This window comes from Podarcis bocagei (genome assembly GCF_964188305.1).
Source record: "Podarcis bocagei genome assembly, chromosome: 4".
NCBI classification, from domain to species: domain Eukaryota; kingdom Metazoa; phylum Chordata; class Lepidosauria; order Squamata; family Lacertidae; genus Podarcis; species Podarcis bocagei.
This window is the reverse complement of record NC_138128.1, coordinates 34,712,616-35,289,331: the sequence shown is the minus strand read 5'-3', so window position 1 is coordinate 35,289,331 and position 576,716 is coordinate 34,712,616. Positions and strand designations below refer to the sequence as shown.

Here is a 576,716-nt window from a genome sequence, read left to right as displayed (position 1 = left end):
GCTTTTTATGTTGTATAGATTATTTTATTTTGCATTTTTTAAAAATCTTAGTCGAGTTGGTTAAACTATTTAAGAGGAGACCATCTTTGGTTGGGGGAGATAGACAGTGGAAGGCGAGGAGGGAAAACTAAGGGAAACTGTTGGATGTTGAAATGTTAAAATCTTGAATAAACGGTTAAAAATACCCATCTATTTGGTTTCTCCGATTCCTGTGGGTTTTTTTTTACACAGTAGATATACTTGGGTTAAAAGAAGGGGCTTTAAAAACAATCCACAGTGAGAAAAACACATCGTAAAAGCTAAGGAACAATAAACTTCACTGTAGTTCAGCTCCTGTCTGTATGCATAACCTGTCGATTCGATAGGCTGCGGAAAGGATAGACTTGGTCAACAAATGATGTGCTGCATTATAGAATCCCCACAGTTTATGCTAATCGGAGCTAGTTTAACAGAAGTCAGTGGAATTACACATGCATTTAGCACAGATGTAGCCAGAAAAAAAGTTGTGCCTGTCTAATGCCCAGTTCAAAGCGGGAAATAACTAGATTCATTACAAGCACTTTGATCATTCCTCACTACCACGGATTCTGTTGACAAGGCACAAGCAGCTTTTCAACCAGCAGGAGGAGCCGCTGTTCAGCATTTCCAATCTTTGGCTACAAAGCCAATTGACCTTGGGAAAATGCAGCGGTTTTTATAGTTCCTTTTTACCAATCTTTCTTTCAAGTGATTTAGCATGGCTTCAGAAAGACAGAAGGCAAGGGACTTCTTAACCCAGTTTTCTCATAATCTATGATTTCCAGTAACCCATTTTCCCCCCACCCCCACCATCTTTGGGAAGCATATGACTGTAGTAAGGGGTGTGTGTTTGGCTCTTTTATTAATACTGTGTCTACTTCCCCAGACAGTTCAAATAAGGCAAGCACCATGCTAAATGCAACACGATCTCCATTCACTTCAGTAGGACTTGCACAGGGCTGTACAAACACTGGTAACATAGGACCAGCGCCTGACTGAATATTCCCCGTGTTCTTCCCCACTCCCTCCCAAACAAAAGACATTGGATTCAGAGCAGCCAGTCCCCAAATATATGGATAGAAATACTTACTCCGGTGATAACATAAATTATAAGCCTGCAGCCCATGAGTAAGTTCAAAAGAAAGTGGTGAGTGAGGATCTATACCAGGAACAAGGGGGGAATAAAGATGTAGTAGTAGCAACTATGAGACCAGCAGTGACTCCTATTGACCAAGAGGCCACTGCAGAAGCGGCATTGAGTGGGCACTGGGCAGATCTGGCTTCCAAGGGGTGTATTGCAGTTGTTGCTGCCACCACAGCAGCAGCAGAGGATAATTCTGTGGAGGCTAGATCTGCTGCCCTTGCAGATCTTGCTGCCTGAGGTGGTCACCTCCCATTGCCTGCCTATATTGGGTGGGCCGGCCCTGTAGGGTGAGGTGCTCCAAGTGAGAGAAGGGCTGCCCAGCCATTGGTTGGTGAACTTCCTTGGAATCAACTGTGTGGGGAGGTGATGGAAGAGGAGAACATGCCTTGGGATTGAAGCACCTGAACTTCCTGCTGATTCTATTTTAATGCTGCGGCTTTAATAGACTTTGACATTATTTCAATACCAATGTTTTGATTTTTAGATTTGCATTGAAACAATGTTTTAGATCTTTAGATTTGTATTATTGGTTAGGGTCTTTGGTTAGTTCCTGAAAAGGTTTTAATTAGCTAAATGTGGACATCTTTTTTCTTATTCTTCTGATTAATGGCGGAGATTGATCTCTGATAGGCTTTGTAGGAAATTTTAAATTAAGAGGCAGGCTGTCCTCATTGTGTTAGCCGGCTATAATGTGGATATAACACATAGTGGTACCTCTAGTTGGGGACACGATCTCTTCTGGGGTGCCGTTCGCACCCCAAAAAGTCCACAACTAGAACGGCATTTCTGCGCAAGCGCGGCAAAACCTGGAAATTTGCTGCATTCACAAGCTGAAAAGACACAACATGAACCTAACGCATCACAAGGTATGACTGTATTAGGATTTATAGAAGGTTTTAAATGGATTTGGCATACTTTTACCATCTGGCCTGAAGGAGTGGGTAGAACCAATGGTGACCTGCTGTGACTTATTTGCAAAATGTTTTGAGAATAAAATTGCTTGTTATTATACCAGGTGCCTAGCACTTTTCCTTTCCTTTGATTCCTTTGATTCATTCTTACAAATGTCTCCTCACCTCCACATTCACATTACCTCTATAAACATAGATCTGACAACCTGAATTTCTTGAGGCAACATGTACATCCATCCTAAGTCAGATGTGTATAATATTTTAACACCATCTAAATTTCCTGCGACCTCTTTCACCAACTGCAGGAAAGTGAGGAAACATGAGTGCCTTTGTTTCTTATCTTAACACTTCTACTGTAAAGAGCAACAGGAAAACACATATATTTAAGCTATTTCTATACTGGGAGTTCACGCTTCCCTCCCCAGTCCCATGGAGGAGACGTGCAATGTGCTCCTTTGTACATTACAGTAGATGCATGAAAAGCACAAGCCATTGACACTCCTTGCAATTCCAAAAGAGCCCTGGGAAGCATTGCAACATTGTAATGTTACTGAAGTTCACTAATGAATTCAGAAACATTTAAATCTCAGATTAAATATGTTTAGGGGAGGCACTCTTCCTTTCTTTTGCAATCCACATATCCTGGAGCTATGGTGTGTGTGAGAGAGTCCTACTGGAGTTTACGCATAGAAAACAAAATGTTTTGGTTACCCCATGCCCAGGAAACTTCATTATTCTTTGCTAACTAGAATGTTTTGCATGGTGGCTCCTAGCTGGAAGATGCGCATTTTCTTTAAAATGTAATTTAGTTTCATAGCTTCTAGTACTAATGCTGCTGGTTCCATTTCCAATTGCGCATGAAACATACTAAATCTTCCCTGTTGAAATTCACTCTCTTATAGTAATTTAAAGAAGCATGTTTATTTTAAGTGTTTCCCAGTGGCGCTCAGCATCAACAACATAAGGGACCAGAACGCTGCCTATGGGAAAAGAACAGGCAAGGAAAACTGTGCACAGCAGGCAGAGAGAATTCCCTAGAAGGCAACATGTGTTCACCCTGGAGATAACACCTGTCTTGAAAGCTGAACAACTCCCCATTTCTAAACTTTGAGTGGATGCACTTCTCATCCCTTAGAGTATACCACTTAGAAAACAAAACAGCTTGTTAACAAAAGACACCATGGGAGTGAAATATCAACTAGTACTTGGTGCTGCTGTCAGGATGCTAGATATAAATTCTCTGATGGAAGACAGATCTCACGACACCTTTAGCTACAGTTTCCTGATGGAATTATCTGCTGCATGGGCACTGCAGTTATCCCTGGCCAAGTGTGATTTCTTTGCCCGCTGTGGGTTTTACATTAAAACGTGTTGAAAACCAAACAGTTAAAGGGAAACTGAGGCAGTAGCAGCCATGGGAGGAACTCTGTATGTGAACACACACACACAGAGAGAGAGAGAGAGAGAGAGAGAGAGAGAGAGAGAGAGAGAGAGAGAACAACAACACAAAAGCAACAAGAACTGGCCCCAACAAATTGGTGGTATTTCAGCTCAGGTGTTCCTGGATGAAAAGGATTATTTTAGATCCATTTCCATTTGGATTCAGGCCTGTTTATGAAATTAAGAAGGCTGTTGTTGCCTTGGTTCATCTATGGTGAAAACTACATCTTGGAGGCTTTCAGAGCCATCAGTGTGGGTATCATTTTGGCCTGGCTAGTTGCCTGGCACTTGGAGACACCATTATACAGTGGTCTCAGTCATTCTTGGATGGGTGCCTCAAGAAGGTGGTGATGGGGGAAGTGCTGTTAGATTCCTTGGTCATTGTCCCTTGTGGCTCCATCTTGCTCCCCATGCTAGTTAACATCAATATGAAAATGCTTGGTGAGGTTGTCCAGGGTTCCAGGGCTCCTTGTCACTTCGTCTTACTTTGTCCACTGTAAATATGCTGCAGGTGGTTAATTGGTTGTCTTTTGAAATCATTTAAGTTGATGCATTTTATCCCTCTTGTTGTACTGTTTTTGACAGTTCTATTGTCTTTTCTCTTACTGCTGCTAGCCACCTTGAGCATCATTTGGTAGGATACAAAGCTAACAAACAAATTTGGAAGGAGACATTACCAGAGACCTATGGTGTGTTTTGTGTATGCGTATAACATTTAGGTTTATTTGCAAATGTAAAGCTGAGCATAGATTAAGACACACAGCATAGCGCTTCCACAAGCAGCAATTTCCCTGCCCCTGCATCAGTTCTCCACAGAGAGGCATTCCTTCCCTCACAGATGCTTGCAGCTAGAGGAATCTGTCAGTTTCCGTTTCACATTTGCTTTGACTACTGCAATGCCCTTTACATAGGGCTTCCCTTGAATTTTGCCTGAAAGCTGCAGCTAGTGCAAAACATTACTGAATGGTTGCTGTTTGGGGCAACCTCTCACCAACATCTCCATTGAAAGGAGTGAACTGCCTGCCAATTTGCTACCATGCTAGATTCAAGGTATTGCTACTGATATATCAAGCCCGATGCAGTTCTGCAGTAGGGTTCCTAGAAGCTGTTCCCCTTACATCCCATCACATTCACATGGTGGTGGTGCCACACAAACCAGTGGGAAAGCATGCTGTGACTTGAAGTGTGCATTTTAACTGTTTTATAGCCTGATTCTGTACACTTCTTGCATATTCTCTGAATGTAGAGTGGTTTATGAATTCTACAGAAATACACCCCCCATAACCTGTAGGAGAATTTCAGTCTAGCTTAGCCCAGTCTGCTTCCTTTCATACAGATCTTGCGTAACAAGAGAAATGTGCATATGGGTTTTCATGCAGACTTATTGAGATCCACCCCTCCACCCACTTGAAGAAAAATCAGCCACACATCTTGAGACATTAGCTAGAAATCCCCCTAACAAAAGAAAGTTATGACCAGGAACTGCCACATAATACTTAATGTTAGGGTACTGTGAAATAGTATGCCCTTTCCAAGTACTTAATCAGCTTAACTTAACTAATGTCACTAAACTAAGAATTTGATGGTGTAGGACAGTTTGTGCTTGATTGACTTCAGTTAAAGCTAACATTGGTTTTGACAGAGAGTCGTGCATGCTGTTACATATCTCGTCTTTCATTAGTAACTGGAAAAAGTAACTGGAAAAAGGACACAGACAGTTCTTTTTAAAGATCAGACTGGTCAGAAATAAGCATTTTTTGTGTTTTTATATTGAAAACCACCCTGTAATCCTCGGATGAAGGATATTTCAGGAAGTTTTTAATGTTTGATCCTGTATTTTGTTGGAAGCAGACCAGAGTGGCTGGGACAATCCAGTCAGATGGGTGGGGTAAAATGAATGGATGCATGAATGAATGAATGTGATCATTCTAAAGTTTGACATGTGCCTATGCATGCACACAAAAGTATCCATTTTATGCCAAGTTTCCTTACAACCATTTCCTCAAAATACACGCATGGAGAGGCAAGGCTGGAAATGCTAAGGACGGGCTGCGTATGCTGTGCGATCTGTTAGCACATTTCCTTGCTTTCCCCACTTCTTGAATTTCAACTAAATGCCAAATCATTGCAAGTTATGAGCAGGATAGGAATGGATTGTAGTGGATTGTCTGCAGCCCATATTGCTTTGGCACTCACTACAGGGAAGAAAAAGAAAGTCCACTTGTATCTCACTATTGTGGAGGAACAAATCAATTTTACAGCATGCCTGTTTGTCTCAACGGCTTGTGGGCTGCGTGTGACAAGGTCTATAATTCTATCATGAGGATGCTAAAAGATGCACCTGGGCTAGAAAGACTACATTAGCTAGTCCAGGCATGATCAAGGACCTAGATACAGACCGTGTACATGAAAAAAGGCTCACAATAATAATTTTCTGCCTCCTTTTTTGGCATATCAGCATTCTGAGACATTCCTCCCTTTTATATTGTTTGGGTTCATCAGTGAACTGTAGATTGGTGACTCTTTTAAAAGCCTTTGGAAACATGACAGTCTGAATGAAGAATAGGTTTGAAAAAACATGTAATTGGATAAAAAAGCAGAATGCTTCAAAACACTTTTCAGACACATTTTGCAGCCTGCTGCAGATATTGGGGGGGGGCCGCTCTTTATACATACATGATTTGATCTTTAAAGCCTTAAACAGTGTGTGATCTGGGGATCTTTGGTGGCACCTAAAATCACAGACTTCCCAGACATGTTCACTTGGTGCCTTCTTTGCCATTTTTTTAAAGGTGCCAGTTGAAATCTACTCTGTTCTTTTAAGCTGATTTCTTTTTTAGGCTGTAATTCAGGGGTGGGAGTCTGATTTGGCCAATGCATTGGATCCTTCTCTTCCCTACCCCTCCTGGGCCAAATTTGACAGGTGAGTTGGGCTACCTACTTGTGAATGATCTGGTGTCCGGTGATAACAGACAGGACTTCAAAGCCCTACACAGGGCTTGCAAAGAGGGAATTTGGTTCTGCAGCCAATCCAGCCGACCTGATGTCAGATGCATGCTGTCAGATATATAGTAGGGGGCATGGTTTGGGGGCAAATAGCCTCACAAACTCAATTTGACGGTGGAGATTCCACATCCTTGCTGTATTTCCATGCACCCTTACTTGAGCTATTAAATGCAATAGGGCTGACTTCACATTTATTTGTTGTTTTTTAAAACTGGGAATTTGCTCGCTGATCATACTGTTTTATCTGCCTATTCATTTATTGAGTTGCATTTTTATATACTGGAAATGACTGGAGGCCATCTTCTTGATGAAAGGAGGGGTGTACCATGCTATCAATCAATAAACAACCAAGACAAGGCTTATGAGAAGATACAAATTTGATGAACTACTGCATAAAGCATGCAGTTCCAATTTGCTGAGCAGATTGCTAGGCTGGTGCTGTGCTGTCTCTCTTGGGGTATTTCAAAAAGATCTTTGCTCCCTGTGAAAGAGATCTTTTTTCTGCATCTTTTATGGGGAGTAATAGAACTTTGCCCCCCCCCCTCAAAAAAAACCCACCACCCAAAACATGAGTGTTTGTGTGTGTTGCATTTATCTTGTAAACTTAACAAGGTGGCCAAAGGGGTCTTTCTTTAACTTTTCCAAGTTACCACTAGTACCTATAGGGCAGAGATGTAGAAACACGTAAAAATCTGTTTGCAATTTATATATAATATGACTGAAGTACAATGGATATATGTAACTCAGCTACTTGACCAGTGTGGTATCAATGAGAATTGTGACATATAATACTAATGATGAACTTCCCTCCAAACACAGAGTATAACTCATTCCCCCCCTTTTTATTTTAATGGTAGCAATTTGTTTTACTTGCTTTTCTGTCAGTCTAATAGGAATATAATTAGTGGAATCTGTGACTCCTTTATAGAACTCCTTTGTAGGCATAGATGCTTTTACTGCCCACTGCATGTCTGTCTCCTCCGGGCTCCTGACAGTAAGTAAATTGTCACCAGCTTATGTATGCTTGAAAGCACCAGCTCCATGCAAATTAGAATCCACAATAAATGCAAATTACAGCAGTTATGATATTGCTTTCAATGCAGGTTAACTTTTAATTTCAGCAATTAGTAAAAACAAAACAAAGCTGCTGTCTAGATCATGTGCATTCCCCTTAGTGCAATTTGAGTAGGCCAGTAAGCTAAAGCCATATTGACTTAAGGTCGGGAATATGGATGTCTGCAGCTTACCGAAGTATTCATCAAAATAATTGCTTTATCAGAAAACAATGTATTTTTGCCTTATGATCTACATGCAAGAGCTTTGGAAACATTTATTTATAGAGCATCAATGCTGTACTTGCAGGTTAAGTACCACACCTGATCTATTTGACTGCTTAAAATATTGCACTTCTGGCTGAAAGACAACAATATGGAACAAAACAGTATGTCTTCCTCAGTAACAAAAGGCTACTCCCCGTAGCAGGTTTCATTTTGTACCATCCAAGCTTCTATCAAAAACCTGTTATAGGTTTCCCTTCCCATAGGGAAATGCTGTATCTTTTTGAGCGTTTCTTCTTAGCAACATCCCCTAATAGCATCTTGATTTCATAATGAAGCCAATCTGTTTATCCGATTTCATGTACAATTGTCAATGTTTGTGTTCCATTTCTGGACTTTTTGATGCAAAATCCTGCACCTCGCTAAAACTACTTTCCTAGGTTTGCCCTCGTATTACAATATATAATGGGTCCAAGAGACAACAAAAGGTTTATCATGTTTCTATGATTGAGATGGTTCACTACAATGACATTATTCACTACCATCATCTCTAGCCAAGCTGGATATGCATAAGTGGGAACCTAAGAATGATTACTGTATGATTTACTTATTGGGGTGCATCTCCCCATATGAACCAACCCAGACCCTGCAATCATGATCTGAGGCCCTTCTTCACAATATCTCAGAAGACACCATTTCTCCACAAGAGTTCTGGAACTTCCTTTTTCTTTCTTTTCTTTTCTTTCTTTCTTTCTTTCTTTCTTTCTTTCTTTCTTTCTTTCTTTCTTTCTGCTTTCATTCTTTCAATGTGTGTTGCTTTTAATTAAAAACATTATTGGAAATACAAGATTTGTGGAGAAGTTTGGTTTTCTGAGAAGTTGCTGCATTAATCCTGAAGCAGCAGCTGGGAGTATTTAATGGCTCTCCCCCTTAATGAGGGAGCCCAGTCCTACTGGGCAGCTTGCCCGGCACCACCAGATCTCTGCCCCCTTTTTCATCCCATCCCATGAGGGAACTCTCATAGGAGGTACCAGACCAGAGTTGAACAGAGATGGTGGTGAAGCTCAGAAGCAGATGATTGGGTTTGCCCCATTGATCCTCCAAAGCTCTGCCACTCAGTGAGCAAGTGAGAGAGACACAAGGAGAGCTTTGGCATCTTGTGCATGCTGTACGTGTCTCGTTTGTCCCGTGGAGAAGCCATAGAGCAACACACAAATAGACAGTGTGGCTAGTCTTCTGCTTTGGGGTGGTGGTGGTAGCTAACTTGACATTAATGTAAACTCTTTGCAACACCAGAAGTAACTCAAGCCCCTCTTCAAAGAAGGAAACCCAAATCCAGCCCTGCACCTCCAATCCATAGCCTCTGGAATGGGAACAATTTCATTTCTTGTTTCTGATTATCTCTGGCTGATCCTCATCTGGGTAAACTGGCTCCTCCTGGAGCTTCCAGATCTCTGGGGGAAGGTCCCTCAGTTTCTCCAGCTGCAAGCAGTGGACAGAGGTGTCATTAAATATGTCCAAGTACTGAGGGTGAGAAGGAAGGGCTTCTTCATCTGTTGCTATTGAAAACTTTGCAATGTAACTGTAGTCCTTTTGGAATATCCTGCTCAGCACCTGTCTTTAATGCCCTTGAAGCTGTCCCCTGTGATGACCAGTTGCTCCAGAGCAAGTTGTTATAGAGAGCTTTCCCGCAGTGGACCATGTAGAAGATTGTGGGTGCAGCGTTTCCCCTCCTTGAGCTCCTCAAGCAGCAGCAGGAGGAAGGCCAGCTGGTATCGCGCTTGGACGCAAGAGGAGAAGTTCCCAATGCCATAACACATGCGCTGCAAGCCCTGGGCTCTGCTGTGGCTGGGCTCCTCCAGCAGCCGGGAGCTGGGCTCAAGAACTGACTCAGCTGGTGGTGTGAGCTCCAGCTTGTCGAAGGCAGAGAGGACTTTCTCCACAGAAGGCCTGGTTGCCCCCTTCCTTGCTGCTGGGTGTTTGGGGAGGGATTTTAAGATGGTTCTGAGGCTTGAATCCCAGAATTCTGAGCATGCCTCCCGCAGCCACAGACTCTGCCTTTCTCCTGCCTCATCGGGGCTCTCGGCCTTCCTCCTCTCTCTGCTGCTGGCGCCTCCGCCTCCTGCTCTCACCCCAGAATGGTCCTTTTCTGAAGTGGCTCCCCATTTGTGGAATGTTCTCCCCAGAGAGGCTTGCCTGGAACCTTCATTACATATTTTTAGGAGCCAAGTGAGAAAGTTTCTCTATAACCTGAACATCCTATGGCATTTTAAATATGCTTATGGGAGGGAGTTATTGGTTTATCCTATTACATATTCTCATTTTGTATTTTTATGTTGTGAGCCACCCTGTTATCTTCAGATGAAGGAAGATATACAAATTTCAACAAAAACAACAATTACTACTTTCCTCTTGCCTTCCTGTAGTCATTAAACTCTGTCTAAATGTCAATTGCCATGCTACCTTTTCACAGCTAGATAAGAGGATTCCGTTTTTGTTGACATACCTGTAATATCTCTTGGTGAAATTATAGCAAGGGAAGTCTCTCAAGCCGGTACAAAATCAGCTTGCTTAAAATCCTTGATCTCAGGGGCAAGTCACCTTATGGAACAGTAATTACTTTTTGTTTAGGTTCGTTTATATGCCATTCACGTATCACCTACTTTCCTTAAGCACACATCTTGATATCTGAGAAAGAGTTTAGGTTTAGTTAAAGATAAATTTTACAAAAAATTAAGTTTGTGATGGATTTCTTAGTTTTATATGCTGTGAGCAGGCCTACAAAAATTCTCCTCAAAAGTTTAGTTTTGCACAATTCACAATTGAATTTAAATGCTGTAACACCACCATTTTCATACTGTGCAACTGCACTGGCTTCTGATCCCAATCCTGGATGTCCCATTTTGGCTCCCACGCTCAAAGATGCACTTTTTTTTTTGGTCCCATGCCAGGGTGCGAATCAGTTGACTCATACCAGAGTGTGGGACCAAAAAATGGAAGTAAAGCTTACCTTGCCCTGCATGTTACCACTCTTCCTCCTTCTGCTGTGGCTTTCCACCGACATACCTCCAGAAGTGTTGTCGGCTTCCAGAAGTACATTGGCTTGCTGTGGCGGGTGAAGGTGTGAGGGAGGTAGCTAAGTAGGAGAGCATGAATGAGAGGGGATGCAACCTCTGTTGAGGCCCTGTCCCAATTTCCCTCACTTCAGTGTTGGAAGATACCCATTTGAAACAGTTAATTCTACTTTTTAACATATCCCCATTTGCTCTTAATAACCATCAACCACTTCCTAATGCAAAACAATGTTCAACTACAACACTAAACGGGTGATGGGGTGAATGACAGAAACTGCTAAACAATAAAAATGTTGACAAATAAGGAGAGAAAATTCTACAAGGCAACCTTCTGAGAAAAAAAGGTAAAATATTAGATGTCAGAAAAACAAAATATTCTGAGGAATTTCAGCTTATCTGTAGCCTCTTTTAGATCCTTAACCTATGAATTCCATAAAGAGATGCTGCTTTCAGCAACGAAGATTTGTCACGATGGAATGGCATAAATGGGCGCATTTTATCTTCCAGAAACAGTGTACTTGCTTTCAAACGTGCATGGAAACTGTAGCGGAAATTCAGTCTCCTATTCAACAAAAATCCAAACATAACCAAACGGTTATGTTCATAATTGCTCCAGTGCTGCTGCCCTCGTGAATTCTCCAAAATACAGCCATGGGATTGGATGACCTGAACTGTAATACGACTGAGTTGAGTTGGTAGGAAAAGCAATTTCTTCATATGTTCTATTTTCTAACATTATGGTCCATTTTTTCCCTACCTCCCTGAGCCTTATTTAGCATTTGTACCCTGAGGCAAATCTAAAGGCTCTGAAAAAGTGACGGCACAGGTCTTAAACAGTCAAAAAGTGTTTCCAGAGCAAATTGTACAATAATGCCAATGACTCATGCCCCCCCCCAAAAGCAGTTCTTGAGGTAACATCCTCACTGCTGTTTATGGCAAACAAAATAAATAAAAATGAAGTCAACAGTAAAGCTTGACATCAGAGATTGCATTCTTTCAACACAGCTATTGATTTGCCTTAATTTAATAACATCCTCTATCTTTGAAGGGTCAGAGAAAGTAACAGCGATAAAACAAAATACGAAAATGCAACGTCAGAATTAAAACACCCTCATGGCTGTTAAAAGTCAGGCAAATATGAATGTATTGCAGCACTTTTGGGTAATGTTCAGGCTCAGACTCTGGTGAATCTCCAAGGGAAAGGAGAACTGTTAGCATTGAAAGGAAACAACATTTTTTAATTTAAAAATCCCCATATGGCCAATTTTATAGTTTTCTGTTCCTTGTGCCCAGGCTATTTTGCACTGGTAGAATTCCTTGTGTTCACACCCTTTACTTAGCCATAAAGTAGCCAAGTTCGCAGGTTTAATCCCTATACAGGCCACCTGCATATTCCTGTATTGCAAGGGGTTGGACTAGATGACCCTTGGGACATCTATGGTTCTAAGTTAATTTTCCCTCTCTTTTTTTATCTTTTCACCATCATCACAGGCACGCTGCTCTATAACCCACTAATTATACCTGTAGTAGAAGTCTGGTGGGTATGTGTTGCCTGTTCACATTAGATGCTGTGGCATAAATTCTAGCACCCAGAAATACTTCTGTACTCCCTACGGATTGCCAAAACTTTCTGCACAACTTTAATAGGTCAATTAAATGCAGCCACTTGGAAAACACAAGTGTGGGGGATATGCCACATGGCACCCTATTTACACAAGTTGCTCTGTAAGCACTTCCTGCACGGGTTTGCAAACTGCATATAAGGAGGGGTCCAGATAGGGAAGGCACATAACACTTTATACGCAACTAATTCTGCCAGCTAGGATTGCCAGCAATATATCTGCTTGCTGGATTTTCCAGTAAGCTTGGGAAACAAGGCTAAATTGTTGCCACATCAAGTCACAGACTTGAGCTTGAAAATAACTTGTTCTTTAAATGAGGGAAGAAAGCGGTGGAGAAGCTAAACTTCAGCCACTGATAAAGGATCGATACCTAGGGGTGGGTGGGAAGGCAGAAATCCCATTGTATGGTGAAGCAGATAATTAATTATAAGACAAATGCATCATATAAAATTGTACGCTAGGCTGAGCAGTTCATGTGCGTCTCAAATTAGCCATTCTATTGAATGCCGTTTTCCTTTACTCTTTATCCTTTGCATAAATTGCTTTTCCTTATTGTAATGAAAGAATTGAGGCATTTTTTAAAACATGGATTGCTTACTGTGCAGCCTTGAGAGGAATAAAGAGCCAGATTATAGTGCTTAGCTGGTGTGAGCAAGGGCAGGGATCAATTTTTAAGCCCATTGTCATTTAATTTATTTGTAATGGTTCATGCTTTACCCAGCACATGTATTAGTGCCTATACAAAAATGGCATTATTATTTACACATATTTAAAATCCATCCACTTCTCATTAAAGGCAGGAAGGAAACAACAGCTTTGTGTACCAAATTTTCAAGCAATTTATTCTCTTCTCACAGTTTTCAGCAATTCAAGATTAAATTAATCCAGTCACTGTACAAGCCAAAACAGCTTTGGGTCTCATTTTTAGTTGACACACCACCATAGGCATTAAGCCCAGAGGCCTCATCAATTCAGGAGAAGAGCTGCTCTTCAACTCAATTTAATATTTCTACACCATCCTTCATTGTATAAACCAGGAGAGTATTTGTGGCTCAAATCAGTCATCTCATGTCCTCATTCTGGAATCTAGCATAGAACATTTCCCAGGATTATGTGTTCAGCTCCCCCAGAGCTCTTTTCAAGTACAAAACAGGATCGGGATATGCTCTTGTAACTCCAGGCCAGAGAATTCAGGCCTTGTGCCTGTGCTTGTAGACACAGAAAAGCACAACAGCCTTCCTGAGGTAAATTCTGACTTCAGGGATGCAGTAATGGAGGCAACCGCCCATGCTCATAGACCAAAACAACAGCCCCATCCTTGGAAACAGGTTTTTATTTCCCTGCCTGACACAGCCCCATCCTGAATAGCTAGCTTCTAATGATTAAAAATAAGAGGCAAAAGTAAGTTAAGAAGATACGGCGTCAAGACACTAAAGGAGTTTAAATGAGAAGCTCTGAACTAGAACTGTACCAAAGTTTTGTTCATTATCATTTTAGCAGACATCAGGAATTGCTGAGGGCATCAGAACTTTAAACAGCTATTGCTTCACCAAGAAGGGTAAGGAACAGGTTTCCTGACATCTGTAACATCATGATCACAATCTCATTGCCATACAGAAGGAGGCTGACTGGCTTAGAGGGGCAATGTGACAGGGTAGAGAGGAACAAGGAAAAGGAAAGTCATTCCTCAAATGCCTTGTCTCAGGCTTAGTGGATTTTGCCTTCAGCAATAAGGAGTATGGAACTTGTGCATTAAAAAAGTTCATACCCCATTTCCACTTACTTTTACAAGAAACCAATATTCACAACACTGATAGAAGAAAATATGAGCTTTATGCCTTTTTGGAAAGAAGTTTGCCCATACCAAGCTGGTAGACAAGTAAAACAAAAAAATCTGGTTTTGTGTAAATGGACATAAAGGTGTTTTTTTTAAAAAAAAACCCCAACCCCAACAACCCCAACCCTCAAAGCCACAGAATTAAGTTGCAGGAGACCCAGAGGAAAATGTGATTCACTCCCAAGTCTATTGGTAAGGCACCTGCCAGAGACATTTTGGCCTGCCTAATGATTTCTTTAAAAACTTCCAGAGGAGATTCCATCATTTATCTATGCAGCTTATTCCAGTGCTGATTAGATGAACTGCTGTAATAGGATATTGTTCTTAATGGATATAGGAAAAGCATTTTCAGCATGATAGTCATTTTCAGCTTCAATAAAGACTTCTGTTTTCCATCAACCAAACCCATTGCTTTGCCTAGTCTAACTCCAGGCTCTTTCATTCACCAGCTTCTGCTATACCATACTGTGCTAGTAAGCTACTGGGTGGGCATTTTCAAACTGTACATTTAAGTCCTATGTTTATTGTTGCAGTCACTTAGAAATAACCTTAACATAGTCAGGATACTAGGGACGCGGGTGGCGCTGTCGGTTAAACCACAGAGCCTTAGGACTTGCTGATCAGAAGGTTGGCGGTTCAAATCCCCGTGACGGGGTGAGCTCCCATTGCTCGGTCCCTGCTCCTGCCAACCTAGCAGTTCGAAAGCTCGTCAAAGTGCAAGCAGATAAATCTGGGGGGAAGGTAAACGGCGTTTCCGTGCGCTGCTCTGGTTCACCAGAAGCAGCTTAGTCATGTTGGCCACATGACCCAGAAGCTGTATGCCAGCTCCCTTGGCCAATAAAGCAAGATGAGCGCCGCAACCCAAGAGTCAGCCACGACAGGACCTAATGGTCAGGGGTCCCTTTACCTTTAGTCAGGATACTAAAACAGGTGGGGGAGGGGGACTCATGAAGACCTGTTAGATCAGGCCAATGGCCCATCTAGTCTAGCATCCTGTTCTCACATTGGCCAACCAGATGCCTTTGCGAAACCCACAAGTAGGATTTGAGCATAAGAGCACTCTTCTCTCCTGCAGTTTCCAGCAACTAGTATTCAGAATCATCACGGCCTTTGACCGTGGAGGCACAGCATGGCCACCACAATTAGTAGCCTTTACCTCCATGCTGTTATCTAATCCTCTTTCAAATCCATGAGGTTTCAGAGGCTGACAACCATGCTTACATCTTAATAAATTGACCAATAAAGGCTAACTCTAACACAACAGCTTCCGTTCTGAGTTTACTAAAGCCAGCTGATTATATATATTGTTCCAGTCACACAGAGGGCCCCCTCACCAGCCCTCCAAGATCCTCAAGGTTGCAGACTCTAGCTTGGAGCTCTCCAGGTGAAAGTGGCTTTTTGGTACATGGTGTCCACTGGGAAGCAGTTTTTGGTGACATCCACATGGGGTCTATAACCTATGAACTCCTTACTGAGGTGGTCCCCTCTGAAAGAAAATAAAGAAAACAAAAGCAGTACTCTTCTCCAGAATGGGACTTGCTTCTTCCAAGACAGAAAGAGCATTTAGTTATGCTTGCTGATGTAGAACAGATTAGCAATGACTAATTCCTCTTACTCAATGCTGTAACACCGTGCGCAAGGCTGTGGCTACATACTTGTAATAAGCTTCTTGCTTTATGCAACATCACAAAAGGCTGTGGTTTTGATCCCAGGCCCATGGAATTCGTAAAGAAGTCTACCAAGGATGCAGGTGAGGGCACAGAAAAAGAAAAACAGGTGGGCAGCTGAGCATGGAAGCTGTTGCAGTGATTGCATTGTTTACCTTGCATGATCTGCTGTTACCTCTCACTTTCCGTAAGCAGCTTGTCCAGCTTTCACGAGAAAAAAAAGCATGTCTTTTGACTGGCATTAGGGTTTGTGTAACAGCACTGCTGATCAAATGCCAAGAGACTGAGCCAGGGTTTTAGGTGCCTGTTCTGTACCATCGTGTTAACATATTTATATTGATCCTCAGTGACTACTCTTATATCTTAAGAGCCTGCAGACACCATTTTAATGGGTAAAGTTGATGTCAGGTGAATGGATACACACCAACCATCATCACCACAGTTGTAAACATTCTTTTTCATTCAACTTAAAAGCATTACTCCGTTAAGAGATGAATTTATTCTTAAAAGAAATTAGAATTTTAAACCATATTTTAACCCAAAGGCATTCCTCTTGAAGAAGGAGGGAAGCAGATGACACATATGAGGCATTTTACTGAACGATAAAAAACATGTTCACTTGAAGAGGTGATTGGGAATTTAAATTGTTTGGTTTAACTGGTTAATCAATCCTTCCTATCAGTTAGAAGCCAGGTTCATGGTTCATGCTTCCTCCACACCATTGGTGGCAATGTCTAACAGTGTGCGGATGGCTGAGACATGGTTGCTGATGGCTATGGGAAATTTCTCCACATTAGCACACAAGCTAACCCTGCATGCATCAGTATCCCCTTAAGCAACTGTATATAGCACAGGTGGGTTTCCTGCAGCCTCCAATCTCATTTTATGCACCCACCGACTACTTCTTCCACCCCATCCAGGTTCCTTCCCTCCTGTTAATTTATACTTTATTTCACACCACTGCTGTTAGAAGTACCTCCCCCCACCCTTTCTATGTGGTTTCAAAATAACTGGAATGGGCGGTATTGTATTTCACAAAATAAATGGCTTTTTGAAAACATTCTTGGCTTGGAAAAAGAAGGCCCTCCCACATAGTTGCCCGAAGACGAATTGGAAGGCTTCTGTGCGCTCTTGCTCTCTCTGTGTATAGTGCATTATGGTCAGAAATAAATTACTTTCACTTGTTTTCCAGAAAAGTATCTGTATCTGTTGTACTTCTTTTTTAAAAAACCACCTCTATATTTAATTGAGAATAACCCCATCAGTCCCAGTAGGGTTGAGTTCTGATTAGACCTGCATAAAAGGGGAAATTTAATCTGAAACAGCCATGGTAAAAATGGAGGCAGGGTGGCCTTCCAGATGTGTTAATCCAGATCATTTGTTTCTAACTCCACCCATTACTAGCTACTGGCTCTGCCCATCACTAACATGCATCCCTCATCAGATTATTCCTGAGGGAATGTGGCCCAACGAAGGAAAAAAGGTTGACCATAACGAATCTTTTCAAGTACAGTAGATCAACAGAATAATAGAATCATAGATTTGTATAGTTGGAAGGGACCCCAAGGGTCATCTAGATAAATCCTCTGCAATACAGGAATTGCAACTAAAGCATCCATGGCTGATGGCTATCCAACCTCTGCTTAAAAACATCCGCCACATTTCATGGGAGTCCATTCCACTGCCAAACAGCCTGTTACCATCAGAAAGTTATTCCTGATGTTTAGTCAGAATCTCCTTTCTTGTAACTTGAATCCATTGGTTCAGGTCCTACCCTCTGGAGCAGCGAAAAGCAATAAAATCTAAGAGGGCATGAGTATGAACTAAGGGTGTTTTCCAAATGAATCTCATCCCAAAATAGCAACAATCAGTCTCAAATTGTGTAATTAAAGATGATTTGGTGCTCTTATGTAACAAACCTGCCCCGCCCCCAGATCGGACTACTTGCAATAAGGAAAGTGATGGGGAAATGCACTGGAAAGTATGGAATGACAATTTGCTTGATACATCGTATAAGCTCCCCAGAAATAAATCAGAATGAATGTTCGATAAAGAGCCAAGATTGCACAAAGCTTGCAGGGGGGTTGTACAAACAAATCAGGATGGATGCTCCATAAACAGGTAATCTGGAAGCAACCAAACTTACTCAGCAAGCGCCGCAACCAAGGATTTCCATTTTAAAAGATATAAATGTAATGGCACGATGGCATGTTCTTCCTATGTGCAAACCCTTCAAGCTTCTGACCACCCTCCAAACAAAATAAAGATGATTTTTTTAATCCCATGATTCAGCTGGACAACCTTCATATCCAAATTCTCTGAAGTGTTAATGAGCCTCACTTCATGCTGTTTTACTCTAATGGTCTTACAAAGTCAGCCATGATATACTAAGGACTGTAACTGGAGTTTCATTTTCCCTATGCTCCCTCTATTAGTGATCAAGTTGTATTGTGGTATTCCTCTTTTTTTTGTCATGCATATTTTCAAAATGACATTTCATGTTCAAAAAGACCAGACAGTTAATTGACTTTTTAAAAAAATGTTGGGCTAGTTACTAACCCATATCTTCCCCTGCATGCTCTTGCTATCCTTGCTTCATGCTAGTTCTGCACAGTAGCTGCATTTTCTCTTCTAATTCATCTTTCCCAAAACTGATTTCTGATTCTGGAAGCAATTAGGAGTCATGTTATTGCTTTCCTGTCTAAGGAAATGGCTGGATAATATTGTCCTCATTAAGGGCCTAGCCACACTACCATTGGATCTCTGTTGGTCACGCCAAGTGACTGAAAAGGCTGCATGCAGTGCTTTCAACTCACAGCAAACTGGTTGTATCCACCATGGGCAATATCACAGCAAATGATTCAACACGCATGATGAATCAAAACCTAGGCACGGCATTATATCCATAGACTAAGAGGCATAATGTACAGGCTTTTTCTATGGTCACCCTGTGCCTTCATAGTCATGTGACTATATCCTAAATCCCAGTAGATTGTAGTCTTGCTAATAATTCTTGTTTTGAGCTAGTGGTATATTTTCACAGAATTACCTGAACCTGGTACAATCACCACTATTTCTTGTTTGCTACAGTCGTGTTTACTTACTATGGCCCCAACCAACTGTGTATTTCAGAAAGCATGGTGGTAAATGCTACCTGCATAGCACCCAAGCAGCAAAGTGACATGTAGTGATAATTATAATTTTGCTACACTATGATGCTACACTGCAGGAGAGAGAGAGAGAGTTGGGTGTGTATCATTGCGGCCACTACCCAAACTACTTGCTTCCATACTTTTAAATATTAGCAGGTATGAGCTGTTGCATTAGCAGAAAACAGCTCTGAGGATCCCTTGGCTTTCTGATACTGCATCTGGTATGATTTTGTGTGTCAGCACTAGACATGTTTGCCAACTGTGTAGTTCAAGGAGATACCCTGGGGCATTGGCATCCATCTATGCAGACTGCATATAGGAAATTCACCAAGTCTGGAACTAGGAGGGGTGATGGTATAAGCTCAGCGCCCTTTCAAAATGAAAATATATGTATGTGTTGTGGGTCTACATTAAGGAGGACTAAACTGAGCACAATGGTTATGCACCAAAGTCCAAGCAAGTGCTACTTCTGCTTTTGAGCCAGGACTCTTTATCTTATATGTGACTCTCAGTACATTTCCTCAAGTGATTCCTTAACTACCTCCCTTGTGGCAGAGCTGCAGGCCTAGGACCTCTGTTCATCAAGTCAAGGATGGAAACAGCTTGGGTTTCAACCGTTCAGAGAGAAAAAGAAAGTAATGAACAAAATTAAGTGACAACCTATTTTAGCAGCTGTATCAAAGGAAAGACCGGGTTAGTCAGTTCCAATTTGGCAGGAAGCTGTACTTTGGTGATGTGAAGCAACTGTATCCCCAGAAAACATGGGCATTAAATCTCACAGAAGACAACTTGATTTTGTTCCTGTGGCGTACATTACTTCTAATGCTTAACAAAATACCTTTAATCTTTGTTCTAAGGGAATGTGCAGTCCCCACGGAAGCAAGCCTAACCACTGCTTAGCCATCTTTTGCTTGCTGAAAAATAACGTTGCTTTTTCACAAGAGCTGCCACTGATTGGGGGAGGCGCAGAGGCTGCTCCCACTGCTTACCTATGGTTTGTGAGAGTCTTAAAATGCAGACACTGGTTATTGTACTACTAAGGGCTCCACCCCTGCTCACTTTGCTCGCCAACCCCACGTACCCCCCCGGCAATTCCCAGCCCCTCACAGCTCCTTCAGCCCTTAACCCCACACAGCCCCTTTAATCCCTACCCTTTTACAGCTCCTTACACTCCCAAAGTGGTGGGTGGTCCCTGTCACTTATCAAAAAGGGGAGGTGTGAAGCGTGTAGCAGACCTGTGAGTCTGCCTTCTTCCTCCTCAGTATGCAGCAGCACCCCATGGCAATGGGACGTGACTTCTCCCTTTTGAGTGGGGGTGGGTGTGGGTCGGGAACTGTGCCAGGGCTTCCAATCACCTTAATCCGACCCATTCCTGCTGAGTGTTTCTCAAATGAGGGCCATATGGCCCCCTGGCCCCCCCCCCAGGATATTTCAAGGGGTCCACAGGTGAAAGTCGCGTCAGTGGGTGGGTGGGAGGCACAGAGCAAGCCTAAGGGGCTGCAGAAGGAAGTGAGAAGGGGGGGGAAATCTTTTTTTATTATTATTCCTGATTGGCTGGCTATCTGCTTGGCCAATCACAAGTGGGTAAGGGGGCGGCCCACTAGGGCCTAACGCTTTTTGCCACATGCATTTTCTTCAAGCAGTCCTGGTTTATTTCCAGAAGGAGGGGGCGATTGGGACCGGGGCCTTTGAATGTTGCCAAGGTCTGTCAGCAGCGTCGGCCCAGCTGTGCAAGGCGTGGGGTGAAATCCACCCCAGAGCCTAGCCAAGTGGGGTAGTCTGGTGCTGCTGCTGACTTGCATCTAGTAAATTACTAATTGTCTACTTAGAAGAAAGCCGCATTAAGTTCAGTGGACCTTACTCCCAGGTAAGGACATGTGGGGCTATAGTGTTTTATCTAGGCAGCCAGGGCTCTCCCAGATCAGTGAGGACCACTTGCTTTTTAAAATTTCCCCATATATACAGAACTCCCTGTGCAGCTTTTGGACTGCTATCTGTAGCTTTCCCCCTCCGTGTCAAATAACTGGAGTTAAATAAGTGTTGTTTACTTTTTATAATACATGGAAGATGGACCTCTCTTGGGAGATTCTGGATTCTCCTACCTTGGAGGTTTCTAAGCAGAGGTTGGATGGCCATCTGTCATGGATGCATTTGCCAAGTTTCCTATGTTGCAGGGGGTTACACTAGAAAGATAACCCTTGGGATCCCTTCCACCTCCATGTTTCTACGTTTTTCTGCTCCAACAATATTTCATTATGTTCCTATCATTTTATGTAATTGTATCTTGTATAAATTATAAAAAATTATAAATAAAACGTGTTCTGTTTACAAACAAAATATTTCAATATCTGCCTTTCTACCAGTAGGCTGGGGGAGGGCATGGGCATAGCCAGGGTTTTTGTTAAGGGGGCAGGCTTTTTTAGGGTGGGACAGAACCTCAGATTTGTATTGATTTTTTCTTACTGGGGGGCAGCTGCCCCCCTGGCTACTTCTCTGGGCGGGGGGGGGGCACCATCAGAAAAAGGTTGGGAAACACAGCATTAGCTCTATCTTCAGTTTATTTGACAATATGTGCCTTATTTTACTGGGAAGCAGAAGATATAATAGGTTGTCTAATCTTTAAAACTCTGCAACTGTTGTCTTTTACAGAAAATAATTCCAATACTATAGAATTTATTCATCTTTCATTGTGAAATGCTTAATGGATGCAACGAAAGTAGCTAGTTTCAGATCCCATTCATGCCAAAAATAACTCAGCTCAACACTAATGGATCTAAGGCACTCTAGATTACCAATCAAAGGGACACAATGCAGCTAATATAAGCAATGGCAAATCATATTCAGACCTTGCTTCTATTAGCCACATTGTGTGTGGGTTCTGTATCTGGGTTTTCGAACTGTTTAAAGCAGTGGTTTCCAATTGGGAGTCTGCGTAACCTACCTTGGGGGTCCATGGCACCATCCACATAACAAAAACCATCCCAGAGATGTCAAAATGTTCATAAGTAGGGGGTCACTGGATTGGATTTTGAAAAACAGGGGGTCCACAGTACTTAGCGAATTGGGAGCCACTGGTTAAAAAAATAATAATTAAAAGCCATTTGATTTTAACTTCTGCGTGGACTAGCCCTCCTACACAAGCTTTTGTGGTCAATCATTCTTTGTATAAAATGTACAGATAAGCCACTTGAAGCATGACCATTGGAATCTGCACCTTCTGGTATAACAGATGAAGACTGAGCATATACCCAGTGAAGAATTGCACTAATTGGCCATTGCTTGATTGTTTTTAAGTGAATGCTGTTTCCTCAAATATGCTCATGCCAAGACCTTAAGAAATAACTAAGCTTTCTCACCTAAATCTATCCTGCATTTAACATTACTGGATTTTGAGCTCCCAGCTTTCAACTTTAACCAGCGGGATAGAGATGTGCAGAACCTATGGCATCTAAAAAATAGAGCTAAAAGGCCTGAAAAAACCAGATTCTCCAACAGACTGAACTGCAGCATCACATTAGCCCTCTTTAGATGATCAGTTACCAACATGTGAATGGGCTTTCAAGAACATTGGCTAGCCTTAAATCCTAGACACTGACACATGTCCCCATATCAATGCATGACTGGCATTTGAATTTGAATGCACCTACCCTCAGATGAAAAAATGTTCCTGTGCCTGTGGAAGGAGCAGCACACACACAACCCCTGTTTAAAACAACATAATTTACATATTGACCAGAGTGGAAGCTGGGAAAAGAGGGAAACTGAGAGAAACCAGAATTGATTCACCTGTTCCTATTTCCAAATGACAGATGAGGGCTATTGCTGAAACAAGCATTCTCTCTGTACTTTGCATTCTTGTTTGGTAGCCAAACCTACCTGTGACTCGGAAACTACAACTAATCCAGAATGCGGCAGCTAGACTGGTGACTGGGGGCGGCCGCCGAGACCATATAACACCGGTCTTGAAAGACCTACATTGGCTCCCAGTATGTTTCCGAGCACAATTCAAAGTGTTGGTGCTGACCTTTAAAGCCCTAAACGGCCTCGGTCCAGTATACCTGAAGGAGTGTCTCCACCCCCATCGTTCTGCCTGGATGCTGAGGTCCAGCGCCGAGGGCCTTCTGGCGGTTCCCTCATTGCAAGAAGCAAAGCTACAGGGAACCAGGCAGAGGGCCTTCTCGGTAGTGGCGCCCGCCCTGTGGAACGCCCTTCCAGCAGATGTCAAAGCGATAAACAACTACCTGACATTCAGAAGACATCTTAAGGCAGCCCTGTTTAGGGAAGTTTTTAACGTGTGATATTTTACTGTATTTTTGGTTTTTATGGAAGCCGCCCAGAGTGGCTGGGGAGGCCCAGCCAGATGGGCGGGGTATAAATAAATTATTATTATTATTATTATTATTATTATTATTATTATTATTATTATTATTATTATTATTATTACCTAGTTGGGCAGGCAACACATGCCCCCTTTCCTTGTATTTCAAAATTCTTCCATTTTTCCATTGTCATGGGACAAAGAGGAAATTTCTGCTGTTCCAAGGAAAGAGAATGTGAGAGTTTGATTTAATTTCTCTCTTTTTAAAAATGCCTCCCTCAATCAGATAACCTTGTGCATTTTCACTTTGGGAACCTTTACTCTTTTAGAAGCATCTTGCTCTCAGAGTAAATGAAAGGACAGCAGTCAGGCTCTGACTCAGCTAAGCAGCTTGGTATTAGCGAGACTGTGCTGCTAATTGGTATTCCTCCTTATGAGCCACACAGTATTGTTTCCTTGTCAAAAGCTAAGAGCTCACAGGGGAGAATTCTTGGTGCTGTCTACTTCTGTTAAGGATGATGCTTCTGTTTCTGGTATAAATAGCTGTTTAAAGCATGTGCTGTCTCTCTGGGCTTATTCAGAATTGTTAGCAAAAGGTGGGCAAGAGGCAGCAATTGCCTTCCTTCTGCTACTCGACACAAAATGAGTGGGATCATACTGTGCCAACAGCACCATTTCAACAAGCAAGTCTAACAGAAACGCAATAAAGCATACATGTTGACCAAATCAGGATTGGAAACTACTTACTTTATAAAACAAAACAGAGACACTCACCCCCCCAACCGAGTATCAAATGTATATAATTCAAGTTTTATAGTGCAACCCTATGCATGCAGCACACAATTGTTCAATAGGACTTGCTCCCAGGAAAGTGTGTATGGGAGGACTGCAGCCTGAATAAAAGACAGTGACTTAATGACTAGCAACACATTTATTAGATGTAAAGTCTGTACTGAGTCTGAGACTCTGCCTAAATACAGCTGTCAAACACAGTTTCCTGGGGGGTGGGGGGACCACAGCAAAATGTCTGTGACCATCATAATGCAGGGTTTGGAAGCTTTTTTTTTTTTTTGGTCATGAAACAGTTGCTGTTCTCATTCTTACCATGCATTTGCGATCATCCACCCCTGTTAAATCCTCCTCAAATTCCTTCCCTATATCAAAATCCATGATGTAGTTTTTAAAAGTGCTTAGTGTCTTAATGATCATGTGATCGCCATCTTGAATGATCTCTTTGTCCGGTTTGAGCATATTAGCTATTTTTCTCACAGCAATATTTACATCTGAAGGGAAGAAAGAGACCAGAAAAGAGTTCTGTAAAGATCAAACCTCTGGAGAAGCTCTGAAAATTTTCTTTAAAATAACAACTTGTAGTTCAATACAAAGTGAGGAAGTTTTAATACTTATCCCCACACATAACGAAATGATTATCTTGTCAACATATATAGATACTTGGCCTAAGATTTGGGCCAAGCAATTTGGATTTTGTTGAATTTACGTATCAACTCATCTGTGTATGTGCTTCACCTGATGGTATGATGACTATTATGCATAATCTTGTTTATATTTACTTTGACTATATGCCTTTCCAGAACCCTTTCTCCTTTGCCTTTCCTAAAGCTCACATCTACATTTTAAGGCACTGTCATGCCACTTCAGCAAATATGGCTTCCCACAAAGAATCCTGGGAACCATAGTTTGCTATGGGTGCTGGGCTTTGCAGCTCTGTGAGGGGTTCTCTTAACAACTGTCAACAACCTTAACAAACTACAGTTCCTGGGATTCTTTGGGATACGCCATGTCTAGTGTGGATGTGTGAAAGTTGCTATAAAACTTTAAAAATACATTCAACTGAAAATTATTACTTAAGAAGTGCTACTATAGGTATAATATACCTGTTCAATGAGTTTCCTAATCAAATTTGTAGTTCAGGCTCTGCTACTCCTGTTCTGTCTCTAAGACTGTACACTACCTGAGGTAAAAGGCTTGCTATAACACCAGCAATGTATGATAACTTCTGGATAATTAATTTTGATAATTCAGAAGTGTTTATTTATGCTTATATAGACGTAACTTCTGGATTTTATTTCTTGCTCTTCCTATTGTCGAGGCACATTTTTAAATAAAAAAATAGACATGGCAATACTAATAAAGAAACTCAGTAAAACCAAAATATTTTCATACAAAAGCCATATACAGTGAAGTGGGACAATGTTTATGTGATTGATGTTACAGAAGAATCAGATTCAGCCCAGAAGGTATGGAGCTACTGTTGTGTAATAAATTAAATCAAAATAAATAAATAAATAAAAGAATCTTACCTAATGCTTTCAAATACTCCTCAAAGTTGTCATTGCTGAGCATTTTCCAATAGCCATTGAAATCGGCAGGCATGGTTGGTGCTTGTGTCCTCGTCAATATCAAAGCCTTTCAACTTGTGTGTTAATTCTGCACCATACAGCTCAGAGCCTTTTGCTGAGGCCAAGTCTGAACTCTGGTTTCTTTTATCTGTTCTTCCGGCCATGTAGTTATGCTAGTCCCTTTAAGCCGATTAGCGTCGAAGTGTTACCTTTAAATCCCCCCAAATATCTGAACCTTTTAGCCTGCTAATGACAGCAGGATGGCTTGATTTAAATGGACGAGGTCATTGCCCTTCTATACTGATGGCTGTATGGCCACCGATTAGCTGAGTTTCGATTTTAACTTCTTTCCCTTCCATGCGGCTAAGAAGATGGCTTCTCCTGATACACCAACGGCATATCTTAGTGCTGTATGCAGTGGACACACTAGGTGATTCAAGAAGTGGCAAATTATAGTCTCTGGATCGTCTGAGATCGTTGCCCTGTCTTCCAAACCTGTACTCCAAAGAGGTATGAAAGTTCTACCGCAAAAAAAGGAATTGCATTCTGAATTGCTAAATTTATGAAGGAATCCCTGGGCAATAGGTGTTGGGAAGCAGAACTAGATGGCTATTAGATGGCGGAAAAAGAGCCAGTCATTACTCATTGAGCCTTTCAGTATTGGACTTGCACCCCGATTCCAGTTGTCACTCAGCATCTCCAGCAGGGCAGAATGTTTTATTAATCAGCTGAGATAATGCGACGTTTTTGCAGCATGAGAAATAAGCAGTCCTTCACAGAAACCTATTAACTTCAGTGCAAGTAAGCTAGGGGCGGGGTGCATACACACACACACACACACACACACACCGTGCAGCACTGCATTATTCAACAATACATTGCTGCTTGAAAAGAATCACTTGAGACCGTAAAGTCTTCTCATCACTTAGGAATACAGCAGGGAAATTTCGAACACGCTGCAGAACAAATAGTTTTCAGTGTAGCATGAGCTCAAGGTTAAATTAATTGAGTTAAGAATTCCAGGGCATTAGCTGCTGTGCCTCTGGATAAAGGCTAGCTCCTTTTCCCATGGGGCGCAAGGTGGCAGGTTGTAATAATCCAGATTCTCATATGTATTTGATGATGCTTAGTTCAGAGTCACACAGTACTTATTTCACATACCTAAAAAATCTGAAAATAACGACCCATCTTCAAACTCTCCCCATTAACATCTGATAGGCATTCTGCTGAAAACAACGATCCAATATCTAAGAAATTCTGAAAGCCGAGGGGTGGTGGGAGAGATCCCCAGAGAAGCCTTTAAAATCCTGAGTAACAAAGCCTAAGTAATTTGTGGCGCAAGGGGAAAATCTGGCAAGAGAAAATCTGCCAGTGGCGGGTGATTTTTAAATTTAAAACACACAAAGACAAAGAGAACGGAGGAGCTGCACCATCTCATGATAGGAGGGAAAACAACTTAATATGGGGTTGGATCTCTATGCCAGCGCCTCCCATTTATGGATTTGTGGGCCATATACCATTAGCTGCACGAGTTTGGCTTCTTTGCAATGGTGTTTGTGAATAACATAAACTTGCTTACTTGTGTTAATTTACTAGTGTGGGGCTGGAGCTTTTATGTACCAGAGTGGACAGTCCTGGAACAGATATGCAGGCCCCTAGAAGGATCACCCAGTGCAAGAGATGAATCCCTGGAGGAATGTGGCACAAAAAAGCAGGGCTGCCAGGAACCAGGCTGTGTCGATTTCATGCCCTCACCTCAGGCTACAGGAGCAAGTAGAGTGGTTGCATACCTCAGAACACAGCAAGGTGGCAGTGGAAGATACAGTGTACAGAACAATTCCTGATGCTCACCAGAGAAGCAAGAGATGTGTGGTGGCAGCAGCTGACTCCCTATGGAGGGGGACAGAGGCAGCAGTGTGCAAAGGCATGACTCATGGTTTCAGTTGTCTCTACACAAATGTACAGAGTATGGGAAACAAGCAAAAAGAACTTGAGTTCTTAATACAGGATGGCAAATATCACCTAATAGGCATTACTGAAACCTGGTGGGTTGAGACTCATGAGAGGAATGTAGAAATTGAGGGGTACAATCTGCTCAAGAGATATTGATCAAACAAAAAGGGAGGATGTGCCCAGTGAAGTATGTGTGAAGGATGTGCACAGTGAAGTAGGTTAGGCTGAAAGTGAGCAGCTGGCTAAAAATTAATAGCTCATTCCATGAACTTCACAGCTGAGCAGGAGTTTGAATTCAGGCACCCCTTGTCTAAAGTCCAACATCCTCTCCATTACTATATTGCAAGTTCTACCTGAAAAATGGTCAGAAATTGAATCGATGAAAAGTCTGCCATATGGCACCCCAGTTTTGATTTGTCCTTTCAATTTTCCTTGCTTTATTTTCAGCCCTACCCCCAAGCAGGGTAAGGACAAGGGAGTAATGGATGTTTGACAATCACATTGATTGTCAAGGTTTAAAAGACACAGAAGTAGGTGTGTTGAAACCAGTTTCCAGAAAAATGTACCACTTCATTTGCAAGTTATAAACATTCTTCCAAAAGTAACATGCAAAATAGGAATTTTATGAAGCTGTATGCAAAGCAATGTTTTATATATGGTATTCTGCAACCACCAGATTATTTCAGAACGATAGCAGACCCACAAAAGAAATTCAAAGAGGGAGTGGATGTGTCAGTACCTGCCCCCCCCCCCCAAAGCACCATCCCTTATCATCTCACATTGAGCAGGAAGGTTTGAGTGGGAGTTTTCTACATGCCAGATGTACTTAGAATCCTGCTTGTGCAGTGTTATTGGTCACAGGAATACTGTGTAAGCGTACTCAGCCAAACATGTGAAGAAACCCCCTTCAGACAATCCTGCATCTGGGGTAGAACCAATGGAGATAGAGACAATGGGGCTGTCTCTTTATTCTCACACACACTGTCTGAACTGCTGAGTAGGCAGAGGAAAGAAGCATCTTTCAAAATTTCTGACTTGTATTCTTCTCTCTTCGTAATGAGGTTGCTGAAGACATTTTTATAGATGATTCCCTGCGTTTGAGCAGGAAGGCAGGCTAGACTTATGTCACTGGCACAAACCACATACAGACAATGCTCCTTTGAAATATTGCCCTGAAGTAATGGAACGCACAACTTGTGTCTTCTGGGTTGGTTGGTGTTAAGATGAAATATGCTGGATCCTCTCTTTTGTTAAATGCTGAGCGGGTGTGCCCCATGGCAGAAAACTGCATTGCTGTAGTACCTGTGTCACTGCAAATCTGTTGTGCCTGACTGGCAGCAGTTGCCCTTCCATTGTGCTTAGATCCAGCTCCATGACCTGCTTAATTTCTGCCTGGTGAACTTTGTAACCAAGAACTAGTATCTGGGTTTGTCTTTTGCTTCCTCCCTCCCACACCTTTTTTCCTTTTGTGTCATGTATTTGAGATTGTAAATTCACACCTGGTCTTTGTTTATTGGATTGCAAGTTATTTCTGAACTTTGTAAGCCACTCTGGGAACCTTTTTCAGCACAACGGCAGAGTTAAAAGACCTTATTTAGCTCCCACCCCCTGAATTTATTAGAAGAGCTTGTGAAACACCCATACAGATGTAAAGATGTCAGCTACAGAAAAATATACGTTTTCTCTCTTTGCGTCTTTAGAAATACAAATGCTGCAGTGCTAAAATACAATTTACAAGAAATATTATAAGTCCATTTATGAAGTGAGGGTGGAGGAAGGCGTCCTTGCAAATCCAGTGCTGGTAAGTGGGACTGCAGGCAACGGCTTGACAATTTTGCAGTAAAGATACTGAAAGCATTGTGGCATTGCGATGTGGTGAAAGGCTTACAAAAATAGTTCACAACATCCAAAAAGAAAGGAAAGAATCGAAAAACCTCAAACAAAGTCCAGACATAGAATTATAGAATTGTAGAGTTAGAAAGGGTCACTGAGTCCAATGCCCTGCAACGCAGGAATCTTCTGCCCAACATGGGGTTCAAACCCACAACCCTGAGTTTAATTAAGAGTTTCATGATTTATTGGTTGAGCTACCAAGAAACAAAAGAAGATTGTAACATCACAATCCCACACCACACAACGTTGGGAGTAAATCTTATGGAAATCAATGGGGCTGACTTACAAGTGAATTGTTTAGGATCACGTGATATGGGAGCTTGTTTTGATTCACTGTCAATAGTGATACTTAAAATGATAAACTTCTTCACATAACAGATGGCAAGGCAGAAACCAAATGCAGCAGGCAGTCCTTGTTTTAGATTTCCAGTGCCTATAAATAGACTCCAGTGCTTGCAAGGAACATCAGGTGGAACGAGGACTCTGTTCTTCATTCATTTCAACAAGAGGAAAGTTTGCAAAACTGTCTCCAACGCTGAAGGTCAGTGGGGAAGTCCCTTTGTGAACAGAGATAGGCTCATTCATCAGTTCTTCACCACAGCTTTTGACTGGCGCAGACGGATTTTTCCATAAAATGGATTACTCTCATATTATCACAACCAAGCTTACTTTCCTTTATAGGCATATTGTTTAGGATTGTCACTCTGAGAAGCAGGTAACTTAGGGCTCAACCACACATCTACCTGCTCTGCTGCTTTCCCCCAGGAAAACCCACTGCTTACAGCTGAACTGGAGCAAAAGTCAGTCAGGTTTTCTCTGAATTGGCATTTGCCCTGATTTAGTGCTGACAGCGGCTTTTTTGAGGGAAAGAGGTGGGGCAAAGGTAATACTATTCGGACCCATGCCTAAAAATCATAGGAAAAGTGGAAACCCACTCAGACCCATGATTTCTAGGCACAGGATAAGTGGAAGTGAGGGCAAGCCCCATATTACCATCAGTCATTAAGAGGGCTGACGACAGAACAGTTTCGCTTAAGAGGCTGCAGCAAATCCCCTTCATTTCTTTGTTCAGTCTCATCCGTGTATATATTGTGTTGCTTAATATAGGAAATAACAGAATCTGGAACGAGGTATTTCACACTTTGCCCTTTGCGCAAGGCGTGCCTTATGTTTGTGGCACTGATTTCATTGTGAATCCACTCCCTAACCAAGTGGATATTGTGCTGGTACCTGCTTAAAAGTGCTGATTGAGAGATAAACCGAGAAGGATTGTTGCCAACGCGGCTAATACAAACCAACCCAAATTTCCCCACTATTTCTAAAATGTGTTCTTCCTTCCAGAGGTTAGGTGTTTGAAACGTCTTCAGAACATCAGCTCCACACAGAAGTTTTAACTCAGGGACAACTGCAAGAACATAATATCATTCGCATTATTTTCTTTTGCTGAAACATCCCCTTTAGATGTACATTTATATTTGTAGTTTATATGAACACACACACTTAAAATTCAACCAGCATCCTGCTAGAATCTACTGAAGTTAAGGCTGCTTACACAAAGCATATTCTTTCCTCCAAAGAATTCTGGGCACTGAGTTATAATTCCCAGCAACTCTTAAGAAACCACAGTGCCCAGGATTCTCTGAAAGAATGTGCTTTAAAGGTATAGTGTGCATTTGTAGAATCCTCCATAAAGTGTATTATTTCAAATTGCAAATGGGCATCATATGCCTTTACCCACACGGACCCACCTGTTCCTGCAGTCATTCTCAGAACCCCTCCTGCTTGTGCACACATTCATCCAGCAACAACCAAGAACAAAGCCTTCTCTGTTGTGCCACCAACACTTGGGAGCAGCCTCCCCACTGAAATAAGGCATACTCCAACACTGTTTCACTTCTGAGGCATGTTAGAAATACCTTTCTGTTCTAGCTTCTTCCCTGCCTTTGTCTACCATTATTTTTTCTGGTGTGTGATTCTAACACGTTCTGTCTCCTTTCATCTTCTTCATAAAGTAAATAAATGCAGTCTTTTCAGGATCTTTCTTCAGATTAGCTTCTACAAGAACTTAATAATAATTGCTGCCCTGGCTGACTCCTTCTCACTCCAGCAATATCCTTTAAAGGATATGAATGCAGGTTTCCAGAAAATGAGTGAACATTTAAGCCTACATATTATACACCTTAATTTGCTTTTCAAATAAGAATATGCACACTAAGGAAGATCTCCACAATAACAAAATACAGGTTGCTTATTATTACTATTAATAATTTTATTTTGAAATTTTGGAGCAATCAATCTGTTCAAGCTTTAAGGACTGATCCACATATTTCAACAGAGGCAGCTACAAATGTGGATAGGTCCAACTTGTAATGCAAGGAGTTACAGATTCTTTGGGTTTCGAACAAAAGTTTCCATGTAGCAATGCATGACCATCTCTGAGCTCATGCTGAAAGTGGTCAATAATTTATCAGTTTTGGAAATGAACACACATTAAGACCTGAAGGACACTGGCTCTACCACCTTCCCATGCCCAAAGAAGTACAGGTACCTTTGGGAAGGGCAGAGACATGTGGCTGCTTCAGGAGCTCCAGTAGGAAAAAATGATGCTATGCACACCACTCCCACTGGGTTGCACAATCCTTCCCATTTGTAACCACCCTTGATTAAATTCTTTGAAAGAATGGGAAACTCATAGAGTTTCCAGCAAATATTTAGAGGTACAGTCATGCAAATATGCATTCATTCATTCATTCATTCATTCATTCACTCACTATCTCACTCATTGCAACACATAGTTACACACAAGACTCTGCTTTACAGCTGCAAATAAAACGTTTTAAAAATGATGTAAAGTGCAATATACAAATGTGACACTAGATGGTGACAGTGAGGTATGCCAAATTCAATGTATTTTTCAAAACGTTTTTTAAAAAAGCATTTTCACAGTGTGTTTTTTATATGTGTGTAGAATCTACCAGTTTCCTTCTCTTGTGTTGATGCTTTAGTTGATACTTTAGTTATGACAAACCATTATTTCCTCAGTGATTGTACAGAGAAAAAGAGTGTGGTTCCCATGTACATATGGGGGCAGCCAACTTCCCCACCCACACATATAGTGTGCCTTGTAGCCTTACAAGGGCAATGTACAAAAAAGAGAGGCTGCCCCTGTTCCATGGGAATTGCAAGTGGGAAGGGAGCTGTTGAAATTAGGTCCTCCTTGTGAGATTCTTACAGGCATCTAGACTAGACTGATTCAGCAGGGGTTACACCCACACCAATTTAGATAGATAGATGATAGATGGATGGATGATAGGATGGTGTGTGTTTGGAAAAATCCAAACTATAAAGCATATTCTGAAGCTTGGGGTAGAGATTTATCTAGCAGGTTCCCTCTGAATAAAGATACAAGCAGCCCTCTTTGACAACCAACATCAAATGCCAACATGGTCAAGCAACATACAACACACTATCATCCATCATTCCCGACATTAAAATGTCTATTTTAAAAAATTGTGAGAACAGCGTAAGGCTCTCTCTTCAGAAAGGCATCAAATCTTGAAACCAGAATTGAACAACTAAATGGCTTTTTAAAGAAGGTTGCTGATAGAATCAAGTCTAGAGGGACAAGAAACAGGAATATAACTTCCTTGGACTTTTGAGGGCTACTGTTAAATAATGATCTTGCAGTTTCACAACTGATAATGGTTTTTCTAAACTGCAATTCCAGTAAGAGTGATTCAGTTTCTGTAGCATACTTGACCCTTTTTTATTTTTTGTAAGGTTCTGAATGGAATATCTGAATCAATACTGGTAGCAAAAAAGTTATTCTAATACTCCATAATACCCTGCCAGAAAGGAAAACCGAGTTAGCTAAAGGAGAAACTGCCATCAGCACAAAGCAGCTAGCTTTAACAGCCTGCAAGATCTTATTAAGAGACAAAACTCTCAAACCAAAACAGGTAGGAAACCAACCAGGTTATCTGCCCAAGTTCAATTTGAAATGAAATAAAGATCAAGGGTCTCTTATAAAAAGGAAAAGACTACTCTGTATGTGATGCTAAACTCAGTGACCCTTATCGGAGATGTGAAGACCTACTAAAATAAGTTACACAGAAGCAGAAAGCGTTTTAAACTGATAGCAGCCCTTGTAAATATCTCAGAGGACCTTTCAAAAGGAAATAGCAAATAACTGAGATGTTCTCAAAAATGGCAGGCTGCTGTTATACTAACAAGAAAGTAGAGATTTCAGAGAAGCCAGGCTCATTGAGAACTCATTAAAGTCCATCTCAAAGGAGATGCAAGCTTTACAAGGGTCTGAGTTCTTCTCCAGCTCAGATTGAGATCCAAGCTGGAGAAGAATTATAATATTTCCTGGTTGACAAATGTTTTGCAGTCACAAGAGTGTTCTCTCTTAGCTGAGCTGAAGAAAGCTTCTGTACACCACAGATCATTCAACCCACCCCCAGAAACTCCTTTAAGGAGTCTTGGAGGATGGGCTTTTTTTGGCAGTCAGACATTGCACAACCTGCTGGATGTTGTCCTTTCAATGTACGCTGCCGGAGTAAAAACTAAGGTGTGGAAGCTTATTTCCCATGAGTGCTCCATCTGCACCCCCACTATTTACCCTGCAGTCTCTTTCCTTCCCTCTGTTTAATGTAATGGCATGACATTGAATAGAGGGTGATTTAAGGAGCCAAAATGGGAATTGTTTTTCTTTGTTGCATACAGTAAGGGGGAAAAGTATTTGATCCCCTGCTAAATTTGCCCGTTTGCCCTCTGACGAAGAAATGACCAGTCCATAATTTTAATGGTACGTTTATTGTAGCTGTGAGAGACAGAATAACAGGAAAAACCCCAGAAACCCAGAAGACAAAAGTCCGAAATTGATGTGCATTATAATGAGTAAATTAAGTATTTGATCCCTTTGCAAAAGATGACTTAGTACTTGGTGGCAAAACCCTTGTTGGCAATTACAGAGGTCAGACATTTCTTGTAGGTGGCCACCAGGTTTGCACACATCTCAGGAGGTATTTTGTCCCACACCTCTTTGCAGATCCTCTTCAAGTCAGTAAAATTTCGAGTCTGATGTGTAGCTACTCACACCTTCAGCCCCCTCCACAGATTTTCAATGGGATTAAGGTCTGGAGACTGGCTAGGCCACTCCAGGACTTTAATGTGCTTCTTCTTGAGCCACTCCTTTGTAGCCTTGGCCATGTGTTTTGGGTCATTGTCATGCTGGAATACCCATCCTTGACCCATTTTCAATGCCCTGGCTCAGGGAAGGAGATGCTTACCCAAGATTTGACGAGACATTGTCCCGTCCATCGTCCCTTCAATGCAGTGAAGGTGTCCTGTCCCTTTAGCAGAAAAACACCCCCAAAACATATGTCCCCTCCTTGTTTGACGGTGGGGATGGTGTTTTTGGGGTCGTATGCAGTATTCCTCCTCCTCCAAACATGGCGAGTTGAGTTGATGCCAAAGAGCTCGATTTTGGTCTCATCTGACCACAACACTTTCACCCAGTTCTCCTCTGGGTCATTCAGATGTGCATTGACAAACTGTAGATGGGCCTGTACATGTGCTATCTTGAGCAAGGGAACCCTGTGGGCTCTGCAAGATCTCAGTCCTTCACAGCGTAGTGTGTTACCAACTGTTTTCATGGTGACTATGGTCCTAGCTGCCCTGAGATCATTGACAAGTTCCCACCGTGTAGTTTTGGGCTGCTTCATCACCGTTCTCCTGATCATTGCAACTCCACGAGATGAGATCTTGCATGGAGCCCCAGACCGAGGGAGGTTGACAGTTATTTTGTGTTTCTTCCATTTGTGTATTATTGCACCAACTGTTGTCACCTTCTCACCAAGCTGCTTGGCAATAGTCCTGTAGCCCAGTCCAGCATTGTGCAGATCTACAATCTTGTCCCTGACATCCTTGGACAGCTCTTTGGTCTTGGTGGCTACTTTGGAATCTGCTGGATTGATTGCTTCTTGATAGGTGTATTTTGTACAGGTACTGTAACGAGCTGGGATTACAGGTAAGACCTCTCCCTTATAGCAGGGAAATTGATGGAGGTTAACTTAGGTTATTGGTATTTTAATCTCAGCTCCTTACATACAGTGAAGATATCAGGTAGCCTGACATCTGGCTGGTTGATAGGGGATCAAATACTTATTTCACTCATTATAATGCACATCAATCTCTGACTTTTGTCTTCTAGGTTTCTGGGGGGTTTCCTGTTGTTATTCTGTCTCTCACAGCTACAATAAACCTACCATTAAAATTATAGACTGGTCATTTCTTCGTCGGAGGGCAAACGGGCAAATTTAGCAGTGGATCAAACACTGTCCCCCCTCACTGTAGTTAGTATTGTTATTGTTAGTATTGGTCAAAATAGACCCACTGAAATTGATGGAGGTTAACTTAGGTTATTGGTATGGGTCTACTCTGTGTAGGACCTTGCTGAACACAAGCCTAAGAATAAAAAATGATCTGAGATCTTTCAAAATTTGTTTCTTGAGCTAAATCTCTGCAGAGCTTGCCTTTCTCTACAGAAAGTTCTTCCTTAAGTTTTGTTGTTGTTTTTTAAAGCAAGCGTAGAAAATATAATTTAGAAATAAGTTAAGTAAAAGGGGTGTTGCAGATGCTGGGTTGGATCCAGGGCTCCCTCCATTTGTTGAAGGGACTTCCTCATGTTAGAGGAAAGTCAGCATAATTCATGGTTGTGGAATAACCTCCCCTCCAAGGTGAGTCTTGCACCATCGTTGTAGGCTTTTTGACAACTGATGGAATGGATGCTCTTCCATTATCCTGCATTGCTTTTCCATACTTCTGTTAACTTTGATGTTGGTTAGTTTTGTGTTTTTATTTTATTTTATTTATTTTATTTAATTTTATGATTTTTAATAATAATTTGTATTGGGACTATTTGGAGAAGGGCAGGCTGCAAATACAAATCATATATCTATATGTATATGACCCTATGATCCACGGGACAACTGGGATAACAGTAGTTACTAACACATTGTGCAAGGTACATATGGAAATTTTTAGCATCAGGCAAGCCTGTCAACAGCATGGGAGGGATTAAACCTAGCTTGGGAGAGATAAGCTAAAATCATTCACTGCTTGCAGGTGGTTGAAGAACATCTGTTGGGGTCTTGACTATGCATTACTAAATAGGAATTAAAAGCTCATTTAGGAGTACATGCAGGGAAGAGTGAGCAAAACTTGGGAGGAAGAGAAAAAGGCTAGAAAGAGAGCTAATCGGGAATTAAAACAAAAAAGCATAGTTGTGGTTTTAAATTGAAATTTCGGCATCACTGGAATCCGTAGCATTTTCCAGGTGTTCAGGGAGGTAGGTCATGACACAACCTACGCACATTCATTACTGTACTGCTTCACAGGCTCTCAAACTACAATTTGAGACATTTTCTTTCATTTGTTTGTGAGACATGAATGCACACAGTGATGCAATGGCATTGCTGTGGCAGGCTCTACCTCTGTACACTGACATGTACAACTAAACACACAGAAATAAATTTCCCTCTGATTGCAAATCCTGCAAAGTTGTCAGCTGCTTGGAGAGAGCTCCCCACATGCTGTATGTGCAATGGATGCGAGGGAAATCTTGAGGCATGCTAACGAACCACAGGTAGTTGGTAGGGCAGAACCAGCCACCATGATACCAGCAATTCCTTTGTCCACACCTGGGAAGCTGCATCAGATACATCTACCACAGCATTAGTTTCCCAACTTTTGACCCCTGGCTCCAGCCACAAGCATAAATAAATGCTCTATTTTCCTACTTAGGCATGGGTATTAATCTGATAAAGGTGCAAGGCATTATCATGTACACAAGGAACACTACCGAAAGCAGTAACAAACCTGTGAGTGATGAAGCAAACGATGCTCCGGCAGCCTTTTCTATGGGCCAATTGTTTTCTCCGGGCAGTTCCTTGATATGGTGTGATTTAAGCAGTTCTTTGTAATGGTGCCTGTGTTAAAATAAAAGGCTCTGTGTAAGGTAATCCTCTCAGAGATACACAAAGCGATTATCTTGCACTTTCAGTTTCTAAAACTCAATCGGCTTTTGTGTACTTCAGGGCTTAATTAGATGGCTGGAGAACTTGCCATATTAATTCTGTGCATTGCAAGATTTGTGTCAATGGCGGCTCACATTCTTGTCCTAACTTGAACATCTTCGATTGACCATTATTTCTTTTTAATGTTGCTTTTACTCCTCTAGGAGATATAACGCATGTAAAACAGTATCTTTTGTTGGACTTCAGCTTTATAACACACAATAAAATGTAATAAAGATTTCAGGCATTTACAGAATAAGCTGCAAAATGGTCACATAAAAAAAAATCGCTTCAATTTCAAAAAGAGGAGAACAACAAAAAAGGTCATTGACTAGGCTCGAAGTTCTTCTTTAAGAATGTCCTATAGAATGTTTTACTTTTTATTCTTTTGAATGGGAGACACCAACAACATAACGGGAACTGCTTAGTTAGCTCCTCAGTTGTTTGGATCCAGGCTGGCAAGGAAACCAGGAAGAGCTTTCTAAAAGGTGAGAACATAGAAATATGGAAGGGAACAAACGGAGTAACTCAGCACAGCAAAGCTTTGTCAGGAGATAGGTAAAGCAGATGCTCAGGGGTGTGAGGCAAAGGTGGCCTGAAGCCAACAGTGACATCAAAGCTTCTTAGTTGCCCAGACCAGTGACAAACCTGACCTATTTACAAGGATCAAAGAGTCTCCCATGTGGCCTATTTGCGTCGAGAGGCTTCCTTGCTGATGTGACTGGTCTCCTTTGGGGAAGGCTGGATTGGGACATGCTGAATCGTGTCCTCACATTTCCCAGTTGATAGCAGTTCATGACCCACCATGGAGCTGAATACTGAAAAATTCAAACACAAGCCTGCAGCTAGATTCCAGGAGCAGTTTTCTTCTACAATCAGAACCTATACCATTCAGTGTTGGTTGGTTTGTTCTAAATTGAACCCACTACTCTACAGGCATCCAAATGTAAGGAATGTAAAGTGAGCACAATGAATATGGTTGCCAAAACCGGTAGACAACTGTAGAGCTACACTCTAAGCAAGCTGCAAGCAATGTGCCAAACTTATTCCGAGGCCTACAAAGGTTAAGAACAAGCTCAATTCACCTCCATATGAACTTCCTCACACCTGAATAAGCAGCAGTGTTGTAGCTGTTTAAAATGTTAAAGACAGGAAGAAGGATTTCCCTCCTCTTGCATTCCTCTACTGGGAGATGTGCCAAAGCTTGACATCTTAAGGCTGCAATCCTATCTATATCTACACTCTCCTGGGAGTAAGTTCTACTAAGCTTGTGGATGGGGGGGAATTCTTTCTAAGTAAACATGTATAGGGCTGTACTGTAAGTTAGATACATCACAACTAGTGCTGATTTGTTTTAACTGATGTTAATGTTGTATTTTTTAAAATGTTGATATCCACTCTGGAACCTCATGGTGGAAGCAAATAAGAAATCCCAAGAAATAATAATAATACAGTGTTAATTAAGAATAAGAAAAAAGCACCAGCTTTGGAGATGCAGTTTGCCCGCTGTAATTCTCACAGTTTGATTCAGCTAGATATATGATCAGTGTCAGGAGTGCTGCATAGAAAGAGTCCAGCCAAGCCGAGACACAGTATGAGCTGAGGATTACAGAAAGTACCAAGCTATGTGACGAATATACATTCATTTTGTACAGAGATTTCAGTTTGATTATATTTTGCACTTTCAGCAGGCAGTATGTCAATCTACTCATATTGCCTAGCTTTTGAAGCATAAAGAACATACTTGCAAACTTGAATAGAAGGTGTTTTTTTCCCTTCTCTCCTGACAATTCTCAACACCTCTTCCCAAAGTCTGGTGTTGATGCTTTCCAGATGCAGCATCACTAGACATTTTACTTATTTATAGAAGTCCTCAAAGATTAAGCAAAGCAGCTTGTGACAACTGCCTAGCAGAATCTGTTAAGCATTAATTGAATATTGTAATTTTACAGGACAAGGAAGAAGGCATGCATGAACACTCAAATCGGGTAATGCAAAAGAAATGGGAAGAGAGCTGGATCAAAAGACAATTAAGTAACATTTCTTTTCCCATATATTTTGTAGACTCAACAGCAATTCCTTCTTGTCAAGACTGAGGAAGGAACATAACAATAACAATAAACAAAATATAATTTAGATTCCAGAACTGCAGGAGGCTGGATTAGATGACCCTTGTGGTGCTTTACAATTCTATGATAAAGCAAGATGCAATGCCATTATTGGAGAACTAGAATGTGATCTGTGACAGACATGAATAACTGTCAAGGCATCGAGACAGGAACAAGAGTATGTGCCTGTGTAAAGAAAAAGTAAGTGGGGATAATAGAATAATCCTTGCACTGTAAACTAGCATAAGGATCAGTACAATAGAATGGTAAGCAGGTTTTCAGTGCCTTCAGAAGCAAAAAGTACAAGTGCCTAAAAGAAGGACTATGCCTCCTAGCTCCACGGGAGAAAAAGGTAGAGAGACATCTGAGATGAACTCTGGGAAAGAGAATTTTGGCTTCTTTGGTGAATCAGTTCTGCAGGACTATGGCAAGAATATCCAAAAACTACAGAATGAGAAAATATCAAAGTGACATTTGTTGCAATGAAGCACAACGTACCCAAGCCTACCAAAATTAAGCCTACAGAAGCCAGACATTAGCAAACAACTAGGTTCACTATTTTAATCTGATGCATATCAAAAGATGTCAGATGACTGAAGCAAGCAAGCCAAAACTCAAGAAAGCACCCAGGTTTTTGGGGGGGTGAGGACAGGCGGAAGGAAATCCAGGATCCCTAGCTGAGTTAACCTGTAGAAAAAACCTTCCTTGTCTCACAAGTGAAAGACTGGCAGACATGTGATCTGCATAGGTGTTTTATTGAAATGTAAGACAAAAACACTGAAGTATACAAAGGATACAGGCCTTCCGGTGATCAAATGAGTTTTGACACAGCCCTCCAGTTTTGTGTCTGCCTTGCCACAGCAATGAAAAATGCATTCAGACACCCATTCTAAGCCATCTTCGTTAATGATGACAATGCCAGACAAAGTTTTCCTTATATGAGGCAAAAAAAACAACAACAACCCAAGGTGGGTCGTCTAAGGACTTCAGATTGTTCAACACACAGCCTTAGAAAGCACAAGAGACTTGGAATGAGGAGCAGAATATAAATTTAATCACAGGAAAGCGAACAGCATCTGTCTTGAAGAAGGAAAAAAAATACTACCAAAAGACATTTGGATGAAGCAGACATCAGGGAGTCATGGCTGTAAATGAACCTCAGACAACGAAACAGATAGCTGAGAGGTACCATTTCATCACCATGTATCTCACAGGTCCCTTCATATGTTAGTGAAGGGGTTCACACTGAGAAAGGGACAATGGCTTTGTGCCGCTGGCCCTGCTTCCAACATCACAGTTTACCCCAGACCCATCCCCAACATCCTAGGCATGGATGGGTATAGCTGGGCAAGCCTGAGTACATAGTTCTTCTCTACTCACAAAGGCTTTCCTAGGAACTGAAGTCTGCACCATCAGGACCTCAGGTATGCCCATATATGCTTAAAGGGCAAGGTCTCTGTGCATAGGCATCCCCAGTTCAGATGCTGATGAGTGTAGATTGGGAGGGGGAAACTCTCTTTAGAGGAAGTACATTAACAATGTATTCCTATGCACAGGGGGATGTTTACTCCCAGGTTAAGTGTGAGTAAGCTCCACAAAATACAATGGCAATTCTGGAATAAACATAGACAGAACTGAGCTGTAATACTCTAATAAAGTGACTGGTAGAAATATCTACACAGCCTTCCTGTCGGAGAGGAACACTGCATTACCAGGAGGGTAATTGGACTCACCTTTGACGTTCATCCATTTGGTTGAAAAGTGTTAGTTTTCAAACACCAAAGGATATTTTCACTTAATATTTATAGTGGCTTAGATCAGGCATGTCCAAAATCCGTTTTGGGGGCCTAATCCAGCCTGCTGGTCAGTTTAATCCAGCCCCTGTGGCAGTTTATTTCCTGGGGTTGGCCCTTTGGTCTGCCCTCACAGCCCTTTACTTCATCAAATCTGACCCTCTTTGAAAAACGTTTGGACACCACTGGCTTAGATAAAAGTTACCTAGTACATGTGATAAGCTGTTGCACACTAACATGTTTGATTCAAAGGGAGAGCTTCTACAAAAAATAATAATCTAAGTTTATTTCTACAGGTGTGACTCAAAGATTATGAGAAAATATTGCTCCCCTACCTACTCTGAGCTGCAGGCCCAATTTGTTGGCTTTGAAGAACATACATGTTTAGCTAGCAATAATCTAAAATAGCAAAATATTTATTTAGCTTTTCCTGTTATGCCATGATTGGAACTGTATACAGTAATTAGAGTATTCTTCACTCAGGAAGGTTATTGTTGTAATCAAATATATATAACAAGATAACACAGCTTCCAGACTTTCCATTTAACCCTCCGCACTGTGTATGTGTGAAACCATCCAGTGGCCTGGTGGGCTTCAGTACCCCTTTAAAAGCTCTTGGCTCCTTCCCTGGGAGATCAGCCACTTCTTCACTGTAAAGCAGCCTGCCAGCTTTACATTTCCCCTAGTCCTTCTCAAGACATTTTTGGTACACTGAAAGCCCAGATTTGTAAAAATGTAGCATAAGACCCCACTCACTTGAATTTCCTTAGCTCATTCTGCCCTTAGCATATAATTTTGTAGTGCTGGCAAGATTCCTAAAATACAGCTTATCTGAGACACCCCATGATTCTTTTGATCATCGAATGCAGAAGCAACACACACAGAGAGACATCATCATTACCTGAGAACCACTACAGTCTCACTCCATTGCCTTTGCTCACTCTCCCAAGGGTCTACTCTGATCCAGTCGGAGGTCTCCAGTGCAAGTTGAGCCATGGCTACACGATGCTTTGCTGCTGCCAAACCTTGCTTTCCATACTCATCATTAACTGGTGAAATGATACCTCCAATCACTCGGTACTTTCCTTGGTACAGGGAGAAAACAGAAAGGGGGGGAACAGTCCTTGTATATCTGTTTTGTAATGGTGATAAATGAGGAAATGAAAATTATGTAAACAATAAAAAGCATTGTTCCCTCTCCTTGGCGATTAAACTGTTCTAAGTTCTATTACTGAAGCGTCAACTCCATTAGATAGTACTAAAAGGAAAAGTGGATGTGTGTAAAACCTTCTGCAAATAGAAACATTTTTCATTTATAATGCATAGGATTAGACAGACTGAAGATAAGGCTAATGAATTTTTAGTTCTAGCAACTGTACCAGAACAGTTTCAAGATAGCGCAGTTGATGAATGTTTTAATTGACCAGTGTTTATTTCTTAGTATCTGATGCATACTAGCTAACAAGATTATCATGCCTTATCCACATGCTGAAGGAATAATGCCATGTTTCTGTAGATGTTTTCTGCCACTCTGCTTAATAGTGCACAGCAAAGCAAATCAGGAGAGTCAAGGGAGAAAACGGTTAATAAGAAAGGTTTTTCAGACCAAGACCAGAATGGTATGAAACAAAAAAAAGAGAAATCTTTAATTGGGCTTATCTGCGACAAAGATCTCCATCCATATGATTGACCACGTTAATTAAAATGGAAACAGAAGCCCTTATTCTTCAACAGTGCAATGAAATCTTTGATGTAATAAGATTTTCAGAGCAGGCCCTAAAGTCCTCAATTGAGGTTGGGGAAAGTCAATATGATGTTTTCCTAAAAGTTATCAAATTTATCCAAGTATAAATAGCAAGGGAAGCCTGCAGGAAGACAAGCTTTCATCCATCTGTTTCCCAACACTCTGGGGTGGATGAAAATGTCTAGCTAAATAAATGATCCCAAATATTTTCATGGATTAACTCTGGCAACAACGTCAACCTACAACTAATCAAATATACAGCATTACTTATTGTGAACATGTGAAGCTGTATGACCTATCCAAGTTCAACCACTGGTCCATCTAGTGCAGCGTTGTCTGCTGACTGATTAACAACTCTTCAGATCTTGAGGGGTCCTTCATGAGATGCTGGGGACTCAGTCTGGGACCAAATTAATGCAAGATGTGCATACCACCACTCAGCCAACAATACCTCCCCCATTGCCTTCTTTATGTGCTCCACAGTTTATCACTGCAGTTCTACGCTTTATTGGTTTTTCTAGTTTGCGCTTTCTTACAGCTATTGGGTGGTACTCAGCAAAATAACTGCACCAGTGGCAAGGATTAGTGTTAGCACAATGGGATTTGCCCCTCTCCTCCCCATGTGGTCCCCAAATCTGCTCTGGGTAGTTGGGAGAACCGCTGAAACAGATTTAGGGGGGAGGAGAGCAGGAGAACATTCTATTGTTCAAGAAGAAATATTTGCACTGTTGGAATCCACCTCAGGGCTACACTGAACACAACCCATTATCATCTGACTTCCTTTATAGCTGGAGCTGTTCGTTTTAGGCTAGAGCAGCCTGTGAATTTTAAAGCTCCTCTTGCTATAATTTAACCAGCTGTAAATTTTGCCAGTATCCAGGAAAAGATCTCCAAAAAATATTATTGCCTAATGTGAGCCCTCACCCTATAATAAAGTAGCAAAATCCTTATCTATCTTCTTGGCATGAGTCAAATGATTGCTCTGACATTTTCCAAAATCTCAGGGTTAGCAGATGCTTGGGAATGTTTTCTAGCATATTTTTGCAAGTAGAGGCTATACACGAACTAGCCATGATAGATGATTTTTCTAATCTTTTTTTTAGTAGGTTCCAGTAATGGGCACTCTAGACTTTGCCAGAGTAATTTATGGCCTCACTTCAGATCTACACTTTAATAGAAAGTGCAAACCTTTCTATTACAGTAAAAAACAACAACCAAAAAACTGAAATGAGGTCATAAAGTGGCATCATGTTTATTGCTGACCAATTACTCCAGGTCATGCTCGCTACAATTAAAGTTCAAAAGTAGTTCCCCTACTTGTTGCCTGAGGTAGAAAAGTAAAAGCATGCCTGACTTGTATGTTGATTCTGCAGCCATTCTAAATGTAAGGTTAGCTGTCTTGAATGTGAAAGAATGTGTAAAAAATTAAAAGCTGCCTCTTCAGGCCAAGGGCTTATTCAAACCTTCCTGCAGTAGCATCAACACCAGTTTTCAAAGTCCCTCCACACCTTCTAAGAGGACATCTATAGCCAGGTTAAATCTTAAATCACAATTTATTCCTACCTACAGCATGAAAAATCCAACTAGAGTCATTGTAGTGGTAGAGATGTGGTGAAATTGCCTAGATTCCAAAGAAGACTCACCTGACTCAATCTAGTCCACATCCGCATCAGAATCTGCAGTTATGCAGAACCCTCCGTAAGGCAATATGTGGACTGACGCAATGCCTGGTCTCTTTCTTTTACATTTTTTAAAAAAGCAATCTATTTGGCTAGCGCGTGGTGCTCCTTGCCACCATGTGCTCAGTACTGAAATACTGCAAGTCCACTTTACATGGGGATAGGCATGTCACATCCAACTCCAAGCAAGGGATCATCAAGAAGACTTGCAATATTTTAATAAGGGGGTGCAGAAGTGCAAAACACTACACATGTGCATTCTGGTGCATTCTGAAATAAATTGATTCATTCATACACATGAGCTGCTCTAATCCAGTGGACTCTCTTTTTTAAAGCTGTAAAAGAGCAGGGCTGCAGCACTCAGACCACATCGCAAGAACTTGTATTTTTCATCACAAATGTTGCCTTTGTGCTTCCCTGTGGATTTTTAAGGACTTCCTCTTAAAAGACCACACAGAAATGCAATGTGCTTAGTCCTTTTTTCATGTAAAACTCAGGACTGGACTTCAATGGGTCTTTCTAACCCTACTTTATATTTTAAAGTCAACTAATTTAACTCACCCATCCCAAACCTATCCAAATTCTGCAACACAATTTTGCTCAAAAAAGTAGAATTAAAAAAAAGAAATTTTATGCTGAGAAATGTACATTATAGAGGAAAATGCACTGAAAAGCATACAAAATATATACTAATGGAATGGAAGGCATACAAAATGTGTACAAAGTGTTTAAAATGTAAACACACATTTCTCATGCTTTTTTTAAATCCACAAAAAAGCAAAACCCAGACGAGATGTATACAAACCTGGCATGAAAATGCAAATAGGTTAAACCATCAATCCCTTGGCTGCATTTAAACAGAAGTTTGTTTATTTTTTACGGACATTTCCCTAACTGTTAATTTCCACATTAAATCTGAGCTTTCACAGAACATAAAAGCCACTTCTGAAACTATAGTGGAATATAGCGCATGTTTAGCACTCATTTCCATATTATTTGCAAATAGGGTGTCTCCCCCCCCCCAGAAGCAAATAACACAATAATGATCAATAAACTTGTACTATATTCCACTATAGTTTCAGAAGTGGCTTTTTCATGTATGAAAGTTCAGATATATACTGCAGAACTTAACAGGGAAAAGTCATGAAAATGGAATAAAGCGGCATTTGAATGCAGTCCTGCTGGTTTGTGGGTGGGGGTGGTCAGAGCATAGTTGAAGGCAGGGAAGGATTTCCAAGCCTTGCCTGGGCAATCTGATAACTGCCTGCATTCCCAGATGAGTCGCTGAGAGCAAGACAACAGCAAGTTATATCAGCTGTAAAGGATCCTTTTTGGTTATGCAGCCATGCACTTGCATTTGGCCAGGGCGGCCAGTCTGCACCTATGAACCTGACCCTGTCGCTGTCACTTTACTGCTTTGGGGATACAGCTTAATGATCACATCAGCTCCAGGAAAGCATTCGAGGAAGAGATGTCATTCCTGTGGATTGCAGCTGGTGCAGGGCCAGCAATGCAGTTATACTCTTTTTCTTCCTCTCCCTGCATATAAGAGCTGGATCATGTTTTATGCGCATAATGGATAGAAAGATTGGAAACACTGAAGGTTTTAGATATAATTCCTATGGGTGTTTGCAGGAGGAGAGGGGAATATTTCTCACTATTATATGGCTTTGTTTGGTTATCAAAGCTACACCAAGAATAGGAACATAAAGCAACAATAAATTTATATATTTATGTCTTTCAGCACCTTCTAAGCTCTGAAGGTTTGAAAAAGGCACTGTTGCCATCTTAAACAGAATTATCACAGATTACACTCTAACCTTTTCTCCAGATTACATGGAAATACCTTATCATGCAGTATTTAATTTCCCCAAGTTTCATTCTGTAATGGAAAATCAAAGTTAAACTCATGCCAGCAACTGCTGTGACATTAATTAAATCTGACACTAACCTGGCACCTGGGATCAAGCATTTTATTCTTTCAGTTGCATAGCTTTTGGTTTAAATATGTTGCAAATCCCTGGCAAAAAGGTGGAGGGAAGGAGGTGTGTTACTTATGAAGCAGTCCCCTTGCTTTTATCAATTGTCTGGGATCCTCATATGCATTCAGCACCTGTTAATGAGGATTAAAGGGCAATTTCTCATACTGTTGCTATTCTCATTATATCTTGCTGCTGGAAAGGACCTTACATTTGCTGGCAAGCAGTGGACAGATATCTGTTCCAAGTAGAGGTGACAGTCTTCAGGAAGAATACACAGCTGGACAGCTGGATATGCAATGGGATTTTGCAGTGTACATCACATCACCTTGTGACTACTCCTGAAGAAGACAACACACAAATGAAGAAAGCCATGATGCTTGGGCCACAAGGACCATGCCCAGATGGCTTGTTCTACACTAGGACAGAGATGGCCCCTTAGGATACATTCACACGGCCAGCCGCTGGTCATTTTCGCCAGATGGCTATGGACCATTCGTGCAGATACCCAGCCCATTGTGATTTACAGAAAATCAGGGCAATGAACCATTCTCTATGCATCTTTTCTGCATCCTGTGATCTTTGGTACTCCTATTGGTACTCCAATTGAGTTCCTACCCACCCCCTGCATGGCGCTTGTACCTCCTTCAAGGGAGACAACCTGCCTGCAGTTGGTCTATACAGAAGTCCTGTGCTACCCTTTCCTGGTTACTAACCTGTCCCATCTCCTTTGTAATAGAAGCTTCTTAAAATAAGATTTTAACACTGAAAATGCTGTTGCAACTAACTCAAACACTCAATTTCTTTTAGCAGATATTTAAAGTTGATTATTACCAATCCTAGTATCCCACATAATTTCCTTCCTTTTTTAAGCATGACTACTCGTATCCTTAAAGGTTCCAGAACCTTATTAGTTAATTAGTGTTCAGCATTCTAATCTATTCTCAGTTGGTATGTGACCAGGAATATGTCAAACCAGAACATCCTTGTATTCAAGAAATGTTAATGATAACACTTAAACCTTCAAATTAGATTAAATGCTCCTTAGAGAAACTCATAACTTGAGATCAGTGAAACTGGCACATGATGTTGTACAGTAATCTTTGGGTGAAATCCACCCAAGCGGGAGGTGGTCTTTTTGCCCCACAGTAAACGAAATGGATGAATACTTTATTTTCTATCTAATATATTGACTGTACATAATTAAGTTAATGTAACACAACTGTTACATGGTCTACTGTTCATTTGGAAAAGAAGAGCATAGTGGAACTTATTTGCTTATGCCATGGTGGTAATTAAGTAATACTGAACACCATCACAACACCTTCAGACTCTCCATAGCTTCCCAGACTCAATACATTTCCTAGAACACCTATGGAAACTTTGGTCACCCACTTGTCTTCAGGGGTATTTTCTTTCTGATCCCTACAAATCAATGGAGAAATCTGGCTTTTTTTCTTTTCTTTTCGTCCCAGCAATAGTATCCACATGAGATAGCTTAAGACCACTTCCTTGTATAGGAAGCATTAGTGTGAAACTGAACTTTTGGAGATGAGCAGCAACCCTACAATGGAAACAGCATATGGAATACAATACCCATGATCATCATACAGTACGGTACTTTGCAATAGACCATATTTCAAAACAAAGTTGACTGTGTAAACCTATCCACCTCCCGCCAAGAGTGTGAAATAAGAGCAAATCTGCCCAGACACTGGGAATGGGAGGGACTGACTATAAAGTAAAACTAATAGTATTCAAAATTTCTGAGCAGAAAGATCATATGTGCTTCAAAAACACACACACAAAAAACCCTGATCAAATTATGTCCCATTGTGAAACAAGCAGGCTGAAAGAGGAATTATGCTGGTATGTTTGCATAGGTGAGGTATGCATTCCTTCCAAAATAACGAGATTGTAGGGTTAAGGGACTTCAAAAAATAGCATGCTGTCAGATCTGAGTGTTACAGCCTGATCTAAGACTTGCTGAGCCAGCTAATAAAGCTTCAGACCCAACCACTGCTCAAGTACAAACTCTCCCTCAAGTCAAACACACGTTCAAGTGGTGTGATTCAGGTACGGCTGATGTGCAGGAAAAAAGATTTAAGAGTGAATATGTTTTGGTAAATAATGTTTGTTCCAGTTGGCAAGAAACTGACTACAACTGCCTTTTTGCCAGCTTATTTTTGAGGTTTCCTCTGGTCCGCACAAAGACAGATGAGGAAGAAATGAATTTATGAAGAGAGGCACACTCCAAATGTTTCATGATAGAAGAAAAGAAAATCATGAGAAAATGACAGAGCAAGCTTCATTATTATTATAATACAAGCCACCAACATTACATATTCTTGGTCTGAATGGGAATTTTAAACCATCAGCACATTGTTCTTAGATTTATTAAAGCATATCTGCCAAACAGGTGGCAAAACCATGGGATGTGTTGATTTGACTGCTACACATGTTCATTTGCAAGTTCATTAGATTTATCAGAACCGGCAAGATTGCATATCCGTTATTTTCAGTGAAGAAGTAGCAAGCAGCATGGGAGATCTAGCAGCTAATATTAGAGAAGAGATGTAAGCTCAGTGGTAGAGCCCTTGCTTTGATGCATAAGGTTCCAGGTTCAATCACTGGCATTTTCAGCTCAGGATGGAAAAGGGATCCATCTTAAACCATAGAGAACCTCTGCTAGTCATGTGTAGGCAATACTGTGTTAAATGGCACAATGCCTAACATGGTGTTTGCGAGTATCATATCTTCCTAATGTTAGAGACCAAGTCCGCTGCTGGTTTACATTTTTCTCATCTTCCCTTGACTCTTTTCTCAGATCCTTCTAGTTCAGAACAAAAGATCCATCTAGTCCAGCAGTTTGTTTCTAACAACTGCCTGCCAAATGTTAATATGGTATACATCTCCAATATTCATCTTAGCCAAGAAGAGCCTGCTTATGGGTAGATAAGGATTATACAAAAGGTTCACCTAAGCCCACAACCTGATGCTTTTTTTATACACTGGCCTCCTGCCCCACTGGTGGCCAAAAATGAACAAATTCAAGAAAGAAGAGAAATAAAACCACACATGTTGTTATTATCTAACCCAGAGCACTAGGTGAGTGGTCTTGTATTTTTCATCTTCCCTCAGGCCGACATCTTACATTCCTTTCATTATGTAGACTGAAGCACTCTATAAAAAAGATTTCATTAAAGGTAAAATACATAGAAAAGATAGATCATTTCTGACCTTCTTTAAACTGTAGGAAGCAATGGCAGATAATAAGAGCACAGAGGAACATGAGCATCTGAGAGCATTAGCACTAACAGATTGCAAAAAAGATATTTGGCACCATCAGCACGGTACTAAAAGGCACTTGTAGAACAAGGAATTGAATCGCATTATGAGACGAAATATCTAGCCATGCATGACAAGGCATGAAAAGTTAAATAAGGTTTCACATGAGTACTAATAAAATACAAAGGGGTGCATTACTCTCATAGCTATTCACTGGTGTATAGTCATATCCATTGTATTTAGGAAGTGACTTCATAAAATTTGCCCACTGGTGTGAATAGAGGAGAGAGAAATTCACTTAACATACGCAGCCAAAGTTGCTTGGCAGGGATGAATAGGATGCTGTGCTTGGAATGGCAAAAATGAAAAAGGAAAGAAAGAGTTTGTGCTGAGACACCAAGGAGTGTATGAAAAGTTACCAAAGGAAACTCCTAAAGGGATGGGCCCGATCCCCAACACTACAAGTTCATATCTGCACAATTAGGGATTCAGTAGGGTTCAATAGACTCACTTGTACTGATTGGAGGGGAAGGGATACGTGGGAGTACCAGAGACATACCCTCTAATGTCCCATCATTTTGCCTACTTGTATGCCTGTGCATGTGCAAGTGAAACAGGTGGCACTGAACTGGTGCTGGAACACTGCTCTATTGATCCCTATAAAAACTTGCAATGTACGGGCATTGCGCTCACAGAATCTGTTTACCACACTTATTGTGTCCCTTATATTCATAACTGTTTGTACTCTAAACCATGAAAAATGGATTTCAAGAATTAGTTGGAATACTGTGAAAACAGGTTCACTGGATTTGATGCAGACCAAGTTAGTTGCACAAAGCCCAATTGAAATAATTGGGGAAAGTAAGGCATGCCTCTTAAGCCTCAACAATGTTAATGAGACTCAAGTACAACTAATCTGCTCTGGATCCAACGCATGGATTCTGGCTTGATGACCAGAGCTCTTTTTGTTACAAGGAAGTGTCTTCATTTAGGGCAATTTAAGAACCTGTCTTGAGCAAAGAACAGTGTCTGTTTTTACTGCCAAGACACTGAAGAAAGTGATGTGGGCCTAAGAAGCTCCACGCAATGCATATCCCCATAAATGCCAGGGTGCCATTACCAGGACCAGTTCCTGTGTGCTTTCAAATATGCAGGGTCAGAGGGCCACAGCCAAAGCCTCCTGATCAACCAAGGGCCAAACTAGATGTAACATTAATTGAATACACGAGCAATTAATGTGCACTTATGCACAATTGTTCACTATATAAATAGCATCCTAGGGTATAAGCCTTGGGCCTCAGTACCAATGGTGTCACTGGAGGCTTCCCTAAAATGCAAATAGCTTCAGAAAGGGGATTTTTTTGTCTGCGAGAAGGAAAGTGTTAAAATGCTCCTCACCACCATACACAGGCTGGAGGTTGATCAGGCTTCCCTGTGATGCCATTTACCTAAACAAAGCACACATACTCATGTCTAGTTTGGTTCTAAATGTCCTTCATAAGGGCAGGGATGGCTTTCTGTTCCTCTTGTTTTGCTCGGCAACATTCATTTATTTTACAGCTGTCATTATTTCACCAGTTTTGCAGGCCAATTGTCTCCGTTTCCCTTAAAACAACTTACCAGAAAGCTAAACTCAGACCTATACAAAACCATACGCCATTAATAGCCTATACAATTCAAACATTATGTGTAATTGAAGACAACATAATTGTTAGAGACTACAGTTGTTAGAGATCCAATTACTATGGGTTGGCTAACAACCTGAAAAAATATAGAAAAATTATAGCAGGGGAAAGTTTCGATATTTGTCAGTTCTAAGATTATACCTTAAATTCACAAAAGAAAAAACAGAAGCCAGTTATTGTTAAAATTTGCTAACCTCTGTTTTCCTTCTCTCAGTTGGATGAAGTCTGTCAACCACTTCACTCACTTTAGCAAGCCATTCCTTCCCTGATGCTGAGGAAGTACCTCCCCAATTTTCTACTAAAAAATCTTTGGCTGCTACTAATAGATCCCTTCCCATTTTTCTCTTTTGCATTGTAGCATTGCAAGGGTAAATTGGGCCAAATATCAATATTCACAGCTTGCCTTGTCACCGGTCATTGAAACTGTATTTGAGTTCCGGTTCTGTAACTTGCTCATGCAAGTGTTATGATGTACTAATATTGCTCTGGTATTTTTGTTTCACCCGAGCATCGGAAATCTGCAATCTGCTAAATGCTCCTGAACTGTTTCTTGATGCTTTCCAAGCATCCATGTCCAACACTCCATCTGTCAATGATTCTGAGCCTTTAAATAAATAGCTACCTACTTATTCCTACCTTGAGGCTTTACTGGTGCCTGAATGAACATGAGTTAGATGATCCAGAGAGCTATCCTGGTCATTTGAATGAAACACCAAAGCTGCTGAAACTTAGCTCTTTTGCAAGTTCTGTTTTGAAGAAGCAGTTTTACACCTTGGTGAATATGACCCCTTTCCCCATTTTCCCCTAGTGTAAACTGTAAATCTTTAGACTAAATGCTAAGACTATCATACATATATAAAGTGTTTCTTTGCTCCTCAAGAAAAATGGGGCAGGGGGAGTAAGGCCCCTTTAAACAAGTTTAAATCTGCAACTATTCTACTAAACAGCTGACATAACTTCACCGTTGTGGTGTGAAAATCCCATTTTATATCTCCATATTTTGAGCCTTATTTTAAGAGGTGATAAAGGTGCAAAAATTCTGTTCAGCATGCTGTGAAATATCTAAGTCTTGAACTTTAATTAACAGGAATAAAAATGTGTTGCAATGACGTGAAATGTTGCCAATTTTCCGAGATTCCAATGGTTCCACATTCCAACTCTGCACACTGACCTGTTTGATGAAGGTGATCTCTTGCTAGTTCAAATAGACGCATATGCATGTTTGTTATGGGGTTAAAGGAGCCACAGGCAAGAAGGGTGAGGGGTGTCAGATACTTCATTGAGGCAAGCAATCTCTGCAGCAACACACCCTAAAGGGGTGAGGGGAGAAATAGCAATTATATTAGCTCATACAGCTAACAGCCTTCTGAAACTTTTTCTCAAAATGAACAATGAATCATCATTCTATTTTTAAAAAAGCAACTCGCTGAAACATTATAGTAGACTAACAATGAATGAATATCCTAAGTACTAATGCTGAAATCTACATCTTTATTGAAATAAATAAGAGCCCTGGGGAGGACTATACTATAGCTACATCAGATTTATTTAGTTTTGAAATCTATGTCTTCTCCCCCCACTATATTGTCCCATAGGATCTTCAGGGTGGATCAAATCACAAAGAAAATACAATGAAGTCAAAATCTTGAATGCAAATGTTTCAGAAAAATACTGCATACACACATGGCTATGTTGGGTATCACCACTTTTCCTATTCATTATCATTGCCCTCTGCATTGATAGGACCTTCATCAATATGGAATGCTCTCATTTTACCGGTGCTACATGTCTAGCTCATCATGTGATAAACAACAGCATCTATTTCCATTACAGCCTAACTACAATTATGCATTAAGGCTGCTGAGTTACTCCAAGAAAAAAACCTGCCATTTTTGCACAGTAGCTGTTCCCCTGGGAGAACAGGAGCTTCAACAATTTGGGAGAATTTTCATCAGGACCACTGGGCTTGTTACATCCACACAGACCCTTCCAATGCGCAATGGTTTCTCCATCCTATACCTGTTTTGTTTTGAAAACAGAAGCTAACTCATGAAATGTGGTCACCCTTGTCTCACATTATCAGCTCGGCCCTAAGGCCTCAAGACAGTGTTTTCAATTCTGTGACTTCTCTGTATAATCTGAAAAGAGATTAAAACCTGTGAGGGCAGACAAGCAGCTCTGGATGTTTTGTTCATAACTCAGATTGAGTCTGCTCCTCTCTCAGCCTTTGTCCTGCAAACATTCATCTGAACTCCAAATAGTTTGTCGCTTTGAAACAACAAATATTCGTGGCATTATATCAGACCTGTTATTCTGAAGGGACAACCACTGTCTATATGAGAATGAACTCCAAATGCTTCTGCTTCAGACTCTTTGAGCTATTTATGCCTTTCAAACCTAACTCTTCCTGTTGCTCAAGTAGCCACACAATCGTGGCAAATCGCGTTGAGAGTGGGTCTCACATATTAAAAAGGTCACCAAGCGGTAATGACAGTATACAGATTTCGAGCAGCTTCCATGTAGCAGTCACAACTTAAGATTTTGATGGTTCATCCCTCAGAAATGGGATACCAAGCCAGAGGCCAAAGTGAATTTAGGGGCTGTTGGCTCTCTGGCCTACCTATGACTAGAACCTGCTGATAGGTGCTTGGCTGTCTGGAACTTTTATCACTAGCAGAGTCGCAAGTGGGATCACTACAAAATGTTAGAGTGCTGCTCTTCAGTATTCCGACCACTCGACTCCGATCTGGTTTTCCATTCCACCAATCCCCAGGCAGTTTGCATTTTGTGGTCCTGAGTATGCTCAGTGCTCATTAGACTTTGGGGGGTTTCCCCTCTTAGGGTGTCTTTCTTAAGATTTTTTTTTGTACTTCTGCAAACTTTGGGGTTCACCAAGGCAGCCTTTACCTCCTTCTCCTGCATAGGTGGTGGGTGTTTTGGCTACATTACATCAGAAAAAAAGAGAACCGTGATACTAGAGAAGAAATACTTACTGCCTGGATGACTGGAGCATGCAAGTTACCGTAAGTCACACTGTATAAAAACAAGACATTCACATGCCCTGCACTCAACAGGCTCAATGAATCAAAGTACTTTGTTCTCAACGTAGTTAATCTGCTATGACTGCACTCATCCAAAAAACCCACCACCACAACACTCAATAAATAAGTGAATGTACACGCTTTTACTTTGTGACTGTAACAGCAAACAGTGTACATTAGGGGGCCATTAACAAAGGTCCTAAAAACAGACCCCTTTGCTTAAAGAAAAGAGAAGCACTCTCAAGCTGGCAAAACCTGCTTAGATGTCAACCTAAGAGCCAATTTGCACCTTTTCAAAGACACTTACAGCACCCAGAAATAATCTCTGCATACAAAGTTTAGTCACTGAAAAGACCTCGCTGAATTTGTTCCTCATTAACTGCCCCTTGTTAAGTAGACAAGTCAGTAACTGTGTCACGGAAAATGAAGGAGAGGAAAAGCAGGGCAAGAGACACATGTATGCTAGGGGGTGGGGTGTGAATAGAGAAAGAGAGAAAGAAAATTAGAGGGCAGCTGGTCAAGAAACTTGTGTATAAGTAGGAAAGGGAGAAAACGGAGAGCATATCTCCCTCCAAATACCCTCATGAAGTAGGCTTCACTGGGGATAGGGTTGTGCTTTTATCCTTAGCATACCCAAAGTTATGCAGCTCCTTTACCCCATTTCCTGACACCCACAGGTGAGCATGGATGTCTGAATTGAGGAAGCCTATGCAGAGACTCCTGGGAGTAGGCCAGAGAGTCAACAGCTGCTAATGTAGGGGCTTCCCCTGCGCTTGATCCAGAAGCTGCAGTTAGTGTAGAAAGCTGCAGCACGGCTGCTGACAGGAGTGGGACCCAGTCAGCATAGAACGCCTTTGCTTAGAGATCTCCACTGGTTGCCAATTTGCTACTGGGCCAAGTTCAAGGTGTTCCTATTTGTACATAAAGCCTTTAACAGTCTGGGACATGTTTACATATGAGATTGCCTTACCCCATATATTCCCAGTTGATTGTTTCCATCTGCAGAACTGGCCCTGTTGCAGGTGCCACATAATACTTGCTCCACAGTTGTAAGAAATCATTCTTTCAATGTGGAAGAACCTCTGTGATGTGGATGGAAGGCCTGGCAAGGGAACCAGTGAGATAACAGTGGGAGACAAAGCAGCCACAGCATCAATATTCAGATTTATGTGTCCAATATCTGACATTCAAGTAGGCAGTCCTGATTTAAGTGGAAATCATTAGCATCTATTTTTTTTTTTTTACCCTTACTCAAATAAAAGATATTGTGAAACCATCTTCCAGGTCTCTGTATATTCTGGAATCAGAGAACTGTAGAGTTGGAAGCGATCCTGAGCGTCATCTAGTCCAGCCCCCTGCAATGCAGGAATATTAATGAAATCCTAGGTACATGACTGGTGCCTTCCAACCTCTGCTAAAAAATTTCCAAGGAACAAAAGTCCACCACCTCTCATGGGAGTCTGTTGAACAGCTCTTACTGTTAGAAAGTTCTTCCTAATATTTAAAAGGAAGTTGCTTTCTTTAAAAAGAAAAAATGACCTGATGGGTTGCTGCTTCTATTCTAAAGCCTGTTTTTAGAACAATCTGCAGGAGGCTGTACACAGCTATATAGCTACCCCTCCAGCTCGACTACACTGTTCTACTCTAGCTCAGAGCCAGAGATTTTAAAAATGGCTCTCTGTTTGCACCCAATAAGCACACAGCTAAAAAGCAGGCTTCCGTCTACATTTGTGGCTGGGGAAGGGGCAAGAGTCATTCTTCCCATTCTGGTTTAAGGATTCATCTTGCTCACCAGAGCTTCGCTGACGTCTCACCATGGCAAGAGGGACAAGTAAGAATTTGCAGGCCCCGTCAGGAATCATTTGAAAGCTCATGACCTGAACTACTTAATTTTCAAATAGCTGTTGTACTTTCAAACGCTGAAAGCAGTTTCTTGCCACACTGCTTACAAACTGTTTTTGGTTTATTTGTAGTGCAGTTATCATACAAAGAGGATACAGAGATCTGCCCGTAAGCATTAACTTGAAACCCAGGGTTTGAACTTCTCTTACAAAGGCTTCTAGTAAAAATGGGGTATTTGGAATTCCAGATACAAACCAACCCTCAGGAAATCTATTTTAAGAACAGAGATTATTTTATTTCAAAATCAAGATGCACAAGTACAGCATCAGAAAGGAGGAAGGCACACAGCTGTAAGGTTTACTGCTTCAAAGCAATGATTTGGAAATACTTAATTCTCTTTGATCGTTGCAGCGCATCAATAATGTGTCTGCAATGACAATGAAAATGAAAGAAATGTCTCTAGCTAAAAATAGCCGACTCTGCTCACTAAGTACATAAACTTATGTACCCACATGGCTCTAGAAATCCTACGAAGGAATGCCACAAGCACAGCATGCCTTATACCGGGGGTGTTGGCCTGCACCCCTCGATGTAGCTGGACTAGAAGTCAACAACCCTTGATCACTACCCATGTCAGTCTGGGTTGATAAGAGCTGGAGTCAAAGAACATCCAGAGGACCACATGCCAGCCAGCTGTACCTTACATACATTTCCCATTTGCAAGTTCTTGCACGCTGAAGTCTTTTATCTGGACCAAAGCCCACACTCCACCCTGAAGCTGAAGGCCAAACAAGATGTGACAAGGCAGCCATGTATCTCAGTGTCTGCCCTGTTCATACATAAGCAGAGCTGGGTAAGGACCTATTCTTCACATGAAAAGGACCGTATGAGGGAGGAAAGCCAAACTCATCACCCTGCTCTCTTTAACTATTGCACTTTTAAGCTGCTTCTTCCCAGTTGAGATCACTTCTGGTGGAACACGGCAGGTAAGGTGGAGGAGTGAGTTTTGCTCCCCCACAGGCATTTTACTGCAAAGAAGATTCTTCAACTTTATATGCAAACGGAGCAGATGTGTGGATGGCTGCTCTGCCTTATCTAGTTTGACCCTGAACACAGCTGCATTTTCAAGGACCTTTATTAACACAACAAAGTGAACTGCTAAAACTGGAGACTGTGAAAAGTGCAACCATAGATTAAAACATGGTACACTGTATACAAAGTCCAGTTTCTTATATAGCACAGGAACAGCTGAAATTAAAAGGGAGAGCTTTACATGCTAGTACTATGCCTATGAAGTTTGTCAGATTTAAATATGATTGACTAGATTGTATAAAGTTTAAATATTCCTTATAATTCCAGATTATTTACCATTTAAGCAACGCAAATATGAGTAGACCAGCACACACCCAACACACCACCTTCAAAAAAGGTCTGTTTAAGTCAGAATTCCCAATATATCCAAACCAGAGAACATTGGTTTTACTCAGTCAGTTCTTAAGCCACAGTTTCCTCCTAGTTTACATCCTTGTTCATAAAGCAACATGGCCTGTACAGACAGAACAGGAAGCAGCCCTGGAGTGAAGCCAGCACTCAAGGTGAGGAGACTAGGTAAAGATATGTGCACACAAGTCTGACACCCATTCTCAGTTTGCTAAACTAGGGACAGGGAGATCATACAGACAACTAAAACAAAAAACAAAAAAACTGAGCCAGCCTAACTACACATGCAATCAAATTCCATAGCTGTGGAGACACCATAGAGAAGGTCCTGTTCCGTGAGCCCACTAACTTGTCTTTCAAGGTGAGATCCTAAAAAGCAGGGCTTCTGAAGTGAATCTTAAGGCATAGGTAAGTTGATATGGGTGCAGGGAATGCTAAAATACTCTGGTTTAAAAATATTCAGTGTTTCAAAGGTCATCACAAGCGTTTTAAATTTGGGGCCAGAAACACAGTGGTACAACATAGGCTGCTTCAACTGCCTGGCTCCAACAAACAACCTGAAGGCTGAATTTTGTACCAGATGAAGTTCCAAAACCATGGACAGTGTTGCAGTACTCCAGCTTGAACATTACATGGGTAACTGAAGGAAGGTCCATTCTCTTCACACAGGTGAACCAGCTGAAGATGGTTAAGAAGGACCCCTGGACCACCACCATCACTTCAACCTTGCCAACTCACATCAAGCCCAACAGCATTCCTGAACTGCAAACTTCCAAACACAAAATCACCATCAGCATAATTATTACCCTAAAAAATAATGGCATTGAACTAGTGATTGAGTCAAAGTTCAAATTAGGAGTCATTTGGAAATATGAATTGCCACAGTTCATAATGCCTCACTCAACTATAAGGCAAACCATCATCCTTCCACATTTGGTCACAGGCTTCTGCTTCTTAGCACTGGGGCTCACCCACCACCAAAATAGCAAGGAAGCAATCCTTAAAAGGTTTGGAAGAAAATGTCTGTTTATTTACAAACACACTCCAGCTTAATGCACGTAGAACACTTCTTCATCAGAGGCAGCTGGAGCACATTCAGAAACTACCATTCAAACACTGTAGAATTTTACACTTAAAAATAGATATAATGCATTAAGTGTATGCCATTTAAAAAGTTGTTGTTAAAGAATGCCCATAATATCTTGGTTTACATGTACACATTGAACAATATTCTTCAAGGACTCTTACAATTCCATCCTATACATATTTATTCAGAGGTCCCATTGAGATTAGTGGGGCTTCCACGCAAGTAATTGAGAAAGCATTGCAGTATAGCAATACACTATTCTATGAATGTTCACAATTATAGGATGAATGAAACAACTAATGTGCCATAACAGTTAATAACTATTATATAGTTAACTCATTTTTTCTGTTATAAATAAATTGCAGTGTTCACTTCTACTTGTTATGTATTTCAGTTATTTGCCTTTCATGACTTCCCAAAGTGGCTTACATTACAAAGAAACATTAAGGCATATAATTCAAATTACAATAAAAACAGTCAATTTAAATAAGCCTAACAGAATAACATTCAGTGAACATTACCAAAATCCTCAGCTGCAGCCTATACAAAAAAACATTTCGGTTAAAGAGAAGAAACCTTTTTAATTTCTTGCAAGATTAATATAAGAAAGCAAACCAGCAAAACACACCTAGCCTTAAAGGTCACTTCCTCATTCCATCTTGAATGAGGAGTTCCTTAGGATAGCAACCAATATAGCTGCCTACTTGTGGAAATCAAGGAGAGTTGTCCATTGTCAACATAAAACTAGGGGTTTAGGCTATCAACAGCCAACATGTTACATATTTTCACATTCTACTATTATGACCTGGATGGTCATAGTTCATGGTGTTTTCAACACTTCAGTGAGTCCAAATTTCACAGGTCAGCAAAGTGTCCCCTGGCCAAACACATGGCCAAACATCCCAGAAGCTACTTTCAACTAATTTGAGAAAAGGGGTGTTTGTGTGGGAATCAAATGCTGTAAGAAAATGTACATAAGTTCTTCCTGTATCATTTCTATTCCAACAAGGTATCAATAATAAATGATGTTACCTCAGAAGGTTCTGCTGAAAACAGTCAGTAATTGGAGACATTTATGATTAATTACGAGAATCTACAACATAGTGATGAGCTTGCATTTTAATTTTTGAGCTTCCTGAGTGGGCTGTAAAAATTAGTAAAATGAAGGGCAAGAAACACAGATACAGAGGGCTGAAAGGAAACAATGCGATGGGGAGGAGAGGGGCAGAAAGCCTTTATTCTCTACATAATAATAATAAACCACTGGGATTCTTATATCAATAGACCATTCAACACTGCAGACTTCTTCACAGATCCTTTGCTAGAGACTATCTTTTACAAGCACATTGTAGCACCTGTTGCGAGCCCTCAGAATTTTCCATTTGCAAGAACTGTCTAGCTTAAAGGGATAACAATATGTAGATGGTGAGGGAAACCTCTTCATACCCAGCAATACTGATTTCATAATATATTATGACTTGGTTGGAGAGCCTTTTTTTTATTTAATCAATTTATTTAATAAAATTTGTCAATTTCCCATAGAATCAGAAAAATCAGGGAGTAACCATTATGCTCAAATACTCAGCATGTAGAGCTGAACTGCAGACCCCATTACGTGGTATAATTAATCATGAGTTTCCTGATGTGCCCATTTTGTTCTCTGAAACAAGCTCCTTAACATTTCCAAAAGCAAAGAACATACCACCTGCAATTTTACTTCGTTTGAAGCAGATATGTATCAGATTACATTGAAAAAAGCAGAAAAAGTAAATGACCACATACAAAAGTTTCCCCAAAATAATTAGTTTTTGACACTGAGATTTCCAAAACTTTTCAGGGGGAGGGGGAATACAGAGCCTCAATTTTAGAAGTGTTTGCACACATTTTACATTGGCAACTTTTTGATTAGAATTCTATACCATAGCTGCAAATTGCTTGTTTCCTACTAGCAATTATTTGTAATTTGTTCCTCCTGAAGAGCATAAATTAGCTAGGTCTGAACTGTGAACTGCCAATATTAAATAAACATCTGCAGAGGAAGGAAATGACTGTATGTGACGTGTTAATAAATACAGTCTATTTTGTATATATGTAGTATATATTATTACCACACAATGTAATGAAAAAAATATTACTGCAACAGGGGAGACAAAATTTCATTTTTCCTTAATATGTATTTCATAATAATAAGACACTACTCAGGGGTGAACAATACATTATATGCATATGTTTTGTGTATGCTTTAAATGAAAAGGAACCAGGAGTTAATAGTACTTAACCTCTTCCTTACTCATTTTCTCCTCTAAATTATATCTCCCCACTACTGCCACCATGGCTCTTTTCCACCCTGCAGAATTCTAGGTGTGAGCTTAGCTTTATAAACACACACATGAAATCTGATGGAAGCAAAATCAGCTGGCTGTTTTTTTCACATGGGGGGAGCTGCGAAGGAAAGGATTAAGCAGCATTCAATTTTTCTTTATTTCTCTTTCTTTCTTTCTTTCTTTTTCTCTTTCTCTCTCTCACACACTATTTTCCAGCACAAGAGATGCTATACCTCCAGAAAGTATCCCATTTCCAATACTGCTCTGACCAAAGAAAAGTGATGACTGGGAAGGCCTATATTGAAAACTGCATATGTTCACAGAACCAGAATGACTTACTTCACTTAAATTAATTGGAATTATAATCCATTTCTATGGGCCATCATTCCCACTAAAATCTGCCCCATGTAACATACCACATTAACTATATTCACGAGCCTGTATAAAAAAGTGTTACAGACTAAAGGTCATTTTCAAGCATCTTGTGAAAAACACAATATATTTTAAAGACGTACGGAAAAATAAAAAAATACAACCAGCCAAGAGTTTCACCCATAGAGTACAGTATTAATCATGCCATACTGAATGAATTCAAACAGTTTACAAATGATATACAGCAGAATAATTGTAATACCTTTGGGGTTAAAAATGATAGTGATTTAACAGCATAAACCATACTACCATTGTAGCACAAGAATAATAATAGTCTCTCCAGATGTAATTTTCATTGCAAAGGCTATAAATACTCAAATTGTTGGTCTTTAGACCCAGGATTGTTCTTACCACCAACATTAACCTCAATAGTTTTAAGGGCATTCATCTACTGAACCAACATCACCTTCCCTCCTTAAAATGTACTAGTCCAAGTGACTTCAGAATGTAGAATTAAGCTATGAGCCTTTGAAGAACATATGGGTGTATGTTAAATTTCCCATTCAAACACTAACTTCACAAAATGCATAAAGAATTCAGGTCATTATTTGAGGCAAGGAATTTGCAATGTAATATCTGGATTAAAAGTAACACAGCAACAATTAATTATGATATCCCAGAATCAGATGCCAAAATACTTCGTTTTAATAGCTAAGAAGAAAATAATAAAAATACTTCACACACTGTATCAACCTTGCAGCACAATCCTGTGCTTGTTTACCATTGGGATTACATCCGAGTAAGCGTGGCCAAGAGTACACTGTAAAAGGTTTATCAATGACAAGTGTGCACTGACTGGGCCCCTGATTGTATGTTCAGTGATGTGTGGGCTTGTTTGCAATCCAATAAGCGAGCAGAAGCCCTTAAACCAGATGGGTTCAGACACCATAAGCATATATGCAGTGTTATACAGTATTTCGCTTCTCTGGGTATCACTTGACATTGAACTGCACTTCCCATTTTGAGCTCACCACTTGGGTGAGATGCTTTCCCAGCTCCTCACAGTCTGTTCTCACCACCCTAAACTGTCATCACAGAAAGTGACTGCTGCCTCAGGTGATTTATGGAGACTTTAAAAAAGACTGGCCCCAAAAGAGATCTTGGGGGATATCCTGCATAGCTGTCAACTTTTCCCTTTTCTTGCGAGGAATCCTATTCGGAATAAGGGAATTTCCCTTTAAAAAAGGGAAACGTTGACAGCTATGGTATCCTGCCTCTCTCTTGCGAGAAATGCGCATTCATCTCAACTGCTTGCTGCTCTTTAACCAGTTACTGACCCACGAAGCACACGCCTTTTATCCCATGCCTGCTGCTATATTCATTCAGGAGACTTTGATGTGGGTCGTTATATATACGTATATATAAAACTTTTTCTTTGAAAAAAGGTCTTAAGTAGCACACAAGCACGGAAGTGCACAAGGTGCTTCCAACACTTAAATGACTAATAATACTGAAACTGGGGTTCCTGCAGAATCGCCTATTTTTGCACCAGCCGAGCAGCTTGCTCCCCTGCCCACCCAATGACAAAGTTTCACCTTTGCAGTTCTGCATAAGAAACCTTTCTGTGTTCACGGGCCAACAGCAGCAGCAGCAAGCCAGTTACTGTACTTCTTGGCTGTTCCTGGCCAGCTAGCAAAGGGGGACGGGAATCCTACAATAAAATTAGTGGCTGTATTCTGCACATGCTCATGAGCACGTTTCCCCGCCCCCCTTAAGTTTCGTATACGGAGGACAGAATGAGACCTTCCTGCAGCTACAACCGCTGCCGCCAGCCTGGCACGAGACGGTCGAAACCAGAAAGGGCTGCGCGCGCCGCCTCAATAACGAGCCTGGGGGGGGGGGAACAAACGAGACCGCGCGTGCGCACAGCCCTTTTCGGGAGCTCGCCCCTCCCCCGCGACGAACTGACCCCCTCCTCTCTCTCCTTCCTCTTGTTCGCACTCCCTGGTTGACGCCCCTCCCCCCCCCCGTTCCCGTCAACTCCCCTTACCAGCGGAAATCGACCAGCTCGGCTTTCTTTCGGCTTCCTCTACTTGATTGACAGGCTCGGCCCCTCTCCAGGGGCGGGACTTTCACCCCGGGAGAGCCAACTCCGGCGAAGGGCGGGTGGGCGTTGCGGATTGGCTGAGGCGGGCGGGAGAGCGGGACTTGTAAGATGGCAGCCAGTCGCTTTTGCCTTATTTTTTTCCTCTCTGGCCATTTGGGAGGGCGCGTGGAAAGCCCGTCCTTGTACCGCATCCAGTCTTGCGTGTTGTTGTTGTGTCCTTTAGTCGTGTCTGACTCTTCGTGACCCCATGGACCAGAGCACGCCGGGCACTCCTGTCTTCCACTGCCTCCCGCATTTTGGTCAGACTCATGTCGAGAACACTGTCCAACCATCTCGTCCTCTGTCGTCCCCTTCTCCTTCTCAGTCTGTACAGTAGTACCTCGGGTTAAATACTTAATTCGTTCCGGAGGTCCGTTCTGAACCTGAAACTGTTCTTAACCTGAAGCACCACTTTAGCTAATGGGGCCTCCTGCTGTCTCTGCACCGCCGGAGCACGATTTCTGTTCTCATCCTGAAGCAAAGTTCTTAACCCGAGGTACTATTTCTGGTTTAGCGGAGTCTGTAACCTGAGGCGCATGTAACCTGAAGCGTATGTAACCCGAGGTACCACTGTACTTTAAAGTTTAGGACGGGTCAGCAAACTTTTTCATCCATTGGCCAGTCCACCGTCCCTCAGACCATGTGGTGGGCCGGACTATATTTTGAAGGGGGAAAAATGAACAAATTCTTATGCCCCCACAAATAATAATAATAATAATAATAATAATAATAATAATAATAATAATAATTTATTATTTGTACCCCGCCCATCTGGCTGGGTTTCCCCAGCCACTCTGGGCGGCTTCCAACAAAGATGAAAGATACACTAAAATGTCACATATTAAAAACTTCCCTGAACAGGGCTGCCTTCAGATGTCTTCTGAATGTCAGGTAGATGTTTATCGCTTTGACATCTGATGGGAGGGCGTTCCACAGGGCGGGTGCCACTACCGAGAAGGCCCTCTGCCTGGTTCCCTGTAACTTGGCCTCTCGCAGTGAGGGAACCGCCAGAAGGCCCTCTGTGCTGGACCTCAGCGTCCGGGCAGAATGATGGGGAAGGAGACACTCTTTCAGATATACTGGACCGAGGCTGTTTAGGGCTTTAAAGGTCAGCACCAACACTTTGAATTGTGCTCGGAAACGTACTGGGAGCCAATGTAGGTCTTTCAAGACCGGTGTTATATGGTCTCGGCGGCCGCTCCCAGTCACCAGTCTAGCTGCTGCATTCTGGATTAGTTGTAGTTTCCGGGTCACCTTCAAAGGTAGCCCCACGTAGAGCGCATTGCAGTAGTCCAAGCGGGAGATAACCAGAGCATGTACCACTCTGGCGAGACAGTCTGCAGGCAGATAGGGTCTCAGCCTACGTACCAGATGGAGCTGGTAAACAGCTGCCCTGGACACAGATTTGACCTGTGCCTCCATGGACAGCTGTGAGTCCAAAATGACTCCCAGGCTGCACACCTGGTCCTTCAGGGGCACAGTTACCTCATTCAGGACCAGGGAATCCTCCACACCTGCCCGCCTCCTCAGGGATGCATTTTAAATAAAAACACACATTCTGCTCATGTAAAAACACCAGGCAGACTCCACAAAACCCAGAGATGCATTTTAAATAAAAGAACAGCGTGTAAAAACACGCTGATTCCCAGACCATCCACAGGCTGGATTGAGAAGACAATTGGGCCGCATCTGGCCCCCGGGCCTTAGGTTGCCTACCCTTGGTTTAGGATAATGGTGGGACTAAGCCTTCGCCTGCTCAGGCTCTCAGCCCCACACCTATCCCCACCCCACAAGATTTGTCTTATATGCTTGTACTCTGCTCCACAGACAGGTGAAGGCATTCCTCTCTAACTAGGCCTTTGGCTGATTGACTTCTGATGCCCTTTTAAATGTGTTATTGGTTTGTTTTTATTATTTTTATTATGCATGAATTGCTGTCTATAATTATATGTCTGAGAACGCAGGGAAGGGTGATGTGAAGAAGTCCAAAGATTATGAAAATACGATTTATGAATAACTGTATTTTATTTGTATTCTTGTTTTATTCTTTGTTTATTTCTTAATTTTGCTTTGACTTTTTCTGTTTGTTGTATGGTGATGGTATTTTATATGTTTGGTGGTTTGTTTGTTGTTTAAAAATTGCAATAAATATCTTTAAAAAAATATTATTTTTATTATGCATGTGGCTTTTTTATTTTGCAATTTAATGTTGTAAATCAACCTGAGATCTATGGGTGTAGGGCAGAGGTAAGGTAAAGAACCCCTGGATGGTTAAATCCAGTCAAAGGCGATCATGGGGTTGTGGCGCTCATCTTGCTTTCAGGCTGAGGGAGCCATGTTTGTCTACAGACAGCCTTCTGAATACTGTGGCCAGCATGACTAAACCACTTCTGGCACAACGGAACACCATGACAGAAACCAGAGCACACAGAAACACTGTTTACCTTCCCACCACAGTGGTACCTATTTATCTACTTGCACTGGCGTGCTTTCGAACTGCTAGGTTGGCAGGAGCTGGGACAGAGCAACGGGAACTCACGCCGTTGCAGGGATTCAAACCGCCGACCTTCCGATCAGCAAGTCCAAGAGGCTCAGTGGTTTAGACCACAGCGCCACCCGTGTCCCTTTTTGTAGGGCAAAATACTGATTTAATACAAAAATGAATAAATAAATAAATAACAATGGGCAACACCTGCAAATTAGTACCTACATACGGCAAGTCCCACAACAAACACTAAGTGTCGCCCCTCAAGCAAATGTGTCAATCCAGAAAACATGATACGGTAGTTTTCTTGGCATGACATAGAAATGCTGCAACATAAAGTCAAAATTGCAATCCATTCCTCAGTGCACTGAGAGATGACGATAAGTGGCTAGTGAGGAAGATAGAAGAAGGTTGCTTGGCAGATGCTTTATCTCCCTTACTTTCCCTTCTATCAGTCGCAATCCTTATAACACTGAAATGAAGTTCCGCTTTTGCTTTCTGCTTTTGATGGGTATAGAAGGACAAGTGGGAGGCAATGCTTTTGTAATCCATGACTGTTCAAATCAATTGAAGTTGGTCTGGCTATTTAGTTCAGTGGGGTATGTGCCTTTGTTCATGATCATATGCTTTCTCAATACTGAACAGTAAGAGACAGAACATCAATTTTATTTTCATTAATCTACAATTATAGCGCTCAAGGGGGTGTTCTAATGTCATCTTGGGGAAAAATAATAGCTTCCCAGTTGGCACCTAAACAAAACTTCCCTATTTGTATATGGTCCATTTCCATTTAGATGACCTTTCATTGTAGGGCTGCTTTTGATTTTTGCAGTTGAACTGGTTGTTTTTTCAGAATACCTTATTATAGTTCCTACCACATTTCTGTCACAAATTAATCACTGGCAGTAATTCAGAGCTTGGGAGAACATACAAACAGAAAAAAATCAAAAGGAAAATGGAGATTTCTTAAACAATAACCCCACAAATCAGTAACAACACTAACAAATTCTGATCAGGTTTATGTTGTCTCTTTTGTAATGAGTTTTAAAGTTATTGTTTTAAAACTGACTAACTCCATCACTCAAAGCCCAATGAAAGCAGATATGAAATAGTACATTGTATATAGGAACGAGTGCTGCTTATGAAGCTTTTGGCTGGGAAACATTTGGTACGCAGAACTTATGAGAAAATTGCAATCAGATGAGGTTAGATTAATTTAACTGAGCTTCCAAATAAGTTATACTTTGTGTCAGAATATAGACTTTGTTTATCAATACTTACAATGATTAGGTTACATTACTTGGGGAGAGGAGAAAGAACTGTGTCAGTTGGGTGATCTGTCTGTCTGTCTTTGTTTTCCTGTAAACATTGGGGGCATTCACATCTGGGATCCTACTTGAGACGCCCACCCAGAGCGAGCCCTGATAATATTGTTGACACATCTACAATTACTCAGCATTCATAGTTCATATTAAAATATTCCTGTCATGCAAAACAAAAGAACATATCCCAAAGCAAGGTTTTCAGGCACAAAAAGATAAATAAGGGAAATAGGGTTAAAAGGAGAGGGTAGAGTAGCAGATACAGCATCTACAAGCACAAAGAAGTAGTCTCGCCATAATTCTCAGGCACAAGCTCGAAGAAAACAAACACATAACCAATAACAATTGGGAAACTATAGGTGATATTCAACTAAATCATGCTGTGCCCTAAATGTCTTAAGACCACAAATTTCAATGGGTCTACTCTAATGTTAGTTATTACCCCAAAAGTATACCCACACAATATATTACAATGGGGAAATCTTACTTAGGCCTCTGCAAGATCTGGAATGTTAAGGAATACTTTTCCTTAAGAAACTGAAATACAGTGCAATTGGGTACAGAGATTTTTGAGGCGTTGTCACTAATATTTTTCTAGGCGATGTTGGAAATTGCATGTAATTCCTCTGGATTTAAAAGAACAAAGAAAGCTGTTTTCTAATGTAGGCATACCTGAAAACTAGCCAGGTTGCAGGGTCTCTAAATGACACACTATGCTGTTCACCCTTTTAAAAGAAAAGAAAAGCAAAAGCTTGCATAACCTGTCTTCTTTTGAAGAAAAAAGCTACAGGGCTCTGTCTGGAATGTTTCTGATCTGAATTGGGCCCCACACCAGTTTTCTGCAGGCACCTTTGTCCTGATTTCCTTCTTTGAAGAGGGAGTAAAGTGGTCTCTCTCTTGTGAAATGGAATAGAGAAATGGATAATAGAAGCCGATTAGATAGACATTAAAGAGATTTTCAGCATCATTAAGTCCACAAAGGAAAATATAGTGGGGTTAGAGAATAAAATTATAATTATTATTTACAAGTTTATCACAGATATGTATAAGCTGCTTACATGCAATAAGGCTGAGTATCAAAGTAAACATTTGTGTTCTGGAGGCACCTCACAATTGGCCTCAGAAATGTAGACTGTAAGAGGAAATCCCCCTCATACCTGCAAAGAAAAGTGTTGGGATCTCTGTAACAACAGGATGTTTCTGCAGTGGCAACCTTGCTCTGCTGTACAATACATGGGCTTGCTGGTGCAAGGTATCAGACTTGCATGGGTGGGTAAGCATATCAACACTGCTGGAGACCCAAAGGAGAGTGAGTCACGTGAGATGGCATAGGGATTGGGTGGGGAGCAGGAGATACCAGCCCAGTGTTCATGATTCTCTCCCTTGGCCCACATTTTGGACAGAGGCACCATAAAGTACAACACTCAGGCTACATTGAAGATACCGTGGCAGAAAGCCATTCACTGTTGTAGGTGCAAGATCTCCAGAGCACTATTAATCCTCTGTAGGGCCCCTGCTTGGTTCAGTTACTGCAAAGGATGCTCAGTCATGACATACCTTCACTAGCCCATGTAGTCACTGTTGTGTTTCTTTCCGTAGGCTATGGCTCTAAGGACTAGGAGCTGCAAGATGTATGCTACCCTCTGCCATCCTCCGTGCAGCTCTGGCTGGGGTGTTGCAGGCACCAGTGATGGTAAGTTCTTTAGCTTACTACTTTAGGTCTTTTACTCTCTTCCCAATAGTGCCTAGTTTCACAAACCTTGTGAGATGCTGCCCTCATGCTATGTGTCTTCAAACTGCCTCAGATAACTGGTGAAGCAGGAAGTCACATAGCGTGATGACAAAAGATGTTATGAAAAAATTAGATGTTGTCAGTAAGAGGAGAAAAGAGATACAGAGTAGTGGCCGTTTCACACTTCGCATAATGAGCTTTTTGCACCCCATCCCAATCTCCAAGTGGTGTAAGATTCCAGGGGTTCCAGGCACTTGCTCAGGGTTCAGTTTCCTTAGAACTAAGGACAGCGGAGACTGTGGCATCTTTATGATGTATGATTTATTTACACATATATACAACCTGAGCCTACATTGGAGGGGCTCACAGCATTAACATCCCAAGAAGGTCTTGCTTCTCCTGTAGTCACAGCCTTGGATTCCAATAGAAATCAGGCATGGTTCTGTCTCCCCAGGTGCCCAGCCTACTTTGCTTCTACTTTCTAGCTCACATGCTCTCAACTCTCAACTCTGGCCTTTGCCTTTCTAACTACTAGTGACTTGAGGGAGCAGGGCCTACCCATCTGATGTCTAGCACAAAGCTACTTCCTTTACCAGGAAGCTGGCCTGGCTATTCTAGGAATTGAATCCATGCTGGATCCAGGAATGAGAAGGGGGCTCAGGCATACAGCCCAATCCCCTGCCCAACTCACAACAAGCTGTTATCTGAGGAAAGTATCTACTTCCACCACTGTTTCCAGGGAGCCCTTTACAATCTTTATGTCACCAGGCAAAGACCTTCCTTTTATCCTTGGCCTTTAAAAACTGTATAGCAGTTTTGTAAATTTTAACATATTCTGTCAGGTTTCCCTGGACTATTATTTAGCTGCTTGATATGATGGGGGTTTTGCGCTGGCAGATGAGTTTACGCCTGTAGAGGGGATTTTGTTGATGCTTGCTGTTATATTTTAATTATGGTGTTTTATTGGTGTGTTACTATATTTGTATACTGTGTCTTTGTTTTAAACTTGATAAGTCACCTGGATGCTTTTTTCAAAAATATAAGTATGAGGCTGATCAGTTGATTAAATATGCACATGAAACAGATAATCATTTTGAGGGGGGGGGGTCTTTTTTGATGATTCACACACATGAAGCAGAAAGCACACCCTTAGTGAAGGCACTTCCATTCGTGAAAGGCAAAAATGGGAAATGCCTCCCAAGAAGGCATCTGCCTCCCATAGTTTTTGTAAGTTTTCCATTTAATCGGCAACATTGGTTTTTTGTTTTTGTTTTTAAGCAAACAAGGATTTTGCAATAAATTACTCTGACCAGTTCATTGATTGAATGCTGCATTGAGCCTTACAACATTAGACCCTAGAATAAAAATAGGTTGCAAAAGTTCACCAATAATCTTAAAGTAGTTTAAGGCCGTAGCAAAATTAATAATGTAACTTGAACTGTTATTCTTTATAATTCTTTATTTTTATTTACAACATCTGTACCATGTCTCTCCAAAACTCAAGGCAGCTTACAAAATAAATTAAAACAACAAAACCACAGTCAAGGAAAATGCAAATCATTCCCACATTCAGAACATCAGGAACCATATACTTCATACCAACAATAGAAGACCTTGGGTTGTGGACTGCAGTTTGCACAACCAACCTATTCACCCCTACAGTCACCTGTACCCTCCCCCCACAAAAAAAAAACACTCTGGAGACTGAGGGGAGAGATTGCTTAATATTGGGTAAAGAAATTTTATGTGCAAGGTTCCTCTGTCCTATTTTGGGCAGTCTCCCCGACACCACACCAAAGTTCAGTGTGACACAGCCCACAAACTGTCCAGGAGGAAACCCTTCAACCTTCTGGAGAGGCTTTTCAGGATGCAGGAGGGAAAAGAATGGCTTTCAAAGTCATTGAAATCCATCTCCTTATTACAAGTCAGTGTGCCAAAGCATTTTGGAATTGGTGTGTTTTACAACTTCCCCAGACAGTTATGGCCCTCATTGCAGAGTTGATTCCATAGCTGTGGACAGGAGATATAACAATAAAGGCCCTGCCCTTCAGTGCAAATACTGTCGCATCGTACCGCATTGGTATATAGCATGGGACCCAACCTTCAGAACACAGACAGTGGTGAAACACATGGTGAAAAGTGATTTTAAGGTAACAGATTAACTCACTGATCTATTGATGGATAACAAATATCACATATACACAAAAGACTGTAAGAAGTTGATGCTGAAGAAGACTGTTAAAAAAATTCACAACTAAATCATCTGCATATGATTGTGGTGATTTCTTCCATATGCAATCACAGCATAATTAAAATTAATTAACTGTCCTGTTGTGTATTTCTGTTGTGTTTATTGGACAAGTATTAGAGGATATCTAAAGAAAAGTGTATCTGAAAAGTGTTTGCAAAAATGCCCTTTACATATTACATGGTTTGTGGCTCAGTGTACACAAATACCTGTGCTTCAGCAGAGAATAAGAGTACAAATGGGAAGCAAAAGCTTGCCAATTACACAGTATCTCTGGAGGATGCCTGAGATCAGCAGGCTTGCCAGAAGCTTGGCATTTACTGTGATCCTTCTAATTCAAAGTTCCCTTGAACTTCAGTTAGAGTTATGAATACAGAAATGCTGCAGAATTTAGCTATCAATTTCTAAGATCTGCCAACAAATCAGCAGAGCTAGTCAACACAGCCTTTTGTTCTTCTGGCACTGGTCCTTACCAATGCATACCTCTGGTATGAAGAAATGTATTGGGAAGACAGGAAAAATATATGGTACAATTCCTTTGGCAGAAAGATATCTGGGGATATCATAATTGGTTTCTTTACAAATATGCAGGATGAATGGGAGACAAAGAGGCAATCACACAGGCAGCTGGCAATTGCCCCATCTGAACATAATTTCTATATACCTCCAAATCAAAATTGGCTATCTCCCATGGAGATTCAAACAGATGGTTTAGGATGTATTTGCACACACTTTTCCAGGTAAAACTTGTTTGAGCCCTCAGCTGGCAAGCACAAGTGACACACTTTTCAGCTGATTTGAAAGGCAGTGGACATTCAATGTTGTGTTGTCACACAGCAACCATTAGACCAGGGCTTGGCAGACAGCAGATTGATATATACAGTGGTACCTCGGGTTACATACACTTCAGGTTACATACGCTTCAGGTTACAGGCTCTGCTAACCCAGAAATAGTACCTCGGGTTAAGAACTTTGCTTCAGGATGAGAACAGAAATCGTGCTCCGGCGGTGCAGCAGCAGTGGGAGGCCCCATTAACTAAAGTGCTGCTTCAGGTTAAGAACAGCTTCAAGTTAAGAACAGACCTCTGGAACAAATTAAGTTCTTAACCCGAGGTACCACTGTATCTAGAAATTTGAGGTGGATCAGCAAGAGTTTTGACTCCCAATTGTTTAACAATAGTAACAGCAAAATGACTCCATTTCTCTCTCTCCCCCCTCCCCAACACACACTCTCTCTCACACATACACGATTCCTGAAATCTTACATTGGCTCTTACACTGGCTATTGAAAGCTTACTATGAAGGTCAAATAGGAATAGGTTACATTTACGTTCTCAAACCATTAATCCCCCTTTCTCTGAACACTTTGGGTGAGTAAACACCACTTAAGAATATTTCAGAGGAAAACATGAAGGGAGCATTAACAAGAAATGTGTCACTGAAAGAAAACACTTCATATTCTCCAGGCTTTTAAATCTTTGTTAAAATTAACAGGTCTTGTGCATTCCTGCCCCCACCCGGAAGATATTCAGGTTTAGTATTTGTTGGATCCCAGGTGAAAGTCATTTTAGGTTCCAGAGTGGTAAGTAGCTGTTGAAACAACTTGCTTGTTCTTGTCATTTTACACTTTACACATAATAAGGGTCCACAGAAAGGAATCTGTTTTGAAAATGCCTGAGGCTTGCATTTCCTTGTGGCCAACCTTCCAAGGGCCATATGCCAATGGTGGGTGGAGCAATAGATGTGACTCTTACCTTTGTTCAGTGGGCTGCAGCCCAGCCTCACAAAAGCCAGAGGTTTCTGCATGTACATAGGCCTGAGGTTTCCCACCCCTTTATAGATTGTAATGGGTTTATCATTTTGAAGAAGAGATGAGGGCAGATTGAACTCTGCATGAAAAAAAATAGAGGAATCAAATTTGTAAAGCAAATTTAAGATGGCACTATCCCATCCAAATTGATGTAGATCATACTTGAGCTAAGCAGTACTGCCATCTGTAGGTGCAGGAGGAGACTGTTAATACCTGCAGATGTGACGCAGAGAGAAGAGTTTTTCCACAACTGCTTACAGAGTTTTGTGAGAGCACAATATGCCATGGTCCATATATTACTATGGACTCTCTAGGTAGAGGAAAGTCTCTTAGTGCTGACTGAATGGTGTTTAGTGTTTGCATCTGGAGTGGACTGTCTGGTAAAGCTGCCAGAATTTTACTAGCTAGCTCATTGCTCTTGTCCTTCCCCTTTGCTGTGGTGGTGGTGGAGGACTGTTCCCAGAGACTAATGGAATCCAATGGATTCCTGAATTCCTGTGGATAGAGCAAGAGACCCCGTTGAAGCTATGATATAATGAGACATGAGACTCTTGACATGGTTGGTGAGCACCCTCTCCAGCACTACGAAGTCTGTTCTGCATCTTGGTATAACAGAGACCTACAGCTGATAAAATACTCTAGACAACAGCTTGAGAGCACAAGAGGTGAAAGGCATATTGCAAAGTTGACTGAACATGAGTTAAAGCACATAATCATGCCTACTGCATGGTGGTGAGGGTGGTGAAGAAGGCCAACTTCTGTCATATTGAAAGCAGGGAGGAATTGACTTCCATGTTCACACTGTACAGATTTCTAGGTTTCTGTGCAAAGGCTTGTGCCAAAATTGATAAAAGTTCTGGCTTACTGCTGCTGCCAGATATCAGCAGATGGGTTGCACTTGGATCCCATGTGTCTTCCAAGTAGCTCAAGAGAACATTTTATCATGGCAGCATTGAAAGTTATTCTGGAAATTGGTAACTGGCCCAGGTCCATCATCAGTGATGGGGCCGGATAGTACCCCTCTCCCTAAATGCCACAGGCAGGATTATGCTCACTGTGATCTGTCCATTACATTAGCCTAATTTCTTACTTTGTGTTCAGCTGTAAAATACCATAAAACAGTTCTAAAATACAAATTCCAGTGGATGTATAAATCTGGTCTCTCTGTTTAAGAAATAAAACCTATCAGGTAAACCAAAGTTATTTGTGTGATTAAGCTGGGTTTTCCCCATTTGGCTATAAAATGTTTTACCCTCTAAGACAGTTTGATGGATGAGGTGATAAAGCATACCCAGAGTAACCTTGAAATATAGTTTTACATCATTTAATACACAGAATTCTACACAAAGTGGCAATTGGCTGAACAAATCATCAAATCTCCCATCCATCTTTATTGTTTTGTATTTAGGCCTAGATCCCTGCTCACATGCCAGATGGCAGCTGCAGCAGAGTTTCAAGTGTTAGCTGCAGTTGATGAGGTGATAACTGTCTCTTGAGGACAACTGGCCAGATTGCATATTCCTTTCAGTTAGAGACTATTGCTTTTCACTAAGGCTACAATCCTAGTACACACTTCCTTTGGGAGTAAGCACCACTGGAACCTTACTTCTGAGTAGGTACATAAAGGATTGCACTGTACATACCTAGTCTGTATGTAGTTAATTCAAAAACTGACAGTAGCAGCTAACTTGTGTTCAGCCTAATCATTTCTGTAGAGCTCACCAGCAAAATGAGCCCACAAAAGGAGGCATCCTGTAAACAAAGAGCTGCATAAAAGCCAGGTGAAAGTTACCTTCCTTTTCATTACTGCCAAAGATGCAGTCCAAGTGCATCCTAGATACCTTTTGCAGTGGTGCTATGGCATAGTTTGAAAACACATGATATAGCAGTATTGAACCTAAGCAGTTTGACTCTGATCAGGGCCTGGATGGGAGATACCTTGGGAACTCTCTAAATGGTTTTTTTAAGTGTGTGTGTGTGTGTGTGTGTGTGTGTGTGAGAGAGAGAGAGAGAGAGAGAGAGAGAGATTATAAATGAAATAAAGAAACAACCATCACACAGGATGCTGTGGAGCAACTGCCAGATTGCACACAAGTGCACATGGTCCAAGAGCTGTGCCTCAGGATCCTCTGTAACACAGCAGTGGATTGTGGGATGTAGCTTTCATGTCTGCTATGCAATATCTTTGGTAGGTGAAATGTCCTGATTGGACTTTCTTTGCTCCAATACATATTATCCCTGCAGATCAGATAGCATCTGTGATCATCTTAAATCAATTTTCTTTCCACCTTTGTCCAGAAGTACTGTCAGTGCTGGGGATACCTGTGAAATAACCTCCTGGCACTGACTGGGTGGCTTCTGCCAGAAGTTAAAAAGTATATATGTTTACTTCTTGGGGGGGGGGGAGTTATGCTGCCCATTCCCTTTAATATGTGGATCCCTTCTCCAGTCTTCAGTGAATGGTTAGAAGTGGGGAGCAGGATAAAGGTCCTTCTTTTCCTTCAGCTCTGCAAGCAACCTCTGGATTCTTCCTGCTCCAGCAGCCAGGCAGCTGCAGATTTGCTTTGGGTTTTGTTTGCTTTTCAGATTTTCCCATGAATGGTGTAATCCAAATTAACACAACAAAATATGTGGGATGGGTTCTGATTGAGGGCAGCATCATGTGGACACTGCTCGGAAATCTTAGATTCAAACTCATGGTAAAGCCTAGTTTGGACAAGCTCGCAATCCATGAGATATACTGTACCTACGGTGAAGGAGTGTTTGTTTCATGTTAACAGGCAGATACAGGTGAGCTAGTGTAGCATAGTTTATAGCAGCAGCAGCAACAACAACAAAATAACTTCCAATTTATATGTGTTGTTCATAGAATAACATTTCAGTACTTTTACCTCTCACAGGATATACATAGCCATCTCCCAAAGATGTCTTATTTAAAGTAAATTCTCTTGTTTTTCTCCTGTTTCTCCTAGATTTCTAGGTGCAAAAGAGAATTATTTGCAAACAGATGAAAAACACCTGGCTCTGTTAAAAATAAATACCATTTACATAACACAAGCTATATAATTAAGGTCTTAACATGCATTCTCTATGTCATGCGGGCATAACAGGATCAGAGTCAAACTGATAATACAACCTGCCCTGGTGTGAAAGTACAGCAGATCCGAAGCTGTGATGCTAGGGGGGAAAATGAAGTTCCTTGTTAAATAAATATTAGGTGCTGTTAATCAATAGGCATGAATAGTGTTTGTAAAAGAGTGAGAATAGCATGTGGAAAGAAACCTGATAATGAGAATGTGCAAGGGCACAAGAGCAATGAAAGCTTTTTTAATGCCTAATTGCTGCCAAACCGACATTTTTGGATGTTCATATAGCTGGGGAACAAAGGTTTTCAGGGCTGTCTTTAGCATATGCGCCACCAGGGTGCAAAGACCCACCCCCTGGGGGGGGGAGGTCAAAAGTTGTTGAACTTTTAAGGAAAGGAGCAGCAAAAACCACTAACATTGGGGGGGGGGAGTGGCAGTGAAAACTCTGTCTTCTGTTTTTGCAATCATGCAAGATGCTTTAAAGTTTTGATCCTAGTAGGGACAGTGGGTTCTATGGGTTCTGTGTCAGAAAAAACAATGATATGGAATAGTGCTAGGAGGAATTGGGACCACACACAAACACACACACTTGTTCTAGTCATCCAAAGGCCCTGTGCATAAACAGTGCACTAAAGCCCTTAAACATGTGCAGGTTGGGGCAGAGCCAGCAGGTAGGACCTCAGTTCTTCCATTCATGGGTTCATTGGTACAAAGATGAATGAAGGTGCAGGACTAAAGAACGAAGAAGTATTAGGCAATCTAGTTCAACTCTATGCTTGATGCAAGATATCTAGAGTTAGATGATGTACCAACAGTTGATAGTTCAGTCTCTGCTTGAGGATGTCCAGTGTAGAACTTCCCACCATTGTTCTAGGTAACTAGAAAACAGAGAATAATATGCATGTAGAAAGAGACACACTATGTAGGGTGCAAAGGGATGAGAAAAATCCTGAAGCAGGGCTGCTTTGGACAGAGTTGGGCTCTCTGGGTTGAAGCAGGAACTGTTCAAAGCAGGGGCCTCCAAAACTATTATTCCTTTGGAGAGCAGGGTGTTTAAAAACACTGTGGATAGTGTGTCTGCAAAAATGGAAATCTTTGTTCTAAGCTTGCCATATAAGAGAAACAACAGGCTGTGGAGAGGGAGGTGGAGAGCTTTTTGAATGACTGATAGGTTTAACTTCTAGCCAATGAGAATCACTTTACCAGGAGGGCTCTCCTATCACAGTGCTTTGGGGAAGGGATTTCAATGCAGTATTACATTGTTGTCTGTTCTGTGCACTTAGCTAGTAATGCTTGCTTAGAAAATGCTGGAAATTCAAGTCCTTCTGCCTCTGTCTCGTGCCCACACACCCATTCCTATCAAATCAGCTTTGCACTTAGTTTCTGCTACTTCTATTGAGCAGAACATAAGCCTGAAGCTTCTTCACACACCCCAATTCATCATAACTGTAGCCTTTGCCTCCATCCTTCTGATATTTTGCATGTTACTTTCCCAGGGACATCTCTACCACATCTCTAGGAATTTTTTTAGAATAACATTGTTGCCTTGAGTTCAACCTTTTAGTTCTCCCCCAAATCAACTGCCTACCAGGTGCCTACCATAAGACCCTCTGAGCTGATCTGTAGCTTCTCCTGTCCTTTTTTCAAAAGAGGGAGAAGTCAGAAAAAAGAATTTCCCATCCCTTTTCTGAACAGAGAGAGTAAAAAGAAGAAGCAAGAAATGGATTCTCTTCCTCTGTCATTGCAGAATTCACAGTGGTAATAAATACGAAGATTTTAGGATTCTCCTATAACTATGAAAAGCAGGATTAGTAATAGAAGAAATTGTCAGTTGCATATTCTTAATCTGTGGAGTTCACAACCACAAAAGATAATTAAGCAAGCAAAAATACTGTGCATGAACTGTTGAAAAAGGGCTGAATGCGTTTATGTTCTTTTATTGCAACATTTATGGCCTTGCAAGTGATGATAAAGGTAATCAAATCTCATGCTTCAGAGCATATATTCAAGAGTCATTTTCTTCCCCCAAATGCAAAATTTGGCATTCAACAATGAGCTGGAGTCTATGTTGAGTAATTGCTTCCCTCAGAATAATCAGTTACTGGCCACAGGTGAATGCAATATGATGCAGTGCCCGATCTCTTTTAATAACCTTGAAATCAGGATTCGAGTTCTTACAAAAGGTGGATTAACAATGAAATATTTTGCTCAAACACCACAATCTTTGAGATGCACACTGCAGATACAACTCCTCCACTATCTTAACTAAAGCATCTTAGCTTCATTTGGAGGAAACAATAAAAGTGAAGGAGTTTTGTCCGACACTTCACATCTGCTGCTGCTTAAGGTGGTAGTTTGTCTTATATGTGACATGTCTCTAGTGAGACATGAATTTACATAAGTAGGTTCAGTATACAAAGGTTACCCATATATAAGGTACCAAGTAAATTATTTTGATAAAGGTCTAGGTGGCATAGAATATTGGTTTAAAGTTTGGGAAGATTAATGTGCATGAGCTGCTCACTAGAGCTATGCTTTATCTTATTCTATCACCTACATGTATGACAGGATGCAATTTACTTTCTTTGGTAGCAATCAATAGGAATCATTCACTCCAATGAGAAAGGGTAAAGGGGCTGAAGTTGGAGATACCTGGGAGCACTAGCTGCCCCAGCTCACAAAACTGAACGTTTCTCATTGAATTTCAGGGTAGAAAATAATCAGGTGAGTCTGGCCCTGGTGATCCCACCATTGGTAGAAGGAATAAGACCGCTGTTCTCAGCCTTCATAGCTTTCTTGACTGATGCTCTGTAAATGGTCCCCCAAAAGTTGAGAACAATTTAGCAGCATGTGAGTAGGAGTTGTAGCACAGGAAGCTGGGTAGTTTGGCATCCCGTAAGCCAACAGAAGTGGTTATACTAGAGTAGTGATGGTGGTGAAAGACAAGTGTGCTTTATTGCTGCAGACCCATTGCAGGCATCTTCTCATATATTATTGTGCAGGAGGTCAGAGGACACTGTACATGTGCCAGAGTAAAGCCTGATTATAATTCAGGGGATACCTCACCGATGGAAGAGGATTGGAGAGCCCCAGCGCCACTAGGAACCAATGAGATATGAAAGCTAGGAGCTAAATGGCACCTTATATCTAAGTTATGGGCACAACAACGGAATGCCTAGGTGCACTTTTTTAATAACAAGAATACAAAGCTGAAAATGAATGAAATGCAGCTAAAATCTTATGTTCATTTTTCATGTGGTCTAGTCCTCATCTGAAGACTGCAAAAAACAAAGCCACGCTTCCCCTGCTCACCTCCCTAATATTCTTAAGAGGATATCTTCTCCAGTCTTCAGAGAGTGGCTGGAAGTGGGGAGGCAGAAAAAGGTCCTCCTTTCCTTCCACTGTGCAGTTTTAATCTGAAATCTTAGGCACAGTACTGTGCCCAGAGCTCAGAAACAGCTTGCGCTAATGAAATTCCCTGTCGCAAAATGTGCCTAGAACAATGGGAGTTTCAAACGCTGTTAGGAACCCAAAGAGGAACCCTGTCACAGTCATGCAACCCAAATTGCCCAGCCCCTCCAGCACACCACACCTAGAGCCCTGCTTCAGCCTCAGACCCTTTCCCCTTTACCCCCAGATGTAGAAACAATGTTGGGCCTGACAAGAAGTCCAGAGCCACCAGAGGGGGGCTTGCTTGGCAGCCAGGAGGCTGCACTATCAGTGGTCTAGGGAAAAGCTAGAGAAGAACCTTTCCCCTGAATGTGCTAAAGTACTTACAATCCCACTTCAGAACTTCCCACTCAGTGTGGGAAGGTTGGGAGTATGGGTGACACCATTCCTGCTCCACACATACAATTTAAGGATGCACAAATAGGGTTCAAGTGCCTTTTAGACCTGACATTGATTGGGCAGGGGGTCCTGCCCACTCCTCCTTCTGGATATTAAAGAAATTGGCCATCCCTGATACAATGGTGGTTCCATTTGGGGTCACCCTGAACTCAGTTTTGCTCAATCATATGGTGCTTTGGGGGCCTCCACCAGTACCTAATGGTACATAAAGAGTATTTCAAAGAATTCCTGTTAATACATAGACTGCTTTGGTTTGGGAGATGGGAGAACAGAGGCAATTAACATACTGCATCACTTTAAGCAAAACGGTATATACTTGTAAATGGCCACCTTATGTGCTGATTCGGCAGCATCTCAAAATTGTGATCTATAAGCTTGGGACATCTGATCTATAGATGTCAATAGGGAAACTGCAGGGAGATTTGTAAACATGCCTAGCATTCTATTGGAGAATTTGCTTCTGCTTCCAGCTGACAATAGTACGGCATGTACATAGCTTTGCGACAGCACATCAGTAGGCATTCAGTTGCTGCTCGGGGGCTCATAATGCACTGACTTACTATCTGAAGGGCTAAAGCCTAGACTGATTAAAAATGTGCATTAATATATCATTGTTTTACATGTACTAGTTTTAAGATCTTGTTTTCCAATCCACACAATGGGGCTCACTGCATTTTTTACAAAGTTGGATTAAATACAGCACACAGCCTTGAGGCGCTTTAGAAGATCATGTCTGTAATTCATTGTGTGAACATGCTGATGCACAGACAAAGGTGAATTAGCTCCAGATAAAAATGCTTCAATGCTCTATTGAATAGTCAATTATTAAGCACATAATAGGACCTGTGGTTAGCAGGGCATAGTGAAGATGTGCACAGTCTGCAAAATTTATTTCTGAAAAGGAATAGTATTGGGCAATATTTAAAAGGCAGACAATGAAAATCATATTTGCACAGACATTTTTGAAATTGTTCATTGAAGCTACTTTTTACTATTACCTTGGATATCACTTTGTGTTTCTTGCACGGTTGCTATAAAATGTATTTTATTGCAGCCTAAGAAGAAATAATGGAATGCACTTTTATCTGAGACACAAATATTCTTACATTAATAAATTTTACTTGAAAAACAACTTACATTGCTTCTTAGAACTTGTTGGGTAAAACTGAATAAGTAGTAATTATATGTCAAGTGGTGGGGAAAGGTTACAGAATTCTACTGAGTGATGAATTATTATGTACTAACTAATGGGTGAAGGTTTGTGGATAATTTCTTTTGTAATGTAAAATAGTTTCATCTTTTACTTTGTACGAAAAAGTTCCTTGTTTCATAAAAAAGGAAAACAAGAAGGCAGCATTAGACATCATCACTTCTGTTTGGGGAGCTACGGGCAGGATGCAAGTAAGCAGTTCTGCTTGTGAAAGAAGCTTTGGCTGCACAATGGAACTTCCCTGTCCTCTCCTCTCCTGATGTGCTCCATACATGTCCAGTAAGTCTGCTCCAGAGGGTTGGAGGAACTCCCAGAGTAGATTTCGGGGTTGCAAGGGGGTCACATGAAGAGAGGAGAGGATGAGGAATTTCCATTGTGCACCTAAAACTCATTGCCACTAGCAGAACTGTTTACTTGCATACCACAACATTCCATAGCCCCCAGTTCATGCACACATTAATTCATTTTTCAAAAGACTGCATAGTTTTTGAGGCAAAGGGAGGAACTGGAAGTTTTCAGGGGCTGAAGGTTCCTAAGACATTATTCCTTTTTGCCTTTGTTTCAGATTTTGGTCCCAGATAGCTGGTATTAAAATAACTGATTACTGGTAGAAGACTACTACGTTTCTTTAATTTGGCCTTTATATTAAAGTGGGATGCCATTTCATTTTTCATTTCTTTGCTGAATTAACAAACCAAACTACCATTTTACCAGGGTGAATGCTGGTTACCTAGACAGCAAATGGGGAAAACACATTTAAGAATATATATATATATATATGTTGTTGTTTAGTCGTTTAGTCGTGTCCGACTCTTCGTGACCCCATGGACCAGAGCACGCCAGGCACTTCTGTCCTCCACTGCCTCCCGCAGTTTGATCAAACTCATGCTGGTAGCTTCAAGAACACCATCCAACCATCTCATTCTCTGTCGTCCCCTTCTCCTTGTGCCCTCCATCTTTCCCAACATCAGGGTCTTTTCCAGGGAGTCTTCTCTTCTCATGAGGTGGCCAAAGTATTGGAGCCTCAGCTTCACGATCTGTCCTTCCAGTGAGCGCTCAGGGCTGATTTCCTTCAGAATGGAGAGGGTTGATCTTCTTGCAGTCCATGGGACTCTCAAGAGTCTCCTCCAGCACCATAATTCAAAAGCATCAATTCTTCGGCGATCAGCCTTCTTTATGGTCCAGCTCTCACTTCCATACATCACTACTGGGAAAACCATGGCTTTTACTATACGGACCTTTGTTGGCAAGGTGATGTCTCTGCTTTTTAAGATGTTGTCTAGGTTTGCCATCGCCTTTCTCCCAAGGAGCAGGCGTCTTTTAATTTCGTGACTGCTGTCACCATCTGCACTGATCATGGAGCCCAAGAAAGTAAAATCTCTCACTGCCTCCATTTCTTCCCCTTCTATTTGCCAGGAGGTGATGGGCCCAGTGGCCATGATCTTCGTTTTTTTGATGTTGAGCTTCAGACCATATTTTGCGCTCTCCTCTTTCACCCTCATTAAAAGGTTCTTTAATTCCTCTTCACTTTCTGCCATCAAGGTTGTGTCATCTGCATATCTGAGGTTGTTGATATTTCTTCCGGCAATCTTAATTATATAATCTTAATTATATATATATAATTATATATATATGAATTGCATTTGATTCCATCCATAGTTCAATGGTAGAGTATATATGCTTTCCAGGCAGAAATTTCCAGGTTCAATCCCTGACATCTCCAGTTAAAAGGATCCAAGGTAGCAGATATGAAAAAGATCTCCAATTGAGACCTTGAACAGCCACTGCCAGACAGGGTTAATCATGCAGCTCCAGATAAACCAGTGAACTGAATTACTACAAGACAGCTTTGGATGTACATGATGTGTGAAAGACTATCCATGATACAACCAACTCTCTGTTGAGTATAGTTCACATTTTGTGACCTTACATACTAAGACCAAATACCTTGCCAAATAAACATTGAAAGTATACCTGGCAATGGCAACAATGACACCCTAGCTACGCAACACCCTGGTCACTGAAGTCTGCTGTTGTCTCTTTTCTGATATCAGCTGAAGATAGGTCTCTTCCCCCCAAGCCTTAGAGTTTTTAAATATTTGATCATAAAGAAAATGATGGCAAGCGAAAATGAACTAATTGCTTTGCTTTCACTACTAAGCTATCAGCATTGTTTCAAATAACTGCAATAATGTTTTATCAAGCATGCGTTAACATAAACAGCAATGCTAACATATTGTTGGACCTATACTCTGTTAAAAAGTTGTGTGAGCTAATTCAAAGCCAAGTGTTAGATGAAATGCATGGATCCAGTTGCAACACATTCTTTGCTCAAGTCTTCTCCCTAGTGCCATTATAACAACATCCAATGTTGTAAGTTTATATTCAATAAGTCAAGAAACTTTACAATATTTTGGCTCCTTTAATATTTTTATTGCTCCCAGACAATAAACTTAATCCAACCTTTTCCGCCACAACACTTCTTATCCAAAATTAATAAGGTGTTTGGACTTTGACATTTCTGCAACATCCTTGACTTTATTTAGCCATATATATTCAGTTCCTGCATTATCTCTGTTCCCCAGTATTATTCCATGAGAAATTTATAATGGCCAGTAATTCTGCTATTCAGACTTTTAGACTTTCTTCTTCTAGAATTCTCAAATGCTGTAAGAGCTGAGTAGCTGGATCTGTACCTAGAGATTGGAGCAGAATAATGAGAAATTTCAAATCTATATTTTCTCTTTTTTTGGTAGATGAAACTGATCTTCTTATTGCTTGCTGATTTGTTAGTGTAAAACACTCTTTTGGAAGCTTTGACCTGTGCTGACATAATAGTTCACTCCATCTGGCTTAATCTTTTCCAAGTTTCCTACAAAATGTTGCCATTTCAGAACTGTGAAAATTGGTCCTGTGAGAAATCTCAATTTAGGTCAGAGCAGTAGAAGACATTGATGTCTGTGGCAGAAAATACAAAAGGTACCTTTCCTCCATTGTAGTGAAACTATAATAGTAAGCTAACAGACATTTTCTTTCTCTTTTAATAGTACCTCTAATGTTGCTCCTAATGGTAAGGCCAGCTCTGGGTCAAATTTTCGTTTTCTATTTTTTGCTATTTGGATCTATCAATATACCATAGACTGAAACTGGGGCGGTTTTTAAGTTCGTAAGATCAGCACTTCCCATTTCGTCAGGTTATTCAACTTCCATGGTGGTGAGATAATATTTAAGTGGAATCATTGTTTTGGTGGGGTTGTGTGCTAATTTCTTCTTAAATCTTTCTTCCAGTACAGTGGAATCTCGAGTTGCAGACGTAATCCATCCTGGAGGCACGTCCGCAACTCGAAGTGTTCGCATCCAGAAGTGCTTCATTTGCGCATGAGTGCAGTGCGATTTAGTGTACATGTGCGAGCGGCAAAACCCAGAAGTAACCGCTCCGGTACAGTGGTACCTCAGGTTAAGTATTTAATTCGTTCCAGAGGTCCGTTCTTAACCTGAAACTGTTCTTAACCTGAAGCACCACTTTAGCTAATGGGGCCTCCTGCTGCTGCTGCTGCCGTGCCGCCGGAGCACGATTTCTGTTCTCAACCTGAAGCAAAGTTCTTAACCGAGGTACTATTTCTGGGTTAGCGGAGTATGTAACCTGAAGCGTATGTAACCTGAGGTACCACTGTACTAAACAAATATGCAACAGCTTTCTGTTCTTTTCATCATCTTAAGTCCCTTCATCCTGCTCTTTTAGAGACACCAACTGGCTCATGATTTTATTACACAGGAAGATAGGAAGCTGACTTATGCTGAGTCAGACCATTGGTCCATTTAGCTCAATATTGACTATACTGACTGGCAGAAGAGGCACTCCAGATTTCAGGCAGAAGTCCATCCCAGTCCTACCTGAAGATGCTGGGGATTGAACCTGAGACCTTCTTGCAAGGCAGATACTCCACCACTGAACTATAGCCCTTATCAATAAAGTTCTAACTCCCAAATTCAAATACCCAAGTGTCTTACATTCTGCAGTAGGAAAAACAGTTACATTGCACAGACTTAGTTAATTGCACAATTGTGACTAAATGTGAAGAGTTTTAGTATGCTGTCCAAATCTCCCAATGCCTCTTCTGTTTTTCAGCTTTAGTTCCCCACTTAGAAGAAGCAAATTTCTAAGTCAAGCTGTGTTTTAATTGGCAGAAACTCTGGCCAAAAGAACTAAAAGATTTTTGCCGTTGCTGATAAGAAAAGATCCTCTGAATGGGCCAACTAATTTAGGAAGGGAAAGTGGAGCAAGACAGCTGTATTTGAGAAAGCAATGCACCATTTGTTCGGTTGCAACAATATTGGGATGCAATGAATGAAGCTGGATACTGCTGTATTTAGAACATTCCCAAATTGTTACGATTTGCTCTCCGTCCTTCCCTTCCTGCTGCCTGGGGTCTCAAGGCCCTGGAGCCCAGCCTGCCTTGCTACTGTGTCCCCGGCCCTCTCACTGAATATCCAACGCCCTTGCTGAATGGCTACCTGGCCAACACTCACATACTCCTTGCTCAGTGTGCAAGTGGGTGCGGATGGAGGAAAGCGGGCAGGCATTGACCCCAGTATGGCCTGGCCCAAAACTGCTCTCTGTGGGTGTCAGGGGGATTCGCCTGCCAAGGGCTGCATCAGCTGGCTGGGCTCCCCCTGTACAGATGGGCAGGCGATGCAGCGTGGCCCCGCTTGGCTCCGGGGGGGGGGGTGTGTGCTTTGGTGGCAAGGGCTGGGCTGGCATGGTGGGCTCCATTCACTCTCTGCATCCTGCCCCTTGGTACACACCTGCCTGTCATGGGCACCAGAAAACCATGCTACGCCACTGTGGTGCAAATGCTTTGTATTGTTACACAAGCCTGGTGCCTGCCCCTCTTTCCGCCAAGCAGTGGCAAATGCGTATGGGATCTTAGGCGCCCACACAGGGTCTGTGTCCCTTTGGGGAATGGGAGACAGGATGAAGACTGTCGTGCTTTAAGAAATACGGTTTGATTCACATATTTACACCTTCAGTCCGCATGGGGGGGGGGGTCGGGTCCAGATCTTACAGCATGGCCCAAAGCATTGCAGGCAGTCCTTCCTTCTCCCTTCCCAAGTTGGATCTCACTCCTTCTTCCTCTTTCTTCTTCCCAGAAGTCCCTTGCCCTCCTCCAGAGCAGTTACCTTGGCAACCTTCCAAATCTCCAGTCTCTAGTCACACCTGGAAAAAGAAGTTCCATTGTCTTCTTAATGACCCACAGTGGTTCTCCCAACAGCCCTAGTTTGGCCAGGCTACCCAGCTTATATTCTCTCTTCATTTCACAAATAACCCCAAATCCTAACATTTATTAATTTTAGTGTTTAGGAGGACACCCCCCCCCAAGTTCTGTAACAGTATTTAGGAGTAGCGTTGCTCCAAATGTTTCATACCCTTGATTTTTTCCACATTCAGGGGGTTTATTTGGAGGGAAGGTGCTGACCAGATGGGCAAGGTATTATTATTAGGTGGGGAATGGAAACTTTGGTACATGAGGTAGTGGCACTTTAAAAGATGAGGTGGTCCAAGGGCTTCCCAATTCCCTCTTTGTTTTTGTTTTTTATCCAAAGCTCTGGACTGCACTCACACAGCAGTTTATTCCATTTTTACGATGTTTCTCTAACGGTTAATTTCTACATTATATTTGAGCTTTCAAATGACGTAAAAGCTGCTTCCAGAAATCTAGCAGAATATAGTGTAAGTTTAGTGCTCATTTCCATGTTAATGGCTTCCAGAAAATATCCATTTGCAACCCCATTAAACCAGAAAATCACAGAAGTAAAGTGATGAAATTAGGGGTGATATGCCAGCGTACAGATGTTTCCTGCCATTTTCATAGGGGAACAGAAGTATGCATGTGTGAAATGGGTGGGAGAGTAACAATGTTGTCCAATGGCATCTTGCTGTGTCACTCCACACCCGCTGGTGTGAATGGAATTTTTCATGACATGCTGGTATATTAGTCAAAAAGCCACAACTGCATAACAGCTACTGCAGTGTGAAAGGAACATTAGAAAATGGAACAGAAGCCCTAGCATTATAATCAGGAAAACCAACCCAACATTCCCCATGTCTGAAAGCATCCATAGCAGTCTTTTCCATGTTATTGCAAATGGCTTTTTTTCTGGAAGCAAATAATATGGAAATGTGCTATACAGTGGTACCTTGGGTTAGATACGCTTCAGGTTACAGACTCCGCTAACCCAGAAATAGTGCTTCAGGTTAAGAACTTTGCTTCAGGATGAGAAAAGAAATCGTGCTCCAGCGGCATGGTGGCAGCAGGAGGCCCCATTAGCTAAAGTGGTGCTTCAGGTTAAGAACAGTTTCAGGTTAAGTACGGACCTCTGGAACGAATTAAGTACTTAACCCAAGGTACCACTGTACTCCACTATATTTCCAGAAGCAGCTTTTCAATCATGTGAAAACTCAAATTCAATGCAGAAATTAACTGCTAGGGAAATGTTGGGTAAATGGAATAAACTGTTGTGGGGCTGCAACCCAGGTGAGTGCCTGTTAACTTCACAGCTTCCTTGCACTTTGAAAGGAGGTAGCAAAAGCCCCTGTGATGATGCTTTGAGTGATGCTGCAGCATTCCCAGGCATGGTATGGAAAAAGATGGTTTCCTGTATGGGTCCTGACTAATATTCTGCAAGGAAAAATGTACTGTGAGTTACCACTGTATTGTTACCATAGTGCCATTTAAGATGGCAGATTGGGGCTTATATGATTCAATACTTCTTCATACCCACCCCCCTCAAAAAAGAGATTTCTGTGTGTACAAAATTGGATGTCAGTGAAAAGGGTACTTATGTGGTCTTTTATCTGACATACTAGTTTTCTATGTGGAGGGAGGTTATTTTGATTCTGTTTTGTATGGGGGGAAGAGTACAATCATGTGCGCTCTAACCTGTAATCTGAAGTGTTATAGTCCAGAGATAGGTTCACCACCTTGCCTTTTGTTTATGGGGACTAAGCTTCAGTAAGAGGCCTCATTGCAAACACAATTTTATTTGAGCTTTTATATCAAGAGTGGCCGGGGTGGGGGGAGGACTCAGTAATACTAAGTGGTGCCATAAATCTTGCTGATGTTGCCAAGTTAATAGCAAGACTGTACTCTCCAACCTGTATCGAGATGGGTTCAGATACTGATTTGCCACCAGATCTTTCAAGTCTGACTCACGCAGGAAGTTCTATTATAGTGAATGTCAAAACCTGAGCTACTGAGAATTTCTCACGGCATAATAGCAATGCAGGAACTTGATCTGGATGACAAATGAAAATTATAGTTTGTGATCTCATACAAGTTCTATGCTGTTATCTGTAAACTTTTCCTGGAAACTTCACTCATATGCCAGAGGAGGTATCATAGAAGCAGAATGCAGGTTGCTAGAAGTCTCTGCACAAAAACAACATGGTCTCCCCCATTGTTTCTTCCATTCCCATGATGTTGATATAGGATGAGTTAGGACTGTTCTCAGCATGGCTGCTGATCAGTCATCTAGGCATTGCACATGCCACCGGAGATGGTTCTCCCTTTATGTGGAGTGGCTGCCTCAGGTGGCAGATCCTGGGGTGATAGGCTGACAACTTGTGCACTGCCAAAAAAAGGGGGGGGAATTCATCACAGAAACAGAGGACACAGTTTTGCATAAAATATACATATGTTTGTGTCTGTGTGTGTAAATTCAAATTTACAAATAATTACTGCAATTTCAGTAAGATTAAAAATTAAGATCTCCGGGCTGTTCAGCTTCTGTGGAATGGAGACAAAATCAAATATCTTTAATACGGTCAATGACCAACATTGAATGGGAATGGAGACACCATCTTCTATTTTGCCTCAGGCAGCAAAATATCTCGCAACTCACAGGGATGAGTATCCCTCATGTTGAATTGCCCATTTAGAGAACTTACCATGTAACTTAAGGCCATCATGCCACACTTCCCTACCCTTTGTCAGATGGTGAATGCCATGGAATTGGACTGCAGGTGAAGAAATCCACATGATGGGCCTGCCTTATGCAGTGAGATATGTCTGGGGTTGGTGGAGAATCAGCCAGTCTCTGTGGTGGATGTAACAGCTAGGTTTGTTCTCAACCATGGTAGTGGAATGTATCATAGCAAAAAATATCACCCAGCAGCCTGCTGCAGCATTGTGACCATAGTGTTATTGTTGTTAAAATAGAAAATAATTAAAAAATACACAATAATTAAAAAACACACAAAGCAATACAATTAAAATAAAAATACTCATGATGAAATATGCAATAAAACAATCCTGTTAAAACAGCACAGCAAGTAAAGCAGGAGTCTTGGAACAAGAGAGCAAAACATATGGAAAATTACAATAAAAACAGCACGGTACCAGATCCTTCATTAAAACTTCCCCAAAGGCTATTGGAATAATAGGTCTTCACCTGCCCCCAGATGAATAACAAGGACAGAGCCAGTCAACTTCTCTACGGAGGGAGTTCCAAAGTCTGGGAGCAGCCACCAAGAATGCAGCTGTGGTCTTGCAGTTGGCTGTTTACTATTATATTTGAAATATGCCAGTTATAATTGTGGTAGTGCAGAGGCATTTTCACTGGTGACACTGGTAATGTGGAATACACTCCCTGCTGTAAAAAAGGCGCCTATCTATATTGGCATTCCACTGGCTTTTGAAGACACACCTGTTTACATAGGCATTGATTTAAAAAATATATAATGTTTAATTGTTTTTTAACAATTGTGGTTAGCTGTTCTTATTTTATTTGTAAGCTGCTTTGAGTATCTGTCAGGGGGGAAAGTGGGGTATTATTATTATTATTATTATTATTATTATTATTATTAATCCTCATTCAGCAACCATCACATCTCAAATGAATAAACATATTTCAAAATAGAAGGAAGATCTATTGTTACTACACACAGAAAGCACATGTGTCAAAAATTCACAAACTCAAGGGACAGATAATGTATGTCAGACAAAGCTTATTTACTTCTTTCAAGATTCCCATTTTACCTTTTATATAAAGGAAATATTGTTATATATGCTTAACTGCCAGAGTATTATTCACACATATGTTTATACTTGGTGTGGTGTGGAGGTTCTTCCTCATTGTAGGAGAAACCTACCCACATAATGCTGAAACATAAAACACCAATCTTTGTGTGATAATAGTCACTATAGCTATACTTGAAATTCTGCATTGTTCCAAATCTCTCCCAAAAAGCTACAAAAACCCCTCAATATCTCAAACACAACTATGTTCTGGGAATAAATCCCTATTTTTTCTGAAGAAGAATTTTTGCCTTAACGTGAAGAGAATCCCTAAGGCCCATTATAAAAACAAACACTTTTGAAACTTTGAAGTTGGACTTTCTGCATTTTAGTGAAGATTGCTTCCTTTCCCCCTTCTTCGCGTGTGGGGCGGCCCTGCTCTCTGCCTGCCCCTCAGAGTGGGCAGTGCATAGCGGCTGCTTGTGGAGGAGAAGAGGCAGCAACTGCCTCATGCCCCATGTAACAGGCTGCAGCCTCTCCTCCTCCTTGCCCTCCATATCTCTGGCAGCTGCTACAAGCTGCCTGGGGGAGAAGGCTGGCAGTGGCAGCCATGGAGAGGCAATGGGATGCTTCCTTGCAGCAGTTGCCACTGCCACTTGGGATAAGCGCTGGCTCACCCTCCTCCCTGAGCTTGAGCACTGGCAGTGGAAAGAGGGACATTCTAGGATTAAATCAGAAGCTGGGATGGCTTTCATAATTCGGGGACAGTCCCTGGAAAATCGGGACACCTGGGGGTATGTATCCCTCTTTTGTCATCTTCCCTACTGAGAGGGGCAATCCTGAAAGACAGCCTATAAATACTACCACCACCAATAGCATTTGGATCACAAGCTCCTCGGGCCGGAATCTCTCTCTTTTGCTTATGTCACTCATAAAGCTCTATGTACACCAACGACACTAAGTAAATGTAATAAATAATGTAGAGCCCTGTGAATGCTTGAATGAATCAATCCCATTGAAATGTAGCAAGATGTTTTTGGCAGCAGATGGGCCCTGTGCGCTGGACTGTAGTGTATGTGCAAATCGACTAGGATAAGCCTAATTTCTAGCCCTTCCTTCTTGGGCTTGTTGTCATGGTGGCCTGCTGGGATATCCGGCCGAACCAGGAATTTTCAGTTCCGTTCCTTCCCTTTCAGGACCTTAACTACCCTTCATTTTGCTTCTGTCTCTGTGTGTTTTGCTTATAGCTTCCTTGCTCCAGGTATGTGTTATAACCATTGCTTTGCCACTCTAACCAAACCCGAAGCTTAAGACAATGGCAATTGAAAGTTACTTCACTTGCATCCCTAGTCCAGGATGCTCCTCTGACCAGTGGGTTTACCATCATTATCTTTTCTATGGAGAACATATATCTATTGCTGCCTTTCTCATCTTCTGGCTCTAATCAGACCAGCTCTGATGGTGGGTCCTGGCAGAAACATTTCTGTCTATTAGAAATAGAAGATTTGTGTTTATGAACAGCATTTCCACATCTTCTCCCGAATGTGTGCATCTTTCTTACGATACTACGATGAGTGTGTGCTGTCTAATGGAGGAATCTGCCTTGGCTTATTTCTCTGGATGAGGATAAGAATTGTCTTGCCAAAACATGGAAATTCCATTTCTCATGCCTTGGTGATCCTGATCAAGAAAACTGGTTATCTGTTGATTCATCTTTTTTCTTTTTATGCTATTTAATACATACATGAATTTCTAGCATTCATGACTAACGTGCATTAATTGCACATGGTGTATTCAAAATTTCTACAATGTCTAGTGTTGCCATATTTCTTTTCCATAGATATAGAGCCTGGGGTTAATAAATCCAGATAATACCGGACACAGTTTCATCGTTTAGCAGTTTAGACATGAAATTTTGTGCCTGTCTACTCAGCTGCAAGCCCCACTGAATTTGATGGGGCTTACTTTGTGTAATAATAATAATAATGTTATTTTTAAAAATTTATATCCCACCCATCTTGCTGGGTTTCCCAGCCACTCTGGATGGCTTACAACATGTATAAAAACACAACAAGCATCAAACATTAAAAAATAAGATATCCTATACGAGAAACCAACCAACCAACCAACCAACCAACCAACCAGTAAATCAATAGAAACCAATAACAATAATAACAATTATAGCAGCAATAATAAACAGTTTACAGCTATACCCAAATTAAAATAACCGCCAACCCCAACTAAACAGTTAACCAACAGCAATCTGACAAAAACAAAACAGAGGAATCAACATTAGAGCCCTTTAAAACATTTTAAAACATTTTAGCCAATTGCCCCAACCCAAGAGTTGTTCCAGCAATGTCCCTCTGGCCTCCCAGAAGCCTCTTTTAGGATGGACACAAAGTGGCTTCAAATCAGTATGAAGGTAAGTACATATATGCATCCATGAATACAAGGAAATAATACAAAAATGAAATTAAAATAACAGCAACAATGTAAATAAAGAAGTACTGTGTATTTTGGGTCTATGGACCATAATAAAGTTGTGTGTTTAAATAAATAAAAATACAGTGCCATGCATTCCAAATTCTAGCATAATAGGATGGTGGGTTTTTACTGTGGCCCTTATTGCTGACATAAAAAATAAGCGAGTGCCAAGTCAAAACAAAATTATTTGATTTTTTTAATACCATGAAGAAATAAATTTTTGAGTCACTATTTCCATGAGGGCTAAATATCACACCTGTAGTCCAATGGTACACATCACAAGTCTCTCTAGTGTTTGGGCAATGTCAATCTGGCTGCAATGAACAAGTGGCCAATTAATTGTTTAACCTTTATTTTTGTTTTTTAAAATACGATTAAATCATTTGATAGACTTAAAATAAATGAAGTTCTGATTGGTAGGCTTGAACCTTGAGAGAGCCTTATTGTACCAGCAGAGGGAGCCTTGAAAGAGCCATAAACCCGAATTCATAGACAATGTACAGGTCTGTACCAGGAGCAGTTCTGAGTTCTGTCACTTTTTCGGTATCAATTGGCAAATTGCTCCTTTTTGAAGTTTTGCATGAATTTATGAGAGAATACTGATTGGCAAGGTTGATTCCCCATGTATATATCCTTAGATGTTTATTTTCCATGGATAATCAATTCAACAAGCACAAGACAGAAATCTATTTATCTGTATGGCCACAATGGAGCCTTAACAAGGAAAAGTCTCCATTGACATGGAATTCTAGGCATCCCTCTGACACAGGGATGCTGTCTTGATTTGATCACCAGCACTTTACATATAGGATCAGGATTTTTTTAAATATATCTGAAATGGAGCCAAGCAATGACTAAAGATCTGTGGCTGATTGAGTCATACCTGTCATACTTTTCTCATTAAAGAAGACACAGCAGTGTGCCAAACTTGTCATTCTTTCCCATGAAAGACAGCTTATTTCATTAGGTGGAGCAGCTGACTGTACATTTAAGTGAATACAGCAATAAAACTGCTAGCACATTTGCAAAGCTAAGCAGTGTCTGGTGTGGTTTCAAAATGGATGGGGGGACCCTGTGTTGAGATTCCTGCACTCTCGGGGTCCCTTCCCATTCTACAATCAGATCTCTTTCCCCCACCCCTCAGACCCTCAGGACACAACTGAGAAAAAAACAACAACTATGGCCACAGCGATCTAGAGATATACAAATGTGCAAAACGGATTGAAGAAAAGATATGTCTTACCCTAATTTCCAGGCTCCAAATGCAAGGTGAGTAATATAGGTCTGGTATTCTCCTTATCGTAGGAGTGGAAATGCTCTGACTCTGTCACACCTGTGATGAGCCCCTCCCCCCGCACCCCATTAGCCACTTTGAGTTCTGTGTAATGTATAAAAATGAGAATGTTAACTGAGCTTTGATCTAAATGGTGCATCCTTGACTGGATTAGGCTGCGTAGTTTTCTCCTACAATTAGGTTCATAGACCAACATCAGAATGATTGTCTAAGGAAAGGCATATAGGGAATCAAGAGCTCAAAAGTCAGTATGAACTCCAAATATTAGGGAAATGTTGACTGCAGCTTTACTGCTGCTATAGTCCCTCTCCATAGGTATAGTAATACTTAAAAATTCATGGGCTACTTAAAAGTGATAGAATTGTAGAGTTGCAATGCAATCATCACAGCCAAAGAATCCATGATAGATGGCCATCCAACCTCTGCTTAAAACCTTCCAAGGAATGAAAACCCATCACCTTCCAAAGGAGTCCATTCCACTGTTGAGCAGCTCTTCTGCCAGAAAGTTCTTGCTGATGTTTAGTCAAAATCTTCTTTCTTGTAACTTGAAGCCATTGGTTTGGGTCCTAGCCTCCAGAGCAGGAGTAAACAAGTCAGCTCATCTTGACTTCCTGTTGGTGGATTATGGCTGCAACTCTGTACCTACTTCCATGGAAGCAAAACACACCGTGGGCTTACTTCTAAAAAGACATGTACAGGATTGCACTGTGTGCCTATCTCCTCCAGATATTTATCTATCATATAGAATCATTCATAGCATTTTTGGGAAAATCACACTTAAGATCATCTCTGTTAAGTCGTCGTCAATTACAGCAACTATTCCCATTGCTTCCCTTTTATTGAAAATGTTTTAAAGATGAACTTTCCCTCAATCAACTACCCTGAGGCATTTTTAAATGCCACAACTGCTCTCAATAATGTCACCTAATTTAATAAAAAAGGGATACAAATTAGACAGTCACAGAAAGACTAAAGTCTCTAAGCAGCCTGCTCATATAATTAAGAACCAACCTAGTTGAGATGAACTTAGAAGCACTCAGAATTTTTATAGAGGACTCTGAGGTTTGAGAAACTTTAGATAATCTTTCCTTGCATGTGTTAGTGTGCTAAGATAATTTTAGACTGTGGACTTTGATGATCTTACCTCTCTTTCGATAGCAAGTATTGTGTCATAAGCCAACCCTGCTCCACTGAGGCACAGCAGCCCTTTCATTAGAACTTTGTATCAGGTGGCATGTGCCACACAGTGGTGGTAGCCTCCTGGCTGTTTTCCCTGAACCCCCAGGCATTGTGATCATATACCCCCTAAACTTGCCTGCTCCCCACAGGTGCAGTGGAAAGTGAAGTAAAAGTCAACTGCCAGTCAGGTTAGCTTCTGTACATAGGTGGAGGTGCCATCTTGCCCTGTACCTCTCTGCCTTTAAAACTCTATGAGTCATTTTCTCCCTGTAGTAAACTAACTTTATTAGACACAATAGTAATATCTATTCAGATTTTTCCTAAATACCTCCTTTGTACTCTATGGCCACAATCCTGTGTATATTTAGCTGGGAGTAAGCCACAGTGAACTCGGTGAGTTTTAATTCTGTATAAAACTCGTAATAAATACTGGTCTACAAGTACAATTGATCTGCAGGTGTCCAATGAATGTATTTCAGAAATGATATAGACTGAAATACATGGATGGTCAGGCTCACATTCATTGCTTTTCAGATCTTAATGCTGAGATTATTGACTGAACAGCTCAGAACTGGCAAGTGTTAATATTATCCCACCTGATTGGTTCATGAAAATATATCTTGGAAGCTCAGTATCAATAGTCTATTAAAAGTTTGCTGCTAATATTTACTACTCAGTGTTTTACTCTGAAGTTGGGGGTGCCTGTAGCTCAGAGAGAGAACACATGCTTTTCATGCAAAGGCCCTCGGTTCAATTGACAGCATCCCCTGGTAAGACTGGGAGGGAATGCTGCTTAAAACCCCAGAGAGCTACTGCCAGTCAGTGTCAACAGTACTGAAGTAGATGGACCAATGGTCCGATTTGGTATAAAGCAGCTTCCTATGTTCCTGAACTTTTAGTAACTTTCTTTTCATCAATATGACTAGTGGTGTATATTTATTCTGCAAATGTCCAATCTTATTCAGCTCTGTAAGACGCCAAGAGATGTGTTGTTGCCCACAGGCAGGAAAACTGTTAAACTCTTCCTAAGGGAGCAGATTGATGAAAGCAAGAAGGCTAAAGCCACAGGTGAAAAGACAGCGCAGTAGGAGGAAATGTCATTGTGAAGATATACCGCATTTGTCAGTATTTTAAATCATGTGGCCTGCAAGCACTTCAGTTGTATTTGGAGATATGTATGGGAATGCTTCACTCTGGAAAACAGGATCATTTTCAGGTCTTTCACAATTCGTACAGTTTATAAACTCAGATCATATTTGTACAATTACTTACTTCTGTTTAACGACCCTGTAACATTTAACGATCTATTCTGTTCTCCCATATAAGTGAAATTGTGATTTCTTAAATGAAAAGTACATATTGCCAAGTTGTATGTTTTTAATGTTTCATATACTGATAAGTCCTTCTTTTTCCAAGATGCAGAAAACGTTGATATTTCTACAACATTCCAATTAATGTGACCTTCATGTAGAAAATAAATGGGACATATATTCTTGAACATAACAAATGTATGAGCAGGATACACAGTACTGAGTGTCTTCTACCAGCACAGCAAATGCTACTCTGAAGGAGCAGGAAAGTACATCAAACCTCTTTACTCCTGATAATATTCTCTGTGAAAGGAGCTGGTGCTATTTCTTGTTCATTCAACTGCAACCTGAAGTTTCCTTCTCAGCTAAGGACTGTTGCAGTAGCATGCATCCTAACGTTCATAAAATATATAAAAACTCTCAACTGTTTTTATTATTTAATGATCAGCCCCAGACACCATGGCCTGGTCTGCACTGTAAGCTCTTCAGCACAGGAGTCTGCTTTTTTCTTTAAACTTTCTGTTCTTTATTCTGCAGACTCTTGTCTTGAAGAGTTTACAGTGCAGACCAGGCCCTGGTGTCTGGGGCTGACAGCAGTTGAAGGTGAACAACATCTGTAAGGCTACAGGTCCTTCATCCCTGCTGTAGCCTGTAATGAGTTTAATGTGGTTGTGGAAGCCAAAGGAAGGTGAGACAAACATAACAAACCAATGGAGACATGGGAAGAGCCAGGGTAACACAGAATGTGCGTTACAAACGGTAGTTACATGCTATAAGAAAGGAGCATGCACTCTTTTCCTTGTGAAGTAAGCAGGTTGTAGGGGGTGCCTTTCTTAAACACTTAACTAGTGCTATCAACTGTTTTGCTTCCAAGCCAGGCGGTCCTTAAGAGCTGCACAAATTACTAGCAAGCTCTTTGGTCTGGCCAGGCAAGAACCCAATCAGTACCTTCCTATTCCTTCTCCTGAAAAGTATGAATTAGGCAAGGGTGGACTTTGGTCTTTCAAATTTCAGCGACGCCCTGTATGAGGCCAAAATTCGGAAGGCCCTTGCCTCTTGCCTTCTGCTCTGCAACCATGTCAGAGTTGTGGCACCTTGTGGCACATACTGTCTCTGATCAATCAGCAAGAGCATAGTTTCTTTTAAAGTCACTCAAGTTGGTTTCCATCACTTCCTCCTGTGGGACAAATTATGTTATGTTTTGTTCTAAGCGGGTGATGACAGACAAGGGGGAAAGCAAGTGACCCATAAGATAGAGGCCTGAGCTTTTGAAATTGCATCTATATGCCCTGGATGCAATACCTAGTGCACTGTTTAACTCAGGGAGGTAACTTTTAAGAGGTGCCCTTGAGGAAATATCTGTGTTTTCTTCCTAGGTGGATTAACCCAGGGCAACCACTATCTTGTGGATTTATGCAAAGCTCAGACTACATGCATCAGTCACCTTGCCATTATGGAAGGCCAGAGTCCTTGGCAGTTAAAGTGTTTCTCAAGCAGAAAAGTCTGGAGCTTTGGATTCTGTTACCTATGTCTTTGGGTTTCATCTTTTCACTTGGGGATTAGGACTGAGGGGTTTAAAACAAGGCTTCAGGGAAGCAACCTTCAACCTTTGTCTTCCAGAGAGATTGATTAGCAATACTGCTTTGTAGGTTTTTGTTTGCTTTTTCACCACTACATAATGACACAACAGGCTTCTTCTTCTTCCTCTTCCTCTTCCTCTTCCTCTTTTCTTTGGTAGTTTAGTATTACCTTTCTCTTTTTGTGCATGGTAACTAGTGACTTGCAATAACTGTGTAAAGATTTAATTAGAGTACTTCCTGTAACTTCAAGAGAATTGGTACGTCTATATACAGCCATTCACACCTCTTCTCTGATTTCTGCAAGATATGTCTGGTCCTCCTTCCCTCATTTGTTGGCATATTCATCCTCCATTGTTTTACTCCTATGGTTTTCCAGCTGTCTGGTGGTAACAAGTTCATGCGTGTGATATGAGCCAATAGCTTCTGTTACTCCTACCAGTTTTACTGCTTCCAGTGTGAGACAATATGTTTCTAGTTTCTAACCTCAGTAGGGATTTTGAATTTCTTTGGAAAGCATAACATTCATTTCACAAGTCTTTTATTCGTAGTCTAGCATCTATCTGACTCCAGACCTCTCTCGTTTTATTTTCAACCTTTCACTGTAGCCTGGTGCAATGTTTCTGATGGATCCTGGAAGGGTTTTGGCAAAGCAAAGGCTTTCATTTTAACTCATCATTTCAGCAGTCCCCTTATTTGTTGTGTGCATTTGTTGCATGTGTTTGGCAACATAATAACTCCCTTGAACACTAAAATGTGGGAGTGAAACTGTGGGTGCACATGGTCAATTCTACACAATTCTACACTCAAATACCACCTGGATCCTTCCCTCTCCTTTTCAAAGACAAGAAGAAAAATGAAAAAAGATATTATAAAGTGATATCTGCCTTGAAGATTGGAACGTTATACTGCACATAGGACATGACACAGTTTCAAGTTTGAATCCCAGTTTGGCCTCACACCCATTACAAAGAACCAGGAAATATGTAAAACACTCTGACTGATACTTAATGAGTTCCTTGAATGAACATGAGGCATTTTTTTATTTCATTGATCACCCCACTTGTTGCAGCTCCTTTGTTACATACCTTTCCAATCTGGAAGCTCTCCCATCATTCAGGAGCAGCCTTTCAAGGGGGACAAGGGGCTGCAGTAGTAGTAGAAAGATAGGCAGACCAACTGTATGAGCATAGTTCTGCTCATGTTTGTCTGGCTCCAACTCAATGTAAAACTCCCTTGAGCACTTAGATATCATAATGAAATTTGGTATGCACGTTTATGTGACCCTATCTTTGGAAAGACTGCTCAGTGTAGGCAATTCAATGGTAGATAGAACAGTTGTATGACTTTGTTCATTATCATCATAGTAGTTTAGGAATCTTTTTACACTACCTTCAAGAGGCAGTTGCACCCTAAAAGGTGCGAGTAAGTAAGTAAATAAAAAGAACACCATCCTTTATTTGAAATTTGAATATGGATTTAGCCACCACACCCATTTATAAGAGGCCTTGGAATGGCATCAAATGCAGAAAATGCGATACAATGCTTATGGAGTGAAATATTGGAATAAGAGTTGGTGGGTGGGTGTGTATTTGAAATCTTCCGTTTGAAATTCAAAGGGACACTGCCTCCCCTCCCGCCAGTCCTCAGTGTCAAGAAGGGAGGGGAAATATGCAGCATATACTTCTTTTTATATTTATTATATAAAATTATTATATATTTATACATATTTATGATAATTTTTGTTATTGTATTTTTAATGGGTGCTATTCAACATTAGTCACAGTCAGAAAAGGCTCATTGACTTAAGTCAATTTGAAGTCTATTCATTTCAGTGGGTCTACTCTGAGGATGACTTACACTGAATATCACTCACCATTTATATTTTTTTATGCAAAATAGTCCAAAGAAACATGATGCATTCATTTTACAGTTCAAGTATGGACTCTACTTGAACCTCTGTGTGCATTTTAAAGGAGGCCAGGAAAGAAATTATCTTCTTAAAAATGTTTTTTGTTTTTGTTTTAAATGCGATATCTGAAGTGAGACCTCTTCAGCATTGACCTTTGCTAGTTTAAACCTCTTTTCTTCACTTGTAACAACATTGGCCATGTAATTATTTTCCTATTTCCTGGTCAAGTGAGCTGCTCCAGCTTTATTGCTCCTTCAGAATGTCAAACAAAAACCTCTTGTCGTTTTTCCCAGTTCAGATTGTCACAATCTAGGCTTTCATCTGAATTTACCATTGACGATGACACAAGTTTTGTGACACAAGTTAGCTGCTTTCCTCTTTTCTGTAGAAGCCAACGTACACAGGGCAACCCAAATCAATAGAGCATAGTCTGCAAAAGTTTATTGTGGCCTTGTTCTTCCGCCATGCAGCATGGATTGCAGTGTCATTTCTTATTTATTTCCATTCCCTGGCCTCAATACTTTTTCAAAAACAAGAACACCATAATAATGTAAGCAGTTTTATGGAGCATTTCAATGCACAGCCATTGTAACGTGGTTTTGTATTGCAATAGAGTATGTCAAGGCAGAATATGAAAAATGTTCCATTTTGGAAGTTTTTATTCATTTTTATCATTTTTCTTCAAAATTGCGTGAAGATTTATGGAGGTAGATACACTTGGCTATATGCACTTAAATTCACAATGGGTAAAAAATGTGCTATTCCACCAATCCAATAAATCCCTTGGTGCTAATAACTAGGTCATCAGCCTCATAGGTAAGCACAAGAGAAAATTATGTGCCTATGCACAAAACCACAAGCAGCTGTTAAACTCTATGGCTCTTTCAATGCTGCTAAGACAGTAGTTTTGAATTAATTGCCATATCTGTACTTGCAGATCATGGGGACTGTAACCAGATCTTGAAAATTGAATGGCAGACATTGTATGTCAGTGAAAGTATCTATTGCGTTGGTGTCTTCCATGCTCTTCCCATCTTGTGTCAGAATCACTGGTGTGAAAGCTATATATCCCCAACCAAGAAGGTTATTCTGAACTTTGCAGTCGTATACTGATGTAGCATTCAACTTGACATTTCCCAGGAAGAGTGGAAAACTGATCTCTAAAGGCAAATACATTGAAGAGAGAGTTTTGGCACCATAAAAGAGAAGCTTACCCTCCCTGCTCTTTTTGAAGTTCCCCACTACAAAAATGCTTTGAAAGGGTTCCAGCACCTGGGAGAACTCTCACAGGTGGTGACTGTGCCAAACTCTCCTAGATCACAATGGCCAAAACATTAATCTCATAATTCTTACCTGCTCCAAGGAAAAAGAAACTTAACAATGGAACTTGAAGAGCCAAGTTCAAGGTAGCAGAGGAAATATGAAGATCTATAAATATCCACCTCCCCAAATCTAATTACTCCAATCCTAATGGGAGCAGAGACTTAATTGAATGGCACAAGATAAATCTCATGTGGTAGGGTCTATGCACATTCTGCATTTGATAGCAATATCAGTAATATTTTCTTCTAAATGTATTCCAATGACATACTCAGCTGGCATTATGCTTATTCTCAACCACTGAATAAAAGAGACAAAGCAATGGTAGGTGAGATGTTACCCAGTATTTAGGTTGTCGGGTAGAATGCAATGGAAAACACTAGATCTGCAGTAGTTCATGAGTTAACTTCTTAAAGCGTTATGAACAAGACATCAGATTAACTTTATCAGGAAGAAACTTCATAGGAAATTTGCATAGAATTGTTCTGCCGCATGCACCCTATATTTATATCATAAATATTGCTTCAGCAACAAGCAAACTCAGACTGCACTTTAAATAGCTCAATCTGGGTAGTTAAAACAAAAGCAAAATTGTTTTGTTTTTTTAAAGCATAACAATCAAAACAGTTAAAAGCATCTAAAACAGCACATCTTCACTTCAGGAGAAAGCTTGCCTAAATGGCTTTGTCTCCAGGAGCTGTTGTCTGATACAAACCAAATATTGGGGTGCTGAACTCTATTTTGTCTCTGCCTGTACTCAGATATTTCATGTCATACTAGACTGAGGTTCAAGTAACCGTTTCAGATTTGTTTTATCTGAAAGCTGTAGCCATTTCTAAAATATCCATTTACACCCATGTTTATGAACCTATAAATAAAGCTGCTTGCAAAGTATCCAAATGATGCCACATTTTGGCAGTTTGGAATACCTCATAAATGCTTTTTATTAACCATGCTTAATTTTATATGGATCTCTAAATTGTGTAAGGTGTAAATGTCACTGTCCTTTGAATATTTATATACCTTCTGGGTTCTAAATATGGACACAAAAGTGCTATCAGGCAAGAAAAAGAGCAAATTTGTGACAAAGAAGAGGAGTTTAAAGTTTGCAGAAGAAAGTGAGAGGACACAATTTATTTCAGGCAGAGGAGGAATGTATGCTAGATGCTAGTTATTGCAACAGGTGAATGATTGCTTTTTATTCCAATCAACACTTCAAAAAACTTCTCTTAAGCTTTCTACACAAATAAAATCTGTATAGCAGAGAAGAGAGGCACGGAACCCTATCACTTGCAAATTGGAATGCACATCGGTTAAGTCATAACTCATTTCTCCGGCTTTCTACTTTGGATGATTTCTTGGAAATTACTAAATTGTTTGCTTTGATTTTAAAGAAATGCTTTCCATTTCAGCTCTTGGCGAGTTCTTTTTAGGGGGAGAGGGCAAGCAGTTAAATGAGAAAATAAGAGCTGAAACAAACATGTGGAATATGTATTTTCCAGTCCCTGTTTCTTTCAGCTTGTGCACAGAATAATGCTTCAGCTTTTATATTTATACCAATAATCCTTTTGTAGTGTTGGGGGGGGGGTGTTATGTGTTTGCTGTGTTTTTTTCCTGTTTTCATTGTGTATTTTGTGATTTTATCTTGTAATCTTATGCTGTGAACCATCCTGAGATCTACAGATGAAGGGCGGTATAAATAATATAGGCAGTGTCAATTTGCCACAACACACAAGGCATTCTTTAGATGATTGATAACCTGAAAGAAGAAGAAAAAACCAAAAACCAATAAAACAAACTTTTCTTTCATATTCCCTTTATAAATCCACAGGTATATCCTGATGAGATTCTGTTTCATTCAGTCCTTTCATATATAACTCTAAATCTTAGATTTATCCAACAGTAAAAAAGAGTAATTATTTTAAACCATGAGCACACTTATTGTACAAAGATATAAATATATTTATGTGGAACGTAGGGTCTTCCTATATGTAATAAGGATGGTTTTAAAAAGCGTAAGGAACTACTGGGTGAGACTGCATGGTCAGAAATACACAAAGAGAAGGGAGTCCAAGATGGATAGGAGTTTCTTTTTTTTTTTTATAAAAGGTGAAATATTGAGGGGACAGATGCAGACAATTCTAATAAGAAAGAAAAGTGGGAAGTATCTAAAGGACTGCTTCTCCCCATATGAACCCACACAGACCCTGCAATCTGAGGAGATTTCACCCCTCCCATACCCAAGAATCTCCTGATGATCTCCTGATGGTCTCTGCTGACTCTCCAGAGAGGAGGAGGCGTGTCCTGCCTATCTACTTATTCTGCCCAGCAACATATCTATCTCTGTGTGTGTGAGTGAGAGACAGTCAGTCAGTGTATCGGAGAAAGTGAGAGTGTTAGAGATTCTAGAGATAAGATTGCTGCTAAGTGCAGCTGCAGACTCTCAGTGTAGCATTGATTTATGCTTAGAATATTCAGCTCTGTATATAGTTTTGTATCATAGTTGTAGTTACAGAATAAAAGGAAGATATTCTACAGAGCTGCTCTCCGACTGGTTTATACTCTGCAAGACTCTGCAAAACTCTGCTGCGCAACGACTGTATTATTGAGACAGTGAATCCGGTGCTCTCAGCTCTGAGCTGTGAGTCCACAGCACTGTGACCTATTCCTGTGAGAAGGAGGTCTCTGGCGGTGCTTCCCAGCTCGCCTAGCCCAGTCGGGGTTGAGGTGCATGAGTCCAGTTGGTGCACTGGCTCTCCAGGGCGATGCTGACACAATCATCATCTGCGACCCTTCTTTGTGTGCCTCCTCTGCAAGACATCCTAAAGCAGCAACATGAGAACAGGCCATTTCTGCAATGCCTCCCAGTTTGTGGAATGCTCTCTCCTGAAGGCTTGCCTGACTCCTTCATTACACTTCTTTAAGGATTTGGTACTAAACGTATCAAAACTAATCACAATACCTGAGGATTTTCAATCCTGTATTAATATTGTCCAGGGAGAGCACCAGTTTCAGAAAAGCAAACATCTAGATGTTAGATTCCACCATCTCAAAGATTACGTACAACAGAAGTTTATCAAGTTACAAAACTCCAACAGACAACATGGTGGTGAATCTTTTGACTAAACCTCTCGCCGAGGGAAAACATAGCAAACTAGCAATGCAGCTCAGACTGAGTGTGTAACCTTGTGATACCCAAGGGGGAGTGTTGGCATTCATACAAAGTGTTGTGGTTACCAAGCAGTTAACACACTGCATTAGGTAGGTATGCTGACTCAGGAAGTATAAGAGCATCATGAGTGGTCAGGAGTTGGCCAGTTAGTCTGCAACTAGTTAGTATGAAGTATTATGATGCCTCTTGTGTGAGCCAGTGTGCTTGTGATTTCTGGATGCTTGTATTATAAGAAGACTGCATTATGTACCTTGATGAACCACCCAAGACTGCAACAGGAAGAAGGTTTGGCCCCTGAGCGTTTCCTGAGAGTACTTTCCATTGTTCACAATCTTTTACAAGACCTGAGTAGGCTTAGCCTGGAGAAAAGAAAGTTAAGGAAATATGTGATAGTACTCTTCAAACAGCTGTAGGGCTGTCATACAGAATGTGGAACAGATTTGTTCTCTCTTGCTCCAGATCACGGGACTGGAACCAATGCATAGGAATTGCAGAGAAACAGATTTCAGATAAACTTCAAAATGGTAAGAGGTGCTTGAGAGGGGACTTGATCAACCTATTTTGCTGGAGGCTGGATAGTCTTATGTCAGGTATGGTGTAGTTGCATCCCACATTGAACTAGGGGTTAGACTACATGGCTTCCAAGATGCCTTCCAGCTCATTGAATCTACTGTTCCCTAGACAAGCATTTGGCTTTAAGGCAAGGCAGTTTATTCCATGAAACCACAGCCTGTTATAAAATTCTTAACCCTGAGAATCTTAGATATCAGTGGCACAATCCTTTCAAAGTAATTGAAATTGGTTGTCGGGATTGTGCCCCGAGTTCTGATCCCTTAAGTACGTGAAGCTAGGCTTGAAAGCCTATAGACATTGCCCATTGAAAAATCAGAAGCTACGAGAAATAGAAGCAACATTCTCAGTGGGTCAGAGAGAGCTTACAGTAGCTTGCATTGTGCTCTGTGTGACTCATACAAGTGGAATAATGTTATAGCACTTATGTGGACTAATAGAATATAGCAGATGATATTTTGAAAAGCAAATACTGCAGTTTGTTATGTTAAAGCAAAAGGTTTGCCAACGTGACACTAGCAAACTGAGCTCCCGGAATTTCCTATTTTAATCTGGTAAAATAGTGCCAGCTAATTGAAAGGCTCTTTTGGCTCTAACAACATAATAAGAACAAATTGGACAAGAATCTTGCACATGAATACGAATAGGGAATCTGATATTGAGCAGACTGGGAAAGGTGACACTGTTTACTGAGATTTCTAACAAAGTGCCATTTTGGAAATGACAGCTGCAGACTCTGCAGGGGATTCTGCTGGTTTCTTTGTCTTATGCCAGCATTGTGGCTCCCAAAGAGGATTAGAATGAAACAGGAGCAGTCTCCAAAGATGCAAGGCCATGTCTTTCAAGTGTGTGCATCAGAAAAAGATCAAAGCTTTAATAGTCATTGAGTTGTTAATTAACTTACCATCTCGCCTCTCTCAAGCATGCCTAATAGGATATTTGTTTATTGGAAATCAAATAGTGAACATGTCTGTATATATTGATACAGAGAAATATGATTAGGGTCTTGTCTCTCCTGAAGGGCAGCTGGTGCCTCCACAAAATGAAAGTGCAATGCTTCCACCAAAGCCATTCCCAATACACCTTATCACAGCCTCACCACAAGTTCAATCCCTGGTGTCTCTTAGGAGGGCTGGGAAAGCCTCCATCTGAAACACTGGAGAGCTGCTGCCTGAGGTAAAATATCCCCAAAATATATAACTTTGACATTTCTATTGTGGGGTGTGTGTGTGTGTAGATAATCTTTATGAATTTCATTGTGCTTATAGACACTGGCTTGGAGTGAGCCGAACTCCACTCAAAAGGTGCTCCCATTTGTGGTGGCAGTGGTGAGGTGATTTTTGTCCTAGTTCCCCTTCTACTGTCCACTCTGAAAAATTGATCCGGAAGCGTGGAAAAACTACCTGGAACAATGCTGGAGGTGGTACAGGAGACTGTCAGGGCAAGGGGATAAAAATATGCATGCACGCATGCACGCGTGCGCACACACACACACACACACAAACATACATACATACATACATACATACATACATACACACCTTTTACCATGGGAGCATCAACTGAATCAAAGGTCCTGCAAAAAGAAATCCAATGTGCCTTTTTATTATTATTTACCTTTTGTGATCAAATAGCTCATTATATTTCTCCTCAAGTCTCCCTCTCTCCCTCTCCATCTCTCTAAATGAGAGTTCTCTTCTGCCTCCTCAAATGACATAATATGAAGCTGAGAGTGAAAGTGTAGCCGAAGTGTTTGAGAGAAAATTAGAGATCAGCTTCCTAGAAGCATTTTCCTTGGCAAATTAAATTTTCATTGGGGTTACTTGCTATGTTAGAAGAATGAAAAATGGAGAATTCTTTCCTCCCCTCCCCCCCACAAAACCCTCCAATAAACCTCAGGGATGACCTGGCTCATTTGTAAAAGCTCTCCACTTAAAATGATTAAATGCCTAGCAAAGCTCTATTGACTGCAACTTTATAGTTCCCAATTTGAACTTAGAAGACTCTATTTCTCTTCTACCTATCTACCTTAATAGTTAGGGGGTAACTCCATGAGACTGTATTTGTGCATGTGGGTGCATGTATGAGCATACACACATGTATATTCAGACAGAGAGAGAGAGAGAGAGAGAGAGAGAGAGAGAGAGAGAAAGAAAGAGGAAGTCCCACAGACTTAGCTATATATATGGATGACTGTGATGGGAACATGTTATTCAGTCTATGTTGCAAAATACAGTGGTACCTCAGGTTACTTATGCTTCAGGTTACAGACGCTTCAGGTTATAGACTCCGTTAACCCAGAAATAGTACCTCGGGTTAAGAACTTTGCTTCAGGATGAGACCAGAAATTGTGCTCCCGCAGCATGGCAGCAGCAGGAGGCCCCATTAGCTAAAGTGCTTCAGGTTAAGAACAGTTTCAGGTTAAGAACGGACCTCTGGAATGAATTAAGTACTTAACCCGAGGTACCACTGTATAGAATTGCTGCATACATATGCAGTGAATGCAGAAGTTTAAGCATTGTTATGTACTATGCACAAAAAATTATACCCAGAACAAACTTATTTGGTCTCTGAGGTGCTACTGGACAATTTTTAAAAAAAATTTAGACTGCATCAGACCAACACAGCTATCTACCTGAATGTGAGTTCAAAGTTTACTTTCAGGGCCAAAATGATACTTAAGCAATCAGATCAGACCCTCCAAGTATCCCTATTTTCCATGAAATGTCCTGGATTTACAGAAGCTGTCCTGGCTTCTGATTTGATCCAGGAATGTTCCACTTTTCCTTAGGTCATCCCTATTTTCATTGGAGAAATGTTGCAGTGTTTGTAAAATAGCTTTGCAGCTTGAATCACCAAACGTACTGTTTGCAATGGTAACATGGTTAGTGAAAATAAGATTGTACGCAAGCTTACCAAATCCACATTTCTTGGAGTAGCACCTTACACATATCTTGTCTCTTACCTCTGATAGAGACAGGCTCATGACCAGAGGTGTACACTTTACTGTTGCCACATAAAGAGTGAGGAGTGAGATTGAGAATCTGGTGGGTTGGAATGAAGGCCTAGAATGCAGCATGCATTCTCAAGTGCAAATGACATGGATTTGGGCCTTATGGGGGCAGAAACGTATTAATATTTAGAAAATGGTGAAGAAAGGGATAAGTGGAATGAACAGAATACTAATAATTACCTATTCTGGAGTGGTGGGAGGGAGAAGGAAGGAGGTGGATTTTCTGAATTTCACCATGAAGGCCTGGGGTTGCACCAGTATAATGGGGTTCTCAAAGCAGTTAGGCATAGGTTGCCTGGATATATGTCACTATCTACCTCTGTGTTTGCAGACTGAGGCAGGCCTATTATTCATCCATCCAGTACTTTTCCAGTACAGATATCCTGATGGGAAACAGCGGGTTAAAAATAAAGAAAGCTTATGGGAGAGCTAGCAGCTTGTGTTCCGTTAGAGTTCCTAACTAACTTGAAAAAAACAAACATGGAAAAGAGGAAAAAGAGTGGAGTAAGAGATTGTAGGGAAGGATCCAGCTGGGGTTGAAGTGATAGGTGGAGGCTTCACAAGGTTCAGCACACTTGAGAAGTTCTTGAGACAGCTTGGGTAGGGAAGACTGAACAACAAGGTCCCTTGGGGACATTCAGTTAAGGACTTGGCTTCCTAACAGGAAGCGTTGCCTGAGATAAGATTATGAGGCTAAGAGAGGGAAAGGATACCTCAAAAACAGTGTTATGTAATCAACAAAGTGTCCCTAGCCATCTGATTGGTTGGTCTAAGGGGACAATGGTGAGGGTCATGAGCCTATCAAGAAAGTGTTCCCATGTTCATGTTTGGACTTGAGTGACAGAAATGTCCTTTGTGCAGAATGACGCTAAAATAACTTAACCTTAAAGGATATAAATGAGCATTGACTAAGTTATTGGTAAAGCAGTGCCAGTTCAGAAGAAGGCTTTTGTTCTTGCCAGGGGTGATTAATGACTGAACAGAAGCTCGTGCCTGTATTAGCAACTGGCCAATGGCTCAGATACCTAATTAGACAGTTCTTGCAGCTCTCAATCCCATGATAAGTTTTTCTTTCTTTCTATGAGGTCATCTAGCATATGCCCATGTTTACTTTCTCTGCCAAGCTTGCAAAAAGCCCACATTCATTGTACAGTAACCTGCAGAGTGAAGCTATAGGAATCAATGAGTTCTAGGGCATGTGTAGAGTGCAAGCTGGACTGAATATCTCAGTATTCATTAATAATAATCATACCTTTCTAAGCTCAATCCTCTTCTGGGCTTCTCGGTTAGGCTTTCTCAACCGCTGCCATGTGTAATTTTGTATAATTCAATGAGAAGCTAAAATCTAATTGCTTATAACCAGAGCATAGGCTGTGAACTAGTAATTTAAGACATGTAAAATTGTATTTCCATGTCAGAATATGAGGAAGAGAATATGAGTAATGATCCTTTTGCTTAATTAACTGGAGTTACTTTAAGCTTTTTAAGTTTACAAACCGAATAAGCTTCTTTACTGTGCACAAGTAGGTACCCAGAGATAAAAAAATAAAGGCTTATTAACCTTTTTATGCTTCAGGGCTAGCTATCTGAGTGCTTTGAGACAAACAATAAATCTGATCAGAGACTGAACCTTATTTTTACAAAGAGCAGACAGTGAGTCTGAGCTGTTTCTCAAGTATGGGATGGTGGAGGAATCCATTTTAAATATATATGGAATTTAGTAGTTCTGATCTGATTTAAGGGCCATAGTTCAGTGGCAGAGCATCTGCCTTGCATGCAGAAGGTCACAAGTTCAATCCCTGGCACCTCAAGGTTGGGCTGGGAAAGACTCCCTATCTGAAAGCCTGGAGAGTCACTGTCAGTCAGTGTAGATAATACTATGAAAGATGGACCATTGGTCTGACTCAGAACAATCAGCTTCCTATGTTCCTGTATTCCAATAATTGAGCTTTGCCCACATTGGACCACCTCTTGCACTGAGTGCCCACATACGTCTGAGCCACTTGTGCATTGTTCCTGTTTTGTTTTTTAAAATTGAATGGGTAAGCTCAATATTGAGATTTTCAGAAAATTCTAACTCCCTTTCAACTGTTCTTACTTCAGGCTGCAGGTAGGGCTTGCATAATGAAATGTTCATTCAAATAGACACACCTGCAAATCTAAAACTATGTGTCAAGTAGAAAGCTAAAGCCCTTTCCCTTGACACACTGTTCTCCCAATGCAGGGATTATTATTATTTTTTAGAGAAGTATTCAATCAAATGAATCCTCATCTACTGTCTGGAATATACATAGGAAGCTGCCTTATATTGAGTAATGGGACTTGTGAGGTCTGGGAGGAGGCTTGTTGTCACTCAACTGGATTTTGCTCAGGGCAGGTGATAAGGGGAGAGACACAACTACTCAGCTGGAGCAAACAGGTGCATCAAATAAGATTAGGAGAAATAAAATAGAAGCAATGCAGAGACACTGTATTTGCTCAACTTTCTCTGTGTATGGACTATGGCTTGGCTTGTTCAGGAACTCCACTGGACTGCAAATTTGGGACTGACCCTCTGGATCTTCTTCAGAAGTGGGAACATGGCCTTAAGGTTTGACTTTGAACGGGTATTTGGTCATTGGACTTTCCCTTCCCTTCCTCTCTTGGGGCTTCTGTCAACAGCACTTTCAGCTTAGACCACACTGCTTGCTGTGTGCACTATCATAGAATCATAGAGTTGGAAGAGACCACAAGGGCCATCGAGTCCAACCCCCTGCCAAGCAGGAAACACCATCAGAGCACTCCTGACATGGTTGTCAAGCCTCTGCTTAAAGACCTCCAAAGTAGGAGACTCCACCACACTCCTTGGCAGCAAATTCCACTGTCGAACAGCTCTTACTGTCAGGAAGTTCTTCCTAATGTTTAGGTGGAATCTTCTTTCTTGTAGTTTGGATCCATTGCTCCGTGTCCGCTTCTCTGGAGCAGCAGAAAACAACCTTTCTCCCTCCTCTATGTGACATCCTTTTATATATTTGAACATGGCTATCATATCACCCCTTAACCTCCTCTTCTCCAGGCTAAACATGCCCAGCTCCCTTAGCCGTTCCTCATAAGGCATCGTTTCCAGGTCTTTGACCATTTTGGTTGCCCTCCTCTGGACACGTTCCAGTTTGTCAGTGTCCTTCTTGAATTGTGGTGCCCAGAACTGGACACAGTACTCCAGGTGAGGTCTGACCAGAGCAGAATACAGTGGCACTATTACTTCCCTTGATCTAGATGCTATACTCCTATTGATGCAGCCCAGAATTGCATTGGCTTTTTTAGCTGCCGCGTCACACTGTTGGCTCATGTCAAGTTTGTGGTCAACCAAGACCAACCAAGACTCCTAGATCCTTTTCACATGTGCTGCTCTCAAGCCAGGTGTCCCCCATCTTGTATTTGTGCCTCTCATTTTTTCCCCCCAAGTGCAATACTTTACATTTCTCCCTGTTAAAATTCATCTTGTTGGTTTTTGCCCAGTTCTCTAATTTGTCAAGGTCGTTTTGAAGTGTGATCCTGTCCTCTGGGGTGTTAGCCACCCCTCCCAGTTTGGTGTCATCTGCAAATTTGATGAGGATGCCCTTGAGTCCATCATCCAAGTCGTTGATAAAGATGTTGAATAAGACCGGGCCCAAGACAGAACCCTGTGGCACCCCACTAGTCACTCTTCTATCATGACTTTGAGCATGCTGGAGTTCAAGACATATGGCCTGTGGAGAATCCAAAGGCCCAGGTAGAGAAGTCTGGAGGACCACATTTGGTTCTTTGGCCTTAGGTTCCTCAATACCCACCCCTGTTTTATTGGATGTGCTTTTGAAAGGTCTCATGGAAACTAAGAGGTTTCTGCTCTAGCAGGAAGAGCTTGGAAAATGCTCGAAGTGTTGTGAATGTCTGGAGAAAATTTCTCCAAAAGTGGAGGGCAAACCACTGTTGCATGTCCTGCTGTGGAAAGAGGAGAAACATTTGTTTCTTTTGCTTTGGTGTGGCCTGCTTGATACAAGTGTTAATGGACAGTTGGCTGTTCCAAACACCTGAAATATGTCACAGTTTCTTCCAGGGTAGTGATTAAGGGTAGTGCCTTGCAGAGTGGATGAGGAAAGGCAGAAAATTACAGGTGTGCAGTTTTGTTTTGGAAGGCCAGGATCTGATGTGAATCAAGTATTGCCTGTGTGTTTATCTCTAATGCTGTAGGTTTGTAAATAAATAAGCAAAAGAGCAGCATAAATCACTGGTTCTTCCTGTTCCAGAAGAAATCTACCCAGTAAAGGTTGCTTGCCATTGTTTAAGGAATACAAAATACTACTTTCCTCTTCCATAGATAAAATAAATGTCAATTGCTTTCTTCTTTGTTAAGTTCTTTCTTGTAAGCTGTTGACTTTTTCTCAATACTCCATTTGGAAGACTGTCCAGGTTCACTTACTCAGTCCCAGAATACACTTGTCCTGGTTCCACTTTGGTCATTCCCCTTACCTAGCATGTAGCTGTGAGTCCCTGGACTACAAAAGCTGAGTCTGCAGAAGAGGTCCAAAGGTTGAGATTGCTGGGAGGACTGCACTCCACTTCGCCTGGTGCAGAATTCACCAGCCAGGTTGCTCACTGAGGCAAGATGGTTTGAGCATATTACATTGATCCTGGGCCCAACTGCACTGGCTGCCAATTAGTTTTGGGGTCCAATACAAAGTGCTCGTTTTCACCTATAAAGCCTTAAATGGTTCAGGACTGCAATACCTCAGTGACCTCCTCTTCCCATATAAAGCAACCCAAACTCTGTGATCATTATCTGAGGATCTTTGTATGTCTCTATGAGAGGTGTGGATGGTGGCAACACACAAACAGGCCTTTTCTGCAGTGGCTCCCCATTTGTGGAATGCTCTCCCTAGGGAGGTTTGTCTGGTGCCTTCATTACACATCTTTAGGTGCCAGGCAAAAGCAATTCTGTATAACCATGCCATTGGCTGATTAATATTGCTATGGCATTTTAATTGTGCTTGTGGGAGGGGGGGTTATTGTTTTGTGTTTAACTCTGTTTTGTGTTTTTATCCTGTATTTTTATGTTGTGGTCTGCCCTGAGATCTTGGGGTGGAGGGTGGTATAATAATAATAGTAATAATAGTAGTAATAATAGCAATCTGAAGGTTTTACTAGAGATTTGTGGATAAAGGCAGTTCTGTTGTGACCCCAAAGAACTATGTTTTACAGCCTTTCTGTTGATCACCTCTGTCAGACTTAAACTCCTTGCATTTTCACTCAGGTATAAACATCCTAATCATTCATTTTTCAAAATCCTGGAAAATGCATGGGTCTGCCTTCAAACTCTAAATGGAAATTAACAAAAGTATATTACTAGTGAGGTGCAAAACCAGAGAAAAACCTGCCCCTCCCCCCGCATTTCTTCTCTGTCCTGCCCTTCACAGAAGCCTGAAAATAGCAATGGATAATGCTGAGACTAAGAGGAAAAATTCCATCTGTAGACTGATGATTTACATACTCTGAATCACCTCATGATGTGACATAAGACAGCACATCATACACTGAGGAAAATTAAAGCTTCTTAAGTAGGCCACAGAGAGCATTGCTGATGATATTCATTTAGTCCTGAACTAGCAAATACTGCCATTCACTGCTGCCACGTCTTGTGTGCCTGGAAGGACAAATCTACCTTTTGGAACCATGTTCTTCTCTCAATTAATTTTTGAAACCAGGTACATACTAAAGAAGCAATGGAGCAGGGGATGACTTATGACTCTGAGCACAAAGAATGCCGTGCTCATCAGTAGAATCGGCAGGTATTAACCTTTATGTCCTGTAAGTTAACCTACAAGGAACAGATTGCTGCACACACACACACACACACCAAAAAAAAATGCAAGCAGAGAGGATTAATTTTTTAAAAAAACACAAATAAGTGCCATATCTTTTATTTAACTGGAAAACCTTTGCCTGGCTTCTTTTTAGAAACACATATACATCAGCCTAGATCTCAGATAATCTATTGACTTTCACATGAATATTTTATAACAAGAACAGATGGTGATGCTGCACCTCCGTACATGTGGGCAGGGGTGGGGGAGAAAAATCTGTTAATTTTCATTATGGCTCATTCTGTTGAAGGGATGCTGCACACTAATGATTCCTCCCCCTGGCTCTTTGCATACACGTCCCTTCTGCAGCTAAAGGGGACTTTCAGAGAACCCAGTCCACTGGGAAGTCTTCTGTGGACTTTATGCATACATTTTCACTGTAGGTTTCAAATAAGATAGGAAGCTGCCCTATACAGTGGTACCTTGGTTTAAGAACAGCTTAGTTTACGAGCAACTTGGATTAAGAACGCTGCAAACCCGGAAGTAGGTGTTTTGGTTTGTGAACTTTGTCTTGGAAGTAGAACATGTACCACTTCCTGTTGAGTGTGTTCAATTTGTAAATTGAGCCCCCCACTGCTGTGGGAAAGCACGCTTTGGTTTAAGAATGCTTTGGTTTAAGAATGGACTTCCGGAACGGATTAAGTTCGTAAACCAAGGTACCACTGTACTGAGTCAAACCACGGGTCCATCTAGCTCACTATTGTCTACACTGATGGGAAGCAGCTCTCCAGGGTTTCATGCAGGGGTCTCTCCCAGCCCTGCCTAAAGATGCTATGGATTGAACCTGATCCCTTCTTTATGTAAAGCAGACACTACCACTGAGTTATGGCCCCTCCATTTAAATAACAGAATGTTGTTGCTAAGATAGGGTCCATATTTATTTGGCACAGGTGCCTCATGGAAGAGAAAATAGCCCAGTTCACGCCTTCAAAAGTCACTAATGTGCAGAAGGAGCAACAGCATATCCACTAACCCCATAATGACCTCTGCATGAATATGGCTATATGCATGTATCAATTTGATTTATTGTGTTTAGCGAGCAACCATTACACACATAAAAACAATAACTAGAATACTGCTAAAGATAGTGGTTTAGATTTCTACTCCCCAGCCTTTACAGGATAAATTGTTTCCCATTACTTCTCTAAGTTTTATTACACAAATTTGTAAAGCCTTGGCAAGGAATTTGGATGTTCTGAGGATATATACCTCTCTACTTCAGACAACTGAAAAACAGGTCTTAGCAAGAGACATCCTTCCCTTCTGCAATCTTAACAATGGGTGGATGTAATTGTTTCTGAGGTCAGAGGGCATTCAAGGAGTACATGAGTTATGTCTTCTATTGACACACAGTTGCAGCTGCAAACATGTAGCATGTCGCCTCTTCCATGCACTCAAAAATCCTGAGCAACCCTGTTTATCAACCTGCTACCTTCCAGATGTTGTTAGACTACAATTTCCATCCGCCTTAGCCAGCATGGCTAAAGGTCAGGAATGATGGTTGTTGTAGTCCAAGTCATTGCTTTTAGTTCCCTTTTTCCTGTTGAGACTCATTTGTCAGGGTGAGGTTAAATGGCCTCTTCAGACATAGTCAACTTGAAAGGCAGTCTAGGATTTCTTGTTCAGTTCATGGCTTTCTATCATGGAGCCGTCACAACTGCCTGCCAGAAAAGGCAAGAGATGGCCCCCGTTGAAGGCAGATCAGCAGACAATGCCTTGCTGAGGAAACCAGTTCCTCAGTGGAGAGGCAAGCAATAGTGGCAGTAACTACCACCAAACCTCCTTATTCTCCCCTTTTAATGGCCCCACTTCCATCCTTATTTGCTGGTCTCTCATTCCCATCATCATTTTAAACCTCAGATTCAGCCATTTCCTCCTAGAGCAATGTACTGGCTGGAGAAAATAGCCTTGTTGCACGTAATTCTAAGCTAAATCATAGCTTAGCACAAATGCATGAAGATGCTGGCTTCAATGAGGTGATTGTCAGTGTTAGAAACTGAGATATGAAAGCTAGGAGCTAAATAGCACCTTAAACCTAGGTTATGGGCATAACAACAGAATGTCTAGGTGCACTTTTTATAGCAAGAAAACAAACTGAAAATGAACGAACAGCAGGTAAAGTCTTATGTTCATTTTTCACATGGTCTAGTCCTCATCTGAAGCCTGCAAAAAACAAAGCCATGCTTCCCCTTCCCAACTCCCTAATATTCTTAAGAGGATCTCTTCTCCAGTCTTCAGAGAGTGACTGGAAGTGGAGAGGCAGAAAAAGGTTCTTTCCTTACACTTTGCAGTTTTAATCAGAAATCTTATGTGCAGTACTGTGCCCAGAGCTCAAAAACTGCTTGTGCTAATGAAATCTCCTGTTGCACAACGCGCCTAGAACAATGGGAGTTTCGAACGCTGGTGATTGTAGATACTTTGCTCATCCCTAGTCCTTTTGGCTCAATGTGGCATGTTAATTAAGTCAAGGTCTAGCTGAGTGTGTCATCCACAGCAAAGCCTCATTAACCACAAGCTGCTATTATTATTATTATTATTATTATTATTATTATTATTATTATTATTAGTAGTAGTAGTAGTAGTAGTAGTATTAGTATTATTATTATTAATGTGATTGGATTTTTTTGTATTTTGGAAACTGGTTAGAAGTCTATTTTGGCAATAAATGATAAATAAATAGGACAACTTACTTCATTCAAAACAATTGCATTTTTTAAAAATGGACCCAATGGAGCCCAGTTGGCCTCTAATATCAGCAAATGCCCCTTGCAGAACTAGGAGCCACAAAATACTTTTTACAAGCTGTATCCAAGGTTTGCTATAAACCATGGTTAAGGAGGAGAGCTTAACCATGAACCTAGGTTTGGATGACATGCTAAGCAAAACCTTGGGTTAGGAGCGAAGTGAGTGTGAGCCAGGAAATTCACATAGGCCTGATAATCCAGAGTTTGTCTCCCTGTAACATGTCAACCAAAACAGTCGGCTTCTGCCTGTATGTGGCTCTTTTCCTTGAAGTTCACTGAGAGTCTTCTTCAGCTGTTGGGATCCCTTGACTTGGATTTCTCTTTGGGACTCAGAAAGGTGAGTTGAGCAGGCCATACAGGGTTTTGCAAACAGACGAGAAATAGTGTTTCTCACAGTAAGTTCTCAGACACTGCTTAGTCATGCATCTCATTAATGCCCACAAGCAGACCTGGAACAAACACTCTTCTTCATTCAAGGTTCCCAGCGTGTAAGACATGAATAGGCAGAGTCATATTTTTAAAGGTAACCTGCTTTTAGGGACGTAAGTGACTTCTCAGTACCACAAGTGTCACCTATTCCATTCCTGTTTCCATGGCATTTCACACTTGAAAGAATAAGCACTTCTAGCACAACATTATAATGTCTGCTTCGAAGAAAGCCCCACTAGATAAATATGTATAAGACTGTAGTCACTTCCTGTTAATTGTGGACCATCTGTGGACTTCTAACGTGTTTGTGAATATTCTGTTTGGTTTTGCAGAAGCACAACCACAAAATACTCCCCAAACGTAGGATGCTCAAAACAGTGACAGCACCAGAAAGAAAATGGGAGAGGGCATAGAAGGGGCAAAGTATATTTCCAGGTGGGTGAGCTATTCTCTGTAGGGGAGTATATGTTAATGACAGTGTTCAGCAATGAGGGGGGCTCTTGGGGGGCATTTGCTGTTCTGTCCCCCTCTGGTGCCATGCATGGCACCAAGAATTCATTGCAGAAACTGGTTTCTTCTACCATGTGAAGTGCTGTTTTATGGAAGGTGTATTTAACAGAGAAACAGTTTTGAGTCTATTCCACATAAGCACCATTTCTATCCCTTTTAAGTTTTAACCAAAGGGCTTTAATCTATTAAGTTATATAACGTTAGAGCCTAAGCTGTCTAAATATAGTTTAATTCATTAGTTTACATCTCTGAGAACCGGATCCTTACGGAGGTGTGCAGACACATCCAGAATATGCTGTCTATTACTTCTTTGGTTTAATAAGCCATTAACTAACAGTAGATGTGTCTTGTCTGGATTTAGTTATGGCTTATTAGCTTTAAAGCAGTCTATTTACTGCCTTGAAGCAGCTGTTCAGGATGGCCATGGTTGCATCTGGATTCAATAAAAAAAGAGGTAGAACTTAGTGCCATCTGCATATTGAATGCACTTAACTCCATCCACCCTCTCCCCATGATACAATATAGATTTTTAATAGCACAGAACCATGTCACTGCAGTACAGATGCTATGGCACCAATCCTGAAACAACAACGTCTGAAAACTGCCTGCCAGGTAGGAGTAGAACCACTGAATAATAGTGCCTCCATTCCCCATCCTGGATAGGCGATGCACAAGGATCCAGTGATTGATGATGCTGAACATCCCTGACAGGCATTGTTCAGATAAGGCTCTCATTTACATGACAAGTAGCATTGACCATTGACCAAAGCTTCTGGGCACTTCTTCCAAAGTACTGCACAGGTATTTGCACAAATGCAAGCAAGTCATCATCTCATTACACAACAACGTCGTATGATTTACTTGAGTTTTGGACCTTTGGCAATCACTGATCATGTCTGCAAATTAATTGTGGTCTCAGCATCGTACCAGAGCCACTTGGCTCTGGCTGACATTATGACTGTGCATAGTGTTGCCACCCCAAAGGTCAACCACATCCAGTGCATGGTGCTTACACCAGCAGAATGCTTTTCCACGGCATTAATCTCTGATTTAACTACATTGGATGTTTTTGAGCCTTGATTGGAAAAGATTAAACTAGCCTATAATAATTAGCATAACAGGGACTGAGCAAGTCCCAAGAATAGCAATAAAAATGATGTAAGATTAAGTAAATCTTACTTACATATAATGTGGTACTACAAAGACTGTCTTATTGTGATCTTCTCACTAACAAAGGCGCTATATATCATCGTTCCTAGTTGTGTGTGTTTTTTTAATCTAGCAGAAGAAACATAGTGAGGAAAACTGATAGGAATCGGCATTCAGCGATTAAGTGCATATATAATTAGAGCAGTCAAGCAGAACTGATCACACCTCTTTGAAGTAGACCAACAGTCTTCCCCTGCTAGGTCAAGCTCAGGGGAAACTGCATGGCACAGATGGTCTGATCTTTCTGACATCACAAAGCCACCTCATCTCCTCATTTCCACCAAATCAGTATTCTGGAGCTGCAGCTCTACTCATTGATTCCACTGCATTTACCAGAATATTTATTGGAGTTAAAGCAGATCTCGTGGTTCAGGGCATCACACTTACATGTGCCCATGGGTGGCATTTAGGAGATCACAGGCAGGTCACTGGCATAAGGAAGCATTCAATTTACATTGCCTGCTGTGAATGGATGCTTTCAAGGAAGAGTCCAAAGTCAATGTGTGCTAATGCTGGCACTCACCAACAACCTGCACGCAACTGCCCCCAAATGGACTTAAAGCAGCAGTAGTTGCCACATTGCATGTGGTATGAGAATAATCCCAATCCAAGTTTCAAGGACAGTGTCAAATTTGGTTGGGAGGATACAGCAGCATGTACAGTGGTACCTCTGGTTACAAACTTAATTTGTTCTGGAGGTCCGCTCTTAACCGTTCTTAACCTGACGTACCACTTTAGCTAATGGGGCCTCCCACTGCTGCCACACCGCTGGCATGCGATTTCTGTTCTCATCCTGAAGTAAAGTTCTTAACCCAAGGTACTACTTCTGGGTTAGCAGAGTCTGTAACCTGAGGTACCACTGTATTCATATGTTCCTGTTGTGCTTTGAGGGGTTGTTTTAGGTCCAAAGCTCTATAATTCAATTTACATTCTTTCTCCTACAACCATTCTGCATATCAGAACCATAGAGGCTACCTCAGGGAAGAGTTCTGTAATGTTTAGTGAACATGTTTTTCCCCTGAAGGAGTGAGAAAGTAGTTAAATTAATAATCACTCTACCATACTTTAATGTTGGGAAACGCTAAAATATTTGACCTTAAGAAAATCATTAAGACGTAAGCTATGCTTCATTTACAATTGGGGAAAAAATTCACAATTACACAATTTAATATTTGGATACATTCATGCATATACTTTGCTAAGCCATTCCTAATATTGAGGACAAAATATTGAGAAAGGTAATGCAATCTCCAGAGAATGTCCAGCTTTAAAAAAAATACTCTTTCATATATTAAATCATGAGGTGCAAACACAATTTTATGTTGTGTACTACACAGTCCCCCCCCCCGGGTAATTTAATTCCAAGCAGTGTTTCCACACATACCCTCCAATCTCAGGGACATGATATTAGGATTTTCCAGGAGGTCTTTGAAGAGTAGATGTTGGAGCCTATGTTTTTACTCCATTCTCCTCCCAAGACATTTTTAAATTTAGAATTATATTTGGAGCAGACCTGGATGGTTTCTGGAAGCAACATCTGAGCTTTACTATTCTGGAGTCTCTAACCTGGGCTCTGCAGGGAGCTGTCCAGAGTAGCACTGAAGCCTCCACCTCTGTTCTGCTGAGGCTAGCACTCAAAACAGAACAGCCCTTCTCATTGTTCCATCTGTGAGTTTAACCTGCTGTTCAGTGACATGTCACAGGGCCTCCTCAGTAGCAGCAACCTGACTATGGAACTCCTTCACCCTGGGAGCATGGATGATCCCTTAATTTGCCGCTTCTGGTATCAAGTAAAGGCATATCTGTTCACCCATGTTTGGGTGGAAATTGATTGCTCACTATCAGGGTAATTACTATCTATTACTAATTGATTACTATCTATTAATGTTTGCTTAATAATTGTGTCACGGGAGACCAGGGTTCAAATCTCCACTCAGCCATAAAGCTCACAGGGTAACCTTGGGCGAGTCACTGTCTCTCAGCCTAAGCTACCTATCAGGGTTGTTGTGGGGATTCAGTGAGGTGGGAAAGAACCATGTAGACCACCTTAAGCTCCTTAGAGAAAAAAGTGACATATAAATGCAATCAAATGCAATCAATCAATAATGACCCCATGTAATAAATAAATGGTTAATTCATGCCTTCGTAAATTATCCCTTAGTAAATCAACATGATCTTGGGGTATAGTGCCAACAATATATATATATCCACTAAAATGCTAGATAGAATTGGAAGGGAGCAGGGCTTTTTCAGCTGGAACTCATTGGAACTCAGTTCCAACACCTCTCAGGTGGGCAGTATTGCCGTTCTAAGAGAACAAGGGTGAGTCCTGGCTCCTCTTTTTCTACAAAAATAGCACTGGAAGGGAGGTATGTGCACAAAGACTGGTTTGGAGATAGTTGGCCTTATATAGACCAATGCAGACTTTGAATTTTTGTGAGCAGCACAATTATTTAAGACACTGGTCTTACATTTTCTTTTTTTCTTCTTCAAATTTTCACAGTGAAAGCTTGCCAAAGCTTTCCCAAAGGTCATCTGGCTATGAACCTAAGTTCAACTAATTAAACAAAGATAATTTTGAAGGTCAGAAGAAACCATACAGGCCATTATGAATAAATACCATCTACTAGGTCAGACAAGAAGTCAGCAAGGGTTGGTGCCAAATGTTGAATGATGACAGATTAAAGGGGGGGGGGGGACCATGTACCAATGTTGATGCTAAGCAATTTTTCTTCAGTATAAACAGCAAATGATACAGAGACAAGATGTGCCAATACTGTGTTTTTGCCTATGTTAGCCTTTCTGTTTTCTTCTTTGCATTTCTCCCTTGTTGTTCTTCTGACTTAATATTATGCTAACTTTAGCAAACAGAAAATATATACCACCTTAAAATGTGGAAAATGCTAATCATCTGCATCTGCCTGGCAACATGTTAGTATGTGATCTAGCAGCATCAGTGTCATAAGCTGCTTTAATTGCTCAATTTCTCAGGGCAAGGCCTATGTTGTCTTCTGTACCTCCAAGCTCACCATCTGTACACTACAAATAAAAACTAAAATCAGAATTAATATACTATATTAAGCATCTGGGAGTGCAGATGCAGCTACTGGGAGAAGGGAACAGGGGATGAGAAAATAATACTGATAAGGGAAAAAAAGGCTTCCTAATTGTTTGCTAATAGATTTCCTCCCTGTAATCTACCCTGGGGAAACATAGGTTTGATCAATATACCATCCACCCACCCCCACTCTATCATACAGTCAGAGGCATATTTAATTTAGCTACTAGCTATTTCTGAAGTGAGGGGAATGATCCTTTAAAATGATATTTAGAAAAGCTGAGCTCAGTCCCTATCATCACTACTAATGATACCAATTCACAAGTTTAGTGACTCAAACTGTGATCCACTGAACTCAATTTTGAGTAATTGCTCTGCATGTCTGGGCAGTGTTGCTCTGCTTTCTGCCTTTGTCATTTAACCATAACTATATAATAGGAAGCATTTATTAAAAGCAATTGCATCTGTCCACCAAGCTTATGTTTGTTGGTCTTCAACAATTCCCCTTACACCAGAACAGAATTTTAGTTGGTATGTGATAATGGTATTGTGTAAATCAGTGACTTTGTAGTTGATGTTTGTAATTGCTGATGAGCTGCAGAACCCTTATGATTGATAATTATAATAAACAGTGCTTTTCTTCTAGGAAAAAAGGTGCCTGTACTGCATTCCCTTGAGTACACCCTGGGAAAAAATCACTGATAACAAGGAATGTTGGGAATAATGAGATCAATTTTCCACTTGCATTATTGATGGGTTGTCTGGTCCAAATAAGTAAGAACCTTAAGGGATAGCAGAAACCTTGAAATTGGCCATCTAGTTAGCACTTATAGCAAATATATCACTTAGTCACAGCTTCCTCACTATGGGAAGATGCACTGTATTTATATTTAAATTATAGTGACTATTTCCAAATTTGCACCTTTGCATATAAATTAGCATCCTTTTTTGGCAATGCATAAGTAGTCATACTAGTTCTCAAGCTTCTGTAGTAATTCACTCAACATTGAAATAATACATAACTCATTGATACATGAATTTGGACATAATGGTTAAACAGATATTTTAATGGAATATTGCACTGTTGGTATATTATGCACTATGAGATATAACCGCACACTACTTTCTTCTGTGTTCCTGCTGGTTTTGCAAATAGACTGCTCCATGTTTTAATGTAATTCATCTTCCCAGACAGGCTCTTGTATAGCCATAGGGTAAGTTTTTGTGATAACATTATTTGCATTCTTCTAATTGTACCAGGCAGTGTACTATTATCAGACACAGTCTTATGACAGTGCCTGAACAGAAAGTCTGGTCATCAAAACAAAGAACTGCAAGCAAGCAACAAAGATAAACTCACTGAATGCCTAAAATCTTACTTATTTAAAACATTTATAAAGCACTAAAAGATCATTACTGAAAGGGATGGGTGGTAGACCCAAAATCAGCTGGATCAGCTATGCTAGCTGATTCTCTGAGGTTCAATGGCAACACTATCCTGGTTCAGGAATGGCTGTAGCTGTCAAACCAATCAGCATGGGAAACTGTCACTATGCACCTCTGACACTGCCTGGGGTTACCCCAAACTATGTACCTGCTGCTTCAGAGAGATTTCCACTCAATCTGGAACAGGCTACAGCCCCAGTTTCTGGACATAAGAACCACCCTCCACAGCACTTCTAAATTGCTGGGATTCAATTTCAGCTTATTGGTCCTCATCTCCCATTACTGCCTCCAGATACCAGTTCAGCACCTGCACAGCTTTGCCTCATTCAGAGCACCAAATCCCCTGATAACCACCCCCCCCCAAAGAGGCTGGAATTGATTCCACACAAAATGCCTAGACAAAGTTTTTGATACCTTCAGTAGAACTGTGCCAACAGTGGCAGCAAGGTCTGAACAATTTCCACCCCAAATTGCTTTGCAAATTTGATACAGTAGGCTGCTGGGTATTCAGTTTTTATTTGGAAAGCTATTGCCAGTAACATTTCCCAACTGAGAATTTTACAACACATGAGCTGCAGAAATGTAGTGTAACGGTTATTTGTATTGAGCCAAAATTCCTGTAGGATCAAATGAAATTATGGTTTTCTTGTCTGACTTCATGTGTCTGTGACAGTGCTCTTCTCTCCTTAGCATCTTAGTAAAGAGATAGTGAGTTTTGCCAAGGAAACTTACATACCAAAGGGCAAGTCAGCCTTCAGATCTTATTTTGGGCATATTGGCCTTTTCAGAGACCTATTAATTGCTTGGTTGAGCCTCCAAAGCGTTGGCACTATACTCATAACATTAATTCTTGAAGTCTGCATCTTGCACTTTTGCTTCCAGAAAGCCTCCAGCTCTGTTCCATTTATAATTCTAAATTTTAAAATGAAGGTACCAATCAACCAAAGTGTTGATGGCCCTTTCTGAAACTATGAGCCCTAGTCAGTAAGTAGCTTTATTGGAGAGAGAATGGAGTAAAAAGCAGAAGCTCCAACCTCTACTCTTCTGGCAAATCCTACTGTCAAAGACACTGTTCCCTCCACATCATTATTTTGACTCTAGTTGCCACATTGGGGTTCAATGGCACTCCTGGGAGTGTATATATCAGGAATAACCAATGTGATACCTTCCCTATGCTGTTGGACCACAGTTCCCATTTGTTCTCTTCAACCATTTGCCATGTTGACCAGGGCTAATGAGAATTGCAGCCCAACAACCTCTAGCCTGATACGGTCCATGGAAAACTATTTGTTGGTCCCTGCACTGTGATGTGTCACAACCTAGGCATTACTAAAAGGTTATGATCAAAAGACTAAAATAAGTATACTCAAAATGTGAAGATTTTATTTAATGAAATCTTATTTAATGAATGTTTAAATATATAAGTCATTAGTGTTGAAGCAAAAATGTCAGGAAGGCATGATTCAAGGGTAGGTATATGAGTTTCAGGCCATGGGAAGACTTGAGTGTTTATTAATTTGCCACTGAAGCTTCAAAAAAAATATTCTGTAGTCTCAAGTGATCAAAAATATTTCCTCGCCTGTCTTGATTCTGTTTGGTTAGCGTATGTGTGAGCTTTTTCAGATCTTAATGATGTAAAATGGGCATAATCAAATGAGGCAGTTCATTACAAGCAAAAGTTCCAGTTGAGAGCATATTAAATACGCAAGGACACCCTGCTGAAATAAATGCAGCACAGTTTTGACTGACTCAACCAGAGGAAGAAGGTCTTCTTAGCTGATATGGAGATGAATCCTTTGTTGTCAAAGTAGAATGGTCTGCTTGTCCTGATTTTGTCAGTACATTCTCCAGTTAGAAGCCAGTCATATGTGTAAGTGCAATGCATAGTGGCCAAACATTTTTAGAAATGTACAGTAAAGATTCACCTCTCCTTGCATCGTGTGGTAAGTTAGTGCAGGCCATTTAGGTGCAATATTTTATTTATTTAAAACATTTTTATCCTGCTCTTCATCTTAAAAAGGTCCCAGAGTGACTTACAGATATCAATAATAATAACAGAGCATGGCCAATGGTCAGAGAAGATGGGAGTTGTAGTCCAGCAACATACAGAAGGCCACATGTTCCCCATCCCTGACACGGAAGATGGGAGAGCAGGAACTGCATTATCACCTTTCCTTAATCATTATTGGCAGACTGCATCTGACAAAATGCCCTTTTCTACAGAACTTTCAAGGCTACAGGTACCTTGCTCTGTATTGCTTCTAATCATTTTACAGGAGATCCATAGTCTTTGAATAGGTTCAAATTAATGATTATCACATGCCCAGCCTCCTCAGTGTGCTGGTCTTCCCAGTATTTGATGATAGAACATTCAAACACACATTGAATCCATTCATTGGACTGGAGTGCTCATGAATTTCCAGAGTGACACTATTACATCTGTAATAGGATAGAAAGTTAATGTGACTCTAGAATGTGCTTCTGCAGAAATAGTAACCCTGATCCAGAACAAGTGTTGACAAGAAATAGCAGAAATGCATCCTGGTATTTTTGTATCAGTTAGTGGGTCACCTGTTCTCATTGTACCCAGCTGAAAATGGTTAGATCAGTCTAGGGAACTCGGATGTTAATGGACCATGGGTCTTCCCATCTAAAATGATCTCCCTCAAATAAGTATTAGAGTGGAAACCTGATTTTATAGGTAGTGAACTTATTCATGATTCAGGAGGGTCTTGCTTAATTGCCTTCACTGCCAAAGGCCTTTTGCTTATTCTTGGATTAAGTTATTTGGTTTTGCACAAGCCCTGGGTGGTTTGCAGGATAAGCAGATTAGAGATTAGGCCTCAGGTGGGATATTGGGAAATGTACATTATAGGCTGTGAGGTCTACTGATCTCACAGTAATGTTGAGCAGTACTGTGATATTACAGTAATGCTGCAAGCAGTAAAAACCTTTGAGATAGGTAAATAGACTTTCAAAATTGCCTACAAAGCACCAACTTTACAAGCTTCATTTCCAGTCCTATGAATCTAAAACTCACATATTCTTGAGTGGTTCCATAAATTCCAATGGAATGTCACTAATACTAGTCCAGAAAAAAAGAGTGTGAAGACTGTCCAGTAACAATTCTCATCAGCTCAGTATAGGCTGGATAAATGATTGCAAATGTAGTAATGTATTCTGTATGCAACAAATGTTTTCTGAATTGCAACAATTTCCAAAGGGGTAGCCATATTAGTGTTGCAGCATAAACAACGGACAGTCTTGTAGCACCTTTTAAAACCAACGAAGTTCATTATGGCGCAGGTTTTGTACACTAAGATCCACACAGTAAGATACACGAAGTACAGTCACAGTTGGCAGGCTTTATAAGAATGTAAATAAGGGGGGGACACAGGTGGCACTGTGGGTTAAACCACAGAGCCTAGGACTTGCCGATCAGAAGGTCAACGGTTCGAATCCCCGCAATGGGGTGAGCTCCCGTTGCTCGGTCCCTGCTCCTGCCAACCTAGCAGTTCGAAAGCACATCAAAGTGCAAGTAGATAAATAGGTACTGCTCCAGTGGGAAGGTAAACGGCGTTTCCATGCGCTGCTCTGGTTTGAAATTAATGAACCAAAGTTAGTGATGCTCTGAGTATGACTGTTGGAGGTACCCCAATAAAATTAAAAAGTAATAGCTCAAGTAGAGCATAAATATATGCAGAATGGGCACACTATCCCTTTAAACACTGTTAATATACTCAGCAATGCTAGTTGCATTATTGTGGAATAGGAAGACGTTGTTTCTATACAGACCCAAGTAAATAGTATTGAGTCATAATTCTGCAGATTCTGTAGTCTCCCTTTGAAGTTTCTTTGTTCAAGGATGACCACCTGAAGGTCAGTAGCAGTGACTTGGTAAAGTGACGTGTTCTCCCACTGGTTTCTTGCATTCCTGATGTCAGATTTGTGTGGGCTTTTCATTTTATGTATGGCGCGTCCTGCTTGTTAGTCCTGTGAAGAATGCCAGGAGGGCATGGTTGACAGATATCACACTGGAAGAAAAGATGTGTGAACCATTGATGCCATGACTGACATTATTCAGACTCATAATAGTGCAGCCTCAGTAGATAGGGGGACAGAATTGGCATCTAAGTTTCTTGCAAAGAACAGTAGCTGTGTTTGCACCTCTGTTATGTGGATTGCTGCCCTGACAAGTAGTTGTTGTAGGTTTGGGGATTGTAAGAATGGACTGGCCTACCATACTACCATACTAGATCTTTGAGAGGGAAACATGATTGTGCAGGATGGACTGTAGATCCTTGATGATAAGTTTTAACAGTTTTAGCTGGGAGCTAAAGGTTACAAATAATGTCCTATTATTTCCTCATCCGAGTCCATCCTTTGGTCGATTATTCCTGGGTACCAGTCTGACCTCCCCACCCCATCTGTGGTTGTGTTTGCTTCATTGGGTCTGAGAAATGCCTCATAAAAATCCTTAAATTGTGAGTTGTTGCCTAACAGGCGAGATTTGGAGACAAGAAAGAAAGAGGCAAGAAACAAGGTATGGGGTTTAACTTGGGCCACTTTATTATCTGCAACTCAAGAACTTACAAACTATACAGGGGAAATAAGAACACCTGTGGGAAATACGCAAATACCATCTCAAGCTCCTAAGCCTGTCATGACTGGGTGTGCCTACCTTGCAGGGAATCACACTGGTATTAATTCTAGGTCTTTCACCTTGCCATTCTCCTTCAGGTGAGGAGGGAGATCTTCCTGATTCACAACACCTCAGAATCCCTCAGTTCCACAACTCCATGCGTGTGACACAATTTAACACCAAAAGTGAGCCATACCCTGCCCCACAGGTCATTCTGGAATCACTCTTCACCTGAAAAAATGCCTCAGGGTACTCACCATTTGTGTTCACCTCCCCCCCCACCTGCCAACTGACCAAAACTAATCAACCTAATTATTCAGTTCCCACAGCTAACTACGCCTTCTCAGCTCCTACTGCAGTATAGAGGAGGTGAAACCCCATCCCACTTTCAGGACAGTTACAGAAGAGGACAAAAACTCCTGAACGTGAGACGAGCCTACTAGATCAGGCCAATGGACCATTTAGTCCAGTATCCTGTTCTCAAAGTGGCCAAACAGATGCCTGTGGGAAGCCCACAAGCAGGCCTCTGTTCACCTGTGATTCCCAGCAAATAGTATTCAGAAGCATACTGCCTCTGACCGTGACATAGCTTAAAAATGTGGGTTGCTTATTGTATTCTTTTTTCATAATTATTTGATAATTCAGTTTTGTTTGAAATATGGAGTAGAATAATAATAATAATAATAATAATAATAATAATAATAATAATAATAGAATGGTCTCCCCATGGTATCTGGATTATTCAGATGGCATATCCTTGGTTTTGGCCTGAAGATATCCCCTGTCTATGAGACAACATCCTCCCACCAATGTCCTCTGAGGCAAGCGAATGGGGCTGAGCTGCTGGAACTTTTTCAACCCATGTCTGAGGCCAGTCTTCCCTTGGTGATAGTTGACAGTTTATTTACTTCCTTTCAAAAAATTTATATAGAGGGCAAAATAACCAACCAGAGGCTTGCTATTTTATGTCTTTTCTTTGACGGGATCCCTCCTTAACCAAGCAGTTTAAACAGGAGCGCTTCGTTGTAAGATGGTTTGCACTTCTAAATAAAATCTAGAGGAGGAATTCCAGGTGGCTGGAGATTTTGTGTTTTGAAAGTTGAACCTATATAGTCAGAAATAAACTCCACTGAGTTGAATAGAGCTTTCAAACAAGAATCTTTGCATAGGATAATAACCTTATCAATTGGATATTACACAATGCATTGCTGTAGCTTCTCTCTCTCTCTCTCTCTCTCTCTCTCTCTCTCTCTCTCTCTCTCTCTCTTTGTGTGTGTGTGTGTGTGTGTTTGTAATGGATCAGCACAGCTTCCTGATGTGGACTCTCATTGGTGTGGCTGCAAAGTCTCTCCTAGGGTCATGGAAATCAGGACTGTCATGATGAGCTCCTGCACTTCAAAATTTACCACTGCCCCACTGTGTACAAGGGATGGAGAAAGAGCACCACCTCTGGGTAGCATCCTCAGTTTGACAAACAGCTGCTTGAAAATGGTTCACCTAATCTAGCTTCTGGCACATTGTCAAAGAAAATAACAGCAAAGCTTTTATAGGAGGTGGTCAGGGTTGCGATTAATTTCACTACAATGAATGGCAAATTAATAATTTTAAGTTCAGATAGTTTATATTCATCTCGGTGATGCAACCAGGAGAGAGAGAGAGGAAATATTCAGACTGAAGCTTTAAATATAAAAATTAGAGCTTTGTAATTACATGCTTGAATGGTGCATAAACAGATGTTGATATACAAGGGGATTTTGAAATGGGCTTTTTCCTCCCTTTTTAAAGGGCCTTGTTTTCCCCCAATGATTTTACCTTGGATGGCTGTATTGTAGTTCATCTTATTACAGGCAGAGCTGGCACAGATAACTATAATTGAGGGTGCCTATTATAAAACTGTTTTCAGGGACAAAATTTAATCATTTGGGCTGAGATTTTCTATGCCTAGTTTATGTCTCAGGGTGAACTTTTTTTAAAGTCTCAGCAAAAAATGGCTGAGCTGTTTTTTGAAAAGAAGCTACTCTGTTTTCCCTGTAAATACTGAAGGGCACCTGTCACTCCTCCTTGGGGCAAAGACTCTCCCAAGGCAAGCATGAGTTAGTTCCAAATGCAGTCAGCTCATTTGGCTTCAGTAGGGCCAAGCAGGAATTTTAGGTTCCCATTTCTTGACTTGCCTGAAAATACAGACCTTTTTTCTTTTCTTTTCTTTTTTTAAAAAAACCCCTTTGGTTCACTACTGCTTCATTGTTTGGATTGAATAACTGGATTTAGGATGAAGCCTTCACCATATAAATAGGTCATTATAGGCAGGTTAAAAATAGATCGTTGTTGGTGAGAAGGAGAAGTGTGAGTGAGCTTTGCTGGACCAATCTGCAGCTTATCATCTTGAGGAGACCAGGGGAATATAATAAACCATTTTCTAGTCCCTTGGGCCTCATACCCCAAGGCTTACCAGTTTGTGGTCCGACAATGCTGACTTTATATCCTAGGCATACATTTCAGTTATATCACTGACTGAGTGCTTGATGCCACCCACAATTGGTTAGCAGTAGGACGTGCCTTTCCCCAACTCTAACCTTAGTAGCAAATACCAATGTCAGTCAGGCTGGCTTTGACCAGTAAAGAATCTTGTGGATCAGACATGTCGATGAATGACGCTGTGGTTCACAACAACTTAAAAGGTTACAATATTTGGGACTTTCTATTTTAGAAAAATGGAGATTGAGGGGGTAGTCCAATAGTGGTGGATAGAATTATGTAGGAAAAGTGGCTACAGTTTCACCCTTTTTTCATAATACTGGGACCTGAGGTCCAGCCCATGAAACTGAATGTTGGAAAACTGAGGATAGAGAACAGGAAGTACTTCTTCACACTGCACCTAGTTAAGCTGTGGAATTCGCTCTCACAAGATGTAGTGATAACCACCAACTTGGATGTCTTTAAAATAAGATTAGACAAACTATTGGGAGATAAGGCTATCAATGGCTACTAGCTAGATTCCTACTGAGAGGAGCTGGAGATGAACTCAGAGTGTACCAGATATCAGTTTGTTCCTTCACATGTCACATAGAACATTGCTGTTCCACCCAGAGAGTGAATACCGTATTTTTTGCTATAAGACTCACTTTTTCCCTTCTAAAAAGTAAGGGGAAATGTGTGTGCGTCTTATGGAGCGAATGCAGGCTGCGTAGCTATCCCAGAAGCCAAAACAGCAAGAGGGATCGCTGCTTTCACTGCGCAGCGATCCCTCTTGCTGTTCTGGCTTCTGGGATTCAGAATATTTTTTTTCTTGTTTTCCTCCTCCAAAATCTAGGTGCGTCTTGTGGTCTGGTGCGTCTTATAGAGCGAAAAAAATGGTAATTGACTGGGAATAATAGTGAAATACCTGTGCTCACCATTTGGTGGCTTATGGTTTTCCCCTCTCAATTTCTACAGTGCTATAGGAATAGGTATCATTATGCGGAGATTGAGTCTTCCAGCCAATATATTCCTATACTTTGTCATTCTATGACATTTTATTCACAGAGCCAAGGCAGTATATTTTTAGTTACTTGCGAATTCATCTTGCACTATGACTTAAGTAGTTCTGGTTCCAGATTAAGCCAATTATGACTCAGTAGCCTCAAAACTGGGTATAAAACAGCACATTATGACATTATTGTTGTAGTTAGCACAACTAAAAGGATCTGAATTTGTCACAATGAAACATGCCTTCAATTACATAATCAATAGACACTCAATTGTAAATTTGTAGTGCTTATTATTTATTCGGATAGAGGCAGTTTGAAATCATAAATCACCACTGCAGAGGGTTCCATTCAATGCTCTCTGAAAGGACACCAATGGCTAATTGCCAATGGAACAGGTAGAGGAATTCCTCCTTCCTGTTTTAGACAAAGGGAAGTAAGGCAAAGACCATTAGCACAACCACTGTGACCTCTTTGTGTGCATCAGAGGAAGACTTACAGCAACTCTAACAAATGCCTACAGAATGTCAACTCTGCTCTTTACCTTTTTATTGAAATACCAACACCCCTTCCTCTCTAGCCATGAGCTATAACCAAGGTTTGTTGTAAAGAAGACACTCAGTTTCATATATATAGAAACATATTGCTTAATGATTGATCTAAACCAGGGGTCAGCAAACTTTTTCAGCAGGGGGCCAGTCCACTTTCCCTCAGACCTTGTGGGGAGCCAAACGATATATATTTTTTTTGGGGGGGGTGAATGAATTCCTATGCCACACAAATAACCCAGAGATGCATTTTAAATAAAAGGACACATTCTACTCATGTAAAAACATGCTGATTCTCGGACCATCTGCAGGCCGGAGTTCGAAGGCGATTGGGCTGGATCCGGCCTCCGGGCCTTAGTTTGCCTACCCATGTTATAAACAGCTAAACCCAAAGTGGTTTCCTTTATTTTATGAATAATTTGTATTTTCAGCTTTACTAACTAGATATCTATCCTGCATACCAATCCTAAACACATTTACTTGAAAGTAAATCCCATTGATATCACTAAGTAACATACTTAGACTATCTACCCAAAGGCTAAAGATAATTAATTCATTAATTACCAACAATAATGTAGTACTAACATAGCTATCTTTGCCCTTTTAATTAAGGAATGAAGTATAAGAATGCTTTTTGTGCTAGGAAGCTTTAATTGTTTTTTTCCAGCATTATCCCAGAAACTTAAAGACTAAAAAAAGTGCTTAATTATTTGAGCATTTATGTTAGCTTAGCACCCAACAGCAACACATCTGCCTGCACCCACATGATTGTTTATGTTCACAAGAAAATAGAATCCAGCCATTTTCAGGGTATTAATTTGGTGCCAAAATGAAAAAAGAGAACTGCTATTTCTTTCAAATTAGGAAGTGATACTAGCCCTATCCATTCATAAGTCATGTATAAAGTGCACGTACATAGTGTGTAGAGCCCTGATATTGCACCTGCTTTTTTGTTGTGCATAAGGAAATCCAATGTGTTAGCTCCTGCTGACAAATAAGGATCCATTCAATTCGAACACCTAATCAGGAGCATACTAGGCTTTCTTTACAAACAGCTATACACCACACATGGTTGTTGAAAGAATACGGTGTGATGTCAGGGGTGAGGCTAAACATGCAGCCTTGCTCCATGCTATACACCTTAGGAATGGGGAACCAGGTGTCCTCCAGATGTTGCTGAACTACAACCACCATAATCCCTGACTATTGGCCATGCTAGCAGGGGCTGATGGGAATTGGAGTTCAACAGCATCTGGAAGTCTACAGGTTCCTCATCCCCGTTCCATATCCTATGCCTTACATGTGAGTAGCTCATGATCAGAGCTATTGGCTAGTATAAATGTGCTAATTAAATTCAAAATAACTCTTTTTTTGGAACACAGAAAGCTGCTTATATTTTGTCACACTGTCATCCAGCTTAGTAGACTCTTGTCCACAAAATTTACTCTGTAGTAAACTGGTTAGCAGCAATTATAATTCTTTTTTGTTCTAGCTCAGTGTAGTTTAGTGAGTGACAGTGGCTTCCCAAGGGTTCTATCAGGAGTTTTCATGACCCTACGAAGAAAGGCCAAGGACTGGATTTGGCTAAGCATGTGCTCTGCCACTGAGGAATGGCCCTTCCTCATTCAGAAGAGCTGCCTTACTTACATTAACTGAAAACCACAGCAAGTGCAAATAGCCACAAGCTCATTCAACATGCTTCCATGAGCTCAGGGGAACTGCTGACATTTCTTCTGCTCTTGAAAATCTGTTTCAAAAGCAAATTTCTATGTAGCATAGGACAGAGGTGGGAGGTTTGGCAGTGGTGGGAGAAGCAGTTGTTCAAGAAACACAAAGCTAACGTTCACTTAACTTACAAACCCTGTTTCAGAAGGGTTTTTTTGGGATCCTGGCCCAGGCTTTTAAACTACCATTAATTGTACATTTTAGTTTCCTTCCAGACCAAATGCACTTCAAAAAATGGTGCAAGCTATGTTTAAGGGAATTCCAATTGAACCAAAAAGACTGAGGTTGGAATCCAATGAGATCTCCTATGTGTTTTTCAAGGCTTCCAAGCTTTCCTTTCCAACCCCCTTGTGCCCCACAAGAAGGTGCTCCCAAACTCTTGGGAACTGTGGAAATGGTCTCTGATGTGGCACACAGGATTGTGAGCAGCAGCAGGAATTAGAAATGCCTCAGAAGCACTTGTGGGTGCTTACAGATCTCTTTAGAACCTGGCCTGAAATATTCACTGCCCATATTGATGACCTGCATGCAATCAAGAAAACTTTCCCCACTCTTCACTCAATACAGTAAAGTACAGTAAAACCCTTTACTCAAACAAGTCATGCATGGCAAAAAACATATAGAAAAATCATATTGATCACATCATATTGTGACAGAGCCTCTGCAGTGCTGGCCCCAGAGCTTTGGAAAATACACCCTGTGGCGATCCGGCCAACTCATTCACTGTTCTCCTTTAGAAATTTATTTTAAAAGCATATTTCAATAGGCTTTACATGTGAGAGTCCTCTGTTTTCAACTGGATTTCACATCCACAGGAACTCACTCAGGTATTGAAAGCATGGTTGGAGGGGTTGCAGTGTTATGTGTATGTACCAATGGGTATGTCTGCCAAGTTCTCTCATTGGCAGTGGGTTCAGTACCTGTGTGACATGACCCTATGCACATACAGGGATGTGCACAAGGGGATTCTCCCTGTGAGGATAAATCTACACATTGTTTTTCTTGGGCAGGGGGAGGAGGGTGTGCTAGCTGGCTTTACCCTGTAACCCCCCCCCCTGTATTTTTAACCAAAAGAACCAACACTGTATTGGTTTTTAAAGTAGAGTATTCAGGAGTGGTGTCCGATAAGAGAAAGGATCTGTAAGCACATGTCCCCTTTTTAAATCTGTGGACTCTTAAAGAAGTCCAGAAGCCCAGAAAACTAGGGCTTCCTTAGTTTTCTGTTTCTTGAGGTTAGACAAACAGTATTCTCAGCTCGGCTTTCTCCTCTTTTGTGCCAACTGGCTCTCTGTTTTGGCAGTTAGTTGAGTTGTCACTCTCAGTTTAGCACATTTATCTTACCTGCAGCAGCCCAAGCATTTCACACCTGATCAGCAGTTGTGCCCCTATAGTACATTTGGCAGCTTAAGCTTAATCCTGGGCTGGCCTGCTGCAAGAGTGAACTTGAGGAGCCCCTTCTCAGCACACCCACGGCTCCTGAGAACTGAAGATAAGGATGTAATGAAGCTGGAATAACACAATTTGTGGTTTTTAAATGCGCACCACTACAGAGCCTCTTGACAATGGAGAACTACTAAAAGCATTAAGGTAGTCGAGGTGGGGAGTGGGGATACTATAACATATATCACAGCACACATATATGTGTGTGTGTGTGTGTGTGTGTAATTTAACAAATTTATAGACTGCTTCATAGCATAAAGCCATCAAAGCAGTGTACAAGATAAAACATTTATAAGAACAGCACAAGGAAATAGCAACAATACAGCAAGTCACCATAATAACTTTTCATGAAATATCAATTCTTTTTATTTTTTAATGATAGAATTTAGAAATATACCAGGATGCTTTGTATAGCTTAACAAATCATATTGTATTTTACAGAAGGTGTGTCAAACTTAAATTAGCTGGAGAGTAAACTTAATAACTAGCAAATAACTCATCTAAATTCAACACCTAACTCTCTTTCCATTTTCCTTATTCTGTGTAGCAAAACTCTCCTGACTACCAAAAATTTATTTTCTAGTACTTGCAGTAAGGGCCAGGATCTCTTGTTTTCTATTCACCCTTAGCAGAGAGGTGATGTGTGGGATGTAATCCACTGGTACAGTCAAAAGCAACATTCCTTATTTCCCTAGAGGGGGCACAGGCAGGGGGACATCCAGTCAGTGTAACTTCCTGTTCCAGTGGTCTGGAGCATCCTCCCCCTGCATGTGATCTGGGAGATGGGCATGGCTCTGGCTGACTCCATAAAGCAGCTGAGTCATGCCGCCATTTTCTCAGTCTAGTTCGTTTTGCTTCACTCACTCTCTTGCTTGTTGCTCTTTTGCTGCCATGTTGCTTTCTTGCAGCCATTTTGTTATCTTAATGTAATTTTGCTGTCTTCTGGCTCTCAGCCAGCAGCAGAAGTTCACTCTCCCTATGAGATGAACTCATAGTTTCTTTATGTAACTACCAAGTAAAGTCTGCCTTTCAGGAATTGTATCGTGAACTGAAATGTGAGTAAACTTTTTGTTACGTTACTCAGAAACGAACTGTTACTTTACTCTTGTGTCTCTATTCTTTTAAGAAGGAATAAAGGGAACACCAGGAAATAATCTTAACTAAGAGATTCAAATGAATCTGCAAACTAGCTTCCAGCTATATTGAAGGGATTCTGTTCTGCTACATCACTTCATTAGGGTGAGTGAAGGAAGGATAATACTTATTCAATATATCCTTCCCTACTATCTTTAACATTCCCACGTAGTATCATTCCCTGAATACACAAAGTATCAGTTTCTGTCTGCCAGAGAGATGGAGAAATCATTAACACCATGATGGCCATTTCCCAGCTTCCAAAAGGTGTAAAAATCACCTGATGGTTGTGACTGACTTGTGATTGGTGGGACACAGCCAGCTTTCAGTCAAAACCCACCTGGATCAAAATGGTCCTTTGTCACTCCATGTCCCTCAAAGTCCATCATCTCACTTGACCACCAGCAGTGCTACTCTTGTTAATTTCTTGAAGCAACATTCTGTCTCTTCATCTGTCCTCTCCCTTTCTTCATATTTATTCTGAATAAACCTCCTATAATTTGGCTGTTGGTGCCTTGGGTGTATTCATGTCAAAGGTCTAAGGATTATTCTAACCCCTCCTGTGCCTAGTCATGCTATGAGTGGGGTTAGTTAGGGAAAAGAATTTCCAGTGGTCTCTGGAGAGAGACAGGTAAGGTGGGTGCTATTCTCTGTTCCCCTTGTAAATTGAGTAAGGCTGGATTGCGAAACGTAAGCTTCATTAGTCTCCAGGGAGAGAGAAGCGAGCTGAGTGCTGACTCTGGTTTCCCTTATAGTTACAGGCACAACTCAGAGATATTGAAATAAAGTGAGTCACACACATATATATATTGTTTCCCAGTGCATATAAAAGTTACGTTTACACTATACTGTAGTCTGTTAAGCCAGATTCCCCCCTGAAACCTGCCTCTAGCTAGCTCCACTTCTGTGACCAGAAGAGGGGCAGTGGCAAGGGGCAGGGTGCGGGGAGCTACCTTTCTCTGGAAGTGACTGGGCTGCTTGCAGCTGCTCCCTCTCGAGGAACGATATCTGCAAAGTGCAATATGTATGTCTGTATTTGCCTTGGATTCCTGGAAAGCACTCCAGGGCTAGAGGGAGTCTAAAGGGTAGAACTTAGCCTTTAGTATGCCTAGTCTGGAAGAAAGTACAGTGGTACCTCGAGTTACATACGCTTCAGGTTACAGACTCCACTAACCCAGAAATAGTGCTTCAGGTTAAGAACTTTGCTTCAGGATGAGAACAGAAATTGTGCTCCGGTGGCCTGGTGGCAGTGGGAGGCCCCATTAGCTAAAGTGGTGCTTCAGGTTAAGAACAGTTTCAGGTTAAGAACGGACCTCCGGAACGAATTAAGTACTTAACTTGAGGTACCACTGTAAAAATATTATTTACCCCCCCTTCGATTACAGAACCTTTCACTTGTCTCCTGCCCATGGAACCCCCGAAGTATCCGAAGGTTTCCAGTGTTCTGCTATCTGAATTACCGTATTTTTCGTCCCATAGGACGCTCCGTCCCATAGGACGCACCTGTTTTTTTGGGGGGGAAATAAAGGGATTTTTTTTCCTTTATTCCCCCCCCAAAAGCAGGTCGGGGAAACAGAACCAGGTCGAGGAACAGCGGGATGGCGGCGCTGCACCTCCCTGCTGTCCCCCGAGCTTGTGGGGCTGGCCGATGTCTGCCCGGCGCGAGGGGCGCTCTGCTTCAGGGTGCTCCGCCCACCGGGCGGCAGGCTGCTATCTGCAGAGTGGGGAGCCCTGCGGGGAACTCCTGCAGGGCTCCCCACGCTGCGGATGTCTGCCCGGCGCGAGGGGCGCTCTGCTTCAGGGCTCCCCTCGCGCTGGGCAGCAGGCTGCTATCTGCAGCGTGGGGAGCCCTGCGGGGAACTCCTGCAGGGCTCCAAGACGCTGCAGATGTCTGCCCGGCGTGGGGGGCGCTCTGCTTTCAGGGCGCCCGACGCTCCGGGAAGCAGGCTGCTATCCGCAGCCTAGACATCCCTGCGGGACCTCCCACAGGGCTGCCTAGGCTGCGGATGTCTTCCTGAAGCCTGGAGAGCAAGAGGGGTCGGTGCGCACCGACCCTTCTCGCTCTCCAAGCTTCAGCAAAAGCCTGCATTCGCCCCATAGGACGCACCCAGATTTCCCCTTCATTTTTGGAGGGGAAAAAGTGTGTCCTATAGGGCGAAAAATACAGTACCTGCCAGAATTGTTTTATTGCTTGCAAAAATGGTTGTACTCCCCCCAAAAAACTGTACGCGCTCATACTCCTCAAACACCATGGGCATCCAAATCTCTTTCCCCACTGGCTATGTGTGTGTTAGATGACCAAAACGTTCAATGTTTACAGCTTCTGGGATTTAACCACAAATATATGGAATCCTGAGCTATGTGTTCATGAAACAAGCAGGTGAAATGCAGGTATATGATGAAGCAAGTTCAGTGAATTCTGGGATTAAGGGCAAAAGCATGCACTGTATTTTAAAAGGTAATGCAAACATTGGGGCAAGAGAGCACCCGCAGAGCAGAATCTAATCAATCAAACCTACTGACTCCTCCCTGCAAATAGCAACTGAGGCTTTTGCCCCTCCAGCTGAGCTTACGTCTGGTTTCAGACACTTGAACATTTCCAGAAAAGTGAGCATTTGCTGTGGAGTATTGGCAAGTGAGGAAGAGTTAAGTACCCTATAAATTATCCACTGCAAATGTTCCCATCCCCACAGAAACATTACAATGAAACTATTTCTGCTGCCTTTTATTTTTTTGTAGGAGTGAGAGCACTTGAGTTCTGCACATAAATGCAAAGTCACAGCTATAGAACTATAGAGATATAGATTCCCTGGATCAAGAACTTATTCTTCCTTTGCCAGCCCCCACATCTGAATATCCCTTTCTGTTCCACTTTGAGCCTTCTACAGAGAAGAATTTTATTTCATTTGGATAAATAGAAGTGGCGACGGAGGGAGGGAACTGGTTGGCTGCAGTGCCTCACATACATTTAGTATCTTCTCAGTCTATATTGAGGCTGCGGCATGCTGGGTATTTTCCAAAGCATTTCATGAGAATCAAATTTGACAAGGCTAACTCGCAGGAGCAAAGCATTTATAAATAGGCAAGACCAAGAATACTTTTCCTTGTCCTTATTCATTCATTGGAAAGCCTTGGAATGATATTATTATAACCAAACAGGTGGCGTTATCACTTGGGAGGCAGCAGCAATCTAAGTATGTCAGTGCCCCACAAGGCAAATTACTAATTATAATTTGCTTTGTTAATAGCAAATGGACTCTGAGATGGAGTCTGCTCAAACACATTCACTACCATCAGGCTTAAGCAGTACCAGTATTAGCCTACATTTAATTCAGGAAGTATTGTGCATCAGCATTACTGGTTTGCTGAAGGAAGTCAGGCATTGTTAAACCATTTATAAGGACAGAGACTAGGGTCCAGGATCTATTGTATCTTAAAAAACACACCATTGTCTGTGAATAACAGAGGTAAGAAATAGGCCTAGTTCAGATAAATGGCCCTGCAGCCTCCATGTAAGGTCTTGTCTGTGTGCCAACTCCTTAGATGTTTGTTAGCTTGCTCACCTTTCTTGTGAACTTCCTGCCTCTCTGCTTCTGAGTTTTCCAACTTTCTGTTTTGTCCACCTGTCTGGTTACTGCTGCTCTGCAACCCTCTTGCAGCTTTCTTGAGTAGCCTCTTGACCTTGGACCCAGGAGTGCAGTTGCCTCTGCCTTCCTAAGCTCTGCCTAGATCCTCCTAAGTGATCTAACAGAGTGCTCCATTTTAATTTGATTCCGTATGCATTTGAAGCCAAATATCAGACTCCCAGTTTCCGAAACGCTATGCAAAGTGAAGCATAGCTAGCCTGTGAAATTTATGCTTGCATTATCTGAATTTTGCAGTGTAGTTCTCTGACCAAACACTGTTTACAAAAAGGCATATCTTGGGGGAAAGTTGCAACAAAATGAAGACATTAGTGAAGATAACATACAAAAGTACATTCTATTGGGGGGGGGGCGGGAATTGCTTGAAAAAATGTTTTGTTAATCAAAACGGCATATGAAAATTTGCTTATTAGATGGAGTTCACAGTAAAGTGTTGAGTTTTCAGTAAAAAAAGTTCACAAAATGCTGCAGAATTTAAGACTGGAAAAATTGAGTGAACGCAAACTGATTCTATCCCTAATTCTAACCAACTAATTCTCAACTCTGCTGGTGCTCATGTGCCCAGTACTCTATAATATGTTCTGTGCTGTTTAGTTCTGATAAAACACAGTCAGTTCTGGTTGCAGTATATTACAAAACAGCCATTTGGTGCAATAATCACATGTAAATTTAAAAATGAGAGGGGCGGGGCAAGGCTGTCTCTGCCCTCACTAATTACTACCCCTACTATTGTAGCACTTCTGCCTGGTAAATTCATCCTTTACCTTCTTCAGTTTTCTCAGTTTCATGACACTACTTTTCTATCTTCTGTAAATATATTTTGTGGCTGACGTTGGCCTCCCCCAGCCGTATCCATTGATAAAGGCAGATTGTTGCAGTGACCCACAAAACCCTAACAAAATAAAAATAAAAATTTGAATATAGGTTACTGGATGTTTGCTAGGCAAGGAGATCATGCATTCTTGTGTTTCCCCGCACATCAATTACTTTAGCAGGTTTTTTCTTTCTCAAAAAGCAAAGTGTGCTAGGTTTTTAGGAGGCACTTTGCACATATTTTCCCTCAAGCAGCCCCAGATCATAATTTCTTCCTGCAGCTGGGAGAACATGACAAGGCTTTTCCCAGAAGCTTGTCACTGTTGATCATTTTCTCAGCCCAGATGGGGCTCACTCTAGCAGAAGTGCAAAGCACTTGCTCCCCATGGAACCGCAAATGTTGTCTTTCCAACAAAACTCAGATGCATTCCTTTCATAGCTATGCACAAGCTGCAGTCACTCTTTGCCCCTGCTGCCACTCTTTTGTCTCTCAAATATTCAATTTCCTTTCTTCCACTTTTCTAGGAACAAAGTGAAATTCCCCATGTAAATCATAAGGTGGCCGACATTATAGAGTGATAAATAAGATGAACATATTCCAAAAAGGACAGGCTTTTCTTCCTATAAGAATTTTTAAAGAGACAGAACTACCACCCACCAGTGTGTCCCATTGAGAACTGAGCTGAAATTTCTAAGACTTTTTTTTGAGAGAGAGAGAAATTGAGATTTGTCTTTTTCTAAAAAGCAAAGAACACTTCACATAATTTTCTCCACCATTTTTTTTTATGTTGCGGGTTGCCATCATCTTCCCCAAAGCACCCTGGAATGGCACTAGGGGCATGTTCACACGACCACTTACTACTCATCCAGTTCACCCATTAGCCACAATTAATATCAGTCCTGTAGTTTATTGGCAACTGCTGCGTTCTTCTCAAATCATTTTCAATTTGACTTGAAAACATAAGCCGCATCCACTTCCTTCTTAAGAAAGGTGTGTGCATTTGAGACAGCAGTTGCACACGCACAGATGAGCACACATCAGTTGGAGCTGTGGGGGGAGAGAGTTGCAGAGGCAGGGAAACCCAAAAGGCCATGTGGGTCACATGAAGACATTCCCGCCCCCTCTCTGATGTGAACAACACTGCACAAGTGTGACTTGAAATGCAGTGGGAGGAAGTGAGGAGGAAGTGACCTCACTGCATTTTAAGCTGATGGTGTGAATCTGGCATTTCAGTGAATGCAGCAATAGTGGCCTGGCTGTTTCTGTTACTTGTGGCAGTAGCAATTGGTGTGGGGGGAATGGGAAGAGATAGGAAAAGGGAGAGAAGCTCTGCGGCAGCCACTGCTGATGGTAATGACTATTTGAGAAATGTAATGAAATGATGTGCCCCTACCCCGTGTAATTTATCTGGCTACAAATAGGGTGGAGAATATCAAGAGGCTATTTGCTCACTGCTTTAATTGACTCACATAGTACTTCGAGGGTGATTATTATGACTGCACCTGCTAAAGCTCTGTCCATTTTGGTGCATAGCACCCCAAAAAGTGAACTTTTACATCCTCAAGCTCCATATACCTATTAAGAGTAGTTTATTTGTTTATGTTTCTAAACAAATGCTCCTGCTGCCACATATTTGCTTCCCCACTCCCATGTTGTGGAAGTAACTTCCATTGTGTGTTTGTGTTACGTCATTTGCAAATTCCAAAATATAACTTTTGCGCCTCGCCCTGCAAAGACATGCACAAGCTGTCCAGCATTGCAAATCAGTGTGTCACACTATGGCGGGGGATGGCGGCAGGCGGGATGAAAGTTTCACTTTGGACATCGCAAAAGAGTATGGGGAAGAGGAAAGACATTTGCCCCTTAGTCAGATTATTTGACAGTCTGAAACTTGGTCACTTTTGAGAGTAAATGGAATATAAAAATCCTGGGAACTGTAGTATATGAAAAGTATTGGGAATTTTGGCTCTTTGGATGAAAACTACAGTTCCTGGGATTCTTTTTTTTTTGGTCGGGGGTGCTTTAAATATATGGCCTTTACCTTCAGTATCAAAAGATATGTAACCAAGGATAGCCAATGTGGTGCCCACTAAATGTTTCTTGACTATAACTTCCTCATCCATGGCTATTGCATAGCTGTCAAGCGTCCCTTATTTGGAGGGACAGTCCCTTATCCCAGTGCCATGCCCTGCTGCTGTCCTTTATTGATGGATGTCCCTTAAATTTCCCAGGTTTCAAAGGAAGCAGCTTTTCTCCCTCCCTCCCTGCCGGCCAGGGAGGAGGAAGGCTCCAACTGTATTGCTTGGCTGCCTGGCCCGCCCCCCTCCGGCCTCCTCTCACCAGCCTCGACCCCCGGGAACCCCTCCCTGCCAGGACTGGTGGGAGCCTCGGGCCGTTCCGCCACCATCCTCCTCGTGGCTGCCGAACTGAGCGTCTCTGCCTGGGGCCTCCCCTCTGCCCATCACCATCGCTCCCGCTAGGCCGTACTGCGGCTGTGCCGCCAAAGGACCCGAATGAGATGGGCAGCCTGGCATAGTCTAAGAATTGCTGAGGAGCCTTGAGAGGGCAGCGAGGGCAACCATAGAGAAAGCAGTTCAGAGAGAGGAGGAAGAGGAGGAGGCGGAGGTGCGGGCAGGTGTTCCAAGGGCTACAAGGGAAGGATCGCAAGCGATTCTCCCATAGGTTTGTAGTGGTAGACTAGCATAGATGGTCTGATCTGCGGGTTTACTTCGGGCGCTATTCCCCCCCTTCCTCCCGCCCCACCTGATGGAATTGAGAGCTGCAGATGGAGCACGAGAGAAAAGATACAGAACTGCAGCAGCATCTTCGTAGTTTGGACTTCGTTTTGTGCGAAAAGTGGTTGCTGCTTGTAGTTATTTAATTGCAGTGTTTCATCGGCTGGTGTCTTGAGCAGCAACCTCTGGAAACAAAGGGCTAAAAACTGGTGCTGCTCTCCAAAATTATCTGGTCCCTTTTAACTGGTTGACTAAAATCCCTTATTTTTGCTGCTGGTCCCTTATTTTCAAGGCTGCTGGTCCCTTATTTTCAAATCTGTAAGTTGACAGCTATGGGCTATTGGCCATGCTGGCTGGGGCTGATGGGAGTCGTAACAACATCTGGTGGGAACTTTATTAGCTGTCCTTGATAGGAAGTGAGTGATAGTGTATTTTTTCTGTACTAATGCTATATTTCAGCTCCATTAAGGAGTACCTTCTCCTGTAAGTGAGACAGTAGCTCAGAATCTGTTCCTAATCAAAATTAGCTGGTCTTATCCATCAGCACATTAATGAAATGAAACAGGTACTGGCTTCATTCATATGCTGAAGCCTGAACTGAAACTACTAAGTTTACCACTATCTCATCTTCATATACTGTTATCTCATGAAAAAGTTATTTTGTAGAATACCAACATTTTCATTACCTTTGTTTTTAATCTCCGTTCATCATCAGAGCTGATTTTAGGTATTAGGCGCTCCCATTGCAAAAATCATGCCAAAGGCAAGTCAGTCTTACATTTTCCATTTCAAACACCATCACTTTATCCATTAAAACAAAATTATATGTGCCTATTTAATTTGTTCCCCTAAATGCTGTTTTCTGACTATTATAAAGGATAGTGATACCAATTTTCAACTAAATCGGCTACATCTCCACAATTAGCAATTAGAGCTTCTGTTCATCAGTGCAGGTTGTGAGAAGATATGGTCTTTTGGAGCAATTTTGTCTCGTTCAGTTTGCTCTTAAAACAAATGGGTTCTTCTTTAGTGATCCATTTTTGCAGACACCTTAGTACAACCTGCTCTATTTAATATTTGGCTAATTTTCAGTAATGTGAGGCATGTTGGAGGATGTGCATGAGGATGGCAGAAGCATGCATCTTTCTAAGCAAAGCTCCGTTGTATTCAATGGAGCTTACTTGCAGGTTCGTGTGCATAGGATCTCAGGCTGTGAATGAGATGAAGAGCTGGACTCTGAAAGGGAGAGGGAGAGAGAGTGTTACCTGTCTGCACATATGCACTTGAACTGGAGAGATGTCACTGGAAGGAGTTCAGAGGGTGATTAGCTGAAGCAGAGAAAGCAAAGTGGGAGCTCATTGGGCAGGTCAGTGAAGTATATCTGCTGTTTTTGGGCTTTCATACAAAGAGAAACTGGCTGACTTGGGTGAGTGATATACTCAGTAAGCTTCAGGCAACAGGGCTAGGCTAGGGAGCCCTCTGAGTCAGATTCTATACACATCTCTGACCATTTCACTAGTACTCAATCTTTGCCAATATGGCCTGATTACTCGTCTTCAAACACCTATTCTTTTGATTGTAGATGTATCTCAAATGTAGGGTCAGCCAGTGAGTTTTCTGGGCAGGGAGGCAGATTGAGGACAGACAGAAAATACTTTCCCACATAACACATTATCTTTTCGCAATATGTTGTTGCCAGATGTGATGGCTACTGGCTTGGGCGGCTTGGAATTGGACAAATTAATGGAGGAGGACCAATCTAGGAGATATTAGCCATGACAGATAAATAGAACCTCCGTGTTTACAAACAGTATATCTGAATACCAAATGCTGAGTACTGGATGCCAGGGACCTGCCATGGAGGAGAATGCTGGACTACATGGATCAGCAGAGAAAGTGTTAGCTAGTTCATAGGCTATTCCTTCCCTCACAAACCATATCCACTTTTTAAGGTAATCTGTAGAGACAGTACCTGGAGCTGCGCTTCAAGAAGACACCAATTTGCATTTGTGAGAAGCTGCCTTTGTCTATGTGCAGAGTGCAGATCCTATGGCTATATACCCAGGTAGTGTTTTCTCATGTCAAAATGTGTCGTGTCAGTGTCTACAGCTTGAGCTTTTAGCGGGATGACATCTGAGCTCTACCTCAGGTGGCAAAATGTCTTGTGTTGGCTGTGCTGAAGCTTGGCATAAGACAATCACTTGAAAATCTCAGCAGTGTGTCAAAGGCTCCAGGGAACAGAATGAGGCATAGCACAACAGTGCAATCCTTTGCATGTCTGCTGAAAGAGAGAAAGAAAAAGAGGAAGGAAGGGGGAGAATTGATAGAATAAAGTTGGGGTGGCAATGGAATAATTCATTGAAATGATATAAATAGAACAGTTCATTTCTTAAGACAAGACAAATCCTAGAGCTGGCCCTATAATTAGTTCTTTAGCTGTTATGGGGCTTTTATTTATTCAGTAAATGCATGCATAGTTTGCATAGTATAAATAGGGATTTTATTTATAACTCCCAAGTCTCTACACTCAAATAATATTGGCTTCCTGTAACTACTTAGTTTAATTCTGTGCAAACCTATGTAATACAAAAGACATAAAAATTAGTATTTATACTATGGCTCCATAGCCTTTAATGATGTTCTAGTTCTAGAGATTTCCTCTACAGCAAGGTCAGTTATGCAGCTTTTGCTTAAATCACTTTAATTTGTTAGAATATATTAAATAGCTTCAGTACAATATTTGGACTGTAATATTAGACTTTGTCTCCATTTTCATTAAATTGATTAGTTATTTAATATGAAAGCAGAATAATATGATTGCACTGGAAATCCCAAGAGATGGATTTAATCTCTTACTATATTGGTGGGGGGGGGGAGGGGGGATATAGGCAACTCCAATTTTCCAGAATATTAACTGGTAAAAAAAATCAGCAAAATAAAGATTTGTTATACTAAGTGGGGCTGAATGAGATGAGATTGGGAGAGAGAGAGAAACTCTCTTCCTCTGTCACAACTGTTGAGTTTACAGGTTTTGCAAATCTTTGTATCACTTTACAGTGCAGTTTCATACATGCCTCTTCAGAATATCAGTAAGCCAAATTGAGTTCAGTGGGGCTTAATGACAGGTAGGTGGGCAACGGACTACAGCCTTAAAAACCTAAATGCATCCAGTGTTTTCTGCAAGCCAGCCACTGAGTTGGTCTTCAAGCCAACAGCGGTAATGAGAACTCATTCCAGGTTCTCCACCTATCTGTCTGTCTACTCAAACATTTATAAGCTGCCTTTCGAGTCCCCCAGGAGGTTAGTCAGACCACTGTTGACTACATGGTTAAGATATAAATTACTGGACAGGTAACCTAAGCAACCTTAAGTCTTGGGATGGGAGGACATTGATAGTGATTAGAGTTGGTTTAAACAGAGAAGAAAAAGAGAGAAAACCACCTTGAATACTGTGTTGACAGTCAGAATGAAAACTTGTGTGTGTGTGTGAAAAATACACCGAAATATTTAGAATGTAGTGAAATAGCTGCTAAGTAATTGAAATGTCAATAGTTCTACTTTAGTGAAGTTGCAAAATTGCCTTTACATATCATTGATTCAGATTTGAAAAGAACTGTGTTGATGGACAAAACGTTCAACCAAATGGAAGAAGTAATGGGAACAAAACATTTACACAGATATTCATGTGTTTTCCTTCCAGATGTCTGCAGTAAACTTCCAGTTTTTGAATTGCCTCTAAGACTAATCCAGCTATCTGCCAGGCAGCAATTAATTTTCTTGTGCTATGTTGCTCATGCAAAATATACTTCTCAAAATAAACAAGTCCTTGTCCAAGAATTGACTAGATGAAGCAAACAAAAGGAAGGCTTCAGCATTCTTGTGGACAGACTACTAGCAGACCCTGAAAAGGGTGCACAAATATTAAAAGTATTTCCCCCTTACTCCATGCATTTTCTTATCTTGCTTCTAAATTGGAAGCTCCTAGCACTACTGAATCATTGCTCTTTCACTATAAGCTACACCACACACAGAATTTCAGCTGAATTCCCGTACTTTAGAGAGATAGGTACCTTTTGTATGCATTTTGCTATGTTCTAACCATACTAAGGGACATGACATATCAATGTGAGGAAAGAAATGTGCAATTTTAATACCAATTTTTATCAATACTTTGCACTAAAACACTTTTTAATTGACTATTGCATGGTTACTTAAATAACTTTTTGAAGTGTCCACTAAAATACATTGGTGCTAATTGAAAGATCAGCAAAAAATTAACCCTGTGCTTTAAAAAGCAGTATTCTTTTTAGATCACTTATATAGAAACACTTTTTTATTTAAGGTGGGGAGGCTAACATGCCTCCATAAAAGGGGCTGATTACCCCCCCCTGCATATTCTTCACTCCCTCCAAGACCCTAAAAGGTAAAGGTACCCCTCACCGTTAGGTCCAGTCGCAGACGACTCTGGTGTTGTGCGCTCATCTCACTCTATAGGCCAAGGGAGCTGGCGTACAGCTTCCGGGTCATGTGGCCAGCATGACTAAGCCACTTCTGGCAAACCAGAGCAGCGCACGGAAACGCCATTTACCTTCCCGCCGGAGCGGTACCTATTTATCTACTTGCACTTGGCGTGCTTCCGAACTGCTAGGTGGGCAGGAGCAGGGACTGAGCAACGGGAGCTCACCCCATCGCGGGGATTCGAACCGCCGACTTTCTGATCAGCAAGCCCTAGGCTCTGTGGTTTAACCCACAGTGCCACCCACGTCCCCAACCCTCCAAGACCCTACCAATATATAATTCTCTCCTTAGGTGATCTTCAGAAACAGCTGAGGGTGGGGGCCAGAGGGAATGTCCTGTGTGTAGAGCATGTGGGGTAGTCACATCCACCACTGGTATGTGGTCCACTGGAGGTTGGCCAAAGAGGGCCAAAAAAATGAGCCAAAACAGATGAATGGTGATAGGCACACTCCATATGTTAAAACCATACCCTTAGAAAGGTGGAAGAATAAAGCTAAGGCGATCTACACCTTTTGATACTGCAGTTTTGTTCGGCTCTTTTCAAAAAAGTCAGTTTTCCTGCGATCTGAAAAGAGAAAACACAGGAGAACAATGCTTTGATGGCAATGTCATGTAGAGTTGTAAAAAGTGAGTGGGGGGGATGTGTTTATTCCTGTGTAAATGGATAGCATGGAAGCACTCCCACAGTAAGGGAATGGACTGTCCCATGTTATTTCAAGTCTTCAGCTCTGCTGGAGTTTTAATTAAGATTTTCATTAAAAACATATTGAGGTCAGAGCTTAGAGCTCAATTAAAGTCAATGGGATAAATGAAATGATGTACCTGAAAAGCTGGAGGTCTGAAGAAGACCAAATATGGGGCGAAATTCACATACAGCAAGCTGATGTGATTTTCTTTATGTCGATGCAGGATTTAAATAGGTGTTTACTGTTACTTTTTTGTTCACATATTCAAGCAGCTTGACCTTTAAAAATTATATTAGTGTTCTAGGTCATACTTTATTGCATTGCCATTACTGTAGACCCCAGAAAAGATATTTGTGTACATGGATCACTATGGTATAAGTAATAAGTAATAGCCTTAAATAAAGACCATACCATGATATTAAACTGACATCATAATCAAATGCATCTTAAATGTATAGCTTAATTGGCGTTTCTCTGACCTCAGGAATGGATTGATAAGATATTTCTTTCAAATGTAAGAGAAAGAAGGTAGATAGTGATGGCCAAACTTGGCCTTCCAGCTGTTTTGGGACTACAAATCCCATCATCCCTAGCTAACAGGACCAGTGGTCAGGGATGATGGGGACTGTAGTCCCAAAACAGCTTGTGGGCCAAGTTTGGCCATCATTGAGGGAGATGATCTGTATTGTTGATGAGGAAAATAAAATTCAGAAAGAAGGAGCAACTGACATGAAAGCAAAGAATCTTCCTTGAGCTGAAACTAAGAAGCTAATCGTATGCATGTTTATCCTGTGGGAATAAGCACCACTGAACATGATAGGATGTTCTTCCAAGTAAATATGCTTATGATTGTACTGCACAGGACTATAGAATGAAATTAAAAGTTTAAAATAAGATTTTAAGGCATTGAGCTATATATATATATGCAGAGCAGCTATATGCACCCCCATTTTTCCTATCTTTTTCTGCTATGCTGTCCAGGGTTGGGCATCTGATACAGCCAGCTTTCAGAACTGGGTGATTAATGGAGGCACATAGGAATGGATCCCTCTGAGATTTGTGGATGGGCTGTGATGTGATTGACCACATCGGAACCCATTTTAGCCAGTGTCACACTGAGGTTTGTGCTGCCCTGTGGTGAGAACAGCTGCAGGACAGTTGCATACTTAAAAGTTTAAAAAGAACAAAGGCTTTATTGTGCTCTACGTGTAATAAAGGACTGTGATCAAGTCCTTTGGAAGGGGCACTGGGCTTTCATCTCAGTTTAATTAATACTTTGCTGAAAATGAGTGACAGATAACAATTAATAGGGTGGTAATGAAAGACTAATAAGGACATTGGAACTAAATGCTTATATATGCGACAGAAAATTTGAACCACAAGAGGGATAATGGGGAGACGATGAAAGAGTGAGAACATCTTCTAATCCAGGGGTGAAGAAACTGTGGCCCTCCAGCTGTTGTTGGACTACAACTTCAGTCAGACCTAACTATAGGCCATGCTAACTGATGGGAGGTGGAGATACCTGGAGTGCCACAGGCTCCTCACCCCTTCTTTAACCAGAAGTAAGTCTGTTTATAGAGATGATTTTTAGAGATGATGATTGAGATTTGGTAGTGCATAGAATATTCATTCAGAATATATTGAAAGCAAAATGAGAGAATAAGGCCAAACTATAGTCCAAGTCTCTTGGGAGAAAAGCAATGACAAACCTAGACAGCATCTTAAAAAGTAGAGACATCACCTTGCCAACAAAGGTCCATATAGTAAAAGCCATGGTTTTCCCAGTAGTGATGTGTGGAAGTGGGAGCTGGACCATAAAGAAGGCTGATTGCCGAAGAATTGATGCTTTTGAATTATGGTGCTGGAGGAGACTCTTGAGAGTCCCATGGACTGCAAGAAGATCAAACCTATCCATTCTTAAGGAAATCAGTCCTGAGTGCTCACTGGAAGGACAGATCCTGAAGCTGAGGCTCCAATACTTTGGCCACCTCATGAGAAGAGAAGACTCCCTGGAAAAGACCCTGATGTTGGGAAAGATGGAGGGCACAAGGAGAAGGGGACGACAGAGGACGAGATGGTTGGACAGTGTTCTCGAAGCTACCAGCATGAGTTTGACCAAACTGGGGGAGGCAGTGGAAGACAGGAGTGCCTGGCGTGCTCTGCTCCACGGGGTCACGAAGAGTCGGACACGACTAAACAGCTAAACAACAATAGTCCAAGTCAAGGATGGAGTACCACTGACTCTGCAACTACAGTTCCTATAAACCCTGGCATGTGGAGGACTGCAGGTTCCCCATTCCAGGTCTAGAAGGAAATCAGGCACAAGGATATCCTGCTGCATCACGCCCATGACCCATCTAGTTTAGCATCCTAGTCTCACAGGGGCCACCTAGATGGGAAACCGTCAAGGAGGACCTGAGTGCAAGAGCACTCTCTTCACTTGTGGTTTACAGCAACTGGTATTTGGAAGCACAGAGGCATCAAACAGGGGGAAATTGAGGGATCAGTTATGGTACATGTTCACTCTATAAGCTGCATTTTTCCTGTGCCCACTGTACCAGCTGTTAGTATAAAAGGGTTCAATGGGCAGCTTGTCATTTCAAATAGCTCCTCACTTATACTTAATGCATTCTATTTATTCAGTTACAAATCTATTGAGATTTCCTTTTTCATCTAATCCAGGTGATAGCAGGCAACAGATGCTGTAAAAATAGTGTTTTTGAGCATTATGCTTTAGCTAAGTCATTTGTAAACTACTGTGGTGGTAATCACTTTCGGAAGTCATTTAAATGCACTTGTTTGAGTCCTTTATATATTCCATCCTTATCTCATTTGACCAAATGTTTTGGAAGGCTAAGCCTTCCAAATGTAGACTCTAGTGCAGGAAAAAGCAGAATGTTGAACCCATTTGATAACGTATCCAAAAACAATTTGATTTAAAAAAATCTGGCAGAATGTCACTACCTTGAAGCAGAAACTGTTAGGCTGGCATTCAAATTTGTGTATGCTCTGAGAGCAAGTAGGGATATTTGCCAACATATCCTAGCCAATGTATTGACTTTTCCACTTTGACCAGAAAAGCAATTTTGAATGACTTTCATGTTGGATCCAAGAGAAAAGAAAGAGATTAGAGAAGTCCATTCTGAGTACGTGTCAGGATAATGGATGGACCCAAACTGTACATGATTTGGGATTCAGTAAGGGTAGCCTCAGGTATAGTTAGAAGACCGCTAAAATCCTTGCAATAATTTTGCCAGCCACAGCTAATGAGATGCCTCAATAGTTTCCACAATTTGTTCTGTCACCTTTTTAAAAAAAGGTTGATAATTTTGGCATCCCTAAAATCTGCTGGGATCTCCTCTCTCTCCCAGATTTTTTCAAGGAGTTTGTGAAGTTGTTGTGTAAGTTCAATTCCACCCACTTTGAAGACTTTGGCAGGTATCCCATCAAGTCTTCTGGCTTTTTTGGGGGGGGGCGGAGTTAATAGCTGTACACAACTCTTCCAGATTTGAAGACACTGCAAGCTCATCTCTAATTTGTTTTTGCGGAATTTGTGAAACGACCTCAGCAGCTATGGGGGAATTGTGGTTAAGGAGATGCTTGTAATGTTCTTACCAGCACAATGCAATAGCTTCTTTATCTTTTAGAAGTGTGGCACTGTCTGTTGAGTGTTGGGGGCATATGCTATGATTTATTGGCCCATAAATGGTCTTTGAAGCTTTAAAGAAGCTCTGTGCATCTTGAGTATCGGCTAAGTGCTGGATCCCTGGAGCTTTTTTTTAACCCACCAGGTGTTCTTTAGTTCTCGGGGGGGGGGGTTGAATCTCAGCCTTAGCATTGGCATAGGGTTTTTCTCTTAGTGGTGCAGTTTCTATCCCTTTGGCCTTCCTTTTCTTGTTGATAATGCATTCAATCTCACTTTCATTCTCACCAAACCAATCCTAGTGTTTCTTGGTTTGGTATGTTTGTTCACAGACTGCAATAATGGATGTTTTTAGCTTGGTCCAGTGTTCCTCGATGTTGTAAGGGAACTTGGAAAGCAGATGGTCCTTAAGAGTCGTTTGCAGGCAATCCTGTTTAATAGGATCTTGAAGGGCTTGATTGTTCATTTTGCTCCTTGGTTTCCTTCCTTGAATCCTGAGTTGACGTATAATATTGATAGCCATCATGGAACATATTAATTGGTGATGTGTCCAGCAGTTGTCAGCACTCATCATAGCTCTGGTAAAGAGCATATCACAGTGATCTTCAGCTCAGACAATTACATAGTCTAAGAGGTGCCAGTGATTTGACCGAGGATGCATCCCTGATGTTTTTTTTAAAAAAAATTGTCGAAAGAGTGTGTTGGTAATAACAACATTGTGTGCTATACAAATAGTCAAAAGTAAGATTCCATTCTGGTTGCTGTTGCCAATTCCTTCTTTCCCAATAGTCCTTGGCCACAGATCAAAATCTCGCCCAACTCTTGCATTAAAATCACCCAGGAGAATAATTTTATACTCCTTAAGCATCTCTTATAGAATGGCATCCAGCTGAGAATAAAAATTTTCTTTAAAATCTTTATTGGCATCCAGTGTTGGTGCATAAGCGCCTAAAACAATAGCCTTTTGGTTTTTGGCGAGTTTTATTCAAAGGGTTGAAAGTTGCTCATTAATGCTGGTAGGGACTTCTGACAAGAGCTTTACAAGATCATAGGTGTCAGGTGCTGGTGTGGTTGCTCGAGAGCAAACAGGCAAGACTCTGACCTGTCTTTTCCAGGCTTTATTCTTAGTGCAAACTATTTACAGTGAAGAGCACTGTAAGTTCATGTCTGGCTCAATCGCTAGCAGAATCTGGGAGTGGTCGGTCTTTGTACCTCACCAAGCATAACAGTCGCGTGACCCCCAACCTTCTCCGCCCCTCCCTGCGCCGAAACCTACTGCGCAGAGAGGGCGCTGGCCAAGGGGCGCTTGCCTTCCCTTCCCTTTGCTCAGTGTTAAGGCTCTCCCTAGCATCTCCTGGTCCCTGCATCCCCTCCCCACTGGAGGTGGGGCTTTCCTCCTCACTGGAGGAGAAACTGCTTAGCAAGATTTTTGGAGGTTCCCTGTAACACAACTGCCCTCCACCTCTCGCCTCTGAGCTGATGGCAGTTCCTTGACAATAGGCATATATGTATATATACACACCCCTATTTAGAACAGAGAAAAATCTTACTTCAAAAATAAAGTGGTCAACGCCCCCCCCCTTCCATTTTCCAAGTGGGACTAACCCCCTCCCAAAAAAAGAACCACTGCATATTGCACTGATACATTCTTCTACCCCTGAAAGGCATGAAGGCCCTTGAAACAGTACAGGTAAAAAGCTTATTTTTCTCTTCTTTGATCACATCCTGCATGTTGAGGATCTAATTCTATTGGCTGAGGAATGTAAAATCTCCAGACTGAATGCTACTTGGTGCTAAAATTACATTATTATCCAAAAGTAGAATGATACTGACATGTGAGCTCTATACAGATTACTTCTTCACTAAATATAACTGTGAAAATATTGGCTAAAGTATCTATAGCAAATAGACTGTAGAGAAAGTGATTTGTCAATTGATCCACACACTGCCCAAACTAGCTTTTTCAATGGCAGAAATTTCTCTGGCGAGATAATATTCCTGCTTGATAGCATGAACTTCTGTATAAATCACCACCTTCCCTTGCCTTTGATTCCATGGAGGTAGATAACAAATTTCAGAAGCTTGGACTTGAAATTTACAAGGTGACTCAATCAATTCACAATCTGGGAGATGCTGCATAATACACACTAGAGAGCTCTTTGTTTTCCATTCTGATTACACACCACACTTTGTTCTCTTTAGCCAAAAATACCAAGAAATGTTTGTTTAGCCTCTTTCTTTTCACACTAGCTATATTTATCAGCAAAGCTGATGATGTTGAATCCAGTAATAGAACAAGAGAGAAAACATATATAGGCACACATTTGTTGCACGTACAGTGTTGGTTTCATATAAAAGTAGTTCGTGAAGTCATGGCAAGTATAAGTCTTGTCCATTAGAACTTCCTGATGTGTTTGGTATCCAGGTCCCGACCATATTGGGTGCCTTCCGAGAGGTGTCTATTGTGAGGTTATTTTTAGGACTTCTGGCCCTTAATTTGAAGGGCTTTAAGTACTTGTGGTCATTTTTAGTGTACGACCTGTATTTTATTTGTACGTATGTGGGTTTTTAAAAAATAGGTTTTTATTGGTTTGTTTGTTGCAACTGGTTTTAATGATTATACTGTGTTGTAAGCCACTTTGAGTCACTTTTTAAAGTAATAATAGTATTAATAAGCAAGTTTGTGTTCATCTTGCATGCAAGTCCTTTGCAGCATCCACACTATGTCTTAAAAATGCCAACCTGCATTTCTAGTGGAAATCCAATGTTAAAAGTGACTCATTTGCAGTATCACAATTACAGTGTTAAGCTCTACCATTTACTTGTAGGTAAGTCTCATTTAGGACGCGGGTGGTGCTGTGGGTTAAACCACAGAGCCTAGGACTTGCCAATCAGAAGGTCGGCAGTTCGAATCCCCGTGATGGGGTGAGCTCCCGTTCCTCTGTCCCTGCTCCTGCCAACCTACCAGTTCGAAAGCACGTCAAAGTGCAAGTAGATAAATAGGTACTGCTTTGGTGGGAAGGTAAACGGCGTTTCTGTGCGCTGCTCTGGCCACATGACCCGGAAGCTGTACGCCGGCTCCCTCGGCCAATAAAGCAAGATGAGCGCCACAACCCCAGAGTCGGCTACGACTGGACCTAATGGTCAGGGGTCCCTTTACCTATACCTTTAAGTCTCATTTATTTAAAGTAAATACCATTTATTTTTGGACACGGCTAATGTGGGAAACAATTCCTTGAGATGCTGCATTGCTAATTTTGTGTCTGCTTTAGTCTGCAATCTCAAGCATATATCCCTGGAACTGAAAGTAAGCCCTATTGAATTTGGAAGTTTTCTGATTAAACTCACTCAGGATTGCTCTGATTAGTACATTACTGTAGGTTAGTACACTACCTTTGACAAGCTGAACAGCAGCAACTCTAAGACTGTTAGGGCTTAAATTGCAGCAGGGTCAGTTGCTCCCACTGCATTTCAAGTTGCATTTGCTGCACTACACCAGGGAGTTGGCAAGGGTGTCTTCACCCAATAAACAATATCCGATCTGTTTCCCCAGCTCTACAGTCCTTCCATACTCATATTTGAGGAATATGGCACAGGACACATATGGATTGTGCCAACGTCACATGTACTTAGCTTCAAACACCAGTAGTGGGAGTGCACTGAAGCCAGAGTAAGTGTGTGCAAGAGATCAGTTGCAAATCCTGAAAAATCCCTTAACTCTGAAGGTCTTTCCTCAAATAAGTATACTTCCCCATGCATCGCTTTGTATCCATCCCAATCATTTTCCGCTTCTCTAGCAGAAGCTCCAAATTTCTTTGCTCTCATTTGTAGACTGGGTTGGAGGATGGATGAAAAACATTCTTCCTTGCCCTAAATAAGGAAACCTTCAGATGAGTAACTTTCCTGGATTTTTGAGGTTCATACTCTTGTTGCTGGACTGTAATATGAAACAATGGCGCATAGGTCAGCTTAACTTTGATAAGTTACATGCTCTGAACAGTAGCTGTAAATCTGAAAGTCTTCCTGCAACTTTCACTGCTGTGCTGGCAGTTCTGGAATGAATAGAAAGCCCTCTATAAACTCACCTTCAGAAGCTTGAAGGATTCATGAGGCTCTAAGGACCCATTGAAAGGTTTAGGATGTTTCAGGAAACCCTATAGTCCAGCTGGCACAGAGGTTCTGACAACCTTAACAGAATTAAAGATGTTAGGGTTGTTGTGTGTGAGGATAGCAGGACTCTGTTATGGCTGAATTAAGGCAATAAATTAGTTCACGACAATCTGCTTGCTTTCCTAATGGGCTGGTAAGTATATAAAGTGGTGTTTTATATATTTACACATTTAAAATTTGTGCAGGCTAAGGACATTTATAGACAGTCTTCACTCCAGTCTTGAGGTCATACATGCAAACCAGTTGGGGTATAATATGGTATGAACTCATTAAAGTAAATTGCATTAAATTGATTCAGAAAAACTAGACAGCCTTATAAGTTCCAGGATTGCTGATACAGAATATAGTTGAAATCTCTAACTGATGCCAATAAAAAACAGGGATGGGATTCTAAATGTGCTAGCAATACCTACAAAAGATTATGTTACACACACAATTTTGAGCTAAATTTGTGAGCTGCCTTGTTTGAGACCCGTAGCTACTAATATTTGAAGAGAAAAGATTTGCCCTAAAGTCTATCTAACCAGCTTTTCCCCTTTTTGACTTCATCTTCTTGGTCAGCATGATATCCGTTCTTTTCTTCCTATTGTCTTTCCTACCAATTGTACTTAACAATTGTACTCAAAATACATACCTTTGGCTGAGTATTGCCCTAGGTCTTCTAGTGCCTTCATTTAAAAGCACTTTTGCTAGGTGGTAAGTAATAAATGGCACTTTCTAACAGGAAAAAAACCAGGTGAGAGCAGCTTTGTCACTGCTACATAGTACTATCACTGCTGGTCTTCATGCCATCTTTTTACTTTGATTTTTGTTAAAGTTATCACACTGGGGGATGTTTATTGTGCCCATTTTAGTGTTTCCAATAAAGTGCTGAAGTTAAAAAGCCTCCTTGGGTGCAGGCACGTACAGCTGTGATAGCTCTTGACTGAACTGAGGAGCAACATTTTTCTCAGGACTCATCAGCTAGCAGGCAGTTTCTTCTCACTTAGAGAGAGATGGGAGAGGAAATGGCTGTGAAAGAATTTCCACAGCAGGGGAAGAACTGGAGAGAGGGAAGCAGCGGGTGAGAAAGTGGGAGAGAGAGAGAAAATATTATACAAAAAAATATATCTATGCAAAGTGTCCATAGAACCACAGCAGGAAAATATTAGGTTGTTCCTTGGATTGTTCGGGCTTCAACCTGGCTGCTATTAAGGCTGATGAGGTATATCTGTAAAATTGTAGTTTCCAAAATAAGTACTCTGTTCAAAAGGAATGGCTCTGAGCACTAGCCTTTGCGGCACTGATTCTATTGCTATACTTAGCACAAAATACACTGGAACCCATCTAACTGGGTAAGCTCAGAGTACTTAGACCTGGCATATAAAGCAGCCTGCAGATAAGTGCACATTTAGTGTTAATCGGATCCTTAGCCCTGCCTGTGTGCATATCAGTTAGTCAGAGAACCGAATCCCTGCAGAGTGGTGACTTCGAAGGTGACTAGCTGAAAGAAATCCTGAAACAAGATAGTTGTCATTTATAATTGTGTCAGGGTCAGCAGTAATGGGCAATAAAACAAACAGGTTAGGAATTAAGGCTATTTGATGCAATCAAGATCAATTGGCAAGTTGATCTAGAAGTAGCTATCACCGAAACCAAACTGGAAATCATTCTTCCCCTCCCCCATCCATTTTTCACCCTTATGTACACGTTGCAGAGCAATAAGAACACATTGAATTTCAAACCACATGGCAAACAACAATTCACATTTATGCCCTTCCATATATGTGTTCCATTCTGTCATTTCCTTTACCTTGATTCAGTCTGATTCAGGTGCTGTGGGAATGATTTGATAAGGTGTATTGAGTGGGTGGGGAATTAGAAGAAAATGTGTATTTGTTCCGCCAGTGTGGAGAAGCCTGTGAAAAGGCTGTGATAAAAGAAAATTTTCAGGTATCTATTTCTCTCTAATATCCAGGAATAGAGAACAAAGATCCTAATTTCAGAACTCCCACATTTAAAAATACTAATAGTAGTAGCCACAGAGAAGCCCATATCAGATTAGGACAGAGTGATGGGGGGCATAGCTTAATTACCCCTAACACACAAACACCCCCCACCCCCCACCCCGCAATTTAATGTTGCCTCAGGCCACTCTTTCTTTGCCCCTTTGGGGTAAATCTTTCAGATACCCAGTTGTTAATCATACATTATTGCTTGGAGGGCAAGTAGTAACTAGTAGGGTTGGTTCATATGGGGAGAGGCAGCCCTTGAGATATTGTGGGCTTCAGCCATTTAAAGCTTTATAGGTCAAAACCAGCACTTTGAATTGGGCCCAGAAACTAATTGGCAGCCAGTGCAGTCAGGCCAGAATTGGTGTAATAGGCTCAAACTTTCTTGCCTCAGTGAGAAACCTGGCCACCGAATTCTGCACCAGTTGAAGTTTCCTGCCTTCAGAGGCAGACCCACGTACAGTGGTGCCTTGGTTTAAGAACAGCTTAGTTTATGAACAACTTAGATTAATAACGCTGCAAACCCGGAAGTAGGTGTTTTGGTTTGTGAACTTTGCCTTGGAAGCAGAACATGTTCCGCTTCCTGTTGAGTGTGTTCCTTTTGTAAATTGAGTCCCCCGCTGCTATGGGAAAGTGCGCCTTGGGTTAAAAACGGACTTCCGGAATGGATTAAGTTTGTAAACCAAGATACCACTCTATAACATGTTGCAGTAATCTAACCTAGATGTTAACAGAGCACAGAACTTAGGTTATCCCTGTTCAGATAGGGGCACAGCTGGGCCACCAGCTGAAGCTCATAGAAGGCACTTCAAATCACCAAGGCCACTTGACTTTCAGCTGACAGCAAAGGATCCAGAAGTACCCCCAAAGTACATACCCGCTCCTTCAGAAGAAGTGTAACCCTGTCAAGAGCAGGCAGACACCCATTCATCTGGTCTAATGGTGCCTCAGTATTATCTGGATTGAACTTCAGCTTGTTGGCTCTCATCTGGTCCATTAGTGAGGCAAGACAACTGTCTAGCACATCCACTGCTACACCTGCAGACGTAAAGGAGAAGTAGAGCAGTGTGTCAGCATACTGCTGACAATGTACGCCAAAGCTCTGGATGACCCCTACTCTGCAGTTTCATGTAAACAGCATGGGGGATAAAATCAAACTGAGGAACCCCACATTGAAGCTAGTTTTTGTCAGTCAAGAATGGTTGAAAATACTTAACCACCTATATTGAAAGGCATGTTCTGATGAGTGTATGGCAGAGGCTGACCCAGCAGAGGGAGGCCAGTGATTTATGGCATTTGGTGCCACCTGTAAGGCAAGAACCAGGATGGAAGGAAGGGGAAGAGTCTGAGCAGTCAGAGACGGAGGAGGGGGTACAGGATGTGTTGGAAGCAGAGGAAGAGGCTGTTCAGGCAGGGCAGGGGGCAGGCTGGCTGAGTCCCCGCTGTCCACTGCTCCACTGTCTGCTAGAACCAAGAACAGCTTGAAGAGGGAAGCACCATAGTGACGTCCATGCAGAAGACTCAGGTTGTGTGCACACAATCCATCAGATGATGGTACATAAGAGAAGAATAACAGAGACCTCATTGTGGGAGTTTACTATAGATCCCCAAGCCAAACGGAGGACATAGATGATGCCTTCCTGGAACAGATGGCCAAGCATGCAAAAGAAGGGAGATAGTAGTAATGGGGGACTTCAATTACCCGGATATTTGTTGGATGTCAAACTCAGCCAAGAGCATAAGGTCAAACAGATTCCTCACTGGCCTTGCAGACAACTTCATTGTCCAGAAAGTGGGAGAAGCAACAAGAGGAACAGCCATTTTAGATCTGGTCCTAACCAATGTTGATGACCTGGTTAGTGGGGTAGAAGTGGAAAGATCATTAGGCGCGAGTGAGCATGCTCTTCTGAAGTTTACTATACAGCAGAAAGGAGCAGCCAAGCATACTAGGACTCAATTTCTTGACTTTAAGACAGTGTTTCCCAACCTTTTTGGGGCAAAGGCACACTTGTTTGATGAAAAAAATCTCGAGGCACACCACCATTACAGCCCCGTGACGTCAGCGTGCAACGTCACGCTGGGAGGGACGCACGAAAGTGTAAGTTTCAATTTTTTCCCCTCCCCCTTGCCGGGGAACCTCCAAGCTTTGGGGGTGGGGGGGAGGAGGCAGCAAAGCGAGGCAGGAAGGAGAGCGCGGCTTGGCTGGGTGAGCTTTGGCAGGGGCAGGGAATGAGAGCCGCGAGGCGGGCGCTGTGGACGGAGGCGCTGCCCGCCGAGCTCGCAGGCAGCCAGGCAGGCAGACGGCGAGAGCCCCGCGCTGGGTGGCCTCTCCTCGCCGCCGCCGCCCCGCCTCTCGCCGCCCGACTCGCCCACCTCCCTCCAGGCAACATCTCGCGGCACACCAGGCAACATCTCGCGGCACACTAGTGTGCCGCGGAACAGTGGTTGGGAAACACTGCTTTAAGAAAGCCGACTTCATAAAACTTAGGGAAGTGCTGGGTGAGATCCCATGGATAGTAATACTAAAAGGAAAGGGAGTTCATGATGGCTGGGAGTTTGTTAAGAGGGAGATAGTAAAAGCACAACTTCAGGCAATACCAATGAGACGGAAACATGGAAGGTACCTAAAGAAGCTAGGGTGGCTATCTAAAGAACTTTTAACTGAGTTAAGATTAAAAAAGGATGTGTACAAAAAATGGAAAAGGGGGGAAACCACCAAAGAGGAATTCAAACAAATAGCCAGCACATGTAGACACAAAGTCAGAAAAGCTAAAGCACAGAATGAACTCAGGCTTGCTAGAGAAGTTAAAAGCAACAAAAAAGGCTTTTATGGGTATGTCCGTAGCAAAAGGAAGAACAAAGAAACAGTGCGGTCACTCAGAGGAGAAGATGGTGAAATGCAAACAGGGGACACAGAAAGGGCTGAACTCCTCAATGCCTTCTTTGCCTCAGTCTTCTCCGATAAAGAAAACAATGCCCGACCTGAAGAATTTGGAGCAAATGATTCAGCAGAGGAAACACAGCCCAGAATAACTAAGGAGATAGTACAAGAATACTTGGCTAGTTTAGATGTATTCAAGTCTCCAGGGCCAGACGAACTGCATCCAAGAGTATTAAAAGAACTGGCAGATGTGATCTCAGAACCACTGGCAGTCATCTTTGAGAATTCCTGGAGAACAGGCGAAGTCCCGGCAGACTGGAGGAGGGCAAATGTTGTCCCTATTTTCAAAAAGGGGAAAAGAGAGGACCTAAATAATTACCGCCCAGTCAGTCTGACATCAATACTAGGGAAGATTCTGGAGCAGATCATTAAGCAAACAGTCTGTGAGCACCTAGAAAGGAATTCTGTGATCACCAATAGTCAGCATGGATTTCTGAAAAATAAGTCATGTCAAACTAACCTGATCTTGTTTTTTGACAGAATTACAAGCCTGGTAGATGAAGGGAAAGCAGTGGATGTAGCCTACCTAGATTTCAGCAAGGCATTCGACAAGGTGCCCCATGATATTCTTGTAAAGAAGCTGGTAAAATGCGGTCTTGACTATGCTACCACTCAGTGGATTTGTAACTGGCTGACTGACCGAACATAAAGGGTGCTCATCAATGGTTCCTCTTCATCCTGGAGAAGAGTGACTAGTGGGGTGCCATAGGGTTCTGTCTTGGGCCCGGTCTTATTCAATATCTTTATCAACGACTTGGATGATGGACTCAAGGGTATCCTGATCAAATTTGCAGATGACACCAAACTGGGAGGGGTGGCTAACACCCCAGAGGACAGGATCACACTTCAAAACAACCTTGACAGATTAGAGAACTGGGCCAAAACAAACAAGATGAACATTAACAGGGAGAAATGTAAAGTATTGCACTTGGGGGGGGGGGGGAAATGAGAGGTACAAATACAAGATGGGTGACACCTGGCTTGAGAGCAGTACATGTGAAAAGGATCTAGGAATCTTGGTTGACCACAAACTTGACATGAGCCAACAGTGTGACGCGGCAGCTAAAAAAGCCAATGCAATTCTGGGCTGCATCAATAGGAGTATAGCATCTAGATCAAGGGAAGTAATAGTGCCACTGTATTCTGCTCTGGTCAGACCTCACCTGGAGTACTGTGTCCAGTTCTGGGCACCACAGTTCAAGAAGGACACTGACAAACTGGAACGTGTCCAGAGGAGGGCAACCAAAATGGTCAAAGGCCTGGAAACGATGCCTTATGAGGAACAGCTAAGGGAGCTGGGCATGTTTAGCCTGGAGAAGAGGAGGTTAAGGGGTGATATGATAGCCATGTTCAAATATATAAAAGGAGTTCACATAGAGGAGGGAGAAAGGTTGTTTTCTGCTGCTCCAGAGAAGCGGACACGGAGCAATGGATCCAAACTACAAGAAAGAAGATTCCACCTAAACATTAGGAAGAACTTCCTGACAGTAAGAGCTGTTTGACAGTGGAATTTGCTGCCAAGGAGTGTGGTGGAGTCTCCTACTTTGGAGGTCTTTAAGCAGAGGCTTGACAACCATATGTCAGGAGTGCTCTGATGGTGTTTCCTGCTTGGCAGGGGGTTGGACTCGATGGCCCTTGTGGTCTATTCCAACTCTATGATTCTATGATAAGCCCAGTTGTGTGTGTGGTCCTACTGTTGCTTCAACTACTCTGCCAGACACAAACCCGGGAAAGTTCATGCCAGCTATATATTCTCTAGAAGTGTGTGTGTGTGTGTGTGTGTGTGTGTGCGCGCACACACACACACACACACACATAGTGCACTTTAGGAGCCAGTGTAAGTGCATCCTTTTGTCAATAAAGAATTAACTATCAGCTCCTTGACCTCTTTGGCTGGGTGGGTGCAGGACAATTTATTTGTATTTCTCCAGAGAAGAAGGGATCATTCTCATAAATCTCTGACATTTCAAATGTATATAGATTCAGTCAATGTAGTAAATTAGGTTAGAACTTCAATTCACTGATGAGGCATTAATATCTGTGGAACAACTGCAAACTTCTCAATTAACAAACCACAATGAAACTCTGTACATTAAGTTCAAAAATGCCTTGTCTAGATATTTAATTCATACAAGGCGAATGGGTATATTTTTAAAGCTCCCATTAATGCATTTGGGTTTGAAAAAAGAGGAAATGGCTTTTTTGTAACTTTTGGTGCAGAATTTCCATGGAGGAACCCTGTGGCAAAATGCTGCATGTACATGACATCAAGGGGGGGGGGGAAATAAAAGTCAGAAGCAATATTTCAGAAGCTCTCTGCCAAGATTTTTTGTAGAACCCTGTATAGTGCAGTATTCTGGGTATTTTAGGAAGATATCAAAGCGAGGCAGAAAGCATAATCTAACGGAAGGCGTTTGGGCCATGGGATAAAAGGAAGGAGCTTATGAAAGAAGATGACAAGAGTGTAGAAGATGCCCTCATCAGAACTGACACAGGGTCTTAAAAAACAAACAAAGCAAGAACACAGATTGTCACAATCAGCCTAGCTGTCCCATCCTGAACAGAGACAATCTGAATGGGTCTGAGGGCAAATGAATGTCTTGTGAAATTCACAAAAGAAGCATTAATGTGGAGCTCTGCAGAATCATAACAAGCAAAAGCTGCCATGAAGCTTAATGTGCATGCCATAAAAGCAAAGGAACAGACTTTCAAATCAAGTATTTTAATTGAAAAGGCACTGAAATGCAATCAGAAGCTGTTTATGTGCTACAAGAAGCTTTCAAGTTCTCTGTGTGTGTGCAGCATGCATGTGCTTAATAAAACATAGATGCCAATGTCTGATATAGATTTCCAGGTTTCTCTAATCAAATTAATCTGAGCTTCGGTTAGGTAGAATTCATTTCACATAGCATCTGGAATAAAAGGCCATTTCAGCAAGTTACGTTAGAAAGAGTTTATTAACTTGAAGCTGTTATCAAACAAATGGGAGCTATGTGATCTAGAAACATAGATTTGATGCTGCACGATGATAGAAGACTATCCTATTATTGCTTCATGTAACAGAGCCATATGTTGACTCTGGCAGCACTGAGTCTCAGTTGCTTTAAAAACAACTGGAATAGTTTGCCACATAGAGACACACAAGAAAATAAGACATGAGACACGAGTTGGAATTAATGGGCGACAACTTTAGAATTAATGGGCAACAACTTTAGAAAGTTAGTAAGATTGGCAGCAAGCATTTTATCAACAAGCTGACTCCTCCTTAGTGCGGTTTCAGGTGAGAGTTGGGAAAATGATTCTCCCACAGTGAAACTGCCATTCCATCCCTGGCTCTGAGTACCAGAGCAGTCTGCTTTCTGATCTGTCTTTCTGCTTGACGGCTTAACCTAAATGTATGTGGAGGCATTGTCTATGATTGTCAGTTGTAGGTGCCCTGAGTCAAAGAATGCCCAGGGATAGGAAAAGCACTTCCTGCCATTTAGCTGTAAGAGGTTGGTTGGATAAGTGCCCCTTCACCATAAAGAGGCCTCAGGGTGCTCTCATCCAGGGTAGCCTAATCTCCCTACTTTAGGCTGCAATGTCATCCGTATTTCTTTAGAGTATATCCCATTGAACCCAGCATAACTTGCTTCTGTATAGACATGCATAAGATTCCTGTACCTGCAGCTGTACCAAATTAATGTTGCCCCCTAATCAGCCAAATGTTCATATTCTCTCAACATTACCACAGCATGGAATGTGGGGGGGAGCTCTGAATTCCTACTAATCCCATACTGTAAATTTAGGCAAGTTTAGCCTTTTAAGACTACTTGTGTCTCTCCTCTCATTGGATGGCATGTGCTGCTTGCCATGATCACCACAGCAGCACAAGGGCTGCAAGGTTGTGTGTGCCAAATTTTGCCAAGGGCCTCCAAAAAGGCATGAAGGGACCACGCTACTTTATAAACTTCCTGAGAAGTAAGCCCTCCTAAATTCTGTTGGACTTGCTACTACATTGGCATATCTTCAAAGAGGTAACTACCACTGAACTACCACCCTGTAAAAAAAAAGAAAGAAATGAGATTTGTCTGGCAGGGCTTGTTTTTTGAGAAACCCATGCTTACTCTTAGTACAGTTATACTTCGTGTTACGTCCGCTTCATGTTACATTCTTTCAGGTTACATCCCGCGGCAACCCGGAAGTACTGGAAAGGGTGCGCAGAAGCGCAAAATGACATCACGCGCATGCACAGAAGCAGCGAATTGCAACCCACGTGTGGACAGAAGCGCTGCTGCGGGTTGCACTCTTTTCATGTTGCGAACGGGCCTCCGGAACAGATCCTGTTTGCAACCAGAGGTACCACTGTAATTACAGCATTCTTTTCTAAGTGCTCACAGACCGATTGTTTAATTATTGGTTCTAGTACCTTTCTTGGTATCAACATCAAGATGACTGGTTGGTAGTTAACTAGGTAATCCCCGCCCGCCGGGTTCTCCAAGAATTCTCAAAAATTATAGACAGATTTTTACCACATGGTGGTTATCAGTTATTCTCATATACTGACATGGACTGTTATCCTACTCCTTGTGTTAAATTTGTTCTGACAAATGCAGTTGCCTCCTGGATGTGGAATTGTTTTGCTGATTGACTGAAACACTCTCTCTTTGGCATAAATACAGACAGGACACTGCAGTCCTCATTGCTTTGTTCACTTAGAGGGGCAATGCATGTAGTTTCTGTTAAACAAAATCTTGTTGTTTATCAGAGTGTGGAAGTAAGATTCACAGCCATCCTGGGATGATGTTAAACTCTGCAGCTGAGATAATATAAAAAGCTGGAAAACAAACATTGCACTGCAGTTTTGAACCATTTGAACAGAAAGTCCATTTGATTGCTCTAAGATACTGATTATTTAGTAACATTCAGATATCATCCAAAGTCACGTCCAGGATTTTAGGAGCAGAGATACTGGTTGGTCTAAGTAAGGACCCAGAGCAGAAGGCAGCAATTGCTGTTTGTCAGTCAAAGTCTTCTCTTCCCTGAGCTGTACTTGGAAGTAGGAAGCAAGACAAGTTGTATGTGTCTCAAGACTATGCTTCAAGAAGGGGAAGGCCACTGAGGTAGTTATGAAGGGAGTAAGTTGAAGCATAGCTTCTGTTATCTAGCTCAGTTTCTTTCCTCTTGAGGAAACCATGTTATCCAACTTGTTGAACAGCTCCCTAAGCCTTGACAGAGGAGAATCTAATCGTACAATACTGTGCACCAGCCTTGCCTAGCCTGGTACTCTTCAGATGTTTTAGACTCCCACCATTCTGACCATTTAAAGCTAGCCAGACCTGATGGGAGTTGTGGTCCAGCAACATCTAGAAGGCACCCAGTTGGGGAAGGCTTGCCTCAGAGTAAGTCCCATTGAACTCAGTAGAGTTTAATTCTGTGCAGATGTATAGGATTGCACAGTAAGCCACCCATCAGTGGTGGCAGAAGTAGGGCACAGATTGCTTCTGAAAAGTCTACTAGCAAGCCATGAATGTAGGTGCCCTTCCCTACAGTTTGGCCTCAGAATTTTTTATTTGCAGATTTGTAAGCTATTTCACAGCCAGCAGTTACTGAAGCAGTGCACAATGAGATGAAACAAAATACAAAATATTGTTGTTATTATTTATTTCTTAAATTTGTTAGTTGCTTTGTCTTGCCCATGTCAAACCCAAAGCAACTTACAAAGTTTGCAAACTAAAAGTAATAAAGTCACTTCTACAATTGTACGATTATTATTCCATAATATAACCGAGCAACTGTTTCTTCTATTATACCACTATTTATTTACGCTTCTATCTGGCATTCAAATACATACAAACAATGAACCTGAAGGTCCAATTTAGCTATCTTGGCTAATTCAGTTTTAGATGACAACTCACTGTTTCGAAGCCAGCAAACCGAATGTGGTGCCTGAGTCAATCAAACACTGTAGCATTGCCATTTCAGTTGAACTTTCCAGCTTTCTTATTTGTTTTCCTCAGAATGCAAAATAGCCTGCAAATCCTTATTACAAATGCCATACATTTTGGTTTTGAAGAGTCAACCCCTTCACCTTGTCTAGTCTTGTTCGACTTTTCCCTTTTCTATTTCAGTCTTTGCCTGTTATCTCTTGATTTAATAGAGCTTTAATGGATCCTGCATAAAAACGAGTTTAAAATAGGCAAAGAAACAGTGTTTGTGTATGTGTTTAAAAGTATCTTCTGACTTACAAAAATAATAATCTGTTCTTTGTTGTTGTTTTTGAAGCCAAAACCAATTTGGAGTTGAGTAATGTTATTTATCTGTGTTTATTTTAAATGAAAAACATTGGCGTGTCCACTGTAATATGGGGATCTGATTTTTATGCAACACTATTTAACTACCCGACATGTTCAAGGAGAAACTTTAACAGATTGCTAGGGGCAGACTGTAAGCTGGAGCTGCTTTGAGAGCCTGCTATAAATATTCTCCTTCTTTTAGTGGCACTACTGAAAGCTGGCACAATGCCATGCAAAATGCTCAGGTATAAAATAAAATATGGCCAGGTATTAAAAGGGCATTTTCTCACCCTTTTTGGTATTTATTCATTATTTGTCTTTATAACCTACCCTTCAGCAAATGGCTCCAGCAAGCTTCAGAAAAGCAAAATTAAATGCAATAGACAAATAAAATCATTAGTAGAAACCACAAAACCAACCGATATCAGAATAACAAAAGAGCTGTACAGAACTGCAGTGGAAAAAAATGTATGATCATGTTAGTGTGATAAATGTCTTGAAGAACTGCTGAGTAATTTGGTGGTGTGTATTGTAAACAACAGATCTTATTTTTATTGCAGTCAATAAGTTGGATGCTTGTGAATCAACCAATGCCCAGTTTTCTAAGGGAATCTAAGGATTTATTGAGGAAAATCATTCTACAAGAGCATAGTGACTTGGATCCAAAAGTGGCTTGTACTAGTAGAAAGGCACTTCTGCCTGAGCAGGGCAGCTAAAGCATAAACAAGCCAGCATATAAATTAGAAAAGGTTTCTGGATAGATTCATTTATTTAAAGAATTTATATCTCACTGTTCAGCCAATAAAAGAAAGAAAAGGCTCCCAGTGGTTTACAAATGACTACAATTCTGAGAAGGCGTGTGGCATAGTGTTGGCCTAGGATCTGGGAGACTAGAGCTCAAATTCCCACTTGGCTATGAAGCTCACTGGGTGATTTTGGTCCAGTCACTGTCTCTCAGCCTAACCTACCTCACAGGGTGGTGGTTGTTATACTTTGAGTGAACCATACATTTCTTCCAAATAAAACTGTAGCAGCACAACAATAACACACAGAAAGTAAATTTATTGATTAGCTTGGTTTTTTGTTTTTGTTTTTAAATGATTATAAAATGAGAGCAGGACTGAGTTTCTTTGTTTTCTATGCTTTAGTGAACTGATATTCATGGATAATTTCTGTGAAATATTTGAGTCCTTAGACAAAGTAACGTGGAACCTGTGACCCTCCAGAAGTTGTTGAACTCCAACCTTAATCCAGCCATAGGGACCAAGGAAGATGGGAATTGTCATCCAACAACATCAGGAGGGCCATTGGTAGCCCACCCCTGATGTACCACATACTATGTTCCACTGAGTGTATTTCACGCACACAATAAAAAATAATTGACCACCCATAAAGAAATTACAGCAGAAGGTTTGGGAAAAGATACAGTGCATTTATTGAGAATTGTAAACAAGAGTGCGATGGATGGAACCCCATTCAGGCAGCATACAAACTGCTGCTGTTTTTATTATACTTGATGGTACAAGGTAAGGTAAAAAGAAGGATAATAATGATGATACAGCATTTACAGTTTCAGCCACTGAAAATGAAAAACCACAGTAGCCTAATTCATGATGAGATGGCCAGTTACATCACAATTTTACTCCTGAGCAGTGATATTATTAGTTGGTTTCCCTGGAAGCCAGCAGCTGTGAAATACTGTGCCCATTAAAGATACAGGCAAGTCGAACATGTTGCTTATAAAATATTTATCCACAGTTTAACACATTTTAAAGTGTGTTTCTTATCAATGACTTTAAGAGACTGAGTGCAAAGGCGTGAAGCCATGAACTTTAAGCAGCAAACAGATTCCTATGAGAAGATAGTATAGCATATACTATATAACCATTAAAAGCAATGGACACACTGTTAGGCAGGGTACTTTCATCAATCTCTTTACATTCTGTTTTGTATTTCATTACAACATCTTCTAAAACTCAGCATTAAGTCCACATAAAAATCTTTAATCTATGTAAAAATAATAACTCAACAGAGCAAACTGCAGAGAGTACGTCATCTCTAATACTTTGTGATTAGAAACTTTGAAATCAAAGCTCCTGTCTTTCAAAAATACCGTCATTTTCAATATACTTCAGTGCTTCATATGTTTGGGAGTCAGTGTTGAAATAATTTGATTACCATACATTGATGTATCATTTGTTAAAGTTTCTCAGATTGCAGAATCACTTCAATTTAGTCTGATAATCAACACCAGCAATTATGGATCTACAAGAATTGTTAAAACAGGGGTGGGGAACTTGTGACCTTTCAGATGTTACTGGATTCTCATCATCCTTAGTCAGCATATTACTAGTCAAGGATGATAGAAGTTGTAGTCCATGACATGAGCACCCACATGGATATTTCCAGGGGCAGGTGGATTAAAATATTGAACAGTGGGAACAGGCTAGTTTCTCACCCAAAAAAGTGAGAAGAATTGTGCCTGTTCATTTTTCCTCATATCTCTGGTTCTACAAATATACGGACCTTTGTCGGCAAGGTGATGTCTCTGCTTTTTAAGATGCTGTCCAGGTTTGCCATCGCCTTTCTCCCAAGGAGCAGGCGTCTTTTAATTTAGTGGCTGCTGTCACCATCTGCAGTGATCATGGAGCCCAAGAAAGTAAAATCTCTAACTGCCTCCATTTCTTCCCCTTCTATTTGCCAGGTGGTGATGGGACCAGTGGCCATGATCTTCGATTTTTTGATGTTGAGCTTCAAACCATATTTTGAGAGCCAGTGTGGTGTAGTGGTTAAGAGCGGTAGTCTCATAACCTGGGGAACCGGGTTCGCGTCTCTGCTCCTCCACTTGCAGCTGCTGGGTGACTTTGGGCTAGTCACACTTCTTTGAAGTCTCTCAGCCCCACTCACCTCACAGAGTGTTTGTTGTGGGGGAGGAAGGGAAAGGAGAATGTTAGCCGCTTTGAGACTCCTTAAAGGGAGTGAAAGGCGGGATATCAAATCCAAACTCTTCTTCTACAAATGCTGGAAGCTGATTCCTCTTTTTTTAAAAAATAAAAATAAAAATGAAAGCTAGTACCTGGTGAAGCAACTGTCTCCTCCCACCCCCACCCCCACATGTCCATGGTCCAACAACTTTGGTTCAGGTAGTTCTTAGTCTGTCAACAGAGTCAGGAAAGAAGTAATAGTATTGGGTAATAATTCTGGTGTGAGAGAAGCTGGAATGAATGGTTCCATGCTCCTCCTTTCCATGCTGTGGTTCCACTGCAGATCTTCAAGATTATTGTTACTTGAAAGGATGCAAAAGTGGGGGATGAAAGGAGAATCATAGTCATACAATTTAAATATACTTTAGCATGCATTTGGCCTTGCCACTGAATTTTGTTCTGCTTATTGTTTGTTGTTGCTGCTCTGACACTGTTGTATGTTAGTCATCAAATGATGTAGGGAAGATACAGCAACACACAAAGGCAGCAAGAGAAGATCAAAGGAAAGGGAAAGAACAGGGGAAGTGCAGCAAGGAAATGTTAATGGGTCGAGCAGGACCCAAAATTGTCCCTGGGGGTGCAATCTCTAAGCGGTTTAGAAATATTAAACGAAATGAAAAGCCCTGGCGATGAAAGATGCGGTTAGAAGTCAAGAAAGAAAGGAAGAATTTAAGAATTCTGGAAGTCAAGCCCAAGTCCCTGAAGTCTGACATGTTGAGCCTCCCAGAGTCAAAAAATAATATAATTTGCCTGTGGGGAACTAATATATGAGAAGCAAGACAGTATCCAGTTGTTCAGCGTTTGTATTGCATATTGCATCTCTGTTTAGTTCTTGGTATTATTTTCAAGTTTACTTTCAAAAATGTGCCTAGAGCTTCAAATCAACTCTTCTCTTGCATGTGAAGCAAAGTCCCTCCGACAAAGCAGCGTTACCAAGGTGGAACATAATGGAACTTGATATTTCCTTTGAGCTCTAGGGGTGGTTGCTGGGTCTTAGTAGCAGCATGTGAGTCTGGCATTATAAATCACATAGGAGTCAAGATATGAGAGTGCTTTTATGATGTGACAGGGAACATTGATGAAATCTATGTGTTTCAAATAATTATTCAGCATCTGTACAGGTAATCAATGGGATAATTAACTGGCCAGATTATAAACCGGTGGATGTGTCAGATCTGTGTTAACTTCAGCAATGCTCCACTGTTTTCCATCAAGTTAGATTCTTCAGTCAGAAGTTTTAAATTGAATCCAGTGGCATTTTACATGTGGAAACTGTCACTAGGATCCATAAGGTCAAACCAATCTTCTCTTGAACGCTTATTTTATGTATAAAACTGCAGGATACATTGGCTTCAGCAGCGGCACTCATGTTATAACAAACAGTCTCTAGTTCTCTTTTCTGTGATGGAGCACTGCATTTGTGGAAAAAAAATTCAGGACAACTGTGGCATTGTAAACAGAGAAGCAGTTTCCAATGCCCCCTATGCCCTTTTTACTTAGCTGACCCCCTGCCACAATATATCACAGTTTTTTATGTGCAAACTAAGTGGCTAGCAATTCTGGAAAGATAAATATAAATGTATAATGCATATATATTACTAGCTGCAGGACATACTGTTGCTACAATGTGGTAGAAAGAATGTAGTTTTCACAGTCAGATGGTTATTCACAAGAAATTTATGAGGGGGTTTTTAAACAGAAAGTGGAAATGTTACAGTAAGAACTTAGAGGCTGCTTCTTTATTTCAGCACAAAAAGAGTTCATGATAATAAGGATGGCATCTGCCATTTGTTATCCTCTATTTTTTGCTCCAAAAGAATTCTAAGCAGCCTGTTGGCTATACTGTACTTGTGGCACAAGTCAGTCTATGATTTGGTCAACTGCACTGTGCTAAAATGGAAGCAGCCTTTGTTTTAACAGTTGCTAGTCATTCTATACAAAAAGAAATATATAACGATAAGAATTTTAAAAGACAATGACTCTGTTTCACCCTCAGTGAATGTTGCTGCATCATTGTGAAGATCAGGGATGCACTGGTGAGAAATGTTGTGAGAACTTTTTTTTAAAAAAATGTGGAAGTACCATTTATTGATTGATCAGTTGGAATGTATCCAGAGGAGGGTGACCAAGATGATCAGGGATCTGGAACCAAGCTTTAGGATAATACCAAATTATCCTTGGGGAAAGTGACCACAAGATCAAGATAACACCCTTTCCTCCATGCTTAGATGGTTTCACTCAAGGATGCTTAGGACACATGCCTCTGCTTTTTACACACAGTGGAATGTAACGTCCCAAGAATGGGATCCCAACTCTCTCTTTCTAGATCAGTGGCAAACCAATTCCAAACAAAAAGAAAGCTATGGCAGTTGTTAGAATTCATGTAAATCCTTCCCACTGGCTAATGCAACTAGTGGCTGGTTAATGCAGTATTCTTGCTGGGCCAGCAGACTCATTTGAGTGTTGTTGAAGTTCATGGAATGCTTAACTGTTAATCAGAAAATGCTCTCTAGTCCTAGCACTTCCCCACTTTTAATTTAATATGCATCACCACTAGACAATACGGAGTTTTAGTAATTGGTTGTGTGTGAATAAAATATGATTGGAAGTGTTTAATTATAAATGTGGTCATGTGTGAGAGAGGGAGAGAACAAAAGTCATCTAAAAGAAACACGATACACACAGGAGAGATGAACTACAAAGACATTGCTTAGAGCTAAAACCATAAAGTGCTGGGCATTTCTGTGATTTGTCACCTCTGCATTAGCCACTGACTCAAAGCATTAATGATAAAAGCAGATAATAATAGTGGTGTCGACTAGCAAAGGGGCCATTACCATTGGGTAAATAATAGACACGATAAAATGATTCTAAGCTTGTGTTTATATAGTAAAGTTCTGTGCTCTTGTTCATGTTGGCCTGAGCTCATCCTAGTTTCTTTTTGTATATATTATTATACCACATCAAAGCAAGAGCCAAATTAAACTAACTTGTTTTAAAAAGCAGCTGTTTCACAGGCCTTGCATGGTTTTCCTAATAAACAAAGAAGCAACCACATTTTAGGGCACAGTAGAGGGGACCTACTTTTGAATTTCTGGTTCATAGGCATATGCTATCACAATGTAGCGCTTTGGGCACACATAATTAGTGTTTTTAAAAATTTGCAAACAACAAAGAACATATAACTGTACATATCACATATCCTCCAACATTGCTCTGATGAAAATGGAGATGTCCCATTCCTCCTCCCCCTCCCCCTCCCCCTCCCCTCCTCCTCCTCCTCCTCCTCCTCCTCCTCCTTCTTCTTCTTCTTCTTCTTCTTCCCCCACCCATCTGACTGGGTTGCCCCAGCCACTCTGGGTAGTATATAAAAACATAATACTGTAAAACAATAAACAATAAAAACTTCCTGTCAGGGAACTGCCATCGGAGCATCAGGTGGTGGAGGGGCTCAGGGAGGAAGAAAGAGACTCAACAGCTGAAGAAGGAACCAGCAGGGGGAGGAGTGGTTCTCTGAGGGAATGCGAGCAGGAGGGAGGGCTCAGAGACGCTTCCAGCGAGAACAGTGGGGAGGTATCTGAGTCTCCCATAGGGAGACCCACACCTCGCCGGAAACTGTCACGCCGTGAGTCCAGGAGACGCGTTTCCGTGAAGGAGCTTCTTTGCTGGAAGCGCTTCCGCAGACAGCCACTGTCAGACTCTACGAGTGACTAGAGCAGACATGTTTGAGGAGCTCTGTCACGCACAGAGGTTTGTGGAGCCGCACAAACTCTGAGGGAGCTCGATTTTACGCACAAGCAGCTAATCATCCCATTACAGCAGTCTGACAGTCTCTGTACGCTGCCTGTGCAGGAGAAAGCATCATGAGCGAACCAGCCGGAACCGGAGGAGCAGGGGTTGGAGCTGGTCCAAGCTTGGAAGAAAGATACCGAGCGTTGGAAGTCCAACTTGCGCTGCAGACGGCGAGGCTTGAGGAGAGAAGGGCTCAGGATGCAGACAAGAAGGGGAGAGCCACCCAATTCCCCAGAAAGGTACCAGGATTGGTGCAGAAGTTTGGGGGGGACCCCAAGGATTACCATGCCTTTAGGACAGAGATGCAATATGCCATTAATGTGCAGTTTGATGAGTTCCCTGATGAGGAATCGCGAGTTGCTTTCGTAATTGGGCATCTTGAGAAAGGGGCGCGAGACTGGGTTCGACCCCTAATGGCAACGCACAATGACGTCCTAAAGGACACGATGAAGTTCTTTCGTGCAATGGATATCATGTTTTCCAGCGATATTGAGGAAGGGGTGGTGCGCAGACAGCTAATGGCTTGCAAGCAGGGAAGCCGATCTGTCCGTGAGTACTGGACTGAGTTTACCATGCTGGTTCACAGATTGGGTTGGGATTTATCGGCGGCACCCATTCAGATGCTATTTGAAGAAGGTCTTTCTTCGGCTGTGAAAGACGAGCTGTCCCGGAGCCCCAGGGCGGTGTCTATGGATCAGCTGACCAAATCTGCGCTGACCATAGGAGCGCGTCAGGAGGCAAGAGCCTTGGAGAGGCGGGAAGGGAGAGGGGAACGTTGGAAGGAGTTCCGCATTCCAGACATTCCTGAGCCAGCTTTCCCGCCGGCAGAGCCGATGGAAATCGGAACAGCGCGCGCGCATTTTCAAAACCCAGTGAGGGGGCTAAGAAGGAGGGAAAGGGCGCCCGGAAATGCTATCTCTGCCAACAGCCAGGACACTTTGCCAGAGTCTGCCCCCAGAGGAAGGAATGGCAAGGGATGGTGGGAGCTGTTGAGGGAGGAGAGCAGGGAGAAACGGAGCAGGTAAAAGCCAACGCCTGGTTGCCACAGTCGGGGCACTGCAGCCAGGCCAAAGAGCAGTGAAAGTGCCCGTGCCAGAAGCTCCTCAACCTGCTCTAGTGATTGAAGTGTCGCTAGAGCTGCAAAATGGACACCCCCTAAAAATAAAGGCGCTGTTGGACTCAGGCAGCTCCTGCAATTTTATGAGCAAGGAGTTTGCTGCTGAACACCAGATACAGACGATCCCTTTAAGCAACCCCCTGCAGGTGACCACGATCGATGGCAGGGAGTTGTTGGGAGGAGGAGTCAGCTTGCAGACCGTCCCAATGATAATGAGGGTGGCAAGGCACACAGAACTGATAGCGTTTAATGTGGCCACCTTGGGAGGCGCTCCCATTATTTTGGGAATGAGCTGGCTAGCGCTACATGATCCGCTGGTGGGCTGGCATCAAAGAGTGGTTTCCTTTGGTTCAGCACATTGCTTAGAACACTGCAAAGGGGAAAAGGGTTCAGCAGGGGCCCAAGCCACCCTAGCAGGGACTGAAGTAATGGAGAAGGTGAAGGTACCACCACAGTATGCAGATCTCAGCGACGTGTTCAGCGAGAAGGAAGCTGACCAACTACCCCCGCATAGGCCCTTTGATTGCCAGATCAATTTACTCCCTGGAGCACAGCTTCCTGTGGGCAAGTTGTATGCCATGTCAGACAGAGAAATGCAGGAGTTGCGAGAGTTTATTGACAAGAACCTGAAGAGAGGCTTCATCAGAGAGTCCAAAGCAGCGGGGGGTAGCCCAGTGTTTTTTGTGGATAAAAAGCACACGGACAAGCCGAGACTTGTATGTGATTTCAGGCGGTTAAATGCAGTGACAGAACCAGTGGCTTTCCCTATGCCCAGGATTGATGATATTTTGACCAGGGTGAGGAAGGGAAAGATTTTTACAAAGCTGGATCTAAGGGGGGCGTACAACCTGATACGTATAAGGAAAGGGGATGGATGGAAAACCACCATGTTTACCCCTTTGGGGGCATTTGAATATCTCGTTATGCCTTTTGGATTACAAGCAGGCTCAGCGTGCTTTCAATCTTTTATGAACCACGTACTGGGTCCTTTGCTCTACAAGAATTGCGTTGCCTTCCTAGATGATGTGTTGGTGTATTCGGAGAATGAGGAGCAACATGTGAGAGACGTCAGAGAAGTGTTGAGCAGGCTGCAAGCCAACAGGCTGTGGGTGAAACTGGAGAAGTGTCAGTTTCATACCAAGGAGGTGGAATTCCTGGGGTACCGCCTGTCAGACAAGGGATTGGCCATGGATCCCGGCAAGGTGCAGGCAGTGCTGGACTGGAAAACACCCAAAACCAAGAAGGATGTGCAGAGGTTCCTAGGGTTTGGAAACTTTTATCGTAAGTTCATCCGAAACTTCGCCCACCTGACGGCGCCCATTACGGACTGTCTCAGCAGTAAAAAGAAGTTTGTATGGACGGCGGAGGCGGAGCGAGCGTTTGAGGAACTGAAAAGGGCCTTCGCCTCTGAAGAACAACTTCTGCATGTGGACTTACAAAAGAAGCTGAGGGTCGAAACAGACGCATCTGACAGAGCCATAGGGGCGGTGCTTCTTCTGCAGCCGGGGAAGGAGGAGTCAGAGTGGCGACCGTGTGCCTTCTTTTCGCGAAAGCTGAACAAATCCGAGAGGAACTACACGGTGTACGACCGGGAACTTCTTGCTATTCATGAGGCTTTCCGGAAATGGAGGCACCTGCTAATTGGTGCACAACATAAGGTGCAAGTGTGCACGGACCATAAGAATCTAGAGTATTGGAGAACTGCGCGAGTGCTCAACCAACGGCAGTTGAGATGGGCCCAGGAGTTCTCCAAATTTAACTTTGAGATTTGTTACGTGCCAGGCCCAGAGAACGTTAGGGCGGACGCTCTCTCACGCAAACCTGAATATTTGGAGGGGGAGGGAGCACCCGAAGAGACCCATGTCATTCCAGAGGACCGCTGGGTGTGTGGGGCGGCATTGGTGGGGCAAAGGGAATTGGTAGAGGGAACGGTGCATGATGAATACGCCCAGGACAAACTCAGGGGTCTCAGGAGGGAGGGAGACAAACCCGGGGGTTTTGAGGAGAGAAACGGGGCATTGTACTACAAGGGAGCGTTATATATACCCGAAGGGGAATTGAGGGAGAAGGTACTCAAGCAACTGCACGATAGCCCCACAGCAGGGCATTTTGGGCAACACAAAACCATGTGGCTGGTTACCAGGGAATTTTGGTGGCCCAAGGTCAGGGAAGATGTGCGGGAGTATGTGAGAGGGTGTGAACAATGCCAACGAGCCAAGGGGGAGAGGCGGGCACCGGCAGGTTTATTAGAACCACTACCCACACCTGAAAGACCGTGGGAAGCAGTGGCAATAGATTTCATGACTGATCTGCCAAGGTCTAGAGGGAAAACAGCCATCATGGTTGTGGTAGACCTGTTAACTAAAATGGCCCACTTTATAGCCTGCTCACATGCGGTCACAGCCGAAGAAACAGCTAAATTGTTTGTAGAAAATGTGTTTAGGTTGCATGGCGCCCCCTTGAGGGTGGTTTCAGACCGAGGGAAACAATTTACTTCCAGGTTCTGGAGGAAGCTCATGAGCTTACTGCATGTAGAGGTTAATTTCTCAACGGCCCGTCATCCAGAAACCAACGGGCAGGCGGAAAGAGCTAATGGTGTTCTCCAGCAATATTTGAGGTGTTATGTGAATGACAGAGAGAATGATTGGGTGGAGAAGCTGGCGTTGGCAGAATTTGCCTACAACAATGCAGAGAACGTGTCCACGGGGATGAGTCCCTTTTTGGCTAATTACGGGTGCCATCCCAGAGCCTTCCCAGGGGGGGAAGGGGTGAACTGGAGCGTTCCAGCTGCAGAACAGTTCGTTGAAGAAATGGAAGCGATCCATCGCCAGCTCCAACTCAACTTAAACAGGGCTAAGGAGGAATATAAGAGGCAGGCAGACAAAAGCAGAAGGGAAGGTGAAAGCATTAGGGTGGGGGACCAGGTGTGGCTGTCAACCCAAGGGTTGCCATTCAAAGGGGGTTGTAAGAAGTTAAGACCCAAAAGGCTGGGCCCATTTGAAGTCATGCAGCAGGTCAACCCAGTGGCTTTCAGACTCCGGTTACCGAACCACATGAAGCTGCACCCAGTTTTCCACAGGTCGTTGCTGTCACCGTATAAAGGGGACAGAGAAGGGAGGGTCACTAGGGGGCCAGCAATGGAGGAGAAGGAACACAGCTACCATGTAGCGGAGATCCTCGATTCCAGGTGGAAGGGAGATCAAGTAGAGTATTTGGTAATGTGGGAAGGGGAACCGGAGTCGGAAAACACCTGGGTTAGGGCAGAGGATGTCAATGACGAAGTTTTAATAGAAACTTTTCATCAGAGGTTCCCACGTAAACCTCAGCCTGTAGCGAGGTTCCGGAGGGAATACTTTGCCACCACCGACGAAGAAGAGGAGTTGGAGGGGTTCACAGATTCCGAAGAGGAGGAGGATTCAGCGAGCCAGGACGGCGATCGATGGAGGGAATGTTCGAGACGTCTGAAGATGAAGAAGATTCTTTTCGGGGTTTTAACCCTTCACCTCCCAGGGGAGAGGAAATGGGAGGGGGTGAGGGGGGCCCTGGAGGGGAGGTGGATGTCAGGGAACTGCCATCGGAGCATCAGGTGGTGGAGGGGCTCAGGGAGGAAGAAAGAGACTCAACAGCTGAAGAAGGAACCAGCAGGGGGAGGAGTGGTTCTCTGAGGGAATGCGAGCAGGAGGGAGGGCTCAGAGACGCTTCCAGCGAGAACAGTGGGGAGGTATCTGAGTCTCCCATAGGGAGACCCACACCTCGCCGGAAACTGTCACGCCGTGAGTCCAGGAGACGCGTTTCCGTGAAGGAGCTTCTTTGCTGGAAGCGCTTCCGCAGACAGCCACTGTCAGACTCTACGAGTGACTAGAGCAGACATGTTTGAGGAGCTCTGTCACGCACAGAGGTTTGTGGAGCCGCACAAACTCTGAGGGAGCTCGATTTTACGCACAAGCAGCTAATCATCCCATTACACTTCCATATACAGGGCTGCCTTTAGATGTCTTCTCAAGGTTGTATAGCTACTTTTCTCCAGAAACTGGGACAGCTTCTTTAAATCCGGGATTGTCGTTGGAAAACAGGGGCACTTGGAGGGTCTGAAATTACAATTCCCCACAAATATATTTCTTTCTCTTGGGGGGGGGGAGGGGAGAAGGTGGAAAGCCCTGTTGTATTAGCATAAGTCCTTGTGCACGCTTCCACTTGCAAGACTTGTTAGCAGAATCTGGCCCATTAAATGAAAAGGCTAGATGAATAGTTTCACACCTGAGTTGCACAGTAGCGCAGCACTCTGTCTGTAAAGATAAGATAGTAATAAGAAGGGGTGGGGAGATTTTGTGTGTATATATACACACACTTTTTAAAGGCATTCAGAATAGTGTGGAGACAGACAGAGTTGTGTAACTCATTAGTTACAAAACTCACCAGTGTCGATGTCATAGGTACCATCTAGCAGCAATTTTCTCAGGCATATTTTTATGGTAAACAGTTGAGTACTATGCAGCATTCTAACGTTCGCTTATGCGTATATGTTTACAGTTGTCTAACAAAGATTTTGTCAACATGTACTGGGTTTCCAATAATTCTTTTACAAGAATAAACTCTTATTTTCAGTAGCAACTTGCTCATGGTCTCCATGGCACTCAGGAAGTCACAGTCCCTAAAGCACTTATTTCTGAAAGCAGTGCTCTTTTATTAATCAATTACCTCCACCATTGCTGCCACTGCCACCAAGCAACAGATTTTGGATTGAGTGCTTGGAAAATGTGTGATTTCCTCACTAGAGAAGTGATACTTTGAGAAAAGATGTGTAGATTTTCTGGAATAACTGAATTACTGCTGCTGGTTCTTTTTGAGCTCGAAATCTAAAGCTCCATTACAAATTACTCTCTGAGGTGGGAGAACAATATTTTGCTCTCATCCCCACTAGGAAGGGAAAGGGACAGAGCTGACCTACATCTCAAGGATATAATGATGATCTTTGGAAATGAGTGCAACCCTACTTGAGTCAGAGCTGCACTGATACTTCTGCTGTAGTTAAATCATAGTGTGTGGTTGTCATTGCCTCAAGGTCTGCTCTCTGGATCCTCACAAGGGACAGGATGACTTTGCACATGACTTTGTACCAACCAGAAACCTTAACTCTGGTTCGTAGCCTTTTTGCATGTCTGGCAGTCACCTCTGAATCTTTTGTGTACATTGTTCTGTGTGACATGTCAATTTTTAAATAGGGCAGAATGTCATTTCTAAACAGATTTGAAAGGAGATGCACAGCAGGAACAAGATGAATATGGAGAGGGAGGGGAAAAGAAAGAGCATTACTTTGTCTCTAATTTTAATTAATACTTCAGATGGAAAAAAGAAACACTGAATATATTTTTTACAAAATCTCTGGAGGGGAAAATTGTCAGATCAGCAGAGACCGTTAGACAAAATAGTAGACAAACCTATGTGTAGGAAGATGTTTGAGAAATATAGCTCTATTGAGAAAAAAAGTAAAGTTTGTCTTTCCAATGTATTGATACTTTAGGTGTGATAAATTCAAGCCATTATCTCCCAAATGTAATTTGCAGTAAATATGAATTCTTTCTATGGGCATTGTCACACACAGTGATGTGTGCACACATGTGCACCATTTTGAAACAAATTGGAAATATCAGACTTTGGGGCTGGGGTGTTGTTTGGTTTTTTTGTTGGTGATGCTGTTGTTGCTGTTGGTTTTTGCATGTTTATTTTAGATCCTGTGATTTATGTGAAAATTGTTCAGTTTGGTTGTGTATATTTTGATGTTTTGTTTGTTGTTTGTGGCTACTTTTGTTATGTTGCAGTTATGTATTTTTTCATGTTGTAAGTTGCCTTGAGCCTGGTTTGAACTGCGGAAAGGCAGCATATAAATAAAATTATGCATGTATGAAAAAATGGCTAATTTTGCAAAACCCTGTCTCTAGGATTTCACCAAAGTTGGGTAATAAGGCCTACCAAGTCCTTTACAGAACTGGTCAACATAAGGTGGTCCCAATGCTCAGAGATGAGAAGAGCATAGTAATTTCCAACATGAAATTCTTTTTTCCTTTCTATTCTTTCTTTGACTGCAGTAGGAGCCTTGATACTTTTCTCTCTCTCCATCCCCATGTGGCTTTATATCTTTTTCAAAGCTTTGCTCATTTGGTTTCCCCTTCTCTCTACACACTCCCGGGCTTCCTTGCATTGAGTCACAACACAGGTGGGGCATTTTTTGTCATTTTTGTTGACATATGTGGGATGAGATACGGCGGCACATTATTTTTCTGCAAGATTTCCTCAAGGGATTATCCCTCATGGGCGAAATGATTATGTTTTCTCCGGTTTTTGGATTAGATACCTTAGGAAGGAAATATTTTGTACTTCATTACTACCATTAATCTCACAAGGTGCCCCTCTGAATAAAAATCCATTGTTATGTTTAAGTGGTAGAGACACTAAAACATGTACCTAATCTAATTGTGCTTCCAGCAGATGCATCGCTTTTGTTGCCTGATGTTAGTTCTGTAGCATAATGCCCTTGAATGTTTCATTATATTACGGGTAACCTTTTCGCCACAGTAGGTGGACATGCACCTCCGCTTTCTGTTAATCTTTGTGATGATGTAATTGTATATAATCAGCTGGCATACAAAAGAAGACCTCTTTACTCTTTTAAACTAAATTACACAGAAGGAGACAGACCAGCTAATGAACAACAACTGTAGGTCCTGAGTGATACGAGACACTAAATAAAAATAGAACTAAAAAGTGAAAGCTTGTTATGTGCATATGTTTAGGAGCAACAGTACAGTACACCCCCAGGGCTGCACCAGATGTTTGCAGGTGAACATTTTTGGTACCACAGTGGAGCTTAGAGGGAGGCAATGGCAGTGGGATAATGTTATCTGAAAGCCCTCCAAATGCCCATGTTTTTCATTCTGATTCCAAGCACCTTCATGGTTTTGACCGGACTCCCAGCACTGCCCAAATTCTGAATTGGCTGTGTGAAGTAAGAAAAAATACCTTTGCATCCTGTCGGTGAGATGAAAAGATGTCATGTGCCTTAGGAAGCCATGCACACCTGACCTTAACATCACTCTATGACATAACAGCAAGAGTGGGAGAAATACTTCTATGCACATTTACCTTTCTCTAGCCTCATCCATGGATTCAATGGAGGATGGGTTTTTGGATGTGCCCCTCCTTCAGAAGTGCCCCACCAAGCACAACACAGAAGCAGACTACAGTATGCTATACCCTTTTCTTTACTGGCATATTTCTTCTCTCTGCATGGCTATAGTGCCTCCCCCCCCCCCCCCGCTCTCTGGAATCTGATTCTTGCAATTCTGATCCAGGAAATGTTTTTGTTAGGCATGATCTTGCTGACTTTTCTCCTGTAAGCTCTGGCCATAGGCATGTATGCCCTGGTCCCTAACAAAATAGAACCCATAAATAACTCTCCCGCTGCCGCCCAAAGAAATTCCACTGAGGCCTGCACCACATGCTTCATGCCACTTATACATTGAGACTGAAAAAATGTTCCTGTTAATTTTAAATGGTCAGATGAAGAACTGGTCCAGTTTAATGTGTTGTATTCCAAGTTCTTTATGTAGTCACCTCGGACCACTTCATTGAGATAGATTCTTAAGAACACTACAGTGGTGCCCCGCAAGACGAATGCCTCGCAAGACGAAAAACTCGCTAGACGAAAGGGTTTTGCGGTTTTTGAGCGGCTTCACAAGACAAATTTCCCTAAGGGCTTGCTTCGCAAGACGAAAACGTCTTGCGTTTTTTGCAAGTTTGTTTCCTTTTTCTTAACACCGTTAATACAGTTGTGACTTGACTTCGAGGAACAACTCATAGAACGCGGTGCGGTAGCCTTTTTTGAGGTTTTTGGTGATTTTTGAAGCTTTTCCAAAACTTTTCCGACACCGTGCTTCGCAAGACGAAAAATTTGCTAGATGAAAAAACTCGCGGAACGAATTAATTTTGTCTTGCGAGGCACCACTGTATTCTTCCTTTGTGGGGTATGGCTAATCCTTGAGTTCTCTGTTAGAAGCCTCTCCTGGTATGCCCCACGGAGAACCTTAAGGTCCGCAAATGACAACATTTTGGAGGTCCCAGGTCGCAAGGTGGTTAGATTGGTCTCAACTAGGGCCAGGGCCTTTTCAGTACTGGCCCCGACTTGGTGGAACACTCTGTCACAAGAGACTAGGGCCCTACGGGACGTGACATCTTTCCGCAGGGCCTGTAAGACAGAGCTGTTCTGCCTGGCCTTTGGTTTGGACTAAGTCTGACCCTTATGTTGTCCTCCCCTTATGGTCTTGATGAGGCTGCATTTTAACCTGTATTTTAAATTGGTTCCCCCCCCCCTTGTGTTTTTACTGTGATTTTGTTGGTATTGGCCACCCTGGGCCCAGCTCTGCCCGGGGAGGGGAGGGTATAAATTATTATTATTATTATTATTATTATTATTATTATTATTATTATTATTATTATTATTTACCCTGTTCAACACCCATGTGAAATACACATTGCCCAGGCAGGTGCATTATGTGACCCATGAGAGCAGCAAAATACCCAAACCGTACAACAGTGATAGGAGAAAATCAGGCCAAATCTTAATTGACAGCAGCAGGAAAAGTAAGGATTGACATGGCATTGGGGCCAGGATCAATTCATCATTCCACAAACCACATGTTGATGGGATGGGTCTGCCTGGTTTGGACCTCTCCAAATCCGTTCCGTGGGAGTTGGCCAGTGTTGAACCTTGCCGTGGTGGAAGCCAAGCAAGCAAGGTCTCACTGGTTGACCAGGGTGCAGATTCCAGGCAGATGCCCCCAACCCGAGCTTGGGAGTGCCATGGCCAATCCTCCCCTCAGGTCCCTGTAGGTTATACTATGTTGATCCTTTCCAATGCCATTGACTCCCTCAACCAGCAGTGTTCTTCTGCCTAAAAATGGAAGGCCATAATTTCACTGAGGGAAAGGTGAAACACAAACCCAACCAGGTAGAGAGAAAGAATTGCTTTCCAGACCTGTCAAACACTGACCCCAAATTAAATCAGTGAAGGCTCTAACCTGAGGGCAGGCCGGAAGCTCATGGGGTGAAATGGCCCAGAGCTCCAGGGTAAACAGTCTTACTTAGGCTTTTCCCTCTTCTTTGCAAGGGCTCATGGGGTAGCTTTTTCCCATGAGCCCATTGCATGGGCAAGATACTGGGCAAAGCCTTACCCAGTATTTTGCTGCAATCTGGGGGCCACAGCACCATTGGGCAAAGGTGCCTTGTGCTTATTGCACATAGAATAAGGCTTCTGGTTCCTACTAACCTTTCAGAAAGCTCAATTCCAGGGGTGGGGACCTTTTTGGCTCCATGGGCCAGATCCTTATCAGGACTGACTTCATGGGTCGTATGTGGCAGCTGGGTGGGGTTCCCCATTTGTCACTCACGTGATGCCATTATGGCATCACATGATTGACACATGGGCAGCCCCTCCCCACATCTCAAAATCCCTTGTGCAGAGTTACCAAGTGGCTGACAGCTAGTTGGCTGCTGCGTCCTTGGGAACTCATAATGACTTCAAAGCCTTTTTGCTGTTTGTAAAGTGCTCCAGACAGGCCCCATTCCTCCTTCTGAGCTTCCAGAGCCTCTAACGGGGGCGGGGGGGGACTATATTTCTATTCATTTTTTAAAAAAAGAACTGCTTAATCATTAAACTGAAAGTCCCAATGGCTTTGTTTTCCCCATAAACAAAAGTTCCCATAGAAAAATAATGAAACAAATAGTCTTCCATTCTTCATTATGAGCATAGATTCCTCCAAAACAATCACAGCTGTCTATTCCATTCGATCACCACCCTCTAAATTGATAAATTCAGAAACTTGAAGAGATGTGTCTCTTTGCACAGAAGCAGCCTATGATTTCCTATAGCGATCATCATTGTTGCATAACATCTATACTGTATTACAAAGGAAATTGACTTGGGGATTATAATGTTAAGGAAAATTAAAGAGCAGTGAGTAAAATCGAACAAATTACTAAGCTAAAGCATAATCATAGCATCTTGGAGTCTGATGGTCTTATGCTATCACAAGTACAAGATAATGAAAAATTGGAATTGAAATACAGCATTTCCTCATAGCTTGCAGAGAATGATTCCTAATTATGATCACTTCAACACATTCCACGCAGCAGATTTGGAGGACCAGAAATAGAACAGATGTAAAACTAGTATGTGTTAAATAATCCCAGTGCTATTCTTACCTATTATGACTTTGATCTTTTAATAACTTAAACTACATTTTTAAAAGGCAGTGTTCTCCATCTCTTACATTTATTTCCTTCTGTGCATTAGTTTTCTAAGTTGCCAACTCGGTTGTAGTCTCGGGGCAGAATTCTCTCTCTCTCTCTCTCTCTCTCTCTCTCTCTCTCTCTCTCTCTCACACACACACACACACACACACACACACACACACAGAGAGAGAGAGAACTGACTCAGTTATATTTTTTTTTTTTGTCTGCCATATGCCAGTGCTAATTTGGGGCAGCTCCAGAGCACAGCTGATGTATGTTCATCTGCTCTGATATCATTTAAAACACGCTGCTTGGGTTCTTTTTTCCTGGCTCAAAATGGCATTAAAATGGCATCATTGTAAGGAATTTCCTAATTGCTATTAAGCAGATTTCCAGAGGTGCCATGCTCAGTGACAGTCAATTCTTTCTAATACAGAATATTTGAGGTTCAGTCCTTGTCCTCTGAGATATAGGAAAGACAATTGCCTATGTCTTTGGTGGTTCGTTACAACCAGGGAAGTCAGCACTGGACTAGGTTATTTAACATCTACATCAGATACAGGGAACCTATGGACTTTTAGATGATATAGGACAGCATGCCCAATGGTCAGGGATGATGGGACTTGGAGTTCAACATCAGCTGGAGGGCCACACATTCTCCATCCCCCATTCCTGATCTACATAGCAATCATCTGGATATTTGGGCTAGATTGTTATCAGGGCCATCTGTACCATTAGCCAATGTTAGGTGACTGTCTAGGGTGGCAGAAGCTTGGAGCTTGCAGTTGCAACCCCTAGCTGTTGCTCCTAAGGCCCATTGCCTACCATTGACTTCTGTTGAAGGGAAGAGCTCTTGGCCCCTAAACTATATTTCTGCCTCCGATGCAGTGCAAGGTGCTATCCTGTCACCACTGTGGAAAAAAGATTCAACTGTCAGTCTAGTCAGCTTCTATATGTGGAATGGGGACTAGGTTCCACCTCGTCCTACACTTCAAGCATGATTGTCATCAGTACGAGGATGACATGCAGTTCTGCATTTCCTTTTCATCTGATTCTGGAGGACATAATTGGCTGGATAAGGACTAAGAAACTGAAGCTTAATTCCAAGAAAACAGAGGCGTTTTGGGTGATAGGTGTGCTGCCTTGGCCCCGTGGCAGCAGGTGCCTAGGGCATACTGATGTCACAGCAGCATGTACAAGTGATGTCAGCACATCCTGTAGCATGCCTGAGTAGAATCTTGAAGGCCCCCTGACCCCTTCATTTACAATTTGTGGTTGCTCAGGCACCCAGGGCCCTACTTAGTTGGTGCCCCTGTTGGGTGGAATGGGAGATCTTCTAGTATGGAGTTTCAGCCAGTTCTTGATGGGGATGCACTCCCCTTGATGTATAAGGTTTGCCATTTGGTAACCTTTGATAGATTTTCTGCCCCTGCACTTACTGCTGGAGGCCGAGACAGCAGCTTTGGCCAGCAGGACGTTTGCCCAAGTTAGCAGACCTATTTTTCAAGAGATCAGACCTATCCATGTGAAACAGTTCTTCATGACACTCTACACGAGGCTCTTCCAACATTGAAGCATTAGATTGTAGGATGGAATCAATAAAACAGACTGGCAGTAGTGATTGATGCTGCTGCCACTCTGTTCTGTCGCCATGATACATGAAGCCCTGCAGTTAAGTTGTAGAGCTCATGTTTTGCATGCAGGAAGGTCCAGGTTCAGTCCTTGGCACCTTAGGTATTAAGGCTTGGAACACAACTCTGCTTTAGAGCTTACTGCCAGTCCTGGTTGGAATAGACCATTGGTCATGCTGGCTGGGATTGATGAGAACTGCAACCCCAAATATGTGGAGGACATCAGATTTTGGAAGGCAGACAGATAGGTAGGCCAGTTTTCTAGTAAAGTATATAGCTGCTTAATGTGACCATATTGTAAAGTGTGCCTCAGGTAGTGTTGAGAATGGTTTTTAATTGTTTTTAGTTTTCCCTTAAGATATATTCCTGTTGCGCAACCCCTACAGGAACAACAAGTAGCAAGAAGGCATGTTTTCCCAATACAAGTCCGTTAAAGTCAGTTGGCTTTAAAGGTGGATAGTCATTCTTACTCATGCATATTCTAACACATCCAGTCTGCCTCTTATGGAAAAGTAGTCAAGGTCTGATTTCTCTTAGCGCCTCCAAATCGAACCAGCCATTAACATGTAATTCCTTTGAGACATAGTATGCTCTCTTTAGTAAACTACTTTAAAATTAGATCAATAAATTATGGGGTCATGTTCTGTGCTTCTGCCATGACTTCAGATAGTTTTGTCTGCCTAGCTCTGTCCACCACTTGATGTATAATCTGTTCTTTATCCAGTTCCATTGTTCATGGGTTTGAAGCAATCCAATAGTATGCATATTATACCAAGAGAAGTCATTGTTTTTACCTACTTTCTATTACCTAATGTCAGAGACAAACACAACAATTACTCTCTACAGAGGTAGGGTGGCAAGTGTGGAGGACTAAATTGCTATATTAGTTTTGCGTTCTGAGATTAATGCATAGCCAGATACTCAAGTAATTGGATTTAAGTGGTACAGGTGGGAGAAAAAACAACCATGACCATTGTCTTTATCATATGTATTCCAAGTGCATACTTACTGCTATTATTCCTTTCATCTAGCAGCCTGCTGGCTGACACATCAGTTACTCACCCTTTTTAAAAGGAAGATTTGAATACTCCTTATAACTACTCTTTGCTATCTCAGCTTTCTGTTAGCTTGAAATAATTAACTTGTTACATATGTAGTAATTAGCCTTCAAAACATTTATTTCCATTGCACGAATGTTGGGAGACTTTATTCTTTTATTCTATTGAAATATACTGCTAGCTTGTAACTTATAAATCTTTCAAATGAAGAAGGTAAGGATGCCAAACAATTGCTAAAGTGAATCTGAAAAGTACTGGCCTTTTTTTCTTTTTTCTTGCGTTGGCAGAAAAATTAAAAAGCCACACACCACATTCGTCGAAATCTCAGGCAAGTTCATAGAGAGAAAGGTATATTATGTGTTCAGTCTGATATATGGAACCACAGCAAGGAACAGTGAATAATACTATCCCTCGTTATGAAAAAGCATCCAACCAAGAAAGGCAATGATGGGAGAAAAACGTAATTATCATTGAACTCCTTGCTGACTCCCTTGGTAATTTTAATCTTTGATAGTGGAGTGCATATGGCACATCATAATTTATAATACCAAGTTTTAGGAAGAACAGGTAAAGAGCATTTGTTGTGATAAACTAGGCAAGCTGTATTAATAGTCAGATATAATGCAATTCATGTGAAATATGTTTATATCTGCATAAATTATGCATACTTATTCCTCAGATGTGTATAAAAGTATTTCTGATAGATGTATGGATTCACATAATGCTATGCACTCAGAAACTTATGTATCTACTAGGAATAAATCACTGAAAACACATTAGAGACAAGAGGAATCTTGAATTATGCTCCTTTTTGTGGCACATATTTCTTCAAAAACAATTCCTTCAGACCTGTCTTGTAAATATTAGGCATACCAATCAATTGTTTTATTGCTTCTTAAACCACTCAGAGTTAGCTTCCCATCTGCCATTTCTCATCGCTTGCAAGATCTCCCAAATCCAAAGCAAGCAGGCAAGTATCACTCAGGTTTGCTTTAGGAACAAAAGCAAACTAGGGAGGGAAACGACAAACTTTGCAAAAAGGCAATTAGCACTTCAAGTTGTTGGTACATTGTATCACCCCCCCCCCCGAAAAAGGTTTCTACAGTGGTACCTCGGGGGTTATAGACGTTTCAGGTTACAGATGCTTCAGGTTACAGATTCCGCTAACCCAGAAATAGTACCTCGGGTTAAGAACTTGGCTTCAGGATGAGAACAGAAATCGTGCTCCGGCGGTGCAGCGGCAGCGAGAGGCCCCATTAGCTAAAGTCCTACCTCAGGTTAAGAACAGTTTCAGGTTAAGAACAGACCTCCAGAATGAATTAAGTTCTTAACTTGAGGTACCACTGTACTCATATTCATTCAAAGAGCTGCTCTGAATAGAAACACATTGAAACCTCTAGTATCCTCACAGTCTTAAGAGGGTGGATGGTTTGAAATATAGAATTTTCTTTATTTTTTTACAGTATGCCAAAGCATATTGATTTTCAAAAACATTCCATATTTATGATGTAGAACAATATAAAGTTATTAGTTTGTTGTTGTGTTCTAAGCAAACAACTGCCTGGCGTATTATTGCCAATTTCTTTTGCTTTTTAAAATGATAGCTGTTATAATGAGGACTTAGTCACTAGATCTGCAACCCCTAATTCACTATGCAGGGTAAGATATGCATGAGCTGGATGGGGAAAGAAGTTCACTAGCCTCTGCCCACAGAGTGTGAACAATAGCCCACACAAAGACCCCAAATTGGTCATTTCAGAGGAGAGGAATGCCATCACTTGACAGAACTGGACTAGCACTTGACGGAACTGGACATAGCACTGAGCAGGGGTTTGCCTGTATACAGCTAATGGGATTTGAACTGGTGGCTATTTATTTGGAACAAGACCTTGTGGTCATAGTGGCTAGCTCACTGAAGTAGTATTAGTTATTATTCAATAATATATTGTCTGATGTTAACCCTAAAGCCCCCAGGTGGGCTACAATAATTAAAATTTAATGGCTAACAAATTTCAACAATGCCCTTCCCGATGCTAAAATTCCCCCCACCTCTTACGCACCGTTCTACAGCAGTGTTGTGGTGCCCACTGCAGCACAGCACTGAGTGCAGCCAAACTGGTTGCACTGCCCTAAAACTGCCTCTGCCTCTGCTTTTGGTTGGCCATGGTGAGAAGAGGATGCTGGATAGATAGGCCTTTTGCCCTGATCCAGCAAGGCTCTTTTGTTTCCTTGCTGCATTCTACCAGGGTCCCTTTCAGCCTTCCACTCAACCAGTTCATTTGCTTCCCTCCTGCCCTTAGACTGTCTGACTCCTCTGACCTTCTTGAATTGCATTTGAACATGCCAATTTGCATTCTCCTGAACTTTCCCTCATCTTTCCAGTACCATCTCTGTTCTATGGTGCCAATGATTAAGTTTCTGGGTTTGGGCACTGACTTAATTCAGAGGATACTCAGAATGGGTAAATTTTTGTCTCTATCCCAACTCCAGAAATATTGATGCTATACCAGAGAGTGATATTGGTGCCACACTTCAGTGTCTCACAGAACTCAGTGTCAAAGCCCAGTTCAAGCATTCTCAAGGAGCTCCACATGACTGACCCTAGGGATACATGCAAGTAAAGAATAAGATAACTTCTGTAGTGGGTCATCCATTTTTAAGTGTCAGACTCCTATGATCCTATCTAGCCATTGTCCATCATGTCTACTTCAATTCCCCTGGAATCTACTCTTGTATGTTGCCATCATACTCAAGGAGCTACCATTCACCACATAGCAAAGGTATGTCAGAAAAAGAAGCCCAGCTACATGCCACAGGGAGCTACAGCTGACTGGGAATTCTGGTCACCTGTGCTAAGGCACATGTTTATAAGGTTTGCATATTACATTTGTGGTCTGAACAATAAAGGGTATCCCTTTAAAAATGTAAAGTATGAAGAGGACCAAAGTCATTTGCCTGAAAAGGGTTCCTTGTCCTTCCAAAGAAACTTAATGATAAGCTAACAGGGGCTGATGGACGACATGAGAAATCCAGACTCTATCAAATGCTTGTCCCGCAGTGATGAAAAGTTATGCTTCAAAAAACATTACATCATCTGCAATAATTAAATTAAGATGTGTCTAAGGAGAGAGAAGAGTGGAATGAATTGTAAGAATTAAGGGACTGGCAGGGTGACAGCAGAGGTGGATAGGTATGTATGTATAACAGGAATAGCCTTTGTTGCATAAACTATAGTGTGTGTAATTAAATATTGATTATTTAAGTCTTCTGAGAAGAAACTGTTTAGCATATTTTTTAAAAAGAAAAATGATGCCAGCATTTTATACTTCTTTCAGCCATCATCTTATAATAGTGGACCAGTAAAGTTAAATGATCATCTTCCGTATAATGTTTATTCCTAGTACAATTCCCTTTTTGTCATTCAAAAATCATGTAATGGAACACTGCTATGTGTGTTCTCAGATAATTAGTTAATTCGGAGGGTGTATAGACATGGCTCGCCATGCTTCTCCTTGTAAGTCTGTTTCATGTACCTCTTCAGAGAAAATGAGAGAGATGCATACCACCAGTCAGAGCAGATATTTTGTCCCTGGATTTGCCTTGCTGCCTATGCTCCAGGTGTCTTTTTAAAAACTCAATTGTTTGTTTGTTTTTAAAAAGGAAACTAGGCTAACTAACATTCAGCAAATGTGCCCAGACCTTCTTCATTATACTATGTTTCTGACAAGGCACTTACATAATTGCTTTAGGGTTATGTGCCGAATTCCTGGCTAGTCCTAATGCTGTTTCTCCTAAGAGAGACAAGAGGTACTGATCTCACAGTGTTCAAAGAAATACAGGGGCAGTTCTGCCATGGACTGGAGTGGGGAGCAACTTCCTTTAAGTAGCACCATGAGTGCAACAGGACTTTGTAAAATGCTGGCTTAAGTTCAGGGGGTGGGTCACTTGGGTTGTGCTTTGGGCAGTAAAACGCCTGATGCAAGCACTGATAAGTGGGATTTTTCAGTCCTGCTTCAATTGTAACAAGAGACACAGAACAAATAAGTTTGTATCTCCATTAGCTCTGCTGAATTCTGACTTTGAAATCAAAGTTGCAATTTGTGCCTTAGCCATCCTAAACTGGACCAGAAATAACTGAGCCTTTTCCCTCACTTATAACACTGGAAGCATCTCACCCATGTGATTTGACTGAAGTAGCTGGTAATGGTCTTCCTTGAAATTCTGGAGAAGAGGTAACGACTCTAGGAAATTAACAATGCTGAACAAAAAATAGACTAAAGGGAAGATGAGCCAGCAAGGAAACCTGATGTATTCCTCTGATGACTGGAAAAGAATCAATACACTCTGCTGCTGTTTTGTACCTAACCTTTACCCTAATAACTTGATGTACAAGGCATTGAAATGTGCAGAATATATGTATAATCAATCCCCATAGCCTTGAGTTTGGTATGTACTCTTTCAGCTTTAAGGGGACCAATCTGTTATTTATTTTGGAAAGTTATAATTATCATCGTTAATTGTCTTGCATTTAAAATAAAACTAAAACCATACAAAATAGGCATTCACAGTAAAGGCCCATCTGCCCAGCTGTGAAAGCCTGCTGGAACAAAAATGTCATCAATTGTTGCCAGAAAGTGTGGGTAGTGCACACTTCTCAGTGTCATATCTCAGTGGGAATGCTATTCCACAGAACAGTGGCCACCATGCAAAAAACACTGCTCCAAGTTACTGCAGAATAGACTTCTGAGATAATTGGAACTTGCAGGAGAAACATTGCTGCAGACAGCAGTGATATACTGAGTGTATAAGGGATAAGGCAGTGTCTTAAAGTCATTTGTCTGTTCATAGAATCATAGAATTGTAGAGTTGGAAGGGACTCATCTAGTGCAAATCCCTGCAATGCAAGAATATTTAGCTGTCCTATACAGGGATCGATCCTGCAAGCTTGGCATTATTAGCTCCACACTTTAACCAGCTGAGCTATCGAGGGTGACATTTACTATGCATTTGGACACCTCTTATGTTATCTTAAACAAAGTTTGCATGCTGCTTCCTGACATCAAGGAGCAGGTTTTTGGGCTATGTTTGGATATAGTTGGATGTCATTATGAATCAAGATGGTGAGCTGAGCCTTTGATAACTACATTGATTTGAATCACTGATTTCAAAGCTGTGCTTTCCCTCCCCCCTTAGAATTTGCAACCAACAAGCACATGAAACTGCTAGTAGCTCTAATACCCTGAAATGTAGGGTGCAACAATCCATTACTTGTAAATTCATGTAACAAAATCCCAATAGATATTTCTAGGAAAATCGGTTTTGGGGAGAATAAGACTGATCAAAGAGGCAACATAACACACACACACACACAATTACTTTCTGTGTCACATTTAGGACATAGCTCAACCAAGGCAGCTCACAATATTATTAAAGCATCAGCAAATCAACAATTAATAAAAGGCAGCAGCATTAAACAACTGTTAAAATCCTTTAGCTCAAAACATAGGCCAAATATAAAACAACCAAGATCACAGTGGCTGATTAATGAACAACAGAAATAAACATCAGGGTATCTGATAAGAAGCCTTTAAATTGGATATTTTATTCTCTATGATTATTTTTTAATTAGGTGCTATTATGTCAAAGCATGCATTGGAGAACACCTTATTCTTATTGTCAAGGCTTTCTAAAAGTGTCAAGTTTCTCAGCTGCTGACATGAACAGATGAAGTACTGTACAAGCAACAGTCATAGGTGGGAAGATGCATTGTTTACAAAGCTGCTGCTGCTGCCTATTGTTTACAGGGGATGACCCACCACATGGGGGCGAGCAACAGACCCCTGAAATAAAAAGAAATGTAGCCATGGAGGTAAAGGAAATGTATTTTACTGAGCAACTGCACAGCTGCCTTGATATTTCATTTTGCTGTTACATCGGCTCCACTGCTTTCGTAACCGATAGACTAATGTACTTGCTGTGCAGCCAGCACACACCAGGAGTTCAGCAAAAGTTTACATTCCTTACAACAAGAAATGTTCAGCAGCCCACAAAACCAACCAGTGCTCCATAAACTCTAACAAAACATAATTTTCCAAACCAAAGCACTCCCACTGCTTATACTCTTCAGGCAAAAGAAGTGCTTCAGGTTCAAACTCCGGCATGTACTGCAGAACGACAGGGGTGAGGGCTGTAGGGAGGAGGGCAGGACTTACATTCTCCAAGCAGCAGGGTAGTACCTTTTCCTAGTGCTTGAGGGTGAACTGGCAAATGAGGTCAACATGGTCATCCTCTTGGTACAGACTGACTGCATAGGAACGCACAGCAGGCTGATGCCATTCATTTTTATGTGAAGCTTCTATAAATGGAAGAAACTGGATGGTATCTTTGCCTTTAGAGTGCACTGAAACTTTGTAGAATATAGGAAATTTTATAAACCTCTGTTTATAATGCATGATACAGACATATATTAGGAACACGGGAAGCTTACACCATTCTCACTACAGACCAGCATAGTGGAGGAAAACTGGCATAACTATTAGTCAATTAAAAAATGCACACTGCTAAGCTATGGTGGAAGAGTTTTGTCATGAACTTTCCCCTCCCTCTTTTCTGCCTCATCTTCAACATCCCACCATCAGAAAAAGGACATTGTGACAGGGAAGGAATCTGCAAGCAACTATGATGGGGAAGGGGGAGTTTTATCTCCCAGGGAAACTGTGGATAATGTAAACTCAGAATGATGATAGACAGCTGGAACAGTCAGATGAAAGGAAGAACAGATTTAGGACCTTTAAGAGGGGAATTCTCCCTCTCAGTGTACCCTCCAAATTATCTTAGCCTGCAACTGCTGGATTGCCTAAGTAGTATATCATTCACCTACCATTATGGAGCATATAGAAGTAGAATAAAGGTAACTGTTTAGCCCAGCCATATATATATATATATATATATATATATATATATATATATATATATATATATATGCAGGTTTTGGTGTCTTCGGGTGTCTTCCCGTGTAAGAGTTGGGGTGTCTAGGCGACGTTTCGACGAGGTCTCACTCGTCATCTTCAGGCTGGTGCTTTCGGCTTCTTGTTACTGGAACAGAGCAGGATCTCAGTGTTTGAGTTCCTATAAATACTGTTGAGGGGGTGTGGTGTATAGCCTCCAACGTTCTGGGCAGAGAGGAAGTTCCCAGGTTAGTGTGTCTTTTCTTCTAACCTGGGAACTTCCTCTCTGCCCAGAACGTTGGAGGCTATACACCACACCCCCTCAACAGTATTTATAGGAACTCAAACACTGAGATCCTGCTCTGTTCCAGTAACAAGAAGCCGAAAGCACCAGCCTGAAGATGACGAGTGAGACCTCGTCGAAACGTCGCCTAGACACCCCAACTCTTACACGGGAAGACACCCAAAGACACCAAAACCTGCATTCCTGTACCCGTGAAAATCTACGAAAGCATATATATATATATATATATATATATATATATATATATATATATATGCAGGTTTTGGTGTCTTCGGGTATCTTCCCGTGTAAGAGTTGGGGTGTCTAGGCGACGTTTCGACGAGGTCTCACTCGTCATCTTCAGGCTGGTGCTTTCGGCTTCTTGTTACTAGAACAGAGCAGGATCTCAGTGTTTGAGTTCCTATAAATACTGTTGAGGGGGTGTGGTGTATAGCCTCCAACGTTCTGGGCAGAGAGGAAGTTCCCAGGTTATTGTGCCTTATCTTCTTTTGTTCATTAATTACTTGAGGGATATCTTGAGTGATTTCTTGAGTGATATTCTGAGTACCACTTAGGAGGGTCATTAGGTGTGGATTAGTTGCTAAAGCTTTCGTGTCTTGACCTCTTGAGCTTGTAAAGAGTTTTTCTGAGAAGATGGCTGTACTGCACTTAGTTGTGCTCTGGCTTGGCTTCGTGTATAAGGGCGAGCTGTCCCGCCTGCCAGACATCTGGAAATTAGCCCTCCCCACAAAAACCGACACCAGAACCAGAGGCACACAGAACGCCATCTCCAATCAACCACACCAGACCCAAACCCAGACCCTCTCCACAGATAAATTACAGACACCATCCAGTAGCCAAACCATAGTGGCACCTCCGGATGCTGCACCCCCCTGCAATCCCAACACAGATCTGGCTGGCACAGGGCACAAAACCACAGCTCGCCCTTATACACGAAGCCAAGCCAGAGCACAACTAAGTGCAGTACAGCCATCTTCTCAGAAAAACTCTTTACAAGCTCAAGAGGTCAAGACACGAAAGCTTTAGCAACTAATCCACACCTAATGACCCTCCTAAGTGGTACTCAGAATATCACTCAAGAAATCACTCAAGATATCCCTCAAGTAATTAATGAACAAAAGAAGATAAGGCACAATAACCTGGGAACTTCCTCTCTGCCCAGAACGTTGGAGGCTATACACCACACCCCCTCAACAGTATTTATAGGAACTCAAACACTGAGATCCTGCTCTGTTCTAGTAACAAGAAGCCGAAAGCACCAGCCTGAAGATGACGAGTGAGACCTCGTCGAAACGTCGCCTAGACACCCCAACTCTTACACGGGAAGATACCCGAAGACACCAAAACCTGCATTCCTGTACCCGTGAAAATCTACGAAAGCATATATATATATATATATATATATATATATATATATATATATATATATATATATATAAAATTAAGGTCTCAAATTTGATGAGTTTTTGATGAGTTTAACACCATTATGAATCATTAGCATTTTAAAAATGCATTATGCTAAGCAAAGGACTATTCTTAATATCACTAAAATCCATTGCTGCTTTATAGTTGAAATAATGCATTTTATTAGTATACTGGCTGAGTAAAAATGGGAGTTGGAGTCATATAGTCTCCACTCCACTCTTCTCTTTCCATTATCTCAACATAAATGATGGTGTTAGAGCCAGTGTGGTGTTTAGAACCAGTGTGGTGTAGTGGTTAAGAGCGGTAGTCTTCGTAATCTGGAGAACCGGGTTCGCATCTCCGCTCCTCCACATGCAGCTGCTGGGTGACCTTGGGCCAGTCACACTTCTCTGAAGTCTCTCAGCCCCACTCACCTCACAGAGTGTTTGTTGTGGGGGAGGAAGGGAAAGGAGAATGTTAGCCGCTTTGAGACTCCTGAAGGGGAGTGAAAGGTGGGATATCAAATCCAAACTCTTCTTCTTCTTCTTCTAACTTATATTTCCTCCCAAAATTATTGAGTTGAGGATTATTTGGACCAGCTTTCCACATTCAAGATGTTTTGAATTACAGCAAAGCACTGATGATGGGAGTTATAGTCTAACACAGGCATAGGCAAACTCGGCTCTCCAGATGTTTTGGGACTACAACTCCCATCATTCCTAGCTAACAGGACCAGTGGTCAGGGATGATGGGAATTGTAGTCCCAAAACATCTGGAAGGCCGAGTTTGCCTATACCTAGTCTAACAACATCTAAAAGCTGACCTGGTTTGTCATCAGGAAACCAATATGGCTGGGCAGCAGCAAAAAATATGGATGAAAATAGGGCAATTTGTAGTCATGGGAAGACTTGAAAAGGAACTCCAGTGATGTAGAACTGTATTATTTATGCTATAGAATGGTGCAGTACTGAGGCTGTGCATTCAATTCTCACTTTGAACAATGTCTTTCTTTAGGTAACCCAGTAAGGTGCACCGAGTTCTTCATGTGCTGGAGCTTTACAGGGCATTCGATGATGGGTCTCATGCCCTCGGTGAGTTAGAGACTTCCCCTGTATGTGAAGACAGCCTTTGGCAGATTAAGCAAATAAGACCAACAGTAGGTCCAATGGTCAAGAAGGCATTTACTTCATGTGTTGTAAAGGGAAGTGGGGAGCATGTGGAGGGTTTTCGGCCTGGGAAGGTAGTCCATCTACGAGAAGGAAAACTCTGGTCCTAAACCCCCATTGCCTTGCAGGATAACCTCAGTGGAATAAAAGGTTAAGGAGTAAACCCTACACAGATCTGGAATGGAGTCCCTAAGACAGTTGGATGACAGCTCCTTCTGGCAAATCCTGCAGCCAAGCAGGTACCAATTGTATTACTCTACTTTCCTTTGGACCATATCAGTGCAGGTAGAAATGCAACAATTCAGTCAAAAGCTATGTTATGAAGAGAGCAGACATAAACAGGACCTTGGACAGCTCCAAGCAAGTCCTGCTGGCTGAAGCTCTGCCTTATTACAGTAGCTATAAGAAGATGCTGTCTCATCAGGAAATTAAAACCATCGGAAGCCTTATGTGGGCTGACAAAACCTGCAATGTGTTGAGTCCTCCTACACCACCTGAAGTAGCTGGCAGGTTTGTTCAAGGACTCTTACCTTGTTTTGCAACATTTGAATTCTACATTGCTGCGGAGATGGAGGTACGGAAGGAGCCTCAGCCTCTGGGTTCAAGGATGGTGGTAAGGTTGTGACCTCCAGCTGGGAGCTCCCTGAAAAAAGTTACAAATTGTTCTGCCTTCAAGGAAGCTGCCAAGGCCTCATCCTCATCATAGTTATCCACCAAGCACTACAAGGTCCAGTGTTGTGGAAGGTATGGTTTGGAATGGCAAAAGAAAACATGTCCAGAAAAGGAAGAAGGAGGCTTTGGCACCTGCATTCAAAGCTTGCTGCTCCACATGCTGGTCTTCTGAAATGGTGCTAACAGGTTGAAAATTTGTATTTCTACATATTAAACCTATCAGTGCAAATAATTATGGCACACAGTGGATATAACTGAGCCTTTAGCAATGTACAGTGAGCGTGGCCCAAGCATTGATTATTGGTGTAAGTACTGGGGTGTTGCAAGTGCCTATTTTTGACAATGAAACTTACTGATAAAGTATCCTAAATGTACTTGCAAAGTTGTTGTTGTTTGAATGTGTTTATAAAAGGTTTTCCCACAGCACTGGTGTTGCACTCTACCATTTATCAACAACGAATTATAAAATAAACTAATAAAATAATAAAAATACAATATATCTATTCAAAACGCATAGGAAAAAATGATTATAGAGTACATGAGATAATACAAACTAACCAGCCAGCTGAATGGTAACCTTGGCCCTAAGTTGGTACCATGATCTAAATTATGTGCACAGTAGTATTTTACCCCAATTTTGTCTCCATTTCAAGCTTTCATTGTGCTGTCCTTTGTGTGTTTATTATAAGCACACCACAAAATCTCAGTTAAGATAGTGAACCAATACAGGCAGGCAGAACCATTTTTATTGGCCATATGGAATTTCTCCTCAAGGATTCCTTTACACTGTCCTGGTTGCAGAAAACAAGAAGTTATTTTTAAAAAATTCCACCCTTGGAATTTTATCTGCCTCCATTGCCTTGTTATTTGTGGTGCTTTGGTGGCATATGATCACCTGCCACGAGGAGATGAGCTGCAGTTGTCAGCCATTTATTTTAGGCATTTTACTGTGCTTGATTTGTAGGATCTCAAGTTTTACTAGAAACAGAAAGTCATTGCTGTATGAAGACACAATTCTTCTTCCCTGTTAGTCTTCACTCTTTTATACCCCCTCCTCCATTTTGGAAGGGTTGTGAATTATTTGTTGTGAATCACTACTCTTTTCCCCCACAACCAATTGTGTGTATGATTGTATCTGCAAAATATCAAAATTGTCCCCAACTATATTTAAATGTGGCTGGAGTCTCCAGCCATATTTTAGATACTTTCCTCACACAATTTGGGCATATAAAATGATCTACAGAATATAAGTAAAGACAGGTTCGATTTACATAAACCCAGCCTAAAACCAATTAAATAGAAAACAAAAAAGCAGCAACTTAAGTCTGGGGAATTTCAGCCTGCATTGGCAAGCAACCCTCTGCATAAACTAATAGGTTTTATAAGTTGACAATAAGAACAGAGGAAATTGCCTTCTGCTGGGTCAGACTATTAGTCTATTTAGCTCTGTGTTGTCTGCACTGACTGGCTGCTGTTCAGGATTTCAATAGGCATATTTTACAACCCTGCCCTGAGATACCAAGGATTGAATCTGGAGCAGTCTGAATGCAAAGCATGCACCATATGACTGAGCTATCACTCACAGTGGGAAGGGGACTAGACAAATTTCCCTTAATGGAAGTTCCATTGGGTGGATTCCACTGCTGGTAAACCTTGACACTGAAAATTAGTAGATCTTGCAATGGAAAATGGGAAGAACATCTTCAGCAACCAATTCCAGTATTTGGAAGTAGCCATTGCCTTATTGTGATTAGAACAACTTCACCGACACAACTTCATCTCCTTCTTGTAAACATAAACAAGACCAAAAATAGATGGCTCATCTTCTCAGTGAAGGAAATGTATTTTTTGAAAAGGAGGGTTTTTGATCAGTGTTCCTATTGTATCCCCCATGACTGCAAGGTCAGAACAGTTTACATTGTTCAGGGAATATAATGATTCAACTGGGCAGCTTTGGATCCTGAATGCAGGCATTTCAGATAAACATGTTTGAATAGATATGTCATCCCAACTGCGGTAGCAAAACCCCCAGCAGTACTATTGTTCTATATTCAATTGCTGCCTGAAATTAGAGATGGGTAGATCAGTCTATACACCCAGTTCATGTCAATTTTGTTTTAAGTTCATTCATCACGTCCATTCCATTTTGCTTTTAAAGTAATCTGTTATTGTGTATTTTATTGCAAACAAGTTATTTCAACCAACACATTAGTCTGGGAGGAACAGATCAGGTTAGTCCACACAGGAGTTCACAGACTGCCCATTGTACAGGTACTTGCTATTAGCTCTAATTTGTGTAGAGCTCAGATATCAGCTATCACCTAGTATGTTAATTGCTTGGGGCTAAATGACATCAATAAGCTTACCATAGAAGCTTACACATTTGTTACAAGAAAAAACAAAACAAAAAAGTGTAAATGGAAAATGAAACATCATTCTCTTACAATCTTTATGTTCTGCTGGAAAACTTTTCTGACATTTTCCCCAAAGAACCAAGTGTAGAGAAAGTTGGCAGGTTGTAGCAGAAGAAAAGCCAATGATTACACCAAGGAGTAAGGTAGAGTATTGTTCAACATCTGTTGCTTAGGAAAACTATTCTTATGCACCATGTTCTGGTCTCACAGCATCAAACATCTGAGAAATACTAGGACAAAATGCACATTGACACCTGAAAAATATTGTGATGATTTGGTAACTGAATGTCTGGAAGCAGAGATAACAGACAGCTGTTAAAAGATTAGGCAATTGTTTCTATCAGTTTATTTTCTTCTGTGTTATGCTGAATGTCAAAGAATGTTTATAGAAAAAGGTGATCTGTCTGCTTATTCCTTTTTGTATTAGACAGAACTTCAGTTATTGTCATTAGCAAATATAAAACCCCTGTCTCTGGGTTCTAAACAGCATGATCTGCATTTTTTAAAGACTATTAGAAGTCCATGGACAGATGGCAACTTGTTAAGGCCAAGTTAGTATTTTTTTCAGAAGCATATGTTAGGAAAGTAAACAGATAGGTAGATGTAAAGAAAAATTCAGAGAAGATATCAAGAAAGAGACAAGTTGTCCCTTTGCAGTGCCACAGAGACTCTCAAATAGAGCCTATGCAACACTGAGCTTCTGAAATGGCATCATTGTATAATGGAGCAGTTATTATTAATTTGAATAGTGCCTAATATAGTCTACAGCTTGATTAGTGCATTCCAGTAGACGGCATCAGTTTTCAGAGTTTACTGAGAAGATGAATTTTTCAGCAGTGCAAGTTGTACTAAAGTTTCAGTTTTGCTCTGATTCCTATATCCCTGAGAACACTCAAAATCTGTTCTTTGCCTGGCAGATCCACCCACATCTGGCCCCCTCCTCTAAGTATATGAGTGGTTTTGTCCACAATCCTTGGAATCTCTGCCTCCTCAGTAAAATGTACCACCTGTTCCTGGTTTGGTAGCCATTGCTCAATCTTTGCCTTCCAGTTGCTTTATTTCCAGGATTATTGAACTATGTGGATTCCTTCTCCCTAACTGTACTGGCCATATTGTAAGCACCAAAAGCTGCTTATATAAAGTCAGAGCATCGGTCAATATAGTTCAGTGTTGTGTACATTCACTGGCAGCAGCTCTTCAGGCTTAGAAAAAACAAGGACCTTTTATAGTCCTATCTGAAAATACTAGGGATTGTACCTAGGATGTTTTGTATGCAAAGTATGTGCGGTACTCTACCACTGAACAATAGTCCTGTTTTAGATTGTAGGGATGGATCAGCCCTACAGCCTCTATTATCCTTTGAATCTAAATACAGGATTGTATCCCTTTGGGTATGAATTTTACTGAGACTTGATCACATTTTTTACTGTAAATATATGTAAATAAACAAGGATTGCATGCAGAGGATTTACAAAGAGATCTTAAAAGCAGCATCCTTGCATTCTCAATCAACATGCTGTGTTTATTAGAAGATGTGTTGTTTGTAAATGTAAACCATGCATCCCCAGTGCATATTCAGAAAAGTTGTTGGATATGGAATTCCTATCTAGATTTAGGGATGAATCAATCTGAATAAAAGTTTCTAAATCAGCTTTCAGTTTGTGCCAGCAATAAAATGGCAAGCCTTCTTCCATTCTGCCTTGAAAATAATTAATAATAATTTGAGGCACTTTCTTGAACATACATCACGTATGTATGTAAGACCAGTACCCATGTAGTACTTGGGCATGTGTTCCAATTATTTAAAGGGAACTTACTTCCAAGCAAATATCATTAAGATTACACTACAATTCACTGATATGGAATCCGTATGCACTCTTAACTGGAAGAAAGTCCCATTGAACATAACAGTACTTATTTCTAAGCAAACATGCAATAGGATTGCACTGCACATGACAAAATTATCAGTGACAATTACTTTTTAAAGATGACACAAAAGCATAAAGTCATCAAAATGTCCTCTAGATACTATTCTTGTTTAAATTTACTTAGTTCAATCAAATTAAAGCTCTGGAAATGGATAAATGTTTTCAGTTGCACTTTGTGAATGATGATGAGAAGATTAATATATGGGGACATAGTGGGCATTGTCTTCGGAAATAACAATTGGCATGGGATTTTATGATGTAAACCAAGCAGTACCATTAGTCCACCTAGTCCAGAATTGTCTACTCCAACTCGGTGTCTTTGAACTACAGTGGGGTGAGGCTGATAGCCCAAAATATATGGAGGACACTAGGGTGGTGAAGAGTAGTCTAGACCTCAAGCAGAGGTTTTCTGCATCTGTACTACTAGAGAGGCCAGGGATTGAACCTGTGACTTTATGCATACAAAATGTGTGCTCTGTCACTTTGTGATTTCTCACTATGGGAAGTATGCAGTGCTAGTCTTACTCAGCTAGTCTGTTCTAAGTATGACTCATATTGGGTATCTATTGTCTTTACCAACAGTAAAGCTAAAACTAAATACAGTGGAACCTCGGGTTAAGTAGTTAATACATTCCGGAGCTCCGTACTTAACCTGAAACTGTTCTTAACCTGAAGCACCACTTTAGCTAATGGGGCCTCCCGCTGCCCCGCCGGAGCACGATTTCTGTTCTCATCCTGAAGCAAAGTTCTTAACCTGAAGCACTATTTCTGGGTTAGCGGAGTCTGTAACCTGAAGCGTATGTAACCTGAGGTACCACTGTATATCCCCATCCCTCTACACAATGCATGTGATTTAGAGAAAGTTTGATCACCTCATGCCCTTAGATTTCAAATATTCTGGACATCAGAAGCTGTAGAATTTGATACCGATTAATCTTCCTTTTTTATCAGATAGAAATTGTGATACTTTTTGATTTAAATGTATAAATTTATTCATATCAAATGTGATTGAATGCTTCTAATTCATTATTGTATAGAAATTCTTGCTTACACCAACACTGTACAATTCAACTTGACTATGTGATACCCAAATATGTTCAGTAGGCTGTCAATCTCTAAGGATACACCCATTCCTGCAACAGATATGCCGAATCTATAATTGGTGTGTGTGTGTGTGTGTATGCAACACATACATGCACCCCTCTAGCAAAAAAAAAGAAAATAAGAAAAAGGAGCTTTTTAGATTGACTGCCACTGATGTCAGACTTATGTCAATAACTCCAAGTAAAGGCAGGAATGTGACCTTTTCCCTCTTATAATTTCCATTTCAAAAAAGCAATGAGCCATGTCGGATCAAAGCGAAACTGCACACTTCTCCATGTGGAGGAATTTTTTTTTTGCTCTTTTTAGGTGGTAGAAGTCACGTAACCCAGTGACCCTTGAGTGGGAAATAAATCTTCCAGGAATAGCCTGCCTTGAACCACATTGTCCATTAACATAATACTATAGGGAGGTGGAGAATCCAAATAAGCTTTTGCTTCTTAGGACTGTAACCCAATTCAAGACATTATAGTTTATTAATCACATAGAATTATTTATTAAGTATTTTGCTATACTGTCCATAATGACAGTTGTGGATGCTGCACTAGGGGATAAAAGCATGAAACTTCTGATATCTCACAGCTGGTCTAATTGCACAAGCAATTACATCACTACTTTTAGGGACATCAGTGGAACAGCATGCATTCTGAGAGCTGCACATTAGCATATTTTGTGATGTTGCAAAAAGTGGTGGAGTGCTATTCTCTGATTGTGCAAATGAAGAGAACCCAATAATAGGGTCTCACCAGCCTCTAAACCAGGGGTAGTCAACCTTTTTATACTTACCGCCCACTAGTGCATCTTTCTTGATGGTAAAATTTCCTTACCGCCCACCAGTGCTCGATGGAAGGAGGATTCAGCTTGTGCCATGGAACCCCTACTGCCCACCTAGAATCCAGAAACACTCACTAGTGGGCAGTAGGGACCAGGTTGACAACCCCTGCTCCAAACCATCGCAGAGATGGAGCTCATATCTTGGACTCTTGGGGATGCACCACAGCTTAGTGGTAGAGCAACTGCTTTGTAAGCAGGTTCTATCTCCAACATCTCCAGGTAGGCCTGGGAGATGACACTGTCCGAAACCCTGGCGAGGCACCATAGACAATAGATGGCTCAGTTATCCGGCTCGGTATTAGGCAGCTTCCTTTATATTTCTAATAACTACAGTATGTGGTACACAGGCAGTACTGTGGACATAAAATGTCTTAGAGTAACCCCCCCCCAAAAAAAACCTGCCAACTGGAGGGCTTCAGCTGTTTCAGTAAGTCAAGAAGCTCATCAGCATGGTCAGAAAGTGGAGGTGTTGACTTAAGGACACAATGACAAGTAGGACAATCAGGAGGAACCCACACTGTAAGGCAGGCTTCCTCAACCTCGGGCCTCCAGATGTTTTGAGACTACAATCCCCATCATCCCTGACCACTGGTCCTGCTAGCTAGGGATCATGGGAGTTGTAGGCCAAAAACATCTGGAGGGCCGAGGTTGAGGAAGCCTGCCGTAAGGTCTCTCTCTGCCAAGCATAACCCATCATGTTAAATATCTATTGATACTAAGTGTAGTGGGCAGGTTGGTGAAAATAGCTGTAGATGCATTTCACTTCGGGTAGTTTCATGGGGAGGCATTTTATCCATGTGTCACAAATTATTCCAATAAAAGATAATGTCCTTTCTGTTGGGGAGGGGATGTGCTTTTGGGGAGACTGCTCTCAATTTTGTTTTAACAACTGACAGGACATAGGTAGGGCTAAATATACTTAAAGGAGTTATGCTCTGCAGAAGGGAGTGAGTAGGTTTTAAGGCAGAATTGATCCAATACCCTTGGTGGTGGGAGTTCAACAGACTTGCTTGCGAATCCCAAATCTCTCCAGTTCCCATCCATGACAGCTTTGAAATTGGTCCCACCTTGGTTTTAAACTAACTCCACCACAGCCTGTGTTGTTTTTGCTTCATCATCCAATCCAATGGATGTTTACTCAAAAGTAAATCACATGCTGTTCAAACGAGACTAACTTCAAAGTAAATGTGCATAGGATTGTGGCCTAGGGCTTATTTGCTAGTATTCTGCTAGCATTGAGTGATTCGTAATTTTGCTACATTTAGTTTAGCTTACCAATAAAGAAGGAATTAGCTCTGTCTTTGGGCACGGGGGGGGGGCACACACACAAACACAGGGCGAGGAAATCTTTCCTTTGATGGTCTTGTAAATCTGTGAGTATGTGTGAGAGAGTTACAGAGAGCTGAGAAACTGAGTAGTGTGTGTGTTTTTAGAACAGTCCCAATGCTCATTTTAAAATTGGCAACAGGTGCAGCAACATTTTCCAGGATAATAGAGTGGCTAAGGTCAGTGCTAGAATAGCATCTCATCCTGCTCTGCATAAATATCATGAGAAACGATACGGATAGACTGAATGGTAAATTCATGAATTCTTTTCTCCTTGTCAACAGTGGGATCTTCAATGGAGAGGTTACACTAGCACGGAGAACCTCAACACGTGTAAGCCATCTGTAAAAAGAAAAGGTGCATAAAACTGTGAAGAAGAGATATGTAGCCTTTTTATTCCTCCCTCTGTGTGTAAAATGGAACAAGCATGCTAATTTCGTGTGGAGGAGGAGTGATGCTACAAGGCCAGGATTGCAATAACTGCAGAATATTACATACCACACATCAACCCCTTACATCCAAACACAGTTTCTATACCTCTCTTTTTACAAGCAACCATTTTGGATGTGTCAAAAATGAGGCCAAAATTGTACTTCCTCATGCTTCTCTGTCTTATTCAGAATCCATCCTGCCAGTCTCCTGCTGGAACCCACAGAGACGGTATAGGCACCAGGGAATACTAGGAAGATCTGGGATGCTCTCCATTGGGAGCAAGGAAGCTCTGGAGCTGCCACGAATGCTTTCCTGCAGGTTGGGCAGAAATAATAGTTGTGTATATGCCATACATTTAAAGCACGCACACCCAAATCCTGGAAACTGTTGTTTACTTGTTGCAGAACTACTGCTCCAAACACCCTTAACAAATTACAGTTCCCAGGTTTCTGGGAAGGTGGACAGTAAAGGGAAAGGTACCCCTGACCATTAGGTCCAGTCGCAGATGGCTCTGGGGTTGCGGCGCTTATCTCACTCTATAGGCCAAGGGAGCCGGCGTTTGTCTGCAGACAACTTCTGGGCCATGTGGCCAGCATGACTAAGCCGCTTCTGGCGAACCAGAGCAGAGCACGGAAATGCCATTTACCTTCCCACCGGAGCGGTACCTATTTATCTACTTGCACTTTGATGTGCTTTTGAACTGCTAGATTGGCAGGAGCAGGGACCGAGCAACGGGAGCTCACCCTGTCATGGGGATTCCCAGGTTTCTGGGAAGGGGGACAGTAATGGGCTTTAAATGTATGGAGTTATATCCAAGGCTAGTCCTACTCATATTGCACCCATTAAAATGAATGGCTATGGCTAACTTAGACACATTAAAATCAATGAGTCTCCTCTGATTCGGACTTAGCTGGATACAATTCATGGTGCGTACAAAGAAAATAAGGAGGATCCCAGGTTCCTCTAAGAAAGTAAGGTGGGGCTTCACCTTTTCTTCTCCAAGAATGTGCAATAATGTTGCATTTGTCCCTGTCTTTTGGGACAAGCCATATGAGGAACCATTGAGAGAGTTGGGTATGTTTAGCCTGGATAAGAGAAGACTGAGAGGAGATACGATAACCATTTTCAACTATCTAAAGGGCTGTCACGTGGAAGATGAAGCAAACTTGCTTTATCCTGCTTCAGAGGCTAGGACCCAAACCAATGGCTTCAAGTTCCAAGAAAGTAGATTCCAACTTAACATCAAAAAGAACTATCTTACACTAAGAGCTATTTGACATTGGAACAATCTCCCTTGGGAGGTGATGGCCTCTCCTTCTTTGGAGGCTTTCGAGCAGAAGGTGGATGGGCATCTGTCATGGATGCTTCAGCTGAGATATCTGCATGATGACCCTCCGGGACCCTTCCAACTCTACAGTTCTATGACTATTATTCTATGGCATGCAAGTAGAATAACAACTTAACCCTAACCCTTATGACACCTTAAACACTTTTAAAAAAAATGGCATAAATGTTATGTTAACAAATTTATCAAATTGTTGCACAACCCTTGGGTTGCTTTTCTGCAGGAGAATAATTCGTCTATTCCTCTGAAAATTGTTGTGTATTTTTCTGTGCACTTTCCCACACTTTTGCAGGGGATTCCTTGGATCTGGAAACCCCACTGAAATGCTTTTCCGTATGTTAAAAAGTTGATTGCTGTCCCAAGTGCCTGTGTGTCAATTAGAATTTGGATATGCAGATCATCACTGCAGATTTGTGTTCTGGCCTTGGAGAAATAGCTAATCGCTTTGCTAATCGCTTTGGCTTTCCATTGAGCATTGGCTAGTTTTGAGTGGGACAGCAGGTGGGAATGCTGTGGAATCAGCTGTTAACAGCCATTACAGAAGAAAGCAAGCAGGGAGGCACCTCCTGTTTATAGGGATTCAGCCATTTAGGGGCAAATGATTTGTGACAAATCTGGGGAGTTGAATGAGTTAACGAGGTGCTCACGGCAGTCATCTGCCAGGCAAAATGATGCTTGGATGAAGAGTCTGGCAAGGGGCCAACGGGCAGCACTGGGTGGACAAAGCATGTGGTAAAACAAATGGGATAGTGGGCTGTGTGTTTAGTCGGCAAGCAGGAGCAGTAATTTATCATAAATGCATAGCACACATAGTTTGTTGGTACAGGCATGATGGTACATATTTATCTGAGCAGGGAGTTTCAAGACAGGGTTTCAAGAAATGCTTTATGCTTGAGGACAAATGGAATTGCATGAAGACACTGAAAGACTCCTTCCCAGGAGTGGTGTGAGAACTACAGGGTAGTCACTGAGGGTAGGCACAGTAGTGAAGAAAGGCACTCTGCACATGCTCAAAAAGTCTTTATCTCTTTTCCCAAGGCTGGGCTTTAGAACAGGGGTGGTGGACTGAAGGCATCTGCCAATGGTCCACCAATGAACCAGTGATTAATTTCTGATTGACCAGCTAGGGCTGGTTGCTGGAACTCATGCAAAGAGTGGATTGGCTTCATCTGGAAACATACTTCTTATGTTCCTAAGCAGGAGTGACACTCCCATCACTTAACATAATGAGTGATGTCATATCTTTAAGTGTGAAGCAATCCTGAACATGTATGAACTCTTGTTTTGCAAATTTGAAAACACAGTGGCTGGGCCCACTGGTATTGTGGCAAAAAAGAAGCAAAATGATGCCCAGGGCATGGCCTGAGGGCACATGATGCAATAACCCTGGTGAAGCTAAAGAGGCCAGATTCTGCCTGGATAGGAGACAGCCTGGGAGCACCATATAAGCTGCCTTGAATAACATAACAGATGATAGGCAAGGTATAAACATAACAATTAACAATTATATTAAAGGAAAGCACAGACCACACAAAAACCAAAATCATATCTCAGCTGGTCTCAAAAAGAAAACCTGTTTCTGTTCTGAGTAGGGCTAAACCAAAGGCTGGTAAACAAACCTAGGTATGTTCATGACTGTTGCATGCACAATATAAATGGGACATGATTTGCAAAGCTTTCCCCCAATCAAAAATGGTCATCACATGTTCATACAGTGGGAAAGGGGGATTATGCCTGCTGCTGCATAATTTCTTTCACACCAGCACTGATTATGGGGCAGGGGTTGTGGGTGTAATCCTGTTTCCTCTTGTGCAGGCATCCATTCCTTCATTATGCAGGCATTCATATGTGAAAAGTATATGCACAATTCACCCCAGTTCCTCAGTGCTTCAGAAGGGGGTGAAAGAAAACTAGTAATGAGGCAAATTTTACACACATGTGAATGTATCCTCATGTGCATATGAGATCATAAAGATCTCTACTATATCACACTGTACCAAGTGTTGAGTTATCAGGTTATATGTACAAACATATGTGAACCAGTTCCCATGGAAGTTCTACTTCTATTTCATATGTGTAAAGTATGAAGAACGCACAAAAGAAGCTTGAAATATCCCTGTTCCATTGTTCTGGAGCAATAGATTGTGAATGTTTGGCACATTGCTCTCCACACCATCTGGACAAACTACAGTTGCCAGTCTTTTTAAGTCCATGTACACATTTCGATTTTTGAGTGAGTGCTGTGAGTTCCACCCCTTTGGGTTACGTCTCTCCCGTCCCCCAATCCCCCCCCCCAAGACAGACAGAAAGTACACCTGCACTTAAAAACCCCCAAAGGATTTAGGTCATATCCAACAGAATTAACTGGAATCTTGAAAAGCACATAGAACTGAAAGGGGAAGTGTTCTTATTCTAAATCCCTCCTTCAACTCTATGTACTTTTCAAAAGAGAACAAGGAACACCACATGACCAAGGGTTCAGTGAATGGAAGGCTTAGAGGTTTCATGGGCACCAGGGGAAGATTTCAGGGGCATCACTGCACCCATAGGTATCACATTGGTGACTCCTACATTAAGTTAAGCACCTACATTAAATTAAGCATATTTTGGGTTTTTTTAAAGTGTGTTTAATAATGCCACTTCTATTTTGAAAGTCAAACAGCCACTTAGCACTGTTACTGGTTAGTGAAGGTGGTCAAATAGTAAATAGCAGCCATCCCTTCTTCTGCCCTGCAGCAGAGAGTAGATAAGGAGGGATGTCTCAAGCTAGGGAGCACCCTAGAACCATTGGCAACACCTCCTGCTCTTGGGGGTGGGTGGGAATGGAATGTGGGGGAAAAAACAACAACAACCAAAAAAACAACAACCAACCACCCACAAAAAACCACAGGGTAGCTATCTCCTCTCCCTCATGCTTTCTAGGTAACAGCAGAAAACCTTAAGAGTCAGCACAAGCAGCTGCCTCTGTCCACTTGTCCACCTTCCCTCTCTGGGCATTACATCACACAGGGTCACCTCCAGTCTGTCAGTATTTTGCAGGAGGGATTCAAGTGTATACTGGTAATTTAGGTTTGCACAATTTAAGTGATTAAACTGCTCTGTCACCCTATTGCAACAAACCCACTTTAAAAAAAAGACTTTTTGCAGCCAGGAAAGTGACACGGGAATGCAATGATAAGTGTGGGGTGAACAAATGGGTAACAGGAAATGCAAACACAGTGCAAGTAAGGATAAATGTTTATTGTCCTACAGCATTCCTGCAACCATGATCTAGCATCTTGTGTAAGCTTTGTGCAAACAAATCAGGATGGATACTCAGTAAAGAGGTTGCTTAGGGGCTGGTCATGGAAGAAGCAGTCACCTCAACTTCATCTGCCCACCTGTGCTCTCCTGCTGGGTGGCAGCACAGCAGTGGAGAGTGAGCCCAGGGAAAACCCAACCCCTCACCAACATGCTGTTCAGAGAGAGCGGGTGAGTGGGCAGGCAGTCCCTGCCCCCTATTTCCTCTGCATAACTGGGCTCCATCCTTTCTATTGCTCTTCCGCAAGAAAGGGGGCATATGAGCAGCTAGAGCCTAATTTCAGAGGGAGGGAAAGAGGAGGTAGGGAATCAAAGGCAGTGGCAACCATTAATGCCGAGAAGGGTACGAGATTGTGCAAGGAGCAGCCACTGGGATTTGACTAGCTGAGCTGCAGTCTTCTCCTCCAAGAGAGAGAGAGCGAACTCAGGTGAGCAAGTGAGAAGATGAAGTGGCTGCTTCGTAGCCACCCTTCCTCGCTATACCAACCCGAGACAGCAGGTGCGCAGCAGGAAGAGGTGGCTGCCCACACCTTCGCCCGGGGCAGCCAGCACCCGATCCTTCTGGCTGCAACATCCCGAGAAGGCAGAAGAGGTTAAAGCCCCCAACTCCGAGGCTATTCCTGCGGAATGAAAGTGGCAGCCTTCTGCATGCGTGCTTTCCTTCGCCGTAGTTTGCGCGCGCCGAACCTCCTTCCAGCCGCGTCTCTTCTTTTCCCCCCCCGCGCCCCGCCCCCTCCTCCTCATGAATATTCACGCTTCTCCTCCCCGTGACGTTGCAGCAGTCCCGCGCTGAAAGCCGGAGAGCTGCTTTGGTCCTGGCAGTAAAGCCTGCGAATGCCTGAGCAGTAGCCGTCATCCTCCTCTAGCAGACGCTCCAGCTTCTCCTCGCTTCCCTTTCCCTCCGCTGCCACAGCCCAGCGACGCGAGCGGTCTGAGGGAGCGCGCGGCGCAGCCCGGAGCCTCCTCCGCCTCGACGAAGGGAGACGGCTGTGGCAGCAGCTGTGATAAAAGCCGAGGAGGAGAAGAAAGCGCGTCCTGCTCGACCCGGTCGCCGAGAGGATGAGGCAGTGCTGGGAGTGGGCGCTGCTCCTGTGCGGGGTCGCCAGTCTCCTCGCCGCCAAAGGTAAGTGAAGTTTCCCTGCCTCCCGCCTCGCCTCGCCGCCTCCTTCCCAGCAAAGCCAGGCTGCGCGCAGGTGTGAGGGGCGCCGCCTGGTCGCCCGCGCTTCCTTCCCGGGGCGACTCCGAGGGCGCCGGCGGCAGCGTTTGTTGTGTCTGGCGGGCTTGTTGCGCTTGACGAGGCTGTGGTGGCGCGCCGGAGGAGTTTCCTTCGCTTGGGCTGCCGTTGGTGAGGGGAGCGGGGAAGCTTCGTTGGCTGCACCTGGAAACGGCAGGTGGAGACGGGGAAGCTCGCTGGCCTCGCAGAGCGAAGAGGGGGTGGGGTGGGAGGCGGCGAGGAAGAGGGACTCCCTCACCGTTAGGCATCCCTGAGGGAAAGAAGAGCCGGGGAAAGTTTGAGGGGAAGGGCGAGGGGAAGCTGCTGGAGTTGGGGGGCACTTGGGCAGGCGTGCTGGCGCTGCCGCGATTGGGCCAGGAGCGAAGTCTCTGGGAAGGTGAAGTGCCTCGAACGCATCGCTCTTCGCAGACGGGCGCTCTGACCCTGGCGGGGCTGAAACGGATTGCTTGGCTGAGCGAAAGGCAGCCAGTGGCTGCAAACGAGGAGGCGACACTGGGGCGGAATGTTTATTCGCCTGATGGAGCTCCAGTCTAGAAAGGAGTCTGTTTTGCGTGGACCTCTGGCCAAAGGGCTTATTTGAAGGGGGTATTCGAATCGGTAGGGAAGATCGGTTGTGTGTACAGTAGTACACACTGAAACTTGGTATTTCGGTTCTTACATCAGCAAAGTTGAATACACCAAAACATTGACGTAGCCTTCCCAGCACAGAAAATACTCGTTTTTCATTTTAGCTGGGGGAGTCCACTTGGCCCTGAAGTTTCCATTCATTCCACTTTGCAATACTCCTCCTTGGTTCAGTATGAAACACATTTAAGACTTTTCACCCTTACTATGGTGTTGCTCCAATGGAAAGCAATGTTGTCAGAGAGAAAGGAAAACTTGGCAGGGAAAATAATAATAGTCTCTGTAGCATTAAACTGCTTAGATAACCCCAGGTGGCTTTTGGTATTCCCTCTATGATGAAACATGTTATTCATAGATTTATTTTGATAGTATGCATTAGTAATTTCTGTTTTTAACCCAACTAGTTTTGCTGGTGACATCTGTGGTTCACCTTGGCTCTCAAAAAGTAAATGATTTCCCTTTCTCTGTTTTGCGTTTCTGCTGTGAATCTTTCTCTAGGATGCCAACTGTTCAGTGTTAAGCAGAAGTGGTGAGAACTTTACTAAGCACAGCTTTGAAAATGTCATGGTTTCTTAAAGACAGTAAATACCATAGTTATGAATTGAAAGTTTGTTCATTGCTGTTTGTGTATTCTTAGGACATAACATTAACATTAATTCACAGGAACTTGGAGGACTATACTCTGAGAACCAGCATAAATATAGATTATTTGAGCACAAGGCACTGAGGTCATCAGCCCAATTACTATAATCTTTGTGTTTTGCATGCAGTTTGATTTCAATATAGATTACAAGCAATGGACAGAAATAGAGCAGCTGGCAGTTGTCCCTCTATTTATCTCCTTTAAAATAACCCCCATATGATTTTCCTTCTGGCAAATGTGAGAGTTTTGTCTGTAGGTGTTTGAGGAGTGCTATTTCATAAAAACTGGTACATATGAATTCTGTCAAAGTTACGAATTCTACTTTACCACTGGGGGGCTGCAAAGTGCATTGTTAGACTTCTACAATTTTACATGATGTTTAGTGCTTGATATAAGAAGACTTTTTAATGACCATTATAGAGACATAAAAAGATGTCAACAGGGTATTATGCTTTCCCATTGTGATTTTGTTTTCATTTGTGTAAATACGTGTGAGAATTTCAAGTTTTGGTTTCTTTATAAAGAGCAGCTGTAGAACATCTAGATGAAAGGTACTATGATCGCAAAGAATGCTTGATATGTTTAATTGATTTCCCCCCTCAAATATGCTATGTTTGGGGTCGCGCATGTAAAGTGAGTTGCTTGGTAGCTTGAAGGAGGATGTTGCCTACCTTGAGGTCTTTGTACAGCTGACTTACTGTTTGGTTTACCTAGCAAGAGAGAACTGAAAGTCAGTCCACCTCTTGTTATTTCCTGCTGAAAAACACAGAGGCTTCAGTGTCAAAGAAGACATAAGTAACTGAGCAACTCACGTGCTCACTACCTGTACTGGCTACTGAAGAGAACTATCAGACTCTTTGACTTGTTCTGTGTATGAACAAACACATCTCTATCTGCTGTGGTTCTGGGATGGTACCAGTTGCTACAAAGGTGCTCTGCCCCACTGCCATTCTGAGAATATCCTCTTAGCACCTAGCCTGCTAAAGTTTTGCGCTTTGTGTGATTCTGTCGGGATGATGCAGGAAGCAAACAGTAGCATGAACTGGCTATTGTTCCCAATTGTAGTTTGACTTACCCTCTTTATCTGTAAAGTGTAAGGACTCTGGATGTATGAAAATACATACTCTATACCTGAATCCTTTTGCTTGGAGACATCACAAGCATGTCTGCTTGCATATTCTGTGCCCTTGGAAAGAGCAATAATACCTTTCCAAAAAACAACTTTGTGTCTACAAGTAAATTTTGGTATTCTGAATTTTATGACATGGGTTATATTAATTTAAGTTATTGTGAATCATGCTTTGAATCTTTGTTGTCTGGTGCCCTAGAACACTTTGGGTGAAGGGCAGATCACAAATATCTCAAACTGTCCATAACAGCTGCAACCAAAAGGGAGCCAGTATAACTTTGAGATATATTCACATTTCGGTCTGTATAATCAGATACATTTATTACAAATATTTTATTTGTCACCACCAATGTACTTGGCATTTCTCTGAGTAATACGGACAAAAATACACCTCTCTCCTTCAATGAAGTTGCAGTCTATATATCAATAAACTAGAATATGTCTACAGCCATCTTCCTTCTTCCTTATGCCTTGCAATAAATCTGTATGCAGGGCACTTCACTGACATTAGAGTAAATTGTTCACAGTAGAGAAATGTTTTGCTATCACACCAGTTGCTGTGATAGATGTTGCTAGTTGTCGCCATTAGATGAAGCTAATAAACTGGCGTTACCAAGACATTTTGCCCTACTTTAATGTGATAAGTCATATTGTTTGTAGATATTTAGCTTAACACAGGCTACTTGATCGCAGGATACTTCAAGAAGCCCCTATACTCCTATGATATAGGTTAGTGGGTGTTTTGGATATAATATCCTTAAAATAATAATGGAAATAAGAACAAAGCTTGAGGAGCTTAAAGCTTATTGCCTGGTTCATGAATGAATGTCTGTTTAATCCAGGGAATGTCTCCTGGTTTACCATGTCATAGGAACCAGACCACTGATTGTCTGTATTAGGATATAGTCTAGTATTGAGAACATAGAAGAAGAAGAGTTTGGATTTGATATCCCGCCTTTCACTCCCCTTCAGGAGTCTCAAAGCGGCTAACATTCTCCTTTCCCTTCCTCCCCCACAACAAACACTCTGTGAGGTGAGTGGGGCTGAGAGACTTCAAAGAAGTGTGACTGGCCCAAGGTCACCCAGCAGCTGCATGTGGAGGAGCGGAGACGCGAACCCGGTTCCCCAGATAACGAGACTACCACTCTTAACCACTACACCACACTGGCTCTCTAGGAAGCTGTCTCATATCTAGTCAGCCCACCTGATACATCTAGCTCAGTAATGTCTACAAACTGGCTGGCAGCCACCCTATAGAGTCACAGGTTCAAGGACCACCACCCCGTTCTAGCTGGAGGTGCCAATGGTTGATCCTGGGAACTTAGGCATTCAAAGCAGATCCACCACCACTGAGCCGTGGCTCTTCAGTATTACTGGAAATACTTAAACTTGCTACAGTGTTTGGATTTCTTGAAAGTTAAGTTGCTGTACATCATGGGCTTGCAGTCATTGGCTATTTTTATATAAGACATTCTTACAGCAGCTCTTTTTGTATGGTAGATGTGTGACCTTGCACTATGAATCTTTTCCCTTGCTTTGTAAGCTATGCAAAAAGAAAACTCCTGGCGGGAGTTACTCAGCACTAGAGAACATCTGATATGAAGTGTCAGTCCCTAAGGCAGCTTACAATATTTTGTATCAGATACTGAAGAAAATACTTAGATTTGCTAAATCCTCATTTCAGTCTCTTTAAATTGCAACTTTGCCCTTGCCCTCTTTCTCAAAGTGCATAATTCAAGGTCTCTTGAACAGTAACCTCAATTTTGCCTTACTTGCCTCAAAGAAGATCCCCTCTTACTTTTAAGAGGATTATATTAAGAAAATATATAATTTTAGCTAGCCCAGTGCAGGGGTGATAGGAAATAGCTACCCTTAATAGCAAATTGTCCTTAATGCTATTTAATAAGATATCTGTGAGAAAAATGGACAAAAAATCAGTAGCAAACTGATTGGAACTGCAACTTGTTTCTTCATCTGGTAAATTAATTGGCTAAACTGTGAAATATTAATACAGCCTAAGGTTATACAATTTTAAAGAAAGTAGTACCTTTTAAAATAATGAGGTTTGATGTAGATGAAAATCAACTATACGTATTTCTCCCCACCAACACCACACAGATAGATTATGATGTGTCTGTTTTAATGACATTTTAAAATATATACCTAATCTTTCATGCAAAATGTTCCTGAAGCTACTTGGTCAGGCTGACATAGAATGCACACTGATATCCTAAATACTGATCCTTTCTTGTGCTCCTTAATGTATTTCTTGCTGAGCTTTTTTTTAATCTCAAAGGTAAATCTGACTTTCCCCAATGTTTAGAGAGAAATTTGGATCTATTGCCCAAGAGTAGATTTAGATAATATGTTGTAGGTGCAGGTTCTAAACTGGAGTAGCAGGCATTCAGATCAGTGGAAAAACCTCTTCAGTTGAACTATGGAAGATGGGAATGCTAACAGATCATCACACTGGGAATGAATCTATTTCACCTAAACTACGATAGTGGTGGCTCTTTGTGCCTAACAGAACTTGCAGTGAAATTTTCATTTAGTGCACCATGCACACCTGTCCTATGGTAGCTTAGGTGTGATCCAACTTGTGCTTGTGGTGGGGCAGTGATGTTGCTCCAGCACAGTTCAGTTCAAACAAGCCATGTCAACTTGTGAATTGGTTCTTACTGGAATGATGGCTATGTGGAAATATGGGTATTATTAGAAATGTGAAAAGCAGGAATAACACAACAAATCATGGAGGATTCTATAAGTATACGAGGGATGTCTGAATCTGTAAGCACTAATAAATGTATACAGAATGTAGGATGAGAAATACCGCTCTTGGGGAGAGATAATGGAGACTTTCTGATATTCAAAGAGTCTAGCAAGAGCAGCCTTTCCCGACTTGGTTCTCTCCTGATGTTGACGTGCAACTGTTCAGACTAGCCAGAATGGTCAATAATCAGGGAAGACTATGAGTTTGGTCTGGAAGGCCGTGCTTGGGGAAGGCTGTGCTACAGGAATTAAACCAAATAATATTTGTGAACTGTTTTGTTCCTCTTGCTTTGTCTCCCTCTTTAAATAACAATAATGATTATATCTTGCTTCTCCTCATGAGTAGCTATGATATTGTGTCATGGATGTTTAAAAAATAATCCAAATAGAAATACTACAAAATTTGTCAAAATAAAAAAATTCCTTCCAGTAGCACCTTAAAGACCAACTAAGTTAGTTCTTGGTATGAGCTTTCGTGTGCATGCACACTTCTTCAGATACACTGAAACAGAAGTTGCCAGATCCCCCACCTTCTCACTATATAGAAGGATCTGGCAACTTCTGTTTCAGTGTATCTGAAGAAGTGTGCATGCACACGAAAGCTCATACCAAGAACTAACTTAGTTGGTCTTTAAGGTGCTACTGGAAGGAATTTTTTTATTTTGACTATGGCAGACCAACACGGCTACCTATCTGTAACTACAAAATTTGTGTTTGTTTTTAAGAATTTGCTGTAGGGTGCCACAGTATGCTGTTGAACCTACAGCAGAGTCTGCACATTGCAATGCTTTTCAGATAGTGGATGAAATATAAATCACTCCATCTCAGTTTTGTTATTATCACCTGTTACCTTGATACTTTTTAATCTTGGAGAAGCATTTGTATTAATATAAAACCAGAGCCATGAACCAGCAGCATTCTGAGTTGATGGTCTTCTTTCTTCCTCCTGGCAAGCCATACACTATGACTTGTGTCATCTTGTTTTCAGACACCATCTGTTGCAGTACTGGTATAATGTGAGTGTTCAGTCTGCATTGGTTGGAAACTATGATCCCATAGTGTTGGATCCAGACTTTCCTCTTGGCCAGTGGTAGCATTTCCTGAGAGGAGTTCAGCACCACCTCCCACAATACCCTAGAGGTTTGTTGGGTGCTATATTGAGAAATGGAATTGGCAAAATATCACTTCTGTCCTCCCAGGCAATGTGCTGCATGTGGGGCTTTCCTTGAAGACGACAACTCAGAATGTTGAAAGCAGTGGAGAAGGCAACTAGACTACTGACAGGTTTGGCTGGAAGAATTTGTATTACACTGCTTCTGAGAGAATTGCATTTTCTACCTATCCTAGTCCCAATTCAAGGTCTTGTCTTTGACATACAAAACCCTAAACAACTGGGATTGCAAATACTTGAAAGTGCCTTGTCCTCTTGACTGACGTAAGAGTTAAGCTTGGCAGAGGAGGTTATTGCCTTGTTGGCAATTCCATCACCCTCAGAAATCTGTGGGGTGGTGGTGTGTGAGAGGGCATTCTCTGCAGTAGCCCCCAGACTTTGTAACTTTTACTTTGTAGATGTGTGCCTAGTGCCAACTCTGCATGTATTTAGAAGGCCTGCAAGTCACCTTTCCTCTAAAGCTTGTGGGGATATTTGATTGTTCATTCTACTTTTGGTGATATTATATTGGTTGTGCTGTTGTTTACTATTTGATTATTTATTTACTGTGTCATAATGTGCTGCACCCTAACACTTAAGGGAGAAGGCAGGTTAATTAATGCAATAAAATAAATAAATAAATAAATGGAAGGAGCCTTTGTATAGATGGAGCCCATTATCCTCTGCATTCTCTCACAGTAACAACTGCAATTCAAAAAGCAGTATGTGTGTGTATGTGCATGCACAGGATTCAGTTAGATCTGCCATGGAGCTGTATTTGTTCATCCATACTGCTCACTACATAGGAGAAACCTGATTATTTGGCAAGATTGCAGGCTCCTTCACACAACTTTTTGGTTTTTGAGATAAGCTCTGGATTATTCTCCAAACATGCATTTAAACAGCAGTGTTATGGAAATAGCAATCTACTTTGCCTATTAAATTGCCGTTAAAATAATAATAATAAATAGCCACGCTACTTTCTTTCCAGTTCTCATGTTGAGGTTTTTCCAATCACAGCTTAAGTGCAGGCTGCTTACCTTTGCCTCAATGAATCCATTAGGTCTAACAAAATTTTAAGTGAAAGTACAGCAGTTTAATTATGATTTTAATTATGTTTATGTTGTAGTATGTCTATAGTAGCATGATGAACAGGCAATGTGGGCGTATGCAGTGCCCTCAGAAATCTCAAACAGACATGGTTTTAGCAATAGATATTTCAGGAATTGTAGCCAAGATAAAGACTATAAAGTATGTCGGTAGCAGGCTGCACTGAAGACCTAAACCTGACTGCTAATAACAACCTGACAGTTTTATGCACATTGGTCATGTATTGATAAATGCACATTTGACAAATGATTTTAGGTGTATAAATAATGAAAAATAATACGTGCAGTTGCTCTTAGCAGGCACACGAATGATGCTTGTTCTAATTATAAATGTACTGGAAACAAGCTCTGGAAACTTGTTGGAAGAGATACCACTGTATGTTGTGTCAGCAGGACTGTACAATGTACTCTAGTTAAATGAAATGGTGACTTCAACATATAGATAGGTAGAACAAGTTAAGATGGCTTGCAGAAAAGGTTGATTTACTGTCCCCAGCTAAGCTTTTCAAAAATACTGCCAAAGATAAATATAGGGTAGAAGGCACTGATATTTATGAGGCAGCTGAATAGCAATCTTATTTAGAGTAAGGCTTTTTAAAAAAGACAAAGTTAACATATCCTAGCAACTGAAATTGAATAGTAACTTATCTACTATAGTTATTCATTCAAGAAATAAATAAATTGTAAAGGTCTTTGTTAACTTCACCCAGTTCTTTCACAGCTAGCTAAAATGTAAGAGATTCTCTATACTGCTTTGACATACTCTGGGCTGTTTATAGCTGTCTATATTGTCTAAATGGTCCATGGAAACTAGTGAAGGGAAGGCCGAATATGAAAGCTTTAGTAGAGAAAGGAATATGCGGGTCTATGCTTGAACTGTTCCTTTTTCAATTAAAAATTCAACATAATAAACACCAAAAGACAACAAAATAACTGAAATTCACATTACGGATAGGAATTATTCTGATGAACTAAATTCCTATCCACAATGTGCAATGAAACATGTGAACGACCTGGGCCCTGAATCTTTTAAGGAACATCTTGCTCTGTGTTTTTATGTGTAATGTATAAATGCATTTAGATCCCACCTTTGTAGTGGTGATACAGCACTAGAAAGTGGCTAACAACAATTAAAACCAGACATAAAATATAATAACATTCCATGAAATGCTGATATATGTACCCTCATGTCACAAAATTATAAAATAAAAAGGAATGCAAAGGAATATGCAAACTATTTTAATTGAGGAAAAACGGACCATACAAAATGTGGATTTATGCTAGCATGTCACCAAACAATCATGCATTCTCGATCAAAAGCTTATATTAGCTTAAAAAATTGAAATAAACCAGTACCCTAGATATACCTTGAATATGACCTTGCTTACAATAGATGAATGAATGCCTGTGTTCATCTTGTTTTATCATTTGAAAAGGATGAATTGTGACCAGATGGTTAATATAATTTTAACAACACGGACTGCAGACCAGGAAAGGCTAAACCTATTTGGATGAATTCAAATCAGCAGGATTTGATGAAATTCACTCCAGGGTGCTAAATCTCCAAACAATTAGATATTTTATCTGGGAAGTCGTGGATAACAGATGAGATGGTTGTAGAGGAAAACATGGTGCCCCTTTGCTCAGAAACAGTAAACAGAATCATCCCTGATTCTTTAACATGTTGTTGGCAAAACACGTATCATTTTCTAATGTTTTTACTGTTTAACTTTTGAATGGTGTATACTGCCTTGTTGCATTTTTATGGAAGTGCAGTTATAAATATTTAAATAAGTAAATAAATGTGTGAGCGCTCGGAATGTCTAAATAGTAAACCAGCAAGGGCTGCTTCTTTTGAAAAGTTGGTTAAACAGAATTTACCCATTATCCACAAATAACAAAGCAATACACAGCCAGCCAGTCATTTTCAAGAAGTTAGTAGGCTCCTATTTGTAATGAACAGTTTAGGAGACCCAGTTTGGAGATGGTCATTTTAGAAATAAAGGGTAGAATCAAATCCATCCTCCTGTTCTGTGAAGTGCTGCTGCTCTAGGCTAAGAAGTCATATCTAGTAAGTAGAGAGAGAGAGCTCAACACAAGCATCTTTTTGAAGTTCCCACTAGCTATAGTTAGTTTATTTATATAACACATTTTCCACAAATACATTATGCTCAGAGCAGTTCACAGAAGGCAATTTAAGTTCACTAGAGTGAGTTCTAAGAGCAGGTAGTGAGTAAATCCCCTGTTTAATGCAACAAGGAAGCAGTTTCAGATCCTGGCATTGTTGTTACTATGTATTCGATTTCTATCCTGCCCTTCCTCCTGAAACTCTTTAAACATTTTAAAAACACGCCAAATATTTTCACAACTACTTTCAATGTTGCTTTAAACAATATATTTCAACCACCAAACGCCTGGGTGAACAACAATTTTTCTAAATTCTTCTGATTCATTAATAATGGGGGAGAATTTGCCTCTCACCAGAGAGGACATTCTGTAAGTGAGCATCACAATACCTGGTCATGGGTCAGTGCCAGCTGAGCACAACCACCAACATGACCTTACCTGCCAGTAGTAAAACCTGAAGTGGTTGATGTTGGGGTGGGGGCAGTCACTACTTTAGGTACTTGGACCCAAAGTCATTTACAGCTTTGCATGCTAGTACTAATGCATTTAGTTCACTGGCAGCAAGTTGCAGCACTTCCAAGACTAGTGATTCATTGGGCTGCCTACTCTCTAGCCCAGGGGTCTGCAACCTTTAAGAAAAAAGAGCCACTTAGACCCATTTCCGAAGGAAAAAAAACCTGGGAGCCGCAAAACTCGTCATTATAAAAATAACTTTTTTGTCACTTTTTAAAATTATTTCTTTGTTTGACCCCTCAGAATTACTCCTCCTCATAGAAATAAACGTTAAATTAACAAGTTACCTTTTTTTGTGTGTGTTCTTCACTCCCCTTCAAAACAGTGACCAGCGTACATGCCCCCTTTCAATGCAGTGACCAGCGTACATGCCCCTTACAATGTAGCGGGTGGGCAGGAAGGTGACGTCGGGACGGTGCGTGACTAACGCACGCACCGCCCCCATGTGACATCACAGCCAGTACAGTGCCCGCCACAGTGGGGAGTGTTGGGGCGCACAATGTGCCTCCTCCCCTCGCTAGTATCCGCCCCGGAGCCACGGCAAAGGTGTAAAAGAGCCACATGCGGCTCCGGAGCCGCGGGTTGCTGACCCCTGCTCTAGCCTGACAGCTGCTTCCTGACCATCTTCCACAGTAGGTTAGTAGACCAGGCTATCCTGGTCCAGAAGTGGTTTTGGCTGGCCAAGCAGCCTAAGCCAGGCATAAGTGCTCAGAGGCCACTTGGGACTCCAGTGGAACAATGAGGACTTCCAGCTATGAACTTGTTCTTTCATCTAGTCCATTGCTGCCTCCAATCACTTATCCAACACCTTCATAGCTGCTTCTGATTCAATTGGAATTTAGTTAATCATGTTTTTTTTCCTTTCCCAGTAACACCTTGTCGGCACTGGAGATATCCCAAAATGCAGAACTCTTTAGTCCCATTGACATAAATGGGCCTTAAGTTTATAATTACTAATTTTTCCATTTATTTTGTTGGGAACAACTAAAGCATAACTAGCTTTGTCTGAATCCAAACCATTCAACTGAAATTTTTTTAGTTGCTTCTTTTTTGCATATATACAGTATTGAAACCAGCATATGCTGCAGTTTCTGGAATCCTGTGAAAACATGTATGAAAACACGAAGGTAAGGAGTGAGTATAGGAACAGTGGGGAAGGAACCAGACAACTAGTTAAACTGAGAATCTATGCAATGATTGTGCCATGGGACAGTGGGAGCACAGTAGGTAGGAGCCTTGCCATATCAGAGACTATTCGATTGGAGCTGTTCCATGTTGTAAACGTCCTACTGAGTCTTGGCCAGATCACTTCAATACCTATTTGCAGACAATTCATGTTGTGCAATCAAATAATTGAGATAGTTTGTACACATCACTATAGATTCTACTATATCCTCAAATATGTGGACTTTTTACAGTTACCTTTTCAATAATTAACCTCTATAAATCCCAAGATTCTTTTAAAACTCCTGGCACAACATCTGATGTACATTTCAGGTTTATTGAAAACAGTATACTTACACATGCTAACTCTATATTTGGATTTCGACCCCAAAGTTGAAAGCCTTTGAGAGAAAAAGTAGGGGCTAGTAAACATGATATATTTGTGCATGCTACAGCTTGGTGGATCCTAGTCTTTTACTTGATCTGCTGCTCAGAGCAGATGAGTTATCAAGGAAAAGCAACAGGTTTGCAGTCATCTGTCCTCTTCCATCAGGATGTCAAGGGCAATAAAGCTCATCCATCAAGGCAACCAAGGGCGATTCAGTCCTGAATCCAGATTGGAATGTGCCCAGATCTCTTCAAGTGCGATTATAGCTGAACAGCATCTTCCCTAAAAAGGGAATATTTATGTCCAGAGTTATTTTTTGATTTTTTTTGAGAAGTGGCCTTCTAAGTACTAGCCCTTCTAAGTGTAGCTGGTGCCACTCCTTCCCAAAGAGTTAGTCACACAGTCTGGTTAAACAAGCTCACTCAAATCATACATGATGGATAAGGTTCAATGGAGGATGTAGTTTACTGAATGGCCACAAGTGCCCTGCCTGCATCACTAGGCCTTAGAAGCTGAAACTGATCTTATAATACTATACCAGATAATATACACCTCATTCAGACCTGCCACAGAAATGGCACCTGAGTTTCTATTGAGATGAGCAGCTTAAAGTGTCTTTCAGAATTGTCACAGCAGCCTTCTAAGGACACAGCATCCTGTTAACCAGGCTAGATATTAAAAATCCTTATACCACCCAAAATAGCCTTTCTGGATGTATACTTTAAGATGAAAGTAGCTCTATTTTATTTACACTGGTACCTCGGGTTACATATGCTTCAGGTTACATACGCTTCAGGTTACAGACTCCGCTAACCCTGAAATAGTGCTTCAGGTTAAGAACTTTGCTTCAGGATGAGAACAGAAATCGTTCCCCCACGGCACGGCAGCAGCAGGAGGCCCCATTAGCTAAAGTGGTGCTTCAGGTTAAGAACGGACCTCCGGAATGAATTTAAGTACTTAACTCGAGGTAAAGATAAAGGTAAAGGGACCCCTGACCATAGCTCCAGTCGTGACCGACTCTGGGGTTGTGACGCTCATCTCACTTTATTGGCCGAGTGAGCCGGCGTACAGCTTCCGGGTCATGTGGCCAGCATGACTAAGTCACTTCTGGCGAACCAGAGCAGCGCACGGAAACGCCGTTTACCTTCTCGCCAGAGCGGTACCTATTTATCTACTTGCACTTTGACGTGCTTTCAAACTCCTAGGTTGGCAGCAGCAGGGACTGAGCAACGGGAGCTCACCCTGTGGCGGGGATTCGAACTGCCGACCTTCTGACCAGAGTCCTAGGCTCTGTGATTTAGCCTACAGCGCCACCCTTTGTAACCTGAGGTACCACTGTACAATAAAACCTTAAGATAAGCATTCTATATACAAACCACCACACCAGAAGAAAAGATATATAGAAGTGAAACTCTGGCTCCTTCTGGCCTGTTCTTATAGTCAGCATGACCTTGACAGGAAGAGATAACAGAACCAGTTTGAACCGGCTGTTCAGCTTCTCTGAAGGAATAACCAAAACTTCAGGAACCTTCTGCTTGTTTCTAGGCAGAATAGAATCTTGCTTGTCAGCTGGAAACTTCCAGCTTGTATCACACAGAGAAGCTTCCAGAACCTTCTTGAATTGATTAGAATAGAAAAAAACTCTACAAATTAGATCAATACTTTCTGTAGCAAAACAAATGCATACCTAACATTGCAGAACATTTTTTTGTCTGCACATTTGTACATGTACTCAAAAAGAATTCTAAGTATTTGGCAGTGTCTTCCTTTTTCAGAAGCCATGTTGACTTTCCTCAGCTTAGGTTTTGTTTGCTCTTGTTCTCTTTCCATGTTTGTGCCCAGCAATTCTTTCACTTCATTAAAACAGACTATATTTTCCTAGCAATATTTCTGGACAAGCAGATTATTTCTGCTGAGATGGACTTCATGCTCCCTGCTGCAAAGCAAAAACATACACAGCAGGTCATGCTCAGCAGCTAATCTTATTCCTTTAACTCTTATGTATGGTCTGCATAATGTTTAAGTTCTATAGCTCATATGAAAGATTCATTGGGTACAATTCAGTTTCTAAAGTGCTTTGGGGAAGCAAAAAATATGAAAAATAACTGAAAATGAGTTAAGATACTGATTTCTTAAAACTGGTGTACTCCCTACAGTTAATTAAGTTGTCTTTGTTTTTAAGATTTAACATAAGATAGTTATACACAATCCTTTTTTTCTAGAAAAATAGGTGTTGGTACTCACCATGAAGTTGTTACACTATGTGTCACACTTTTTAACCACAACAAAAAAGAGGTGCTGGTGCTGCGTATCATTGAGTACCCCCCGAAAAAAGCACTGGTTATACACCTGGTAGACTTCCTTCCTTCCTTCCTTCCTTCCTTCCTTCCTTCCTTCCTTCCTTCCTTCCTTGCCTTTCACTATTCTCTCTTGTGATCTCATTTATAGAAAGCAGGATCCTGCCCAATCCTGTGAAGCAGAACCCCCCCCCCAATAGCTATTTGTAAATTTCACCTACTTTTCACTGGTGTGGTGTAATTGGTTGGCCCAGTGTGGAGAGTGCTGGTGTTCTTGCACATAGATGTAAAGCTGAATCATAGTTTGCTTGGTTTAACTCTGGGTTATATTTGTATGTCTGAACCTGGCTCGGCTCACTAACCAAAGTTTGTTTGATGTCAACGAACCAGAATCTGAAACCATGGTTTGGTTTGTGAATTGCAGTTTGTGCTACATGTGCTTTGCCACTATGTTCAAGTTTGGTAGTCTCGTTTAATCCTCGTTCTCTGTGTCACCCTGTCCTTGTTTCCTGCTGGGCTACAAAGACATGAGAAAATATATCAAATGAAACTGTTCATGTGACTGTTGTTGGTGTTTTCACAGACCTCTTCCTCACTTTGTCTGGCAACAGTGTTTTCACCTACCTCTTCACTAAAAAGTCATTCTCCAGTTTGGCTGCTTAGCAGTGCAGCAAGCCATGCAAATAATATTTTTCAGAAGTATCATGGTATTTTTTTTTAACCAATTACCTAACAATGGATAAATGTTAAAATCACACTTCTGCTCTTATCACGCTATACCAACTGTTCAACAGATGCAGTTGTACTTAAAAGCCTCCACAAATATTGCCACCACATCCACCACCTCACTCAGTCCCCACTAAGCTCTGTTTCTGCAGCGATCTATTCACATAAACACATTTTTAATATATTTTAACTGGGGACACAAATTTGTGTTCAGAATCCTGTGGCTCTTGGAAATAAGAATCTGGATTTGCACTGCTCTTGGTATAATTTTACTTTAGAGTTCTTGCTTTGCATACAGTTACGTGCAGACCAATGTTCTTCCTTGCAGAATTCCCTTTGTCCTGCTTGCCCATGGAAAGTCCTGGAGTGGATTAGTCTGTACTTGACCCATGGCTTTCTGAAATTCTGATGTGGATGAAGAAATGGGTCTGCTATAAATACTATGCCAAATTATTGATAGTAGCTGTTTTTTTGTTTAGCACTAAAGTTTTAGTATGGAAAAATACCTGTGGAAAAAGGCTGCTGCAGGAAGAACTATTATTCAGGAGCGCTAGAAGGAAATGATTAACAAAGAGGGCTAAGGAAAGGCAAAATATTTATGTGATCTGAAGAGGAAACAAAAAAACCCTCAAAGAGGACTAATGGAAGGAGGGAGAGATGCTTTAAGACTGAATTTACCTCAGCAGTGTTTTGAGAGCATTCAACGATCTACTACTGCCCTTGTGTTTCTTCACACCTACATATGAACTTCTAACATACACGTTTGTTCATGGAGCAGTTTACAGATGACTGCACACAGCACATGCAACTATTACATGGTTTATCTTTGGGAAATTTAGCAATGCCCATTAACTGCAAATATTATCTTTGTGCTTGGGGAATTAGCAGTAATCACAGTTCATTATAATTATAATGTTTGCACAAAATGGCTGACAAGGAATAAAAGAACAATGCAACTTGAAATGCTGCTACAGAAATCAGAGGAAATTGTAAGTGACTACCTATCCCACATTGCCTAGAAACCATGGAGATACAGAGAGTTCTGGGACAGGTGTTAAGTCCATCAGAACCAAAAGGAGATTAAGACTGCATACACACTATTGTGTGCAGTTTGGACCAAGATTTAAAACACTCTACCAAAGAATCATGGGAACTATAGTTTAAGAGTGCTAGAAATTGTAACTCTGTGACAGGTAAACTGCAGTTCCTAGGATTCTTTGGGGGAGGGTGTTAGATTCCTGAAATTTATGGTCTGTATGCAGCCTAAATAAACCAGGAGTGGGAAAAGTTCACCTAGAAATAGTTTTGTGCTCAGGGCTTCCAAGAGGTAAAGGTAAGTAAAACTAATGAAATACAAAAAGGTAGGGAGAAGTGGCTACCTGTCCTGATTGTAGGGTGAACGCAGAGAAGCAAAAAGCACTTCTCGCTGTAATGTGCTAGTACCCAGTCACGGCTAGATTTAGGTGCTTGGCAGGATCCCATTTCCTTCCATCTTTTCTTCTCCCTATCCAAATTAGTGGTCCTGAAGGAGTGGCTGACAAACTGACCCCAGACTCAGGCCATTTTCTTTGGGCTATTTTGGAACCCTCCTCATAGTATAGTGATACCTTGGTTTACAACCATAATCCATTCCGGAGGTCTGGTTGTAAACCAAAACAGGTTGTAACCCAAGGCACGCTTTCGCCAATGGGGCCTCAAAGGAAAGAAAGAAACGGCTGTAATCCAAAAAAAGAGAAGAAAAGAAAAGGTTGTAATCCAAAAAAGGGACACACACTTCTGGGTTTGACATAGTTGTAATCCAAAACGGTTGCAAACCAAGGTACCACTGTGTTCAAAAATTCCATTGGACATTGGCTTGCGCCTTCCTATGACATGTCCTGGCTATTCCAAAGACTATAGCAAAAAGCGATCAGAGGCAAGGGAATGGGGCTGAGAGGCAAGGGAGAGATACTGGCTAATGCTAAAGAAAAAGTAAAGTCTGATGGGCTTCTCAGCAGTGGGTCACCATTGAATGCTTGCTCTGATGTGATGTGTCTGTCTGCCCCATTACCGACTTACAATGTAAGCCATCCCTGTTTACCCATGCATTTAATGGCTGAAAGATACTGGTAATGGGACTCTTGAAATTAGTAATTGTGAGCTTTATGATTGATTTAGGTGTCTCTAGATGGTTTTCAGTTGTTTTAAACATATTTTTATTTTATTTTAAATTGCATTGTAATATTTTGATGTTTTTCACCCTTGGTGCCTTTTGGATGAAAGGCAGGATAGAAAGATAATTATTTATTCATTCAGTTAATGATGATGATGACATGTGTTGGATTTTTTTCATTATGGTAATGATTTTCAGACAACTGTATATAGAAGCAGAGTGTATCTCTGTGGCACTGAATGTTTTTATCATGTCTGATATGCCATATTTATTTACAGTTGCTCAACTTTTCATAAAGCTAGACCTGAAGAATTGGGTTTAGACTTGCTTGCAGTATTGGCTTGTCTGACTGGATCATTAAGGCTGCTGCTTAATTACAGTATCAGTTGCATGAATCTGGATGTGAAGCTTAGTGTAGTCTTTCAGGATGATGGATGGGAATTGATCCAGTCTTGACAACTTGGTGAGATAATGAGACTTTAGTGACATTCAATATTAACTGATTGCTTAATCAACAAAGCTTTGCATATGAGTGACTTTTTTTAAGGCAGGTGCTGAGAAATCATGTTAATCATAGCAGGAATGCTTACATCAAATGCAGGCAGAAATATATTGAGGGTTTTTTTTTGGGGGGGGACAGTTTTAATTGATTCTTGGCTTTCAAAGATTTCGCTCAAATGCCATTCAACTAATTACTTGGGGCAAAGTTTCATCCCTGTTCTGCTCATCTGGCACCTTCTACTTTCTACAACTGTGACCCCATTGTTGGCATGAAAAGTGAATGGTGAATTTTGCATGTGCAGTGAAGCTTCTGCTATTTCAATTCATACACCCCTTGCTCTAAATAGCAGTTCACTGTGCTGCCTTACAGACTTGTGAAATTTTGGGGAATTCTAAATGGCACTTAGAATCATAGAACTTTAAGTCGGAAGGGACACCAAGAGTAACCTAGTCCAACCCCCTGCAATGCCGGAATATCAACTAGATCATACATCACAGGTGGCTTGCATCCAACCTCTGCTCAAAAACCTCAGAGGAAAGAGAGTCCACCACATCTCATGGGAGTCTGTTCAGCTGTCACAATTATTTAGTCGAAATCTCCTTTTTTGTAGCTTGAATTCATTGGTTCTGGTCCTCACTTCTGGAGCAGTAGAAAACAGGCTTGCTCCATCCTCCATATGACAGCCCTTTAGTTATCTGAAAATGGCTATCATATCTCCTTGCAATCTTCTCTTTACTAGGCTAAACATACCCAACTTGCATCTTGCAACCTTAAGTAAACTTGAAAAGCCCAGGAAGCTTTTTAACCAATGCATCAGCAGCTGTAATTTGTAAGAGCTAGGCATTTCTTATGGAGGTAATTGATGTAGTAGAAGGGAAGTGCAGTATAATTCTGATTTTAAATTAGATTCTGTATCAGACTCTAGTAAATTAATGTAATCTGTTATGATTTATGCTGCATTATTTTTTCAAACAGGTATCCACTGGATTCCTTCAGTTTATTCAATACAGCCCAAGGATGAAGCCACTGTTTCTCTGATGCTAAAGCAATATCATGGATAAACAGCTACTTTGCTCTGCCCCAGAGTTTTTAGGTCAGTGGAGTGAAGCAGCCAAGCCAAGGTTTAGCATGTCATGTGAACTTAGGATCATGGTTAAGGTTTCTCCTCTTCAAAGAAAATTTGTAGCCAAAGATTGTCCTATGGTTAAAGGTCATGCTTAAGGAGGAGAGACCAGGTTCATAAAATATGCTAATCCAAACCTTAGGTTAACTGCTGTCCTGCTCTAAAAAGCTGAGGACCAAAGTAGGTACCAGCTTGCCACTGGAAGCCATCATTTTCATGTGGTTATGGTAATCCATATTATGGGTTGCCCAGGCAGGCAGATTATGTGACCCATGAGAGCAACAAATTACCCCTTTCGGTAATTTAATTTATCAAGGTTAAGTGCAAGCTTGTGTTGTGTGTGTTCTATACATATAGGGAGCAGGTGGCGCTGTGGTCTAAACCACTGAGCCTCCTGGGCTTGCTGATAAGAAGGTCAATGTTTCAAATCTTCACGATGCAGTGAGCTCCTTGTTGCTTTGTCCCAGCTTTCTGCCAACCTAGCAGTTCAAAAGAACACCAGTGCAAGTAGATAACTAGGTACCACTGCAGCAGCTGGTGTTTCTGTGCACTCTGGCTTCCATCATGGTGTTCTGGTGTCTTCTAGGTTGGCAGAAGCTGGGACAGAGCAACAGGAGCTCACCCCATTGTGTAGATTCGAACCGCTGACCTTCCGATTGGCAAGAGTGCAACTTTGCTCATGGTAACTCCACTTGGAGAGAGGCAATTTTTGCCAACCCTTCCTTCCCCTGGTGTCTCTTCAAAAGCTATTGTTTCGGAATAGAAAATCCTCTGGAACAGTAGGGGATATGGCATTGGGGGCTGCACTGAAACACCTCTGCATTTCCCCAGCAAAACCCTCTGCTGGATCTGAGTCTTTCTCTGAATACAAGGTTCTTAAAAGATAGGAAATACTCCATACAACTAATATCATAATGTTTATTGTGGTATTTAATATCTAAGATGATACCTTAAAATTTAAATAATAGCTTTGATGTTTCCTTGGGCACATTTTAGATCCTTTTCTAAATGACTTCTATATCTTCCCCTCCATGTCCCCCTCCCCTTTACTCCCAGTACTTATTATTTCTGAGTAATGAAAGATTTAACAGAGGTGAAAAGATTAATGTCCCTGTAAGGAATTTTATTAGCAGTCATATGATGGCAAAATGTCCTCTTCATAATGTTATCCCTGTCTAAAGAGTTGAGTTAATGTTGAGTGCCCACTCATTAGGTTTTATTAAAAAAAGCTATAAAGTCATAGTAACTGGAATCTGAGATTTCTGTGAAGCTGCTGCGAAACAGAATAGCTGTTCTTGTCCTTCAAAAGTCATTTAACCCCATTATTCATACTATATTTTTTTGCTCCATTGATTTCACCAACATATGTGAATTTTTAACCAGCTGCAATAGGACTGTTTTAATTTTTTTTTTAAATTATCAAATGTAAATCAGGAAGAGAGATTTACAAAGCAGATCATCCGGCATTAATGGATGTTCAAATTACCTAGCCCAATGTCAACCATTATGTCAGCCATTTAGTCCCATTCTACACACACACACATTAAACTACAGAAAGCAGAATATAGCATGCCAGTAGCAGGAGCAAACAATGTGTCCATTAACTGAGAGGCACCCCTAGTATTGATTACTAATACTGTATTGTTTTTCTTATGGGTACCAGAGTACATTTTATTTTCAGTATCTACAAGATGAATGATGAAAATAAGCCACACTGAACACAGTGGAGACTTACAAGAAGAAATTGCACTGTAAAGCAGAGTTTGAGGGTTGTGGGAACTGGGGAATAATACTATTACTTCTCTTGGATGAGGGGAAATAAGCAAGGAGTTAGAATGCATTCTAGGTTTTTAATATAGAGCTATCATGAGGTTTGCTCTTGGATTAGGTGCCTAGAAATACATGAAGCAAACTTGTTGAATTCAATTAGGTCTTGCATGATGATTCCTTTTCAATAGTATATGAAGTATTTTGGTCTTCAAATTTCAGGACTATTTTGCTTTTATTCAAACAGTTCTGAAGATGGGGAGTTCAGACACAAATACCTGTTTATTACGGTATTGAGATAGTGATGCTCAGTTGTATTCCGTATGGGGAAATGTCTGAATATATATATATATACATAGTTTAGATCAAGCATCCTGGAAGTTTTACCACTTGGCATCCTTTTCAAAAACACTTTAACTGCATTTAATAGCTCATTTAAATGTTCAAGGAAGGTATGGACTAAGTGCTATTACTTTGGGCTTTTCCTACAGCTTAATGGAACACCAGACATTAATGAAATGTCAATGACTCTTCCTGCCAGTTCAGTTTTCTGGTTCTATCTAATTAGAATTAAATGCTTTGGGAGGTTAGGCAGACTAAATAAAAGAACAAAGAGTCCATTCTCCGAAACTATGCTCTTGCATTTGCCAAATCAATTTTAATTAGCATCATAAAGATGTCCAGGTTGTTCTTTGAAGTACAGTTTTGATTTTTCTTCCTTTCAGTAGAGTAAGATGTTATGCTGCATTTTTCTTTTGTAATGAAGCATCTCTTGGTTGATTAGTTTCAAATACAAACCCTCCCTTCCAGAAAACAACACCCTTTCTCTGTGGAAATCAGTTTCTGTTCAGTACATCTTTTTGATAAACAATTAGATTTTAATTTATTCTAAGGCCTTAGAATCATTTTTAATAAAAGAAGTCTCTGTGTATAGTTTTGTTCATTTTGGAACAGTGGCTGTGAGTTTTCACCATCAAGTTATGCATTGTCCTTTTGTTATCAACTTTAGTGCTTGGCTTTATTTTTTTTGTATTCTGAATAATTTTTTACTTGACACACATTCATTTTTTTCTTTAAACCTCACACTTTATCCTTAGCCACTTCCTTCCTTCCTTCCTTCCCTCCCCCCACCCACCCACAGCTGCTAGAAGGTATTAATTATTTAAGTCTTTCTTTATAGGAACAAACTCTCACCTTTTTTTCCTTTTTAGCTTTTCTACTCTTTTGAAAGGTAAGATTGTCCAGTTGAATAAATACCCCTAACATGAATACATCATAGCTTATGTGTTTCATCTCTCTTCGTTTACATCATCACACAGTCAATCACTCTGATTACCTTACCTGGAATCTGCTTAATACAGAGAAATACTCACATGACACGAGAGATTTACCTTCCCTTCTGCAACATGACTGCATCATACTTCCACTCTTTAGGGGAGTGCTGCTGTTCAGAACTCTGGCTAGTCTGGAACAGAAGCCTTATAGTAGTGACCACAATTTGTGTGTGTATGTGTGTGTTGCTGGGTGGATTTCAATTCCAAACTGATAGCAAACTTTGGAAGTGCAATCTACACATGGGAACATGCGCACAGTTGTGACCACAGCTACAAGACTTATCTTCCAACTGATAACAGTCTTGGTTGCTTCAGTAGTGCCTGTTGGGGTGAGTTACATCTAAGTGAGTTACATCTGCTGCATTTTGTATTCCCATTACTCAAAATCTGTTTTGGTATTTGCTGCACTAGATACACAACCCTTTTCATTTCTGTTTCTAGTGTACCATTAGAAATGCAGCAGACTATTGGATATATTTCTCTGCGTTACTGAGCCAACTTCAAAATCTGTTTGGTGTTGGCAATTCTGACAAAGTCTGTCAGTTGCCTATATTGTCTCATGAGGTAACAGAGACAAGACATAATTAAAAGCAGAAGAATATAATGTATGCTTTGCCATTTTGTATTTCTTCAGCACTGCACATTTACTTGTCAGCTTTATTTTGTGAATTTCTGACTGACAAGATTAATAAGTGATAATCCTAAATGTTTGTCTCTTGCTGCTTGTAAAAGCGTACAAATCTGTGAACTCCAATGTTTATCTAAAATGACCCAGTAGCTTTTCAATTTGATTGTGGTTTTGGAGAGAACATGTTCTTATTTTAAAGTGGTGTTTTTCTGTCATTCATTCCTGTTAATGTTTGGAGTCTGAAAGAGATAATTTGCTATTTGTCACAGACTTGTTCACTATAATTAGTTGAGTCCAATTGACAGCATCGTAACCATGGTAGACAGGCAAATGCATAACAGGAGGCTAACAATCAATTTGCAAGGTGTCCAATAGGGCTAGCCCAAAGTGACATGAAGCAATTCATTACTGTTTCACCCACCTTGAAATTTCCTAATTTTTTTACAACGGTTGAAATGGAGCCCTAAAAGAATGGCTGCTGAGATGCAAAAATGTATTTGCCACTCACTGGTTGGTCACTAGTTTGGTTTTTATGCGGATTACCCAGTGCCTATTTGCATCATTAAAATAATAGGAATACAAGTGGGATCTGCCACAGAAAGTGGGCGCTCCTGCTCAGGGTTCTAGCCAGTCATGCCCTCTTACACAAGATTCCGTAATATTTCCTTATAAAATATTTCCTCCCCACCCCGTGACAGCAGTCATTTGGCATTCCATCACCACTGGCTTTAGAGCAGGGGTGGAAAACCTCTCATTTGGGCATAAACCTTCACTCCTCAGGAAGTAGAAAAGCCCACAGTGATCATGTTGCAGGGAATGCCCAGAGAAGTGTAAATGCAATACTCGGGTACTTCAGGACTAAAGGCGGACAATATATACCTGCAGCCCTCAAACTGACTGAGGTCAAATCCATTGTGCAGCATGTGTATGGTGCCCAACTAGGGTCCCTTACCAACTGCGCACCAATGACAAACCTAGACAGCATCTTAAAAAGCAGACATCACCTTGCCAACAAAGGTCCGTATAGTTAAAGCTATGGTTTTCCCAGTAGTGATGTATGGAAGTGAGAGCTGGATCATAAAGATGGCTGATTGCCAAAGAATTGATGCTTTTGAATTATGGTGCTGAAGGAGACTCTTGAGAGTCCCATGGACTGCAAAAAGATCAAACCTATCCATTCTGAAGGAAATCAGCCCTGAGTGCTCACTGGAAAGACAGATCATGAAGCTGAGGCTCCAGTACTTTGGCCACTTCATGAGAAGAGAAGACTCCCTGGAAAAGACCCTGATGTTGGGCAAGATGGAGAGCACGAGGAGAAGGGGACGACAGAGGACGAGATGGTTGGACAATGTTCTTGAAGCTACGAACATGAGTTTGACCCAACTGTGGGAGGCAGTGGAAGACAGGAGTGCCTGGCGTGCTCTGGTCCATGGGGTCACTAAGAGTCGGATACGACTAAACAACTAAACAACAAGAAGAACTGGTATGATCTAAATTCTTAAGATAAGCCCTACAAATGCCTGAACACATCCCCATTGCTACCGTATGTCTCAAAACTGGATTTGTAAAAATTGAGGCTAGAGTATGCCTTGCCACACTAAATTACTGGCCTTTATCCCTTAAACTATTTCGTGTGGCCTTTATCCCTTAACTATTAAGAGCAGTTTCTAGACGACATAGTAACGTGCAGTGTTAGACATAATAACAACTCTAGGCTTCACCCCGCAGATCTTACTCAACGTGGCATGTGTGTGTGAACAAGCAAAAAACAAAACAAAAAAAAAACAAAAAAAACCAATCAAACAGCATGTGGAAGATAGCGAACACCAAGCAGATTTAGCCAGGTCACCAAAATTTTTAATCAGTGAAACCAGAACACACTTTACCTACCAATTGCCATATATAACCAACCTTGAAATTCCGAAGCAGCAAAGGGCTTTCACTCTGGCCCACTGCCAGGCCCTCCCTTCAGCCATCCAGGAAGGCCACTTTCAGAAGACATTGTATGAGGAGAGGAAATGCAATGCCCATGTTGCTCTGGGCAACTGGAAACAACAGAACATGTCCCACCCCACCCCCCGCCAATACTATACAGATATACAAGCTAGGTTCATCTTGCCTATACTATATAATTTCCCAGGTCACACAGAACAGCTTTATACCTCCCTGCTACCTCAAGATGAAAACCCAGATGCCATGATGGATATTCATTGAAGAATGGTTTGCGCCACAAACTAGGCCCAAAATGCAGGATGTGTGCTCCTTCATGCTCCCTCCCGTATAGTCTCTTTTAACTGTTTGTCCCTGTTTCTATATTTTTAAGTATGTATGATATAATCACCTTTTAGTTTTTATTCCTTACTTGTTTTAAGCCTTATGTGTTCAGTTTATCCATATGTTTTATCTTATGCTGGTCTGTGACCGAAATACAGTTTGATACAGATACTATGGCTCCCATCAGCCCCAGCCAGCATGGTGAATGGTCGGGGAAGATTAATTTGTTTTAAAAATGCAAAAATGTAACAGGCAGTAACAAGAACAGGATAAACCAAACATAACCCCCAAACCTTCCCAAAACAAAGGTAAAGTAAAGCACCCCTGGACAGTTAAGTCCAGTCAAAGGCGACTATGGGGTTGCGGCACTCATCTCGCTTTCAGGCCTAGGGAGCCAGTGTTTGTCCACAGACAGCTTTCTGGGTCATGTGGCCAACATGACTAAACTGCTTCTGGCGCAATGGGACAATGTGACAGAAACCAGAGCGCACGGAAACACTGTTTACCTTCCTGCCACAGCACTACTTATTTATCTACTTGCGCTGGCGCGCTTTCGAACTGCTAGGTTGGCAGGAGCTGGGACACAGCAACGGGAGCTCACCCCATTGTGGGGATTTGAACCACTGACCTTCTGATCAGCAAGCCCAAGAGGCTCAGTGGTTTAGACCACAGCGCCACCTGCATCCCATAATATACATACAAATTAATCGTATCCAATTCGATGGGAGTTGTAATCCAACAACATTTAGAGGGACACATGTTCTCATCTGTCCTTTGAAGGGTGACATTCTTCAGTGACCTCCTACTTATTCTGCCCAAAAGAATAAATTTCTGCCACTTAGAATAACTCCTCTAGTATGGTACCCAGGATTCACAAAAGGCCACGTTTACCAACACGTCTAGCAGTTGTCAATATGTTGTTTGAATTTTCTAGAACATGCAAAAGATTCTACGGGAATAGGAGCCATTATGAATAGGAATGAATGGTCCAGGGGAGCTGGGATTTGAAAATCTTGTAATAAAATTCTGTTAAGATCACTTAGCATTGTATTTGGTTGTACTCTGTCGTTGTGAGTATATTTCTGGCTTGAAGAATAGGTTATGTGTTCTTCCTGAGGATTCTTTGAATGTGTTATAAGTTCTACTTTCATACTGTGGCATCTGGCCTGCTCCAGTTTAATTAGTTGCTAAATGTAATAGATTTATTTAAGGAACAGAACATCATTCTTTTACGGGTTTTAAAAATTGCTTTGTAGTCTTTATTGTGCAGTAGGTGTTACACTGTGACAGTCACCTGTAGAGTTGTTATAAATATTTATATCCTGTGTTGTGTACAAAGCTTTGCTCTTACACAGTCAGTGTCTTCAAGAGAACCTTAATGACAACACATCTGGTGGCATGAGAGCCAGAGGTCAGTTCTTTTAATATGAAAACAATTCAAGGAATAAAAACAAATTTTAAAAAACCAATTTCTGCATTACATGACTTTCATCTTTATGAATAGCTTTGTTGAGCTGACAAACTAGTAGTTAAGTTTGGTTGTGAGTTGGTATGGGCAAGATAAAGTGACTAACAAATTTAATAAATAATAAAACAATCAGTTATTGGATGCCCTAACCATTAAGAAATACATGACAATTTTCATGACATCATTTTGTTTTTAGAGGAGCATAAAAGTAAAAAGCTTAACATGAAGGACTTGTATGAAACGTGGCATAGAAATAAAATCAATCACATTGGAGATCTACGAAATTAATTGTTGCATTTTAAAATCAAAGTTGCATGATGCAATACTTCCTTGGTGCTATGTACTGAAGTTCTCACCCTGGGCCAGCAGGGGGATACTGTAGATAGTTTTCACTCAGGTCCACGTCAGTTATTTTAGGCGGGAAACGCTGGGTTGTTGTTGCTACAATGTTGACAGCCGGCTGCCTATAAAAGCAGGCCGGCTGAGCTGTTTGCTGTTCAGTTCTGTTCAGCTTACAAATAAAGAGCTGCTCTGGAGAAATCGCTGTGTCGTCTGCTATGTTCGCCCACAACCTAACACTTGGTAATATGTTGTTTTATATCAATGGAATACCCAACAGAAGGAACTGGATCTGAAATGAATGTGACATTGGAACTCAACCAAACTTTGAAGATTTAGGACAGAGATGACATGTTGAATTTGTACTACAAATTAAATTTTATTCACAAACCTAGGCTCTTTCTGGAAGTTTTTAGTTTCCTGGATAGTTTTTGAATTTATGCTTCCAAATAAACCCTTACTGTAGCTTGTGGTTTGGATAAAATGCTAAAGCAAAACATGGTTTAGCTCACACTAGCATAGTATCTTCTCTGCCGAAACCCAATCATTTGTGCTAACCCATGGTTTGGCTTAACACAATGCAACCCAGCTCTGTGTAATGAAGTATATTGCTCATAAGTTCAAGATGGCAAAAATGATGCATTTCCTCATACTTATAGTATTCACTGCCCCAAGATGTGACGTTTACCACTAGGTGGATGATTTCTTTTAAAAAGTTAGATGAACTCATAAAATGTATTGATAGTCACCCCCTTTTCCCAGTATCTGGTTATCTATATGACAACTCTATTCAGAGGAGTTCCATTGACTTACAATGGCTATCAGCTGCTCATAGTCATGCTTGAGAACTGCTAGAGACAAGATGCAAGATGGACATTTGCTTGGATCGGTATGGCAGATCTTGTGATCTTATATCCCAGAGAAGTTGCTGAGAAGGCAAACTGTTATTTTTGGAGTGATGCTCATTTTAAAATGCAGCATTCAGCATTTTTGCACCTTCTTGGATGATCATGCTGACTATACAAGAGTTGTAGTATGTTGATGCAAGGCATTTGTGACACACTCCAATATATAAGGATGCTGTTGAGTAATTCGGAGAATCCATTGACAAGCGTTTTGGCATGTGATACTAAGATTGCCAGCTGTCTCTTTTGATAGATGTGTACCAACCACAGCACTTTTTGCCATTTAATGCAAGAAGCATCACTGTCTCTTTTTTGAACTCTTATTGTAATCAATTAACACAGAGTACATTAAGAATTTCTGGAAATTGGGTTGGGGGCAGAGCAATAGATGAATCTGTTAATTTCTTAGCCTTGATAAGAAATTACAAGCCAGCAGTTGAAGATTGTATTGTCACTCCAGCTCTGAGGTCGTCCAAAGGAATTGCAAAAGGCAAAGCATTCCCACTTTCTAATCTCTCACACCTCACAGAACCATACAGTTTAACACAGGCTAACTGGGATATAGGAGCCAAATCCCAAGGGCTGAGGTGCCTTCGCCACCTCCCAATAAAATGCTTGAGGCCACCCCAAAAAAGTTGATAGGCATTGCCATTCAGATTGTGTGTGTGCCGCGTCATGGTTGCAGATCTGGGCCATAGCTCTGGATTCAGATGCTATGGAAAGTGTGGTTAGCTTAAAATAATAAAAAAATGGAATCTCTCAATATCTCTCAATATGCATTACTGAAACCTAATTTAATTTGCTAGATATACTTTTATTTTTTAATGTAGCATTAAAAAAATCATGCTGTTGGACAATGATTACAATATTTTTATGGCTGTGTGCACAGGGGCGTGGATCTTTAGAGGCTGGGACCGCGATGGTGGGTGTGATCTTGTCTCCTCCATTCATTGATTATACACAGTTTCAGGCCAAGTATTGCACTTGAAATGAAAAATGATTTTATTTTTCTTTCTTTGGAAAGCAGGAATGATCTCTAAAGATTGTTTGCAAATGTGTAATGGCAAATTGCTTTCAGCCTTCATTCTTCAAGCAGTCTTTTAAAGTTTTCTGTTGTAGTATGATGAGAGACAGACCTTAGGCCAGTTGAAAAGGACCAGACAGCATGCATCTTAAGCACAGAAACTCTGAATTTATAGGGAAGAAGTTTGATTTTGTTGTGCTGCACAGAATATTAAAATATTTCTGGAATACGTGTAATGGAATATGTACATTCTGTTTACCATAATTCATGGAATGAAAGTATTTTAAATCTGTAGTACTTAAAACTTTACTGCTGCATAGAAAAAATCAAAACTGTTGCAATAAATTCTAAATCATAAAACAGCATAACGTGACCCTGCGTCTTTGAAAAAAACCAAATGTTTACATGCCATTTTGTCAGAACCAGAACAAATTGTGATTTGTTTAAAATCAAAGATAATGTTTCCAGTTGTTTAGTATTAAAAACAATTAAAATGTGCTGGACGTGACCATAGAGTTATATGCAAACAATGCAACACTTTATTCATGTGGTGTCCGGGCGTGAAACTGATTTGTATACTCATCATCATCATTTTTTATTTGTATGCCACTTTTCCACAGTTAAAAACAATGCTCAAGGCAGCTTACAACATGACAAGATTTACATAATTACAAAAGTAATAAACAATAAATAAACCACATAAAAAACCCCACAACCAAATGGAAAACAATTTCCACATAAATCAAAATCTGAAACTGAGAATACAGCATTAATAACACAGTTTAAAATGACACAGGTAAAAAATAACAGCAATTTTAAAAACAACAAAAAACAAAACAGAGCCCTCTCTGCCCAGCAACAACAGCAGCCCTTTATGGAGCCCATCAGTCCCTGCCCCAGGCCAGGTGGTGAGTGGCCGAACTGGGGCCCTCAGGTGCTCAGCAGGGGAGTCTGCATACTAAAATAATTCAGCAGACCCGTTCCAACAGAGGTTTCTGCTCCTACCACGAAATAATGTTGGTGAACTAATTTGATGTATCTTCTAATTTTTGATATATCTTCTAATGTTTCCTGCTTGGCAGGGGGTTGGACTCGATGGCCCTTGTGGTCTACTCAAACTCTATGATTCTATGATTTTTGTTAATTTTTTTTCAAGTAAAGATGATGTGTAGCAGCTTGTATTTTTGCCAACTGGAGCCCGTGTTTGTACTATGTGGCTCTGTATGTATTTAAAAGCAGTCAAGCATTTATCCCTGTTTCTGATACGTAGTGCACCTGACACCAATTTAGGGTAATTGAACATGTACATTAATTAACTCGTGGTCCTCCTGTTTATTCACAGAAAAAGGTAATTAATCAGCAGGCATTTGGATATCTCAATTTAAGCAGATGTCTGATAAGACCCCTGATGTCAGCATATGACAACTCTAGCCCAAGGAACTGTACTGTTGCAAACAGTAGAGATGGTGAGTGGAATGGGCTGTGCTTATTGAGAACGTCATTGAATCATAACAAATTGATCCCTCCAGCCATCTGGAAAGTGACAAATAAAAAAGGAGAGAAATTGGAGGCAAGCATGGGCAGCAGGCAGGGATAGCCAGAACGCAGCAGCAGGATTCAAAGACATTTCAAAGTCCTTCACTAATAACAGCTTTGCACAACAATAGAAAGGGTAATTCTTTTTACCTAGTTTGTAGATTGTCATGTTCATTTTTAATTTATTTATTTTTAGATAACAGTTTTGGACTGGCATTATGCTTTAATACTTTTCTATACCAGATTGCAGTGGCTCATGCAAATCCATTTCTCTTATCTATCATCTATGCAAATTATTAAATTTAACATTCATATAAAACAGTAGAAAAAATAATAAAATAATCATGAAGAATAAGAGAGAGAATAGAGAATTAAACTGATGTAAATAAACTACAAGGATACATCACCTGCTACTTTAACATTCAAAAAATGAATAAACATGGGCCATCTTTTAATAAATTTACTTTGATAATTGTTATATTTTGTTTGTCGATTATGTGGCTCCTTTATCTGCATGAGTCTCTCGATTTTCCTTAGCCATTCTGTCATTGTAGGGTGTTTTTACTTTTCCAAAATTGAGCAATACAGACTCTTGTCAATAAACCTGAAGATCAACATTTGTTATGTCAGACAGGATCATTCTGGGTATAAAATAGCCTGTTGTTTCCCATATTGTGTTCAGTATTATGGACCAGAATTGTTTTCCTTTGTTTCTACTCCAAAAATCTGTATGAAACCTCTTTTTGTTCTTCTACCCTACTAGCAATACATACCTGAACTGTAAATTTTGCTCAGTCAATGTGGAGTTAAGTGCCATTGAAATGGAACCTTGAAGTAGTTTTCTTTAAGGTTTGCCCTTGGTAATAATGATGGAATATTTTAAACATACAATCCCATTCTACTAGTGAGATTGTTAGATTAAATTCTGAGAGTTTTCTCTTGTATTGATTCTCTTTTTATGCCATCTGTGCCAAATTCTGAGTTTAATAAATAACAGCCTTGAGAAACGGCACAGTTCTTCTCAGTACTATTCAATGTGATATCTGATCTTGGCAATTTCTTGGCAAGAAATGCAGTTTCTTGGCTTCCAGTAGGGGAGTTCTGTTAAGCTTGGTGCAGAAGAGGCGAGGGGTCAGGTAGACTGGTTGTGTAGTATGTAGCAATTCTGTGCTTCCTCTAGTGGCTTCAAAGGTGCAAAACTAAGATACAGTGGTACTTCGGGTTACATACACTTCAGGTTATGTACGCTTCAGGTTACAGACTCCGCTAACCCAGAAATATTACCTCGGGTTAAGAATTTTGCTTCAGGATGAGAACAGAAATCGTGCTCTGGCGGCACAGTGGCAGCAGGAGGCCCCATTAGCTAAAGTGGTGCTTCAGGTTAAGAACAGACCTCCGGAATGAATTAAGTACTTAACCCAAGGTACCACTGTATCTCTACTTATAGGGTATTTGGGATATTCTGCTGTGCAGACTTTTTGATATGTAAAATTAAATCTTATAAAATCTTTGGTGCTCTAGCACCATACAAAAGGGGATACAAAGATTATACTTTTCAACTCCTAAGTGTTTGGGGGTAAGAGATCCCATCAGCCCTGACCATAAGCCATTTTGATTGGAGGCTTATGGGAATTGTAGTCCAAAATATCTGGAGAACATCCTGTAGGTTATCTCTGAATTAGATATTCTGGCAAAAAGGAATATCTTAGTGTTGCTCTTTTAAATCCAACAGATTCAAATTTTATTAATTTGCTGTACTGTGTTTGTTGTAACAGACATTTCCCATGTTGACTATCACGGCAAAAAGATAAATGTTCCTTGTCAATCAAACCTAATTTTACTTGCAAATTATACCATAGTAATGTTAAAGTGAAAGAGAGAATAGCCTTATAATTTTTTTTTCAAGAAAAATGCTCTGATACTTTTGTAAATTATAGTTTAGAAATTTGCAGTGTAGAAGAAAGTAAACACATGTGTGTTGGTAAAATATAGTAAAATTATGGGAGAGAAGTGAATTTAGAAGTGGTATAAAATCTAACCTTTAAAATATGTTTCAACCATACTTCAGTCTTGGGTTAAGGGTTTCAGTCATACTGAAAAATAGATGTGGCCCTCTGAATGTATGTATATATGGATCCAGGCCTCCTCAATATTCAGAGGACATTATTCAATGTCCCATCTGGCCCCCAAATCCTCTGAAGAAGCTTGCAGTTCTGGATGGCTAGGTTTTTCTTGAGCACTTGCTACTTGCTTCTTGGCTTCCATGATGAACAGCAGGACTGTGGAGCACTCAGTTTTGACTCCCAGTTTATATCAAGCAATTGCTCAATGGGACTTAATATTGATTTAAGATTTCATTACGTTAGTTATATTTATTTGTTTTAATTACAAGATAAGACTTAGTTCCGAAGAAGATAAGGTGAGAGGTAGCTCACCTAAAGATGATCTCCATTTAATTATTTGTAAGTGCATATGTAATGTTATAGCTAATGTTTTAACATTGTTACAGCTGAATACCTTGCTCCAGAGATCAAGGGTAGATTAGCAATGCCCTTTGCTTTAGAGTGCTTCTTCGCTGCACATCAAGAGCAACTGCCATAATGTCTCAGCTATGGTGATTGTACTCAAAGAAATTCATGAACCTGTTTCAATCAGGAACACATTCAATCTGTATTTTGTATACCAACCTCTCATAAAATATCAAGGCAGTGTTCAACAATATGTAAATGGTAAAACATGAAAAACTATTTCAAGGCAATACAAAGCAATCATTAAGATGCTTAGCTAATCAAGATTTTAAGCAGCCTGTGAGCAATTTTTTTAAAAGCCATCAGAAGCAAGGATGCCTGTCAAATAAATATGTGCTGGAATGGTGTTTCACAGCATGTGTTCAACAATGCCTTTTGGTCGAGGCCGCTCAGGCCTCTGTAACACGAGGGACAACTAGCGGCACTCCTCCAGGTGATCCCAGAGGTTGAGATGGGATGTAAGGACTCAGACAGGCCTTAAGGCATCTCGGGCCCACAATGTTCAGGACCTCAGATATCAATGCAAGAGTTTTTAACCTGGCCCAGTAGCATATGGACAGCCAATGCAGATGTTTTAGCAGAGGTGTGGTGACACATGTGGCCAGCCGTCTGCTCCCACCAGCAACCTAAGTGCCAAATTATGCACTATCTGGAGCAGGCCTGCATTTATTTAGTTAGCTAAAGAATTATATCCCACTTTTCACCATGTAGATCTCAAAGGGGTGTGCAACAATAAAATACAGTGGTACCTCGGATTAAGTACTTAATTCGTTCCGGAGGTCCGTTCTTGACCTGAAACTGTTCTTAACCTGAAGCATCACTTTAGCTAATGGGGCCTCCTGCTGCTGCTGCGCTGCCGCTGCATGATTTCTATTCTCATCCTGAAGCAAAGTTCTTAACCCGAGGTAGTATTTCTGGGTTAGCGGAGTCTGTAACCTGAAGTGTATGTAACCCGAGGTACCACTGTACACAAGGTTTAAAATGTTAGTTAACCAGCAAAATTTAGAAGCTCAAGAGCTCATTAAAAAGAAAAAGAATGCATTACAATAATTCAGTCTTAATATTGATTATATGCACCCGACTTTATATTTTCTTTGTCTTTGTGAGCGACTGTCCTACACACACACCCCCATTAAAAGAAACAAAAACCAAACCCAAGCAGCTTGCAAGAAAAACTAGTTTTTATATTAATATACTAAACGAGTAAAAATCAGTTTAAATGATGGAGGGAAAGACTGTCATATCTGCTCAAAGTAAAATGCTAAGGGTTTTTTAAAAATAAAAATACACTTTCCATTGTCTACAAATTCTTGTGAAATTGGGCTTAGTTATGTGTTGGCTCTGTACATTAACCGTTCCCTGGATTTTGGTTCCTGTTCCTCCTCCTTCCTCCGCCTTATACTTCTATATCAGTTTCTGTCATACAACTGTTGTGTGCATCAATAGTGATGGTCGCAGTTCCTGCTGTGAGGGCACTGAGTCCCCCAACAGTGATTTACTGGATTGTTTGCAGAGAGAGGAGATGTGGGAGTTCTCTTCTGCACCCAGGCATCCAGATGTGCTTGTGGTGGAGCCACATCTGTTTGACAAAGTGGGGCATAGCCCTCCCCAAGAATATGACCCTCCCAGATCTCCAAAGTAATAGTTCTGTCTTTCTCCAGGACTGGCAGGCTTCCACTCATCTCTTCTGGTCAGCTAGTCAAAATAATCATTACCAGCATGTCACACCCCTGACTCTGGCATCTCTGTCCCATAGAAACAGCTTGTGTAGGGCGATAGATTCTGTTGTCTTTTTTTTCTCTGTTGTTGAAGTTGTTTTGTTATCTTTAATAACAGTTTGATGTATTTAGTTGTATTTATTCTGGAAGCTTCCTTGAAACACAGCCAGAAAACATTTAAGTAAACAACAGCACAGTCTAAAAATGGTCTAGTTTAAATTCTTGATTGTTAAAATGTTGCAGTATTCCTTTTATTCTTTTGAATAAGCAATACGTTGACCCAGAGCTCACAGCATACTCAGTGAAGGGTCCATTGTATTTTGTTTTAAGCATTTAATACCATACTTGTGGCTTTTTGCACCCTATTTTAAAAGAATGATGTATTGGTCATATAAATACTGCTGGGCCATGTATTTGATTGCTGCCTATTGTGCCCAGTAGTTATAGTACTTCTAGTTCAAATATACAATGTGGGTAAAAAATAGCTATTTGCCTTTTGATGCAAAGAATTGCAAGGGACTGCTGATCTGGATGTAAACTGTGTCCATACAGAGAGAATTGTTCTTGTCACTAGCATACCCTTGTCAAGGGGTGTCAACAATTATTAAAGCAAGTGGAAACTTGCAGAACACTTGCACAGTTTTGTGAGAGCTATTAGTCCTAGTGAATTGCCTGTCAGGTTATGGTTGACAGCTCTTTGTCAATGGCTTGCAAAGAATACTTGTTGAGCTGAGAGTAACTATTGTTCAAAGGCATTTCCCCCCAGAAAGGCTTTAAATGAGATCTACAGTGAATGGATTTAAAGAGGATAAGGCTATGCTTTGTACTTGATAGTAGCTTAGTTGTATTTGATATTTTGCAAAAAAAATGATGATTTTGTAGCTTGCCTGCCCAGTAGAAAAAAGTGCCTGCTCACAGGAGCTATGCCATATTCTCATTGAAGGAACAATGTACCAGGAAAGGAACTAATATATGTGTTTGCATGAAAGTTTGTGATTGGAGTTCTCTACAGGAAGTACCGTATTTTTTGCACCATAACACTCACTTTTTTCCTCCTAGAAAGTAAGGGGAAATGTCTGTGCGTGTTATGGAGGGAATGCCTACGGGTGGCATGCCTACGGATTTTCCTCCTCTAAAAACTATGTGCGTGTTATGGTCGGGTGCGTGTTATAGAGCGAAAAATACGGTACTTTCCATGTTAACTGGATACACAGTACCTGGTTTGTAGACTTCTGCCTAGACGCCACTATTGTCAAAATGTGATCAGCATAGCTAAACTTCTACAAGAGCTGTAGCTCAACTTTCAAGCAACTCACTTTGATAGATTTGAGTGTGGATGCATCAGTGGTCCTTTATTACATAGATTTCAAGATCCCTGCTGGATAGTTCAGGAAATCAGGTTTTCCTGGCCAGTGCAATAATCTCTGTCTTGGTATCTACTATCGTTTGAATTACCCCGTTGAAGTAAGTTTCAAATACTAATGTGGTCGGCTTCTGTTGGTAAGAGAGACACAACAAAATGTCTACAGCCAAGCTTATATATGGTGCTGAAGCAAGGCCAGGTTGGGAGGGCTCCACTCTTAGGCCTGGTTTTTTCTTTTTTCTTTTTAGGCAGCCCTACCGCTATGCAGATTGGGATGCGGGTGGCACTGTGGGTTAAACCACAGAACCTAGGACTTGCCGATCAGAAGGTCGGCGGTTTGAATCCCTGCAATGGGGTAAGCGCCTGTTGCTCGGTCCCTGCTCCTGCCAACCTAGCACTTTGAAAGCACGTCCGGCAGGAAGGTAAATGGTGTTTCCGTGCGCTGCTCTGGTTCACCAGAAGCGGCTTAGTCATGCTAGCCACATGACCCGGAAGCTGTACGCCGGCTCCCTCGGCCAATAAAGCGAGATGAGCGCCGCAACCCCAGAGTCGGCCACGACTGGACCTAATGGTCAGGGGTCCCTTTATCTTTACTGCTATGCAGAGCGTAGACATTGCCTTAAGCAAATTATTTTGTATGTAAAGACAGAGCAACTCCCCCCCCATTAATAATAATAATAATAATAAATTTTATTTATATCCCGCCCTCCCCAGCCGAAGCCGGGCTCAGGGCGGCTAACAACAATAAAACAGTACAAAAGTACAACATAAACAACATTCTAAAATCATTCATTATAAAAATTAATTAATTCAAGCCACTGGCAACCATTGGGCCAGAGCTCTGCGAAGATTGCCGAGGGAGGGAGTCAGGCTGTGCCCTGGCCAAAGGCCTGGTGGAACAGCTCTGTCTTGCAGGCCCTGCGGAAAGATGTCAAGTCCCGCAAGGCCCTGGTCTCTTGTGACAGAGCGTTCCACCAGATCGGAGCCACAGCCGAAAAAGCCCTGGCTCTAGTTGAGGCCAGCCTAACCTCTCTGAGGCCTGGGACCTTCAAGATGTTTTTATTTGAAGACCGTAGGTTTCTCTGCGGGGCATACCAGGAGAGGCGGTCCCGTAGGTACGAGGGTCCTAGGCCATATAGGGCTTTAAAGGTTAAAACCAGCACCTTAAACCTGATCCTGTACTCCACCGGGAGCCAGTGCAGCTGGTATAGCACCGGGTGAATGTGATCTCGCAGCGAAGACCTCGTAAGGAGTCTCGCTGCAGCATTCTGCACCCGCTGGAGTTTCTGGGTCAGTCTCAAGGGCAGCCCCACGTAGAGCGAGTTACAATAATCCAGTCTGGAGGTGACCGTCGCGTGGATCACAGTGGCTAGGTCAGGGCGAGAGAGGTAAGGAGCCAACTGCTTAGCTTGGCGGAGATGGAAAAATGCCGCCTTTGTTATAGCTGCAATCTGCGCCTCCATGGAAAGGGAGGTGTCGAAGATTACACCCAAACTCTTAACGGACGGTGCTGGCACTAATTGCGCCCCCGCAAGAGATGGGAGTTGCCCCCCCAATCCCATATCGCCCCGTCCCAGCCACAGGACCTCTGTCTTCGAAGGATTTAGCTTCAACCGGCTCCCACGTAACCATCCATTATTTATTATTGTATTCTTACTGCTGGGCAGAGGCACTCATGGGCTTTTCTGTCTCAGGTGCCAGAATAATTTTGCCATTTTGGGTAACTGTAGACTTTGACGTAGCGGGGTGGGGGGGGGGGAGGCATTTGCTGATCTCACCAGGCAACTTAAAAAACTTGTATCTGAACTAAGGTGTGTTGTGTTGCAGATTGAAGATTATAGTTGTGTAGTGCATGGGTAGCCAAAATGGTGCTCTCCAGATTTTTTAGATTACAGCTCTCATAATCCCTGACCACTGACCATGCTACGTGGGGTTGGTGATGCTCCCTTTGAAATGCAGGGGAGAGGTGGTATATCGGAAAGACTGATGAAAGTTGGAAATATATAAATATGTCTGGAAGGTAATCTGATTTTCTACAATGTTGCCGGGACTGTCTTTTTGCTCATGCCAGTAAAATAGCCAGGGTTGGCCCTGACAACTGAATTGTATGTGGCACTAGTAGGAAGCAATGCATTTGAATTCTGAGAAATGGATAATAAATCTTTTGAGTTGCATTTTGAAAGTGGCTTTGATTTATAGACCTTTTTCTCTACAGCCAGTGTGTCTCTAAGAATTGCCTCATAGCACATTGCACATAATCAAATGATCCTGCCATCATTGGTACTAACTTACTGCAATAAACACAGTAACAAGAATCAAGAAGAGGAAGTAAGGTCCAATAAGGCAACAAACTAGCAGAGAAAATGTAAAAGTTTGGATGCGTTTAAGTAGATTTCAGGACTACTGTACGTACTATTATTTTTTCCTAATTTGCTACCAGGTACAGAGATGTACATATCTGCAGATCAGAAATATGTTTAGAGCTGTATTTCAGATTCAGAGGATGTTTATAAGTCTTCCCCCCCCCCCCATTTTATCAATACGGGTGGTATTGAACAAAAAAATTGCACTCAGAATTCTTTGGAACCAATGTTTTCATAATGCCTTAAAGTTTTAGACTCTAGTGCCAAATTAGTAAGGGTTTATTTTTTAAATATGACGACTTTGTGAGATATCTGGCCCCAGCTTACTCCAATCCTCCTAATGAACTTTTAAGATCTCTCCATCCAGACCACACTAGCCTTTGTAGCAAACCACTGTACCACATTTGTTCTACGGATTTACCATCACTGATTAATTATACAGAATTCTGCTTTGAATCGATAAATGTATGCCTTAAAAATAATAATTAAAAAATCCTGACCAGCGGTGCCTCTCCAAATATCTCAGGCAGCATTTTATCCCCCAGCCGAGCTCGGCTATTTGAGATCCTTCTGGATGAACCATGGGCCTTCTGCATTTAAGGCACATGTCTAACCTATGACTCCTCCCCATTTAAGGGACGGGGATAGTAGATGTTGAGTCAATTGTTGAAAATTATACTATAAACAAGAAGAGGGTCAAGTACTAAGTACTGTATTTGGAGTAGCCATTCTTTGTAAGGCACTGTCAAATGAACTCTACCCTTTGTAAATGTTTCAAATTATACTGCAATAGTGTTTGCACTAACCAAATCCAGCTAGGCTTCAATTGAAAAGCAGCATGCCTTTTTGTCTCATAGTTTGATTAATAGTCTTGCCAAATGCACATATCGCTAACTATATTGACTGATATTTGGCAGGGAAAAGAGCATGGTGTTTATTATATAGATAGAAAATGGTCATTTGCTGTAAAATCAAAACATTAGCAATAAACAGCAAAGTGTTTTAATTAGCTGCAAAAATTCTGTTCATGGAAATATGACTCAAGTGTAATGAATTGCCCAACTCATCTACAGTGGACGCTTGAGTTGCGAATGTGATCCATGCGGGAGGCACGTTCGCAACCCACAGCGTTCACAACCCACAGTGCTGCGTCTGCACACGTGCGGGTCACAATTTGGTGTTTCTGTGCATGTGCGAGCGCCGAAACCCGGAAGTAACCCGTTCCAGTACCTCCAGGTTCGGCACGGTGCGCAACCCGAAAATGCACAACCTGAAGCGTCTGTAACCCAAGGTATGACTGTATAGTATAGTAAATAAAGGAGGTTTGGCCCACACATTGTTGACTTCAAACAAATGTAGTATTTTGGGATTTGATATTAAAAATTGTGGTGACATGCCTCAGATAAAGTTACAATTTCTTTTTTTTTCTTAAGTGGTTTGACTTATTGCTCATACTTGGGACTATTGTAGCTGACTTCTGTTTGAGTCATCCATTCATGATAGCCATACTATGCGAGTGGTCAATAAATCCTTTAGATCTTTTAAATGCTGGTTGCTATGATTTATCTTTGTCTCTACAGAGTGTGGTTTGAGAATACAAATCTTGGTTACTTGCTGATAGATCATACATATGTCTGCAAAGTGTGTTGCATGAAAAGGAGCCAACTTCACTTGTTAGAAAGCTGTTTACAAATCGATGTTATCTTTGCCCAGAGTCAGTCTTTAATCTCTGCCTGTCTTGAAACTGTCTAGCTGATATATATCCTGCTTCTCAAAGCCTGCTCAAAATTTTGTGAAATTGCATCACGGTTGAGTGAAATGTAACACAAATCCTATATGCTTTGCATATGTGAGGAGATTTATCTGACATTTTCCTGAAGTAATTTCTTGTGAGCAACGCCGAATCCAAGCAATGACCTGGAGCATACTCCTCTAATGATAAGGAAGAGATTTGGACTTCATGACCATTGAAGACAACCACTAGATCTGCCCAACATGTTACTAACCTGGTACACATAGCAAGTCAAGTTGTGCTCTTGCTTGCTTTTCTCACCTAGATTGAAAAATGGAACCCCTGCTTGTAGGACTTCTCTTCTTTTTTTGTAATCCCTTGTCACCTCCATTTCCTATTGGAGTTAAGACTAGCAAGAGATACCTTGTTTTGCAAGTGGGGCAGCCATTAGAATGATCCATCTTCAGGAGCTAATGGAATTTTTAAAATTATTTATTTATTTATTTATTTATTTATTTATTTATTTATACCCCACCCATCTGGCTGGGCTTCCCCAGCCACTCTGGGCGGCTTTCAACAAAATATTAAAATACAGTAATGCATCAAACATTAAAAGCTTCCCTAAACAGGGCTGCCTTCAGATGTCTTCTAAAAGTCTGGTAGTTGTTGTTCTCTTTGACATCTGGTGGGAGGGCACTCCACAGGGCAGGTGCCACTACCAAGAAGGCCCTCTGTCTGAAAGCTCTTGTGAGTTTCTCATGGAGTTTTTATGTGCGCTCCAACTTGGATCAATGGAAAATAAATATTGTGACTTGTTTTGAAGCACGTAAGGATGGAATTGAATGGTGAATGCAGTAGTCTTGGCTATCTTGAGCTATGCAGCTGCCTCTGAAGAAGGCCTCACTCTTGGATCCATATAGTATAACATCTGTTGGCCAGTTGCTAATATTTCTTTCCTGGCAAGGCATATTTCCAGATATTTTAGACAAAACTAAATTATCTTGTTTGATTTCAGGCCTGGCTCTTGCAAAGAAATGGTCTTGGTCACCTGATAGATGGGAGACAACCTATGTTGGGAGAAAAACAGAAGGAATTCAATTGTCCTGGAATTCTCTGTGGCTTTTGAAAGCTTTGGTTCTAACATCATTCTAGATCAGCTGTCTGGAAACAGGAGGAGGGACACTGTACTATGGCAGTACACTGGGAGACTATTGCTAATTTCTGTGATATTCATGATACCTAAGGGTTCCATCTTGTATCCCTTGTTCTTAATATGCACAAGAAACCACTGAATGAATAATATTGAAGTGAGATGAAATCACCATGGAGAAAAAACCCAACATTGTATCTCATTTTTCATCAATCTCAGATGAGGTTATGGAAGTGCTAAGCACTGACCCTGGTTCAGCAGTGGACTAGATAAGTCACAATAAACTGAAGGCCGGTTGTTTTTAGACTGTGTTCATGAGCAAAGTTAGTCTGATTTCAATGTACATTAATGGTGAATAGGAAATCTGGTTTGTCATGAGTCTGCTTTGAGAACAAGCTCAATATGATGTTTCAGCATTTGAGGTAAGGTACTGGCTAAAACAAAGCAGTTTTGCATCTGGTCAGTGCCTTGATGGGAGATTCTGCCTTGAGTTCCATGATGGATGAAAGGCCAGATGTAAATCAGGAATGGGGAATCTCTGGCCCTCCCAGATGTTGTTGGATTCTAACGCCCATCAGCCCTGTTAACATGTCCAATGGTCAGGGATGATGGGAGTTGGGATCCAGCAACATCCAGAAAGTTGCAGGACTGTACAGGTGCTCTTTATGAACAAAAATCCTATGACAGCGCCCTTCCCCCGATTCGCCTAGTGGCTCCCAGTAATCCCTGATATGGTTTACCACATCAGCGTAGCTTGAATTACCACATAGAACTCTTACCTGTGGTTTAAGTGATGAAAGGACCAAAATGCTCAAATGCCAAACATTGCACTGTAGAGCAAATGGCCCTTCGGCTTGTTGTCATTACATGCCAACTTATATCACCTTTGGCAAACAGAAATTGGTCCCTGGTGGTGATTCAGAGCACTTGCTTTGCAGCCCATCCCCGGAATGAGACTGACCTTTTATTAAAAGAACAGAAATATATTGCTGATGCTCAGTTCTATGCTGCTTGAAATCTTGTCAATCTATTTTGTCCAGAAGAGTGTTTTGCTTAGTAAAGAGCTCTAATTAGCTGTTTACATTTGTTGCAGCTGCTGTAATAGAAAACAGTAAAGAAAACACAGCTAGCCAGTCCAAAAATATACCGAAATAACTATACTACCCTATTCTGGTTTCCCAATCAGTAATTCAGAGTCCCTTTTCTACACTTAAGTATGATGTTATGGTACACCATAATAATTTTACCGTTATACCCCACTTATCTGGCTGGGTTGCAGTTTATGACTGGCCATAGTCATAAACAAAGCATCCAGGAGCACAGCTTGGTCCGGGAGGACTTTTAATTAGCTAAGAAACTGCTAATATTTTACCTACCCAGCATTTAGCATTTGCTGTTAACTTCCTAAAGCATCTCCCACATCCAACTATTTGTGATGAGGTGAAAGATAGATATCAGAGATTCTGATGTAATGAGGTTCTTCATAAACGCTTGATCAGTAATAAAGAAAATGTGTTTTGGAAAAGGAGTTTATGGGTGGTGGTGGTGGGAACCTTGAGACTGCCAATTGCCATTAGTCTAATGGCTGATGGTGTTGAACTACTTTATCCAATTTGAACATGATTATGATCAGTCAAATGGGAACTGGATAACATAGTTCTAACTATACATGGCTGATTAGTCAAATAATATCAGCAGCAACAGTAATTGTTACTGTAATAATATGTCTCGAACTTACGACAGTCTCTCTGGGGATTGTGTATTTCCCGACTCGCTTCTGTATTTGCATTTGCTTAAAACTGTTATTCTTAAATTGGCATCACATATTCACCTGTTGATTGAGGAAAATCAAATTTTTCAATGTGAGACATTGTGGAGCTTTGCAGCACAGCTTAAGCCTATGGAAAAGGGAAAGCCTGCAAGAAGGGCCTTGCATGGCTTAGTTTCAAGTGAACGCTGCCTGATGTCTTGCAGTCTCTAGAGTTGTTCTGAGACCAACAGGAACAGAACACATAAAGCCCCCATTCCCACCTTCCCTAACCACCAGTTGAGGCAGGCAGGTAGTATAGCATGATTGCCATACTGTTATGAAAAGGTGGTAGTTTCTGTTGGTCACTTTTACATCTTGAGGTCCCCTGTCTTCTTAAAGTGAAGCACTCCTCTAAGTGTCTGTGTCATTGCCAATTGAATCAGAGCAATTATTTAAGTTTGTATTTGAGTGTGTCATTGCAAAGACACAATGCAGAGGGATGGTTATGATTCCTGGGCAGAACACAGCCAAAATAGATGTGAGGTGCCTTTTTTTTAGCAGATGAAGGTATAGATTTTGTTTGGGTGGATAATTGGCTGTGTCACCTGACATTTCTAGAACCAATGGAAACGGAGTACATGTTTTTTCTATGTAGTCTACACACAGTCTAGATACATCGAATATTTTTTATCATTACAAAGGAGTTATTGAGAAACTAGTTTCATTCTGGGGCGAAGGGGGGGGGGAGCTCATTGCAGATTGATTCTACATTACACAGCAGTGTGTCCGATGAAAAACAGATGTAGGTGGTCTTGGCAATGGTGTGTGTGTCCACACCCGCACAGTGATGTTGTGGGTGGATATACCAAGAACACAATCGCCTCTTTTTTCTTCATTCACCTGGGATATGCAGGGAACAAAAGCAAGGGTACCCAAATCAAAGGGAGGGCTTTTGCATGTGTATCTGATAACCAAAACCACCCATGTATACAGCAGGATCTAAAATCAATCTAGACTGAAAGCAACATGTTAACACTGATGAGCATGAACGATTCTAGATTGAGGAAAAACCACAACTTTGTGCTATAAATGAGAGTATGTGTATATCCACTGAGCCATCTGCAGGGTTCTCCTTAGGAGAGTACTAATGAAGAATCACCTCTCTTTTTAAGAAAAGGAAACTTGGGATTTTATTCCTTTATTTATTAAATTTCTATACCACTTTTCATTTGAGGATCACATGGCAGTTTACAATATATAAAAACACAAAAATATATAAAAACAAAAGAATATATAACGTAGTAACAAACCAACAAACCCCATCTTTTTCCCATTTGAATCCCTTAATTATTAATATAGAAGTCAAAACAAAATCTGTATAACGAAGTAATATCACAGGGAAGATTGCCATTGTTAGCTCTTCTTTGGGGTTTGAAATCCTCTAATGCTATAACTTGAGGTACAGTTATATTTTCTATGTTTTCTATTATACCTCACACTGTAGTGGTTTGTAGTAGGCATAGAACTGATTTATTAACAAAGGATAAAGCAGATTGCACTGGCTATCTCTGAGCAAACGTTTTTTGGTAGTGTTAAATATAAAGCAGATCAGACTGACACATCATGTTTATTGTTGTCCGATATGTCATAAGCGAGACAGACTTTTGCAAATGTCACTTCTGATTTGTAGTCCTACAACCAACACTTGCCATTGATCAAAGTAAACATTTTAAAGAAATATTAAAAGAGCTGTGTGACTATTTTGCCACATATATTGATGGGAAAATAGGAGACATTCAACTTTTCTAGACAGTAGGGCCTAGGGATGTGATTATCTCTTAGTAACCTACTGCATATTAATGAATATTGAACTCATTCTTTTTTTCTGATGACAAATCACAGCTGTCATTAAGCAATTTATTATGGCTTGTTTTACAGAAGTGTGAATAAATATGAAGTTTTGAACTAGTTTTTTTTATTAAAGCAATATAATAGCAAGTCAGTGCTTCTGTCCACTAAAGCTCCCCCCAATATGGTATGGGAGGTCCACTTGTAACTGATATGCTTCTTATCTGTCACTAAACCTAAACACAGATTATTTACACTTCTGAAAAACGCTATGTCTAGACTGCATCAAGGTATGTTTTAGTTGGGGGAGTTTGATACACTGTAGGAATTCATAATGATAACCTTAGAGCAGCATGATTAATCAGGGGACATAACGGACTAATTGTACAAATTACACAGGCTACCATTCTTGCAAGAAGCAAGGTGACTTGTGAATTACATTGCCAAATTCTTGTTTCAGGAGAACCAAATGTGCAGAATTATTTCCTCACTGGTTCTCCCAGTGACTTCATTCAAATGATTTTCTCTTCTGAAAAGCAACACCATAGAGAGACAGCTTGATGAGAAAATCCATCCTTTCCCCACATCTTCTGCCTATTTGGTCAGTTTACAAGAAAAGCAGTCTGTCTTGCGGTTCTCTAAAAAGAAAAAAGAAAAAGCTCTTAGGTGGTTGAAATGTAAACTAGAGGGTCTGTGGTATTTGCAGCAGGAAGAAGGTTGATCCCCAAACATCTAGTGAGCAGTCTTAACACCTGAGGCTTCTTTTTTCATCTACATTTTCCTATCTTATCAGATAATTCTTGCTCCCCAGTATGGGGCAGACTCTTTGTTGTCAGAAGTACACTTACAGGTTAGGAAAACCTGAGAGTCCTATGTCTCTCAGCTACCTGGTGGGGCAGTTGCAGCAACAGAGAGGACCCCCCCACCCCCCTACCCTCAGCTTATGTATTTTATCCATGCAAGCAGGCAAAGACTGTGTTTGCTTGTAACTTGCTTCTGCTACTCCCTCTTCAATTCTTGCTTGGTCCTGGGAGACAGTGGAGCAGGAAAGATCGGGGCTGGAGGAGGAGGAGTCAAGCCCTTGACTCTACACCAGCCTGACCTATCTCTCCCTCCTCCTGCACCTGTTCTTCAATCCTGCAACTTCTCATGTCTCATCTCCAGGCTGTTACAGGCTCTAGCAGATCACCGATCCTTTCTTCCATCTCCAATCCCACTTCTTTCAGTGCCCACTCATCAGTATCCAGCCACCACTCCTTAGTGTCCAGCCAGTTCCTGACAACAGTCTACTGAAACCAAATGCAAGTGCAGTGGTACCTCAGGTTAAGAACTTAATTCATACCGGAGGTCCGTTCTTAACCTGAAACTGTTCTTAACCTGAAGCACCACTTTAGCTAATGGGGCCTCCTGCTGCCGCCACACGATTTCTGTTCTGATCCTGAGGTAAAGTTCTTAACCCCTGAGGTACTATTTCTGGGTTAGGGGAGACTGTAAGCTGAAGCGTCTGTAACCCGAGGTACCACTGTATGTGTAACGGGGTGGGGGGAGCAGTTCTTGCCTTACTCTGTAGTTTCCCCTGTGTAAAATTATAGATACTAAATCCTCTGGGCCAGGAGCTGGCCTCTTGTTCTCTAAATATGGATGGAGCTATATAAATAAATATTTCCCAAAGGCCCCGATAGGCCATTGAATTAACTTCAGCAATAAAGCCCATGTAAATTGCTTACTCTCAGTGCAGGCAGAGGTCTCCATTGCATCCTGTGAAGTATTGGAAGTCCCTACACTTGTGCAGTAAGTTCTACTATGGATTGAAGATTTATCAGTATCTGTTGACTTGATTCTTCTTCAGACTTGCAGCTTGTTCCATCTGGGATATGATTATCTGGCATAAATTCTGATCAGGCCAGAATTATTTATCTCTCATTAGAAGTACACTTAATTAAAACGTAAGCCTGAGTGAACCTTTACCATTTTCATATATGTGATACTCTTATAATGAAAGGTTAGTTGGTAATTTATCAGCTATTCAAGGCTGTGCACATTTCTGTGGATTTTAAAGGTAATCTAAGGGTGAAAATGGTAAACTGAGGAAGGTAACAAATGAGTTGAAGAATAAGTTTTAAGACAATGAAAATTGCATCTCAAAAAGCTGTTGTATAAAAGCAAGCATCACAAGGCAAAGTTGTAACACGAGGAGGAATCTAAAAACAACAAATCTGTCAGATTTTCCAACATCTGCATTGAGGTATGACTCTTTCCGCTGGATATAGTTTGAATGCTATTGTAATTGAATTTGTATACTTCATAAATTTTTATCATTCAGAATGTAATTTATTATTCTCTGGTTGTTCCTAGTTTAGTACCTTGTAAGTCAAATTAAATGAGGCTGGGACAGATGCACCCACTATAAAGTTCAATTTTGTTCTTCTCATGCTGGATTCCTGTAGTTACTAAAATACAGTGCAATGAATTAAATATTTAGCTGCATCTCTTAGGGTCATGTTGTGGCTCTTGTATGCATCTGTGCATAAGATCAAGAGTAGTCAAGTATAGCAATTTAGTGATTTTTTTCTCATAGCAGGTAATAATAATAATAATAATAATAATAATAATAATAATAATAATAATAATAATAATAATAATAATAATTTATTTATACCCCGCCCATCTAGCTGGGCCTCCCCAGCCACTCTGGGCGGCTTCCAAAAGAATATTAAAATAAAAGGTGTTAAAAGTCACAATTTCCCCTGTAACCCTCAGTAAATAAAATATATTGTTTGCCTCATTTTGTCATTGCTCAATTTGAATTGAGTTATTGAGTAATTTGAATTGTCCTGCCTACCATGTGGTAGTGATGGCGGTGAAAACAACACAGTTCTGTGAAACATAGCTGAATACCAACCTCTGAAATTTAGTGGAATTATACCTTATCCTGGAATCCTTTGGGATGAAGAATGGTGTAAAAATGTGAGAACTGAATATGAATATTGAACCAAGCCATATGTATAAGGCTAGAGGCAAACAATATATTGTATTTACTGAGGGTAACAGTTTGTATGTTAGGAGGAGTTGCTGTCCTTGATGTGCTCTGTGCAGAAGAACCTCACTGTTGTCTCTTGGGCAAAGTACATATTACATGTATGTGTCTCTTCCTTAAGACTGTGGGCATAGAAACTAAGGGACAGGTAGTTCAACAATACGTTAAATAGTGAAATATGAAACGTATTGTTCCACAGCAGTGAGTTTAAGTAACCCTGGCTTTTAGTCACTGATGAATTAGCTCTTTTTGCTTCTCCTCCTCCAATCTAAACTGCACATTTGCTCATGGTTTCTGCTATTTTTGAGTTGCTAACTGTCCTGCTGAGGCCTTTGGGTATGGCATTAGAAATCACAGTGTTGTCTTCCAAATTAGCTCTTAATGTCTTCTGCAGTAAGTCAGCTATTGCATCCTAAATGCCTGAAACCATTTTTGAAATATGCAATCTTGAAGATGACAAGTGATAACCATGTGATAAAACATTTTTGTTCATATTTTACACCTTTTTATCCTGTGTGGCAGAATGTATACTAAACTGCACACTTTTGAGAACTAAAGAATAAATAAATGTGAAGTCCAATTGTGCAGACAATTTGGCATACAAAATCTTAATGCTTTAAAAAACAAGACACCTCTAAATTGCAGTGGTTCTTTGTAAGTGCCATACTGAAAAGGATCCCTTCAGAGAAGCTCCACATTTTTAAAAACCAACTGGTTTATTATAGATTGTGAACAAATACTATTTAAGAAAAAGTACCATCATGTATCTTCTTCTTTTTAAAAATTTGACAGCACCTATTTGATGCATTTTACAAACAGCAAATACTATATAGGAGATTGTTAAGGGAGCATATACATCTTGTTCTTCTAATGTAAATGCATTAATTGGAGCAGCTTACAAAATATAAGATTATTATTTCATACCCTTCAACAAGTTGAGGCTGAAAACTGGGATGCACGCCTTTCCAGCTGTGATCCCACGTGGGGACCCATGTGAGATCACAGAGCCCAAAAACATGTGTTTGAGGGCTCCATGATCTTGCATGAGCTCATCTTGCACATTTTTTGTGCTGTGTTATTTCCCGATTTAATCAGGGCAGTTGGGGACTCCCTGGAAAAGACCCTGATGGGAAAGATTGAGGGCACAAGGAGAAGGGGACAACAGAGGACGAGATGGTTGGACAGTGTTCTCGAAGCTAGTTTGACCAAACTGCGGGAGGCAGTGGAAGACAGGAGTGCCTGGCGTGCTCTGGTCCATGGGGTCACGAAGAGTCGGACACGACTAAACAACAACAATTTCATAAAAAAGAGGTAGTGTCAATAATTAAAAATTGTCTGCCAAATAAAATAAAGGCCTGTAAGAATAAAAGGTATTCAGTAGTTGGCAAATAGAATGGAATATAATTCTTACATAAAACATATTTTAATGTGTTTTATATTCAGCTTCCCCCTTTTTGGCAGTGAGCAAGGACTCTTCCAGGTTTGATGGTGGCAATGAAGTTTGTATCTCTCCATTCACATGTAAATGGTGTGTGCATAGTTTTAACATCAAATGGGGTAGGCAGTTGAGAGAAGCAGAACTTCTCCCCTACACATATTCCTCCTGGATCCATCATTGAAACTCATTTCCCCTTCCACATGCCCTCAACGCCAGTTGTAAGTTTTGGACTAAAACTCTTGAGGCTTTCAATAATGTGGGGAAAGAGGGTGGTTTGACTTTGATGTTAGCATTGGAATCCCAGGTTTTATATCAAGGATGGGGAACCTTTGGCCTTCCAACTGATGTTGGTCTTCAGCTGTCACCATCCCTTCCCACTTGCAATGTTGGCTGGGGCTGATGACCTCTGTAGGCTGAATATTATGTGGAAAGCCACAAGTACCCAACTTCTGCTTTATATAAATAGGACAGGTGTATGGCTGCTGTGGTCAAATAGTTTACTGTTTTATATAACCAAACATGCCATCAAGTGAGTTACCCAGTTTAAGTTCAGATATGCTTGCTCAGTTCTTTTCCAATGTCCCACAGTTACTTGATTTTCTAGAGAGTTTCCATGGCAGCTGCTTTAAGGGATACAGTGGGACCTCGGGTTAAGAACTTAATTTGTTCTTGAGGTCTGTTCTTAACCTGAAGCACCACTATAGCTAATGGGGCCTCCTGCTGCCACTGCGCCGCCGGAGCACGATTTGTGTTCTCATCCTGAAGCAAAGTTCTTAACCTAAAGCACTATTTCTGGGTTAGCAGAGTCTGTAACCTGAAGCGTATGTAACCTGAAGCGTATGTAACTCGAGGTACCACTGTACACAGAACTGATGTGGAGAGTCTGTCCATGTATAAAGGCTATCTTCGTTGTAATAAATGAGATTTAAAATGTTACAACCCCTGTGTGGATTATTGCTATGCATAAATGTTTCTCAAGAGCCTCCACCAGGGAAGTATAACAATGAACTTGCCCTTAATTACCACATAATGAAGTCATTTTGGCCAACGGGGGATGTTTACGTGCTAGCCAATAAGGCAACAAGACTTTGAGGAGTAGGTACAAATTATACTATTTGTACAAGGCTCCTTAATCTGTAGATGTTGCATTATTTTCCCCTGTAAAGTTCACAACATTAAATTATTTGATCATTAGTGTCTTTCATCCTAATTCCTTTTTGTCCTCCTATATGTTACACTTTTTGTGTGGTAAAAATAACTTTATTACCATGTTATTTATTTTGTCCTTAAAATATCCATTACTATTTTGACATGGCTAAACTCGCTAATTCAAGCAAGAAACCTGGTGGAGACTAAGAAGGTAACCTAAATGTCATTGCTTTTGACTCTCCACAATGCCTTCTTAGTGCCATCATTAAGTCATTTTAAAATTAAAGGGTTATCTGCTGATATGAGTAGTTGCATCATTCAGTTGCACTAAAAGCAGCCTGAAACAATTTAGGATTTGGTTAATAACTAATTAATAACTGTAATTAAAGAATTATGGTGATTAAGCAGGTTTCCACATATATTGAACTTAATTACTACTTTCTGTAACTGTTAAGGTCCAGTCAGCTATGGCTCAGCACTCACAGGAGATAATGAAATGTTCTTTATGTTTCCACCAGAGCTCAATGACCCTGCATAATTCAGATTTTGTGAAAGGTTGTTGACAGGACTTGCCAAATACACCAAGAAAGCAGCTCTCGTACTATTCATTCCTGTGTACACCCATTAGCTTTATTTTAATCATTTATTTACTATGCTTGTATACTGCCTTTCATCCAAGAATATCACAAGGCTACTTATAATAAGCATCAAAATAATAATAAAACCAGTTATAAAACCAATCAATATAATTGGTCAATTAAAATTGCACAGTGTAAGCAGCAATATTAAGCTCTTCCAGTTAATTTCTACCGAATAGCAGAGTAAACTTGTAGGTCTTAAGATAGTTGGAAATCCACACCAACAATTTGGCTGTGCACAGTTCACAGGGGAGAGAATTCCAAATGTAGGGTGCCACAACAGAGAAGGCCCTGTTCAGTGTCCCCTCCCAGAGGGCTAAATTCATCAACGGGAGATCAAGAGTGGTCTTACCTGCAAATCTCAAAGTCTGGCACTCCCAAATATTTGGATCCTGGGTTGTTTAGTGAATAAAGTCTGAGATTTGCAGCCCTAGTAATACATTTTAATAAAGTGGATCACAAATGACATTTATTGAGGAGAGCAGACAGTGGTATTTTGTCTTTGTCTAGAGTGTTACAAAAGTTAAAGTGTCAGAGCTGCCCGAGGTCCCAGCTCACAAAGGACCAACGCCAGTTCGTTGTTATATACAAAAGTCTTTATTGAAGTTCATTTTCACTTTCACAGCCACAGCGTGCAGCTCTACGTCTGAAACTCTAGACCGCTGAAGCTCCGTCTGAATCTCCTCCCCCCAGACACCAGTTTAAGACTCTAGCCTTGCTCCACCTCTTCCTTTGCTCTTTCCTCCTCTGGCTCCGCCTGTCAGCTGGGCTCTCGCCCTTCCTAGACTCTTCTGACGCTGAGTCCCGTGAGTCTTCCCCCTGCCTTCGGCGGGCTTTAGGACCTGGTTCCCAATCCGTGTTTTCTGCTGTCCCACGCGCCTGTACATTCGAACTTGGCGCGTGCGCCCAGCCGGCAACCTTCCTCCTGACCGTTACACTGCTCCTGTCACTGCTTCCCCCTTCGGGGAGGCTGGCTGGACCTGACCTCCCCTCCGTTCCCCCACTCTCCGATAGAGGCGTGGTCAGCCCTGACTCATATTCTCTCCCTGCTGGAGAAGACGCTGACCCTGACGCATGGGACTCTTCCCCCCCACTACGCTCTGGTGGGGAAGCTGGTCCTGATTTCCAGCTGCTGCTTTGGGAGTCCCCGCTGGCCCCTTGTTTCTGGTGTGTCCCCCCTGGGACCCCCCTCGCCCTGACCATCGGCGCCTCCTTCTGGGAATCTTCTGATTCGCTGGAGAAGCTCATGGAATCTCTCGGGTCACTGCCATACTCCCCTACGCTGCCCTCAGATTCTTCCCCTTCGCTCTCCATTTCCTCTCTCCCCTGTGCCTCTGTTCCTGAGCCCCTGACATAAAGATATTGCATGCATATGTTAATCCTCTTCCTTCCACCTAGAAAGTTATGGAACTTCTTATACATAGTATTTATGTGTGTGCCAATATATGCCCTAAGTGAAGTCACCGAGTGCCTTAATTGATACGCGAGGCATAAACAGACTCTCATTGTAGAGAGGTCTAGAGGTGTAAATGAGAATAATATTTTGCTGATGGACATAATTTAAATATGCTTGCCTGGCAGACATACCAGAGATTGGATTTGTTTTGTGATGACTAAATAGAAGCACATTTCCAAAGGCAAATCCAGCTTTAGAAAATATTTTAGGACTCTGTTTTCATGTGTTAGTCTTCAACCACATTATCAACCACACAGAAATGATGAGTTAGTGGGAAATGGACACTTTGCCATTTATCCCCCCAACCAAATTCTGCAAAGGATTCAAAAATCTTGGGTTTGGTGCAAGCTTCAGTTTTTGAAAAGTGTGCTAGCTACGAGTTGTGATAACTGTAATTTCATTCTATTGAATCTCTTTGTATTGTATAGATCCAGTGTGGTATAGTGGTTAAGAGTGGTAGATTTGTAATCTGGTGAATCGGGTTCGTGCCCCTGCTCCTCCACATGCAGCTGCTGGGTGACCTTGGGCTAGTCACACTTCTTTGAAGTCTCTCAGCCTCACTCACCTCACAGAGTGTTTGTTGTGGGGGAGGAAGGGAAAGGAGAACGTTAGCCGCTTTGAGACTCCTTCGGGTAGTGATAAAGTGGGATATCAAATCCAAACTCCTCTTCTTCTTTGTGTGAACTGGCTTCTAGGGTTCTTAGCTGGCAAATAACCCATTATCACAAAATTTGAAAAGGGTTTTGGACCCCATCTAGTCCATAACCTATCATGCTGCTCCTTTGCCTCTATGCTGACCCTGGAATCCTCATACTGTTCATCAGTGGGTGAACCATCAGGGAAATTCAACCCAGGAAGATTCAACTTGGCCCAGATAAAGAGAATCTATTAAAGGAGACTCCGAATATAGCTCTGGACAAACATCAGACAGACCATAACTGTGACATAAAATAACTTACACCACATAGCCACACAGGCTGTGTGGACTATGAAGTAGAACTGTACACGTTATACAGATCTCACCATAGCAGCGAGCAACAGGAATCTGCAAACCTTAAATCTCTGGCACAAGAACTTCTAGAGATTGGTGAGCAAGAAGCTATTTTGCAAATACTTCCTGTTCAGCAAGAATAGCTACATGGCCAGAACCATTCTCAACAGCAATATAACCAGGAATGTCAAAAGGATCAGCTGATTCCTCCAAACAAACAATCCCAGGCATCTGAGCATTTCAAACCCCTTGGAAGATGATTTTCTTAGCTCCTTATAGGAACCTCCCTCGGGAAGAGCAACAAACAGTCATGGATAGGCTTGACTCTATGAGGTAGAGACTGATAATAGAGATCCAGTGTCTGCAACCATTTGACATCTATAGAAGTTCCTCGGGGCCAAGGAATATCAGATGAAGAAACCCAAGAAAGGGAGGGAGGTTTAACTTCTGGTGCTCCAAGAAAGAACCTAGTGGGTCTACCAAAATGCCCCCTTACCCCAAGCTGCAGAAAATGGTTGTATTTGTACTGAACTTGATTGACTAAATTCCCCTAATCAGTCTCAAACCCAAAAACAGACTGTACACCTACTGTCCTGGAACATTGCTAGGTGGGAAAGCAAAGGCGGTGACCCAGATTTAATGAACTTCTTTGAAGATTTTGATATAATCCCTTTACAAGAAACCTGGTCAACTAGAGACATCAAAATTAATGGTTTTACCCCTTATACGATCTCTGTATCAAAACCTAACTCTAAGGGCTGGCCTAAAGCAGGGCTTTGTTATCTGTTTAAATACACCCTAGGGTTTGAAATCAAACAGTTGGAAAAAGCTCTTTATTTGCACAAGCTCTCCCTTTTAACTTCTAAAAATGATTTTTTTTTTTTTTTTTTTTTGCTGCTGTAAATATCTATATCCCCCTTACTACATCAAGCCATATCTCTGTTGAGAACTGGTCACAACTAAACTTTTATATAGAAAATTTTATTGAAAGATACCCAAACCTCTCATTAATAATAGTGGGGGATTTTAATGCTAGGGTGGGTATTGACAACTAACAATTAAGTAGCTTTTTAAATTGGAATGCCATCAATGAAATTGCACATTCACTGAAAATAGGAAGACTCTCTAGAGATAAGGTTATAAATAGGGAATGCATATGCTTGCTCAAGCTGCGTAATAATTTTAGTTTACAAATTGTGAATGGTTCAATAGATGGGGATAGAAATGTGGAATTTACATATAACCCCCCCCCCCGCCGCCACTGAGGATGTAATGTCATCAACTATATGCTAGTCCCTTTGCAACATTGTAAATCTGATAGTGGAGTTTAGAGTTGGGGCATGTACCGAAAGCGATCACCAACCATTGTTGATGTCTATAAATGTAAACTTTGATTTAGAAATAACTAATTGTAACAACACAATATTTGTCAACATGAGCAAATGACCCAACTAAAATTGTCCCAGGAAATGAGTGTAACAGTGGGGCAAAAACTTAGTTGATTTTAGAAACCAGGTACTTTTAATCTAAAGAACATAAATTCTCATAGTGACATTCTGGAGGTCTATAGTGACATTTTCAAAACGTTTGAAGAGCTTAGCACTCCACCAAAAGTCAGGACACTCAAAAACAGAACTAGTCCCTGGTTTGACAATGAATGTCTTCCAACTTAAAAGAAAATGGCACCAAATTTTCCAAAGATAACCATACCAAACTAGAACCTTGCTACTCTGATGAAAAAAGAAAATATCACCTTGTTCTGGCAAAAAACTAAAACAAAAACATGCCACCCCCAAATGGTCCCGATTACTTGACTCCATCCAAACAAAAACAACTAAGTGTTTTGGTTGATAGTCTATGGAGGTCTGAAAGCTGGCGACCAATCGGCTGTCCCATCAATTGCAGAATCTAAATGGTCTCAGTATTTCATTTCCATATTTAAGGATCTACTAGTAAATTGAATGGAAGGGAGACCAACGATAACAAACTAGATAAACTAAAGGAGTGGCGAAAGGTGAAAGAGGAGGAAATTAGAGAGGTAATTAATAGTTTCAAACCAGGCAAGTTGCCAGGGCTGAGTGGTCTACCAATAGAATTATTTAAGACATTCCTAGATTGGTGGGCAGAACCCCTAGCTCAACTATTTACTCATCGATAAATACAGAATCATCCCTGAAATATGGCTTAGATCAATAATTATTCCAATCCTCAAAAAAGGTGATCTGGGTGAACCAAAGAACTACAGACTAATAAGTCTACTGTCATTGATAAGTAAAATCTATGCTAAGCACCTTTTACTTAAATTACTTACCTGGATGAAAAGTCTAAACTTACCAGGGAAAGAACAAATAGGTTTTTCCAAAGGCTGCTCTATAATTAGACCACTGTCTCATACTTACACATCTGGTTGAAAAATATAGACTTCAAAATCAATCCAAGATTTATACAGCTTTCGTAGATTTTCATGGTTCCTTTGATTCAGTTGATTATGTGATATTGTGAAAGAAGCTTGTAGAGTTAGGAACTAATCAACACTTGCTGATATTAATACAGAATTTATATTCCTTTAACATCTGCCAAAGCAAACTCTGTTCCAAAGGTCACCTCTCTTCCGACATCCCTACAAAAGGTGTAAAACAAGGGTGTATTCTTGCCCCTTTTCTTTTTAATTTATTTTTAAATTAAATCCAGAGCATATTGAAAAAATAGAATCACATGCCCCCAAAATCAATCAAAACCCAGTCCCACTGTTACTGTATGCGGATGATGTGGCCTTGTTATCACTATTGTGAAACAATAAACTCTCAGTAAATTATTTTTACATGGCTCTTTATTTGTATATATTTTATAATTTAATATATGGATGTTTTATGATGGCCTATATTTGTAATAAAGGTTTGGCTAAGTAAATAAGGTTTGTAGAGTAAGAAAACGCAGTTAAAAGGATAGCAGATAGGAAGCCATGGAAAGAGTGGAAGGGGAGTAAAAGTTAAGATATATAAGAGTTAAATAAGTTGGAGGAATAAGTTATGTTATCACTATTACTCGTTTATATATGTTCTATACATGTATATGTTCTATACTTATGCTATTCTGTTGTATTATTACCTTATGTATGTCTGTAACACAGTATGTGTTGATGATGTGATAAAATAGAAAAGAAAAGAAAAAGATATTAATACTGCCATCCAGAGCAACAGAAGAGAAGTGTGCTATATGTGGGACTGCTGCATGCTTGCAACAGGTGTGGCAATCTTGGGGGTCTCCTTTGTTACAGCAATGCCACCCAACCTGCCTCAACAAACAGACTAAACACAAATTGGGGGGAAACAATCAAATAAAGAAGGACAGAATTTTATTAATGTGTTTCTCTAACTTTACAAATATCTACTGTCTAATTCCTAGAAAATTTAACCTTTCTTAATTTCATGATTTCTCTTCCCAGGCCTTGTTTTTCTTCACACCTGGCGATGTGATTAAATCTGTCTGTGAATGAGCTGCGAGCTAAACCAGTTAAGGTTTCTGCAGCATTAATGTTTTTGTCCCTTTTTGATTCTTATATAGTTAGTTCAACCTCTGAGCACAACTGTTTGCCCTACAGCATCTATTCATTTTTAAACTGTTCTTCTTGTGGAGCCAACAAGATAAACAGTGTGAACTTGTTCTTCAAGGATGGTAAAATGTAATGCTCAGCATGGCAGAGGAATCATTTAGGAAAAGATGAATGAAAACAAAATGAAAGTATTTGCTTACAAAAGAGCTTTATCTGCCTTATGCTTCGTAGCACAGCTTCCAGTGTTTTCACATAGTCTGGGTCGTCTTACCTTTCATCGCTGGTCATGTCGGCATATGTTGTCTCCATTGGAAACATTTTGGAGTATGTTTTTTTCCTTTTTACAAACTCATTGAATTTGTTGTTTTAGATAGATAAAGAATGACAGCTGGTTGAGGCACTAACTTCTTTTCTGATGGATGTTTGATACAGCAATTCCTTCAAAGCATGTACTTCACTTATATACTTGGGGGAAATACAGTACCATTGCCCACCCCAGCCATTACTTTGTTCAAAGAAACTGGAAGCAGGTTTGCATGTTTAGTTATATTTGGAGAGCATGGCATTTTCTGTCACATGCATTGCTGTGGTTTTGGTCTTGTGAGGTTAGGCTTTTAATGTTTGACTAATGTTTGTGTGGTTTTGTTGTATTTATTGTTCTAGCAGTTGTATAGCACCCTGGGGGCTTGACTGATGAAGGGAGGGTAATAAATTGAATGAATAAGTATTCATTGAATATATAATGTATGTACTGTATTTATACCGAAAGACTCTCTCTAGGTAATGATACTGGGGTTTATTTGCTATGGCTCAGATCTTAAGAAAAGTGAATAGAAGGAAGTTCCTGGAAGGACTTACAGAGAGATTATGGGGGGTGGGTCAGTAGGAGGTTCAGTTGTTCCCAGGGCTGGCCCACCCATGAGGAAGGGCAAAGTGATCACCTCAAGCAGCAGGGTCCACAGGGGCAGCAGATACCAATGTTGATCTCTCTTCCCCACTCCTTGTTCCTGATGTAGATCTTCCCTCACCCTTTATTCACAGGTAGGGAGGTACCATTTTGGGATTGATCTCAGGGACCAAAATCTATTGGGCTGGCTCTGGTCCTTCCCTTAAGTCTCCTAGATGCTCCAACAGCAGGTGGTTGTTTAGTGTGTGTGCTGCATGGGGCCCAGTGTTGAGGTCACATAAAATGGCTCCTGCACATATTGATCCTTCCCTAGTACTGGTTGACATTACTTAAGAACACAACAGTATCCCTACAGGATCAGAGAGATGCCTCTGGGAAGCCCACAAGGAGGGCATGGGTGCAACAGCTATCTCCTTAGAAATACTAATATTGACTGTTTCCTTGCAGTGTTTTATTGCTGAAAGATATTAACTGTAAATCAAGGAGCATAAAACAGATGGATTCAAGGAACTTTAAAGTACTGTGTTGTCCAGGGTATTTAGCTGTGTATTATCAGAATCTTTTGTAAAACTTCTTGAGAATTCTGTTGTTGTTGTTGTTGTTGTTGTTGTTGTTGTTGTTGTTGTTTTGTTCCATTTGAAATTCTTTCTCTTTTCTCACACTGCATGCAAAGTAACTAGATTCCATGTGTGTTTGTGTTGAAATTTAAGGTTTTTCTCACCAGGCTGCAGCCTGTCTAGTAAAGACAAATAACTGCTTTTTAAATTCAGTGCACTCTCCAAACAGGCATTAGAAACTACCCCGGCAATGCACACCCAATAAACACTAGGTTTTTTTTTTAGCCTTTGTCCTTCATGGCATGTCATAGTTTCAAGTAGCTGATGCATAAAAACTGGTGAGATTAGTAAGTCTTAACTTGAATTGACAACACATGCTAGTGTGCCAATTTCTGTATTAAGTATTTTTTAAATATTGTCTTTGTGATGTAAAGTTTAAATTTCAGTTGTTTTGGTGTGGGTTTGGAATGAAAGTGCTTTGTTCTGCATAATTTTGTATCTGTCTTTACATACATACATACATACATACATAATTAGAGCAGTTAACTTATCACCTGTTTTGGGCAGACATACTCTCATCAGACATACACTTTCCCTGCAGGACTGAACTCAAGCAAGCCAATTTTATTATTTCTAGCAGAAGCTGGCTGTGCAGTGTTGATCGATTAGCTCTTGTGACATTACAATGTCACCTCTGTCCTTCTCCCAGAACAATACTTAAAGTTTTAAATGTTTTGGTTGGTTTGTTTTTAATGACCATAAGCCAACATTTGGTTGAATAAAAAGGGAAGGCACTTAGAACAACAAAAACTGGTTATCCTATTCAGCATGGTGTTGCAGGGGAGAGCAAAGAGAATTAGTGTGGTGTAGTGGTTAGCATCAGACACTCACATGGGAGACCAGGGTTCAAATCTCCACTTGGTCATGAAATTAAGTGAGTGACCTTAGGCTAGTCACTGCCTCTCAGGCTAACTATGACCTTAGGCTAAAGGGTGGGTAATAAATAGTAATAATAACAACAACCTACCTCAACAGGCATTAAATGGGGAGGGGGAGAACAATATATGCCCTCCATGAACTCATTGGAGGAAAAAAAGGTGAAATATAAATTAATTAAATAAACAAATAAAGCAAATATTGATATTGGATTTTAAGAGATGTCCTATTTGAGAAGTGAATATGTAAGCAATCTGAGATCATCCTACAGCAGAAAAAGTGCTTTGATTCCTGTTTGTCCCTAATGTTGGTGAAAATCCTGTGTATGTGGTAATGATGCCTGTCTTCAGATTATTAATCTTCTATTTATATGCATTGCTTTATATCAGCTGGAATGTGCAGATACATGTAATGCATTAAATATACATCAGATCAGGACTGTGTTTGCATGCAGCATTAGAAATTGCTTCTCTCCCGCAACATAAATAGGAATGCATTACTTTTTAAGAATTCAGTTCCTAAGTATTTTTCAAAGTGTGCCTTGCTGTCTAGCTTGAGGTTTCCCTAAGGATGCATCATGATGCAATTCCGCCCCCACCCTCCTAAAATAAGCCTTGCTAGTAAAACTATGCAAGGCTCTCATGAAATTGCAGTAATAATTCCCATGTAGCTGAGAGCCTTGGCTCTATGTTTATTTTTATGAGACTTGCAAATGGAAAGAGCTTATGAATGTGCATTATTAAAAGAATCATTAGAATAAGTGAAAGACACTCAGCTTAGAACTGAAGCAAATTGGTCTCAAATATATTAAATTAGACTCATTCTATATATAGAATGAAGTTTAAATACTTGTTTTAATACCATCATTTCTAGCAGTACCTTTAAAATGCGGGAGAGCAGTATATTTTACCCTGGATTTTAGCCATGCTCAATAGTCTGTTGCCCTACAGCTGATGAGCAGAAATAAATTCCCTACATTTATTCTTCTTATCCAACTAACATGCAATTACTTGAATTACATCATGTAGCTCTCTCCTGTTTCTTACCCCCCCCCCGTTTTTTTTGTTTTTTAAAGTGCAACAGAAGTGAATATTACATAGGCAGGCTGATATGATTATGGCTGATCTTTATTTAGTTTTTGTGTGTGATATAGCATAAAAATTGCATGCCCAGGTACAGTGAGCCTGCTGCCAGGGATGCTGTGTAAAGAAGCAAGAAGACACTGTAGGAATAACAGAGACGACGGGAGGTTGAATGCAGGTGAGCTGTGCAGAAGCACTATGGTAAGCATGCTCCAAAACAAGCTGCTGGCTAGCTCTGTAGAGGCTCCTTTTATTAACAATTGGAAACAGAGGTGAAACCACCCTGAACATGATGTATTTCAATCTAAGCACATTTCCAGTGTTAGCAAATACACATGTCAGCAGGTGTTTCTCTAAAATATTCCCCGATACTTGATTACGTCTGCATCCCCGGTCATGCTCCAGCCAAGCATTATGTCTAGTAAACAAATCTGTGAGAGAACAAACGGTCAGGGGGAAAACCCTGTTTTCTAGCCAAGAAGGCAAAAGGTCAGGTAGAGCAGGCACAATGTTCCTTGACACACTGTTGCATGTCTGGTGGGAGGTTTGACTTTGCAAAGCGGAGCGTTGCCTCCACAGACACAGTACATCATTTTTGGAATTAAAACAGGCCACAACTTTATTGGTTGCAGATGTAGGAGAATTTCAGCTCTGGCATTGGGTAACTCCAGAATCAGCCAATTTGCCTGTTGACTGCTGTTTTAGGATTGGTCCTGTGATAGGACTGTCCTATGACATACATCAACTAGGTGCAGCCCAACAGGATTGCTGCCTTGGGGAGTGTTTTGATCCTTGGTGTATCTGGGCGTTTGGACACAAACACCTTCCCTAGGATCCCTTTAATAGGATACCCTGTTTTCCTTGGAGGTGAGGGCAAGACATACAACCCCACCTCCAATTATGACTAAGGATCACATCCAATGCCCTAACCACCAAAGTTATGCCAGTTTCTAAGTAGGCAAAAACCTTGAAGACTGGCTCAATTTTTCTAGAAACAAAATTCTTTCCTGGGCCTGAATACAGCAACCAATGAATCCATAGTAAGGTCTTCATACCAGTCATCCAGACATTGTGAAGTGGCAAGCCATGAAACGGAGGGAAAGAGAGTGGGAGAAACAAATCTGACTGCAGTACTGGGCGAGGAGCTGGGCATTATTTAAGCCCAGGGAGTGGACCTGAGTGAAAACCCTGACCAGAGTCTCCACCCAGCCTGCCGACTCTGAGCCCACCACCTGCAATTGACCAAATAGGCAGGTGAATCGGGTTCAATTTTCCTGGCCATCAGTTTAGGCCAGGACACCCCCCACTGGCTGTTGGAAGTCCAGGGGAACATAGCCATAGCAGCAAGCTGCTCTGCACCAGGCAAGGGGGAATATAAACAAGGTCCAGGCAATGACAGCAGTGTAACAGAATTTATGGGAATGGTCTAAAGCAGAAGCCAACTCTGTTCAAAATGCATTTCATAGGTACGCATCATGAAACTCCATTTCATGGCATTTTGTAACTGCAGATATCTAGATTTTTATTAGAGCAGAGCCAAAAGGCTTTTTACAGGTTTGCCACCACTTTTGCATGCCACAAAGATTTGAGGTTTATATGAGAGGAGGCAAAGTCTGGAGTGAACATACCAGTTGTGATGGTGACAATGCTTCTTGGAGTACAAGTGGCGGTCGAGCGTAATATTTTTCCTCATGAGAGTAGGAAGTGTTATTTCCACTCTGAAGACAGACCATTGGTCCATCTAGCTCCATATTGTAATCACTGACGGGCAGTGGCTCTTTGGTCTTTTGAGAAAGGGTCTCTTCCAGCCCTGTCTGGTGCTTCTGGGGATTGAAGATGGGATCTTCTGAATGCAAAGCAGATGCTGTTCCACTGAGCCACTACCCACATCATTACATTGCACCAGCATGAAGTCAACCAGAATGAGGATGTTTCATGTTCTTGTTCTGGAGTCTCCTAGAAAGAAAGAAAAAATTGGCTGCCAATTGAGGTTTTTAGGATCATCGCTGCCACCACCATGATCACAAAATGCAGCAGGGCCACTAAAATTGGTGAGCAGGGAAAAGGACAGTTTTGTATAACTTTTCACCCATCCCAGAATCATGCCATTTTGAGCTAGAAAGTGCTTTAAAGGAGGTTTTGGCTGTCTCCTTTTTATTATTAAGTTTTGGATAATGTGCTGCTATCATTATATGCATTAATGATTTCTTAAGGAGATTGCAAGGCCCCTATTCTCCTCCTCTGAATAGGTAAAACAATGAACTAGATAAGGACCCTTTTATCGTAATGCAAAGCCAAATGTTTTACGAATAGTATCCCAAGCAGATTATGATGGCTCTGATTAAAATGGTTGCTCTCTGCTGTAACAGGTCAACACCATAAGCTGTTCCCTTGCTTTGAAAAGGTAAGAGATTTATCTAAAGGAATGTTTTAGCTGGATGTGTTCTCTGGCTGAAATGTTATCAGGCAGCCAATCAATACGAGAGTGCTCTTTTAAAAGCCAGTCATGTTCTTGGTGGTCTCTGAAAAGAATCTGACAATAGTTGTTGTCAATATAGTTGTTTTGGTAAGACTAGCTGTCCATGCTGATTTACAAATGACAACAGGACTATGATCTGGCTCACCTATTTTTTGTTCATGACGAGACTGAATGTATTTAAAAACATGAAAACACAAGGAAGTATAACAGAAATGATTGATACATTTTGTGCCTTTCCCCAAAAAGCAGGTTGTGAACCTCAAACCCTACATAGGTTTTATACACCCACGCACCCACAAACCCTTATCCAAATTTTGATTTGTTTCTTGCTCTGTCCTACCTGTATCCCACCCCAAAACACCCTGTTTTCTGTCCTCAGAATTGCAAGTAAACAAGATTAAACATTGCCAAATTTGCCACTTCCCTTCAACAGCCACCCACTGGGTAACTATGTCAATTAAGATGGAGAATGGGTTGGCTGACTCATAAGGCAAGCAGTTTCAGATAAAGTCACAGCATCTGCTGAAGCTTATGGTGAAAGAGTGTTGCTGCATTACTTTTATGCATTTGGAAAGAAGGATCAAATGCCTTTCAGTTAAGACTTCCGGAGGCGGCGCGTTCAGCAATGGCGGTCCTCTTCAGCTGCTGAAGAGGGGCTCCGCGGAAAAGGGTCGTGTGCTGCGGCACAGCGACGACCCATTCAGAAAAACCACGGGTAGAGTGAGCCCGTGGCCGTGGGGTTCGGCGGGCACCAGGAGCGACCTCGGAAATGCAGAAGAGACCCCGTAAGGGGTTTCGGAACGTGGAGGGGGTAGCGGTGCTGTGAATCCATCGCTCTTTCCGCGGAAGCGAAGCTGCGCGGCTGCTGCTGATCAGCGCTGACCTTTCTTCTTTGAACAATTGAACTGAAACAACAGGCTCGTGAGTAAGAAATTTGAGGCTTTATTTGAACCTAATTTGGCGAATTTTGGCTGAAAGCGGGAGACGCTAAAAAGGAAGTCAGTCTTCCGGCTCTGTTTAAAGCATAGAGCAAAGACTCTTTAAAGCGGAAGCGTTGAAAGGAGTTCAAAAGAAGTCGGAATATACTCTGCAAATTCGGATTTGATTGCTTAAAAGTTAAAGAAAAGTTATAACAGCCTTATAAGTGGACAAAGACTGTGATTCCTCTTTCTATTTTTCTGTGGATTACAAAGTTATGAAACCCTGCTCTCGGTCTGTCTGGATACAAAGTAACATCGGACTGCAGTAACTATATATAAAAAAATAAAGTCACATTGGGTTACTTTGTAAGCTGTAAAAAAGGAACTGTTGCATGCACCTTTGCAAAGAACTTTTATTCTCTGCAGTTAAAATTGAATTTGGAGGGCTCCCCCCCTGTTCTGGATTTTACTTATTTTTTTCTGTGGGAACTTAATGGTGGAAATTTTTTATCCTTCTCCCTAATCTCTGGGGAGCTCCCCCTGCTGGATTGTGGATTTATTAGTCTCTGAGAACTGCTGTTTGATTTGGAATTTTTATGTCTGGATGTTTACTTTTTTTGGATTGTCTTTCCCGTGGGATTTACAATTTGACCTTGACGCTTGGACAGCTGTGGAATGAGTGGTGCAGGAAAAACAAGGGCTGCTAAGAAAGCAAAACAAACTGAACTTTTGCAATCAACTTTGCCTGTGCAGCCACGCAGATCATCTGTTCCTATTGTGACAGGTCTGCAAGAAGGACAATTCCAGCAGCCAGCTTTTGGAGATATGGCCGCAGGAGGGCTAGACCCTGTTTCTAAAGAAATATTGGATCAGCTGGCAGCATTAAATAAGAAAGCTGATGAACAAGCAGCTAAATTTGAGGAACAAGCGGCTAAATTTGATAAGGTGACAGCTACAATTAATAAACTGACAGATCAAGTCGCTCAAAATACACAGGCAGTAGGCAAAATTGAAAAGATTACAACAGAAAATCGAAAATTAGCTCAGGAAGCAAATACTAAAGCAGACCAAAATAAAGAGAGGATTGAGGAATTAAGAGGGGAAGTAAGACCACTGAGCAGACAGGTCAATGAACAGCAAGCGTACCTGTCTATGGCAGAACTGAAAAACAGGGAAAGCAATCTTAGGCTGAGAAATATCCCAGAATCAGAAAAAGAAGACCTGATCGGCTTTCTGACAACAGAAATATCCAAGTTCTGGGGTTTGGCAGAAGAGAAGGACTTTAAAATTGTTACCGCTTTTAGATTGGGAAGAGTGGCCAAGAAGGACAAACCAAGAGACTGCTTGATCATCTTGAGATCTAAGCAGGAAAAAGATAATATACTCGGCCTACATTTCAAAAATTCATTGGTAATTCAGGGAAAGACAGCAGAAATCTTCAGAGACATACCAAAACAGCTACTGGATTTAAGAGTCATATACAAAGATTTGGCAAGCTTATTGAAGAACAACACAATATCCTACAGGTGGGAATTCCCTCAAGGACTATCTTTTACCTGGAAAGGGAAGAAGGTAAGAATAAGAACAGCAGAAGAGCAAGAAAAGTTCCTAAACGACTACGGGGAGGAACTCCGGAAAGGAACAGCAGGAGCCTGGCCACCTCCTTCGTTTGGCCTTAACCCGGTTCCACCTCCAGTCAAAGACGACAAAGGAGACACCCCCACTGGCTAATAAACCGATCCAGGATGTCTCTACAGCTTCTCAGTTGGAACATTCATGGCGCAAATTCTCCCGAAAAAAGGAAAAAGATCTTTCACATATTGAGAAAAGAACAATTAGATGTCATTTGCCTTCAAGAAACACATGTGACTAGGCTCCACAGGAGAGTGTTAATTAACAAGAGACTAGGCCAAGAATTTATTTCATCAGACAAGGTTAAAAAAAGAGGAGTAGTGATATATGCAAAAGAGAGCCTAGCACCAAAGTTGGTGTTTAAAGATGAATTTGGAAGAATTTTGGCAATTGAACTACAAGCACAAGGAGAAAAATTTTTGATAGTAGGAATCTATGCACCAAATGATGGGAAATCGGAATTCTATAAGAAGCTGCACGAGATAATGCTGGACCATATTGACTATTCTAACATCATTTTGATGGGAGACATGAATGGGGTTGTCTCCACTTACATGGATAAGTCACAAAACCAAAACTTGACCAAAGATGGCAGACTTCCAAAGACTTTTTTTGAACTTACAGACAATATGGACTTGATTGATATTTGGAAAACAAAGAACCCTTTAGGTAAAGAGGGAACATTCTTTTCTGAAGCCCACCTATCCTGGACAAGAATCGACCAAATCTGGATATCTAGAGGACTGGCACCTAAGGCAAAAAAAATAGAGATTTGCCCTAAAACCTGCTCCGACCATAACGCTTTGAAAATGGACCTGAGACTTACACCAGCTGGATCCTTCAGATGGAGAATGAATGACTATTTATTTAGAGATCAGGAGATTGTAAAGCAGGCCCAAAAAACGCTGAAAGACTACTTTGAAATAAATTTGAATACCTCGGTGGGAAAGAAAATAATCTGGGACGCGAGTAAAGCTGTTATGAGAGGATTTCTGATACAACAGAACTCTATTAAGAAAAAACTCCGGAACGGTAAAAAGGACAAGATCTTGGAGAGGATAAGAGACGGAGAGAAAAAGTTGAGATTAAATCCAAAATCAAAAGAGGTTTTAAGAGAAATAAAATTCCATCAAGCACAATATGCGAAACTGATAAACCAAGAAGTTGAATGGAAAATTAAACAGATGAAGCAAAGATCATTTGAATCGGCAAATAAATGTGGGAAGCTGCTGGCATGGCAGCTGAAAAAGAGACAAAAATTGAACTTTGTTACCAATCTTGAGGTTGAAGGAGAATGTATTCAGAAACCAGAAGAAATTAGAAAGTGTTTCCAGAGATACTTCAAAAAATTGTTTACCCAAGGACACCAAGCAGAGACCGAGATAAACCAATTTTTAAAAAGTTATGGCCTGCAAAAACTAACACAAGATAAACAAACAGCCCTGAACTATAAAATAACACAACAGGAAATTGAAAGCGCCATTCAGAACATGCAATTAGGCAAATCCCCAGGTCCAGATGGACTTACCTCCAAATATTATAAGACACTGAAGGAATATTTGGTCCAGCCACTAATGGAGGTATGTAATCAAATTATGGAAGGGAAGGGGGCACCAGAATCGTGGAAAGAGGCATTCATCACTTTGATACCAAAATTGGAATCTGAAAAGACTCAACTTAAGAACTACCGTCCCATTTCACTCCTAAACGTGGATTACAAAATTTTTGCTGATATTTTGGCAAATAGATTGAAAAAAGTTTTAAACGAAGTAATACATAAAGACCAAGAAGGCTTTCTCCCTGGCAGGCATTTGTCTGACAACACCAGGAATATTGTTGACGTTTTGGAGTTATTACAGACAAATTTGAACACAAAAGCAGTTTTGATCTTTATAGATGCAGAGAAGGCCTTTGATAACATATCTTGGAAATTTATGAAGAAAAATTTGGAAGGGATGGGTGTGGGAAGGGCGTTCCAAAATGGTATTGAAGCAATTTATTCAGAACAAAAAGCTAAATTGATAGTAAACAATGTGGTGACAGAGGAGTTTAAAATTGAAAAAGGGACATGACAGGGATGCCCCCTATCACCCTTGTTATTTATTTCTGTCCTGGAGGTGTTGCTGAACTTGATTAGGAAGGACCAGCAGGTGGAAGGAATACAGGTCGGAGAAAAACAATATAAATTGAAGGCCTTCGCAGACGATTTGGTTTTGACAGTACAGGAGCCAGAAACTAGTACAAAAAGAGCTTTAGAGCTAATCTCTGAATTTGGTCGGGTAGCGGGATTTAAGTTGAACAAACAAAAAACTAAGGTTTTGGCAAAAAATATGACACCTTCAGAAATAGATGGGTTTCAGAAGGAAACAGAATTAAACGTGGTAACAAAAGTGAAATACCTGGGGGTTAACTTGACCGGGAGAAACTTGAATTTGTTCAAAGACAACTATGAAAAATGTTGGTCTGAAATTAAAAGGGACTTAGAAATTTGGTCAAGATTGAAACTTTCCTTGTTGGGAAGGATTGCAGCAGTTAAAATGAATGTACTGCCAAGAATGTTATTTTTGTTTCAAACCCTCCAGATCGTGGACAGAGTGGAGTGTTTTGGAAAGTGGCAGAAGGACATCACGAAGTTTGTCTGGCAGGGCAAAAAGCCCCGAATAAAATTTAAGATACTAACAGATGCAAAGGAAAGAGGGGGATTTGCCCTGCCGGACTTAAGATTGTACTACGAAGCTGCATCCTTCTGCTGGATGAAGGATTGGTTTCTGTTAGAAAACACTGATGTCCTAGATCTGGAAGGGCATAGCAATACTTTTGGGTGGCATGCATATTTGTGGTACGACAAGGTAAAGTTTCATAAACTGTTTAAAAACCATATTGTCAGGAAAGCTCTATTTATTGTCTGGACTAAATATAAGGACTTACTTGAAAATAAGACCCCGAGGTGGTTATCACCGACGGAGGCTAAAGCCATTAAACTACATAATATGGAGAGTGGCTGGGCAAAATACTGTGTGTTAATAGAAAGAGTTGGTGATACTTGGAGGTTGCAGAGTTTCGAAAAATTGAAGGGAAAGGTGCGAGACTGGTTTCATTATGCCCAAATTCTAGAGGTGTTTAAAAAGGATAAAAAAATTGGTTTCCAGGTGGAAAAATCAAAACTAGAGACAGAACTACTTGAACCTAAGACGAAAGTGCTTTCAAGAATGTATAACTTGTTGCTTAAATGGAATACTCAAGATGAGACAGTTAAATCAGCTATGATAAAATGGGCACAAGACATTGGGTACAACATTATGTTTGAAGACTGGGAAAGGTTATGGACCACCGGTATGAAATTCACGGCATGTAGTGCCTTAAAAGAAAACATTATGAAAATGGTATACAGGTGGTACATGACCCCAGTCAAACTTGCAAAGATATACCATCTGTCTGACAATAAATGCTGGAAATGTAAGGAGGCTGAAGGAACATTCTTTCACCTCTGGTGGACATGCCCGAGGGTGAAGGCTTTTTGGGAAATGATTTATAATGAGTTGAAAAAGGTGTTTAAGTACACCTTTCATAAGAAACCAGAGGCCTTCCTCCTGGGCATTGTGGGCCAGAGAGTGTCAAAGAAAGATAGAACCTTCTTTTTATATGCAACTACAGCAGCAAGAATCCTTATAGCCAAACATTGGAAGGCACAGGAGCTACCCACGCTGGAAGAGTGGCATTCGCAGCTGATGGACTACATGGAATTAGCTGAAATGACCGGCAGAATCCGAGATCTGGGAGAAGAGGCAGTGGAAGAGGACTGGAAAAAGTTTAAGGATTATCTACAAAAACATTATAAGTTATATGAATGTTGAGAATTTGCTAAGTTTTTGGGAAAAACATGCTTCAGCATTGAGATTTATAAATGATGGAAATTAAGTTATGATTTTGAAAAGTATAAATTACAGATTATATAACTAAATGAAAGCACAAAAACACATAAAATAAGGTATCAATTTGCTGTTTATTCCTATTGTAAAGAAAGCAGGGGATGGAAGATCTGGGGAAGTCCAGTTGATTATGAAAATAGATCTGGAAAAGTGAATTTTCTTTTATAATTTCTTCTTTTTTCTGTAAAATCGCTTTTGTTGTGTTGTTGACGATGTTTTCTGACCTTGGAAAAAAAGCAATAAAAAAATTATTTTAAAAAAAACAAACAAATGCCTTTCAGTTAAGATACAAGTCTGTAAGAGTTGCATACTTTATGGATCTCTCTCTGCTGCTGTTTCAAGATGCCAAAATAAATAAAACTTCTGCCTATAACAGCATTATGCCTTTGAGTATTGTCACATTACTTCTGTTACGTACCAGGTTTTACATCAGAAAACAGACCCTATGTTTAGACTTGCCATTTCTTGAGAAAGAGGCAGCCAATAAATCTGCATAATGATTATAAATGAGTTGTGTTCCCAAAATGGAAAATAATTTCTTAAAGCATAACTATTCTTACAAGTACATTTTATTAGCATAGTTTAATTGTACCACCAGCAATTACAAATATACTTTATGTTAAAAGCAATTGCTGTTAAAAAACCCCCATCCCAAATCCAATTACATGCTGATTGTGCATGTCACTCAAGATGTACATTTTTAATTGATATGTGTGAACATTTAACACTACAATTTTATTTTGAACAAAATAGCACATGCAGATTACAGTATAAAAGCAAAGGGTGATGTGTACTGTCAAGTTTGTCTTTATTCTATTTAAATCAAACGGGTTAGAATTAAAATTTAGGGGGTCGGTACTGATCACAGCTTTCAGCAAGCTGTGAAAATTGTTCTGGTATGTGTGGAGCATCCAAGGCTCCTGTGGGACTTTAACCAAATGGTGAAATGATTAGCAGTTTAAAAATATGGTTCCATTACATAATTGCTAGGAGGAAAGCTGTTGCTGCATGGGCAATAGGTAAGCCTTAACTTTCAAAGATGTTGGAATATAAAATAAAACAGGGAATATGTAAAATGCAGTGCAATATTTCCCTTTAATACAGAGATGTCAAAGGGACGCAGGTGGTGCTGTGGTGTAAACCACAGAGCCTAGGGCTTGCCGATCGGAAGGTCGGTGGTTCGAATCCCCGCGATAGGGTGAGCTCCTGTTGCTCGGTCCCAGCTCCTGCCAACCTAGCAGTTCGAAAGCATGTCAAAGTGCAAGTTGATATATAGGTACCACTCCAGCAGGAAGTGTGCTGCTCTGATTCACCAGAAGCGGCTTAGTCATGCTGGCCACATGACCTGGAAAAACTGTCTGTGGACGAACGTTGGCTCCCTCGGCCATTAAACGAGATGAGCGCCGCAACCCTAGAGTTGTTCACAACTGGACTTAACTGTCAGGGGTCTTTTACTGTTACCTTTTTACTGAGATGTCAAAATGAAAATGTGGCATGCACATTCAGCACACATTAATCTCATGCTTTAAAACCAAGTTCTAATCACATCTGCATACCCTCCAACATATTGAGTCCCAAAACTGGGACACACACCTTTCCATGCTCCCATGCAAGATGATGAAACCCAAAATATATGTTTCTTTTGGTGCTGTGTTTCACAGTGCCCAAAGACACTGCCCCACAAACCCATTTTTTGGGGGGGAAGAGATATCGGTGCCCCAAATGGCTGCCATGTTCTCGTGAGAGAAAATGGGATGCCCCAGTTTTCCCCCAGAAAACTTGTGGGATATGCATCTGTATGGCCAAAACCTCTCAAAAACGCTGTAACTTTAGTAGTATGGAACTTGATTGCTTTATACTTTAGCTAGGAAATTTTAGTGGAGTTAAGAGTTCTGTTATAAGAAACATTAGGTACTAATGTCCATAGGTACTAATATATTTTTGGGAACGTTAACATTAGAAAAAAGGGGGATCAGTGCACATCTTTAACCTGATCTTGTTTCTGCCTTCCAGCTGTATTTTTTCTCCTCAGCAGCATCAAATTATATCACACTCTACAAAGCCTGAAAACATCAACCAGACTTCATTAACTTAAAGAGTTTGAGGCAATCCATAACCATTTATGTGTGTCAAGATGACGCATATCTGCAAGAAGCAGAACAATTCTTTGGGGTCTTAGAACATAAATGCATAGTCAGCTGCCTTTATGTTCATGGTTGTTATGTAAGAGGCATTTCACTGGATATTCAACAGAATGTGCTTCTAAGTGTGACACTGTAGTAGTTGAGCAGCACACTGTCAGGTTGTAGATAACTTACTTGGGTAAAGTGGTAGTATCTTCCAAGAAAGATACAAATGAAAATGGCAGCCATAGTTAGTGAAAATACTGAGACACACATATTATCTGAAGTTTTGTTTTTGGTATAGTGATAATTTAAATGGTGTGATCAGTATGCACTGTGCTTTACAAGAAGGCAAAGATATTTCCAGATCTGCTTGTTTGCCTTTACACATATACACTTGAACAACCTGAACAACTTGTGTCTTACATGCATGTTCATAGAGCTATCACTGAGGAACCTCACTTGAAACAATTGTATGCACCACAGAGGTTATTGCAATAGACCAGATTACTCTAGAAACGTCAGTTATTGCATTTCTTAAAGGAAATTAGCAAGAGCACACACTGATGATTAAAACGTTTATTTACACATAATAGTAGATATACTTTTCTCCATTTCTTTCAAACAATGTTAGATTGCTTTAAAAAATAACTTTTCTTTTACCAAAATTACCTCAATGTCATTTGTGTAATAGCAGTTTGATATTGGCAATTTTCGATTCAACCCCTGTCCTTATTATCCCTAACATGGAATTCAATTTTTTTATGGCTGCCCCACACTAGGTTCACATTTTTGTTGAGCTATCCACTGACTCTACTGCCAATTCAGGCTCCATTTAGATTCCCCCCCCCCCTTATCTATTCTTAACCTTTTCGGCACCTACCTGCCAACAATGTGACCAGCTTAACCATGAAAACAAATTAACCAAATCAACAGCACCAGCCTCTAAACACCCCTCTGAACCTACTACATACAGAAAAAATGTTTGACAGAAAACCTTGCTTGCCCAAATGTGCAAGAAAAAATACCGTAATCCTCTCAGCCCCAAAGCAACTACTAGAACAGAGGGCAGGCTGGGTGCAAGTGAGAAATGTTCCAGAGGCCCTTAGGGTTTCGGCCAAGGCTTATAAAGACTGTACCCACACACAGAGAGACAGACACCAGTGGTTATGTGCATGTGTGTGTGTGTGTGTGTGTGTGTGGCAGGAATGTGTCTCACCAGAGCATAAGGGAAGAGTCAGAGTCAGAAACTGAGCTAAGTGAAAGAGGGAGTGACTCTGCAGATGAGAGCTGGCTAATAGTCGAGACAGGGCACTTCAACTCCCCTTCCCGAGGAAGACACTGTCAGCTCTCAAGAGGAAGGAGAGTTGAAAGGCAGCCAGAGCATTGCTAGACAATCAGCAGATAAGCAGAGGACTGAGATTGTGTCAAGTGAAAGTGGAGAGGGTGAAGGCCAGCCTCTTAGTCCCCATTCTAGGAGGCTGGATAAGATCAGAGGGCAATGGAAGGGCAAGAGGGGAAAGGCAGGAATTTGGTGTCTTACCTGCTGTGGGAGGGGTGAAGATTGAGACTGACCAACTATCATTAATGCGACCGGGCGAGAAGCTGTGCTCTGGATGTGTTTTGGTTTTTTTTTGTAAATAAATGTACATAAAACTGCCAGAGGGTCATTACTTCTTATCAGGGCTTGCTTGCCTGCCAGAGGGTCATTACAGTGCGCACACCAAGCAACTACGTCTCCCCACCTTATCCAGGGCATGTCACAATATTGCTCCAGATGCAGTGTTGGCAGGTGCAAGCTAACTGCAAAAGATGCATGGAAGCAAATGCAGAATCTCAGCTTGCATTCAAGGACTGTGCATGAGGTGAGCATCTCTGCCAGCTGAATCTGTTACATCCTACTGAGTTCCTTAGAAAGACTGACATCTCAAATTGACACAAATACTATGTATTACTCAAACCTAAGGTCATATTATGGAGAAATTATTATGAATAATATCTTGATTTAATAGTCGTATTTATAGTGATTTAATAAAGCAGTGTTTTAATTTAATTTCTATCACACAGAGTTTCTTATATATTTTTCCCTCCACAATCATAGCGTTAAACCCACTGTATAAAATATTAAAATAAGGATTTAGCTGTAAATTAGCTGTGTTTATATTTTGTCAAATCCATAGCTTTCTATAGGAAGGAGATTGCTACATTAAACAACGTCTATACTCCCCACCCCACATCAAGGAAACTAGCAGAATGGATGTTGTAAACTAATAAAATCATAGGCTTAGATTATTCCTTTCTAAGAAATACTTTCCACTGGGAATTTTATTTTCTTCCCAACATAATCATAATGATATTTTCAGGGTAGGGATTACTGCTGGATGCTTTGCGTTATTAGATGTGCCCCTGCTGTCGTTACATTATTAGCTAAAGCTAACCCATTCAGTGATGAGACTAGTATTGTGGGAGTGGGCAGGCATTAGTTATTTCAGTCACATAGCTGGAATGGAAAACATAATGTGCTGCAGCAAGAGTCAAAATTAAAGGTGACTTTTTAATCAGTGATTTCATTATAGCCATCATATGTATCGGTAACTCAATATAATGAGCCTATCCTTTCAGGTAAGAGGTCCTGATTGCTGATAAATGGCAATTCACAAACATGCTTAGAACAAGAACTTTTAAAATAAATCCTCAGGTAGGTGATCCATTATTACCGCTGCGCATTCAGGATTAATAAGTAGGGAAAAGTAGGTTAGCATATGATGGTTTATCAAACATGGCTTATTTATACTGTATAGGAATTTGGCTTATTTATACTCTATGATATCAAAATAATGGCTGGAATCCAAAGAAGTGTTACAGGTATGAGCTAGTGAATTTGGAGCAGTTTGGAGAAATTCTGATATCTTTAACTTTGAACAGTACACCCTGTGCTGTGTTACACAAAGCTTGTGGAAGTTTCTGCGATTCTAAAAGTGGTTTGTCATGGGAGCTGGAATTCTGTGGTTTGACAATTCTCCAATGGCCCCTGAGCCCTATAGAGCTAGTTGTTTAGTTTTTGGATAATATGCTATATACAAAGCTAGTTTTTTATTTTTGTTTTTACAAAATCACGTGTAGCTTTGTTCTTAGTCAGGAAGCTGTGGTTAGGGGCTAGCTAAACATTATTTATTTAAAAAATCTTCAAAACCCACCCTATATAAAATTGATCATTTGTAAACAAGTAGATCAATAAATAAATAAGCAACATTCTTAAAACATAAGCATTTTTATCACCACAGAGTGAACTCAAATGTCTGAGAAAATAACCAGGTCTTAATGGGATGCTGAAACAAGGCCATAATTGGCACCAAATAATCCTTTGAGGAGGATTTGCAGAATTAAGGAATCACTACTCTCCTGCATCACCATGCGATGTGCAGTTTCCAGTGGTGGAATTCTCAGAAACATCTACTCTGAATATTTTAATACCTGGGCAGGACAATACTGTGAGGAATGCTCTTTCATGTGCCTAGGTTCCAAATTGCATATGATTTAATATTGTCATCAGCACCATCAACATTTTTGGAGATGTTTTGGGACTACAATTCCTACCATCCCTGACTACTGCTGCTGTTAGCCAGGGATGATGGGAGTTGTAGTCCCAAAACATCTGGAGGGCCAGGTTTGGCCACGCTATGCCTGGTTTAGTTGAATGTAGCCAAATGAACCTGCTGGTTTTTCCTGTTTATAATTAAATTTATTTTCTGCTGTTTTTATTGTACATTGCTTTGATTGTTCAGAAAGGGATTAGTAAATTTATTATTTTTAATTTGTATTCTAATCTTGCTTTAATCAATGATGGCAATAATTACAGAGCTCCAGGTTTAATATCTGCATGTGTGAAGCAGCCTTAAAGGAACAAGTGAAGGGTGGTGGTCCCAGCCAGATGGTGGCTCAAGTCCGAGCAATGATTCTGGGAGGTTTAAGCAAGGGTTAAGGTTCAAGCAAGAGTCTGAACAGCTTTAAAAGGAGCTGAGACAGAAGACATGCACATGAATGTAGCAGGCTCATATGTTGCTTCAGCAGCAGATAATGCTAGAGAGAGGTTTAAGTACGGTCTGTAATTCAGTCTGGGTGGCTAGCTCCACTCCAATTGGAACCAATCTCTTGTGGTTAAATGGGCCTTGTCTGATTGGCTGTAACAGCTTGGGGGGGGGGCTCTGATTGTGTTGTGATTTCCTTGAACTCTGGGGAAGATGGCAGTGAAACTTCCCCAGACCAGGAAAATGGAAATATGTTATCTTCATGAGCTGAGACTTCTGTGGGAGTGAGGGCATCTGGAGTCAGTGTTGAGGGCAATACCTCATAGTTTGTAGCCTCATCCTTTGGATTTTTTTTCTGTAATGGGAAATAAAGATGTAAGTAATCTTATTTCTTTGATTTCATAATTTTTCTTGCAGCAGTACAGACATCAAAATTATATGTAATGGAGTGAAGTGCCAGATTGTAAAAGCGGCCTGGGCTGTTCATGTCATGAAAAGAGGAAGTGCTTAATAGTTGTGAGGATGCAGGGAGAAGTGATCCCAATAAGATTCAAAGTTTCATGTTTTATCATCATATAATGCACATCAGCTTATAAAATAAGATAAAATTTTGTTGGTGACTTTATATAAGTGTAGACCTGGCTTTTATTTATTAATATCTACAGAAAGCTGCTTAAAAGTTTTATTTTATAAATGTTAAACAAAACTTTTTTTAAGGAAGCAAAGTACCAGAAATGAAAATTTAAAGCAGCTTTAAGATAGAATCACAGAATTGTAGAGTTGGAAAGGATCCCGAGGGCATCTGGTCCAAAGGCAATTTACAGAACTTACCATTAAGAATGATCACAGAAGCAGCAATGTTTTGAATGTTCTACTGTAATTAAACTTCTCAGGTTCATATGAAAAGAGAACTCCTGCAAAACCCTGGTTCTATTCCACTTAAGACTTTAAAGACTAAAACCAGTACGTGACTTGAATCCAGAAGTCAATTGGCAACCAGTGAAGTTGACTGAGAATTGGCTTATCTGCAAGCCCCAGACAAAACCCTGGTGGATGCATTATGTACAAATAAGTTTATGAACATTCTTTCAAGAGCAGCCCTATGTATAGCAGTGATCCAGTTTGGAAATGGTTAGGACGGCATGTCAGGTGATAAACCCTTGTCAGTCAAGAGGGTCATACACTGCTTTGAATCCTGATTGATCCTGAACCTTTATTTCAGATTTTGAGTATAGATTCCCTACCACATTTTAACATGCACTTTTATTGCATGCTTGGTTTTAATGCCGTGTTGCCCAACTAATATAACTTGTGTGTTCCACTTGCCTTGTATATTAAAATTCAATTGATGGGGCAAAATCAACTCAGATCAATTAGCCTTTCAAACCTTTTCTCAGTTTAGCTTCTTCATTTAAGTTAATTTATGATCTGTGCTCAGCCTGTGGTGGGCTGATTAGTGCAAAATGGCTTCATTTTCTCTCAGTGGACATGGGACTGCATAGCAGGGTGGCATCAGTCTAATTAACATTTCTTACCAGACTTCTCCCTATTGGTTTGGGTGTCTTTGTAGCCTCTCATTCTTTTCCCTCTGAAGAAAACAAAACATGGGTACAATTGCTTTGATAAAATAGGAACGTGATGAGTTTTATAACTGAACAAATGACATTATTAAAATACTGTGTCTCCCTTTGGAAACATTCTACATTCAAAGTGAAGATTTAACAGGTAGCCATTAACAAAAGCATAGGATTTGTTTTGATAATAGACAATTAGTTTCAGTACAGTTTCATAATTGGCGTCCTTGCTCTTAAAACTAAAAGCAGCTGTGTTGTCCCATAAGACAGTTTTATTTCTTTATTTTATTATATCAATAGTATGGAAAGGCTAAAACAGATCAACAAGCAGGAATAAGCTTGCACTCCCCCTGTCCTGCTCCCTGCAAAGGGCATCCATCAGGAGGAGGCCCAGTCAAGGTGATCCAATAATGGTTTCTGAATTATGGTATGTAGAAAAATATATACCAAGATGTGTAATTTCTTATGTGACCCCTGTAGAAGCTGGAGCACGGCCTTAATTGCAATTAAGTTGTTGAAATCTGATTTGTAATGGGCTACAAATGACAACAATTGACCCTTATTTCCTGAAGTACTGAGAACAGTACTTCTATGACCTATAGATAGACTGCCAAGTACGTGGCTCTTCACAGAAGAGATCTTTCACACACTTCACAGGAGATAAACATCATCATCATTAAGGTGAACATTAAGTAGTGAGGCTTCCAGGTAGTGGAATGGAGGGTTCCAAATTGACCTCCCCGCCCCATTTAGAAATAATGAGCTTCTCACAATCTGAGTGAAAATCCCTTTCAATTCAGTTTTGCTCATCAGAACCAAACTGGCTTCTGCATAAGGGCTTGCTGGATTGGACCAAAGGCCTGTCTAGTTTAGCATTCTGCTCTCGCAGAGGTCAGCAAGTTTCCTGTGAGATGCCTGTAAGCAGGACATGTGCAGAACTGTACTTTCCTCAGTTTTGGATTCAGAGGCATGCTTCCTCCAACACGGGAGGTAATACATAGCTATCATGGTTAGCTGTTGTTGTCATTTAGTCGTGTCCGACTCTTCGTGACCCCATGGACCAGAGCACGCCAGGCACTCCTGTCTTCCACTGACTCCTGCAGTTTGGTCAGACTCATGTTTGTAGCTTCGAGAACACTGTCCAGCCATCTCATCCTCTGTCGTCCCCTTCTCCTAGTGCCCTCAATCTTTCCCAACATCAGGGTCTTTTCCAGGGAGTCTTTTCTTCTCATGGTTAGTAGCCATATCCTTATGCTTTGTGAATTTTCTGAACCTCTTTTAAAGGCATCTGAGTTGGTGACCATCTCTACATTATGTGGGAATGAATTCTATAATTAAAATACTGTATGCTCTCTGTGAATAAGTACATCCTTTTGTCTGTCCTGAATCTTCCAACATTCAGTTTCATTGCATGGCTCCAAGTACTAGTATTATGAGAGGTGGAGAATCTCTCTGTCTTTCTCTACATCATGAGTGATTTTATATGGCTCTATCATGTCCCCTAGTTGCTAACTAAAAGTATCCAAATGTTGTAAGCTCTCTCTATAGGTGCTGCACGCTAAGTTGATATCATCAGGCTCTCCATCACCTAGATCTTTTTCCTGGTCAGTCATAAGCAGTTGAGAGCCTGTGTGTGTGTGTGTGTGTGTGTGTGTAGCTAGGACTTTTTTTGTGTCAGTGTGCATCACTTCACACTTTTTTAGAATGACATTATTGATGTTCTCAAATAACTCTTAAAGGTTAATAAGACAGGAAACCATTCAGTTGCTCTTTCAGAAAGGCTTAGCCTTTAATATATTTGGTGATTTAATAATGCTTTCCACTTGTGTTCTTGGAACAGACTTTAAGCTAAGCAGCCTGTAGTTTACAGGCACATGCACAATGATGCTGGGGAGGGAAGCAGAAGAAGTACAAACATGGTAAATATCTGGAGCATAAGAAGACCACAGTTTGATTGAGGAGTGCTGGCCGATACACCATCATTTCAGTATGGGGTTGCCTTATGTTAGGGTCCACCTCAGCATGTATCATTTTAGGCAAACCCTAAATGACAACCTGGTTAAGGGGTGCTATGGCCTGTCAGCCCCAAGCTGCACTTCTGGACAGAATGTTGCACCCTCCAATTTCCCTTAATGGGAACTCCCGTTGGAATGGGGCTGAGTGCCCCTCCCCAATCCCTTCTAAGGATCCAGTCCAATGCCTCTGCTGTCATTACAGAGTGGTGACATAACATGAAAATAAAATAAAAGCAGCAATAAGCATTAGTTATAGGATAGGCAAGCTGTTCCTAGACTATGGCGAATCCATCTGCCATAGTCTGGGAACAAGTTGCCTATCCTATTCCTCCCTTTCTCTGAGAAAAGGCAACTGACTGATGTCCACAGCAATGCTGTGCAGGGAATTTCCCTTAAATAAGGAATTCCACCCAAACCGTATTCCAAAGGAGTGAGTGTAGATTAGGTACAATTTGCATATTTTTGTTAAAAGATCAGCACATTTGAGTTCTTTAAGAACTCTTGGGTAGATGCAATTTGGACCCAAATGTTGGTCAGATTTATTTTATCATTATTATTGGCTAATCGGTGTCTGCCAAAAAGAACTGCACGCAGTTACAGTAAAACTATCAGTTCAGTGTATTGTTCACCTGAAACAGAAACAAAGACCAAGCATGCAAATTAATGGGAAGATGAGAAAGCTGTGGGAGGAACAAACTGCTTATGCCAGTTCTAAAAGCATGTGTAATCTGTTTTGCCTATCATGACATCCTACCACATTTATATGAGGTATGACAGACAGAATAGAAAAAACAGAATTGTAAATCTGGAAAGGACCCCAAGGGTTACCTAGTACCAGAGGCAGCAAGTGGTGCCCAACATGGGGGGGGGGGGGTAGGGAGGCGGCGGCGGCGGCAGCGTGTCGTGAATGTGCATGAAAGTCACATCAGAAGGAGATCTATAGCGGGAGGAGGCTGAGTGCAAAGCCCGGTCACGTGGCATTTGGCTCCTGACATGCCAGCCATGTCGCAGCTGACCCTGCGGAGTAAGTGAGCTTGGTGGAGGGGGCGAAGAGGGATGAGGTGTGATGGGACTGTATCAGGAGGCACAGCAAAGGCAATGATCCATTGGGAGACAGTGCAACAGCAGGGTTGGAAAGGGGAGCCGCCATTTTGCTGCTGCTCCAGGTGACCTTGCAGGCCTCCCACTCCCTCAGTGAAATACCTGCAGGGCAGTCCTGGCTGCTCTGTTGCGAGAAAGGCTCTGGGCGAGTGGCAGAGGGGCTGTAGTGATGTGGGTCTTCCCTACGGGAGGGGGAGGGTTCACTTAGGAAACAAGGCAGTGCAGTGGGACCGGGGGCTAATTGTCGCACTGGGAGCAGGCTAATCACCCGAATCCTCAAGCTGGGGGGAGGGGCTCAGCCCCCTCCCAACATACACTGGGGAGCTGAAGACATCTGAGACCTATAGAGTTGGCACCTATGTTTAGTACAACCCTCTGAAATGCAACTAGATAATACATGACAGAATAGACCATAGACATGTACTGTACATGCAGTGCTTTTTGCACATGCAGTTGTGTATGATCGGCACATACAGTGGAATCTCTGGTTATGAACTTAATTCGTTCTGGAGGTCCGTTCTTAACCTGAAACCGTTCTTAACCTGAGATACCACTTTAGCTAATGGGGCCTTCCCCAGCTGCCATGCGATTTCGGTTTTCATCCTGAGGTAAAGTTCTTAACCCGAGGTACTATTTCCGGGTTAGTGGAGTCTGTAACCTGAAGTGTTTGTAACCTGAGGTGTTTGTAACCCGAGGTACCACTGTACATTTTCTTCTGCTTAGAAACTTGACATCTTATAGCTAATATTGTAAGATACCTGCTTGCAAATCTTAGATCAACATTAAGCATATTCATTCCATTAAAAAGCTAAGACTTTGAACCTTTCTTTAACATTTTTTTTGAGAAAACAAAGTTGTTCCATGTGTAGCTGCAGCTAAGTTTCTGTGTGTTTCACAAACTTTGGCTGAGATGTTAAAATTGACAAAGCTGGAATGGCTTTTCCAGATCATTAAATTTTAACATTTCACATTTTCGAGTGTTTGGCTACTAACATTGCATTACTTTTAATGAGAAAACTCCAAGGCTGATTCCTCGCCAGCTGTCACAGTTAAATAGCTTGACATTAGAAGGTATCTCAAAGAATGAGAGAAGAGACCCATAAAAGACATTAGTGACTAAATAAGACATGTTTGTTTTGGTGTGTGTTTTTAAACTCTGCCACTTGTAATATGTGTTAAGTGTTTCTAAGGTAACTACATTATCCTCTAGGGTTTTCAGTTTTTCTTGAAATATCTCAAAGTACTTGACACAGTCAAATTTTCTCTCTCTTTTTAATAATAATTTTTTGAAAAATAATAATTATAAGTCAGGCATTCATGTTGTAGGAACATAGAACAAATTACTATGAGCACTTACATATATATTTAATATTCCTCTACTAGAACTTTGTGAGAATACTTCCAGATAAGTATTCTGCCCCCTCCCCATTTAAGGTAGATTTAAATTGCCCCCCTCCAAAAAATCATTAAAAAAAATCTATTTCATATAGGGTTGCCATACGTCTGGGAAAACCTAGACATGTCCTCTTTTTGGGGGCCAACATACACATCTGGGTGGATTTTTACACCCAGGGAATGTTCAGGTTTTTTGGGGGGGGAGGTGTCCTCTGTTTTCTCGTCAAGATATGGCAACTCTAGTTTTGTATGAGCCATTTGTGAAATCTGAATGGCCAGTTTACAATATTGAGCGCTGTCTAGAAGTACCCTGAGAATGTTTCTGCTTAAATGACTTCTACTTGGTATCAGCTTCATAGGCAGTTAGAATAAATTTTTGAACTTACAAACAGAAAATGTGGTTGTTTTTAAGGCTTAAGGTCCTATCTTGTAATAATTGAGTGATGTCATCATAATTTGTGATTTGCTCACCGAGTTATGAATCCAACGTTGTAAACACGGGTACAAGTTGTATTATGATATGTTGAAGCATCTTCAAAATAATCTTTCAAAATGGTGCTGGAATTGATCATTGGATTTCACAATGAGATCACAAGTGGTTCCAAGTGTTATATGGCAAGGAAGATGGACAGAATCATGTAGCAACATTTCCAGGAACATTTCTGGCACCATTATAAAGCCAGTCTTTTGGAGAGAGTTTTATTTTAAGTGGTTTAAAGAAAATGAAGCTTTTAGCTGCATTTTTTTTAAAGGTTTAAATGAGGAAAAGCTACAAGCATATCTGGTTTTAGTTTGGAGCATTATCCATCCTCAAGGTGGCAGAGGGCACGAAGCACATTTAAAGCACATTCTTTCTCTCAAATAATTCTGGGTTTACTCTTCACAGAGTTACTATTCCCATCAGGCCTTAACAAACTACTTATTGGCTCTTTGTGGGAATAAGAAATAACAATGCAACAGAGCTTGTTCCACTCACTAGACTTTAGCAACTAAATCAGGGGTAGGCAACCTAAGGACCATGGGCTGGATGCGGCCCAATCGCCTTCTCAGTCCGGCCCGCGGACGGTCCGGGAATCAGCATGTTTTTACATAAGTAGAATGTGTCCTTTTATTTAAAGTGCATCTCTGGGTTATTTGTGGGGCATAGGAATTTGTTCTCCCCCCCCCCAAAAAAAAATATAGTCTGCCCCCCCACAAGGTCTGAGGTATGGTGGACTGGTCCATGGCTGGAAAAGGTTGCTGACCCCTGAACTAAATGGTTGTCTATAGGGCTGTGACAGATTTCAGATAGTAATAGATTCCACAGGTTAGAATAATGCAAAAACCGAAAAGGCTATGGTGAGAGTGTTGTAAGAAGGTTTTTCTCTTTGTGTTATAGGCAATGAATAGGTTCACATAGGGAAAGATAGTGCCTCAGATTTTCTGAGTAGAGGTAACATTGGATATCACCCACTAGAAACAGTTGAAAAGCATCCCTTGCTTTTAGCTTCAGCTGTTCATTTTGATTTTCCTTCCTATCGAGTTTGTGGAAATGTGGAAGAAGGGAAATTTTCAGAGTGTGCTATGCTATTATGAGCAGAGCTGAACTTTGGAGGGAAATGGTATTGCTTTGTGGATTGTGCACTTTCAAAACAGGAGTATGTCTCCAAAGCCCCTCTGTCACCAAAGTTATTCTTCATCTCTAGTTCCTCTACTTTCAGAAGCAATAGTATCTGTTTAGGAACTTCCCAGATGAGGAATGAATCTTTAGGGTTTTGTAGCTTTCCAGAAATTGCTTGAAAACCAGGAAGACTCCCTGAGTGAGTGCTTGTGGGCCCTGCTTTTGCCACTTACCATCTGGCTTGGGGCGGGGCCTGGGGCCTCATAAGGACTGCGTGCTGCTTGCTGCCTGCTGCCCAGGAAGACTCCCTGAGTGAGTGCTTGTGGGCCCTGCTTTTGCCACTTACCATCTGGCTTGGGGCGGGTCCTGGGGCCTCATAAGGACTGCGTGCTGCTTGCGGCCTGCTGCCCAGGAAGACTCCCTGAGTGAGTGCTTGTGGGCCCTGCTTTTGCCACTTACCATCTGGCTTGGGGCGGGGCCTGGGGCCTCATAAGGACTGCGTGCTGCTTGCTGCCTGCTGCCCAGGAAGACTCCCTGAGTGAGTGCTTGTGGGCCCTGCTTTTGCCACTTACCATCTGGCTTGGGGCGGGGCCTGGGGCCTCATAAGGACTGCGTGCTGCTTGCGGCCTGCTGCCCAGGAAGACTCCCTGAGTGAGTGCTTGAGGGCCCTGCTTTTGCCACTTACCATCTGGCTTGGGGCGGGGCCTGGGGCCTCATAAGGACTGTGTGCTGCTTGCGGCCTGCTGCCCAGGAAGACTCCCCTGAGTGAGTGCCTGAGGGCCCTGCTCCTCCCTGCCACTTACCACCTGGCCCGGGGCGGGGCCTGACAGGCCTCACTAGGACAGTTGTTACTGCCGGAGAGGCACAGAGTGTTTTTAAAATGTTTTTTAAAAATTTTCTTTGGATTTTTTGTATGTGGGGGGTGGGGGTGGGATGGATGTTTGGTTGGGCTTGGGGAATTATTATTTTTTTATTTTGATGTTTTTGTAATTTTCACATTTTTTTTGTTTGTATTGTTTTATTGGTTTTGTTTGTTTGTTTAAGGTGTTGTTTTGTTTTTAGGGGGAGGGTTCAGGGCTGCCGGGGAGTGGGCCCCAGCCCACAAAATGGCTGGGGCATGTTCCACAGGGGGGGGATGCACTGGGACAACCGATCTCAGTGATCACGGGTAGGAGGAGGAGTTACGCTAAGACCAGACCATGTCATTACAGAGGAGGCAGGTTTAGTCGTTGTCTGAGGACTATCCCTGCCTCCGGGTCTGGTCCTGTCCGGATGGATACTAGAATCAGCAAGGGATACCCACGTGACCTGAAGGTGCTGCTGTGCAATGCCAGGTCAATGATTCGTAAGACCACTGCCATCCATGACTTGATCATGGATGGAGGATTTGACCTGGCATGTGTAACAGAGACTTGGTTGGATGAAGCAGATGGGCCTGTCCTTGCCGCTGCTTGTCCACCAGGTTTCTCTTACGCACAGCAACCCAGGTCACATGGGCGGGGAGGGGGGGTTGCAGTGATTTTTAGGAAGTCATTAGTTTGCACCAGGCGTCCTATTGGGAAGACCCAGTTTTCTGAGTGCATGTTCTGGAAGTTGGGCAATAGGGGCAGTACAGGATTCCTTTTGGTGTACCGACCTCCCCGCTGCACCAAGGATTCCCTGCCCGAGCTGCTTCAGGTCGTGGCGGATGTTCTCCTGGAGACACCTAGCCTGGTCGTCCTAGGGGATTTTAACATCCATGCCGACACGACCTTACAAGGGGCCGCTCGGGACTTCGTGGAAAGCATGGCCTCCATGGGGCTGTCCCTGAATAAGTCTGGCCCAACCCATAGCCGTGGACATGCCTTGGACCTGGTGTTTACCTCTATGGATGTTGGTGATCTGACACTAAGTAAAAGCGAAATGAAAGAAGTGCCATGGTCAGATCACTTCCTGGTGCAACTGGACTTCTCTGCGACCCATCCCCTCTGCAGGGAGGTGGGACCAATTCGGATGGTCCGCCCCCGCCACTTAATGGATCCAAATGGTTTCCAGAGAGTGGTAGGGGATGCTTTATCCCATGTTGATGGCCTTTCAGCCGATTCCCTGGTGGCCCGCTGGAATGTGGAGTTAACCAGGGCTATTGACTGTTTGGCTCCGAAGCGCCCTCTCCGATTGCATGGAGCCCGGACAGCCCCGTGGTTTTCCACGGATCTGAGGGCAATGAAACAATCGTTGAGACGGCTAGAGCGCCGGTGGCGGATAACTCATTCCGAATCTGACCGGACACAGGTTAGAGCTCAACGTCGAGCCTACCAAGTGGCGATAGCGATGGCGAAGAAGAATTTCTTCACCGCCTCTATTGCATCTGCAGAAAACAGCAGCAGGAGACTTTTTCAGGTGGTTCACAATTTAGCGGAACCACCTGCAACATCGGGGCCCAGTACGGGCCACATGTTCTCCTGCAATGATTTTGCAAAGTTTTTTGCAGATAAAATCGCCCAGATTCGGGAAGAAGTAGACTCCACCGTGGGAGCAGGGCCGGGGCGGGAGAGTGCTAGAGTTCTGTCTAGTCAAGTTGAGTGGGATCAATTTCAATCTGTTACCTCCGAGGATGTGGACAGGCTGCTTGGACGAGTGAAACCAACCACCTGTCTCCTGGATCCTTGCCCATCCTGGCTTATAAAAGCTAGCCGGGAAGGACTGGGCGATGGGCTTCGTGGGGTGGTGAATGCTTCCCTCCGTGAGGGAGCCTTCCCAGACCCGCTGAAAGAGGCGGTTATTAAACCGCTTCTTAAAAAACCATCTTTAGATGCGGCCACGATGGCCAACTATCGCCCAGTCTCAAATCTTCCATTCCTGGGCAAGGTGATTGAGCGAGTGGTTGCTGAACAACTCCAGGCACGCCTGGAAGAAGCGGACCATTTGGATCCCTTCCAGTCGGGATTCAGGCCTCATCATGGGACTGAAACTGCCTTGGTCGCACTGGTTGATGATCTCCGGCGGGCTAGGGACAAAGGTGAGAGCTGTTTCCTAGTTCTGCTGGATCTCTCAGCGGCGTTTGATACCATCGACCATAGCATCCTTCTGGACAGTCTTGAGGGGCTGGGAGCTGGGGGCACTGTTATACAGTGGTTCCGCTCCTTCCTCCTGGGCCGTGTTCAGAAAGTGGTGGTGGGGGATGAGTGTTCAGACCCTTGGGCCCTCACTTGTGGGGTGCCTCAGGGTTCTGTCCTCTCCCCCATGCTCTTTAACATCTATATGAAGCCGCTGGGAGAGATCATCAGGAGGTTTGGGCTGGGTGTTCATCAGTATGCGGATGACACCCAGCTCTACCTCTCTTTTAAATCAGAACCAGTGAAGGCGGTGAAGGTCCTGTGTGAGTGTCTGGAGGCGGTTGGAGGATGGATGGCGGCTAACAGATTGAGGTTGAATCCTGACAAGACAGAAGTACTGTTTTGGGGGGACAGGAGGCGGGCAGGTGTGGAGGATTCCCTGGTCCTGAATGGGGTAACTGTGCCCCTGAAGGACCAGGTGCGCAGCCTGGGAGTCATTTTGGACTCACAGCTGTCCATGGAGGCACAGGTCAAATCTGTGTCCAGGGCAGCTGTTTACCAGCTCCATCTGGTACGTAGGCTGAGACCCTATCTGCCTGCGGACTGTCTCGCCAGAGTGGTGCATGCTCTGGTTATCTCCCGCTTGGACTACTGCAATGCGCTCTACGTGGGGCTACCTTTGAAGGTGACGCGGAAACTACAACTAATCCAGAATGCGGCAGCTAGACTGGTGACTGGGAGCGGCCGCCGAGACCATATAACACCGGTCTTGAAAGACCTGCATTGGCTCCCAGTACGTTTCCGAGCACAATTCAAAGTGTTGGTGCTGACCTTTAAAGCCCTAAACGGCCTCGGTCCAGTATACCTGAAGGAGCGTCTCCACCCCCATCAGTCTGCCCGGACGCTGAGGTCCAGCGCCGAGGGCCTTCTGGCGGTTCCCTCACTGCGAGAAGCAAAGCTACAGGGAACCAGGCAGAGGGCCTTCTCGGTAGTGGCACCCGCCCTGTGGAACGCCCTTCCAGCAGATGTCAAAGCGATAAACAACTACCTGACATTCAGGAGACATCTTAAGGCAGCCCTGTTCAGGGAAGTTTTTAACGTGTGACATTTTACTGTATTTTTGGTTTTTATGGAAGCCGCCCAGAGTGGCTGGGGAGGCCCAGCCAGATGGGCGGGGTATAAATAATAAATTATTATTATTATTATTATTTTGCAGAAATGAACAGACCTTGATTGAATTTCCATGATAAAAAGCTGTATTTATTTTGTTCTCTTTTTCCTTAGGGTAAACTCTGAAGGAACTTATGGAATTATTCTGCATTTTGCCTTCTGTTTGAGATGAGATATTGGACCTTAGCATTTTGAAATCACTTAATATTTTTTTTTCCTGGGCAAAGTATAGGCTGTAGGGAGTTTCCAGCTACAAATGATGAAGGAAATGTTCTGAAATAAAATAAATCTTTTTAAATCGATTTTGTCTGGTTGGGGATAGTGCTTCTTTATGTTCTGCTTTGATATTTGTATGTGACTCTTCCCAGTAGACATCAGTATTTCTTTGAATGCCTTCTAATTATGTTTTTTATTGATCACTCTGTTGAAGATAAGGCTAGGTACAGTCAATGAACTATAACCCTCAAAGAAGTCTGTTGTGCAGTAGTTTAAAGCTTTTGGAAAATTTAGAAAAAGAAATAGATACAGCCTTAGAATGTTTGTAATAGAATTAATACACTTGATGTTTCAAGCCAGAGGCAAATGCCAGGCTTACTTTGCATTAAGTAGTGGTCGGTATCACCTTAACAGAAGGCTGTAAAATTGCAGTACAGTATATCATATTCAAATGTCCTACTTTGCTATTAAAGCGTTGCCTTAGAGACAAAACTGATAAATTGATTTTTCACATGGTAGTACCTCTGGTGTGGGACACATCGTGCTCCTTCTGGGGTAGTTTTGTCAGGAAAAGCACCAAGGCAAAAGCCAGCTCCAGATGGCTTGAATGCAAAACAGGATGTTGTGGTTTGCAGATGTACTGCTGGGGAAAAGGTGGAGCCTATTTTCTGTACTGAGCACCGGATGTTAGCTCAGAGTGTCATGTGACCTGTGCTGGAAGTACAGGGGTGGAGTTGTGACTCTTCTGATGGAGACTGAAGGGTGCAGTCGCATTTCTATGTACTGCTGAATGACAGGAATAAAACATGTAAATAGAACTCCTGTCTGTCTCATTTCCCCTCCCTGGGGAGAATGCAGGGAGGGAGAGTAGCAGAGAAGCAGAGGGTGTGTTCTTTCTCACGTCTAATGAGAAGAATCGCCGGTTTGTTTACCTAGCCTGCCGGGAGGACGCAGACGGAAGGTAAACACAGTATCTCACTCAATTGCCTCGGGGGAGGCCAGGTACCTCTGACTGTGAGCTGAGATACTAACAAGTTTGTCCACCTCTGGTCCCCACCCTGCACTCGGTTGTCACCTGTGGCTTCTAGAAGCTGTCAGTATGTGACAGCAGCCACACCCCAAGAATGACTTTGACTGCCCAGCTAAATCAGGTGAGGGTAGCCAATGGGTCTCAACCCCTCAGTGATTTGGGGACTTCCTTGCATGTGAAGACAGGCTCTGGTAGACTGAGTGGATGAGACCAATAGTGAGTCCAGCAGTCAAGAAGGTAGCTTCTGCACATGCTGTAGAAGGGAGTGAGGGGCAAATAGTGCTTGCCAACCTGGGAAGGTAGCCCATCTAGAAGAAGGAAAACTCTAATCCTAAATCTCTGCTGCCTTGTGTGATATCTGTGGGAGAAGAAAAGGCTAAGGAATAAATCCTACACAAATCTGGAGTAGAGACCCTGATGGTTGGATGGTGCCTTTTTCACCTCCTTTTGTCAACTCCTGCAGCCAAGCAGATGCCAAATATATTGCTCTGCTTCCCTTTGGACCATATCAGTTCCTGTTCATAGTTCATGTTCACGGCAATGATATAATTATAATTAAATTACATAATAATTACTTGGAGTTGGTGGTCTCCAGATGTTGCTGAACAAAGGTCCCAGCTTTCTTTATGATTGACCATGCTGACCGTGGCTGATGGGAGCTGGAGTTCAACAACATCTAGTGAGCCATTGGTTTCCCATCTCTTACACAAATGGGGAGTGTGTGTGTGCATGTCTAACCTAGGGGTATTAATTTCAGTGGATCAACTTTGTGTAAAACTTAGTTGAATAATACCCATTGTTTATAGTATCTATTGTGATTTATGCTGTGTGATTGTGTGAGTACTTGTAGTTATCATATTTGCCTTTTCCTGAGACTTATTTGTATGGCCCTGCTTTATATTTTTTTAAGACGGCTGCAAGTCTTAGCATGCTTACCTGAGAAAGTTCCACAGAATATTGTGAGTCTTGCTTCTGAATTAGCTTACGTGAAATACTAGATAATGATTTGTTGTTTAATGTGCTGGTTAGGAAACCTTTTCACTATATAGGAAGCAAGAAGCACTGAATCTTGAAACAGATTCCTTCTTCTGTATAGGGTTATGAAGGACTTTTTGTAGGGATAGGATTTTGCCTCATGTTTTCTCCCCCGCCCTCATTTTTCAATTTTTTTATTAGTTCACCATGACTGTCTCTTCAATAAAACTTTGCTTCTTATTCTTTCTACATCACTTGAAATCTTATTTTGAGATGACATTATTTCTCTTTGAGTATTCACATGCATAAATTCCATCTGTAGGACAGAGAGTGAGCCACAGAAAATGCTTCAAAGCTCCATAGAGCGTTGGCTGCTATAGACCTATTACTTCTGACATCTCATTTTGTAAATGTAGGACTCCCATGCCCATCAGTGTGTATGTGTGTGTGCGCGCCCACACCCACACACATAATAAAACACAAAACAACAGATATTTTTGTATTGTCGTGAAGTTTGTTCTCAACTAGCAGGATTTATCCTAAGCCTGTCTCTTATATGAAACCATAAAGCTAGAATGATAGAGCTAGGATTAGCTGCACAGAATAAAAGTAAATTAACGTTACAGAGAGTAAAACTAAGACGTAAGGAAGAAATATTTTCCCCTTTTTCGTAAAGTAATACCAGCTGCTTCTCCACAGAGAAGCAAGAGAAGATTGGGCAAGAGAAGATTGCACATACCAAGTAGAAATATTACACAGAATTTGATTTAAAGAGGTGTTGGAAACCTGGTTCTCTCAAAATGTTGCTGGACTCCCATCCTTGACTATTGGTCATGCTGGTTGGGGCTAATGGAGTTCAACAGCATCTTGAGAGCCACAAGTGCCCCGTCCCAAACTTAAAACTTCTTACAATATAATCAGGATTTTTTTAAAAGAAAAAGATTTCAAGATAGGTACTTGACCTTTTCAGACATTCCCCTGCCTTTGTACACTCAATGTGTGAAACAGAGAACAGGAAGGTTTTCTGGGGGCCTCCTATCCATGTTACGCACCCTGCTGGCCCTGAACCCTAAGCCTACCTAGAAGGCCCTCTGCCTTGTTCCCTGTAACCTCACTTTTCACAGCAAGGGAACTGCCAGAAGGCCCTCAGAGCTCGATTTCATTGTCCGGGCTGAACTATGGTGGTGGAAATGCTCCTTTGGGTATATAGAGCCAAAGCTGTTTAGGGCTTTAAAGGTCAGAACCAGCACTTTGGATTGTGCTCAGAATCGTACTGCAGAGCTGATGTAGATCCTTTAGAACCAATGTTATATGTTCCCTGCCAGTCACAAGTTTAGCAGCCACATTTTGGATTAGTTGTAGTTTCCAGGTCACTTTCAAATGTACAGTGGTACCTCGCAAGACGAATGCCTCGCAAGACGAAAAACGTGCAAGACGAAAGAGTTTTCCGTTTTTTGAGTCGTTCCGCAAGGCGAATTTCCCTATGGGCTTGCTTTGAAAGACGAAACGTCTTGCGAGTTCTTGCGAGTTTGTTTCCTTTTTCTTAAAGCCGCTAAGCCACTAAGATGTTAATAGCCGCTAAGCCGCTAATAGCCATGCTTCGCAAGACGAAAAAACCGCAAGACGAAGAGACTCGCGGAACGGATTAATTTCGTCTTGCGAGGCACCACTGTAGTTCCACGCAGAGCGCATTGCAGTAGTCCAAGCAGGAGAGATCTAAAGCATGTACCACTGGCAAATAACCCAGTTTTTTTCTGGGTTATTCTGGTTTTCTACTGAATATATATGGTTGATTCTAGGCTCCAAAGTAATGTCTACAGTAATCACTGGTTGCAAAGTTTTGTTTTGTTTTTTTGTAAAAGGAAAAAAAGTGGCAAATCTGCCTAGTTCTGTGGGATATGAATGGTACGATGAAAGTGTACATGGGAGATTTGGCCCAGCCTTAATATCAATATAAGCTTGTTTCCCTAAAACAAGAAAATAGTTCTAATTATTCAGTGCTAGTGGTATGCCAAGACTTAAGAAAAAGCAAATTATTAAAGTAGTAAATGGAGATGACTTTGATTAATTAGGTAACTGCCAAAAAATATTATCTGGTGTTCTTTCAGCACAATAAAATATTATGCCATAAGAGCACAGGCTTCCAAATGGAGATAAATTGCAACAGGTCCTCCTTTGTCAAATCTAAAAATCCTTCAAAAAGGAAGGTGTTCTTTTGATATAAAAGGGTTTGCAAATGAATTCACTAGGCAGCCCCAGTATAAATACCTTGCATTGTCAATACTGCTATGCCACTGCCCATAAAAGATGCAAGGAAAATATGTATAAATATTTAACTGTTATAGAAGTGTAGGAATTGAATAGAAAGATCCTTTACATTACAACAATAGCTTATTGTCTCTCTCCATAATCTGAAAAGTAAATCAGCTACAACTCTGGATTCAATTTCATGCAGCGACTTTCTGTACTGCATCAATAAGTGATTCCTGAAGCATATATGCATGAAATGGTATAGACAAAAAAACACAAGTCATCTTTTAAAATAATCAAAGCCACATTTGTTAGTACTTAACCATAACACCACCAGAACAGTAAATGAATGAAATTTGGGGTGATTTGAACACAGTGCAAATTCCAAATAAGTGCTAAACTTCTAGTCTTCATTTTGATCATTTTTTAGCAATTTGCCATTCAAGACAAGTTTCAACTGAGCTGGTAGAAAATAACATTGTGTATTCTCTCAAAGATCAGCTGCTGTAAGAATACAATAAAGAGACTCAGACTTACATAACTAGAGTGAAAGTAAATTGCCTGATTCTGCTCAGTGGTGTGAAACAAAGCATAACTGTTGTGTAAATTTTCATTTCAATTTGTTGTTCTGTAAACATGTAATTTAAAGAAATATCCCTAATGTTTAACTAGAATTTGTAAATAATTTTTGTTTTGAACAAAGCAAGACTATGGGCTAAAGATGGAAAGGCTCATGTAACTTCTAAAAAGATTTCCAAATTTTTGGATTTTAGGGACAAGAAAAAACAGTGTCTTCTGTTTTGGAACTTTGCCCTCCATATGAAAGGATATTATTTTGTCACTATGTTGTCAAACCATATGACGTATTTAATTGTGAAAACTCAAGCTAGTAGTCTGTGAACTCACTGATGGTGTTGTAAGTTTTTCATGCACTAGATTTTTGTGCAAAATCTGATATTAGCTAGTCTTTTTCAGCATTAATTAGTTTGGTATTTATCAGTTTTTCATATTAATATTTTCACTTTCTTTGTCAGTCTTTAATTGTTCCTATGGTTGGTTGTTAGGATAAATCCAATGCATATGCCACAACCTACTTAAATCTGTAATCAATAAAGTTGTGGTCTGCTTTGATCCAAAATCACTGTACTGTGGTTATTGCTTCTACCCAAATCCATCACTTTTGGAGGTTGGCCCATTGTATCTGGGTGCGCAAGATTGTTATGCCTGAACATGTGAAGAGGATGTATTCTACATATGTTATTCATATGAAGGAAACATGAAGTCATATCAGTTCACTTAAGGGCATAGCTTGTAGTATCCCATGGGTTCGAGAAGGTTACTTGCTGTATGAGGAATTAAGAAGGATGCCTCAAATGATTATATTAAATTAGCTACGGTTAATGAAACCCACATTTGAAAACCTAAAATATCACTGTTTTAGTGGACCATTAAAAAGTTGTAGACTGTAGCTGGGACTGTACAAGAATAGATTAATGAACAACTTCAGTATTTTCTGGTTCATCAAGTTGTCATTCATCACTTTTAGTAGATAATGCTCATTTCCAGAGACCACATTGAAAGGAAACAAGCACAAACATTTATTGAATTGGTACCACATTTTCAGTTACTTTTGCTGGCTAATGTGACTCAGTATAAGCTTCATCTCTAAGAAGAACGGAACACTGATTTGGGTCCTCGTAAACACCCATGTGAAATTGCCAAGAAAGGGCTATTTCTATATGTGCTTTTGGGCACTACGGTGAAACAATTTGAAACAGTGTATTTAATGTGTAACAGGACTGACAGGTATGTTCTTTCCTGTCTTTATGCCAGTGTTTTATGGATATGTGGCCCACACCAGACAGGGTTCGCAACCTATTCCAAGCTCTATTCACAAACAATCTATTCTGGGTATTATAACTCCAATGTGTTCATGTCAGAACTGACATCTGCTGTCACAGCTTCAGAGCAAATGTTCTTTTCTGTGACTTGAAATATACTACAGTTTTGTCAAATATTGATGACCGATTGCTCTGGAGGAAAAAAGCTCCAGTATTTTGGTAATGTTTTTCTTATCTTCCTTATGTAATGATGCAGAAAACACAAAGCTAACAAGTTCAGAGCACTCTTATTTGAAACATAAAAGAAACAATACTAATACAGTATTGTTCACTTTCCATTAAACTGTGAATGAACTATACACAGAAAGGATGATGATTCATTGCTTTCCAGAGTATTAAGATAATACCTGCATAAAAGTTAAGTTAGTATCCCCCTTCCATAGACACATTATGTACCTTTATTTTGTTGAAGGAAACGAGTGAAGTACTACAAGCATAGAATTATTAAATTAAATTAAATTATTAAATTATAGATTATTTTCAATAAATATTATGCAAAATATTGCCCCATGGTGAAAAACAATAGAAAAATTGGAGTATATTTTGGGTACATGGGGGTGTTAACCATTTCAGATAGGTTTGATCCTCATACCTTCAGGTTGGTGTCTTCCTTCAAAATGTAAAGTATTAAATCTGAGTGTTTCAGTATTTTTTTCAGATTATCCACCTCTCGGTACTGTTCTCTAACCATTTCCTATATGGAATCAAACATTTCATGTGTTAAAATATGTTAAATTCAAATCCAGGTAGGATTCAGCTAGATCATTGCCTCCATGATCTCCAGAGGTGTTGGTGGTAAAATAAAATAAAGCACTAAATAATATACGTACGTTAGAATGAGATTACCATTGAAGGCATTCGTAATGAAGTGTCAGGCGTCAGAGGATCCAATCCCACCACAGTAGGTTGCCAGGAATGGATAAGACAAGGAAAGATTTTACCAATGTTGTTTTTCAGTATTCACAGAGAGAGGCTTAGAAATGCAACTTCTTGGAGTAATGGTGTTGCTCCAAGTAACTCTCCACCCCCCTTCTGTCCTACTTCCTCATTCGTCAACAGCGCCACCCACCTTACGGTTGCTGCTTAGGGCCATCTGTCTCCAAGCCCTTTGCTCTCCTACTTTCAATGCTCTCCGGGTTCTGGGGGAAGGGGGGGGGGTCTGAAATGCATTCTAGTGATAATGTGTCAGTCAGCTGCTCCAGCTCTGCCTTCTCCTTCTCTCCCATTCTTTCCCAACTTTCTTTCCCAACTCATCTGCCTCTGAGCTGTGACCTCCCACAAACCACTGTTGTAAATGATGCCTTCCTCTTCTCTGGAAGGGTCAGGCTGGGGAGGTGGTCTTCACCATTCCTCATCTGTCCTGTCTCTGACATCAGGTTTCATCAGAAGCAGACTTTCCTTCCTTCACTATTGTATGCCTGTGTTTACAGGATAAAACGGTAAGAGCCATTATATAATATATACTAAATGATCAATGTCACCTTCATGTGATCTACTTTCTTTAAAGAGTTCACAAGTTTCACAGTGTTTTTTTCATTTCCATCCAACTGCCACACATCAGGCTGTATCCAGTGCTTTGCCAGAAGGGTTCTGGTGGTGCAATGAGACGTCTGTTTTTTCTGCCTCCATGTGCTCCATGTGTTTTTTGCCATTGCTGTTACTTAATACAGTGGTACCTCAGGTTACATACGCTTCAGGTTACATACTCTGCTAACCCAGAAATAGTGCTTCAGGTTAAGAACTTTGCTTCAGGATAAGAACAGAAATCGGGCTCAGGTGGCGCGGCAGCAGCAGGAGGCCCCATTAGCTAAAGTGGTGCTTCAGGTTAAGAACAGTTTCAGGTTAAGAACAGACCTCAAGAATGAATTAAGTACTTAACCCGAGGTACCACTGTAGTATAATGTCAAATATACAATATCATTCAAAATAATATCACAATAGGGGTGGGGAAGACAAGTACAGATAATATGATGAGACCAAATGATAAGAATAGCAATATATTTCTGAAGCATGTGTGAGGTACAGATATACAGTGTTTTAAAGACACTGTTTTTAATATAACTGTGTTTAAAATAACACCACAGATTTCTACATCTCACTCTCTATATAGAACTATTAAAAATTGTTATAAATAAAATATTTTCATATGGTATTCTCTCTTTGGTTTGTTCTTAAAAATAGGATGATAATCTATATTCTAGACAGAAAAGGACATTAAAATATATTTTTTACTATTCTGAAGTGTATTTATTCAGACCATAGTGACAAACAGAATGTTTAATTACCAATTAATTTTTATTTGTTCTGTTTGCAAAATGTTACTTTTCAGACAAGGTTATCATTGTAAGCTCCGTTTCACAAATAATTAGAAATAGTGAAACGTTTGGTGCTAGATTTTAATAAACAAACAGACATGCAGATATAGGATTTTCTGTAATGAATCTGAGTCTCACAATTCATATGTAAAAATATCCTTTTAGGCTAGAATCCCATATCCACTTAAGAGGGAGTGAATCCTATGAAAATCAATGGCACTTACTTTTGAATAGACATACGTTTGTATTGTTAACGTTCTGCTGCTTTCTGCCATGCAGTTCCTAAAGGGTTCTAGATGGGGACACTTTTGCAGGCATGGGATGAGGAGGTTGCGTAAGAAGCCATTTTATCTCAGGAAGAAGCTAGCAATTGCCAGTAGTGGAGAGGAATCAGGGGAGGCTATAAGTGCCTTGGCTGCCCCCATTGCCTCTCCTTTAAATGAGAAAGGAGAGCTCCGACACCCAGCTGTCCTGTCCTGTATGCAGTCAGAGATTAGCTGGTCATTGTATTTGGGGCAGAGTAGGAAACTTTTTATTTCATTCTGTGATTGGTTGGCAAAAGGGGCTTTATTTATTTATTTATTTATTTATTTATTTATTTATTTATTTATTTATTGCCTATGGAAGTTTAATAAATAATAAGACTGTGGGGGTATTGCTTTTGTTTATTATTAACTGTTATTATTAATTGTTATTATTAACCACCCTGTGATCTTTGGGTTAAGGGCGGTATAGATATTTAAACAGAAACATTAGGTCAGCCTTCATAGCACAAAACCCCTTGACATGAATTACTTATCTTCATCCTCCCTGTGCCAATGTGTTACATCAGATGTTAATAACATGTATAAAGTAAACCAGGGATGTGGAACCTTTTATTAGGGTTTTTATCCACCCGTGCTGCTCAGTAGTAGCACTATGGTTGTTTATATCATGTGAGTGTCTGAGAGCATGAGACAGGAAGTCTCAGTACTGTTGGAGAGTTTAGTTTCACTTGTGTGTGTGATGTTTTTCTGTACTGCTGCTGAGAGAGCACAGACATGCTGATGGATTCTTTGTATACAGACTGTAAATAAAGTAGTTTAGGGCTACTAATTGACTCTTTCTTCTGCTATGAGATGCCTGAAGACGTGTGCTCCTCTCAGGAGGGAGTGGTCGCTTATGACCGGTCTCTCTGGACTGAGGAAGATTTACAGCCAGAGAGTGACCATCAGAGAGATGCCCCGGTGTCTTGGGAAGGTGGTGGCCTTCCCAGGCGTTTTCCCAACAAATGGTAGCAGAGGATGGTTGCGTTCCATCGGATCTCTGCTGTTGCTTTGAGATTAAGCACAGTGTGTCTTTCATTCAGGGGAGAAGCTGCATTCCTGCCAGACGGCACTCACCACGGGGACTGCAACACACCCGAACCACGCGTCTCGGGTGCCCTCAGGCTCCACTATGTCCGCCTGCTAGCTCCCCCCCCAGCTGTAGGGTGGCTGAGGCCCTGGCCCCCATGGTGTGCCCCGTCCCTATGGGTTCCGCGTGCCCCCTCCTGTCCCTCCCTAAGGGTGCTGCATGCCGCCCCTATGGGTGCCGCATGCATGTCCCTATGGGCGGTTTGCCCTGTCCCTGGGCACACCTCCCCAGGTGCCTGAGAGGCTTCCTCCACTGCTGGATGGGAGTTGTGGTTCAGCAAAATCTGGAGGGCCAACGTTGCCCCTGCTCAGAGCCTTTTTTCCAGCCGGAACTCACTCAGTTCTGGCACCCCTCGGGTGGGCTCCACTGCCATTATAAAAAAACAAGGGAGGCATTCATGGTGAGTTCCGGCACCTCTTTTTCTAGAAAGCTAGCACTGCCCATGCCTTATGTAAACAATATACAATTTTACAGAATACTACTCTACCAACATCCTTCAATGAACTATGCAACTTGGACCTGTATAGTAGGCTTGAACTAGGGATGACAACAGGCATTTTGCTGCCTGAGACGTAGCTTCTGGTGCTACTCCCACCTCCTCTTTTTCTTCTTTCTCTCCCCATCTGCAGTAGAGTAGCAACTGACCTGCCACCCACTACCACAGCATTCTTTTTTATGAATGCTAAGATGCTTAGGCCAACAGAGATTCTGTGAAACTGGATTTTTGTTTCTTTAGTAGAGCTTTCAGCAATCTTCCTGTAGTTCTAAGACACTATATATATATATATATATATATTCCAAGACACAAATCCTTGGCCATGCTGAAAATACATGGTTTTTCATTGGTGTATGTTTACCCCAATAAAATATATTTATTTTCCATACCTGTTATGTTAATTCTTTAGTAATAACCTGTGGTTACTAGATAGAGTGCCCTCTTTGCAGCCCTTAATTTCCTGTCCAGTAGACAGAAGCTGGAAAAAGGGGTGGAAGATTTGTTTAAATTCCCACAAAAGCCACAATTATGGTGGTGATTTGTTCTTTCCTGTGCTAGGAATTTTCATTTCCTGGTAAACTGCTGAAGAGTAAAAGATAAATGTTGGGGTTCAGTCCCAGTATGATGCTTTGAGGGAACCCTAGATTCAGCCTCAGTTAGGATGTTCATACAGTGGTGCCTCGCAAGACGAAATTAATCCATTCCGCGAGTCTCTTTGTCTTGTGGTTTTTTCGTCTTGCGAAGCACGGCTATTAGCGGCTTAGCGGCTATTAACGGCTTAGCAGCTTTAAGAAAAAGGAAACAAACTCGCAAGAACTCGCAAGACGTTTCGTCTTGCGAAGCAAGCCCATAGGGAAATTCGTCTTGCGGAACGACTCAAAAAACGGAAAACTCTTTCGTCTTGCGCATTTTTCGTCTTGCGAGGCATTCGTCTTGCAAGGTACCACTGTATTTGTTGCTCCTTTTTATGACATTTCCCCCCTGCCTTTTATCATATTGTCCCAGGGCAGGTTGCAGCAATATGAAAATATAATATTAAAATCATTTAAAACAATTTATAATTTGAAGACTAAGAAGATAATTGGAGACTCTAAAGTTGAAGAATCTTTTGGTGCTTCAACTGTATATATTATTTTCATGGGCATGAACTAAATGTAAAACAAGCAGTTGAAGAACTGCAAACAATAGGGGAAATTGAAAAAGTATAGAGCCTTTGTTATATTTCAAATTGTGTTACTAGTTTATTTTGTTTTTCCTTGTTACGAAGGGTAAACTGCTTTGCTTCACTTGTTCCATTACTTTGTTTCTCCCTGTGCTTAACACCCTCCCTATTGTTTAGTAAGCTCAACTTGTCTACCAAGGTCACTGCTAGACACGTTCTGTTCAAATGGATTTTGTAAGTGTGTACCTTGACATTCTTAGTTATGTGCTCACATTTTATGGGGTGTGTGAATTGTTTTAATTACCTAATTGCTAGAGTAATTGGGGCTAAGACTCTTATTTTAATGGAAGCCTGAAGCACAGTGCATCGGCAGCAGCTTACGGGCTGTTGTAGTAAATAACCAGGCAGTGCTGCTGAATATGACAAGCCAATAAAAGTAATTTGTGTCTCTTTCATTTCATAGATCCTAACACCTTTCAGTATGTCCTTCCAAATTCCTCACTGCTGTTATATAGAAGGTCATCTTTAGAAATAGAGCTAAATGAATTTATTTACCAAACCCAAGTTAGATATGTATAAACAAATTGGTGCATAAAATTTTACTGAAAATGCATTACTTTAAAAGACCATTATTTCCTTCCAATTATGAACTTGCAAAGGTGGAGAAAACCCTTTTATCTGAATCATGGAGAAAAACAGATAATTAGATAGATGCCACTTGCCATTTGTCTGCAGGTGTTTTGGTTTTTTAAGGATATAACATGCCATAGCCTCCAAAGCCATTAATGGAAGGTAGAAAGTTGCAATTTTTTTTTTTTTGTATTAAAGTGAAATATTGAAAAACACACACACCAAGACCAATAATGTTTTATGCAGTGAATTCAGTTCTAATGATTATATAATTATAGCTCTAATTTGTTTTCTAGTGTGATATTTTAAAAATGATATTTCTGATACGTATTTATTATAGGAAAATGATACAGTGGGGCAGATGCCATGATTCATACCTGCAACTTTATACTTAAACGAATAAATCAAAAGAAATAAATATGTAAGAAACAAAGAGTTTTGGCATATGGGGGAAAGCAATCAAAATCTATATTTTTATTGAGCTGTCAGGTGCTTCCTGGACTAGCCAATAAATCCATTTATTATCATTGATCTAGTGTGCAGAGCCAAGGTGGGGGTCACTCTATATGGAGGCCCCATATGCCTCCCCAGTTCTGTATACCATCTTGAATGGAGTTAAATCCATTCTGTTTGCTGCAGATCCTTGTGTGTTGATTCTAGTTAATAGGGAATAGATTTTGTAACCCAAGCTTTTGGTTTTGTGTCTTTCTTTCTAGTGAGTGAATTTTGGCCCATCAGCACTGATCATGAGAGCAGGGGCGGGGGGAGGGAAATCACATTCTTTGCACTGAATATTTTATGTGATTTTCCCAACCTTGATCAGTCTATCAATTTATGTTGGGGAAGTCTTGGATTTCCCTGCTTTTAAGAATAGCTGCAAATGGGCACCATTTCATGAAAAAAGATGTAACAAATGAATAAATTAGTGCATGTTGAAATTATGCCATGTATTTGCTTTTTCTTAATGTCTGAATTAAAATTGACTTCAACAGAAAAGCAGAACTGAGTAAGACAAATTATTCATTTACATTTTTTTTCAGGAAATGGGAAATATGCAGTGGTAATAATTTTTGTACTACATTTCTTGATGTATTTTTTATCACTCTTGTGTTTTGGATCTTCAGGTAGGAAACGATGCACACTGTGAGGTTATTATTTTTTAATACTATCAACTCATGTCAAACTGAGCTTTAATCCTAAGAAAACTCTAATTTGCTTCTGACTGTGCGTACCCAAATCCTTCTTTTAGCCTTAATAGCATTTTTAGTGATTTTATTATAACACTGTAATCTATCCAAATCTCCTTGTAAAACAGTAGTTAGAAGGAGCAATTGACATAGCATACTAATAAAATAGCAGAATTGTTGATAGAATATATCTCTGGTAGAAAAGACATGGGAATCCACAGCTATTCTTGCCTGATCATATTCAAATAAAAGCAGAATATGTGATCTTATTTCTAGTACAGGTCTGTATTTCCATTTATTGTTGTTGTTGTTGTTGTTGTTATTACTACTATTATTACTATTATTATTAAAATCCACAATGCTCTGTAGGGCTGAATCCATTGTTACATGAGCAGAATTCCATTTGTGCAGCAGGGGCTCATCTTTCTCTCCTCCATCCAGTGGCCCCCACTCCACAAATCTGCTAAAAGGTGTCCCCCAACCTGTCAGAAAATATTTTGAGAGTGCACAGAGCAACTGTGGGCAACCAGGGCCAATTCATTCATGAACCTAGGTCTGAACCCATATTGGAATAGACTGTAACCCCACTGAACTCAATGGAAATTGTTTTGAAGTAGGCATGCATATAACAGAGTTGAATATGTGTTCCTTTACCAAAACATTCAAAATGTTACTTTACAACTTACTATATTTTTGTATTGAAGAACTTTCCCGTTTAGCCTCTTTCGTACTCTGTATCCTTTTTTTCTTCTCAGTTTTATATTTTTATTGTATCCAATGCCTCAAAACACCTAGATGCACAGAAGTGACTGGTGTAGTGTGAAGGTGTGCTGGAGCTCAGCTATCTAGATATGTGCCTGAGGTGAACTTTGATGTTGATCTCTTAATGAGTGTGATATGCCCGTCCTGATTAGCAGAATGACAGCTCATGCATCTTGTGTGCTGTGTAAATGTTGCTCACCTAACCCCTGCCTGGGAACAGCAGGATGTGAACAGCAGAATTTATTACCTGGTTCTGTCTGTGCTGAGTCAAGAGAAATCCATAATGAAGTAACTCACCAAGTGTCATGTTATCTGCTGGAGAGCTGGATGTCAACTGATAACTATCTCCAAAACATGCTGATTAACTGTGAGTTACTCCTTACCCCAGTATTTGTACAGATACAATTCCTGGGGAAACTATGCATTTATTTATTTTTCAAATAGATTATTTTAACACAAATGTTTGGACAGTTAGATTTCATCACTCTCTTTCTCTGTGTGTATATATATATGTATTTAATAAACAAAGCTTTAGTTAAATTTTGATTAAAGTAGTTATTTTATTCCACCATTAAATTTTTTTTTGTATTCCCTAATAAAATTTAAATTTTCAGAATACTTTTATGAGAGTAGGGAACCTGCAAACAACACCTGTAGCTTGTACTGTATAAAGAAATCTACTAAACAAAGACACCTTTACATGTTTATTTTACATGCATTTATATATACACATATATATACACATACACATATCTTACTGGAACTCAATGGAACTTATTCAGCCTCGACAACTGCCTAACAATTGTCCCATGTAGAGCAGTTTCTCTTTCTTTTTTAAGTGGTTGGGCATGCTGTGGAGTAAATCTCCAGACCATCACCCCTGCCATCTTTGTTTCACAGAATGTTGTGCTTCTGGGTCTATCTTGCACGCTGGCGAATGAAGATGATGGGCTATCCGCTTAAAGACAAAATTAAAACAGCTTGTTACAGTGTTAGAAGGTGGAAGAGGGAAGACCAACAGGCAGGAATGCAGGAAGGTTCCTGTTGCTTCCTCCAATAGTTTTTACAGGAGGTTTTTTTTTGGGGGGGGGGATGGAGCCTGATAACCTCTGTAAAATGTTTAAAACACCAGGGCCCCACTTTTACCCTGTGACACAGTACAGGGTAAGAACTTAATTCGTTCTGGAGGTCTGTTCTTAAGCTGAAACTGTTCTTAACCTGAGGGACCACTTTAGCTAATGGGGCCCCCCATTGCCGCCACACCGCCAGCGCGTGATTTCTGTTCTCATCCTGAGGTAAAGTTCTTAACCCAAGGTACTACTTCTGGGTTAGCGGAGTCTGTAACCTGAAGCATCTGTAACCTGAAGCATCTGTAACCCGAGGTACCACTGTACTGAGATGCTCGACAAAAGGAAACCTGAAAGCTCTGTTTAAAGAATCTGCACACATGGGGTTGGTGATCCCGGGTAAAACAGGAAATTTGTGAAATGTTTTACAGATTTGCTTCATTTAGTAACATCATTTATATGCCACCCAATAATGGTGTTCTCTGGATGGCTTATAAGACTACTGGAATGTGGTCATTTTTATTTATGAAGAGAGAAGGGATACATTTAGTGCTTCCTTTTGTTACTAAAACATAACTGTTAAAAACTTCATTTGCTTTTTGGGGGGTCATATGTTGCACCATCATCTACATCATAAACTTTCTAAAACTCTTCAGGGGTCTTCAGCCACATGCCTTGGAACACTCCCTGGAGATTTTCCTCCTGTAGCGTTCACTAAAAATGCATTCTATGAAGCTGGGGAAAACAAACTAAAAATAAAAGTAAAAGTGATAACAGACACCACTCAGCCAACTCAATGATTTTAAGGTAGCTGCCACAAGCAAATTTCTGTGCCCCACCCCCAAATATTTCATTGGAATCCTTTCCTACTTCCATAAAGTGGCAGGAGGGGGAAAACCCCAGTCTTGTGATGTATCTAGACACTGGTGAAATGGGGGAGGTGAAGACCAGCATAGCATGAGTGTAGACCATACTGCGCTGATGAACCAAGGTTTTGATATGCTGAATTCTAGTCCAAATACTGAAGTTACAGTATGTGTGAACTTCTTAACAGTGTAAAGAAGTTCTTTAAATAAAGTGGTTCTTCATTCAATAGTTGAGCAAGATGTAAGACAGATAGTTGCTGATACATAATTCTTTTAATATTGGGCCATAGAAAAATCATTCAAAAATAATTATTTTAAAGCATGAGCAGTGGATGTTAAACTTTCTGTCTTCATAAATAAACATTTTGTGTGAAAACTTTAAAATTTGATAGCTTCAAAACTTCAGAGATAGTTTTTTTTTTGCATTATTTGGGTTCTGCATCTTTTTTTTACATATTAGACTTTCAATCTCTGTCTAACCTCGGAAGTAAATGGGATAAATGAACTCTTTTCACAAAACAAGCTGTATTAGTAGACCTGACTGATAATGTCATGCTAATATAAACTAGTTTTATCATCATCATGTGAGAGATAAATATTTTATCTGCAGTACTATCTAATCATTAAGAATTTGGCGCTTTGGTTAAAGAGTTGTTCAGAATTCTATGGAGAATGTGGATGTTCACTGAATATTAGGTAGCCTAGCTTAGCAGAAGAGGGCATTGCTGCTGCATGATAAATGAGGATCAAAATACATTTACATGAGGGACTGAAACGCTGCTTTTCAAAGTATGATAAAGGAAATACCAATATATCACTCTGTGTGTACCAGTCATGAATGATAGATTTTGCATTCTGTTCTGATTGTCCGAAGACCTCTCTGCTGTGTGGAAACCTGGAGGCTTAGCTTATCTGTAATTTTTATTATGTGCATGAAAGTAACTGTCAGGCAAAAATTTCTAAAGAAAGATTGCAGTACAAAGTCTCAGTATTTTCCTGAACAGGCATTCTATTTTACTGCCATTGTTTGCTGCTAAATGTTTTCTCTCTGGGGCTGCTCTTCAGAAAATAAGAACCATACTGCTGGATCAGACCAAAAGCACATCTAGGACTAGCACTCTGTATCCAATAGTGGTTACAGAGAGTCTTCCAGGAGACCTACAAGAATGCAACAAAGCAATCTTGGTACTTATAGCCATCTCTGTTGCTGTCTTCCTTCTTCCAACAAATTTCCAAAGCAAAGAGGCAGGAACAAAGCAGATGTCAGGAAAGCCAGGGCATGGTAAAGGACACTTATTTAAATTCCCTTTGGTTTTTTCCTGATGATATAGGATTTTCATGGGAGGTGCTGTTAGTGCTGGAACACAGGGAGCTGTAACTCTTAATTTGGCCTGATTCAAGCAATTGAACCAGAAGGAACTGTAACTGCAAAGCTGAGTATTCCCATTGGCAATGGAGGCTTCTGTGTGCGCTCTAATAAAAAGTTCCCTTGCTCTTATAGTATAACAATAAAAGATGTCACAGATTTGACCTCAAATACTTCAAAAGATGGCAAAGTTGCAGTTGTAATGCAGACATATTAGGGATGTTCAGAGAGGAGAAGCTTGTGCATTCCAAGCCTTAACAAAACAGAGTGGCTCTATGCAGACAGTGCCAGGTTTAAGTGGGCCCTTTCTCCTCCCTCAGCACCAGGGCCGACCCAATACATTTTGGTACCTGAGGCAGACCCTAAATGGTGACCCCCCCTTCCCACCAGGGAAGAAGGGCTGAGGGAAGATCTACATCAGGAACAGGCAGGGAGGGAGGGAGGAGAGAAAGAATGATATTGGGATCTTCTGTCCAGGTGGATACTGCTGCCTGAGGCGCTTACCTCACCTGGCCTCATGGGTAAGGCATGCTCAGCATTATGCTGGTGCCCCCTATAAGTTCAGCAAGTAGTGGCGCAATGGGGATGGGCAGCAACAATCAGCTCAATGTTGGGAAAAAAGGGAACACCCAGTAAAGTAGCTGCAGCAGATGCTGCCATTTTCATTTCCCCATAATCCCTCTGGGACCTGGACTAGTTTTCACACTGCTCTGCTGAATGCTGCTACAGAATTTATTTTTAAAGTGAAAACATGTAGGCAATCAGCACCAGCGGTGGTCAGTCCTCTGGGAATGGTGAGGGGCACCCCCTTATTCTAGGTGCTGATGGTTGGCCTATCTACAGACCTGACTCCAGTTTTTTGAGGGCCCCGAGAAGCTGTCTGTAGTGCACCTCCAGCACTTACCAGCTGTGGTGCTTTAGCTCCCAATTTTGGACTTTCCCTCATATACAAACGGTCTTATTATCACAGCCCATTGCGGTTGCCATTGGATGAGGTTGGTGGGATACAGAAACTATCAACCTCCATGAGGGCTTACCAGCAGCAGCACCATTGTAGTGGTCTAGGATAAGGAATCAAGTGGCCACTTCATTCCTAATCCATTACAGCATTGTTACCTGGTTAGTCCAATCACAGGTACAAGGAGGTGGCTGGTGCTGCCATTGGTGGATTAAAAACGCTGCATTTGGATGCGGCTCCTACATTGTAAACAAGGACTGCAGGAAACCTTTTTTTAAAAAAAAAAACAACAAAACATTTTGTTGAAAGATTATATGCATATGCATATGCATATATTTTGAATTGGGGCTGGATGGGAAGAAGAGAAGAGAAAAGCATGCATTGTAAATGAAGCATGTGTCATCTCGGACATTGTTGATTTATAGCCAAAATGCACACACTTCCTAGAAATCAGAACATGCTTTTTTATCTTGGATGGTGAAATTAAAAAAGTGTGCGACTTAGAAAGCTTCCTTGAAAACACACGACAAAAGAAAACCAAACTAGTTCTATCTATGACAAAGGTTATACAGAGTTGATACCTGTGTATGACAATGAAGCACCAAGCAATGATATCTCATAAAACAGCTTCCAGATCTCACAAAATAATCTCTATACATGGGCAAGTGTCATATGTTTCTCCTGAGCATCTTTGATTCATCAAGACAAGCTGACACATAAGATCAAGCCTGTGTGGTGGGGGGGACACAGCAGCTGTGTACACTTGCCCCGAGCCTTGGAGGGCTAAGCCAGCTTGCGGGGCAGAGGAAGAGACATGTGCCAGCAGCCTACCACATTTACATAGCCATGCCAAGAACTGTCCTTGCCTCCTAGCTGACTGGGGATTTAATGGTTGAAACAGCCGTGGGCAAAATGTCCATGCTTGTCTGTATGCACTGCAAGGTTTTAATAGTAAAATCTGGACCCTCATTACTGCATGCTAGCTGTGTAGCATCAAAGTAGGCACCACTGTGGTGGTGTGTGTCATGGACTGCAAGTCTGTGGGGCCACATGTCTGTTAATAGCATTATCTTGTGTCAGCAGGGCTTGTATGAGAATGAGGAATGCACAAGCATAGTCGAGACTCCCGCCCCAGGCCTCAGACAAACTCTGCACGGGCTTGCATAAGATGATTTGATAGATTAGACAATAGGGATGTAGGGTTTTTTTTGTCAGAATACTAGTAACACTCACTATTACTGTATTTTTAGTCAGTGAACATTATGAAAATAATTATGTCATTTTCTGCATTGATAATTCCCTTCCACCGAGATGCATTCAGATTGATTACCTAATTCATAAACATGATTGCTCACATTAGTTTTGGCACAGCGGAAAGTGAGATAAACTATGTAGGTTTCAGCAGAAGCTGAACTGTAGCAGAACAGAAACAACTGATTGTTACGAACTCAGGTGATAAGATAAAAAAACCCCAAACACTTCCTTATATCCTTAGTAGATATATCAGTTTTCCTGTGCTCTTTTAACCTTATCTTGTAAGAACAGCTCACCAGACACTAGTGGAAATCAATGTGAGTGGAATTGGATCAAAAACATCTGCAAGTGAGGCACAGCTGTGGAGGTCAAGGTTAATCAAAATCTGGTATAACAGCTTTTATGAAGGATAACATTTCTGAAAATAAGAAGATCTGATGTTTGTAAGCTTGAGAATGACGAGTTAACTGCATTCTAACACTGATGCAGATGCTTGGGAGTTGTCCTATAAGGTAATGGAAAGAATTCTGTTCAGTGTGAAATTGTGGCACTGGTTAATTCCTCTCACATTTTATTTAAGAACAACCAGGATTTTACTTGATCTGCCTCAGTTTGACATCACTATTGCCTAATATTGAACAACAAGGTTCTGTTCTATGAAGCCATTTTATTTAACCTAGGAAAATATCCCAATCCATGCTTTAGTTCATCACCATATGAAATTGTGACTTTGACTGTCTTGCTGGTATTACTTTCTGTAAACTGCTTTGAGGGCTTTTTCTAAAATCGAGTGGTATATAAATTTTATTAAATAAAATAAATAAATAAATTACTGTTCTGCCTTTGAATGAAATATGAATTGATTTCTGGGGCAGTCCAACCTAGTTACTAAAGATTCAAGGTTTTCTACTCCCAATCAAAGGCATTTAAAAAATATATATGTTTTGTGACTATCCTTGAGCTGGATAAGTGCATTTATTTGTCACAAAAAACCAATATAGCAGGGGCAGAATAATAACAATAACATTTGGAATTCTCTCCTATTGTGTTACAGATAGGTGCTGTCTCTATTTCCTATTGGCACATATTGAAGTCCCTCGTTTTCCAACAAACATTTTATATTCTGATTTTTATCCCATTCTGTATCTGTATTTAACATGAAATTGCCTTTATATATGTGCTCTTCTTGCTGATGTTTTTATCATCAAATCTTTCTGTGGGAAGCAGTAAATGAAATTGAAAATAGTGCCTCTTTATAGGTAATTCTGATCCACTCCCTAGGGCTTTCATGGCTGACGAACGCTCCCACACTCTCACACCCCCATCTGAAAGTTGCAAAAGTGAGAGTACCACTCACAGGGGCTGGCCTCACATTCTCTTTAACTTTTGGCAATAAAGGCTTACCTGGAGCAGTGATGGGAATTCCTTTCTCTTCCATTTTTCTTGACCCACCCAGCTCTGCCACTGCAAGCAGACTTCATAGATCTCTACACGGTGGGATTGCATTTGGAGTCAATTGAGATAGTGGGCAGCCACCATGAATGGGGGTCGAGTTTTCCTTCCTTTCAAAAGTGGTACCTCTACTTGCTAAAGCTGTCTGGGGGTTGTCAGGGAGGGAGGTGAGTGGGATGGTTATGTGAATGTGGCAGTGGCAGAAATTCTGTGTAACCATGGCCCATGGGAAGAGTGTTAGAGGAGGCATTGATGGCATTGTGTCAAGGTACCCCTGAAGTTCACCTCTTGAGTAGGAGTTAACGGACTTGGAATGTGCAGAGGGGTAGCAAGAGACACAGTGAGTGGGGAGAAGTTCTTGCTGGGTTGAGCCTGTCTGCCATAGTCTTACAGCCCTTTCTGGAGCTTCTTGGTGCTGTGATACTGTGAGGCAGCGTAAAAAGACCAGGTATGCTGGCTGGTTGTTGTTTGGGTTAAAATAATCTTAAATTGCTTGATCTGACTACAATAAAAAATAATGCAATACTACTATTGCTACAGCCTGAATCTTACATTATTGCACTGTTTAGCAGGCCAGTCTGTTGCACTTTCGTCTCTTAATTTCTTGCCTGCTCAAGTATAGACCTTAAGCTGTTGTGTCACTAAGGAGTAGTGAGTGATTGCATGCAATTACTGTATCTCGTCTATAGGATCTGCTGTACTTGGTATCATTTACCATATGCTGCAGTGCATCCAGAATTGATTTATTTGACAGCCAAGAGCATGAGGATGTGAGAACAAACTTTAAGTAGTGTTGGTTAAATCTTTTAGCATGGATAACAGCATCCTGCCGGCTCTCCCTTGTCTTATGAAAAATAATGATGATAATATCTGGAGAGAGATATACACTGCATATAAAGTAGTCCCTAAACAGTTAATAAGTGCATTTCACTGGGAGCTCTGTTTATACCACATTCCTTTCCAAATTCAGACAGTATTGAAAGTACAAGGTATTAGCTAACATTTTGTCTGTGTACCCTGTGGGACTCTAATAACCATATTTTGTAAAGCAATTCGGTATATTCTGAAATACGTTTTGTTCATATCTTACCATAATCAATGGCAACTGCAGCCAACATATTGCTAGATGAAAAATAACGGGAATAACTAAAAATCTGTGAAAAACTTTTGTATTATGTTGATTCAAACTATGCAGTACTGATCATTGTGCTTTGGAAAAGGGAGTTAACAGATTGCCAAATTTATTGTGCCCTTAATGTTAGGCGGTGCTGCGAGTGGAGCAAATAAATCAAAAGTTAGTTCAGATCCTTTTCATCCTGCTTTAAGTGCCCAGGCACTCTCTAGGACTAAATATACTTCATTTTTGTTTAATTAAGGAGGCAAAACACTAGCTTTATTGCTTCTTCTTTTTTACATGATCAAAGGGGGGAGCAGGGAATGACCTGCTTAGAAGTTTAGTCAGATGCCTCTTCTTATTTCCACAAGAATTTTACACTTGCTGTGGATTAATAGGTCAAAAGGCCTTTCAAAATTTCAAGCTGTCTTGGGAAAATCAGTTTGCATTTTTGCAGATGTTCATTTCCACTAAAGGGCTTTTTTATGCACTCATTGCCATAGCTGACAAATTCATTGAAGCTACAGCTCAAAGCTGCAAATCTCTTAAGATGTGCCCTCTTGGAACCCAATGCAATATAGTTTCATAGAGATTTCGCTTTCCTGAAGTGTACGAAGAAGAGATTAATGCAAGCTCTCATTTGTGAATTCCAGTTGTGTCTCTAGCAGATTTCCCCTTGGATCAGTAAAAGCACCCAACTGTTTCTTACCGACCCTATAGTCCAGTTCTGGAGAAATTACTGAATGATTGTTATCAATAAGAGACAACCCTGCATACAAGTTGCATTGATTCTTCTTTTTTTAAAATATAACCAGGACTTTTTTTGCCAACCAGAACTCACTGGAACTCAGTTCTGGCACCTCTCAGGTGGGTGCCATTGCCATTATAAGAGAACAAGTTTCATGGTGAGTTCCGTCGCCTCTTTTTCAAGAGAAATAGCACTGAATATAATGTATACCAAGGACAATATATGTAGAAACAGAAGAGTTTATTTCTACTCTCTATGTTCCTGCCAGATAACCTCAATATTTTACTTACTTTATGAAAGCTGTTCTTTATAAATTTAAATTCGTTCAAGTCCAAACTAAATCTATACTGACAAGTGGCTATAGTGGTAAAACTGTTTTAAGTTGCTGTCTTAGAACTACAGCTTGTTTATTATGGGACTTTGATGCAGAGTTTTACTATAACAAGAGTGAGGAACTGTGGCTCTCCAGATGATGTTGAACTCCAGCTCCCATCAGCCCCTTGCCAATGGCCAGGGGTGATGGAAATTGAGAAAACACAGCACCCGGGCAGCTACAAGTTCCTCACCCCTATTTTAGAAGCACTGTCACTCAGTTATCTGAAAAGGAAGATGCTGTGGGATGGGCTTGGACTAGATCAACCTCAATGTCACTTCCACTGTATCAATTTTAATTTGATAGTACTGGTTGCGAGTTCAGAACATGAAATGGTAACCTCAGTTGCACGATAGCTTTAGTTGCACGGACTCCCATGTGCCTATTCCAGTAAACAGTCAAATTTCGGGTTGTCACTTTGCTACTGGCAGCCGTCCAGCTTCAAGCTGGTGGTTAAGCTCCACAGAATAGGATACCTCTCATGATTCAGCCCTGTCCATACCTTGAACCTCCTTACATGAGGAGCAAGGGAAGCTGGACTGTCCTAATGATTTCAGTAGTGTTATTGATCCTATTATGCCTGTTCGTGACTAGAGATCCCCACATCAGTTGCCTGGGTTCCTGGGTGGCTATCAGTTCACCCTCCATCTCCCTTAGAACAATAGGAATAAAGAAGATGATAAGCCAGAGATGGGAATTTATGAGCCACTGCTGTAGTTCCTGGCTAGCTGCCTGGCGGCTACTTGAAAGGAAGAGGGAAGCATACGGAAACACATATGTGGATCAGAGCCTGACTGAGAGCAAAGAACGGGTGTAGCCCCCAGTTTCTGTGTAAGTCCATTGCTGTTTTCTGGAGCAAGATCTCTCCTCATAGCTTGAAGTTTCCTGGCCTGGGAAAATGGACTGTACTATACCATATCAATATTATCTTAATATTATATTTGTTAATAGCGTAACCATTAACAGCTGTAATTTCCCTGCACTTTGGAGCCTGAGTGAAAGCCCTTAACACAATTTGTTGCACTGAAAGGTGTTTTTGACAATTGAATAACGAGTTTGACTTTTAGTACATCTATCTACTTATTGTTTGCACAGTGGATGGCTGGGGTTCTCCGGGATTTCAAACAAGGATCTTTTATAGCCCTATTAGGGACTGAACCTGGGACTTTTTGCATGGAAAGTGTGTGCTCTGCTATTGAGCAGTAGCCCTTTCCCCTTTTTATATGGGGCTTTCCTCCTTCAAGTATTATTGAAGTGTGTTTAGAATAATCAGCTCCATTATAGACTGTGGCATGAAAACAATTTTAATTTAACCTCCAGCTTAATTTAAAAGACGTTAAGTTTGCAAAGCAGGGCAAGGAAATTAAATTACCTGTTCCCACACTATTGCCTTGCTCAGTTTATTCTCTCAAAGTGCTTTACTCAATTTTAATATAACTCTTCCCATTACATCCTAGCGCTTAATCAAAAAGTGCAGCTGGGTAGAAAACAGCTCAGTGTTTGTCAGGAACAGGATTTACTGTTGGTGATTTTGAGGAAATGCTTGGGCTTCTAGTTGGTGGAAGCTCTTCTGGTGGGGTTTGCTGCTGAACTGGAGCTCAGTCATCCATCAGCTAAATCTAATTGAGTCCCCGGTAGTTAGGATGGGGGGTGGGAAATAAAACTTCTTCCCTGACAGCTGTGGAGCTGAGCACCATGCTATCTGTAGCTTGTTGATTTCATTTATGTTTTATGTTTTCAGAAATGTTTTAATAATATCCATTTTGCAAATCCCAGGGGGGGAGTGCTTGCTCTATTAATGCAGTAATAGCTTTATACATGAATTTGTAAAATAGTGCTCAAGTATTTATTAGGGCTGTGCAACCAATTGGGCTGAATCCTAAATCAGACCTCTAGCATGTAATCTACTGCTAGAATTTCATAGACAAAACTCCCCAATTACAGGGCTTTGGGGGAAGGATGTGCTTGGAGGGAGAAGTATACAAATGTACAATTGATTGATTGATTGATTGATTGATTGAACTGTTGTCCCACTCTTCCACCCAAAAGAGCCTAGGGCAGAAAACAACATGCAATAAAACTATAAAACTGGTGCTGGTATGGAGAATCTCCATGTGACAGGGTTAATCCATGGGTCAAGCCACTTATGTTGTTGCTGCTGTAGGAAGCTCCTGCTATGCAGACACATTTTTTGTCAGCTTCCACATGATATCTTTAATATAAATTGCTACTTGTAGACAGGGGTACCACATCCCATTTCACTGCTGCTGCCACCACCACCACCTACCTGCTTGTGCCACTGCTGCCTGCTCTGGCACTCATTTTCACACAAAATGGATGCAATCTTGCAAAAAATCAGAGGCAGCGGTGCTCTTCTGCTGGCGGGAGCAGGTGGGGCACCTGGGGAGTGTGCCACCTTGGGGGAGGGGTTCTCCTGCCTGAAGCAATGGTCTCGTGGGTGAGATTCTCAGCCTGCCTAATGGCTAAGATGGCTCTGCTTGTGGTTTGATAAATGCAGCAGGTTCGAGAATTGGAGCCAAGCCCCACAAGTTCTGTTGGAAATCAGCCTTTTATCATTTTTTCAGAAAAGCAACATAAAAGTAAGTGTCATGTGTACAGAATAGACATCTATAGATCAGGCTACAAGTTAGTAAAGACATAAAATTAATGTTTCTTGCTGTTGAGTCTGTTCTTAAATAACAGGGAAAAGCACACTACTTCTTTTTCCAAAGATGGCTTTATACCCCTTGTGGACCAATTCTGACAGGGAAGGGGATTGCTGGCCACTGTGGACCTAAGGCAGCCCTGTTGTAATTTTTTTACACCCAAGGGTTTTTTGCTATAGGCCACATTTACTACAATCTATTGGCAAAGCATCACTTATTGTACAACTATCAATTAATCTTATAATTACCTTAGACTTTATTTCTAATAGAACACCTCTCTGGAATCCAGTCTGGTAAATCTTTTAGCCCTGGCTCCCAGGAGCATGGGGAAAACAGCCTACACATTCAAATATATTTTTAGTTAGATGTTCTAGGAGACAGCCAGCAAATTCTGGTACTAGCTCTGGTGTGCCTTGTCATATTTTATGCTCTGTGGTAGCTACGCTGATTAGATGAAATTTTGGGATGCTACTGAATGCTGTAATTCCTTGGCGCAGACTGCAAACCTTGGCATCTAATTAAGACCCAGAGTACTGCTCTGGCTCAAATTTAATCAAAACTTCGAAAAAGGCCCCCTTTTCTTCCGCTCATTTACTTGGCTGCTGTTCCATAAGCTTCAGGGAGATGAGAATTTTTCTCTGCCCTTCTGCCTTGTACTTGATACCCTAGGGAACATACCTTTTCTAGGGAGGACATTTTATTATTTGAAAAGCATTTATATAACACTTAATATCTGAAAAATAATTGCTAAAAAAACAAAAGCAATGTTGGGTGTCTTTGGGAAACTATATTTTATAGAGACCACAACTTCCTTCCTTGTCACCTGATCAAGAGCAGTTCCTCAACAGCAGGAGAAGGAGGGTGGTGAGAGTGCTTTCTTGCCACCAGAACAGCAGAGATCAGGTAATCAGAGGGGACTAACTTGAGGCCCTCCATATGATACTGGGCACGCCAAGTTTCATCAGCTCCAACCATCAGGGCCAGTGGTCAGGGATGAGGCAAGATGTAATCCTATCAACATTTGGAGGGCCACAGATAATCTGAGGTAAGGGGGTTTCACAGAGACAGAATATTTTACATTCACATTTAGAAATCTTGGAAGGGAGAAGATTTCTTCATCAGTGTTTCCCATTTTTTCTTCTAATTGCTAGTCTGAATCAAGACTTGAGGCACTCACCCATCTCTGAAGAAGATGAGGTTCAGGTATACTCCAACAGCACAAGACAATAGGTAGTGTCTCATCCATATCATGCTACCCTATTAAACTCTGGAGACAAAGGCAGATATTTACACAGTTCTTTTCTCTTCACAATATCTCCACTGTTCTCCCCATTCACCCCTCATCACTGTCAGTTTCTTTGTACCACAAGTGAGTTACCATTGTAGTTTCCCCCACCCACCCTTCCCAGTTTCTGAACTGGCCTCGTGTGCTCTGTCAATCCCAAGCAAGCAGTTACTGCAGACTTCTGAAGCAAGTGATAGCACGGCTGACAACTTAATAGCTGTTTTCCTGATCAAAGGCATAGCTCTTCTTTTCCCTATAGCTCTTCTCCAGTCCATGTGAAATTAACATGTGTAGTGAAGTTGGTTCAGCTGACATTTAATCTCCCACATCTTGAAGACTGTTCTGCTGTCGAATACAAATGAAAGCTGTTCATATGAAATTAGATTTCAAAGAATTAACATGCTGTAAAGTTAAAAAGTTGAGTGTAATGAATGGTTCGCTTGCATGTACCGGTACATTACTGTGAATGCCAGAGTAAAGAACTGTGCAGTTCAATGACATTGCAAATGGTTAGGAAAGCCAGGTGAAAGGAAGAAATGAGAACCTCCTGTTTCCAAACTGCCTGAAGATTTGCAGCCCTCGCCGGATTTCTGTTAGACAAATAATAATAATAATAATAATAATAATAATAATAAATAAATAAATAAATAAATAATGATAATATACCCCGCTCTTCTGGCTGGGGCCCCCAAACAATCATGAATTTGACAGGGATTAACATTTCGTATTGGCTCTGGAAGAATACACTTTCTTATGGAGAAGACTGAAGACTTGGAAGAGACATCATGTAGGGACATAAGGAACAGGAAGCCTCATTCATCAGAAACACACAGATGTTTGAACTTACAGGGAGGAGCTTGCAGTACATTTGATCCTCCCTGGTATTGTTTACTCTCATGCCATGCTAGGTCAGGGTTTGGCTTAGTGTGTTGTTCGCATCCTGGCTCATGGTTTAACTTTCCCCTTGCCAACCATGAGTTGTAGCCAAGAATAAACATTTGGCTTATCACAACAGGGAAACCAGGCAAATCTCTTTCATGATTTTATTTATGAAATTTTAATCCTGTGTTTCCTCTAAAGAGCTGAGAAAATGGGTAGAATGTTCTCTATCCACACACTACCTTTTAATAAATAAATCACAACAACCTCTTGGGAGAGGCTTGAGCGAGTGTGACTGGACCACTGTCACATAGGAAGCTGGCTTTCTCCAAGTTCAACTCTCTGACCAGCACCAAACTGGATTTCCAAATTAACTGTCTAAAACATACCTCATTAAATATTTAATCACTGATTTAGAGGCATCTGAAGGCATACATTTTCCAATCAGGATAGGAATGGGGTAGAACATGTAAATACAAAAGGTGTTGCTTTATGCTGAGATTAAAATAATTTAGGTGGCAAAACTACCATAGGATTGTGCTACACGAGACAACACTGATCATATGCAAATACATACAGCCCACTGGGAACAATTGCATTGAAATTGTTACATGGAACAAGATAACATTTTATTTGAGGAACATATATTCACCACCTTTTTAAAAAGCATGCTTTTTGTAGTTTTGTTATGACAGATGCTTCTAGATGAATATTCATGTTCAAATAAGTTTTCAATAAAGGATTTTTTCCCCTTTACCAGCTTTGTTGGCCAGTGGTTTTCAGAACGCATAAAATATTTAGGCCTTCATATAATTGGGCAGAGGGCGTTGGCACATCCTGCAATTCACTAGTAGCAGTAGACATTCCTAAAGTATAAGGAGGAAAATAATGGGGCTCTCGCTTTTCACATTTCTGCTATGACAGAACAAAGCTTCTATTGAGAAGAAAGAAACTATTGTGAAGGAAATATAAATGGCATGAGTTTTGGAGAGGTGGAGAAAGATAGAGAATGGTTGCCCAAACTCTCTTTCTCTCTCTCTCATTTTCCTCCATCTGAATCCAAAATTATTTTGATCTCAACCTATTATTTCCTTCTGAATTTAAATTTCCGTTATCTTTTTTCCTAAATATTTTTTCCAGTGGTATATTGAGATAGTATCAAAGGAGGACAGAAAGAAATGCATAAAAACTATTTTAAAATGCAGTCTGGGTGTTTGGGGACTTACAGTGGTAGTAGAGGAAAATGTATTCCTCAACCTTGTTACGGCTCAATATGATAGTAAGTATACACAAGCTCACCATCACGAGGCACTATAATGTTCATAGGAGAAGGAGGGCCCTGTGCATATGAAGACTTTCACAATGCCACTAAGATTTCAGCTAATACATTTCCATATTTAGTACATTCACTCTTAAGTTTCTAGACCTTGGGTATCTCCGCACTGTCTCTGAGCCTTACTTCCATACTGTGTGCATAGCATAGCTCGCAGGAAAGCCTTTCCGTGTCATTTGGAATATATGATTCGTGTGGTTTCTGATAGCTGTTACAGCAACACAATGGAGAAGGCATGATGAATATGGGCTGATGAACTAGACATGTAAAGTAGCAAAGGATTCACTTGATTCATTCCTGTTCCTGAAAACAGGTGAACACACAGACCACAGCAATTCCTAACCTCATTTTTTTTTTAATTTTCATCAAAATTCTCCATCATTCCTGTATGCCAGTATAACAACCTATGAAATAAAACTATGACTTGCATATACAGGGATAGTTTGCACATAACACTAATCCAAATTGGCTTAGTGTGAGCATGCAGGTTCCTAGGGAGGAGGTCAAAGCCACTATGGTCCTCCTCTAGAGCTAAGCCATAGCTTCCATTTTGGATGGCCCTTGGATTTAATTACACTATGTTTATGAGCTACCGGCAATCAGCCCAACTCTTGTAACGAATCCTTATTTTAACCTTCCTTGGTTCAAAAACTATTATTAATTCTAGCTAGTATTAATGTTTGAAGTTTTCCAAGTTGGTGGTTTCACTGCACTGCACTTTATAAATGCCCATACTGATTAGAACTTTTATTTTTCATAATGATCCAGTAATGTAATGATAATGCAAGTAATAGCCCATACCTAATGATTTCTTGTCCAAGGACTAAAAGAATTAATGTAATATATTTAGTGCCAAGCTCTGAGAGGATTTTTAAGCTAGAGCATTTACTTGTGCACTTTATTACCCATGTGGTAATAAAAGTGAACCGTTTCTACCCAGCTGTCAAGGAAAAGCCTTGTAAAATGTGTGCAAGATTCTTAATTTTAATACAACCATTTGGCAGTAATACACCATGCAAAGAAAACAGCTGCAAAAACTTGTTCAGTAGATCCAGGGGATACACACGAATAAATAAATACAGTACTTATAAAACAGACAGCAAAGCTCAGATGCAAGACAGGGAAAGAATGAAGCAAATTGTTTGTGCCCTTCATAGATCTGACATAAAGAATATAGCAGAAAAGAAAAGAAAAGACAGTTTCACTACATTGGGGCAACACAGGAATCACATTTTCAAGTGAATTTGAAAATAACAGCAGAACAATCCAATAGCATCTGGATAAACACTGTTTCAAGTGGGATTGCTAAAGAGCACCCAATTCACAAATTATTTCCTACCAACTTGCATTTTGGTGACATAGTAATGGCCACTTTTCTCAGTTCGCTGCCTGAAAAATTATCTCTTCTGCTATATTAAGTTAAAGGATTAGGAGAAAATAAAGAGGGAAAGAAATTGCTGAATTAACTAATTGAATCGGAACACAAAAAAGGGAGGTATGAGGAGGTCAGGGAAACAAGGATATGAATGCAAGGCATGGAAAGATTTAAGTGTTTTTATTTTTTTATTCTGTATTCTGTATTTTATATTTTTCTTGTATTTTTACTTTTGTCTTTTATTTTTGTATTTCTTGTTTTTATGTAATTCTTTTCTCTGAAATTTTAATAAATATCATTTTTTTTAAAAAAAGAAAAAAATATCTCTTCTGCACAGTAATTAAAGATATGAACTTTATTCAGATATTATTTGCTGGGCATGTTTATTTGGAACAGGTCCACATAATCGGTTGTACCACTCACATGGACCATCTATGGTGCCACACAGGACTGCTAACAAGGGACCCTATAAATTCCACAAATCTATGAGGAAATATTATTCATCTCCCTCAGCTTATTCATGTCTGCATCTTTCACCCCCAGAATGAGGTGTGCTCTATTGCTCGTTGTGGGACCCAGACACAGTGAAGCTGCGGGTGGCAGGGTCTAAGCATGGGAAAATTGCAAGAAAAACAGGGCAAACAGTTGGCCAACACTTTATTGATTACATATGTCAGCAGGTTTTGGTGCAGGCCTTGCGTGTGTATCCTGAATCGACTAACCCATCTGCTAGTTAGTTATGTTGACAGTGCTAACCTAGGTTACAGATTCCCTATGACACACACCAAATCAGGGCTACCTCACCTTAATGGAGCTATGGCCCATCAACCCCCATCTAGGCATCTGACAGAAGAATCTCCACCATGGATCCCTTTAATGCGATGCCCTGATTCTTTATATAGAGTGGGTTGTGACCCTGCTACCCATCTAGACTCAGCGTACACCCCCAATGCCTTATCTTCTGTCAAGTTGCGACAATTGCTGTGTGGTAGGCAAAATCCCCAGACAGTCCCAATTTGTCTGAAGGCCCTGAATATAGCTACGAAAAGTCTTCCCTTGAAAAGTCTTACATGGCTGGGGCTTGCCTTCAGGGAGTCCCAATCATAGAGTGACAAGTGGGTGGGTGGGGAGCAGTGGCGTAGCGTGGGTTCTCAGCACCCGGGGCAAGGCAAGTAATTTGCGCCCCCTAACCCGTGGATTTTAGCACTTGAGTCTCTTCTGCGCCCCCCCAGATGTTGCGCCAGGTGCGGCAGGCCCCCCCTGCACCCCCCACGCTACGCCACTGCTCCCACCACAAGTCTTCAGGACAGCCATCCGAAGGCTGGCGCGGGGAGAAGGTCTCCGCCCCACCGCCAGGCTTCGGAGCAGCCTTCCGAAGGCTGGTGCGGGGAGAAGGTCTCTCCGCCCCACCGCCAGGCTTCGGAGCAGCCTTCCGAAGGCTGGTGCGGGGAGAAGGTCTCTCCGCCCCACCGCCAGGCTTCGGAGCAGCCTTCCGAAGGCTGGCGGCAGGAGGAGGTCTCTCCGCCCCGCCGCCAGCCTTCGGAGGAGGTCCGAGTACAGTGGGGTTCCTGCTTCCTCAAGGAGGGCCGGCCAAACGCGCCCCCCCCAATGTTGCGCCCGGTGCGGCCGGCACCCCCGGCACCCCCCACGCTACGCCACTGGTGGGGAGACCAAGATCTGACTGATAGCAGAGCCCAGGAAGCAGACCAGAGGGGAGCCAGGGAGACAAAGTCTCCCCTCTCGTTTGCTCCCCAGGCAGCGCCCCCAAGCTTGCCCATGATTGGCTAGTATCGTAGGAGAGCCCCAGTGGATGGATATTCACTGCCAGAGCTCCCACCAGACCACAGCCACTACCCCTCCCAGCAAGCAACATGTCACATAAAGAATAGCAATAATCTATTTTGTGCTGTTTTTATAGTTAGATGTATCATTCTAGGAAGGGTAAGTACACCCTTGATCTGATTTAATATCCAAATTTTGCAACAGTTATCCGTGAAGTGCTACATGAAAGCAGCATGGCCTTCTGAAGTAGCACAAAGAATGATTTCTGCGTTGTAACAAAAGTGCATGGCAACTGCAAACTCAGATATACTGTGAAAAATTGGAGTCAAAGTTTATTTCTATAAAACTGCATCAAGGTGCTTTTAACCTCTGCTGCCTTTTGTAGCAATGATTTATATAGTATATTTATGACTGCATTTCCGGACCAGGTTGTAAGAGAGATGAGAAGTATGATTTTTGTCAATTATTTTTTTTTGACAGCAACTACTAAAATTAATATAACATGGTAAGCTTTTTTCTTCTTCATTTTATGCTGATTTTACTTATAAAAATGAAAGTTAGTTGAAAGATGCAACTGGTTCCAAATGTAAAGTATCCCAAATGTAAAGGTAATCCTTTATATCCCTGCCTGATCATGGATCAGTCTTCGCGGGAGTCACTGTTATCAGTCCCCCATGCACTGGCGGAGGAACGGGGGTGCAGAGGGAGCAGATCGCCACTGGCACCACTATTCCAGTAGGATGCCATCGCGGCAGCCCCCCCAACATGCGCCACGCATTCCCCCATTTGCCAGGTGCCACGCCCCAACGGGCGGCGCGTCATGCCCCCAGAATGTGCGCCACTTCTGCCCAGGTGGCGTACCACGCTCTGGGATGCATGCCACGCCCCCAAGGGTGGCATGCCATGCCCCCGGATGCACACTACGCCCCTGGGGTGCATGTCACACACCCGGGGCAGCAGCCATTCCCCCGGCTGCTCTCTGCCCCTGGTCGCGGAGCATGCAGCTTCGCCACTGCCGCCATGGCTCAGGTGCACAGCTTGTATCCATCAGAACCCGTTGGCCCCTTCTAGTTGAGGTCGGGCAGCAACTGAACTTCTGGCACCTACTGAAAACTGTTTTTATTGCATCAGGTATTTTAATAGAAGTTTGATTTTGTAGTTTTAACAAATTTTTACTTTTTCCTATTGTATCCTTGTTGTGAGATTATTGTGGTTATATAAATTGTTTATTAATTTATTAATTATTATTGTTGTTGTTGTATTAAGTCTGGTGAGATATGAGTACCCTACTGGAATTTATAGCTACATCAGTTCTTAATGTGTAGCATGAAAACTGGCCCTAGGAATATATGCAGCAGCATATCATAATGTCTGCATTAGCATTCCAATCAACAAAACTGTATGTGGGCTGCTAGCTCATGGGAGCAAAAAGATACGCAACAAACAAGCATATACACAGGCATCTGTATCTTCCTGGGGGTGTGGTGTTCTGTTTACTGTTAGTGTGCAATTGGATTTTCAACCTAATTAATTGCTCAGCTGTTGAGCCAAATATATACGTATGTGAAAGTAATTAAAGATTATTTTAAAGCAGTCAAGCAAATTATACAAGTTAGATGTTTGCTAGCAGCTCTTATCAGTGTTTTTGCCCCATTTTGGTTTCCACTGGTCAAGTTACTGTGCACATTTAAGAATTGTAAGCATTTGCTGTATGCTAATCCCTAGAGCATTAGTTGTGACTTGTTTGTTGTCTGATTCCTAATTAGCCTTGGGTGCTATCTAATATATTAAAGCTTGATACAGCTTGCAGCAGTAGAATTCCTTCTTAGAAAATGCATATGTCCTTTGTGAAAAGGAGAAATTTACAATATAAGGCACAAGCCATTAGGTAATCTCCATGTATTAAGAAAATAAGTGGACTTGCTAATGAGTTATTGTCGAGCTATCAAGGTAAGGAACATCATAGAATAAACAAGCAAGCAAGCAAACAAACAAAACTTTAGGCAAAATATCCATTATAAGTACATTCGGAAGTACACTGCAGAATTCAAGGGCAAACATTGATTTTTAAAAATATGACAATAGTATTTTATACTAAAATCGTAAGTTGCCATCAATAATTTTGATATGATCAGTCAGGGAGAATTTCTAATTTTCACAAATATTAAGAGTTCATTGTGTTCATTATAGACACTGTGATGAAAGGTTTGTGCCATTCAACCAAACACTACTGTTTCAGTTTCATGATTACTAAAGTTGCTCAGAAATAAACTTCAAATAATAGAGTAAAGTGGGAAATGACTTGCCCAGCTATATTCTGCATGACTAAACTGTATAAAACCCTAATTTCTATGCAAATAGACTACATTGTTGAGTATTACCCAGAAACTGAGAGGAGCTGAATATGATGGAGAACAAACAGCAGATAAGAAACCATTTTGAAGTGCAGAGCTGGGAGGAATAGGTCACACAATGCTGAATAAAGACTAAACCATTTAAGGTGTGTGACAGTTGAGTTCTGAAATTTGTAGATGTACTGTGAGAATGAAATAGCCTTCAAAAACCTTTTTCTTGAAAAATGGAAGTATGCATAAAAGGAGAAAATTGCATTAAATATCACATTTAAAAGTCAGAACATATTATCATGGAGAAACACATGGTCATGAAGATACATAAACTCTGAACAACCTGATGTGCATTTGCTGTCTGATTACCGTACTACAAATGGAACCTTCACTATGATTTTGTTAAAGGGACATCTAATGGGAGCTAGAGCCTTTGACCAGGCATAGGCAAACTTGGCCCTCCAGATGTTTTGGCACTACGACTCCCATAATCCCTGACCACTGGTCCTGTTAGCTAGGGATGATGGGAGTTGTAGTCCCAAAACATCTGGAGGGTCGAGTTTGCCTATGCCTGGCCTTTGACAAAAGAATGTGAATGTTTCTTAGGCTGCAATTCTTTGCACGCTTACCTGGGAGTAAGTCCTATTGAACTCAGTGGGTAGAGCTACACAGGATTGCACTGTTAATTGTTGTGAATGATTAAGTTAATGTGAGTTCATCTGTAGGTATCTTGATTCTGCAACTGGCACACAAAGATAGAGAAAGGTCCAAGTTGGCTGAAGATGAAGTTCCTTGGGGTCTGGAGGAACTTTCTAGAGATCCAATGTGGGGTAAAACATTAGATCTTTATAGGCATACTCATTTGCTGCCACTTATACTCTGCTTGTGCATACGTAAAAAACCCAAGTATTACAAATGGATGATAGTTCTCCAGTTCTCTCTCACTGAAAGGAAACTAAACAGTCACTTTGCCCTTGCACTTGTCAGTGCTCAAGGAAGTGGAAAATGTGCAGAAGTGTTCTCATGTCACAGTAAACCAGTGTTAATGATTTACCCTGGACATATAGATGGTTCCAGTTTCACCCCTGTCATTGGTTTCCCATCAAGATTTGTTTAGAGAGAAACAAACTGTGTTTCCCCAATTTATGTGTATCAGTAAGTTAAGAGTGATGTGTGTTTTTTTTCCTCCTATGCACCCTACAGAAGGAACAGTGTGGGAACCATCTGCACATAGGCCATTTAGTATGGTTTAGTGTAATGTGTGAACACAGCTGAAATGTTAAGTATGCGCCATGATTTGAGATGGATATTGATTTTCTCATCAAACTTAAAATTGACACAGGTATCTTTGTTGTGGGAACAAGAATTCATTGGAAGGTTGATACTTCATTCTTGGCTGCAGAATATAAACCTGCCCTATTTGTGCCTATATTAAAATAAACCTGTAGATATTTTTTTAAAGGATTAGGCATATTGGGATTCTCTACCAGGAGAAAACATACCCCCTGTAGTTGGTTGTAATTCATAAAACAATGGGCCCAATTCCCCTAAGTAGGTGCTCTAGCAGGAGCCAATGCAAGGCATTCTGCTGATGCAACCAGACTTCCCCTCTACTTCTCCTGTGTGCCCCTCAAATGAGCTTGGCGAAGGGTCCAGAGAACTCCCAGAACAGCATGCAAGAGAGGGCAAATTGTTTCATTGTGCAAGCTGAAATGCTTGTGCTGATGGAAAAAATGGAGGAGCATGATGTTGAATTTCTCCTAATCCTTCCTTTTCCTCTTCTATGCCTGATTTTAATATTCATAGAAAACAATTCAGAAAACCCATGAAATATTCTCATTTTTAATTCAAGATGAGGGCAAATATGTCTCTGGGAGTAAAGAGCTGTGATGCACCCTCCATTTCATCATTGTCTTTGGCAGCTGACTCAAGGCTGTTATTATTGGGGCTATAGAGTTCTTATAATGTCTAACAAGTCCAAGCCCAAGTACTGTTAGAGTTGCTATTAGATTAAAAGTCCACTGAAGATGCACACACAATACATTTTGTGTGTAGAATGGTGGTGGTAGCCGAGCATTCAGACTTCATGGAGTGGCTATTACTTGTAAAATAAGATGGTGTTTCTGCTTTAAAGGTAGCTCTCAGACCACAGTGTGAAATCTTGAAGTGTGGAATATGAAGGTCTACTACATGCTGATGTGCACATTAGTCTAGGTGGTGTGGTTTGTGAGGTTCATTTCAAAGTGTTCCCCATTTCTCAAACTTCCACATGGCCCTAATCAGGCCACTGGTCGAGCTCTCCAATGTCTTTAGCAGAGGTCTGTTTCATCACTTCTTACCTGGTCATTTATCTGGGAATTTGTAGAGTTGAACCTGGGATCTTTTACATGCAGGGTATCTGCTCTATCGATGAGTGATGGCTCTTGCTTCCCCCTCCCTTGTAATATATACTCAGAGTCCCTACCCATATCAGCTGCATTATCATCTGCTTGATCAATCACCAAATCACGTTTCTGTACTTTGCAAAATGTTCTCGAGTAATGGGCCTGCCTGACAACACAAGGATGGAGATGTTCATAAAAACATGGAGTAAAACACATACTTTAATTACTTCCCAGAATATATGCCGTAAGGATCTCCTATGTGAAACTAAAACTATAATACATTCTTAAGTGAGAAACTGTAGGTGCTCTCTTGAAAGTACATCCTATAATCAATTCAGAGGTGAAGGAGATATGGTAGCTGCATTTTTCAATACATTTCCCCCTCCATTTTGTTCCAGAAGGATTTTAATTAATCTTATCAGTAAATGAATTGCCTTTTTTTAAAAAATAGATTGCTGCAGTTTGACATTGATGAGGTTGAAAGATTGTTCTTTGTAGAGAGAGGAAGTAGCTCAGTACTGTACCACATGCTTTGCATGTAAAAGATTCTAGGTTTCATTCCTGTCACTTCAAGGTAGGGCAAGGAAAGACAACTGTCTTGCCTGATATGTCTATCCCATCAGAGCTCTTACCCCCTTGTTTATTTCCTCCTTATTTCTCCCCCTGGTTTTTTAAATATGCTTTCTCTCTTTGTATGTCGCTTCAGAAAACTAGAAAGGGAAGTAGTTTATTTGATATCTAATGTTGATTTTTCATTTTAAAAAACCATTTTTTTCTGGTTCTTTAAGTTGGAAGAAAAGACACACACACAGCTCTGCTTGGTAAGCATCTGCTCTCTGTGTGTATGTGTGACAATAATGTCAGAAAGGAGTTAATTTCACTTGGCTTTACAATACAGTAGTTTCAATCTGTTGTACTTACAAAAAATGCCTGAGCAAGATCTGGGTTTGTTTTGTTGTGTTCCAGTCCAATGCTGAATCCCACAGAGAAGGTGGAAAGGCAGGAGGTGAGGCAGGACAGGACTAGGATGGAGGCAAGGCTGGTCAGAAATTTCAGGACCACAGAAAGCTCCAAATGAGCAACTTACTTTGAAAAGGGTTGGGAGCAGACTGAGGCCTTATTCTCTGTTTCCAAACTTCCTCTGTCAGGTTGTACCCCCTTGTGGAGAACTTCAGAGCCTTAAAGGACCAATCCCCTGGTCTGGAGATGGGCATTCTTCCTCCATTCCATAGCCTTCCTCCCTGTGCCACTGGACTGGTGAAGGGGGATGTGAGGCATCTGGTTCCTCAGGCCCAGGGGAAGGTACTTGTGAGGGTCCAGGTTCAAGCTCTGGTGGTCCCCAAGGTCCCTTTGGAGAATCCTGTCTGCCAGCCTCAGTTGCTGTGGTTCCCTGATCTCTAGCAGTCAGCTTAGAAGCAGAACTTGGTCCAGCTCCATATGCAGTGCCTCTGCAGCATCTGACTCTGTGTCTGGATTGCTGCTGGATTCAGGGTTCATGGTGTTGATGGTGTAATGCTGATGATGGGAATAATAATCATTTCATACCAGTTTCGCTTGCAGCTAAATTTTGGTTGAGGAGGGACTCATTCTATATTTTTCTAGTGATCCCCCCCCCTTATAAAAATCAAATCACGTAATTAAGCAACTTGAAAAGAGAAAGGGGAGGGGAAACTCTTATACTAATGAAAATTGTTTCCTTTCTTTTCCTAGTAAACAAGCACAAGCCATGGATTGAAACATCTTATCATGGAGTTATTACTGAAAACAATGACACAGTCATTTTGGATCCTCCACTGGTTGCTTTGGACAAAGATGCCCCTGTTCCATATGCAGGTAGGAAATATTTTGTTCAATGTCACCATAAACTTTGTGTGAAGCTCATCAAATGGATTTATACAATTTGTATGCAGTATACTGATAGCACATCACACAAATGCTATGCTTCAATGTTCATTTGCCGAACCATCTAACTTGAAACCTGGGCCCATAGAGCTTGAAATGAAGCGTGTTTATGATTGTTGTGCATTCACTATAAAGACAAAATAGATCATAAGCAATGTAATACAGCAAGTTTTTTTGGTTGTGGCTGTTTAGAAACTACTTGTTAGAACATCAATTTGGAGTTTGCTTTATGTAAATTGTGTATTATGATTGCCTACACTAAGCTCATTTGCTTGCAAGCAGTTGGTGAGCTACATAAAGAATATTTTACAATCACTTGCATCATGTTTAATGGTGTTTTAAGTTATTATAGTCAGAACCAAGATTGGAAGTGTTAATGGAGGGTTTCAAGATTCCTAGTGTCGTTTGTTTATGACAGATGTCTGTCTTCAGAAGTTTACAGTTGCAATTTATTTTCCTATATAGTTAATTATGAACTTCTTGAACAGAAAATAACTACCTTCTTTGTCGCATTAAATGATGTTACAAAAAGATGGAATAAAACTGCTGTCTGGTTAACAGTGCAAGAAATGTAGCATTTTATTTAAACCTTTAAAGCATGAGCATTAAATATGAGATTTGTGCAGATTTAAAGATGTATGGATTTGGAACATCAAGATTTATTTATCACTTTGGCTTGAGAATCTCTGTCCCTTCCATTTATGTGATACCTCTAGTAGTAGTATTTACTGTAGCTGTTGTGCTTTCATTATCCAATTTTCTCCCCCTGTTGTGTTACAGTAGTTTCCTACGTTTGTAGAAGCTGTTACCAATATAGATGGCATGACTGAACTTCCCCTGGTCCCTCAAATTCTGCCATAAACGAATCAGTTCCTGCAAATGGATGTGCATATTGTTAGCTTTGAAATAGTGTTTTCGTATATTAGGATGAAGCCGGAGAAAACATTTTAAGTCTTGATAGAAGTGAACTTGAACACACATTATGAGTCCTGAAAACAAATGCTTCAGAGTGCAGTGAATGGTGTGTTCTAATTATTTCTGGCACACCTATATTTTTATATCAAAAGGAGATTGTCTGGTAAATGCAGTTTCTTGGGCCTTGTATAGAAGATAATAATAGTTCTAGCCTTGATTCCAAGTGCACTTTTCTTTCTTTTTCTTCTTTCCTCTCTTTTTATTGTTATTGTGGAAATCTATTATGACTGCATTCTAGCTTCACGTTTTTTTCTTCTTGTGACATTTCTTGTCAACAATTAATTGATGAAGCCACTTAACTTCAATTGCTGTACCTCAAATCTGTTCTGAATTTTATCAACCCTTTTATTGATTCTCTGCTGGCTATCATAATATAGTATTAGTTGGAAAATTGTAAGTATCTCTTTGATATAAACAAATGACGCATATCTATTTTGGTATTGATTTTTGTCACAGCCACTTTTTATGTAATTACAAAATGTCCCTATTCCAGAAGTAGGGTCTATATCTTTAATAAATGATTTAGATTTCCCCCCATAGATTCTTATTATGGAATTTTTGTTTTGTATAATTATATTGAAATATTTACTGAACTGTTGTATCATGAGTTTGCAACAAAGTCAAAAGTCAATCATTTCCTCCAACTAGAGGTTGGTCCATGGCATTCCTTTCACATTCTGGAGATACATGGTATTTCCTGCAGTGGCTTAGATTGCAATCCTAAACGCACATACCAGGGAGTGAGCTCCATTGAATACAGTCAAAGCTACTTCTGAGTAAACAAAGAGAGAATTGTGCTGTTAATATATTTTCTTAAAAATCTAGAGCAATGTTTTTCAGTGGTGGTACCATTGGTTGAAAATAAATGGTGTGGACATTAGATGTGGGATAAATATTTATTGATGTGGGATAAATATTCCTCAGGTTTTTTTATAAACTGTAAAATGATGGCTGGAATATATCTCTGTTGTTGTTGCTTAGTCGTTTAGTCGTTTAGTCATGTCCGACTCTTCGTGACCCCATGGACCAGAGCACGCCAGGCACTCCTGTCTTCCACTGCCTCCCGCAGCTTGGTAAAACTCATGTTGGTAGCTTCGAGAACACTGTCCAACCATCTCCTCCTCTGTCGTCCCCTTCTCCTTGTGCCCTCAATCTTTCCCAACATCAGGGTCTTTTCCAGGGAGTCTTCTCTCCTCATGATGTGGCCAAAGTATTGGAGCCTCAGCTTCATGATCTGTCCTTCCAGTGAGCACTCAGGGCTTGATTTCCTTAAGAATGGTTAGGTTTGATCTTCTTGCAGTCCATGGGACTCTCAAGAGTCTCCTCCAGCACCATAATTCAAAAGCATCAATTCTCCGGCGATCAGCCTTCTTTATGGTCCAGCTTTCACTTCCATACATCACTACTGGGAAAACCATAGCTTTAACTATACGGATCTTTGTCGGCAAGGTGATGTCTCCGCTTTTTAAGATGCATTCTAGGTTTGTCACTGCTTTTCTCCTAAGAAGCAGGCGTCTTTTAATTTTGTGACTGCTGTCACCATCTGCAGTGATCATGGAACCCAAGAAAGTAAAATCTCTCACTGCCTCCATTTCTTCCCCTTCTCTTTGCCAGGAGGTGATGGGACCAGTGGCCATGATCTTAGTTTTTTTTTTATGTTGAGCTTCAGACCATATTTTGTGCTCTCCTCTTTCACCCTCATTAAAAGGGTCCTCCTCACTTTCTGCCATCAAGGTTGTGTCTTTTGCATACCATACACTTCAGTTATTGTCCTGAAAATTTAAATCTTTATTTTGAAATAATGATTTCAGATTATGTTATTTCCAAGTAAGTATGATTAGACATACTATCAAGATTTCTTTTCTTTTTTTATCAAATAGGAAAAACATGTATATAGTCCTTAATGGGTGAGTTTGAATACACCATCATTTTATGATGCTTAGGAGCATTGCTCTTGGATCAAAATACATTTCTTTTGGTCTTCTATGCTGCTTAAAGCAGGAATAGGGTGTTATCTCCAGAGCTTCGGCAGTGACTTAAACTTGTCCTATAGCTGAGTCTCTTACTTGGCCTCACATTCTTAATCCAAAGGCAGGACAACCACAATTGCTGGTTAACTTGGTTGCAGGTTTGTGGTCTTCACAATTACATATGAATTTTTCCCAAGATTAACACAAAAGTCAGTAAATGCAGTTGACCTATTGTACTTGCTAAATTATATGGACACCTCATTAATATAGTCATGCCATATAACTAACTTTCTGGTACTTTCACTGTTGGTCAATGACTGCTTATTTGTCAGATGTGTTCGCTTGTTTCGCAACTAATTTTCACTGGAGGTGGTTCCATTATTCACTACCTGTGACATACTTGATCTAAATATGGTTGATCAAACTACAGTTAGTTAGTTATAAGAAACACATATCAAACAGCAGTTTTGGATCATGATTTCTCAACTAACTGAAGTTTGAAATAAGTACAACTTTCAGTATTTGGAATAATGGGAAACTGTAGCTTGTTACAACCATAAATTCAATTTATAAACTTTCTTGTCTGTTTATAGAGAAGTGAAGGCTTGCTCTGGCCCATTCTCTTAACAGAAAATCTTGTTACATCTGAACTGAACTAATCCTAAGGCTTGAACACAGCTTTGATAGACCTTATAAGGAAGATCATAGAATCATAGAGTTGGAAGAGACAACAAGGGCCATCGAGTCCAACCCCCTGCCAAGCAGGAAACACCATCAGAGCACTCCTGACAAGGAAGATATTTCCTTGTGAAACAATTAGCAGTGAACAAGCTATGAAAGAGTGACCTCTGTCAAGGACTTATTCTGCTGTATATCCACCAATGCCAGAAATGAAATCACTTGTCAACATTTCCACCACTGCATATGTAGTAGGAGATATGTCTGTATGTAGAAGAATAAACTTACCCATATCAGATAATCTGATAAAACATACAGACCCCAACACTTCTTTTTCCATGCACATTCTGTACACTGAAGGTACACATAGTCTCAAGAACTTTCTCTCATCCTCTATCTCTCCTCTAACCTTTTAAAACTAGAACAAACTTGGCATAAAAACAATGGTGCAAGTTCATTTTGTGAAGCTTTTCACTTGAAACATGTTTCCCAGGACAATATGTTACTAGTGTAAAGCATGTAATTGTGCCCCCTTGTCTAATTTTCATTTGCCCTTAATATAGCAAGGAAAGTCAGTAGCCAAAGCAACAGTTTCAATTTTTCAGAAAGGCTGAATTCTCAGGAACCATATAACCCACTGATGATGTTTAGGAAATGTTCTGGATCACTCAGGTAATATGATTTTGATCATGAAAAAATCAGGTTGGAGTGAGCAGACTTTGGGGGGCTCTTCCAGATGAGGTTTCTGTTTTGTACTTGTCCTGCCTTATTTACTGCCTTATTTTAGAAGGTCATATTCTTAAATTAGTGGTTTGTAAAGGATGCTAAGAGTTGTAACTGCAAGTTGTTAATAATACTACAAGAGCTACAGCTGCCAGAGTTCCCTGGGAAGAGAGACTGACTGTTAAACCGCTCTGGAAATTGTAGCTCTATGATGGCAATAGGGTTCTCCAAACAATTCTCAGCACCCTTAACAAACCACAGTTCTTAGGATTCTGTGGAGGCAGCAATAACTGTTCTTCAAATGAATGGTGCAGACAAGGCCTTAGTGAAAGATACAGTAAATGGAATTGTTGTAGCATGTAGCACATGGGTACTGGACAGGAAGTGTTAAAGAGAAAATTAACACGTGATCTATAATAAATATGCTATGCACAATGCTCTTGATATATTGTTCATTTGTTACAGTTGAAATGCTATGGTATGTGGGCAACTTGTTATGAGAAAAATGTGTCCTTTAACTAGATCATCAAATTCGGAGGGAAAGAATTAAACTTATCTGGTTTTCATAGGATGGTCTGTTGTTTACTCCACAAGAGTAAATGGCTAACAGTGATAGAAATTAGGTGTGTTATTAGAATTCTTCAATGCCTGCTGTTGATGGACTTGCCAGTATATAAACCATTTATTTATTCATTCATTCCAATTCTTTATATACTGCTTAATTACTGATGTTTCTCATCACTAATAGTCTAAATTACGTCAATGCTCAAAGATAAATAACTGTGCATTTACAAGCATTTTCATGAATTTAAATTCCAACATAGGAGCTGTCAGTCTGTAATGGGAAAGGAAAGCACCTAAAGATATACTGTTGCACTAGACAATGATTCGTTTACAGGCAGCAGCCTACTTCACGATATAAAATTGTGGGATCGCTGCCAATGTTAGTAACACTGCTAAATTGGGTTGAATTAAAGCCTCCTACAGCTAATATTATGCAGGTGCTTGAGGGATTTCTAATGAACTTATGGGTTCACTGTAGGAAGGTGAAACATTTAGAAGGTTTTAAAGGCTTAAAATCTTGAATCAGATGCATTAAGATCTTGGAGATAATGGAGCTATGGTAATCTATGTTCCTTGTGAGCATTCTGTCCTTTTTCAAGGACACAGACTATGGAGAATCTATGGCACAATATAATTAGATTATTATAATATCCCTTCCATGTTGGAAAAATAATCATGACATTAGTATGGTTACAAAAAATTAATCTGAATTTGCACTGAGGATGGCAATTCCATTAGTTTTCATGAACTATGTTTATTACATTTTTCACTAAATCCGGTCTTAGGTTTGCTCCCAAGATTCAGAGGTCCTCAAAAAATAATTAGCCTAGTTCATGTGCTCTTTAATGGTAAAATAAAATTGTTCTGGAAACCTGGACTGATTTTCAACTAAATAAAATGGGAGATTTCCTGCAAATATTCGGTAGTGCAATGCAATATTTAGATACTATACTGCAGTTATTGATATAGCTGATGAGAGGATTTTTACAGAAATTCTTTTGTTTCCATTTGTTATCTTTCATGTGGGCCATGAGCTGAATACTTGGTGCTCCTTAAGCCTATGTTATAATAAATGGATTATTGTCTCGGGAGAGTTCAGTAGTAAATGCTGCTGGCTTCTAAAGAACATATGTAAGAGTTAAAATATATAATTCCAAATTTAGACATAAGTTAAAAGGTCAATTGAGGACTAATTAAGAACACAGGAAAGTTATCATAAACAACCAGCTGGCTGTGTCAACATACCTTGCAGCTAGTTTGCTACAGTTTCAGGTTCTTTCCTGGTTTATATAACCTTTTAATTAGATATGTTAGGGAATACCGGGTATTATTATTTATTATATTTTATTTTAAAACACTAGCAGTCTCTTTTTCTTTAGCTAAAGCCAAAATAATTTAAAACCTGTCTGTTGAAAATAACAATTGATATAGACTGTGGCCACCAAAATAAAGTGGCCGCCAGTACTTCCACTTCGTTGATCAGTTCCTCCCTGTTGGTGAGGTCCAGTTCTTGCCAACTTCTCTGAGGTGCAACTCGTCTCTTGCCAGAATTCCTTCCTCAAGGAAGTGGAGACCATGGTCCAGAAGCCCAATCTTTCCTGGTGACGCCACATGTGCAGCTTCCTGGGCCTAAACACTCAACACCTGTGCTCCAAGGAAGTGCCCATAAATCTAACCTCCTGGGTGCTGCTTATGAAAACCTGATGATGCCTGACTTTGGGGGGCTTGTAGCCTAACAGAGTCTTTACTACTTCTCTGTGAGTCTAAAGCTGCAGTGGGACAGGCTATCACAGAGAAGTGCCTTTAACACATAGATCTGTGCAGGCATGTGAACCCTTCGTATGGTCACCAAGTGCATGTGGCTGCTGAGGTGTGTGGACTGTGGTAAGGATGTCTGTGCACCCCCTTCAGTGCGTGAGAAGCAAATACGCCGATCACCAAACTGCCAAGGAACAATATATCCTTCATAACAAGTGGCATCCACTGTCTGGAAGATCATCAGACCAGGGTGTCAGAAAAAGTATGCCATGATTGGGAAATGCACTGCTCCTAATGTTTGATGGATAAACATGAAGTGTGTGGGGAAATCACACATAGTTACAAGGCTTAGGGCTTTTCAGTTTAGAAAAAAAGGCAGGAAGAAAGGCCATTAAGCATGTTGTGGAAGAAAGTATTGTTGCATGCCTCCCTAGTCTCTCAACAGTGTGATATTCTAGGGGTTTCAGTCGTTTATCCAGGGTTCATGTTTTTTATTTTGGAAATGATGCACAGTAGAGACTGGTTTATGTACAACCTGAGCCTGCGATGGAGGGGTTCAGAGCATTAATAACCCAAAAGGATCTTTTTTCTCCTGTAGCCACAGCCTTAGATTTTGGCAAAACCTATTGGTGTTTTGCAACTTTCTGACCAGTTGCAGGACCTTAGCCCAGACCTAGCAGAGTTAATGCAGAATCCATGGAAGCAATTGGCGACTTGGCTGCAGACAGGATAGACGAAGCAGGAACCAGGAACTTGTAGTTAGGTGTTTATATATATAGTGGACTATATACACAGGAACAGAACACGGATCTTTTGCTAGCTCTCTCTGACACGACTCACAACTCCTACACTGACACAGAACTCTGAACTCTGAACTCTAACACATTCCAGTTAGTAGGCCATTAATTATGACTCCCTTGAGAGAGCTTGACCAAACCGGGAGCTGTCTCCATGTCTCTGTTATCACCAGGCAGACTTACTCCTTCAGATTGCCTTCTGGCTGTCTGCCAAACCTTAATTGACTCTGTGTGAGTAGCTGCACGTACTCAGATTCCCAACATTAGATTCAAACAGAAATCACACGTTGTTCTCAAGCAATTCTCTGACTCTCTCTCCAGCTTGCTGCTTTACCTCTAAGTCCCTCTTCTTCAAACTCTGGCTTTTTCTGTTGCTGTCTCACAACCAAACCTTTAACCCCCCTTAATGGCTTATCACCTAGTCCTAGGCTGTAACCTCACGAGGAGGCTAGGCTGGCTATTCCAATAATTAGAAGTGGTTTTAACACTTGCTGGATCCAGGGATTAGAGGGATCTGGCATGCAGCTTAACGCCCCAAACTCATAACAGTTTGTTGAGGGAGAGTTTTTCTCCTTCTCTTAGAACCCAGAGTCATCCAATGAAATGGATGGAAATTGACAATTCAAGACAGAGAGGAAGTACTCCTTCACACCGTAAAGGAAGAAGATATCCTAGAATAAAAAAGTTTAAACACATTTTCAGATCTTTGGAAAAATCTCATTTAATTTCCTATTGAAACTCAGAATGTTGCTGCTAGGCTGATTTTGAACACTAGATGTAAGTCATACTTTCCCCATTTGATGTTTGATAGGACAGTTGTTTTCTAGTATTCTATTTCTGTATTCAAGTATTCTGGTCTCTTCCCCCCCCCCCCCAATTAACTGTGTAATAAAATTGTTGCTGCACAGCAGGTCTAGCAATAAAAGATGTGAGATAATGAAGCAAAACTTTTGGGTCAGCTCCTGGTGGATGAACCTATGGGAAGAAAAGTTATCCCTATCAGGTACACGTTCCAATTACTCTTTCTCTGCACTTGCTGAATCTTGCTGCTTGGTCCTCCTTTTTAAATTAGGACCGACAAGCCAGTCTCCCACTTTAGCAAGTGTGAAGGAATGTAATTGCTCCCCTGTTTTATGTCCCCCCCTTTCTTTTTTTCTTGTAAAATGGTTGCTTTCTCTTCTAGAAGCTTTTCTGACCAAGAGGTTAAAAAGTTGACAGGAGAATCAAGAGTTCAACCCAATAACTGACGTAGATTTCACCCTGCTCTTGAAACTGAAAGGGGGAAAAGAAACCAAATAAATTACGGTTAAGATAAATTTAATTGTAATGCTAACTCTATAGCCCATCTTAATTGGGCAAGAGATGGGAGAGGAATAGAAAGAAGTGAAATCTGGCAGAGAGAGAAAGAAAAACATGGAAGAGAAATCTAAATTCAGGGGATAAAAAGGATCTTTCACAGAGATGGTTAGAAATTGCTTGACTGTTAAGTACTGGCTTACATAGGGAAGGAGCCCAGACCATGCTTAGCTGGGTGCATTTTTCTATACTACATTCAGTTTTCTCTTAGTAAAAGTTAGGTTTGTTTTTGAAAAATCTTTTAGGCTTTCTTATTCATTTCACACCTAATTTCTGTATCACACAACCAGTACAAAGAGTTGGCTGGGCCTGTAAACAAGTTCCAAAGAACACCACCAGAGCAGGGAGAGTGAAGTCTGTAAACTGTGAACTGTTCAAGTGCAGTAGAGCATATTTCCAAGGCCATTTTAAGATGCTAAGAGGCCCAGAGCAAAATGGTCATTTTAGGCCCCTCCCTCATAGAATCCTGGGTAATGTAGTTTTTTTTAAGGGACCTGAGAGTTGTTAGGAGACCCTTAACCAACCACATGTCCCAGGATTGTTTGGAAAAGGCCATGACACTTAAAGTGGAATAAAAATGCTTTAATGTATGGTGTGGATGTCCAGTCATGCCCTACAGAATCTATACACTTACACACACACTATTAGCATCGTCAGTCATGTCCAATGAGAACTGAAATGGTATGATTAACAGTGTTTCTCAATGTGATAAAAGCTGCAAGAAATTAATTAAAACCATAATATTTGGAAAGGTTTCAAGGGGAGTTAAACAAATATTCCCCTACATCAGAATCACCAACTTTAAAAAGCATCTATCCTTTTAACATGGCCTACCACGAATAATTATGAATATCCATTTCTTATGTTGATTGTTTCCATTTTATTTGGCAGCCAATACTTAAATGAAGGTCTTTAAAATGTCTCTGCTCATTTGAAATTCAGTGAGAAGTGCAGTTGGGACAGCTGAGAGGAAATGGACTGTTTTAGTTAACTCTTCTTGGCAAAATGACTAGACTGAGTTGAGTAAGTACTTTGGCACCAGTTCAGAGCCATATTTTATTACCCTGTATGTGTATATGTATTCTTGATGCTGTCTATAATCACATGAAAATAATCAAAGGCCAGATGTCCTTGGTGAACCTTGAAAATTTATATAATTAATTTTTATGTGTCATTATCTTGGTTTTTTGGTGTGTTTTTTTGGAGAAGAGTGCATAACAAATAACACTCCAAATATTCACTCACAATGACACTGATATTTGTTTGTTTGTTTAAGCAAGCAGCTTAATTGTTTACTGTTAGCATAAGAATAACCTGTTAATTTGGGGGCAAGCTTAGTTTCCAAGTGATGTTAACCATTAATTTCATATTTACTTATTTAGTGTCATGCTTATAGTAGCACCAAAATAAGCAGGTAGTCTTGTTTCAATCTTTTCTTCTTCTGCCTTAATTAACATCAGTTTTATATATTTGGGCATTGGTTAGTGAGAGTCCATGAGCTTTAGAAAGCTGCATGAAAATAAAAAAGGCAGTTAATTAACATGGGAAACTGCCAGGGCTCTCTTCAGGGTACTTCTCTTCCCTTGAAGCTGTGGAATCAGAGTTGGCAAGGCTGTGAGAGACTGCACTGAAGAACGATGAGTCCAATGACTATAATGGGCTGTGGCAAATGGAGAAGGGAAAGATGGTCCGGGACAGGGGTTGGCACAGTTTTTTTAGCAGCGGGCTGGTCCACTGTCCCTCAGACCTTGTGGTGGGCCGGAGAAGCGGCACCGGTGAGGAGGGAGCTGGAAGAAGAGGTGAGGGGGGGCAAATAGTCTTCCTCCCCAGCCACTGCTGCTGCCTCCGCTGCCGCTGCTACTGCTGCTTCTTAATAGGCAGAGCGAGCTTGTCCACTCTGCTCTCTGGCCCACAGGAGCACCAGGGCAGCAAGGGCGATGGGAGGAAGAGGCCGAGTGGTGATGGGAGGAAGAGGTTGAGTTGTGGTGGCTCTGCCGGTGACGGGAAGAAGAGGCCGAGCGGGGGCAGCTCTGCCGGTGATGGGAGGAAGAGGCTGAGTGGCGGTGGCTCTACCAATCAAACCCCATGCCTGGTTTACCTTAGTGCGGCACAGGGATGTCTCTGCCAATCAAACGCCGCTGAGGTAAACCAGGTGAGTGTTTGAGTGGTAGAGCCGCTGCTGCTCGGCCTCTTCCTCCCGTTGCCATTGCCGGGAGTCTCGGCTTCGCGGTGCAGACCGGATTTAGGACCCAGATGGGCCTGATCCGGCCCGGAGACCGTAATTTGGTCCAGGATATGCACCTTTAAATGGCCCTTTGGAGGGCAAGTTGTAGATGGATATGGAGAAAAGGAAATCACAAACTGAATAAAATTAAATGATGCTGGATAGAAAGCCAGAGAAGATACCTGGGGCATAGTGAGAGATGGTCAAAAAGGAAGGGCTGGCCAGAGGGACAGATGGAGAGGCAGGTAGACTCTGCAAGCGCCAAAAGAAGCTGCTACCCTTGTTCTGGTGCATCTATGTCAGCTATCCATGCAGCAAGGCAGGACAATAATTGCATCCAACAAAGGCTATAGAACAAGAGGCTTTATGAATGTTCTTTTCCAGTTCATTTTTGCCAAGTGTCACAATCCCCTGGCTTGCAGGTAAGCACTTCCTCACCTGTAGGGAACTGAATCTGTGACCGTCCTGTGTCAGGCTCTGGACTACTAGTCTTAGGTTCCATGTGCTCAGCATCAAATATAAAGGGATAAAAGATCCAGCTTTTATTTAAGACATATTTCTTGCAATTGGAACATAGTAGTTATATTGTTTTTTAAAATGGATATGATTTATACCAGAATGTCACAATTAATCTGAATGCATTTTTTTAAAATAGAAGGGTAAAGGGGTATAGAATAATTAGTGTCACATAACCGTTCTCTTTGTTGATTTGACTCTATAATTGTTTTTAGACAATTGATGTGGAGTTATAGCTATTTATAGGTTATTTATTAATGTGGTTTTTAAAATAAATATATAGTTGCAATCTGAGGTTGTTCCTCTTGGACTTTGATGGATGATTAAACATTTAAAAGGTTCTATATGGGAGCACATGAATTAGACTCTAATGAAGTGCCGGGAGTAACTAAATCAGGACCAAAGTTGAATGTAAAGGACAAGAAGCTGTGTGGACAACCACGTGTCTAAGAACCACCCCACCCTCTATTTATCTCCAGCCCTCACCCTCCTTTTGGGTGTTGGGTGTTGGGTGTGACGCAGGAGAGGGCAGGCAAGGGGCCCGAAGGGGAGGACTGAGAGAAACAAAAGAAAAGGTCAAGACCAGGAATGGACTAACTGACGCCTCTGGATCAAGATCAAGACTTTCCCCCTGGGGCTGTTGAAGAACATATCGTGGAATTGTCGCCCCCACGGGGGACTATCTGTGTTTGTTTGGGTATAGCTAGACTAGATATAATATATAATACCCCGGTGGGCGCTCTTTGAGTGGAAAGGAGGAAAGGTTAGGATTATAGGGGGGGGGAAAGGACCATAATAAAGGGGGAGAGTTATAAATAATGATGGGGAAGGAGGGGAAGGACGCAAAGAAAGTGGGTGGGACCCCGGGGGAAAGAAAGACATCGCGTCAAGAGGAGATTAAAGATCTAGATAGCTTATGGATTAAAATAAAGGAAGAATTCAAACAAAACGAAACATATATGGAAAACAAGCTAGGGGATATGCAAGACTTGATTGATAAAAAAATAGAAGAGGCAGTAGGAGAGCTCTCATCTAAAATTCAAGACCTATCAATAAAATCTAAGATAATTGAGGAGTCTAACAAGAAATTACAGAAAGAAATGAGGGAACAGAAAAAAGAAACAGGGAGGATGAAGGAAGAGCTGAGCGAGTTAAATAAAGCACAGGACAGGATCTGGGATAACCTTGCCATGGCTGATATGCGGCAAAAGCAGCTTCACTTAAAATTTAGAGGTGTGGCAGAAGAAAGAAATGAGGATGTTAAAAAGAAAATGATTAAGGAGCTCTCGAAATGGTTGGGTTTGGAGGAAGAAGAGATAGCACTAACAATAGATAACGCATTCAGAATGTCTAGACCTCAACACCTAAAAATCAATAAATTTTTGGGTGACTGCCTGGTGATATTCAACTCCTTAGAAATGAGAAATCTAATTCTAAGGACGAGTTATCGGAATAAACTCAGAATCGAAGGCAGGCCCATCATTATTTATAAAGAGATCCCAATTAGATTATTACGAAAAAGAGAAGGCTATAGACAAGTGGTGGCTGTTCTAAAGAGAAACGGAATACAATTTAGGTGGGAATTCCCCGAGGGGATTACTTTCTTTTATAAAGATAAGAAATTCAAACTGACGGACATACAGGAAACAGAGAAGTTTCTAAGAAGATATGAAAGAGAGTTGGGAAGGACAGAGTATAGAGTGCGAGATAGGGAAGAAGTAAAAGGGAATAGTCGAGAAAGGAAAGAAGAGGGGGAGGGGAGCGCGAAAGATCAAGGAGAGAGGGGGCTAAATTCAGGAGATGAAGACGAGGAAGCCGCAGTGGGAGAAGGGGCGGCTGAAGAGGAGGGGCTCCTAGGGAAAAAAGGCGCCAGATTTTAATTCAAGTTTTGATTTGAGGTAAAGTAGTTGGAGAACTAAGACAACACTGGACACTTTAAAATTTTTATCGTGGAATGTGAATGGGTTGAACGAGAAGGTTAAAAGGAATAAAATTCAAAAAGCTTTGAGTAAGAAGAGATATGATGTAATCTGTTTTCAGGAAACTCATATTGCAAAGAGGCATAGACATATCCTGGTGAATAAAAAGTTGGGAGTAGAATTTATAAATTCGGATGTAAACAAAAAAAAAGGAGTGGTAATATATGTTAAAGAAAGGTGGGAACCAATACAAATTTGCAAAGACGAGGAAGGTAGAATATTAGGTATTCAATTAAATTTTCGAGGGGAAAGAATTAATGTAGTGTCGGTATATGCACCGAATACAAATAGAACGGAGTTCTTTGGAAAACTTGAAAGTATGCTGTTAGAACTGGAACCCTATAAGTTAATATTACTGGGAGATTGGAACGGGGTACCAACACCAAGTTTGGACAGAAGTGAAAAGCAGAGGAATGCAAACAGGGGGAAGCTCCCCAACGCCTTTAATGAATTAGTGGAAAGTTTAGATCTAACTGACATCTGGAGGCACCGAAATCCCACCACCAAACAATTTACTCATTATTCAGAGCCCCACCAGAGCTGGGGTAGGATAGATCAGATATGGGTGACCAGGGCTATGATATGGAGAGTTAAGAGATGTGAGATACTACCCAGGACCTTGTCAGATCACTGCCCCTTGACTATGGAAATTAAAAATGAATTGAAAGGGCAACGCAGGTGGAGGATGAATGAATATCTATTTGAGAATGAGGAAGTGCTGGACATGGCAAAAAAAACCTTGAGAGAATATCTAGAGATAAATTTGAATGGAGACACCCCAATAGAGTTGGTATGGGACGCCGGTAAGGCAGTCCTAAGAGGTTTTTTGATACAGCAAAACAGCTATAGAAAGAAGTTAAGGGAGAAAAAGAAGGACGAAATCTTGGCCCAATTGAAAGATTATGAAAGGAAACTGGCCCTAAACCCAACTGACGATACGATTAATCAAGCGGCGAAGGTACTGCAGTCCCAATACTCAGCCATCTTGAACCAAGAGGTAGAACAGAAAATTAAATTCTCAAGACAAAAATATTTCGAGTCGGCTAATAAAATGGGGAAGCTTCTTGCATGGCAGCTTAGGAAAAGAAAGAAACAAAACATGATTAATAAGCTTATTGTAGATGAGAGGGTGATAGAAGACCCAGATGAAATTGAAAGCAGGTTTGTTACTTTTTTTGAAAAGCTGTATGAAAAAGGAGAAGAGAGTGGTGCAGAAATAGAGAACTATTTAGATCAAGAAGAAAGGAAATATTTTATGGAAGAGGACTGTGTGCAATTAAATAAAGTGGTGTCTGTAAAAGAGGTCAGGGACGCTATTAATAAGATGAAGAACGGGAAGTCTCCGGGCTCGGACGGTCTCCCTGCTAAATATTATAAAAAACTGGCAGATCCGTTAGCACCAGTATTAACGGAGGTAATAAACAACACCCTCCAAGAGGGGAGGATACCTAGTTCCTGGAAGGAGGCGTTTATCACTTTAATCCCTAAGACCGAAAATGATAAGGCAGATTTAAAAAATTATAGGCCAATTTCACTCTTAAACTGTGATTATAAGATTTTTGCAGACATCATGGCTAGTAGGCTTAAAAAACTATTAAACAGATATATACATAGAGACCAAGTGGGATTTCTACCAGGAAGGCAAATGAGGGATAACGTCCGGCACGTAGTAGATATCATGGAGTACCTGGATGCAAGACCAGACGTGCCAGCGGCCCTTATTTTTATCGACGCGGAAAAAGCTTTTGACCGTGTTTCCTGGGAATTTTTGTTACAAAATCTTGACAAGGTGGGAATAGGGGGCCCCTACCTGAAGGGCATTAGGGCGATCTATACTGAGCAGCGGGCTAGGTTGATTATTAATAATAATTTGACTAAATGCTTCCCAATTATGAAAGGCACAAGGCAGGGCTGCCCCCTGTCACCTTTATTGTTTATTTTGGTGCTAGAAACAGCCGCAAATAAAATAAGAGCGACCCCGAACATCAGGGGAGTAAGAATTGGAGAGAAGGAATACAAACTAAAGGCCTACGCTGATGATGTGGTCCTCTTTCTAGAGAATCCAATTGAAAGTACTAGCAGAGCAGTAGAACTTTTGGAAGAGTTCGGTAAATTATCCGGATTCAAGTTAAATAGGGGTAAAACTAAAATTTTAATAAAGAATTTGACAGCACAGGAGAGATTACAGTTGGAACAACAACTGGATATCAAAGTAGTAAACAAAGTGAAATATTTGGGAATTTGGTTGTCTCCAAAGAATATTAATTTGGTGGAGGATAATTATAATAAATTGTGGAAAGAAATTAAGAAAGATATGCATACCTGGCGTAGACTGAATCTGTCCTGGATCGGGAGGATGGCTTCGATTAAGATGTGCATCCTCCCGAGGCTATTATTTTTGTTTCAGAACTTACCAGTTATAAAAGGTACCGCCTGCTTTAAAAATTGGCAAAGGACTTTGACCAAATATATCTGGCAGGAGAAGAAACCTAGGGTGAAATTTAAATATTTGACGGATCCTAGGGAAAGAGGGGGCTTTGGGGTACCAAATTTAAGGCTTTATTATGAGGCGGCATGCCTACTTTGGATAAAAGAGTGGGCCACCCTGAAAGATACTGATTTATTAGATCTGGAAGGATTTGATTTGAGATTTGGGTGGCATGCCTACCTCTGGCAGGAGAAAGATAAAGTCCATAGAGGTTTTTCTAATCATATAGTCAGAGGGTCACTTTTAGAAGTTTGGAGTAGGAAGAAAAATGTGATTGAACAAAGTACCCCTTGGTGGCTCTCACCCGTGGACATCATTAAAATAAAGAAATTAAACATGACAGGTAGTAGGTGGACGTACGAAGATCTTTTAATTAAATCAGAAGAAGGGTGGAAATTAAGACAGCAGGATGAATTAAAAGAGAAAATTAAGGATTGGTTTCACCTGCACCAAATTAACGCATTGTGGAGAGAACATAAGAGAATGGGTATGGCGGAAAATAAATCTAGATTCCAAGTGGAGATTATGGAGAGTAATGTTAAACTATTGTCTAAAATGTATAGGCAACTGCTGGAAAGTGAAAACAAAGAAGAGACGATCAAGGAGGTAATGATTAAATGGAACAAGGATCTAGGATATGAGCTAGGTTATGATAAATGGCAAACTCTGTGGAAAAAGGGCATGAGTTTCACTGCGTGTGCTGATTTACGGGAGAATCTATATAAGATGATGTATCGTTGGTATTTGACCCCGGCCAGACTAGGGAGAATGTATAGGACAGCAGACAATACTTGTTGGAGGTGTAAGGATAAGGTGGGAACTTTCCTCCATATTTGGTGGACCTGTGAGGAGGTGAAGGGTTTCTGGGGACAAATATATGAAGAGCTAAAGAAAATTTTGAAGTATAACTTTCCCAAGAAACCGGAAATCTTCCTCTTAGGGATGATAGGGGAGGAAATAAAAAAGACGGATCAGACCTTCTTCCAGTATGCCACCGCTGCTGCGAGGATCTTAATAGCAAAGAAATGGAAATCCCCCGAAATACCAACAATGAGAGAGTGGCAGGTGAAACTGTACCAGTATTTGGAATTGGCGAGACTCACACAATATATTAGGCGGGATAACCCCAATAAAAAGATAGAGGATTGGTCCAAATTTTTAAGTTACCTTGAGAACAACTTGAGAATTAATAACTTAACAGTAGACGATGTTTAACTCCTATGACATGTAAAGATAAATGAAAATAACTGCAGAAGATTTATGTAGAATACTTAATCCAAAGCTGAGGTTAATGGAAGTTAAATGTGTGTAAGGGTATGATCGGGAATTTTCTTTTTCTTGTTTGATGTAATTATTTTCTTTGTATGTGTAAGTGTATGTGCTTGTAATAAAGTTTATTAAAAAAAAATGAATTAGACTCTAATGTGCTTTCAGAAAAGTCAAGTAGGCTTATAAATATCACACAAGTTATTTTTAAAATTGTTATGGATGAAAATATTCAGTGCAAAATAATTTCCTTCTCTAGGTAAATTTATTGGGCTGAATCCAAACCTTAGTAATGTTTAGAATAGACTCACTGAAATCAATAGGGCTTAAGTGACAACTAACTTGAGTCTCACTTATTTCAGTGGGTCTACTCTTAATGAGTAAGTCTGAATGCACTTTGATTTGGAAACTAACTGGCAGCCAGTATAGTCAGGCCAGGATCAATGTAGCATACTCAAACTGTCTTGCTCTGGTGAGCAACCTGGCTGCCAAATTCTGCCCCAGCTGAAGTTTCTGCACTATCTTCAGAGGCACTCCCATGTATAAACATGTTGCAGTAATTTAACCTAGAGGTTACAAGACAACAGAAGTTAGGATATCCCTGTCCAGGGGCATAGCTGGGCCACCAGCCAAAGCTGATGGAAGGCAGTCTAGGCCACTGAGGCCACCTGAATCTCAAGTGACAGCAAAGGATCCAGGAGTAGCCCCAAGCTCCTTCAGAGGAAGTTCAACCCCATCAAGAGCAGGCAATCTGCCACCCATTTGGTCCAGGGAACCACCCACTAACAGTGCCTCAGTCTCATCTTGATTGAGTTTCAGTTTGTTGGCTCTCATCCAGTCCATTATCAAGGCAAGACAGTGCTCTAGCACATCTACTGCAGATATAAAGGAGAAGTAGAACTGCGTGTCATCAGCATATTGCTGACAATGTACTCTAAAACTCTGGATTACTCCACTCAGCAGTTTCACGTACATCTTAAACCGCATAAACATTTAAACATGTTTTCTTCATTCATCTCCTTTCAGGCAGTAAGAAGTTTCCTTTTCATCGGTTGTGTGTATATTATATAATATTAAATCCTTACTTTTTCCCATCTTGGGACTAAATTTTGTTTCAAATTCTTCACCCCAAATGTGAATTAGAAATAATGTGGTTCTTTTCCTATGCAATGATAAAATGCCACTTGATTTTAAACATTCAAATGTTTAAATGTTAACATTCACGTTTCCAAAAAGAAAAATACTATCCTAATCGTGAATGAAATTGCCATGTATTCCAGTTGTCCCTTTGAAGACACACTGGTTATACCTCTAGGAAGCAAAATGTCTAAAATTACTACTGAGTGTTTATTAAGAATATTATATCTGGGGTGTACTATTTTTATATTCATAACTAGTCATTTGATTAAAAACACTATTTAATTTTATTTTTGGAAATGGGCACTCTACTAAATTATTGATTTGTTAGTGTGCCTGACAGGTGTAATAGGCATTTCTGACAACATTTCTGTTGCTCAGTGACATGGTAGACTTGGAAGACTTCCAATCATTTTAATGAAGAGAAGTTACGAGCCAAGAAAGAAACAGGCAGCATTTTGTTTAATGCTGAATTTGCAGCATAGAAATCAAATGAAGTACATGGCTACAATTGGCAAACTATGATACAAAATACAGAAATATACTAATACCACGTTCACAACTATTCAGTTGATGATCTGACAATTTAACAGCACAGTAAAGAGAAACTTAAATAGACATTTACCTTGGATTAGAAAAAATACAAAATAATCCAAGAAAAAAATACAAAAGATATTAAGACAATTCTAGCATGGTTAATGAGCAGTCAAAGAAGCTATAAAAGACAGGAAGTCTAAGTGGAAGTCCTTCCTAAAATGAAGAATGCAAATTCCAGAAAACCAGGTCTCAGTAATAAGGCATGTGAGAAAGTTTTGAGTATATTGCTAGATTTTTTAAGACAAACAATAAAACTTCTTAATCTATATTAAAAGCAAGAAATTAGCCATCGAGGTGCTTGCACTATATTTAAAATGATGGAGTGAGAAGATTACTTAAGGAGGACAAGGGGGCTGTTGAGGAGAGACTATACTAATTGTTTGCATTAGTTTCCAGAGCAGAATAAATTGGACAGATACTCACACCTGATCTGTACACGTGTCTTTGTGTGTGTGAAGACACTGGATGAATTCTGTCAATAACTAACAGGAGATGAAGTTGTATACAGATTTGTATAACTGAAAGTTGATAGGAATATATTTGAGTTCTAGAATGGGGATGCAAGAAGGGGAGGTGGGGGAAGTCCGGGAAAGTGGTTAAGAAAATAAGATTTTGAAATTATATGTGTTTTTTGTGTGTAATGTTGATGTTTATGTTTTTGTGTGTCTGTCTTAAAAAATGAGAAAATCCTAATAAAATTTTTATAAAAAAAGGAATATATTTGAGTTCTAAAGGGACTCATATGTAGAATGATTAATCTTACACAAATATGCAGTGTCCCATATCAGATGTTTGGCTCAAAAGAATGTAACACTAATATTAAACGAGGTGTGAAAATACTTAACAAAGTCTCTGGAGAAATATGAAAATGTCATGGAACAAGAAAATGTGACTAGAGGGTCAGAGGTAGAGGATCGGGATAAATTGACTGTTTTTACAATTAAGTGAGGTTATTAATTGAGTTTCCTAAGCATCTGCATTGTTATTTAATTTATTCATAACTAAATTAATTATGTAATGGTGTTAGAGTGACTCATGGCATGGACAAGGTTGTGGATGATACATGATTAACCAGGATAGTGAGGAACAAAGCAGTTTTATTTTTCAAAAAAAAACCCCACCACTTTATCCAATCCAAAAAGTGATTCATGCTCTTAACTGAGTGCTTATCAAGATTATGGAGATTATGTCATATATTGATTTGTCTTTGTGTTCTCTTTGTGCCTCATACAGCCTGAATCATACCCCTCATGAAGCAGTCACATATTTGTTTTATGTGTATCCTTGATACACTAAATATATGTATACATCAGAGGCATGTGTTTGATAGTGGGGTCCAGTCTACAGAACATTATTCCATAATGCATTTGTTAGTCCTGTGGCATGTTTAAATCTCTCTGTTTTTTGCTGCAGTGGAATAACATGGCTACCACTGGGAGTTTGTCTCATTTGTTTAATACATTTAGATGCATTAAATTTACATAATATCTTTATTTAACACACTTCAGAACACTTCACCAAACAGACCCAATATACAAATTAATAATTATTAGGAATAACTATAATTCAGTATAACTGGAATGGTTAGCAATGGACAGCACCTTGAAAGTTCTATGAGAATAACTCATTCACTGTCCTGCTCCCACTAGCTATGTGATCATCTGTATTTTGTCACTTAGTTAGCACAATGTCATGGGCCAGGAATTGGCTTCACCTGCTGAGCCAGGTGAATTGGCTTCACCTGCTGCCTGAAGGTGCAGAAAGCAGAGTGTCTCCACCTGCTGCTGATCAACTTTCTTGCTCCTGATGTGAACCAGCTGGCTCCAGCTTTCTTAAGCAGGGTTTCCAGCCTCAGCCAGTTGCTGGAAACAACATTTGTTGTTCCTGGAGAGATCTTGCTGCTGCTTGTTTTTTTGTGAGCTTGGACTCTTGGCTTTCTTGACCCCTGGACCATCTGATTGAACTGAGATACTCCTGACCTTAGGACTGGACTGAACCTTGCATTCAGACTCTGCCCCCAGGCAAGTACCCCCCTGAGACTTGGCTGGCCTCGCCCAACACACAACTCTGCCATGGCTGAGCAGCACAAGACTACAATACACTATAGGGGAAGATATTTACAGGTAAGGCATCAGTACAAACACTTCTGGTTACAATCTAATATTGCTTGAGGCTCAAAGCTTTAGGCTTTGCCAGTACATCTGACCTTTTGCAGTTTCTGGAAGAGAGCACATTGTTAGGATATCAGGCTCTTTAGAGGAACATATTCAACTTTAATGTAGTGCAACAATCTTCCTTTGTTGACACACTTGAGACCCTTCTCTGCTGAGTACTAAAACCTGTCTGTAGAATAATATAAAATCAGTCTATCATCTAGTCATAATGGCAGGGTTATGAATTCTTAAATTTTGGTGTATTGATAATCCTGATAGGCTGAACTGTTTTCATAGACATACCTGTCCAATTACTTGGAATGACAAAGACCAGTTTATTGATTAGTGACAACAAAGCTAGCTTTGTTTTAAATGTTGATGAAATACAGTACTGTACAATATTTGAAGTTAGCTTGTAAATCTAAAATCCAGGGGATGGGGCGGTGAAAATTCAGAAACATTCAGAAAACAAAACAAGTTTCTTTGCACTGTTGATAAATTAGAGAAGGAACATTTGGTCAATAGCAGATTCATATATTGAGGATGGTTAATAAAGTATGCATTGCTGTTTTTAGTAACTGTTTACTTGAGATAATCAGGCAGCATGCATTGTGAATAGTAGTGCTATGTTGAGAACTTTCAGTTTCTTGCTACAGCCTGATCAAGCAACAACAGATTTAGGTGCATCTGAATGATGTGTGATTGCTCACGCTACTTTCCAATCCTGGAAACGAAAACACCATAAAGTCATCATGAAAAGGGGCTTTCATTTGCTGCTCTTCTAATATAAAGCAAAGGACTGCTTAATGTGACATATGTAAGAATTTATAAGAATGGCTAGGAAAACATGACTACAATTTTAGGGAAGAGTTTGCTGGCTGACATTCAGGAAACTTGGTTTTGTGAAATCTCTCAAGAGTAATTGCCCTCTCTAAAAGAGCAGAGAATTTCAGAAAGGAGAATTCATTGACTTTAAATAAAATGAAAAACCATACAAAATCAAAAGGAAATAATTTAGGAGTTACTTGTCTTCTATATGCATCATCTAATCTGCTCTTATGGCTGGAGGAGACAACCAAAAGTGTTAAATACAGTGTTTTGTCCAGATGCTCAGTTTCTCCCTTCAAAAAGTATGCCACACTGTGTTTTATACTAAGAGAATGAAAAGCCAGCAACCTTTTTGACCACAGTATACTTGTTCAGGTCTGTCTTTCAAGATGGAAAATGACCTCTGGTTCCACTATTACAGGTTGTTGACAGGGTTTTTTTTATTTTACTTTTGCTCTTATTAAATATACATGACTATGCTACAAGGAAACAAAACACACATTAAGCTCCTCAAAGTGCTGCTTTCAGAGTGGTCTTAGTTAAGGGCTGTTCAGATGAAGTGTGTCAGGTAATTTGGGGTCACCCAAGGTAGCTTTGTTATTGAAGTGAAGCAATTACCACTTTTCTGATGTTGACTGTAGCATGAATTTCAAAAGAGATAATGCATTGGGTTTTTTTCTTGTAAGTAATATCATATATTATATTTACAGTACACCAGTCACAGAAACAAATTAAATTACATCCTTACAGACATTCTCAACCTGGAGCCCTTTAGATGTTTTGTACTCCCATTGTCTGCTTAACCTGACAGATTTTAAAATTTATAAGAATGGCTAGGTAAACGTGACTACAATTATTATTGTAGCCATTATTATTCATAAGAGCAAAGGCGCCAACCTCTCTCTCTCTCTCTCTCTCTCTCTCTCTCTCTCTCTCTCTCTCTCTCGTGTGTGTGTGGATGGTTAGCACTGGTCAAGAATAAATGAATTTTTTATCAAGCAAACCAAAATAAGTAACTACACAGTTGTGGGCAGTGAGCAAGAATAAACTGAAGACACAGAAATTAATATTTTAGTATTCTGCACTTAGACCATTACATGTTGCTTTTTCAGTGGCATTGAAAACTCAGCTTTCAAGGTGAGAAAAGGGCATGTGTAAGAACTTCTTTTATCCATCAGTACAAAAGAGTTACCTTCCTTATCCTTCTAACCAAGCTCACTTTTCACTCATTTCATTCACCAAGCGTGATCGGTAAGCTCTTATTTACCTCATAATTATTTCAAAATTGGTTTTGTTCATATTAGGAGGTAGTGAGCACTGTTATTTTAATGTTATATAGCCCTGACATAGTGTAATATGTTGGTCATTGAGGGCAACAAATCATTTTCTTTTATTAAATCTACATCCATTTACAATTTGTTACATGTTCCCATTGGAGTTGTGATTTTTGTACAATTATTTGGGTTTTTCCAAAGGGATTTCCTTGTCACTAAGTCTCTCAAGCATGTCTGATACATAGTATCCCTAGGAGAAACTATTGCCTAGGAACTCTCAATCCTTTTATTGCACATTTCACAATGAATCCATCACAAGGAATTTGAAAAAGAAATTAATATCCAAGTGCAAAAAAATTGCAGTATAACATTGCTTCCTCAGTGGTCCCAGATAGGACATTTAAAACCAGTTACAAAGCTGACCATTTTCTGACAATTTACTAACTACTGTGTCTTTCAGTATTTGGCATTGGCTATATTACTATCCCAAGACAAAAGATTGTGGGATTCAATAGACAAATCATTTAAGATATATAAATTAGTATAGTTGCCTTCCTGTCAGTTAATATACTCTAATTGATATTTGCTGTATTTATTTTGTTAGCATTATTTCCATGTTTGTCTGCGAGCTATTTAGCTTCATTAATTTAACATGAGCTGTAACAACACTGAGTCATGGTCTTACCTGTTCATAACTCAAGGAGGGCTTTTTACTGTACTTTTTACTGTACGTCATTAGCACTCCTGATTGGAGAGCTGCATTTGTCACTATCCACTTCTATACAACTATAATTGTATCAATAAACTTGGGAGTCCCTGGATGCATCCCATGCCCTACATGGACAGTTTCATCACACTTTTCAGAGTACTAAAATGCTCACATGCGATAATATTGATAGACAAGTGATACAGCTGTATAATTTAAATAGGACCCAGAAATGTATCTCAGTACAATGAAAACTAGTTTTGGAAAGGCCTTGGGTGCTATTCCAAACAGATTTAGAACGTTTCTGTTTCATAACTAATCTGAGGTCAGATATAAATAACCCATTTCCAGTAATAAATGAAAAGACATTGCACTAGTTTTTAAAAATCAGATCTACCCCTTGGGTTTATGCAGAATAAATGTTGCTATTCTTTTAAAAAACAAACAAAAAAGATGTAGGAGAGATTTCAGTTGTTGCCTATAGAACTTTCAACCAGGGGTGCCAATAAAATATTGGGGTGCCCAGGTAAGCCCCACCCTGCATAATTGATCACAAGATGTGGCACATCCACACTATTTGAATGGCAATGCCCATCAACTGGGGATGAGTAGGGTGGCCCCCTCAAATATTTTATGGGTTGGGCTTGAAGGTACATCGGCCACTAGGACCTGACTCCTATGCTTGCAATAAAATATTTCTAATACAATGAACTCAGTTACTGGCTGTCTGCATTTGAGCTTCTACCATGCATAGTTCCACTTGGAATTTTCACACAACGTTGTTAAGAACACTGTTTTACTTTTCAGAGCACTTATCACATATACTTTCACAATTGCTATTTGTGGGGAGTACTTGCTTTTAGGCTATTTCCCTTGATTATGTTTTATTAATGATGCTCTCCATTTGAAACAGAGCCTGGCAATACCATTCTCACGCTCTGTCAGATTCCCCTAGCCCTAGTGAAGGAAATTATTTTCTGATCACTAGACCTAATCTGATCCTTTGGATGAAATATAGTCTGCCTTACAGAGGATGAATCCTTGATCATAATTTCTATCTGCCTGCAGTTAAGTTGCAACAACTACTGGAGGGATCTCAGTCAGAAAAGTTATAGCATGCTGTAATTTGAGTTCAGAATTTGAAAATTATTCCTACATCTCCGTCCAAAACCCATTTTGTTGGACTCAAACATAGTCATTTCTTAGAACAGACCCTTAAAACCAATAAAGCTCATATCCTAAGTCCCATAGGTTTCAAGTAGCACTACCTCACCATCACACAGTCTTTGAGAAGGGAAGCTGAACATAGCTTTGAAACACCTGCAAATTATACAGTGGTGCCTCGCAAGACAAAATTAATTCGTTCCGCGAGTTTTTTCGTCTAGCGAATTTTTCGTCTTGCGAAGCACGGTGTCGGAAAAGTTTTGAAAACTTCAAAAATCACCAAAAACCTCAAAAAAGGCTACCACACCGCGTTCTATGAGTTGCTCCTCGAAGTCAAGTCGCAACTGTATTAAGGGTGTTAAGAAAAAGGAAACAAACTTGCAAGACGTTTTCGTCTTGCGAAGCAAGCCCATAGGGAAATTCGTCTTGCGAAACAGCTCAAAAACCGCAAAACCCTTTCGTCTAGCGAGTTTTTCATCTTGCGAGGCATTCGTCTTGCGGGGCACCACTGTAAATCTAAGTGTGGTTGGTTCCGAAATTGCCTGTAGTGAGGAAAGACTTAATATTATTGGAAAAACAATGTCTTATTAAAGGAATAGCCCAATTCAGTAGTTGTAGTAGTAGTAGTAGTAGTAGTAGTAGTAGTAGTAGTAAAAATAAAAATTCCAGTCCCCCACATTCAAAATAGGCTAACTCAATTTTCCAGAAAAAAGTATATACAGCCTTCCAGGCATGATGTCCCTGCTTATAGCAGAATATTCTTTATACAATGAAGGTAATGTGACTCAAGGGCTAAATTTTAACTTTGTTTTCTCTTTATTTTACAGCCTACTACATGGGTTGAAATGGGGCTGGAAACATCCTTGGGAGGACAAAATATAAATATAAAAATGAACATTCTCATTTGTTACTTGGGGGTAGCCATTTTTCCCCATACAGTGTCCCAGTGAGCGATGGCATATTTAATGTGCATTCCCTCACATAAGGGATCCCACACATCCCTCTGAATTATCACATGGTTATTTCACTTAGTTGTTTTGTTTGTACAGAGTACTCCCTCCGGTGCTAAGTCATGAGCTTCACCATCACCCAAGTACCTATTTCTGTGCTCATTTTTTTTAAAAAAAAGATATGAAGGCAGAGTGATATAGTCCCTTCCAGCATGCTTTGATATCCAAGATTTATATAATGCTGCAGCTGGTGTGCCATAGTGAGCCATGGTTACTTGGAATCCTGTCCTCCATTCTAATGGTGGGTCTGCAAAGGAACAATTGTTGGTAGCCATTTGGGGCCATCCTTTGGTTTGAGTTGCAATTTCCCACCTTCTCCACACACACTGTTGCTCCACTCATTTCATCAGCCACCACAGTTATTATGCACTATTATCATAGATCCATGGCACTGGCACATCTTCATGCCCATTGGAAGAAGCAGACTTAATAACATTCCTGTCCTTGCTCAGCAAGTATTAGCTCCAGGTTGGACTCATTTGATGAGTTACTTTGCCAGATTTTTATGCAGTTCTGGGGACCCTTGACATTCAAAAGTGTGCATATGAAATTGATAAATGAGCAACCAAGTGTTAAATTAGCTTCTGCACAGAAGTATGTATTTTGGGAGACACTCAGCAAGAACAAGAAAGTCTGAGCAGCATCCATTTGCTGTTACTTGCGGAAGGAAATCTCCCATGTTTCATGCCACAGGGACCATATTAATAAATTTACCAGAAACCACACTACAGAGGGTGAAGGTGGGGCATGTTGATATCATTTGTCAAAGTGACTCAAGTCTAATTTCATCTGCATTCCATTTACAGAGTTACAGGGTGTTTAGAACAGTGGAAAAAGCAATTTGCATTAGCTTTTGATAAAAACTTTTCAGGGCTTTTTATTTTTATAAAAAGCAGGGTATCTATACTGTCAGTGTCCTTCACAATGTATTCCTTTGTAGTTGATGAAAACCTAAGGGTCAAATCCGTTTACTTAGAAAATATCTGTTTTCCCCCATTAAGACTCCTTAAAGAGTATAGACTTCAAAATATTAATACAAAACATGATTAGCATCTCTTTCTTCCCTTTGGGTAAAGAAATGCTTTGAATGCCTTAATGAATAAGTTAATTAAGACTAAAAAATAAAGTTAAAAGTTGAAATTTGATTACAATATTCTACATTTGCTGCTTCATAGTAGTGCTTTAAATGTGGAAAGTTATAAACAATATGAGTGTGTGTTCCTTAGGTTAATACTTCTTATTAAGCCCTGCATTATATTGTTAACAGTCCAAGTTAAAACTCACCAACTGAAAAACATGAAATTGTAGCTGTGCATTGTGGCTTTACTGTTCATGTGCATACAAAATACACGCTTTTTCCACTGAGAAGTTTAGCTTCTCAAGACCAAGGGAGGGAGCTGAACACTGAGGGATTACAATGTTAGCCTAAACAGGAACAAAAAATCAGGACTGCTCTGGCAAATTGCAATAATCAGAGCCTTAACTCTGTCACAACTGCCTCTCATGTGGTCTATCTCAGAAAGATTGGATTGATTTTTTCTTGGGAAAGGTTTGCCACATCATTCTGAATCTAGTTTAGTTGCTTTTGTTGTTTATGATGACTATTTTTGTTCACCCTTCCACATTAATGTCCCAAGACAGGTTACAACAATTTAAAATTATAATACGTCTTTAGTATAAAACAGAAACTGCAGATGCACCTCTGTGAGAAGGGAATTTCATAGCTTAGTGTAGTCACAGAGTATGCACCTCCCAAACTTCTGAGAGTGGTGGAACTACTCAGAGGGCCCTCTCTGCTGATCTTAACACTTGAGGGGGAGGAAGGAGGTAGCCTTTCAGATATTTGAAGTCTAAGTAAGTCAGGACTTTGAATATTATAAAAAGTTGATGTGCAGAGAGTTCAGTCCTCATTTGTTAGGATACACCAGTGGATCCCCAGTAGGAACTGGCTGGCTTATCAAAACAGAAAGCAGGTTTCAGTCCTGATTGGTTTGTAGTGCTGAAGAGTTGATGGAACACTTAACAACTTTCTGGCTCAACACTACAAATAGCCCATCACACCTAGACACAGCGCAGATTCCTGGCACTGGATATATTCAATAAACAGTTGTCTGTCCTAGAATGGTGTTGCACCAAGTACCCAGGCTGACAAAGCTGTCTTATCCTAGTGCCATCCAGCTAAATCAATGAGGTCTCTGGTATACACCGCTTTGAGGTTTTCTACATTCAAGTGGGAAAAAAATGTTATGAAACAAATAACATACCCATGTCATGTTGGCCCACTCAACCACAACCAAACTGTGGATGATAAGTGCTTTATTATGGGCAGATCTGCTGACCAACACCCACAGATTCTGAAATACTATGAGTGAAGCAGGGTGTGTGTGTGTGCGCGCGCGCAAGTGTGTGCAAGAGTTTTGATGTAACTAGCCATACCCACTCGGTACACCTTTGCCCAACCTCCATCCCCCCCCTTGCCCACCATCATGACAATGGCAGTTCCCCTCCTTCTCCTACTCCTTTCCCAGACACACAATCCCCCCAACTCACCCCTAATCACTGTAATAGAACACAGACAATAAAATGACAGATTCAACCAACCCAGCCACAGCCCCTCCACTGCTCTCCTGGGGCATTGCACACACTTTCCACCTGTCTCTCACCCATGGAGGTTTTCTTCAACACAGCTGTAGACACCACGGCAGGCACTCACCCTGAGTGGGTCAGGTGAAATTCCGATAAACAGGAAAACATATATCAAAACAAATATTCCAGCAATAAAAAAGGATGTTACAGGGTTGCAGAATTTTTGTCCACTGGGTTTGATGTTTCTCTTGCTGTTGTTTTCTTTACTTTAGTTGTATTACAAGTCATTGAAATACATTCATAGATTGTATTCAAAGTTGAATGCAGAGAAATGTGACCAGAGTTCATAACACCAAGTTTTCAGAGTTATATCTTTTAAGTTATGAATAGTAATAAGACGTACTGATGATCTTTTTTTTTTCAAATGCAACAACTGCAAGCCATAATCCATTGAAAATCTCTTTACAGAATGAAGCATAAAGTGTTTATTTCTGATTTTCAAGTATAGCTCCTATCCAACCTGTATTATGACGGGATAATTCAATATCCAAATGTTGCATTACTAAAACTCATTTCCTCCTCCTTTAAGTCCACATTCCCTCCCCCCCCCCAATGTTAGGCCATCTTGATTGCTTGAACTTCACTTACATCCAACCATGCCCACAGTTAGATGGTCATGGGCAAAAATCAATTTGCTTGGAGTCACAGGTTCTTTAACAGTATTAAAGGCTATTTGGCTTATATGATAAAATATGCCTCTAACTCTTAGCAAGCAATTTTTCTAGGATAGCTTAAATATAAGAGTGGAATTGGGCTTTCAGCTGTTAATACTTTTCCTTAGGATTTAAATGCAGACATATCCAATACATTGGCATAAAACCTTCAGAATGATTGAGTACTAGTTGGCAATTTATTTAGCATATAACTGCCATTAACGCCCAACTGAAATGTGTTGAAGAGTAGAAGCTTCAAGAAACGACCGTTTAAGGCCCTGACATCTATAAATTACTTTATAGAAATTTATGTAAAATAGTGTTTGATACTTAAATCTTTTTCTTTTCCTTAGGGAAAATTTCTCTGTTTCTAAAGTACTTTTTGAAGTAATAGCAAATAATATTTTAGCTTTGCCACTTCATAAAATTTAAAAATACAGAGAATCTGAAGGCTTAGAGCTTTAAAGAATAATGAACAAAAACATGCTGACAATACACTTTCATTGTTGAAGCAGTATTTACTTATTAAATTTACAGACAGGCATTATGATGAGTGTTGCACATTGCAACTAGCACAAGGGTACACTTTGTGCATCAGGTTACAAACTGGCCTTTGAATAAAGACAATAATTTCCCATGATAAACAAAACTTCCTTAGATTCTAGATTCTTTATAATTAAATATTTGTGCACCTTCTATGGCTACATGTCACATGAAAAACAACAGCGTTCTGTAGCATTTTCTCTCTCTAATCCACAGTCCTGCATGCTCTGTTTAAAGAGCTTGTTCTATGTTCCACACATCAGTACCCGCAATTTTTACTCCATTTAATGCAATCAGTGGTGGCTGTTCCATGCACATCACCCTTGAATGCACATGATTATTCTGTTAGGCAGTAGAAGCTGTTTCAATGTTTCATTTTCACTATTGATGCCCTGGAATATCATCCTGTTCTCTTCAATATATAGTATAAAATATATTTTTAAAAAGTGATACCAATTTGGAACATCATTAGTTATTTAAAAGACTTAATTATTTTTGCACTAGAGATTGTTTTATCACCTATCTATCAGTAAGGAATCTTATATAGCAAATATTGAATGGCATATTTGATCATGTAAGCCAAATAGCTTTTCATATTGTTGAAGCATCTGTGAATCCTAACAAATCATTTTTTCACCTTTCTCTTACATATAAAATATTGGATGGTATGCTTTAAAAAGTTACTTTGATTACAGTTAAGTAGGATATAATTTGAAGAACCATTTTTTGTAAGTTATAGGTCATAAAGCTTGGCTATAACAGAACAAATGGTACATGTATTTCACTTTATGTGTTTGTAATTACAATATATGCAATCATTTGTTAAATCACTTGATGAGATAAGCTTTCTCTCTGGAGTTTCTGTAGAGCTCCGTTTACTATAACTTCATGATTTAGTATTTTTTGCTTGTGGAGCAGCTAATTTAGGTTGTAATTGTAAATGAGAACCCAGTTTTTTCTGTGTCATGAGACTCTTGATGGTCAAACTGCCAGCAAAAAATATGCAAAATGGACAACTTTGATGGTAATTAAACTCTTCTTGCCCTTCCTCTCTTGTCCTAACCAATTGTCCCCGTGCATATATACAAGCATTGCTGCTGACACTGACATTCAGGCTCTAGGAATACCGTCCTTCCACACTCTAGTTCAGCTTTCTTTAGGTCCCCAAATACTGTGGGACTACAAAGCCCGTCATCCCCAGCCAGCATGGCCAGTGGGTGATGGGTGTTATAGTCCAATGACATTTGGAGATAGTAGTGCTGAGAAGGCCACATGTCTTGGACATATGCTGCATCTGCTGTGGAATCAAGTGTGGTTATGCACTTTCATTTCCTGGCCCCATGCAAAGGGGCTAGAATTGTGCCTATAAAAATGCTTTCTTATTTTGTCTTCTTAATTTACTGCTCAGATGTTAGGCAGACTTTATTTAATCAATCCTTTGTTTAAAAGTGATTTCAGTGATCTGTAAGAAATGTGCAGTTCCGAAGTGTCTTGGGACAGGCTTAAAGCAGGTGGTTCTGTAGGCTATCTGACTTGGTAGCTGGGGAACTACTCAAACTTCCTTTTCTTTTCATTTTTCTCTAGTCTCTAGCCCACAGAGTGCCATGAATTTCTACTCTTCCATGAAGTGCCTGCCCAAGTTCATGGCTATCTTTCAGCTGTCCTGAGATCCTTTGAGGAAAGGAGAGATGTGATGAGGATAATATAGAATAGCCTTCCCATAAATGATGATCTAGAACAGCAGGACTGGCGGAAGTTGTAGTCCAAAACCATGTTGAAGATCACCATGTTGAGGAAGGCTGGTTTAGAATGATAATAAGAGCCCTTCCTATTGGTCTTCTTCCGTATTAGTTATGGCTGGTCCATAGCATCCTCCTATGAGCAGGTTTGAAATTAGTTTGAATTTGCCTAAATACCAAATCACCATGTGCCTTTCAGCTTCTGCTCTTCTACCTAAGGGTTCTTTTCTTACGCTACCTGTTCAGAATTTCAGATAGTTCATTCCATCCCTTCTCCAGTTTTCCATCTTCCACCCCCTAAAACAAAACAAAAAAGTGGGGAGTCAGCATTCCATGGCTTTTTGCATGCACAGTGGGCTATTTCAAGGATTCCCCTAAGGAGTTTTTTCTTCTTCTAAAGGTTGGTGGCTTTTTTTGTTTTTAAAATCTTGCACACTGTCCACCTGTTTCTCTGTCACTCAGATCTCATGTTGTCCTAGGGCTAGGAGGATAAAGTTCAAGTGGGAGGTACTATAGGAAAGAGTTATGTGGCTTGCAAAATAAACAAATATGCTTAATGTATTCTAAAGAACTTGATTTTCCCAACTCTCTTTTTATGGACTCCAAGTCCTGACCTTACAATTTTTCGTCTGGGAATGTACCAAGCATGAGCCCAAACTTGCAAAATAATAAACAGTATGTGCAGGTAGTTTCAAGTAGCATAAATACAAGTTTACTCTTTTTATATCAGGGTTATGCGTATCCCTGCTTGAAGAGAGATTACATACTGCCCTACAGTTCCAGCCTAAAACTGCTTAGTCAAGATACTCAAAAGCAGACTTCAAGATACTATTTTATGTGAGTTTTTAGTGCATTCTACTTTCCGCTTTCAGCTGTTAGCATTCAGTGGGTCACATTTCACTGCCATGTTTCACGGTAATCAAATAGAGAGGCAATGGGAGCCTGACGAAAAAGCTGGTGTTACAATTTTGTTCAAATGCTAATTATGTAATTAAAATGTCCTTAAGATGCATTATACTGTAAAAAGAAGAGCTTTAATATGGCTATAATATAGGCAACAGTTGCTTACAAGAACTTGGTGTCAGCTCCTTTTATGACCTTGTTGCCCTGCTGATGTTGGAGGTAGATGAACGTGGCAAAGTTTAATTGGAGATTTAAGAGGGTCACATTTCTTTTTATTGGTTGATTAAATTAATGCAACTATTATTTAACTATGTTTTTTTGATTGATATTTATTACGGCCATTGGCCCGTCACACGACAGTTTCCCACCAACATATATATACTTAAATTAACTATGTTTTAAATTGACACAGAAAAATAATAATTCATTAATCGATGTTTCATGTCACTTCAGTAAAACTGATCACTGTGTGGAGGTACCAGCAATAAAAATTAATCCTTTTGGGGTTGTTAATGACACTAAGGTGCATTGAATGGCTTATTTGCCATTCAAACATTTTTAGATGTTTAAAGCATCACATTTTTTTTGTTTGATTTGTTTTTGGATCAGCCCAAATCAGGCAAGGCTGGCCTAAGGATTTACAGGAACTGATGATGTTACAGGAATTTGCCCTTGTCTGCCTAAAAAACAAAATTGAACTGATTTCCACCACTCCTCTTACCCAAAAATCTCTCTTCTTTCCATTTTTATTTCTGTTCTAGTAATAATAATAATAATTTATTTATACCCCGCCCATCTGGCTGGGTTTCCCCAGCCACTCTGGGTGGCTTCCAACAAAATATTAAAATACAGTGGTCTGTTAAACATTAAAAGCTTCCCTAAACAGGGCTGCCTTCAGATGTCTTCTAAAAATTCTTCAGAAAGAAAGAAAAAAGGTGCTGAGACAAACCTTAGATGCTTTGACCTGGGAAAACTCCCCTCAATGCTTAGTTTAACTCTATTGATCTAAAATTATGTTGCTCTTCTCCTGAACATGCAGAAAGCCTAGCTTTCCTTCTCCAATTTTTGGTAAGGAATATTATGGTGTTCTTGCAGATTGTACCTAGGAAATGTCCTCTATTTCTCCTAATGAAATTTGAATGAATATGGGGTGCTTGACTAGTTTGCAATGTAGCTACCCATGTGACAGTCTTTTCTCTTCCCCTCCTAGAACATTGCAGCACCATTCTGTAACTAAGGGAAATGCTAGCTGTCAGCAATATCTGAACAACAACCATTTCTATTGGTGTCTTGTTCTCGGTCGGTCTTATAAATACCATGCAAATTTATGGATCATTTTCACATTCTTACCTTCCTTCTCATGATTTATGCTATAGCAAGAGAGCCCAGAGGCAAATGGAAGTGATACTTCTGAACAAGGACTGTAAATGAGTAGAATTCTTATAGAAGCTGAAATAACTTGAAAGGAAATAAGACAATGAGAAATGCCTAACAATAACTTGCTAGAAGAAGAAATGATTAGCTGAAACTGTGTCAACATTTAATTGACAGAAAGTATGAAGACATTTTCCCTCTACTAGCTTAATAAGTCCAACTGGAATGTTTTAATATTCTATTCATAGAGTTCAGAATGGAATATTCCCAAGGGCAGAATTGTTCAAAGGAGGAAGGACTAGATAAGATACGTTAGAAAGTATAGCGTTAAGGTCATTTCACATATATTTCTTCACTGTTTTACAGTTTCACTGGACGATAGAATTACTTCAAAAAAGAGTCCTAAATTAGTAAAATTAGTGCCTTTTATTTTCTCTCTTTTGACACTTATGTCAACTTATGTCACATGCTGCACTGTCCCTATCTGATTGTGAGCTACATTTTATTATGTGTCCAGTTAACAGTCTTTAAGAGAACCCACCGTTAAACATTTCACTGAAAGATCTGGGATATAATTTATTCAATGTTTATTAGCATCTGTTGTATACCACTGAACAAATATTTTTTGGGGGGTTGTACTGGGCAGATTTAACTGGCTTGTTTCATTCTGCATGATTGACTACAATATGCAGGTAGATACCAAATATAGGATGCTTAAATGTCATAACAAAGCAGGTGATTTTTAACTCGCCAAAATTTCTGGGGAAGAGCTGATTCAATTTCATACTCAACCAGGCTTGAGCAGGAAAGTATTATCAAATGGTAGTCAATGAACATGGAATGGTTGAGAATTATTTTCATGTTCTCCCCATTTATATACGTATATAATGAAAACAGAAATATCAGTGCACAAAGACATACAGTTCATATAGTACTACACAGCATAGTGTAAAACACTGTAAAACACAAGGTATGAATGGGTTGTGAAGAGATATCTACTGTGTCATGAAAAAAATAAATCATGAAGATGTCAAATCATTCAGCTAAAGAATATGGAGTAGCAATTTTCCAGTACTTTCCTCTTCCTACATTGCTAGTTTTCCAGATATCTGTGGTAATAGAAAGCTGTTCTCAATTATCCCTTTCCACCTAAAACTCAGCAGAAAGAGAGAGGTTTTCTTCTATCCAATAGTGAGAGATTAATCCTGACTGAGTTAGAGAGTGCTGTTTTCTCATTTTAGAACACAGCTTGTAAATTGGCCCTTTTCTGTTAAAGGTTTTTACCTGCATAACAATTGGCGTTCCCCCTCTCCAGCACTGTTGTAGATGGGGATTTGTGGTATTCTTTCTTCTTGTCCATCATTACAGAAGAGGAGATCACTGAGATACGGGAAATTACAGAAGGGACAAAGGTGCATGGATAAGAAATTGGGGTCATAGAAGGCATAGAGGTCACACACATCAGGAACCTAGACAAGAACTTTATTATCTCTCTTAAATGAGAACAGAAGAGTACCAGTAAACTCCTGATGCCAGCTAGTGACTAAACTCTATAATGATACTACCTGCATTATGGGAGAGGTCCCAATAGGATAACAAGATAACACAGTGAATAAGGAGGTAGTGGCACTGTGCGTAGTATTGGTGCTTTCATTGCACAGTAAGGACCAGTACTCCTACAGGATCACAGACTTTCTGCTTGCTGCTAGGTAATAATAATCCATATACAGTATTGAATAAGTAAGCCTGGATGCATTTTGACACATACATGCAAATGCATTCACAGATATGCAGGCAAACACCCCTTAAATGAATCTAAGCATAATAAACATTTAAATGGTGCAGAATACAGCTCAACTTATTGTCAGAGCCCAGGACCAAAGGAGAGGGCCAACAGTAAGATAGCTTTCATGGACTACTAGGAAGTAGCCACCAAAGTAATCACCCTGCTAGACAAAGGGGACAGTGACGACTCCATTATCTGTTCTTGAGAAGGTTGCCCTACTTAAACCCATTGATTCCACTGACTCTTCCCCAGAACTGCCTGCAGCTGGGGGCAGGGTTGGGGGAAACTTCCATTACCATGCCAGTGTACCATGCCATGTTAACCTCAAATCATTTTCCTTCTGAAGCAGTGGGACTTTGGACAAAACATCCCATAAGAACCACTTAGAAACCACCCACGTTTCTGGCTTGTCTGTTGGTTCTACAGCTGCCTTTACCTTAAATCCAGTCTCACATGATATACCCCTGAAGGCTTTGGCAGGAACAGAATCCAGGTTGGTTGAGTGCTGGTGTGTAGTTGATATTTAGCTAATACACAGATGAGTTCATAAGAACCAGCAATTCAGTATGCATTCTGCAATGTGTGTATAGTTCTGCAGTGTTTGTGTCAGACCTTAAACAATTTTGATGTATTAGAGAAGTAGTTAGAAAACAGTATCTATAATGTAGAGATATTAGAAAGTAGTTCTCCATATTTTCTGAAATATATTTCCAGAAAGTTAAAACTAATGTGCCAGTCCCGCCTGTTCCTGGAGATCTCTGATCTGGCTGTGGTGGCACATGCCTTAGTTGCATCCCTTAGTTACATTGGATTGTTGTAATGGGGCATATGTGGGGCTGCCTTTCAAAAGTGCTCAGAAACAGGGCCAAACAGCTGCAGTCAGACTGCTGACGGGCTGGTTGCAGGGAACACATGATTTTCTTTTACAATAGCATCACTGGCTATCAGTCTGTTTCCAGACATGTTTCAAAGTGCTGGCTATAATCTACAATGCACAATATGACTTAGGTCCAGGCTATCTGAAGGACTCTGTTCTCCTATATGAACTTGCCTGCGCTCTGCAAACTTTGGAGGAGTTGCTTTTCTCAGTCCCAGCACCCTCAGAGGCATGTTTGGTGGGAATGTGGGAGAGGCCTCCCAGGCATTGGAACTCTATTCCTAGAAAGGCTAGGGTAGCTCCTTCCTTTTTGCGCTTCCCCCACATATATAATTTAAACTAGGGTTTCCATACGTCTAGATTGTCCACTTTGGGGGGGGGGGATAAAATTTGGGTTGGGGGGTTAAACTTGGCAAAATGTCTGGGTTTTTTTGTTTGGTAGCAGGCAAGCATTGGGAGCATAGGGCCCCCTTTGCACAGCCCAGCTGGGGAGCAGGAAGGCTCCCAATCCCCAGTTGAGGCAGCCATATATATATATATATATATATATATATATATATATATATATATATATATATATATATATTTGCTTTCGTAGATTTTCACGGGTACAGGAATGCAGGTTTTGGTGTCTTCGGGTATCTTCCCGTGTAAGAGTTGGGGTGTCTAGGCGACGTTTCGACGAGGTCTCACTCGTCATCTTCAGGCTGGTGCTTTCGGCTTCTTGTTACTAGAACAGAGCTGTTCTAGTAACAAGAAGCCGAAAGCACCAGCCTGAAGATGACGAGTGAGACCTCGTCGAAACGTCGCCTAGACACCCCAACTCTTACACGGGAAGATACCCGAAGACACCAAAACCTGCATATATATATATATATATATATATGCAGGTTTTGGTGTCTTCGGGTGTCTTCCCGTGTAAGAGTTGGGGTGTCTAGGCGACGTTTCGACGAGGTCTCACTCGTCATCTTCAGGCTGGTGCTTTCGGCTTCTTGTTACTAGAACAGAGCAGGATCTCAGTGTTTGAGTTCCTATAAATACTGTTGAGGGGGTGTGGTGTATAGCCTCCAACGTTCTGGGCAGAGAGGGAGTTCCCAGATTAGTGTGCCTTTTCTTCTTTTGTTCCTTAATTACTTGAGGGATATCTTGATATCCCTCAAGTAATTAAGGAACAAAAGAAGAAAAGGCACACTAATCTGGGAACTCCCTCTCTGCCCAGAACGTTGGAGGCTATACACCACACCCCCTCAACAGTATTTATAGGAACTCAAACACTGAGATCCTGCTCTGTTCTAGTAACAAGAAGCCGAAAGCACCAGCCTGAAGATGACGAGTGAGACCTCGTCGAAACGTCGCCTAGACACCCCAACTCTTACACGGGAAGACACCCGAAGACACCAAAACCTGCATTCCTGTACCCGTGAAAATCTACGAAAGCATATATATATATATATATATATATATATATATATATATATATATATATGTGGCAACCTTAATGTAAATACAATATGTAAACACACACTCGTGTGTGTGTGTGTTTACATTGTTTAAATTCCATAGATTGTGGAATTACTTTTTAAGCATAATCTTCTACATGTTTTTAGCTATGTGTGTTTTATCAGTATTTATTTTATTTATTTTTGTGAGCCACCTTGAGTCTCAGTTGTGAGGGAAAAGTGGGATATAGATAAATAAATAAAACTGTTTACTTATACTCACTTCCACTAGTTTATGAATACTGCTTCCCTTGGATTTGACAGGTTAACCTTTCTTTTCTTTTAGAAAACCCCCTGAAAACTTTAGATTTGGTTAATATGATTGAATGCCTTCATCAATAACAGACTGGAATTGATAATAATGCCCTTCTGAATTTTCATATTCAGATGCTCTCACTTCCTCTTTAGCCTAAGTAAAATTACTATTTCCATTGTTTGACATAATTAAATAAGAGGTTTAAACTTTATTTTACTCATAGCATTCACCTACTGTATTTGTACATAAGAAACATTTAGCTAAATGGATGTCAGTCTTAGCTGAGGTTAAATTTCTGTGCCGTTAGAAAATTTGCTATTGTGCCAGCACAAATTATTTTCTGATCATTGTAAATGTTATCACAAGAATGCCTCCCCTCAATTAATAAGATTTGTTCATGATTAAACTAGAAACTTGTACAAATAGTTGGAAAGGAATGGCATTTTATATAACTCTTTAATGGGTTCCTTGAACTTCACTGAATATGGAAGAAATTGGAAAACAGTATCACTCAGTTTAGCAATATCACTTCTGTTCTTTATTGCAATCTTACACAAATTGTGTAAAGGGGAGGTGGGTTTTTTTAAAGTCTTTGGTGGAAACCGTTTTTCTAGGTACAGGATGTAGCAAAACCAAGAGAATGAAGAACATTCCTAAGCATGGATAAAAGGAAAACAGCATTTTAGACTATCACAAGCCATGTGGGTATCATCTAAATGATAATGACAGAGTTGACTAGCCAACCATACAACTCACCTTAAAGGCCCCACATTGGACACCAGTTTCAACTGAATGCAGCAAGATGCTTCTTAAAGTGCATAGGGAATATCCCAGCTGTTGCTATGCTACTTGTTCTGCATGTTAAGTGGCAAATATATTGAGGAAGAACACTAGCTTCAGTTTTAAAATATGCCTAAAATAAAGAGGGAAGGGATGGCACATGTGCTCCAAAAATAATAATTTGCAGTTCTGCGGAGCAATTAAAAATACATTTGATGGAAGGCAGTGTAGCCTTACAAGGAAATAAGTCTGAAATCTCTGTGAGAGGTATAAGACCTATGGCTTTAACTGAATTATATTGTCTTTTTCTACAAAAGATTTGGCTTTTCAGCAAAGATGTAAAGCAGAGATGCGTACCCTCTTATCAGTTTCAGCCCACATGAACAATGGTCAAATTGTTGTTGTTTAGTTGTGTCCGAATCTTTGTGACCCCATGGACCAGAGCACGCCAGGCACTCCTGTCTTCCACTGCCTCCCGCAGCTTGGCCAAACTCATGTTCGTAGCTTCGAGAACACTGCCCAACCATCTCGTCCTCTGTCGTCCCCTTCTCCTTGTGCCCTCCATCTTTCCCAACATCAGGGTCTTTTCCAGGGAGTCTTCTCTTCTCATGAGGTGGCCAAAGTATTGGAGCCTCAGCTTCAGGATCTGTCCTTCCAGTGAGCACTCAGGGCTGATTTCCTTAAGAATGGATAGGTTTGATCTTCTTGCAGTCCATGGGACTCTCAAGAGTCTCCTCCAGCACCATAATTCAAAAGCATCAATTCTTCAGCGATCAGCCTTCTTTAGGGTCCAGCTCTCACTTCCACACATCACTACTGGGAAAACCATAGCTTTATAAGGACCTTTGTTGGCAAGGTGATGTCTCTGCTTTTTAAGATGCTGTCCAGTAGCTGAAATATGATACAGGCAGCAAACAATAAAATCATATGCAGAAAGTTAGCAATCACTGCACATTCCCAAAAGCCTGGGTAAAAAGAACATCTCCAATGTTGGGGCCAGACACACATCAGGGGAAAGGGAGCTGCAAAGCTGGGGCATTACAAATTTGTCCCATGGAGCTCCATCCGCCAGAGCCTTGTTGGTGGTGGAAGCACCAACAATATACCGTATTTTGCACCCCATAAGACGCTCCGGCCCATAAGACGCACCTAGTTTTTTGGGGGGGAAATAAAGGGAAAAAATTATTTCCCCCCCAGGCGCGGGGCTGGGGCAGCCCGAGCTTCCCCCGACCCCAGCCCCCAAACAGGCAGCTCTCTGCAAGCCGTGGGAGCCCAGCGGTGGTTCCCGCTGCTTGAGGAGAGATCCGCGAAGCCTGCACGTGCTGGGATCAGCGCTTGCAGGCTTCGGGATGCCTGCAACTCTCCCCAAGCAGTGGGAACGTTCCCGCTGCTTGGGGAGAGATCCGCGAAGCCTGCACGTGCTGGGATCAGCGCTTGCAGGCTTTGGGATGCCTGCAACTCTCCCCAAGCAGTGGGAAGGTTCCCGCTGCTTGGGGAGAGATCCGCGAAGCCTGCACGTGCTGGGATCAGCGCTTGCAGGCTTCGGGATGCCGGCAACTCTCCCCAAGCAGTGGGAATGTTCCCGCTGCTTGGGGAGAGATCCGCGAAGCCTGCACGTGCTGGGATCAGCGCTTGCAGGCTTCAGGATGCCGGCAACTCTCCCCAAGCAGTGGGAACGTTCCCGCTGCTTGAGGAGAGGTCCGCGAAGCCTGGAGAGCGAGAGGGGTCGGTGCGCACCTACCGCTCTCGCTCTCCAGGCTTCAGCGAAAGCCTGCATTCGCCCCATAAGACGCACCCACATTTCCCCTTCATTTTTGGAGGGGAAAAAGTGCGTCTTATAGGGCGAAAAATACGGTAATATGCTTCTGAATACTGGTTGCTGGGAATTACAGGTTGGCAGAGTGTTATTGCATTCATGCCCTACTTGCAAGCTCCCCACAGGTATCTAGTTCACAACTGAGATGGGCCATGAGCCTGATAAAGCAGACTCTTCTTATGTTCTTTGAATATTCACAACTGGTTAGGGTTGCAGGTAGTAATAATTGAAAGTGTTTCAAAATCATCAGGACAGTGTTCTGAATGTTCCCTCAGGATATCTACAACTTTGGTACCTCATTCTATGGGAATCCGAGCAACGTTATTCTCAGTGCTTTTTTTCTGGGGGCACGCAGGGGTACGCATACCCCTAAACATTTTGTGAATCTAAGTTTGGCCTCATTGAGGGGCAGTATTTCAATATGGGTATGAAAATGAGAGTATCCCTAAACATTTTTAAGGGGGGAAAGCACTTGTTATTCTCATGGTTCTTTATTTATATGAATCTTTTATGCATTATATGAACACTATTCATAATTAGTTCAGGTAAACAAGTTTCATCTCAGTTAAAAGTTGAAGCTGCTCAGCTGGACATTGTTCAAGTATTTCAAGGGGTTTTTTAAGTTTTTCACAGATGGCATGTTATGCCTTCTAAGATAATTCATGATGAAAGCTAGTTGAAATAGTGGTTAGAGTTTTGAACTGGAAATGTTGAACTGTTCTGGGGGTTGCATGTCGAGGTCCCCAGGGCCACCCCAAATAACTCACACATCACACAGAAATTTTGTTTAAGGTTTTTGGCATAATTTTGGCCACAACTTTATTAAAATACAAAAATGTGAGTGGTTGCTTAGGCATCAGTTGTGACTATCTGTCCCCCCAGTGGGGGACAGACTGACATTCCGCACACCTGCGAAAGTCAGAAAAGGGGAATACACTTGGGGGTAGCGACGGAGCAAGGAACCTGCCCTCAGCCCTCCCCAAATGCAACCAGGGGCTCTTGCGTGGCCCTAGCCCCTTGACAGGGTTGGACAAAAAGCAGTAGTGAGCCCCTGTATTCCTTTAACGGAATCACTTGCAACATCAGCATTAGAGGGGCAGGCACAGCCAATCCATGCTCCTCAACCAACCAAACCACAAACCAATGCCTAACCACAACCTTACAAGTCAACCCCAGCCAATCAGCCAGATGGACAAAATTCCTATCGGGCCCCTGCCCCAAGAGCAGACGACCCCATGACAGGCATAGCAAGGTCAAAGCGAAAATAGGGAGGGTGGGTGGTTGAAAGCTCTCAAAATGGCATATAAGCATTACTTTACAACTGCACTTTGAAATATCAAATTAATAATTAGAGGTTATCAAAAGGTTTTTAAAAGGATCCCTCAGGTGAGATCTTGTGAGATCATAAAGAGTAAGTGACGTGATGACTCTTTCCCTTTGGTTCTTAGCAGCAGGCAGCAGGCATTGGAGAGAAAGAAAAAGTTAGGCTGAAAAAAACTGCATTGCATTCAAACTCATTCTCTTCAGGAGGTACTTAACTTGGGAGAAGATTGCAGCCCTGGGTAGATGTGGGGAGGAAAGCAATAAAGTAAACAATAAAAATGTATTTGTCACTGGCAGCTTTATTGCAAAGCATTACTGTGCCAAATGATCCAAGCAGAACATTTATGTTAATTAAATTGACCATAAACTAGAGGCTTTGCTAATGTTTTATTTCACCTTTCTGTTGGGACTGACTATTATTATTTTGGCACAGACATTTCTTTCATCAGAATTACACTGCTTTGTTGAAGAACTCACATTTGTTGTTGGTAGAGGTTTTTAATCTATATTAATTACAAGCCAGTATGGAAAATGCAATAATTATTTTTGTACATTTTCTCAGTCATGAAATGAAGCCCTGCCCTGTTCTGAAGTCCGAGTTATGAGTAATATGGGATCATCAAATGGAGGTAACGAGCCTGAAAAAACAGGAAATGAGGCAAATTTGTGACTCTTCTGTTCATAGGCTTGCTTCCTTTGTCAAAAACAGAGATGAAAACTAAAGCAGTAACAAGGTGACCTGGAACAAAATGTTGTGGTACAGATTGTACAGAGTTTTCCAGGGCACTCCATTCCATCACCACCTATTTCTAGATCTGACCCCAACAATAAGTTAGCACCACCATACCTTTTAGGGGTCTTATTAAAGGGTTTTCTTGTTCTATAAGCCTTGGGGTTTCCCAAGCTTCCTGGTACCCCCCTTCATGCCTGTGTATGGTACTAGAATGCTCCCTAGTAGAAGGGAGGCAATTGAATGGCAGATAGTATTTAAAGCTGCTTTTTGCATGGTACTATCAGAGAGACTGTCAAAGTGCTCAGAGACTTGCAGAATGGATGGGTAGTGTTTTAGAAATGTCTCACCTTGAAATATGGGAAGGTTAACAGGGAAAGAGTGTGTTCTATTTATTTCCTTTGTAATTAACATTCTTTTAACAAACAAGTGTTAATGGAATATATAATTGAATTACACTGTTGACTAATTTTATTTTAATTATTTTGTTTGCAACATACTGTTTTTCGAATAACACACTCGGCAACTTAATAAATTGGAATGGTGATAGCAAGTGACAGTGTAAGAAATATAATTTATCTAGAGCAGCTTCATCATTACTATTGATTTTAATGCCTTGCTATTCACCTCACAGACACTGTAAATAATCGGAGTGAAAACTAAGGCAGCTGCGTGGTTGGTTATAAAATGCTTCATTAATGGGAAATAAATATGTGTGCACATGTTATTACTCTATGTCAAACATCTTTAGGGTTGTTTTCCAAAGAATGATTAACATGAGTTGCCAAACAATGAAGTCATGCTAATACCCCTACGTGGGAATCATTGAAAGTCATTAAAAAGTAGAAAGACAGCATGAAGTTCTATTTAAATTTTTAAATTAAGCTCAAACCTAATTAGTTTTTAAAAGTTCACCACAGTGAAAACTTTTTGGGCTGTGCTTCCTGGGTAGTGGCTTTGCCTTAGTAGAAAGTGCTTCTGCTGATAGGGCTGGTGAGATGAATTCTAGATTGAAAGTCAGAGCACCCAATTCTACTGCATCCCTCACGTCCCAGGAGTAGCCAATGTTTTCTTCTTCTAGATGCTGTAGGGCTATAATTCTCATCACTGCTAGCTCTTGACCATGCTGCCTAGGGATAAAGGGAGTTGGAGTCTTGGAATAGCTCAGATGGTAGAGCATGAGATTCTTAATCTCAAGGTAATGGGTTTGAGCCCCATGCTGGGCAAAAGTTTCCTGTGTTGCAGGGGGCTGGACCAGATGACCCCCTTCCAACCCTACAATTCTATGGTTCTATGAAATCAGCATAGAATCCTTCATACCAGTAATAGACCCATTTACCTGAACACAAGCATGGCCCAGACCAAAAATAAAAATAAAAATGAGGCTTTAAGCATTCTTCAAATAAATCTGAGTCTTCTGACAGTTTAATGTTAAGAAATTGCTTAAGTTGATATCAAATATATTTGTTGGCTGTTAATGGACATTCTAGCCTTTGCCTCCTACAAGAAGGTTAGGAGGCAAAGAATTTTAGTGCTGAATTTCATTAAGCAATAATGAATATACCTTTATTGCAATATAGCTCTATTCAGAGAAAGAAATACTGCAATAGAGAACATACCTTGTGCAATATTCTTAATAGAGAGGCCTAGTATAATTATGACCAAAGAGTTTTGCTGAGACATGGTAGAATAAAAAATATTTATGCCTTTTAGCCGAGGTTCATTGGAACACACTTCTAAAGGTGCAAAGACATCTACCAGCCTTGCAGTATTTCACACTGCAAAGAGGTTTAATGTCTCGTCTTTACTGTGCTACTTGCAGAATGTCACTATATAACCTTATTTCAATCCTAAGTGGTTATGCCAAGCAAGACTGTATATTAGTCCTGTAAAGTGATGCTATCAGAAAGCAAACAAACCCCTAATAAGAGGGTCAAAATTAAAATCAATAGAAAACTATTGGTAACTGTATGAATGATATCCCTCCCTCCTTACGGTGGTCTACAACCGTAATAAAGTGTTGTTATTGTTGTACGAATGATAACATTATTTGATACACATGTGCACTAGGTGGTAAATGTTGCTACTTCAAGATTTCTGCCTTTAAACTACTCCATGTAAAGAAATATTAACTATGATTTAAAATTTGCAATCCTTTGTATTTACCATGCAATATGGTCCCTTTCTTAAGGAGTGTATTCTGCAATCTATTTTACTGATTTGCTTTTAGAAAACATATTTCCATATTTTAATGAACATTATGACAATCACAATATTAATTTTCAAAAGCCGCCCTTCAGATTTTTCTTTACTACTGCCCCCTGCATTACAGGCCACTTGCCATAGTTGCTGAGGGACCAAATTGGATAAGCTTATATTACAATCTACAATGCAGAACCAAATATATTTTCACTTTTTAGGACTTCCAGATGAGCTGCATAAGGTCCAACTTGTAAGAAATTTATTTTCCTTCTGAAGATTTTGAGCATTTTAGTGAATTTTTTTTTACTAAACTATAAAAAATAAAACTAAATATTCTAGTGTTCAGAAGTACAGAGAAATAGAATTCTTTAAAATGTCTACCACTGTGCGTGTAACATTTTACCATATGAGCCTACTGCATACAACAGGACACAGCTAAGCTAAAAATTGGTTCCCTAGTGAAGTGTCTGAGAGTACTCTATTTCTATTTTCAGGTGAGAAAACCATTATGGGCTCATGAAATGGTTTTCAGCACTGAGAAAGTCAGTGAACCAGCACAGCAGTGAAATAAATACTGTACTTTGAAGTTCATGAACTTAAACAGTGAAAAAAGAACCAGAATCTCTATGGCTGCACTTCTGAGATGCAAGGATTGCTAATGCAAACCCTAATTGAGGAAGAAATAGCTTTCTGAGAAAAGTTATTAGGTTACTGTTACTGCTGCTAACTTACTGTTGAAGCCAACTGAATTAACTGAGGGTCAAACTAGATGAGACATTAATTGTGTGAAGTCAATTATTATATGCATTTTTGTTATATAAATTTCAGTTATGGATATGCCTTGGGAGTGGGAAGGGGAAGTTTAAGTTTTTTTTCTCCTTACCATAACTGCCTGCCTAAGCAACAACACCTTTCCCAAGTTTTTTTGTTTTGTTTTTTTGTATTTCATGATATGCTTACATTTGCACCAATTAACATTGCATCTGATTTGACCCTTAAAGGGAAGTAAGTAGGCATTTGAATGAAGTATGGTTTGCAAACAAGAAGATGTGGAGTCTTTAGCACCTTCTTGGAAATTGTGTCCTCCATCATGGAGAGCACGTGTTGTGGTGAGATCACCTAAACTGCCTCCCTGTTGTGGGGCGGGAACGTTTGGATGGCCACAACACCCCATTGGTTGCCTCTCGGTTGCTGGGGCAGAAATTTGGCCTGTTGGGTTGTCTATTGGCTACTGAGGGGCTATTTAAGCTGCTGCACGTTGCTGGGAGCTTTCTCTTTCTTGCGACGTGCATCGGATCACCCACCCTCCCACCCTATATTTAGGGCTGTTCTTTGGCCTTGCTATGCCTGTCTAGGGGGTCGTCTGTTTTGGAGCAGGGGCCCGGTAGGAATTTTGCCATTTGGCTAATTGGCTGTTGCCATTTGGTTTTTGCCTACTGTGTAGCAAATCGTCACAACTTTGTAAGGTTGGCGGTTAGGCATTGGTTCACTGTTTTGTGGTGGGGTGGGGAAGTGGTTGGCTGTGCCTGCCCCTCCATTGCTGCTGCTAGGGAATTCCGTTAAAGGAATTCAGGGGCTGCCTTGCTTTTGTCCAATCACCTTTCGGGGGTTAAGGCCATGCCAGAGTCCCTGGGAACATATGGGGTGAACTGGAGCCTGCACTCAATTCCGTGCTCCCCCAGTATGTTTTCTCTTACTGAACTCTGGTGGAGTCCAGTTGTCAGCCCTGTCCTGCCACGGTGCAGGGTCCGGTAGTCAGGAACCAATGCTTAGGCAACCACTCACATGCTGTAATTCAATAAAGTTGTGGCCAAATTATTGCCAAAAACCTTACACTAAAATTCTGTGTCTGTTGTGCATTTATTTTGGAGTTCTTCACACTCAAATACCAATATTTACTATTTCAGGTTCCCATGCAATTTTTTATGGGTTGGTTTTTAAATCTGATTTGCATTCTACTTTTTTTTACTTACAATGCACAATTAAGTTACAATGCACAATTTCAGGAAGCTTTCAAAACAAATATTGCTGTATCAACTGAGTCTTACCCCTAGACAATAGATGAGGATATGTTACTATTAGCTTAGAAATAATTGGATGATTGAAGGCACCGTGACAAGAGGAAAAAACAGTGCTGCAATGCGATACTGGTCTTTCTTTTCTAGATAATATGCAGTGTGGATGTGAAGGCAGTTATCAGAAAGAAACACAGAGGTGAAACTTCATCATTTATTATGGTAATTTGTTCTATCACAAAGTTGTATGTCAGTGTCTTCATTTCCATTACACCGATGATTAACGTTGGAATGTTTGTAGCTGATTAATGCCGATACAGACAATAGCAACTACTACATATGTAATTCTTTCTCTCTCTGTCGCACTCTCTGACTTTTTCTCCCTCTCTCATACACACATATCCAAGCTTCTCATTCTGGTGTAGTCTCTAGCTAGACTGTTAAGTGATTGATTGTAGCTATAATCAGCACAATTAAATATGTTGCATTCTGTGTGGCTAGAGCATGGACAAAATGTCATCAACTTAGTAATAAATGTTACTGCTGAGAGATATCTGGTATATTTATGTTTCAAAAGCAATATATAAGAAATGGCTCTTAGCAAAGACATTGCATACACATTCCACAACGTAGTCAAGGATTGTTGTTAACTATTTGTCTATCTAAGCCCCGTATTGTCTGTGACTGTCCTGTATCTCACGAAGAGGACTTTCACATAATCTAATGCCTAACACTTTTATCTATAATTGTCAAAGATTGAACTGTGGACCCTCTTCATGCAAATCACTGAGCTATGGTCCCTCTGTTTGTACCAAAACCAATTATTCATGCAACATGTTTTCTGTGCAATTTCTGGTTCAGATACAGAATTTCCATTAAGCTTACACAGAGGTTCTTGTGCTTCATATCTAAAATGAGAGATGCTGGAACTCAAACATACCCAGAAATCCCAAAGCGTGTCCTTGAAACTCTTCCTCAAATCCCATATTTATGATTATTTATTGTGGTTTCTTAGTGACAAGGCTACACTACACGTGTTAAGATGCATTGTCACATTTCCCCATATTTGAATTGTAGCAATGAAACTAGTTTCTTTGTCTAAGCTCTGCTGATACTTTGCAAAAAAATTAAAGCAGAATGTTCTTAGGTTAATATTTTTAAAGCCACTGCAGAAATGTGTTACATTGAAATGTGGTGTATTTATAAAATACATAAATGGATAAATTTGTTTGCATATAAGAAATATTTGCAGTATGGCTCACTTTCAATCTTATTGCTCTATCTACAGTATCTGTTCAAAAGATTAAACAATTAACACTTTTTCAATGCGTTCTGATGTGATTTTGGCACACAAAATTAAAATTAGTAGCATTATGTCATTATGAATTGCATTACATTATATAATTGGTTTTTTAGTTTAGCTTTATAAATAAGCTCTCAAATAAGAAGCTAGGAGAAGACCACTGACAGGAACTTTGTAGATCATCTGCCACTTAGACTGTGACAGCACTAGACTACGTAGATCATTGGTCTGTGTTGGTATAAGGTTGCTCCTTATATTATTGCAGTCTGGTTGCTAGATAGTTGAGTATGAATCTGGAAGACCCAAGTGCAAGTTAACCAGGACAGATTTTTTTTGGCGGGCGTGTTAGTCATGATCTTTCTTTAACATTATGAGGGCAGGCTAAAAAATAAATAAATACGCAAAGTACGTTGCAAATTTATTTTATTTTATAAATTACAGAGGGTCTGTCTTTTAAGCAGTTTGGGTCCAATGCTACCTTTGTCCTGTGTTTTTTTTGTTGCAATCTGCATTTAATTTGTCTCTAAAACTTTATGCAGTCTGTTGTTTAGCATATGGGTTGAGACTGCACAATTATTTTACTACAGTGTTGATTTATCCCTATAGTACCATCTGTGGGGAAGTAGAAGATCATCAGTTCTACTTCTGTACTGTATGTGTTTTAATATTCTTTCTGTCTGGCTGGAATTTTTCTGTCAGAAATAACAATTTAAAATTGTTATTTCTTCAATGTCCCATATATATTAACAATATTTTTAACATTCAATATCACTAATTCTCCCTCTGACTGCTCAGATTGCTCTGCAGATGATTTACACAACAGAAATGTGTATATTTATTGCATTCATGCAATAAGTCATGTCTAGTTTTCCCCAAGTTTTCATATTCTGCAACAAGTTTGTTAATAAAGCCTTTAACAAATAAGCATTTCAGTTCCTTCCACAAAATGCACCAAAGGCAAAATATATTTAAGAAATCATTATGTAGGGAGAAACATATGGTACTACTTACCCTCTATTGCTGTTCCTCTAATTAATGTAAAAAAGACAATATTGAAATCTAAGACAGTAATTGTTAAAATGCTAATTACAGCCATCTTAACATCGGCGGTAAGGTAATACTATTTTATTATTAGTTCCACATTTGAGGATCAATTAATTCACTGTCAAGGCACTTTTACAGTAATTTCTATGCAAAGCATTGCCAAGTACGTATGTCTAATGGATAATGACTTAGATATAAGCAAGTACACCAAGTCATTGTACCTTTAAAATAGGATACAAAAGAACTACATTTGGGACATATTGGGACTTTCAAATTAGTTAACTAGTCATAAATTCAAGATGTAGAAAACGAGATTGCATTGGGTCTGAGGAAGATCAGACCATAATGATAATGCTATTCTCAACCTTTTGCTGGTGGCACAGTCTTGGTTTTTCGTATTTCCAGTCTTACGTATGTGTTTGACTAAATTTAAGCATTTTGATAAGCACTCATGATGCCATGGAAGTTTTGTATTACATTATTATATTGGGTAAATGGCCTGAAGTTGGTTAGGAACAATAAAAATGGGTTGAAATGTACTTTTCAGGCTCACAATCTTGTTCCAGAACACAAATTTGCCATGAAATGTTTTTGTTAGCCATGCATGTGGTACTGATCAAGTCTTACTACCTTTTTATCCAGTTGTTATAATCCTGATCCTTCTGAAATATTGTAAGTATTGTTAATTAGACGACAATATACACTTCTTTGCATTTGTTTGGGAGATAAGATATCAGGACCACAGTGATGGTAATTGATTGATACAGTCTCTTAATAAGACAAGTAGCTGTGGTAGTCTCTTGCAGTGAGAACAACAAACTTTTGTGGTACCTTGCATATTCACAAAGGTATTATGGCATAATGTTACATGTACTACAGTTCAGTATCAGTAAAGTGTGTGGGTATAAACTGAGCTGTAAAGTGCGTGGGTATAAACTGAGCTGTAATATGTTAAGCAGGTTTAAGTATTATGTTTGCCATTAGTAAATGGACATGCTTTCTTTTCACCATGCTATATGCTGCCAGCAGCATTTCATTTGGGTTGAAAGCATTTCCTGATTAGACCTGTGCCTATGCTAGAAATAGGATGAAATTGGACATTGTGCAGCCTGGGATGTCCACAGAGCTGTGCTGCACTCTGCTTCTATTCTCCAAGGCTTCTGGGCATCAAAGTGAGGTCTAGCATCAACCTGGGAAATGCAATTAGATCCATTTAATAAATAGCATGGGAGATGGGTACAGTGTGGCCTGGATCACCCCTGGATGATTCCATGTCCCTCTCATATGCCTGGGGTTTCAACTGTACTGAGACTGGATGTTAAGCCTCTCTTCCCACATATATTTTGGAATCTATTCCAAAATCTGAATTCTATCTAGCATTTTACCACAGCAAAACATGTCACAATTTTGCTTTCTGGTCAATGTGCTCTCTACTGGTAGTGGGGAGTTGATATTCTCTGGCAGCTCCCAGCCTCACCTCCCACACTTATCTGGATGCCCCTCCAATTCTCTGGAACTGTGTGTGATGAGATGGCACTGGGGGCCACGGGGAAGGAGAAGGGAATTGCCAGCTGTAGCATTTGCTGAGTGGAGCTTCACTCAGGATGATTCTGCCCATGGACCCTGGAGTCTGGTACTAATCTGTAGTGATGGTACTGGTAGGTACTGTTTTGTGTTCTTATTTTGTATTTTTTGTGTGAACTGCCCTGTGAGCTTCAGTTGAAGGGCGGTATACAAATTTACTATAAATGAAAAATAAAGGCACTGTAAGACTGGTGTAATGTGCACCCATTACTCCAGCTCCATGAAGAGATCATTTGTTTCTTCCTTTTTCAAGCAGTGATATTTGGGAACTTCTCCACCTTGAATACATAAATGCGGTGTTTACTAATTACCATGTCAATGCTCCAGATGTATTTGTATTTGTGACATTTGTATGATGTCAAATAATATAAAGTTCCCTGGGCCTCTGTTACAGCTTCCAGTGCCATCGAGCAGCGCACAACATTTAATGATCTTCTGCCTGAGCAATTCAGCTTCTGGAAAGTTAAAAATTTATGTTTCACTGGTGTGATAGCGAAAGATCCCAAAAGTTCCCCTTATTTCTGAATTGTGCAGTGGTGGCATCAGCCATCACAGGAAGTGTCAGGAAAGTGACTATTAATGTCACTACACATGTCAGCATCAGACTATAAAACTGGCCACGTATTGCTGAGTCAGTTATCTTGGGAGGCTCAAGATGAAGCTACTTTGTTACCAGCATTAGCAAATATATATTGACAGATATTCTTGATATATTGAGAAGGGTAGAGAGTGCGCTAGGATTAATAATGCTTTGTACTCTGTTTAAAAGATCGCTTCCGTGTTACTGCTTCATATGAGGTGAATCCACTGGTGAAACAGCACACCCTTGCTATAAAGTGGGGTCCTTGTATTGAAGAACCCTGCGGCTTATGGCCAAACTGCACAATATGTTAAAAGTTATTTTTAATTAACATGCAGGCTTTTACAAATAGTATCACTTGGCATCAATAAGGGGGTCCCCGAATGTAAATATCAGCTTCAGATTAAATATTTTTCTGAAGACTGCTGTAGGACAGGAAAAGTTGAATTCCTTCTCCGTGGCGGCTTCAGTCCAAATAATTAATACCCTTTTCCATTTGGTGCCATTTGCATTTTTTTAAAAAACCACACAGCCAACTGCATATTAAATGCAAGGACACATTTAAAGACAGTTCTTTATTAAAAGCAAAAGGCAGTTATAATTAAAAACTTTCTAATGTAATAGTGAGATAGTGTGATAAAATGTTCGTGTTTGAAGCTTAAAAGTAATTATAATGTATTATAAAACTAAAGAGTTACATCATCATTTGCCTGACAAACACTAAAAATAATTATTAATTTTAGAATTTATTATTGGTTTGGATGCATAGTTTGAAACTGGTGCCATCTCACCATCATTGCCATGCATGTGCAACACACACACACACACACACACACACACACACACACACAATATCAATGTCAATGTGATATTATATTCCATGTCAATACATCTATATAAATGCAGAATAACATTCCTGTTTATAGTTACAGAAGTGTGTCCTGCTTTGGTTTAAAGGTATGGCTGAGCCACATCCAAAGTGTCCACTTTATCTCTCCCAAGATAACTTATTCAGAAAATCTGAGCAGTTTTATAGCATTTCTTATTCATGTATGTTGTAAATTTGGGAGGGAATTGTTGTGGTCACATGTTTTCCCATGCCAAGTAAGACATCTTACTCCAGTTTAGTGAGATTACCCTTTAGTGCATGAGTATTACTTTCACTCCTAATTACTTTGCCCTTAGTAATGATGTCATGCAGCTAAATCTGATCCATGATATGATGCTATATGATGGGATAATACCAGCAGTGATGAGAAACAAGCACTGGGAGCAAAACCCACAGGTTTTTGTAGGAAATATAAAAAAAAGAAAAGAAAAAAGAAATGAACATCTGGTGTAGCACTGTTTAATAGTCTTTGTACATCATCCCCTCTTTAAATACCATAGAATTAATTTACAGGTATACACAACATTACATTCACCTCTAAGGAATGAATATTTGATCTCAATTACCTTGCTGTGTTCTGTAATAGACTGCTACTTTCAGTTTATTATTTTAGCAGATCAATAGGTACATTAATTCTTACAGAAAGCCCAAGCCCTTAGTTTGAAGCTAAATTTGCCAAGTATTTTTTAATTAGTTGGGTTCTCCCATATGGCTGTATTTCTATAGGAGAATCATAGACAGAAAAGCAATTCACAAGAGCAAAAGCAAATCGTGCAGAAAATGCCAATATCCATTGCTTAAACCGAGTTGTAAGGTGATTGCCAAGAATACATTTTCCAGCACTGAACTTTAATAATGCAAGTAATCATAAACAATGATCAGGCAGGAGAATTTACAGGTGGATGGTTTAACTTTAGAAAGTGACCATTAACATTAAAACTATCTGAGCTTTAGCTATCATAATATTCTGGAACCACAAGGTCATGTACATAGGTTAAGTACATAGATTTGAAAATGCAGGATTATCATCTGGGAAGGTACCTCAAGAGTATGGAGCTCTTTAGCCTTAATGTAGTGATGCATGAACCACTTTAGGTAAAATCAAATCAAGTTATTTTTAGCTCATGAGTGTTTTATGACTAAAATGTTTTAATGTTCAGATCATGGTTAAAAAAATAGCAATAAAATATGTGTTTTTAGGAAAAAGCAGGGGAAACATAGAAGATGCATTGTACCATTTTTTTTCCTATATAAAATGGAAAAAGTCTTTTCCCCATCCCTATCTCCTGAACCAGAGCCTATTCACAACCTTACAAGTTGTGACAATTTGCTATGCTGCAGGCGAAACCCAAATGACAACAGTCAATCAGCCAAGTGGGGAAAATTACTGCCATGCCCCTGTCCCAATGACAGACGACACACGATGGCATAGCAAGGTCAAGCGCAAAACCCTAAAAGTATGAAGAGGTGGGCGGGTGTTCCAAATGCACGAGCCAAAAGAGGAAGCTCTCGGTCATGTGCATGGGTATAAATAGGTCCCTTGAACAGTTTGGACTGCGTCCCATTGGCCAGATTGTACTCAGCTACAAGGGACCTACCAATCAGGTGTTGTGGCTGACCAGTCGTACCCACCCACAACACAGGGTGTTGGTTTCCAGGTCTCACCGGAATACGTGCCTTCTTTAAGGGAGGACCCAATGTACTTATGAACTATAGCTCCTTCTCTTCTCTTTCTTTGGCTCTGCTAGAGACTTTGGGATCATGGGAACTACATTCCCCATTATATATTGTGGCCCTGGGCACTACCACATTACGTCTGGCACCCTTAAGGACACAACAGGGGCGCCACTCAAAATTCACTCTGTACTCTCCTCCTCTGTACCAAAAATATGCATCTACCCCAATATTAAAAAACAAAAACTATATGATTTCTCCACATAGAAAAGCTCAGTATGATTTTATACTTTTAAAAGCAATGCCATTATACTGGATGTATATTTTCAGAATGTAATTACTTAACATATTTTGCTAATTTAATCATTTGATCCAATTACAATTACAAAAGTATAAAAATCTATAAGTTAACTGTAAATCCATTCAGTGTACTTTCAATGTGCTATTTAGTCTTCTGCTGTTTTCATTTTGCTATGTAATTTTGTTTGAAATTAAATGAGTAAAAACTGATGGGGAAATGATTTCTCCACAGAGCCCATTAGGCTCCATTCTTCTCTTCGTATAGGAGTACAATGGATCTTGAATGTAAATGGGTCTAAATTTTTAATGGTTTAATTTAGAGCATCCATTGGACTATAGTCACTTTAATTCAGAAATTGTGGAAACTTTTTGTACTTAGTAAAATGCAGGGGCAGAAAAAAGACAGGGAGAGTGTGATCCTGTTGATTCTTCTTGATGTCTCACTGGCTCGATTATTCTGGATCTCTCAGCAGCATCAACCATTGCATCCCTCTGGACAAAATGTTCAGTGTGGGAGACATTGATGGTGGTTCTGCTTCTACTATGATTGCCATTTTCAGAAGGTGCTTCTGGAATATTGCTGTAGGACCAGGCAGGGAGAGGGCATTTTTGGTAGTGGCATCCCAGTTATGGAACAGCCTTCCCAGCACACTTTGTCTGCTGTCATTTTGGCACCAGATAAAGATTTTTCTGTTCACCCAAGCATTTTGAAAACCTCATGTAGTCAGGCACTCTTAGTTTTTAATTGTGGATATTAATTTTGGGGTACCCAAGAGTTTTGTTATCTTCCTTCACCTATACTGCTTTTGATGTTACTGTTTTGTGTCTTTTCTGGTGTCCAGGTTATTTTAATATTTATTATAACAGTTACTGTAAGCCATAACATGGAATAACCCAGGGCTTAGCCCTATAAAACGAAATGCCCAGCAATTAAAAAATAATAATCTCCAAAATATCAAAGCCACACGATTTCCTGTCCCACACATCCTTCCATAATGCATATGAATGTAGAGAGGCTCTGGGAGCAATTTCTGGCATTCTTCCCTTCTCTGTCCAGTCAGCTCTCCACACCACTCAGCCAATCACAGTGCAAAAGTATTGCTACGGTCAGGAGGTCCATTACTTCAGACACTCTATTACTGTTTTACAGTACTGCTTCTTCCACCTCAATTCCTAAATTGAACCCACAAGCAGTTTTAGAATTGGTGGCATTCTTCTTTAAAGCAAAGTGCTGAAATGTACTAGGCAAACTTCTTAAATATAAAAGTGCACTTCATCATCATATATTATTTAAGTTAACTCTAATTTACTTTTATCTTGCCAAGAATACAATGTAAAATATTTATCACAAAAAGCATGTGAAAAATAAATTATAAGGCTCCCCCCCCGCCCATTCTCTAAATTTCTTTATTCTGCATCTTCTTTTTGTATTCTGGATTAGTGATAAAATCTCCGTAGAACGTCAAAATTCAAAAGCTGCATGGAAAGCCTAACTAAACCTATATGAATTACAATTAAATCACCCTTTCTTTCTACTGTTTACATATGACAGCAGCCTTTGAATAAGCCATACTTTCCTTGTCCTTTTGCCTCCCTCTCCAGAAACTCTTTGAGGTTCTGTCTTTTGTTTCTTATTCCTTCAGATCTACATATGTGGTAGAACTGTGTCCAGGCCATGCCTCTGGAAGTGGGGACTCACAAGCTTCATAACATTTGATCAAAATGTTTAAACAACAACAACCTCTTTGCAAATCACAATGAGCTAGGGAGAAGAGTTCTAGCATAGCCTTCTGTCTAAAATGCAGGTTTCCAATGTGCAGGGGAATTTTTACATGGCAAAGCATTCAGTGTTGAGTTCTCACCTGTAATCTGATCTTGTACATTCCTGTTATATGTCACCTCCTCAGTAAAAACTAAGCTTCTTTCAGGTGTGTCTTTTTGCTTAAACATATAATGGAAGTAGGGACGCGGGTGGCACTGTGGGTTAAACCACAGAGCCTAGGACTTGCTGATCAGAAGGTCCACGGTTCAAATCCCCACAATGGGGTGAGCTCCCATTGCTCGGTCCCTGCTCCTGCCAACCTAGCAGTTCGAAAGCACGTCAAAGTGCAAGTAGATAAATAGGTACCGCTCCAGCAGGAAGGTAAACGCCGTTTCCGTGCACTGCTCTGGTTTGCCAGAAGTGGCTTAGTCATGCTGGCCACATGACCTGGAAGCTGTACGCCGGCTCCCTCGGCCAATAAAGCGAGATGCGTGCCGCAACCCCAGAGTCGGCCATGACTGGACCTAATGGTCAGGGGTCCCTTTACTTTTACATTTATAATGGAAGTATATTCTTCTAGGTTTATAAGCAACCAATCAGCCTGAGTCCCTGTGCTAGTTACTATCATGTGAGCTTCTCATAATGAACCTAGGATGTGGGGGGGCTATACATATTTTGGGGCACACTACAGAAAGGGGCTTTAAATATAGCAATGTTATGTGAGTCATGGCTCAGATTATATAGGTCATATATTCTATATATTTTAAGAGGGGAAAAAGCAGCAATGCACGTACATCCATCATTCCTCGTATATCTAACATGTTTAGATCTGCAAGTCTGTTGGTTGACTTTCTAGCAGATAGTCAATAGACCCAGACAACTGATCTAAAGTAGATAGGCATCCACTTTAAGTACATGATCAACTGCAACAGTTGATTAAACAACAAATAATTGATTGGTTGTCATCAAAGCTTGACCACTTAACAGTAATGTTATCATGTAACAGCTGATCAACACTGTCATATTGGATTTGCATTCAAAATTGGGTTTATCTTTCTGCCTTGCTGCATTTTTATGATGCACAGGTTTTCATATACTTACGGCACCAGACTGCTGCAATTTGGGACAATTCAGTTTTCTTCTCCTATTCATCAATAATTTGGGGCCTGATTGAATCTATATTTAATTTGCCATCTTCCTTTTCAGCCACTAGGGCAAAGACAAGATGGCATTTAAACTATTATTATGATTTTATGACATCTTGAGAGCTGAAATATAAATATATTTTATTCTCAAGAGAGGATACCTATATGAAGAATGTTTGTTCTTCTACTGTATGTCCTTTGATTTGTTAGATTGGTTTCAACTAGGGCCAGGGCCTTTTCAGCACTAGCCCTGACTTGGTGGAACGATCTGCCAAGATCTGTTGGGATTTGACATCTTTCCGCAGGGCCTGCAAGACGGAGCTGTTCTGCCTGGCCTTTGGCTTAGCCTTTCTCAACCTTGGGTCCCCAGATGTTGTTGAACTATAACTCCAATCACCCCTAGCTAGCAAGGCCAGAGTGAAGGGATGATGGGAGTTCTAGTCCAACAACATCTGGGGACCCAAGGTTGAGACACACTGCAAGTTACACTCACTCTGACCCCTTATATGGGATTTGGTATATAAATTTTCCCTTGGCTTTTTTGCAGGCCCATGTAGGACCAGCATGGATAGCTGGCTCTGGTGAATATCTGATGCTTCTTCCCTTTATGGTCTTGATTTATGGGCTACTACTAAAATGAGGCTGCAGTTTAAGCTGTATTTTAAGCCTTATTTTAATTGTTTGCTTGTTTGTTGTTGTTTTCTCTATTACATTTTATTGTAATTTATATTTGGTGTTAGCCGCCCTGAGCCCGGTCCTGGCCGGGGAGGGTGGGGTATAAATAAAAAATTATTATTATTTATTGTTCGCTGTCACCTTAGAATTATGTAAGAAAATTATGCAGCTGAAAGAGAACATAATATATAGACTGGATAAGTTGAAGGTGTTAGAGGAAGGTAGATACCAGATCAATCCATGGATGTGTGTTCTCTCTCTCTCTCTCTCTCTCTCTCTCCCCCTCCACCCTTCCCCTTACAAACTGCTTTAATCTCATTTGGTTGTTGTATCCAATAGTGTTCCACATGCTGATGAAAGACTCTTTGATCCAAGAATGGAGGCTTTCATTAGCAGAATAGCATGGAGATGATTTTTGCCAATTCCCGGTGGAGTCTACCCTCCCAGGTTGTTCTGAAAGGCACTACAGATTTGGGAAATGCACAGGAGACTGTAGGGGGAATTGACAAAAATTGTGGCTCTCTCCATTGTGCTGACAAGGACCGCTTACCTTCGTATAATAGCAAGGGGTGATTGTGGCCTAGCATGATGAGTGTGACCATGATCCAAGCCTGGGCAAACTCCCAGACCCATGTGGCCCTTGGGAGACACTCCATCCTCCTCTGGCTGTGAGGATTGCTGGGAGGCTTGTATTCAAACACGCTTATCACAGGCAAGATGCATTTTATGGCAGGCAAGCAGGGGGTGGGGTGGTTCTTTGTGGCAGACTTGGTTGAAGACTTCAGCCCTTGGTCTTCACTCACTAGGCATATAAATATGCCTTGTCTGGACTCATAATCTCAGTCAAAACTGGATTCCCCCTACCCACAGAGTAACAGCTATGAGATACCTCACCAAAAGATGAGAAACAAGGGGATCAGAGCGCAAAAAAATAAAATAATAGGCAGCAGAAAGGTATATGAGAACAACAGTTTAAGGGAAGTGAAAATAAATCAGAGAAATGTACTAAAGTGAGAACACAGATACAAAATGGAAAGATCCAGGTGTGCTAATAGAATAGAAAAATGCTCAACTCAAGTGTAAAACAGGTGATGCTACCAAAACTAGCACCTGAAGGCAAGAAGAACAATTGTGTTATGAAAGCCGGGCTTTGAAAGGTTTGTCTCTGTCAGAATGTGGGGAATGGAAATGTTTGCTTTGAGTAAATTTGTTGTATGAAGTACCGTACTTTTGTAGAAGATATGAATGTATAAGAAGATCTTACTGCCAAATTGAGCAATTAATAGAAAGCTTGCTTTAATATAACTTTCAATTAATCAGTTGCAGTAATATTTTTTAAACAATAATTTTACACTATTAAGGCAGGGATGTGTTATTTTTGGTTGTATTAAAAATCTTTGGCTAGTCTTCGGATTGCACCCCCCTCCTCCCCCCAAAAATCATATACTTCAATGAATCTAAGCCAATTTGAAACCTGAAGATTTGACAATGAGCAAATTGAGCTATTAAATGTTGGTGGGTCATCAATTTGATTTATGCATCTGTGACCTTTTATTATTATCCCCCCCCCCTTTTTTTACACTGACAGAACAAGTTAGTGACTAATGACAAAGTAGTCTGAAAGGGCACATTTTAACAAATGATTAAGATGCAGATTTGTATAAACCACAATTACAGTTTCATTGGCTTACAACTGTCTCTTTTAAACATTCAGAATCATCAGGGCAGAGTACAGCTGTACTTGCAGTATTAAATACTTAAACTAGGACCCTTCTGATGCTGTGGGACTCTTTGCAAGCAACTGAAGATATTGTGGTGGATCAATAGAGTGGGTTTGTTGGCACTACTGCAGTATAAGATTTACCATATTTTTTGCTCTATAAGACACACTTTTCCCCTCCTAAAAAGTAAGCGGAAATGTGTGTGCGTCTTATGGAGTGAATCCAGGCGGGAGGCTCTGCTCAGTGCTCCCTTTAAAGAGCCGCATGAAGCGTGTGTGCGGCTCTTGGGGGCTTTCCCCCTTGGGGGCTGCCCTTCTCCCTCCGTGGGGAAAAGCCCCCAAGAACCTCGCACACACTCCTGGGCAGGGGGAGCCTTCATCCCGCTGCCTGAGAGAGGCTGCATGTGGCCATCCCATAAGCTAGGACAGCCAGCAGGATCACTGCGCAGCGATCCTGCTTGCTGTCCTGGCTTCTGGGATTCAGAATATTTTTTTTCTTGTTTTCCTCTTCCTCACATGTTTACTATTTTTATTATAGAATTAAATTGTGTTATATTCTGAAAATCTTTTTAAAATCTGGTGTAGTGGTTAAGAGCGGTAGTCTTGTAATCTGGGGAACCGGGTTTGCGTCTCCGCTCCTCCACATGCAGCTGCTGGGTGACCTTGGGCTAGTCACACTTCTCTGAAGTCTCTCAGCCCCACTCACCTCACAGAGTGTTTGTTGTGGGGGAGGAAGGGAAAGGAGAGTGTTAGCCGCTTTGAGACTCCTTAAGGGGAGTGAAAGGCGGGATATCAAATCCAAACTCTTCTTCTTCTTCTTCTTCCAAAAACTGGGTGCGTCTTATGGTCTGGTGCATCTTATGGTCTTATAGAGCGAAAAATACGGCAACTACCAACATATGCATTATTGGGGTAGCTGGAAAGACTGAAGACTGAATAATAATTGCAGTATACTTCTCTCTTTTTTGAACCCATAGGGTTTTTTTTTAGAACACATCCTAAACATGAACTTTTGAAAGTGCTGTAAATTAAACTGTACACATTTATACTTCATTATGTGTACAAAATAGTTCTTGGCAAGCTAGCTTTTGAATACTTTGAATAAGCAGCATAATATTTCACACACTTTTTCAAGCATCATAATGCTTTACTAATATCCCATCTAGCTTTGGTAAAATTGAAAAACTTGCCTTCTGCTAAAGGATATCCAAATCATAATTACCTATCATGTTGGCATTGTTTAATTGAATGATGCCATATATCAACAACAATATCTTTCTGCAACCTCAAGTAAATCTGAATCGCAAGCAACTTCCGTTAGGGGTCATTGGACCCCTAGAACTTCAAAGGTTATTTTTTATCACCTTTTCTGCCTCACCGTTCATCCGCTGGGTAGAGGTTGGACACTAGCTTAGGCTTTATAGACCCTTTGTTGTTGTTTAGTCGTTTAGTCATGTCCGACTCTTCGTGACCCCATGGACCAGAGCACACCAGGCACTCCTGTCTTCCACTGCCTCCCGCAGTTTGGTCAGTTATAGACCCTAGCTTAGGCTATATCCATGACTTTGCCTGGTATTTTAGAGCTTATTGCCAGAGTCTAAATCTGGCTTCCTCAACCTCAGCCCTCCAGATGTTTTTGGCCTACAACTCCCATGATCCCTAGCTAGCAGAACCAGTGGTCATGGGTGATAGGAATTGTAGTCTCAAAACAGCTGGAGGGCCGAGGTTGAGGAAGTCTGGTCTAAATGGGAGGTTACTTGAGTGTGGACACTATGACCTGGTTATCCAGAAATGGCTGTAGCTGGCAGATCAGCTGGAATTTGAAATAAGCACTTCTTACCACTGAAGACACCTGGGCTCCCAGCAACAAAGTGGAATCTAGGAGTATCTCCAGACAATGGGACTGATCCTTCAGGCAGAATGCAATGCCAGCCAGAACAAGTCAGCCATCCAGTTCTAGGATCTGTGAACCATCAATCCAGAGCACCTCCATAATGCCAGGTATTAGCTTCCATTTATTTTCCCCAAACCAGCCCATTACAGCCTCCATACTCTGATGCAACCTGCACAGTGGTGTTTCAGATGAAAAGCAGAAGTAGGGCCAGATGTAACCAGTATGCTAGTTAGACCTCAACCTAAATCCTTGGGCCACCTTGCCCAACAGCGTCATACAGATATTACTTCTATCAATAGTCCAATAGACATTTTCACTACTGTACCTATTGAAGTGACGAGCAAACTGCACTGAAAGCATTGTCATTCCAAATGCTGAGAGTTCAGCGAAGTTCATTTCAAATGCGAAACCAGTTTCACTTTATGTTTTAAGAGTTTCAAGTTTATATGTTCTTTCTTCTGTTCTCCAGTGGTATAGTTGTGAGATTATTGAATCTCATTCTCATTATGTACAAAGATGGATGAATTGTGCTTAGTCTTAACAGTGGTTTATTACAGGGGTCAGAACCCTTGAGCCTGAATGTGGCCCTCCTGGACCCTCCATCTGACTGTCATAGCCCTATCCAGGCCACACCTACTCAGACCCTGCTCTTTGCCATAATTTTTGGGTGCTACTTGCCTGTCTAGAATTTGTTGTTGAATTATGATATTTTCTCTTGCTTGCATTGTTGTTTAGTCATTTAGTTGTGTCTGACTCTTCGTGACCCCATGGACCAGAGCACGCCAGGCACTCCTGTGTTCCACTGCCTCCCGCAACTTGGTCAAACTCATGTTGGTAGCTTCAAGAACACTGTCCAACCATCTCATGCTCTGTCGTCCCCTTCTTTTTGTGCCCTCAATCTTTCCCAACATAAGGGTCTTTTCCAGGCAGTCTTCTCTTCTCATGAGGTGGCCTCAGCTTCAGGATCTGTCCTTCCAGTGAGCACTCAGGGCTGATTTCCTTAAGAATGGATAGGTTTGATCTTCTTGCAGTCCATGGGACTCTCAAGAGTCTCCTCCAGCACCATAATTCAAAAGCATCAATTCTTCGGCGATCAGCCTTCTTTATGGTCCAGCTCTCACTTCCATACCTCACTACTGGGAAAACCATAGCTTTAACTATACGGACCTTTGTCGGCAAGGTGATGTCTCTGCTTTTTAAGATGCTGTCTAGGTTTGTCATTGCTTTTCTCCCAAGAAGCAGGCGTCCTTTAATTTCGTGATTGCTGTTGCCATCTGCAGTGATCATGGAACCCAAGAAAGTAAAATCTCTCACTGCCTCCATTTCTTCCCTTTCTATTTACCAGGAGGTGATGGGACCAGTGGTCATGATCTTCGTTTTTTTGATGTTGAGCTTCAGACCATATTTTGTGCTCTCCTCTTTCACCTCTAGGGACGCGGGTGGCGCTGTGGGTAAAACCTCAGTGCCTAGGACTTGCCGATCGTATGGTTGGCGGTTCGAATCCCCACGGCGGGGTGAGCTCTCATCCTTCGGTCCCAGCTCCTGCCCACCTAGCAGTTCGAAAGCACTCTTAAGTGCAAGTAGATAAATAGGTACCGCTTTATAGCGGGAAGGTAAACAGCGTTTCCATGTGTTGCGCTGGTGCAGGCTCGCCAGAGCAGCTTCGTCACGCTGGCCACGTGACCCGGAAGTGTCTTCGGAAAGCGCTGGCCCCCGGCTTCTTAAGCGAGATGGGCGCGCAACCCCAGAGTCGGTCACGACTGGCCCGTACGGGCAGGGGTACCTTTACCTTTACCTTTCACCTCTATTACTGAAGAGATATACATGGATAGATGCAGAAAGAAATCTGGGTCTTTGGCATGGTTGGGAATGTGGCCTATTGTTCAATTGTAAGCGTACCATCCATTGCTTCACCTACTTTTGCTTCTGTTTCCATCTTTGCCATCTAATCATACCCATTTTTTGCTGCCCTTCTTGAATCTTGTTGCACAGATTCCAGTGCCATGACATGAACCACATGTGCAACTCAGAGGATAAAACTCAATTTTCACTTTATTTGCAAAGCAAAATTATCTGTTAGTTGCTTATCTGACATTGCTGCAAACATCTTGAAATTGTGTGGAAAATATTTAAATCAGATTAAAGACTTTAAAGACTAAGCAATTGCTCACCCATTTACACTGTAAGTATCCTGTAAATTTTCCCTTAAGGCATTTTTGATTATTGTGGCTTGAGGCAGTAAGACTGTAGTGAATCTAAGTTGTATCTTCACACAGTTATGCATGTATTATAGTGCTGTGTACTTCTGAAGGGGTGTCTCTATAATTATATTTTTATTGCACTATAATTTTATTTTATAGTGCTTCTTAGTTTGACTTTTAGTTTAGAGACCATGCCCCTAAAGCAATTTTGCAAAACTTTGTAATACTCATGTTTAATGGGATTCTTTCCAAGATTAGTAGTTTGAAGACTGGGCCATGCGTATAATTTTAAGAGCACATTTTTAAATGCAGTTCTGAATAAATTATGCAAAATCATCCAATACCTCTGCTTGGTTTTGTTTTAATCCCAAATATCAGTAGCTTTCAGATTTTCATAATGAAAAGGGTGGGGGGGGGGAGAATGGTTGCATTTGGGCAACTTCAGAGACTGCAACAGAAAATATGACTGTATTCTTCCATATTTTCTGTTGCAGTCTCTGAAGTTGCCCAAATGCAACCATTCTCCCCCCCCTCCCCACCCTTTCATTATGAAAATCTGCTTTGGAAGCAATGATTGAGATTCAGGAAGTGTGCTCTACTCTTTTCCCAAATGCCTTGGAAACATTAAAAATAAAATAAAAGGACAAACACTTCGGAAAAAGCAACCAGAAGGGAACATTTAGCCTCCTGGTTTTAACTTCTGTTGCTTTGTTGTTTGCTGTTGTTTTTAATTCTCACTATTGCTGCCTTATCTGAAACTTTAATATTGCCTTATAAATTATTTTGTGTTAGAATTGATGTGGATCTTCTTTCTTTAAGATGGGAAAGCAGCATGTGAAGATCAAAATAAAAATAAGCCTGTTTTTTGACTGTTGTTTCTCAGCTGTAATTGAAACTCTGTCAGTTTTCCCCCTGTGGTCTTCAAAACTGTAGATGAGGCAACAGGGGATGAATTTAGCAAAACTTTTTTTTTTAAAAAAAAAATCAGCATCAAATAGCACCCCACTGGTTTCCCCCAGGGATTGCTGTGAAAACAATTATGACAGGAGTGGTAGAAATATTTTGCTTCCCCGTCGCTATCCACCCATACTTTTTTCTACACTAAATTGAAATGGTTACCTATTTGAATGAGTTGTGAGGACTTGGGTTGATTCCTTTGCCATGAACATGTATTACTTAGTGGAATTTGGACTTATGGAGGCTCTGGAACTTTGTAGAGTGCAGGACCGATTTGGATGTTAGTTCCACAGAGGCTGAAGGATCAAAATAATAATAATAATTGTTGTTGTTCTGAAAGATATTTGTGATGGGACTGGTAGTCCTGCTGAGGCCTGATTAGTTTCTGACACTGGAAGATGACTTGGCCATAGCTGTCAACTTTTCCCTCTTCTTGCGAGGAATCCTATTCAGAATAAGAGAATTTCCCTTAAAAAAAGGGAAATGTTGACAGCTATGCTTGGCTGATTTACAATATCACTCCTTGGTGTCTTCTGCTCCTAGGCAGTATTCTAGTGACATAGTAAAGTCTTTGGCAGGGCACTAAGATCATTTTGCTGTGGACTTGCAGGTGTTCAAACTCCATAGAAAAAGAGATAATGCAAAACATACCTGACATGCTCTGTATACTTTTGCATATGTGCAACCAGAGGACATGGAAAGGATGCTTGGTGGGGTGAGTTTATCACTTGTTCTCTTGATCCTTGCTCTTCCTGACTGACTAAACCCTCCAGCTGTGGAGCTGACATAGTGTAATGGAAGACATGGACACTATCTTGAGGGAAGGGTTGATCCCAGCAGCCTTTGAAGGAAATGTTCAGATGTCTATTGAAACCAGTTTTTTTATCTTAATTATGCAGTTGTGACCTTGAAGCATTTCACTTTTGCAATTTGTATTTATTTTTGTGTGACTTGGACTGTTATGGTTTTCTTGAACTATGCCTCTACAAAATTAATGATAACTGTATATAACAAACAAGAAACAGCTTAAAATAGAAACATTGAATTGATTCCATATGCTTTGAGAACTATTTTTTTAAAAAATGTAGGCCACGGAAGCCTACTTACATCTTATTTCAGGAGATACTGACAGATCAATCTATTTTGTGTCTCTGTGTTGCATGTGCTGACTTATAATACCTTTCTATCCTAGTTTTTTCATTAATCTGCAATTTAAAAATATCAACACAAAAATATATGTTTTAAATACGCATTTTATTATAATGTACATAATGTAATATAGTCTGGTACATTTTCCCCCTAGAATTATATAGAAACATTATGTGAAATGTGAAATCCAAAAGATAATTATGTTCCAATCTGCCCGTTTATCCTAGAGATGCAGGGCAAGGGAGTTCAAATTAGAATCCGCAGAAATTGAACTTCTAGAAAAGGTGTTGTTGCTAATTTCCCATGAATTGTTGTCAGTGTGTGAATGCCAGTTCATATTATCTTCTTAATTATCACATGATTTGAACCCCCCTCTGCTTATATTAGAATCTAATACAAACTTCCTTCCTTTACTCATAGAAGCTGTAACAGTTTCTACAACTGGCTTACCTTTCTCCTTTCCCTACTCCAGAGTGTTCCTTATTTCCTACTGTTTCATAATATAAAACACATGAAGAAGAAATGAAGAGGGGGAGGGCTAGAACCTTGTTTTTTAAAGATTAGCAGTATCTCACTGGCTTTGGCTGAGACCTTCTGCCCCACCCAGTTGTCAATTTTGAAGAGTCAGGGGTGGAATTCTAACTCAAGAAGATGGGTAAAAGGTAAAGGTAAAGGACCCCTGACAGTTGTCCAGTCGCGAATGACTCATCTCGCTCATCTTGCTTTACTGGCCAAGGGAGCCGACTTTTGTCCGCAGACAGTTTTTCCGGGTCATGTGGCCAGCATGACTAAGCCACTTCTGGTGAAACCAGAAGCAGTGCACGGAAATGTCGTTTACCTTTCCGCCAGAGCAGTACCTATTTATCTACTTGCACTTCGATGTGCTTTCGAACTGCCAGGTTGGCAAAAGCTGGGACCGAGCAGTGGGGATTCGAACCACTGACCTTACAATAGGCAAGCCCTAGGCTCAGTGGTTTAGACCACAGCGCCACCCGTGTCCCATAAAAAGATGGGAGGCATCCTCAAAATATAATGCATAGGGTGTCTCATATATCAAATTGTGACCGCCTTCAGGGGTACATTCAGCTTTAAGCACCCAAGTCCAGCAAATATACAAGAAAACAGTTGAGGTGTTCTAAAATTTATAATAATCTAATCCAGGGTGATCTAACATACAGCCTTGAGGCCTTTTGGGGCAGACCTTGGCAACATTTGATACACACACACACACCCCAGCCCTTGTGCTGCCTTGTGCTGGGTAAGCAAGGCTCTGGGCTTGGGAAGGGGGCGTGAGGGCTCTGACAAGGTCCTTAATAATAATAATGTTAATAATAATAATAATAATAATAATAATAATATACAGTCTGTTTGATTGAAATGGCTTGAACACATACTCACTGCCATGAAGTTGTGTTCAAACTGCTTTTACTACTTTTTTAGTATGTTTTGCCTTCACAGTTGGTTCATAGAGTGTGGAATCTGTATCCTCCAAATCTGGAATGAAATCAGCCATGAATTCACTGAGTGGTCTCTATTCCCTTCACTTCGATTTCCCTCTGTAAAATAAGAAGATTAATGGTGTGCCTTCTAGAGGTACTGTAAAATAAACGACAGAAGATGAGTGATGTAGGGAAAGCTAGGCACATTTAAGCACTGATGTCTCATTGATTTCAATAGGAATTATCTGTGCACTTAAGTCACATTGATTTTATTTTCAGTGGGATTTAGGTAGCCTAACACTAATGCTCTGCCTCCACAGTCAGAGGTCGTATGCTTCTGCATACCAGTTGCTGAAAACTGCAGGAGGGGAAAGTATTCTTGTACTCAAATCCTGCTTACAGGCTTCTGGCTGGCCACTAGGAGAACAGGATGCTGGACTAAATGGGTCAGGGGCCTGATCCAGCAGACTCTTCTTATGTTCTTACTATGTGCATTGAGTTAAATGATGCATTCCTGAGCCCAGCCAATGCAGAAATGACCCTTATCAATGAACGTGCATCTATTGTTGTAAAAGGAAGCTCTCTACCAGTTGTGGACATTTCCCTCTCATGAGCAAGAACACGGAGATGTATGCATGCATGTTGCACTATAAATGGGCTAGAATAGAAAACTGCATGCATTTGGAGTATGAGTTTGTACAAATTCTGGTACTTCCATAGTGGAAAAATAAATTAGGGGTAATAGTAGCTGCGATGTTATAATCTCTCATTAGGATTAATCAATGAAAGCTTCTACATATTGGATTAAATATAATTCTAATTAATTGCCAATAAATCTAAGTGATTATGTGCTTTGAAGTGGAACTGTGAATCAAATTCATATTTGTCTTTTGACTTTGTCAGACCTTCAAACCATGGATAAAATTGTGCTATATTTATTCTATGTGGAAAATACTGAAACCTTTTAATTTTCCTTTTCTTTTTTTAAGTACTGGTGCATTTGCATATATTTTTAGCATAATTGGATACGAACAAGATGCATTAACTTTAAAACATTTAGCATCTGGTTGGTTGAAGTTCAGATGAAACCTGAACTTATGAATTCAAAAATGATACCTTTCCAGTGACCTTCACTATGCTAAAATAACAAAGCTCCTCAAGTTCAGTACATTTGTTAGGTTTCATGTTAGGTGTATTAATAGAATACACTTCAGACGGCAGAGGAATTTGCATTCCAGAACTATCTCACCTGACCCATGATGCAAGCCATGTTTTCTTCCCCATAAAAATCCCATGAAAGGACAGGACGCCATCACATCCTAACACTGCAAGAGACATAAACACAGTGAGGGATTATTATAAGGATATCATAAACAGCTAGTGGTACTAGGAATCCAGTGCCATATAAGGAGGAGTGACCTAGGAATGAAGGCCCAGATTCACTAGGGGAAGCTTGAATGCATTTGGGCCACACAAGGACAGAAAGGATTGAAAGATCTGGGAAATGGAGACAGAAAAAGAGAGAGAGGAAAGAGTTAAAACACTAACAATTACTTGCTTCAAGGAGAAGAAAATGAACAGTATGATAGTATGAGCGGTATGATACCATTTTAAAAAGCTGTGGCTTCTCCCAATGAATTGAGTTGCATTTTGACAAGAGACCCTATTCTCTTCACAGATTTACAATTTCCACAGGTACCCTGTGAAGAAGGAGTGGTAAAATTAGGGCGGGGGAATACTGCCTTGTGAACCTTGCCCCAGTCCTATGATAGATTAGGAAATGTGATAAAAATGTCTAAGTGCTGGAATAGTAACAAATACTTTCAAGCAGCAGCAGATTTTACTTTTTGTGTTTTTATTGGTAGTCTATGGTCATGACAGAACTTTTGCTGGTGGCCACTATCTCTCTTCTCTCCCGCCCCAAATTTCCATATGTAGTATTATTCAGGGATGATCTTGTGGGGGGAAATTAGCCATAATTATATCTGTTTATTATGATTTTAAAGGCTGATATAGAGATTGGCAGGACAGATGTCTATTACCTCCCCGCCACTCATATTGTGTCATTCTGAATGACCTTGCATTTTGCTAGTTAAATTACCACAAGCATACGTCTGCATTCTATGCTTCGTAGAGCAACTCCCCTGTCCAGTTATTGTGAATTAACTCTTACAGTCTGTAGCCAGCGTGCCATTTCTCTTAAAGACTTTGGGCATGGATTCTCTTTCTTAATAATGGAAATCTAACTGTGATCAATACTGTTCTTCTATGTCATTTACAAATATCCCTTTATTAGGTCTATCCACACATACCTTAAGCATTATCTGAATGTCTGATACCAGATTTCTTTCAATAAGGTTGCCTAATTTTAAAGATCATGTGTTGTATCCAAAACATTAGTCCAACATCATCATGCTTCCAGAATTCCAGGGATTCTTTATTACTGAAACAATTGTTTTCATTCCTGCCTTCTTTCTTTCCTACCTGTCTTTCACTTTTTATCTCACTTGCAAAAATGTTGCAGCGTAGCATCCTTTTCTTGGATATATGATACACTCCAGGAATGCCTCCCATTTTTAGCTCTGCTGTCCTACAGTTCTTTATGATTAAGCATTGTAGAGTTCTGCCCACAAAAGTTTCCCCTAGGTATTACCGTGTAGTCCTTTTCACAGTTTTCCACAGGTCAACTCTTTTTGGCTGAAATATGCATGATTTTAACAGCATGACACATTTCAATTGTTTTTCCCAGTCTGAGGTCTATCACCTTCAACAGTAGGTCTCTCAGCTTGCAATTTGCATTTCTAGAACTATATCCATATAATCTCAGACAGCCAGAAAGCTCTGCAGAATTACATGGCAATGTTGCTGAATTTTTGTATTGGGGGGGGGAGATTTGTAACTCCCAACCCCTCAATTTTGCAAATACTGTACTTCTTTTGTTTATGATCCAACCTAACATTTATTTATTATTCCATTCCCAAATATTTCTGTGCCTTTTGCTTGATGCTTCCCGCTTTTTCAGCACAAGCCACTTCTCCCCTTCTCCAATGCAAGTTCTTGGACCTGAGAACACCCTTTCCAGGTCTAAAAAGGTAAAGGTAAAGGTACCCCAGCCCGTACGGGCCAGTCTTGACAGACTCTAGGGTTGTGCGCTCATCTCACTCTAGAGGCCGGGAGCCAGCGCTGTCCGCAGACACTTCCGGGTCATGTGGCCAGCGTGACAAGCTGCATCTGGCGAGCCAGCGCAGCACATGGAACGCCGTTTACCTTCCCGCTGGTAAGCGGTCCCTATTTATCTACTTGCACCCGGGGGTGCTTTCGAACTGCTAGGTTGGCAGGCGCTGGGACCGAGCGACGGGAGCTCACCCCGCCGCGGGGATTCGAACCGCCGACCATGCGATCGGCAAGTCCTAGGCGCTGAGGTTTTACCCACAGCGCCACACCGCGTCAGGTCTAGGTTGGTACAAATGCCCATAACAATTTTGGCACAATTTATATATAAGAGGCCTGAGCAAGGGGATTTCCCATGAAGATAGTGATGGACAGAGTGCAAGCATTCCAAGGGGATGTACTAAGGAAAGTGCATGCAAAGAATAGAGGAGGGCCTCATGTACTGCGTGTTTACATAGAAATGAGTCCCACTGAGCATACTGCCAAATGTGTGCATAGATGTGTGGCCTTAGATTCCCTATGATTAAAGGGCAACACTTCAGCCCTCTTATATTGAATAAATAATAACAATATTCCAGACTCCCCTTAATATTGCAGTCCCTGTTTTCCAATCCTGGCAGAACACTCTCCTGTGATGATAATGCTCGCTGAGCCTTCTTTCTCTTGAGCTATCCAGATGTGGAATCCAAAGGTCATTCAGTTGAAATATTCAAGTTGAGATGTGAATTTGGGGCACATTCCTTTGACCTTTTCCCAAGATAGGCTTGCCTTAAAATATTTAAAAACATTATATGGAACTGCCATGGTCACATGGATTGGCAACATCTTCTAGGGGATTTTTTTTTAAAAAGAGAGAAAAGTTTAACCTATTGTTTTCCTTTGGATTACACAATGTATTTTAAATTATTTATTGATTATTTTTTTTATAAGCCATTTCTACTGTTCTGTATGGTTCCTCCAAAGAGCTCAGACTGATACTTCAACCTCATCATAGAACCTCTAGCAAAGTTAGCACAACTGTAACTTGTTCAAGGCAACCCATTAAGAACCAGGGTTAATATGGGTACTAGGTATGAGATTAATGCAATATCATGATACTTTTGTGATTCCAGAGGCCTGGAAAGGATTGAGTCTTACTACTGCCAACTGCACCTGAGGCCTGAAATAAATGCAGAGACACACAAAGTTGAATAAGGTCCACTTTATTAAATGTTAAACAAAAACCCGCAGATGGAAATAATAGGTGTGGAAACTGAATATAAACTTGGAAATCCTGCATCCATAAGGGTGACTGTTCCTCTGCCAGGCCACAGGCAAGCCAATATGCTTACTCCTTACCTCAGCCACACTCTGAAGGGGAGTAGGGAGGCCCTCCAAACTCTGGGTGAATGATGCAAGTTGGCCTCATAGGCACTCCCTATCCTGCCCCTTACAGCTCTGAGTTGCAGGCCTCAGGCACTGCCAGTCACCCCAAGGGAGCCTAAGAAGGGGGTCGCCAAGCAGCCCTATTGAGTTCCTCTTCCCACATCTTCCTGCCAATGTGACCAGATTAACCTATTTAAGAAAACAGAACACTCAGATTAACCTATTAACCAGATCAACCTATTGGCTAGCATAGCCAATAATTAAGACACCAACCTGAAAGCCTCTAATCCCCAAATCACAGCACTGAGTAGGAAAAAATCCACCTGCAAACAAGGCAGGAAAATAAAAAAATCCTGCTTGGCCCTAAACTGACCATACCAGTTAACGTTGTAATTAAAGGGATGAAGGGGTGGGTGCCAGCAAAAAACAAAGGATTAGAAGAAGGCAAAGTGGGTTTAAAAATACTCCATCACCCATCCCAGCATGCTGACATGCAATGTTTGTAATGTGCATATGCATATCATCACCCAACATGGCAGCAGCAGCTTCAGTGCTGTCCACAAACTACCCAAAGCAAGCTCAGGGAGCAGAACAAGGATCTTGTAGGAAAATTGGGATATTTATTTATTTATTTATTGAATTTATATACCTCCCTATACCCGGAGGTCTCAGGGCGGTTCACAGAATATCAGTATGTACATGCTGTTCTATCCTTACTCACATGTTACTTGCAGGTAGGGCATTACCATGTTTAATCTGGAGTGGAGCTACATTTTTATCACAGCCACCAGCATTACATCTCATTCCCCCAACAACTGCAAGTTGCATGTGGCTGCCTCAACTGCTTGCATTTTGGGGTTTCTTTGCAAGCAGTTCATGGTTTTTGTAGGAAGGAGAATACAGTATTGGAGTTGGGGTGGGCAAGTAGGCTAATCCAGACCTGCTCCAGATTAAGCAAAGTGAGCAGTGCATGCTTTGTGTTTGCCTTTTTGTGCTTGCAACAGAAGTAATGTCAAGTATGATTTGGCCCTGAACCTCCCAGCCAAGTGGAGATGTGACCATGATCTTCCCTTTTCTACCAGTCATTGTATCACACATGTTCTCTGGCTCACTTCTGGATTGCTGAGCACAACAGGTCCTTTCCCATAAATCCTTAGTGTAGTGCAAACCTCATTAATTTCCCTTGTGCTGCCTCTTCCATATTGTTCTTTGTTGCTAGAAGCTATCACTTCTTGTCCTTGCACACAGTAAGCCTAGCCAGTAATTTGTCAGTTCCACTGTACTGAGGTTCCAAGAGCTCCCTTAAGGGTTGACTATCAAGACAAATGCATGCTACAGTAATGTGATGGAATGATGTTTCTAAGTCATCCCCATACAACTGAACTATGTAGTAGAAGAGAGTATTTTTATCTCTTCCAAACCTGTTTTTGCTCTTGGGCACCATGCAGTGAAAATATACTCTCAACAAATTCTTTCCTTATGATGGGTAGACCCTGGCACAGAGGAAAGTGAATTCAATATTAAACACCTTTCACCAAAGATGCTCCCAGAGCATTCAGCTGCTGTCCCTGGCAGTAGGTAGCTCAACCACTGATTAGTTTAACTTAATGACTACCTGCTTGTGAAATGATAACATTTGAGATTCAGGCATTCCATTGTGGACCAGTGCGAAACAGCTGCAGTTATGTGACTTTTTAGTGGCTAATGCAATTTTGTATGTCTATGTAAGATACCCTCATGCAAATAAATTTGCTGTTATCTGCTGTGACTAAGAATAAACTTCTTAAACTACTTTTAAAGGGCTTATCAATGCCTTTGGGGTTTGTGGGTGTTAAAAACAAAAACCTGACAACACACCAACAATCTGATTGCCTTTTAGGTTTTCGGTCACATCACAAGTCAATGGCGGTCGCTCCCCGTAGCCCCTCCGTGGGCTGTGAGGAGGTTCAGGCAGGGGAAAGCCAGGATTTATGAGGCACAGAACCTGACAATGTTCCCCAGTGGGGTCTGGGGAGCACACTGCATCCCACTGTGCTGTGCAAGCCCATGTCTGCCAACTTGAAAGGTAGAACTGGTGCGACCTGGGAGTGTGTCCTTGCCATGGACGAGCCTCTGTCTCCAGCATGATTTGTGGTTGGTTCCTCTCTAATTTGGACAATTGGGATTAATCAAGAGGTGCTCCTGGACCAGCATATACTAATGAGCTGCAACCAGTCAGCTGCCAAAAGGACTGGGCTTGGCTCTTTGAAGGTATCTGAATGTTTTCTTTGAAGCTTGAGAATCCTTATAACAGCTGGCAAAGGAAGGGGAGGACAAGGTGCTTTGTGCTTTCTTATGGTTTTCAAATGGTCTTTTTTCTTCTTGTCTTCCCTTTGCATTATGAAAGAGGTGTGTGTAGCTGCTGCCGCGTTACTCTGTTACTCCAGAAAAGGGGGGGGGGGGCTTTTGATATATGCTCAACAAGGAATTTAACAAGGCCCTCCTCCCTCGACCGAAGGTGAATGGACTGTATTTAAAATCATTCCTAGACTGGACAAGGAGTGCTGTTGGAGGAATGTAGTGGGGGAGGGGGAAGAATGAACTGCTGCCAAACAGATGCAGTAAAGAGGCTGAACTTGAGAAAAGATCTTGCTTTTAACTGTGTGCCGAGGAAGAACTCCAGAGTGGAATTTTAATGGCAGAGTTTGGATATGCACTCTGTGAGTTATTTATGGCTACAGCTCATACACTAATCTGTAAACAGCGGGGAAAAATGGAGTGTGACCTTGTACCATCCAGATAAACACTGCAAAAAACTGAACAATGGAAGATAGTAATTAACTCTCCCAGCACACCAGGTCCAGAACAACAATGTATATGAAGGACTACGCACATGAAATTGATTATTTATTTATAATATGTAAGCGAGGTGATATTTGTAAGGTGAAAAAAGTGGCTAGCTGGAAAAATGGTTTAATGGCAAGTGAAGAATGTCAACTGGACTCTAAATAAGAAATGATGCTGCTGTGCAAGGAAATGGTGATAATCATATGTTTGGAACTGAAACCTGATTTTAAGAAATTGTATTAAATTAATTTGGTTTGATTTGTAATAATTTGGAAAAAATAATAAAAATAATTTGGAAAAAAACCATCTGATTGTGGGAATAAACACAACTAAAATTTCAGAATCTATTGCAAACAAGAGCTATACTGAGGATTATGGTTGACCTGTTGCATGTGCTGATGTACATGAACATAGGAAGTTGTCTTATACTGAGCTGGGCCCTTGGTCCATCTATCTCAGGTTTGCCTGCACTGTATATAATAGAAGGTCTGTTTATAAGGCCATCTCAACTGATCTGGCTGTTGTTAATAGCCTGATCCAGTGCTTTTTAGTCACACTATATAAAGCCGAAAGGGAAAATCCAATAAGAACAATTATTTGCTGCCCTCAGTTGCTTTACAGTGTTTCAAATGAAAGGTTTTTTTTTTTAATATTGTTGTTGTTGCTTTGAAAAAGGTCAGTGAATATTGTTGTTATTGCCAGGGCAAATGACAAAGCTAGGTAGGGAACCATGTCCCTGCTACAGTTCACCTTTTGGTGGGGGTGGTACTGAATAGAGCCCTGAGCCTGCACAGCATGCAGATATTGGACAATGTCACCCTGTTAACAGTGCTGCTCCCATCCCCATCCCGGGTGGCGCTGTGGCTTAAACCACAGAGCCTAGGACTTGCCAATCAGAAGGTCGGCGGTTCGAATCCCCGCAACGGGGTGAGCTCCTGCAGTTCGGTCCCTGCTCCTGCCAACCTAGCAGTTCGAAAGCACATCAAGTGCAAGCAGATAAATAGGTACTGCTCCGGCGGGAAGGTAAACGGCGTTTCTGTGCGCTGCTCTGGTTCGCCAGAAGCAGCTTAGTCATGCTGGCCACATGAGCCGGAAGCTGTACCCGGAAGCTCCCTCGGCCAATAAACCGAGATGAGCCCCGCAACCCCAGAGTCGGTCAGGGGTCCCTTTACCTTTACCTTTACCTTTTCCACCCCCATTAACAAGGAGGCACTGACCAGTACCTGCATGTGGTTTAGGAGCTCTGCTAAGAACCACTGCTGACTCTCCCCCGCCGCCTCCTTACATCATCTATCTGTTATAGTAATCTGATTTGCTGCCATATTATCCTCCAAGCAAATATGACACTGCCGTTTCTCTTTCACAAGGCCCAGGTTTCTCTTTCACGAGGCCCTGCTTACCCTGACTCTTTTCCCAAATAACTGCATAAATACTGAATTCATGCTTAAGTACCACAGGGTAATAATCCACTTAACTTGCCCCACCCACCCCAAATCTCCACAAGTACATTTTTGCAGTACATTACAATTCCACGATTCTCCCTTCCTCAAGTGACACATATTTTCTCTTGAGGCAACAATATCACCACTTTGCCAGCAGAGGAAACTTTGGGGCATGTGAGTAATTTTATTGCACATGGATTATCTGCTGTCATATGTTGGGTGTTTATGAAATTGTCTTCCTGCTTCTTGATGTGATTGTGCCTTTATCTCAATTTCAGCAGGCATGTATCCTTCTGTGATGAATACTGCATAGTACAATAGGCTCAGCTTCTCATCTCCTAAGGTCAAGGATTTGGTCCTTGGAATTTCTGGCAAGATGCAAATTGGCAACAATTGTGGTGTTCTCTCTAACCCCAGGCTCACATCTGATCATATTAGATCAACGCCGTATTTGTACATATAGGCTTGAATGACAGGAGTCCACTAATTCAGTTAAGGGCAACCCCTGCTTGTAGATGCATTGATAGCACTGGTCAACAACAAATTTGTTGTCTGCGTTTTTTTCCAGCTGATTTAGGATGAATCTGATGTGCTGAATCCAAAAATCACATTGGTTTTGCTCAATCAGGTCAAGTTTTTGAGCTATGGCCACATGTCTTTTTTACATTTTTGTTCACATGTACGCTTGTGTGGAGCATTTTAGAAGAAGTTGGTGGGGGTAAAATGCCTTGTCAAATAATTGTTTTGATTGTAAATGATTATTTTAATGACTAGAAGTATTCAGGTCCGATAGTTCTGGGTGATTATGTCGAAAAGGGATCAGTTTGAAGTCATAAAACCTTGAAATCTTCCATAAATTGGTCCAGCAAAGCATAAAGTTGGGGGATCAAAACTACGTTAATGGGGCAGCCGCCCCACGAAGTATCCTGATCTTCAATCAGCACGTCGTCCTGTAGCTCATTGTGATGAAATTCCAGTGCCTATCTTCAGAGAACTTCCTGACATTAGTGACGAAGATGCCTCCAGTGTTGAAGGACATGAAGAAGAAGAAGAAGAAGTGGTTCTTGAAGATGATGCTCCACATCCATTTTCCCAAAAGGAGTTGAATGATCTAGTTCGTGACCTCAGCTTCTCAAAGGACTCTGCTGAACTGTTGGCATCCAGATTGAAGGAAAAAAACCTCCTCTCTGACAGTGCTCGCATCAGCTTCTTGCGCAACAGGCATCAAGAGTACCTCCATTTTTTCTCGGAAGAGAAGGACTTGGTGTACTGTGCAGATATTGCGCAGCTTCTGCTCAAGCTTGGAGTGCCACAGTATGAACCCAAAGATTGGAGACTGTTGATTGACAGCAGCAAGCGATCACTGAAATGTGTTCTGCTACACAACGGCAACCAGTTTGCCTCTATACCCCTGGCTCACTCGAGTACACTGAAGGAGAACTATGAAGCGGTGAAGTATGTGCTGGAGAAAATTGGTTATGATCAGCATAAGTGGTTTATTTGTGTTGACCTGAAGATGGTGAACTTTTTGTTGGGACAACAGTCTGGCTTCACCAAGTACCCATGTTTTCTGTGCATGTGGGATAGTAGGGACCGTGCTCAGCATTACACGATAGGACTGGCCTGTGTGGGAGGAATTGGTGCCTTGCAAAGAAAGGAATGTCATCAACGACCCTCTGGTGGACAGAGACAGAATACTCTTCCCACCGCTGCACATCAAGCTCGGCTTAATCAAGCAGTTCACCAAGGCTCTGGACAAGGATGGTGACTGTTTCATTTACTTGTGCCAGGCTTTTCCAGGATTGACCATGGAGAAGTTGAAAGCTGGCATCTTTGACGGCCCTCAGATCCATCAGCTCATCAGAGATCCAGAGTTCGGAAACTCAATGAACGAAGTAGAACTGGAAGCTTGGAAGGTATTTGTTCTGGTAGTGAAGAACTTTCTTAGCAACAATAAGGCCAGAAACTACGCAGAACTTGTCAACAACATGCTGACTGCTTTCAGAAATCTGGGCTGCAACATGAGCGTCAAGATGCACTACCTATTTTCACATATGGACTGGTTTCCTGAGAACCTGGGTTCAATGAGTGACGAGCAGGGGGAGAGATTCCATCAGGACATGAAAGAGATGGAGACCAGGTATCAGGGTCGCTGGGATGCAGTCATGATGGCTGACTACTGTTGGACTCTGAAGAGAGACCTCCGTGCTGCTGAGCATTCCAGGAGTTCCAAGAAACAGAAGTTCAAGCCCTGAAGTTTGAAAAATGGTGAAGCAACATGCAATTTACGTGTACTTACCTTTATCAATGCCCACCATTCAGTTTACAGAAAACCTGACCTGATGGAGAGAAACGGATGCCATTTCCTGATTCAGCAGTGCAAAAATACCCTAAATTAGTTGTAGAAATCTAGACAACATTCAATAAGTAAAAAATTGTTGCCCAGTGTAGTCATTATTACTGGATTCTAACACACCTCATTGAAGAAGCAGCAGCCAGTACCTTTCCTTTAGACACTCAACTTTGAAATACACAGGGAGCAGGATAAAAACTAGTTAGTTAGTTAGTTTTAAAAAGAACTACTACTAAAGCTGGGTTTAAAACAAGTAGGGGGAGAAAGCCAGGGGGGCATGCAGCAACAAAGATAGCTAGGGAAATTGCTGCTGCAAACCTGATCCATAAATTTAAAAGTACTTCAAGAATATGACAATGAAAGAGCTTTGGGAGATGATGAGGAATAGAATTAATGGTCCTGGAAAATAATCATGGCTTTGTTTCTAACCTCCACTTGAAGCCTCAGGGGTGGGAGGATTTTTAAAAATTTTAACATCTACAGGAGGCTATAAAGTGTCTGATGGTTACTTCTTGTGGGGAAAGAGCTTCAGTCTGAAGGGAGCTGGACGGAGATGCTTTCTGAATCTTTCTTTAGTAAGGTTAGTTATAGTGACCTAGTTTTTATTTCTCTGGAGGAAAGATGCCTTTTGAGTTGTAGTAATATGCATGGAGCTATTCCTAACTTGACGCAAGAAGGGATTTGATAGTGATAAGGATTTGGTTTATGGTTTGTTTGGGTTTATTGTTTTTGTTTTTTACAAAATAAATCCAGTTTCAAATTAATTGCTTATCTGAGTCTCTCCTCAGAAGGATTCCGTTTATTTAGTTCTGGTCAGGGAAAACAGTTGAGCATACTGACAGGAATTATATATGTAAAATTAATATATGCTGTCAAAATGGGTCAAACTGTTGTGCCCAGCAAAAACAGAAAAGAAAACTTCACACGATCACATAGATTGGATTCCTAGAATAAAGGGCAAGTATCTCTTACAGATTCAGGTAGCATGAAATCTTTTATCTTAAGTTAATATCCACTACACTCCATATCAGGTATCCTTTAAAGCAAAATTCTTAAATCAGTTTCCATTGAATATTGGAAAATACAAACACACACACACACACACCGTTTAATGCAACATCAGAGCTGTTATTACTAAATATAGTATATAAATCTATAATTGTGCCTGTTAATGCACCCATATATATTTATATATAACTCAGGAGCATTCAGAACTATTGCGGTTTCTCTTAGCTTTTTATCCATTAGTTTTCTTCATACATTTGGCAACTTGAGGCTTATGAATAACTTAACATACTAGTTCGTTTTTGCTTTAAGTGAGTCACTATGGCCTTAAATATAGCCCTAGATTTAACTTAAGAAAATGGAGATACTGTGTGTGTCCAATCTATCCAATATGGTTGTCTGAATTTGTTAATGTCATTTTGTTGCAGACATTTTCATTTTTGGAGAGGTCATATGGAGGCATGTAGAATACAATTTGGTATGTGATAGATTAGCGAGGATTCTTACAGAAACCTTACTATTTTTGTGTGTTTTAAAAAGTCATTATTGCAGAACTTAACAACATTGGCTTGAGCTTATCTTTATGTGTGCGTTAAGACCAACTATTACATCCCTTTCCCCCTGCTTGATAACTTCAGTCTCAGCTCCAAGCGCACAGTTAAATGTTACATTTTGTTGTAATTCTGACTTCAGTGGCCATCACTGGGCCACAAAGGTATTCCTTGGATTGATGCTGCTTGGAATTTGGAACACCAGATATTTAAAATACATTTAAAGTGCATTTAAACTATGGGGACCATAGTTTATCTCTCATAGAGCTACAATTCCCAGCATAGTTACCAAATTACAGTTCCTTGGATTCTTGTGGGAAGCCACATGATTTAAATGTATGGGGTGGGTGGGTTTGTTGGGCTAGTGGACAGGCGGGGTGAGATAACTGAAACGTTGTTTAATTTCTTCCTGAATCCAAGGTAGGGGTTTTTGTGGGGGAGGGGTCTTATTTGGGAATAATTATTTATGGACCAGAACTGGGACTTCAGAAACCCTTGGCGGCAGGAGAGACAGTTCCAGGTTTGAGGAGGCTTTTGGCAAGGTGAACTCTATTGGGGTCCCTACTATGTTAATGGGGCTGGTACCAGGCAGCAGGCAACAGAATGAAGTGGCATTTATATGTCACAGAATATCCAAAGTGACACTGCATCAGGGACATTGTGGGCAATTAAAATGGCAGATACTGTGCCCCCTGGTGCTGTTCAGAGTACTAGGCCTGAAAAATGTAAAGGGTGGGCCCTGACAAGGGCCTAATGAGAACCGGATTCTGGCCTTGTGGGACAGAGATGGAAGGAGGACATACAGAATCCTTTTCTTCCAACTTCTCTTTTCTTCCTTTCCTTTGTCTTCTCTGTTTTTCAGATCTACCCATCACAAACAACTGCCAACCCCGAGCTGAAATTCTAGAATCTTAAGTAGCAGATCATTGCATAGTGTTTTGCATTCTTAGGGTATCTTTCAACATGATGCAAATGTCCAAGCTGGTATTTGTGCTGAACTCAGTAGTGCATAAAGAATGTTAGGATTTCACATTTTAGGTTTTAGTTGAGAAGGACGTATCTATGCCGTAAATTCAGCAAAAGAAAGCTGAATTTAATTTCTGACTGAAAAAATAAGTATCAAGTTGTTTTCTTCTTGCACTTCTCAAAAGAGGCTTCTAACCTTGAAATCTATAGTGAAGACAGAATTACACAGTGATAATCAACAAGAAGTATCTTATTTGTGTCCCTACCTTTTAGTTCTGTTATTTTCTTGTAAAAATCAGGGTCAAGGTTGTTTCTGGAACCCTTTTTCTAACAGCAGTTGAGTATGCTATGTCACTGATTTTGAAAATGTTGCTAGTCATGTCTCGTTTAGAAGGAAGAATAAGTGGAATTACTAAGTTTTATGTAAATTCTGTAGTCTAAACATAAAATGGTCTATACTTGTACACAGTGCCTTTTGTTGAGCTACTATTAAGAGTAAAATGGTCAAGGGACAAACCCTGCTGCAAAAACTGATCTAACTGCACAGGTCTCTGGATTACGGTCATTTTAAAAAAAGAAAAAGATGTATCTGCAGAGAATCCGATGTGAGATAAGTGAAAAGACTGCTGTTGTGTTAGTAAATGGGTCCGCATCATATTGTGCATCCAAAGGACTGTTTATCCAAATATTTTGAATTCATTTAACAAACACCTCAAATCCTTCTAAAGCATTTCTGATGACATGCTTAATTCCGATAAACGTTTCATAGTTGCTGAAATGCATAAGAAGGAGAATCTCCAGGATTCCGCTTCTGACAGACTGCATAAAACCTATTTCATAAACCATAGCACACATCACTCATTAGAATTGTGATTAATTCACATTTTTATATTTGCTATGGGCCTATGGCTGACGTCAGCCCTTTAAAGCGTATTGTATTTGTATAGCTAAAGGTAAATTTAAACTCAAGATGTTTGAATCATTTCTATAGATAAGGGCTATGATAAAGGAGTAAATTTACAAAGACTCAAGTGTCTTATATTCCTCTGTCGTTTCATGGAGAAAGTCCAAAGTGCTGCATTATCTTGTGCTATAGATCAGCACTCACAATGTAAAGTCCTGAGAACAAAGTTCAATGTCTAAAAAAACAAGATTGCTTTTGATGTCTAAAAAAGCAAGACAGCTCTGTCGCTTTGGTTATGATGTGGGAGCTAGCCTAGAACTCATTCACAGTCTGTATTCATTATCAACAGGCATACACAACTTCTCTGTGGATTATGACCCTGTAATCAGGATCCAGAGTTGCTCTGCCCAGATCTCTACTAATTCAAAGCTTGTCATGTTTTTGTTTTGTGGAAGGCCATACTCATAAAACTGTTAACGAATTCTTTTTCTGGGTTGTTGCACCTTTCTAATTGTAATGGAGGATGTTAAGAGAGAAAAGACGCTATAAACAGGAAAACTTTGTTACAAGACTCCCAAAAGTTTGTAAATTCCATAATATATGTACAGCATGTTGCAGATTGCTGCTTGTTGTTCTGCATATTGTGCTAAACATTTTTGTGGAGATACTTTAATAAGATTTCATAAAATGATATGCAGCTATAAATGATTTATGAGAGTAGTAAATACTCTGAGAAGTTGTACATATTAGTTTCCAAGGTTCCATTTTGTGTTTTTTAAAAAAATTATGGATGTTCAAATGCTTTACATTTCTGGTTACTTTTGGCAGAATCTAAGAATTGCTTTGCCTTCCAACTTTTAAAAAAAATACTTGAAAAAATAAAACAGATAATACCCATATCAGTTCTCTCTCTTTTGTTGTTGTTAGTTTTGCATTTGTCAGAGTGTTATAACTTACCATCTGCAGAGTCAGCCAGAATTTTTAGCCTTGCAGAGGGTTTTATTTCATTTGAACATTTCATCAAATCCCAACATGGAGCAAGATTTCTTATGCTTGAAATCTGCATTGTTAAACATGCCTTCAGTTTTCACACATCAGTAAGTGTAATCAAATGCCAAAATGTTTTACAGCAGAAACTGAATCTTTTGACTATTTTAAATCATTTATCATTTCAGGATATCTGTGGATTTCTCTGTATATCGCCCTTTCTCTCCTAAGATTTAAGGGCCAGTCACGTGATTTCCTCAAGTCTCATTTCTAGCTGGCTGCCAAATCCAATGTGTGCAGAATTCCTCATTTTTTTGAGTTAGCTGTTGTATGATTATCTCAACCCACAGTGAAATCTCACCTCAGGCTTACTATAAACAGCAGGTGCTGTGTCATGAGGTGTTTGTGTGAATAAGTGTGGCGAAATGCAGAAATGCAATATGAATTTTACTCGGGTTTTACTCAGGTGGTGCTGTGGTCTAAACTACTGAGCCTCTTGGGCTTGCCGATTGGAAGGTTGGCGGTTTGAATCCCCGTGACGGGGTGAGCTCCCATTGCTCGCATAGGCGCCGACTCCATGGGGCCTGAGGGGGCCCGAGCCCCCTCAAAAAATCGTTTGGGGGCTCCGCCCCCCCAATAATCTCGGGCGCCCCTCCAGCAGAGCGCCACCGCCGCCCCTCCCCCAGCCCAAAATGTACAGGGTCGGGCTGCATGCCTCCTGCCCTCCCTCCCGAGCAAAAGCTCCACCCAATTTCCTTCGGAGCTGATTAATAGGCGCAGCACGCTCTCCCCTATTCGCTCACGAGGAGGCGGTGTCACTTTATCTGCATATTCATGAGCTTATTTATTATTCATGAGCTTTCGCGGGCTCCCCCAATATCGCGGGCTCCCCCCCAAAAGCCCATCTAGTCCAGCATCGTGATCTCACAGTGGCCAGCTGTCAAATACCAAATGAGAAGCCTGCAAGCATCACTTGAGTGCAGCAACACTCTCAACTTGTGATTCCCAGTTTCTGGTATTCAGAGTCCTATTCCTCCCAACACCCAAAATGGGCAGTATCTTGTATGTTACGGCAGTGTTGTAAAATGTTGAGTTAGAATCTATTAAATATAAAATTTTAAAATACGACATACTTTTAAACGTAATTAAGTTTACAGTAAGCTGTATGCTAATATTTATTTCATTAATCGCTACCCGTAAGGCATCTCAAAGCATTTCACAAACAATGACATGTGTGAAATGGTTACCATACATAAAAACAGTTGCATCTGAAATCAATTTATGGGGGGGGGGACCCTATAAATACAAAAACGGTTTTAAACACCACCACATGCAAATCAATTCAGATCCAAGAAAGATACCAACTGGGATAAAGCTTTGATAAGGCTTTTTGAAAGCAGTAGGCACCAGAAAGCCAAGAGAGAGAGCATCTGTCCGATAGGCAATGGGAGGGCGTTGCAAAGGGTAGGTGTTGCCACACTAAAGGCCAGATTCTGATATCTTGTGGAATGAACTTCATGCTAGGATGCCCTCTCCTGCAGAATATAGTGATTGGTTGTGTATGTGGGGAATGAGGCAACTACCATATTTTTTGCACCATAACACTCACTTTTTTCCTCCTAAAAAGTAAGGGGAAATGTCTGTGCGTGTTATGGAGGGAATGCCTACGGGTGGCATGCCTACGGATTTTCCTCCTCTTAAAACTACGTGCATGTTATGGTCAGGTGCGTGTTATAGAGCAAAAAATATGGTATTTAGGTATACTGGCCCCAAGCTGTTTAAGGCTTTGCATGCCCATACTAGCACATACCCTCCAACATTTCTGAGATGAAAATAGGGACAACTCTTTAAATTGCACAGAACAATTTGCTTTAATTTATTTTTCAGTACATTGAATGGAAAGAAAAACATTGTTAATTGCCTTTAGTTTGCTTTCCCATGGCTTTAGGACTAAACACATGGGTAAAGACCATTTACCGTAATTCTGACGGTGGCGGCTGTTCTAGCCCTGGATGGCTGCTGGGGAGCTGAGGGAGGGAGACAATTAGCTCCTGTCAGTTGATGTCAGGATTGGCCTCGGCCAGCCATAAGTGGCTGGGGAGATTGCCCGCCAAATAATTTTAAATTTAAATGGGCCTATCACAGGCCTGGAAGGGTTGATGATGCCCAATCGGCAGACCTTGCTGAAGCAGTTTTTGGTTGGGTCATCTTGCAGGGCATAGAAGCTGGTTGCGCTGGTATCTGGCTTTAGTTTGATTTCCCATGGCTTCAGGACTAAACACATGGGTAACTGTCATGCTGCAATAAGGCCTTAAATTGCCCATCTTCACCAAGATTACTCCTAAAACTCTGAAACTAAAATTTACTGACAAGAGTCAGTTGTGTTACCAAAAAGTAATGACATTTGTAACAGTAAGAGAACTACTGTTGAAAAAGGCACCCATTTCAGTCTTTCCACTTTTAGGTGTAATTGGTATTAAGTATATCTGAGACCTACTGCTGCAACAAAAATATCCTTTTATTACATTTTCCCCTTTAATTTGTCATCAGTGGCATCATGTTTGGTACTGTGTGCTTAGGAAATAAATGCTATGTGTTGTATATATTGTACTATAGGCAGTTTTATTTTGCTAGAAGTTCTGACGGCTTGGGAATTCTTAAAGCACGATAAAGATTTATTATTCCTCTATTTTGGTATGGTAATAGCTTTCGATGTGCTCTTTGGGTAATTTGTCTTGTGCTGACTACATTTTATGTATATCTGACTGATCTGTTTTATCTTTTAAAGCATTAATCTTAAAACATTTCCTCTTTGATGGACTGAGAGGTTTTTTTTTTAATCAAGCGGGGAGATTATTAGTATCCTCATTCAATTTTCTGGTTTATTAATTGGATCAATCTACTTGTTCTCTCTGTGTTTCTGCCGTGTGGTAATTTCCAAGCTATCTTCAAATGCAATTACCCATTCACAGAAGACATCAAGCAATGGCAACATGACCTCACGTCACCCTGCCTAGTAATACACTGTCTTCACAAAGTACCACCTCCTACCTAAACACATTCCCTGAAACAACGGACAGAAGTGCAATAACACACACAAAACTATAGGTCCTGGCCTCCTATCAGGCACTAGACTGAATCCCTTGACACAAACATTATTTAAAAAATTATTATCTTGAGGTTTTGTAAAACCTTGGGACATGTCTTATTCTAATAGATTAATACACTATTAGGAGAACTGAGAAACATTGATAGGGGAAGCATTGCACACATTAATGAGAGTTAGCTAGCATTTGCTGCAGCTCCTAGTAACACTAAGGCTCTTCGACCTCACATACACACTATAATTATTCAGAAGAGAAAATGGAATCTGGCCACATTAATCTTTATGGACAAGAAAGCTGAATACCTTAAACTGTACTTGGATGGCTGGCAAAAATCTCACTCATGACTGAATATGTCAAGGTTGCTGCTTAATGCTTCAGATACGGTATACACGGTCTCCCTGCAGATTTTTGTAAATTAAATCAGGAGGGGATATTTTTGTAACATATAATCACTGGTGGAGCAGATTATAGGTTAACCTGCATACTGTATCAGCAAATTGACGTAATTTATTGTGGGCTGCACAATGACAGCAAAGGGAGGCAACAATTAATTTGCCATTACCATGTGTTGCAATTTGTACGTTTCCATGAGTTGTTGGCTTTAGTTTTTGTGCTTTTCACCTGTTTAAATTTATTTCACAAGATTTATATACTGCCTGATTGTAATAAAACCTGAAAGTGGTTACAGAGAGAACCAGGCATTATTCCCCTCGCCCAAACAATATATTTCCATTAATGTAAACTTGTGGAGCAGGCACATTAACTGACTGGATTAACACAACCAGTTTCCCATGCTCCTGATCACAGAAAGTGCCTCTCAAGTTTTGTTGACCACCCCATCTTATTTATTTATTAACTTACTGTCCTTCCCTTCCTCCTCTGCCCCCTACTCAACTGTCCTCTGGGCCTTAGGAAATTCTTTTTGCCTTGAGCCCCACAAGAAGGAGCAGGAATTCACCTTCCACCCACCCCCTTTGCATCTCTGCATGTAGGTGAAATGCCCACACAAGCCATGGTACAGGGCTCATCTCAGAAAGGCTTCAACCACCAGCCGTGGTTTACCAGTTTGTGGTTCACTGAATCTGCCAGTTTCAGTTTCTCTCTTATTCGCATTTTTACAATCTTAAATTCATTTTTCCAATTTTCTACATCAGTTTGTGATCTAAAAGAAAAAGGTTCTCATGAAAATTCCTCAGCATTTTAATGCGGATTTTGACACACGCACACACACACACACACACACACACACACACACACACACTTTTGCAGCACAATTTTCTCTAATATAATACATTTTGGTTGTTATTTCTACTAATATGTGCATTTCCATGCACATTTTGCCTCAGAATGCACATATTTGTACTGCACACATTTGGTTGAAGAACTGCATTGCAAAATTCAGAGAAGTGCAAATTTCAAAGGATAGCTGTGTTTCAGTTCCTGTATTTTTTCTGATAGTGTGACATAGCCTTTAAATGTGAACTAAATCAAAGATATCCATAGGTCCTGCTGGTTCATATATCAGCATTGTGTTTTGTTTTGTTTTGTTTTAATAAATATTTTATCAAGTTTTCACAATAAAAAAACATTCAAGAAAATATACCAAGACAAAGAAAATACAAAATCACAAAAAACAATACAATACAAAAGTACAAACATTGAACACATCAAAAGAAAAAGAAAAAGGAGATAAAAACACATATAATAACAAAAAACAAAAATTCCCTCTTTCTTAGTTTCGCATCGTCAATTAACTTATTTTCCCGACTTCCTCACGTCTCCCGTTCTTGTATCCCTTTTAAAAATTAATTCAGCAAGTTCATATCTTATTAATTTATCTGTTATTAATCCAATCTTACATTTTACTTTGTTGCTAAAGCCCCTGCGATTCATTTCAATGTCCTCAACATTCAAAAATTTTACAATATTTCTGCAAATAAATTTTAAATTTCTTCCAATCTTCCTCCACCGACACCTCTCCCTGGTCTCGGATTCTGCCAGTCATTTCCGCCATCTCCATGTAGTCTATATATCAGCCTTGTGACCATGCGACAGTGGGGACTGAAGCCTTTGTCAGAAGAACAGCATGCTGCTGCAGGCACAAATGGAGCTTTTTTAAAGACCAAAAATAAACAGCTCAGAGTGTACTGTTTGCAAAGGTGTCCACCACCTGATGCGGCATAGTGATCACAGACAAGATTTATGGAAGTATAGCTTTACAGTGGAATTCATGACTATAGCACAGGTGAGATTTTATAAATGTGAATTTCAACCAAGAAGCAGATTGTTGCCATGAACAGAACTTGAGGAAGATGGCACCGGGTCAAGTCTCCACTGAGTCTCTGCTGAGTGAGTAGGAGCTCTATTTATCGAATTACTTTGATAAAAAAGGCTCAGGCCTTGAAAATAAGCGCCAACTCCTGTTAGAGAAGGACTTCAGGATCTACTGAGCTGATAATCTAATCTCCCCCTCTTTTGAAGCTATTTAAAACAATTAGAACTCCTCCCAAGCAAAGCCTTCAAAATTGTGGGCCAGAAAAAGCAGCTTCAGTTATTTCAATTATTTCTGAGTCCGAGCATGGTACTCACATGACAGTGCTACAAAGAACTGGGAATTTCCCCCACACAACCCATAACAACTCCCCCAAAGAAAAAGCAGGTCAAAATTTCATCCTCCTTTCAGCCTAAAGCAAACGAAGCAAACAATCCATGAGGTCTAAAAGCAAATCATGTGATCTTATGTAAATAAAAGTAAGCTCACAACAAGGTTCTTGCCATGTTTATCTTAGAGGTAGACTGCAGAGTTCAACACACCCAATAGGAAAGGCTTGTTTGTTTTTTGCTTTGTAGAAATGCATCTTCATTGTATTATCTTCTATTAGAAATGTAGTAAATGAAAAAGAAATGGCCTCATATTGTTATCTTCTGCTTCAAATGGAATAGCACAGTCTTTTAATAGCATACATACACACACACACAACAAACGTACAAACAAACTACTGAAGTATTAAGATATTAAGAGCACTGTAAAAGATATGGTGTTCAAATGTTTATGTAGCCTAGACAAGATCAATATACATAAACCCAGATGGTTATTTTGATAAGTTATCATTGTCATGATTTCAGATAATTCAAAAAGTTGCATGAACTTATTTGAAGGGATGGGAGGGCTGTATGTCTGTTTTCTCCAACATATTCTTTTGATATAGTTATTCAGACATTACAAGCTTTAAGAGCTCAGGAAAAGGACTTTATTCTTTGTTAAAAATGTACATTAATAATAAAAAATGTAGTTAACAAGTAAATAACCACATGATTAGGAACATGTAATACAGACTGGAAGGCCCCCATAAGTAGGCATGCCAGAAGAATCTGTCAAAAGTGAACTATCAAGCAGATTTCTTTCTCTCTGTCCATTCAGCCTCCATTGCAGCACAGACTCTGGCTGTCATAGGTATTTGCCTTGGTTCTACACAATTTTTAAAGCATGCACACACTATACACAAATAGCTTTGCAATATATGTTCTTTACATATTCATTGATGTATACAGGTGCCTATTCCCTGTGATAACTGAAATTACCATTTGCCGTGGCCAGACAATACGACAATCTTCCAACTATTTCCTTTTAAGCACTGGCATTCAGTGGTAGAGATGAGGATGCTGCAGCCGATGTGATACAGTGCATGGAGGGTTGATCTGAAATGGATGCCATTTACGACTTCCGGAGGCGGCGCGAAACTGTAATGGCGGTCCTCTTCGTTCTCTGAAGAGGGGCTCCGCGGAAAAGGGCCGTTCGCTGCGGCATAGCGACGACCCATCAAGAAAAACCACGGGTAGAGTGAGCCCGTGGCCGTGGGACTCGGCGGGCACCAGAAGCTAACCCGAAATCACAGAAGGAACCCCGTAAGGAGATCCGGAGTGAAGGAGGGGGTGCGGTGCTGTGAGTTCATCGCTCTTTCCGCGGAAGCGAAGCCGCGCGGCTGTTGCAGATGAGCGCTGACCTTTCTTCCTAAAATCAACACCAAGCTGCAAGCAACATACCCGTGAGTAAGGGGTTTAAAATTGGCAAAGAATCTGGTAAATTTGGCTGAAACCGGGAGACGAGAAAAGGGAAGTCCGTCTCCCGGCATTGCTGACAAGATCAAAGCAAAGCTTTAAGAAGCAGAAAGCGCTTAAAAGGCGACTGTGGGAAGTTTTAACTTTCGTGCACTCATGGACTTGCCTTTCTATAAATGGAAAGTAGAAATGGTTACTGATGAAAAGAGACTTTAAATTGGGACTTTCCTCTTATTGTCTTTTCTTCTGGGTTGCAATTTTAAAAAGCCAGATCGTCGGGCTGCCGGGGAGGAGAGACTGTGTTAAACTGCGGATACAGTTACTGAAACTTTTTGGAGTTTAACTGATACTTTTGAGCAGAAAAGACTGGATGTGACATTGTTACAGGCACCTTCTATGAAACTTTGTTGAACTTTAAAAAGTGCTTTGGGAAACTTTTGGTCTGTGAAGGGACTTTTGTGGAACTTTAATGGCGGAATACTTCCTTCTTTGTCTTTGAAACTTCGTGGCACTCCCCCTACAGGGCTTTGGGATTATAAAAACCTGGGAACTGACTTTTGTTTTGACTTTCCCTTGACTGGCTGTTTATAACTGGATCTGTCTTTCCCATGGAACAATAGACAATCTGACCTTGAACACTGACAGATGTGTAATGAGTGGTGCAGGGAGAACAAGAGCGTCTAAAGCTAAGGAATCTAAAGAGGCTAAGGAAAAAGAAAAAGAAAGAAAACCAGTACAATTTGTACAATCAACTCTGACCCAAGGACGCCGATCGTCGGTTCCAGCTGTACTGGTGGCACAAAAGGTGGAAGCTGAAACAACCGAGAAGTCCACTGAGGAAGATATGGCAGCAGGTGGATCAGATGTAGTTTTGAAACAAATATTGGAGCAATTGTCAAAGTTAAATCAAAAGGTGGACGACCAGTCTTTGAAAATAGATAAAGCGACGTCTTCGATTCAAAAATTGACTGAACAAGTTTCCCAGCACACACAAGCAATAGAGAATCTGCAAGGAGCAACAGCTGAAAATCGGGAATTAGCTGGGGAAGCTATTCAGAAAGTGGGAGTTTTACAAAAGGAGGTTGAGGAAATAAAAGGAGAAGTCAAGCCTCTGCACAAACAGGTGGGTGAACAACAAGCCTACCTGTCAATGGTGGAACTGAAAAATCGTGAAAGCAACATCAAATTGAGAGGCATCCCAGAACTTGAGCAAGGAGACCTGATTGGATATTTGACACAAGAATTTTCTAAGTTCTGGGGTATAAAGGAAGACACAGACTTCAAGATTGTCTCGGCATTCAGACTGGGAAGATTGGTAAGGAAGGACAGAGCCAGAGACTGTTTGATAATTTTAAGATCAAAGGAAGAGAGAGACAAGATCCTAGGCCTTCACTTTAAAAAAGCAATTGAAATACAAGACAAAAGGGTGGAAATTTATAGAGATATCCCGAGACAGCTGTTGGATCTCAGAGCCACCTACACAGAATTGGCAAAACTGCTGAGACACAACGCAATACCCTATAGGTGGGAGTTCCCACAAGGACTATCTTTTACTTACAAAGAAAAGAAGGTTAAAATTAGAACACCTGAAGATAACCAAAAGTTCCTTCACGACCACGGGGAAGATCTTCAAAAAGGAGCAACTTGGCCTCCACTTCTACCTATACCAGCACCACCTGGAGGTGGGCCAACGCCTACACCCTCGGGATCTGAGGAAAAGGAAGACACCCCTTCTTAAGAGCAACATAAATACAATAGGATGTCTCTGCAGCTACTTAGTTGGAATATAAATGGCGGGAATTCTCCGGAAAAAAGGAGGAGGATATTTCATATCCTAAAAAAAGAACAATTGGATGTAATATGTCTTCAAGAAACACATGTGACTAGGCTCCACAGGAAAGTATTAATTAACAAAAGGCTAGGTCAAGAATTTATCTCATCAGACAAAGTCAAAAAAAGAGGTGTGGTAATATATGCAAAGGAGAACCTGTCACCAAAATTTTTATTTAAGGATGACTATGGAAGAATTCTTGCAATTGAAATTCAAACACAAGGGGAGAAAATTTTGATACTAGGAATTTATGCGCCAAATGATGGAAAATCAGAATTTTATAAGAAGCTGCATGAGACAATGCTGGATTACTTGGACTACTCTAATATTATTGTGATGGGAGATATGAATGGGGTGGTGTCAACAAATATGGACAAATCCCAAAACCAAAATTTGACAACAGACGGCAGACTTCCTAAAACGTTTTTTGAAATGACAGACAATATGGATTTGATCGACATTTGGAGGACAAAGAACCCCTTGGGCAAAGAAGGAACCTTCTTTTCTGAGGCCCATCTGTCATGGACACGAATCGACCAAATTTGGATATCTAGAGGGCTGGCACCTAAAACAAGAAAAGTGGAAATCTGCCCAAAAACCTGCTCCGACCATAACGCTTTGAAAATGGAATTGAGATTTATGCCAACCGGATTCTTCAGATGGAGGATGAATGACACCTTGTTAAGAGACCAAGAGATTGTCAAGAAGGCCCAAAAAACGCTAAAGGACTACTTTGAAATAAATTTGAATACTACGGTGGAGAAAAGAACAATCTGGGACGCAAGTAAAGCAGTTATGAGAGGGTTTCTGATACAACAGAACACAATAAAGAGAAAATTCTGGAACGGAAAAAAGGAGAAAATTTTAGAGAAAATAAGCGAAGGAGAGAAAAAGTTGAGAACCAAACCAAAGTCAAAGGAGGTGCTAAGAGAAATTAAATTCCATCAAGCACAATATTCGAAATTGATTAACCAAGAGATAGAATGGAAAATTAAACAAATGAAGCAGAGATCGTTTGAATCAGCAAATAAATGTGGAAAGCTGCTAGCTTGGCAGCTGAAAAAAAGGCAAAAGTTAAACACGGTTACAAACCTAGAGATCCAAGGAAAAACAGTTCAGAAACCAGAAGAAATAAGGAAGTGCTTCCACAGATATTTTAAAGATCTTTACTCACAGGGGCCTCAGAAAGAATGGGAAATAGACCAATTCTTAAAGACAAATGGACTATCTAAAATAAGCCAAGATAAAAGATCAAATCTTAATTGCAAAATAACTCAACAGGAAATTGAAGGGGCCATTCAGAATATGCAACTTGGCAAATCTCCAGGCCCGGATGGACTCACCTCCAAATATTATAAGACTTTGAAGGACTTTTTGATACAACCGTTGTTGGAGGTTTGCAATCAGATTATGGAGGGGAAGAGGGCACCGGAAACGTGGAAAGAGGCATTTATCACATTGATACCCAAGTCTGAATCGGAAAAGACTCAGCTTAAGAACTACCGTCCCATCTCACTCCTGAATGTGGATTACAAAATATTTGCAGACATTTTAGCAAGTAGATTTAAAAAAGTACTAAATGAAGTAATTCACAAGGACCAAGCAGGCTTTCTCCCTGGTAGACATATGTCTGATAACACCAGGAACATCATTGACATATTGGAGCTTTTGCGGATTAGGAACACAAGGGCGGTGTTAATTTTTATTGATGCGGAGAAAGCATTTGATAATATCTCTTGGATGTTCATGAAGAAAAATTTGGAAGGGATGGGAGTGGGGCGGGGGTTTGAAAATGGATTAGAGGCAATATATTCAGAACAAAAAGCCAAACTGATAGTGAACAATGTGGTCTCGGATGAACTCAAAATTGAAAAAGGGACACGACAGGGGTGCCCTTTATCCCCTCTGTTATTTATTTCTGTCCTGGAGGTGTTGCTGAACATGATTAGGGAGGACCGGTTGGTGCAGGGTATAGTGGTCGGAGCGAAACAGTACAAATTGAAAGCTTTTGCAGATGACCTAGTTTTAACATTACAGGAGCCAGAATCTAGTACAAAAAGAGTTCTTGAACTTATCTCGGAGTTTGGTCGGGTGGCGGGATTTAAGTTAAACAAACAAAAAACTAAGGTTTTGGCCAAAAACTTGACATCTACAGAAACAGAGGGGTACCAGAAAGAAACAGAACTAAGTGTGGTTAATAAAGTGAAGTACCTGGGGGTATATTTGTCCACCAAAAATTTGAACTTATTTAAAGACAATTATGAAAAATGTTGGTTGGAAATTAAAAAGGACTTGGATATTTGGTCAAGACTGAAACTTACCTTGTCAGGTCGAATTGCAGCTATAAAGATGTGTGTTTTGCCGAAAATGTTATTTTTGTTTCAAACCCTACAGGTCGTGGACAGAATGGAATGTTTTGGAAAATGGCAGAAGGATATATCTAGGTTTGTCTGGCAGGGCAAAAAGCCCCGAATAAAATTCAAAATATTAACTGACTCAAAAGAAAGAGGGGGGTTTGCCCTGCCGGACTTAAGGTTATACTATGAAGCTGCAGCCTTCTGCTGGTTGAAGGATTGGTTTTTGTTGGAGAATACCGACGTCCTAGATCTGGAAGGGTTTGACAATGCTTTTGGTTGGCACGCATATTTGTGGTATGACAAGGCAAAAGTTCATAAATTGTTTAAAAACCATATTGTCAGAAAATCAATTTTTGCCGTCTGGATGAAATATAAGGATTTGCTAGAAAGCAAGACCCCGAGGTGGCTATCACCGATGGAGGCCAAGGTTCTTAAAAGAAGGCCCAATATGGAGGCCTACTGGCCAAAATATTGGGAATTAATTGAAAGAATTGGAGACAATTGGAAGCTACAGAGCCAGGACAAACTAAAAAGTAAGGTGCGAGATTGGTTACAATATGCTCAAATTCAAGAGGTTTTTAAAATGGATAAAAAAGTTGGTTTCCAGGTGGAGAAATCGAAACTGGAGACGGAGTTATTAGAACCAAAAACTAAGGTACTTTCGAGAATGTATAATTTGCTGCTTAAATGGAATACACAGGATGAAACAGTTAAATCTGCTATGATAAGATGGGCACAGGATGTTGGACATAACATTATGTCTGAGGACTGGGAAAGGTTGTGGAACACCGGTATGAAATTTACGGCATGTAGTGCCCTGAAAGAAAACATTATGAAAATGGTACATGACCCCAGTCAAATTGGCTAAGATATATCACCTGTCTGACAATAAATGCTGGAAATGTAAGGAGGCAGAAGGGACATTCTTTCACCTCTGGTGGACCTGCCCGAAAGTAAAGGCCTTCTGGGAAATGATATATAACGAATTGAAAAAGGTATTTAAATATACCTTCCCTAAGAAACCAGAGGCCTTTCTTCTGGGCATGGTGGACCGGAAGGTGTTAAAAAAGGACAGAACTTTGTTTATGTATGCAACCACAGCAGCGAGAATTCTTATTGCAAAGTACTGGAAGACACAAGATTTACCCACACTGGAGGACTGGCAGACGCAGTTGATGGACTACATGGAGTTGGCAGAAATGACTGGCAGAATCCGAGATCTGAGCGAAGAAACAATTGAGGAGGACTGGAAAAAATTTAAGGACTATTTGCAAAAATATTATAAATTGTATGAATGTTAAGATGGTGCACGATTAAGAAACGTTATGCTTCTGCAACTTGATTAGGTGAATGATAAAGTAAGTTATGACAAAAAAAGGAGACAAATTTGAAACAAATATATTATGTTTATTGTAAAGGTATTAAAATTAAACCACAAACTTTTGAAATTGGTAACATAATAAATTCAAAGGTACAATAAGCGGTGAAATAAGGTAATAAATTGCTGACATTGTTAGATTAAAGAATGCAATGTTGGGAGAACGTGGGGAGGTCCAATGGAAATTAATTTATTGAAAGATGATTTCAAATACATTTCTTTTTTCTTTTTTTTCTACTTTTCTATATTTCTAAAAACTGTTTCTTGTTTTTTGCTTTGTAAATGAACCTGTGAACTTATGAAAAGAAACGCAATAAAAAATTTATATATATAAAAAAATGAAATGGATGCCATTTACTAACATTATTTATGTGATCATCCACTCATCAAACAGGCAGCTCACCACCTGTCATTATACCACAACAACCGTTACTCTTCTAACAGACCATCTCACTGGCTAGCACTATTCCCTAACTTTAAAAATCACTGCTAATCACTAATATTTCTATTTTAAAGAGTGAATGGTTTGCCTAAGCTTACCCAGAATGTGTTTTTTGGGGGGTGGGTGGGTTCTGTCTTGAGCCTATGGAGATGTTGTGGCAGGATTCATTTGAAGGTGAAGGAGGATTGGGATGAGATTGCTGAGTATGATGTCAAGGAGGGGATGAGTAGTGCATTGGGAGACATCATTGCCCTGCTAGGGCTGGACATCCCAGCAAAGGAGGCAATGTCACCTGGTCTAGCCCCACACCACCACCTGTCAACATGGTTGCTCACGCAACTGGGGAGATGAGTGACAGACAGTGAGCTGGCCAAGCATCCATCACTAAGGATGCACCATCAAATGTGTCAGCCCATGCCTAGGAGCACCAACTTGTTTACCCAGTTCCTTTGCTTGGGACAAGAACTGCATAAATGACTTTGCCTGTCCTGCACTTCAAAAACAAGAGCCCAGGGTGGGTGGGTGTCAAGTACCAAGTCACCACCTTAGCTTATTCCTAGTCATGCATCATAGAGCTCTGTTCTGGAGCTTATGAACTATGTAGCCTGTAACCTGATCTGTGCTTAAACCATTTACTGACTTGTAGAAAAGAGTATTTGGGAATAATCAAGCTGAGAGTGAGTGAGAGCCAGAACAGTTTATCATAGCCCAAGTCCATCTCTCTATCACTTTGACCACAGTAGTTCTTGTTACTGCCTGCAATGTCATAGCATGATACCGTGCACATTTATTCAGAAATAAAGTTCAGTTTGTTCAATGGGCCTTACTCCCAGGTAAATGTGCAGAGGATTATAGCTTTATTTATTTTTTAGCAGCTTTCCTTCAGAAAAAAATATTTTTGTATGGGTTGAATGCCACTTAGTCTTTGCACACTTATCTTAATTATCTTCTCCTTTTATCTGAACTTGTGATGAGATTTTAAAGAATAATCCAGTAAAATAAAGGTCAGTTCTGAGACCCAACATATCTGCAGAAAGTACACATAGTTAAATTGCAAGTAATAGATTCTTTTAAGTACATCTTTGAACCTTTCAGTCAAGTATGAGAGTTGTTGCTAAGTTTTCACTAAGCATGAAGTGTAGCTCTTGTTCAAGCAGTCTTTCTCTGGATAATTAAGATTTAATCCAGCTCCTGTTCCACACATTTATCCTTGGGAAAGCTTTTCAACAGATTATGGAATCCTGCTGAAGGCATCTCTTTCAGAGATAGATAAAGGGAGAGAGAAAAAGTATCCTCAGTTTGCTATATGTTATTTGCCGGGATAGTTCAAGTTGTTTACGGAATCAGTGATCCTGAAATGACAACTCTCTTCGATCTTTGCTTGACAAGATTAAGGCTAGAATCCTATATATATGTACTGGAGACTACAGGTAGAATTCAGTGCCACACTATGACAGACATTATGTCTTTGCAGGGATTTCAGCATGGGTGGACTTGGGTAATATGGCGCCCTGTGCGATGGCCAACCAGCTGCAATGCTGCAATGAGAGGCTGGTGTTATCTTTTCCCTCTTCCTATCCTAGCCTCTCCTTACTTTCTCGCTTTTCCCCCAGCCTGATTTTCCCACCCAGGCAAAACACAAACAAACATACACAAAAACCCACAATCTCACAAAGACAGATGGAGGGATCTTCCCCTCCCCCACCTTTCCCTCCTTCCTCCCCACCTTCTATCCATCTTTTTCAAGGAGAAAGAAAAATCCACAGTTTCAGAAATCCTTCCATTCCCTTTTTGAAAGGAAGCAAGGCTGGCAGGCAGGCCATGGATCTTTTTAAAATTTCCCATCACAAACCATTCCCCATCAGCTTCCCGTTTCCAAACCTGCCTTACTGCCCTCTAAGAAAGGGGTGCAGGGATTTGGGGGGTTGGGGGAGATAGATCCTGCAATTCAGTCCTCCTACTGGGTGAAGAAACAGCTCTGCTTCTTAAAAAGGGAGGAAGTTGCAATCAGAAGAAAGGGGGAAAGACAGTATGTGAAGGTGGGAGATAGTGAGTCGCCCTGCTCATAGCCCAGGAAGAAACACTTTTTGGATTTCCTGGACTTTCTCTTTACCCCTTTCTGTTTAAGACAAATCTCACTGTGACCTCACTGTGCAGGATGTAGGGAAGACTCCCAGATACAGCCAACTGTTTCCCTCTACTTCCCTCGGCTTGGCGCCCTGTGCAGTGAAACTGCCCACAATGCCCTAAATTTAGCTCTGATTTCCGCTTGGCAGATGGAACGGTCTTCTCTCTCCTCCCTACACATGCTGTTCTGGGGGTTCTAATGACCCCTCCTTGCCAATTTTGGAGGACTTGCACAGTCTGTTCATGGGGCTCATTTGGTGAATCCTGCCCTAAGCTCTGGTGAACAGTGGGACATACCTATGAGTAAACACATGTATAGTATTCCTCAGTATGGGATTATATTCAAGGATAACCATATGTCCCTGATGGATCAAGCTATGCCCCCCCCCCCGATTCCTCTAAACCTAAGCCTTGGTAATAAAATCCACATAACTTCAATGTGCTATATGAAATTATGCATCACCAGAACCACACAAGTCACATCCACTGTGGAAATAAATAGGCTGTTCATCAGAAAGCATTCAGTTGCATTTATTTGAATTGAGAAGCCCCTCCTAGCAGAGAGTTCTGTGTGTGCATTGGAGACCCTAAATGCAACTGGTATTAGTGCTTTGCTCACTGTCAGTCACCCACATAAACACCACCATAGACTGATGCTTTCTTCCATGCTTTCGCTACCTGGGTTGGACCGATGATCCATCAAACCTCAACATCCTGTATGGCATAATGTGTAATTATATAGATGCCTGCATGGTGGTGTCTATCAAACTGCTAATGCCCAGCAAGTTAAAGCATACCACATTTCATTTATTAACCTCAAGGTTAGATTACTGCAATGAGTTATACGCAGGGCTGCCTTTGAAGACTGTTCGGAAACTTCAGCTGGTTCAGAATTCAGCGACCAGGTTGCTCACCAGAGCAAGACGGTTTGAGCATATTACACCAAACCGCACCGCACTGCACTGCACTGGCTTCCGATTAGTTTCTGCCCCAATTCAAAGTGCTGGTTTTGACCTATAAAGCTTTAAATGGCTCAGGACCACAATACCTCAAGGACTGCCTCTTTCCATGTGAACCTAACTGGACCCTGAGATCATCTTCTGAGGCCCTTCTTCGTGTGCCGCCTCAAGAGGTCAGGAGGGTGGCAACACGAGAACACGCCTTATCTGCAGTGGCTCCCCATCTGTGGAATGCTCTTCTCAAGGAAACTTGCCTGGCGCCTTCACTATACACCTTTAGACACCTGGCAAAAACATACCTTTTTAACCAGGCCTTTGCCTGACTTGATCTACATCCTATACCCTTTTTAAAATGCTGGCTCTTTTTTGGGGGGGGTATTGGGTTGTTTTTGTTTTGATTTTATGTATTTGATATTTTATGTGAACTGCCCTGCGACCTTCAGGTATAGGGCGGTATAGAAATTAAAATTAAACAAAATATCATCGTCATCACCATCATTATTATATGACTTGGCCTTTGCCGTAAGACCCATAGGAAAGGTTACAAAAAATTTAAAACAAATGTAGGATCGATCCCTTCACTTTTCAGCTCACTTTCAGAAATGTGACAAATGCTGCCAACAAAAGCTGTTTTCTACTGGTAATGCTTTGAGACATCTGTCTGTACAGATGTATTTTATTTACTGTGACTTGTTTTGAGAATCCTTGATAGAAACCATGCGATGGATATTAACATGATTTTGCAAAGGTGGATGCAGTTCACAATTTGCAGCAAACACAGTGACCTTAAATTACTCAACCAAGCAAAGCAATACTGATAAAACCATCCTGAGATTGCTTACAGCACAGGGAAACTATTCTGAATGCTCTAAATACATTTGAAATGCAATGTAACATATTGACCGTTGGCATCTCTCCTGTATAACATATGCAGGTTTGTTTACATGATTGCTAGCTATTCTGAGATGACTGCTTCATAGTTGTGAAGAACTGAGTGAGAAGCTTAAGTAAGGAAATGGAATTAATTGTGGAAAGGGTTAATTGTGGATCCTTGTTTCATTTTGAATTCAGCGATAATGCAAAGTATGGAACACTCAGTCGCCCAGTTTCATACCCTCCACCATTTCTCCAGTGAAAATGGAAGTCTCCCTTCCAACATTTCTCCTATGAAAATAGGGACATCCAAAGGAAGATTGGGACATTCCGGGATCAAATCAGAAACCGGGATGGCTTCTGAAAATCTTGGACTGTCCCTGAAAAATAGGGGCACTTGGAGGGTCTGTGGTCTCCATAAACCAAACTGTGACTTATTGCAAATGCACAACTGGATGCCTTCATCTGCCCCAGTTGCAGCAAAACATGTCCCTCCCGAATCAGTCCCCACAACCACAACAGGTACTGCAACCTTCCAACAGCTTGACTTCACCCCCAAATGCACACTTCTCCATTGTCTCCTGAGACAGATGGATGCCAACCAACAGCTGTGCAGGCTCCTGGAGAGGAAGATGCAGCTATCTTTCTCCTTCTCAGTCTTTTTCTACTCCTGCACCATGCTGAGCATGTCATCTGAACCTGGACTTGTGGTTAAGCTGTCTCTCATCATGAGCTGTAGCCAAGAACAAACCTTCATCTTTTCTCCCAGGCCCTAAAAACCCATATAACTTATCAAACCCATGTTACCAGAATGGAACTGAACTATGCTACAAGGAATGAGCTATGTAATGTAATAATAGCATATCAGGACACAGCCAGGACATGAATAGTAGAATGTTAATATAATGCCACTATAAGATTACAAGCAGCTGATAAATGAGCACAAATACTTTGCTTTCACTGGGAAGGTTTGCTGTTATTTATCCTGTCCTCCTTGCAGCAAGTGACCAGGAAATACGGCCCCCAAACTACTGTAAGACTCTCTGTGCGGTGACCTGAAAGTAGCTGTATCTGATGTATGTAGAATATTGTGTAACAAAAGGGCAATGGAAGGTCTTGTCGTCTTCCCTTTTGCCCCCATTCCATCATATGCTTCCCACAGTTTAAAAAAAGAACAAAAAACCTGGGTGCAAAGAAACACTTTTTGTTCTCTAGAGCATAAAGGCAGCTGTGAATGAGTTTTTCCCTTCCTTTGTGCTATGAACTTAGTCATACTGGTTTTCTTTCCTCCTGTTATCAGGAGGACAGTACTGATCTTTGTGTTTTCCAATAGGGAGGCCTAGTTTTAGCATCAACAAAGGATTTGGTTTATGTAACAGATTTTCTTCTTCTTTTGCTGGCTCTTCTGTTACCTACGTGCAGTTAGGGAAACCAAAAGACTGCTCACTAATAACTTATGGCAACAATACCTGAAAAGAGGTGGAGTGGGGACAATAACCACGAAAAGATGTACTGAGTGCTGAGTCCCACCATGGATGATCAGACAAAAAGACTACAGTTGTAGTCAAGTCCAATTCTGTCAAGTCTTTGCCCTCCATCCTCCTCCTGGAAACAGTACCTCAAGGTTAGATTACTGCAATGCATTATATGCAGGGCTGCCTCTGAAGATGGTTCAGAAACTTCAGCTAGTGCAGGATTCAGCAGCTATGTTGCTTAGTGGAGCAAGATGGTTTGAGCATGTTACACTGATCCTAGTCCGACTACACTGGCTACCAATTAGTTTCCAGGCCTTCTCCCTATCCCAATTTTTTTTTTCAAGAAAGCGGCTGGGCCCACTCAATATCCTTTGGTGACAGACACACATCACTAGCACACACTGTGTGATGTGCTTGCATCATGCGCACACACCATGCAATGTGTGCACGACACGTCAGCATGGCACGTAATGTGAGCATGTAACTTGAGCACTTTGTGCAGCGTGCACACATGACTTGAGCATGTTGCATGGCGCTGCCCCCTCCATCGCGTGGGGCAAGTTGGGGCACCTGGTATGCACAGTGTAAACTAATAATACTGTGCTGACAGCTACATATATTTTACAGAATAATTCTGACTCACAGAAACAAAACTTGTTTTTAATGTTTCTATATAGAATGCATGCAGAGAGACCAGGAGTATTTCAGTCAAGTGTTGGCTGTTATGACACTTGAATGTGAGCTCAGTGCCATTTTCTAGACAACAACACAGCATAACATGTTTGCCCACTGTGTAACAGTAGATGTCAAATCATTCCCTAGGATCTGAGATTAAAAGAGCTGAACTAATCCTTAAATCCTTATCTACTGGGTTTGTTTCCCTACCGGAAAAAACATGACAGTATGTGTCTTTCTGACAGAAAAATTGGAACATGCTGTCATATATATATTGGAATGTACATGGAACTGGCCTCTTACTCCTCTGAGATATAATGGATATTTATCTTGCTGTTGTCACAATAAAGGAAAATAATACTGGCCTACTCATTTTGTTTTCATACAGCATTAAGGAAATACAGTGTATTTCTGCCTCTTAAAAGTATGTGGTAGAACAGTGGAATTGTAGAGAGAAACTAGTTCTCAAATGCCATTGAAAAAAGTCCTTGTAGTAAACAGATTTCCATTTGAGTTAGAGGTTATGAGTTATCCCTAAAATCAGTTTTTGCATTCGACTGTCTAGTGTGTTAAATAAAAAAAACATATGATTCTGAATAGACTTACTGAGTAGACTTGTTTTGTTCTTACAAAACAACCCCACATTTCAGGGATTTGAGAAAAGAGGATCCACCACAGATGGTGTCACAGGAGTTTTGCATTTAAGAAACTTGAGCGCCAATATCAGCCAACCACCATCCAACAGAAAGCAGACACTACATAAATAAAACAATTTCCCACCAAAAGCATATGACAGAATAGTTCTCATACACCAGTCAGCTACACCTTGATCTTGTTTTAAAATACCTGCTAGAGTGTCTCTCCTTTTTTACCGTATGCTAACACTGCTGTTTTTCATATCTGCCATTCTTTTGTCTAAAGCTAGACAGAGGATCAAAGAAATAGCTGGAGGAAAGAAGCTGAACAGATTTGGTTGATTTCAGACATAGATTTCTTCCAATTACTTCATTCAAGTTACTAAAATAGGTTTAGATTAATGTTCTACAGATATGTCATTTCCCTCAACAGTTTCCACTGATGGAATCCCTTCTCCCTCTCTTTGATTGAACATTTGAAATTGCATACTTCATATTCAAGTCTATGTGTTCCGCTCTGAATAGGAACATTTTTTAAAGAATATGGAAGCAGATTATAGAAAATGTATTTTACCGATTTTGTTCACTGTACTGAACTGATTCTGTTCACTGAAATTAATTCAGCAATTGGATCTCCCAATTACTTTTCAATCTGATTTGATGACAGGAGTGAAGGTTTCTAATAAATAAGCATAAATAGGAGAGGGTGTTGGTGAGAAATTGAGGCAGAGATAAAAAGCTCTTGCATGGATTGTCCATTTTCTCCTTCAGCAAACGTTCAATCACAGAAAGAACTCGTGTGCATTAGAGCTTTGCACATTTTTTTTTAAAAGCTAGTTGTTTCTTTCTGTAAATAATGTTGGGAAATTGGATGGTGGGGGACAATAAAATACATGTCTTGCTTTAAGAAAATACAATCTCTGGTAGGTATATGAACATTTGTTGCGGTGCGTTTCTCTCAAGCAGCTGTGTTGAACTGTTCATAATACCAAAGTGAAAAGGACAGTTCAAGTTTCACATAGCTACATCAAAACATTTTAATGAAACCCAATAGAGGCATATTAATGAAATGATGTAGGCTTTTTTTAAGGCATATTTTCAATACAAACCCAATTTTGGCAGAGAAACACTTCATACCCATACACTCTGATGCTCCAGGCAGTAATTGTAATTAATGCTTATTCATCACTTGTGATGAATAGTTGCTTTGCAGGAAACAGTGGAACTTTGTCCCTCCCCCCTCCAAGGTTCCAAATAATATGACACAAATAATTATAAAAAAGTTAAATTCTCAGTTCATTTGATCCAGAATCTGAGAGCTCAAACAGTGTTTTGGGATAATGTATAATTAGACATAGCAAGCTTCTTAGGTTATGAAATATACACTCTTCGTGTTTAAATATTAATTTATATGAATATATATGAACAAATAATAAACGGGACCTTCCTTGTTGCTTTTTTATATATTGATGCTATGAAGTATAATGGTTGGCAAGAACTAATTCAAATGGAAAAGAATTTGGAATCGAAAAATGGTATATGGGGAAAGGATGATGAACCCTACCCCCACTACATCATTGTTGAAGTTTAATTACTGTATTTCCAAGGCTGCTATTCCTTAAAAAAAAGAAAAAGCCCTAATTGGACTATTATTTCAAGTGAGATCCAGTGTGGTATAGTGGTTAGAAACCAGAACCTGGAAGACGAGGGATCAATCCTCACAACCATAAAGGTCACTGAGTTACTTTGGGCAATCTCTCAACTTAACCTCCTTCAGAGGGTTGTGAGAATAAAATTGGGAGGTTGAGAACCATGTATGCCACTTTGAGCTTCTTGGGGACATATAAAGGTTATAGTTATAATTGGGATATAAATTGGCAAGCAACAGGGGCAGTGGGATGGTAGAGTGTGTGCCCTATTTGCCCTCCCAAAATGTTGGGGGTATGGAAAAATGGTAAAACAAATGTAATAAAACTAACCATGGAATAAGAATCCATGTGACAAAAGATTTTTAAAAAACAAATGTTCTTATTCCATAAGAAAATACTCCAAAACTGAGCTGGGCAATACCTTTTTTATGACCAGACCTTGCCACAATTTTGTGACATATTGGTTGACCCTAATAAAAATATTGCCCAACTGTGGATTCTGAAGTTTCCCCTAAAACATTAAGTGTGTAACAAATATGAACAGTAATGTTAATACTAAAAACATACAAACTATGTTGCTTCTACTGCTACTATACTTTATTCAAACACCAAAATAATTTATTCTTGAAGAATGGTGGTCCTACCTTAATCCATTACTCATAGTTGAATAAATATAAGAACTTGTCAATATAAATCAAAGCAATCTCATAAGTTTTCATTCTATGTTGTGTCCTGAGGGAGAGAAGGACAAGGGTTTTGTTTTGTTTGCCTTTCTTGACAACAGATTGACTTGCAAATATCCAAGAAGCTGGCATAGCAATTCAAGCCCACCAAATGCACTTTTGGGACGCGGGTGGCGCTGTGGGTTAAACCACAGAGCCTAGGACTTGCCGATCAGAAGGATGGTGGTTCGAATCCCCGTGACGAGGTGAGCTCCCATTGCTCAGTCCCAGCTCCTGCCAACCTAGCAGTTCGAAAGCACATCAAAGTGCAAGTAGATAAATAGGTACCGCTCCGACGGGAAGGTAAACGGCGTTTCCGTGTGCTGCTCTCGTTCTCCAGAAGTGGCTTAGTCATGCTGGCCACATGACCCGGAAACTGTATGTCAGCTCCCTCAGGCAATAAAGCGAGGTGAGCACCGCAACCCCAGAGTCGGTCACAACTGGACCTAATGGTCAGGGGTCCCTTTACCTTTATTAACCCAAGAACTACAGCTCAGTGTTACAGGGTGCTTTCTTTCTTGCAGAAGATCACTGGTTTACTCCCTGGCATGTGCAAGTAGAGCTGGGAAAGGCTCCTGTCTGAAATTCTGGAAAGCCACTGCCATCTACATGGCGCCATGGCAAATTCAATATGAGATAGCTTTCTGTGCTCCTTCCTATTTATTACTACATGGCTTAGGTTGTCTGTGTGACAGTGCAGTATGGCACTCTTCCTTCTTAGAATCTGTTCAGACACCTGGGAATTCTGCTCAGTTGTGTAGAGAAAGCTACCTCAAGCATCCTTCTGCACAAGACTGCTAACTAGTATATTGAGTGTGAGACCAAAGACTCCAAGCACAGCATTGACTCAGTCTTGTGGCTCAGCTCTGTGCCCCAACACCACAAGTTCATTGTTACTTAGCTCTTTGTACACCCAGCTTCTAACTAAGGTCAGGGAATTTACTCCCATCACACTGCTGCTAACAGAAATTACTGACTTTCTGTGGTGCGGCTGGGTGGGAGAGAGGAAAATAAGTATTTGAATATAAGTTTCAATTCAAATCTGAGAACAAGATGTGTATTCCAAAACAAGCTTTCAAAGTATCACTCTGTTTGAAAGAGAAATGAAGTGAATTGAATATAGCAGAAAGCAAGGCCATATGGGAAAAATCAATTGGTACACATGACTGGGATCTGTAGTGAAATTAATGAGTCACATTTTCTGACATGCTTTTAAAGTAAGATTTAATCAATGTAGTTATTAATGGAATAATTAATTTTCACAGTAATTGACAGATGCTGCTTGAGTTGTCATTAATTTGCCCATTTATGTGAGAGACTGCTTTTCAGTGAGTGGGGAATGATTTTAATAAGTGTTTGTCCATAAAGTGAACAAAGTGAAAGTTAAAGATCTGGAAGGTTATTTCTAACTAAATTATATGCCCAGAAGCTAGTCAATATTTGTCAAATAGAGATTTTGTTACGTTATGTGACCTCTCAATCTCCTTGTTGGTGGTTATCACAGTCAGGCAGAGTCCTCAGAATAATGATGCTGACATGAGCTCCATCAAACAGCCAAACAATATCTCTTTGTTATTGGCAGGAGATAAGGAGGCACCTTCCCTCATGTTGATAGTTGAAAGAAATTGCTTCTCTTCCTGAGACAGTTAGCATATACAGAGCCCAATTTCAGCTTCAAAACTACTTTCTGCAATAGAGGACAACATTCTTTATTGCCACATAATATTTGTGGATGCTAGTTCACCTTGCTGACTTGTACTGTACCCTTTTGGAAGTGTTACAAAGCACAGGGAGGAATCCAACGCTTTGCTCTTATGATTATTCCATCAGTGCAAGCATTTCTGCTCACCAGACAGAACAGTCTCCTTTCTTCTCTCCCCACACTGTTCTAGGGGTTCTCCCAACCCCACACAGTCAATTTGGGACAGGGGTGTGTGGCTCGGGAGATGTGCAGGGGGAGGAGTGGCAAAAGTCCCATTGTGCTAGTACTAGCAGGACTTAAGCTGGCTCCCACCATTAGTTTTGCTTCCAAACCACACAGGTGACCTGATGTCTAGTGATGTTACTGGACTGACAGGTGCGCAACCTTCCCCACCCATCTAACTTGGTAGTGAGGGCAATATAGATCTCTCCTGCATGCCAGATTCGGTTCCATAGCCTAATGTAGAGAACAAGACTCGCACCCTGGGCCTCAGACAAGCTTGGCAGTTGCCTGCCCAGGGTACTTTGGATGATGGAGAAACAGGCGCACCACAAGAATATGAGACATGTTGAATAATGGAATTTTTTTGACACCTTCTGAAATAAAAGCTCAGTTGAATTCATTCTATCAATACCTCCAAATAAGAATGTTTCTAATTAAAAAATCTCCGAGAAAGAAAGAAAATTAATATGGATCTAACGTGATTTGAAAAAGTAATAAATCAAGAAAGTGAGACACTGAAGTTAATGCCTAGTATATATCAATGTTTTATTGCCAAAGATGAAACTAAAGTAAATTACTTTCAATTAAGATGGGAGAGGATGTTACAGATAAAGATCATGAAGGAGGTTTGGAAAACACATATTTACTACTAGTTTAATTGTCTCACCATCAATAAGTATGAAGAAGAAGTAATGCAAGATTCTTTATTGCTGATATTTGACTTCAAAGTAATTAGCAAGCATTTACCCAAACCTTCATAGAATTGTAGAGTTGGAAGGGACCCAAGGCTCATCTGCTCCATGCTCTGCCAACCTTAGTGACTCTTGTTGGAAACGTAGACAAAATGAAATTCACTTCACATATGTTTGGTGTAGTTGCAGTAAGGTTAGAATTTACTGGGAGAAAATATTAAAGATAATAGAAGATATGGTTATTCCAAACCTTTAAATCTATTACATTTATTATTAAATAATAATAAAAAGATGTCTATCCAAAACATTTGATTTTAGTAGGAAATCTATTGAGAGCAGCAGAAATTTTAATAGCCTCTAAATGGGCACTTCAGAAGTACCCACAGAATGAGAATGACTTGACAAATATTTTGTGAAGGAGTAATGCAGGTGAGATAAAGGGAGAAGTAGTTTGAAAGTTGACAGCAGATATGATACTAATACAGTTTACTATATACAACTACCCTATAGTCCATAAATCACATATACCACTATATTTTATTTATCAAATATAGGGTAGTTGTATATGATATGTTTTGGTATGTATTTTGCACCTGTATGTTTAATAATAATTATCTCAAGCCACTCATAGAATTGTGAAATGACAAGCTATAAGTGCCTTGATCTACATGCTTCTTGGCTACCTTACAATGGAACAGGTGCATGGTTGTTCCCTTCTGCTATGCATTCCTGAAAGTGCATGCTGAAGGAGAGGGACATGCTTCTACTTCCCCACCTCCACCACGAGAGCGGACCGAATAACAAAATGACATTGGAAGTGGTGCTGTGTTTTAGTCTCGGACTCTCACTTGTGATAAGCATAATAACATACACAGGATGCTTCTGAGGGGGGATGAGAAAAATAAAATGCTATATGCTATGCACATGCACAATAAGATCTATCTGGTTGTAAATGTAAGAAACTGTCCCTAGAGGAGTCTAGCTTATAGGCTAATTGGACATTAGTGAATAGAAGGATGAGAGAGACTGAAGCAATTTTGCCTACCTCTAGCATAAAGCAAATCAGGGGTATAATACAGAATGCAGAGATGAAACAGTTAGTTTGAAATTGACATTGTTTTAAATCCTTTCTCCCTTGTGCTAGCTTTCCACAAGGAGGAACACTTCAAACAAGCAAATTTCTTGTGAGGTGAAACAGTATTGTAGGGGAAGACTGCCCTTCTGACCATGCAAAACCACTGAGTTCTTCTTTGGCGATCACTCATAGCCGAGTAAGATTACCTTCCAGGAACACGGTCTTACCAGTGAGTCCGTTAAGTGACTGTGGAGGCCAATTCTGGATCATAGTGGGGACATAGGCTTCCAGGCAGGAGTTGATCATGGTGAGGGTTTGCCAAGCATGCCTTCCTCTCAGCTCGTTTCTCCTTTTCATTCTGAGTTTGTGCTTCTTCAAGGTCCATGACAGCTTTGGTAAAGGCTGTTCTTCAGCTGGAGTGCTTGCAGGTGTTTCCCAGTTATCAGTGCTTGTGTTACATCTTTTTTAGATTTATTAGCAGGTGGCTGGCACATCCCTGCAGTCTTATTTTATTTGCCGTTACACTGAAATCACAATGCATCTCCAATAGTTGCAGATTGATTTCACTACATGGGATGTTGTTTATAAGAATCAGTAATCACACAGGAATTGTATGGAAGAATCTGTAAAATTTTATATAAACTGAGCTTGGTCCATGGAGTGCATCCATATAACTTTTTTCAGCTGTTTAGGGGAAGTCTGGGTCCCATTTCTCCCAGCAGAACAAACACCATTCTTTTCCAACAGGATAGTAATTTTCTCTTGTTTCTGCATCATGGATCCTACTGAGTTATGATTTATGTATCAAGCATCAAGAAGTATGCATATGTATTGCATTCAGAAAGGAAATAATTTACCAAACATAAATGATTTGTGGGAAATGATGCTTTATATTAATGCTTGCATGCTACCTTTATAGCACTGAACAAATTAAGGATTATTTAGTACTGTGGTTATAAAAATGCATATTTTTATGTGGGGTGCCTCAGGGTTCTGTCCCCTCCCCCATGCTTTTCGACATCTACATGCAGCCGCTGGGAGAGATCATCAGGGGGTTTGGGCCAGGTGTTCATCAATATGCGGGTGATACCTAGCTCTGCCTTTCTTTCAAATCGGAACCAGTGAAGGCAGTGAAGGTCCTGTGTGAGTGTCTGGAGATGGTTGGGAGGATGGATGGCAGCTAACAGATTGAGGCTGAATCTTGACAAGACAGAAGTAATGTTTTGGGGGGATGGGAGGCAGGCAGGTGTGGAGGACTCCCTGGTCCTGAATGGGGTAACTGTGTCCCTGAAGGACCAGGTGCGCAGCCTGGGAATCATTCTGGACTCACAGCTGTCCATGGAGACGCAGGTCAATTCTGTGTCCAGGGCAGCCGTTTATCAGCTCCATCTGGTACGCAGGCTGAGACCCTACCTTCCTTCAGACTGTCTCGCCAGAATGGTGCATGCTCTACTTATCTCTCGCTTGGACTACTGCAATGCGCTCTATGTGGGGCTACCTTTGAAGGTGACCAGGAAACTGCAGCTAATCCAGAATGTGGCAGCTAGACTGGTAACTGGGAGCGGCCGCCGAGACCACATAACACCAGTCTTGAAAGACCTACATTGGCTCCCAGTACGTTTCCGACCACAATTCAAAGTGTTGGTGCTGACCTTTAAAGCCCTAAACGGCCTCAGTCCAGTATACCTGAAGGAGTGTCTCCACCCCCATTCTTCAGCCCAGATGCTGAGGTCCAGCACCGAGGGCCTTCTGGCGGTTCCCTCATTGTGAGAAGCAAAGCTACAGGGAACCAGGCAGAGGGCCTTCTCAGTAGTGGCACCTGCCCTGTGGGACGCCCTCCCACCAGATGTCAAAGAGAACAACAACTACCAGACCTTAAGAAGACATCTGAAGGCAGCCCTGTTTAGGGAAGCTTTTAATGTTTAACTGACTATTGTATTTTAATATTCTGTTGGAAGCCACCCAGAGTGGCTGGGGAAACCCAGCCAGATGGGCGGGGTATAAATAAATTGTTGTTGTTGTTGTTGTATTATGATTGCTCAAATAGAAATGTCAAAACAGACTTCTATGTTTACAGCAACATTTCAGATTTAAAATTCATTAAAAGCTGATATGTAATGCTACTTTGATAATTTGCATCTCTTTTGAGTTATTCATTGTAAGCTTTGAAGAAAGTACACTATGTATATTTTCATTGCCTTTGGTTTGCCGACTGAAACTGAACATGGAAAGTGAATTGAAAATCAGTGCTATTTGGTCGTCTGTTCTGCCTCAGCAGTATGCGGTGTCAAATACCTCTTCAGTACCATTAATGGAACAAAGAATAACCCTTAGAAATGAATCACTTCTAGTTTGTCCAATAATATATTGAAATATGCATCTGTTTTCTGCGCACAGTTGATAGGGTGTTAGCAGAGTGTATGAATTGCTTACTGAATGATAATCTTCTGATTACTTCTGCTGAAAATGATATTGAAACTCTTGTTCTGAAAATGAGAAATCCTATTTCTTGATTCTCTTTATCATGGGGAATTGGTTGGTGACTTTCCCCTGTAGTTTTTGATTCAGTTTAATTGTTGACTCTTTCCTTCCACTTGAGGGGCAATGATTTGGTGGAGGCTAATCAACAGAAACGAAAATAAGAAGAAATATGGATTGAAGCGTAAGAGTGCTTACCTGAGGGCACAGGGCTAAATTCAGATAGCCTATCAATCTCTGTGAATCACAGTAAGAATTGTGGTGGCCCAGGCTTGGATCCTGTTAACCCAACACCTCACCACTTACTTCCTCGACAACCTAAATGTGTTTTTCTTGTCAGCTAACAATACATTCATAGCTGTCAACTTACAGATTTGAAAATAAGGGACCAGCAGCCTTGAAAATAAGGGACCAGCAGCCAAAATAAGGGACCTGCAGCCTCACCTGTTCCAGGCACTCCAGTCTTCCTGTCCTCCTGCAGTTTGGTCAAACTCATGCTGGTAGCTTCAAGAACACTGTCCAACCAACTTTGTAACCAGAGATTCAACTGAATAGAATCTGAATCACGTGCACCACAAAGCCTATGCAGACTCAACTTAAGATGGCTCCCCGGCCTGGCTTTACACTGCAAAGTTTGCAGCAGCACGTGCAACAAAATGGCGTCCAGCATTCAAAAAACCCCTCAGCTTGCATTAACTAGCCACACACAAGGCATGCAAGCTCCACCCCCCAGTTGTTCTTAGACTTCTTATTGGGTGAGCAACACAGCCAAGCAACACAGTTGGAGCCTTCCTCCTCCCTGGCCAGCAGGGAGGGAGGGAGAGGAGCTGCTTCCTTTGAAATTTAAGGGACATCATTTAAGGGACATTTAAGGGACATCCATCAATAAGGGACAGGAGCGGGACATGGCGCTGGAATAAGGGACTATCCCTTCAAATAAGGGACACTTGACAGCTATGTACATTGTGAAGTTTTGTTTGTTTCCTGCTAACCTCCATTTAAAAAAAAAAGCCAATTTCCTCTTTGACTAGCCCCTCACTTTGTTTCCACTGTCAGCATATAACTCTAAACCTTTATATTTTCCTATGCTGGTTAAGTTTTCAGTACCTATGCATGAACCCAGGATAAATCAAACCAGAGTACTAAGTTATAGGTCCAAAACAAGGCAATATAAATGTATTGACACTTACTTTATATATTAACAGACTATAAAGGGTTGTTGTTGGTTTGTTTTTTTTAAAAAGGCTTACTTGGATGACTTGTGGTATCACTTAGTTACTATTACAATCATACCTCAGGTTGCAAATGTGATCCGTGCGGGAGGCATGTTTGCAACCTGCAGTGTTTGCAACCCGAGGTATGACTGTACTTTAGAAAGCACTGAATATGTAATAAGATTATTGGCCCTACTCAGAAGGTTGCTCTGTAAGGTTGCAGTTCCACCCTCTAACCAAGTCCTATCACGCTCCTTTTCCAATTAACACACAACTCTAACCACACACAGAGGACTGTATGTGCAGTCTTCAAGGTGGTCCTCACTTCCTTCACTTCAGGCTGCTTTCAAGATTGCAGCTGTGGTCTCCAACAACTTTTGCCTTAGGTTCCAAACAACCACCTGTCACATAGCAGTAGCCCTTTCTTGAAAGCTGCCACAGAGCCTGGCTCCCTTCTTAGCAGACCTCCTTCAGTTCTTTGCCCAAGCTGCTGGGTTGGATCTTCAGCTTCCTTTCAGATTTGCCAGTGCCCATGGCTTCCTTCTGACTTCTGTTGCACTTCAGCTCAACCAGCTACTCTACTCTCCTTGAAAAGTACTGAATATGGCCTTTTATTTACACCAGCCAGGCTCTATCACCATCATCACAATTTGGGTTAAATTCTCCTATTGTTTACAGTTATGAGTCAATAAGATGAAGTAGAATGTCCACAAACAGATTAGTTAAAATAACAGACTTTTGATGCCTTTGATTCTGTATATAAAGTCAAGAACCTCCCCAAAACAGACCCATTCTCCTCTTGATACAATAAAACAGTTAGTTTAACTGCCTGCTAGTTTGACTTCCATACAGTGTACAATGATACCTCGGGTTAAGTACTTAATTTGTTCCGGAGTTCCGTTCTTAACCTGAAACTGTTCTTAACTGAAGCACCACTTTAGCTAATGGGGCCTCCTGCTGCCGTCACGCCACCAGAGCACAATTTCTGTTCTCATCCTGAAGCAAAGTTCTTAACCTGAAGCACTATTTCTGGGTTAGCGGAGTATGTAACCTGAAGCGTATGTAACCTGAGGTACCACTGTATACCTTTAGCTCCTTGCAGAAACATAAACCAGTTTTCAGTTAACCCTTTACAGACATTGTCTTGTTTGATATGATATAGCATTCTTATAACTTTATGCAGGTGAGCTTACTTCTGTTGCATGTCCTTGACCACACAGTGGACAAACTAAAGCAGGCTAGTGATAACACTGTGTATGTGTTCTTTTCTGAATGCTGAATTTGTTTTTTTGTTTTTTAAAAGAGTTTCAGGAAATAAGCCTAAATATTGACGTCATCTTGGGAAACCAAGATACCTCGCATTGTAATCTCAAATACATAAGAAGGGGATTACATGTAGTGTCTTGCTAATGTAGGTATATGGATCATTTGCACATACTGTAACATGCTGTTCTCTCTCTCTCTCTCTCTCTCTCTCTCTCTCTCTCTGTGTGTGTGTGTGTAAAAGTCCAGATTTTGTTGGAGGGTATATTATTTCTCCCTCAAGTGTGATATTCCATACTGTTTCACTAGTAAGCTCTAGGGTGTTGTCTGTTATCAGAAGATGCCAGTGTATTTGCCTAATACCTTGCATTAGGTGTTTTGTTATGGGACTGAGCTCTCCAAAATAGATTCTGGGGTTGGGTAAGCTTGATAAGCTTTAGTTCAAATTAATCTTTGGATGTGGCTATTTATAGTTTATTTGTTGCATTAACATTTTGAAAGTTGGCTACATATAATGGATGTGAAAGTCTGCTGAACTGTTAAGTTTTCCTTGTATCGTGTAAGAAACCTGACAAGGTTTCTGTTATGTTCAATTAAAACTAATGCATTAGCTAAAACAGTACATGATGCCTGTAAAGTCAACCCATTAAATGATGAGTTGCTGTGTTAAATCAACTGACAAAGGTAAAGAAGTCCACATACAGCTGTGCTATTGATTAAATGACTATCACTGTTATAGAAAATGGATTTTTTCTTTCGCTTTCCTGAGTTTAAATTAATATGTAAACAGGTCTCTCTCCCCTTTAAAGTGTTAGGATTCGCAGCTCAGCTGCCTCTGAAGGCATCTTGACACAGTGCAAGGTCAACACTTTCTGTCATTATTCTTCCTTGCTGCAGAAAGGAGTTTTGTAGCAATCAAGAGAGCATGAGGTGGGATGCATCATACCTGACCGAAACATTTAACACTGAAAAACAAAATGTCAGGGGTCTTAATTGATAAAAGGCATCAGTGAACACATGAACTGAATTCTAAACCAAAGTGAGGTTCTACAAACCAGTTCGTCTGGTCTATTTTAAACCAAATATGCTGAAGTACATACATTTGGACAGATTCATAGCCTCATAGGATGCAGCAAATCAAAACAGGTAACTAGTGCAAATTGCTAAGCATGGCAGATGAAGCAGTCACACACTAAAGAAAATTTCAGTGTCTTCTTTCCTGTTACACCTCATATCTTATCCCTTACTCATCTACTAAAAATTTGCCACCAGGCTTTGGAATCTATTGTTACATGCCACCCCAATTTCTGAGCGATGAAATATTCCAAGGGTGCCAGGTGTGTTTACAGGCACAGCAGAGTCTGTGGTGTCTTTATGATATATGGTTTCTTTACACAGATAGACAACCTGAATCCAATGGAATCCAGCCTTACATTCTAAGAGGTTCTGGCCTCTCTCATAGTCACAGCATTGGATTCAAAACAGACATTAGTATCCTGCTTTTTTGACTCTCTCTCCAGCCCACTCGGTCCCTTAACTCTTAACTGCCATTCTAAAACACTGGCATTATCTTTAAAAAGTATGGTAAACCCTCAGTTGAGAGAGGCTGGAAGCCAACACATCTGCAAATGGGATTTGCCCTTTCATCCTTTGTGTCACCCAAATGGCTCATCCCCAGGCTAATACCTCAAAAGGAAATTTGCTGAGTTTTGTTAATTCACCAATAGCTTAGTTGGTTAAAGCATGGTACTAATAATGCCAAGGTTGCAGGTTCAATCCCTGGAACAGACAGCTGCATATTCCTTCATTGCAGGGGGTTGAACTAGATGATCCTCTGCAATTCTATGATTCTAATTATCTTTAGCTTAATTAACAAAGTCTAGAAGTTAAGATATCCACCCAACGTTTTATACCAAACCCAATGTTTTGGTTTCAAAAACCACTGCCTCAAAAGCCAGAGAAATATATTCCCACCCTGGAATAGACAGAGAGCTTTGGCTCACTTTTCCTTTAAATGAAGTGTGTGTTGTCTCTTTTTGTTCAGATATAGAAATGAACTACATAAATCATTAGGAATCATTATTTTGATTTGCTATGAGAGCCAGACTTAAGTTAATAATCACTGGTTCTTGTGTGTTCTGTACTTACCTCAAGTTTTTCTGCCTATGTTGCTTTTGCTTCGACATAGTATTTAACATTCATACTTCTTTTGATGTGACTTCAAAGACTCCACAGCACCTGTTTTCTGTATCAGTTCTTTGATAGACAGTACTATATTGATGGGATTTTGGCAGCAGTTGTGTTTATCTAGATTGGAGAGGATTTACCTTTCAACAGCTTATATTTCACAAAAAGACTGGCACGTTAATAATTTTGTTATTGTTTTTAGATGACTTTCTGTACAGTGTAATTCTTTTTTGTCTGGAACATTTAACATTCGTTGGCATGTCTCTTGCTCTGCAAATTGCTCAGATGTCAGTCTTGACTCAATTCTTCAGCTTGTGCCAAATATTTTTCTTTTGTTACTTAGTAAGAGGGTATCACATGAGATCAGCATTACATTATGACACATCAGTAATTATGTTAGCACCAGAAGATCCATTACTTTAATTGACTTGACTCTTAACCAGTTTGTAACACCAGTAAATTATGAGCTGCATTATGCATAACTGGCTGCTGGTTCTTGTTTAAAAGAAGAAGAAAAAAATATTATTTTGTTATATTTGCAGTGCCATGACTCCAAAGGACAATTTGAAGGATGTTTAGGGGAAAGCTATGGCTCACCTGATTTATATGCAAAAGGTCCCAAAATTGATCCCTGGCTTCTACCAATAGGCATGGGAGTGTCCGTGTTTGAAACTCTCAGCACAGAAAATTCTGAACTGGATAGACCAATGGTCCTCCATTCCATCCCAATCTGTTGCAGCCATGTAACAACATTTGCCCATAGCAGAATAGGTTGGACATGATGTTGGCACAGGAATGTCAACATCATTCCTTCTAATGTAAAACTGCCTAAGGCTCTTGAGTTATTACTTGGTGACAGCTGAGTAAGAGTTGCATGATTTAAGTAAACACCAAAGACGTTGAGAAACCTATCACTTTCCTCTTGTAATTTATTCCTTTATGTTTGTGGCTTCATTACAGCTAATTGGGAAATAAGCAAATATATTGTTGTGGCTCTCAACTCTTGAAATTACCCATATTTTAAAATTCATCATGTTCAAGTCAAACCATCATGCTTTCTGCCTAGAGAGTAATGTTGGGGATATGAAATGCCTTATTTGAATGTTGCCCGTACACACACACACACACACACACACACACACACACACACACAGTGCAAACACAAAACAGTGCCTTTAATTAAAAACAGGGTGGCATTTTTGAGGGGGTTGGAAAAAGATAAACCAGAGCTAGTGCATTAACAGTTAATGTTAACAATACGTTTTATTTTGAAACGCATTAGCATATTTCTAGTATCAACATGTTTTCCAATTTGAACAACAGATAGCTTCTTAACTTTTAAGAAGATTTAACATAAAATTGTGACTTGGAGAGACATTGTTTTGATGTTCTGGGGGCATCTTATAATGCTCAGCTTGTTTTATTCATCATAATAAAAGCTTATCACTACATTTCAGGAAGCCAGTCATGCTGTCTTGGTTGCTTGTGTTTAGTGGTAGAAGAACCTGAGAACTGAAAATGCACAGCACCAGAATTAATTGCATTTGTCTTTAGTGTCTCTTGTTAAACAAAGTTGATGGAACTGTCAGGCAAAATGATCTTGTAATGTTTGATCACCAGACAGTCTACAAAAGTGGGTAGTTGAAATATACTGTAACATGTAAGGAATAAATGATTACATTTGTAGCAGTAAAGCAAATGACACTTTACCTCCAACAATGACAATGTAACAATGTAAAAAGACATAATGGAAATCTTGACATTATTCCTGTAAAGCTACGCTCTTTGGAGTCTATGGACTTAAAAATAAAATAAATAAATAAATATAAAATTCTAGTACCCTGCCTAAATTCAGACTTGTTAATATAAAAACTGTTGTTCTGGATGTCTACCCATCACTTTGGAACAGATAGACTAGAGAGAGAAGAGGGAGAACTACCATTTTGCAGGTCCTTTCACTAATGAGATGACTTTGTTGGATACAACCCTACGTATTTATATCAAATACTTAAAGTGACACAGCAAAGATAAGATAAAAGGAAGAATAGATCTAAGTATGAAAGCATCATTTAAAAAACCCTTTGCTGCTTTTTGATATACTAGGAAATGTTACATTCTGTTCATGGTTTTCTTCTAAGTGTTTACATTTCTGCAAATACATTAAGTAGTTAGAGTAGACTGACATTGTCAAAACAGTGCAACAGTGTTAATACAGATGTAAATGTCACCTATTCCTGTTTACTCAGAAGTATTATTCTAGTGGGTTCAGTGAGAATATCTCTAAGGTAAGTGTTTATAGAATCATCAGTGTAAGGTTTGTTTGTTTGGCTAACTATATAAATGCACCTAAATTAATTGTAAAGTGTGATAAAAATGCTTTGTTTGCATTTCCTATGGTGGTAATTTATCTCTGAACCTTCAAATGTAATTTGCTACTTTACATTATTGAGGAGTGGTTAATTAAAAACTTTACAGATATTTATTGTCTCTTTCTAAACAGTTGGAGGAATTTATTATCATTGTGTCTTTTACACTATTACTTTTTATTGCATTGTACTGCACATGTTGAGTTTTAATTGTTGTATTCTCCATTCCATTAATTTCAAATTAAATATTAAATTGTAATGAAGATTCAATCATAACGTCTAAAAGGTTGAGAGAGACTGCAGTCTAGGACAATAAGTAGATGAAAATATTGTTCTTTCTTATTTTGATCTTTTATATTTTATATAAAGTTACCTCTTCACAATCAGTATTTGCCTGTTTTCAGTGGTTTGCAAACTTCATTCACAGAACTTTCTTCACCTTATTTCATCTCCCTGCATGTCCACCACCCTGCTGCATGACAAAGTATTACTGGGAGTTGTCCAGAGCACATGAGTTGTCTCAGTTCACATGAGGCACTTGCCAGGCTTTGGGGCTTAGCTGTCATTTCTTGTAAGCCATCAGTGCATTCATTTACCCTTTCCCCACCTCACATCACTGGATGTCATTTGCAAGGGCTTGGCAAGCCATAGCTCAATAATGTCAAGTAATATATAGTGGTACCTCTGGATGCAAATGGGATCCATTCTGCTTCACACAGATCCATTCTGCTTCACTTCATATACAGTGGTACCTTTGGATGCGAATGGGATCCAGCCTGCTTCACACATCACACTAAGCCAAGGCCAGATTAAGGTGGTTGGGGGCCCTGGTGTAATTTCCAAATTAGGGCCCCCTTCTATGGTACCACAAAATAAGTCAATGTGGCATCTTAAAGACTAACAAATTTATTTTGGTATATGCCTCTGACATACAAAAATTAATAATGCTCTGAGTTGGTGGAGCATCAGAACTAGGGCTTCACAATATCAGTTTTTCAACATTGCGATGTATCAGCAGCTAGACATCGTAATATGGTGATACATCACAATGTTGAAAAGGAAGGCGCATCATTTGGCCCTGGCCCTGTGAGGCGCTGGGGTGAAACCTCCGCTGCCCTCTCTGCTACCAGCACCTGGCATGGAGGAAGGAGGAAGGAGCATCATCCCAAGCCCTGCTGGGGTGAAACCACCTTAGCTTCCTACATCACCAGTGCCCGACGCAGAGGAAGGAACAAGCAGCATTGGTCGTGTTCCCATGAGGTACCAGTGTGAAACAGCCTCAGCTCTCTCCACCGTGTTCTCTTAGAATGGCACTTGAGAGGTGCTGAACTGAGTTCTAGTGTGAGCTTGCTGAAAAACAACAACCCTGTTTATATCCTTGAAGCTATCCAAATTCAATCAGTGAACATTCAAAATGCAATTGCTATGAAGAAAGCCTCCCATACTGAACATAATGGGACTTGATTGTGGGGCCTGAAGCAACAGGGATCTCCTCTCCTGGAGCCCACACATTCACATTTATGCTAAGCCACGGTTTGGTTTGGTTTGGTTTGGTTTGGTTTGGTTTGGTTTGGTTTGGTTTGGCTTAGCATGACATGCAAACCAGGCCATTGTATAGACAGAACTGCGTGCAATGTGATACCCTTAATATGCGCTTCTAAAACCAAAGCACCAGAGTACAAGAAGCATCTTAGACTGGGAAATACATATGTATTTTCTTTCCCTTTCTGTATGGACACTGCTGCTATGATCTGGTACTCCAGTTGCCTGTTACTTCACCATTAAATGTCTTTACTTAAGATCCGGCTTAGATGGCTAAATTTACATGCACAACCAAACATTTTAACTAAACATAATATTTAACTAATTGAAACATAAACCTAGATTATGGGAACAGCGTCCAATGTTCTTTCTTGCAGTATACATGGTTTTACAATTCCAAGGTTTTCTTGTCACTGTGGTTTTGTTTTTATATGCTCCTACAAACAAACAGAAATATACTGAGAACTTGTGCTGCTTGCATCTTGTCCTTTACTAATGTGTTAAAATTTTAGTCACAGAGGCAAAGAATACCTCTGATAAGGCTCTGCTTTTCCTATTGTATCATAAAGCTGTTCAGAACCAAATGCTATTGTGCATTTTAATAAGGGATTTACAGAGAACAACTACTGAAATGCATTATTTCTACTTCAGATGCTAGACATAGATTACTCAGAGCTACAAAGGTGATATAAAAACTTCAAACCTGCAAAAGTTAACTGCCCTTTATTCCCAGGATTTTGAGTGGGAATTATTTATAATTTTGTGTCTGAATCGTCATTTATCAATGAGGGTTAAGCGCAAAAAACAAACAAACGAAAAACACTCTGACAGCAGGTACAAAGCTGCCCACTGGAAGCATTTTATGCAGGGTATATGATATGGCATGCATCTACATCATCATCATCATAAACTTTATTGCACTAGCCAAAGGCCATGGCATCATTCACAAAGGAAACAAAAAGAAAAGCAGCAATAACCATAAAAACCATAAAAACATCAGGCACTGCAAATACAATAAACCACAGTTACATCTCCTAGAAATTATTTGTTGCATACGATAGAATAGCAGGGTGTTCTCAGAATGTGCCAGCTTAAATGTTTGAATCACCTTTATCATGCATCTACATGCTACTGAGATGAAGGGGTCATGGCTTCGTGGATTCCTTAAGTCTGGGCCCGCTTTGCACTTCCTATGATTGTGTTCCAGCACCCACCCAGCCCATCATAGGTTGCAGTGCTGGTCTTGCTGCCAGTCACTGTGGAGCTGAGCAGGAATTTTTTTGCCAGTCTGCAAATTGGCTTCTTCAGGAAAGTGGGGGAAGGGTTGTAAGATGAGCAGATGAGCACCCTTTGGCACCTTCATAAATATATGTATTCAGACTAGCTTATTCTAAACTGTGTGACCTGTGGGGTTGCCTATGGCATGCATTTGGGGGTAGTAGCCAAAAAGTCTCCCTTAAGAGTTGGGCTCGGAAAGAGGTTATGATCAAAGTCATCCCTTTGCCGTAGTCAAGGTGGTTCCTCCAAGTTGAGTTGACTCATAGCATTAAGCCACTGCTTAGACTTCTGTTGAATACGCTGTTCAACCCTCATATTTGTGTCTTGTCTCCCCTTTACATACTCTGGCCGCAAGGTATATATAGTATAGTCTTCTGGAGAAAGTGTAGCTGGACCACACCTTGGAAATAGCCAATTTGCTACTAAAACAGATTTTGTTGACATATAAAGACCTATACTTGGATATTTAAAGGAACACCTGGTCCCACATTTGCTGAAATCATTGGAATATCTCCTGATGCTGCTGTTAACTGAGGTATGGCATCATAGTGCAGGGACTTAAGGAAGGTATTTTCTGTTGTGGATTTCTGTTATGGAATTTCTTCCCCTCTGATATAAGGCAAGTGTTGACTGTGGTGAACTTTTGATCTATCTGTTTACCAAACCCTTTGCTGTCTACCGATTCCCAGCTCAGAATAAGATTATTGCTGGCTACAGTGGGTGGAATTTTACAGTGGGTTAATCTTTTTAATGTGCAGTTTATCTTCCTGTTTTCTGTTTGTATTTCGTGAACTTCTCTGTTATTATTCGGCACATAAAAGCATATAAATGTTTTAAAATATGGAATTACTACTCTGGAAATACTTGTGTTGAAGAGTAGGATATAAATGGAATCACATTACAAGAAAGGAGATTCCGACTAAACATTCTTGTGGACTCTCCTTCGTTGGAGGTTTTTAAGCAGAGGTTGGATGGACATCTGTCATGGATGCTTTAGCTGAGATTCCTACATTTCAGTGGGTTGGACTAGATGGCCCTTGGGGGTCCTTCCAACTCTACAATTCTATGAAAGCCATGTAGTGAGTGTGGTCTATCCAATATAAAACACAGAGGGCCAAATTCACGACTGTCTGCCAGCTGGGAAGAGGCCATTGGGAATGTACTCAGTATGATGAGCTCTGGTCCTCACTTTCATATCTACATATTGCAATAGGTCAAATGTGCTTTCTTCTTATGTTCTTAGATGACTATAAATTTAGAGCCCAAGTTGTGCAATTAAGAGTGAATGGTTAGAGTGTGATTGTGCATAGCAAAGTGTCTGTGGGTATGAATGCTTTGTATGCTGCCAGGAAAGGCACACACACAAAAAATTCTAGTGGAATAATTCTACCATTAATAGGAGAAATAAGAAAAGTTTTCCATTGATTCAGCTATTGTAATACTGAAAAAAATATTATATTTGATAAATACTTAATTGACTTTGAAAAACATAGAATGTGACTAACATTTATTGTTCTGAGGGAGCATACTGGTCCACATTTGTAGAAACCATATTATGTCTTCTTCTGCAAGTATTTTCTTCAAAGAGTCCAAAATATAATAAGGGAGAAACATAAATTGACTTGCTTCAGACAAGGTCATGTGATATTAAGCGGACGCTGTGAGACGTAGATTTCAAAGGCTCAGCTTCAAATTCCAGCTAACCCATGGACTTATGGTGGACAAATCTCTGTCAGGCTCAGTTGTGCATTTTCCCCATACAGAATAGTGATGTGATACCTCTATTAAAATAGGTAAGCTGGGGATAGAGAAGTATGACTGAAGTGCTGCCTGCTGGAACAATATGGTGTGCATCCATGAGAGCAACGGCTGGTTTAGCAAGCTGGGAATGACTGTTGAGCATGAGTGCTCCTCCTTTAACAAGGCTGGCCTGCAACATTTTTCTGTCTGAGAGGGGAAGAACAAAAGTGGAATGGGTGGAAGTGCCCATTATAATACAAAAGCTAAGAAGTCTGACAGATGAATCTTACTTCATGACAGAACACCACATCTGAGGGCAGAAGACATAGGGTTCAACAGATTCTGTCTTCTGTGGCATTAGCTACCCCTTCCAGTTTAGTGTCATTTGCAGATTTGATGAGCATCCCCTCAATTCCTTCATCCAAGTCATTTATAAAGAGGTTTAACAAAAATGGGCCCAGGACAGAACTCTGAGGCACCCATTTGTTATTTTTTCCAGGATGATGAAGAACTGTTAGTGAGCACTCTTTGGGTTTGGTCAGTCAACCAGCTACAAATCCACCTAACAGTTACCTCATCCAGCCCACATTTTAGCAGCTTCTCCGCAACGGTATCTTGGGGGACTGTCAAAGTCTTACTGAAATCAAGAGACCATACATCCACAGCATTCCCCTGATCTACCAAGCATCTATCAAAAGAAGAAGTGAGAGTCGTCTGGCATGACTTGTTTATGAGAAAAAGTTTCCACAGTGAGGGACTTTCAGTCTCTGTTGTAGCTGAGTCTATTATGCAAAAATTGTGATTATGCATTGTTGAGGTTCCGTTATATGGGAAAAGCTGAGGTTGCCTGGAAACATATGTATCCTCTCCTGTCAAGTCCAGGTTAATTGACTAATTAAGTTTTCATTAGAGGAATATGTAGCAAAACCTCTTACTTGGGATAAGGCATCTCCAGCCCCATTTCTTGCACACGTCCATGTATGTTTCTAAAATTGGAAAGTCTCAACCTCAAATGCAAGCCTATGAAATAAAATATCATCTGAATTTTCTGGTTTCATGCTGGATGATGGAGAGTGTTAATTTCAGAAGAGAGCAAACATATTTCTTCCTATTCTTTAGTTGTTTGCATCCCCCTCCCCAATATTCAGATTTCTACTTCAGATTGGAATGAATAAACATGAACTGTTGACTAATCTTGACAGTCCTGTTACCAACCAGAATTACCATCTATGTTGTTTACTCCATTATTCCATTCATATATATCATTGTTGATTTTACTATGCAATGCAAATTGCACCGTTTCATCCAACACAATGCAAGGATAATGAAAATAAAGGTATTCTTGGATGTGAGAGCATTTATCTAGGATGGTGAGTTCAGCTCAGTTATTAACCATATTTTAGCTAAGATTTGCCGTGTACCCACCACCACCACCACATTCATTCACCATAAAAGTGGGTGGGATATTCAGAGACTTTCAGGGCAGGATAAAATTCTAAATATTTTCAGGTGTGGGTGGTAAAACAGGCAGCAGCGTTGCAATCAGTTTAATCCCTATATAATGCTGCAATCCTAATCCTTTTTACCTGGAAGTAAGACCCACTGAAATCAATAGAACTTACTTCTAAGTAGACATGGTTAGGAGTGTGCTGAAAGCAACAAGCTTTTCTGATCAACAACAAGCAGATAGATTCTAGCAAACACTTCTAATTTCTCTGTGTAACTGGACACTAGATAACCAAAACAGTAGATCTTCTACCATTCTAGCTCTGCAAGCCCATTTCTGTCTTCATATAGAATATTGGCGACACTTCAGATACTATGACATGTTAGAAATGCATGATGCTGAAAACATTTTTGTCCTCCCAGGTGTTAAGTACTTTCATAGCTGAACTGAAGCAAACATCACCAGGGGAATTTGTTGGAACCAGACAACAGGGCAACATTGTTTTGAAGGTCTATGCAGCTAATGCTATAGCTGTGATACTTTAAAAGAAAAAACAACAACTGTGTTTTATGTTTAAGAAATATCAAAGCCATCAGGGACTGTCCTTAAAAAGACCCCAATGTGTTATATAGGGTGGCTTATCTTTTGGAACAACAAGGATAGGGTTATACCCTGTAAGAGACCTATCTATATCTTCATGCTGTAGGTAGTTTCTGGAATCTTCCTAAACTATGCATATTTTTAACTTCATAGATAGAAGTGCAAAAATATTTTTAAATACAGTTTGGATACTCAAGCAATGCAGGTTACATATTTTAGGGTTCTTAACAATAGTTATCAACTTTGTGTCATTTTTATTTGTCCCTAAGTTAATGAGCAGCCCTGTTCCTGGTTTTCACATAAGACTGGAGAAATGTTGGCACTGCCTCTGAAATAAACCTTTTTTAAAAAATGAATTCACTCGCATAAATCAGTTTTTATATGAAAAACTGGCGTGCTTCAATTCCTGAGAATGTTGTATTGCTTACAAACTGGGCCAGAGGGTCGATACAGTAATAAAAACAAAACCCAGAAAGTCATGATTTGTATTGACGGATTGTATATCTGCGAAGAAAGCCGAGCACAAAAAAGGTTTCTTTTCCTGAATTTAGTAGATCAGATTTCTCTATTATGCTGCTGCTACTTACATATTAGTGTAAGGAACGATACTAAAGTAAAATGAAACTGAAGTCAACAATATTAATACAAGGATGTTTCTGAAAGAAATGATAACATGGTTGCCTCCACTGTATACTGAAAGATGTCATTATCTTTCCAAAACAGCTTTATAAAGATGTATAAATACATACTTCAAATGCAGAACTTCAAAGAAAATACTGTCTTATGAGAAGCTATTAAAGCTTCAAATGCACCTTCATTTTACAACTCTTGTAAATGGCAGTCAGAAGCTACACACTGATAACCGTGAGCCTTCTCGTGCATGATCCTCAGTAACTGCAGAAAGCACCAGGGGAAGCAAAAACAAAACTTACAAAATTAAGTTTGTAAGGGGATATTGGATCAATCCAGTACCGGTTTCCAGAGCTACATTGGGAATGGGTGCCTCTGTCTGTTCTGGGAATCATTTAATAGCACAAGAGCCCTAATTTAACAGGATATTTACTTTTTCTTAAAGATCATATCATTGGTCTAAAGACTGTCTGAATACAATTTGGGAGGAGGGGTGTATTTACACTTTCAAGTTCTATTTTAACGCTTTATTGTACATATAGAAACATTGTATGTGTAAGGTAGCTTCCAATCCTGTAGGTGGCAATGGACTGGGGAACGTAGGCAATTTTCCTCTCACCCCTAGAGCCCACAGCTCTCCCCTAAATATGTTTTGTTGTTGTTCAGTATGATCACATTGCATCTATATTATCAATATTATATAGCATCCAATTTGCTGAATCAGTGTGAAACCTGTATAGATTATATATTCTGTTAAACTGGGCAGACACAAGATATCCTCATATACTTAGAATGCACTTAGTATTGTTTGACTTCTTATTCCTTATACACGGTAGTAACAAACCACAAAACATAATAGTAATGTATAGAATATTCAGATTAAGAACATCTGAATTCTGTGATAAAAATATTCAGTATAACAAAAGGAAACACAATTTGTACTGTCAGAAAATCGCCATATCGTAGTGAAAGTCTGGGAATCAATAGGGAATTGTGTAGGAAATATGGGAAAGATTCTGTATTAAAAATCCCTGTCTCAACTCCTGAATGTTTTCATTTTCTCAAACTGCTTTCTGAGCTATAAGCACATAATTTCCTTCAGTTGCTGATGCTTTCTTAAGTAAAAGAAGGCATACATCTCTTTTTTATATCAATAATGGAAAAATGAAGTGCCTGATTCTGATATTCATGACAGTTTTCCAGAATAAAACAATTATTTATTTCTGCTCTTTTGCTGCAGAAATACTGTTTGTTGGTAACTGTTGTTTACTGTTGTATTCAGAAACCTGTCCACCTTGACTTACACAGGGTGCCATAATGCTCAGCATCATTTAATCAGTAGCATATAAATCAGCCTGCCTCCCTACCATGTAATTTGTGTTCTGTTTATTCCTTACAGGTGAAATCTGTGCTTTTAAAATCCATGGACAGGAAATGCCCTTTGAAGCTGTGGTGCTAAACAAGACATCTGGAGAAGGTCGTCTTCGAGCAAGAAGTCCAATTGACTGTGAACTGCAGAAGGAGTACACATTCATCATCCAGGCATATGACTGTGGCGCAGGGCCTAGTGGAACAAACTGGAAGAAATCTCACAAGTGAGTGACAACTGGGAGAGTGAGGCAGGGACTGTGGAATGTATTTACAATTCATGCTGAAGAGAATCTTTTAATGCTTTGCTTGTCAATGCTAGTGGAAATCAGATCAAAGTACCTTTATCACAGGAGATGATTTTTCAGCCTGTTCACTTCTGTTCACTCTTCCTGACTGCCTGAAATTGACTTCTGTTTATAGTGAATTCAAATGACACATTAAAGGTCCTAATAGGACTCTGGATCAAACTGTCTGCTATTGGAAAAGCCCTACCATTAAATAAATTGGTGACTTTTTGAAACATAAATACTGAGTGTTAATTGATCTTCATGTAATCAAATCATATTGAATTTCCTTGCTTCTTCATCTTCCTTTTTATATTTTCAGCATTCCTGCAGCATTGATTATTATGTTGGTGGGCATTCTTATTTATGTCATATAATAATCATAGATAAGATGGAAAATGGTTATTTTGTGCAAGCATACAAAGTATTTATGTATGAAATGGAAAATATTGCTTGATCCAGATTTACACCTTCTTTAAGTGTGAGAGGATGGGAACAGTTCAAGAAGCTATGATGCTGTGATCCAAAGAAGCTTAACAAGTTATTGCCATAGGGTTCTCCCCAATCTTAGTTCTACTTAGAGTAGAACCAATGGAATTCATAGGCATGACTAATATGGGTTAATAATAATAATAATAATAATAATAATAATAATAATAATAATAATAATTTTATTTATATCCTGCCTTCCCCAGCCATAGCCGGGCTCAGAGCAGCTAACAACAATAAAAGTAACACAGCATTCTAAAATCAATTCATTTAAAAATCATTTAAAAATCAAATTAATGGCAACCATTGGGCTAGAGTTCTGTGAGGATTACCAAAGGAGGGGTAATGGCCAAAGGTCTGGTGGAACAGCTCTGTCTTGCAGGCCCTGCGGAAAGATGTTAATGGGTTTACTCTGAGTAGAAAGTTGGCTACAAACCTAAATCTCAAAATCTGAGTTATGCAAGGCCACTTGTGCAGAGCTCTCTCCTAACCCCCTTTCTAATGTGTAGTTCTGGTGGCATCACACGTAGCATATACTCCAAAATTTCTCTGATGAAAATAGGGATATCTCCATTCCATAATGAATTAATTAATAATACTCCACCCATCTGACTGGGTTGCCCCAGTTACTCTGGGTGGCTTCCAACATATATAAAAACATAATAAAACATCAGACATTTATAAACTTCCATATACAGGGCTGCTTTCAGATGGCTTGGGAGTCAGATAAGTCCATACCCTCCAACATTTCTCTGATGAAATCCTAAGGAAAAAATGGGACATTCCAGGATCAAATCAGAAACCAGGACAGCTTCTGTAAATCCAGCACCGTCCCTGGAATAAAGGGAGGGGTATACAATTTGTATTTCCCACTCTGTATTTTTCCTAATTTTGCAAGGCTCAACCAAAGATGGAATCACGGACAGGGAAAGAATAGCAGTGCATGGGGTGGATTCTGATCCCTATAGCAACAGAAGAAGAAGCTTTTGTAGCCAGAGTCAGTAAGTGTTCCACCCTTCCAGGCCAGGTGGAAATAAGCCAGCAAAGCAGGAAGATTTATTGATCGTTGGGGAAATAATTTGTTTTAGCTAAACTTGTTTCAAATCAGCATAACGGAAAGAAGCCCAGTGCCATACTCTTATTTAAAATTTAGAAATTGTTCATAGACTCACAGTGTTTCATTTTCTACAGCAGTTCTTTGTTTAATTTGAAAGTTGACATATTTGAGCACAAAGTAATGCAAATACAATGGAGTGCTGAAATGTAAAGTCAAGTAATGCAATAATTTATTTCAACAGAGCCTCAATTTAATGCATATATTTTAGTTTTTACAGCTATTTCTTGCATGGGTTCCCATTCATGTTTAACTTTTGCATTTTCTACATGTCTTTCCTCTTATTTGATTGTAAGGATTGTGTGAAACTTGCTTCTACATTTTATTCTACTTAAAATAAACATAAAATATGTACATTTTAAATGTTTACACTTAATGACAGGCTTGGAATATGCATTGATATTTGCATTCTATTGTGAGACTCAAACTGATCTCTCTTCGTTTTAGGGCTGTGGTCCATATCCAGGTAAAGGATGTCAATGAATTTGCACCAACTTTTAAAGAAACATCCTATAAGGCTACTGTGACAGAGGGAAAGATCTATGACAGTGTATTGCAGGTGGAAGCTATAGATGAGGACTGTTCTCCTCAATACAGCCAGATATGCAATTATGAAATTGTCACAACAGACGTTCCATTTGCCATTGACAGGAATGGTGAGTTCTTACCGTTGCACAGTTATGAATTCTGAGCCACATCTTTATTTATGGGTTTTTCAGCTTGCCTTTCAGGGCACAGCCCTTCCCAGTTGACTCACAAATTAGAACTGCATAAAACAAATAAATTATAACAATTCCAGTCTGAAAGCTGCAAGATTTTAAAATTCCAGCACAGTACACTACAAAAATGTATTCAGCATGCATTTAATGACCCATACAGATAGGACCATATGAATGCATACATCTCTAGGGAGAGAATGCTGTCATTGCTAAATTGGCCCACTCCCTAGTACTCACCAGCTTGATGAAACTTACTTGACTGATGTACAAAGTAGTCCTAAATATAGGAAGCCAGTGGAACTCTTTTTTCAGGCAATCATGTTTTGACTTTTCTCAAGATAGTGTTTCTATTCTGGTGGGCACTGACTACATCCCTAGTCAAGCTATAATATTTTGTGACAATGAAATTTGAATTTTTAATCCGAGTTTACTTTTAACTGAGTGTTCTGTAGGAAACTGCTTGAGTTATTGTTGTGGGTATCTGTTTGACAGCATTTGTGATACCATTAGCATTTCTGTGAAATCTCACCAGCACCAGCTAGTTCCATGCCCATATTTTTTAATGCCCATTTTAAAGTATATTTTTAGAACAGTCTTTATAGCGTCTGATGGCTTCAGTGCTGGAGTAGTGGAAGATATGAGAGTGCACATACCATACTTTTCCGTGTAAAAGACTAGGTTTTTAAATTTAAAATAAGGTTAAAAATCTGGGGCTGTCTTATACATGGACAGTGCATATGCCCATTTTCTAAATTTAGGGTCCCCAAAAGTAGGGGGCATCATATACATGGGGGGGGATCTTATACACAGAAAAATACGGTATATTCCTTTAAAAAGAGGTGATATACCCAAGGTCATCCTTGTGCTACTCCCATGACGTGTATTGCAAATTAATTGACTCTTCATTCATTATTTAATTATTTGCTGGCTATGCACTTTTCCTTCTTCAAAATATAGAAATTCCTCAACCAACAGCAATGTGCACTACACCCTCCTATAAACCCAAAAGAGTGCTGTAAACGTAATATATATCCTGTGCTGCTATTTCTCCTGTAGCAAATATATTTTCCCATCCATCATGTGGGACAAGATGTAGCGCTATTGTCTCATTTTAAAGAGAATCCATAGGAGCATCACATGAAGACTAAAATGTGGATTCTTGAGCTCTCTCTCTTGGCAAAAAATCATTAGTTCCATCAAATTTAAAACCCTCAGTTGTGTTTGTTTCTGAGAACCACCACAAGATGACCACTGTTTATATCCCTTACTACAGAGCAGGGAGTAACATCTCTTTTCCACCAGAACAATTTAATATTTGTCTAATTTCAGAGATGAGCATCTTTTATATTTGAAGTTCCATCTGAGGGTTGCCAACACTATAAATTAAAAGTGTGCACAGGGCTTTTGTTTTCTCTTAGCAGCCATTTCATGCTGCATTGCTTTATCAGAAGCATCTCCCCCATTTGACATGGATCTGTCTTTATTTGAGCCGATTTCTCACAGAGCGCAGCTGAGCATCAAATCATAATAACCAGTTAGCAACAGTAAAATGCAAATGGTGGTAAAGAGAATCCCTGCTCTCATTACAATAGCATGAGTGGAAGGGAAATGTTTTGAATATTGTATGGAGGGAGCAATCAAGATGATTGAAATGGAGTTTAAGTAATCAAGAGCTATTTAGTATAGCTGTTTTTTATTGGAGTGGATGCAATGACAAGGAATTTTAAAAATGAAGTATAAGGTGCACGTGCTGAATAAAATGTGCACGTGCATGATTCCTTTTGTATTTCTAGATAATTTCTCTTTATTCCAAATTTTGAAGACAATCTGAGTATCTGGAGTTTTCAGTTTTGAAACATTTTGTTTTGAGTACTGCATAATTTCAACAGATTTATCATGCTTGCTTGGGACATGCATCTCAACACATCTGAAAGCAATTATCTCCATGTTCAGGAACATAACTGAATGAGAAGAGTAATTATTCTGATGGTAGGGGAACCTCTTCATTTTGCCATACCTGGCTTTATCTATGCCAGAAGACAGCATGCTGTCAGCCTGGTAGAAACTAGCACATTTAATCAAATGCATAGGGGTGCATCATGGCTAATGTCAGAAAAGTTTATCTTGATAGTAAAATCCCAGCTGCGCTGTTGCTTCCATTTACTGGGGGGAAAGACAAAGTGGCAGTGAGATTGGAGCTGCACTGGTGGAACCAACCAGACATGCTGGCATACTGAAAAGCCCCAATATCACCACCACCGCACCAATCCCCATCATAGTAATTGGCAGTGATGTTGCTGCTGGGAGGCTATTATTGCCGTTCTGCCCAGTGTATGAGCTGCTCCTCCCAAAATGAGAGCAGGAGTAGAATCCTTAGGAGCAGAATGAAATTTTTAAAAGGCAAAGGAAGTATGAATTCCTTTGCCATGACAGAGCTTTTATGGGGTAAGGAGTGATGAGGTGCAGAGACAGAAAGCCCATTTAGGAGTTCTAAGAGACTGATTTCTTGTCACTGTGACTGCTTTGTTGAAATCACACTGTGTTCAGGGTTCAGAAACCAGTTATGATCTTAGAAGAAAAATGGCTGAAGAGGTGTTCCCAAGGGAACAAAAAGGGTGGTCAGTAGGCCCTGAATAGAGAACACTAGACATTTGGTGAGTGTGTGTTGTTGCTAGTCGATGACTTGTGAGGTTATTTCCTAATTGCATTAGGAAAATTGGGACATTGACTCTTAGATGTCTTAAGATTTCCATAGCCTGAAGCACAGAGGGCCAGGATCACTCCTTTCCATTTCAAGCATTTAAAATAGGTTCTTTTTCAGATAATAACAAACAAAGAATACACCCCCCAGGACAGTGCAATATTATATTCCAACACCAAATATTCAAATGTTCAGTACAAGCTAGTTTTCTTTTGTTTTTCTATAAATCTCCATGAAATGCAGGTGGCCTGTATCCATTAACAGCATATGAAATAAAATATGGTTATGACAAGTCTCATAGCTGTCATGAGATGGATGAATTCCTGTACTTCTACAGCAGAAATGATTGCAACAGAATTTGAACTCTGATGGCATGTAATGTAAGATTGGACTGGTCAGTGAAGGTTGAACCATGTGTCCTATCACACTATTAGTGAGGGTGACCAGACTAATAGTATGTGATGTACTATGAAAAATGTGACACAGTTTATTTTATTAAGTAAACCCCCAAAGTAAAATGACTTTCTTCAACCAATGGATATTGCCAAATCCCACCATCTTTGGAAACAAAGGTACAGTGGAGGTGGTGAGGGCCTTGGTACAGCCCTAATAAAACTCTCCTTGCTTGTTAAACCCTCTGTGTGTCATTGCCATTCTTTGTTTCAGAGATGAATAGCCCAACTTATCACTGGGAATTGTTTTAAGAGCAGCTGGGTTACAATAGCAACAGCAGCAGTATCCCACCAGTTTTGGTATCCTCCTCTCTGACTGTGACTACCCTAATCCTAACTCATGGAGCCTCAAACCTGGAAAACTGTCTGGCAGAACAATGTGCCCTGAGTCACATCATATGTGGCAGGAACTGGCAAGGGTATCTGAGAACACCTGTCATGGCTATTAACCATTATTTCAAGTGAGCAGGTCAGGAAAGAGCCACAGAATGGACAGGCAGCATCTCATGGTTCTCAAGCTGATTCGGGAATTGCAAAGATCCCGAGTTCTACTGCTGTCGCTGCTGCCACCAATTCCATAGACAGATACAATAGCAAAGAGCAGATATTGAGAAGAGCTTCTGATATTTTACTTTTCTGTCCTTCTAAAAAGCATTGTAATAGGATAAGTGCTGGTAAAGTCTTTCTCTGATTGGCATCTAGACCTGCCAGTCATATATCTCCACACTGACAAGGGCTTTCCTTTGATAGAAAGACTCAGGTTAGTTATCAAGTGGTTCTGAAGCTTTGTTCACCTTGTACCACTTTGGTCTGATTCACTTTGGACCACTTTGGTCAAGAGCCTGTTTACTTTGGAAGCGATCCAAATACCACCAAATCAGTGTGCTCTAGTTTGCTCTTCAGACTTCATCCACAGCACATCCACACCCCTAATGTATAATCATTTAAATCTAGTTAAGGGTGAGATGGAAGATGAAGTGTAACAGAAGCTTATCCTCACATGATTTATAATAATCCAAAATTTAGCCAGAGTCCTGGCAACTCCTGCTCTTCACTTTCTTTTTGTGATAACACTGTGCCCTATATACCTCACTCATTTACTTGGTTAAAAACTTTGCTCTTCTAAGCCTTCCCATTCCACGGACAGTCCAGTCTCTGAAGGGCTCTTAAACCCCATCACATTGTAATGGATAGGGGGGGGGGGGAATTAAGAAACCAATTCTGCTCAATTCCTTTTAGTCTCCTTCACAGGATGAAGGCCCACATGTCTTTTTGTTTTTTTATTTTTTGGTGCGGAATTTTAAACTCCAATAATGTTATCAATACACACATTGATTCAACAGCCCAGGTACATGTTTTAAACCTGTGTCTCTGTGTTAGTATAGGTTGCTTGCTGCATTTTCTTCATCTGTAGAGGAATGTTCTATTTGTGTCATGGGATAATGAGCACAGAGCACTGACTCACATTTAAGAGAAAACTGCAGCCCCTGCAGCTTCACCTGAGCCCTGTAGAGCTGTGGATGACTGTTGTGGTGTTTTATATCCTTTCCTCCTAGGCACTCCATGGCTCGAGTAGTTTCCCCCCACCTGATTAAAAGTGTTTGTAGAACTCCATCTTGTACCCCATGGATATATCAGCTTGCAACTTTTTATTCAGCTGTAGGGGATATTAAGATTGATGTGATCATTGGGACTGTGTTTGTTAAGAGCACTGTGCAAATAGAAACTGTGCTTATAATGTAGCCCAAATGTACAGAGGACCTTTTTTATATTTATTTAATGGCTAGAGTGACTGCCAGACCTTGGGAGAGAGGTAAGTTGCTAGCTATTTAGCTGTCACAAGAATGAACTCGTTTCTGATATTGTTCTCCTGGAGGCTGTTTTCAAGCTGGTTGAAGTCAATGGCAAGTTGATGGAGTGATTGCCATCGACCTGAGTGAGTTTTGGAATGAGTGCTCATAGACAGTTACTTTTGACACGTGCTACTAAAGAAAAGTTGGGGGAAGGAAAAGAGAGAGAGAGAGAGAGTACACACACACACTTTGAATTGATTGATTGATTATATACCTTCACACCCATTTTCTCCTATTTCCTCTTCATGCTGCAGCCTACAACACTACATCACGTACTGTTATGGAAGTACAGAAGTTGCAGTGGGAATGAGGAGCAGGCTCAGCTCCCTTCATCCCACAGAGGTTGGGATACATGACCCATTGTTCCTGTTTCTACCACAGGCTGCAAAATCTGTCCTAAGGGTGGGAAGAACAGGTCGAGTCCATGGCAATGCATGGCTTTTCCCTCCCTTTCCTGTCTTCATGATTGTACAGAGTCTATTATAGTTACACAGGGTAGGCACCAGAAGTGGATCACTGCCACTTAACAGGAGGGAGAGGGTCAAGGCACATGGAGGTCTGTGCAGCTTAGGCCAGAGCACCAGACACACTCTTCCACTGTTAACACAATGTGCCAAACTCCCCACCACCTCAACCGACACCCTCTCAGTAAGTGGCTAGGAAATTAGTGTTGCCATTGTGTCCCACTAGACAAGTCGCTACTGGTATTAGGCACTTAATGATGATAATCAGAGATATTCTGCTACTGGCATATGTCAACATTTGCTGAGTTTCCACTTACTGTATGGCCTACTTACCACTGATCTACACAGGTTCTGTTTAGTTTCAGATTAGTTATTTTGCATATTCATTTTCTTTACATGGATTTATTTAAATTCCGGATGTGTAAAATGGTGTATCTAGGGGTTTGCCAGGGAAACTCATGATTTACCTCTGAATCGGACCAAATGGCAATTGGGTTTTCTGTCGGTCCATGCTTTTTAAGCATGGGACAAGTCGAAGTATGGAGAAGCCATAGAATCCTATCAATTTCCAACTCTCTGAGCTGAGGTTCTTGGACTTCAGACTTTCTAAGCTTTGGAACTTGTACTAGATAAAGTTGATTTTTACCTGTGTATATCATGTAAGCTGCCTTGTCAGGCTTTGCCCTAAAAGGTTCCCTAAAATACATTAAATAAACAAATACATCCAGGTGTTTTGCCTCATGGGAGCTGGGAATTGGGTCATACTTAGCATAAAGCTTAAAATTTAAAAGCTAAGTGGAAAAAAAAATTAGTTAAATAAAGAACGTGTAATAAATCTATGATCAACCTATATTTTAAAAATCTCCAAATGACCTTCCAGAAAAATCTTTTTAAAATACTCATAATTCTTGAATTGCATCTCTTTTTTAAAAAAAGCATTAATGAACTTCAAATAGCTTTAATGAACACACTGATGATTTTTTAAATCTTGGGGGCCAGTTGATATGCCAAGGAAGTTCCAGAAAGCTGCTAATGTTGATTTATCCAACTTCAGTGTCTTGGGAATTCTCCCTGCAGATCACAGAGTAAAGCATTTGTAAAGCGAACGCAAAGTAGACAAAGGAATATTTATAAAAGGAAATGTTAATAAAATAAATACACCAAATAAATAATAAGCAAATAACAAAAATATGATAAGTAGACCCATTGTATAAAGTGCTAACTTGGTAGAAGAGAAGCATTATTTAGGCAATTTGTGGAAACTATTTGCTTTTGTGATTTTAATAGAAACTCAGTATGTTTCTACATGTCTGTGAGTTCATATACCAAGCTAGTGCCAAATGTATTGCTCTGATTTCCTTTGGACCAGATCAGTGAGGCTGGGGGGCGGGTCTTAGCATCTTGGCAGCCCAAGACCTCCATACACACTGCCAAGGCTTGTGTCATGGGAGGTCATTTCAGTGTGGCAAACACAGCAATTTGACTTCACCCCTGGAGGCGCACTCCATTCTCTCTTGAGACAAATAGATGCCAACAGAACAACATATACTATGGGTGCCGTCCAATGCCTCTTTATTGAAACTTCAGCTAGTGTAGAATTTAGTGGGCAAGTTGCTCACTGGGGCAAGACAGTTTGAGCATATTATACTGATCCTCTTCTGACTGCACTGGCTGCCAGTTAGTTTCTGGCCCAATTCAAAGTGCTGGTTTTCACCTGTAAAGTCTTAAATGCCCCAGGACCGCAATACCTCTATATACCGCCTCTCTATATATGAACCTACCCAGACCCCGAGATCATCCTCTGAGGCCCTTTTTCATGTGCCTCCTCTGCAAGAGGTCTGGTGGTTTAAGACTCAAAGCTAAACGCCATAGTTATTTTGGTTGGAAAGCTTAAAAATCATAACTATTTTGACAAAACTATTTTAGTCATGTAATCCACTTTAGTGAATATGTAGACTACAGTATATAGACATGAATACATGTTGAAAATGTTCACAGCTTCAGGATATGAGAAAGATTAAACATTTCTTTGCTACAGAAAACTTTAATCTGTTAGCACACATAATATGAAATGTATATTAAGGTAAAGGTACCCCTGCCCGTATGGGCCAGTCTTGCCAGACTCTAGGGTTGTGCGCTCATCTAACTCTAGAGGCCGGGAGCCAGCGATGTCCGCAGACACTTCCAGGTCACGTGGCCAGCGTGACAAGCTGCATCTGGTGAGCCAGCGCAGCACACGGAACGTCGTTTGCCTTCCCGCTGGTAAGCGGTCCCTATTTATCTACTTGCACCCTATTTATCTACTTGAAATGTATATTAGAGTCTGCCAACATTCAGCTTGCAAAGGAACTGTCATTCACCAAAAATGGCCTGAATTAAAATGCTGAACTCATTAGTTAAAGAGACTACTTTAGAATCGTAAGGTCGTCTACCGTTTCCGAAGGTGGGAACTGCAAGTTCCAGTTCCCCTCTGTTCCTTTTTTTCTTGTGAACACTGCCATTTCTTTGTTACCAGGACAGGTGATTTGTCACATTTATGCTTCTGTCAGGTTGATTTTGTTGCTGCAGAATTTTATTTTTCGTCTGGTAGCACAAAATCCTATCATTTAAAAAAGCTGGTCAGATTCTCCAAAGAGATGATAAAGGAGATGCTTTCACCACCAACTAACTTTTCCAGTGTATCCACACAGGTAGCAGAAAGTTTGATGAAGGATACTAGAAAGACAACAGACTCTGGAGTGTCACTGTCACTTATTCCTGATAATTAATGTTGCCTTTGTAAACCAGGGCCAAAGTCCATGATATTTGTGCCGCAGCGGGAGTCAGGAAACAGAGGCACCATGGACACATTGTTTCTCCTTGAAAACCCAATCACATATGCTGAGATTCCATAGCCTGTAGGAGGAACCCTAGCCTAGTGGAGCAGCTCAGATTTCATAGGCATGGGATCCTAGGTTTGAGTCCAGAATATAGCTTCTGCTTTGACATTATGATGTGGATGGGGCTGTTGATGGTCATGGTTTCCTTCTTCTTAATCAAGGGAATGGTGGTGGGGATTTTCATTCTCCTGGCACTTTAATCAGTGGAAGTTTTCATCATTGTCAGGGGTGTGCTCAGAGTATGTAGAGCTAAATGATTTGATATTTTTGTCCTGCCCTTTCAATGGTAAATGTAAAGGACCCCTGACAGTTAAGTCCAGTCACGAACGACTCTGGGGTTGTGGCGCTCATCTCTCTTTACTGGCTCAGGTAGCTGATGTTTGTCTGCAGACAGTTTTTCTGGGTCATGTGGCCAGCATGACTAAGCCACTTCTGGTGAAACCAGAGCAGCACACCAAAACACCATTTATGTTCCCGCCGGGGCGGTACCTATTTATCTACTTGCACTTTGACGTGCTTTCGAACTGCCAGGTTGGCAGGAGCTGGGACCGAGCAACAGGAGCTCATCCCGTCGTGGGGATTTGAACCACCGACCTTCCAATCGGCAAGCCCTTGGCTCTGTGGTTTACACCACAGTGCCACCCGTGCCCTGCCCTTTCAATACCACCTATATATTCACCTCATCTGGGCTGTCCTGCCAATGAAGTTGCACTTGAACAATGGGCACACCACCATTTCAGAAAATCTGTACCAGTCTGTCTTTCACACGGCACCATATCTCACATTCCATAGCATGGCAAGAATTATGCCTTATCTCATTGCAGCTTTATTATAGCCTTTCAGCCAATGTATCTCATATCTAGATTTTTGCCCTTAATGTATAAATAACCATATGGGTTTTTTTCACTAGGGCGGCACTGAATATTTTTTTCAAATTACGGTATGTCTGGATTCTGTTTTGTTTCCTGTGTCTGTTGAACCCAGTCCTGAAAGCATGTGCTCCACCCTGTGTAAGAAAGTAGTGTTATTTTCAGTGTTTGAAGGCGGAGGGGGGAAAAGGAAAGTTAGATTAATAAGAAGCATTTGGGAAGGTCAGATCTTTCCTTTTGTCCTTTCTGCCCCCACTTTCTGTTATATCTGAGTCCTTTTGTATACTTCAGGCAATTATTGCTGCTTTTATTATATGAACCCAGGATCTTGACAATGAAGCAATTGCAGTTTATTGTCCTGTTTCACACCTGCAGGGAATATCAGAAATACCGAGAAGCTGAGTTATGACAAACAGCGTCAGTATGAGATAATGGTAACGGCTTTTGACTGCGGGCAAAAACGTGCAACTGAAGATGTGTTGGTACGAGTTGAAGTCAAGCCTGTATGTAAGCCCGGATGGCAAGGTAGGGATTGTGTATTGTTCTTTCTTTGGAAATGTTGACGATGAATCTTGAGATACAAATAAAATGTTAACTCTTTAAAGTTGTAGAATAGTGGCAATTTCTCTTTTTTTATGTAATGCGCTTTTCAAGTGATATAAATACTCAAAGCAGAAAGCAATGACAAAACCTTGAAAAAATACTTCAAAACAAAATAATTAAAATATAGGGGAAAGCAGGGGAGATAAACCAACTAGTTCACTAACAGTTAGAGGCTTCCCACATTCAGAGAGCAATCCTACAGCATGGTTCAGCTCTGTCACAGGACCTGACAACCCAGTGTAACTTAAGCTGGCAAAAAGGGTAACTCAAGCACTACGTTAAAGGCTTGTTTTTCCTCTGCTAGGCTTAGGTTGGCTTAGCCAGCAGCGGCCCTGTTCCTGGATCCAGCTTCTTGTGCATAGGTTTGCTCCCGTAATGACCAGGTGCCTGGCTAAAGCAAGAATGACACCGTTCCTGGGATGCCTCCTAGTATTCAAGGGCAGGCAGATGGGCAGCTCACAAGGAGCAGCAGCAGCAGTAACAGTGATCACTGCTTCTTCCAGGAGAAAGCATCAATTCATGCTGTAGCCCAGGGCCCCAGCTCTTACTTGAGGATACCATGTGCTGGCAACAAGTCTGCCTGTTTTGTTTTGTTTTTAATTAAAGTTTTTGTTACAACTGAATAGTGCCACATTCTAGCGACAGATGCTGGGGTTTGTAGTCATAGCATCCACTTCAGCAGGATTGGGCTTTCAAACCACACCTGCTTCCTCTTATGAGTAGTGCCGGATTTACGTATAAGCTAAACAAGCTATAACTTAGAGCCCCACTCTCTTGGGGGCCCCTCAAAAAATTTAAAGGAAAAAAACAACTGGGTGTACATTTCCAAAATATCAGATAAAAAAACAAATAAAATAAAACCTACATACAGCAACAGTGTTTTGTGTTGTGTATGAGGAGATTTCACCCCTCCCATATCCAAGAATCTGCTGATGAGTCTGGTGATTTTCCAGAGAGGAAGGGCGGTGTTCTGCTCTCTACTTATTCCGCTCCAGCCTAACATCAGTCAGTCAGTCAGTCAGTCAGTGTGTCGGAGAGAGAGACTGCGTGTTAGAGATTGTGTGTATAGATAAGGTTGCTGCTAAGAGCAGCTGCACACTCAGTGCAGTTCAGCTTTTTCATTTAGCTCTGTATATAGTTGTATTATAGTTGTAGATAGAATAAAGAAGATATTCTACAGAGCTGCTCTCCGAGTCGTTTATGCTCTGCTATACTCTGCTATACTCTGCTGTGCGACGACTGTCTTCTTATGGAAGTGAATCCGGCGCTCACAACTCTAAGCTGTGAGTCCACAGCACTTTGACCTGTTCCTGTGCAGAAGGTGGTCTCTGGAAGTGCTACCCAGCTCGCCTAGCCCAGTCGGGGCTGAAGTGTATGAGTCCAGTTGGTGGCACTGGCTCAAGGGTGATGCTGACAGTGTAGGCTCCTATGATGTAAGTAATGGGCCCCGCCTGCTAGTCTGCTCCCTAAAATATCACTTGTTTGCTCATATCTATATATAGGGGGCCTACATTCTGCATGTGCAAATGGCTTTAGATACCTATTAGGTCCATAAATTACCATATAGCATATACTCAACACAAAAAACAGTGACAATTTGTTGTTGACAAAGGACAGCTGGACATATAAAGGGCCCCATTACCTTCAATAGCTTAGGGCCTCATCAGACCTAAATCCGGCCCTGCTTATGAGTACCCCCTTTGTTATTGCTAGACCTTATTGCTACATTTTATTGCTAAAACTGAATGAATCTGAACACACATCTGGAAAAAGGTCCTCCCATATTATATGTTCAGGATTCAGTTCCTAAAATGCTTTAGTTTGAGTTGATGGGTTAGGTTTCAGCCTTACGTACTACTGTTGGAGGCAGTATGCCTCTGAATGCTGGTTGCTGGGAATCTGGGATCACAAGTAGGAAGAATGCCATTGCCCTCAGGGCCTTCTTATGGAATTCCCATAGGCATCTGGTTGGCCACTGTGAGAACAGGATATTGGAGCAGATGAGCCATTGCTTTTCTTCTGTTCTTATTACTCAGCTCAGGGAACACCAGGTACTGATCCCTATTTCAAAGGAGCAAATATGTGCATTCCTCAAAAGTTAGGATATCAATGGTTTTCTCATATGTTTTAGTATATTTCTCTCTCAATGCAGAGAATACCTGAGATGCTTTGTTTGTGTGTTTTGTTTCTGATGATTTGTGACTAGTATGTGGCACCACTCAAAGGTTCATTTTTAATATAAGACTTTCTTATTGCAACTGATTAAGTGTCAGATGTGACCTATTTAATAATCCATTGGGATCAATGCAGAGGTAGAGCATTTGAGGTAGGAAATCTAGGTCACACTCCTTTGTGATTTCTACAGGTGCTTAAAAGTTGTTTTCTTTTTTTTAACAGAGAGCAAGCATTGCTTTTAATGGATAGGGGCATAAATCTGGAATATCCCCCCCCATCCCATTTTGGAAACAAGAAACCTGTGTGTAGGTGCAGCAAAGTGTGTAGGTGGGAAAGTGCAGCAAAATGTATTTGATGTGATTGTCCACTTATTTATTGTTATTTTATTTTTAGTATTATTATGGCATGAACAAATTCAAACTTCAAACAAATTTCATATCCAGGATTTTGAAATAGTTAAGTTAGTCTCCCCCCACCCCCACCCCAACTGCAAAGGTGATTGCTGCTTTTTAAAAATTCACAGCAGGTTTAGCCCTAACAAATAAATTACTGCAGGACAGAATCTGAGCACTTGTCTCTCAATTCTTCTAAGCTTTAGAATCTGCAGTCTAGTGAACTTTCAAAAAAATGGAAGAAAAGCAATGCTTATCTTAGAGATATAAACTTGTGACCTTCTGATCTCCTGATGTGCAGTGCCTCAAAATGGAATTCTATGAAATAAGGTATTCAAAGGCTGAAACACCAGAAGTGTTTTCTTCTTCAAGATGTATTATAGCTATTGATCCTTGACTACTTAGACATTCTTTGTGTATGTGGCATAGGCTCAGCAGGGCATTGATGACCTGTGATATGTTCTGCAACTTCCTGTTTCATTGATATTAATAGAGCCATAAAAAGCAGTACCTATCCTCTGCATTCTACTTATTTATCTTGGATATCTTGGGGTTATATTCCAGATTGCACATATCCTAAAATGCCATTTATTTGGACCTTGTCAAGTTTTTCATTTTATCCAAGTTTCATAGAATGTATAAATCAAAACATCTGTAGGCTATTTTGTAAGGCCTTTCTGCATAGTAAACTTTCCTGATTCTCCAGGAACCTTCATTATGTGTCTTTGATAATTGGGTTGGATGTTTCCTTGATTTAATTCTTCATCTCAAGATCTCCCTGACCATTTTGATCAGGGGGACATTTGCATATCCACAGTACTAAATTATTCTTGGGGTATGATATTACCACCTGCAATGATTCTATAGAGGAATCTGCCGCTTTTGAGATTTCCAGCTTTCAGGACTCTGTGAATGCCACAGAGTAGACAAACCTTTAGTAGATAAAGTAACCAACAAAACCTTATGCCAAAGAAATGTGGAGCTAGTAATAAATGATGTGTTTTATGAAACAGAAAGGCAATAACATGAAAAAGTATACCTCTTTAAGTCATAGGAAATATTATGTGCATTATTTATTCTTGTTTTGCAGAGGAATCAAATTTTGCTGTAGGACAATGATTGACACTTTATATGCTGTATTGTGATAAGGTGATAGAAAGATAGTGTCCAAAATCAAACAGCTGCTGAGTTTATGTATGAATTCATACTGTTGCTTATATGCGGTACTTTGCACTAACAAGTAAATACAAAAATTGCAGTGATCATCCATCACAATGAAGGGTGCACAACAGCAAATGCTCTTTTAAAAAAAAAGTTAGGATGTAATTTTTAATCAGATTTATCAATATAATTCAGGTCTTGTGAAACTGGGATATAAGAAAATGTAGAAAGAACATGCCAGCTTGCTTCAGTGCCATGCTAGTACCATGGGGCAGCCCAATAGTTCTATGTATTGGGCTTTGAGGAGAATGAAAGGCATCAAAGTATGCAATATGAGACCAGACACCTACCTAGTCCAGCATCTTGTTTTCCACAGAGGCCAGCTATTATGAATCTGATAAATCTCTAAGAACATGAAGCAGCAACCCTGTATAACTGTTGCTTTCCTGCTGTTCAGAGGCATGATGCCTTTGATCCTGGAAGTATTATATAGCCGTTGATACTCTTATCCTCCCTGATCATTTCTCTAGTCCCTGATCCTACAGTATATTCTAACTTCTACATGTTCGGATAGGCTTGCCTAAACAAAGATGTTGCAAACAGGTGCTGGAAAGAATACAGTTGAAGGTGCTTGCCTTATGTTGGGGACTTCTAGAGCACAGGAACTGCCAGGCTAAAAGATTGATATCTTACCACTGTAGAATGAGCATTATGTGGCACTTGTAACAGGGCCAGTTCTGCAGGTGGTGTACAGCAAAAGACTAACAAACAAAAACCTTTAAAAGCAGTACAGAATAACTGCTAAAATGACTGGCTATATGTAGTTAAGCTCATAGCACGAGTAACTGTTTAAAACTATTCTGCAGCCTTTTGTGCTCCCAGTTAGGCAGTTACTTCTCCAGACCCTTTGTATGCACTTTCATTGCACATCAAAATTTGATGCTTGCCCCCTTCCTCACAACAACTAGGAACACAGCCTTGACTGAATGGATTTGGCCTGGAGTGATCTATGCATGCTCATCCTTCCCCATCTATCCACATACGTTAAACCTTTGCGTATCCTCTGGCTATTTCAGTAAATAAACTGGTAGTATCTTGACAGTGAAGAATAAGACCTTGACCTCCTTGCCGTTGAAGAACACGCCATTTCAGTAAAATCACATTGTCCCTGTCACTCAAGGCTTCAAATGAATTTATTTGCGTTTATATAAGAATATTTCATTTTCCCTGGATCTCATTAGGAGCAGACATTTTAAAATTGCTGCAGAAGGGAAAGGTGGAGCTGAGAAATTCATTTTCACAGATTTCACTCAACATATCCAAATGTTCATGTTCAATTAGGGATATCACATAAAAACCATGTTCTCTGCTTTCTGTTTAAGCAGTGGACACCAATTGCGCCGCAGACAGAGCTGTTCAAAAGCCCCCAAAGGTGAAATAGTAAGGCTACAGAAACTCTGCAGCCCTTGAGCCATGGCAAAGGGCACATCCCAGGGAAATGGCAAGCCTTTTTCATAAGAGAGCTGTGCAACATTGAACTTGTCTGATCTAGTTCAAGGAAGATGATCTCTGACCTGCTTGAGGTGAAGCATAGAGAGAATACCTTAGGCAAGAGCACTACCATCGTGTCACATGACTATAGGTGGGGCCTGGGACAGAACTGGATCAGCACTCTTACCTAGGTCAGCTTATCTAAATCTTGGGTCCCTAGCTGTTGTTAGACTACAATCCCCATCATCCCTGACCATCAGTACAGGCTGGCTGTGTCTGGAGGGACTTGTTGTTTGGGGGGACCAAAAGTTTGGAAAGGCTAGTCTAGGGAATATAAAGCAGTACTTCAGCTAATTATTATTTTGGGGTTCAGGACTTGGTGTGCATTGCTTCAGTTCTGAAGCACACAATTAACATTTCTCTTCTCCTTACCCCCACTCCCCAATTTCATGCTTTGCAATTGTTTTTACACTCCTGACTTGCTAAAGCAAAACAACAAACAGAAAGTATTTGCCTTCCCTTTAAAAAGGAAATACTCAGAGCATGTGCAGGTTTTGCATTTTAAACTCACTTCGATCATAGTAGCACCATGACTGTAGAAATAAAATGGAGTTTTCTCCTGCTGTCTTGATGCAAAACTATTTACTTGATAATAAGCACTGTTTCGTTGTTGAAAAGTTTGACATTTTTTCCAAGCAAAAACAGTAAAGTGTACATTGTAGCTGTGTATATTTCCAGCTGGCTTCTGCTGACTATAAAACACTTTTAAAAATAAAAAGAGAGGTAGGATGTTGTGGTGATCTGCCCCAGCCCCAGTGAGTCTCACCATGTCCCTCAATCCACTTGCTAATGACACACCCACTTGCTACTGCTTTTATCATTTGCTGCTCTCTGAGTGGGACCCCTGAGCTTTGGGTTCCTAGATCCCAGCCCCCCTCCCAGTTCTAGGCAAAGCTACAAAACTCAAATTTTATTAAGGAATTCTGCTTAAGCTATACTCCCAAGCTTTATTAGCCAAGTTTAGGAATTGCTCAGCAGCTTTGCTCCAAGTCTCATAGAATCATAGAATCATAGAATCATAGAGTTGGAAGAGACCACAAGGGCCATCGAGTCCAACCCCCTGCCAAGCCCCTGCCAAGAACCTTTCTTGTACGTTGTTAGTTCAGGGACTGCATGGTACTCTGAACATTCTTCAATCAGCTTTTGCACACTTCCTTCTTCAATTGAAAGTAGGAGTAAATTTTTGAGTGGGCAACAGTCAACTTTGGCTCATCCATCAGAAACTAAAACAATTTCCGCATGAATCTTAGAGTACAGTCCCAGTAAATCTTTTAAGAATGAACTAAGGAACTGGTCATAACTGAAGCAAGATTTGCAATTTAAACTCCATTTACACTTAAATAATCTGAGCACGTTGTTCTCTTTCCTCCTTGATACAGAAAGTTTCTCATTTGCGTCTTCAATCAAACCTTGAAGTGAATGAACATTTGATCTGAAATGAGTTTTATTCCATTCACCGCATTCTTATGTGTGCAAGGCTAAATCAGACTGACTAGATATGCATATTATCAATGTGCACTGTCTGGAAAACCTTACAAATGAAATATCCAGATGTGCAGATTAGTAGAAGAGCTTAACTGGGATGGTTGCTTTAAAGAAACATCTGCAGCATCTAAACATCTCTGTGATAATTAAGCAATATGTTTGCACAAAACCCATTGTGCAAACCTGAAATACATGCATTTATTTATATAGTTTTAATAGACCAATATTTTGAAGGGATCAAAGTCTCTCATCTGAAACTGTTTGCAAATTCCATATTTAGTCAAATATTTGAAAATAAAACTCTCTGGTTGAGAAGGTCAGTGTGCTACATGCAGCACAGTGTGTGCTGTTGTTGATGGTTTAAATCTTCTGGGTCACCAGACGTCTGGCTGAACAAACTCTGGATTAGCCTGTGAAAGCTATGAACCTGAAGAATTCTTTCATAGACAGTTTGTAACTTGCTTTTATTTATGCAGTTATAGATATTATTTGGGGGAAAGTTTACACTGTTTTTGGAAGCTGAAGCCCTTTGTGACAGAGTCTGGATTTGAAATAATTTAATTGTAAATGTAGTTATTCTGGTAGCTGCAGACTAATCCTCAGAAGACTTTTGCTCATGCTCCAAAGAAACAATATAAACTGATAATTATTGTCTAGAGACTCTGCAAGTCCTAAGACTTCAGCCCTGGATGGCTGAACGCCAGATGGATTTTCAGGTTTCAAGTTATATTAATAGCTTGCATATTTTCTCTTTAACAGCAATATGCTTTGTTTTCTTGGTTCTCTGCTGGGGAAATTGTGAACAACAACCATTCCAATTATAGAACTGGAAGAGAGATTGGAGATCATATTGTCACACACACCTTGCTCGGTGCGGGCTGTACCAGGCTACACCAGCCCTGTTCCACTTTCTATCAGCTCTCACTTTTAGGAGAAATGTCCTAACAGCCAAAATCTGTCATTTTTGTATGTGGCAGGCCTTCAGATATTTGAAGGCAAGCTATCATGTGAGGTCTTCCTTTCATTTTCTCTTCTTCATGATAAACATAAGCAACTCTTTCAATTGTTCCATGTACAAATTGAGTTCCAGACTTGTTTCCTTCTGTTCCCTCTCCTCTGTGCGCACTCTAGTACAGGGGGCAAGGAGACCTGCATGATTCAAAGGGAAGTAGAATTCTGTATCAGGGACATCTGGAAATGAGTGGAACTGTTCAGAGGGGTTAGGACTGCATAGGGGAGGAATAGAGGGCAGGGTGAGGATGGATAGGGGTGCAGCATTGTGTAGAGGAGTTGAGTCAGTGTAGAATGATCAGGGCTGTATAGAGGAAGGGTGGAATGGATAGAGGGGGTGGGGTGTCATAGCAAATGAGGTTGTACTGGCAGCACAGTGTCTCGTTGGACTGGATTTTGGAGGTATGCTTTTTTATGTGTGGTTCCATTTTTTTGCCTATTCAAACCCCCATACCATCCTGGTCCCTTTCCCCTGGGCACACTCCAGGTTTTCAATGGCTTCCTTGAAATGTGGCATTCAGAAGTGGACATAGTACTCCAGATGTGGCCTGATCACCAAAGAATATGGTCCAAATGTTATTTCTCATGATTGGAGACATTAATCCACATTTACCCAAATATGTGTTTCAGTACTTTTCTTTGGCTCGTACAAGTGAACAGTAATAAGAATAATAATAAACACTGGATAATGGACATTCAGATAATATGTTTTTGATACTTCTGCCATAAATTTATACATGTTTTAGGAGTAGGGCAGGTTCCACCAGTCTGGCCCTCTCTGTGCTGATTCCTAGCTATGCTGGTGCAATATGGGCAGAGTTGAGCAAACTAATAGTATCTACAGAACTCTGTATACATATACATTGCCTTTTGGGAAGGCTCTGCGTATAAAGTTATCCAAGGCTTTCACCAGTATCCCAAAGTCAGTTATGCAAATTTTACTCAGTTTTTTTTAAAAAAACAACAAGCAATTATTTGAACTCCATAGCAGTGTGAGTGATGGGATGAAACCATGCTTCTGACACTGGAATTGCTGCTGCTTGCCATGATGGGGCAGGGCACCAGTGATGTTCCCTCACACCATCCTCAACCACATAAGCCAAAGTGATGCTGGTTTTGAGAGGGTGGCTCCATCCCATCACATGTGTTGCTTCAGCTGCAAATATATTGACATTTCCTGTTTGTTTTCCTGTGTGGTATATTTGACTGGAAATGCAAACCAGCCACCAACAGAAATGGACCTGATGGGGCATGGCAGTGGTAATAAATAACATTTCCTGCAAGTATATTAAAGAAGAAGAGTTTGGATTTGATATCCCGCTTTATCACTAGCCTAAGGAGTCTCAAAGTGGCTAACAATCTCCCTTTCCCTTTCTCCCCCACAACAAACACTGTGAGGTGAGTGAGGCTGAGCGACTTCAAAGAAGTGTGACTAGCCCAAGGTCACCCAGCAGCTGCATGTGGAGGAGCGGGGAATCGAACCTGGTTCACTAGATTACGAATCCACTGCTCTTAACCACTACACCACACTGGCTTCAACCAGTGATTCAACCACACCACTCTGTGATTCAACTGCACTTTTTAATGTTCTGATTATGAGAAAAAAACAGCTGAGGGAAGTTGTGACATTCATTAAAGCAAGGAGTGATAATAGAAACTTCTATTGGAGCCCAAAGGGAAAGTGTTAATCATAGAAACATAGACACTCATTCTAAGTCAAGCCGTTGGTCCATGTAGATCTGTAATTTCTGATACTTGGTTTCTTGCTCATTCTACTTTTCTGTTTGCAAAATTTATAAAATACGAATAATTTTATTCTTGTGGAAATCATTTGATAGTGTTGGTCACAATACAGTGTGAATTAATGTTGTTATTCTTTCTAGACTGGAATAAACGTATTGAGTACAAGCCTGGTTCTGGGAGTATACCGTTATTTCCTAGCATTCACCTGGAGACTTGTGATGGACCTGTTTCTTCTATTCAGACCACCATTGAATTGCAGACTAACTACATTGGAAAGGGCTGTGATCGTGAGACATACTCTGAAAAATCCCTGCAAAAATTATGCGGTATACCTTTAGCATTTTCATGAATTTACTTGGCATTGCTATTTTGAACATTTTGATATTTACACAGGGGTTGCTTTCCAGGTCATTGAGCACACATTAGCCAACTCTGCCCTCTTATGTCTCCTTTTCCTGTCACTTCCGGGTCACAGTGATGTGTGCATGTGTGGTTGTGCAACAACTGGACACGCGCAAATCAGTTCTTGCCTGTGTTACAGACTCCCTAATGTGTATACTTATGGGCTCAAAAGTGCAAGCCTGGCATTATCTCTAAGTTGAAGCAGGCAGAGTCAGAACAACTCCTGCTTTCTCTATCTCCACTTCTGCTTTAACATGCAGTAAGATCTTCATCTCCAAATGCCAATTGAGGCTAAGGGATTCCTCTGCAAATAGCCCAAGGAGAAGTAACAGGCTGCTAGCTGTTACGCTATGCAACCTCTATGCAAGCAGGAAATGCAGAATTGTGCCCCTTGTTTCTGTCTCCCACTTCATTACTTTAGCAGCTCATATATTTATATCAATGAACTTGGTGAAGGGCAGTAATAAACCTCTGAACCCCTCTTTTTACAAAATCTGAAAAATTAAAGAAGTTATTCTAGTCTGATGATCCTGCTTAATTTGCATTTTGCCAAATGTGCCAGCGTTAATAAAAGTGAAAGCAACTTCTCACAGAGTAATATTTAGGACAAATCAACATTAAACACACACACACACACACACACACACACACACACACACACACACACACAGAGAGAGAGTTTGGTGATGTGCACAGTATTGCTTATTGCAACTGAAGAAATAAAATTTCTTTTGGAAAAAAATTGTTTTCGCTGGGTAGAACTCTAGGCAATTTTGCAATGTTTATTATAGATTATGCCATCTGGGTAAGCTGAGCTTGAAGCTTTCCAGTAGGTAACATCTGTGTATTAGGGAGCACAAGCTGGTATATTACGCACAGTTAGCGCTTATAAAATAAATGCTGTCTTTGTACACGCTTAAAAATGTATGTAGTCTTATTTGTTGATGTTGTTAATTGAAATGACATGCAAATGAGGGAATTAAGTTCATTAAAAATTTACCCAACCTTTAAATATAAACCTAGGGTGGAAAACCTTCCAGAAAAATTCAGTGGAGCACATGTTTTGCATGTAGACACTCCTAGATCCAATCTCTGGTGTCTCCAAGTCGGGCTAAGAAAGATTCCTGCCTGGAAAGCCACTGCCAGTCAACCCTGACATTACAAAGCTAAATTGCCTGACTTGGCATACGGCAGCTTCCTAATATTTCAGAACAGTGATACAGTTCTACAGTTCCTTCAATTAATTCTTTAGATATGCATTTTGGATGCTAACATCTCACACTTGGGACCCTGGCAGCAAAGCTGAGAAGGGGGTCTTGCCATCTGGGCAAACCAGGACCTCCATACACACTGCCTGGGCTTGTGCCCTGGGGAGGTGACTTCATTGCTGCTAATGCAGTGGTTTGATTTCACCCCTGGAGGCGCACTCCATTGTCTCCCGACAGGTGGATGCCAACAGCCAATCTGAATATCATTCTAAGCCATAGTTAAACTTCAACTTCTTCTTCTTCTTCTTCTTCTTCTTCTTCTTCTTCTTCTTCTTCTCCTCCTCCTCCTCCTTCTCCTCTCCCTTTACCATAAGGTCCTGGTCAGGTCACAACAATTGAAAATTAAACATTTAAAACAAATTACAATCAGAATAATAGAATGGGTTCTAAACTATTTGTCAGAGCTGCTTCCAGATCCTAGCTCACAGAGGACCGCGCTAGCCAGCGGTCACTTGTAAAAGTCTTTATTGAGTTACAGTTTCCATTCTCAAGCTGCTGCGCGCAGCTCTACGTCTTACAGGTTAGACCAGCGAAGCTCCGTCTGAGTCTCCGCCCCCTGTGCACCAGCTTACTAACCTAGCCTTACTCCACCTCTTCCGCCTGACCGTTCTTCTCTGGGTCCCTCTGCCCCCCCGTGGTCTCTTCCTTCCGGGATTCTTCTGACGCGGACCCCCCGGACCCTCCTGTCTCCTTGCGCTGGGCTTTAGGACCTGGCTCCCTTTCCGGGCTGCTTACTGCGCCACCTTCCTGTGCATTTGAACTTGGCGCGCGCGCCCAACCTTCCACTTTCCGCCTGACCGTTTCTTCGCTCCCCGATGGAGGTGTGGCCACTCCTGACTCGTGCCCTCCCTCCTGTTGCGAGCTGCCAGCGCTTGATACCTGGCGCCCTTCTTCTCCCCTGCTCTCTGTTGGTGACGCTGGTCCCGATTTGCAACTGCTCCCCTCTGAGCCCCCTCTGGACCCTTCTTCCTGGGGTGTCCCCCTAGGTTCCCCCCTTGCTCTGGCCACTGGTGCTCCTTTCTGTGAATCTTCTGATTCACTGGAAAGACTCGGAGATCTCGGGTCGTCGTCATCACTCATCTTTTCTTCTGCCTCCTCCCCCTTGTTCTCTGTTTCCTCCCTTGCCCTCGCCTCTGCTCCTGAACCCCTGACATCCATCCCCCCCTCGAAGCCCCCCCTTCCCCCCTCCCCTCCTTCCGGTGCGGGAGCTGGGTGCTGCCGTGTCATGGGGACGAATGTCGGATACAGTTCGCTTCCCGTGGCGGGCCTCCAACTGAAGGCTTCCAGTTCTTCCTCCCTGCTCTCGTCGACAACGGTCACCTCCGCTTCCATCTCTGTGCCGCCGTGCTCGAAACCCGGGTCGTCCCCGAACACGTCCATGTCCGTCTCTTCGTCGGTCCCTCCTGGGGGCGTTGCTCGCCCGGGACCCTCCAGCCACTTCCTGCGCCACTGCTCCTCTGGTCTATCGTCCCACCAATACGAGGGTTCTGAGGCAGATCCCGAGGGTGACCCCTCCGGGGAGCGGGCGTCTCGTGTCGGTTCCTCGTCCGAGTCGAACCCCTGGAATGTGCTGGCTGAAAGCGTGGGTGTGAAAAGTCAGTCGTCGAAAAAGTCTGCTGGCATGGGTCTATGTGGGAAGAGGGCATGAAACTCGTCTTTGAGCAGAGGTTCCTCCAAAGCGTAGCCCGGCACCCAGCTGTTGGCACTGGCTGGGGTGCCCTCCTTGGCGAGAAGGTATTCTACCCCCTCTTCCCCCCATCTGGAGTCCAAAATCTCTGTGACTTCGTTGATGGGCTCCTCCTGTGCCACTCCACCTTGCTCGGTTCCCTCTCGAAGCGGACTCGGTGCCGTTCCTGGTTCCTGAAATCTGTGAGGTGCCTTGTAGGGAGTGAGCACCGATCTGTGGAACACCGGATGCATCCTGGAGCCCTCCGGAAGCACCAGCCTGAAAGCCACCGGGTTGACCAGCTCTTCGACTTGGTAGGGCCCCAGTTGTTTATGCCCTAGTTTCTTCTTCGCTAACGACCTGGCCGGCACTGCGTGGGCTGCTAACCAGACCCAGTCTCCCACATGGATCTCTTCGCCAACCCTCCTGTGTCTGTCCGCTTGTACCTTGTATGCGTGTTTAGCCAGCTCCAGGTGCCGCCGAAGCTGATCGTGGACCTCCTGCAACTCCGACGCGAACCCATCCGCTGTCTGCGGCTCCCCCTCCCCCATTCTTTCCAGTCCCGGGAAAGTTCTGGGGTGCCTTCCGTTGTTGGCGAAGAAAGGCGTCACCCCCGTGGACACGTGCTTCGTGTTGTTGTAGGCGAACTCGGCGAGAGGCAGGTAATCCACCCACGTTGCGGGCTGTTGATTAGCATAACATCTCAGGTACTGCTGCATGATGGGATTGACCCGCTCCGCTTGCCCGTTGGTCTGCGGGTGTCTAGCCGAAGCCAGGTTGATCTTGACGTTCAGGAAGCCCATCAGCTTCTGCCAGAAGTTCGAGATGAACTGCCGCCCCCGGTTGGACAGTATAGACCGCGGCAGACCGTGAACCTTGAACACGTGATCTATGAACAGTTTGGCGGTTTGTTCCGCCGTGGCCACCTTCGCACACGGGATGAAATGTGCCATCTTGGAGAACAAGTCCACCACCACCAGCACTGCCGTCTTGCCCCTCGAGCTGGACAGATCCGTGACAAAGTCCAGGGCCACTCTCTCCCACGGTTCGAACGGGGTTTGCAGCGGTTCCAGCAGTCCCGCCGGCGGTCTGTGTACTGGTTTGGCCCTCTGGCAGGTGTCGCACCTCGCCACGTAGTCCGCGACCTCCCCTCTCATTCTGGGCCACCAGAAGTCCCTGGCGACTAATTCCATCGTCTTCTCTGTGCCAAAGTGCCCGGCAGTGGGTGCGTCGTGCAACTGCTGCAGTACCTTGGCGCGAAGATCGTCCCCCGGCACGTAGATGGCCCCTTTACGGAGTAGTAATCCATCGCGAACCTGGAACTCGCCGGTCGCCGCCGTGCCCCCTTGCGCCTCTGCCATCTTGGCTCGCGCGAAGGAGTCGTTCTGCAACGCTCTCCTCACCGCATCCAGGTCAACTGTAGCCGAAGCGCACGCCCACACCGTCGGTGCGAAGATGTGCATGGCAGCCGCTGGCGTCGCCTCCTCCAGATACTGTGGTTTACGGGATAGGGCATCCGCCATGACGTTGGTGTCCCCCGGGACATACTCTATTCGGAAGTCGAAGTTTGCAAAGAATTCGGCCCAACGTATCTGCCTCTGGTTCAGGAACTGCGCCGTGCGCCAGTGCTCCAGATTCTTGTGGTCCGTGCAGACCTGCACCGTGTGCTTGGCGCCGATCAGGAAGTGCCTCCATGCCTTGAATGCTGCATGAATGGCAAGCAACTCCCTGTCCCAGATGGTGTAGTTCTGTTCAGACTTGCTGAGGTTCCTGGAGTAAAACGCTCCCGGCCTCCAAGCCCCCTGCGGGTCTTGCTGCAACAGGACTGCTCCCACGGCTCTGTCTGATGCGTCCGTCTCCACCCTCATTGGCCTGCTTGGGTTGACATGCAACAGCTGCTCTTCCGACGCGAAGAGACGCTTGAGTGCCTGAAAGGACTGCTCCGCCTGTTCCGTCCAGATGAACTTCTTTTTCTTGGAACTGAGCGTGTCCGTGATGGCCACTGTTTGCATAGCGAACCCCTTGATAAACTTGCGATAGAAGTTCGCAAAGCCAACAAACCGCTGGACCTCCTTCCGGTTGCGCGGGCTCTTCCAGTCCAACACTGCACGAACCTTGGCGCTGTCCATGGCGAGCCCCTTGTCCGACAACCTGTAGCCCAGGAAATCCACCTCCGTCACGTCGAACTGGCACTTTTCCAGCTTGGCGTAAAGCCTATGTTGCTGTAGTCTGCTCAGCACTTCCTTGACGTGTCTGTCGTGATCCTGCTGCGATTCCGAAAAGATCAGGATGTCATCCAAGAAGCAGACACACGTCTTGTAGAGGAGCCCTGCCAGCACGTGATGCATGAAAGCTTGAAAACAGTGGGAGCCATTTTGCAATCCAAAAGGCATAACTCTGTATTCGTAGGTGCCCAGGGGCGTGAACATGGCTGTCTTCCACTCATCACCCTCCCGCATGCGAATGAGGTTGTACGCCCCACGCAGGTCCAACTTGGTGAACACGCGGCCCTTGCGTACCGTCGCGAGGAGGTCGTCGATCCTGGGCATGGGGAAGTCCGATGGCTTGGTCACACTGTTCAAGATGCGATAGTCCACTACAAGTCTTTTTTGGGGCGTGTCCTTCTTCTTAACAAAGATTACAGGACTGCCCCCCACTGCCTTGGACTCTCGGATGAAACCGCGCTTCAAATTATGATCTATGAACTCTTTGAGTTCCTGTAGTTCGTCCTCAGACATGGAATACAGCTTCCCCTTGGGCAGCGCCGCCCCTGGCAGTAGGTCAATCTTGCAGTCATATGATCTGTGGGGGGGTAGCTTGTCCACCTCCTTCTCGCAGAAGACCTCTAAAAATCCCGCGTATTTGTGGGGGATTGCTTGCAGCGTCCCCAGCTGCAGCTGCGCTTCCTCCTCCTCTCCCTCCTGCCGGGGCAGAATGCAGTGTTCAGCGCAGTATGAGGAGCCAAAGACTAGCTGCCGCTGGTACCAAGCCAATGTCGGACTGTGTCTGTCCAGCCAACTCATGCCCAAGACAATAGGCGTGTCCGACAGTCTGGTGACATTAAAACTGATGATTTCCCTGTGATTTCCAAGTCGCATCACCATTGGAGGCGTTTGCTTCACCACCTGCCCCCCTAACAGCTCCCTGCCATCCACCGTGACGACCTGCAGGGGCAGCGTGGCAGGCAGCAGCTGTATAGCGTGTTTATCGACAAAGTCCTGCCCTATAAAATCCGCATTGCTTCCTGAGTCAACGGTGATTGGCACGTCTAGAGTGAGGCCATTGGGCAGCTGAAGCGATGCAGTGAGCTGCACTACTGGTTTGGGTGGGAGGGGGTCTGTGGGCTGCAAAATCTCTGGGGACTGCTTCACTGACTCGTCTGGCTGGGCCCCAGTGCCTCTGTCTCCAGCCAGACTCCGTCGTTTCCCTGCTGTGCGTCTCTGTGCTGAGTAGCTGCAGTCACCGTCGCAGAGGCTGCATTGAGCTTGTGGATCCTCTGGGGACACTCTTTCGCCATGTGCTGCGGACTTTCGCAGATGTAACACTTCCTGTTCCCTCTAGGAGGCTTCGCTTTGACTGCTCCCGGTGCTGTGGCTCTGGTTGCTGACTGAGCCCTGGCCCCGCCAACCTCCATCGGTTCCGCTCCCCCTCCTGGCGGAGGCGTGGATTGCGCATGCGCAGCTTCCCTGGGAACGAAGGAGAATCCTCTCGCTGGTTCGCGCCCTCCACGCCCTTCGTCCCTGCTCCATGGACGCTCCTCCAGCCGCACCCCCACCGCCAGCGCCCTCTGAACGACCTCCTGCGTGGTCCTGGGTCTCTCCCCCCTTGCAATTTCGTCTTTAACCGCACTGTTCAATCCTTCCCAAAATAGGTCTCTGACTGGAGCTGAATCTCTGTCCCATTCCAGGGCACTGACCAATGCAAAAAAGCGGGCATGGTACTGTCTTACGCTGGCCCTCCCTTGCTTCAGCCCATGTACCTCCTTCCAGGCAAGATCCACGTCTATGCTAGATAAAAAGCAGCCATCCATCGCTTTAATAAAGGCATCCGCGGTTTGGAGCGCCGGATCCTTATCTCTCCACAAATTGCGCAGCCATGCTTTAGCATCTCCATGCAAATGGGACATGATAAATCCCACCTTCTCTTGCTCATCTCTAAAGTCTTTATCCAGCAGTTGCAGTGCACACTGTACATCTGCTCTAAAGTTGGGGTACTGTTGTAAATTCCCATCGAAGTGAGAGACTAGACCGCCTGTTCTTCTCCCCAACCCAATCCCCTCCGGTTTGGGTGTCAGTTGCCCTTGCTTCGTAAGCACTTCCAACCTGACCTGGAGATCCCTGTAGGCGGCAGCTGCGTCCTCCTCTCTCTTCCTGGATGCAAGTATCTCGGCATTCAGTCGTGTCACTGCTTCTCTGAGTTCTCCTATCTGCTGTTCGGCCGTCATATTGTCTGCCGTTCGTGAGCTGGGTCGTAGGCACCCGCCTTCTCTCCTGTCCGCGAGGCTGTAGATGCCCACAACTGGGGACGGAGCTTACTGTCAGAGCTGCTTCCAGATCCTAGCTCACAGAGGACCACGCTAGCCAGCGGTCACTTGTAAAAGTCTTTATTGAGTTACAGTTTCCATTCTCAAGCTGCTGCGCGCAGCTCTACGTCTTACAGGTTAGACCGGCGAAGCTCCGTCTGAGTCTCCGCCCCCTGTGCACCAGCTTACTAACCTAGCCTTACTCCACCTTTTCTGCCTGACCGTTCTTCTCTGGGTCCCTCTGCCCCCCGTGGTCTCTTCCTTCCGGGATTCTTCTGACGCGGACCCCCCGGACCCTCCTGTCTCCTTGCACCAGGCTTTAGGACCTGGCTCCCTTTCCGGGCTGCTTACTGCGCCACCTTCCTGTGCATTTGAACTTGGCGCGCGCGCCCAACCTTCCACTTTCCGCCTGACTGTTTCTTCGCTCCCCGATGGAGGTGTGGCCACTCCTGACTCGTGCCCTCCCTCCTGTTGCGAGCTGCCAGCGCTTGATACCTGGCGCCCTTCTTCTCCCCTGCTCTCTGTTGGTGACGCTGGTCCCGATTTCCAACTGCTCCCCTCTGAGCCCCCTCTGGACCCTTCTTCCTGGGGTGTCCCCCTAGGTTCCCCCCTTGCTCTGGCCACTGGTGCTCCTTTCTGTGAATCTTCTGATTCACTGGAAAGACTCGGAGATCTCGGGTCGTCGTCATCACTCATCTTTTCTTCTGCCTCCTCCCCCTCGCTCTCTGTTTCCTCCCTTGCCCTCGCCTCTGCTCCTGAACCCCTGACACTATTGTTTAAATGTAAACATGGCGTATGCTAATGCACACTGCCGAAATTGCGGGTGCTTCACTCCCCTTCTGCTGCTGCCACACTGCTGGGGAAGTCATAGTCTGGCTTAGCATTATGTCCAAACCCCAAGAACAAATCTTGGTTTTAGAACTCATTGAATTTTTTTTAGGGGATGAGAATGCAAAATGATGCAGAAATGTGGCAGACTGAATTTAAGATTGGAGTAAAGTGAGAAACTGATGGAAGTCAGTCTCTAAAGATGCAAAGGGCATCAATTCCTGGCCAGAGATTAAGGAATTTGTAGTTTGAAAACCTATATTTCCCCATGTAACTGAAGCATCATTGCCACCTGTAATCCCCTTCCCTGAAGCAAGGGTCTTTTGTTTACATTTTGGGGGGAAGCCAGAAGGGGCTATCAGGGAAGAATATGAATTCCATTTCAAGCTGGACCCAGTAGGGAAAGTTTGCATTTGAATTATTTAGTTAAAATCTGACACCATTAATATAAAAAACATTAACACCTGCTCAGTATTCAGCTGGTACCTTGACTATTCTATGTTTGCACATAAGATATATCTGTGAGTTCCACAGTTGGCTTGCTTTTGAAATATGTGAAAATAAACCGTTAGTCAGATAATGTTGCATGGCGGCAAACAATTAACCCTGAGGAATACTGCTTTTCCATTATAAACACAACTACACAAACCAATTGCTACTGGTTAAATATTCTGTGCTTGCCACTGCAAGTCTTCAAACACTAGAAATAATTATTTTGAAGAAATACTGGGCAGCCAGTAAACATTTTGTGGTTCATTTGCTTTTTCATTCAGTGAAGGTATAGTTAATGAGAAGTGAGGAAAGAACTCTAAAGAATAGCAGCATGTCTGTCCAGGCCCATCACAGCTCATATGACTGTAAGCATCCTTTTCCACAACAGGAATCTTAGCCCTGGATATATTTGCTTCAGGGCTCCATACATAGCACAGTGTGAATATGCTTGTATTCCATGAGTACCTTTGTTCACCTCCACACATTGGTACTTCCAGCTGAACTCTGTCTCAATTATTCCCAACCACACTAGTGGGCGATTGTTAATAAGATGTATCCACACTGTGTGGTGTTGTCCTCTCCCCTCAGGGAAAGAAAAGTTCTGAAGGGTCACTGTTCTCTAAACTGGCAAAAGAGTGATGGCCTGCATATTAAGAGGCTGAACACCTTGATGACATGGGCAGAAGTCCTCTTTACGCATTTGTCCCTAGTATATGTGAACTTAACATATGAAGCTGCATTGTAAGGAGTCTAACTATTGGTCCATGTAGCTCACTGTTATGTACCCTTGACAGACCATGGGTTTCCAGGATCTCTTCTGATCCTGCTGCTGCTGAGATCCTTTGAAGTGGCCATAACAGGGCATGAGCCTTGGATTTTCTGCAAGCAAAGGAAGAATCACTGCTAATCTATAGCGGGGGTGGGGAAAACCTGTGGCTCCCCAGATGTTGTTGGACTCCAACTCCCATCAGCCCCATCCAGCATGGCAAATGGTCAGGAATTATGGGAGCAGTGGTCCAGCAACATCTGAAGGGCCATAGGTTCCCCATCTCTGCTCAATAGTCTAGTAGCATGGACACGTTTATGTTTATTTTATGTTTGGGTATTTTTTCAGCACTTGAAAACAAAGGCAGCATTAGCAATAAATGAGAGGGATTAAGTGTGTCAGAGTGTCTCCTACAGTGAATTCAGCTGAACAGCTTTCTCATTAGTGTCTCATCAGACTGTTCATTATATATCATCTGCAGGGGCGTCATCAGGTGCCATTGACTTGTTACCAACTCCCAGTGCAGCAACTAACTGGACAGCTGGTCTTCTGATAGACAGCAATGACATGATTTTTAAATTTGAAGGGAAACAAGGAGCCAAAATCCCTGATGGAATAGTACCAAAGAATCTAACAGATCAGTTTACCATCACCATGTGGATGAAACATGGCCCAAGTCCAGGATTAAGAGCAGAGAAAGAAACTATTCTGTGCAATTCAGATAAGACAGGTGAGTCAGCTTTATTTAAAACTGCATTTTCTTCACCCTTCTCCATTGCTTGACATGCTGAATAGAAGTGCGTATTGAAAAATGTTTTATATTCAGTCGTGAAAGTTGGCCTCAGGGTGCTTCTGATATTGAAAAAGTGGACTTTAGAATAAGACAGGTAAAGTGAAAACACACTCTGATTTCAGTAAATAATACAACCTAGCTAAATAATAAAAACCGTGAAATATATCTTTCTTTTAGAAATGAATCGGCACCACTATGCACTATATGTGCACAATTGTCGCCTTGTGTTCCTGTTGCGGAAAGATTTTGACCAAGCTGATACCTTTCGACCTGCGGAATTCCACTGGAAGCTCGACCAGGTACTTAGTTTATTTTTTATTACGGTAATTCCTAAATTTCATTCAGTCACTGTAGTGGATTGAGTGAAGAACCGCTAATAGACACAAAAACTTAACTATTATTTGAGTACAGAAAATTTCTGTTGCACGTACAATCTTGCCACTGTTTTCCACGCCAAGTAGAGAGAGTTATTGCTGACATCCAAGCTAGATTACAGCAACATATTTTATGTGGGATTGGCCTTGAAGAACATCTGGAAACGACGACTAGTAACAATCCTTCATACAGCAAAGTGATAGATTTTCTGACTTCTGCTCTTGTTGCTGCCGATATTGATGGACACAAAACAATGAAAAAGGAAGGAAAGGGATAAGGCAGAGAAGGCTTTGGACCAGGCATATAGAATAGACATACAAAAAGGAACTGAATCAATATTGGGGCTAACTGACATGGGACAGGATCTAGATCCACAGCTTTCTTACACCTTCCCCATCTCTCTCTCCTTATGGCCAATTGGTTAGAACATTGTTTGAAAGATAGAAAGCTGGATTTTGAGAAAGGCCTGTGTGTGTGTGTGTGTGTGTGTGTGTGTCTGTGAGACACACACACACACACACACACACACACACACGGGCAGGAGGGAGGGTTAATCAGGCCCTAATAGGCTATTCTGTCGCTATGGGCAGCCCCACAGTTGGCTGATAGATTTTCAGACTGATTGCCTCCTGACTGCCACTGAATTTCATAGGACAGATTAACACTGAGGAAAGTGACATTAAGTGACAGTCCTAAATTCATAGAATCATAGAATTATAGAACCATAGAATCATAGAGTTGGAAGAGACCACAAGGGCCATTGAGTCCAACCCCCTGCCAAGCAGGAAACACCATCAGAGCACTCCTGACATATGGTTGTCAAGCCTCTGCTTAAAGACCTCCAAAGAAGGAGACTCCACCACCAAATTGTACTTGTGGATATTAATAAACAAAGTAGCTTTATCCTAAAACAATATAGAAAAACAAATTACACACTAAAGCAAATTTTATGTGTGAAAGAGAACAATCCAAGGGCCCAGGCAGTGCTTCCATCATACATTTGGTCCCCCTGCCCATAAAGAAGGAGGTCTGCTATATCATCATCATCATTTTTTATTTCTATGCTGCCTTTCCACAGTTAAAAACAATGCTCAAGGTGGCTTACATGACAAGATTTACATAATTACAAAAGTCATAAACAATAAATAAACCACATCAAAAAACACACAACCAAATGGAAAACAATTTCCACATAAATCCACATAAACCATATCCTATGGTTCATGGGAAGCCATTCCAGGGTCCACAGAACTGCATTCTTAACAGCACTAAACTTTACAGCTAGTACAAATTTTCTCCATTTTATATTTTTATTCCTAATTATTCTAGAAAATATGTGCATATGTATTAACACAGCAGTTTACTGGAAAATTTATACAAACAGGCCTACTATGTTAGCACAAAGTGGAAATGAGGAGAGTGGCTTTATCAGATATGGAAGAGCTTTCATCTCTAAATTACATTTTATTCAGTTTTTATGCCAATAGGAATTTTAATTGTTTGGTGCTTTTGAAGCTCAGATAATTTAACTTGATGTCTTTCTCCCTGAGTTGATGTGCAGCTTATGACACAAACCACATTTATAAGATACACAGAAGATTAGAAAGCTCCTTGTTTATACCCTATACAACAAGTAAGAAAGAAATTGGTAGATGAATCATGGTAATCCTGCAATAGAGAGAAAATCATTTCAGACATAAATCAGACACACCAGCATACAAAGACTTCACAGCACCTTATCTTTTAGATCCATAATACGTTTTCTAACCTAGATTATGTACTGTTCTTTATTAGTCTTCAAATCCCCTTTTCATCCATTTCGGCGGAATTGTCTTGTTTACCGCAGTATTGCAGAAACACAAACGGTTATTATACTGATGCTGACAATTTTAGTTGATGCTTATTGTTACATTTATATTTTAAAAGGATGTGGTGTCTTAAATTGTTGTAAATGGTAGCTGGGATAGATGCATGCTAAAAATGTAATAAGGCAAATAAAAGATAGATGCATGATTTACTCAAATATTAGGGACGCTGGGTGTTTTGCCATTTTAAAACAAAAAAGAAAGCTGGATTTAAACAAGATTATGTCCTCTTCATTGATCTATGAAGCTAATTCATCTAGGCATGTTTAAATTATAACATGACAGAAGACAGACATGCTGCAGTTATGGTTCATGATAATCAGTGCTTTCAGGTACTTTCACTGTCAATGTGATAAAAAGGTTTCATTATTTAAAGCTCTAATTAAACCATCCATATTTCCAGGAATGCAACAGTGAGCACAGTGGCATCTGCATATTGTTATTCTCTCAGCATAATCCTCGCAAGACTGTAGCATCTATGTGCACTGCTAAGTGGTCCCCTTTCTTTTGTTTTGCTTATCCTTAGACATCAAAGGAAGGTATCTGTTTCGGCCCTGACACTTGTCAGCAATGAGCGAGTTTGGGAATAATAGACCACAGGTGTATATTTCTCAAACTTTATTGACCGATATTGTCCTCTTGTAGGTATAGATTGTCTGGAAGAGATACTATTCTTAAATGAATAATACCGTTTAACCATGCTGGCTGTAAGGCAGTAAACAGAGGCTGCTTTAGTACTGAAATCAGCCATTGTTTGTTTTAATCTTCACAAAGTGGAGAAGGAGAGAGAACTCCATTGTTTCTTGAGACCTTCGGAAGCCAACAATAACAACAACTCTTCCATTGTGTATCCTGTAGACCAGCCTGTTGTACCATATTCCACTTGTCTTATATTATTATTATTATTATTATTATTATTATTATTATTATTATTTAATTATTTATATACTACCCAAAAATGGAGGTCTCAGGGCAGTTCGCAGAACAAAATCAAAATATAAAACAACAACCCAATAACCCACATACAGTGGTACCTCTTGTTACGGACTTGATCTGTTCTGGGGTGCCATTCGCACCCCGAAAAGTCTGTAACTAGAGCGCTGCTTCTGCGCATGCGCACAGCACGATAGAGCCCTTCTGCACATGTGTGAAGGATGCAGAACACTTTTGTGCACACACACACACACGACAAAACCCGGAAGTATACATTTCCGGGTTTGCTGCGTCCACAAGCCAAAAAGACTCAACATGAACCTAACGCAACACGAGGTATGACTGTATTCCCATATTCAGATGAGCCCATTTTTTCTCAAAACCCCTGAGCAACAATACTAATCAGACCACTAAAACCTTTATGAAATGCCATTATGTTGCCTTTTAACCCAATACATTTGTACAAATTGGAATAATGGTAATAACCAAACATCTAATCTTAATTTCTTCGTTGTAATTCTATCCTTAGTACACTCCATTTATTTAGGAATGTAACATGAAGATGACTTTTTAAAAAAGAAAAGAAAGGGTTTGAGATAAGTAATTAAGCTAATTTCACATTACAATGAAATCACGCTGACAATTTTGCCGTTCTCTTAATTTAACTTAAATGATGGCAGGAATATCAAATTCAGGTTAGCAATGCTGGTATGTGATAGCTGGGTTTTCATTTGCTATATACATGATGCTTGAAGGGTTGGTGGAGCCTTATCCTATTTGATGCCATTATAGCTTCACTTTGATAACTGACTGCCCTAGAGAATTGCCTTTTGGCTGATAAATTCTCAGCTGCAGTTTTTGGTATGACAGATGTAGCGTGAATGTAATTTCCCACCCTGAGTGCATTCTGTCTTCACACCCTTCAGATACTTTTAGTCATCCTTGAGAAGCATGCAGGAGGGGCCCCATAATGTGTTAGTCCATTCTAGATGTGCTGTCTCTGTAATGTCAGAAGGAGGTTTCTGGATTTTCTGCAAATGGATAAATAGTGTAAAACAACTTATGGAATATCAGCGTTCAAAACATACTGGCTTATCATAATGAGATTTATCTGTATGATCACTTTTGAAACACAAGCCACTTGTTTTAATGTAAAAAAAAAAAAAAATTCCTTCCAGTAGCACCTTAAAGACCAACTAAGTTAGTTCTTGGTATGAGCTTTCGTGTGCATGCACACTTCTTCAGATACACAGGGGGAAGTATGTGTCCAGAGTGTGATTCTTTGCAGCCATCCATTGTGGGTGTTTTTTGTTGTTGTTGTTTTTTGGCTGCAGAGTATATTGCACCTGTTTTAATGTAGTTTGACGGGAGATCTGTAGACAGTGCACATCTTTTAAAGGAAAATCAAAAGTAGGGATAGGTTGTCTTTTTTTGCTCTGTTTTGTAACAGTTTGAGAGAATACCTTTGGAAATATTCCACTCTGCTGGCTTCTGCTAATCTGATGGGGATTTCTTTTAAAGTCCATTTTACACACACACACACACACACGTATGTATTTACATGTTCCAACATGTGATTTCAGTTATGTGTCTCTTTCCTTCAGCATTTGTTATAATTCTTTTAAGCGGATAACAGAATGATCCCATGCCAATGATGTGGTGAATGAGCATTTATTTTACAGAAAGCTGTAATTAACAAAATTTGTTGTCGAAAATGGCAATTTCACACACACAGGGGGAAGTATGTGTCCAGAGTGTGATTCTTTGCAGCCATCCATTGTGGGTGTTTTTTGTTGTTGTTGTTGTTTGGCTGCAGAGTATATTGCACCTGAACCAGGAGCCTGAGCTCAGTAGAACGTATCATATACACTGCCTGAAAATTGAATGTACATAATTTTGGAGTAGAAATAGCAATGTTTTCTTGGCAGCCGCATTTCAGAAGCACATATGAAAGTTGTATCCATGTGGTATGTGGTACTGTTCTTCTGATAGCATGAATTCATGTTCTGCCAAAGAAGAGGGTTTATTATTAGTAGTATTAGTATTTGTATTAGTATTTGGACAATGCAAATGGCACACAGATTATTTTCCTTGATAGATTTCATTTTCAGGCAGAATGAGAAAACAAACCAAGGAACAAAGAGCAAAGCAAAAGCAAAAGGCAGAGATCCCCCTCATTAAAGCAATGGACAGACTCCTGCAATGGCCAGTTTGTAGCATCTTCTGTGTTCTTGGTCTATGCTGAGGTTCATGAGAGTTTCCAAGAGACTATGTGACTAGACATCAGTGCTCCTTTCACAGGTGACTGACCTTGAAGCCCTGCCAGGAGCTTCAGTAGGTGTCAAAACACAACATAAGAAATGTGACTGGCTAATAGTTAAAGGATCCCAGATACCCAAAATAAGGTGCAGACACAAAAAGAGCCATTGTGGTACACCACCAACTCCTTGCAATACCCAGGTCCTCCACATTTCCATTACAATTCATCCTAAACGAATAAACCAATGAAGGGCAGACTAGATAGTTCTACTACTAATGTTGGTTTAAGCTCAGTTTGGAGAGGGGTGTGTGTGTGTGTGTGTTTCTGTTTCAGTGCTTTTCAACAAAATAGGCAGCAGTGTATAACAGACTAACCAAACCAAATACTATATGACTTCTATGTATGGCAAATTTTCAGACAATTGTTATATATGAAAAATGAAAAAAACAACAACACCACATTGTAAACAAATATGGCAATATAGAATGTGCTGGTCCATGTAGCTGGCAGGGACATACAACCAGCATTGCTTGCATTCAATGCAAGCATGTCCTGTGGAAAAGAAAGCAGCATTTTAAGGGTTTTTTCTGTAGTACATTATTCTTTAATTGGAAATGGGGGGTGCATTTTGAATGTGCTGTAAACTATGCTTATGGAGCTAGTCATGTCTTGTTAAGAAAGACTGGAATTCTGATCCATAAATTTGCACTAGCATATGTTTTTGCTACTCCAGTGTACCATCTCTGTAGCATAATGATGATTTTATGGCTTCTTTGTGGCCACATATAATCAGGAATATTCTGTCGTAAGCAGCTGTTTATTGGCAGAGCAATGTTGGTATCTTCATTCAACTTTCAGTCAGAAATACCATCACTTGTATGTATACTGCAAATTACATGATCTGAACCGTGGAACTTCAGTCAAATGCAGATACTTTGTTTTCAGGGGCACTAAACAAGTATATACGAGTGGGGGGGGTGTCCCTTCTTTTTTCAAATAGTCAGTTAGGGTCATGATCCCTGTTGAAAGCAACAGACATTTTAGAGAGTAATGGACAGAATGGCCACCCACTTAAGCATAAGCACTTGGATTTAAGCTGTACTGGCCCCCTGAAATGAATGGGATGCTGTTTAAAACTTAGGTGTTCCTTCATACATGGCTTGCATATTTGGTTGCAAATGTCTTCAGAATGTTGGGCTACACATGGGAGCATAGAATTGGCACTTAATTTGTGGCTATCTCTGCCATATCCAAGACGTCGCTGCAAACATCTTTGACAACCCATAGATGCTTATACCAAAATTGAAAGGAATTAGATTTCTAAGTCCCAAGTTAAAGACTTTAAATATGGAAATCATTCTGATTCTCTGATTGGATGCATATACACACTGCTTCAGATGCTTAGGTTTGTCTATGCCAAATCAACTAGATTTCCAGGAAACAACTTCACGGTATTGAAAAGGCTTTCCTATGTACAAACATCTTTGTAAAGTGGTTATTTCCTACAGAATACCATCTGTTGGCAAAGACTATACTTTAACTATCACACAGGCTTAACAGGTACATAATTACCTTGTCTGTGGCTCCTGGTATATAATCACTCTGTCTCTCTCTGTGGTGTTAAGAGATATAATTAAATAGCCAGAAGGTACCATTTAAGTAAAGTGTCCATGCATAATACTGGGGATGTATAACTTCCAAATTGATTCCTTATTATAAACAGATAAAGTGAAGATCCACACTCATAAGCACACTGCCAAAGATTGTGTTCTGACTGCAGAATAGGATAAGGAATAGCCAAATATTTGTATGTGCCTAAATATATCATCATGACATAAACTGAAGTGCCATTTATAAAAGCAGCTCCTTCATGGATGCTAATAAATTGCCTTCATATAGTTTTAAAGAAGAGACTTTCCATTTATGGTTTAAACTAGCAGAGAATGTTGATCCTCCCTGTGTTTAATAATTGGCTAGCCTTCACTCTTTCCCAGCTTCATTGCTTTCCTTCCCTACTTTTCTTTTTAAAAAATTTTCTCTATAGTTCCTGGGGAGGAAACCTAATGCTAAATGAATAAATGGGGGCAGCAGAGTTTAAATAAAAATAGTGGAAGATATAAGAATACTAGGAGACAAAAGAGGCAGGCAACAGAATAACCATACTTCACTCATTCAGTTTCTGGATAACAGAGGAAGCATTCCCTACACAAACTTATCACATTCTGCACTTGTCATAGTTACAGTGGAAAACAGTGTGCAGAGAGTGTAAGTACCATTTCACATGCTACTATTCTGACTTGGAGGCCACATCAAGCTGACTGTCACATCTTTGGCCACCTCTAAAATCTCATTTACATTTACTCCAATCAGCATGGTTACTTCTGTCATTGAAGGGCAGGAAGGACCATTGAAGGATGTGGTATGCTGAATATACAGTAGTACCTCGGGTTAAGAACTTAATTCATTCCGGAGGTCCATTCTTAACTTGAAACTGTTCTTAACCTGAAGCACCACTTTAGCTAATGGGGCCTCCTGCTGCTGGTGTGCCACCAGAGCATGATTTCCGTTCTCATCCTGAAGCAAAGTTCTTAACCCGAGGTACTATTTCTGGATTAGCAGAGTCTGTAACCTGAAGCGTATGTAACCTGAAGTGTATGTTACCCGAGGTACCACTGTAATTATGTTAAAGTAATCATGCAGGTCTATGTGCTAGGAATGGATGGATCAGTATAGCTTTGGTCTACATGACTTTTGCTTGTGTTCACTCATAAGTCTATATGTTATTCATAAGTTTGTCTGTCTGCCTGTCTATCTCTCTCCCTCTCCTTCTGTGTGTGTGTAAATATGCATTGAAGTACACACGGGTGACGCTGTGGGTTAAACCACAGAGTCTAGGACTTGCCTATCAGAATGTTGGCGGTTCAAATCCCCACAACGGGCTGAGCTCCCATTGCTTGGTCCCTGCTCCTGCCAACCTAGCAGTTCGAAAGCACGTCAAAGTGCAAGTAGATAAATAGGTAAGGTAAGGTAAACAGCATTTCCGTGCACTGCTCTGGTTCGCCAGAAGCAGCTTAGTCATGCTGGCCACATGACCTGGAAGCTGTACACTAGCTCCCTCGGCCATTAAAGCGAGATGAGCGCCGCAACCCCAGAGTCGGTCACAACTGGACCTAATGGTCAGGGGTCCCTTTACCTTTTACACATTTTCTAACAAATGAAGGATTTAGTGGTAGTGAAACTGGCACCCCTGCCATCAGACATGTTGAGGGCAAGTCAGTACATAAGACTATATGAGTTGAGAGTAAGTGGTATGGAAGTCACTTGACTCCAGAAAGTTGGGCTTGGGTGGAGGCTTCTATGATGTTTCTGGCTCAGCTCCAGCAGCCTCCAGACCATAATCATCAGAATTTGCAGACCCATGACCACCAGTTTCATGCTCAGCCTCAGAAGCCTAACCTCATTTCCCAGCCAGGGATATAGGAGCATCTTCTTCTGACCTGGAGCTCAAGGACAGGACGGTGATTGTTGTTTTCTGGAAAAAAAGAACTCTCAACATGTTCAGATGTATTCTGCCAAGGTATTCTGGTAAAATAAGCTACCAGTCATTTCTATGACTATATTCTGCTGACCCTTTTTTCAAGATCAGAGCAGAAATATAAAACACCTTGACTGTTCTCTGGGGAGCATAAGAGCTAGGATATAGATGACTAAGAATCAACTTAATCCTGTTTCAAAAAGTAGAGGAGACTGAAAATTTCATTAACCATCATTTTCCAAAATAAAAAAAATTCCTTCCAGTAGCACCTTAAAGACCAACTAAGTTAGTTCTTGGTATGAGCTTTCGTGTGCATGCACACTTCTTCGTATCTGAAGAAGTGTGCATGCACACGAAAGCTCATACCAAGAACTAACTTAGTTGGTCTTTAAGGTGCTACTGGAAGGATTTTTTTTTATTTTGACTATGGCAGACCAACACGGCTACCTATCTACTACTGCATCATTTTCCATTATATCTAAACTGAACCAAAACTAAAAGAAACTAATTTCATAAACAACTGTTGGAAGGTTCAGGTTGATATGCCACACTAAGCTGTGGTTAGGCAAAAATAGAACCAAATACTGTCAAATTCCTGTGCCAGAGGCAGAGGAGATAGAGAAATCATGCGAACCTGAGGCCTGCAAAGGCTCATTCTCATAATGCTAAATCATGGTTTAGTGCAGGATTGGAGAAGATTTATTAGCTTGAGGCCCATATTCCCTTCTAGGCAATCTTCTGGGGACTGCATGCCAGTCAAACAAGAACAATGAAAATATGTTTTACCTTTGTATAGTAGGCTAGTTTCTAAATACACTCACACTTCCCTCTCTATCATCCACACAGGCAAGCATGACTATTATCAGAGTTAAAGGACATGTTCCAGTCAGGCAAAATCACTCAAGGATGATATGAAACAAAACTGGTGAGGGCTAGGGGAAAAGATGGTATGGCAGGGAGGAGGGGCTGGATAGACTCCCAAGTCCAGATAGAGAAGCTTGGGGGGTGCATTTGGCCCCTAGTTTTGAGTGTTATGTCCAACAAGGCTATTGAGCATGGTCACTTGCTTTGTATGTTTAAAACACACTCAGTAGACTTGGAGACACTAGTGATAACTGGAAAAAAATGTATAAAGTAGTCAACACTGATCTGAGCCAGCTTGGTTTTATTTCACTTGTAGATGGTCTTTTGATCATAGGATTTTTGCAGAGTGCCCTTCCCCCCATTTCAGTGGTTCCTGCAAATCAAGATTTAAGTCTTTGCAGTGTTTCACCCTGCAGTGCAGATTTTACTTCCAAAGTCATAACATGTTTTGCTATTTCTGCTGAATCTCAGAATTAAAATTGGAGGTGGGGAAGAGCAGAAAATGTGGAATATTTTGCATAAAAGGCAAAACACAAGCAGCGGCTGAGTAACAGAAATATGAGTTCACCCGGTAGTGTGAGGATTTACATAAATAATACCTGTAGAGATTATAGCAAGGTTTAAAATTTATTGGTAATATCCCTAAGCACATGTCTCTGGAAATGAAAACATTTAACAAATTCAGAGAAATGAGCTCCATTTTCCACTGGGGCAGAATTTATTATTTGAATTATTCAGGGGAGGTTTATATATAGCCACAAAGATATGTGATATGCTAACTAATTTCTAATTATATTAGTCAGAAGCGCTCTACTGGGAACACTGTTTTCTTCAGTCAGGCTAAAGCAATTCACATATTACGGGTTCTAAAAATATATTTATTATATTACCAGGGTCCATAATGTAGGAGTCTAAAGAGAAAATTAATTTTCTTGGATCACATCTATTGAATATTTAACTTTATATCTGAGGAAATCATTTATCTAAGGACCAAATAACAATCTGTGGAGGAGGGAAAAAAAGATGCTAATCATAGCATTGGTCCTCTCTCTGTAGGAAATGACCAGGCAGCTTAACAGACATTTGATTGTCTATGGCGCCTGACAATATAGAGAATAGCTTTGAGAGAGACCATGCTGTGTATGAGGATAATAAAATTTAATCTTACCCTTCTTTCTTGGCTGTTAGCCTCCAGTCATTAAACCATGAGTGTGCTGTTAGCGAAAAGCAAAAGAAGAAAAGAAATAGGTGCAGTTCTTAGAAGAGTATTTCTGTTCCTTTGCAGCAGTATCTTTATGAGAGCATTTTTTAAATTATTATTGTTATTTGCTATTCCCAATAAGATTTCTGCATACATGAGTCTTACAGAAAGTCATTTTCTGTGTGTAAAAATAAATTCTAGTGTGTCAAACTCCCATCATTGGTTCTGTTTATTCATTTCCCTTTCAATAGCTGAAGATATGGTGCTAAGCACACATGGAAATAATTCCCACTGAAAGAAATTACACTGGTTTTTTTTAGTGAACATGGTAAGAATCTAGTGCTTAGGCTGCAATCCTAAACACTGGGGAATGCATTTGATTGAATTCATCAGGTTTTCTTCTGAGTAATGCATAGGATTAGGTGGTTAATCCTGCTTGGGTAGAAGGATAAGAGAGAGAAAAAGAGAGAAGCCAATTCTCATGGAAAACACTTTGCACGGGAGGAGCCAGAGCTACAACAAACAACCCGATTGCACATCCCCAGTTGAGACAAGTTTGTTCAGAGATGCTGGTGCCTTTGGACTATTTCTTTTTTAATGGACTACTGCCTAATTGGCAGGCAAGCCTTGAGATCTTGTGTTATACGGAAGGAATATGATAGGCATTCTTTCTCTCCACATCTGGCATTTTTAAAAAGCTTATTTTCTTCGAGGAGGTTTACTGTACCTCCAAATGATTTAATAGAAAGGTTGGAACAACAGGGCAGTGTGTAATATGTATATCCTGGTAAGGATGCAGGAAGGGAGAGATTTGATTTAATTTGCATCTAAAGGTGGACCTACCTAATATACACTTCACACTTTCCTAAATGGAGAAGGAATCCATAATGGCATGCTTGAAGGGCTAGAAATTGAATTGATATTATTTTTAAAAAAGCAAGCCTGTGTGATGTAAATCTCTGGTGTAATAGAGCTCACACTGCAATAAATTCAGGCCTGTTATCAAATGGTGAGGCCTAAGTAGGGTTACCATATTTCAAAAAGTAAAAACCAGTACACCTGGAAAGATGTTGAGTTGTTTTTAGGAAACCCCCATAAATTGTTGAGCTTTGATTGACTTGCCTAAGATCCAGGACAAAGTGCTGCCTTTTGTAAATCCCCCCTGGACGTCAATTCCGCCTTTAAAATACCAGTAATGTCCAGGAAAATCCAGACATATGGTCGCCCTAGGCCTGAACATTTTGCAGGAAGAAGAAGAAGAAGAGTTTGGATTTGATATCCCGCCTTTCACTCCCTTTAAGGAGTCTCAAAGCGGCTAACATTCTCCTTTCCCTTCCTCCCCCACAACAAACACTCTGTGAGGTGAGTGGGGCTGAGAGACTTCAAAGAAGTGTGACTGGCCCAGGGTCACCCAGCAGCTGCATGTGGAGGAGCGGAGACATGAACCCGGTTCCCCAGATTACGAGACTACCGCTCTTAACCACTACACCACACTGGCTCTCAACCCACCATTGCTGACACACCTCAATATATATATATATATATATATATATATATATATATATATATATATATATAAAAGTTGCACCAAATACTCACACACCTTGGTACTTTCCCCAGACCCCATCTCACTCCCCTGACCATACTCCTCTCTTTGCACCATACTCTTCTCTTTGCTCCATACCCCTGCAGGTGCTTTTGCCTGGGTAAACTAAAATAATGCCTTTTGACTGCTTGTCTGGAGAGAGATGTGCGTCAATGGTAAAGAAACCTCTGGCTTTTGTGTGGCTAGAATACCGCCTGCTGAGAGTTACATCCATTGATGCATCCCCTTTTATCCCTGTCCCCACCCACCAGTGGAATGCAGCCCCTGGTAGGCTCTCTGCCTCAGTTTGAAAAAAGTTCCCTCCCTGTGCGGTAAACCTTCAAAATATATTTTATATTAAACCTTAGTGTCAGGGAACTGACATCGGAGCCAGAGGCGGAGGCGAGGCTCTCAAACGATGCTGGAGAAGGGCCCAGCAGGGGGAGAGGCGGCTCACCAGCTGCGGAAGGAAATCAGCGTAACACCGGGGATAAAGGGGGGCAGATGGGGGAATCGGCGAGGGGGCTCTAGGACTCCTCGCCGGAGATCAGCGAGGAGAGCACGGGTCCTCCGCTACCCACGCCCTCCCTGTGCAGAAGACTTCCACGCAGCGAGAATAGGAGGAGACTTGGAGTCAAACAACTTTTATGCTGGGAAAGGTTTAAGAAACGCCCACTGACGGATTCTGCCAGCGACTGAACAGCCACAAAGTGTAGGGCTGTCCAGACAGAAAAGGTTTAACAAGGCAAACTAGCCAGGAGTGGCACCTACTTGCGCACGAGTAACCCCTACATTTATTACACTTAGTGACTTAAATAATAATAATCAAATGGTGTATACATTTTGTTGAATAAGCTTTTTACACTGGTACTTGAATCTGAACAACCTGCCATTCTGATAAGGGCCATCAGGTGCCTGCCTTGCTGTTTCCTGCTTTCTTGGCTCCTAATGAGCTCCTGCAGCTCCTGGAGAAGTGGTGAGGATCTGACCTCCTGGTAGCAGCATCACTGTGACATACCAGGATGAGTAGGGCAGGCTGGTGGGGCTAATCTAATACTCCCGCCATCTTGCCTATGGTGCTCCAAGCTTACTTATAGAGAGCCAGTGTGGTGTAGTGGTTAAGAGTGGTAGTCATGTAATCTGGGGAACCGGCTTCGCGTCTCCGCTCCTCCACATGCAGCTGCTGGGTGACCTTGGGCCAGTCACACTTCTCTGAAGTCTCTCAGCCCCACTCACCTCACAGAGTGTTTGTTGTGGGGGAGGAAGGGAAAGGAGATTGTTAGCCGCTTTGAGACTCCTGAAGGGGAGTGAAAGGCGGGATATCAAATCCAAACTCCTCTTCTTCTTCTTCTTCTTCTTCTTCTTCTTCTTCTTCTTCTTCTTCTTATAAAGGGGCATCCTCTGTATGTCAGTTACATTTCTGTCTTTCTTTTGCTTAGGAATTGACCGTTGCCACTCAGTTTGGACAAGCTTAAAAAAACACCCAAAAGAAAAGAAATCTGAATGGTGGTATCTGCAGAATTTTTAATTGCTGTGGGTCAGCTATAAAAAAATGCATATCAAAATAAAAACATTAAATTGCTGCTGACAATAAGCCTGTTTTGCATATGGCTATTACTTTTTAGTAGGCTATGCATTTTACATAAGTATTACATTGCAGGTGCAAAGGCCATTTCAGTGCCTTTTGCAAATTCTTGGCTGAATAATGCATGGCTCAATGACCTACTTAAATATGTATTAACTTAGTATATCATCAAAAAGAAAATATTTGGGCAATCAATATTACTTAAATAATGAATCTTTATTATTATTATTCTAAACCTTATAGTGATGATGTGAGCAGGAAAAAAAATCCCAAGGGGTATTTGCTGAGCTCAGACAGCTTAAGAAGAGTAAATTAAATGACAACTTGTTTTTAAGATTATCTCTCTGTATGGAATACAGTGCAATTATGAATTTGCTCACCTGAATCTGAATATAGAAAGAAATACCTAGTCCGGTTCCTATTTTAGGCTTAAATTAAAAGTTCCAATGTGAACGTTTACATATCTTGAAGACTTAACATAGTATAAGCTACAGTTGATTTGAACTTAGTTTTGTTTTCATTATTTACAAAACGTGCTTCTGCTTTCTGTTAGCTTACTAATGCCCTATCAAAATTTCATCTGCCCACCCCGCCAAGTCCTCAGTACCAGAATAGAGTATTTTGAAAGCTTCCTAGCTTTTGTGAAGCTGAAGAAGCAAGTTCAGGAATTCCACAGCTTCCTTGCTCTGTAGGCTCAGGCACCTGAGATGCAGTCCTGAACTTGCCTGTCCAGGGTCACAGAAGCTCTCCAACCCAAGTAAGGTTAGGGAAAAACTCTATGTTACATTTATTGTGTGGTGTGTACATGGGGAGGCACATCCCTTTTTACCACTTGAGGCAAAAAAGGAAGTGCTGCCCTCCTGTTGCTACTGTTGCTTCTGCTCCCACCACCACCATACCTGCTGCTGTCTGAATTGCCTGCTCCCCAAGAACTTACTCGATTTTGGGCGAGAAGTTACCCAAAATGGACTCAATCTTGTCCCAAATCAGCACTGATGGCAGTGGTGGCAGGGCAGCTATGATGGTGCTGCCCGGGGGTTTCTGCAGTGGTTTCACCCTGTCTAATGGCTAGGCCGGCTCTGGTGTGTACCCCCCCCCTCTCTCTCTCTCGGTTAAATGAATTATAGGCAAGGGTGGTACAAGTCCTATTGTAAATGTGGTGTGTGGTTAGCAGAAGCTTGCCTGTTCCCTTCCTAGCCTTGATTGGAATGATAATCAATCCTTCTACATGGCTGGGACTATTAAGGTGGAAATTCTCATTGATGTCAATCAGAATTGCCCTAGCTCCTAGTCACTGTCTGTGGATTCTTAACAGGACATAATTCAAATATGTATTGGAGTGTGGGAAGCAAAGAAACAAAAGTAAAGCATGTTTCTTTACAAACCACCCCTTCTCCCATGAAAGGATAAGAAGGAAACAGATTGAGAGAGCAATGATAGCACACACGTATCTTTCGGGGAAGGGTCAGGTAAGGCAGCGCATGCAACTTTGATAATAGTCCTAAATTACATGTATTGAAATAAAATAAATAAAACTGTCAGAAGAAGCTCAGGAACTCAGATCTTTCCAAAAACTGCCCTGTAACCCATTTCCCGCCATATTGAGTAGTAGTTTGTTAGTTCTTTTGTTGTGCTCTCCGGAGTTGCAAACATAATGCTTATAAATTCACATGATTGGGGGGGGGGGTTAGTTTGGAAAATAAAAAAGTAATAAATCCTTGTAGTGTACATGTTATGTACTGAAGTTCTCACCCTGGGCCAGCAGGGGGATACTGTAGATAGTTATGCAAATGAAGGATCGAAAGTAACGTTCAGTGATTGGATAGTTTGTATGCAAATAAAGGATCGAAAGTGACGTTCAGTGATTGGATAGTTTTAGAAAATGGCAACAGTTACATTGTTCTGGAGCTCTATATAAGCAGGCTGACTGAGCTCCTCAGCCAGTTCTGTTCCAGCTTACAAATAAAAGAGCTGCTTTGGAAGAATCGCTGTGTCGTCTGCTATGTCTACCCACAACTTAACAGTACAGGTCCTCTTTGTGCTGAAACTTTAATGCCCACATTCAGAGTACTTTCCCCCTTTTTCAGATATTGCCTGTTCAACAAATAGACATTAAATGAACACATTGTTCTGGATACCATGAATTATATGAAGCAAGGGGAAATAATCATTTCTGCTATTGGTGGGGTTTCCCCCCTGACATCCCATTCTGCCAAGTCCTTTAAAAAGAATTGTATTGCAAATGCCGTTCCCATTGAAATTTTGGTTTCATAAGCTTTGTCCATATTCCTGCTGCTGCTGAAGCTGTCGACTGAAAATGCTCCAGAACAGCACTAGTTTCCATTGAAGTTGCCCTCAGCAGGTAGTCCTGCCTCTTGAGCTATTTTATTTAAGATATCTCTCTTGTTGTATTTATTTCTCTTCATACAAGTTTTTAAAGATAAAGCCAGTGCCTCTGGAGATCAGTCAGAACTCTTTGGTGAACTTTGTTAGTCTTTTACTGCTTTAGATTTCAAGTGCTAAAGCAGAAACAGGAATATTCACCCACTGGGAAGTCTTTTCATTTGTTTTATTTTTTCAGTATTTAAATATTTACATTTGGGTCTTGTTTTCTCTTTTTGTGTGTTCTCATTTTGCCAACCAATAATCATCAGACCATTTAGACACTAATGCTGTGATTGAGTGCCGTACAACAAGAAGCCATGCTATGCAGAAGAGAGCACTGATTTGCCACCAAATCCTTTAGCATATGAAGCAGCTATTTTAGGCAATACCAAAAGCGCTTCCAGACAACCTGTGTAATGAAAATCCAGCCTGACTTCTTTTCTAGAGAGATTAGAGCACACGGGCTCTTTAATGAGCATTCATCTTAATTTGTTTGTGGGGTGATTAGATGGTGCTGCATCAAGCAGGTGTTATCCCAGACTTTTCACTGCATTTTCCTATCATTTTCCTTACCACAAAAAGTGCAGGCTTAGGGGGAAGTGAAATTGGTTTGCAAGAGTTCCAGATTCCAGCCTTAATGGAACAACCTGAATTTGCCACTATGTGATTGAATCCCACCTGAAAATAATGACAGTCTGGAAGCACCTTATGGCTCTGGACCTTGCCTCTCAACTGACACTTTGTTTTGTACTCTGATTACTTGGACCCTAATCTTGGGCTGCCCCTGGATATTGCTTCTGCCCATATTGCTGCTGCTGCTGCTGGCAGGTACTCTGATCACCCAGGAGCTTAGTGAGAATAGCAAATTGCCCTATTTAAGTTCACATGCACAGAAGGGAAACAGCACTTGTACCCTTTTTTGTTTCATAAGCTGAATATTTATTTATGATTATTATGAGCATTTGCAAAGTAAACCTAGACTGAGGTGTACCCTGTGCATACTTTACTGGAAGTTAACTCTGTTGAATACAGTGGGACTGACTTCCAAGAAAACTTGCATGGAATTGTGTGAGGAGGAATAAATCAATGAACTACAGTGGTACCTCGGGTTACATACGCTTCAGGTTACAGACTCCGCTAACCCAGAAATATTACCTCGGGTTAAGAACTTTGCTTCAGGATGAGAACAGAAATCGTGCAGCAGCGGTGCAGCGGCAGCAGGAGGCCCCATTAGCTAAAATGGTCCTTTAGGTTAAGAACAGTTTCAGGTTAAGAACAGACCTCCAGAACGAATTAAGTTCTTAACCTGAGGTACCACTGTATTGGGAACATGCATTAAAAGAATATAAAAGAATAATCACACTTGGATTTCCTGTGCTATGTAAACAGGAAAGGTGACACAAAGAAGATTCGTCCACTACTTGAGTAATGCAATTTGTGATGCCATATCTATCTATCTATCTATCTATCTATCTATCTAAGAGTCACTTTTGTTCTAGTGAGATTGCAAGACAGCTCTAATCTTGATTCTTGTTAGACCCAGTTTAAAATACAATTTCAAAATTCAAAGGAATCTTCTTTTTCCAGTCAAACATGACTGGCATTAATGCTGGGTTAAGCCCTTGGAGATGGCACAGGCAGAAGAATTGTCCTTCTGCTAGCCAGATAAGAAATTGAAGGTCACGATGTAAGACAGGAGTGAAAATTATGGAACAGGTGGCACCACATTCAGGGTTCCCCGTGCCTTCTCCCACCTAACCTGTGTGATCGACATTGTAAATTGGCTTTCCAGAAATGCACAACTTGGCCACATGATCCAGCTGCCAACCTACATACCTGCTTTGCCAGTATCTGAATGAAATCAGAAGTGTTATATCATACCACCCCCTTCTTTTCCTGCTTTAAGAATCAGCAAAGACCTCTGGACCTCTCCTTCACTTTCTACCTGACTCAAAGTGTGAAAGTGACAGGCACACATTCTAGGCTTCACATCTATCATCTATCTATCTATCTATCTATCTATCTATCTATCTATCATCTATCTATCTATCTATCTATCTATCATCTATCTATCTATCTATCTATCTATCTATCTATCATCTATCTATCATCTATCTAATCTGTCTGTCTACTCACACAATTTCTGTTGCATAAACCCTTCTCATCACTATTAAGATACTTGATACCAGCCCTGTCTGGGCATAAGAAATTCCTGCTACCACTAACGGGGCCTGGGAAAACATGCCCTCTGTTTCAATTAGAAACTCTTCTAAATCAGCCCAGCAAAAGGCATGAAAGAATATTGCAGACTGAGGAGGAATATAAATATTTATAAATACAGATGCAGTACCAACTTTTCCTAACCATCACTTCTAGAGCCAAAGGTTCCAGAGTTTTAATAACTGCAGTTGGACCTTTGTATGAAAACTAAAGTGATTATCCAACCACAAGGAATAGGAAAGAAATTCAATTCAGTTCATATTAAAAGGTGAACCTACCTATTTTGCACTTTCCAAAGCAATATATGAACTGAAACATAGCCTGCCTTCAAAATTTGCTAATATCTTCATTTTGTGACACAGTTCTAAGTAATGTATACAAAAATGCATATATTAGGGTATATTTTAGTGAAAAGCATATTCAAAATTGCATTTTATTAGGCGAAATCCCTTTTCAAATTTTTTTTTGTATTGGACAAATTTGCAGTAAAATGCTGGTAAATCTTCATTGGTCTTTTTTTTAAAAAAAATAATAATCATGAACTGAATGAGAACTGGTGTCTATGACATAGTCACAGAATAATTTGCCAAACTGTTACTGGTTGGTTCTAAATGGACTGCAAAAAGTGAACAAATAAATGTGGCCTTTGTCCTAATGCTTTTATATTTTCCATTAATTTCTCACTCAGAGCATGGTGCCTACTCAATATAGCTTCTTTTTTTATCTTTGGGAGTTCTTTGACTTAATACAACTGTGATTCATACTTTCCATATATTTACTAGACTAGATTCTACCTAAAGGAAATGTGGAGAAATGCCCTTGAGATTGGAAAAATGAGAAACTGAAAATTGGGATATCTACCCAAACCAAAAGTAGAAACAGCAAGAGTGGCACATTTCCAGTAGTTAGTCTAAGAAGAGAACAGACTGCATCACAGGAGAATTGAACCTCTCAGCAGTTAGTGTTTGGGACAGTATTGCTATTGCCATCTCCTAAGTATAGGAGTACTGGACCAAAGCAAAGCAATCTGCCTATTCCTTTTACTAGTCACCACCAGCTGTCACTATATACAATCTTGCTCAAAGAGACTGTGTGATCAAACACAAACCCTTGTTACACAAGCTAAATTCAAGTGGCTGGTTTGATGTGTGGGAAGAACAGTGCGACTGTGTTCTTTATTGCAAGGAAAACCATGAAAATAAAAAAGAATGTGCCATCTTTCAATTCACATTCCTTTAATTGAAGTGGCTTGAGTTTACTGGATCTTTTTTATTTCTTCTCCCGGACAAAAAAAGCCTACAGTCTTTATCATTGAAGTTAGATGCCTGTCACAGAAACCAAAAGCATGCTCAAATGTTTATAGGAGCTAAGTGGGGGAATAACTACTCCAGAACACTAATTTTAGCAGTGACCATTGCAGTATAAGTCATTGGGACTCACTTTCCCTTAAACACAAATGCTTGTTTTGTTTTTTAATTTATTGGACTCTGATAGAAGCTTTTACTTTCAGATAGCAGTTCAGATATCTAACTTGCAAAATTATAGCAAAAATCTGATACAAAATGTTGTGAAGGAAGTAAGATAAAATGACTTCTAAGATATTACAGAGAAGTCTAGCTATTGTGTTTCAGGTATTGTTGCATATTCTAGACTTCCACAAATGGTGTAAAGTCCAGGAGCAATGCCATATAATTCATTTGTATTTGGATTAGAGAGCATTAGCATTTTACAGTGTTTGTAGTATCTGTTTTAATTACAAATATAAACACAAAATACAATTTTGTATGCCAGGCTACAAAATTTCTCATTATGCATCTTTTAATGAGTACATTTGTATCCTACTCCCCCCCCCCCTTCCATCATGGGGCTCAAAGCAGTGTGCATGGGGTTTTCAATCAGTCTCCTATCCAGATACTAACTAGTTGTAGACTTGCTTAGCTACAGCAATGTGGCCGTGTCATCTGCCTTCAGAACATGCCTTGACACACAGAAACTGCGTGGACCCCTGCAGCTAATCTTGCAACTTCTGCCTATTTTTGAAATCAAACTACAGTACTGATTCTAGCTGTCTTTCTGTCCTTCCCTCAAACTCTCTCATGGGTGTCCCATTTTCAAGGCTGGAGAGAGATGTCAGATGTTATAGGCCATCAAGCTGCTTGTGTAGCTCCCTTGATTGTTCAACAAGTTTGTCAGGCAAAACTCTTCTGGTCCTCAAAAAAAGATATAGGTACCCTACAGATCTTATTGAAAAAGAAGATAAACCGACAAGTTAACAAACAAACAAAAATATACATATTAGGTGATACATGGGTATACATAGTTATCTGTTTATATATTTACAATTTACTTGGAATAAACAATCCATGTACCAATATCCAATAAATTTTATTTCCCCCTAGACAAAACTATTGCTGAAATGCCTTCTAGGCCATTTCCATTAAGGGAGGCAGGAGGATATTTACAGTACTACCCAAAGCCATTGTCCCAGTCTCAAATGCATGGGGGTTTTTTTTAACATAAATATAGACTTCTATTTACTATTTCAGAGTGGTTTGCCACTGCTATCAAACTGACTTTCCTTGTCATAACGGTTTCACTTTTCTCCAAGTCCTTGCACTTAACACATTCTCTAAGATGAATGGGTTTCTCTAGCACGCGTATGACAAGATCAAAGAGAATTTACATGTCACCATGAGTGTATCCCAGAAAGCAACTGTCTAATTCGATAAAGCCAGAAAGCTCTGGCAATGTTTCACTACAAGAACAGGTAAATACTGGTTCTAAAACAACACCACACAGATTTTCCTACACGGGTTAATTATTTTCTTTGGAATCCTCCTCTAAACATTAGCTCGGCTTTCACAAACATAACAAAAATCTTGCTATGACCCACGTGATGCCACCTTTCAAAAGCTACATTTCCCAATAAATAGTTTGCCCTTGTCAATTCATCCCAGTTTCTTTCTGCCCCAATCAGTGGGAGAATTCAATATGGCAATAAGTTAAAGTTCCTTAGCTGTGCTAGCAGAATGGCTTGTGTATTTTGAATGCTCAGAGCAATCAATTTCCTTTATTCGACCGATAGTCAGAATTAAACATTGCACAATAATTATAAACTATAACATCATAGGGGGTACATAAATAAGGTAGGGCCACAGTACTAGACCTCTCACAGATAACCCACGTCAAAGCATTCAGTTATACGTTTCCGACACTTGAGTGCCTGGAAAAGAAATTTAGCCACTGACAAGGTTGTTTTCCCAGAAGAATGGCTTGTGTAAGTTATTATGGTTGTTTAAGCAACAGATTGTTTAGCCCCAATACTTCCTGTTGCACAGGCTGCTGCACAGCCAATAGGCTTCTGCTAGCACAACTGTTGCACTGGATTTCATATTGTGCAGCCATTATGAAACTATTAATTCATTGAATAAATGGTGCTTTGGGTTGTTTGCTGTGAAGCCTAGTGGGTGATATTTAAATGGACACTTTTTCAAGATGAAATGGAGACGTGGAAACCTAATGTAAAAATCAGCATATGAACTGTAGGCACTTGAGTGTTTAGGGCCCCTGTACTCATCCTCTGGAGACATTTAATATTCACCAGCAGCATTTACACTTACATGCTGTTTTTGGAAAGAGCTTTCTAATAGAAAAGGTTGGCCAGGAAGAAAATAAAAGAATGAAGAAATTGTATTTTTGCCTTTTTTCTGAAATAAAGTCTAAAAGCTCATGTATTTTCCCCCCTAAAATATTCCTATATTCATGAGGAATGAGGCATTTAATCCACTCTAGGAGTGACAGAATGCCTTTGTGTTCTCACCTTCAGCTCACCTCCATGCAAAACTCATCAATCTCACACACAATGACTCATTTCACAAACAGAATAGTTACAGTTCTCATATGACTTCTGGGGCAGGTGAACAACATACATATTTTTAAGCTTAAAAATTCAATTTAAATTCTGGAGTCTACGGAGTTTCTGAAATGATAAGTCTGTATCACCTGTGCTGAGTTTCTTTTCAAATGCCATTTCTATTCTTTGAATGTAAAACTGTCTGGAGAAGATACTGATGAAGCTGTCTTTTCAAATCTTGAGCATCATTTACCTCAGAAGTGGTAGTTTGTCTGGGGCATGGATATGTGTAGGATATTCTGTGTGTAGGATATTCTAATGGAATATATATATATATATATATATATATATATATATATATATATATATATAGGTTTTGGTGTCTTCGGGTGTCTTCCCGTGTAAGAGTTGGGGTGTCTAGGCGACGTTTCGACAAGGTCTCACTCGTCATCTTCAGGCTGGTGCTTTCGGCTTCTTGTTACTAGAACAGAGCAGGATCTCAGTGTTTGAGTTCCTATAAATACTGTTGAGGGGGTGTGGTGTATAGCCTCCAACGTTCTGGGCAGAGAGGAAGTTCCCAGGTTATTGTGCCTTTTCTTCTTTTGTTCATTAATTACTTGAGGGATATCTTGAGTGATTTCTTGAGTGATATTCTGAGAACCACTTAGGAGGGTCATTAGGTGTGGATTAGTTGCTAAAGCTTTCGTGTCTTGACCTCTTGACCTTGTAAAGAGTTTTTCTGAGAAGATGGCTGTACTCCACTTAGTTGTGCTCTGGCTTGGCTTCGTGTATAGGGGCGAGCTGTGGTTTTGTGCCCTGTGCCAGCCAGATCTGTGTTGGGATTGCAGGGGGGTGCAGCATCCGGAGGTGCCACTATGGTTTGGCTACTGGATGGTGTCTGTAATTTATCTGTGGAGAGGGTCTGGGTTTGGGTCTGGTGTGGTTGATTGGAGATGGCGTTCTGTGTGCCTCTGGTTCTGGTGTCGGTTTTTGTGGGGAGGGCTAATTTCCAGATGTCTGGCAGGCGGGACGTGTCGTCACGCTTGTTCATGTTGTGAGGGTGTTTCTCTATCTCGATGGCTTCCATGATTATTCTCTTGTGGTGATGTTCCATGTTAAAGAGCAATTTGGAATCTGCAAAATTAATTTCGTGTCCTGTTTCTTTCATGTGTTGGTAAAGAGAGGAAGTTTTTTCTTCTTTTTTTTTGACGGCATTCTTGTGTTCTGCGATACGTGCATTTATTCGTCTGTTTGTTTGTCCAATGTACGTGGCTGGGCAGACTTTGCAGGGTATTTCATAGACCCCTTGGTTTTCTAACTGGATTTTATCTTTTGGGTTTCTGAGGATATTGGCTATTTTTTGGTTGGTGCAAAAGGCTGTTTTGATATTGTGTTTATGGAGGATTTTGCTAATTTTATCTGTAGTGCCCTTGATATAAGGAAGGAGGGCCATGCCATTGTTTTCTTCTGTGTCTTGGTTTTTGGGGGGTGTTTCTTTTTGGATTAGCTTCGTAACCCTGTTTTGCTGGTATCCGTTGGCGATTAACACATTTGAGAGATTCTGTAACTCAGTTGTCAAGTGGTCTTTGTCAGCCAGGCGTTTGGTTCTGGAGATGAGAGTCTTGGCTACGGAGTTTATTTGTGCAGGGTGGTGGTGTGATTGTGCATGTAAGTAGCGGTTGGTGTGTGTTTTTTTCCGGTAGATAGTGTGTCCTAGGGAGCCATCAGGTTTTTTGTAGATTAGGACGTCAAGGAAGGGAAGTTGGTTGTTGGCTTCTATTTCCATAGTGAATTGTATTTTGGGGTGTAGGCTGTTGAGATGTGTGAGGAAGCTATCTAGTTTTTCCTTCCCGTGTGGCCAAATTACAAAGGTGTCGTCAACATATCTGAGCCAAAGTTTGGGTTTGTGTTCTGACTTGTCTAAAGCATTGGTTTCAAAGTGTTCCATGTACAGATTTGCGATGACCGGTGAGAGGGGTGATCCCATAGGTGCTCCTTCTATCTGTTTGTATCTTTGTCCATTGTGGATGAAGTACGTGTTGGTTAGGCAGTGGTTGGTCAGGTCCAGGATGTATTCGGGGGGATTGTATTTGTTTTGAATGGCTGTCAAGGCTTCATTAATGGGCACTTGTGTGAAGAGAGATACAACATCGAAGCTCACAAGTAGGTCATCGGGATGTAGGTTTTGCTTCTTTATTGTTTCTATGAACTGGAAGGAGTTTGTAACGTGTGAAGCGATAGATTCTGCATAGGGCTGAAGTTGCTTAGCGAGGAATTTAGCGAGATTTTGTAGAGGTGAGCCTATGGAGCTGACTATTGGTCTGAGTGGTGTTCCTTCTTTGTGTATCTTGGGGAGACCGTAGAGTTTGGGGCATCTGGATGATTTTTCTCTGGGGATGATTCTTAGCTGGATTTCTTCACTGATAGGAGAGGCTTTTATTTTGGATTTGGTGGTTTTTTCCAGATAGGTGGTGGGATCTGTTTTTATAGGTTGGTAGGTAGGGTCTTGGAGTAGATTTGATAGTTTTGCTTGGTAGTCCGATGTGTTCATCACAACAGTGGCATTACCTTTGTCTGCTGGGAGAATGATTATGTTGTTGTCTTTCCTCAGGTTGGTGAGTGCTTTTTGTTCTTCTTTGTGTAAATTGCTTCTGGGTGGTTTGCTGGAGCAGAGGATGTTGGTGACTTCGAGTCTGATTTTATTGGCTTCATCTGGGTTGATTTTGGTTAGGCTAGCTTCGACTCCGCATATGATGTTTTCCGTGGGGATGCGTCTCGGGGCGACTGCAAAGTTGAAGCCTTTGGAGAGTACTTTGGTTTCAGTTGAGGTGAGGATCCTGTCTGATATGTTATGTACTGTTTGTTTCATGGGTTGTTGTGGAGGGTGGCTGGGCTTCTGGCGTTTCTCTAGTTTGTGGAGTTTGTTGGTGTGTGTGTCTGTCTTATGTGAGGACTCTGTTTCAGCTCTCCAAACGGCTAGTTGTTTGCATTTGTCCCAGAGTGCAGGGTGGATTTTGTTACAGAGTTTGAGGTGAAGAGTGAGCAGATCTTTGTTGGTTTGGTTTAGTAGGTATCTTTTCTTATGTAGTTCGTTTCTGATTAGGGATAGTTCAGTTCGTTTCAGGATCCTTTCGGTAGCTGGGGTTTTAGAGTGGAAACCTGCATATATATATATATATATATATGCTTTCGTAGATTTTCACGGGTACAGGAATGTAGGTTTTGGTGTCTTCGGGTGTCTTCCCGTGTAAGAGTTGGGGTGTCTAGGCGACGTTTCGACGAGGTCTCACTCGTCATCTTCAGGCTGGTGCTTTCGGCTTCTTGTTACTAGAACAGAGCAGGATCTCAGTGTTTGAGTTCCTATAAATACTGTTGAGGGGGTGTGGTGTATAGCCTCCAACGTTCTGGGCAGAGAGGAAGTTCCTAGGTTAATGTGCCTTTTCTTCTTTTGTTCATTAATTACTTGAGGGATATCTTGAGTGATTACTTGAGTGATATTCTGAGTACCACTTAGGAGGGTCATTAGGTGTGGATTAGTTGCTAAAGCTTTCGTGTCTTGACCTCTTGACCTTGTAAAGAGTTTTTCTGAGAAGATGGCTGTACTGCACTTAGTTGTGCTCTGGCTTGGCTTCGTGTATAGGGGCGAGCTGTGGTTTTGTGCCCTGTGCCAGCCAGATCTGTGTAGGGATTGCAGGGGGGTGCAGCATCCGGAGGTGCCACTATGGTTTGGCTACTGGATGGTGTCTGTAATTTATCTGTGGAGAGGGTCTGGGTTTGGGTCTGGTGTGGTTGATTGGAGATGGCGTTCTGTGTGCCTCTGGTTCTGGTGTCGGTTTTTGTGGGGAGGGCTAATTTCCAGATGTCTGGCAGGCGGGACGTGTCGTCACGCTTGTTCATGTTGTGAGGGTGTTTCTCTATCTCGATGGCTTCCATGATTATTCTCTTGTGGTGATGTTCCATGTTAAAGAGCAATTTGGAATCTGCAAAATTAATTTCGTGTCCTGTTTCTTTCATGTGTTGGTAAAGAGAGGAAGTTTTTTCCCCACAAAAACCGACACCAGAACCAGAGGCACACAGAACGCCATCTCCAATCAACCACACCAGACCCACACCTGCAATCCCAACACAGATCTGGCTGGCACAGGGCACAAAACCACAGCTCGCCCCTATACACGAAGCCAAGCCAGAGCACAACTAAGTGGAGTACAGCCATCTTCTCAGAAAAACTCTTTACAAGGTCAAGAGGTCAAGACACGAAAGCTATAGCAACTAATCCACACTTAATGACCCACCTAAGTGGTACTCAGAATATCACTCAAGATATCACTCAAGATATCCCCCAAGTAATTAAGGAACAAAAGAAGAAAAGGCACAATAACCTGGGAACTTCTTCTCTGCACCACACCCCCTCAACAGTATTTATAGGAACTCAAACACTGAGATCCTGCTCTGTTCCAGTAACAAGAAGCCGAAAGCACCAGCCTGAAGATGACGAGTGAGACCTCGTCGAAACGTCGCCTAGACACCCCAACTCTTACACGGGAAGACACCCGAAGACACCAAAACCTACATTCCTGTACCCGTGAAAATCTACGAAAGCATATATATATTTCTCTCTCTCTCTTTGTCTGTTTGATCCATTCAACTGAATGTCATCTGCATAAAAGGAATAGTGCCAAATCTTGTTCACAAAGCTCTTTTGAAAAGGATTATTTGTAGTTTATAAAGCCTGATTCAATATGTTTCGCTCCTGCCCAATCATGATTATTTACATCTAATAATGGTCTTGCAACCGTGTCTTTGGCTGAAAAATTCCAATTAGTTTCAGACTTCCCCCATCCCTATGCTCCTGGACACTTTTTGGACCCCACCCACAAAAAACAACAACCCAGTAGTGTTTTCCTTTGAAGCCAGTGCCACAGAATACCTCCTCTTCTAAGAATGTGTGGGGTATTTTCCTTCAGCTTCACTTTCTTAGTGGCTATCAGCTTACTGCCTATGCCCTTCTTTCCTTCAACTTATTAGGTTCCTGCTTCTCCTGAAACTAGGGGTTCACCAATACACACACAACTGTCTTATGTCCAAGAAACAAGCAAAAACTTAGGCTAAAGATAAAATGGTGCCATATTTGCTTGGACGTCTCCACACCACAAATTTAAAAGCACAGGACATCTCCCAAACAATCCTGGGAACTGTAGTTTAAGTTAAGTTTAAGAATCCTGGGAAGTATAGTTCCCAGTTAAGTGTGCTGGGAATTGTAGCTATGTGAAGGATAAAATTTGGTTCCCATGATTCTTGGCGGGTCATGTGCTTCAGATGTATGGTACAGATGTTACCTAACTTTAATAATCTGTTGAATCTTTGGTTATGTGAGGCAAATTCCCACCCCACACTTCCAGTTAAGGAAGCAGGCTTGCAGGTCATATGGCAATAATCTCACACAGACACAGGCCTGAGACCCAATGCATTTCTTGTTAGAAATTTATGTATTCATGTTACATTTATATACCACCTTTATCTCCCAAGGATCTCAAGGTTCTCCTCCTCCCCGTTTCATTTCATCCTCACAACATCCCTGTGAGGCAGGTTAGGCTAAGAGATGGTGACTGGCCCAAGGTTACCCAGTGAGCTTGGTTGAAGTGGAATTTTGAACCCTGCTTTCCCAAGTCCCAGTCCAACACTCTGAAGATTATGCCACACTGGCTCTTCCACCACTTTCCCATCATAAGGTGAAACTAGAGAACCCAGTCTTTCTCAGCATGAAGTAGATATGTGCATGGGATCTTATTGAGATGGCTGCGTGGCTTTTCCATGCCCCTCCCTCTATTTTTACAACATTAAACAAAAGCAATCCATTGCATGTATTGTGGTGTAGTGGTTAAGAGTGGTAGTCTTTTAATCTGGTGAACCGGGTTTGCGTCTCCGCTCCTCCACATGCAGCTGCTGGGTGACCTTGGGCCAGTCACACTTCTTTGAAGTCTCTCAGCCCCACTCACCTCACAGAGTGTTTGTTGTGGGGGAGGAAGGGAAAGGAGAATGCTAGCCGCTTTGAGACTCCTTCGGGTAGTGATAAAGCGGGATATCAAATCTAAACTCTTCTTCTTCTTCCAAAACACAATGCACAGGGAGAAATGATATCTGACCCCACAGGCCTATTGGAGTTACTTTCCCAGAACCATTCTTAAGAGGTTTTTAAAGCAACCTGCATTTGGCTGCTGAGTGCACTGGATTGCCTTTAGTTAACTTTCAAAAAGAAAGGAAAGAGACAAAAGATAGAGTTTCTGGCCACCCCATCAAATAGTAAACATCCTCCCATCCCAAACTCTTTTGTCTCTCATCTGGGGAAATTCAGCACGGTTGCATGTTCAAGTAAACACTAACAAAAGCTCATCCATGGTTCCACTCCACTTAATCCCTTGCTAATACCTCCTCACAGAAATGCTTTCTGTCCAACCCAATCTTCCTCCATTGCCGCCACCCAAAAGGCAAGTTCCCTGTTATCCCAGCAATCTCTGGTGCGAGAGCTCTTCTCGGTACCAGCACTGAACCTATGCTTTGCTTTGCATCCACAAATTTGCTGCAGACTCCGTCTTTCACCCACCCACTTTCTTCTTGACAGTTCTCAGTCTTATTCCGGTCCCTGACACATGCAACTGTTGCTGCTGCTTCAAGTACATTACAATATAAGACGTTCTCTGGTGGCAGGCTCCGAAGCAGATTTACAGAGCATGTGACCTCTTGTGTAGTAGAGCAGAATGTTTGATCTGGGTGCTGTGGCTGAGAGGATAATGCTAAAGCCCTCCAGCTAAGGATCAAAGGGAAATTTTCCTAGCTGCTTGTGTTATTCGCTCTCTTGCAGTTAAATAAAAATGCAGAGCCTAAGCTAAACTGCATGTTTACCAACTTTTCACAACGGTGACATCTCAAAATTCTGCAGAGACAGGCTTAGCAATTGGAATTCTACGCCAATGCTGAAGATTTATGTTTGAGCAGTGTGGATGTGTTGTACTGCAAAGTCTAGAGGGGATTCAAAGCAAATGGGTTGCTTGGGGTACACCCTGCTGCATAATAAATACTGTAAATGCACTGAGTTAAGACAATGAGTTTATGTCATTAGGTGTGATGCTTATTTTAGTAAGCAGGCGAGCCCGTTATCATGGCTTCTCATTAAGAACAAAGCCACTTTAGATTTCCCTCACCTTCCACGCTGTTTGCATGAGCATGCAGAAATGTGCCAAATGCATTAAAGGAGACGAAATAGGATATAACAGCTCTCCCCCCAGTGTCACAAGACACTGCTATTTTCTGAAATGGACTCATTCATGATCATGGCCCCAAGGGGTAAAGTCACATGGTGGTGCCTATAAAGCAGCTATTAGTATTCAGGCAAGTCAGAGGTCTGTGCTTGCTATTGATATTACTCTGTTGTAAATGGAGTGTTATACTCTCTTCCATTACCATCTGGATCGTAAATAGTGGCTCAAAGTACAAAAAGTATTACTGGTTGCAATGTCACTGAGCTGTTGGGAACAAATAGCTGGAAAGGACAGCAAGGAGAATATTAGAAGCCGGGCCTTTGCTGATGGGCTGGACCTACGCAGCCCTGCCCACAAATTTTTCGGATAGAAACATCTGGGGGGGGGCGGCAGATGCTGCATTGACACCATTACTCATTACTGTCCTTGCAGTAAAGCTTTGAACATATACTACTAGAAGAACAAGACATGTTTGGCTTTGTGATGACTGTAATAAGTGGAGCTTGATATATGACAGTTCCACATGTTGCAGAACTAAAATTCACATCAGCCCTAGTAAACATGGCCAATGGAGGGCAATGTGTGGAGGGCCAGAGTATCCCCACACCCGATGTATGCCTGGTTTAAGGATCTCCAGAGTTTTGAGGGTATAGGTTTTGCAGTAAGGATGTCCTCAATTGTCTTGCAGTAATTTAAATTGTCATGTATTTGCTTTCATGCGCAAGAAAGAAAAGACCAAGGATGTCTTCAAACACTTTTCGATCTCACAGCTGGCAAGTAAAAGAATATGTGATGTTTCTTTGCCACAGAGCACCTAAAATAATTACTTATTCAGCGTAGATTCCCTCTCATTTTCCATGGCTCTGCGTGCCATTGATAATAGTCTTTGCACTTCAGTTCATGTGGTATGGAAATTTGGTATAGGGTGGGGGTTTTCTTATCTAGTGGATCTTTAGCACAGAAATCTAGACATGCTGATTTTGCAGCTTCCTTTTCATTTGAAGAGCAATTTTGCACTGATATTGTTTTATAATTTTCAATGTGTTTTGCCATGATTTAAATGCAGGAGTTCAAGGGAGACAAATCAGCCCCACTGTGCCAGTTATTTTATACAGTAGCCAGCAACTGGCATTGTATAGAAACTGTTTTATCAAAAAAAGTAAAAATACTGCAATTTATTTTCTCTGTATTTTTAACCTTAATTATACACTGCAGTACTTCAAAGAATTAAATACTGCAGGTGCATAGTGGGGAGAAAAAATATTAACAGTGGAAGAGAGAAGTAAAGGTAAAGGCAATTGTGAAAAGATATGTTGCCAGATAAGATCTGAAAAACAGATGGGAAGTCAACAAAGCAGAGAGAGAAGGGATGCTGTTATGCTCAGCAGGAGCTGAATAGGAGGTGTTTTTCATTTCAACAGTTAAAGAAGATAGTAGAAAGAGACTGGAGCTAGATAATCAGTGAGAATCTGATAAATAACGAAAAAAGCAAGGGCAGAACAGCATTAACTCATTAGATTGCCAGAATTCTTTTAGCAAAACTATAGTCTCAAAGGATATATTTTCAGATGGTATGCTCTACAGTCTAGTAGCTTCTTCACATTAGTTCCATAGATTATTATGGGCTAATTTTAGCAAATGCCTGTAGTGCAGCCCCCAACCGGCACTGCAACTTATAGTGGTAAATTTTAGAAGGTAGAACAAGATACCCAAAGGATTTGTGTAAGAAGAAACAGGTATTTAAAATTAATGAATATCTTATGTAAACTCTCTTATTCTTCACAGCTTCTCTTTAATTCTAAACCCAAAACACAGTAACGCAGAACAAGAAGATAAGGAACAATCAGTGACATGCTAGAACTCCCTGTCATGTCCTCACTCCCTTGTTCTCTTAGAATGGCAATGCTGCCCCACCTGAGAGGTGCTGGAATTGAGTTCCAGCGAATTCTGACTAGAAAAAAATCCCCGGGAACAATAATAATTGTACTGTTGGTCTTCTTCTGGGCTTTTAAGGATTTTATAAATGTATTCAAAATAATTTGGCTGTGATTTTTAGCAGTTCCATTATAATATTCTCCCCCTTTTAAAGCTCCTCCTCCTACTTGTTCTTCCTTGTTCTTCGTTTTAAATAAAAATCTAGGAACAGGGTAGGGTAGATAAATAAAGGAGAGCTATGCATGAATAGGAAAAACAACAAAGCATTCCGACTACAAATTTACAAGGGTCAAAAATGACATCAGTAGATCTGTTGTGTTAAGTTTTCTATGCATTATGTATAAGGTCTGCGCCATGCATTTAAGGCAGTATGATACCACTATAAACAATCTTGACTTCCCTCCAAAAAATTATGGGAACTGTAGTTTGTTAAAGGTGATATAAGTTGTTAGAAGGTTGATTATTAAACAACTCTGGGAACTGGGAGGGGAATAGGGGCCTGGAACAACTCTCACCATCTGTATAAAACTGCAGCTCCAATAATTCTTTGGGAGAAGTCATGACTGTTTATAAAGTGGTATGATGCTGTATTAAACATATAGTGTAGGTGAGGCCTAAGTGTGTGTGCAAATAATTTTATTTGTATGCCACCTTTCCACAGTTCAAACCTTGCTCAAGATGGCTTACAGCATGTAAAAATACATAACTACAACATAACAAACGTAGTCATAAACAATAAATTAAGCATAAAAAAATGCAAACTGAACATTTTCAAGATAAATTACACCAAAGCCTCTCACAAAGATACAAAAAACCAACAGCAGCAGCACCCCAACAGCCTCAGTTTTTGCAGCTGGAGTCAGTCAGGGCTCCACCCTCCCTGGTCAGGTGGAAAAGGCCTTCAAGGCAGAGCAGCAGGTCTTCCAGGACTCGCAGCCAAGATAGTCTCTGGCTTTTTCAGCCTCAGCTTCTGCAACTGGAGTCAATAATAAGAAAGGCAGTATGTTTGGGCTATCTGTTCTAGTGTTTGAATGAAGAGGTGGGTATGGACAGAGCCTGTATCCTTTCCTATGCATGCCTGTTCTACACAGTGGATGAATGCCTAAAAGTTTTTGCAGCTGTTCTCCTAGCTGTTTATTAGGCCCAATTGCTGCATTCTATTTCTAAAAGATAATGAAATTGGCATTTGATTATTGAGAGGGTATAATTACTATAAGAGTAAAGTTTTAAGCGTGTGGGGGTGGTATTGATTTTTGAAATGCTTTTGCATTTTATTTTATTTTATTTTTAATGACAGAATATTTTTTCATTTGCTTGGACAAGTTTGATGTGGGAAATAATTTTGAAGTAAAGCACAGTTCTGTATTAAAATGCATGTTTATGAACTGCCGCAAGATCACTGATACTTTTCTTCAAATTTCAAAAATGTTATCACCCTTTTGATGACGTTACAAGACTCTGCGCATTAAAAACAGGTGCTAAGTATATTTTCTCCCCTTTCCTTCTCTTGTTTAGATTTGCGATAAAGAATGGCACTACTATGTCGTAAATGTTGAATTCCCAGTAGTTACTTTGTATATGGATGGTACAACGTACGAACCTTACCTTGTAACAAATGACTGGCCTATTCATCCATCACACATAGCAATGCAACTTACTGTTGGCGCTTGTTGGCAAGGTAAGTAGAAGACTGAAATGTGTAAATTAAGATTTGAGGACATCTACTGTACAGTAAAACCTCAGTAATATTAACCAAAAGCAAGGTCCTATCATGTGTGTATGTGTGTGGCCTATGCTTCAGAACAACAACACTGAGCATAGTCTTTATGTGGTCTCAGAAATGTCAAAGATTTCATATATATATATTTTTTAAAAAGAAACAGTTTCTGGAGATAAGGATATAGAGTTAGGACTCACCTATACAGCTGCAAATAAAATGTTTTAAATGGGTTGTAAAGTGCAATATACAAATATGGCAGTAGATGGTGAAGGTGAGTGATGCCAAATTCACTGTATTTTTCAAAACTTTAAAGCATCTTCACAGCATGGTTTTGTTTTTTTTAAAATGTATGTAGATTCCACCCTAGAGATCTAAAGAGAGGGCTGCGCAGGAATACAGTCATACCTCACGTTACGTCCACTTTATGTTACGTTCTTTCAGGTTATGTCCCGCTCGACCCGGAAGTACCGGAAAGGGTTACTTACTAATAGAAAGTAACCGGAAAGGGTTACTTCCGGGTTTCGCTGCTCACACATGAGCAGAAACACAAAATGACATTACACGCATGCGCAGAAGCGGTGAATCACAACCCGCGAGTGTGCAGACGCGCTGCTGTGGGTTGCGCGCTTTTCATGTTGCAAACGGGCCTCCGGAACAGATCCCGTTCGCAACCAGAGGTAACACTGTAGTAAAGTGTCATAGGGTTGCTCCAAATCCAGCTCCTTACTGCCTGACCAATAAAGCTCCTGGCCAAAATTTTGGGGTTTTGTTTGTTCTTTTGGTTGATTTCAATGTTTTGTTCTGAATGGCTTCATTTATGTATGTCACTTAGATATGCAAACGATTAAGCAGCATATAAATGTATTGAGTAAGCTAACTTTTTATAAAGGAACCCTATTCTCTGATAGTGTCATCTAGTTTTCTGCCCTTTTGGGTGCCACTAAAGCAGCTGGTCTGAAGGAGCAACTAGAGGTTTATGGTACCCAGAGCCCAGCTGACTCAGTGGTATGTCAGGCGACCTGGGGAACCAGTAAAGTGGCATATTGATTATAAACCTTCAAAACACCCACCTGCTCTTTGGTCGGAACAACTGGTCATTCTAATGAGGACCATCTGCTCCCTACCTTGCCTGACTCCCTAGGTTCCTTATAAGACTTACTAGGCTCTCACCTGTAGTCTTCTTTCACAGTTTTGGTTACAACTATCCCTTTGAGCACCACCACCTGGAATTATTGCATTTTCCTTCCCACTAACCTGATGCCAATGCAAACATACGAACTGGCTGTCCATCGAAGCTGGCAAGAAAACAGACTTCTCTTTTTCTTTTCTCTGGCATTATTTCCATAATTTGCTGCTTAATCGAGATGCAAGTACTTTAACTTCCCTCCTTGCGAAAAGACTGAGCAATGTGCTGTGTTCATGCAGTAATCTGGCCCATAATAGATTTATAGTAGGGGGGATTTTGCAAACAGTGTGACAAAAATATTGGACATAACTTGAGCAAGAAAAGAGACGTGCTGTTTGTTGTTTTGATGTGGGAAAAGCTTTTGACTACCTGGAAGCAGGTTGCCTCGAGGTTGTCTTTTTAACTTACTGCAAAAGAAGAATTTGGGAATGGACTGCCTTTGGGAAGTCAGAGCTCGATGCTCTTAGTGAAGGTTAATAACTTCCAGTGTGGAAAATTTCAGATCAATTGTTGGAGCAGGTAGGAATGCCCACTTTCCCTTTGTGCTGTCAATTGAGCTTTTAGCTGTGAGTGTGACAGTCCAAGGCAACGCAAAGGCCAAGGGAATCCAAATTGAGGGTAACTGTCATAAAATTAGCTTATTTGCTGATGGCATAGTTCTATATTTGACCAAACTGGAAACACCAGCAGCAGCACTATAGGAACATGTTATGTGCCTGTTGTAGAAACTCCTTATGTTCTGCTAACTTCACAAAATCTTAAATGTTTCTGGTAAGTATCCCTTCTCAGTGTCCGACTCTGGGGTTGCGGCACTCATCTCGCTTTATTGGCTGAGGGAGCTGGCATACAGCTTCCGGGTCATGTGGCCAGCATGACTAAGCCGCTTCTGGCAAACCAGAGCAGTGCATGGAAATGCTGTTTACCTTCCCGCTGGAGCGGTTCCTATTTATCTACTTGCACTTTGATGTGATTTCGAACTGCTAGGTTGGCAGGAGCAGGGCCTGAGCAACGGGAGCTCACCCCATCACAGGGATTTGAACCTCCGACCTTCTGATCGGCAAGCCCTAGACTCTGTGGTTTAGACCACAGCACCACCCGTGTCCCATTTAAGGTCTCATTTAAAGGTCTTATTTAAAGAAAACCCAGTTTAAAGATGAAGAACGGTAAGCAGGGAGAGTGGGAGACTTGAGGTTGCATATCAACAGTTAGCAGCAGCTAGCCAGCTGACAAAGCTAGCACACAAGTCACTGATGTCTTTCCCACTATGGTCAGAGATAGTAATGGCTGGTGATGCAGCCTGGGTGGGGCTGCCTTGCCCTTCCACCTTCCCAAATCATCCTAGGGGAGAGGACCAATGCAGCAGGGAGCATGGTGCAGGCACCGTGATGAAGCCAGTTCTTTGCTTCTGAATCCTAATGTGCCAATCCCACCCCCTTCACAGTAACGGGCAATAATGCACGGAAAGCAGGAAACCAATGAAGCTCCATTGTGCCCACCACACAAGCTGCTGCTGGTCAGATGTGGGTTTTTTTGTTTGTTTTTTGTATGACAATTATTGTTTCTAAATTTGCATAAAATATATATTAATATAAATTTATTCGTATAAATTGCCATGTACAATATTTATGCAAATTTGTTTCCTCTTTTGGCGATACCAATCCTCTTTTCTTTGGCAATGCATAATATCCCCCCCACTAAAGTGGTAGTAAATTTAATCCTCTGCAGCCTTGTGGCATGGCCTGGCTCCTTTTGGTTCTTAGAAACTGCTTTATCAAGAGGTTGGTTTAAAAAGCTGGGGAATTAATTCTGAGGCGAGTTCTTTGAAGATGGAGGGGAGTCTGAGCAGACTGCAGACAGGGAGAAAAAACTATCAAGAGAAGGCAGAGTAGGAAAAGGAATCTGCAGCCTTCAGTGGAGGCTGATCCATTAGCTCCCTTAGGCAGGCCCCACCTGCTTGTCTTCTGGCATCCAGTCCAGGAGATGACTCTGTGTGGCAGCTTCCTCCTTCTCCAACGCAGTGTTGTTCTTGTAGCACTTAGCAGGAAGAAGGATGCAAACAAAGCTAGAATTAGAATACAGTCATACTTCAGGTTGAAGTAGCTTCAGGATGAATATTATCAGGTTGCGCGCCACGGCGACCCGGAAGTAACGGAGCGTGTTGCTTCCGGGTTTCGCCACTTGCACATGTGCAGATGCTCAAAATGACATCACGCCCATGCGCGGAAGCACCAATTCGCGACTCGTGCGGATGCAGGTTGCGTTCACTTCTGGATGCAAACAGGGCTCCGGAACGGTTCCCATTCACATCCAGAGGTACCACTATACCACAAATCTCAGAATTCCCTCCACAACAAGAAGTTGCTAGGAAGGAAAGCTGAATTACACAAGATTAGCTACAAATGGATCAAGGATGCTTGGAAATACCCAGTGCTTTTTTTCTTAAAAAAAATATGTTTAGGGATACTCTCATTTTCCTACTCATATTGAAATATTGCCCCTCAATGAGGCCAAACTTAGATTCACAAAATGTTTAGGGGTATGCATATCCCTGCGTCCCCCCAGAACAAAAAGCACTGGAAATACCTATGGGTTGCATATTCCAATAACCAACTATCCAGGATTCGAAATCATAGAATTGTAGAGTTGGAAGGGACCCTGAGGGATCTAACCCTCTGCAATGCAGGAACATGCAGCTGTCCCATACAGGGCTCAAATCTGCAATTTTTGTGTTATCAGCACCTGCTCTAACCAACTGAGTAATAAGTTTAAAGGACAGCCAGGATTTTAAGAAAAAAACTTGCAGGTGCAAGGTACACGGAATGCATCATTGATGGCATTGGAGGACCTGTGAGAATGGTGATATTTCTGCAGCTGTTATATTATTTTCAGACCATCCACATCTGCATTCCACCAAAAAACTACAGCACTGGCAGAAAGCACTAGATGATTTTGTACAGAAGGGGTTTTATAGAGTCCCTTCTGTGGCTATAAAATGCTTACCTAGCAAGGTGAGACCCAGGGTAATGGATTTACACTCATATCATAATACAGCCCATTTAAGGCCTGTTATGCATTACGTAAACTCTGCCAAGCAAAATAAATGGTTAGAATAAAAGATAGAGCATTCCCATTCAGAACTGCCACTCCTAGGCAGGGATGAGGGCACACTTCATTCACTTTCCATTTAAAGGAAAGTCTATCTAGCTAATTTATGCTTCTTGAAATAATACATAAACCGAAACACAACCATCATTGAAGATTCACACTACTCCAAATTTTGAAATGTAGTTCTCCAGCCAAGTAATGTATACAAAAATACATTTAGGCAGGATCTCTCTCTCTCTCTCTCTCTCTCTCTCTCTCTCTCTCTCTCTCTCTCTCTCTTTCCCTTCACTACTGGTGATGAGATTCTGGAATGGAATTATAAGACATATCCCAAATGTTACAGGATCTCTCTCACCATTTGAGACTAGGGCACTTTTGCTGGGAATTCTGGATGGAGAGGGAATCTCCACAATTAGGTATGTTCATATCTTTCTCTTCTTGGTAGCAAGTAGAATTCAAAATGTGCTTAAATGGAAAGGTAAGACTCCAACTCAACATTTTGGTTGTTTTTACACAGAATGGGAAGACAAGATATCTACTCAGCAAAAAGTAATATCCATTTATAAATCCAAAGAGTGGAATTCAATGTCACACTATTAAAAACATTCCATTTACACAAGCATTTCAGTTTCCCAAGTGGAACAATCCCCATCACCTTCCCCTCTGCTCTGTTCTGGGGGTGCTCCTGATCCCCCTGAACCAATTTTGGTGTGTATAGAGGGGTGCACGGGGGGAGTTGGGGCTGAAAAGGCCCATTCCATAAACAGAAGACCTAACTGAGTTTGTTTGGTAAATTCTGTTGTAAGACATTTATTTATTTACTTATTTTCAAATATGAATTCTTTTACTTATCAGAAAAGTGCAAATACAAATGCCCATACAAGTTTTTGTCAGTCCTCGGCAAAAGCTGGTAGGAAGAAGTCTGCATGCCATTCTAACTAACTCAACCCCAGGCCCCAACACAGATGGGGTAGGATTGTGTTGTTTTACTTGTATCAGTTTTCTTCATTATGGGACACTGTATCACACTATATCTTTGTTATATAAATGAAATCCACTAAATGCAAGGGGAGAGACTGTATTATCTGTGTTCTGCTGCAGAAAAAACCGACTTTCCTTTTTTTGCAACTATTGCTCATGGCTAACAGATATACAGTCTTGTTTCATTGATTTGACCATAAACAAGACAAAACAAAACACTGTTGGCATAATTCTATTCCCTAGTAAACAGAAAGTCAACAAGTTTTGGGATAGATCTTCGAATGAGTCCTCACCACTGATGCCTTGAGATCCTACATGACTAAGACCGCATATGGCATCTCTTTGAACCACAAAGAAGAGCAAAGTTTCATGACAGGAAATTTTGGTTGTACAAAAAGTATTATTGGTAAAATGTAAGGAAAGTCTAATAAAGTCAGCAGTCACATTCACACGATGCTTATGTAGTAAATCTGGATCAAAGCAGCATATAGATTTCATATTATTGCATTTCCAAACCTGACCTCCAAACTAAATGCCAACATTTCAAAGGACATTAATCTGTGATCACTATAGTACTGTTTTAGAGTTATTATTTTCCATTTTGTTGTATTTCCAGAACAGTGTTCAAGTTCAAAGCTTAATCCTTTGCTTTAAAAGCAGGTCATCCTTTTTCATCCATACTTATTTGCTCTTTCTCTCTTGTATGACCTTTTGTCATACAAAAGGCATTCTCTGATTTTCATGGTTTCTATAAATAAATAAATAAAGCAGGCTAGACCCCTTGTCTTGTAATTAGGATAACCAGCAGCAGAAGGACAGACAGTCCAACAGGTTAAAAACCTTCCAGATTTTCTAGGATTTATTAGGTTGCAGTTTCGTGAGAATCGGGATCAAAATCCATTCATGCCAAAAATAGTAATACTAGCAGTAGGAGAAAATGTAGGAAAGAAAGAAGAAAAAATCGGGATGAATTCTATTTAAAAATAAAAACAAAGGTTAAAGGAAATGTTTAATGTATTACTGTTAACTGTGAAGAAAAGTCTTTTTCCAAGATAAAGACATTTCATTTCTTGTCTGGAAAGCAGGATTTGTTTCATGCTGGCTGCCTTCTTAACATGCCTTAGATCACATGAGAAGCAGGGCACTCCTGCGACCGATACATTTTAATTCTGTTTACCATAGGTGAGCTCACTAAAATAATGCTACTTATAAGTCTGTCTCTTTCTCGAAAATATCATAAGCAAGACTGAGGGAACATATTTGTTCATAAGGTATTGCTTCTTAACAGTCTTTCGGTATAACTTTTTAATTTGATAACATTCTTTATATTATAAGGTATACTGAAATGCTGGCAAGCTGTTATAAGAACCAATTTTTATGGAACAATGTGTCGTGCTTCCCAATTGAAATACAGGACTGCCAGTACTCCATTTGGAATCAACTGTGTACACAAAATGCAGTCTTCCTAAAGTTGTTGCGTGTCGAGGTCCCCAAGCCACCCCTCAAAATAACTCACAATTCACACATAATTTTTGTTTAAGGTTTTTGGCATAATTTTGGCCACAACTTTATTAAAATACATAATCTGTGAGTGGTTGCTTAGGCATTGGTTAAGGCTATCTGTCCCCCCGCCTGGGACAGAACTGACTTCCAAACTCCCTCGGAAGCCAGTGAAGGGAAAACAATATATGGGGAGCAATGGAGCTGAGTCACAGGCCCTCACCACTCACCCACATGCTCCCCAGGGCTTGCCAGCCCTGGTCCCATTTCAGGGATTGGACGAAATCGTGGCAAGCCCCTGGATTCCTTTAACGGAATTCCCTTCCACACCACCATTGGAGGGGCAGGCCCAGCCTATCCTTACCCCTCCTCCACCAATTTTTATAACCAATGCCTAGCCACAACCTTACAAGTTGTGACGAATTGCTATGTAGTAGGCAAAAACCAAATGGCACCAGCCAATCAGCCAAATGGACAAAATTCCTACCAGGCCTCTGCCCTAATGGCAGACGACCCCATGACAGGCATAGCAAGGTCAACCAGAACTCAGGGCGGGTGGGTGGGTGATCCTATGCACTCAGTGAAAGAGAAAGCAAAAGCTGAGTGCCCCAATATTTAAAGCCTTTGGTCCCACCCACCACATTGCAACATGCAATTTGCCCCAGCAACCCGGCTATCCAATCGTTGCCCCAGGCCAGCTTGCATTTACCCTGCCTGGCAACAGAGGGTTGGCTTGGCAGACCCCACCGCAACACGTGCTCTCATTTCAGGGAGAACACGCTTTCTTTCCCCACCCCCACCCCCGTTGTTAAAAATGTAAGATAAGCCACACAGAGTGACCCACACTTATATCAAACTCTAGATTTCATGCACTAATTAAATCCATACTTTGTGAGGCTACCTTAGAAGACAGGAAGTCTCAATCAGTGCCAAATGTGACTGCCTGGATGCTCGCACTGTCCAGAAGGCTAGAACACGTGCCATCAATTTTGCACCACATGAATTGATTACCATTGCATATCTGGACTCAGTTTAGAGTGATCATGTTAACCTTTAAAGCCCTTAACCATTTGGGCCATTATCTGCATGGTTTTTTTTTAATGTTATGTAAGTTATTGATACATTTGTTGTTTTAAATTGAGTTTTATTTTACTTCACCCTAAGATTGTTGTAATGATGGATGGCTGAGCTATAAATATTTTAGTTATAAGCAGCTGCTTATAATATACTTTTCTATGTTGGTCCCAGGCACCAGCCAAACATGGTGAGTGCCACTCTGTTTGCGATGGCTATTCCAAGAAATGGCAGAATTAGCCTGGCAAGAGTTTGACACCGAACTATACATGGGGCAGGAGGGCACTATATAAGGGTGGGGGTTTTTTTGCTGATAATAATAATAATAATAATAATAATTTTTTATTTATACCCCGCCCTCCCCAGCCAAGGCCGGGCTCAGAGCGGCTTACAAGCAATAATAAAAACAAGATGAGTGATTACAACTTAAAAACAAAAATAAAATACAACATTAAAATAATGGAACATTAAAATATTAAAATGGAGCCTCATTGCAGGAGAAGGAAAAGAAAAAAGAAAAAGGGGGCGGAGGGAATCAAATTGGCTCCAATCCAAAGGCCAGGCGGAACAACTCTGTCTTACAGGCCCTGCGGAAAGAGATCAGATCCTGCAGGGCCCTGGTCTCATGAGACAGAGCATTCCACCAAGTTGGGGCCAGTGCTGAAAAGGCCCTGGCTCTGGTTGAAGCCAATCTAACTTCCTTAGGGCCTGGGACCACTAGGGTGTTGTTATTTATGGACCTTGAGGCTCTCCGTGGGGCATACCAGGCGAGGCGGTCCCGTAGGTACGAGGGTCCTAGGCCGTGAAGGGCTTTAAAGGTCAAAAGCAGCACCTTAAATCTGACCCTGTACTCCACCGGGAGCCAGTGCAGCTTGAAAAGCACTGGATGCACAGTAACAGAAAATATTGTAGTAAGAGAGTTGTGTTGCATCCTTTGCACTGTGGCTTTCAAAAATACATTGCCCACAAGAATTTATTTTTAATTAGTAGAAGCTTCTTCAGGATCCGCTAACGTATAGCTGCTTTCATCAAGCTGGTTTTTAGAACACAGTACTACTGTCAGTGCCTGACCTCCCTACTCATGAGGTTGTAACCTCCATACAGATTTTATTTGAGTCTTATTTACAATGTGCTCCTGAAATAGAGCAGCTTATAGACCTTCTGTGGTAGCAATGTATGGTAATGCTTGTCTTGATCAGGTGAGTAGAAAAAATAAGGAATTACTGTATATGCCTTGTTTTCAGTTTATGAAAGGCAGGCTTCTTGAATACACAAATTGACAGTGATAAAACTTTGTTGGAACATGTGTAACATCTCAAAGGGTCTCATAGAGCATTTGCATCAGTATGTTCCTCTTCTTTATTGTTTGCAGTTCTTTTCTGAGCTTTCAGACAGTAAAATCAGATTAAGTTTGATTATCACATTGTTATATTTAATAATAGCACTCTTTGGCAGCAGTCTTTTAGTTGTATAAGAGGCCATTGTGTTCTGATAACAGTTCATCTGCCAATGTGGCAAAGAACCTCTCTTACTAAATGATGACTTCAATAATGCCAAGGTTTAGAAGCCTTTGGCTCTTTAGTTACCAACAATCATTTTGTGGCAAAGACAGGCAGAGAAGTAAGCAGGTTATATGAACTCTTTTCCCACAGACTTCATCAGAGTATCTTTGAAAAAAGATAAAGTCTCAATTTCATAGTGTTCCCCTCAGGAACCAATCCTTTCTATATGTATAACTCTTTACCTCCTGTCACTATAGCCGTGACATGAGTTAATTACTGTCAAAAGGTTGCACTTCCATTTTCCATAGCTGAGAAGTCATTACTTCCAATACTGCAAAGCCATTTTGGTATCTTAAGAGTTGTGGTGAGGGATGAAGTAATTAACTTGTGTCATTTCCACAATGGAGTCAACACTGAGTAGCTCTTTCAGACAATGCCTCCTAACAAATTAAGTCACATTACCATATAAACAATGGAAGTAATTTTGCTGTTTTCTTCCCCTTCTTCTTTGTGTCCTGACAAACCATAATCCCATGTTTAAAACAACAACAAAACAGATTAGTGAATCATCCTCCTTTGCTTTTTCTGCCTAAAAGGCATGGTTGGTCATATAATCAAATTAATTAAAACACAACTTTATTTAGCGTAATAGGACCAATAGTGTTTTGTAGTAAGTGTTGATGCTTCTAAGGACTGCTAACTATATTTTCTGTTGCTCATTTCTGTCCTAAAATTATCACGTGACTACATGATACAGAACAATTTTAGTTCATACATATTTCAGACCATAACTCTATCTACTATAATCATAGTGTGTGCTTCTTTGTTTTTCCACTTCATATACACTGCAAAAAAGTACATGATGTGATAAACACTGTACACAACGTGGAAAAAATGTGTATATGGGCCTCAGATATTACCAACTTAGTGGGTAGGCTTCAGAAGACTAATATATTTTGCTCATACACAAATAACACATGGGATTTGGGTATATTCTTGCAGGAGACAGAAACTGACACTGCAAGTCAGTGTCATCACCCATCTATTCAAGAAGGCCACACCAGGCTTTAGAAAGCATATCCTATTTGACTTTATAATTCCATGCTCTAATCACATACTTAATAGTTGTATGTGTTATGTTGTCCTGAAAGTCATTATTTATTTATTTGACAATTGGCAACTTCATATTCAGAATTGCTCGGGATTTATAGGAATCCCCCCCCCAAAAAAAATGCAGTTTCAAAGCTTCAGTCTACTATCTTGATTAAAAATGGTGTCCAACTGGATCCGAACACAGATGGCAACCTGCTCTTCGATCTCAGGAACAATTATGCAAAATGTGGTTATGTTATCTTAAGAAGCGTCCAAATACATAGAAAACAGATATACGGACAAACAGCTTCCCAAAATATAAATGTAGTAGATTTCAGTTGTATCACACATTGCCACATAAATGTACTCCAAGTGGCTTCCAACACAACATCAAAACATACAAACCAACACATCATTGCATAATAGTCTAGATGCCACTTCATTTCAAAACATAACATGCCAATTCATATAATTCATCATGGAAAAGTCTCCCCCCCCCCCCCCGCTGGCCACTCATCACACTGAGGTAAGGGATGGGCACAGCAGGAGGGGCTTCATTTGAAATCTTAATGTGTGAAAAGGATGGTACAGGTGCAGGCCATTCAACAAATTATTTTTCATGAAGTTGCAAATAGAACCTGAGAATATGCATCTCATGTGAGATGGGCATTTTGTGTCAGAATGCAAGATATACTGTCCTTTCTTTGCTTAGTTCAATACAGATTAGTCTTTGTTGTTCAATTAGGTTCTCCTAATTAAGGTATGGGTGTGCAGTTTATGCTCTGTTGTTCGCCAAGTAGAATTCATGTGCAGTACTAATTCCTTGGCATAGGGTGTGATTTTATTTTTTAAGATACCCTTTGGAAATCAAAACTGGTGACATTTTTTGATACCTGAAACGGATTAAAATTCCGTTAGGAAAAATAACTAAAGTTTTATTTAACAATGTTTTTCTTTCCTTTCCAAAGCTGATATGGTACCATGAACCTAAGTGTTTATGGGTTTTCCATCATTGGTAATAAAAGGACAGAGTCATAAAGTATGAATGAAGCCTTTTGGCAGAAATAGACTGTCCTTTCAATTGTTTAAATTGTTATATTTTTTTTTTCTAGGGAGTTAAAATAAATAAGCCCATCTGTGTGTCATTTCAATGTTGACAACACTGTCACTCCCTTTTTATTGTTGTTGTAGCTGTCCTTGCAAGTAACTAAATGGTTGTGAAGTTTGGCTACATTTGGTTGGGCTCAGGTGGTGCATCAACACTATGGTTCATCATTAATTTTTATGATGCAGGTGGGTTTGTCTTCTCTGCCGGATCTATAAATAAGTTTCAATTGGACTGTCTCTTTTATTTATACTAGTTGTCTGGCTGAAGCTGCTCAGGTGGACCTAGAAGGTGCTGCCAATGGCAGACGTGACCAGTGTCTGTACTATAACCCCTTGAGAAGGATAACTGTTCAGCTGGATGCTTATTTTTAAACCATAACGCTTCTGATGCATTTGTCAGTGCTGTGTACTTCTCTCTATTTGTGTCCCAAGGAGGGTGTTGGTTAGCTTTTGCAAGTGACACTTTAAGGGATTGCATTTCTCTAACAATTTAAAAATACAGTTAATGCATCTTGTAAAATGGGAAATATTAAAATATCTGTTGGCCATGTCTCTTTTGCTATTAGTATACACAAGTCTCTCTCTCTCTCTCTCTCTCTCTCTCTCTCTCTCTCTCTCTCTCTCTCTCTCTGTGGTTTGTTGTCAGTTATAGTAATTCTGACTCTCCCTTCTGGAAATGTGGCTTCTTCCTTAAAAGCAATAGTAGTTCATTGTTAATACGGAAATATACATCATATGGGTTAGTATCATAATGTGGTGCAGATGTAGAAAATATAAAACCAAGTAAAAATGTTCTGTGAAATGTTTGGTGGTAGTAATTGCAGGCTTGATGCATATTATAAGGTACCGAGTTTCAGGAATCAGTAAGAGAATCAACCTCAGTATGCAATTATGATATTGATGAAATCAAACCAAAGCAGCCTATACCCCAATAAATCAATGTGCATGAAATCAATGTGCAAAATCCAATTGCTTCTGATTCACCCATACCTCACCCACTGGCATGACTGAAATCAGATGTTAATCTTGAATGGGTTTATTTCCTTAATTTACTCCATAATGAGTCTGTTTTTCTTTCCTCTATCAGCCACTCATTTCTATTTAGTTTTATATATCACAGGCAGTCATTACTAAGCAGCATAATGTTAGTTTACATAGAAGGTAAGCAAATTTGGTAGGAAGGCCATTTTGTTAATTTAACAGTAACTAATTGCATATTGCTTTATAAGAGATTTACTATTCCCAGGACCAGCAAGCAGCATAGATGGCCTTTTCATTTGGTTGGTGCTTTGTTTTTAAACAGCATGCTATTTTCAGGTTTCCTTCTTCATCTACAGAATCACAATTATCTTCTAAAATATAATAGAGTTTGATGCTTAGCTTTTTGCTGCTTCTAAATTAAAATTGTAGAAGCAGTTTTTACATCACCTGCTGCAGGGCTGATGTTTTGCAGGCCTAGTCTCCGACTAGAATGCATTTTCACATCAGACTCCCGTATGAAAGCAGGAGTTTTTAATAATATAAATGGTGATATTTAGACATTCTAATCCCTCACATGAGGGAAATGAGTGTGCTAGCTCCAGCTCCCTCTGTCATCATACCTGACACCTTCCACAAGTTGGAGGAATAACTTCGGATGTGGGGAGTCTTTTCTTCCAGGGAAATTGCATGGGGAGTAGAGCACTGCACACATTTACCTTCAGCTTGTGACAGATGATAGGGACAGGGATGGAGGGGGCAGAGCTAGTGCACATGCCCCCACTTTCCCTCATGCAATCTAATTGCATGGGAATTAGAATGTGCAGATAGGTCTGGAGCGTTATAACCATAAATAGTAACAATGTACGAGTCATTTTCTATTTGGAATTCTGTTTGGGATTACAACAGCAGCTGGATTGTCAGTTGTCTCAGACATTTAAAGACTGTGTTGGAAATATTGATAGCCATAAATAAAAATGTATCTATGAATTATTATCAGCTACGATTTGTGCTTTTTTTTTTAATAGGAGGTGAAGTCTCTAAACCCAGATTTGCTCAGTTTTTCCATGGCAGCCTTGCCAGCCTAACCATCCGACCAGGCAAAATTGAGAGTCAGAAAGTGATTTCCTGTTTGCAAGCCTGCAAGGAAGGTTTGGATATTAACTCACTGGAGAGTCTTGGCCAAGGACTAAAGGTGAGGGATGAACTGACATCATTTTTGATAACATTTAAAGCTGATTTATGAAGTGAAGAGCACAAGGTAGAGTACAAATGTATTCCCAGAAGCCATCTAATATGCCATGAAGTCATGCACGGAAGCAGCTGAGCAGAAGAGGAGCTATGCGGCGCTGAATGCTTACATTTTTGCCTTTATAAACCTATAGGTACCAAGTGCGCCGTGGGTGTTTCATAACCCTTCGGCTTTTCAGCATTCAATTCTGCTCATGGTATGTTTGAGACATTGTATAGAAACATGCACGTTCCCCAGGAGATACAGCACACATATCATCAGGCGTGTGCTACAGTTACTGTAGCACCTTGAAGATGATTACCATTAGAGCAGGGATGGGTAACTGGATGGAGGAGGCAAATGGGATCAACAATTCAGCCACCACAACCCCATGGGCCACTTGGACAGGTGCACAGCCCCGCCCACCTGCCAGTCACCTGACATTACCACCAAATGTGATTTCTCCCCCTCTTGGTTTTACTATTTTATCATTTGTAAATGACTTTGATGAGTCTTTCAACGACTGAGCGGTGTACACATTTTATGAAATAAATAATAAAATAATATATAAACTTTCCCTCCGTCATCAACACTTTTTTATGCCCCTTTTCCACGCAAAAGTTACGCTCAATGTAGCTTACAAAGATACATCACAAAATCAACAATTGCAAGTATAATTTCATAGTAACAGCAATAATAAACACAGCTACATATAGTAAATGCAACGGCATACAACCCCCCCCAAAAACCCCAGTATTATAAATGTAGCAACATTGCACCTCCTAGCAGTGGCAAAAATAACAAGGGAGTTTGAACTGTTTGTCCTTGGTCCTAGAGGTGTGGGAAACAGTAGACCCTCCAGATGTTGCTTAACTACAACTCCCATCAGTCCCGGTAAGTATTGCCAAGGGCCAGGGATTTATGGGTACAGTGGTACCTTGGGATGCAAACGGGATCCATTCCGGAGCCCCGTTCACATCCCAAATGGAACGCAAGATGCGACAGCGTGTCTGCGGGTCGCGTTTCGCTGCTTCTGCGCATGCGCGTGATGTCATTTTTAGTGTCTGCGCATGCGCGAGCGACGAAACCCAGAAGTAACGCGCTCCGTTACTTCCGGGTTGCTGCGGAGCGCAACTCGAACACATTCAATCTGAAGCACGTTCAACTCGAGGTATGACTATATTGTAATCCAGCAACAAATGGATGGTCAAAGGTTCTCCACACCTGTCCTAGATGTCCTACCCACTGTTGCTATGTCTGCTACAAATTAGGCAACTATCAAGTTAATCTGATCAAGCATCTAGTCCTCAGCTTTCCCAAAGAATCCACTTCCCTGCTAGCATCACCATTCAGGCAGTAACTCCTCACATGGTGTTACTCACAGTTTCTCTCCTGTAGCAGCTTCTTGTTGTTGTTGTTGTTTAGTTGTTTAGTCGTGTCCGACTCTTCGTGACCCCATGGATCAGAGCACGCCAGGCACTTCTGTCCTCCACTGCCTCCTGCAGTTTGGTCAGGCTTATGTTCATAGCTTCGAGAACACTGTCCAACCATCTCGTCCTCTGTCGCCCCCTTCTCCTTGTGCCCTCCATCTTTCCCAACATCAGGGTCTTTCCCAAGGAGTCTTCTCTTCTCATGAGGTGGCCAAAGTATTGGAGCCTCAGCTTCATGATCTGTCCTTCCAGTGAGCACTCAGGGCTAATTTCCATAAGAATGGATGTGTTTGATTTTCTTGCAGTCCATGGGACTCTCAAGAGTCTCTTCCAGCACCATAATTCAAAGGCATCAATTCTTTGGCAACCGGCCTTCTTTATGGTCCAGCTCTCACTTCCATACAGCACTACCGGGAAAACCATGGCTTTAACTATACGGACCTTTGTTGGCAAGGCGATGTCTCTGCTTTTTAAGATGCTGTCTAGGTTTGCCATTGCCTTTCTCCCAAGGAGCAGGTGTCTTTTAATTTCATGACTGCTGTCTCTCTTGCAGCAGCTTCTTACACAACTACAAATTCAGGGGGTGGAATAGCTGGAAACACCTCTGTGCCTCTCCAGCTTGCATTGAAACTGCAAACAAAAGATAATTCTTTGGATCCCTGGCTTGAATTCAAGCTGTCCCTGCAATGGAAGATTATTTACTCTTTGAGCTTGAACTCAAGACCAGGATGCAAAAGAAGAATAAGGAACATTTTATAATTTAGTTTATGTGTTGCATTTATGTCCCTCCTTTTTTACAAGGTGGGGTACATGGTTCACCCCCTCCTCATTTAATCCCCATGACAACCCTGTGAGTTAGGTTAGGATGAGAGGCAATGACTGGCTCAAGGCTCCTGGCTTCTGGGCACTGGGAACCCCAGAACAAGGGATTTTGTCAGCCCTGTGCTCAGTGCTTTGGGGGAGTGCCCAACAACACTTGGGCACTTGGAAACCCCTGTACAAAGCAGCAGAAAGCAGACTTGGTGGTGGATGTGTGGGGAGAGCAAAGCTTTCTTTTTGTAAGCTTAAAATCTAAATATCACAGTCGTAGGTTAACAAATGGAAATGTTCCAAATATTTTCAGCAGTTGCTTTTCCATTGTAATGATGCAAACACATGATTTCCCAGGGTTTTCTTCATCTTCAAAGAAACAGTAGCAGCTAAATTCACATTTATCAAACATAAATTAAAAATATTTTGTATAAAATCTTGGCTGTGAGCAAATATGTATAAAGAAATACGTTGTTTATTAAAAATGTATGTTGCCCTCCATCAGCTCTTGCTTATCTCGTGATCAATAGGAAACACAGTTTGTACACTGCTCTTTGCAGCTGACAATTCTTTGAAGCCTGCTTGAGGAGTGCCAGCATTTCTTGTCTTCTGTTTTGCCTCCCAACGGCTGATCTAGTATGGACAAGCGGCTGTCTCTGTGAAGCAGCTGCGGGTGGGAGAAATAAATGCAAGAGTTTAATTTTTCAGCTTCAAAACATTCTCTGTCTCCAATCTACAAGCTGGCATGGCTCAAGTTCCTCCTTTCATTTTTACCTTTTCAGCTATTTTGAGTCAGTGTGACAGCAGGAGAGGAAAATGAGAGGAGCTGTCAGAAATAGGGTCTCGTGCAGCATTTCCTAGTTGGCCTGACAGTGACATGTCCTGATGAAAGAACTGCAGTTGGCCCTAGAGTTGAACAGAACAGTAATAAAGACAGATTGTGCCTGTCTTTCAATAAAAATAAAAATAAATCTGTATACAAATCATACCTGTTCATAGAAGCAAATCGTGTGCATGCATGCCAAGTAGCTTTTTCATAAAAATATAAAACACAAATCTGGAACAAAGAGATAGGAAGCATTGTCTGAAACTTTACCTAATTTGGGAATAAAGAACAGGATGAATGTGCAGGTGAGCTTGGTAATTAGATGTTCACTAGTCATCTGTTGTTACACTTGCCATTTCATATACATGGATTGTGCCGTTTTGTCTAGGCCCATGGTTCCCAACATGGGGCACATGCCCCACAAGGGGGTGATTTGAGGGGCAATTCGAGAATGAGTTATTAACAGTGAATGGCCTTTTAGGCTTCCTACACATGAACAGGAGTTCATTTTTTGAATAATAAGAATTATATGTCATGGGGGGGGGGGAGTGGATCAGGATTTTAGAGATGCTTAGGAGGGGCATGGCCAAAAAAAGGTTGGAAACCACTGGTCTAGGCTAATGAAGTAAGCAAAGGTAAATAAGGATACAGATGTTGACATTTTAACAAACTTGAGCAAGCGAGCACAGTTTCTTTCATCTACAGCGAACTTAGCAATGTCTAGTGACATATATGTGAAGTAAAATATAATCCTGATCTCATATTTATTTCATTTATTGAATAAAGTTTATATTCTACATGATTGTTTAAAGCGGTTTACAAAAAAGGAGAAAATCAAGAGAAATTTTCCACCATACTTTAAAACATACAAATGCTAAATTACTAAAACAGAGTAAAATTGCCTCAACTTTCTAAACATAATTGACATATCATACAGCCTGCTGCAGGCGATGACGTTCCCTTCCAGCGTTTACATGTTGGATAATTTAAAAATATGGCACATCTTCCTGTAGTCAGAAGTTGTATGAATTAGTCTCTACCAATTCAGATACGCACACCATATTCTGCCTCATGTATGGACCACGAGGCCAATAGCATATTGTGATTTGGATTTACTAGACACTCATTGCTATAGTGGAATAAGAAAGCATCTGCACATTTAGAATAAAGATTTGGAAGGAATTGACAAAGTAGAATATTTTTGTTGAACTTGCAGAGAAAAAATGACCCCCATATTTCATTGTAATAAGCTGTAGTTATGGCAAAAGCACGATGGTTAAATATGAAGAGTAGAGGAAATTGTCTTGATTCAAAGTGCTTCCACTGACTTCTAATTTATTTTACTGTTAATTATAGCTGCAATAATTACTAAAAGGTATGGTAGATGAGTGCCTGGTGGGTGCTTGCTCATAAATGGCTTTTACATACTGTATAGAACAAACATTAGCTAATAAAATTACAGGGTTGTAGGTTTGTTTTTTTTAAAAAAATGATGGGAATATAACTGGTCTCTGTGAAACAGTTTTTAGAAGCTTGTTATTCAAAATGTTCTAATGACTCATCCTATATTACTTCCCTAAATACTAATTATATTCTTTGCCCCCCACCCACCAGTATCACTTCAATCCTTCCCAGTCAGTACTTGTAATAGAAGGAGATGACATTGTGAATATAAATCAAGCTCTCCAAAAGGTCTCCTATATCAACTCAAGACAGTTTCCAACTTCAGGCATTCGCCGTCTTAAAGTCTCATCCAAAGTCCAGTAAGTTATACTCACTGAGCTTGATTCAACCATTGCTTATACTTCATTAAACCTCATATCAAGAACCTTACAGGTTTAGATGTGGAATAATGGCATGAAAATAAAATCTATCAATATAATTGGTCTTTTAATGAATTGGCGAATAGCTTAAGAATTACATTTACTTTTACAGTGAAATAATTTCAGCTATACAGTAATTTCCTAATTCCTGCATGCCCATTGACTTCAGATAGAGTTCTGGATGTGTGTGAAATGGCCTCCTGATGCATTCAGTATAAAATGGATGATTAGGTTCGTGATGCACATTTAACAAGATAGCTATATCAAACCCATTAAGTATCAATTTGAGTACCTAATGTAAAATGCCTAACAATTAGAAGCCATCTAATCAGATTTAACAATTGACTGTTGGTTATATGTTATTTAAGGGGTTTAAATGGTATGTGTGCATTGACCTTACTAAAGATCATGCCTACCAATGATATGCTCAGCTACCCTTTAAATAATTTGAGTAATTGTGCTCCTAATGTTCACAGGGAGCTGAGTAGGTTCATAGCTGCCCTATGGGTAGACAGGGGGGAAAGGCAAATGTGCTAACATTCCAAAAAAGAAGAAAAAAGAATTGGCTGAAATGTTTTTTTCATCAGACTGTGTGCTTCTTGCAAAGGAAGAATGTACACTAAAACCTCTTCCATGAAGTTAATGAATAATATATTTTTCAGATGTTTTGGTGAAGATGTCTGCATTAGTATCCCAGATATAGATGCCTATGTAATGGTGTTTCAGGCCAAGGAGCCCAAGATTACAATAAGTGGGATGGATCATTTTGCAAGACCGGCTGCACAATTTGAACAAGAAAGAGGCGTGATTCTTTTACCGGATATCAGAATTGTCAGCACAGTCACTAAAATGGAACACCCTCCTGACTTGAAGGAAACTGAAGATAGAGGTTTGTGGGTTTTAAGAGTTTATGGTTTCTGTGACAGTAGAGACTGAGCACCAGGTAGCACTGAGGAGGACATATTACTGAGACAAAACCTATTGCATGCTTAATATTAAAAAATAATAGACCCAGCTAGGTTTCCTCCAAACGTTCTGTAGCCTTCTATAATCCATGAAGCTTCTTAGGTACACTGAAAGGCAATATGTTTTCACCCTTTTTAGGCTCACAACAACAATTACAATTTAGGGGGGAAATGCTGCAGAGTAGATGTGGCTAGAAGAAGTACTGTACTCTGAATGCCTTGTCTCTGTTGTTCGTGCTTGATCTCACCATTATATATTTTGGTGAGGGGCAGTAGCCTCTTTCCCATGACAGGAGCCACATGCAAAGAAAATGCTGCCTCATGTCTGGGTGGCGGTGGCAGTGCAGCTGCTGTACTCAAGACACTTGTGCCTGTCTCAGTGCCTCCCTCCTTGGACGACAATGTCCTGTCTCTCCAACCAGGCTTAGACAGTGCAGGTTTCCTCTTAGGAGCCAAGTAAGATTTTTTAGATTCCTGTCAGAATTGGCCAGATGAATGGTCCCTTTTATTGCCTGCACTGTTGCATGAGTTGCCAGTGTAGTTCCCACTGAGTCCACACATTATTTTCCATGGTGCTCACAGGATCCTGTCCTCGCGCCCAACATTAGGTTGAAAGAAACTTTTATCCAATAGAATTTTTTACAAGCTTAAATGTAGCATGGGTGATTTTTTTTGGAGAGGGGATTATAATAGAGGAGGGCAGAGTTCATGGAATCAGACAACTGTAGAGTTGGAAGGGATCCCAAGGGATATCTAGTCCAACCCTCTGAAATGCATGAATCCCAGCTAGGGAATCCCTGAGAGACCAACAGATAGACACCCAACCTCTGTTCAGCAACCTCCAATGAAGGAGAGTGTGCCACCTTCTGAGGTCATCTGTTCCACTGCCAAACAGCTGCTACTGTCAGGACGTTCTTCCTAATGTTTAGTCAGAAGCTCCTTCCTTGTCATTTGAATCCACTGGTTCAGGTCCTGCCCTCTGGAGCAGCAGAAAACAAGCTTGCTCTATATTCCATGTGCCTGCCCTTCCGACATTTGAAGTGTAGTTGTATGGCCAATATAGTTTCTGTGGCTTGCAAATGTGCCCAAAGGCTCCCAAAGGTTGGTGGCTACTGTTTCTTGTTTCTTTCTCTTTTTTGGCCTTTATTGACATAAGTTTAAACATTAAAATCACACAAAGCCATCCAAATACACTGATAATCAAAACACATACAATATATAAAAGACTAGAGAGCAGCCACTGAATAAATCAGACAACTTTAGCTTTAGCTTTAAAGATCTCGGCTAAATACCCCGAAACAATCTTGATAGTTTTGGGAGTACCACCCCTCAACAAATATTGGATTACAAACTTTTTGTAAATCAATATTTTAAACTGTAGGGGAGTCCCTAGGAGATCTCTGTGAAGGGTGTCAAAAAGAGGGCAATCCAAAATTATGTGATGTATTGTATCTGGTGGGTTCTTATTGTTAAGCTGGTTGTTTTTAACACAGTAGGTCTCAGTTGGCAGGCACAATACATGTGGAAAGAGGTAAAGAGAGGATTGAAAGTTATTGTCACCATCCTGATGAATCAGACTGCTGAAAGGAGGCTTACCTGACCCAACCTCTCACAGGAAACATGGGGAAGATGCCATAATCCTTAGGCTTATTACTAAGGTTGATTAGCTCAGTAAAAAGTAAAGGTAAAGGTACCCCTGCCCGTACGGGCCAGTCGTGACCGACTCTGGGGTTGCGTGCTCATCTCGCTTAAGAGGCCGGGAGCCAGCGCTGTCCAAAGACACTTCCGGGTCACGTGGCCAGCGTGATGAAGCTGCTCTGGCGAGCCAGCACCAGAGCAGCGCACGGAAACGCTGTTTACCTTCTCGCTATAAAGTGGTACCTATTTATCTACTTGCACTTAGGGGTGCTTTCGAACTGCTAGGTGGGCAGGAGCTGGGACTGAACGGCGGGAGCTCACCCCGCGGCGGGGATTCGAACCGCCGACCATACGATCGGCAAATCCTAGGCACTGAGGTTTTACCCACAGCGCCACCCGCGTCCCCGATTAGCTCAGTACTCTCAGTCTAAAGAGCGTTCTCTGTGTATGCAAAAGTTGTGGGTGGTGAAGAGCACCAACCAGTTTAAGACTGTTTTAACTGATACTTGGAACTATGCAGGTCAGGTTCTGAAGGCTGCCCATCAGAAGCTAGTCATGGGAATGGATGTTCCTGACTTTCACCTTAGTAAAGGGTATAATTTGTACTGAAAGGGGGTAAAGTGGTTTTAATTGATCACACACAGGTCAGGCTTCCTGTTATCCTTATCTGGTGCCCATGTCTTCATTCCAGTGATATGGACGGGATGTTGTTGGCAAGGAGTTACACAAACTCAGGCTAAAATCCTCTACACACTTAGGAGTTCCAGTGAGTCCATTGGAGCACACAGTGCTTCTCTTGACTCAGTAGAAGAGCCAAATCTTGCAGTGGGCTGATAACCACAGTAGCTCTGCAGCAAACAAATTATTGTTGTTGTTGTTGTTGTTGTTGTTGTTGTTGTTGTTGTTGTTGTTGTTGTTGTTGTTAGAGCTGAGGGACATGCACACTAAAGATAATTAAGAATAGTTAAAAACAGCAGATATATTTAAATAATGACAAAATAGTTTCTATTTCCTCCCATTCTCATTCCACTTCACCCCCCAAAAAGCTTTTCTTCTTGTTTATGCAAGGTAGTGAATGAGAAGCCCATAATCACACAAAATCATACAGATCAAACTGTGCATACAATTGTTTCATTTTACATCTGATATTACAATAAAATCAAAGTCTCGGAATTCTTAGCTGCCCCAGTATAATTAAATGAGAGTCCAAATGAAAAGTAATGCTGTATATTTTAAAACAATTTTATATGAAAGAGATGTAGATGGAGCAGGAAATTACACTTTGAAGATATGTTCAGTGGTTGATGTTAATCCAGCACTGCTGTAAAACTAGAAAGTTCAATAAGAGAGAAAATAAAGCTAAGTGGGGAAATAATGAAACTTGTTCATTTTCTCTCTCTCAGAACCACTTACCTGTTTCCCCCTTTCTCTGTCATTGTAAGAGCAAATTTTGTCTTTCATTTCTGATTTTTCAGGCATCATCTTTCACTGTTTCCTTCCTTTATCCAGGCATTTGCTAAATTTGATGCTGCTTTTATCCATACAGACACATGTGCATGTACATGAACACACCACTTTGCCTGCATCAGTAGCATTTTACCCTGATCCCTGCCTTGGTCATGCCCCATGCTCCACAGGACAGTAAAACAGATGACAGTGCTACTGAGCTAAACTGGGTCAGAAGACAAACATTTTTCATGGGCGGTTATGGCATTGTCAGTCCCTGAGCCATGTAGGAAATACTTAGATTACATCTAGAATTATGTATTATGGAGCTTGAGAGGGGCTGAAATGTTTCACAATGAGGAATTAGTTTCCTGAAACATTGGTACCACAATGCATCTAATTGTTAGTTGGCCACAAACTATTTTGAATGGAATTGAAAGCATTTGCTATCAAATGTTGACAATCTAATTTTGAAAAGCATTCAAGTCCATTGTAGTTATAAGCTTATGCTCTTTTTAATAATAGCTGGAAAAAGTGGGTAAAGCAAATTGCTGTAAACCATGCTGCTACCAACATTAATCATTGGCTCACAACATTGAATTATATATTTTATCAGCGACCTATTTAAGTTGAAACTATTTTCTATATGTTATGTTTTCTTTGGTAGCTAAAGCAATATTAAAGTGCCTGTCTTTGCACCTGTGAATATATATTTAATGCACTTGAGGGAATCAGTGCAAATGTCACTCGCCCTCAGCATAAAAGAATAAATGGACTATATTTTAGTGCAAACAAAGAAACTAGGATATAGTGCTATGTTAGGACTAGGCTTCCTAACGTATCGGGATAATTTTGTTTATGCTGGAACCGTGCAATCCAATTTAGGCATTACTTTTCCACAATCAGATTTCTGAGAAACTCTTTCTCATGTTGCATTATATGCAATTCACTTACAAGAAAATTGCACGCAGGAACTTTACAGGAGTACCAGGGATATACAGACTGGCTTGCAGACCCTGACTTCGGTTCTGATTATCACAGACCATAGTGTTTTTAAACGTTATGCCAACAATATAAGAACCACCATGGTGGAAAGGTTTTCAGCAATCACATTTGGGGGCCAAAGCCTTTCATAACTGCAGAAAGACTTTTCTACAAGAGACATTCCTTTTATATTTTTCCAAATGTATCCCATGAGAGAAACAGTTTAAGTCAATTTTCCAGCCACTTGATGCCAAGTGGACCAGAGAATTAAATATGAAATTTGCATACTCTTCCTTCTGTGACAAGATAGTTGTTATTCTCCGCAGTGAAATAGAGCAAGTTTATATCTCAAGTTTTACAAGCGTTGCCCATTAAGAATCATCAAGTTGCATAGATGGGTGGTACTGGATCTTGTCTCCTTTAAGTAATAAAGTGACTGAGACAAATGTACTGGCAGAGAAGAAGTCTTGCTCCAGTTCACAACTCCTTAGTTACATGGTTTCCATACTTCATACTGTGTAGGCCTTGTTGGTGTCAGTACACATTGACAACAGAACAGCAAAACTATCCATATGTAAATTTGTTTACAAGATTAAATTTTAATTCTGTGCTTTCCAAATAATGTCCAGGGCCTATACTGTGCTTTAGTACACCTTCCAATTGGTGTATGACAGCTAGCAGTTAAATGGCACATTAAGCCTAGGTTATGGGCGCAACAACAGAATATCTAGGTGTGCTTATTTTTATAACCAGAATACAAAGCTGAAAATGAATGAACTGCAGCTAAAATATTATGTTCATTTTTCACATGGTCTAGTTCTTCCCCTGCCCACCCCCCTAATATTCTTAAGAGGGTTTCATCTCCAGTCTTCAGCTGGAAATGGGGAGGCAAAAAAAGGTCCCTCTTTCCTTCCACTGTGCAGTTTTAATCTGAAATCCTAGGCGCAGTACTGTGCCCAGAGCTCAGAAACTGCTTGCGCTAATGAAATTCCCTGTCACAAAATGCGACTAGAACAATGGGAATTTCAAACACTGCTTCCAATTGTCCTAGCGCAAGGGTTACCAATGTGGCACCTGGGGGTGCCAGTGTGCCCACAGTGCCTCCTACGTCACCTACAAAAATCTACGTAAATGTTTCCTCAAAAATCCAAAATGCGCAAGAGGCTGTTTGTGTTTCCTCCTCAGCCTGCATTTGTATTGGCTAAGACTTTCCTACATTGAAACCTCTCCCCTCAATGGCCACATTTCACTGGATACCAGGGCTGGATGTCTACCCTCCCATTCCATTCTGAATAGGGGAAGGCTGCAAAAAGCCACTTTCTCCAAGTGAGTGCAGCGGTGGCTGATGTAGGTATATTTCCCCTATTAAGGGGGCAGCTCATGTTGCAGTGCATTGTATAGTATCACCATAAGTTGCTTTTTAACTTGGATCTTTTATGTGTGTCTCCTGTTTTATCCTCAGTCCATAAACCAGTTACCCTAGAAGAAATGCACCATAACTTGGATTTTTGTGACATTTTGGTAATTGGAGCAGAACTGGACCCCAAACATGAATGTTTAGAACTGGATCGGACAGAACTTCAAGGAAAACACTTGGATGCTACAAACTCCACAGCAGGGTATTCAATATATGGTATGTTTAATTTCTTGATCTTTCCTCCCCTTTTCAACTTATTTTCTAAGTTTAAAATTAAATGTTCTTTTTTTGCGATTTGGAAGTTATAGCCTTTTGTTTAAGGAAAGAGTAGAATTCATTAGCATGGCGAAACTTAGAAAGGGTTGCTTCAAATTCATCATGTGAATAATTGTTCTCTGAAGGATGTGGCCTCCTCCTATGGGGGAGAAGACCCTGCTGCCTCCATTTGGATGCAAATGACCTGGTGATTGCTGACTTCCAACAAGTAAATGCTTCAAGTTTTCTGTACTAGATCTTGCTTTTTATAAACCAAAGAAATAATAAAATACCTCAGATTTCTAAATACGGCTAATGTAGCACTTAGCAGAAAAAGAAGTGGTGTTTATAATTCGAATGATAGTCCCTAAATATATGCCTGTTTTCTTCAAAATAATATTATGAATGGAAAATGTTATATCCGTATAAAAAGATGCAGCCCTAAAGAGGATTGTTATTAGCTACCAATAGTATATATTATTTTTGCCGGAGTTATGCCTGGCTTTTGTTCTGTGCATGTTGAGGAATATATATCTTATCCTGTACTACAAGATGGTGGGATGTGGGTTGATAATATGCCACTTCAGATTTTGGGGGCAAACACATATGGTTTCCAAGAGGAAAGGGAGCCCACCTGGAAGCTCGACCCCACCTCCTACAGGCACTGGGCTCTGGCTCTGTGTTAAGGAGGAAGGTCGGGAAGGGGAATCTCAAGATAAGGGGATTTTCAAAGTAAGGCAGGGATCCCAGTCATGGGAAGGATTCTCTTTATATTCATTAGAACCTGCTTAGAATCTCCCTTCAGACCTTCCCTCTCAGTGTGGGGACAACTGTGTGTGCATCTCTCCTCATTTTTAGCCCATGTTTGAATAGGGCTAACAAACTTCGATTTTCAGTGCGTTTTGTGAAACTAACCTTATTGATTTAATGCTGGTGATGACATGTCTGTTTGTTCCCATTATGATTCCTAGGCATATACCTATTTTGTTACATGCGTTGATCAGACGCATGTGTTTTTAATGTCATATTTTAACATTCAAATTATTAAGCTATTCATTTGCCAAAACAACAACAGCCGTATTTTTATTTCATGTCTATAGTCTGTGCAGTGTATGTTTTCATTTACTTACTGATGATGTCTTATGGCTTCAGGTGTGGACACAATGAGAAACTATGCACAAGTCTTGCGACAGTTACGCTATCGTAATTGGCACACATCTTCCATCTTTGACAGGAAGTTTAGAATCAAGTGCTCAGAACTTAATGGACGTTACACCAGCAATGAATTTAATTTAGAGGTAAGTCTTGTGTAAAACGTATGTTGACCACTGTTTCCATGTTAAAAAAGGAGTTTTATTTTTGCCTAACTATTCAGCACAGTAAATGTTTAAAATCCTGCATTCAAGCAGTGTGAAATTTATTCGTTTCTATAATGTGCACCCTATACTTTCAGTGCATTTCCATGGATCAGTTCAGATGTAACACTACCCAACAGGCTGGGACGATGCTCCATCTCCTCCCCCAGCTTTCACAAACCCACACACTGAAAATCTGTAATTAACATAACTATGATTCAGCATTACCAGAATTCATGTGTATCATAGTTAGATTTTAAACCAGAGATTGAAACTGGTCTTTTTTGCCTGTTGTGTTCATATAAAGTTTACCTCAGAAAATATTGCTTCTTGATAAGCATTCTCCAGTATTTACTGGAATATATGAATAAACAATGAACATAGCCATTTGTGGTTAGCTTGCATGGCAATTTAACCATTGGCTTGAGTGGTTCCAATGTGTAGACTAGGCAGTAAATGATAGCAGTTGAAATGGTAGAATTATAATCAGATCAGAGGCACAGAGAGCCCACTATCTGTGAAGCAGTTCTATACATCATGTTTTCCACCAATTCCCAACAACTGCATCAATCCTGTTATGTAATACATTTTCCCAGTATCCTATTGAATAGAAAAGCAGGGATCATGGCAATAGCTTACTTCAGAGAGCTAATGGAGGTGTGCTCTTTATTTATTTACTTACTTATTCCTCAGATATTACTTGATAAATATACTTTCAGATATTTAGCAACTGTGAGAGTGAATTTCATAACAGTAGTTTCAAAGGTAATGCATCTGATTGACATGGATTGGCAAGAAGTTCCAAATGTAAGTCCAGGAGAGGAAAGAATTGATCTCTTCCAAGTATATTAATAAGACAGAAATGGGGGACCTAAAAGCATCTATGATGCCTGTGATCACTCTTTCCTGGATGGAACCCACTCTGTACCCTGTTTTAGTTACTAGACACGATGTATGTGGGGGTCCCACCTAAGGAGGCACATACAGTGGTGCCCCGCAAGACAAATGCCTCGCAAGACGGAAAACCCGCTAGATGAAAGGGTTTTCCGTTTTGGAGGTGCTTCACAAAACGAATTTCCTATGGGCTTGCTTCGCAAGATGAAAATGTCTTGTGAGTTCCTGCGGGGTTTTCTCCCCCCCCCTTTTTCCCAAGCCGCTAAGCCGCTTATCAGCTGATCCTAAGCCGCTAAGCCGCTTAACAGCTGATCCGCTAAGCCGCTAAACCGCTTATCAGCTGATCCGCTAAGCCCGCTAAGCCGCTAATAGTGCTAATCCGCTAAGCCGCTAATGGGCTTGCTTCGCAAGACGAAAAAACCGCAAGACAAAGAGACTCGCGGAACGGATTCTTTTCGTCTTGCGAGGCACCACTGTAGTTGGAAGGCTTAGCCTTAGTTATTTCTGCACATGCATGGCACATGTGAAGTATCTGGAAATGTTATTTTATGACATATTGTGTTATCCAGTTGGTTAGAATTCCTCGTGCCAGGGTGCCATTCTGTTTATAATTAGCTCTCCTTCAGCCATCTCTCTCCTAAATTCAAAGGCTCTCGACTATTTGTCTTGTGCATACTAAACTGCTGTTCTGCACACCTCTCTGGCTCTCAACTTCACACACACCATGTAGATAGCATCTCAGTCTAAGAGCAACAGCTGCTGACTGTGGCAGCTCTTGTCAGAGACATTATGCAGTGTGTAAGTGAAACTGGGCAAAGATGAGAGCAGGCAGATGGAAGGGACTGAAAACAACTAGAAGATAGAACTAAAATTGCATTCCCATCATGATCTTCTTTCATCTTTTTTGTGGGGTGAAACAGCATTTCAATAAGTCTCACTAAGGACTCACAGCATCCTCTCCTTTGTAGAGAAAAAGGATTTTCCATCACTGTGTCAGGAGTTCCTACTTGTGGACTTTGTATCTCCTTTCACTAAGTGACTGTCAATTGCTCATTACAGTCAGAGCCATCCTATTTTGATATAACAGCCCTGCCATTTCACGGTGGCACATGGCCACTTCTCCATCACCCTTCTATCACAGTCTTTTATCTATCTTAGCCAGCTAAACAACTTTCTAGAGTGCCCTCCTTTGCTAGAAACTCATATTTTGTGAACTCATATTTTGAGTGCCTGTACTTATGTAACCAAAACAGCAGATCAACACAAGAGGTAGTTGAAGGCAAGCTTGGGGAAAACCTGAGGGTTGCAGAAGTTCAGCAGATATTTCGGGGGCTAAGGGAGAGGAGTCTAAAAGCAGCTTACTGAATACCGAGGATGCTGAACAAGCATAAAATGCTTACTGACTGTCGTTGGAGCAGCAGGGAAAGAAATTGATTATGACTATATACTGCTTAATGCCAAAATAGGCTTCTAAGCAGTTTACAAAGTATAAAAAATATTTAAAAAAACCATAAATATCCATAATTAAAATAAACAGTTAAATGGTACTGTCAGGGGTTTAGGTGCAGAGGCACGGGCAAGGGAGGAAACAGAGAGCGAAGGGGAGGAGACAGAGGAAAGGATGAGTGATGACGACGACCCGAGATCTCCCAGTCTTTCCAGTGAATCAGAGGATTCACAGAAAGGAGCACCAGTGGCCAGGGCAAGGGGGGAATCTAGAGAGGCACCCCAGGAAGATAGAGCCAGAGGAGACTCAGGGGGGAGCAGCTGGAAATCGGGACCAGCGTCACCGCCAGGAAGCAGGGAAGAGGAAAGGAGCCAGGGGGGAAGCGCTGGTAGCTCACCACAGGAGGGAGGGCAGGAGTCAGGAGTGGCCACACCTCCATCGGGGAGCGAAGAAACGGTTAAGAGGAAAGTGGAAGGTTGGGCGCGCGCGCCAAGTTCAAATGCAGAGGAAGGCGGCGCAGTGAGCAGCCCCGAAAGGGAACCAGGTCCTAAAGCCCGGCGCAAGGAGGCAGAAGGGTCCGGGTCAGCGTCAGAAGAATCCCGGAAGGAAGAAGCCCCGGGGGGTAGAGGGACCCAGAGGAGGACAGTCAGGAGGAAAAGGTGGAGCAAGGCTAGGATATTAAGTTGGTGCGCACGGGGCGGAGACTCAGACGGAGCCTCGCCGATCTAGCTAGTAGACGTAGAGTTGCAGACAGCAGCGTGAGAATGGAAACTGTAATTCAATAAAGACTTTTACTTAATGACCGCTGGCTAGCGTGATCCTCTGTGAGCTAGGATCTTGAAGCAGCTCTGACAGGTACCATTAAAACAAATAGGGAAGGAAAGCTGAATTAATAAATAATCACACACAAAGTGAAGGAAGAGCTACTTGGCTTTCTCCACCTATTGTTGGTCCTTCATCTTTCCTCTTAGGGAATGGAGAGCCAGTGTGGTGTAGTGGTTAAGAGCGGTAGACTCCTAATCTGGGGAACCGGGTTCGCGTCTCCGCTCCTCCACATGCAGCGGCTGGGTGACCTTGGGCCAGTCACACTTCCTTGAAGTCTCTCAGCCCCACTCACCTCACAGAGTGTTTGTTGTGGGGGAGGAAGGGAAAGGAGAATGTTAGCCGCTTTGAGACTCCTTAAAGGGAGTGAAAGGTGGGATATCAAATCCAAACTCTTCTCCTCTTCTTCTTCTTCTTATCCCTGCTGCTTATCAGAGTCTACTGATGAATATAATAACAGAGAAAAGGGAGGGGGGGAAACAATGAATGGAGAAAGGCAGTCAGTAGCTTCTCCATAGGTACGAGTGTTCCAGCTTTCTCTTACCATTGGTGGAGAAACTTTCAGAACAGTTATCGCATTGTGGGTTCTGCTCCCATAGACTGGCTATAATGTTAAGTGTGCCCAAATTGATGTATAGCATTTCACTGTTAAAACCTGAGAATGTTGAATGTTGTCATTGAAACTGACAATGTAGGGAAGTAATTCTACATTATTTGAGTCCACAAATGTCTAAAATACTGACCAGCTTATGACTTCTCTTGTTGGTCATAAAAAACAACAACAGGAAATAGAATGCTATTATCAAATATTGCTGTGTGGAAGATTGTAGATAAGCCTCCTGCACCCACTGGATAGCAGAGCCTTTTTATAAAACTCTTGTTGTAAATTTATACCAGTGTAAGATTGTGCTGGACTGTGAAACTTCAGTCATTCTTTCAGGGTGACAGGATGCTGAATAGCATCTGGACCACTTCACGCCACCGTTCCACTTCAGATTGACAAGGATATTGACATGACACTGTAACACTGCCTTATTTACTGTTTTGAAATGTTTATGCCGCCAAACCATTCAGTCCAGACTCATTCTTTTTATGACTATAGCAAATGTTCCCCAAAATTCCCGCCACCCCCAAAGTACTGATGTCATAGTGCCAACAATCTGGTTTTTCACAACCTTTCCCTCTAAATGAGCATTTTCTTCTCCTAATGCATCTTTTTGGGCAAATTTTGAGGCTGATTCTTCACATCAAGCCTTGAATTAACTGCCTTCTCTCAGAGGAAGGGAACGGCTCAAACATCTGTTCAATGATTAACTTTTCTACCAGAGTTTTAGACAGAGAGAGGCAGGTGATTGAACTGCCCACTTACTCATCTGCAACATCAATCCTCTTTTTCCTCTTCTAGGTTAATATTCTACATAGCTCCAACTCCAATACTATGGAATATGTAAATCATATGGTAATACAGCCGCAGTTTCTCCAATCTATTCATCACCCAGAGGAAAGCATAAACAGTATTCATGGCTCAGGTATTAAATGTATTAAGAACATATGAATTGCCTTGTTGGATCAGACCAAAATCTATCTAGTCAAGCACTGGGTTCCGGGTAGCAGCCAAACGTTATTTGGCTCTTATGAGTGGATGTGAAGGTGATAGCCTTTGTTTGTTGTCCTCAGCTTCTAATTCAAAGGTCAACTTCTTTCATATAGTCTACACATTCAGCTATAATCAACAGGCACTAGTGGAACCACTTTCCTTTTTTCTATATAAAAAAGTGGGGGTTTTTTTGGGGGGGATCATATTAGTAAGTATGATGGGAGGTTCCATATGCAAGCTCCATGCGCAAAAGGCAGTTCAGATTTGTAACCTCCCTTACAGATGAAAACTATTATTTTTCACCAATTCGGTATCATGAAACTACACAAAGGGAAGTGTGACTATGGCATTGACCATTGTTTTTGCTTGTTGCCATGGCCAGCAACAAGGGGGAGGGTCACAGTAAGCATTTTAAAATGACAGTATTCTATAATGAATATTTAGTTATTGTTGTATTTCTATCTGATGAAAATATGTGCACATATATCTTTATAGAGATGCTATGGGACAGCTACGTTTAATTTTCCCATTTTTGTTTCATTTCAGTACTTCCAAGTGTGGCTACTATTGTCATAGTCGTCTGTGTCAGTATCTTAGTCTTCATAGTAGCTTTGGGAGTATATAGAATTCGAGCAGCTTACAAGCACAGCTCAAAGGAGAGTGAAAGCAGTAAAGAAAATGAAATGGACTGGGATGATTCAGCTCTGACCATCACTGTCAATCCTATGGAGGTAAGTAGCAATGCCATGATGCCAGATGTTGGGAACCTTTGGGCCTCCAGATGTTGCTAAACCACAACTCTCATCAGGCCCAGGAAGTGTGCCCAGTTGTCAGGAATGATAGGAGCTGTAGTTCAACAATATGTGGAAGGCCAAAGGTTCCACACAACTAGTCTATACCATCTATTTATGATGACCCATACACAAATGGTATGAAAGAGGCACCTACACATGTACAAGTATGAAACTGCACAATCACAGTTTTAGATTGTCTGTGCAGCTGTACTGCACCTAGGCACTCATTTTAGACTTCCTGCCATACAAGTAGAGGTCAAGAGACCAGAGTGGTGGATATGTCAATGTTCTGCCCAGCATCAGTGGTGAGGAACTTTTGAAAACCCTAAAATCAAGACAACAAAATGATCTGGACTCCTTGGCAGGTTTTGAATAAACACCCACACATTTATTAGTTGAACACATGATAGATAAGACAAGGATATGTACAATTTTATAACATGCAGAGAACAATATGTGCAAAGAAATTAGAGAGGGGAGCTGAGGGAAGTCCTTGATGGGGGGAAATAATTTAATTGATTATTTGGACTGATAATTTGCTACATTGAAAATGAAAAAATCATGGAATTATATATGACGAAGGGTTCTCTCCAGTCTGCTACTCAGCTTTAGGATTAATCCTCTCCAGTTGTAGAGGAGGTGCAAGCATGCCTAAAAACTGCTTCCAATATTACAGGCATAGGCAAACTTGGCCCTCCAGATGTTTTGGGACTACAGCTCCCATCATCCCTAGCTAACAGGACCAGTGGTCAGGAATGATGGGAACTGGAGTCTCAAAACAGCTGAAGGACCGAGTTTGCCTATGCCTGCAATATTATTTTCAGCAGTGTAGCTGCCTCAGTGTGCCCCTTCCAGTTTTAATTGTATGAAAGATGAAGCAATTCAGCTTAATAATACTGGAGTCATATGGGATGAACCCATTCTGCAGCTCCATCCTAACACCAGGAAAATCTTAGAACTGGAGCCACAGCATGGGCTTCTTCCACATGATCCTGGCAATCTAATAGTAGTGATCATGGGAGGGAATAAACCATGACAGCTGTTACACTACTGAAGATTAATAAACTGAAGAGGACGATGGTTTGGTCTAAAATTGTCTTGACTTTTGTCAATATGCAGCTCTTTTTTTCATTCACATCACTGAAAGGAACCTTGTTTGATCATCCTGGAGGAGCATATAACACTCACAGAACTCATTTTTTTCAGAGTTCAATCAAGACCTAGTATATTGGGGGTGGGAAGGACATTAATTATTTGGAGCTCTCTGTCAGTCATCCACTGGTGGATATTATTCAGTAGAATTGCTTTCTATAAATAATTATTTTAAGCTGAGTTTGCTATTTTAGAGAAGACTTCAGGTCATATGTGATTGACTGACACCTCAATTACCTTTGTTTTCTAGCTCTATCCTTTAGCTTGCCCCCTCTTGCAATGAACATCAGTTTCACTTATCACATGGTAGATAAGTCTCCTATGCAGTCCAGCACAGCCCCATTAGGGTAATAGCAGCTGTCAGATTATGGATGTGTACTGTAGCATCTGAAGGCAGAATCCCAGCTTCTTAGTACTTCATCTCACTTTTAAAATCAGGAAACTTCTTCCCCCCATTACCTTTTTAGCCTTTAGTAGTACAACTAATCTCTTACTAGCAGCTCTTCCCTGTGTTCCTGCACAATACAGAAATATGAAGAACCTCGTCATATACAAGAAGAAAGCGAAGAAGAGGAAGAGGAAGAGGAAGATACAACCAGTGCTGAATCAGATGAAAGTGAAGAGGAGGAGGAGGAGGAGGAAGAAGAAGAAGCAGCTATTGGAAATAAAGGAGACAAACAAAATGCAACCAGGCAAGATCAGCTGGAGTGGGATGATTCAACACTACCCTACTAGAAACCCTTAGTTTTATTGCTCCTTTTGTATACACCAATACTGTGTATTTCTGAGTCAATCCTACTGCGTCAACCCCATCTTGGATCTATGAGTTAATTGGCAGGATTTAACTCTATTGACTTCAGATGATAGAACTGCATTGCCTGAATTTGATGTAGTTGTATCAAACTGCTCCAGATAGTTATTCCTTTCCTAGTGTATGGGTAATGGCACCTGGTAAAAGCACAGGGTACAACCGTTTATGTCTCACCTGTGATAACACCAACCTGACGCCATATGTTCCTTACCACTTCTCCCTTTCCAGGAAACTCCAGTATCTTCTAATAAGATAAATAAGAATATGCAAAAGTCCTGTTTGCCAGACCATAAAGGATACAGTTCAGCTTTTCTTTTTCTATTTAAGTGAATTCAAGTCCAAGTAGACATACCCCCTTTCTGGGTTTGGTTCGATTTGGTTAAGAATCCTATGTTCAGAAGGAAAAATGTAGGTGCTACTCATTAGGGCAACATTAATTTGCTCTCATTTCCACTGTTCTGTTTTAATTAATTGCCTTCTACAAGAGGGATTCAGAGTACTTTAAATTGGGTGTGTAGGTGTGACATACACCCAAACACACACAGGAATGGATAATCAATTTCGCTGCTAATGTTCAAATTCGGCAAGGGGAAAATCCTTATCCAATCCACCTACTCATACTCAACTGTAAAATCCTATAAGCTGATACCTTTGCATGTGATGACTTTTCCCTCTATCACACAAATGAACCAAAATCATGCAAAATATAGGTTTGACTGGAGTGTTACTTGGGTTAAGACCTTTGCTTCTGATTTACACAGAAAATCTATTCTCTGCACTGTAAATCATTACTTTGTTGACATACCTTATGGTAGCATTATACAATAGCTTGGCTTGGCTGAGATTTACACAAGTGCTGTGTGTATGGATCTAAACATATGTAGCCTAGGGGAATTTTCCCTAGCACATATTAGAAAGACAGACCCTGATTTTATTTCTGCAGCTAGAACTGGTATGTTCTGTTTTCTACCAAAATATATTGGGCACCAAACAAACAAGGCTACAGCTGAAAGGTCTCTCATCTGAACCCCAGACTGGTTTCATTTTTGTGGTTGAAGGAAAGGCATGTTTGGAAAGTGCAAGATAATGAAACACAGAACTTTAAAGCAAAAACAACTAGTAGAGTTTGGGAGGAAATGCAGTTTATAGTATAGGGTATGTTTGGTTCCCTCCCCTCAACCACTGTATTCTAAATGTTGAAAAGGCATTGGCATGTCTGTGTGGTTTGTTGTATAATTCCTCCCTTAATTTTCTCTGTCTTTGCAGCTACATGATTGTGGAACACTGCATTACTTGATGCTGTGCATATTTTAGACATATAGAAGCCAATGCATTTTGATGCAGAAGCAAAGAATGTTGTTTTTAATTTCCAATTTCTAATTTCATATTTTCCCCCTAAAGGTTTTTGTGTTTGCTTTTGATTTTTTTATCTCAACCTGAGTTTTGGAGGAATGCCATCTCATCACCCTGTGATAAGAAAGCATCAACGTGTTAACAGAGGTTAGAGCAGTCTGTGGGGTTTGGTGGAGAAAAGCTTCTGCTGCTATTTTATTTTCTCCAGGAATAAGTTCTGAGCAAAGGGATTGCAGGAAGCTGCCTCTGATTAGGTCAGACTATTTGTACATCTGTCTTTGAGTATGTCTAGTCTGACTGGCAATGGCTCTCTGGGGTTTCAGGCAGAAACTGTCACTTGCTAGCAAATCCTTTTTAACTGGAGGTGCCTGGGATTGAAGCTGGGACATTGTGTATGCAAAGCAGGTGCTTAACCACTGAGCTGTAATATAGGAAGGAAGGAAGTTCTTGCCTGCTACCTAGCTGCCAGAGTTGAAGACCATAGACATTCTAAGGTTCATGGATAGGAGCATTTGAAGCTAGGATGGGCTAAAGAGAATCTGTCTGGGCAGCTGCATTGTCTCATTTGAGCACTATGAGATAAGCTTACTTTCTCCTTTGTTTAAATATTATCCAGGCATGAGCCCATAGGTCTTTCATACCTATGGATGAGGTCTGAAACATTTTAAAGCAGAAGCAGGGAAATGAGAGAGAAAGGTAGTGTGTGTATAGGGTTTGCCTTCTTAGTTAACCCATGGACATGTCCTCAATTAAATAATTTCTGTATTAGAATATATCCATATTACTTTGTTAAAGTAAGCTGGGAGGGGGGAACCAATATTTAATTTTGTTTTGTTTTAGCAGCCTACATGAAATTTTCTGACAATAAATTAACACTTCCCAAATATGAATTTAATTTTTAAATTTAAGTTACACCAATTTCTCTACTAAAAAAAAAAAGTTTCCTTCTGATTACCAAACCAGCATAAGAATTGCCATACAATTAAGTCTGAGAACTGCAGCAAATTTTATCATCCCCATGTGGATTCATAGAGGTCCAGAGTGGGCAATGACACGCTTGTGTGTCAGAATTCTGATGATACTCAGAAGTGCTCAACCATTCGGATGCACCCGAAGGAAGCAATCCTGTACACAAGTGTAAGTCAAGATGGTGTAAGGTTACACCCAGTCCAAACTCTGCTCAGCAATGGAGCTACTTCTGAATGAAGAGGCTTAGGCTTGGCAGAGGGGAAGCAAGCCTTTAAAAGAGTGTTCTTTGCCAGGTAACATGACTGAGCTGAATGAACTTAGGATCCAGCCTAAGTCCTCCCACTCTGGTCCCACCCCCCAGAACACCTGTTTTCTTATGCTGGTTTAAGGTTTGCCAGGCTAGCTGGAATGGGGGAGATACACCAGTATATATCTGGTGGAGCTGAGGTTGGGGGTTTAAGCTGGCAGAGCCTGACTAGCTCAGCTGGAGATCCGCTTACCTGACCCATCCATCCCAGTAGATCTTGAGATAGAATTGCTCTCTTAATCCGCAGTTGACTGGAAAAGGAAGGGAAAGTTCAGCTTCAGGAATAGGCCATTCATTGTTATTTTTTACATTCAGAAGTTTGTAATCAATTAGACTCTATAGTTTAACAAGTGTCAAGTTGAATTGTTAAATTTGTTAACATTGGTTGCACTTCTTACATTAAAAAGGGAAAGAAAGAACGATGTCTTTCTCAAGAGGACCACATGGGAGAATGTTTTAATGAATATGTTGAACGAAAATGCTAAGGTACCTGATGAAAGTCTAACATGCAAGACTTGCATTAAAGCTACACAGACAAGTCCATTGTAATCTACTTGCACTGGGCATTCAAACAAATACCAATAATCTGTAATTAGTTATTAAAAATAAATCTGTTCAGATTATGCTGGTTCATTATGGAAGGCAAAGTTGCTTTATTTTTAAAATTGTAAATATTTCCAGATTCTGATTTCAAAGCCAATACTCCCTCCACAGTAGCTTTACACAATTGTTCTGTACTCTGCATATGAGTGCTATTTTGCTCATGTTCTGCTTATGGAGAACAGAATGCAGGGCTAGATAGGCCTTTGGCCTGATCCAGCAGCCTGATCCTTCTAGGTTCTTACGTTTAAATGCATTCTATATTATCATCCACATACTTTGCATGGTACATCCATGTAAATCAGGGTGGAGAATGTTTGGCCGTCCAGATGTTGCTGGACTGCAAACCCCTGATCATTGACTATGCTGGATGAGGATGCTGGAAGCTGGAGCCCAACAACATCTCAGTTCCTTAACCCTGAGTTAAATGCTCTACCAGTTCTGCTTCGTATAGTGAGAAACTCTTATTTTCATCTAGAATTCTACAGTAATGGTGGAAACAGGAAGAATTGTGCTAAATTTTCCCTCCCCTGGTTCTCAGCAGTATTTCTGACAGTCATGGATTTATATTTCCTTTTCTTCATTTCTGTTTCCTTGTTTACAAGGTGATATCTTGATTCTTAGCTTAAAACTATCAATTATTTAGGGATCAAAAACAAAGAAAGGATTTCAGGCATCCGTACCTTCTCAGAAACAGGCAGCCTTTCTATTTAATGAAACACTTCAGTTGACCAGAGCTACTCTAGTTCTTTCTGCGATATCTATCTTAATCTGTACTGAGATTGCCTGTGCTCCATAGGAGTATCTGTGGTCTTTCAGAGTGAGATATACATTTACACTTTTGTGTGCTATAAGACCAATATAGTTTGCTGCTTCAAAGTCTCAAGTCTTGGGATGCTTTGGGTATATGGTTGCTGTGTCTACAGAGCTGATTTTCTTCCCTGTGCTTGAGAGGGTGATGCTTGGCTTGATCATGTTTATGTGTGGAGTGGTTTATAATCCTTGGGTGCATTAGCAGAAATGTTCCATTTGTAAATGCACAGATATGTAGTAGAAGGTACTGGACACACCAAATGAGTGTCATTGTCCATCTGGCCAACCAATAAATGCAAGCAACATGATGTGGAGGAAGAATAACAAGCTCAAGTTTGTCTTTTCAGGTACAAAACTTGCAGCATTTAGGAACAAGAGGGCGATCAGAAGGCGGAAAGAAAAAGAGGGCTTGCAGCAGGAGGGCTAATGGCAAGTGTAGGCAAGGTATTTGGAACAAATCTGTGTGGAAAATACGTTTATCTGGGAAGCCCCTAAGCCAAGTGCAGACTTTGAGGGTTATGGCTTTTGCCAACATTTTGTTCCAGTTAAGGAGCAGCATTAATAAATGCAGGCACATAGCTTCATGTTTGCTGATATCTAGATGCTCAACAACAAAGGTCCAAGGCTTTCAGGGACAGCATTTTCCAAGGAACCCCAGTTGTGTTTGGATACAATGGGAATTTTGTGGTGCCTAAATAATTAAAGGCACTTGAGATATCATTGGTATGAACCTGGATCCTAAGATCTGTGTTACAAGGTGTGTCTGTGAATTTGAGTGGTCAGATAATAGGTCATGAGTACAAAAAGGGCAAGGTAAGAAAAGGAAAGGAAAAAAAATCATTATAACTAATTTAGGCACAGATACACAATATGTATCAAATGATTCAGCAACTAAAATCACTTGTCCCATCGAGTGAATTTAATTCCTCTTCTTACAGCCTGTTTGAAGTGCAACATGTGCTACTTAGCAAAGCTGGCCTGATGGGAGGCTGGGCCATACCTAGGCTTAGTGAGACCATGCAAAAAGGACAAGGACTCAGGGCTCCAACTTGTGATTTGTGAGAAAAGCATATAGCCATGAGTCATGGTTGGACAAAACATAAGCCAAGTGTTGGCTTAGCTCGATGCAGCACAACAGTAGGAAAGGCGAGAGAGGAGCAAAGCAGCTGAAAGTTTCCCTCTGGAGCCTGAGAATGCTTATTAAGCCAAGTTTTGCAAACCAGACCACAGGTTCTGTAATCACCAAGCGATTAGAAAATGGGAACATTTTATGAAGGCCATGTTCTGATAATCCTATCTTGATTTATAAAGCTGAGGTATGAATGAGCTTTCTGTCTGCATAGCATATGCAGGTCCTTTGCTCTTCCCTTCATGGATAAGCAACCAAACCAGGAAGATTCTAACTATAGTTTCCAATTTTGTCTTAATTTATACCCATTCAATCAGCATGAGCTGTCAACCAAGGACATTTGTTATTAACCGTAGAGTCTCATATCATTCAAACTGGGAAACTATGGTTATCTGCTTTGGAAGAAGCCCAGGTAATTAAAACAATGGTTTGAAGTTGATTCAATATCCTGACTTGCTTCATGGCTGGTAACTGAAGTTCCCAATTTTGAATAATACGGGGAACTATAGCTAATCATATGGTTCGACTGCTCATGCCATGAAGAGTCTGAGTAGCTGGACAAAACTCTTGTTCCTATCTTGATTTATTAAACTAAGATATGATCATCCAATGCACAACCTCCAGGTAGCGGCTGATTATATTAATTATAAATGTGTGAGAGTTGTGCCTGTTTATTGAAAATAACAATGTAATGCTCGTAGCACAATTTAATTTTCATGTAGCCAATTTTCAGCAGCCTTGTTTGAGGGAAAGGAACCGCGTGTAGTAAATCTTGATGCCTGCCATATGATTAACATCCCAATTTTTGTGATTAATGTTTGCTCTGCCATTGTGAGTTGCTTTCTCTTCCCCTCCAGTGTTCTGTGCGCTGTTTTTCTGCTTCCTTGCTCAGGTACTTCTGTACCAGCAACAGATGGCAAATATCCCTTGGACAGGAATAAAGGTGTCGCAGCCATTTGAAATGTGACACATGAAATGTAACTAGGTATATTTTTCCCCCCTGTCAGTAACACAGCAGAAGAAAGCCTGCTTGTTTTATGAGCCTGAGGAAACTGGCAGCCAGAACCTCAGAGTAATCAGTCTTTTTAAAGTTATCACAGCAACAATAGTGAAATTTCAATGTTGATAACGTATTAATATAAATATTGGACGATCCCCTTTGGGCAAATTATGGCGTATATTTTAAAATTATGCCTCTTTGCTTGTCTGCTTTGTCTTTGCCAGATTATTATGATTATTATTGTTATTTTAGTGAATAGGAGAAGCAGGGCCTTTTTCAGCCAGAACTCAGTTCCACCACCTCTCAAGTGGGTGCCATTGCCATTATAAGAGAACAAAGGAGGCGTTCATGGTGAGTTCTGGCACCTCTTTTTCTAGAAAAAAAGCACTCAGGAGAAGAATCATGGGTGTTAATCAGTGTAATCCTATATGCAGGTTTACTCAGAAGTATGCCCCAATGAGTTCAATGGGGCTTAATTCCAGGTGAGGGGTATAGGATGGCAGCTGAAAATTAATTAATTGGTATCTTCTTACAGTCTTCCTGTGCTGCAGTCTACTTAAATGTTGGCTCTGACTGACCACATGCAAGTGTTGAATTAAAGAACCTCCAATGTCTTTTGCCTTCAATGGTTGTTAGGCAGGAGAAGAAAGAACTTGATGGTGCTCCAAGGCTAGGTTAATAAGTTATTGAAGTTGTGTAGCCTAAAGAATGCAGTTGTTATATTATTTAGTACTTTTTTGTATTGCACCTTTCCTCCAAAAAGATCTAGAGAGGATATTAGAAAATGAGCTGAAGGAAAAAAATGGAAAACATAAGTTGCCTCTCTCTCTGTGTGTATTTATAATGTTCATAATTTTGAGTGCATGATTTGGACACTTATCCCCAAGACTTTGGGTGAAATGCTAGTGTCATTGAAGTCTAGGTACAGATTCAGTGGCCCTTGAAAACCTGGCTTTCCCATTATATAATACTGCATTCAGACCATTAGTATAATTGACAGGGGGGGCAGGTAAGCCCCACCCCACATAATCAATCACATGATGCAGTGTACACACACCAATGGAATGGCAATGCACATCAACTTTGAGGGGGGCAGCCTCAATATTTAATGGGGGGGGGAGCAAAGCGAAGGGACACACATTCATATAACTCAGATTGAAGCACTGCTGTCAGAAACAGTAACCACGACTTAGTTCTTCATATTCACCTAACCAAAGAAGTTCAATTTAAAGATAGCTACAGGAAAATTAATAGTGTGATTTTGTGAATGTGTTTCAGAAGATCTGAGATATGTTGTCTTCTGAAAAGAATCCCTAAGGAAATGAACATTTTTCAAGCATATTTGTGCACCAGCTTTCCTTAAACACAAATCACAAAGTTACTTTATGTAGTCAAAGAATTTTTTCAAGGAGTATGTCAGGAAGCAGATGAATGCATAGGAAATTATCTATCCATTTTGCTATGAATCAGAGATTCACTGCGCTTCCTTTCTGTGCAAACTGCATCCAAATCCTTCTAAAGTTAGAGAAATATACACATATGGATAATCAGATCTAAACCCAATACTGTTCTTTTGTCCACTTTAATTGGATTTTCTGCAAAGGATATTTAACAAGATGAAATGCATTTCAGAATTACTAAAGAAAATAAAGAGGAACCAGGAGATATTGAATGCTCTTATTGATCTTGCCAAAAAGGAAAGCATCAGATGTTGCTGTTTCATTTTTATGTTTACCGTTTTCCCTATTTTGTATTAAGGAGTTCTGGGAAACCTTATTAAATGTTAAGTGCTGTTTGGTACTGCCTGGCCACCCAAGTGAGAGAATTTTAGTCACAATTCCCTTGAGCAGAATGAAAAGGCACATAGTTCTTATTTTGTAATATGTCATGTCAGGTATTAGGTAAAGGTACCCCCTGACCGTTAGGTCCAGTCGCAGATGACTCTGCGGTTGTGCAGTCATCTCACTCTATAGGCCGAGGGAGCCAGCATTTGTCCGCAGCTTCTGGGTCATGTGGCCAGCATGACTAAGCCGCTTCTGGCGAAACCAGAGCAGTGCACGGAAATGCTGTTTACCTTCCCGCCGGAGCGGTACCTATTTATCTACTTGCACTTTTTGGCGTGCTTTTGAACTGCTAGGTTAGCAGGAGCAGGGACCGAGCAACGGCAGCTCACCCCGTCGCAGGGATTCAAACCGCTGACCTTCCGATTGGCAAGCCGTAGGCTCTGTGGTTTAGACCACAGCGTCTTTCGCGTCCCCTATGTCAGTTATTACTTGGCTCTTAATGTCTCTTCATGCAGGAAAGTCACAGTTCTTAATGAGTATGCATTTTGCAGTTTGAAATTGTTCTGTTTTAAAAAATGCCACTTATTCCTAAATATTCCAAAAGCAAGGGTTTTTTATTCTTCGTCTCCAACTGTATGCTTTGGCAACACTAGGTGCAGTAAAATGCTTTTTCTTTTCAAGTGCTGTGCCAAAAATTGCTTCAACCTATTTTTTAAAACATTTGCCACTAGTTGATGAAAGAAGGTGCTGCATCCAAAAGCACATTAACAATTCTTTTAAATTCTTGTAGGTAGAAGGTTTTGTGCTTACCTTACTTTTAAGGTGGCTAAGGAGTGTTTGCAAG

At 41.0% G+C, this 576,716-nt stretch overlaps 3 protein-coding genes, 1 long non-coding RNA gene and 1 pseudogene across 15 annotated transcripts in view; 2 read left to right on the top strand and 3 right to left on the bottom strand.

The window, feature by feature from the left end:
- Positions 1-29,114, bottom strand: part of RBP1 (retinol binding protein 1) — a 35,230-nt gene extending 6,116 nt beyond the window's left edge. Inside the window, exons 1-2 of the mRNA XM_081192790.1 lie at positions 25,788-29,114; positions 24,571-24,749 (exon numbers count right to left, since the gene is read on the bottom strand). Of these exons, the coding sequence (XP_081048916.1) occupies positions 24,571-24,749; positions 25,788-25,860 (252 nt within the window). The 5' untranslated portion in view covers positions 25,861-29,114. The remainder of the gene's footprint in view (positions 1-24,570; positions 24,750-25,787) is intronic.
- LOC308586117 (SRR1-like protein) lies at positions 8,624-15,774 on the bottom strand (annotated as a pseudogene). Its single transcript has 3 exons — positions 15,664-15,774; positions 10,807-10,932; positions 8,624-9,918 (listed from the first exon to the last, which is right to left on the bottom strand). The product of its transcript is annotated as an SRR1-like protein (transcript).
- A 719-nt stretch (positions 29,115-29,833) lies between the features above and the next one.
- Positions 29,834-64,285, bottom strand: NMNAT3 (nicotinamide nucleotide adenylyltransferase 3). 7 transcript variants are annotated; one of them, XM_081192749.1, is made up of 6 exons: positions 64,186-64,206; positions 54,049-54,167; positions 53,201-53,339; positions 42,556-42,739; positions 37,557-37,666; positions 29,834-31,077 (listed from the first exon to the last, which is right to left on the bottom strand). In XM_081192749.1, the coding sequence occupies exons 3-6, from the start codon at positions 53,307-53,309 to the stop codon at positions 30,668-30,670; spliced, it is 813 nt and encodes a 270-aa protein (XP_081048875.1). In that variant the 5' UTR covers positions 53,310-53,339; positions 54,049-54,167; positions 64,186-64,206; the 3' UTR covers positions 29,834-30,667. The 7 variants fall into 7 exon arrangements, with proteins under 7 accessions (XP_081048875.1, XP_081048873.1, XP_081048874.1 ...); XM_081192747.1 differs by lacking the exon at positions 64,186-64,206 and adding an exon at positions 63,731-64,076; XM_081192748.1 differs by lacking the exon at positions 64,186-64,206 and adding an exon at positions 63,939-64,076.
- LOC308586297 lies at positions 64,166-200,209 on the top strand. Of its 5 annotated transcripts, XR_014007771.1 has the most exons (5): positions 64,166-64,301; positions 69,688-69,781; positions 73,563-73,650; positions 199,061-199,137; positions 199,341-200,209. It is a non-coding gene; the product is annotated as an uncharacterized lncRNA (long non-coding RNA). The 5 variants fall into 5 exon arrangements; XR_014007772.1 differs by lacking the exons at positions 199,061-199,137; positions 199,341-200,209 and adding an exon at positions 147,996-148,117; XR_014007773.1 differs by lacking the exons at positions 199,061-199,137; positions 199,341-200,209 and adding an exon at positions 90,902-91,044.
- A 13,232-nt stretch (positions 200,210-213,441) lies between these two features.
- Positions 213,442-571,179, top strand: CLSTN2 (calsyntenin 2). The gene is made up of 17 exons (XM_081192584.1): positions 213,442-213,687; positions 339,963-340,085; positions 467,470-467,665; positions 469,776-469,984; positions 479,641-479,790; positions 489,527-489,712; positions 499,812-500,060; positions 500,301-500,422; positions 533,491-533,653; positions 547,249-547,415; positions 552,132-552,280; positions 553,003-553,229; positions 558,836-559,006; positions 560,198-560,343; positions 564,969-565,092; positions 565,707-565,891; positions 567,635-571,179. Exons 1-17 carry the CDS (start codon positions 213,624-213,626, stop codon positions 567,839-567,841), a joined length of 2,838 nt encoding a protein of 945 aa, XP_081048710.1. The 5' UTR covers positions 213,442-213,623; the 3' UTR covers positions 567,842-571,179.
- The last annotated feature ends 5,537 nt before the right edge of the window (positions 571,180-576,716 follow it).

Bases quoted from the DNA above. Each gene is read 5' to 3' on its own strand.
- NMNAT3 (XM_081192745.1), bottom strand. From the start codon at position 53,309: ATGAAGTATCTGACACCCCTCACCCTTCTTGCCTGTGGCTCCTTTAAC. The intron at 37,667-42,555 runs GTAATGATGATG...ATTTTAACACAG, and splicing joins GAGACTGTAGTGGTTCTCAG to GCACCATTACAAAGAACTGC. The intron at 31,078-37,556 runs GTTTGTTACTGC...ATGTTCTTGCAG, and splicing joins GTTTGCTTCATCACTCACAG to TTGTCCCTGAGTTAAAACTT.
- CLSTN2 (XM_081192584.1), top strand. From the start codon at position 213,624: ATGAGGCAGTGCTGGGAGTGGGCGCTGCTCCTGTGCGGGGTCGCCAGT. The intron at 500,061-500,300 runs GTGAGTCAGCTT...TCTTTCTTTTAG, and splicing joins GTGCAATTCAGATAAGACAG to AAATGAATCGGCACCACTAT. The intron at 533,654-547,248 runs GTAAGTAGAAGA...TTTTTTTAATAG, and splicing joins TGTTGGCGCTTGTTGGCAAG to GAGGTGAAGTCTCTAAACCC.